This window comes from Marmota monax, unplaced genomic scaffold (assembly GCF_021218885.2).
Source record: "Marmota monax isolate L192 unplaced genomic scaffold, Marmota_monax_Labrador192_F-V1.1 WCK01_AAM20220418_F8-fsc00002, whole genome shotgun sequence".
Taxonomy (NCBI): Eukaryota; Metazoa; Chordata; class Mammalia; order Rodentia; family Sciuridae; genus Marmota; species Marmota monax.
The window spans coordinates 8,404,505-8,969,889 of record NW_026693571.1 but is presented as its reverse complement, the minus strand read 5'-3'; the positions used below and the strand labels follow the sequence as shown (position 1 = coordinate 8,969,889).

At 37.8% G+C, this 565,385-nt stretch overlaps 9 protein-coding genes, 1 long non-coding RNA gene, 1 other non-coding gene and 1 pseudogene across 18 annotated transcripts; 8 read left to right on the top strand and 4 right to left on the bottom strand.

Moving 5' to 3' along the window:
* Positions 1-154,403: 154,403 nt before the first annotated feature.
* Positions 154,404-248,724, top strand: Sec24b (SEC24 homolog B, COPII coat complex component). 4 transcript variants are annotated; one of them, XM_046459027.2, is made up of 24 exons: positions 154,404-154,723; positions 175,354-176,124; positions 190,998-191,171; positions 200,496-200,600; positions 209,051-209,131; positions 212,301-212,536; positions 215,519-215,700; positions 218,889-218,991; positions 221,072-221,198; positions 221,834-221,943; positions 223,490-223,602; positions 227,634-227,752; positions 228,218-228,273; positions 228,516-228,722; positions 230,481-230,604; positions 230,981-231,139; positions 231,836-232,009; positions 232,831-232,941; positions 234,719-234,894; positions 235,416-235,553; positions 236,681-236,785; positions 244,661-244,753; positions 247,494-247,597; positions 247,825-248,724. In XM_046459027.2, the coding sequence occupies exons 1-24, from the start codon at positions 154,597-154,599 to the stop codon at positions 247,937-247,939; spliced, it is 3,810 nt and encodes a 1,269-aa protein (XP_046314983.1). In that variant the 5' UTR covers positions 154,404-154,596; the 3' UTR covers positions 247,940-248,724. The 4 variants fall into 4 exon arrangements, with proteins under 4 accessions (XP_046314983.1, XP_046314981.1, XP_046314985.1 ...); XM_046459025.2 differs by having other exon boundaries at positions 154,405-154,723; positions 215,516-215,700; XM_046459029.2 differs by lacking the exon at positions 200,496-200,600 and having other exon boundaries at positions 154,405-154,723.
* A 14,350-nt stretch (positions 248,725-263,074) lies between these two features.
* Positions 263,075-393,264, top strand: Mcub (mitochondrial calcium uniporter dominant negative subunit beta). The gene is given in 10 exon segments (XM_058583778.1): positions 263,075-263,357; positions 305,833-305,932; positions 362,985-363,060; positions 363,692-363,862; positions 367,803-367,907; positions 389,408-389,568; positions 390,987-391,190; positions 391,732-391,848; positions 393,047-393,094; positions 393,096-393,264. Coding segments are annotated over 9 exon segments (999 nt in total). The 5' UTR covers positions 263,075-263,357; positions 305,833-305,839; the 3' UTR covers positions 393,120-393,264.
* Positions 275,026-294,558, top strand: LOC124102488 (torsin-1A-interacting protein 1-like). Its single transcript, XM_058583777.1, is given in 1 exon segment — positions 275,026-294,558. A coding segment is annotated over 1 exon segment (732 nt). The 5' UTR covers positions 275,026-283,872; the 3' UTR covers positions 284,605-294,558.
* LOC124102489 (torsin-1A-interacting protein 1-like) lies at positions 283,175-283,704 on the top strand (annotated as a pseudogene).
* Trnat-agu (transfer RNA threonine (anticodon AGU)) lies at positions 309,910-309,980 on the bottom strand. Its single transcript has one exon. It is a non-coding gene; the product is annotated as a tRNA-Thr (tRNA).
* Positions 393,265-394,018: 754 nt separating the features above from the next.
* On the bottom strand, positions 394,019-406,738 carry Casp6 (caspase 6). Its single transcript, XM_046458804.1, has 7 exons — positions 406,632-406,738; positions 401,611-401,653; positions 400,587-400,733; positions 400,028-400,104; positions 398,565-398,740; positions 395,722-395,878; positions 394,019-394,649 (listed from the first exon to the last, which is right to left on the bottom strand). The coding sequence occupies exons 1-7, from the start codon at positions 406,669-406,671 to the stop codon at positions 394,408-394,410; spliced, it is 882 nt and encodes a 293-aa protein (XP_046314760.1). The 5' UTR covers positions 406,672-406,738; the 3' UTR covers positions 394,019-394,407.
* Positions 406,739-412,424: 5,686 nt separating this feature from the next.
* Positions 412,425-430,231, bottom strand: Pla2g12a (phospholipase A2 group XIIA). 2 transcript variants are annotated; one of them, XR_006854884.2, is made up of 5 exons: positions 429,806-430,231; positions 419,594-419,670; positions 418,476-418,641; positions 415,460-415,825; positions 412,425-413,600 (listed from the first exon to the last, which is right to left on the bottom strand). XR_006854884.2 is itself a non-coding variant. In XM_046458802.2 (4 exons), the coding sequence occupies exons 1-4, from the start codon at positions 430,008-430,010 to the stop codon at positions 415,707-415,709; spliced, it is 567 nt and encodes a 188-aa protein (XP_046314758.1). In that variant the 5' UTR covers positions 430,011-430,231; the 3' UTR covers positions 414,696-415,706. The 2 variants fall into 2 exon arrangements, 1 of the variants encoding a protein (XP_046314758.1); XM_046458802.2 differs by lacking the exon at positions 412,425-413,600 and having other exon boundaries at positions 414,696-415,825.
* Positions 429,571-436,422, top strand: LOC131424702 (uncharacterized). Its single transcript, XR_009228140.1, has 2 exons — positions 429,571-429,869; positions 435,610-436,422. It is a non-coding gene; the product is annotated as an uncharacterized LOC131424702 (long non-coding RNA).
* Positions 436,423-439,411: 2,989 nt separating this feature from the next.
* On the bottom strand, positions 439,412-482,225 carry Cfi (complement factor I). Of its 2 annotated transcripts, none has more exons than XM_046458797.2 (13): positions 482,049-482,225; positions 474,682-474,961; positions 472,551-472,704; positions 469,686-469,867; positions 467,430-467,498; positions 466,932-467,042; positions 461,910-461,930; positions 459,549-459,584; positions 457,619-457,722; positions 457,345-457,448; positions 445,265-445,545; positions 441,414-441,518; positions 439,412-439,835 (listed from the first exon to the last, which is right to left on the bottom strand). In XM_046458797.2, exons 1-13 carry the CDS (start codon positions 482,103-482,105, stop codon positions 439,618-439,620), a joined length of 1,722 nt encoding a protein of 573 aa, XP_046314753.1. In that variant the 5' UTR covers positions 482,106-482,225; the 3' UTR covers positions 439,412-439,617. The 2 variants fall into 2 exon arrangements, with proteins under 2 accessions (XP_046314753.1, XP_046314752.1); XM_046458796.2 differs by having other exon boundaries at positions 467,385-467,498; positions 482,049-482,220.
* Positions 482,226-490,010: 7,785 nt separating this feature from the next.
* Positions 490,011-498,781, top strand: Gar1 (GAR1 ribonucleoprotein). Of its 3 annotated transcripts, XM_058583776.1 has the most exons (8): positions 490,011-490,334; positions 490,553-490,651; positions 490,973-491,192; positions 492,361-492,515; positions 493,182-493,241; positions 496,099-496,243; positions 498,025-498,090; positions 498,460-498,781. In XM_058583776.1, the coding sequence occupies exons 3-8, from the start codon at positions 490,985-490,987 to the stop codon at positions 498,471-498,473; spliced, it is 648 nt and encodes a 215-aa protein (XP_058439759.1). In that variant the 5' UTR covers positions 490,011-490,334; positions 490,553-490,651; positions 490,973-490,984; the 3' UTR covers positions 498,474-498,781. The 3 variants fall into 3 exon arrangements, with proteins under 3 accessions (XP_058439759.1, XP_046314755.1, XP_046314756.1); XM_046458799.2 differs by lacking the exon at positions 490,011-490,334 and having other exon boundaries at positions 490,374-490,651; XM_046458800.2 differs by lacking the exons at positions 490,011-490,334; positions 490,553-490,651 and adding an exon at positions 490,670-490,768.
* Positions 498,782-498,923: 142 nt separating this feature from the next.
* Rrh (retinal pigment epithelium-derived rhodopsin homolog) lies at positions 498,924-517,012 on the top strand. The gene is made up of 7 exons (XM_046458798.2): positions 498,924-501,470; positions 506,180-506,370; positions 508,024-508,123; positions 508,659-508,812; positions 509,855-510,023; positions 514,548-514,726; positions 516,155-517,012. The coding sequence occupies exons 1-7, from the start codon at positions 501,365-501,367 to the stop codon at positions 516,267-516,269; spliced, it is 1,014 nt and encodes a 337-aa protein (XP_046314754.1). The 5' UTR covers positions 498,924-501,364; the 3' UTR covers positions 516,270-517,012.
* A 3,375-nt stretch (positions 517,013-520,387) lies between these two features.
* Lrit3 (leucine rich repeat, Ig-like and transmembrane domains 3) lies at positions 520,388-538,860 on the top strand. Its single transcript, XM_046459147.2, is given in 4 exon segments — positions 520,388-520,916; positions 524,881-525,353; positions 536,053-536,358; positions 537,755-538,860. Coding segments are annotated over 4 exon segments (2,088 nt in total). The 5' UTR covers positions 520,388-520,713.
* Positions 538,861-565,385: the final 26,525 nt, after the last annotated feature.

Genomic DNA, 565,385 nt, shown 5'->3' with positions numbered 1-565,385 from the left:
CAGAGTCTCAGATAAGTCAATATCTTAAAGATATTGAGATAGGAGATTTCCTTCATTTAGGTAGACGGGCCCAATGCAATCACAAGCTTCCTTATAAGAGGGAGGCGAGTCTCAGAGGGAGAGGAGATGTAATACAGAAGTTGAAGCTTTGAAGATGGAAAAAGGACAGGAGAAACGTAGGCAGCCTCCAAAAACTGGAAAGGGAGGAGCGAGCGCTCCCTAGAACCTCCAGAAGGAAGACAGCCCTGCCAGCACCTTGATTTTAGGACTTCTAACAGTCAGAACTACAATTAGTAAATTTGTGTTGTTTTAAGTCACTCAGTTTGTGGTAATCTGTTACAAACAGCAAAAGAAAGCTAATGTAATAAAAATCACAAGAAATCAATCTTCATCTGCCGTAGCGTCATAAGTGATATTGGAACCACCCAAATGCTTGCAGGCTGTATAGCATTAAATCCCTGCCTCTCAAATGTTTTTGTGTTTCTTTTCTGTTGACATGCTCCCTGGGAAAGGATTGGAGAGCATGCCTTCTCTCGTGTCATGTAAAATTAGGATGCCCTCTACAGAGACATATTAAACTCAATACAATATGCTCTATTTCCATGATGCCTCTCATTTGTACAACTCAGAAACAATAAACCAGTCAAGCAGTACAGACACTCTCGTCTCTCCTCCCATCTAATGCTAGCCTGGCCATGGTCATGACCCAGGACTCAGCATCACTATAGTACTGCTGATACCAATCTCCAAGTCCCCAGAAAAAAAGAAACAAAGACTTCTGACAGAGGTGCATGGGCAGAAGTTGAAGTAAAGAAGATAACTAGGACTGAAAGTGAGAAAACCAAGCAAAAGAGACAAATATGAGGAAATAGAAGAAAAGGATTTCTTTTAGGTGAATTTAGCTAAATTTCTTTTAGCTTAAAAAAAAGTTATCCTCTGCTTCTAATCCCTCCATAAGCTGCTCAATAAAAGGTACACAGCATAAATATGAAGAATGAGCACATTATTTCAAATTTTGATGTTTTACATGTATTTACAAAGATTATCAACCAACCTGAGTCGCTGGGATAATTATGTTCTGCTGTTTTTAGGTAGATACTAATTTACATTAAAGAAAAATATTTTGGTTTGGTTAGAAATTCATTTGGTGCCATTCATTTTGGAAGCTGATTAATTTTCTAAAGCCACAGCTTTAACCTGTGTTCACCACCAAAGTTATCAAACAGAAGCAAATGTAAGAGGGGATTTGTGGCCCTCTTTGTACATCCACACCACCTGTTGTGTCCTCCAAGTACCTTAATAGAGAAAATGGTTGAATAAATTATGTGGGGTATTATGTGTGCTATTTTATAAACTTCAGAGGACAGGGCAACCTCACAGAAATGTCTTCTAGGGAGAGTTTCCCCAAAGGGACAGAGCAGGTAGTGAAGGGTTAAGTGAGTTGAAGCTTATAAGATGTAGTTCCCTCACAGCCAGGCAAATTTCAATAAATCACAAACAAATTATAAATATCTTTCAGAGCAGAAGAGCAGAAAAGAAGGATTTGGCTCTTAGTAACAGCTGAAAAATTCCCTTTCAGACAGATCAAGGAACTGATCCCATTTACACAAGCCTGGTTAAGCAAGGGGCTTACAAGTGTATGAATCCAATAATCTGGACGATGCACACCCTCCAAAATCCCAGTCCTCTGTACACTCCATTTTATGTTTGTTTATTTGGAGGGAGGAGATGAATTTTTTTTTCTCAAACTTTAAATAACAAGGCAGAAAACCCACTATGTAGCTAACTCAAACAAGAGGCAAATTTTCACCAAACTTAACTAATCAACCATTTAGGGTAATGCTATATAGACAGAACACATTTGTATCATTGAGTCAGTTCATGATTAAGAACAGACTCCAGTATGGTGGCACATGCCTGTTATCCCAGCAACTCAGGAGTCTGAAACAGGAGGATCACAAGTTTGAGGTCAGCCTCAGTAATTTAGTGAGGCACTAACCAACTTTCTGTCTCAAAATAAAAAGGGCTGGGAATGTGGCTAAGTGGTAAATTGCCTCTGGGTTCAATCCCCAATACCAAATAAAGAACACAGATTCCAAGACTGAACTTCCTGGGTTCATTATGCAGTTCGGCCATTTAATAGTTGTGGGATTTTTGAGTAAATAAGTGAAATTATCTGTGCTTCAGTTTTCTTCTCTGTGAAATGGGAGTGGTAATACTTGACCATTTGGAATCTTTTGCCATGAATAAATGCAAGGTAAGTGAAGGTCATGCAATACCTGGTGGTTGCTAAGTGTAAAAGACACGTTTGCTCTAATTGACGCTGTTATTTCTTTAACAGTGTTAATTTACTGGTCATGGACACTAAAAGGCCTCTTTATACCATGGGGCAACTGTATATAGAAATCATGATTTCAGTTCATGAGAATAGAATTACATCAGGGCAACCTTTTGGTTATGACATGATTTGAAGGATTCCCTGCACCAGGCAACAATTGATGTGTTTTTTGTCATTTTATATTTGTTTTGCCTGTTCTAGGATTTCGTATAAATAAAAGCACACAGTATGCATGTTTATGTGTTTGGCATCTTTTGCATAATGTTTTTAAGAGTTATCCAGAGTTTTGCATGTAACAGCATTTTTTTTCATTTATTTATCATGGAATAATATTCCATTGTTTAATATAACACAATTGTTTATTCACTCGTTGGCCAACACTTGGAATGTTTCCAAGTTTGCTATATGAACAATGCTACTATATATTCATGCACTCATCTTTTTTTAATATTTCAAAAAATATAAAGAATAATTTTATTTCACATATAGGTGACAGATTATCAAAAACTCTTTTTATAAAGAAGAATGAAAAGGGGATATGGCTGTGTCAGATAGAAAAATATAAGAGCATAGTAATAAACACAATTTGGTACTGCTTCATGGGCAGAAATTAAACCAAAAGAAAGAGAGAATAGAAAAGCCTAGAAACAGGCTTACACATAGGTACCAAAAATGGGAAAGAAATGACACTGAATAGCAATGAAGAAAAGATACAAGTTTCTATTAATTATGCTGTATATTCATATAGAATAAAATGAAGATGAATCCTTTCTTCATAGAACACACAAAGTTAAAAATGCAAAATGTCATAATATAAAGCATTCAGAATATAATACAGAAAAATATATTCATGACCTTCAACCAAGGCAGAGTTTCTTAAGACACATAAAGAACTAACTACCCTCAGAGGAAATGACTGATAAATTGTAGTGCATTAAATGAAACTGTCTTATTTACATTTTTTAAAGCCAAAAGAGAAGCCATAGAATGGGAAAGGGCACCTGCAAAATACAGAAATGAAAAAGGACTACAAAAAAGGACTACAAATCAATGAGAAAAATCCAAAAACTCAACAGAAAAGTGAGCAAAGGCTTGAATGAGCACTTTTACAGTCCAGAAACTAAAAATAGCCTGTAAACATTTTAAATTGTGCTCATCCCCAGAAGTAATCAGGAAAAAAATGCATATTGTAACCATAACAACCACATGATACCACTATTAGCCCACTAAAATGACAATATGAAAGAGACAGACAATATCAAACACAAGCAAGAAATGTGGAGTAACTAGAACTCTCACCCACTGCTGGCTGAAATGTAAATTCATTTTTGTACAAGCACTTTAGAAAACTAGTTGGCACTATCTGCAAAACAAAAATACAAAGCCTTGCAGAAAGACTTTGAAGATAGCATTAGCAAAACTCTGAGCCTAGAAATGTCTGTTAGTAGACTCTACAAGCCTTATAGGAGACTTCAGGTGAGGACTTAAAGGATAGTAAGGAAAATGACATTAGGAACTGTAAGGAAAGAGAATTGTACTATGGATAGTAGATGTTGTATCATTGTTGCATTCCATTGAGTGAAAGTTACCATCAGGCTGCTTCTTATTGAGAATAGTAAATATGAAAGGAGATAGATAAGCAAAGACAAGACTGTTAAACAAAAAGAAGCCAGAAATTATTGGGATTGAGAATTTACAACTCCTTCAGATGGCAATTGACATTAACATTAAGAAAATACTTTGGGGGCTGGGATTATAGCTCAGTGGTGGAGTGCTTGCCTTGTACGTGTGAGGCACTGGGTTCGATCCTCAGCACCATATATAAATAAATAAATAAAATAAAGGTATTGTGTCCATCTATAACTAAAAAAAAGTTTAAAAAAAAGAAAATGCTTTTGTATAAAGTTAAATCCAGACACTCTCAGAAAAACAAAAAAGCTGGGAATATGACTATAAAATTATTTGTTAAGATCTCAGAAATAACAAAAGTGATGGCTCCAAAAACTAAATTAAACTACAGAACCTCTAAGAAGCTTAAGATTGTTGTCTCTCAGTAACCTAAGCATAAATCCAAGGCAGAGTATGGCTTATTTTAGTAAAGTGAATATCAATAAGATTTATAGGAGACCAACAAGCCTTTTAAGAATATTATACTAGCAAAGACATCACTCCTAAAAGGAATAAGAGTGAAAAATAAAGAGGCACCCAAGACCTCTACACCCAAGAAGCTGGCTGAGAAAATTGTGGAATTACAAATACAAGCTCCCTTTCATGGAGGGAAAAAGAACTTAGAGTATATGTGGGGAAGAGGCCAAAAGAGAGAGCAAAGAGCCATGGAAAATCATTCTCAGGAAAGAATAGGACTCTTTCCTAACCAAAGAATTTCCAATATTTGTTCAATTGAATTTTAGAAGTTCTGGGGTCTGGTTATTCCTGTGGTCTTTTTTTTTCCGTGTGTGTGTGTGTGTTACTGGAAATCAAACCCAGGGCCTTGTGCATGCCAGGCAGGCACTCTACCACTGAGCTGTATCCCAAGTCCTTGGTCTTCATTTGGAAAATAACCATACTTGAGGAGGGGAGTATGAGGTTTCTTATCAAGGAACCACATATAAGGCACTTCATTCAAATAGTCCTGATATAGATGATGAGATCTTTGATCTTGAAGTGTACTGTGAAAGATATATTGTAGCTATATGATTAATTATAGCCATAAGACCAACCCTCCCCCTGAAAAAAAATATCACTGGACTAATGCTATGTATGTATCACTTAGCAATATGATGATAACTGACCTGGGGATATCCAGGAGAGGCCTCCTCAGCACAGATGCTACTCTCATAAGCCTTCAAACAAAGCTGATCCTTACAAGAATAGCATAAACCATCTTTATGAAAGAAAGACCTGGTAGCTGGTCTGGTATAAGAAAAGTAAGAGAATCCATCAAACTCTGAGAGCAATCTCCAGATAGAGACTGTATTAGTCAGCTTTTCATCACAGTGACCAAAATACATGTTAGAACAACCTAAAGAAGGAAAGATTTATTTTGGCTCACAGGTACAGAGGTTTTAGTCCATGGTCAGCCAGCTCCATTGTTCTGAGCCTGAGGTAAGGCAGAGCATCGTGGTGGAGAGAGCATCATAATGGAAGGGTGTAACAGAGGAAAGCTGATCAGTTTATAGCATTCAGCAAGCAGAGAAGGAAGATACGCCCTTCCTGCACACATCTCGAGTGTGTTGGACTTCCTCAGTCCCACCTCCCAGAAGTCCATTCAGTCATCAATGGATAAGTCCACTGATGAAGTCAGAGCCTTCATGATACAATTACTTCCTCCAAACCCCATCTCTGAACACATGAGACTTTGGGAGACATTCCAGATTCAAACCATACAGAGACCCTCCCAGTCAGTCTGGCATCTGATTCCTGGACTGTATCTGGCCCATGCCACTGGCCTGCTCCTGCTGGCCATCTTGTAAAGTACTGCCAGAATAAACTGCTTGAGCAACAGACTGTGCCTAATTCAACTTTGATGTGAATTGGACTGAAAGGGGAAAGTTGCCCCCTGGGGAGACAAGTTAACTAAGACCACCCGAGCGATCTAAGCAAGACAGACTTCAAGCTAATGATGTAATATGATGAGATTCGGGGGACATTGGGAGAGAATGGGTGGACATATGTTATTTTCTCTTCAACTGCTCTTGGAGGAAAGCATGTTGCTATGTCATGAAGACTTTCAACCACCCTAAGAATCCTATGGAGGGAGGAACTGAAGACTCCCATCAATAGCTAACACCAATTTACCAAGAATGTGGATGAACTAGATCCTCCTTTCCACTCATGCCTTCAGATGATGGTAGTGCCAGGCAGTATTTTAAATGAAACTTCATAAGACAACTAGAGCCAAAAGCACTCAGCTAACCTCCCAAATTTCTGACCCACAAAAACATTTTTTAAAAACTTTGATAATAATTGGGCTGGGGATATAGCTCAGTTGGTAGAGTGCTTGCCTTGCATGCACAAGGCCCTGGGTTCGATCCCCAGCACCACAAAAATAAAAATGAAAAAAAAAAAAAAAACACTTTGAGATAATAAATTTTTATTGTTTTAAGCCACTTCATACTTGGGATAAAATATTATGAGGCAATAGATAACTAACATACCACATCCTGAATATAATTTTTAATTTTCCTTGTATTTTTGTAAGCCAATGCAAAAAGGTTCAGAAGAGAAATGATTTGGTCATGAGAGCCTTAACCCAATCACCACATTAATCACCTCATGGGATTAATTGAGTGCTGACTGAAGGCAGGTGGAGTGTGGCTGGAAGAGGTGGGGCAATGGGGGCGTGGGTTTGGGTAGATATTTGTATCTGGTAAGTGAAGAGCTCTCTCTCCTGCTTTCTGATCATCCTGTGAGCTGCTTCTGCCATAATATTCAGGCTCACTGGAGCCCCCAAGGAATGGAACTAGCTGTCTATGAACTGAGACCTCTGAAACCATGAGCCCTCAAATAAACTCTTCCTCCTCTACAGTTGATCTGGTCAGGTCCTTTATTCACAGCATTGAAAAAGCTGACTAGAACACTTCCCATTTATTGAATGTAGCATTGTTATAAATGTACTGCTTGTTTTCCTCAACATTATATTTGAAGGATTTATTCAAATTGTAACTGCTCGAACTTCTTTACTACTGTACACATAACATTGCATGACTCTACCACAGCGTTTATCCATTCTCCTTTTGATGGGCCTCTGGGTAGTCTCCATTTGGTCTTCCCTCCCTCCATTTCAAGCAATGCCACTAAAATTATTGTTATATTTAAACAATTACTTTCATACAGATGAAAGAGTTTCTCCACTTATTTTTGCTTTGTAACAAATTACCCCTTCAAATTAGCGGAATATAACAAATTTGCATTATTCTATATTTTTCGGTGGAACCAGAATTTAAGGTTAGCATAATTGGGTGGCTCTAGTTCAAATTCTCTCATAAAGTTGCAGGCAAGATGCCATCTGGAGCTGTAGGCACAAAAAGGTTTAACCAGGACTGGAAGATTTTCCAAGATGGCTCACTCACATTACACTTAACACAAGGACTTAATTTCTCTCTGGCAGTTGTCAGAAAACCTCTGTTCCTTGCTACTTGAGTCCCTCCAAGGGGTTGCGTGTATATTCTTGTGACATTGCAGCTGGCTTCCCCCACAGAGGAAGAGATCCCATAGAAGATAAAAAAGAAGTCACAATGTCTTTTATAACCTAGACTTGGAAGTCACATGCTCTTTATTTACTCCATATTCTATCATTATAAGTGAGTCACTAAATCCAGCCCCTACCCAAGAGGAGAAGATTAAGCCCCACCTATTGAAGGGAAGAACATCAAAGAATCTGTGGACATATTTTTAAACTACTACAGCTATATTTCTAGTTCATAGGATACATGCTTCATTAACTTTTCTCCATCAGGGTAACTGGGCTTCTTCTCAAGGAACAGTGACTAATATACAACAGTTCCTCATAGAAAGCCATTTCCTACTGTAACCTCACTTGGCAGAAGGGTCCAGGAACCTCTTTGGGATCTCTTTTACAGGGACACATGAATACAAGGAGCAATGATTCGCTGGGGACACCAACATAACAGACTACTACGTAAGGAAGTATAGACACCAGAGGTGTGAGAGGACAAAGGAAAGATGCTTGGATAAATGGATCGTAGATCCCAGTAGATTTGTTGGAGTTAAGACATTCAAAGCAATAAAGATGGAAAAAAAACAGCAGGCAGCAAATGAAAAGTAGAATACTGATATAAAAAAATTAAAGTTATTGGTGATGTCAATACCTACGGCATTGTTTCTCACTTCTGGTGCAAATCACAAATATACTTCATGCCCCAGGAGATATTTTTAAATAATTAGGCTGAAGGGGGCCTGTGATTAACATTACTTGTAAGTTCCCTCAGATAATTCTGTGAGCTAAATCTAATTGAGACCCATTAGTTTAGAATATGACCTTTGAGATAAATGACTGAAGTAAGTTGTAAGACAGGGTCATTAAATACAAAGAAGTTAAATAAAAAATTGAGACACAAGAGGATTGGAATAATCATATATATGGATGTTGAAATCACAAAGCAGGGGACTCCAAGATGGTGGCGAAGGGAGTGCATCACCCCCGTGTACCATGTCACTGTGCAGGAGAATGACAAGTTACAACGGCTAAAAGCTATCTTGTTAGGAATTTCCAGCAAAATTGGGGTGCTCCAAAACCTAGAGGAAGGATTTCCATCGCACGAGGATCAGCTACGGGGGCTCAAACGTGAGCGATTTGTCCGCACGGAGGGTCATGCTGCTTATTCAGCAAATCGCCCCCTGGCTAGAGTCTGTGACGCGTGCTGGGAAACGACGAGATAGCAACGCAAAGATACAGCGCTGCAGATTCTGCAGGCTCCTGCCAGCTGTGCAATCACTGTACTCAGTGCTGAATTCTGGGTTTGAGACTGGGAAGGAAGCGGTCCAATTCGGTTCTCCACACCGGTCAGACCACAGAGGAAGCCAGCGGCCACCATCTTGGAGAGCTGACGTCACCATCCCTGTTTTCGACTGATCGCAGCTCATTCAGCTATAGAACAGGTAATTTCAGGCTGCCATTCGCCTGCGTCTCGCAGACAAATTACTCAGGCGCAGTGCTAAAGAACCCGTGGAAACTGCTTCTTGGAGCCTGCTCCTATCAGAACATACACCGAGCCCGGAGCAGCCGAATTCCAGCTCCCGGAACTGCTCTGGCCCAGGGCTAAAGAACCCGAGGAAACTGCTTCTCGGTCCGGGTCTGCTGAATACTGTGGAGGTAAATACCACCGGACCTTCATAGGCAGTGGCAACAGGATTGAGACGGGGCTTGTGAGGGCCGGTCAGGACTCACCCGTTGCTTTGGTCACCCAGCAAAGGGAACGAAATGCTGCCATTCGCATGGAATACCAACATGGCAGAGATCTGATGTCATCAGAAAGCGGCGGAGGAGATAACTTCATCGATACCAGTGGCAACAGAAACAGTTGGTCTCCTGGTAAAGAAAGTGAGTCACAAACACCCGAGTCTCTCTCACTTTGTCATCAAGCCAGAGGGGCAGAGCAGAGCCACACCCCGTGCCCGGAACAGGCCCAGCGACCTGCCGGCGTGGTAGTCACAACACCCCAATTGGAGTAGGGGCAGAGCAGAGCCGCCACCCGCGCCCGCAAGGTAGGCAGACCTGCAACCGACCGGCGGAACAGGCCCAGCGGCCTGCCGGCATGGTAGACAAGTCACCCCAATTGGAGTAGGGACAGAGCAGAGCCGACTCCTGCACCCGGAACAGACCCAGCGACCCGCCGGCGTGGTAGACACATCACCCCAATTGGAGTAAGGGCAGAGCAGAGCCGCCGCAGGCGCCTGCAAGGTAGGCAGACCTGCGACAGACCGGCAGAACAGGCCCAGCGGCCCGTCAGCGTGGTAGACAGATCACCCCAATTGGAGGAGGAGCACAGCCGCCGCCCGCCCCTGCAAGGGAGACTTTTCAACTATACAACAGCAATATAAATATATAGGGGAAAAAATTTCAAAAACACAACAGTTTCACCAAACAGAAAGAAACGCGAGCAGTATGAAAAGACAAGGAAAGAAAGGACCACAAGCAATGCAGGTCAACTCAACTTTAGAAGAGGTAATAGCTGCAGCAGATGGAATGTCAGATAAAGATTTCAGGATATACATGCTTCAGATGATCTGGAGTCTCAAGGAAGACATTAGACAGCAAAATCAGACAATGAAAGATCACTTCTACAATGAATTACATAAACAAATCCAAGAAGCAAAAGATCAACTATACAGGGAGATAGAGGTTATAAAAAACAAACAAACAGAAATCCTAGAAATGCAGGAAGCAATAAACCAACTTAAAAACTCAATGGAGAATACTACCAGCAGAGTAGAACACTTAGAAGATAGAACATCAGACAATGAAGACAAAGTATTTCAACTTGAAAAGAACATAGACAGCTCAGCAAGACTGTTAAGAAACCATGAGCAGAACATCCAAGAAATATGGGATAACATAAAGAGACCAAACTTAAGAGTCATTGGGATACAGGAAGGAAGAGAGGTCCAAACCAAAGGAATGAGCAATCTATTCAATGAAATAATATGAGAAAACTTCCCAGACTTGAAGAATGAGACAGAATCCCAAATCCTAGAAGCCTACAGGATGCCGAATGTGCAAAATCATAAGAGATCCACACCTAGACACATTATAATGAAGATGCCTAATATACAGAATAAGGAGAGAATTTTAAAAGCTACAAGAGAAAGAAAGCAGATTACATTCAGGGGTAAACCCATCAGGATAACAGCTAATCTTTCAACACAGACTCTGAAAGCTAGAAGATCCTGGAATAACATATTTCAAACACTGAAAGAAAATGGGTTCCAACCAAGAATCGTGCATCCAGCGAAATTAAGCTTCAGGATGGAAGATGAAATTAAAACCTTCCACGATAAACAAAAGTTAAAAGAATTTGCAGCTAGAAAACCATCTCTTCAAAACATCCTTGGCAAAACATTACAGGAAGAGGAAATAGAAAATAACAATGAAAACCAACAGTGGGAGGTAGGACAGTAAAGGGGGGGGAAAATAATCAAAGAGGAAAACAAACCATGTTTAGTAACAGAAATAAACAAATATGGCTGGAAGAACAACCCATATCTCAATAATAACCCTAAATGTTAATGGCTTAAACTCACCAATTAAGAGACACAGGCTACTAAAATGGATCACAAAACAAGACCCAACAATATGCTGCCTACAGGAGACGCATTTGATAGGAAAAGACATACAAGGACTGAAGGTGAAAGGTTGGGAAAAATCATATCACTCATATGGACTTTGGAAACAAGCAGGAGTGTCCATACTCATATCAAATAAAATAGATTTCAAGCCAAAGTTAATCAAAAGGGATAAAGAGGGACACTACATACTGCTCAAGGGAACCATACACCAACAAGACATAAGGATCATAAATATATATGCCCCAAACAATGGTGCAGCTATGTTCATCAAACAAACTCTTCTCAAGTTCAAGAGTCTAATAGACCACCATACAATAATCATGGGAGACTTCAACACACCTCTCTCACCACTGGACAGATCTTCCAAACAAAAGTTGAATAAGGAAAATATAGAACTCAATAACACAATTAATAACCTAGACTTAATTGACATATATAGAATATACCACCCAACATCAAGCAGTTACACTTTTTTATCAGCAGCACATGGATCCTTCTCAAAAATAGATCATATATTATGTCACAGGGCAACTCTTAGACAATATAAAGGAGTAGAGATAATACCATGCATCTTATCTGATCATAATGGAATGAAACTGAAAATCAACGATAAAAGAAGGAAGGAAAAATCATGCATCACTTGGAGAATGAACAATAGGTTACTGAATGATCAATGGGTTATAGAAGACATCAAGGAGGAAATTAAAAAATTCTTAGAGATAAATGAAAACACAGACACAGCGTATCGGAATCTATGGGACACATTGAAAGCAGTTCTAAGAGGAAAATTCATTGCTTGGAGTTCATTCCTTAAAAAAAGAAAAAACCAACAAATAAATGATGTCATACTTCATCTCAAAATCCTAGAAAAAGAAGAGCAAAACAACAGCAAAAGAAGTAGAAGGCAAGAAATAATTAAAATCAGAGCTGAAATTAATGAAATCGAAACAAAAGAAACAATTGAAAAAATTAACAAAACTAAAAGTTGGTTCTTTGAAAAAATAAATAAGATCGACAGACCCTTAGCCATGCTAACGAAGAGAAAAAGAGAGAGAACTCAAATTACTAGCATATGGGATGAAAAAGGCAATATCACAACAGACACTTCAGAAATACAGAAGATAATCAGAAATTATTTTGAATCCTTATACTCCAATAAAATTGAAGATAGTAAAGGCATCGATAAATTTCTTAAGTCATATGATCTGCCCAGATTGAGTCAGGAGGATATAGACAACCTAAACAGACCAATATCAATTGAGGAAATAGAAGAAACCATCAAAAGACTACCAACTAAGAAAAGCCCAGGACCGGATGGGTATACAGCAGAGTTTTACAAAACCTTTAAAGAGGAACTAATACTAATACTTTTCAAGCTACTTCAGGAAATAGAAAAAGAGGGAGAACTTCCAAATTCATTCTATGAGGCCAACATCACCCTGATTCTTAAACCAGACAAAGACACTTCAAAGAAAGAAAACTACAGACCAATATCTCTAATGAACCTAGATGCAAAAATCCTCAATAAAATTCTGGCGAATCGGATACAAAAACATATCAAAAAAATTGTGCACCATGATCAAGTAGGATTCATCCCTGGGATGCAAGGCTGGTTCAATATATGGAAATCAATAAATGTTATTCACCACATCAATAGACTTAAAAATAAGAACCATATGATCATCTCGATAGATGCAGAAAAAGCATTCGACAAAGTACAGCATCCCTTTATGTTCAAAACTCTAGAAAAACTAGGGATAACAGGAACATACCTCAATATTGTAAAAGCTATCTATGCTAAGCCTCAGGCTAGCATCATTCTGAATGGAGAAAAATTGAAGGCATTCCCTCTAAAATCTGGAACAAGACAGGGATGCCCTCTCTCTCCACTTGTGTTCAACATAATTCTCGAAACACTGGCCAGAGCAATTAGACGAAAGAAATTAAAGGCATAAAAATAGGAAAAAAAGAACTTAAATTATCACTATTTGCAGATAACATGATTCTATACCTAGCAGACCCAAAAGGGTCTACAAAGAAACTATTAGAACTAATAAATGAATTCAGCAAAGTGGCAGGATATAAAATCAACAAGCATAAATCAAAGGCATTCCTGTATATCAGCGACAAATCCTCTGAAATGGAAATGAGGAAAACCACTCCATTCACAATATCCTCAAAAAAAATAAAATACTTGGGAATCAACCTAACAAAAGAGGTGAAAGACTTATACAATGAAAACTACAGAACCCTAAAGAGAGAAATAGAAGAAGATCTTAGAAGATGGAAAAATATACCCTGTTCATGGATAGGCAGAACTAACATCATCAAAATGGCGATATTACCAAACGTTCTCTATAGGTTTAATGCAATGCCAATCAAAATCCCAACGGCATTTCTTGTAGAAATAGAGAAAGCAATCATGAAATTCATATGGAAAAATAAAAGACCCAGAATAGCAAAAACAATGCTAAGCAGGAAGTGTGAATCAGGCGGTATAGCGATACCAGACTTCAAACTATACTACAGAGCAATAGTAACAAAAACAGCATGGTACTGGTACCAAAACAGGCGGGTGGACCAATGGTACAGAATAGAGGACACAGAAACAAATCCACAAAACTACAACTATCTTATATTTGATAAAAGGGCTAAAAGCATGCAATGGAGGAAGATAGCATCTTCAACAAATGGTGCTGGGAAAACTGGAAATCCATATGCAACAAAATGAAACTGAATCCCTTTCTCTCGCCATGCACAAAAGTTAACTCAAAATGGATCAAGGAGCTTGATATCAAATCAGAGACACAGCCTCTGATAGAAGAAAAAGTTGGCTACAATCTACATACTGTGAGGTCGGCCTCCAAATTCCTCAATAGGACACCCATAGCACAAAAGTTAATAACTAGAATCAACAAATGGGACTTACTCAAACTAAAAAGTTTTTTCTCAGCAAAAGAAACAATAAGAGAGGTAAATATGGAGCCTACATCCTGGGAACAAATCTTTACTCCTCACAATTCAGATGGAGCCCTAATATCCAGAGTATACAAAGAACTCAAAAAATTAGACAATAAGATAACAAATAACCCAATCAACAAATGGGCCAAGGACCTGAACAGACACTTCTCAGAGGAGGACATACAATCAATCAACAAGTACATGAAAAAATGCTCACCATCTCTAGCAGTCAGAGAAATGCAAATCAAAACCACCCTAAGATACCATCTCACTCCAGTAAGATTAGCAGCCATTATGAAGTCAAACAACAACAAATGCTGGCGAGGATGTGGGGAAAAGGGTACACTTGTACATTGCTGGTGGGACTTCAAATTGGTGCAGCCAATTTGGAAAGCAGTATGGAGATTTCTTGGAAAGCTGGGAATGGAACCACCATTTGACCCAGCTATTCCCCTTCTCGGTCTATTCCCTAAAGACCTAAAAAGAGCATGCTACAGGGACACTGCTACATCGATGTTCATAGCAGCACAATTCACAATAGCAAGACTGTGGAACCAACCTAGATGCCCTTCAATAGATGAATGGATAAAAAAAAATGTGGCATTTATACACAATGGAGTATTACTCTGCATTAAAAAATGACAAAATCATAGAATTTGCAGGGAAATGGATGGCATTAGAGCAGATTATGCTAAGTGAAGCTAGCCAATCCCTAAAAAACAAATGCCAAATGTCTTCTTTGATATAAGGAGAGTAACAGAGTAGAGACGAAGAGCATGAGAAGAAGATTAACATTAAACAGGGATGAGAGGTGGGAGGGAAAGGGAGAGAGAAGGGAAATTGCATGGAAATGGAAGGAGACCCTCAGGGTTATACAAAATTACATACAAGAGGAAGTGAGGGGAAAGGGAAAAATAATACAAAGGGGAGAAATGAATGACAGTAGAGGGGGTAGAGAGAGAAGAGGGGAGGGGAGGGGAGGGGAAGGGGGATAGTAGAAGATAGGAAAGGCAGCAGAATACAACAGACACTAGTATGGCAATATGTAAATCAATGGATGTGTAACTGATGTGATTCTGCAATCTATACGGGGTAAAAATGGGAGTTCATAACCCACTTGAATCACAGTGTGAAATATGATATATCAAGAACTATGTAATGTTTTGAACAACCAACAATAAAAATTAAAAAATAAAATAATATAAACTGCTAAAACCTGAAAAAAAAGAAATCACAAAGCAGTTGTTGTTGTTGTTGTTGTTGTTGTTGTTGTTTTGAAAGGAGCAGTGACCAACAGTGGAAAGATCAGAACTTAAAAATTTAAAGAAAGAGCATGAGTATTTCGGATTTCCGAGTTTGTATAAGAGTAATGGTATCACTAACAGAAATATGGTAATACAGCAGGAAAATTTACTTGTGGATGAATTTTTCCAAATAATAGAGAAAATAATATAAAAATACTATGACTGGGACAACTGGATATCTACACAAAAAAGAATAAATTCAGACCCAGCTTCACTTCATATGCAAAAATGAATTCAAAGTAATCAAAGACCTAAATGTAAGAGCTAAAATTAAGAATCCCTAAAAAAGCATTAGGGTATATTTCCAGAACCTTGGTTTAGGCAATGATTTCTTAGATACAATTCCAAGAGCACAAATGATTAAAGAAAAAAATAAATTGAGCTTTATCAAAATTAAAAAAAAAAACAACTTTATTTTTCAAAGATCATGAAGGGGGCTGAGGTTGTGGCTCGGTGGTAGAGCGCTCCCCTAGCATGGGTAAGGCACTGGGTTTGATCCTCAGCACTACATAAAAATAAATAAATAAAAATAAAGGCATTGTGTCACTTACAACTAAAAAAAAAATATTTAAAAAAATAAGATCACCATGAAGAACATGAAAAAGACAACCCACACAATGGCAGTCAGCTTTCCAAATCACATATCTGATAAGAAACTTGCATCTAGAAAATACAAATAAATTTTACACAAGTAACAAAAACACAGATGACCCAATTTTAAAATGGGCAAAGAATCTGAATAGTCATTTCCCCCAAAGAAGATATACAAATGGCCAAATGCATGAAAAAAATGTATAATATCAGTAATGTCAGAAAAAAGCAAATCAAAACTGCAGTAAAATACCTCTTCACACCCACTAAAGTAACTATATTTTCAAAAAAGATGGATAATAACAAGTGTTATCAATTGTCTTAATTTGGTCTTCTGAACAAAATAACCATAGACTGAGTGGCTAAAAAACAACAGTTCTTTATAGAAAGCCATCTTCTACTATAATCTCACATAGCAGAAGAGGCAAGGGAATATCTCAGAGATCTCTTTTACAAGGACACAAATCCAGTCATATCCTAATTACCTCCCCAAAGGCCTTACCTCCAAATACTATCACTTTGTGCAGTTCCTCAAAAGGTTAAACATAGTAATCATATGACCCAGTATTTCCATTCCCAGACATATACCCAAGAGAATTAAAAGCATGTCTACACAAACACGCACACGTTTATAGCAGCAAGTTGCATAATAACCATAAGAGTAAATAACTCAAATGGCCATCAAATGATGGAATAAATAAGACAAGACATATACATGCCATGAAATATTATTGAACCATATAAAAGAATAAAGTACTTTATATACTATAGAATGAATAAACCTTGGGAACATTGTGTTACTTGTAAGAAGTTAGTCACAAAAGATCGCATTTTATATGATTTCTTTTATATGAAATACCCCAAATAAGCAACTCTATATAGAGAGAAAGCAAATTAACTATGATAAGGGGAATGGGAGGGGATTGCTAAAGAGTACAATGTTTCTTTTTAGGACACGAAAATATTCCAAAATCGATTGTGGTGATGATTATATCACCATGTGAATATGCTGGGGGAAAAACAGTGAATGTACACTATTTTATGGTATGTGAATTATATCTCAATAAAATTGTTACAAGAAAAGGCACAGTTTAAAATTCCAAAGTAATCAAAACACAAAACTCGGTTATACTTTGGCAGTTCCTCGAGAACTTAAATGTAGAATTATCATATGACCCAGCACTTCAACTCCTAGGTATATACTCAAGAGAAATGAAAATACATGTTCAAGTAGAAACTTGTGCATGAATATTTATTGCAGCATTAGTCATAGTAACTCAGAGGAAAAAACAGCCCAAACAACCATCAACAGATGAATGGATACGTGAGTTTTGTTATCTACATGAAATACCATATTATTCAGCCATAAAAAGAAACAAATTACTGATAAATGCTACAAATTGGATGAACCTCAAAGACATTATGCTAAGTGAAAGAAGCCAGCACAAAAAGTCACATATTATATGACTCTTTTATATCCAGAATAGGGAAATCTACAGAGATAGAAAGCAGACGAGAGTCACCAGGAGATGAGGGAAGAGGAGAGTGGGGAGTGATTACTTAATGGGCTTGGGGGTGTTTCTCTGGGGCAATAAAATAGTTTGAAACTAGAGAGATGTTGGTTATTCCACGTTGTTAATACACTAAATGACAATGAATTGTATGGTTTATGATTATTAATTAAATGTCGTGTATTTTACCTCAATTTAAACTTTTTTCTCTCAATTTCCATTTCTACCAATAGAAAGAAAACATTAAAGAAATCAAGACTAACATCTCACCCATATCACCCCAGATATGTATACAAAAGAAGTAGAATATAATGTATAATTAGCATTTGTCACCTTTTAGGGGAAAAAAATTTTTTAAACAAACTTTACTCAGTTCTCCCAACACAGTGTGTTTGGCATGATATCCCAACATCTCTAGACAATTATTACTAAAGACAAGTGCTTTTTTAATGAAAAGTGTATAGTTTTTCCTGGATCGTGTTAAGGTCTCAAAAAATACTTATGTTATCACTTTAATTATTTATCATAATTAATGGGATATTTACCTCATTGTCAACATGGTGCACATGTGCTTACTCTTGTCACTGATGTGCCTGAATCTAAGACATGAATAAGTAAACTCCTAGAAGTTAGCACTGGACAGAAACTTTTGCAGGTAGAGGGAGTGTGGTACCAGGAAGATTCTGGCAGAGGGCTGTGGGTGAAGGTCCAGGCAGCCTTCATGGTGTAATCACTTCATTAATTAAGACCTCCAGGCCACCCACTTTATAGGCATTTATTATACATCTGGCACCTGACCAGGAACTTTCTCTAGATTTGGGAATCCAAGGTCTTACAACAAGCCTGGTGTTAGGTACAATTTTTTTTCATCACAATTTAGCTACTCTCATGTTGTCATAGTAACAAGTCCAATCCAGCCAGCCTTACACAACCCTGGTTTCACAAAGTTCCCAGAATGACTGATTGGTTTGTTTCTTTTCAGTAATTTGCTTTGAGTTCTGAAGTTAAGCACCATGTAGGGTCTCCTGGGCACCCAAACTCAAGGCCCAACTATCTATACCTATTCATTCCCCATTCATACACAGAGACACACACACCCTGTCCCCATCACCCTGTCCCCATCTCATCCCTGGGGTGGAGCATATGACTGCACACCAGAAGCCAGTAGAAGCTTGGGAAATGGGCCTTTGCACTATTTGGCAGGAAACAATTGGGGGTTTGGGGGAGCACAGAAATGGAAACGTGTGGGCATATGCCCTAAGCCCAGTGGACCCCCTTCACGCCATGGGGACAATAGCTGGAAGATCCAAACAGAGGTCCTGGAAAGGTCAGGTGCCATCCGTAAGAGTAGTGCTAAATGTTCAGCATACTTTGTAGAGCTTAAAACAGCTCCAAGAACCAGCCGGTTCAAGAAATCATTTCATATAGAATTTACCTCGTCAGAGGGAGTGACAAGGAGAGAAAGCTGGTGAGGAAAGCTAAATCACCAACCAGTACTTGGGAAAAGAACATGTCACACGAGCCCATATGTCTCCACCCTTCTACTCTTGTTACTCTAAAGACCAAAGCAATGCTCATCTGTTTCCCCAATAAGGTCAAATATCTAATGCTAGTGGGCAGGGGTGGAGGAGGAGGAGGGGGAGGAAAGGAAAAGAGAAGAGGGAACCACCCAGCCAAGATGAGGTGGGTAAGTCTCCAACCTCTCCAGTTTGCTCTCCAGGCCCGCCCCACATAAGGCTCTCCTCCTCCTCCTCTTTTCTGTCACCTCTTAAGGGTAACAAATGCCCCCAGAATAAAGGATTTACCAGTACACAAATTCATGCTCTTATATTCTTCTGATCCTCTCAGGGCAATTCTTCACTGTCTTGTTAGGTCTTTGGGGCTACTACTAACATGTTTTCTATATTGTGTCCAGATATTTTAGTTTGTTTTGCAAGAAAGTTGGGCTGAATTATAGTCAACTGTTACTGGAAGTAGAAATCCCAAAATGGCTTTCAGATACTTGGTTTTTTGGCAAATAAAGTTTCAGTGAACGGACCCCAAGTAGAGCTTCAAATTTCCTTTGACTAGCTTCGAAAATGAATTATTAAACAAACAGTTGTTTAACCAGCATTAAATGAGTGCTGCACTACTTTAATCACCGTCGTAAGCCGTGGAGAAGATAAAACATGGGAAAGAGGCAAGTTGCACCATTAAGAGAATGTATAATCCCCAGTGTGGGTCAGACGTGTGTAAATAATAGAGGAGTGAAAGGAGGAAGGTGAAGTACAGAGAATGAACTGAGTTTGGAAGTAACCAGCCTCAAGATTACAAATTGGAATAGAAATGTCATGTTTTGTGAGGATCATAAATCAAAGGTCTCAAAATGGTAGGCCGCAGTATGAATCCAGCCCACAAACGTGTTTGGTTTGGCCCACACAGTGTTTTAAAAATAGGTTTCCCATTTAAAAAAAAAAAATCTGGATTTCCCTCTTCTGAAAACTCAGAAGATCTGGCAACTGTCCTCATTGCCAACTGGCAGGCGTCATCTGGAGCTGAGTGGAAGCGGCCTCCTTCGGGAGGGCCCAATTTCTTTAACTCACCACATTTCCAATCAGTCCTCCACCATCATCTTTCACACCCAGTGAGTTTCACTTTCTCAATCTGATGAAAAGTGCTAAATAAACGCAGCTTCTAGCCCTTCTCCTTGGAATATGACAGTCTTAAAACTTCACATAGTCTCACCCCACCCCATGTGCACTTTGTGACCCCATCTTTCTGTATAGAAAACCTAAGCTGCACAAGCTCACCACCTTCAGTCATTTAAGCATCCTTCCTGCAAGGATATAAGTTTATGGCTTCTGTGTGTTTATCCTATCCTGCAGCAGGATCAGTGAGAGCCAGCCCATGAAAGCTCCATCCCTGTCCTCCTGCCAGAGACTTTAAAGGAGAGGCCACCACAAAGAGTTCTGTTTCAGAGTAAGGTTGGGGGAGTGGATCCTGGCTCATAGGATATATTTTGAGCTTGGAAAATCAAATCCTAATATTATTCCACCAGCCCTTTCTTAGTCACCTGACCACTCTTAACTAGAGAAAGATTTGTAGTCTAGCCCAGAGGTGCAAAAGAAGGATTAGGAACTCAGCTGTAGGAGACTGGGGAGCTGACCACAACTTCAAACTCTTGCCAAGGTTCCTGGAACTTCCCTTAATTGGTGAATCCTAAGGATGAAGAGGTTTTTGGAACTGTGGGAAAGACAAGATAGGTGCTGGAAATTTGCTACCATGTGCTTTAGAGATGTCATGAAGTGTGTCCAATTCTAGCAATGATCTCCCTCTTGCTTTCTGTCAGGGGAATCTCAGCAAACAAAGTTGTGCATGGTCCATCAGGAGGTATCCCTTTTATGGTTGGCTAGTCAGAAAAGACATAGTTAAATCTAATTGATGAATGAGGTTATCATTCAACAGGACAGGGTTTGAGTGAAAGAATAACACGAATTTCTAAAATCTCATTCTATAAAGAAGAAGGGAGACAGAGGTACAGTGACTTGAAATTTAATGTATCTACAAATGTAAAGGAGCAAAGGATGAACTGAAGGAAGTTTAGTTGAGTAATGTGGTGGAACCATCAGAGTAGGACAGCTTCAGCAATGAAGAAAAACCATATCTAAATTGAAAAGAATGGTCAAGTCAACACTTTATTATAGAGTGACAAGGAAATAGCTGATTGCCAAACAGGCCCAAAATAATACTCAGTTCAAAATCTTGCCCATTTTTAAAAGAGTTTTAAATTTTTCTTACTGTTAAATTAGAAGAGTTCTTTGTATGTTCTGGAATAAAGTCCTTTGACATATATGTGTGGTTCAAGCATGAAATGCCTTTTAATTGTTTAATAGTGCCTTAAAGATCAGAAAACTTAATTCAAATGAAATCCATTTTTTTTTAATTTTTTATTGTGGGTTGTTCAAAACATTACAAATTTCTTGACATATCATATTCCACACTTTGATTCAAGTGGGTTATGAACACCCACCTTCACCCCATACACAGATTGCAGATTCACATCAGTTACACATCCGTTGATTTACAAATTGCCATACTAGTGTCTGTTGTGCTCCGCTGCCTTTCCCATCATCCACCCTCCCCCCTCCCCACCTCTCCCCCCCCTCCCCTCCTCTCTCTCTACCCGCTCCACTGTATAACCCTGAGGGTCTCCTTCCATTACCGTGCAATTTCCCTTCTCTCTCCCTTTCCCTCCCACCTCTCATCCCTGTTAAATGTTAATCTTCTTCTCCTGTTCTTCGTCCCTACTCTGTTCTTAGTTACTTTCCTTATATCAAAGAAGACATTTGGCATTTGTTTTTTAGGGATTGGCTAGCTTCACTTAGCATAATCTGCTCTAATGCCATCCATTTCCCTGTAAATTCTATGATTTTGTCATTTTTTAATGCAGAGTAATACTCCATTGTGTATAAATGCCACATTTTTTTTATCCATTCGTCTATTGAAGGGCATCTAGGTTGGTTCCACAGTCTTGCTATTGTGAACTGTGCTGCTATGAACATCGATGTAGCAGTGTCCCTGTAGCATGCTCTTTTTAGGTCTTTAGGGAATAGACCAAGAAGGGGAATAGCTGGGTCAAATGGTGGCTCCATTCCCAGCTTTCCAAGAAATCTCCATACTGCTTTCCAAATTGGCTGCACCAATCTGCAGTCCCACCAGCAATGTACAAGTGTACCCTTTTCCCCACACCCTCGCCAGCACTTGTTGTTGTTTGACTTCCTAATGGCTGCCAATCTTACTGGAGTGAGATGGTATCTTAGGGTGGTTTTGATTTGCATTTCTCTGACAGCTAGAGATGTTGAGCATTTTTTCATGTACTTGTTGACTGACTGTATGTCCTCCTCTGAGAAGTGTCTGTTCAGGTCCTTGGCCCATTTGTTGATTGGGTTGTTTGTTCTCTTATTGTCTAATTTTTTGAGTTCTTTGTATACTCTGGATATTAGGGCTCTATCTGAAGTGTGAGGAGTAAAGATTTGTTCCCAGGATGTAGGCTCCCTATTTACCTCTCTTATTGTTTCTTTTGCTGAGAAAAAACTTTTTAGTTTGAGTAAGTCCCATTTGTTGATTCTAGTTATTAACTTTTGTGCTACGGGTGTCCTATTGAGGAATTTGTAGCCCGACCCCACCGAATGTAGATCGTAGCCAACTTTTTCTTCTATCAGACGGCGCGTCTCTGATTTGATATCAAGCTCCTTGATCCATTTTGAATTCACTTTTGTGCATGGCGAGAGAAAGGGATTCAGTTTCATTTTGTTGCATATGGATTTCCAGTTTTCCCAGCACCATTTGTTGAAGATGCTATCTTCCTCCATTGCATGCTTTTAGCCCATTTATCAAATATAAGATAGTTGTAGTTTTGTGGATTGGTTTCTGTGTCCTCTATTCTGTACCATTGGTCCACCCGCCTGTTTTGGTACCAGTACCATGCTGTTTTTGTTACTATTGCTCTGTAGTATAGTTTGAAGTCTGGTATTGCTATACCGCCTGATTCACACTTCTGCTTAGCATTGTTTTTGCTATTCTGGGTCTTTTATTTTTCCATATGAATTTCATGATTACTTTCTCTATTTCTACAAGAAATGCCGTTGGGATTTTGATTGGCATTGCATTAAACCTATAGAGAACTTTTGGTAATATCGCCATTTTGATGATGTTAGTTCTGCCTATCCATGAACAGGGTATATTTTCCATCTTCTAAGATCTTCTTCTATTTCTCTCTTTAGGGTTCTGTAGTTTTCATTGTATAAGTCTTTCACCTCTTTTGTTAGGTTGATTCCCAAGTATTTTATTTTTTTTGAAGATATTTTGAATGGAGTGGTTGTCCTCATTTCCATTTCAGAGGATTTGTCGCTGATATACAGGAATGCCTTTGATTTATGCGTGTTGATTTTAAATCCTGCCACTTTGCTGAATTCATTTATTAGCTCTAATAGTTTCTTTGTAGAGCCTTTTGGGTCTGCTAGATATAGAATCATATCATCTGCAAATAGTGATAATTTAATTTCTTCTTTTCCTATTTTTATGCCTTTAATTTCTTTCGTCTGTCTAATTGCTCTGGCCAGTGTTTCGAGAACTATGTTGAAGAGAAGTGGAGAGAGAGGGCATCCCTGTCTTGTTCCAGATTTTAGAGGGAATGCCTTCAGTTTTTCTCCATTCAGAATGATGCTAGCCTGAGGCTTAGCATAGATTGCTTTTACAATATTGAGGTATGTTCCTGTTATCCCTAGTTTTTCTAGAGTTTTGAACATAAAGGGATGCTGTACTTTGTCGAATGTTTTTTCTACATCTATCGAGATGATCATATGGTTCTTATTTTTAAGTCTATTGATGTGGTGAATAACATTTATTGATTTCCGTATATTGAACCAGCCTTGCATCCCAGGGATGAATCCTACTTGATCATGGTGTACAATTTTTTTGATATGTTTTTTTTTTTTTTTTTTTTTTTTTTTTTTTTGTTATTTTCCTTATTTCAAATGCTATTTTTATTTAAAATATATATATATTGGAAAAATACAAAAAAAAGAACAGCAAAAATCAGAAAAGCACATGAAAATGCCATTATGCACATATAATTACTAACATTTCAGCAACCATTTTTCCATTTATATATATATATATATATACATATATATATATATATATGTATATGTATGTATATTATTTATTTCTTTAAAATATTGAGACCATCTTATTTGCACTTTCGTTTGTCATTACATTTTTTTTTTTTTATTTTTAATTGCTTTTATTTTTCAAATACATGACAGCGAAAGGCATCACGATTCTTATTACACATATAGAACACAATTTTTCATATCTCTGTATATAAAGTATGTTCACACCAATTCATGTCTTCATACATCTATTAAAGTCAAAAGTATCAAATTCACTGTTTTATTCTATTTTGTCTTACTTTTTCTGCATCATCAATTGCAGCTTTTACGTTACTCCTTTCTGCCTTCCACACTTTGAGATTTAAATTGCTACTGTTTTAGCAACTTCTCAAGATATATGTCTAATTCATAACTTTTCAGGCTTTCTTATTTTCTCTTTTTTTTTTTTTTTTTTTTTTAATTTTTTATTGTGGGTTGTTCAAAACATTACAAATTTCTTGACATATCATATTCCACACTTTGATTCTAGTGGGTTATGAACTCCCACCTTCACCCCATACACAGATTGCAGATTCACATCAGTTACACATCCATTGATTTACAAATTGCCATACTAGTGTCTGTTGTGCTCCGCTGCCTTTCCCATCATCCACCCTCCCCCCTCCCCACCTCTCCCCTCCCCTCCCCTCCTCTCTCTCTACCCCCTCCACTGTATAACCCTGAGGGTCTCCTTCCATTACCGTGCAATTTCCCTTCTCTCTCCCTTTCCCTCCCACCTCTCATCCCTGTTAAATGTTAATCTTCTTCTCCTGTTCTTCGTCCCTACTCTGTTCTTAGTTACTTTCCTTATATCAAAGAAGACATTTGGCATTTGTTTTTTAGGGATTGGCTAGCTTCACTTAGCATAATCTGCTCTAATGCCATCCATTTCCCTGTAAATTCTATGATTTTGTCATTTTTTAATGCAGAGTAATACTCCATTGTGTATAAATGCCACATTTTTTTTATCCATTCGTCTATTGAAGGGCATCTAGGTTGGTTCCACAGTCTTGCTATTGTGAACTGTGCTGCTATGAACATCGATGTAGCAGTGTCCCTGTAGCATGCTCTTTTTAGGTCTTTAGGGAATAGACCAAGAAGGGGAATAGCTGGGTCAAATGGTGGCTCCATTCCCAGCTTTCCAAGAAATCTCCATACTGCTTTCCAAATTGGCTGCACCAATCTGCAGTCCCACCAGCAATGTACAAGTGTACCCTTTTCCCCACATCCTCGCCAGCACTTGTTGTTGTTTGACTTCCTAATGGCTGCCAATCTTACTGGAGTGAGATGGTATCTTAGGGTGGTTTTGATTTGCATTTCTCTGACAGCTAGAGATGTTGAGCATTTTTTCATGTACTTGTTGATTGACTGTATGTCCTCCTCTGTGAAGTGTCTGTTCAGGTCCTTGGCCCATTTGTTGATTGGGTTGTTTGTTCTCTTATTGTCTAATTTTTTGAGTTCTTTGTATACTCTGGATATTAGGGCTCTATCTGAAGTGTGAGGAGTAAAGATTTGTTCCCAGGATGTAGGCTCCCTATTTACCTCTCTTATTGTTTCTTTTGCTGAGAAAAAACTTCTTAGTTTGAGTAAGTCCCATTTGTTGATTCTAGTTATTAACTTTTGTGCTATGGGTGTCCTATTGAGGAATTTGGAGCCCGACCCCACCGACTGTAGATCGTAGCCAACTTTTTCTTCTATCAGACGGCGCGTCTCTGATTTGATATCAAGTTCCTTGATCCATTTTGAATTCACTTTTGTGCATGGCGAGAGAAAGGGATTCAGTTTCATTTTGTTGCATATGGATTTCCAGTTTTCCCAGCACCATTTGTTGAAGATGCTATCCTTCCTCCATTGCATGCTTTTAGCCCCTTTATCAAATATAAGATAGTTGTAGTTTTGTGGATTGGTTTCTGTGTCCTCTATTCTGTACCATTGGTCCACACGCCTGTTTTGGTACCAGTACCATGCTGTTTTTGTTACTATTGCTCTGTAGTATAGTTTGAAGTCTGGTATCGCTATACCGCCTGATTCACACTTCTGCTTAGCATTGTTTTTGCTATTCTGGGTCTTTTATTTTTCCATATGAATTTCATGATTGCTTTCTCTATTTCTACAAGAAATGCCATTGGGATTTTGATTGGCATTGCATTAAACCTATAGAGAACTTTTGGTAATATCGCCATTTTGATGATGTTAGTTCTGCCTATCCATGAACAGGGTATATTTTTCCATCTTCTAAGATCTTCTTCTATTTCTCTCTTTAGGGTTCTGTAGTTTTCATTGTATAAGTCTTTCACCTCTTTTGTTAGGTTGATTCCCAAGTATTTTATTTTTTTTGAAGATATTTTGAATGGAGTGGTTGTCCTCATTTCCATTTCAGAGGATTTGTCGCTGATATACAGGAATGCCTTTGATTTATGCGTGTTGATTTTAAATCCTGCCACTTTGCTGAATTCATTTATTAGCTCTAATAGTTTCTTTGTAGAGCCTTTTGGGTCTGCTAGATATAGAATCATATCATCTGCAAATAGTGATAATTTAATTTCTTCTTTTCCTATTTTTATGCCTTTAATTTCTTTCGTCTGTCTAATTGCTCTGGCCAGTGTTTCGAGAACTATGTTGAAGAGAAGTGGAGAGAGAGGGCATCCCTGTCTTGTTCCAGATTTTAGAGGGAATGCCTTCAGTTTTTCTCCATTCAGAATGATGCTAGCCTGAGGCTTAGCATAGATTGCTTTTACAATATTGAGGTATGTTCCTGTTATCCCTAGTTTTTCTAGAGTTTTGAACATAAAGGGATGCTGTACTTTGTCGAATGCTTTTTCCGCATCTATCGAGATGATCATATGGTTCTTATTTTTAAGTCTATTGATGTGGTGAATAACATTTATTGATTTCCGTATATTGAACCAGCCTTGCATCCCAGGGATGAATCCTACTTGATCATGGTGTACAATTTTTTTGATATGTTTTTGTATCCGATTCGCCAGAATTTTATTGAGGATTTTTGCATCTAGGTTCATTAGAGATATTGGTCTGTAGTTTTCTTTCTTTGAAGTGTCTTTGTCTGGTTTAGGTATCAGGGTGATGTTGGCCTCATAGAATGAATTTGGAAGTTCTCCCTCCTTTTCTATTTCCTGAAGTAGCTTGAAAAGTATTCGTATTAGTTCTTCTTTAAAGGTTTTGTAAAATTCTGCTGTATACCCATCGGGACCTGGGCTTTTCTTAGTTGGTAGTCTTTTGATGGTTTCTTCTATCTCCTCAATTGATATTGGTCTGTTTAGGTTTTCTATATCCTCCTGACTCAATCTGGGCAGATCATATGACTTAAGAAATTTATCTATGCCTTCACTATCTTCTAATTTATTGGAGTATAAGGATTCAAAATAGTTTTTGATTATCTTCTGTATTTCTGAAGTGTCTGTTGTGATATTGCCTTTTTCATCCCGTATGCTAGTAATTTGAGTTCTCTCTCTTCTTCTCTTCGCTAGCATCGCTAAGGGTCTGTCGATTTTGTTTATTTTTTCAAAGAACCAACTTTTAGTTTTGTCAATTTTTTCAATTGTTTCTTTTGTTTCGATTTCATTAATTTCAGCTCTGATTTTAATTATTTCTTGCCTTCTACTTCTTTTGCTGTTGTTTTGCTCTTCTTTTTCTAGGATTTTGAGATGAAGTATGACATCATTTATTTGTTGGTTTTTTCTTTTTTTAAGGAATGAACTCCAAGCAATGAATTTTCCTCTTAGAACTGCTTTCAATGTGTCCCATAGATTCCGATATGTTGTGTCTGTGTTTTCATTTATCTCTAAGAATTTTTTAATTTCCTCCTTGATGTCTTCTATAACCCATTGATCATTCAGTAACCTATTGTTCATTCTCCAATTGATGTATGCTTTTTCCTTCCTTCTTTTATCGTTGATTTTCAGTTTCATTCCATTATGATCAGATAAGATGCATGGTATTATCTCTACTCCTTTATATTGTCTAAGAGTTGCCCTGTGACATAATATATGATCTATTTTTGAGAAGGATCCATGTGCTGCTGAGAAAAAAGTGTAACTGCTTGATGTTGGGTGGTATACTCTATATATGTCAATTAGGTCTAGGTTATTAATAGTGTTATTGAGTTCTATAGTTTCCTTATTCAACTTTTGTTTGGAAGATCTGTCCAGTGGCGAGAGAGGGGTGTTGAAGTCTCCCATGATTATGGTGTGGTGGTCTATTAGACTCTTGAACTTGAGAAGAGTTTGTTTGACGAACATAGCTGCACCATTGTTTGGGGCATAAATATTTATGATTGTTATGTCTTGTTGGTGTATGGTTCCCTTAAGCAGTATGTAGTGTCCCTCTTTATCTCTTTTGATTAACTTTGGCTTGAAATCTATTTTATTTGATATGAGTATGGACACGCCTGCTTGTTTCCGAAGTCCATATGAGTGATATGATTTTTCCCAACCTTTCACCTTCAGCCTATGTATGTCTTTTCCTATCAAATGCGTCTCCTGTAGGCAGCATATTGTTGGGTCTTGTTTTGTGATCCATTCTACTAGCCTGTGTCTCTTAATTGGTGAGTTTAAGCCATTAACATTTAGGGTTATTATTGAGATATGGGTTGTTCTTCCAGCCATATTTGTTTATTTCTGTTACTAAACATTGTTTGTTTTCCTCTTTGATTATTTCCCCCCCCTTTACTGTCCTACCTCCCACTGTTGGTTTTCATTGTTATTTTCCATTTCCTCTTCCTGTAATGCTTTGGCGAGGATGTTTTGAAGAGATGGTTTTCTAGCTGCGAATTCTTTAAACTTTTGTTTATCGTGGAAGGTTTTAATTTCATTCTCCATCCTGAAGCTTAATTTCGCTGGATACACAATTCTTGGTTGGAACCCATTTTCTTTCAGTGTTTGAAATATGTTATTCCAGGATCTTCTAGCTTTCAGAGTCTGTGTTGAAAGATCAGCTGTTATCCTGATTGGCTTACCCCTAAATGTAATCTGCTTCCTTTCTCTTGTAGCTTTTAAAATTCTCTCCTTATTCTGTATGTTGGGCATCTTCATTATAATGTGTCTAGGTGTGGATCTCTTATGATTTTGCACATTCGGCGTCCTGTAGGCTTCTAGGATTTGGGATTCTGTCTCATTCTTCAAGTCTGGGAAGTTTTCTTGTATTATTTCATTGAATAGACTGCTCATTCCTTTGGTTTGGAGCTCTGTACCTTCCTGTATCCCAATGACTCTTAAGTTTGGTCTCTTAATGTTATCCCATATTTCTTGGATGTTCTGCTCATGGTTTCTTAACAGTCCTGCTGAGCTGTCTATGTTCTTTTCAAGTTGAAAAAGTTTGTCTTCATTGTCTGATGTTCTATCTTCTAAGTGTTCTACTCTGCTGGTAGTATTCTCCATTGAGTTTTTAAGTTGGTTTATTGCTTCCTGCATTTCTAGGATTTCTGATTGCTTGTTTTTTATAACCTCTATCTCCCTGTATAGTTGATCCTTTGCTTCCTGGATTTGTTTGCGTAATTCGTTGTCGAAGTGATCTTTCATTGTCTGATTTTGCTGTTTAATGTCTTCCTTGATACTCCAGATCATCTGAAGCATGTATATCCTGAATTCTTTATCTGACATTCCATCTGCTGCAGCTGTTACCTCTTCTAAAGTTGCGTTGACCTGCATTGCTTGTGGTCCTTTCTTTCCTTGTCTTTTCATACTGCTTGCGTATCTTTCCTGCAGGTGCGGGCGGCGGCTCTGCTCTCTCCTTATTCCAATTGGGGTGTCGTGGCTACCACGCCAGCAGGTCACTGGGCCTGTTCTGGGAGCTGGTGGCGGCTCTGTTCTGCCCCTACTCCAATTGGGGTGACGAGTGTACCACGCCGGCAGGCCACCGGGCCTGATCCGCCGGTCGGTTGCAGGTTTGCCTACCCTGCAGGCGCGGGCGGCAGCTCTACTCTGCCCCTACTCCAAATGGGGTGACGTGTCTGTCGTACCAGCAGGCCACTGGGCCTGTCCCGCTGGTCGGTCGCAGATCTGCCCACCTTTCGGGCACGGGTGGAGGCTCTGCTCTGCCCCTACTCCAATTGGGGTGTCGTGACTACCCCGCCTGCAGGATGCTGGGCCTGTTCCTGGCAAGGGAGGCGACTCTGCTCTGTCACTACTCCAATTAGGGTGGTGTTTGTACCACGCCGGCAGGCTCCTGGGCCTGATCCGCCGGTCTGTTGTAGGTCTGCCTACCTTGAAGGCGCGGGCGGCGGATCTGCCCTGCCCCTCCTACCACGCCTGCGGACCCCTGGGCCTGATCTGCAGGTTGATCACTGGTCTGCTCACCCTGCGGGCACGGGTGGTGGTTCCGCTCCGCCCCCACTCCAATTGGGGTCACGTGACCACCACACTGGCAGGGCCTGATCCGGGCGTGGGAGAAGGATCTGCTCTGCCCCTACTCGAGTTGGGATGATGTGTGTACCACACTGGCAGGCCACTGGGCCTGACCCGCCAGGCTGTCACAGGTCTGTTTACCTTGCAAGCGCGAAGGGCGGCTCTGCCCTGCCCCTCCTACCATGCCCATGTACTACTGGGTCGTGGGTCTGCCCACCTGGCGGGTGTGGGTGGCGGCTCCGCTCCGCCCCCTCTCCAATTGGGGTCACGTGGTCACCACGCTGGCGAGCCACTGGGCCTGCTCCGGGGGCTGGCGGCGGCCCGGCTCCTTCCCTCTGGCTCGAGGACAAATTGAGGAGACTCGGGTGACTGAGCCTCACCCCCCTTACCAGGAGACCAACTGCTTATGTCACCGCTGGTATTGATGAAGATCTCTCCTCCACCGCTTTCTGCTGACATCAGATCTCTGCCATGTTGGTATCCTATGCGAATGGCAGCATTTCGTTCCCCTTGCCGGGCAACCCAAGCAACGGGTGAGTCCTGACCGGCCCTCAGCAGGACCCGGACCGAGACGCAGTTTCCGCGGGCTCCTAGCCCCGGTCCAGGGAAGTTCCGGGAGCCGGAACTCGGCCGCTTCGTGCTCGGTGTAAGCTCCTATAAGTGTAAGCTCCAAGAAGCAGTCCCCGCGGGCTCAGTTCCGGGAGCCGGAATTCGGCTTCTTAGTGCTTGGTGTTTGCTCTGATAGTAGCAGGGTCCAAGAAGCAGCCTCCGCAGGCTCCGCAGCCCTGAGCCAGGGCGGTTCCGGGACGGTTCCGGGAGCCGGAACTCGGCCGCCCCGCGCTCGGTGTTCACTCCGATAAGATCAGATTTTAAGAAGCACCCAGGCGCTGAACCCTAGCAATCTGTCTGCAAGCCGCAGGCGAATTGCAGCCTGAAATTACCTGTTCTATGGCTGAATGAGCTGCGGTCAGTCAAAAACAGGTATGGTGACGTCAGTTTACCAACATGGTGGCTGCTGGCCTCCTCTGTGGTCTGACCGGTGTGGAGAACCGAGATGGACCGCTTCCTTCCCCCCGTCTCTAACCCAGAATTCAGCCCTGAGTGCGGTGCTTGCGCAGCTGGCAGAAACTGCAGCACTGTAACCCTGCGTCTCTATCCCAGCGCGCGTTGCAGACTCTAGCCGCGGGGCGATTTGCTGAATAAGCAGTTTTACCCTCCGTGCGACAAACCTCTCGCGTTTGAGTCCCCGTAGCCGATCCTCGTGCGATGGAAATCCTTCCTCCAGGTTCCGGCGCACCCCACTATTGCTGGAAATTCCTAACAAGATATCCTTTAGCCGTCCTGACTTGTCATACTCCCACACAGTGAAGCAGCACACGGGGGTAATGCACTCCCCTCGCCACCATCTTCCTTCTAGCACATGAAATCCATTTTATCAATGTTTTCTTTTATGGTTCATGACTTCAATGTTCTAAGAAACCTTTTCTTTTTTCCCCCCACTTTTTTTTTATTGGTCCATTATAATTGTTCATAGTGATGGGATTTGTTGTTACATAATGCACACAATATAACAGTATAATTTGGCCAATAACAATAAGAAATCTGTTCTTTTTTAAAGAAATCTTTTCTTAATCTAATGTTATGATGATATTCTGTTAGATTTCCCTCTAGACATATTATAGTTTTAGTTTTGTAAATACTTAGGTCTATGATTCATTTAAATTTGTGTATGGTATGAAGTACAGGACAAGATTCCTTTTTTCTACATGAATATCTGTGTTAGTTACCTTTCTATTGTTATGACAGAATACCTAAGAAAAACAAATTAAAAAAGGAAATTTTTATTTGGACTCATAGTTTCAAAGGTTTCAGTCGATAGGCACTTGGCCCCCTAGCTATGGGTTCATGATGTAGCAGAACATCATGGCAAAGAACATGGGGTGCAACAGAATTGCTCACCTCATAGTGGCCAGAAAAGGGAAGGGGGAAGAAAGGAAGAAAGGGATTGGGAACAAAATGTAGACTCCAAGGGCATGCCCACAAGTGCCCACTCCCTTCAACTAGGTCCTAGTTTAGGTCTATAGTTTACACTACCTCCCAATAGTCCATTCAGCTATCAGTGCAGCAATGAGTCAATCCATTGATGAAGATAGAGTCCTCATGACACAATTATGTCCCAAAAACTCCACTGTGAGCATTGCTTCATTGGGAACCAAGCCTTCAACACATGAACCTTTAGGGGACATTCAAGGCCCAAACCATAACAATATCTATATGGATATCCAGCTGTTAAAAAATCTTTTTTTTTTCTTTTTTAACAGGCTATCTTTTCCTTTCATCAAATCTCCTTGGCAACTTTAAAAAAAAATTAACCAACAATACATATGGGTTTACTTCTCAATTCTCTCTCCTGGTCTATACTTCTGTTCTCATGCTAATACCACACTATCTTGATATCTATAATTCTATAATATGTCTAGAAACCAGGTAATATAAATCCTCCAACTTTGTCCTTGCTTTTAAAAATTGTAAATTACTCATTTTAGCTATTCTAACTTTTTTATATATACATGTAAATTTGTAAAATCAGCTTATCAATTTCTACAGGAAAATCTATTGAGATTTTGGTTAATATTGGCTGGATTTGTAAATCAATAATGAGAAAACTCACATCTTCACAATACTGAGTCTTCCAATCCATCAATGTAGTAAATCTCTCAATTTGTGAGATCTTCTTTAATTATCACTAAGCAATGTCTCTGTAACTTTCTTTGTATAGGTTTTACACGTGTTTTGTTAAGTTTGTTCCTAAGTATTCATATTTCTGATGCAATTTAAAGTGGTCCAATTTTTCAAACTTTGATTTCAACTCAACCTTGAAAGTACTTAGAAAAAATTTTTTTAAGTTTTGACAGTGTACCTGTGACTTATTAAACTCAATCATTAGTCTGACAGAGATTTTGGTAGGTTTCTTGGAATTCTCTATGTATGCAACCATATTATCTGCAAATACAAACAGATGTATGCCTTTTTTTTCCTATTTTGTTGCACTGACTACAAATTTTAAGAGATAGTAATATAGAAATGGTGATTTTCTATATTGTCTTATTTCATATGTTAGGGGAGAGCATTCAGCTTTTCAATAATATACTTGATATTAGTTTCAGAATTTTTATCCATGACCTGGGTCACATTTAGGAACTTTCATTCTATTTTGAGCTTTCTTAAAAGTTTTTCTTTGTTTAGCTTTTTAAATTATGAATAGATAACTGAATTCTGTTGAATGCTTTTTCAACAACTATGTAGGTGATCATATGGTTTTTCATTTTTAGCCTGTATATATGATTAACTACATTGATTGGTTTTAATGTTAAAACCAACGTTAGGTTAGCCTTGGATTTCTGGTCCTTTTTACATATTGTGATTAAATTTGATCTTCATTTCTTGTAGTGTCCTGGCTTGGTTTGGGGATTGAGTAATACTGACTTTGTAAAAATAAGTTGACAAGTGGAGTGTTTTCCATTTTCTAAAACAGTGTGTGTGGGATTGGTAATATTTCTTGCTTAAATAGATGCAATATGGGTCTAGCATTTTCTTTGGGGGAAGGCTTTAATTACTAATTTAATTTATTTGACAGATAAGGGCTACTCAGATTTTTCATTTCTTCTTGAATCAACATTTTAACATAGACCTTTCAAGGAATTTACCCATTTCATTTAAATCAGTGAACATATTGGCATAAAATTGGCCACATCATTTATTTAATTGTGTGTATTATTTGTCTGAGTTTCCCCCACCCCCATCCATTCCTCTCTTATCTCAACATATTCTTCCTTGTGCTTATTTTGGATTTCATTTGTTTTTCCTTTTTCTTGTTTTGGAAGGTAAAGGCTAGACTACAGATTTTACACTTTTCTTCTTTTCCAATAAAAGCATTTAAAGCCATATATTTCCCCCTGGGTACTAGTCTACTGCAACCCACAAATTTTAATTTCTTCTTTTTTCATTTGGTTCAAATTATTTTCTTACTTCTTGTGATTTCTCTTTTGAATGTACATGTGGTACTAGGGGTCAAATTTAGGGCCTCACACATGTTAGGCAAGCATTCTACCACTGAGCTATACCCCCAGTCCATGATTTCTTCTTTTATCCATTGTTTGTTTAGAACTATTTATAAATATTTGAAAATATTGATGTTTCCAATATCTTTTTGTCACTGTTTCTAATTTAATTCCATAGTAGTCATAGAATATTCTGTGATTGCTATCCTTTTATATTTAAATTTAAATTTATTGATACATGGTAGCATATCTATGACGTGTTTCAGAAACAATATATCATTCATCTTAGTGAATGGTCCATATGCTTTTAAAATAAACTTGTATTTGGCCATTGTTCAGTGCAGTGTTTTGTAAATATCAGTTAGGTATAGTTGATGGTGCTATTCAAGCCTTCTTTTATCCTTGCTGAATTTTAGTATTTTTCCCACCAGCAATGGAAAGGTGAGACTTGCAATCTCCCAGTATGATGGGGTGGAGGGAGGAGATTGTCATTTTTCCCTTTGAGTATTTTTTATTTCTTGTACTTTATTGCAGTGTTTTGGAGTGCATCCACATGTGGAATTATTATATATTCTTGATAAATTCACCTTTTTATAATTATGAAAATTTTCTCTTTATCCCTGATATTTTCATGGTCTTAGGACTACTTTATCTTACATTAATACAGCCATTTCCTCTTTCTTGTGTTTTATGTTCACATACTATGCTTTCTTCTATCCTCTTATTCTTAACCTGTCTGTATCTTTTATTTAATGTGGGTTTTTTTGAACAGTCTTAAATTGTGTGTGTAAGAATTAAAGATCCAGAATAGCCAAAGTAATTCTAAGGAAAAAAATAATTCTGTAAGCATCACAATACCTGATTTCAGATTATGCTACAGAACTATTGTGACAAAAACACATGGTACAGACTGGCATAAAAGCAGACACACAAACCAATGGAATATAATAGAAGAGTCAGAGACATACCTATCCACACATACTGGAGAAAAGACAGACTTTTTTACAAATGGTGCTGGGAGAATAGGCTAGTCATATATAGAAAAATGATCCCTATCTCTCACCCTGCACAAAAGTCAACTCAAAATGGATTAAGGTCTAGGAATTAAACCAGAAATTTTGCAATTGATGGAGAAAACATAGTATCAACATTCCAAAATATAGGCACAGGCAACGATTTCCTCAGTTGGACTCAGTAAATAATAACAAGAATTAGCAAATGAGATGGCATCAAATTAAAAAAAAAAACTTCCACAAAGCAAAGGAAACCATTAAAGGAGTGAAGAGAGAACCTACAGAATCACAGAAAATCTTTGCTAGCTAGTCTTCTGACAGATTAGTATCAAGAATATATAAATAACTTGAAAAACTTAACACAAATGACCCAGTGAATAAATGAGCAAATGAACTAAACAGACAATTTCCACAAGAAGAAATACAAATTGCAAACAAATATATGAAAAAAAAATGTTCAATGTCTTTAGCAGCCAGAGAAATACAAATTAAAACTACACTGAGGGCTACTCTCTAGTCAGAATGACAATCATCAAGAATACAAATAGTAATAAATGCTGGTGAGGGTATGGGGGAAAGGACTACTTCTACACTGTTTGGGGGGACTGTAAATTAGTATGGCTACTGTGAAAATTAGTATGGAGGTTCCTCAAAAGACTAGGAATGGAGACACTGTGTGATCCAGATATACCTCTCCTTTAAAAGAAGTAAAGTCATACATGTGTGCCAATGTTTATAGCAGTGCAATTCACAATAGCCAAGTTATGGAATCATCCCAGGTGTCCATCAACAGGTGAATGAATAAAGATGATGTACATACATGATGAAGTTTTATTCAACCATGAAGAAAATTATGTCATTTCCAGGGAAAATGAATGGAACTCAAGAGCATTAGGTTAAGTAAAATAAGTCAGACTTAGAAAAGTCAAGAATCATGTTTTCTCTCATATATGGAACCTATAGAGGAAAGAGGAATAGAAAGGTGGGGAGAGGGAATCTCATGAAAACAGAAGGAGACCAGTGAAGTAGAAGAAGGGGACAATGGGGAGGAAGGAGAGGAGAAAGAGAGGAGGTAGAGGGGAATGGAATTGGCCAAATTATGTTATGGGCATTTACAAATGTGTAAACATGAAACCTACTGTTTATGTGTAATTATAATGCACCAGTAAAAATGATCTTAAAATAAAATAATTTAATAAGCAATAAATAACTTCTATACCACACACACACACACACACACACACACACACACACAAATATATATTACTGTTTCTTGCTCTTTTTTTATCCAGACAACTCTTTTTAAATTAGAATATTTATACTATTTACATTTATTATAATTATTAATATGGTTGGGTTCATACATTTGTTTACTTACCACCTCTGTGCTTCATCTTTTTACCCCCTCTATTTCCCAATTAATCTTTTAGTGTAGTACTCAACTGGTAGGATAGAAATATTCAACCTGTTTTAATATGAAACTAAATTGATAATCCTCCTTCTGTTTTGTTTCATCAGATGGACTGACCCAACACACAGGCTCAACACATGCATTTATCCAATTCTTAGTCTACGTGAAGTGTGAATTTTTAAAATTCTTTCTTAAACAGTACAGTGAATAAAACATAACTTTCCTATGCTCATATATGCATACACACCCAGTGTAATTCCACATCATGTATAACCCAAGAGTGGTAAGTTATTCTCCATGTATGTATAATATGTCAAAATATACTCTACAGTCATGTATATTCAAAAAGAACACATAAATAAGTAAATTAAAATTAGGGCAGAATCAAAATTTAAAATCAGAACTTCATAAACATTAATTCAAAATTATAGTTAAAAATATGTATTTCCCCTAATTCTTCTTCTGCTAGATATGAGAGCTCCTGAATAGATCCTTAATTAGTGATGGGAGTGGAAACTATATGGCAAACCTAAACTAAAAAATAAAGGTTTCTAAATTCGAAAACAAACAGAGCTTCTATCCCTCCCCAAGGATCTCAAAGACATCTCTATTGCTACTTTCCTTCCGGGACAAAACAGCCTACCTTAGCCAAGTGAATGTTTTTCTCACTGGGTTGTAGGATTCAAATGGTAAATTTACTTGTAAGAGTTCACAATGCAGTAACTCCCCTAAAGGCCAAATCTGATACAGCAAATACAATGAGAATCTGCTTAAAGTCCCAAATCATGGGATATTTTTTAAATGTCATTAACGTAGTGAATGTTACTTGCTGGGAGCCATTAGCCAAGTAGGTATGACAATTTCCTTGCCAGCGTACCCCATGTTGCAGTGACATTGAATGTAGGTGACCTTGCTCAAGGACCAAGGCGGATTAGGGCGTTCCCGGTTTAGGTTCCAGGTTTAAGGTTTAAGATTATTCCTGCTGGGAATAGGGCGTATCCTGCTGCCTGAGTTCCCCTTGAGTTCTCACGGGATTCAGACAGTATATTTTGGGAGATAGAAGCCCAGTGGAGGTGGATTTGGGCAGAGAACGTGGATTTCCCCAGAACGTGATTGTGGACGGCTGGTGTGAGTTCGGGAATAAAGAGTTGCTGTTTGAATCTACAAGCTGTGTGGTGGCTCGTGATTGTGTGCCCAGCCAGACTGTGGCAGTTACTCTGCTTTGATCTTTACAATTCTGTCTTGCAAAGGTAATTGTCATCTGTACCATCCTAATTAAATATGAAGTATTTTAGGAGTACATAACATGTTACAATTTATTGTTTATAGCTTACAAAGAGTATATTTATTATTTGTGAATGAATATAGTCTGTGTAAAAATAAATAAATCAGTGCAATTAAAAAAAGGGAAGGAAGGAAAAAAACCTCTTTCCTAAGAAATAGAGATAAAGAAATGATGTATTTAAGACTCACCACTTCTTGCCTTCTTGCACGTCCAAAAAGAAAAATACCCTGGGCTGTATTTTTCATAGATTATTGAGGGGATGAGGAAGAAGAGACTAGAACTTGCAGAGAGGACTGACCAAAGGTGGAAACAAGCTCGCCATGAGAGTGGGGAGAGGTAAAACGCTGTAGCACAGAGAGGGAGTACTATTAAAAAGGCACCATTCTGGTGTGCAGAGGCAGTGTGTGTGTTTGCCTGCTGATCACCTGGTCTTTCCTTTTCAATGAGAACAAAATCTCCCATTGCATCCATCATCCTCCTGAGTACTCTCTGTGGATATGCTCCACATAATTATTTAATGATTATAATTTAATTGCTTTTCATACTTGAAATAGGAACATAGCAACATGGTAAAAGTGGTCTTCTCATTTTATGAAGGGCTGAACTAAGGGAAGCGTACAAGTACATCCACTGAGGTGTCAAACCATTTTATTGTCTGATAGCTAAATAATAGGCAAGATAGCACAGGATGAAAATTGCAGTCAGATTAAACCAGCCTTGATCTATGACTCTGCCCCTCATCACTATGTGCCTTTTCCCCTAAATTTCAGAGTAGTTATGAGGATTAAATAAGATAATAAATGTCAAGTGCTGAGAATAGCACCTGCTATTTAGAAAGTACTCAGTAATTGTCGGCTCTGATTTTTGTTCCATTTTCTGAAGTGTTATCAAATGAATGTTTGTATCCCCTGAAAATTCACATGTTAAAATACTAACCCTGATATGATGGTATTGGGGTGACGACCTGGGGACATTATTAGGTCAAATGGAATCAGGACCTGCATAAGAGACCTCAAAAAAGAGCTCCCTTGCCCTTCCATACGTGAGCAAGAAGACAGCCATCTGTGAACAAGGAAGCAGAGCCTCACCAGACAGTGAATCTACCAACACCTTCATCTTAGCCTTCCCAACCTCACAAACCATGAGGTTCACAATCTGAATGGACTAAGACAACATAGGATTAAAAAAAAAATGTAAGAATTGTATTTCAAGTCTTTATCAGTATTAATTATACCTGAACATTAATGAGAAACGACGAAGTAAATAAATAGGTAAAGCCTAGTATACTTGTTACACCATGTTTCACATGTAGCAGTCAGAGTATAATTTTCAAAATGGGGAAATTTTAAGCCTGGGCAACTTTTTGACCTTGTCTGAAAAAATAAAACATAAAAAGGTCTGGGGATGTAGCTTAATGGTAGAGTGTCCCTGACTTCAATCCCCAGTACCAACACACACAAGTCACAAGGTTTGTCCATAAGCAAGAGTCCTTTAAACCCAAGCATGGAGAGAGGTTTACACAGGGCAATACTGATCAAGGAAACCCACCTGGCTTCCCCTTCCCCTTTCAATCCAACTGCTTGCGGGACCAGCTGGCAGAGAAGTGCCTGACCAGGAATTTTAAAAGGGCAGGGGTGGGAAAGATTGAGTTTAGAGACTGAATCAGAGATCAGGAATCATGGTGACATCCTGGGATAAGAACTGGCTCCTATACCACATGAGCAGAACCCAAAGGAAATTTCTGGGATGCACTCTTCTCTAGGATATATAAAGAACTCAAAAAAACAAACAACCCAATCAATAAATTGGCTAAGGAGCTGAACAGGCACTTCTCTGAAGAAGATATACAATTGATTCACAAATATATAAAAAATTGTTCAACATCTCTAGTAATTAGAAAAATGCAAATCAAAACTACTCTAAGATTTCATCTCATACCACTCAGAATGGCAGCTATCAAGAATACAAATAACAGTAACTGTTGGTGAGGATGTGGGGTAAAAGGCACAGTACATTGACGGTGGGACTGCAAATTGGTGCAACCAATCTGGAAAGCAGGATGGAGATTCCTTAGAAAAACTGGAATGGAATCACCATTTGACTCAGCTATCCCACTTCTCAGTCTAAATCCAAAGAATTAAAAACATCATACTACAGGGACACAGCCACTTCAATGTTTACAGCAGCTCAATTCACAATAGCTAAACCGTGGAACCAACCTAGATGTCCTTCAATAGATGAATGGATAAAGAAAATGTGGTATATATACACAATGGAACATTACTCAGCATTAAAAGAGAATAAAATTATGGCATTTGCAGGTAAATGAATGGAGTTGGAATATCATGCTAAGCAAAGTAAGCCAATCCCAAAAAACCAAAGGCCAAATGTTCTGATAAGTGGATGATGATCCATAATGGGGTGTGCAGGGTGGGGAGAATGGAGGAAATTTGACTGGGCCAAGGGGAGGGAGCATGAAGGTAGGAATGATGGGGGAATGAGATGAACATCATTACCTTAGGTACATATATGACTGCACATGTGCTGAGACTCTACATTGTATATAACCAGAGAAATGAAAAGTTGTGCTCCATTTATGTACAATGAATTGAAAAGTTTTCTGCTGTAATATATAACTGGTTAGAACTGATTAAAAAATTTTAAAAAGAAAAAGAAAAAACAAGACCCAGGGTTGGAGATATAGTTCAGTTGGTAGAGTGCTTGACTTGCATGTAGAAGGCTCTAGGTTCAATCCCCAGCACAACAACAAAGGAAAAAGAAAAAGACCCAACAACATGCTGTCTCCAAAAGACTCACCTCATAGGCAAAAAACATCCACAAACTGAAGGCAAAAGGATGGGAAAAAAACATATCACTCGTGGATCTTGTAAAAAAGCAGGAATTTCTATCCCATATCAGATGAAGTGGACATCAAGCCAAAGTTAATCAGAAAGGGCAAACAAGGACATATACTACTTAAAGGGATTATACGACAAGACACAACAATTTTTAAAATGTATGCCCCAAACAATGGAAAATCTATGTACATCAAACAAATCTGTCTCAATTTCAAGAAGTAAATATATCACAACACAATAATATGGGGTAACTTTAACATACCTCTCTCACCAATGGATAGATCCTCCAAACACAAAATTAACAAAGAAACTATAGAACTAAATAATAAAATGAATAATTTAGACCTAACAGATATATAGAGAGTATATCCATCAATGATTGAATATACTTTCTTCTCATAAGCACATGGATCCTTCTCTACAATAGACCATATCTCATGCAAAAAAAAAAAACAATTCTTAGCAAATACAAAAAAATAGAGATAATAGCTTGCATTTTATTACATCATACTCTAATGAAATTAGAAATCAACAATAAAATTAAAAATATAAACTAATAGTTGGAGACTAAATAATACCTATTGAATAAACAATGGATAGCAGAAAAATTAGGGATGAAATTCAAGAAAATGCTTAGAAGTAAATGAGAATAGTGACACAACATATCAAAATCTCTGGGACACTATGAAGGAAGTTCTAAGAGGAAAGTTCATTGAATTGAGCTCATTCATTAAAAGAATAGAAAGTCAACATTACATTTCAAAGCCCTAGGAAAAAAAAGAACAAATCAACACCAAAAGCAGTAGAAGACAGGAAATAATTAAAATCAGAGTTGAAATAAATGACATTAAAACAAAAGAAATAATTTTTTAAAATTGCAAAACAAAAAGTTGGTTCTTTGAAAACATAAATAAAATTGATAAACCTTTAGCCAAGATAATGAAGAGAAAGAGAAAGAAAACTCAAATTACTAAAATTCATGATGAAAAAGGAAATATCATGATGAACACTATGCAATACAGACAATAATCAGAAACTATTTTGAAAATTTACACTCAAATAAAATAGAAGAAAAAAATAAAATAGAAGAAATCAAATAAAATCTTGAAGAAATAAACAGGAGACATATGACCTACCCAGACTGAATAAGGAGGACATACACAATTTAAACAATCAATTTCAAGCAATAAAATAGAAGATGCCATCAAAAGCCTACCAACTAGGAAAATCCCAGGACCAGATGGATTCTCAGCCAAGTTCAAGAAGACTTTCAAAGAAGAACTAACACTGATATCCTCTATTCCATGAGATAGAAAAGAAGGGAACCCTTCCTTTCAAACTCATTCTAAGGAGCTAGTATCACCCTAATACCAAAACCAGACAAAGACACATCAAGGAAAGAATGTCAGACCAATAGCCCTGATGAACATAGATGCAAAAATTCCAAATAAAATACTGGCAAATTGCATACAAAAACACATCAAAAAGATAGTGCACGTGATCAAGTGGGGTTCATACTAGGGATGATTCAACATATGGAAATTAATATTATTCATCACATCAATAGACCTAAAGACAAGAATCATATGATTATCTCAATAGATGCAGAAAAAGCATTTGACAAAATGCAGCACCCCTTCATGTTTAAACACTAGAAAAACTAGGGATAGTAGGAACATATCTCAATATTGTAAAACTTATCTATGCTAAACCCAAGACCAACACCATTCTAAATGAAGAAAAATTGAAAGCATTCCCTCTAAAAACTGGAAGAAGAGAAGAATGCCCTCTTTTACCACTTTTATTCAACATCATCCTTGAAATTCTAGCTACAGCAATTAGACAAAAGAAAGAAATTGAATGGGTATGAATAGGAAAAGAAGAACTCAAACTATCCCTACTTGCCAATGACATAATTCTATGTTTAGAAGACCCCAAAAATTCCACCAGAAAACTTCTAGAATGCATAAATGAATTCAGCAAAGTAGCACAATATAAAATTAACACCCCAAAATCAATTGCATTTCTATACATCAGTGATGAATCAACTGAAAGAGAAATTAGGAAAATTATGCCATTCATGAGAGCCTCAAGAAAAAATTGGGGAATCAGTCTAACAAAAGAGATGAAAGACCTCTACAATGAAAACTATGGAACACTAAAAAAAGAAATTGAAAAAAGCCTTAGAAGATAGAAAGATCTTCCATGCTCTTGGATAGGCAGAATTAATATTGTCAAAATGGCCATACTACCAAAGGCACTATACAGATTTAATGCAATTCCTATTAACGTTCTGATGATGGTCTTCATAGAAATAGAAAAAGCAGTCATGAAATTTATTTGGAAAAACAAGAGGCCCAGGGGCTGGGGTTGTAGCTCAGTCATAGAGCACTTGTCTCGCATGCGTGAGGCCCTGGGTTCGGTCCCTAGCACCACGTAAAAATAAACAAATAAAAAAAGAATAATGAAGATATTGTGTCCATCTACACTAAAAAAATATTAAAAAAAAAAAAAAACAAGAGGCTCAGATTAGTCAAAGCAATCCTCAGTGAGAAGAGTGAAGCCACAGGCATCACAAAACCAGACTTTAAATTATACTTCAGAGCTATAATAACAAAACTGGCATTGTATTGGCACCAAAATAGATATGTAGACCATTGGACAGAATAAAAATCACAGAGATAAACCCACATAAATATAGTTATCTCGTACTAGATAAAGGCCCCATAGACATACATTGGAGAAACGATAGCCTCTTCAACAAATGATGCAGGGAAAACTGGAAATCCATATGTAGCAAAATGAAATTAGACCCTATCTCTCACCCTGCACAAAGCTCAACTCAAAGTGGATCAAGGACTTAGGCATTATACCAGAGACCCTGTGCCTGCTAGAAGAAAAAGTAGGCCTCAATCTACATCATGTAGTCTTAGGAACTGACTTCCTTAAGAAGACTCATAAAGTGCAAGAAGTAAAATCAAGAGTTAATAGATGGGATGGAATCAAACTCAAAAGCTTCTTCTCAGCAAAGGAAATAGTCAATAATGTGAAGAGAGAGCCTATAGAATGGGAAAAAAAATTCTTTGTCACCTGCACCTCAGATAGAGCATTAATCTCCAGGATATAGAAAGAATTCAAAAAACTTAACACCAAAACCCACAAATAATCCAATTAATAAATGGGCAAAGAAGCTTGGCTCAGGCACTTCATAGAAGAAAAAATATGATCGGTCAACAAATCTATGAAAAAATGTTCAACATCTCTAGCAATTAGAAAAATTCAAATTAAAACCACAATGAGATTCCATATCACTCCAGTTAGAATGGCAATTATCAAGAATACAAGTAACAACAAATGTTGGCAAGGATGTGGGGGAAAAGGTTCACTCATACATTGCTGGTGGGAGTGCAAACTGGTGTATCCACTATGGAAAACAGTATGGAGATTCCTTAGAAAACTTGAAATGGACCATTTGACCCAGTTATTCCACTCCTTGGTTACACCCAAAGGACTTAAGATCAGCATACTACAGTGACACTGTCACATCAATGTTTATAGCAGCTCAATTCACAGTAGCTAAATTATAGAACCAACAAACAAATGAATAGATAAAATGCTGCATATATTCACAATATAATATTACTCAGCCATAAAGAAGAATGAAATGATGCCATTTGCCAATAAATGGATGGAACCGGAGAATATCATGTTAAGTGAAATAAGCCAATATCCAAAACACCAGAGGTTGAATGTTTTCTCTGATATGCGGATGCTAACTCATAATAACTGGGAGGGAGTAGAGAAAAATAGAGAAGTACTTTGGATTAGATAAAGGGGAATGAAGGGAAGGGAGGGAGAGTGGGAATAGGGAAAATGGCAGAATGAATCGGACATTACTATCCTATGAGCATTCGCGATTACACGACCAATGTTATTCTACATATGTACAACCAGAAGAATGAGATGTAATACTCCATATATGTATGTCAAAATACATTCTCCTATTATGTAAATAATAAATTAATTTTAAAATAAATTAATTTTAAAAAAGAAATGGCACTGGAAATATATTCTCCTTAGATTTCCCAAACTTAGCTTTTCCCAACTTGGAGCTATTTGATATTAACAGGCATAAGCTTATAGTCACAGATTCAAATGTACACCTGGTGCTAGTCTATGAATGTATAAATTTTATAAGCCTTCCACTTAAAAAAAATCTTGCTATACGAGATTCTAAAATATAAAGAACCCTTCAAATTATCAAAAATAGAAATGGAATAAGACAGCAATATTAGAGACTGACTTCTTTGTAGCAAGAAGTATGACTTCAGTGCCATAATATTGGAAACATCATAGAGGGAAGATTAAAGCTTAATGCTAGTGTATGATATCAAGTCCCTCTAAGATCTGCTTCTTATTAAATTTATCCAAAGGAGAATTTACTCACATTCTTCCTTCTAAATGTAGTTCCTTTTACTAGAAAAGAGATCACATAAATTCTTACATATTCAATTCCCCTCTAAAGCACTTCTTAGTGCTAAATTCAACTTTTTCCAAAAGCTGAGAGTACCTGAGAAACCTCAAAGAAAGCACATCAGGTAAGACATCACATTTTTGTGTTCAAATCTACTTTCATGTTTAAGCATTCTTCTTTATACCTAAATGTTTGAGCACTGATTTAATATATACAGAATTATACATAAAAAGGACTATACATATCTGGTTTCAAATAACTTATGGCTTATAAGAAATGGGTAACAAATATTCATAAAGTAACCCTTTATTTATAACCCCCAACATTATAAAGAAAAACATCACTATTTTGCTATCTTGGTAGAGCACTTTATTATTTCCTCGAAATTCTGTATTAACTGCAGCAAAGCAATCTCAAATTATTCTTCCAGAGATTTCTATCTACTCATTTGTGCACCATTGTGCATTTAAAAGGAAATCCACGGCTTGGGATGTAGCTCAGTGGTAGTGGTAGAGTGCTTGCCCAGCATGCAAAGACTTTCAGATCAATCCCCAGTACTGCAGTGCGGGGGTGGGGTGGGGGTCCTAGTTGGAGTATGCTCTTTTTTGTAAATACCACAAATCAAGGGTTTTGTTTCTATGTAAATGAGCCCACCCCCTCCTGAAAGCTAGGAAAAATGGGCAGCAGATTTGGATTCTTTATATAACTCAATATTCCAATTTGAATGCAAATTATAAATCTTGCGTAAGGGGTCATTTTTACCATCTGGAGTGCAAGAGTAACTTTGAGCCATGATTTTGAGAACTAAATTTGGGCTTATTGAAAGTTATTTTTCCTTTGCCATTTTTATGATTTTTGTCTTTAATAAAAAAAAAAAAACACTTTATGCCATTAATTAAAATTAAATACCTCTCTCTCAGATACCTATAAGTCTATTAGACTCCTAAACTGCCCTTTGTGGTTTTTAATTGACTTTTCCTAGACTTCATTTAACCACCTATACACAAGCCACTCTATTCTCCCAGAGTCATGCATTTAGGTCCTATTAACACTAATGGAATTTATATGCATGGACGCTAAGGGAGAATAAGCCCCTTAAACACCTTTTTAATGGAACAGTTTTGTTTCTTTCCATTCCTCTTCACACTCCTCCGTGTGGACTTTCTCTTACCAATCTGTGCTTGCAAATAATGTAGTTCTGATTTCTTTTTCAGCTCTTATACTTTATTCTTTATTGAATTCTGTGCTCAAAGTAGGACTTGACTTCCCCTCTTTTATTGATCATTCCCGGAAAAAGCAGCATGACTAAGTCATTACTACTGTATTAGATTTTCTGGTTTCGGAGTGAAACTCAGATGGTGTTTTTGTTCCAGTCCTTTACTTTCCAGCAAATATATTTAATACACAGACTTTTTTTTATCCTCCTGAAGACTTGCTAGCCAGAAGCTAATTAAGTAATGAATAAGTATTTACCTAGGAGGCTAAAGATTTCTCCAAGTTAACATGAAAATAAATAGGCATGTTTTTAGACTGTCTCACTTTATAATGTTTTTATTTGTTTATACTTTAGGGGGATTTTTTTTTCTTTTGTAAGTACCTATCACATAGGACTTCAGCAAAATGTTCAAATTCGGAATAGTAAAGTAACAGGAAAAACAAAATGTGCCTTTGGAACCATAATTCCATAGGAAGTGAACCTCGAATGCATATGCTAACAATCATATTTTTGTTTAGCTCTTAGAAATGTATTACTCTTTATTGTTCTATAATAGCTTGATTGATGGACTTTGCAAGCCAACTTTGTTTTCCCTTCTCTTTGTAAAGTTAGGGTTTGCATAAGATTATTGTGACCAAGTGCCTGGTGGAGTGATAGACATTTCAATCACACGGAATTACCATTTTTGGTAGATAGAAAACTGTTTAAAAAAAAGGGGGGGTTGAAAAATGCCTATTGAAAACATCTGTTAAAATGGTTAAATGTTTGAATGAATGAAGTCCAAGTCTAGAATTTTAGTTTAATTTTATTTTCAAAAATAAAAACAAGAGTAATCTATAGTAGTAAAAATATACATTGAGCAATGGACTTTTCGCAAGCATTTAATGGACTAAAACTCAAAACCTGACTAGTTTCTTGTGTTCTCATTCCTTTTCTTTTGAATAACAACAGAATATAACAAACATGATATTGATTGATTACATCTCCAAAGGTAAATTTAAATTTATATTACAAAGATATTCTGATATATTTGATATTTGGATATATATTCAGATATATTTGAGCATTTAGAAAATAAAATTGACATACATGAGAGCTGATGTTTAGTGTAGAAAGAATTGAGGATAAACATGAAAAACTGAATAAGTACGTTTCATAAAAAACATTATGCAAGAAAGGAGCCAAAATTGTGTATTATTTAACTGTCCAATAAGCAATATTCAGGTATCACAATCATATAACTCTATTGATGTCTCTCAAAATACTATACAAAAGTATAAATGTCAATACCAGCAGAAATAGCTCGAATTCTTGAAGGAGATTCTGGCTATGGAGTGAAACTAATCTAAGGGGTGAGGGTGGGATTGCTGCTCTTGACTGTGACTTTTAGATCTTCAGAAAAACCCCTGATAACACACCCCCACAAAACCACGAATTCCAGTGTGACCAAATGAACTGGTGATGGGTTTCCATACTCTGCCCTTGACTCACCCCAAGTATTTTGTTAACTTCACAATTGCTGCAACCCCATACTATAGCTAATTGAATTTTTTGACCCAATTTAAAGTGGGGCTTCTACAGCTACCTGGATTTTATACCATTGCATTTTAACTATAAGCATATATTAATATGATAAAATAAAAATGAATTTAGAAAAACTTGAATATTTTAAGTGGACCTATCCAGGTTTCACTCTTTTAAAACTCAACAAGTTGGAAGGTTAGAGGTATGAGTGCTCAGAGGGAAACTGGGTCCCTCCTAAGTGACTTATACTCCCCTTCCCCATCTTACCTTCCCTTTTCTGGTTGTTTTAGTCAGATTTATCTCTGCTGTGACCAACAAACCTGAGAAGAGCAATTTTAAGGAAGAATAGTTTATTTGGGACTCATGGTTTCAGAGGTCTCAGTCCCCAGACAGCTGGCTCCATTCCTCAGCATTAAGAAGAGGCAGAACATCATGGTGAAAGGGTGTGGAGGAGGAAATCAACTCAAAACATTATACTAGGAAGCAGAGAGAGTTCCACTGGCCCAGGACAAAATACATGCCCCAAAGTATGAGCACCCGATGACCCGACTCCTCCAGCCACACCCTACCTGCTTACAGCTACCACCCAGTGAATCCATACTAGGGGCTTAATGAACTAATTAAGTTAAGACTATAATAGCCCAACCATTTCACCTCTGAACTTTCTTGCATTATCTCACACATGAGCTTTGGGGAGACACATCTAAAACATAACACTTATTCCTCACTCGTTCCAGCCACATTATTCTCACAGCTGATTGGCTAGAGGCCATATAGCTACAATGAGTGAGAAAGTAAAAAAACCTTGAAGTTTCTTAGTTTTTCTGCTGTAAGCCTCAGAATAACCTCATTACTTTGCCATTAAATTTTGCATTAATGCAACTAAATAACCTTCATTATATTTTGTGTTATAAAAAGTGAGACAGGGTAATAAAGTTCATGGGAACTGTGTTCTCTAACTTTCAAGGTTGGAAAATTTTAACTCTGCAATTACACATCTACACACTTTTTTTCATTAATGTGTTCTTCATTATGTCTAATTTATTATGAAAATCAAGTCTTTATCATAGTGATTAATCAGATCAAATAGTTTTGGGCACATTCTAGAACTGTCCTTGCATAAAAAGTGAACATTATGCATGAAATATGGTGTTTAGTAGGAACCTAATCAGAGAAGCTTTTAGGTTCAAATGCACTGTCATCTTGGAGGTGAAAGGGGAACATAATTAAATAATAGCTTTTAATATTAGCCCCTTGATGACTCTGGAGAGAAAGGTGTCCAGATAATGGGGACCAGTGCAGAAACAAAATAATTCCAAAGGGGAAAAAGTATAGACTAGGTAATATTTAAAAAGACCCCAAATGAATCCATTTCAAAGAATGTCTTCTCTGTTGGTCAGAAGTGGTAGACCATCATCCTGAAGGTCACCAAAGGTCACTGAGAGTCCTCCAAAGGTGAAAACCTACAGCAGCTCAAGATAACCTTGCATCCAAGTTCCAGCTGGAGTTCCCAAAGTGCATCCTCCTCCTGCACAACTGTTGTTTCCAAATCTGTGTTTCAATCTGCTTATTCAAAATGGCTTTTCTTTTTTTTAATGAATCTTTAAGTAGATTGACCAAGGGGAAAAAAAGACTGAAATTACTAATATCAGGAATGAAAGAGGAAACATTATTCTAAACCTTACAATTCACATATTTACCCTCTTCCAAAACAAATTCTATACCCTTTAACATTCATTTGTCTTCTAGTTCACGGTATTCCCTTATAATCCTTTTGAATTTTGTAAATTTCATGAATTCTATCTCAATAAAGCTGATTTTTTAAAGAAACAAAATATTAGTATGCCACAACAGGGGTCAACAGGGCTTCTGCTGCTTGGAATAGCAATAGGAAAGAACTGTAAAGGATTTTGCAAGATTACTCAATTTTTTGTAACTTTCTCATGTTTGTAGTGATGTCTCTGCCCATATCTATCTTTTTAGTAGTTAGCAAATTCATTACATGGAATAATTCATGAATGGTAAGAAAGAAGATTAGTAGAATCCCAAGGTCTTTAGTGGGTGGCATAGTTAGATAAAAGGCAAGAAGTCCAAGTCTCCTAAGAAAAGGGCATAAGATGTGGACATGCTTTTTTTTTTTCCACATACCAGTCACCTTTTATATATGTTAATTCTCAGGATCTGAAAGGACTCGGCCTTGAGGACATGACTTCAGTTCTTTATTGGGGAGGTGGCCGTGGTCAGGGGTTCATAATACACTCTCCACACTGGCCCCACTTCAGTGGTACTAGTGCTGCTGCTCACACTTGAGTTCCTTGCAAGGAAGGCAGTAGCTGAAAAGCAGGTAGGCTGCCAACACCGTGTTAACCTGCACAATGCTCCCCTTCTTCACGTCGATGAACTTGCTGTGGTGTCAGTAGTAATCTCTCTGAAATGCTCCCACAATGCCTTTAGGGGTGAAATTCCTCATCAGTATCCAGCATGGAAACTCCCCTCGCTTGACATCCATGAGTTCTGCTTTCACTGGTATGATGGAAGCAAAATGGTTTTTCATATGAGTCTAGCAGTATCTTTTTGTAGTTATTTTCTCAGAGAAGAAGCAAAGCATGGAGCATCAACTGCTGAGCTAGACCCCCGAATTTAAACCCCAGCTTCCTAACACATGTTGGGTGTATGACCATGGCCAGCTGCTTACCCTCCACATTTCAATTTTCTCATCCATAAATGAAATTAATGATAGTACCTGTTTCATAGTTTCTGTGACCATTGAATGACTTATCACATATAAGAGAATAGTCCCATGCACGTGGTAAACACTTTGCATATAACAGTTGCTACTGAGCAGGCTAAATTCATAGCCTCTGCCCTACATATTTCTCTCTCTCTCTCTCTCTCTCTCTCTCTCTCTCTCTCTCTCTCTCACACACACACACACACACACACATATACAGTATCTTTAAACCAATCTCAGAATATGTTTCTTCCTAGCCTTTGGATGAAATCTCGGACCAGTCCTATAATTTTTCCGTAATTTTTATGTTGATTCCAATTATTCTCCGTCCCAAGAACTTATGTTTGAGTAATTAAAATATCCAGTAGCATAAAATCATCAAAATGTCCAACTTTTGGCCAGGCACAGACGCACACTTGTAATCCCAGTGGCTCTGGAGGCAGAGGCAGAAAGATCACCAGTTCAAAGCCAGCCTCAGCAAAAGCAAGGCACTGAGCAACAAAGAGAGACCCTGTTTCTAAATGAAATACAAAAAAATAGGGCTGGGGATGTGGCTCGGTGGTTGAGTGTCCCTGAGTTCGATCCCCAGTACCCACCCACCCCCCAAAAAATGATTAACTTTTATATCTAACAGATTTTACTCTACCCTACCTTGAAACCTTTTCTTTAGACCTGGAAGGCTTTGAGTGTTGGATGAGATGGAAGAACTGTGAAGGGTCAGCGTTTGCACTCCTTCCTAACTCACCTCTTCCAGTATCCTCATCGGCAACCCCAGCCCTTGGGAGACCTGTACTAGGAGAAGAGGGTATTAAGGGAAAGCTCACAGTGGTGCAGTTGTGGTCTAGCAGTGGAGCACGGAGCTTGGCAGTTGATTAGAGCTAGCACTTTCTCTAACAGAGTAGTATGGGAGTTTTCTCAGACGTTTACAATTTTTTAATGAAAGGGCCTTTTCTTTACTAACAACCCCAACTCTAATTCCTTGGGCATTTGGAAAATTGCTCCAGATTCTCTCTGTTGGGGTTGTACCACCATCCAACCAGCCCTCTTGGCAGGATGACTTTCAATTGACTCCAAATTTAATCCACTTGCCTATACTGCACCCAGTGGTTTCAGTGGTTCGCGGGAGGTTCCTGCATCCTTGCCTTGCAGCCAATGAGAATACACAGCTCTTCCTTCCAGTACACTGTGAGTCCTTGTCATGACAAATGCATCCTTAACTCCGGGATCACACATCAAGTTTGCAGGTGAGCTCCCTGAAGCCTATCTCACACAGTTCACAACAGAAAGCATAAACAGCCTGCTCCTTTCTCCTATGGAAAAACTGGTTACATACAACAACTTCACCCCACAGAGCTCCCCGAAGGAATCTTCTCTCCCAACTTCTTTGACCTCCACATAGTCTCTGCCAAGAAAAACATTCTTTTAGCACTTAGCAGTGATTGGGGTATACCATTTTATGCTTAGCATCTGGGTCCTAATCCAAAATTGATTGTAAGTTGTTTTGGTTCGGATAAGGGTCCCCCAAAGCCCCTTGTGTTAAAGGCTTAATCCCCAACCTATGGTGCTACTGTAAGATGGTAGAACCTTTAAGAGGTAGAGCCTAGTGGGAGGTGGTTACTGGGGGTGTGCTCTTGAAGTGGATATTGGGTTTATAGCCACTTCCTCTCTCTTTGTACTTTTTTGATTCCATAAGGTGAGCAGCTCCTTCTACTACCTGCTCTCTCCATGATGTACTGCCTCAGCACGGGCACAAAAGCAACAGGCCAACTGACCACGAACTAAAACCTCCAAAATTGGGAACCCAAATGAGCTATTCCTTTGATTAAGTTTATTATTTCTGCTATTTTGTTATAGTGACAGCTGACTACACAGAAGGGTTCGATCTTACCTTGTGTTACACTTGTTTTTAACAACTGGTCACTTCTCAGCTACTCACCACATTCACTGAGGTCTTTGACAGATAAATCTTCTTCTGTATGCTGATGCATCTTTCAGTGGAGATATTTAATTAATGTGAATTTGATTTTATATATTTTGTATAATAAAGGGTACGGGTAGCAAAAAGATAAATTTAACAATTTTAAAACCTACAGTTCCGTGACCATTCCTCTAAAAAAAAATTATGACCCTGTGTAAGCTCCAGTTAGCATGGTATCTGCTATTTCTTAGGAAATACTCTGTCACTGATATACTCTTATACTGTGAGCATCTCACCTTATTAAAGATGAGTCTATCATTTAAAAATGCTTATTTTTCATATAAATGGCCCCTGAATTCAAGCCAACATGCTTAAATGGATCTTAAGTAGCTCTTAATGAAGAAACATGATCTTTTCTAAAGCTGGAAGGAAAACTAAAAATTAGCTTGTACAAAAAGGTGGGGCAACAGGCACAGGATAACCAAGTCACCCTGGTTTGCTCAGGATTCTCCTCATCTTAGCACTAAAAGTTCCACATCCTAGGAAAGCTCCTCAGTCCAAGCAAACCTGAATTACCGATCAGTTTTGTATGTCAGCTTATGTGGGCCAAAGGAGACCCAGATATCTGGTAGAACGTTATATTTGGGTGTGTTTGTGAGGGTGTTTGTGTAAAAGATTTGCATTTAAATCAATAGATTTAGTAAAATAATAATAATAATAATTCTTCCTCACCAATGTAGTTTGGTCTTGGCAATATACAATTTACTGAGGACCCAAAAACCAAATCGGTAGAGAATTGGATGAGTTTGCTATCTCTTCTTGAGCTGGACATCCATCTTCTTTTGTCCTTGAGCAATGGAGCTCTGGTTCTTGGGCCTTAGGACTCCAGAACTTACACCAGCATCCCCGTTTCTAGGCCTTTGTCTTTAGACTGGGAGTTATGCCATAGACTCCTCTGGTTCTCAGGGCTTCAGACTCAGACTGAATCACACCATTGACTTTCCTGGATTTCCAGCTTCCTTATGGCATATCGTGGGAGTTCCTGACCGCCATTGTAAGGTGATCCAATTCTCATAATAAATCTCTTCTTTTAGGTATAAATGGTTTTTGGCTTGTTCCACTTACAATTTTGCACATTAGAATTGTACAAAAGCAATATGCATTCAGTAGAAACTGTACTATGAGTTTTGAATTTTTATCATTTTGCCAGCGAGTAATATGAATTACTATCCTCTGTTATGATACTGGTCTATGGCAGCAAGCCCCAGCTTCCAGTCAGTTATATGACCACAAGGAAACAACCAATACTCTATAGTTGCTAAGCTGTAATTTTCCGTAGGTTGGTATATTAAACGCATTTTCAGCTTTTTTATATTTTCAATTTACAATGGGCTTTTGGGGCTGTAGCCCCATCATAAGTCAAGAGCATCTATATCCATACATACCCTATTGGCTCTGGTTCTCTGAAGAACCCTGACTAATGCAATGCAGGCATCATAAGGAACAGCGGTTCTTGGAAGACTGTGAGGCTGTGCATAAACACATCACAGCCCAGGCTCTGACTCTCCACAGTGTCACTCTCTCTCTGTTCTCCTCCCATCTTTCTCACTGCTCTTGCCTGCAGTAAGGGAGAGAAAGAAAACTATGCATTAGAAGAGCTTTTAGCCAAGGTACTGAAAAACTGGATTACTAAAATTTTATGCAAAAAAAAAAAATTTTTAAAGATTTCTAGAACTTTCCACAGCATATTTCTTGGAGACTCTTTTACACCACAAGGGGGAAAGGGAAATCAACCATAAATATCAAAGTGGACTACTCTCAGCTACATGACAATTACAGGGAAGAACTACAGTTTCCCCATCTTGGCCTAGCCTACTAAGTCATTTTTCTTGGTAAGTTACTTCAAATTATCTGGATCTCAGTTTTGTTTTGTTTTGTTTTTTATATTTTAACCCTATTAAAGGGAAATTATCTATTTTTTTACTAACCCATTAGATAATGATGAGAACTAAATAAAAGAAAATTCGATAATGCATGTGGAAAATCTCTACTCAGACCTCTTTCCTCTCCCAAGGCCACTCACACTGCCAACTCATTTTGGCCCACTCATGTGCTTATTTTTTCTATCCCACACATTTAAACTTGCTTGTCCAAGATTCCTTAGCATTTATTTCATTGTGCATGCCAAAAGAAAACCAAGTAATATGAAAAGAAATTAAACTCCTGGCTAATGGGAGGAGGTACATGGGTCTCACTGTCCTTCTAGTTCACATAATGGGCTGCCTTCTAGAAAGAGGACCTAACACTTTTCTGGTCCAGAAGAGTGATATCCAGTGGCAATAATTTCACATCAGATAGGAGGTGATGGCAAAAAAAAAATAGATGAATCAAATATTTGAGAACAAAAAGAATTTGGAAATTTTTCTAAGACAGCACCTAATCATCTATCACTGATTCCTCAACTCCTACTTAACATCTTGAAATGACAGAAGGTTCAGAGCTAGAAACCCAACTGATCGATCCTAGTAGTCAAGTTGAGGAGATGAGATTAGTTTTATTTTACTTCTAATATGTTTATCACTAACATGATTTCTAAAACTATGGACATTTGAAAGGATAAGTCCAGCCCAAAAATAGATAACATGTTCCAAAATTAGAAACACATATTGAAATCTTCATTTGAAAAACAACTCATCCAGATTGGGAATCTTAATGCATACAATTAATATCAGCATGTATTGATAGTCAGTGAGAATGACTGAAATGTGGGTCTGTTCAAATGAATCCAATAATCTTTGCACATTTTTCTAGTCATCTTCATTGACTGTATAGCTCTCTTCTCTAAAAGAAAGCACTGTCAGAAGATTAGAGTGAGCTGGAGAACAGAGTAACTAGGGCAGCATTCCACATCCCTTCTGACCCACCCCTCTCTTTTTCCCTGCCAGGCTCTAGTTTGACATTGGCTCTAGTCTGACCTGTATATGGCTATAGCTTCTGTTGAATGGTCCTTCTGCCATAGCCACACCTACTACTGACTTTTGGTAAAAATGCTTCTATTCATTCCTTCAACTTCAGAGTTTTAACAATTTCCCATTGATGATAGTCCTTGGGTAATCATCACTTCTTGTTGGTCCTTATAACCATTTTCATGTCTTTACAAATAGTCTCTCCCTTCAACTTTCTTCAACTAACCCTTATCAGTGTTTTATCTGTTTCCTGAAAGGACATTGGCTGATTCATATACAAATGATAAAATGGGGAACTGAGGAACCTCTGAATTATACAGGCTGAAAAAAAAAAAACATTTAAAACAAAAAAAATGTCTGAAAATGTCACATAAAGTGCTTCAATGCTTACATTTTTTAAGTAAATAATGCAAGAATCAACTCCTTTTGAAATAATTTCTTCATTTTCCCAAGTTATTATTTTTTTTACAGATTCCTTAAAACCTTCATTATAATATTAAATTTTTAGCTTCCTTTAAAAGAGTGCTCCCACCTTTGGGAGCATGTCAAAAGATTTCATTTTGGTATAATACCAAAAAAAGTAACATTTGGTACTGAAACACAGAAGCAAACCAGGGGCCCATTACATTTGTCTTTTAATGTTGAAATATATATGAAGGCACATAGTTTTCTTATTCTGGAAATACATCAAAGAAGATGAATATAAATTCAAGGATACTGGAGTTTTTGGAAAAGTCAAATGAAAACTCTAGGTTGTAAAGGAAAAATAATCACCACAAAGGAACTCTGTAGATCATTGGACAATGGATTTCACATCAAGGAGAAACATATGTCACCCAACTCTAAGCAATATGTCTTTACTTTTATGAAAAACTCTTTGCAGTTTAGAAAATGTTTCTACATATGTGGAAACTTGCTAATTACTTCCCAAGTACAATTCTCCCTTTCTACTTTGGAATCAGATCTAGAACTCCAGGCTTTAGTTAAGCATAAAGCCACAAAACTAGCAGACTATTTTTAAGGCTCCTTTGCATTTAAATAACTGAGTTCTGGCTAATGGGAGATGAGGTAAGTAGACCCTTCAGAACGTCTCTTTATAAAAAGTATTCTTCTTCCCTCTCCTCTTTTTGTTGGCTGGGACATAGAGAGGATGCTTGGAACTTAGATCAGGTCTTAAAGGCCACAAGCATCATGCAAATAACAGAGCAACAATACAGAACAAGTCTGGGATGCAGATGATGGTGGAATTGACATACCAGAACTAGACTACCTACTTCTGGACTCTCTTCATGTGAGAAATATATTTTCATCTTTCTTAACTGTTAATTTTTATTTTCAATTACATAAAACTAATAATGATCCTAAACTATATAGTTGATATTGTATTATTTTATCTACATGTAAGCTAAACAAATTGTATGAGGGCAGACCATGTTTCCCGACTGCAGAATTCTTGTTATACCTGACACAGAGTAGGCACACACAAAATATTTTTCTAATGAAATGAATGATCCATAAAAACACCAATATTTTTTTTAAAGATTATTGATTGAATAGTGTTTCCCAAATGCGATTAATAACAATAGAAAGACTTTAAAAGACAAAGCAGTGGATAACTATAGATAACTATGTGAGTTCTGGAACCACTTTGCTTACTTCCAATCTTTACTCTGATGCTTACTAACTATGGTTTGGAAAAGTTCAATCAACTTTTCCCTATAATATATAAATAGGGAAAATATCAAGGCCTACCTGCTAGAGTTTTATGAGAATTAAATAGGTTGACTCATTTTAAAAACCTAAAATAATTACTGACATTAGCAACAAATATTATCTAGTAGCAAATATATGAATATAGTTGAGGTCTCATTTCTTCATGCATTCCATATTTGCAAATTCACCCGTTCAATAAAATGTATTTGCAACCCCAAAAGTAATAGAACTAGGCTTCTGTGGTGATTCATAAGCATGCATAGGATAATGAAAATTTTGAGTTGCTAGATACACACATTGCCTGTTGAATTGAACAAAGTGACACTCCGCTTTTCATTTTCTCATATTATAAATAAGTGTCCATTCCACAGTCTATTTAATTTTAAATTTTTATATTTTTTTGTTGATGATTTTACTGTCTAAAATGTCCTCCAAAGGTAGTGCTGAAGAGCTGTCCAGTGCCTCATAGAGAAAACATAGAGATGTGTTAGGTAACTTTCTTTAGTCATGAGTCACAGTTCTATTGGCCATGAGTTCAATGTTAATAAATAACAATTTCTATTAAATTAGGTATCTTTAAACAGAAACATACATAAAAAGGTTATGTTTTGATTAATTGATGAAAATGTTGTCAACAGAGCCTCACAGGAACCTAACCTATATTTCCCCTAGGTTTAGTATGTGCTAATTCTAATTCAGAATTTGCACAAATGTTATAGAACATAATTACCCAAATAACAAGAATTAATTTGGGGTATGAGTGTACATAAAACAATAAGGAATTTGTTTCCTAGGACCAGTCTATGACTGCCTGTAATTTATATATTTTTGTTACATGAGCCTTTAAGAAGTGGACCTAGTGATCCTTTACCTGAGAAGGAAAATTTCAAGATGAACTACTCAGAGGGCCAATAACACAAAAGAAGAAATTGCAAAAACCAAAATGGAATTTTAGTGAAAATAAAGATCAACAGGTAGTTGATCCAGAGGATTAGCTAGTGGACAGTAGTGACAACCAGAAATTTCTGGAAGTGTTTTGTGTTGTTCTAAACTTCTGCCAAATTACTCAACAAACAAAACTACTGGGAAGTACACCAACTATATAGATCATCCATATCCAGCACTATAGTAAGTAGTAGTCCAGTTCTAGAACTGACAGTACAGACTGAAGGAAGGATGAGTCGAGGTGATCTCTGGAAGAGAAACAGAAGGCAGAATGGGACCTTGAACTCAGGTTTGCTGTTATTATTACAAACTAAATAAAACTCAATAAATTTGGTAGCTTATTCCTCAACATTAAAAGGGATATTGTGCTGCTCAACAACAATAGCTTTGGAACCTGCAGACCTAGTTTTGAGTCCCACCTCCACTATAATGTAAGGATCCTAGCAAAGTAGCTCAACCTTAGTTTTCTTTGTTGATAAAATCAGAAACTAACACCGACCACCAATTATTTTTAATGCATTTATATGATGTAGCCTGTAGGGGACAAATACCACACTTCCAGGATTGCTGCCATTTCTCAACAGGTGGAAGTGATGATATATACTCCTAGGTTTTATCTTGCTCTTCGATAAAGAAGAATTCTTAGCTAACATGTATACCAAGATATGATTATTTTAGCAAGTATTTTAATATACTTTGAAAAGAAAATAAGTAGTTAGATAGTTTCATTTTAATCATAATAATCAACACCAACCCTTGTATGTGGAATATAATGAGGAAAATAAATAATAACTTATTTCAAAGATTGTATCTATAGGCATTTGGAAACCAGCTCAGAATATCTCCTTCTAAAGATCTTTCACTGAGGAGAGCACAATTTTGTCACTGACACTGAGTTTTATATTTAGAGATTAAAACTGTATTGCAGAATGGGTGAACACATTCATTTACTCTGTTATTATTGTTGAATGTCATTTATGTCCAGATTCTGTCCTCTGCACTGGGGGGTTAGCTACTAGCATATACATGACCTCTGCCTCTGTGGTCTTGAGGGGATGAGAGGGAGATAAAAAGCATAAAACAGTTTCATCTCAATCATAATAATCAGTACCAACCTTTGTATGTGGAATATGATAAGGAAAATAAAAAATAATTTATTTCAAAGCTTGGAGTTATGGGCATTTGGAAACCAGCTTAGAATATCTCCTTCTAAAGATTGTTCAAAGAACATACATGAACAACTGTATGAAGTGTTACTCATGCCCATGACCAAGTGTCAGCAATATGACAAAGAGCGCAACCTAGGAACTACTGGGTAAGCGTCAGGAACTACTTCCCAGTGTCACAATGGGAAGGAAACACTTACCCTCAACAACACTTCCAACAATGCCCTCTCCTCTGTTACTTGCCTTGTTCCTCAGAGTCACAAAACACTTCATCCCTTAGCCTCATTGTCCCTTTATTTCTACCTGTTCTCTATTCCCCTCCTCCCAGGTTTCTCTTCTCTCCTTTCATTTCTCCCCATAAGAGCACAAAATCCGTCTCAGAGGTAGGACTGGAATAAACCAGCCAGCATACGTCTTAGCCTCTGAGGGGGGAAAGCCAGGAATAGCCTCTGATACTCATTTTTATTACTGCACAGAAGGAAAACTACAGGGGTAGTAGATATGCTCAATAGGAAGGCCTCACTATCCTAGAAAAAATGGGGGAATGTCCCTGGAAAACTAACATTAAAGCTGAGATTGGAGTCAGAGGGGCTAAGCTAAGTAAGGGACAAACAAGACATTGAGAGACAAGAACGCAGGTGCCTTCGGAGGAACACACGGGAGGTCAGTGTATTTAGGGCAGAACAGAAAGATTTGGGGAACAGGACTGGATAGTCAGGGAGGGGTCAGAACATGACGAGTTTTACCCTAAAACCAACAGAAAGCCTTTGGAGAGTATTTATTTTATAATTACAAATGTAAATATTCTTTATATTTTTCAGGTTCAAATTTATTAGTGTTTTTGGTAATGCTAATTTTTTAAACCAAGATCTATGATCTTTGACTTTGAACTTATCTCATCCACTGTCATAACACATTCACCAAAGAGTTTCTCTTCAGAACAAGAATGATACATATATGTTTTTTAAAGGTCAACTTTTTTAGGATAAAAATCACATAGAAGAGGTGAAGTATCTCCCATACCTATCCATAAACTTATTCCAGTGTGAATTTCTATGGACCATGTGCTAAGTTTATTCTGGGAAATGGATCATAATTATAGCTCAACATGTATCTCTCTGATTATGTTGTGAAGTCCAAGATGGGCTTGTGACATGGGTTATTTTTTAAACATTCAAATATACACATATTTATCTTCCTGTAGGCCTGTAACAAAGATTCCTTTTCTCTGTATGTACAGTGAGTGACTGTTAAGCAGAAAAGAAACCAGTCTCTCATACCATTCTTTTCCTAAACACCTGGTTGTTGAGTTTTAACAAGGTGACAGGTTTGTACCATAACTCAGCTATTTTTCCATTCAGCTGGGTCTCCCTGGACCTTAAAGCAAAAATCTATGTAATGTTAGCTTTCCTACTAACACTCTATGGGTTCCACCTACAGCACACCACTAATTTATGGGTGATCCCGTGAATAATGCAAACAGAGATTCCTGACTCTGTTCTTTCTCTTGCATTTCTGCTAGATATGCCAAGAGGCAATATTGTTCAGATATTTTTGGTTCCATGTTCCACTTCAATCTATATTTCACTGATTTATAAGCACAGGTAGAACTCTTGCATCTGCTTCTGGCTTCTTTCCTAGATTATTGTGTGTTTGAAGTAACCATAAAGTCATAAATTTTTCCAAGTTCTTTTATTTATAGGATTAGAATAATGGCTGCCATTTACCTTTCAGACCAAAGTCCTGTCAAATACAACCAACCAGAAGGAGGTCATTCCACAGTTGTAGTTACCCTTCCAAAATGCTGTAGAAATGCAGACAAAGAATGGTTTCCATGTTAAACCACCAGGTTTCATATTTTATACACAGCAGTAAAGAGTCAGCTTGGTCCTAACTAAAATTATTCTCAGTTTGAGAGCAGATGGACCACAAATACCAAGCAAATAATTACTAGTTTTAACCATTCCTAAGTAAATGGAGAACTTAAGAGTTGACCACATATTCTCATTCTTATCTAGATATGAAAGGAACAACATGATATACTTTGAAGTCTAAAAGAAAAGTATTTTTCTTAGACCCAGGTAAATGAACTTGTTCTGGAGAGGGTTCCCCTCCTGCCTCTTTCTAGCCACACACTTCCTGGTGTGGCAGAGGGAAAACAACTACTCAGAGTCTGCACTCTCCTTTCTGGACCACTTTCTGAATTTCAGCATTCCAAAAATCTTTGCCCAAATAGTCCTCAACCTGCTTCCAGAGTTTTTAGACCTAAGATGACCAGCTAGGGAGCGTAGATGGAGCCTGAGCGTGTGACTTGGGGTAGCCACAAAACCCCAATAGTATGAGATGGAGCCAGAAATGGAAGGAAAAGAGGGCTGACCCCCTCACACCTCCTTTCTCCACTAGGAAGTTCCTGGTTTAGGAGAAATAGCATCTTTTATCTGGCAGTTTGTACAGATTTACAACTTGTAAATATTTAGATGTATGATGTGTGGGCCTCTCTTTATATTCATGCTCCAAATCTCATAATTGTGAAGGGTGGGCCTTTAGAAAAACATATTGAGGTCAGAGATAAAAGCGGACTAACAAAGCACTGGGAAATTTTATATTCTTTTCCAAATATAATATGCTAGAAATATAATACAAAAGATGTGGCAAGGAAGGCGGAGTAGAGCACCAGCCATTAGAGCAAACGAAGCTTCGTCTCTTAAGTTGTGCTCTTTGTTCATAAAGCATGAGAAGCTGGATAGAACATTCTTCTCTCTGCCACAAGAATTCCATCTGTAGAACAGTGGCTCCCGGGTTGCCAGCTGCTCCTCACTCCCCTGTTGAGAGAATGCAGCTGAGGTTGAAAACTTGTCACCAAGTCGGAGCCAATACCCACCTGTCCCTCTTGTCAGTCTCTTTCTGCAAAGCCTCCTGGGATTTAAAAACCAAAAGTCATAAAAATGGGATTTGCCTTCACTCTTGATATCTGCCATGCATGCATTGTATGTCCCAGGACAGCAGTGTCTCTAAATTGTGATATTTAAATGAAATAGGAGTTGGGCAGTACTATGAATGGGCATCACATAGACTCTTAGAAATTATTTGTGTTTTCAAATCATAAGTATGGATTTGATTTTTCAATTAGAAAGGAAAGAGAGAATAATAAAGTATAGAGATGTTGCCGTTACAATTCATACAAAATCATATCTATAAACTAACTCAATTTCTCAAAAATATAAAGTTAATATGTATAATTACCTACATAATGAACATAGTGTTTTTTTCTTTCTATTGTGGGAGGGACAAAGTTGTTCTATACTATGTGTGTTAATTTACTATTGTTTTAATACCTAATATTTTTTGAAAATATATTAAAAATATTAGTAGATTTTGCTCCACCTTTGAAAATCTGTTCAGCAGATCATTGGGAGAAAGAAATTATTGTGACTTGTGTAAAAAAAAAATCTCTTTGGAAGAAAAGTACTATAAAGTTATTTTACATAATAACCTCAAATATTGCATCTAAAATCAAATACAGAGTGTAACTAAACTCATAAAGGGTCTAAAAAAAGTGTCACAGGAAAGTGAAGAATCAACACAGCTCAACTCTGGATCAAAATGTAGTGCCACTCTCTAGCAGACCTGAGTAGGGCAACCAGGGTTCCAACTGCGTCAAGGTTGGGGTAAGGCAAGCAAGGGTCATTCACACATTTAGGGATACTTTTCCTTGTTCCACCTGCTACCTTATTACAAAGAAAGGCTGTTAGTTTATTTGCTTTAAGCAGCTTTGCTAAAATTATCTGTTCAAACCTTTTTAATGAATTCAAAAGGAGAAGGGTTGGGGGATGTAGCTTAGCGGTAGAGCACTTGCTTGCAAGTGGCCCTAGATTCAATCCTCCCCCAACCTGTGCCAACAAGAAGAAGAAGGAAAAGAAAAATGATTTTTTACACTTCCAGGGCCATGCATTTATTATTTGAACAGCTGTGTCAGGTCAAGTATTATGAATCCTAACTTTAGTGATCATGACCATGTATGGTCATGCATTTCCCAAGTGCATTTATTAAAGAACATCTTTTTCACATCTACTAACAACACTCAATACATCTGATAAGGATCAAGTACCATGCCATTGGAATAATTATAAGACAACAGTAAGAGCCACTAGTTAGCCTAAAGCATCACACATAATTAATATTATGCAGAATTGATGTTCTGTAGAGCAGTGAGTAGCAGATATACAGTCAACCATGCTCCCTTAGAGTACATTTTTGAGATGGAGTCCAGTGGACTGATTCTCATTAAACTAAAGAGAATGACAAATAATGGTATTTACTTGATCTGTATATACATTCATCTCTGCAGATCTTTCTAATTTGAACTGTGAAGAAAGAAAACACATATGTCTATATTGGAGGGGTTAAAAGTGGACATGCCTTAGGGAAATTCTACTGCTCTGACTTATGGAGCCCCTGACCACATATCTTTTGCTCTGTTGAAACTGAGATCAGAAAATAATAAGGGGAAGCAATTACCTTCATTGACTTCATGTAGCTTAACTATTCCCGAAACAGAGCTTATCGATGAGAAAATTGGCCGGGAAAGTCACTTCCCAGTTCTCAACATTTCAATCATGGAAAGTGACACAAACGTCACAGGCTGTGATTTTCTAACTCCCTAATTTGATTTCCCTCAGGCATACCACTATTTCCTTTGGAGAGGAAGTAGCAACTGGAAGCCAGCAGCTGAAGGTTATCCCCTCACTTCACACCCTTCAGCGCTTCTCACTTCATCATCTCCTTCACCTTTAATGCCATGAAGTTCCAATGCATGTCAGGGAGCCAGGAAGAGCTTTGAAGTACAACTTAGGTTTAGCAAAACTTCAGCCGGCCATAACCCTTCCTAAATCAGAAACCTGTAGCTCCACCTGGCAAGGAACCACATCTACTTTTAAAATATGCACTGTAACCAGGTACAATGTGAGCACTCAGTACCACACGCACGTGTTAAATAGTAATAACTTAAACATGTGCTCACCATAACTTCTGTGTTATGTTCCAATAATATGGGCTACTAAAATTGCACCTCACATGTACTTTTCTGCCACCTTGACTGCACAGAAAGCTCATTCAAATTTAAGTCTCAGCAGCACTGGAACATGTTTATTTATAAGATTATTTTCCAGCTTGGGTAGACAGCCAATTCACACACTTTCAAATAATTTCAATAAATAAGTAGACTGTATCCTTCCTATCACAGTCTTCATTGTAAGTCTGTCATTCCATACAGTGAGACTATTTTATTAATGTTGGCTGGGCCACACATGCACATGTGTAAATCGATAGAGATACAGATGTCAAATGCAGACAGCTGCCATTCACTGATGCTTACTATATGCCAGACGATGTGCTGATTGATCTCCTCATTTATTTAACAGATATTTGTTGAATATCTCTGATATGTCAGGCACAGGATTAGGTACTAATTTTGTAGGAAATAAAAAGATAAACATGGCCCTGGTCCTCATGAAGCTTAGAGTCTAGTAGAGAAGACAAACCTTTTTTTTTTTTTTAAATCATGGTAAAGAATCTAACCAAACCAAAGTTTCATGTCTCTGGTAAAGCAGCATCTTTGGAAACTGAAAGTACAATAGGTGAAAGTGAGGTCAGAAGAGTCCTGGCAGGGAAACACAAGAATGAGTTTGAGTCAAGGGGAAGGACAATGGTGGGTGGAGATGCTGGAGGAATGGACAGCAGTTAGGATGGGCTTTTATGCACATTAAGGAACTGGGACTTTGGAGACAATGGGAAGGCATCAAGGGGATGTGAGCAGGCTGGTCACATCATCAGATTTTTATTTCATGAGATTAGACTCTTCTCTTGTGGAGAAAGAGTTAGAAACAGATCAGTGAGAAGCCACTGGAGAGAACAATGGGCTGCTTCAAGAAACCAATGTGCTGCTGCCATCAGGACTTAGGCATGGATCGAACTGTGGAGGAGACAAGTAGGAGAAAAAGAAAACCAGTTCTTAACAATCATCTGAGAGGGATAATCATGGTAGAGAGCCAACCCAGTTTATTTTGTACAGAACATACTAATATTTTTTTACTGCTGTGTCTCAGTTGTCATAATTTTTCTCCATTTTGATGATACATATATATCCCTAGGATAATCACAATGATAAAGACTTCCAATCACTTTTCAGTCTATAAGCAAGTACCATCTTCATTTCACATGTGGGAAAAAACACAAGTGTCTAGAAAAGGACTATTCATTCTTCTTTCCTTGACCTCATTGGATCTTTTTTGAGGACCATGAATAGACATGGAGACCCAATTTCCAAATGAGTTTGTTTTCCTAACATTCTACTTTATATATATATATATATATATATATATATATATATATATATATATATATTTGTATTACAATGTGATTTTTAGAGTAAAATGACTAGACTCTCAAAAATCATTTAGTTGCTTAGTGATCCCATTCATGGCATCAAAAAAGCTAGATTGAAGAAAACCAGCAATTTTATAAACCAGTAAAATTGATTTCAATAATATCTATCAATTTTTTAAATCTTGGAAATTAGCCCTACAAAGTCAGAAAGGGATCAGTGTGAAGGGGAAGAGTAGACACAACCCCACAAAGCACACTCATTAATGAGATTGTGGGCCCGTTCAGGGATACAAGTTCCTATAAATGAGATGTTCCTACGGATCACACATAGAGAAAATAAAATGAAAGAGTGACAACTAGCACATCAACAACTGCATTTCCTCTAAAAATAAGCACAAAGTCACTGTTAAGATGAACTGATGATGTCTATTATCAATTCTAGAGTTATTACTATAAAATCTACTTTCTTGTGGGGAATCTCATCTCATGGGTACACACCAGCCTAAAGTCACCACTTAGTATGAAAGGAAAAAAAAAAGATGTTCTACAAATAGTTCCCCTAAACAGGGCAATGCTGATGCTTCAAATATTTACTCAGTGAAAACAAGAGACAATTCAAGTTTAGAATAATGACATCCAAATGGCACACTCATAAAGAAAATTAAATCAATCCAAATAGTTGAAGCGTTATTTCAAGAGGACAATATAGAAGAATTGATTATCTAAGAAACACTAAGTGGCAGAGATGAATACTATTCAAAGCTGACAGTAGGGCTTGAAATGTAACTCATTGGTAGAATGCTTTCCCAGTATGTGCAAGGCTCTGGGTTCAATCCTTTGTATCTCTCTCTCTCTCTCTCTCTCTCTCTCTCTCTCTCCTCTCTCTCTCTCTCTCTCTCTCTAATTCTAAATGCAATAGTAGAATATAGAATTAGAAAGTTAAAATATCTAGCATAAATATACACAGTCACAAAAGGCTATGTGCTCTGACTGTTCTAAAACACTGTGGTATTAAACTTGTTCTTTTATTACCTGCTTTTCAACAAAGGCGTTTAACTCTTTGTTCTTATGCTATCATTTTACAAATGTGGGCAATATATTAATTATTCCTGGAACTAATTCACAGAAGATTGTCCCTGATGCTTTTTATAGGGCAGAAAGAGCAAGTGTCAAGATGAGTAGTGTCCATGGAACAGAGATTGTGTTTCGAAGCAACAGGGATGAGGGAGGACAACAAATCTGCCTCCCTTAGGGAATCCACAGAACCTCTCTGTCTACCCTGAAAAATGATGTAAAGAGCTTCTTTCCCAGGGTTTGTATTTTCATTCTCAACCCCCTACAAGTCAAGCTTCCAAAAGATTATTAACATTGATGAGTGAATTCACTAAGGGCTTAATATAGCCTTAGCCCTAGCAGAATAGCAGAAAAGGTCATGATGTCATCTACTTGAACAGAAGAAGGAAGAAAAGGAAGGAGGGAGGAAAAACAAAACAAAACAAAAAAGGTTCCACAAAAGTAATCTATAATCAAACGAAAGTAAACTCCCTCGGTCCCTATAAGAGCAAAACTTTAAAAGTTTTCCCAATAATAACAGCAAAATCTAAATGGCATTTCCTTTATGCCAGGTTCTGTTCTTAAGATTTCACATACAATTATTAACTCGGGGGTTCTATTAATAGGTCCATTTTACAGATGACGTTATGAGGCACAGGTTGGTAACTGCCCAGACTTAATAAGCAGGGGAACCAGGATTTGAACCTAGGCAGCACTGACTCTAGGGTCTATTTGCTCTGTCATTAATCTTTATTATAGAGTCTTGAAGTTGTACTATAGCTACTCAAAGTGCTAGTTCCTGAAATATTTGTCACTAGTGACATATGGCACTTGCACCAGAACTGTAACAGCTAGGCCATTGAACACACTGTTGATCTTAGCTGAAATCTTGTTTGTTGGCTTTTTGGTAGAGTTTCTGCATGGAAGAAACAACACACTGGATTTACAGCCTGGCTCAAGCTGCTTATCTCATCTCCAACTGGTAACAAACAATCCATGGACTAACCACACTCTGCAAATTGCCCTTGGAGTGGCACAACTCCAGAAGATTCCCTTCCCTGGCTCCAGAAGAGAGAAAGGAAATAAGATTTTTAGGCAACAAAAACCACACTTGGCTTTGTTTGTGTTTCTCGCTAGGATCCTGAAAACAACCCCTGGAGGTAGGTGTTAATGGATGTACTGAAGGTAACACTCGGCTGTTAATGAAATATCTAGTCCATGGTCTCACAGCTAGCAAATGGGATAGACAGGTTTTGAACTTACATCAGACCGGTACCCAAACAAACTGTGGGCTGTGCCATGCTGTCTCCCAGGAAGCCACTCAGATGAAGGATAAGGAAAAGAGAAGCTCCAGGCTCTGGACAATGTAATGAAGTGGGCAAATTTGGAATCTACTTTGCTCAGCCTGCCCCGCTGCCCATCACAGTTCCTCCAATCCTTTCCTGCCCCCTCACCTTCAGAGATGTCTGCTTTTGAAATGTCTAGCCAGAAGTCTCTTTGAGCATTTTTTTTTCAAATTAAACTGCATGATTTATCTAATCAGACTTTCTTCAGACTGAGAAATAAGAACTGTTGAGTCCAATATACCCTGCTATTAAGGGCAAAATATACTTGAGTCTCACTGCATCAATACTGGGAATACAACTTTACATGCAGGAAACAGAAATGGTCCCTCCCCCATCTCCAGGTGCCTCTGGATTGGAGGGGGTGTGAGTGGGAATGAATTGCTGCTCTTTCCCACTCTAGTGTACGGTTCTGGTCTCACAGTGTCCCTGCCTTGTTCTGTCCTCAGGTAAAGAGTGGGTCACCAGGTAAAGAGTGGGTGAATCACATGGGACCTACAAGTGGAAAGTCAAGTCTAAACTTCCACCAAAGAACCTTATCCCAAGAGATGGTCACTCAATTTCTGCATAAAGTGTTTGCGACAGAGAAGTAGTCATTTTGAATAGTAGACCATATTAATTTTACACAATTCTAATAATTAAAAATTCTTTCTTAACATTAGACTAAAACTTACTTCTCTGTATTGTCTCTTTGGCTTCCCCTTTCTGTAGTAATACACAAGTCTCATCCTTCTTCTACCTTATCCCTTCACACACTGGAAAATTGTCATGTCCTCATGTGTTAGGCAACTTTCAGCTGCTTTGACTCAAGAAAAACAGCTTAAAAGAGGAAAATTTTATTTTGGCTCATGGTTTCAGTAAATGGTCAGCTGACTCCATTGATTGGGCCCATGGCCAGGCAGACCACCATGGCAGGGAGCACAGAGCAGAGCAAACTGCTCACCTCATAGCTGCCAGGAAGCAGAGGGAGTGAATGGAAGGGACAGGGGATAAGAAATACCCTTTAAGACACACCACCAGTGATCTACTTCCTCCAACTAGGCCCCACCTTCTATATTTTCTACTGTCTCCCAGTAGAACCACCAGCTGGAAACCAAGCCTTCAACACATGAGCCTTTGGGGTCCATTGCAGATGCAAAAGGTAATACTCCATAAGTGTTCTGTGTTTGTGGGGGGGCCTAGGGATTGAACTCAGGGCTTTGTGTATTTTACACACTCTACCACAGAGCTACCTTCTCAGCCCTTTTTATTTTATTTTGAGACAGGGTCTCTCTAAGTCGCCCAAGCTTGCCTGAAACTTGCAATCCTCCTGCCTCAGCCTCCCAAGTACCTGGGATTGCAAGCATGCACTATCATGCTGGGCAAGTGTTTTCTTTTATATGGAAAAATACCCTTCCCTCAGCCTTTTGTCTTACAACATGGCTTCTAGAACCTGTCACTTTGCTCTCAGTACTTTCCAGCTCTAGTGAGATGGTTGAGATATGATTTCTGGAGTCCATTGCCTGGTTTTTAATCTGAATGGAGAACTTTAACTTTTCTGTTTACTTTCTTTATCACAAAAGAGAATACCCACCCAACAAGATTGTTGTGAATAGTTAATATCACGATGATATATTCAAAATGCACAGTAAGTGCTCAAAAACTGAACTCTTACCATTATTCCAGTACAATGAGACTGTGTAGTCCTTATTTGGCAATTTTGATTTTACTAAAGTAATCTAAACTTACATTTGCTTTCTTTCTAAAGAATGGCTGCATTATTGTTCTTTCACTCAAGCAGTATGTTCCTACTTTGAGTGTGTGGAGGGATGAGTGAGTTGAAGGGGTAAGAAGGGTGCAGGATTAAATAAATCTGTCAGGATAGGCCTTATTGAGAAGTTGTTGTTGGGAAAAGATTTGAAGGTACAGGTTAACAAATATTTTGAGGAAAAAGTGTTCCAGTAGTGCACAGATGCTAAAGTGGGACCCATGTGGCAAGTTCTGGAACAGAAGAGACCCCTGTGGGTAGAGTCCTGTGATGGAGGGGAGAGTGCTACAGTCAGACAGGAAACTGTAGATCAGTGAGAACAGAGTGGGTGTTTACCCTGTAAGCTTTTGAACCAGGAAGCGAATGATCTTATTTATAATGTGTCTAGACCTAAGCCACATGATTAAGTTAATTCCTCTCCCCTTGTTCTGCAAGCTGAGGAGAAGCAAGTTAGGAGATTATTGCCATGTTGTAGGAGAAAGATCTGGGGACTCAGACTTGGGTGGTGGCAGCCAAAGGGTTGAGGATGGTCAGACTCAGTAATCTTCAGGGTAGAGCCAAGAGGATTTCTGATGGATGAGATATGGTGTGTGAGAGAAAGGGAGGAGTCAAAAATTACTGCAAAGCCTTTGGGCTGAATAATTGGAAGGGTAGAGCTGCTATCAACAGAGCTGAGGAAGGCTAGTGGTGTGGGCAACTTGGAGAGGAATGCAGGGGTTCAGCTTGGAACAGGTGACTTTAGCTGTTTACTGTTTGTGAGAAGGAAGGTGTGGAGTAGGAAGCCCAGTGTACATGGCTCAAGTTGGGGAAAGCTCAGACTAGAGACCAACTGGACTAATGGTATCAGCAAGGAGTGAGTATAGATTGGGAAAAGAGAGAACCCAAGAACGAGGTCCCAAAACACTCAGCTATTCAGAGGTTAAGGGAAGAAAGAAGGAACCACAAAACGAGACTGAAAAGAGTGGCCAGTACAGTTAAGAGGAAGAAAAGTAAATGTCATCTCAAAAGCCAAAGGAAATGAACATATCATGTGGATGATCACCATATATACCCAATGTGGTTGGCAGGTCTGGTTCAGAGAAGACTGAGACTGGATTTTACAACCCAGAGATCAGGGATGACAAAGACCAGAGAGACTTCAGAGTATGTGCTGGGTGCAGCAGTCTCACTGAAGTGGGTTTAAGAAGATCAGAAGGAGATGCAGATGTGGCTCAGAGGTAGAGCACTTGCCTAGCATGTGCAAAGTCCTGGATTCCATCTCCAGCACCACACACACAAAAAAAAAAAAAAGAAAAAGAAAAAGAAAAGGAGGGGAAACAAAGGAGGGGGAGGAAGAGGAAGAACAACAACGGAAGACTTCTGCTTCCAGCCATGATGAAACACTAGGGACTAGAATTTTCCCTCCTACCTTACATGCCTATAAAACTGGACAGAATACACAAAACAGCAGTTTTCAGACACTGGAAAGAGGTAGCATGGGACAGTAGTCTATGACAGCAGGGAAACAAATGAGGTGCTCCCTGGGATGATCCAGTATATTGCCGAAGAGAGTTCCCAGGCCAGAGCATGGGGAGGGGAGACAGCTGAGAATTCGGGCAGGTCAAGGCAGTGCAAGAATCCACAGAGCAGAAGAGCAGAGCAGTGAGGGCTGCCTAGGGGAAAAGCTCTGGGGGCAGTAGGGGTCCCCTCTAGAGGGGTCTCAGCTGAGGACTGATGAGCACATGCCTGTGAAGAGGAAACTCTCACAGAAAAATTGCAAGAGGAACAATTCCTGGAGTCACACGGGGCTGGAAAGAGTTCCCAGAATAGTCATAGCATGTTTCAATGCTGGTGAGAATAATCCAGTAGAGAGGGAACAATTGATGGCAGAGGACAGCAAGGGGCGATTCATCCAAACAATGTCTCTAAGAGGCAAGAAGGGTGGCCTAAGGTAATTCTGTCACAGGCAGGAAGGCGGTATAGTGGGTGGAGATGCTGAGAGACGGGTAGATGCGGTGGAGTGGTCTGTGCAAGCACTTTTCTGATTGCTTCAGTCTTTTCAGTTATATAAGGACTAGAGCATCAGCTGAGAAGGAGAATAGGGAGATGTTATGGTTTAGATGTGAGGTGTCCCCCAAAATCTCATGTACAAGACAATGCAAGAAGGTTCAGAAGGGAAAGGATTGGCCTGTGACAGCCTTAACCCAATCAGTAAATTGATCACCTGAGGGGATTAATTGAGTGGTCATGGAAGGCAGGTGGAGGAGGTTGGGCGTGTCTGGAGGAGGAGCATTGGGCGGGCATGGCTTTAGGTATATATTTATGTCTGGCATGTGGAGACTTCTCTTCCTGCTTTCTGATCATCATGTGAGCCACTTTCTTCTGCCACACTATTCTGCCATGATGTCAGCCTCATCTTGAGCCCTAAAGAGTGGAGCCTGCTGTCTATGTATTGAGATCTCTGAAAATGTGAGCCCCCAAATTGTGTTTGGTCAAGTCTTAGTCATAGCAGTGAAAAAGCTGACTAAAACAGGAGAAGATGCTGAGGATTTGAGAAAAGAGGAAAAATACAGAATATTCATTCACTAGAGTGGAACAGAGGAAAGTCCAAGTACAACCAGGGCTGTTCACATGGTTCCAGGAGTGGCAACACTATGGGTCAATTTGGTCATGAATTTGAAGTGAGGACTTCCTGTGTGGTGGTATTCTTCTCCAGCCACTTACATGGGGAGGTGTAGAGTTAGGGCTGGATTTCACCTGGATTGTGGATTTGCTAAATGGGTAAAATAAAAGGAGAGAGAGGCAGGTAAGCCAAGCCATGCAGCTTTGCAGCTGACTTGGATTGAATGTAGTCTTTTTTGGCTTTTCTCTCACAAGCAGAGAAATCCTCTTTTCTGTATTTGTGTGGTTGGTTCCTTTCAACCTAAAGCCATTCTGCCCATTTATTTCTATTCTATTCCCTTCATTAACAGTTATCCTTCCAACTTTGGGTCAATGAACTTCTGTCTCTTCTTCCTAGTTATTACCAAAAATATCAAACTGGACAAAGTCAAGGGCAGAGTCTATCCATTCACCTCTAAAGACTTCCTGTTGGGTTAACATCATCTATTTGTCAATGTACTTGGTAAAAATATTTAACCAGCTTTATATTCTCTGTTACTACTCATTTAAACTGCCCCATCTTTTTGCAATGACTTCAAGAGAGTTTGTTAAATACCTTCCTAAATCAATACACTCCCTATCTATAGCATTCCCCTACATCTCAGCCTAATTTTTAAAAATATTTTTTTTGATGAAGCAAGTTTGGCATGACTTTTTAACAAATCCACATTTGCTATTAGCCATTAGTATTTTTAAAATTGCTTTAGAACAAAATAGCACTCTTCTGGGCAAGCTAACTATATTCACTCAAAAAGAAAAAAAGCAGGATTATGATAGCTATGGACAAAGTTCCCCTGAGCCAAACTCCTCTTATCTCCATATCTACTCTAATTAAGCTCACAATTCATTCAAGTTACCCAGGTGATGAGGTTTTAGATATAAGTATTCTGGATAGCCATTGCTAGTTGCTTACTCATTTCTCCACTCCTCTTTATTTACTGGACTCTCAATTTTATCCTGGGCAGCAATGTGTTAGTCTTAGAGAAAAAGGGAAGAGGGAGAAAGCAATTTTTCATAACTTTTTGTGCTAGGAGTTCATGTCATCATTCAGGTCAATGAGACAGCAGAATCCTTTGGAGGACATTTTGCATTTCTGGTATTTATATATGGAAAACACATTTTTTAACATCATTTTCTGTTTCTTCTAGCACAGAAGTAGATGTGACACTGGAAACCCTGAGATGGGAATATGAGGATAAATGCTACCTGTCAAGGCTGGTGGACAGTGGAAAGCTCGATGGGCTGGGCACACCCTTGATTTTGTGGAACTGCTGCTCCAGCCCTGAACTGTCCACCTCCAGACCTCTTGTTATATAAACTACAAACTCCCTTTGGACTCAGCCACTAGTGCAGAGTTCCTGTTCCATGCAGCAGAACTTGTACATATATAAAGAGGTAGGAACTGGAAAGTTGCCAATCACCAGAGCAGCCCACAGAACTGGCTATCTCTTCCTCTCTCTTGCTACATGGTCTGTCTCCCACGGTTTGTGTTTATTTTTTCTGTACTCTGATTATTTTCTTTTTTGTTGCTTTCTTACTTAGTCACTATTCCTGTTCTCCAAGTCAAACCTTCTACTTACTAGTAATTTCTGCCATCTCATAACTTTACCCAGAGTCTACCATACATTTCTAGCATATTATGACTTTTAACTTTCAGCTTCCAAACTAATTTTAGTCATCCTTTCTTATTCCAAATTCTGGAGAGAAGGAGTATGATTGTCCTGTTATTCTTGGGCTACAGGCCAGACTACTGATTGGCCACCCCTGGGTCTGGCAAACACCTCCAATCCAGACAGCTGTGGTTTGAGGGATGGATGGCTTTAGGAATATGGTAGGAATCAGAGTCCTTACAGCAGGAACTCTGGACAGATCAGAGCTAGCAAGAAGGGACATGGCAAGCAACATTATGAACCTCAGGCTTGGTACATTGTGCCAGTAGAAAACATAGCCACCCCTGCAGACTGAAGCCAATTAAGGTCTCATTTTAAATTAGCCACTTTTCAGAAAACATAACCTAATCAACTATGGCTGGAAAATTCCAGGACTCAAATCCTAATCCCAGTTTTTCTATTAACACACCACATGAAAGTTTGAAGATCTCTTTCTGCCTTGCTTTCTTTGTCTTTAAAAATAGTGAACTATATCTACTACCTCTTGGGGTTGCAGGGAGGAACGATTAAATTGATTTGCAAAGTGTTTTATTACCACAAAATGCCATGTTGAAAACAGTTTTTTTTGGGGGGGAGAGGGGGTGGAACGGAGCCGCCACCCGCGCCCGCAAGGTGGGCAGACCCGCGACCCAGTGGTACACGGGCGTGGTAGGAGGGGCAGGGCAGAGCCGCCGCCCGCGCCTGCAAGGTAAGCAGACCTGCGACAGACTGGCGGGTCAGGCCCAGCGGCCTGCCAGCGTGGTACACATGTCACCCCAATTGGAGTAGGGGCAGAGCAGAGCCTTCGCCCGCGCCCGGATCAGGCCCCGCCGGTGTGGTGGTCACGTGACCCCAATTGGAGTGGGGGTGGAGCGGAACTGCCACCCGAGCCCGCAGGGTGAGCAGACCTGTGACCAACCTGCAGATCAGGCCCAGCGGACCGCAGGCGTGGTAGGAGGGGCAGGGCAGAGACGCCGCCCGCGCCTGCAAGGTAGGCAGACCTGCGACAGACCAGCGGATCAGGCCCAGGAGCTTGCCGGCGTGGTACACACGTCACCCCAATTGGAGTAGGGGCAGAGCAGAGTCACCACCCGTGCCAGGAACAGGCCCAACGACCTGCCAGCGTGGTAGTCACGACACCCCAATTGGAGTAGGGGCAGAGCAGAGCCGCCACCCAAGCCCGAAAGGTGGGCAGACCTGCGACCAACCAGCGGGACAGGCCCAGTGGCCTGCCGGTGTGACAGACACGTCACCCCATTTGGAGTAGGGGCAGAGCAGAGCCGCCGCCCGCGCCTGCAGGGTAGGCAGACCTGCGACAGACCAGCGGATCAGGCCCAGGAGCCTGCCGGCGTGGTACACACGTCACCCCAATTGGAGTAGGGGCAGAGCAGAGTCACCGCCCGTGCCAGGAACAGGCCCAGTGACCTGCCAGCGTGGTAGTCACAACACCCCAATTGGAGTAAGGAGAGAGCAGAGCCGCCGCCCACGCCTGCAAGGTAGGCAGACCGCCGCCCGACCCTGCAAGGGAGACTTTTCAACTATACAAGAGCAATATAAATATATAGGAGAAAAAAACATTTCAAAAACACAACAGTTTCACCAAGCAGAAAGAAACGCAAGCAGTATGAAAAGACAAGGAAAGAAAGGACCACAAGCAATGCAGGTCAACTCAACTTTAGAAAAGGTAACAGCTGCAGCAGATGGAATGTCAGATAAAGAATTCAGGATATACATGCTTCAGATGATCTGGAGTCTCAAGGAAGACATTAGACAGCAAAATCAGACAATGAAAGATCACTTCGACAATGAATTACACAAACAAATCCAGGAAGCAAAGAATCAACTATACAGGGAGATAGAGGTTATAAAAAACAAACAAACAGAAATCCTAGAAATGCAGGAAGCAATAAACCAACTTAAAAACTCAATGGAGACACCTACAACAGACCAGCGGATCAGGCCCAGGAGCCTGCCGGCGTGGTACAAACACCACCCTAATTGGAGTAGTGACAGAGCAGAGTCGCCTCCCTTGCCAGGAACAGGCCCAGCGTCCTGCAGGCGGGGTAGTCACGACACCCCAATTGGAGTAGGGGCAGAGCAGAGCCTCCACCCGGGCCCGAAAGGTGGGCAGATCTGCGACCGACCAGCGGGACAGGCCCAGTGGCCTGCTGGTACGACAGACACGTCACCCCATTTGGAGTAGGGGCAGAGTAGAGCTGCCGCCCGCGCCTGCAGGGTAGGCAAACCTGCAACCGACCGGCGGATCAGGCCCGGTGGCCTGCCGGCGTGGTACACTCGTCACCCCAATTGGAGTAGGGGCAGAACAGAGCCGCCACCAGCTCCCAGAACAGGCCCAGTGACCTGCTGGCGTGGTAGCCACGACACCCCAATTGGAATAAGGAGAGAGCAGAGCCGCCGCCCGCACCTGCAGGAAAGATACGCAAGCAGTATGAAAAGACAAGGAAAGAAAGGACCACAAGCAATGCAGGTCAACGCAACTTTAGAAGAGGTAACAGCTGCAGCAGATGGAATGTCAGATAAAGAATTCAGGATATACATGCTTCAGATGATCTGGAGTATCAAGGAAGACATTAAACAGCAAAATCAGACAATGAAAGATCACTTCGACAACGAATTACGCAAACAAATCCAGGAAGCAAAGGATCAACTATACAGGGAGATAGAGGTTATAAAAAACAAGCAATCAGAAATCCTAGAAATGCAGGAAGCAATAAACCAACTTAAAAACTCAATGGAGAATACTACCAGCAGAGTAGAACACTTAGAAGATAGAACATCAGACAATGAAGACAAAGTATTTCAACTGGAAAAGAACATAGACAGCTCAGCAAGACTGTTAAGAAACCATGAGCAGAACATCCAAGAAATATGGGATAACATTAAGAGACCAAACTTAAGAGTCATTGGGATACAGGAAGGTACAGAGCTCCAAACCAAAGGAATGAGCAGTCTATTCAATGAAATAATACAAGAAAACTTCCCAGACTTGAAGAATGAGACAGAATCCCAAATCCTGGAAGCCTACAGGACGCCGAATGTGCAAAATCATAAGAGATCCACACCTAGACACATTATAATGAAGATGCCCAACATACAGAATAAGGAGAGAATTTTAAAAGCTACAAGAGAAAGGAAGCAGATTACATTTAGGGGTAAGCCAATCAGGATAACAGCTGATCTTTCAACACAGACTCTGAAAGCTAGAAGATCCTGGAATAACATATTTCAAACACTGAAAGAAAATGGGTTCCAACCAAGAATTGTGTATCCAGCGAAATTAAGCTTCAGGATGGAGAATGAAATTAAAACCTTCCACGATAAACAAAAGTTTAAAGAATTCGCAGCTAGAAAACCATCTCTTCAAAACATCCTCGCCAAAGCATTACAGGAAGAGGAAATAGAAAATAACAATGAAAACCAACAGTGGGAGGTAGGACAGTAAAGGGGGGGGGAAATAATCAAAGAGGAAAACAAACAATGTTTAGTAACATAAATAAACAAATATGGCTGGAAGAACAACCCATATCTCAATAATAACCCTAAATGTTAATGGCTTAAACTCACCAATTAAGAGACACAGGCTAGTAGAATGGATCACAAAACAAGACCCAACAATATGCTGCCTACAGGAGACGCATTTGATAGGAAAAGACATACATAGGCTGAAGGTGAAAGGTTGGGAAAAATCATATCACTCATATGGACTTCGGAAACAAGCAGGCGTGTCCATACTCATATCAAATAAAATAGATTTCAAGCCAAAGTTAATCAAAAGAGATAAAGAGGGACACTACATACTGCTTAAGGGAACCATACACCAACAAGACATAACAATCATAAATATTTATGCCCCAAACAATGGTGCAGCTATGTTCGTCAAACAAACTCTTCTCAAGTTCAAGAGTCTAATAGACCACCACACCATAATCATGGGAGACTTCAACACACCTCTCTCGCCACTGGACAGATCTTCCAAACAAAAGTTGAATAAGGAAACTATAGAACTCAATAACACTATTAATAACCTAGACCTAATTGACATATATAGAGTATACCACCCAACATCAAGCAGTTACACTTTTTTCTCAGCAGCACATGGATCCTTCTCAAAAATAGATCATATATTATGTCACAGGGCAACTCTTAGACAATATAAAGGAGTAGAGATAATACCATGCATCTTATCTGATCATAATGGAATGAAACTGAAAATCAACGATAAAAGAAGGAAGGAAAAAGCATACATCACTTGGAGAATGAACAATAGGTTACTGAATGATCAATGGGTTATAGAAGACATCAAGGAGGAAATTAAAAAATTCTTAGAGATAAATGAAAACACAGACACAACATATCGGAATCTATGGGACACACTGAAAGCAGTTCTAAGAGGAAAATTCATTGGTTGGAGTTCATTCCTTAAAAAAAGAAAAAACCAACAAATAAATGATCTCATACTTCATCTCAAAATCCTTGAAAAAGAAGAGCAAAACAACAGCAAAAGAAGTAGAAGGCAAGAAATAATTAAAATCAGAGCTGAAATTAATGAAATCGAAACAAAAGAAACAATTGAAAAAATTGACAAAACTAAAAGTTGGTTCCTTGAAAAAATAAACAAAATCGACAGACCCTTAGCCATGCTAGCGAAGAGAAGAAGAGAGAGAACTCAAATTACTAACATACGGGATGAAAAAGGCAATATCACAACAGACACTTCAGAAATACAGAAGATAATCAAAAATTATTTTGAATCCTTGTACTCCAATAAATTAGAAGATAGTGAAGGCATCGATAAATTTCTTAAGTCATATGATCTGCCCAGATTGAGTCAGGAGGATATAGACAACCTAAACAGGCCAATATCAATTGAGGAAATAGAAGAAACCATCAAAAGACTACCAACTAAGAAAAGCCCAGGACCGGATGGGTATACAGCAGAGTTTTACAAAACCTTTAAAGAGGAACTAATACCAATACTTTTCAAGCTACTTCAGGAAATAGAAAAAGAGGGAGAACTTCCAAATTCATTCTATGAGGCCAACATCACCCTGATACCTAAACCAGACAAAGACACTTCATAGAAAGAAAACTACAGACCAATATCTCTAATGAACCTAGATGCAAAAATCCTCAATAAAATTCTGGCGAATCGGATACAAAAACATATCAAAAAAATTGTACACCATGATCAAGTAGGATTCATCCCTGGGATGCAAGGCTGGTTCAATATACGGAAATCAATAAATGTTATTCACCACATCAATAGACTTAAAAATAAGAACCATATGATCATCTCGATAGATGCGGAAAAAGCATTCGACAAAGTACAGCATCCCTTTATGTTCAAAACTCTAGAAAAACTAGGGATAACAGGAACATACCTCAATATTGTAAAAGCAATCTATGCTAAGCCTCAGGCTAGCATCATTCTGAATGGAGAAAAATTGAAGGCATTCCCTCTAAAATCTGGAACAAGACAGGGATGCCCTCTTTCTCCACTTGTGTTCAACATAGTTCTCGAAACACTGGCCAGAGCAATTAGACAGACGAAAGAAATTAAAGGCATAAAAATAGGAAAAGAAGAATTTAAATTATCACTATTTGCAGATAACATGATTCTATACCTAGAAGACCCAAAAGGGTCTACAAAGAAACTATTAGAGCTAATAAATGAATTCAGCAAAGTGGCAGGATATAAAATCAACACGCATAAATCAAAGGCATTCCTGTATATCAGTGACAAATCCTCTGAAATGGAAATGAGGACAACCACTCCATTCACAATATTTTCAAAAAAAATAAAATACTTGGGAATCAACCTAACAAAAGAGGTGAAAGACTTATACAATGAAAACTACAGAACCCTAAAGAGAGAAATAGAAGAAGATCTTAGAAGATGGAAAAACATACCCTGTTCATGGATAGGCAGAACTAACATCATCAAAATGGCGATATTACCAAAAGTTCTCTATAGGTTTAATACAATGCCAATCAAAATCCCAATGGCATTTCTTGTAGAAATAGAGAAAGCAATCATGAAATTCATATGGAAAAATAAAAGACCCAGAATAGCAAAAACAATGCTAAGCAGGAAGTGTGAATCAGGCGGTATAGCGATACCAGACTTCAAACTATACTACAGAGCAATAGTAACAAAAACAGCATGGTACTGGTACCAAAACAGGCGGGTGGACCAATGGTACAGAATAGAGGACACAGAAACCAATCCACAAAACTACAACTATCTTATATTTGATAAAGGGGCTAAAAGCATGCAATGGAGGAAGGATAGCATCTTCAACAAATGGTGCTGGGAAAACTGGAAATCCATATGCAACAAAATGAAACTGAATCCCTTTCTCTCGCCATGCACAAAAGTGAATTCAAAATGGATCAAGGAGCTTGATATCAAATCAGAAACACGCCGTCTGATAGAAGAAAAAGTTGGCTACGATCTACATTCGGTGGGGTCGGGCTCCAAATTCCTCAATAGGACACCCATAGCACAAAAGTTAATAACTAGAATCAACAAATGGGACTTACTCAAACTAAAAAGTTTTTTCTCAGCAAAAGAAACAATAAGAGAGGTAAATAGGGAGCCTACACCCTGGGAACAAATCTTTACTCCTCACACTTCAGATAGAGCCCTAATATCCAGAGTATACAAAGAACTCAAAAAAATAGACAATAAGAGAACAAACAACCCAATCAACAAATGGGCCAAGGACCTGAACAGACACTTCTCAGAGGAGGACATACAGTCAATCAACAAGTACATGAAAAAATGCTCACCATCTCTAGCTGTCAGAGAAATGCAAATCAAAACCACCCCTAAGATACCATCTCACTCCAGTAAGATTGGCAGCCATTATGAAGTCAAACAACAACAAGTGCTGGCGAGGATGTGGGGAAAAGGGTACACTTGTACATTGCTGGTGGGACTGCAAATTGGTGCAGCCAATTTGGAAAGCAGTATGGAGATTTCTTGGAAAGCTGGGAATGGAGCCACCATTTGACCCAGCTATTCCCCTTCTTGGTCTATTCCCTAAAGACCTAAAAATAGCATGCTACAGGGACACTGCTACATCGATGTTCATAGCAGCACAATTCACAATAGCAAGACTGTGGAACCAACCTAGATGCCCTTCAATAGACGAATGGATAAAAAAATTGTGGCATTTATACACAATGGAGTATTACTCTGCATTAAAAAATGACAAAATCATAGAATTTGCAGGGAAATGGATGGCATTAGAGCAGATTATGCTAAGTGAAGCTAGCCAATCCCTAAAAAACAAATGCCAAATGTCTTCTTTGATATAAGGAGAGTAACTAAGAACAGAGTAGGGTCGAAGAGCATGAGAAGAAGATTAACATTAAACAGGGATGAGAGGTGGGAGGAAAAGGGAGAGAGAAGGGAAATTGCATGGAAATGGAAGGAGACCCTCAGGGTTATACAAAAGTACATACAAGAGGAAGTGAGGGGAAAGGGAAAAATAATACAAGGGGGAGAAATGAATGACAGTAGAGGGGGTAGAGAGAGGGGAGGGGAGGGGAGGGGAGGGGAGGGGGGATAGTAGAGGATAGGAAAGGCAGCAGAACACAACAGACACTAGTATGGCAATATGTAAATCAATGGATGTGTAACTGATGTAATTCTGCAATCTGTATATGGGGTAAAAATGGGAGTTCATAACCCACTTGAATCAAAGTGTGAAATATGATATATCAAGAAATTTGTAATGTTTTGAACAACCAACAATAAAAAATTTAAAAAAAGAGAAATTTAGACTAAAGGACAAAAAAAAGAAAATAGTTTTTTTTTAATAGTTTCATTTGTTACAATATGTCATAAAGATCACTTAGTATATTCTAAGTGAATGCACATTTAAGCTTTCTGTTGTTACTTTGGTGAAAGTGGTTAAAAGCTAGGAAGATAGCATGAGAGGTTAAACTCTTCATTCACATTAAGTTTTTCCTTACCCCCAGAAAATGGAATTCTGGTCTTATATCCTTATTTTGCTCTGCCATAATTCATTTAACTAACATTCAATTATGACAACTATCATCTGGGCTTTATGTTTAAATATATGCATTAAAATTAATGGGTAGAGCTGGCAGTGACTTTCAAGGGTGGATTGTGTTCATTTGTTCCCAACTCCACTTCTCTTTCTAGCTCCATTTTCAATGATGCCACACTAACAACTTGAAATCAGCTATAGTCGGAGTATTTACACCACAGGAATTAGCAAATCTATAAATGAGACTCTTTCTTGTTCTCTTTTCCAGAGAGCTGGTTGTTCCAGAGTACACACCACTGGATTTTGTGTACCTACTTCTAGAACACAGAAAAAAATATGTCGTCATTATTACCACAATCAACAATAACAAATAGAAAAAAATAGGCCTCATAAACATCAAATAAGAGTTATGGTTTAGAGTTGAAATGTCCTGTAATATTGCAGGTGTTGAAAGATTTGTTATCTGAGAGTAATCTATTGATAGTTGAAGAGACTACTGGGAGGTGATAGAATCTGTTAGGAAGGTGTTATATGGTTGTAGGAAGTAGGTCACTGGTAGCATGCCCAGGAAGGACATTTCTGGTCCCTGGCCCCTGCACACACACACACACACACACACACACACACACACACCCTTCTCCCTTTCTCTCTGTGTCTTGGCTGTCACAAGATAAGCAGCTTTCTTCACCTCAAGCCCAAAACAATGCAGCCAGACAACTTGGACTTGAAACCTCTGAAAATATGAACCAAAATAAGTTTTCCTTCTTTAATTTGTTCATGTCAGGTATTTTGGTCACAGGAACAAAAAAGTTAACAGATATTGATTTAAAAAAATAATATACCATTTCTTCTTTTAAAAACTTTGTCATTAGTGATCTGAAGAAATACTTTGAAGCGGATCCAGATATTTCCTCAGCCTGAAGCAGTGATCCCCTAACTTCAGCCTGCCATGGGAATGACCCAGAGAGATCATCAAAACAAATTGCCAAGTGTCAACCCTTGAGTTCCTGATTCAGTAGGTTTGGTATAGGCCCTGGAATCTGCCTCCCTAACAAGTTCCCTGGCAATGTGATACTGCTGCTGTGGAGAAGCACAAAACAAACCAAAAGAATAAAAAGGAAGATCAGACTGACCAGACCAAATATGGATCTGGTCAGTACAAATGTAGTGAAATATAGGATTTTTATGAGCCTTTGTTTGAAAATTATACATGACGTGAAGTAAGTTTAGGGTGCTGGCTACCCTGGAGATTACCTTGTTCTTCTAGGCCTCTTTACAGTGAGATTGCTAGTGTTTGCTCTTGAAAGATCTTCAATGTCATGATTGTGGAGTCAGGGTTTTCACTTCAAAAGAAAATCACTTGTTTCCCTGGGTCTCCGTATTTTTATCTGTTGAGAATGAGAATTGAATTCCATGTCCGTATCTCTATTTTAATTAATTTAAGAATGAAAAGCAATTCACTCAGATTTCTCTCTCTTTTTTTTTTCTTTTGGTACTAAGGATTGAACCTGGGACACTTAATCATGGAGCCTCATCCCCAGCCCTTTTTATTTTTTATGTTGAGACAGGATCTCACTAAGTTGTTAGGTCCTCACTTAGTTGCTGAGGCTGGCCTTGAATTTGTGATTCTCTTGTCACCTCCCTAGCGGCTAGGATTATAGGCATGAGCCACTACACCTGGCAGATTTCCTTAATCAATGAATATCTGTTGTAATAACAATAACAATGTACCAGAAAATAAGAACCCAGGGTCTCAGAGCCCCTCAGGGACCTACAGCAGAGCCAACTCTGGGCCCAAATGGAATCTGGAAACTGGGTCATCCTTGGAACTTGGTATGTCCTCTACAATCTCTTCACCTTGTTGCCATCTCACAAGTAGGTTTGTGGTGCCCAAATCTAAAATTTTAACATCATCATGATGTTGTGAGTCCCATTTTGCCTCTATATCTTCTCCTCCCATTGCCAAATAGTCTCATTTCTCTTCTTCTAATACCTTCTCTTCCTCTTGTGGTTTCTGCATATCCATGTGATTACCATTGAACATCTCCCAGTTTCCACCACCATTTCCTTCTTGCTATCTCTTGAGGCGTCATATTCCAGACATGTTTAGATCTGCTTTGTCCACTGCCATATCCACAATCCCTAGTATTGTGCTGTTATAGTTAAAGTTTCATCCCAGGGTTTCATAAACTGACTTCCAGACCACTCACGTATAATTGAATCAAGCCTTTATTGAAGCACATCGGTGGTGGCTGACCAGATCATAAAGCTGTTCCCCTGATCAGCCCGAACAATTGTAAGGGCACTCCTTATAAGTCTGAAACCACAAAAGGGATGTTCAGGGATCTAGCCAATGCAAGCAAGCCAGGTTACAGAAGCAGGAGAGTGCAGTCAAGAGCAGGAAGTCCAGTCACCCCAGTTATAGAAACAGAGCCCTGTTACCCTAGTTACAGAAACAATGCCCCATTAGGTAGTTCCTTGTTCTTAAAGGTTTCTATAGCAAAAGGAAAAGAACAACTTGCCTCAGTCATGACCCTTCCACTTGGCATGGTTGTTTTACAGAATGTCATCACAAAACAAAATGGAGTCACATTTTGCTTTTACTATCACAGTGCTTAGCACAAAATAAGTATTTTGGAGATGAATGAATGCCTCATGTAGGCCCACTCATAGATGTATTTATATTACAGACAAGAAGGAAAGGTTACATGGCATTGAACTTGACCAGTTGTATGTAACAATTTTTTAAAATATTTTTTTAGTTGTAAATGGACACAATATCTTGTTTTTTTGTTTTTTTAATGTGGTGCTGTGGATCGAACCTAGTGTCCCAAACGGGAGAGGTGGGTGCTCTACTACTGAGCTACAGCCCCAGCCCTATATGTAACAAATTTGAAAATCTGCTTTGCTCAAAAGGAATCTGTGGTCAAACCTTCAGAAAGTGAATAATGATCCTCAGAAATTTACCTATGGACATTCCTTATTCAATTTGGTTCTAGCAGAAGAAAGGAATTGGGCTGTTGAGGAGTTGGGTGGATAAAGAGTTTCCTTCCAGATGTCTAGGATTACCTGAAGACTTCTACAAAACTGCACGCAGTGGCACACATCTATAATCCCAGTGAATGGAGGGGCGGGGCAGCTGAGGCAGGAGGATCACAAGTTCAAGGCCAGCCTCAGCAATTTAGCAAGACTCTCAGCAACTTAACAAGACTCTGTCTCAACATAAAAAATAAAATGGACTAGGGGTGTATTTCAGTGGTAAAGCAAGCCTGGGTTCAATCCTCAGTACAAAAACAAACAAACAAACTTTTACTAATTACCAGATTGATTAGTTTGTAGTCAGAATATCAGTGAATAGTTGTTTGCGAAGACTGAGCTCCTACAGAGCAAGTCTTGAGGTTTATTTGGGTATCATTCCAGTAAGCAAATCAAGAAGTGAGACAGGAAGAAGAAATTAGCTAATTAAGTTGTATTTTCAAGCCAGTTACCACTTCAGGTAAGCAGAGCCTTACGACTCTGGAGAGCTCTAATGCCAATCAAGTCTCCTACTAGGGGAGTAAAGGGACTAGGGTATTTCTACCATGAATCCCTTCAGTTTGGGTGGGGCTAGAGGGCTTGGAAGGAGGCATTAAGTCTCTGGCATATTCAGCCTACCCAAGCAGCCAGAGATAAACCTTCAGGTTGTCAGAAGTCAGCCATGGTAGTGACCTAGAATGACAAGGCGGAGAGGAAAAGGGCCAGGCACTGACAGCAGTTGTTGCAGATTCATCCACCTTATGGTCATGCCTGGGAATTTTGCTGTTCCAGAATTCCAGGATTCCAGGAGATGGCATAACTGTTTTGTTCCTTAATTCTCTGCCCTGAGTGCTGACACCCACATAGGACAATTACTCTCAATCTGCCTCCCTAGAAACTTTAGTACAGCTGCTGACCTCCCATACTCCACTATAAACACCAAAATGGAAAATAAAAATCATTACAGAGGGCTGTGGTTGTGCTGGTAAAGTGCTGGTAAAGCACTTGCCTAGCATGTGGGAGGCACTGGGTTCGATTCTCAGCACCACATATAAATTAATGAGATAAAGGTCCATCAACAACTAAAAAAAAAATTGTTTTAAATCATTACAGAAGTTGTTGCCATAGCTTGCTTGCACCCCCCCAGACTCCTCCCATCACCCACGTACACCCACACTATGAACTCACTGAAAGTCCTGTCATTCATTCTTAAATCTCCAACATCTAGAATAGGATCGTGCAGGTAGTTGACACTCAGTATGTGTTTCTTGAATGAACTAACTAAATGGACAAGCCTAATTTGCATCACAGAATCACAAAGTCTAGCCCCAGAATACCTACCACACATGCTCTTCTGGCCACTTAGTTTCAAAGCAGAACATGCTCACTACATGATTGGGACTGACTACATTGCCAAATTCAACCATTATTTCTGATACCTGAGAACATTGTGATTCCTCAAATTTGTGTGGCTTGCTTTATTAGTTAGGAACTGTGGAACTAATGATATGACAGTTATCACTTTCGGGACAAGAGAGAGAAAAATGCTAAGTCTTTCATTTCCTTAACATCCAGTGGTATCTTGGCACCGGAGTTAACACATCTGTTACTCAGGGCATTGAGTACACTCTAGAGGATACAGCTTATTTTTATTTTGTCTGGTATGTTTACAGGTACTTATTTATTTGTCTTTTCTCTGGTTCTCTCATTAAATTGTAAACTCTCCCCAAGAGTTTTCTCTCTTGCAGAGAGTTTACAAGTTAAGGAGTGTTTTTGCTGCTTCTGGTATTCTCCAAAGATCCTAGGAGAGTTTTGGCACAGAAAACATCATCAATACACCATGGCTGATGGGAACCACTGCCCTGCTAAGTAGGTGGAACAACCCTAAGCAAGCATTAATCGTTAGCATTTCTAGAGTCCTGAAAGTAGTCAGTGTGTGAAAACCTGGTAAACAGGCTGCTGTGGCCACATCAGTTCTCAGGAATGACTAAACATTTCATTTCTGCAGCCACTGAGTTTGTTTTCTTAAAGTCATCTCCAACAGCAAGTAAACATATAGTGACCTTAATCTTTCACTTATATGACCCACTGGTCTATAATAAACAGTACCCATAAGGTAGGCTTAGGACTTATTAATAGCTGGCATAAGAGCATTTGTTCTAAACATGGGCACTCAGAGACTTGAGCTGTGGAAAACATAACTGAATTCTGTGAGTGCCTAAGTGAGGTTTCAGTGGGGCCTTTTACATTCAAATTCCTGCAATGTTAATTTCTTTGCTCCCCAGGCCTTCCTTTGGTTATTAGGAGTAAAAGCAGAAGCAAACATGCAAAATAGAATAAAAACGAAGAACTTGAACTCCTTAGTAACTCCTGTTGTGATTTGATAGGGTCTGGTGCTGGGAGGAAGGATTCAATTTTCAGCAGCTCTACTCTGTCCCCTTGGCTCCTCATGTGTTCCTACTTGGCCTTGATCTGCAGCCCTCCCTGTTTACTATGTGACAGACAGCTGTTGCCTCCCAGCTCTCCGTGATCATTCCTCCTCCCTCTGTAAAATGAGGCTCTAACGGAATCTGCAGCCCAACGTGAGCAGTAGACTTTGGCTGGAAGGCTCAATATCAGACCAGGACTGATCATCACAGGCCCTCCCAGGGGACACATAGAAAGTGAAGCAGAAAAGAAAATTCGCTACTATGTGAGATTACCAAGAAATAAAGCTTGCAATATGCCTCCAAAAATCGACTTGTACTTTTTATCATATTGGGTTCTATTTTCAGCTGTTACAATTTTCCTTCACCTGCTGGGCTCTTTATGAAATAAAGACACCAGCAGAGTGAACCTCACTGTGGCTCATGATTAAGAGCTTGCCGCTAAAGCCCACAAATCACACCTGGCTCGAAGGCGCTGTGACTACTCGCCCACGTCCCCGTTTGTAAATGTCCAGTCTTCATTATCAGGCTCAGCAGTCTCACCACATTTTTGATTGTATATATGCATGGGTATTTTAGTTTGCTTTTATTTTATATTTTCTGTTGCTGGAAGACAATGGTTAAAATAAAGTAGAAAGGATTGTGATACCCAAAATAGAGAAAAACCTTTTTCCTTAGAATGGTTTTTCATTTGAATGATAAAGAATCCCCATGGCCTTCTGTCAGAGAGATTGCAGAAGAAATGCCTACTGCAATGGGAGGTTGGATTGGAGAGCTCCCCTATTCCTTCCAATTTAGCAATTCTTTGGCCATCATGTGCTGGGCAAATTGCTTTTAAAATGTTTTGATTTTTTTTTCCCCCAGAAAATTGTCGCACTCAAAAGCAGCTGATTCATACAGATAAATGCTAATACAAAGGGTATGTTTTCCATTCATACAGAAAGGGAATAGGAGACAGGAAAAATTCCATTGGACTTGAAAGCAGATAAATCCATCCAGACGGTGACCCAGGCTGTATCAGGGCTTTACATCTGCAGTGCTGTCGTGAGTTGCAGGTTGAGTTGCAGTTTTCATTATAAGTCCCACTTTCAGAGCCTGGTAATTCATGCCTAACGTGATATTTACTGACTTTAACCTGGGAAGAAATATTGCTGTGAAAGGCCATGAAATTTATTTTACCAATTTGCTTTAGAGATGAGAAAACTAATAGAAAAACAAAAAGCATAGAGATGATTTTACATTCCATGAAATCTCCTTACTGCGAATGTTTCATTAATGTTCTAGGGACACTTGGGTCACATTTTCAATTAAGAAAGGAGCAGGGTTACAGAAATACAGCAATGGCCACCCACACAGAGGATGGATCAAATCCTGCCACTAGAATCACCTAGCCTAAAACATTTTCAGGCAGGTGAAACCTATGAAAATGAAAATCTGGCTCAACTTTGAAAAAAGTTTTATTTGTCTTTTTTTTTTTTCAAACAAAAAAACTAACCAGCCAGAGAAGTGGACAGCAGAGGAGAATACTGTGCTAACTGCTAGTCCCAAACCTGGGACAAAGCAAATTAAAAGTGTAATTATATGGACCATTTATCAAAGTCTTGAATGATTTTTAGTAATATTTGGTAGGATTAGCTGCTTCACCCTCTATTCATGCTTCTTACTACCCTCTCATAGCTCAGGTCTGAGCAATTACCCACTTGAAAAGAATCACTAAAATAATACATGGAACATTGACCTTAAACTTGTGTGATCCTCCTGCCTCATCTGAGTGGCAGAGATGACAGGCATGTGCCACCAACAGTCTGGAATATATTGTTAGTAAATTAATGTGGGTTCCTTTTTTCTAATTAAAAGTAATAACTAAAATACTAAAACCTAAACCCCAGAAATTAGTATAGTAAGGCAGTTGCTCATTTAGCTATGGAAGCTATTATGATTTATATTGGGAGTGTCCCTCCAAAGCTCCTGTGTTAATGCAGGAATATTGTAAGGTGAAATGACTGGATTGTAAGGGCTATAACATAAGCAGTCCATCTTAGTTTTTAAACGGGCTGACTAGGTAGTAACTATAGGCAGATGGGGTGTCGCTGGAGGGTGTAGGTCACTGGAGCTGTGACCTGGAAGGTTGCATCTTCTTTGTGGCTCCTTCCCCCTTCTCTCTGTGCTTCCTGGCCACCATACATGAGCTTCTCTCCTCCACCATGATAGTCTGCCTCATCTTGGGCCCATAGCAATGGACTCAGTCATCTATGAACTGAGTCCTCTGAAGACATGAGTCCCAAATACTTTCCCTCCTCTGAGTTTTTCTTTTTTCTTTTTTCTTTTTTTTGTACTGGGGATTGAACCCAGGGGCACTTAACCACTGAGCAATATTCCCAGAATTTTTTGTATTTTATTTAGAGATAGGATCTCACTGAGTTGCTTATGGTCATATGAAGTTGATGAAGCAGGCTTTGAACTCTTGATCCTCCTTTCTCAGCCTCCCAAGCCGGAGGGATTATAGGTGTAAGTCACCGAGCCTGGTTCTCTGAGTTGTTCTTGTGAGCTATTTTTGTCACAGTGATACAAAGCTGACAAAAACAGAAGTTGGTACTGGGAGGGGGCCACTTGCTGTGACTAACATGACCATGTGGTTCGGAAGTCTTTTTAGAGCTGGTTTGTGGAAGGAGTTTGGAAATTTTTGAAAATGCAGGATGGAAAAGCCTTAGAGTCTTGTAAGCAGAGCTTAATGAATGATTCTGTAGGGACTCAAAAAACAAGGATGTCAATAGGAATGCAGATTGTGCTCCTAAGGTTTCAAACAGAAATAAGGACTCCAGTGGGAATTGGATAAGAGGCCAATCATATTATATTCTGTCAAAGAACTTGTTAACATCTTGGCCATGTCCTGAGAATTTGAGGTTGAATTGGAAATAATAGACTAATTAATCTGGTGAAGGAAATTTCAGGGCAGTCTAGCATTCAATCAGTGGCATAGATATCCCTGGCAGCTTTTAGCTAGGTTTACTATGAGAATCAGGAACAGAGGCAGAGCTCAAGGATTTTAAAAATTTGCAGTATGACCAAAAAAAGCACATGTAAAACTGAGGCCAAGAGTGGTGTGCTTGTTAAAGATATTGTAGCCTCTAAAGAGATGCTAAGTATTTTACACAGAAACAATAGAAAGTTGCCTTGAAGGCATGTCAGGTCACACCTTGCGCAAGCTCAAGGATGTAAAAAGAAAATTCCTTTGAGAAGACATCATGGAAATGCTCTGTTGTACAGGGGGACCTTGGAAGTTGTTTCACCATAGTCAGCCATGCAGAGACTTAGAAGCTACTACAGTCATGATTCCAGGGGTCCCAGTCCTTGTACAAGCTGACAGAAAAACTTGGCATCATCCACATGATGCTAGTTCTGCAGGATTCTCTAGTTAAGGGGTCATGGAGGCTTCCATCATGATTTCAAATAAGGCCTGAGAGGCCATCCAAAGAGTAGCACACTCAGCATCCCTATATAGGCTACCCCTCATAGTGCTCTGCAGGATATTGTGAAGATGAAGTTTAAATTAGAATGGAAACTCAAGTAATTAAGAGATTCCAGTAACATGGACCACCTGCCAAGAAAAGCCACTGGCTGCAGAGACCTCCAGGCTAAAAGAGAGCCCATGTACACTGCAACAACAAGGTCAAAGCCCCTTGGAGAGAACATGTCATTGCCATGTCCAAAGATGGTGTACACAGAGTTATAGGTGAAGTTATGGGACGTTTGCCTGGCTGGGTTTCAGTCTTATTTGAGTCCCATCCCTTCTGTATTTACCCCACTCTTCCCTTTTGGAATGAGGATGTTTACTCTGTGAAACTGTATATGTAACTTGCTTTTGCTTTTTACATGGTTTCATAGCCAAGAGTTTGCCTTGAGTCTCAAAGGAGACTTTGGACTTGAACTTTGAGGCAATGCTGGAACTATTAAGACTATGGGACTTTTGGAAATGAACTAAATGCATTTTGTATTATGAGATGGACACGAACTTTTGGGAACCAGGGGTAGAATGTTATGGTTTGCAGATGAGGTATTTCTCAAAATCTCCTGTGTTAATTCAGGAATGTTCAGAGGTGAAATGATTGAATTGTGAGAACTGTGACCTAATTAGTCCATCCTAGTTTCAATGGACTGAATGGTAAATCTAGGCAGGTGGGTCATGGCTAGAGGAGATGCTCTACTGGGGATGTGCCTTGGAAGAGTTCCCTGGGGGCCCATTCTTTCTTTTCTCTTTCTCTCTCTTGCTGTCTTGCTATCTCGCTGTCTTGATCTCTCACTCTCTCCTCTCTCATCACCATGAGCTGAGCTGCTTTTCTCTACCTTGTCCTTCAGCCATGATGTCCTGTCTCATGTTGGGCCCAGAGCTATGGACTCAGCTATCTATGGACTGAGACCTCTGAAACCATGAAGCCCAAATAAACTTTCCCTCCTCTGAAATGTTTTTGCCAGGTGTTTTGGTTACAGTAATACAAAGCTGACTGAAACAGGCATTTCTACTGGCAGAATGAATGTTTTGAGTAGCACTTTTTGTATAGTAGTCCTTATATGATAACTTTCCTGATAAAGCTTCATTTGTTTTGATAGACCCAACCTGATCTTTTCTTAAAATTGGGCATCTCGTCACAAAACCATGAAAAGATAATTTCGGCTTTACTATAAATTACTGCAAATTCTGAACCTGCTTGGAATGCCTGCCCGTGCCTTGAACTCACCCATGCCTGGCTCTCTGACCAGATAGCAGCCCTCTCTGAAACTTAGTGACACCTCATGAATATTGGCCTTCCCTGGCCAGACAACGACCCTCTCTGAGGCTCTAATGGTCCTCATAAATTCTGATGTTGGGGCCAGCAAAAAATGTAAACTACCATTAGTGTGATGCTTGTCAGAGTTCTGTTATCTGTAACCCCCCTTTGTGTAACTTTCTGGGCTATAAAGCTGGGCTGCAGGAAAGCTGGGGTGCTGTCTTATTCCCGCCGTTTTGGGAGGGAGAGGCAGCCCGGCCGGTCGAAATAATAAGCTCGCTTTAATTTGATTTTAATTGGAGTCAGTGTTCTTTTCTTGCGTCCTGGTCTAACAGTTTGATAATGAGATTAACGAAATACCTTAAAAACTCGATTGTCACCAAATCATTAATGGAAATCAAGATAACAGCTACAGTGAGTAGCTTAGTTTTGCTCACATGGGGCAGAGTAGAAAGAACACTGGACAAGGAATCAGGATGATGAAGGACCAGCATTGGTTTTCCACTGACTACCATATTCACATTTCTTAAGCTCAGTAAATCTAAAGTTCTTGTTCTATAAAATGCACTAAATAATCTCTAGCTCTACTCAGCTATAAATTTCAATAATATATTCAACTTACTCACTTGCCATATAGAAGTTTTGGTTAGAGACCACCTTTGAATAGTATTTTTTTAAAAAAGAATGTTTCAAAGAATTCATCACTGACACTTTGATTATATCCACATGTTCCAACATGTTCCAATAACACAGCATTGTGTACATTAAATCAATGTTTTAGTCCACCCATGACGAGATACAAGGTACAATGTTAACCACTTCAAAGTTAATGAACTAACTATCAGAGGCATCTGTGGAGCCCCTACTCGCTGCTACCTCTCTCTTAGCTTCTTACACACACACTAGTAACAAATGCACTGGTTTCATAATTGAGAAACATCTGTAAACTACCTGGTTCATGTGCTTCAAAGATACAAAGGTCAAAAAAGGTTAGTGAAAGTTTTGCACATTAAAGGACTTGATAATTAAATCCAATGTATGCTGGTGGATTGGATCCTGGCTGGAAGAGAATAGCTACATAAAGCATCCTATTGAGATAATTGATGACATTTAAATATAGACTATAAATTAGATAATGATATAAAAATCAGTGATAAATTTCCTGAGTGTATTATTGCATTTAAATTATATAAGAGAATTCCTTGTGCTTAGCAAATACATACTGTAGTATTTAGAGTTAAAAGTGAATATCATCTTTAACATACTCCCAAATGATTCAGAAAAAAATATAAATAATACATATTTGCATATATGACAATATTTAAATTTTTGTGTATTTGTATATATGACAATATTTGCATTTATACATACATAGAGTTAGAGAGAGACAGAGATATGGAAGAGGAGAGTTATAAAAACAAATGGGGCAAAATATAAACTATTGGTACAAAATAAAGAACCCAGAAATAGTACATATATGTACAGCCAACTGATTTTCTATAAAGGCACCAAGAACATACACTGGGGAAATTACAGTCTCTTCATTAAATAATGCTGGGAAAACTGGATATATACATGCAAGAAGAATGGAACTAAACTCATATTTCTCAGCATATAAGAAAATCAATTCAGGGGCTGGAGGTATAGCTCAGTTGGTAGAGGGCTTGTCTCGCCAGCCCAAGGGTTCAATCCCTAGCACCAAAAAAAAAAAAAAAAAATCAATTCAAAATGAATAAAAAATTTACATTTAAGACCCAGAACTAAACAACAACAATTTAAAAAAGACCCAAAACTACATAAAGAAATGCTTTAGGATATTGATCTGGGAAAGTTTTTTTTATATGACCACAAAGGTTTAGGCAACAAAAGAAAACACTAATGAATGAGATAATACCAAGTTTAAGAGTGTCTGCACAGCAAACAAAATAAGCAACAGAATGAAGAAATAACCTACAGAGTAGGAGAAAATATTCGAAAACTATTCATTCAAAGGAATTAATATCCAGAACAAATAAGACACACAAACAGCAGCAAAAAAAAACCCAAAAATCCGATTTAAAAAGGGCAAAATATCTAAGCAGGCATTTCTCAAACAAAGATACACAAATGGCCAACAAATGTATGACAAAATACTCAATATCACTAACTATCAAGGAAATGCAAATCAAAACCATAATGAGACATCAACTTACCTCAGTTAGAATGTCTACTATCAAAAAAAATTACAAATGTGGGCAGGATATGAATAAAGGGGAATTCTTAATATACTGTCAGTAAGAATATAAATTAGTATAACCATCACAGAGAAAGGTATGGAGGTTTCACAAAAACCTAGACATAAAACTACCACATGATTCAGTAATTTCACTATTGGGTATATATCAAAGGGAAAGGAAATTAGTATGTCAAAGAGACATCTGTACTCCCATGTTTATTGCAGCCCTATGTACTATAGCCAACATATGAAATCAACTATGTGCCCATTGACAGATGAATGGATCAAGAAAATGTAGTAATATATGTACAATGGAATATTATTTGACCATGTGGAAGAATGAAATACTATCATTTACAGTAACAAGATGAGCTTGAAAGACATTATGTTAAGTGAAATAAGTGGCACAGAAATATAGTTTACTGTGTGTCATCATTTATATGTAGAAGATAAAATAGTTGATCTCATAGAAATAGAGAGTACAATAGCAGTTGCCAGGGCCTTGGAAGTGGGGAGGAATATGGAGAGAGGATGGTTAACGAGAATATGTCAAGATCAATGTAATGTTTTGAGCAACTAATAAATTTCTGATGTTTTCACAAAAAAAAAAAAAAAAGAATAGAAGTGCAGTTGAATACGATAGGAGAAATAACTCCTGTTTTGGTTTGGATCTGAAATGTCCCCCAAAAACTCATGTATTAAAGACTTGATCCCCAGTGTGGCAAAGTTCAGAGGTGGTGCTTTTAGGACATAATTTGACCATGAGCTCTCTAATGTCATTAGTAGATTCATTCATTTAATAGATTAATCATTTGGATGAAAATTGGAAGGTGGTGGAAATTAAAGAAGGTGGGACCTAGTTGGCAGAAGTAGGTCACAGGTGGTATAACCTTGGGGACTGTATTTTGACCTTGCTCCTCTTCCCCAACTTGTTGGTTCACAGGCATTTTGGTCACAGAGACATAAAGTGACTGACAGCACTAACTATGTTGACTTCAATTAATTGATTTTTCAAAGAGCTAACAGAAAGGATTTGACATGTTTCCAATAAAAAGAAATGATGAATTGCCGCAGTCCGGCTGCAGCAAACTAACTGGGGGGGTGACGAATAACTTGTGGAAGCCGTTTATTGTAGGACAACAGAGGTATTTATACATTCCACACAGCTTATCTTAATTAGCATAAACTAGATACATCAGTCAACCAATAAGAAATCTCCACACTTAATGGCTCACTGGTGTTACTTTACAAACCACTCCCTCTGGCATTTTGCCAGGCGCCATCCAGACTTGTTTACAGACTCTAACATTTTCCAGGTGCCATCCTGACTTGTTTACAGACTCTAACAATGGGCCAATCAAAGAATTTCTCCATGATTTTTGCACAGCATTCTAAAGAAAACACAAATCAGTTCTTCTTGTGTGATTGCCCTAGTTTGGATTCTCCCAAAAGAAAACTCTTAAGGTAAGATTTGTGTACAAGTAGTTTGTTTGGGAACTGGTCCATGGAGGCATGGTACAAAAGGGAAGAGAGGCAAAGAAAAGAGGAAAGCAATTATATATATATATATATATATATATATACACACACACACACAACATATATACACACACACACATTCCTGTGGGGCACCCTCAAAGAAGCCAGTGAACCACACTTTATCATCTCTCTGAAGAAATGAGGAAAATGACCTACTTAGGCACCAATTCCCATCCCTCTTTGGCCAAAGGTTATTCCTGGGTGTACTGACCTCCTTCCACTTTGTCCTCCCCTATCTGTCATCCCAGCATACTCCCCTAGCCGGAGAATGTCCTCAGGCAGGAATTCACAGGTGCTTGAGGTAGGAAGCCTGGGATAGCTAGGGGAACAAGTCCCCAATTGCAGGTGTCCTCAGGGATGGACTGAAGGCCCAGGATCAGGGCAGCAACAGTGTCTGGTATGGTGGTTAGAGGTACAAGGTTTATGGAACCATCAGTAGACTGTGCTTTCTACCATGTGGAGGAATCTACCCTACAGGGACCAAGAGGAAATGAACCTACAGAGAAATGCTGACAGTGACTGAAGCCCTTTTCCCAACTATTCTTTTTTTTTCCTTTGTTCTTTTTAAATACACATGAGAGTAGAGTGTATTTTAACATATTATAAATACAGGAAGTATAACATTCTAATTAGGATCCCATTCTTGTGGTTGTACATGTTGTGGAGTTACACTGGTCTTGTATTCATATATGAAACAGAGGAAAGTTATATCTGATTCATTCTACTGTCTTTCAAGTTTAAGAGTGTCTGCACAGCAAACAAAATAAGCAACAGAATGAAGAAATAACCTACAGAGTAGGAGAAAATATTCTCAAACTATTCATTCAAAGGAATTAATATCCAGAGCAAATAAGCTTTACAAACAGCAGCAAAAAACAAAAATCCAATTTAAAAAGGGCAAAATATCTAAGCAGACATTTCTCCTATTTTTCCTATTCCCATCCTCTCTTCCTTCCCTTCATTCTCCTTTGTCTAATCCACTGAACTTCTATTCTTCCCCTTCCTACCCTCCCTTTTTGTGGATTAGCATCCACATATCAGAGAGAACATTCTGCCCTTTGGGTTTTTTGTTTGTTTGTTTGTTTTTCAGACCAGCTTAGTTCACTTAGCATGATATTCTCCAGTTCCATCCATTTACCTGCAAATGCCATAATTTCACTCTTTATGGTTGAGTAATATTCCATTGTGTATATATACCACATTTTCTTATTCATCTGTTGAATGGGCAAAGGAGCTAAACAGGCACTTCACACAAGAAGAATACAAATGGCCAAAAAATATATGAAAACTGTTCAACATGTGTAGCAATTAGAGTAATGCAAATTAAAACTCACTCCATCTCACTCCAGTCAAAAAAAGCAATTATCAATAATACAAGTAACAATAATGTGGACAAGGGTGTGGGGGAAAAGGCACACTCACACATTGCTGGTAGAACTACAAATTGGTGCAACCACTATGGAAAGCAGTATGGAGATTCCTCCAAAAACTTGGAATGGAATCACCCTTTGACCCAGTTATCCCACTCCTTGGTTTATACCCAAAGGACTTAAAATCAGCACACTACGGCAGCACAACCACATCAATGTTTATAGCAGCTCAATTCAGAAGAGGTAAGCTATGGAACCAACCTATGGGCCCTCCAACTATTGTTGAGGCCTAGGCCATAACTTTGTTGGTTCAACCTTTTCTTAGTTCAGCAAACAATTGACAGCTATTGAAATCACCTTTACATCTCAAAAAATTTGAGTTGGGTTCATGTCACATAACCAGAAACCAAATAACAAACAAACAACAACAACAACAAAAAAAAAGTCTTATACTTACTAAGTTATTGTCATCTATATCTCTGTGATGAGATTCCAATACTGTCACTCTGAAAGGTCCCTCACATAAATGTGATCAGAAGAGCAGCAGTCACAAAAACTTCAGCTCCAACCACCACATATCCCTTAGTAGCAGGTTTTGCTTTGCTTATTTTTAAATAGAGACCATTTTTAAATTGCCTCCACTGCTGTGTACATCTTTGTACAACCCAAACTCATCAGACTTAGTAAAACATCCTCCATCTATCTTGAGAATAATTTTGTAGGAAAAAAAAAGCATTAAATAATTCCCATTTTTAGAAACAACTTTACATTTTTTAAATGAAATGTGTTTGTGCTGGGTATAAATCTTATACTAACGGGAGAAAAAAGTGCAGTGGCAAAAGAAATCTAAAAGGAAGTAAAATACAATTTAGCCTGGAAAAACAACTCAAATAATTTATTTTGGGGGAACAGGAAACAAAAACATATTTATTTCCTGATCCTGAAAATACAGCAGTGTTTTGAGACCTAAGGAAGATGGATGATTTTAATGTGCAGCTAAGTTGAAAAAAATGAAAAAAAAATCAAGATATATGCAACCCACACACTTACTTTATAGACAATCCATTAAAGAACAGTTCCCAGAACACATTTTTACATTTCTCATGAGATCTGGGAATTTGTACTGAAAGAGCACATGTGGAATAGATGCACATTAAGACAATCAAATCAATAGGACAGGAATCTGAACCACGGGGTGACAGCCATCGCAGTTCCCACACCCCACACTGGCTGTTTGACTATGAAGAGTCGATTGTTCAGGCTCATTTTTCTTTCCTAGAATAATATTTCAAAATCTTTTAAAGGATTCTGTAAGAAATGCCTTAAGAGTCACACTGGTAGATGCTAACAGTTTCAACAAGGAGCTCTGTTTCATGAGGCTCTCACAGACCAGTTGTTCTCTTTCTTTTTACGTTTTCTCCCTATTTCCTCATGGCTAGGCATATAGGCACACAGGAAATAGAGATCTTGCTTAATTTTGAAAACATGAAATAGCCTTCCTAGATCCCTCATATCAAAGCAATTATCTGAGTAAAATTTATTTTCGAAAGACAACTCAAAAGCAGGATGATTTTCTACATTATCTGGATAGCTGTCAATTTATAATCCATTCTGTCAGAATAGCTATGACCTGAATATCCTTGTTACTGTACTGTTCTTCAAACATGGTAAGTGATAAAAATGAATGCCTGCCTCTTACTTTAACGATAGATAATGCAAACATGATTTTCAGTTCTCATTTTTAGTTTTCATTCCCTGTTACAAGACTCTTAGATTTCTCCTCTGCAAAGCAGTGTGGACTGGTGTTAAACATGGGAGTTCTGGTGGAATGTATCTGACCTGACTTTCCTATGCACATATATGAATATACCTCTGTGAAGCTCACCTTCATGCATATCCACAAAGCACTAATTTTACATAAAAACTGTAAATGAATAGAAGAAAAAACAGTAGAGTGAAGAAGGAGAAAGGGAGGGGAAGAGGGAAGCCCTGGGGAATGAATTAGAGCAATTATATTATACAATTCCATGCTTGTATAATCATGTCAAAATGAACCCTAATATTATATATAACTAAAATGAACTAATAAAAAATACATGGGAGTTCTGGAATCACAATTACTTAGCAAGTGACCTGTTTCCACATCTGTAAACAGGATATTAATTGTATCTGATTCATAAAATTGTAATGAGGATTGAATGACATAAATCTAGCAAAGTGCTTAGAAAGTAATTGAAAACAGGGTCTTAAAGAGAAATCCATATTCATAGTAACAAGTCCATGGACAGAGAATACATACACAAAATGTGGTATATACATACAGTGGAATATTACTCAGTCTTTAAAAGGAAGGAAATTTTGACACATGCTGCAACATGGGTGAAATTTGAGGACGTTTCCTATTTAGCCAGTTGCAAAAAAGACAGATATTGTGTAATTTCACTTACATGAGTTATATAGAATAATGAAACTAGTAGGAAGAAAATAAAATGGTGGTTGGCAGGGACAGGGAATGGGAAGGTATTGTTTAATGAGTAAAAAGTTTCAATTATGCAAGATGAAAAAGTTCTGGAGATTGATTGCATGACAATGTGCAAATAAGAAAACTTAACATGAACCTTACGCTTAAAAATTGTTATGATAGGAGGGAAAAGGGAGGTAGTGGGGAAGGAAAGTGAGCAAATTTTTTGTACGTGTTTGAATATTACATAATGAGTCCACTATTATGTGTAATTGTAATGCACCAATATAAATGGTTACAAAGGTAAATTGCGTGTGTTTTATCACAACAGAAAATTTTAAAAATGAAAAATGTAAAAAAAAAAAAAGGTCTTGTTTTATCTTGAAAAAAAAAAACACATACATGACATAGACAACTTCAACAACTATTATCTTTCTCTTTTTGAAATTTTCTGATTTAGAACCAGGATCTTATATGCCCTGTGATATGGTAGAGATATTTAATAAGTATAGGAGAAAGTCTCTGAGTTCAAACAGAAATAAGCAACTGACTTTTTTTGTAGGGTTGCTGGAGGGGCCCTGGGCGGGGATAAGCCCTGTGAGGAAGGAAGTACCTGGAATCAGATACTCAAGCAGGGATCAGAAGCACAGACAGAGGTGAGCTTGCTGTGGGGTGGCACCATAGAAGCTGGCAGCCAACCAGTTAGCTGTTTATGTAAACGAAGGAGGGCTACTAGAGGTCCTGGTTCTTCCTGGTCCAGCCGTAGGTCACTGTAAACTCTCTGCAGGCCATAAAAGGAGAATAAGAAGTGGCTACATTCAAGCATGAGAAGAATAAATAATGTCCGTAAGATCTATGGCATTCAAAGCTCACATCCACTGCTCTGACAGCAGGGTACTGCCCAGGGCTCACCGACACTGAGTGATATCATATAATACAAGAAAGTAACCTAACCATTGGAGAAGGGGCTATAAATTCCAAATACCTTGGAGTAAACTTAACAAGAAATATTCAGTGCCGACATAAAGGAAAACACAAAACTTTACTGGGGAATGTAAAAGAAGTCCTAAATAAATGAAATAAAATACATTGTTCTCAGATGAGAAGAACTTACATAAAAATTTAAAACTCCCAACTCCCAAATTTCATTTATAAGTGTAATTCCATCAAAAATCCCAATTCCAAAATTATATAACAAAAGAATAAAGAGTGGAATTAAAATTCTTCAGCAAAAATATCTGGACAATGTAATTCTGTCATGCTATTAGAAGGACTGAAGAAACAGATTTCAAATCCAATGGCTCATCCAAAATATATGCAGATTTAAAATTAATGAATTGCTATTTTTAATCAACAGAGAAAGAGTAGATTTTTTAAAAAATTTTTAGTTGGAGGTGAACACAATACCTTTATTTTATTTATTTTATTTTTGTGTGGTGCTGAGGATCAAACCCAGTACCTCACACTTGCGAAGCAAGCGTTCTACCACTGAATTATAATTGCAGCCCAAAAGAGTACATTTTTATTTTTTTATTTTTTTATCCTTGTGTTTGAGCCTTTAATGAAACAAATTTGATTATGTATAAGAAAACACTCTTCAGATTCTATTTGTTTTATTATTATCTAGCCCTTCTTCTTTTTTTTAATTGATTTTATTTTTTAAATACATGACAGTGGAATGTGTTACAATTCTCCAAAAGAGTAGATTTTTAATAAGCAGTTGCTTTAAATTTTTTAACTCTGAAAAAATATAGATTCCTTAAATAACATTATATTTATCAAGCATTGCTGTTTTTATGTACAATTTCAATGACAGTTGGTTTTAAGGCAATCAATATATTTCTTGTATAAGAAATAAAATGGCCAATATAACTTTGAAAAAGTGATCAAACTTTTTTCTTTTTTTGGTACTGGGGATTGAATTCAGGAGTACTTAACCATTGTGCCACATCTCCAGCCCTTTTTTAAAAATATTTTATTTAGAGACAGGGTCTTGCTGAGTTGCTTAGGGCCTCACTAGGTTGCTGAGGCTGACCTTGAACTCATGATCCTCCTGCCTCAGCCTTCTGAGCCACTGGGATTACAGGCCTATTCCACCAAGCCCTGCTCAAACTCTTTACAATTTAAAAGTGCAGATTAAAACAATGATAGGAATTTAGCCCATGGAATTGAATTGGCATTTAAAAACTATGAAAGATCAAGGAAAGGGCATTTCCATTAACTTCAGTAAGAATATAAATTGATATAATCTTTTCAGAAGCAATTTGGCAAAATGCTTCTAAATATTAGAAAATGTTCACATCTTTTTACCTCTAGAAAATGTTTTTTAAATAATAAGAAATTCAATATCTAGAAATATTTTGAACTATGTAACCCAGAAATCTTCTTTCTGTAAAAACACCCAGAAATCTTACATTAAAAATATTTTGGGGGGCTGGGGCTGTAGCTCAGTGGTAGAGAACTTACCTAGCACATGTGAGGCACTAGGTTTGATCCTCAGCACCACATAAAAATAAACAAATAAAATAAAGGCATGCTGTCCATCTACAACTACCAAAAAAATCTAAAAAGAAAACAAAATAATAAAAAAATATATTTCTTCCTGGGCATGGTGGCATATACCTGTAATCCCAGTGGCCTGGGAGGTTGAGATAGGAGAATTGAGAGTTCAAAGCCAGCCTCAGCAAAAGTGAGACACTAAGCAACTCAGTGAGACCCTGTTTCTAAATAAAATACAAAATGGGGCTGGGGATGTGGCTCAATGGTCGAGTGCCCTGCTTTCAATCCTCAGTACCCCCCAAAATATATGCTTTTTTTCTTTTTCTCTTTTAAATGCTTGGGGAAAGGATAATAAGGAGCTGGAGCAAGAGAAGGGGGAGAGGGAGGAGAAAACTATGAAACAGTATAAATAAGTTTATGAACTAAAATGTTGGTAGTTCCAGAGGAGTTCATTGGTGTAAGAGTGGAATTAAGGTAAGGCACTTCTTAAAATACATTTTTAAATATTTAATTGATGCATAGTAAATGTTTTATTTTGAGGATACCACATGATATTTCAGTCTTGGACACAATGGTAATAATCAGACCTGGATAATTGCTATGTGCATCACCTCAAACATTTACCATTTTCTATGTTGGGAACATCCACATCCTCTCTGCTAGCTATTTTGAAGCAACTGACTAATTGTTGTCAACCATAGTTACTGTTCTTCTGGGCTAGCAAACACTATAAGTTATTTCACCTACCCAATGGTGCCCCTGTACTAGTTAAACAACCTATCTCCATCTTCCCACTGCCACACCCTTCCCAGCCTCTGGTAACCACATTTCTACCCTCCACTTCTATAAGAACAACTTTCTTAGTTTCCACATATAAGTGAAAATATGTGGTATTTGTCTTTCTGTGCCTGACATTTCATTTAAAAATGTCCCCCAAAGGACTTTAAAATCAGCATGGTACAGTGACACAGCCACATCAATGTTTATAGCAGCTCAATTCACAATAGCTAAACTATGGAGCCAACCTAGGTGCCCTTCAACAGATGAATGCATAAAGAAAATGTGGTACATATTCACAATGGAATATTATTCAGCCTTAAAGAAGAATGAAATTATGACATTTGCAGGTAAATAGATGGAGTTGGAGAATATCATGCTAAGTGAAATAAGCCAGTCCCCAAAAAACCAAAATCAAAATGTTTTCTCTGATACACAGATGCTGATCCATAATGAGTGGGGGTGCTAGGGAAGAATGGAGGAACTTTGGATTGGACAGAGGGGAGTGAGGGGAGGGGAATGGGGGTGGAGGTGGGAAGGATGGTGGAATGAGATGGACATTATTACCCTATGTACATGTATGATTGTACGAACAGTGTGACTCTGCATCATGTATAGCCAGAGGAATGAGAAATTGTGCTCCATTTGTGTACAATGAGTTGAAATGCATTCTGCTGTCATTTATAACTAATTAGAACAAATAAAAAAATTTTTTTAAATGTCCCCCAGATTCATCCATGTTGTTGTAAATAAATGACAGGATTTCAATTTTTTAAGAATGAATAATGTTTCATTTTATATATATTATATTCCATCATATATGTACATAATTTTATATATTTTTATTTATAATATATATTTTACATAAAATTTTTACATATAAAATAATAATATGTAATATTTCAACACTATTCACAATTGCCAATACATGAAATGCATATATAATACACATTATGTAATTTATATAAGAACAAATTATAATGCACTAACTAGAAAACCCATAATAATGATAGAAGGGAAGTCAGTAGAGCATTGCAAGTGAATCAAGGTGAGAGGAAAGGGAATGAGATTGATCAAATTATGTACATGTAAATATGGCCTGATGAATTCCACTGTTATATATCATTATAATGTACCACTGGAAAAAAAAAAGAGTTAAAAATAGTGTCAGTGTTGTTTTAATTTGAAGCTTTTGAATGAGGTTGAGTATCTTTCTCTAGACTTAAGAGCCGATTGTAGTTCCTTTTTGGTGAACTGCTCATATCCCTTCTCACTTTTGGATGTATTTTTAGCCTTTTTCTTATTAATTTAGTGTAATATGTAATATTAAGAAATTAGCCTTTTGCCTAAGACTTACAAGTATTCTTTCAGTTTTCATTTGTCTTTCAACTTTCAACTAATGCTTTATTGAGATAATTGACATCAATAAACTGCCTATATTTAAAGTGAATAACTTTAAAGTTTAAGAACTTTACTGAAGTACAATTTACATCCAATAAACTGTACATATTTAACTGAACAGCTTAAGTTTTTACCTGTGTGTCCACCTGTGAAACTAGTACCACAATCAAGACAATGAACACATTCATTATCCCCAAATTTTCTTGTGCTCCTTTGTGGTCCCCCCCTCTTCCTATTCCACAGACAACAGCATAACTGCTTTTTGTCATTATTCATTGGTTTGAATTTCCATAGTTCTATCTGAATAGAAACATACAGGCTTTTGTCCAGCTTCTTTTACTCCTCATAATTATTAAAGTTCTCACCCATGTTGTTGTGTGTATTAATAGTTCTTTTTTATTACTGAACTGTATATCACAACGGTCCTAAATGATTTTTCAATGGGCTCAGAAAAGAGAGACACATACTCTCTCTCTCTCTCTCTCTCTCTCTCTCTCTCTCTCTCTCACACACACACACACACACACACACACACACACACTGAGAGAGAGAGAGAGAGAGAGAGAGAGAGAGAGAGAGAATGACAAAGTAGAAGGATAAAATGTAAAGGATTGGTGAAAGTAGGTAAAGAATACATGAGAGTTCCTTGTACTTTTTTTAAAAAAATTAAAAAAAAAGAAACTTCTTTGAGATTGAATTTACTTATCTTGAATTCACTCAATTCAAGTGTAAAACTGTCAGGGATGTAGCTCAGCAGCATAGCCCTTGCCTAGCATGCACAAGACCCTGGGTTTGATCCTCAGGATCAAAAAAATAAAATAAAATAAAAATTAAAGTGTACAACTCAATGTTTTTTAGTATGTCCACAGATTCCAGGAATTAGGACATGGATATATTTAGAGAGACATGTCCTCATGTCCATTTTTAATTAAGTTAAGTGGCTTTTTATTACTTATGTATAAACATAATTGTACATATTGATGGGGTGCGGTGTGACTTTTGAATACATATATAATTAGCATTTCCATTTTTTATCACTTATTTATGTTTGAGATCTTCATGTTCCTCTCCTCAAGCTCTTCATAAAATAAACAAGTTGTGAACAAACACCACCTTATTGTGCTACAGAACACTAGAACTTAATGCTCTTAGCTAACCATACTTTTGGTACCTGTTACCAAGCCTCTCCATTCTCCCTCCTCCCTACTTTTCCTAGCCAGGTATAAATACTATTCTACTTTCAGATCAACTTCCACATATGAGAGAGGACATATGGTATTTGTTTTTCTGTTTCTGGCTTTTTCGCTTAACATATTGTCCTCAGTTCCTCTCATGTTGCTGAAAACAACAGGATTCTATCCTCTTTATGGCTGAACAGTATTCCAGTGTGTGTGTGTGTGTGTGTGTGTGTGTGTGTGTGTGTGTGTGTTGCACTTTCTTTATCCATTTATCCATTGATGGATGCCTAGATTGATTCCATATCTTGGCTGTTGTAAATAGTGCTGCAATGAACATGGAAATGCAGGTAATTCTGATATACTGATTTTACTTCTTTTGGATATATACTCAGGAGTGGGATAACTATAGCATATGGTAAATCTATTTTTAGTTTTTGAGGAATCACCATACTGTTCTCCATAATGACTATACTGACTGACAATTCCATCAGTAGTGCATAAGAGTTCTCTTGTCTCCATATCCTCACCAATATTTGTTGTTTTCACTTTTTTTCTTTCTTTTTTTTAACAGTAGAAAACCCATTTATTCAAGGAAGAAGTAAGGAATGGGTCTCCAACACCCCCAAGAAACGGATAACCTGTAAGAAATAGCACATGGGTCCAGAGACCATTTCTGGGGGACACCATTACTATTTCCATTTCCATTTTTTAGTTGAGTCAAACAGTGGTCATATTTGTAATTCAGTTTTGCTGTTCTTTTTTAAAATATTTATTTATTTAGTTTTCAGTGAGGATCAAACCCGGGCTGCACGCATGCCAGGCAAGTGCACTACCGCTTGAGCCACATCCCTAGCCCTGTTTTGCTGTTCTTGATGACAGAATATAAGCAAGAAAAATCATTTTGACACATTGTACACAAATGGAGCACAACTTCTCATTCTTCTAGCTCTACATGGTACTGAGTCACACCAGTAGAGTAATCATACATGTATATAGGGTAATAATGTCTGCCTCATTCTACCGTCCTTCCTGTGCCCACTGTCCACCCCTCCCCTCACTCCTCTCTGCACAATCCAAAATTCCTTTATTCTTCCCTACCTCCCCCTCACTATAGTCATTCTGACTAGGGTAAAATGATATCTCATTATGGTTTTGATTTTCATTTCCCCAATGACTAATGATACTAAGGTTTTTGTCATATACTTGTCAGCCATTTGTATTTCTTTTTTGGAGTAATGTCAATTCAGATCTTTGCCCATTTTTAAATTAGATTATTTGAGGGATTTTTCGGTGTTGCTAATGTTTTTGAATTCCTTATACATTCTAAATATTAATCCTTTGTCAGATAGTTTGCAAATATTTTCTCCTCTTTAGTTTGACTTTTAATTCTACTGTTTCTTTCCTTTGCTGTGTAGACATTGCTTTGTTTGCTTTAATCCCATTTATCAGTTTTTGTTTGTGCTGCCTGTGCTGTTAGGGCCATATGCAAAAAATCATTGCCTATACTGGTATTTTGAAGGGCTTCCCCTCTGCTTTCTTCTAAGGAGTTCATAGTTTCAGGTCTTATATTTAGGTCTTTGATCTAATTTGAGTTGACTGTTTAAAAAATTTTTTTTATTTGTAGATGGACATGAACCTTTATTTATTTATTTACTTTTTATGTGGTGCTGAGGATGGAATCCAGTGCTTCACATGTGCTAGGTGAGCGCTCTATCACTGAGCCACAACCCTGGCCCTTAAGGAACTTTTGTGCAAGGTGAGAGGTAAGGGTCAACTTTCATTCTTCTGCATATTGATTTTCAGTTTTCTCAGCACTGTTTATTGAAGAGACTGTCTTTCTTCCAATGCATGTTTTTGGTAAGTTCGTCAAGAATCAGTTGACTATATATGTGTGAATTTATTTCTTAGATCTCTATTCTCTTTCTTTGTTCTATGTGTCAATTTTTATTCCAGTACCAAGATTTCTTGATTATAATAAGCCTGTAATATACCTTGTGATTGAGCGTTGCATTGCTCCAGCTTTATTCTTTTTGTTCAAGATTGCTTCAGCTGTGTGGGATATATATATTTTTGTTTCCATATAATTTTTAAGATAATTTTTCTAGTTCTGTGAAGAATGCCATTGATATTTCAGTGGGGCTTGCATTAAATCAGTTAATTACTTTGGGCTTTATGGGCATTTTCTTTTTTTTTAATTTTTTTTTAATTTTTTATTGTTGGTTATTCAAAACATTACATAGTTCTTGATATATCATATTTCACCCTTTGATTCAAGTGGGTTATGAGCTCCCATTTTTACCCCATATACAGATTGCAGAATCACATTGGTTACACATCCATTGATTTACATATTGCCATACTAGTGTCTGTTGTGTTCTGCTGCCTTTCCTATCCTCTACTATCCCCCCTCCCCTCCCCTCCCCTCTTCTCTCTCTGCCCCCTCTACTGTCATTCATTTGTCCCCCTTGTATTATTTTTCCCTTTCCCCTCACTTCCTCTTGTATGTACTTTTGTATAACCCTGAGGGTCTCCTTCCATTTCCATGCAATTTCCCTTCTCTCTCCCTTTCCCTCCCACCTCTCATCCCTGTTTAATGTTAATCTTCTTCTCATGCTCTTCGACCCTACTCTGTTCTTAGTTACTCTCCTTATATCAAAGAAGACATTTGGCATTTGTTTTTTAGGGATTGGCTAGCTTCACTTAGCATAATCTCCTCTAATGCCATCCATTTCCCTACAAATTCTATGATTTTGTCATTTTTTAATGCAGAGTAATACTCCATTGTGTATAAATGCCACATTTTTTTTATCCATTCGTCTATTGAAGGGCATCTAGGTTGGTTCCACAGTCTTGCTATTGTGAACTGTGCTGCTATGAACATCGATGTAGCAGTGTCCCTGTAGCATGCTCTATTTAGGTCTTTAGGGAATAGACCAAGAAGGGGAACAGCTGGGTCAAATGGTGGCTCCATTCCCAGCTTTCCAAGAAATCTCCATACTGCTTTCCAAATTGGCTGCACCAATTTGCAGTCCCACCAGCAATGTACAAGTGTACCCTTTTCCCCACATCCTCGCCAGCACTTGTTGTTGTTTGACTTCCTAATGGCTGCCAATCTTACTGGAGTGAGATGGTATCTTAGGGTGGTTTTGATTTGCATTTCTCTGACTGCTAGAGATGGTGAGCATTTTTTCATGTACTTGTTGATTGATTGTATGTCCTCCTCTGAGAAGTGTCTGTTCAGGTCCTTGGCCCATTTGTTGATTGGGTTGTTTGTTATTTTATTGTCTAATTTTTTGAGTTCTTTGTATACTCTGGATATTAGGGCTCTATCTGAAGTGTGAGGAGTAAAGATTTGTTCCCAGGATGTAGGCTCCCTATTTACCTCTCTTATTGTTTCTTTTGCTGAGAAAAAACTTTTTAGTTTGAGTAAGTCCCATTTGTTGATTCTAGTTATTAACTTTTGTGCTATGGGTGTCCTATTGAGGAATTTGGAGCCCGACCCCACAGTATGTAGATCGTAGCCAACTTTTTCTTCTATCAGACGGCGTGTCTCTGATTTGATATCAAGCTCCTTGATCCATTTTGAATTCACTTTTGTGCATGGCGAGAGAAAGGGATTCAGTTTCATTTTGTTGCATATGGATTTCCAGTTTTCCCAGCACCATTTGTTGAAGATGCTATCCTTCCTCCATTGCATGCTTTTAGCCCATATTTTCACAGTATAAATTCTCCCAATTCATGAACATGGGATGTCTTTTTTAAGATTGTTTTTTAATTGTTGTATTGTAATTATCCATAATAGTAGGATACATTGTGGCATATTCTTACATGCACATAATTTGATCATCTTTGCATTTTTGTATATATGTCTTCTTTAATTTCTTTAACCAGTGTTATGTCAGTTTTTTCAGTTTCTTAATAGTGTACTTTGAAGTACTAAAATTTTAAATTTTGATAAAATCCAATTTATCTTTTTCATTTGTTGTTTGGGCACTACCTAATCCAAAACTATGTGAATGTATTTCTGTGTTTTATCCTAAAAGTTTTATAATTTTCCTCTTAAATTTTGAGTCTTTTCTCCATTTTAGCTATTTTGTTTGTTTGTTTGTTTGTAGCATAAAATAGTGGTACAATTTTATTCTTTTCCATATGGGTATCTGGTTGTCCCAGCACCATTTGTTGGAAAAACTATTCTTACCAGGGAGTGGAAGAGAAGGAGGGAAAGTGGAGGTACTGGGGAAAGAAATTGATAAAGTTATATTGTTCTATTTTGTGCATGTATAAATATGCAACAATAACGCCACTATTATGTATAATGATACTACATAATTATATGCATAATTATAATGCACCAATAAAATTGAAAAAAGAAAGAAAAAAATACTATTCTTTTCCCAATGAATGGTCTTGGTACTTTGCTAAAAATCAAATGACCACAAATGTAAGCATTCATTTCTGAACTCTAATTCTATTTTATTGCTGCACACATTTAACCTTATGCCAATACCATACTGTCTTGATTACTGCAGCTTTGCAGTAAGTTTTGAATCCAGGAAGTATTGAGTCCTCCACCTTTGTTCTTTTTCAATATTATTTTGGCTGTTCAGGGACTTTTGAATTTCCATATGAATCTCCTTTTGTGGGTGCAGAGCTGCACAGTGATAAGCTGTTGTCTACACCTACATCCCTGCTGTGCAAGAATTGGTTGCAATCTGTGCAGGTCTTGGGATAGAAGATGGTCACAGCCTTGGTGCACTGCAAGTGGGCCAACAACTTCAACGAAGTGAATGGGTCACTCCTGGAGATGAGTGAACCAAACAAACAGCACTACAAGTTGCTAGAATCTGTTCTACCTCTGAGCAAAAAGTGTTTGGTTAGCATAGACATAGTGGCTGTGTGAAGGATGGTGATCATGTGACCCAGATTTAAGAAATTTGCTGGTCCATCTCTAAAGCCCTGGTGCCTCTTACCAGAAATACCTGGATGAGGCTTCTAAGAAGACCAAAGACATCCTCATCAAGTAGGACCAGACTCTGCTGACAGCTCACTCTCCTCACTGCAAATCCAAGAAGTTCAGAGACTTTGGTACCACAAAGGCTACCAGAAATCCTACCAAAAGGCCCACCAGGAGGAGCAAGGCTCACCTTCATATTAAACTGTGGCTATGGGATTTAAGGTTTAGAAGGACAGGGAAGGAGGCACTCTTTCAGTTTAAGATGATATAAACACAAAAGAGTACAATAAATATTTTGTTTAATACCAAAACCTGCTAGTGTGAGGAAAACCATAAAGACAACAGCAGCAACAAAATTTTGGAAGTTGGAAAGCAAATGGATGTGTGATAATTGATTTAGCACCTCCAAGAAATGCAAATCCCTAGCTGGCAGGAAGGAAAGTTCAGATCCAGTGTAATGTGCCCCACAGTTCTCAAAATGATCAGAAATTGGCAACACCAGAAAAATCTGCAACTGAGCGTGAAAATGTTCCTAAATAAGGAAGTGTGGGTAAAAACTGTTTTGAGAAGCAGATCAATTTCCCAAATCCCTTACCCTAACCTAGATAAAACAGAAGGGATGCCATGAGACCAGAGGGATGTCTGGTGATCACACATCTAGGGCCAAATGCAGACTCCACCAGCCCCACCTCACCCTTATCCCGTCCCCTCCCATCCCCCAACACAACTCTCAGAGAGCTGACAGGCAGAGGTTTACCATCCAAAAACCAAATTGAAAAGCTTCTTTCTTCAGAATCTGACCTGCCCAAGAGCAAGACTTAAAGATACTAACCTCAGAGTTTCCCCCATAAACAGCCCACCCAGATTCTGCTTCAGCAAAGCTCAGCATGCCAATCAATTTTGCAGTCTCACACTTTCTTGGTCAGGAACCAAACCAGCCAACAAACAAACAAAAAGGAGGAGGGGGCTACTTTGAAGGAGAGAAAAACCTCAAAATTAAATGATCAAAAAGAAAAAGAGAATATATTCCATCTATGAAATAAAAGCAAGATATTGTTAAAAAAGAAACATCCAAAGAATGCAGAAAAAAGCTCTAAGACATGGAAAGAGCTCTAAGACATGGGTTGGAAGATAATATTTGAGAAAATATTTAAGAAAAGTTGAACAAAAAGTCAGTGATCAAAATCAGATAGGACCAAATTCTATTGCTATATTGTGTGCATGTGTGAATATGTAACAACAAATCCCAACGTCATGTACAACTATAAAGCACCAATAAAAAAACATCGGGGGAAAAAAAGACAGGAAAGACTGAGGATGTAGCTCAGCGATGAAGCGATGGAGCATTCAGCTGGCACCCAAGAGACCCTGGATGCAATTCTCAGCACCACAAAGGAAAAAGGGAGACAAACAAAACAGAAGAGCAACATTCCAAGAAGTCCAGCATCGGGGTAATGAGACAAAGAAATCATCAAACCATTTATGAATATTTCTTAGAACCAAAGAAAGTCAGATAAAATAAGGCCTTCAGAAATAGGCACAGGGCATGTCACTGAAAAATGTCAGAAATTATTTTAGAAAAAAAACAATAGGTTCCTAAAATCTTTCTAGGAGAATAAAACAAATCACATAAAAACACAAAGGATCAGAAATATGATCCATCATCACTTTTAGTGATAAATATTGAATATGTATTATGAAAATCTATGATTTTAGATCTTGATGGAAAATAATCGAAAGTTGGATGGAGAATTGGAGTGAGCTAAGGATTCAATGATATCAGCTATAAGTTAACAACTGTCAAAGCAGACTGATGGGTACGTGGGGATTCATTATATTCTCTCCTAACATATTTAAATTTTTCTGTAATATACAATTTTAGACAAAAACAAATGTTAGGAATGGTTTGGATTTCTCAGCAATGTTGTAAACAAGAAGTCAATAGAAAAAATGCCTTCAAATTTCTGAAAGAAAATTATTTCCAGAATAATTTTCAGAATAATTCCAGAACTAGAATTCTATACCAACACAAACTACAATGCAAGGGAAGTGCCCTCGTTGATTGGCTGTAGATAAATAAGTGGCTGTCCATCCACTACTCTAGCAGTAAGACAGAGTATTTGGATACAGATATAGATAGGTTCTTGATTTAAAAAAAAAAATAGGATGTAGTTCTCTTTGTATTGCTTCTGACTGCTTTCCTTTAAAGAGCTTATAGTTCAGTGGAGGATATGGACACATAAACACTAAAACAGTGTACTGATTTTCTAATAGAGCCATGCATGGTGGCTTGTGGGACCCTTGCCCTTTGGTTTGGGAAAGAAATGTGCAGGGGTTTTGCTGTGAAGGAGGAGGGGAAAGACACAAAGGAATAAACATCACGGTATATACACAATACTAGCCCAGGACCAACCACAGACAGTACACAGTAGTGTTTACTGGCCTAAATTAAATTGCTCAGTGCTCCTGTGGGCCTAGAATATCTGGAGTAACCAATGGTTAGAGATGAAACCAAAAAGGAATTCATGCACATCAGTTGCCCAAGTGGCAGGTTCATTGCCATGAAACAGCAGAGTCAAAAAACAAGGTGCTGAAAACTATTCTAGAGGAGAAATTAAGAATCAAGTGAATTTAGGAAATAAGATGACAAGTTTCTTAGCATCTTCAATGATCCTCCTAACCAAAGGACTTCTGCACTCAGTAGTAGGAATAATCTGATTGACTCACAATTCACACACACAAAAAAAATTTAACTAAGATTGAATATAGTCTTGGCTAATATTTCATATGTTTCAATTTTTCTCTTCATTTATTCATTTGCTGGTTCTTGCCAATAGATAGAAAGATAGATAGATAGCACTTATTTGTCTAGACAGTGTTTATATTAAAGTTTTTGTGTTTGTAGTCCAGTGGGAGAGATGGATGCTAAAGAAACAGATGAACATTAAGCACATAAAATGAAATTTTATGTGGAATGAGGTCCCAACCATAGGAACAATCAGAAGGTCCAAATATTTCAATACCATTAAGTCAACTTCAATCTTAAAAATACTTCCTATGTATGGTAGCAATTTTAATTCATATTATACTCACAGACAGAAAAAGAAAAAAACTGACTTGGACTTCATTTGCTCGTTTTTAAAGAAAACACTAATCATTACTTAGCTATTCATGTGAAACTCTAAATTTTTATTTGTGATGTGTCCAGGCCTATTGGCTAGACTGCCAACATTAGCAAACTGACAGAACATGTTTCAGGAAAAGCATAAGAGCATATACATTCATTTTTAACTTAAAAAAAAAAAGGAGTTGTTGACTCAAATGGAGCTTCTGTTTGGTGAATTAATGGGTCACCAAAACCAAATGATTGTAAGTCATAATTTAACTGAAAACCAAAAGGGTAAAAAATAGCAAAGACTAAACATATAATATCCTTCTTTCTTCCTCTTTGCTTCGGGAAGGTGTGTCTTTCCTGAACTATGAATCACTGCCACAGACCTTGCAAATTTGTTCCATAAGAGGGAAGGAGCAGCGCAGCAGTAATGCTCTCATTGTGGGTTTGAAAAGTGCAGTCTACAGTCATTCCCCACAGGTTGGACAAAACAGAAACTAAAGTTAAAAGAAAAAAATTCCACATCATTTCACTTTGCCTTTAGTCAACTACTGCAGTATCTGCAAACAGCAGGCATGAGCTTGTTGTCTCCTGGCCTTCTGTGTCTCGAATTTTGTCATAAATAATAATGTCATAGACTCTCAACATCTCAGTCCTAAAAGGTAAATTAAAGCATGCTTCATAAATTTTACAGTTTACACTTAATGTGTTACCAACTACTGATACTCTATAGGTCTAGAAATAAAATGAACAGGGTGTGAATTTTGAGCCAGAATCAAAATTAAGATTGTCTCTTTAAGACTTCACTTGATTGCTACAGAATTTTACCAAATTCTCAGATTAATAACTGTTAACCAAGTTTTCAACATTCCTAATACATAACATTGTCTATAGTCTATTTATGCACTTTATTTTTAATTTTTTTATTTTTATGTATTCCTTTTGGTTGTTCTTCTAAAAAATAAATATTGGCATTGACTTATTAACTTTTCTCCCAAGATATTTTTCTTTCCATATATAAAACAAAAGTTGTAAATGAAAGATTATTCAGAATTATATATAAATAAGTTAAGTACCATTTTTTCTATGTCTTCCACAGTAATGATTGTTTAAAATAATCATTATAATGAATTTATGGGTAGAATTATTACATTTTCTCCCTTTACCTTCTTTTGGCTAATTCAGGGTACAGCAGCGACACCTAGTGGATATATTAGTACTTCTCAATGAAAAAACACTACTTTCACAGTGTGATGTCGGCTGGTTTTGAGGAATGAAGTTTGCATGGCCATTGCTTAAGATTTATTAGTTAATATTGCTTTGGTAAGAAAACATGTGAATTTATAGAGTTTAAATAATATAAATAATAATAATCAGACTCAAAGTTATTGAATAATGATCAAAGTATTTTTTTATTTGTTCTTTTTAGTCATACATAACAATAGAGTGTATTTTGAAATATTACGCTTACATGGAGTATAAATTCCCGTTCTTGTGTTTGCATATGATGGGGAACCACCCTGGACATTTATTCATATATGAACATCATTCCACTTTCTTTTCTATTCCCCTTCCCCTTTGTCTAATCCAATGAACTTCTATTCTCACTCCCCACCCCCTTATTGTGTGTTAACATCTGCATATCAGAAAGAACATTTCACCTTTGGTTTTGGTGATTGATTTATTTTACTTAGCATGATAGTCTCCGGTTCCATCCATTTATCAACAAATGCCATCATTTCATTTTTCTTTATAACTGAATAATATTCTACTGTATAATGTATACCACATTTTCTTTATCTGTTGAAGGGCACTTAGTTTGGTTCCACAGTTTAGCTATTGTGAATGGAGCTGCTACAAACACTGATGTGGCTGCGTTACTATACTATTCTGATTTTAAGTCCTTTGGGTATAAACTGAGGAGTGGGATAACTGGGTCAAGTGATGGTTCTATTCCAAGTTTTCTGAGGAATCTCCATCCTGCTTTCCATAGTGGCTGCACCAATTTGCAGTCCCATCTGCAATGTATGAGTGTACCTTTTTCCCCACATCCTCACCAACATTTATTGTTACTTGTATTCTTGATAATTGCCATTCTGACTGGAGTGAGAATGTACTTTTTAAAAAAAATTTTTTTAGTTGTAGTTGGACACAATACCTTTATTTTATTTATTTATATTTATGTAGTGCTGAGAATTGAACCCAGTGCCTCACATGTGCTAGGCAAGCTCTCTACCCCTGAGCCACAACTCCAGCCCAAAATCTTAGTGTACTTTTAATATGCACTTCTTTAATTGCTAGACATGCCAAACATTTTTTCATAAGTTTTTGACCTATTGTATTTCTTCTTCTGTGAAGTGCCTGTTCAGTTCCTTTGCCCATTCATTGATTGGATTATTTATTTTTTCCATGTTAAGCTTTTTGAATTCCTTCTATATCCTAAAAATTAATGCTCTGAGGCACATGTGGTAAAGATTTTCTCCCATTCTGTAGGCTCTCTCTTCATGTACTTGATTGTTTTCTTGGCTGGAAGGAAGCTTTTTGGTTTTATACCATCCCATTTATTGATTCTTGATTTTACCTCTCGTGCTTTAGGGTCTTATTGAGGAAGTCAGTTCCTAAGTCAACATGTTGGAGAGTTGGGCCTACTTTTTCTTCTGGCAGGCACAGGGTCTCTTATCTAATGCCTAAGTCCTTGATCCACTTTGACTTGAGCCTTGTGCAGGGTGAGAGATAGGGTCTAATTTCATTTTGCTACATATGGATTTTCAGTTTTCCACGCACCATTTGTTGAAGAGGCTATCTTTTTCCCAATATATGTCTACAGGACCTTTATCTAGAATAAAGTAACTGTATTTATGAGGATTTGTCTCTGCATCTTCTATTCTGGACCATTGGTCTACATGTCTGTTTTGGTGTCAATATCATACCATTTTTGTTATTATCACTCTGTAATATAATTTGATGTCTGGTATTGTGATGCCTGCTGCTTCACTTTTCTCACTGAGGATTGCTTTGACTATTCTGGGCCTCTTAATTTTCCAAATGAATTTCATGACTGCTTTTTCTATTTCTATGAATATTATCATCAGAAACTTTATAGGAAATCCATTAAATCTGAAGAGAGCTTTTGGTAGTTTGGCCATTTTGACAATGTTAATTCTGCCCATCCAAGAGCATGGAAGATTTTTCCATCTTCTAAGGTCTTCTTCAATTTCTCTCTTTAGTGTTTTGTAGTTTTCATTGTAGAGGTCTTTCACCTCTTTTGTTAGATTGATTCCCAAGTATTTTTTTTTCAAGGATATTGTGAATGGTATAGTTTTCTTAATTCCTCTTTCAATTGATTCATCACTGATGTATAGGAATGCAATTGATTTATGGGTGTTAATTTTATATCCTGCTACTTTGCTAATTCATTTATGAGTTCTAGAAGGTTCCTGGTGAAGTTTTTTGGGGTCTTCTACATATAGAATCATGTCGTCAGCAAATAGGGATAGTTTGAGTTCTTCTTTTCCTCTTCATATTCCTTTAATTCCTTTCTTTCTTTTAATTGCTCTGGGTAAAACTTCAAGGACTATGTTGAATAGAAGTGGTGAAAGAGGGAATCCCTGTCTTATTCCAGTTTTCAAAGGGAATGCTTTCAATTTTTCTCCATTTAGAATGATGTTGGGCTTGGGTTTAGCATAGATAGCTTTTACAATGTTGAGTTATGTTCCTACTATCCTTAGTTTTTCTAATGTTTTGAACATGAATAAATGTTTCATTTTCTCAAATGCATTTTCTGCATCTATTGAGATAATCATGTGATTCTTGTTTTTAAGTCTATTGATGAAATAAATGATATTCATGGATTTTCTTATGCTGAACCAACCTTGCACCCCTGGGATGAACCCCACTTTATCATGTTGCACATGATGAAAGTATTTTAAGGGTGATGAAACACATTTAGTTTGTGCTTTAAATTTAGTTATGTCATATTATTTCCTTAAGCATAGCCAGCACCTGAACTGACAACAATAATAATTCTCAGAGTAAGCCACTCATTCTTAAACACATATTACCTATGGTAAGAGTCTTATTACCTATTGTAAAATTACCTAGATGTAATTTTTGCTGTTGTGGTAAAATCAAGGCTTAAAAGAAAATAATGTATGCTATCTCAGGATTGATATGTAAATGTAGTTAGCAAGGGGAGAGAATCTATGCAAATACCAACATTCTCATTTTCTTTTGCAACAGTAATGTTGAATTTGTCTGATATTCAATCAAAGCCAGTGTGGGAGCAAGGATTTTACACTTTCCTGGAGAAACCATTTGCTGCCATCTAAATGCAACTTAATATTTTTCTAACATTCTCACTACTTTTTAATCCTAGCACATGTCTCCCTGCTAGACTGGATTAAAGACAAACTAACAACCTAGAGAAGTCACTGTGTGAAGGGACAACTCACCCCAGCCTCCATTCAAGTTGTTCCTGGAACCAGATTTGCTGGGAAAATCAGGATTTAGAATATTAGAGTGTTTGAGAGCAAAATGGAGTCATTTGCAAAGGGTAAAACAAGAGCAGAGACATACCTGTAGGGTCCAATATGGAATCAGCTGTTAAATCAGACAACAGCTCAAGAAATTTCCTCACAGGAAATACTGATCTGGATGCTCTCTAGCATCAATTGGCAAGCTACAACCCATGAGCCAGGGATGAATTGACATTTTGAAAGGTTTATTTTAAAAGGCAACAGAGATGCATCACCTGCAAAGCTTAAAATACTGACTAGCTGAGCTGGTCTTGTAGAAAAAGTTTGCTGACCCCTTCTAGAGAAAAAGATTTAACCCTCAAGATAGTTGGAATCTAGTAAGGAAATTATAGCAATAGTAAGACTTAAACACAATAACATAATTTTTTACCTTTACTGTGGATCTAGAACTAAATGTATTATACTCATTACTACTCATTACCTTGTTTGATCTTCAAAAATATTCCTATGAGATAATTACAATTATCAACAATTTACCAGTGAAGGACCCAAAACTTAAGCAAGTTAATAATAAAGATGGTAGAAATGACCAAATCTAATATTAAAATCTGGGTGTCTAGCCCAGAGCACTAAACCAGGCAGTTCAGGTAAACACAGGGGAATGGATTATAGCTGTGGATTATAGCTGGCTCAGACATGGTGCTGATTGCTGAACCAAAGAAAGAGGATCTAAACACACAAGACAGATTGAACCCTTATGACTAAACAGTCAACACAATCAGCCCTGTGCTCTAGGGAGGTCAATCCCATAGGATTACATTGGATGGACAAGAAAAGGAAGAACCAAAGGCAGAAAGTAAAATGAGGAAGCTATTAACAATAACTGAGGTCTGAGATTGTGAACATCTGAACTATTGTTGAGGCAGTGAGTGGTGGGAAAGAAATGTAGAGCTAAAGTCCCCACCTATCAAAGCCACTAAGCAAGCGAAGAGGGAAGAGCTAAATGGCCTGGCAGCAACAATGCCCCTCTGCTTCCTCAAGTCCCCATAAAGCCTAAATATTGCATTTTAAATGATATTGTCACTCTCATTTTTAAGCCGCGAGTGCATATATATTAGTTTTACTAAAGTTCCCAGTGTTGGTTCTGTTGCTGGAGTCATTACTTGATGCTTATTTTAATAGAATTTTGTTTCAATAAAATACCAGTGTTGTGTGGCTGAACGGGTAGGTGGAGAGAATAACGCCCACATCATGCAATTTATCAGGTCTACAGGGATCACCTTCTAAATGGGTTGTGACACCTGTACCCAAATCAACAGCTCACACTTTCTAACCTGCAGGGTTTGGTATGGTGAATCTGTCAGTTCATCACTTTGAAAAATTGAGTGCCTATTCCGCAACGGAAATAAGAGAAATAAAGTTTCACTCTCTGCCCTGGAGAAGCTAAGTTTAATCGGCAAATGGAATGTATGTACCAAATGAATAGGGAACATTTTAATACAGCAACATGTTGATGCGATCAGATTGTATTCCTTCGGGGCACTTGAGGAATGGACTTATTTGAATAGCTGAATAATATGTACAGGTGATTTTGCCCACCTCCTCATTTCCCCATCCCCCCCCTTACATATCCAAACTCTACTTCAACCTTCTGGATAGAAAACTTCTTTTAAAATGTTACCTTCCAGTTAAAAATGTAGCTCGGTGGTAACGCACTTGTATACCATTTGTGCAAGGCCCAGGGTTCAATCCCCAGCACCACCAAGAAAAAAAAAAAAAAGCTACTCACTACCATTGCTTCCTAATTAGCATCTGGGCCTTCCCAGGGCAGGTGAGTGGCAAGGCCATGCCAAGGGCCGATGCCAAAGCTAAGTGTAGAATGGTTTTCTCATCCTGAGATTCTGCATGCTTCAAGCCAAGGCAGAGAAATGAAAATGTGGACAAGAGAAAAAAAAGCAAATTCAAAAGCCAAAAGAGGCTATATTAAGCTAGAAGAGTAGGGTGAGGACCCAAACCACAGAGAGGCATCAACGTCAGCAGCCAAGAGGGGAAGAAGATGGAATGTAGAGGGAGTAGGCTGGTGAGCCAGGCACTTGGGACAGGAGGGCCTTGTCTAGTAAATGTGCGGTACAGTCTGGCCCAGCCTGCCCAAGGGAAAGATTCCACTTAAATAAGATCCAGAATGGACAGCCACAGTACTGACCATAAATATGTTCTGTATTGGACAATGGTGCCAACAAGTCTAAGTATATGCATGCTGACAAATAGTAAAAGAGTTAACGTAATCAAATAAGATTAATCAGGTATGTTCTCATAGGGCTGAGCTTTGACTTGGATTTCCAAGCTCATTCCAGTCCTTCGTGCTATTGTTAATTCACCTGGCTAATTCTCAACAATATGCTCTGGGCTCCTTTCTGCCCCAGTGTGGCTTTGAATTCCACATCCCCTTGCCCTCAACGAATGAATCATCCCTGAGCCCACAAGGAAGGATTCCAGTAAAGGAAGCCAGCAGGATTGTTAGAGGAGCTATTCTGGGGGCCTTCTCATTATTTGCTGGACACCACGTATTTCACTTTGTGGATTTATAATGCAGCAGCTGTATTTCAATTTCTCCTGTAAGGCTAGCTGCAGAGAAAAATCATCAATTAAAACAGACAAAAAGAGACCACAAATTACTTTACCAGTTACCCCCAAGTTGACAGTCTATAGATTACAATGGTTACGACCAAATCTAAAAGTGTTTTGCTGGTCAGTTGTATTGCTCTGTAGCTCTTAAGTGTCTATGCGAAGACCTAAAGCAGGTGACGTTTTCGGCCCAGCTCCAGAGTTTAAAACTTATATAATATACTGTAAGCTTACCTGCAGTTTTATGAGAATTTCTGTTAAGCTTTGGGGGAATTGGTCTGGATGCTGTCATTCTTCATTTTCAAAGAACACATTTTGGTAATGCTGGTGTTCCCCATATATACTTCCCATTGTCGACAGCATCCACCCTGAGTTATTTATAAACTGTTGTCAAACTGGCCAAACTTTTCTGCCTCGTAGCACACTGAACTTGATTGAACTTTCACCATGGATGGAGAAAGCGTTCAGAGGCCCTTTGTGAGTTTGTGTGGCGGGGAGGAAATTATGGAGAGAAAGAAGGGACTAGAGAGTGGAGACAAAGGACCAAGTGGCTTTGCATGGAGCCATTCCACTAGGTGACACCTCAGCAGTGTGAGCCTGTAGGAAAGGAGGTGGCAGTTCCCCACACAGCAGGGCTGGCCATGAGGCCCAGTGATAGGCCCTAAATATGAAGCAGGAGGGTGTCTTGTCTCCCCAGAATATTGTCCAGACAGGGATTGGGGAATATGCTCAATGACATAGTGCTTGCCTGGCACGTGCAAGGCCAAAAAAAAAAAAAAAATGCAATCAAGATACTTCTTTGCCAATGAATGAATTTGGGGTTACTGGAGAGGACCAGTGAATTCTTACACATGCCTCCAGGTAAAAGGTAAGAAAAAATGGTTTCCTCTCTGCTGTATCTGGGAGATCTGGTCCCAGTTTCAATTTTACCAATAGTTAGCCGTGTGGCCCAGGGTCCTCTTACTTAGCAACTATGAGTTCCAGTTATTATGCTGTTGTGAATGAGAGGGGGTCTGAATAAAGAATGTTGCCAATTCTAACATGCTGTGGACCTATGAGCTGTCAGTGTATCTGGAAGGCTTGATAAAAGTGGAAGTCTGGTGCAGCAGCTCTGCTAAAGCTGCTTTTGTCTAGTCATGTCTATATCGGGCCAAGTCCCATAGTTTGTGGGATTAACATGAGACACAGAATAACTGTGTGTCATCAGAAACAAGGAGTTTGGAAAAGACATTTCCCCCCAACTAAATTAAATATCACTGCTCAAAAATAATAAAATGCTATAGAAAGAAAATATCAACGCCACCACAAATCAACATCTGAGAAATAGCCCTAGAAAACATCTGGAAAAGAGCAATAAGTTCACAAACCGCTAGATAAAATGTTTGATTTCCCAGTCACTGATGTTACTGACTGCAAAAGCAGTTTAAAAGTCTTATGAGGAATTCTATCTTGGCACTGGACTGACACAAGAAGCCCAGCTGTTTGCACTTGCTATATAACAAGTGCCAATGCACATACTATAATCCATACAGTCTGCCGAGCGCTGGAAGAGCAAACCACACAATGTGACGGAAAGTTCCTGATTGGGCTAGAGTGAACAGGCTACAGGGACTAAGTAACAGGCTAATGCCTCCTTTTCCTACAGCAGCCCTCTTCCAGGGCAACTTCCTTGTGAAACGGTTCTTCATGCTATATTCATTCATTTGTGTTTACTAGACATTTATATCGTGGTCTGGAAAGAACTTCTATTTCTAAGCAAGAGTCCCCATAAACCATACCAGATGTTGGAAGCACCATAAGACTGGCCCAAAGAGAGAAAAGGGGGATTTTTAGCAAGAACTATATCAGGAATAGACAGAAAGAGGGTCCAGAGATGTGTGGAGATGAAGAAAGTAGTAAGATCATGTGAATCCTTCCAAATTCCTACTTCAAAGGGCCAGAGAATTATACTCATCCTACAGTTGTGATTTTGAAAGAGACTAAGATAAATTTGCAAGACAAAGGAAAAAGAAAGGAGTGTTCAGACATCTGGACAATGGGTTTATTTATTTATTTTGGGTACTGGGAATTTTTTAACCCTGGGGTGCTTAAATACTGAGCCTCATCCCCAGCCCATTTTTGTTTGTTTATTTTGAGACAGGCTCTAAGTTGCTTAGGGCCTTGCTAAATTACTGAAGTTGGCTTTGAACTCTCAATCCTTCTGTCTCAGCCTCCAGAGCCACTGGGATTATAGGCATGTGCCATTGCAAGCAACTAATATGTTTATTTTCAGTGCTACTTAGGCACTCATTGAAATCAGCAATTCTTTATAATTTAGAAGTCTGATCAGCTGGGCTATCATTTCATTCAAGGATTGATTAATTGTTGAGCTCCTAGTATGTAATAGGAAAGGTTCCAGGTGTGGAGGAGTAGGACAAAATAATAGTGAATAAAAAAGACATGGTCTGTTACGGAAGAAACATCATTCAGGAAATCTCATGAATAAATCATCAATCCCCACCCACAATAAATGTGGACCAAAAAAAAATGTATGCACAAAAGGGGTTTCTTCTCTCTCCTTTTTCTATACTCTGGAAAAGGAAGGTAATTGAATAAGTACAAAAACAGATCTAAAATTGCAATTGTGAGTAGTGCTACGAGGAGAGATAGTCAATTCTACAAGAAAGATAATTAGAAAATTTGAACTTGTTAGAGTTTCCTCAAGGAAAGAATATTTAAATTTTAACCTGAAGGATGAGTGAGATTTAATTTGAATAGGCTATATGAAAGTAGGGAAGTGTTCTCCAGGAAAGAATATAAAGAAATAGGGTAATTGTTAAAAAGGGAAGGAAGGAAAAAAATAGGGTATTTTGGATTAGCTATTAGGTGTCCTCCCAAAGCTCATGTGTGAGACAATGCAAGAAAGTTTAGAGGTGAAATGTTTGGGTTAGGAGAACTTTAACCTAGTCAGGGCATTAATCCCCTGATGGGATTACTTCGGTGGTATCTGTAGGTTGATAGTGTGTCCCTGGGGGAGGTGGGTCTTTGGGGCATGCCTTTGGGGTATACATTTTGTCCCTGGTCTGCAGTGTCTCTGCTTCCTGGTAGTCACTTCTGAGCTGCTTTCCTCCTCCACACCCTTCCACCATTATGGTGCCTTACCTCGGGCCCTGAGAAGTGGAGTCTTCCATTTGTGGTCTAGGACCTCCGAAAACATGAGCATCAAATAAACTTTTCCTCCTCTAAAATTGTTCTTGTCAGGTCTTTTGGTCACAGCAGGGAAAAAGCTGACTAAAATGTAGGGTGATCAGACAAGACCCAGCAAATTCAGGACAAGCAGAGAAGAAATGGGGTAATCAAAGAGCAGCAAAGCCAGTGTTCAGGAATGGAAAGCCTGACATAGAGCATGCTGCAAAATGAAATTGCAACAAAAAGATACAGTAAAACTCTAAAGGGCTTTTTCTTAAAAATTAGGGATAACATGATCAGGGTTGGTATTGAAAAGACTACTCTGGTTACAAAGTGTAAAACAGGTTACAGGAAAAGAAGTGGAAACAGAGATGACTCAGTAGATTCTATCTGTAACCCAGGTAATGGAGGATAGTAGTTTGCCCAAGGATGATGCAGTTGGTGGAAGAGACGGAGTTTCTGAGAGGCTCAAGGAGAGTGCAGATGAGCATGTTAGGCTGTGACTGGGGTGTTGGTTCTCAGTCTCAAGAAACCACACTTTTCATCCAAACAAGAGTTTGCTTTGAATGCCCAAAAAAGTCAACAGGATTCTAAAAACCATAAATAACTAAGGAACCTTACATTTTTCCTTATTCATGTTACACCCCCCTCTCATGTGAACCAACCTGTTACAGTTTAGATGTGGTGTTCCCAAAAACTCACGTGTGAGACAATACAAGAAGGTTCAAGGGAAAAATTATTGGGTTGTAAGTGTCTTAACCCAATCAGTAAATTAATCCTCCCCCCAAAAGAGGATTAAATGAGTGGAAACTGAGGGCTGCTAGTGTGGCTGGAGAGGTGGGAATTGGGGTTTGGCTTTGGGGTATATATTTGTATCTAGCAAGTGGAGACCTCTCTCTCTGCTTCCTGATCACTGTGTGAGCCGCTTCCCTATGCTACAGTCTTCTGCCATGATGTCCTACCTCACCTTGAGCCCCAAAGAATGGAACCATCCTCTTATGGACTGAGAACTATGAAACTCCGAGCCCCTAAATAAACCTTTCTTCCTCTACAGTTGTTCTGGTCCAGCCTTTCAGTCACAGCAGCAAAAAAGCTGACTAAAACAAACGACTTACACTAAAAATGTCATTGGAGGGCTGGGGATGTGGCTCAAGCGGTAGCGCGCTCGCCTGGCATGTGTGCGGCCCGGGTTCGAGCCTCAGCACCACATACAAACAAAGATGTTGTGTCCGCCGAGAACTAAAAAAATAAATAAATAAATAAATATTTAAAAAAAATGTCATTGGAGAGGAAAATACAGGGGAATTCATAGTTGCGTTTCCCTTCAATCCTTCCTTTTTCTTCAGTAAGCTGAAAGGAGACAGTTAGTAGAATGTGAGTGTGTCAAGAAAGAAAAAAGGGACTGGGGTTGTAGCTCAGTAGCAGAGCGCTTGCCTACCATCATATGCAAGGCGCTGTGTTCAATCCCCAGTACCACATGCACACAAAAAGTTAATCTTGTACATTTTTAATCTTCCACTGAAAACAAAATGCATATGCATACACAAGCTAAGAAGCACAAATTGTGTATTTTGGAGATTCCACATGTTTGCATTTAAATTGGCATTGTACATTTGAAAGATGAATGGTGGGGTTGGGGCTATGGCTCAGCAGTAGAGCACATGTGAGGCCCTGAGTTCGATCCTCAGCACTACATAAAAAATACATAAAATAAAGGTATTTAAAAAGATGTAAGCATAATATATTATTAAAAAGATTAATGGTAAAATCTGTGCTAATAGTTAAATTCAAAAATGTTTAAATTTAAAACAACATTTAATAAAAAGTAAAAGACACATAAGAAGTTGAGAAGACTATGAAAGAAAAGAAAAAAAAAACTATTTTAGTTCTTTTATTGGCACTTTTACCCTGCTCTTTTGAACAAGACAGCCTGAATTTTCATTTTGCACTGGGCCTGAAAAATTATTTAGCAGGATCTGCAAAATGTGTACTTTACTGAGTTGTAAGTGGCTATTAAGGTATTTACTTGCTTAATTCCTACTCTATTTCACCACTCTGAATATATGGTAAATGGGAAGGAAATGGCAAATCAAATCAAATCCAGTCTTGGGTAAGAAGAGGCTTCATTGCAGGAGGAGAAGAACTATTGCAATAGGGAGAATGCTCGGGCTATATAATGCCAGTATCTCCTTTGTTTTCATAAGAAGAGGAGATCTGCATACAGACAGGCACACACAGGGAAGATCATGGTAGAACAGAGTAAGAAACAGAATCTTCAAGAAGGAGAGAGGCCTCAGAAGAAAGGAAACCTGCTGACACCTTGATCTGAGACTTCTAGCTTCCAGAACTGTGGGAAAATAAATCTTTGTTATTTAAGCCACTCAGTGGTATTTTGTTATGGCAACCCTATCAAATTAACACAATCTTCTTATTTTTTACTTTTTGTATGTATTTATTTATGGAACCAGGGATTGAACCCAGCAGTGCTTAACCACTAAGCCACATCCTTAGCCCTTTTTATTTTTTATTTTGAGACAGGTTCTCCCTAAGCTGCTTATGACCTCACTAAATTGCTGAGGCTGGCTTTGAACTCAAAATCCTCCTGCCTCAGCCTCCCAAATCACTGGGATTACAGTCATGTGTCCCTGAGCCCTGCATCTTCTTATTTTTTAGATACTTTATATATTATGCACACAAGTCCCTTGTTAGCTAAATCTATTGCAAATATTTTCTACTAGACTGCATTGTCTCTTTACTTTTTAAATAGTTTTGAAACCAGAGTTTTGAGATTTTGAAACTAGATTCCTTGCTTCTGCTGAAAGATGGGATTTGTGCAGGCTGAAGTTCTCACCAATTTCCTTCTGGGTTCTTGTTTCACAAATTTAGATTTTGTTGTCGTTGTTTTGTTTGGGTACTGGGGATTTAACCCAAGGGCACTTAATCACTGAACCACACCCCCTGCCCATTTTTATATTTTATTTAGAGACAGGGTCTCACAGAGTTGCTTAGGGACTCGCTAAATTGCTGAGGCTGGCTTTGAACTTGCGCTCTTCCTGCCTCAGCCTCCAGAGCCACTGGGATTACAGGCATGTGCCACTGCACTCCACTTATCTCGCAAACTTGAAGAATAAAATCCAGATGATAACAAAAGGGAAGAGTGAACAGAGTAGGATTTATATAAGTGAGAAGAGAGGATTCCAGTGCTATGGGAAGGAAGGGCTGGGGCCTTCCAGAAAACAGATGCAGGGTGAAGACCCCCTAGATACAAACCCTCATTCTAGGGATCAAGCCAGAAAGATTTCAGATGTATTGGTTGGAGTAACAAGAATGAGTTTATTGAAGGGATAGGAAAAGAAGAGTAGGTCTTCTCAGAGAAGAGAGGGACAGAGTGCCTCTCTTACATTCTAGTTTTATAGGAGATCCCAGAGAAGTTTCCAGAGAGTCCCACCCAGGTCCACCTTTTGATTGTTGACTGACAGTAGGATGACATCAGACTTTCAAATTCCCACTGTAATGACAACTCTAGGTCACCTTGGTCCATGCTGCCCGGTTCTAATTGGATCCTTAATCATACATTCTTACAGGTTTTATGGTTAGGAAGAATTATCCTTATCTACCAGAATCTGGTCTGTGAAAAGGGTTTCAAAATTATCTCCCTTCAAAGTTATCTGCATTCCCTTGCAGATAACAAGTAGTTTGCTGAGGAATGTGACATATCCTGTCCTAAGCCAGACAGGGCTGCATGCAAATTCCTTCTTGGAAAGAAAGCAGGTGGGGGTAAGCACAGTGGCCCCACTTTAAAGAATTACTCCCTCAACTTCATGTTCTGTTTCCACCACTCACATCTGTTTGCCACCTGTCAGTATCATTAAAAGAACAAAAATCTTTAATTTTTATGAAGTCAAATTATTTTTTTTATATTATGATTGGTGTCTTTCCCAAATCCTCCCTCTGATTTGTTATATCAGCCAGGGGCCAATAATGAAGATAAAAACTATACCAGTTTTGCCAGGTACAGTGGCCCATGCCTGTAATCCCAACTACTCAGGAGATTGAAGCAGGAGGATGGCAAATTGAGGCCAGCCTGGACAATTTAGCAAGACCCTGTCCCAAAATAAAATATAAAAATGGCTGGTGGTATATTCAGTGGTAGAGCATCCCTGCTTTCAATCCCCAGTACCTCAGAAATAAAAATTTAAAAAGGAAAAAAATCCCAGTTATCTAAAGAGAAGTTTAATATAAGCAAATGATATAGTTAAAAAGCGACATAGTACCAAAAAGGAGGACTTGGATGAATATAGAAAGAGTACAGAATATCCAATATAGAATAGTATAGAACCCATGGCAGTTTCTCCCTTTCAAGCCAATAGAGAGTGCAAGAGGAAGGAAATTTAGAAATTCAGAAGGAGCATCTCTCACAGAGACTGAGATTCAGACCTCCAAGGACAGGTATGATTGCCACAGGTACATTCAACCTGCTGGGGACAAGGAAAAGTATTACAGCATGGGAGTCACAGCAACCTATTGCCAGGTAACAGAGAAACTTGATGAAAGGCACAGACCTCAGGAGGTCCACCGGACTCACTGGCCACATTCAGGTCTCAAGTCATGCATTGGTTAGTTGAAACCACTCCAAGTATGGAGGTTCCTCAAAAACTAATAATAGATTTGCTGTATGATGCAGCCACCCCACTTCTGGGTATATATACAAAGGAAATGAAATTGTCATATCAGAAATACCTGCACACCCATGTTTATTGTGAGATATGAACTCAACTTAGGTGCTCATCTATGGATGAATGGAGATAAAGAAAATGTGGCATAATTTGAAATGGAATTTTATTTCATCAATAAGAAAGAAATCTGTCATTTGCAGCAAAATGAGTAGAACTGGAGACTATTGGGTTAAGTGATATAAGCCAGACTCAGAAAGACAATATCACATATTCTTTCTCATCTGTGGGGAAAAAAGTCAATCTGAATATAGGGTAGTGATTACTAGAGATTAGGGTGGGGGAGAATAAAGGGAAACTGGATTTAATCAGTGCATACTGTATGCTGGTATGGAAATATCATATTGAACTCTATTAATATGTATAACTAATACATCTTTTTAATATTAAAAAATCAAAGACTTTATTTGATAAGAGTTACACAACATTCTTCAACATTTAGCTCTAAGCTTACTTAACATGAGAAACAATTTTTGTCATTCAAACCTACAAAATAAAATAGGCTTTGAAGATTTGAAATACAGACAAAAGGTAGCATGAAGCAAAGCTAATTAATGCATTAAAATTAATAATAATTAATTAATTAGTCAAAATTTTAAAAAATTGTCTAAAAACCTGTCTTTTTTATTTCAGTTGTTATTTCAGTTGGAAGTGTTAGCATTTTGTTCTTTTCTTTGAATTATCCCCCATCTTCCCTGGATCATTTGTTATCTAAGCTGACTGTCTGTCCTTTGTCCCGGTCTCATAAGGAGCTGAGCCTCTGGAGTGGGCTGGATCAGGCCTTGGTGGCTGACAGCAGTGCTCTTTGTCACCCCTTTGTGCCAGTCCTCCACTTGCAGTGATACTTCTTCCAGTCTTTCACTCTTTTTCCAGTTTTTTTTTCCCTGATAATAACGGAATCACGGGGAGACGAGAGAGATGCTACTCATGTTCAAACTGTCAAGTTGAACATGGTCCCCCACAGACCCAGAATTTACATTTAAGAGAGTTCGAAACAAATTGAATTATTTTATCCTTGATTCTAAATTGAGAGTGAAGGGGCTCTGATTTACCTTTTTCAAAGAAAAGTTCATGTCAAGTGCCTTATAGTCCCATCAGCTGGAGGGTCATGTAGCAAAATCATTGTGGCTGAGAGTGACACCTGTGACTAGGAGGGTTAGGGAGCTGTGGGCGGTAGGGAGGAAAGGGAACTACTTTACTAGCAGGAGATAGAGGTAATCAATAAGCTATCCACCAAACAACATCACCCTATTCAAGAGTTCAGTGGAAGAAACCAGGTCTTCAGGGAACCTGTATAACTGAAGGGTTGGTTCTAAATTTGAGCATTAAGCAATCCAATAGAGGTAGGGTAGGATCCGGTTCAATGTGAGTTGTGGACATGAAGGTCTTAGAACTCATCCTAGTTATATCAGATACTACCACTTATAGGGCTGAGGATCATATATAGCTTCTTAGAGTAGTTTATCAGTTGGGGCTGTTAGCACAAAAGGACAGGATCATCTCAGCAGAAATTTTATTCAGGAATAGAATCCCTCTGATGGACCCACTTTCCTGGTAGAAAATGAGCCCCATGGACCTTTCTTGGTAGAAAATGAACCGCCGAACAAAGGAGGGGACTGGGCCTATATAGGTTAACTGAGAGATGACTTAATTAATAAGCATGTCAGCTAGGACACTCAGGAATTTAGGGTCATTTTACTGTAAAATGAGAGGGAGTCTGGGGTCAGTGGTCAGTCCCTGGGATTTATCTTACTGAACTGGATAGAGAGCCTGGGGTCAGTGGTTGGAATCTGGAAAGGACTTGTTTATGGAAGGATCAATGTTTTGGCCTCTTCCCAGAGACTGCCTTTGTAGGCTTGATGGACACCTCCTCCCCAGGGTTTGTTTTATCACAAGGAAAGAATGTATTGGCACAGGGTCAATGTTCTCAATGTATGGCTCTCTTTCTCACTCCCTTTTCCCAGGCCTCAGTATTTTGGGGTTTGTCATTTTCCATATCTAATAGGTGCCAGTATCAAAAAACTATCTAGTGATACTTGTTAAAGCCCAGTAAGGAAGTAAGGAAGGCTTTATTTAGGATCAATGAAATAAGCATAGGGATTCCTGCAGTGGGGGTCATGACAGGGGGCAGGGAGATTGGGTTCCATTCCCAATAGAGCATGGGCAACTGAGAATTTGTAACCAAGGCACAGGGTGGGCTCAGTGGATGGAAAATTACTAAAAGGGAACATCAGGAGTAAAGGGGATTCTGCCTAATCTGACTAAGAAGATCTGGCTAAAGACAGGCCAGGGTGATCAGAGACATCACCTAGGAATTGGTGGAGCATGAGGAAGCTGATTAGATACCAAGGACAATCAGATATCAAAGGTGGAGAATTCTTGCTAAAATGACCTGGGAGAAGTTTCAGAAGCCTGACAAGAGTTTGGACAGGAAAAAATACCAGTCTCTGTCTAACAGTTGAAGACATTGGTGGCTGGGAAAATATGGAGGCTTAAGATTTCCAGTGTTTTGAGTGCCAGAGAATTGATGAAATAATACCCAAATTGACTGCTTTGAAAGGCAGCGTTTATATAGAAGGTTAAAAGTATGAAAAATAATTTCATTATATAGTACTACATCTCATACCGTTTGTCATATTAATTATAGGAGAGGGTGATATTAAGCTTGCAGTATATTGAATGTCTCATTTGTTCTACTATTGGAGAAGTGACTAAGGAAATTAACTCCCAAATTGCTGAATATTATGTGAGTTACTCTGCTGCCTTACTGTCAAATGTTAACTGTCTAGAATCCTAGGGATAGTGAAAATCTTGTATGAAGGGTACTGAAATGCCACTGAACTAAATCCCCAACACCTCTATCTTGAGACATGGTTTCACTAAGTTGCCCAGGCTGGCCTCAAACTTGCAAAACTCCTGCCTCAGCCTCCTAAGTGAGTAACTGGGATTGTAGGTATATGTCACCATGCACGTCTGGGATATTTAAATTTTTAACTTATACTTCATTGACCTAAACTGGACATCTGGCCCATCCTAACCACCAAGTATAATCCAGGCATGTGTACATGGTAGAATGCTGGGACAATTTGGTGACCAGCACTACCAGCTGCTTTTCCTCCACCACATGTTTTTCTCTACCACATCACCACCATAACACTTTAGGGCTTCAATGCATATAAAGTTATATGTATTCTTAAGTAATAGGAAACTGGACAATGCTATCAGAAATAAATTATTATTATTATTATTATTATTATTATTATTATTATTATCATTATTATTATTATTATTTTGGTACCAGGAATTGAATCCAGGGGTGCTTAACCACTGAGCCATATTCCCAGTCCTTTTTTATTTTTTTGTTTTGAGACAGGATCTCACTCAGTTGCTCAGGGCCTCTCTTAGTAGGAGTACATTCTTTATATTGAAAATTTATGTGCAGGACAAGTGAGGTTATTCAAAAAATATATATAACTGGATGTAGATGCAGACTTTCTTCTCCTCTCAACCACCACACAAAGAGCTTTACTTAAGTCAGTTCATAGTGCATAGATGCTACGAAATGTTAGTTGAATGATTCCAGCAGAATTAAAGAACATTTTGGTTTCTTTGGTTCTGTAATATTCATCATGCAAAAATTGTTCCCCATTCTAATCACCTAGAAATAAACTATTTTATCCATTTAGTTTTTACATCCCATGCATTCATTTCAGATCAATTGCACAAATGGAAAACATCACACTCCTCTGTGCCTCCAAATCGTCTTAAATCAGAGCATATCTATATATTGACCACCAGATGGCGATGGAAGCCCAGCCACAGACCACCAATGAGAGAAAAGGAGGGTAAGACTTTCTCTTATGTGTTTGTTGTTGTTTTGGCACTGGGGATTGAACTTAGGGGTGCTTAACCACTGAACCACATATCCAGCTCTTTTATTTTTTATTTTGAAACAAAATAAAAATCTCTTAGGGCCTCGCTAAATTGCTGAGACTGGCTTTGAACTTGCTTGCAATTCTCCTGCCTCAGCCTCCGAGCCGCTGGGATTACAGGCATGGGCTGAGGAGCCTGGCTGGTCTTTTTTTTTTAAACTATTTATTTCTGTCTGTGGATGTCACTCAGTGGTTTTGTTTGTCTAGCATGACCACAGCCCTGGGTTTGATCCCCTATCACCAACAAGCTGGGATGGCGACCAGTGCTGGGTTCACAAATTCTGGCTACATCAATAATTTACAAAATGGCGAAGAAAGTACACAAGCACACAGAAATACCTTTTCAAAATCCAGGACAGCTCTCGACCTTAGGGGTCCATTGAAAAGAAAGAGCTTGCACCTGGATTCTTTATTTTTATGGGTAGGGGGGGCACACAAAGGGAGGTTCGATAAAGTGTTCTTTCCAAATAAGGCAAGGGGTCAAGTTTCAGGGGGTTGAATCTAGCTTTGTGATGTCTTGTGGTCAGTAGATTGATTGACATCTTGGCAAGTCACACCCATCTCGGGTGCTGTGTGGGAACACACGCAGAGCGAGAGTAAAGTGTACATGTGTGTTGCATGGCCCAAAGAGCGTCCAAAAACAGGCACAGTCTTCCCATACGCTCAAATGCGCATCTCTCTCTCTCTCTCTCACACACACACACACACACACACACACACACCCATGGATGGCCTGTGACAATCCCCAGCACGACAAAAGAAAAAAAGTAAAATTAATTTTTAAGTGGAAAAGGTCTGTTGCATTTCAGGACTTCAGATAGTGGTCTTTTTATAATCCCATTTCTTAATTTTTTAAATTTTTAAAAACTTTAATTTGTAAGTCCTTAAAAGTTCTTTTTAATTTTAAGAAATGTTAATAACAAAGTATTTTTATTAACCTGTGAGATTTATATTTCCTGGTTCTTCCTTTAATGAAACAAAATTGTAATGACTACCATGGCCTTGGTAAAATTTTACTAAGGAATTCTTTTGTTGTTTTGTTTTGTAAGTTCTCGGTAATCTGTTCACTGAATCTAGGGAAGAAATAGAAACTGCTATTCCTCCCTGTGGTTGAAATATTTCATGCTTTTCACGCCCAACTGAGGCATACTGGAGAAAATTCTATAATGGACCTTGTCAGCTACTGGTAACTGGAACTTTGTAGCTAGACTTTTGGGAAACCTTCCTTTCCTCCAGTGTGACTTCTATTTCTCATTCCACTCACTAATGGGTGATCTTAGGGAATGTCAACTTTCTCATCCTTAGAATTATTTCTCAAATGTCTACTTCTTAATGGAAATAACATATTAATGTACATAGAACAATGCCTGGCACCTGCTAAGTGCTCTAAAAAATGGGAACAGTTACCTCAAATTTTTACCCTATTCTCAAAGTATGCTGAGAGCCATTGCCAAGTAGGAATGATGCATGGCAATTTCTTTGTCAGCCTACCCAATGTTGCTTAGAGGGAGGACTCTCCATTGTGGAAATGGGCTTGCCTTAGACCCAGGTCATTTGCAGTGACATTGCATGAATGTTTGAGAAAGGTGACCCTGCTCAAGGACCAGGGTGGATCCGGGTTTAGGGAGGATCCTGCTGGATTAGGGTGGGTCCAGGTTTAAGGTGGACCCTGCCGGGAATAAGGGTATCCTGCTGCCTCAGGCGCCCGCCCACTCCTTGAGTTCCCGTTGAGTTCTCGCGGGATTCAGAGAGTATTTTGGGATGCAGAGCCTGGTGGAGGTGTGGATTTTCCCAGAACGTGCGTGTAGAGTGCCAGTGACAGTTCGAGAATAAAGAGTTGCTGTTGGAATCTACAAGTTTGTGTGGTGGCTCGGTTATTTTGTGCCCAGCCAGACTGCGGCAAAAGTAGACATGTGACATTAATTATAGTGATTGTGTAGTTATTATTTGTACCTAATCATCATGTAACAAAATTATGATGGTGCCTATTTTGTATATAGATTTGTGCATATTTCCTATCAAAGTGTCTATATTTTGTGTCTGCAAAGAACTCATGTATTTGCAGACACCTCAATTTTTTGTTGCTTGAGTTAAATTGGCTGATTTTACAACAACAATATAAAATACATAAACACAGAGAAAAGAAATGTTACCTTAGCCCAAAGTGTGAGTGTTTCAAAGCACATATTTTCCAAACTTCAGTTCACAGGGAAAACTTATAGATACCAGAACCACTTCCTTGTCCTGTGTTACAGAGAAAGTATACGGGTTATATGGTGTGGTTTCAGCTATACAACTTACAGCTCCACTGGAGTTCTGTAGAAAACAAAGACAGCATTTTTAACCTTGGGAAATAGACATACTTCACTCATGTCAGAAATCTCCTACATCCAAAAAGAAGAGTGGCCAAGCCTAGAGTGAGCTTTTGGATTAAGTTTGTGCAATCTACAACTAAAGTTCCATGTAATATATTTCTGTGGGGAGTCTCATTCAAAAGCAGTGAGTCTAATTTTGATAAATAGTATAAATCTTAACTATGAGTTGCCTTAAAGAAGTACGTAAAGCTTTCTACAATACTTTCCTCCATCTTTCGTCTCTCTGAAGTTGCCTACTCATGACAACTGATACAATCCTCCACCTCCTCCTCCTTCAATTCCCCATCCCTCCTTGTTGTTCCCTCACAGCTCTGTGTCTCCCTGTCCTCTGCGTTCTACCTTCATGGTGGAAAAGTGAGCAGCTTCTCTTATTCCCCTGCCTACCAACCACAGCTGGAGGCCTCACACTTCCATCTCTCTACTTGACATTCTTTAGAATGCATATTTCTTTCCTCCTGCATGTTTTTCTCATGAGAAATTTTCTCATGGAGAATTCCTGGAGAATAAAATCCTCTACTTTGTTATGTTTAAAAGGAGAGAATCCCATGGGAGAAATTGCTATTTTAAAATAACCCTCTTCCCATTTGATCAGTGCTAATCAAATGATTGCACTGTACCTCATAAAAATGCATAATTATCATGTGTCAATTTTTAAAAAGCTGTTTTGTAATGTTAATAATAACAAATGATATCTTATTTAGAAACACATACATAGACAATAAAGTTTTCGGCTTACTTAGTACATTGTGAAGGTTTCCCCTTTTTTTTTTCCTGCCCTTTGGGAATGTGTTATAGTTTTTATAACAAAGTAATGAGAATATAATTTTACAACCATTTGTGCTGGAATGCATTGTTAATAAATGAAATAACATGCTGAATTCTCCTCTGAGAGAAATACTTTTCTTGAGATATTCGATAACACTGACCTTTGACAAATCAGCAGCACACTGCTTCAAATAAATAATGACGCTTGACTTTAAAAAAAAAAACCTCTCTCCAATCCCAGTTTCATGTTGATTAAGCCCTCTAACCATATGAGCTCCCTAGAATGTGATGACTATTAATTTTAGTGTATTACATAGCAATTGCATATGGGACTGTACTTGATTTCTACTTTTCATTAGTGAAGAAGAAAGTTGCAACAGGAAAAACCTTTTTGAACAAGATTGTGAACCAACAAATTAAAGATATTATTCATTTTTTGAATAAAATATAGAGAAATAGAAGGATATTTAAATTATACTCAAGTTAGATATGCCTTTAAAAACGTTAGGGACATTAATAAAAAAACTGTAATTACTAAACATATCAAACTAAACAAAATCCAAATGTCAAATAAAATCACAGGTTATAGAATCTAGAATTGGAGGAAGCATGTAATGGAACTTTCCTCCCAATGTGGGAATAGCTTTTCCAGGAATCCCAGCATAAGTACATCCATTCGTACTAGAACACATCTAACATACCAAAACTCAACCCATTTGCCCATATTCTGCAGTATGAAGCAGAATAAGGGCAAATGGGTTGAGTTTTTGTATGTTAGACAACTTTCTAATATTTTAAGATGTGCATCATTTTTTCATGATCTTGTCTTCTCTAACCCAACTCCCCTAATTCTTTAACATTTCTCATATCCCAAACTGTTTTTAATTTTATTTTAGTTGACAAATAATAATTGAATATAATAATGGGGTACAATGTGACATTTTGATATAGGTTACATTATGCAATGATTAAATCAAACTGATTAACAAATCTATCAACTCACATGTGTTTATTTGGTGAAAACATTTAAAATCTACTCTTAAAGCAATTGCAAAACATACAATGTATTATTATTCATTATAGTCTCAACCCTGTGCATTAGATCAGTAAAGCTTATTCTACCTGTCTAGTCACAAATTTATACCTTTGATCAATATTTCCCTTTGCCCATTCACACCCCTCCCCCATCTTCTAGTAACCCTCATTCTACTCTTTACCTCTCTGAGACTGACTTTTAGATTCTACATGTAAGTGAGATCATGTGGATTTTGTCTTTCAGTACCTGGTTTATTTTTTTCAATATAATATCCTCCAGGCTCATCCATGTTGTCACAAATGACAGATATTTCCCTCTTTATCGAAGGTTGAATAGTATGCCATTGTGTATATACATTTTTATCTATTTATTAATGACAAATGCCTACATAAGTTTCATATCTTAGCTAATGTGACTAATGCTACAACTAACTTGGAAGTGCAGCTGTCTCTTTAGTATGTTGATTTCAATTCTTTTGGATATGAAATCAGAAGTAGGATTCCTGGATCATATGGTAGTTCTATTTTATTATTTATTTATTCATGTGGTACTGGTATTGAACTCAGGGGCACAGCACTCTACCGCTGAAAACAGCACCCTTCCTTTTTTTTTTTTTTTTTTTTTTTTTTGAGACAGGGTCTCACTACATTGCCCAGTGTGGCCTTGAATTTGTGATCCTACTACCTCAGCCTCCCAAATAGCTGGGATTATAGGCACAAGCCACTGTGTACCCAGCTTTACCTGTGTTTTGGGGATCAGACCCAAGATATCTCTCCAGACCAATGTCCCTCTGTTCTCCTCTGTAATATAGTTTTACAGTTTTGTGTCTCAAAAAATGTGAAGTCTTCAACCCACCTCGAGTTGATTTTTTTAAATACAGTGTATCACATATTAAAAGTTTTAAACATTCTTTGCCATAATACTGGTGCTTTAGCTTATCAATATTATTTTTAATGTGTAGTGTCCTCACTAATTGAATTAGCATGTTCAATAATATTTTTTAAAATCTGGTGTTTTTTGAAGAAAGAGTAGAGTCTCATATTTTTCCATGTAATTGAAGTTTATCCTTTCAAATAGTAATAAGCCATTTTTTACTAGAAAATACCACTTTGCAATACAAAAATACAAAATACCATTTCTAATGATCTTTTGTAATGTCTACAGTTTTATAAATAAAAATAAATCTGCTGTCATCCCAGCTACTCAGGAGGCTAAGATAGGAGGATCACAAGTTCAAGACTAGTTTGAGGAAATTAGTGAGATCCTGTCTCAGAAAAATAAGATGAGCTGGTGATGTAACTCAGTGGCAGAGCTCTTGCCTAACATGCTCAAAACTCTGGGTTCAATCCCCAGTATCAAAAACCAAACCAAACCAACCAAACAAAAACCCCTGCTTTCTACAGCAACAGTAGATCAACTTTGCCTGCTTCCAGCAGATGGCACTGGAGATCATGCCCAATAATTTTGGTCTAGTGCAGCATTTCCCAGCCCTTTCATGTCATAGCATAGCTAGAAAATACAAGGCAAAAAGACAAATATGCTTGCAGCTAAAGAAGACTAGTCTGAGGATAACCTCAGCACTTCCCCAGCTATCCGAAGCTCTGAAGGAGAACATGTTGGTACACCATTTAATGAACGGTAGTCCATAGTATGTGTTGGTAATGTAATGCTTTGATCGAGATTACTTTCTTATTAATTTGGGGGCTAACATAGGGTCATGTTTTCAAAATGTATTTTACAAATATTAATTTGCAACATCTATATTGGCACAATAAGAATTTTGAAGGGGGTAGTAAGAAGAGTGATTTGATGAAGCCGATAAAAGAAAATTTAAAAATGAAAATTCATACTGATAAATATTAGAGTGAGACAACCCATTTAAAAGTAGAAACAGGGCAGACGCCACTTGCAGCAGACCCCGCTGTCATGCCGGGAGGTCTTTTCTCTGGGCAGGGCTGCCACTACCTCTGCTGCTACTCTGAGGTCGCTGCCACTGATGCTTGGAGGTCTCTTCTTCAATCTGCTGCCACCTGCACTGCTACTGCCAACACTGCTGCCACCCAGAAGTCATGGAATTCTTCTTCCCGGGTGCTGCTGCCCATGCACTGCTGCCACTGCAGACTCTACTGCCACCGATACAGCCATCGCCAACACGGCTGCTGTACCACAGAGATTGCCTGGATGATGCTGCCCCCACAGGCACAGTTGCAGCTGCTGCTGACCCACCACCTGCTGCCACCACCCACCATCACTACCACTGCTACCACCACCTAGAGGTCTGCTGCAGGGGAGACTCCAGGTTTGGTTGCATGGAGCCACACCCATCTTGGGATGCTGGCCAGGGCCTGGAGCCAGGGTGCCAGCAGGTTTACTGCCACAAGAGCCTGTCTGGGAACTCCAGAGGGGAACTGCAGGTCCAGTGTTGGGGTGCCTGTGGATTTGGAGGCACTGGGGGTCTTCCTTCCTGGCCTGTGTCTTGCTGCTGCATCTCAGGGTCACTCCTTTGCATGAGCATATCCTGGTGGTCTCTCTGCAAGTAGGAACAGCACTGAGATCTTGGGACTGCAGCATGCCAAAGCCTGAGGTATCTGAATCCCAGATCGGTGGGTTAGTGACTGGGTCTGCAAAGGCTAATCTGGGCCTGGTGATCCCATGAGATATCAGAGTCAGGGCTGAAAAACTTTTGAATGCTAAAGGAAACAGTTTGACTTTCCATCAAGATTTATTTTATTTTTCTATTTACTAATCTCTCTACCATATTTAGAACAGGGTGTTTTTTTATACATCAGTGTATGGAGGACAATGATATATGAATGGTGTTTTACATTTTTGTTGTATTCTTATGTCTTTAATTTTTTTCTCTTTGTTCATATTTTTCCTCTCACTTGTCTGTTTTCTTGGATTTTCATTCCAACTTTTCTCCAACCAACAGCCAGTCTCTGTCAGCTCCTCTTCCATGCTTCCTGTGAATTTTTGCTGCCAGCTCCGCTCTTCCTCCCTCAAGAACATCGCATACTACACTATTTCTGTTCTCTCATCCACCATTTGAAATTGTAAACTGTTTTAGCAAATTTTCTGTTTATACTATAGATAGTTATTGAACTCATCATTTTGGTTTAATGCAAGAACGCAATAGACACCTTAGTGGGAGCTATTAGGTTTAAGGCTATATATTATTTATACCGGGTGCTGTTGATATTGGTCTCACCATTAAAGGTAAGGCACCGGAAACCTTCAGGGACACTATAGGCCTACAGGATAGAATTTATGCTGCCTTAGATCCATACTGTTAGATGGGAAAACACACAAATAACATGAAAAAAGAAGGGACTAAAGCGCCCCAAACAAACCAAGTGGCTCCAACAACAGAAGCCACTGATAAGACAGTAGAAGAAATGTCCAAGAAGGAGTTCAGAATGTATATAGTTAAAATTTATCTGTGAAGTAAGGACAGTGTAAGGAGTAAAATCAAAGAAAAAAATATAGGAAGTGAAAGAGTTAGAGATTATGGGGGAAAAAAAACAAGCAGAAATCCTAGAAATGAAGGAATCAATAAACCAAATTATAAATTCAATGGAAAGCATCGCCAACAGACTAGACCACTTGGAAGACAAAACCTCAGGCAATGAAGACAAAATATATAATCTTGAAAGTAAAGTTGACCATGCAGAGAAGATGGTAAGAAATCATGAACAGAACATCCAAGAATTATGAGATAACATGAAAAGACCAATTTAAGAGTTATCAGAATAGATAAAGGAGCAGAGAAACAAACCAAAGGAATGCACAATCTTTTCAATGCTATAATAGCAGAAAATTTCCCAAATCCAAAGAATGAAATGGAAAATTAAATACAAGAGGCTTATGGGACCCCAAAAGTACAAAATTACAGCAGACCCACACCAAGACACATTATAATAAGAATGACTAACACAGAGAATAAAGATAAAATCTTAAACTCTGTGAGAGGAAAAAAATCAAATTATATATAGGGGGAAACCAACTCAGATCTCACCTGATTTCTCAACCCAGACCCTCAAAGCTAGGAGGTCCTGGAATAATATATTTTAAGCACTGAAAAAAAATGGATGCCAATCAAGAATTTTATATCCAGCAAAATTAAGTTTCAGATTTGAAGATGAAATTAAAACCTTCCATGATAAACAAAAATTAGAAGAATTCACAAGTAGAAAGCCTACACTATAGAACATTCTCAACAAAATATTCCACGAGGATGAAATGAAAAAAAAAATAGTGAAAACCAGCAAAGGGAGGATCTACACAAAGGAATATTCAACCAAAGGAGAAATTAAGTCAAATTAGTCTCTCTTCAAGAGACTCATCTAATGCGCAAAGACATCCATAGGCTGAAGATGAAAGGATGGGAAAAACACATCACTCATATGGATTGCATAAACAAGCAGGGGTTTCCATCCTCATCTCAGATAAAGTAGCCTTCAAGCCAAAGTTAACCAGAAGAAACAAAGAAAGACATTTCATATTTCTTTTTTTTAATATTTATTTTTTAGTTTTCGGTGGACACAACATCTTTATGTGGTGCTGAGGATCGAACCCAGCGCCCCGCGCATGCCAGGCCAGCACGCTACCACTTGAGCCACATCCCAGCCCTATTTCATACTTCTTAAGGGAAGTGTATATCAGCAGGACATAACAATTATAAATATGCATGCCCCACAAAATGGAGCATCTAAATATATCAAACGAACCCTTCTCAATTTCAAGAATCAAATAGACCACAACACAATAATACTGAGTGACGTTAACACACCTCTCTCACTACTGGACAGATGTTCCAAATAAAAACTAAATAATGAAACATAACTAAATAATACAATCAATAATTTAGACTTAACAGACATATATAGACTATTTCATCCATCAATGAGCAAATATACTTTTTTCTTGGAAGCACATGGCTCCTTCTCTAAAATAGACCATATGTTATGCCACAAAACAACTCTTAGTAAAAAAAAAAAAAAAAAAGCCCAGAAATACCACTCTGCATTCTATCAGATCACAATGGAATGAAATTAGAAATCAATGATAAAATAAAAAATAGAAGCTACTCTAACAAATGGAGACTAAATAATATGCTATTGAATGATGAATGGATAGTAGAAGAAATCAAGGATGAAATAAAAAAAATTCTTAGAGATAAATGAATATACGATACAACATATCAAAATCTCTGGCACACTATGAAGGCAGTACTAAGAAGAAAGTTTATTGCATTGAGTGCATTCATTAAAAGAATAAAAAGACAACAAATAAATGACCTAACACTACATCTCAAAGCCCTAGAAAAATAGGAACAGTCAACACCAAAAGCAGTAGAAGAGAGGAAACAATTAAAATCAGAGCTGAAATCAATAAAATCAAAACAACAAAAAATTTTTTTGAAAAAATTGACAAAACAAGAAGTTAGTTCTTTGAAAAAAATAAATAAAACATATAAACCTCTGGCCATGCTAATGAAGAGAAAAAGAGAGAAGAGACAAATTACTAAAATACAAGATGAAGAAGGAAATATCACAATGGACATTTCTGAAATACAGAAAATAATTATAAACTATTTTGAAAATTTATGCTCCAATAAAATAGAAAATACCAAAGACATCAAAAAATTTCTAGAGACATATGACCTACCCAAACTGAATGAGGAGGTCATACACGATTTAAACAGATAGATTTCAAGTAATGAAATAGAAAACACCCATCAAAAGCCTACCAACCAGGGGCTGGGTTGTGGCTCAGTGGTAGAATGTTCACCTAGCACATGTGGAGGTGCTGGGTTTGATCCTCAGGACCACATTAAAAAAAAAAACCTACCAACCAAGAAAAGCCCAGAACCAGATGGATTCTCAGCCAAGTTCTACAAGACTTTCAAAGAAGCATTAACACCAATAATCCTCAAAGTATTCCATGAAATGGAAAAGGAAGAAACCCTTCTAAACTCATTCTATGAGGTTAATATCACTCTGATATCAAAACCAGACAAAGATACATCAAGGAAAGAAGATTTCAGACCAATATTTTTGATGAACATAGATGCAAAAATTCTCAATAAAATTCTGGCAAATTGGGGCTGGAGTTATGACTCAGTGGTAGAGCGCTTGCCTAGCATGTGTGAGGCACAGGGTTTGATCCTCAGCACCCCATGTAAATAAAATAAAGATATTGTGTTCACTTGTAACTAAAAAATAAATATATTTTTTAAAATTTTAAAATAAAAATGTATTTTTAAAAAATTTTGGTAAATCGCATACAAAAACACATTAAAAATATAGTGCACCATGATCAAGTGAGGTTCATCCCAGGGATGCACAGTTGGTTTAGCATATGGAAATCAATAAATGCAATTCATCATATTAATAGACTTAAACACTAGAATTATATGACCATCTCAGTAGATACAGAAAAGGTATTTGACAAAATCCAGCACCTTCATGTTCAAAACACTAGAAAAACTAGGGATAGTGGGAGCATATATCAACATTTGTAAAAGCTATTTATGCTAAACATGAGGCCAGTATCATTCTAAATGGAGAAAAACTGAAACCACTTCCTCTAAAAACTGGAACAAGATAAGGATGTCCTCTTTAACCACTTCTATTCAACAGCATCCTTGAAACCTAGCCAGAGCAATTAGACAGAAGAAAGAAGTTAAAGGGATACAAATATGTAAAGAAGACAACTATCACAATTTGCTGATGATATGATTCTGTATCTAGAAGATCCAAAGAATTCTACCAGAAAACTTCTAGAACTAATAAATGAATTCAGCAAAGTATCAGGATATAAAATCAACACCCATAAATCAAATGCATTCCTACACAGCAGTGATGAATCCACTGAAAGAGAAATTAGGAAAACTACTCCATTCACAATAGCCTCAAAAAAATAACCTTGGGAATCAATCTAACAAAAGAGGTGAAAGACCTCTACAATGAAAACAGAACACTAAAGAAAGAAATTGAAGAAAACCTCAGAAGATGGAAAGATCTCCCATGCTCCTAGATAGGCAGAATTAATATTGTCAAAATGGCCATACTACCAAAAGTGTTGTACAGATTTAATGCAATTCCTATTAAAATCCCAATGACATTCTTCATAGAAATAGAAAAAGCAATCATGAAATTTATTTGGAAAAATAAGAAATCCAGAATAGCCAAAGCAATCCTTAGCAAGAAAAGTGAAGCAGGAGGCATCACAATACCAGACCTTAAACTATACTACAGAGTTATACTAACAAAAAACGGCATGGTACTGGCACCAAAATAAACTTTTAGACCAATGGTACAGAATGGAGGAAAACAGAGATAAATCCACATAAATGCAGTTATCTCATACTAGCCATGGGTACCAAAACATTCACTGAAGAAAAGTTAGCCTATTCAACAAATGGTGCTGGCAAAACTGGAAATCCATATGTAGCAAAATAAAATTAAACCTCTATCTCTCACCCTGAACAAAAATAAACTCAAAGTGGATCAAAGACAGGCACTAGAACAGAGATCCTGCATCTAATAGAAGAAAAAGTAGGCCCAAGTCTTCACCATGTAGGTCTAGGATCTGACTTCCTTAACAAGACCCCTAAAGTGCAAGAAGTAAAATCAAGGATCAATAAATGGGATGGATTAAAATTAAAAAGCTTCTTATCAACAAAGGAAACAATAATGTGAGGAGAGAGACTACAGATTGGAAGAAAATCTTTACCACATGCACCTCTGATAAAGCATTAATCTCTAGTATATATAAAGAACTCAAAAAACTTTAACACCAAAAAAATCAAATAACCCAATCAATAAATGGGCTAAGGAACTGAACAGACACTTCACAGAAGAAGAAATATAATCGGTCAACAAATATATGAAAAAGTGTTCAACAGCTCTAGCAATTAGAGAAATGCAAATTAAAACTACACAAAGATTTCATCTCACTCCAATCAAATGGCAATCATCAGGAATACAGGCAACAATAAATGTTGGCAAGGATGTTGGGAAAACCATACACTCATACATTGATGGTGGGACAGCAAATTGGTACAACTACTATGGAAAGCAGTATGAAGACTCCTCAGAACACTTGGAATGGAACCACCATTTGACCCAGCTATCCCACTCCTCAGTTTATACCCAAAGGACTTAAAATCAGGATACTACAGTAATGCAGCCATGTCAATGTTTATAGCAGCTCAATTCACAATAGCTAAATTATGGAACCAACTTAGGTGTCCTTCAATAGATGAATGGATAAAGAAAATGTGAGATATGATGGAATATTACTCAGCTTTAAAGAAGAATGATCTTATAGCATTTGCCAGTAAATGGATGGAGTTGGAGAATATCATGCTAAGTGAAATAAGCCAATCCCAAAAAACCAATGTTTTCCATAATATGTGGATGCTAATTTACAATGAGGTGGGAAGGGCACTAGAGAAGAATAGAGTTACCTCAGATTAGGTAGAAGGAAGTGAAAGGAGGGGAGAGGAAGGGATGTGGGAATAGGAAGGACAGTAGAACGAAACAGACATTATTACTTTATGTATATACTTGACTGCATGACCAATATGATTCTACAACATGTACACTCAGAAAAATGAGAAATTATATCCCATCTATGTATGATATATCAAAGTGCATAAATGCATTATACTGTCATGTATAACTAATTAAAACAAATTAAAAAATTAAATTTAAAAAGTAAAAAGAAAAGTAGCAATGAATTTGAAAAGAATGGAGTGAATCATGCTGTCTGTGAAAATGCCATTTGCTATGGATAAATTTGCGTCCCCCCCAAATTCATATGTTGAAACTGCAACCCCCACCTAATTTTATTGAGGAAAGGACCTTTGAGAAAGAGATTAAAGGTTAAATGAAATCATAAGGGTAAAGCCAGATATTAGTCAGGATGGCATTACCTGACAAAGAAATACCTGACAAGAACAATTTAGAGGAGGAAAATTTACTTAGGCTCATGATTTTAGTGGCTTAATCCATAGTCTCCCAAGGTGAGGCAAAATATCATTGTGGAAGGGTCTGGTGGAAGAAAGCTGCTCACTTCATGTGACAAGGGAGCAGAGAAAGAGTTAGGGTGGGAAGCATGGGGCCACAGGGAATTATTCTAGGACATACCCCCAGTGACCCACCTCCTCTAGACATACTCTGCCTACCTACAATTACCTCCCAGTTAGTCCTTTCACATTAGGATGGACTGATTGGGTTATAGCTCTCACAATCCTATTATTTCACCTTCAAACATTCCTACATTAACACAATTGTTTGGGGGGAACACCAGCCATGATCCAATAGAACTGATGCCCTTATGGGAAGTAACATCAGAGAACTTGCTTGCTCTCTTCTCTCCACCTCCCACCATCTGAAGACAGAGCAAGAAGATGATTATCTGCAAGTCAGGAGAAGCCCTCACCAGAATCCAATCATGCTGGCAACCCTGATTTCACTTCTCCAGCCTCCATAACTGTAGGAAAATACATTTCTATTGGTTAAGCCACTCAGTCCGTGGTATTTTGTTATGGCGGCCCAAGCAGACTAATTCATCATTTTCTACAACATACAATAATCAGCAAGACGAAAGGTAATTGACAAAATGAAAATACTATTGAATATGTGATGAAAGGGTCAGTGTTAACATTGGGCATTCATTAATCCATTACAAAACAGTTTAAGTATCTAAAGGTCTAAGAAAGTACTATTGCTGTAGAAAGGATGACAGGCATATTTTAATCTGTACAACATTCATATGAGTGCTATTAGGTGTGAATACAGGATAGTTAAAGAAACTCCCTTTTCATCAAGGAAGGATATTTCCTCCCTTAATTGACTTTCAAATGTAAATGAAAAGGGGCTAGGGATGTGGCTCAAGTGGTAGCGCGCTCGCCTGGCATGCATGTGGCCTGGGTTCAATCCTCAGCACCACATACAAACAAAGATGTTGCGTCTGCCAAAAAAAAAAAAAAAAACTAATATATATATATATATATATATATATATGTATATATATATATATATATATATATATATATAAATTCTCTCTCTCCCACTCTCTCTTTAAAAAAAAATGTAAATGAAAAGATATCCTTTGGGACCTTGCTACTCAAAGTGTGGTCCATGGACCAGCACCATCAGCATCATCTTGGAGCCTGCCAAGAAGGCAGAATCTCAGACCATCCAAACTATCCTATCATTATCCAAAGCATTTTAACATTATCCTCAGGTGATTCATACACACATTAAAGTTGGAGATGCACCACTTTACAACTTGTATCATCAAAAGCAGAAGAGTACGCTTGGTTCTAAAGCATCAAAGGACTGGCTTGCCTTTCTGTTTGGTGTAAACGTACTTATGGCCTATGAGTTTCAACTCTTCTGCTTACTCTGGACTTGTGAATATTGGAACTTATGAAAGACAGAGCTTTTTGAACTTAATTCATTCATATATAAATGTTTCTAAAATTCTAAAAAGGATCTGTCAATCCCCTCTCCTACCCACTGTTGTACTGGGGATTGAACCCTGAGATGCTCTGCCATGGAGCCACAACACTAGCCTTTTTAATTTTTATTTTTTGAGACAGTCTGACTAAGTTGCTGTTAGGTTTAGATAGGAGGTATCCCCCAAAAGCTCACAACTGAGACAATTCAAGAATATTCAGAGGTGAACTGATTAGATTATGAGAGCTTTAACCTAATCAGTGAACATACCCACTGATATGGATTAACTGAATAGTAACTGTAGACAGGTAGGTAGGTGTAGCTGGAGGAGGTGGGTTCTGGGAGTTTATATTTTGTCCCTGGTGAGCAGAGTGCTCTTTGCTTCCTCATTGCCATGTCCTGAGCTGCTTTCCACCCCCACATCCTTCTGCCAAGATGTTTTGTCTCACCTCAAGCCCAGAGCTATGAAGTCAGATGATGACCATGGATTGAATCTCAGAAACCATGAGCCAAAATAAACTTTTCCTCCTTTAAATTATTCTTATCAGATATTGCCACAACACATGACTAAACCAGTAAGGGTCACTCCAGGAGAACTGGGCTAGCATGAATTAATCACACACACACACACACACACACACACACAGAGATATATCTTTTTCTTTGGGTTCTGTGACAACCCTCTGACCCAGCTCCCACAAAAGAAGCAAGACAGGCAAGAAAGAGAGGGAGCACGCCTCATATCCGGGTTTTATTGGGGTACACTGTTTAAAAGAACATTCCATCCATATAAGGCAGAGGGGTAATCTTACAAGGGGCAGCCCACTCCCACTGGGTAATGCCCACTCCTAAAATTGTGCTCCTTTGCTAAGCTGAAATGGGGATCTACCTGTCTCCCAGAGAAGCCAGTCTCCACATTTCCATCACTCAAAGCTAAGGGGCGCTCAGCTTCTATGTGGCAGTTCCAGACAAGATATATTGGTCACAGCTACACAAAAGCTGACTAAAACAGTTACTAATGCTGGCCTCAGACTTGCAATCCTCCTGTCTCAGCCTCATTCATCAGCTTGGATTGCAGATATGCAGGAAGAACTTTTAATTCTTCCATTTTTCTAATTTTGTTTTCTTTCCTATACTTAGTCTGGAAACTAATAGAATTGTTGCTCTTACCATGCCTATAACAATAGCATTTCCTTCCTGTCTTGTCACTCATTGTTCCTAATATGGGATGGATAATTTTCTATAAAAATTAGAGCATATCAAAAATAATGGCCAATCCTGCCTGAAATACCATGATTGTTTATGAAAAGTATCTTTAATAAAGCTGGATACAGTTTGGCTTGGGAAAAAAAAAAAAAACAATAGCTAAGACAGGCGCACTGGCACAAACATGTAATCCAGGGACTCAGGAGATCAGCCTGAGCAGCTTAGCAAGACCTTGTCTCAAAATAAAAAATAAAAAGGGCTGGGTTGCCTAGCATGCATGAGCTCTAGGTTCAATTCCCAGCACTGTTACTGGAATACTAGGCCAGAGGCCTGACTCTGTAGGATCCAACAAACTAGGTTGGACCCAAACCAGGTTGGGCCACCCAAACACCAAAAAGAAAAGGTAATGGTGAAAAGCAGGAAAGGAACTTTAATTACTATGGTCATACTGGGAAGGGAAAGATAGATCAAGCATCTCAGTCCTATCTTCTGGGTGCTGACATGACCTTTTAGGTTTCAGTAGAAGAAAAACTTGGGCAGGGAATGAGAAGTATGTATAATTAAGCAGTTTCGATCAAATTATGGTATGGTTAATCGTTATCTCATTTCTGGTTCCATGGTGGCTCTAGAGATGTCCTTATTACTTGAGTGGTCAAGCTCCATTTGCTGCTCAGGGTTTTTACCTGTCAGACCTGTCATACTGGAAAATTATTGGGTTCCCGGAAGATGACTGCACCTGCTTAGCAGGGGAGTCTCATTGTGGGATGATGTACTTGCAAGGCTCTGCTGTTCCTGGAAAGTGTCTAGAGACTTCTAGGTGTCATTCCTGGGGTCTAAAACAGGCTATTGTAAATGTCCCTACAAAATCTTGCCTCAGCCTTGATGGGATAAGCTAGATTAGGTATATTTAAGGCTAAAAAAAAAAAAAAAAAACCTGTCTTACCAGTTTGTAGATGAAAACTCCTTAAATGATTAAAATGTCTATGTGCAGAGCTGAGCAGGTCACAAAGTTTAAGGGTGACAGAAAAGGAAGGCAGAGATGCCATGCTTTATCCTGCTTTTAGTTACCCATTGGGTATCTGCAGACCTAAAGGACATTGCTTTCAATAAAGGCAGCCTCTTTAATTTCCTGTTACAGTACCACAAAAAGCAAAACAAAAGAACAGCCAAATGAGAGAGTCTGAGGGAATTTCCTGTAAGTTCAAAGTTTGACTATGTGTTAATTATTTGACTAGTAATTTCTTTCTTTTTCTTCTTTTAGAATCTTACATAGGTCTTAGTTGAGACGTAAATGATAGTGAAATGACAACTACCTATGATTAAATAACATAAAGGTTAGTGAAATTAATTTTCCCATGACAATATAAATGGTAAAATTCAAATTAAAGTGCCATAATGAAAAGAAGAAACAAAGATTCACCAATGAGCCGAAGGGAAAATAATATAGTAAGTTTGTAGGAAAAAAAAAATTAAGAAATCCAAATCCAATTGAGCAGTAATATACTTAAAAGATTCTGCATACCTCTGGGGACAGAATATTCCTTATTCATCTGTGTATGTCTGTGTAGTCAGCTACACAAAAGCTGACTAAAACAGTTGCGGAGGCTGGCCTCGAACTTGCAGTGAATTTGTAAATAGTTCAAATAAAGGAGAAATAAAAAAAGTTTCTTCATATTTGGAGGGGATAACTAACAGAAAATGTCACTATAAATGCCAAGTGTAATTAAAACTAGAGCATAAAACCTGGTGGAGGAATATGGAAAACCAGGCTACATAGAAAAAGAACTGGACAATTGTTTCTTGAAATAGGTAGGTTTTCAGTTGTCCAAGGCTGTCATACTTCAGCTACAGACAGTGAGTCCTAAGTTGGGATGATAATTAGAGATATCTGTTTCTTTCCTTTTTTTTTTTTGAGACAGGGTTTTGCTAAGTTGTTGAGGCTGGCTTCTAACGTGATCCTCCTATTGCTGGAATTATAGGCATGCACCACTGTGCATGGCCCTATGTTACAATTTGACACACATCAAAAATTTCCCTTCTGTTTATGTGGCAGGTATTAATTTCAATTTTGCCCCATTGAACAGACTTGGCGTCAGCATTTCCATTCGCCCTGCACATCAAACCATGTAAGGTGACAAAAGAACTACCATATTTGGCACTCATGGCATTGTAATCACAAATGTACAAAATACCACTTATAAGGGTTTGTAAAAGATTGGAGAGATGTCTTAAAAAAGGATCATCATCTCACAAAGTCAAAATGAATGAGTCAATTTCAGGTTAACTTTGCTCTTTAGAAGCGATGATTCTCAACACTTTCTAGTACTTCAGAATCACTTGGAGAGCTTGTTGTTGGGCCCTATCGCCAGAGTGTCTGATTCAGTAGGTCTGGGGTTGGGCCTGAGAATTTGCATCTCAAACAGTTTGAGATCCATCAAACCAAAAAATATTGAAACAAATCCTAAATATGTAAAACTGAAAATCCTTTGAGATACAAAATAGGATATCATAATTAGCATAACTCTATGGGGAGAAATATGAACCCAGTCTAGTTTGCAGAGAGTAGAACAAAAACATTGAAGCTAAATAGAACTAGGTTTGATCTCTGGTTCTGTTAATTACAGGTTCATGATTTTTACTCACCAGCCAAATGCAGGTAAGAAAAATATCCCATAGGATAATTGTGAGAACTAAATACACACACACACACACACACATATATATGTACACACACACACACACACAAGCCCAATGCCTGCTATATGGCAAGTATTCATTCAATTCTTCATCCTTTTCTTTGTCCCTAGCAGTCATGGAACTTTTTTTTTTTTTTTTTTTTTGGTACTAGGGATTGAACCCTGGGGTGCTTAACCACAGAACCAGCCCTTTTTTATATTTTATTTAGAGACAGGGCCTCCTTGAGTTGCTTAAGGCCTCACTAAGTTGCTGAGGCTGGCTTTGAAATCACAATCTTTCTGTCTCAACCTCCCAAACCACTGGGATTACAGGCCACAGCGCTTGGCCTAGCAGTTATGGAACTTTAACAAGACAGTGAAGTAATACTTTCATAGAGGTGATAGGAAATGTTAAGGGAGGAAATATCTTTTCCTTCTATCTTTCTAGGTTCCTACTGGGGTCCTTGTAACAAAAGGCAGACTAACAAAAGAAAGGGATATACATTTATTTAATGCAAATTCATAAAAAAAATGAAGACCTGAAGAAAGAATGAAACATGAGTGTTTTACATTAGGTTTGAGGAAGAGTAAAGAGTTGTGGAAAAACGTGAGAAAACAAAAAGGGGCAACTAGCAAGTCCTGTTCACCTAGACTTCTCTCAGCATTCCTGTCTTCAGAGCTGAAGATGCATTTTTTTTTCCTAGATGAAGAGAGGTCAACTCTGACATGAGGGTCTTTTGGACCACTTCAGGGAAAAGTCAGAGAGTCCTTCCTACACCTGCCATTTCTCAAATTCCTTTGGCTTAAAATATTCAATACACCAAAGTGTTATTGGTGTACATGCTATCTGGTATAGTATGTCCTGAACACTGGCATAAACATGCTAGAAAAATACTATTGTGAATTACAGGACAACTGGAAGCAGCTTAGGTGCTAAAAACTGTGCGGAAGATCTATGAAAATACAGTCCCAATCCTCCTCTTCAGGAGAGTGCTTTCAGCGCTTAACTCCACATACCTATGGCTTCTCAAACCTGGGAAGATACATTCCAGGGCACAAAGTCCATAGCCTAGTTATTCTCTTACTCTCATAATGGCAGCCTTTAATCCAAATTCAAAGGACCCTGGGTAGTGTTGAAGCTTTCAATTGTGTAATCTCCTTGATGAAGCAGAGTGTGATCTTTTTTTTTGCTCAAATGAGGCTTAGATTTCTGTGGAAAGCTGGAAAGGCTATGGAATATAGGTATATGGAGAATAATGTAGTAGAAAAACCTAGAACTAAAAAGTATAAATACAGCCACTAAAATCCTATTTGTGGTTTTTCTGGTCCATTGAAGTATGCAACATCATTAACTAGTCATAACAAAAGGAAAGCTTTGTATTACCCAGGGACTAAAACACACTTTATGTTTTGCATAATCTTGAGGTAAATTAGACTTCTCATCAGTCCAGATACATCGTCTCACTAGATTCCATTCTGAATGGAATCTTTCTTAGCAATTTCATTTTCAGGACAGAATGATAGTGGCCTCCTGAGGATTCCAAGATGCCAAAATGACTTTGGTAAGGTAGTCCCGGCTTGCCAGTTTGCATGCTGGATAGACCAGAGCAATTCAAAGATTTCACTAATATAGACAAAGCAAGCTTCTGAGTGCCGCAGCTTCCCTGAATATCAACAGGATCAGCCAATCCTTGGCAAACATAAATACATAAATAAGTAAATAAGTAAATAAATGGAAGTTTTGTCTTTCAGCTGTCCTTTACTCTTTTTGCCTTCCTCTTCCCTAGATACTTTACAGTCACCGTGGAAAGTTTTGAATAATAAAATTCTTACGGAGAGTCTTGTTTATCATAAAGAAATGCTTCCTTTTTCTTTGCCAAGGAATTATACATTACCAACAGACATAGATCTTGAATGCTGTATTTTTATTTGGAATGAAGGAGGGAAAAAAATAAAAAATAAAAAAACAAGAGGCTGGAGTTGTGGCTCCGTGGTAGAGTGGTTGTCTAGCATGCGTGAGGCACTGGGTTCGATCCCCAGCACCACATAAATATAAAATAAAGATATTGTGTCCACCTAAAACTAAAAAATAAATATTTAAAATAATAATAATAAAAAACAAAAATAAAATAATAATAATAATAAAAACAAAACCGAAGCCAAGATTCCTCTTTGGAGGGCAGGGTGTGTCCGTTGGGTTTGGCGTTGCTCAAAAAGCTCAGGACATCAATCTGCAGCTTCGAATACCACTGCTGGGCTCTGCCCGACCCAGGCCCGCCGCCGCGGCCGCTCCAGCCTCAGCTCCAGGTGGAACCGAGCCCCAGTCCCCAGCCCCCAGCCCCCAGGCTCTAGCCTCTCAAGGAAGCAGCCTCGCCCCGGCCGGCCCCGCAACCCCAGACTCGCCCGGCTCCCGCCTGCAGGGGTCGCTGCGGCGGCGCGAGGCCCGCGCGTGCGGGGATTGGCCTTAGGTGGGAGTCCCGCCGCGCGGCGCAGGACGAGGCTGGGCCCTGCTGGCCAGGATCCCGGCGCCCAGCGGCGGTCAAGCGGCGGCGCTGGGCTCCGCGGTGGAGCTTGGGCAATCCAGTCGCGGTCCCGGGTGACTCCCTTGGTGACGCCGGGCGCGTTCCTTCCTCTTCCTCTAGCCTCTCCGGCCCCGCCTTCCCTTCCCTCCGCCCACCTCCCCTAAGCGGAGCCGCCGCCGCCAGCAGCGCCGTCATGTCGGCCCCCGCCGGGTCTCCTCACCCGGCCGCCAGCGCCCGGATCCCGCCCAAGTTCGCCGGAGCCGCCGCCTCGGGAGCCGCCGCGCCCTCAGGCCCCGGCCCGGCGCCGCACCACCAGAACGGTGAGCCGGGTGGCCCAGGCGGAGAGCGGGGCCTAGCGCCGGCGGGGCGGCCTGCGCGGCGCGCCGGGAGGGGTCGGGGCCAGGCGCTGGGCTGGGGGTACCGCGCGGGGACCTGGCCGCCGCGGGAGTGGTGGGGGTCGGGGGTAGAGGTGGGGACGCGGGGGGAGGGGCGCCCTGGCGTGGGGTTGGGGGTCCGCCTGGGAAAGCCGGGGCCGGGTGTTTATGTAATGTGACCCCAGGCTCTAAAGCGCCGCGGGGGAGTCGGCGCCCTGGGAAAGGGGCAGTCCACGTACCGAGTGAACCCGGGCTACCCAGCCTGGGCGCGGGCGAGTTGGCCTGAGCGACCCCTTGGCTGGGAGAGACGTTGAGCAGCCCAGGCCGCAGAGTGCGTGGTCTGTGGAAGGCTGATGCAGTCATCAAGCCGGGTGGATTGTACCCTTCCTGTCTCAGGAAAATCGCTTTGATTTCCGAGTCCCAAGGAGCGGGCTGCCTTGAAGAGAACTTAAGTTTGCACCCAAGTTTGTAGACAAAAGGGCGTAAATATGCTATATAAGTGTAACAGTAACCCTGACCCAGTTTGGCCTCAAGATCTGTCATTGATGTTGCTTCTGCTGCTTAAGCTTTTGGAGTTTACTTGTGGTGTTTGAAAGAGAGCAGGTGTCAAACGGATCTAAACGAATATTTTTCGGTCTGTCTTTTGATTTTTTTTTTTTTTTTAATTCTAGCTCCACTTTCAGAAATAGGAAAAAAAAAACGTGCCAGAGTTGGTTGGTCCTGCTTTGAGGCAAGGCCTTCATAGGGGAGCAGCCTGTACAGCATGAAAGCCGCTTTCATACTAAGATCATAGGCTTTGAATATGCAGGAATTTCAGCTGAAAAATCATAATTTCTAGGAAATCTGTTCCCTAATCTTGAGATTTGGAGTGTTCGAGGTTAGGAGTGGGGGAGGGGGGACTTTATAGATTTGATAGTATGTCAGATGAGAACCTTGAAAGTAATTGACTGCATTGGACAAATATGTGTGCTCTGTGTTGGTAAGAGAACAAAGCTACATCAGTAGTCATCAAGTGATGACTTTATTTAATTTGCTAAAGAAAATTTACTAGACCTTATTTTCAGTTTAGCGAACATCAAAGTTTTAAAACTGATGCTTTACAAACATCAGATTTATCCATCCTGAGAACCGGAGGTTGAATTTTTCATAATCAAAAGTGATGGTTTAGTGTTAATGTTTTTCAGATCATTCATAATTGTCAAGATTACATGTTTTACTTTCAGTAGTTATTGTTTACTGTAAAGGGATTTGTGAACAATGTCGTAGTACATTTGTTCTGAATGTATATAAAAATATTATGTATAAGCAGTTCTTGTTCTTGCAACCTTAATATAAATTTTTTTTTCCCTAAAGTCGACTTTGCTTGTGAAGAAACTAGAACAGGATATTTAGGAATAGTCCCAAGTCTTTTAGAACATTGTAAATGCAAGTTTAATAGTGATTCAAGGATTGTGTCCTTCCTTGATTTTGAATATACGTTATCATTTTGAATGAACAATTTTTAAAAGTGGCAAATATTTATTGTAGCCTTATAAATTTTATGAACACTCAGATGCCAAAGTATTTACTCAGCCAAATAGGATGTTAAATTTTTAAGAACAAATCAATGTTTTGATGCCAAATATAGCTTGATGCTTGCTTTCTACATTTTATGATCTTTGCTTTCCTTTGAAGTTGCAACAATCATTTCAGTATTTGTTGTGTGCTTATTATTTAGGTACTCAAGGTTAGGGCACAAGATAAGACAGAATCCCTCTTCTTTCCTAACTTGACCTGTATTTTGGTGACATTCAAATGGTGTAGTACATTTGTTCTGAATGCACATTTGTTCTGACTGGCCTTGAGAGATTTGACAGGAGGGAATGGCTGTCTCTAGGTAGAGGTTAGAGCTTGAACAAAAGTCTGGAAGTGGACACTTAGAAAGTGTAGGCCATATTTAGAAAATGAAAGCCACAGAGGGGAGAAAGGGAGAGGGTTGGTAAGGAAAGCAAAGTATAGAAGCTGAAAGGAGTGGTTCAAAGAGGCCAGGTCACAGAGAGGCCTTAGGTTAAGAAATTTGGAATACAGGACTATTGTCAGACTTTTTTTGTTTTGTTTGTTTGTTTGTTTTTATAATGGGGATTGAGCCCAGGGGCAATTAACCTCTGAGCCACATTCCCAGTACTTTTTATTGAGACATGTTCTATTTAATAATCCTCCTGCCTCAACCACTTAAATCACTGGGATTACAGGTGGGTGCCACCATGCCTGGCTTTTTGGTTTTTGTTGAAGGGGTTAGTTTAAGTAGAGAAGCAACAAGATCAAGTCTGTTTTTTGTTTTGTTTGCTAATTTTAGGAAGAGAAAATGGGTAAAATTTATGCAGTCATTTGGGTTTCTTTCTTTCTTTATTTTTTTATTGGGGGTGGGGAGGCAGTACTGGAGATTGAACCCAAGCATGCTCAATGACTGAGCCACATCCCCAGCCTTCGCTTTTGTTTTTTTAAATTTTGAGACAGTGTTCTTACTAAGTTGCTTAGAGGTCTCCCTAAATTGCTGAGGCTGGACTTGAACTTGCAGTCCTTTTGACTCAGTCTCCCCAGTCACTGGGATTATAGATGTGTGCCAATGTGCCCATCAGTTTATTGTTCAATCCTATATCAACTTCTTTGCCTTTTAATATATCTCTGTGGAATTCCAGACATGGTGATAAAGAAATAGGTCAGAAGTCTGAGTTGAAAACATCATGTAAGACAGAATGAGATAATTTATTTCAAATACTTGGTATAATATGAAATATATTTTCTCTCTGTCTCTGCTTCTTGTCATGAGCTAAAGCCCTTGAATTTTCTGAGCAATAGGAGTATCTTTTGTTTCTCACAGTGAATACATTGGTCATACCTAATAAAGTGATTTAGGGTGAAGCCCCAGATAGCTTCCGGGTGGGACTGGTTACTAGAAAAACTAAGTGATTAGAGTGTTGGAATTTTTTTTCTTCTTTTTTTTAGTTGTTGATAGACCCTTGTTTTATTTATTTGTATGCGGTGCTGAGAATTGAACTCAGTGCCTCACACATGCCAGGCAAGTGCTCTATACCCTTGAGCCCCAGCCCCAGCCCCAAGGGTTGGAATTTTTGGTCCCTACCCACCAACCCTGGGAGAGTAGGGGCTGGGATGCTGGCTGGAGATGAAGTTGTATAGAAACTTAATAAGATTTGATGAGCTCTGTTGCTGAAGGAATGGAGGTGCTGGCAGGGTGGCAGTGCATTCCCTCCAAAATATTTTGCTCTGTTTCTCTTCCATGTGGCTGTTTTTCTGTATTCATACTTTTGGGTTTTGTTGTAAATTTTTTTTTTATTGCTGTTTTTTGCCATGCTGTTGCCGAAAGCTCGCTCCCTGCCCCCGATGCCAATCCAATAACGAGGGAACGTTTTTGAGAAATAGAAAAAAGAAGGCTTATCGCTTTGCTAGCGAAGGAGAAGCAGGGGATTCCTGTCCCAAAGGCTGTGATTCTGTCCATCAGCAGGAACAGGGGCTTTAAAATAGGTGACTCAAAGGCTACCTTCCACATGTTCTCTGCTGGAGTTGTGATTCACTTGTTAATTTGGGAGATGGTCATTTCTGAGACCTGCTGGTACCTCCCCAAAGTATGGATTACCTCCTTCCTATTATGGTGAGTGTGTACTCTGGGACTGATAACTCTGCCTACAGTGGGGGAGAAAGATAATCCTGTTTCCCTGGAGATTAGGAGGGGGGAAAATTATGAAGGAGCAGGGAGAGGGGAAGAGAAAGAAACCTGTCCATTTTAAAAGTAAATTGTAGTGGCAGAGCAGCAAGGGTTATATTCAAAGCATAAAGTAGACCACTGTTATAAGGCTGGGGCTTGAACCCAGGGTTTCACAAGTGCAAGTACTTTACTATTAAGCTTCTTCCCCAGCCCTTCATCTCTGTCCTTTATAATATTCTTTATAGCAGACGGATAAGTATATTTCCTTGAGTTCAGTGACCAGTCTTGTGGGACTGAGCTCTTCAGATGTGGCATCTGAACTCTTAAATTCAGGTAGATAGTGTCAGAATTGTGTTGGATTTAAGGACATCCGGTTAATGTCCAATAGAGAATTGCTGGTGGGAGAATATTCCCACAAACATCTGAACATACAAGGTGGTCTGTGCAGAGTGATTTTTTTTTTAAAAAAACAAGAAATGTTAATAAACATTAAAAAAAAAAAACAACACCAGATTTGTTTTTCCAAAGGAAATGTTGGGTGCAGCACTGAGAGAAATTAGAAAAAACCAAACTGGGTGTGGTTAAAGTAGAGGTGGAGGTCCTGTTGTTTTTTGAACAATTGGAAAAAACAGTCCACTTTCCTCACTTTACAGATGATATCAAGATCCAGAAAAGTTAAGATAGGTATATTTTTCACCAAATCCTATGTAAGCTTTGAGAGGAGCAGTTTTGTCTGTCTCTTGTTCTTTGCTTTATGTTCAGGGTCAGAAATAGTACTGAAAAACAGCAAGTTGTAGTTAGTCCTTAAACATTGGTAAATTGAAGTCCAGTTCTCTTAATTTCAAGTCCAGATCCCTTTCTATTAGTAGATTCTAAGGAGTTTGTTTTTAAAAACTTTGACATTGTTTGGGAAGGGTAAGGAACAGAGAGGCAGAAAACTGAATCTTTATTGCCACTTTTACTTTTTCTCTAAGTGGAACTACTCATATGCTTTTCCCCAACTTGTTTGAAGACATGGTTTGACTTCATTGAGTCTGTGAAATCTTTTCTGTTGAGCCTCCTTCCTTAGATTTTTATATTTCTACTCTTCAGTTTTTCATAGAGCAGCATACAGACTTTTAGAATTATTTGTATTTTCTACATGAAGTATTAGTTGAGTATTTTTCATCTTTTATTCTGCCTTGTGAAATTTCTTCCAAAGATGAATCCTCAAACATAGGAAGATTAAGTGAGGAAAAACTTGGTAATGATGTAATTCCAAAATTGTTCTCAATTGACTTGAATTGAAAGGGTCTTTTAACTAATTTTAGGGGGATAAGATATACCCAGATTGAACCAACACACCACTGCTTCTTAACTTCACCTTTAGGAAGCAAATTTGCTCTTGTTCAAATGAAAATGTGCCTTTTTCTTCTATATGCTCTTTCCATGATACTACTGGCAGTCTTATCATTCTAGTTGTTGATAATGCAAGAGAAGTAAGACTGTGGGAGTCAATAGAATTTGTTATGAAGGGCATAATAAGTGCTAATAAACCATTCACTCAACAACAACTATCTGGTCTGTCAGTTATAGGAACCCCTTCAACTTTGAAAGCACATGCAAAATTTAAATTGATACAGATCTGCATACTGTATCAGAACTAAGTTCCTTTTGATCAGAGCAGCTTCTGTGTCTCAGGTTTCCAGTCAGCATTTACGGTTCACCAGAAACATGGGGTCCCTTCATGAAGATACTGCCATGGTATTTTTTTTTCAACATTAATGAACATTATTTTCTTCCAGGGTTTTATACAATGTGTGTGTGTGTGTGTGTGTGTGTGTGTGTGTGCGCGCGCGCGCGCGCGCATGAGAGAGAGAAAGAGAGAGAGAGAGAATTGTTTTTAAAATAGGCTTTCACTTTATTTCTGTATTGCCTATGCTGGTCTCCCTGTGTTGCCTAGGCTGGCCTCAAACTCACTTGAGATACTCCTGCCTCAGCCTCTAAAGTAACTGGGACAACAGGTGTGGACATTGTTATGGAGCTATCTGAGTACATAATTTCTCCCCATCTAAAATGATTAAGAGAAATCTCAAAGATATTTAAAAAGTATTCACTCCATTATAAACAAGTGTTTTAAAATCTGTGTTTATTTTTTATTATTATATTGTTGCTTTAGTTATTTGCAACATCTTTTCATCTTCTGCCTCTCAGGTTTCTGAAATTATAGCTGTAATAATTTTTTTAGACCACAGTCATTGCCACGAATAGTACTTTAGTTAACTTCCTCTTTCTAATTCATCTGTAAACTCTGAAGTGTTTGATGCTCAGATTTGAAGCCAGTTTTCAGTGGACTTTCCTAGAGGGACGTATCTTCATAGCACTGTAGTATGTTAGAGGAGATCCTATTATAGTCAGCCCTAGAGAGAGATGATTTATAATAAGCTAAGCATTCTCAGAATTATTCAGAAGGTGTGGACTAGTGAAAAGCTGGAGGCTTTGATTTGGCCTAAGTTTTGGGGGAGAAAACTACTTAATATCTCTGAGCTTCAGAGTATAATGATCCATTCCTTGTAAAATTGTTGACAGGATTACATTAAATGAGAAACTCTTTTAAGGTACCTAGTACTAATAGGTATTTAGCAGTGAAAGTACCCCTTATTCCATTTCCCTCAGAACACTATAAATTCTTGGAATGGCAGAGATGATGTGGATTTTTCTTTATATACCTAAGTAGCAACATACAGTAGGTACAGTTGAATTAGTGAACTTGACTTCATATTTCATTATTGTTTTTGAAGGCTGGCCGTTAACAGGAATGTATCCTCTTACTGTATTTAAGGATCAGTCCCTCTTTGGGGCCTTTCTTTATTTTCTAGCCCTTCCTCCCACAAAACCACCCTTGGAAGGTTTCTGCTAATAGGCCATTTACCTTTGTCAGGCAACTTGCAGGAAGGTTGTTTTAGTCGATCTGAAGTTTTCTAAGATTGTGAGTCAAAAACTCTTAGTAATAGAAACGGGGAAAAACATGATGAAATAGTAATAAAATAATGCCCTGGCTAGCCAGTGGCAATCTTAATTTGTAGTAGGGAAAACTTAAGGGAAAAGGTCCTTGTCTAAAATAATGAACAGACTTTGAATGGTCATGGTAAGAATGCATAGGAATCAAAGGCAAGGAATTTAAAGAATGTACTTTGAGAGGTAGAAAGGTTCATGAGAAAGTAACAAAAGAATAGTTTTTTGAAGGTATCTTCGGGCTGTTGGTGGAGGTTATTGGAAATTATCCCAAGAGATTTGGACTTCATTTGAACCAAAAAAAAAAAAAAAAAAAAAAGCTGCTGAAAATTGTGTGGTAGGGAGTGTTAGCAAGTAGTTTGGTTGTATTGGTCATGAATTACTGGGAAGTGAAAGTGGAATAAAGGGCAGTCTGTTAGAGGGTTTTGAAAATTTTTAAACAGTAGCATATTGTCTTTGCCCTAAAGAAACTCATTTATTTAAAGAGATTCTGTACTTTTAAAATTCTGTATTATGGCTAGATATTCCATAAAATGCTTGTTTTAATAATTTTCAAGTCACATTTGCTTAAAGCAGGAATAGAATCAAATTCCTTTGGTGGGAATCTAGCCCCTGAAAAGAGTTTATGTCACTGAGGCAGATATATTCTTGGGGTAGATTTTGTGATTATTTGATTTTGCAGAGGAGGACACTGATGCTTATAGAAAACCAGAGGCTGTGTCTTGCTGGTACATGACATTATCACTCAGGCTGACTGACTATACAATTCCATGGAAAAGGTACCTAGACTGTTTGCTAAAAACCTTTTATTTCTCAATTCAGATTGGTCCCAGGGAGTAGATAATGAGTTAGGATAATCCCTTTCCTTCTTTTATTTGACATATTTTATTTGAAACTATGAATGCAAAATTCAAAATTCAGATTTTATATATAAACTGAATTTTTTTTTTTTTTTTTTTTGTACAGTGTTAGGCTATTTGGTGAATGCATTCCAATTATTTAATTGATTCTAAGACACTTTTTCTACATTTTTACTTTTGAAATTGGGGTGCACCTTAGGCTAGTAAAATTTTTTAAAATTGCTTTCTGTGAAGTAGAAGTCCTATTGACACCGATGTGGTAGGCTGAATAATAGGCCCCCAAATATGTCAGTGTCCTAATCCCTGAAACCCTTTACAGCTGTGTGAATTAAGGAACTTGAGATGGGGAGTGTCCTGTCTCTGGATGGGTCTGATATAATCACAGGAACGGGGTGATTTGAAGATGGAGGAAGGGGCTAAATGCCAAAGAATAAAGGTGACTACTAGAACCGAAGAAGATGAGGGAATGAATTCTCTGGAAGGAACTGGCTTTACCCAATCACATCTGAACTTAAATCAGTTTGGATGTCTGCACTTCAGAACTCTTAGGAGAATAAACTTTTTTTTTTTCTTTTCAATTGTAGATGGACACAATACCTTTATTTTATTTGTTTTTATTTTTATGTGGTGCTGGGGAACGAACCCAGAGCCTCAGACATGCTAAGCAATCGCTCTACCACTGAGCCACAACCCTGGCCCATAAACTTTTGTTGTTTTAAGCCACTAAATTTGTTGGAATTTGTTACAGAAGCAGTAGGAGACTACTACACCCTAGTTACGACTTTTCTTTTTCCAGTGGCCGAGTCAAAACACCTTAGTTTTAATGAAATACAGTAAATTTCTATTTGCTGTAAATATTGTTCTTATTCTTGTACTATTACAGAGTAAAAAGTATAAAATGCCAAAGTAAAAATATTCAGATCTGTGTATTTGCTTTCGTATTGCCACATAAATTGTTTTACATAATGGATGCTTGTAAAGTTTCATGTTCTTTCTCTGTAAGAATTGTTGATACATTGAGGTAGGTATCAGATGCAGAAATATTTGGTGATTTTTTTTTATTAGACTTGATAATTTTCAAAATATAGTAATTGTTTTCCTGAGCCAGCAACCAGGTCTTGAAGCAGTATTAAGCCAGAATACACTTGTAGGGTTAGAGAATATTTTTCTAAAGGAAAAGCTGAGCTGAAATCTGAACAATGAGTTAAGAGTTGGGCAGATGAAGGAGGAAAAGAGAATTTTGGAAGGGTCTTTGCAGAGTAAGAACCCATAAGAATACTCAGAGGTGAGAAGCCAATGCGGTGGTGCACGCCTGTAATCCCAGCAATTTGGGAGGTGAGGCAGGAGGATTGTGAGTTCAAAGCCAGTCTTACCAACTTAGTGAGACCCCAAACAACTTAGACCCTTTATCTAAATAAAATAATTTAAAAAGGGTAATTTAAAAAGGCTGAGGATGTGGTTTAGTGGTTAAGCACCCCTGATCCCTGGTACCAAAAGAAAATAAAGAAAGAAAAGATTCAGAGATGAGAAGGCTTGGCTTGAAAATACTAGTGTAATAAGAATGTATAAGGGAGGGGAGCATGGACAGTATTATCCAAAGTACATGTATGAAGACATGAATTTGTGTGAATGTACTTTATATACAACCAGATGTGAAAAATTGTGCTCTATCTGTGTAATAAGAATTATAATGCATTCCGCTAAAAGAAAAAGAATGTATATAGAGCTATTATTCTCAGCCTTTCCATATTTGCAACTACTTTAGTGCTAACATTTTTATTGGCATTACTGAAATAATTAAGCTTTGAATATGTGTGTGTGTGTGTGTGTGTGTGTGTGTGTATTTAAAAAACCAAGTTTCAGGAAAGTATCACATATTCACTTAAGCCTTTAACAAAGTAAAACTGTATTCTGCCCAGATCAACCTCTTGCATTTTCTCACCAGCTTACCAGCTGTTTGCCTGCATGTCAGCAAGCATCCTTAGTTGTAGCAAAACTAAGTGAAGGAGTGGTGAGCTATGAAGCAGGAGAGTTAAGCAGATCAAACAGATCAGCAAGGGCTGATGATGAATATGAGTGAATGTGAATGAATACAAAATTGTATTCATTTTCTATTTGCTGCTGTAACAAATTGCCACAAATTGATGGTTTAAAGCATGAATTTATAGTTTGTGGGTTAGAAGTCCAACTGGGCTAAAATCAAGGTATCTGCAAGGCTGGATTCACTTTTGCAGATCTAGTGAAGAATCCATGTCTTTGCCTTTTCCAACTTCTAGAAGCTGCTTACATTCCTTGGCCCACACAACCCATTTTCTCCATGTTTAAAGCCCGGAACGTTGCATCTCCCTGGGAATTCCCTCTGACTCTCTTCTGCCTCCCTTTTCTACTTTAAGGAGTCTTGTGATTATATGAGCCCACCTGGATAATCTCAGTATTTTAAAGTCAGCTGATTAAGAATCTAATAACATCTACAGCCTTACTTCCCCTTAGCCAAGTAACCTCATGTATTCACAAGTTTCAGAGAGTAGGACATGGACTTAGGTCTTACAGGCCATATTAAAGAATTTGAATTTTTCTCCATAGTCAGAGGCACCATTAGAAAGCTTTAAACAAGGAAGCAGTAATTGGATTTGCTTTTTAGGAAAATCACTCTATGTTTAGGGTAGTCATTTGTTTTAAGAGATTAAGTTTGTGAAATACAACTAAACTAGATTTATTTTTTTATTTTATTTTTTTAATTTCACCAAGTTTTCCACAAATGTCTTTTTTCTGTTCTGGGATTCAGTTCGGGATAACATGTTGAATTTAGTGGTCATGTCTCCTGTATTCCTTTAGTCTGTGATAGTTTCTTGGTCTTTTATTTTTTATTTTTTGGTACTGGGGATTGAACTCGGGGGTACTCAACCACTAAGCCACATCTCCTGCCCTATTTTGCATTTTATTTAGAGAGAGGGTCTCACTGAGTTGCTTAGTGCCTCCTTCTTGCTGAGGCTGGCTTTGAACTTTCGATCCTCCTGCTTAATCCTCCTGAGGCGCTGGGATTACAGGTATGTGCCACTGTGCCTAAGCCTCCCAAGAGGCTGGGATGACAGGTGTGTGCCCACTGTGCCTGACTTTTATTTTTTATGACCTTGATAGTTTGAAGAATATTGCCTAGGTGTTTTGTTTTTAATCCTTTATTTTGGATTTGCTAATGTTTGTAATTACATTAGGGGTGATTTATGAATTTTTAGGAAGATTGTCATGGAGGTGACATCATATCAGCTTTGCACATCAAGCTGGTCATCTTAACCTTGGATACTTATTTAAGTGGGTATTATAACTCAAGCTGTTATCACAAAATACTATGGATTGGGTGCCTTAAAAACAAGATACATTTATTTTCTATAGTTCTGGAGATTAGAAGTCTAAGGTCAAGGTGCCTGCATGGTTACATTCTGGCAAGGGCCTACCTTTCCATCTTGTTGCTTTGTGCTCACATGGCCTTTCTTTGATGTATGTACATGGAAAGATTTGTCTTATAAGTTCACTAATTCCATTATGGTTGTCATACCTTCATAACCTAATCAAAACCCACTCACCTCCCTAATACCATCAAATTGAGTATTAGGGATTCAACATAATTGGGGAGGGGAGAACAAACATTCAGTCCATAGGGGTTTGCCTGATTCCTCTACTATAAAATTATCATTTTCTTTTCCAAGTGTATTCATTAGGACTGACTTGACTTAACTATAGCCTACATTCAAAAGAAAGGAAATTTAACTTCCATTTTCTGGAATGAGGTGTATTAAATGATTTTTTTTTTTTTGCATGTTAAAATCATCACAGTAATTAGTAAATGTTTCGGGGAAGATACTTTGAAATTATTCTATTGTCCTATTTTTCCTTAAAATTTATATTAAATGTGTGTGTGTGTGTGTGTGTATAAAAATTTTTTTTGTGTGCCAGGGATTGAACAGGAGCACTTAATCACTGAGTCACATCCCCAGGCCTTTTTGTGTTTTATTTAGAAACAGAGTCTGACTGAGTTGCTTAGGGCCTCACTAAATTGCTGAGGCTGACTTTGAACTTGGGATCCTCCTGCCACAAGCTCCTGAGCCACTGGGATTACAGGTGTGTGCCACTGAGCCTGGCAAAATTTTAATAATTTAACCATTACTCAGTGACTTCCTGATGCAGTTATTGCTGTGGAATTCTAATGGCAGTTTTCTTTCCGTTCTTCTGTGTTCATTATTTGAATTTTTATGTAAGGAAGATTTACCCTGCTAATCCTTTATTTTTTATTTTTTTAGTGGTGCTGGGGATTGAACCCAGAGCCTTGTGCATACAAGGCAAGCACTCTACCAACTGAGCTGTATCCTCAACCCCCTGCTAATCTCATTTTAACATTTATTCAGTCATATGTATTATTGTAAACTTATCCTTTGGATTATAATACTGTTATTATTTATTTTTGTTTTTCACATTATTCCAACTTTAGCCATTGGGAGCTTTTTCAGTTTGGCTCCTATGTCCATTTCCCCCATCCTTTTATTTTTTGAGCAGTCATGTCATTCTGCAAATTAAGAGAATTTTATTTGTTCTTTTTAATTGATATATTTCTTTATTGAAGTAACTAGTAGGTCCTATAAATTTTTGAACAGGAGGGGTAGAATAGGACATCTTGTTTTCTTCCTTAGGAAGAAGTTTTCCTTTACCATTAAGTATGATGTTTACCATGGGATTCTAGTAGCTATTCCTTATTATATTGAGAAGGTTTTCTTCTAGGGCCTGGGATGTAGCTTAGTGGTAGAGCACTTGCTTAGCATGCCTAAGGCCCTGTGTTTGATACTAAGCACAGCAAAAAGAAAGAAAAGCTGATTTTCCTAAGAATTCCTTTTTTTTTTTTTTTTTTTTTTGCTGGTACTAGGGATAAGACCCAGGGCCTTGGTAGGCAAATGCTGTACCACTGAGGTATAGTATTAGCTATATTCCACTCCAATTTCTAGTTTATTGAGAGGTTTTTTTTTTTTTTTTTTAAATGAATGGATATTGAGTTGTATCTAATATATATATATATATATATTTGTATCTGTGGTATTATATGGCTTTTACTCTTAAATCTCTTAATATGGTAAATTACTTTGGATGTATTTCAAATGTTGAAGAAGCCTTTCATTCCTGGTATGAACCAGATTGATTATGATGCATTTTACTTTTTTTATTCTACTATATTTTATTTGTTGATATTTTGTTCATGAAAAAAGCTTGCAGCTCAGTTTAACCAGTACTTTTCCACACGATAACCTTCATATTTCAGTATGCAGTTGTTTTAGTCAGCTGCTTCACTGCTGTGACTAAAGGACACAACCACAACAACTGTAGAGGAGGAAAGGCTCATTTAGGGGCTCAAGGTTTCAGAGGCCTCAATCCATAGACAGTCAGCTTTATTCCTCAGGTCTCCAGGTGAGGCAGAAAAACATGGTGGAAGAATGTAGCAGAGTTATCAGCTCACATCATGATCAGAAAGCAGACAGGTTTTCACTTGCCAGATATAAACATATACCCCAAAGTCATGCCTCCAATTCCCACCTCCTCCAGCCACACCCTACCACTTCAGTTACAATAGTAATTAATCCCTATCAGGGGATTAATTCACTGATTGGGTTAAGATTCTTGCAACCCAATTATTTCTCCTCTGAACCTTCTTTCTTGCATTGTCTCATACTTGAGCTTTTGGGAGACACCTCACTTCGAAACCATAACAGCAGTAAGAGTGCTGTGTTCGTATTCCTGCTTTCATCATAGGGAATATTAAGAAAACATATTTTCCATTGTTGGTATTTAATAAAATTAATATTTTTACTGTGTTATTTAGAACATTCTTAAGGGAAATCAGCCATTTTCTCCCTGTCAGTGCATAGTGTTAAAGAATATGCTAGTAACTAGTACTGCTTGGTCCCACTACTTCAATTTATGCCACAAGTCTAGCATGTTACCCATCATGTATTTTTTTTTTAATATTTATTTTTTAGTTGTAGTTGGACACAATATCTTTAAATTATTTATTTATTTTTATGTGGTGCTGGGAGTCAAATCCAGGGCCCCACCCTTGCTAGGTGAAGGCTCTACTGCTGAGCCACAACTTCAACCCCCCCATCATGTTTTTTTATATAATTTGTACAAAGGTTAACACATTGTGGAAGGCAAATGACATCTTAGCACTATTAGAAAAATAGTCTTTACCTGTGGATTCTTTTTGAAGTGATTTTTCCTTTCTCGATGTTATATTCTTGCTTCTTTTGTCAAAAATCATATGGCAGGCCAGGTATGGTGGCACACAGTCTGTTCCCAGCAACCTAGGAAGCTTAAGACAAGAGGATTGCAAGTTTGTAGCCTCACCAATTTAACAAGAGCCTGCCTCAAAATAAGAAATATAAAGAACCGGGGATGTTGCCCAGTAGTAGAGTGCCCCATAGTCTCCCCCCATTAAAAAAAAAATCAGTTGGCAGTAAATAAGTGGATTCTTTATTGTGTTCCATTGTTCTAAGTGTCTGTTTTATTGTTAATACCTTACTGTTTTGGTTACTATAGCTTTGTAGTATGTTTTGAAGTCAGGTATTGTAATGCCTCCAGCTTTGTTCTTTTTGCTCAGGATTGCTTTGCTATTTTGTGGTTCTACACAAATTTTGGGAATATTTTTACTAGTTCTGCAAAAAAGGTCATTGGTTTTTTGATAGGAATTAGACTTAATCCGTAAATCATTTTTGGTTGGACATTAATTTTTGCAATCCCTAAATGGGATCCTTCCATTTCTCTCTGTGTGTGTGTACGCACGCGTTTGTGTGTGTTCTTTTCAGATTCTTTAATTGTGTTTTGTAGAGATTATTTACTTCCTTAAATTAGTTCTTCAGTATTTTGATTTTTTGAAGTTATTGTGAATGGGATTGCTTTCTTCTTGATTTTTCTTAGTAATTTTATTATTCGCATATACAAAAGCTTCTAATGTTTGAGATGCCCTTTTTTCTTGCTTTATTGCTCTAAGATTTCCAATACAGTGCTGAATAAGAATGGTGAAAGTAGACATTCTTGTCTTGTTTGGAAACAATTTAGGCTTGAATATGTTTTTCTTTATTTGAACATATTTATAACTGTTTTGAAGCTTTTGTTTTACTGAATTCAACTTCTGGGATCTCTTCGATTCTGGGGTCTGCCTGCTTTTTTACTGGGCATTTTGTTGTGTCCTTTGTCTACACAGTTAAGCTGTCCACAGGGCACTTGACCCAACAATTGTAACTGATAAGTAGTTACTTTTAGAAAAGTAAAATAAGTTGACACAAAGATTTGCCTACAAATTTATTTTTTGTCACATAGTTTAACTTTAAAATTTTAAAACAACCCAAATCATCAGTAATAAATAATAGATTAATAATAATAAATCCATGTAACGGAATCCTATTCACATTAAAAATGATGATGGAAAGATATTCATGAACATTATAATGAAGGATTCATGTTAAATTATACCCACTTCTTCTTTACTGAATTGGGCATATATGTGCTAAAAGAAAATATTGAATGGTTATGCGTGAGAATGTTAAGAGCAGTTATCTCATGTAGTAAGATTGTGGATGAATTTTATTTGCTTACTTTCTGTATCTTTTTTTATTTTTTAAAAAATTTCAAAGACATTTTTTAGTTGTTGATGGACCTTTATTTTATTTGTTTGTATATGGTTCTGAGAATCAAACCCAGTGCCTCACACATGCTAGGCAAGCGTTCTTCTGAGCTACAACCCCAACCCTCTTTTTTTAATTTTTAAAAACAATATCTTTTTAATGTATTTATTTTTATGTGGTGCTGAAGATGGAACCAAGTGCCTCACCTCTGCCTGCAAGCACTGTGCCACTGAGCCACAACCCCAGCTCCTGTGTATCTTTTTTAATGATGAAAAAAATGTATATTTAGAATTAGTCAGCTGGACTCAGTTTAGAGGATCCCAACATCAAATTTTGGCAACATCAAAGCATAATATTCAGGAGCCAGTTAAACACATGCCTTCTTTTCCCATCAGGATTGACTAGGGTATTGACTTTTGCTGGCCAACATCAGTGCCATAGAGCTTCTGCACAGCCTGTTTGATCTGGAGCTTGTTGGCCTTGACATCCACAAGGAACACTAGTGTGTTTTTGTCTTCCATCTTCTACATGGCAGAATCAGTAGTCAAGGCGAGCTTAATGATGGCAGAGTGAACAAGCTTGTTTCTCCTGGGGGCACTCTTACAAGGGCATTTGGGCTGACTCCTGAGCCACAGTGTCTGGGGCCACCAGAATGTGGGTGATGTGTGGACTTTTTTATTTTTATTTTTAATTAATTAATTATTATTATTATTTTGGTTGTAGATGCCTTTGAACCCTGCCTTCTTGGCTTTCAAAGCTTTTGCTTTGCCTGGGATAGAAGGTTCCTTCTCTTTTGATGCCATCGTGGTGAAAAGTATGACTGTTAATAGCAATTTTTTCAGTAAGATTACAGACAGTTTTTGTCACTTTCTTTTAAAATAATGACCATCACATTTGCAATAAGTAAAATATATCTAAAGTTATTTTTCAAAAACTCAACTACATATATTGCTAATTTATTTTCTCTTCCATATCCATTGTCTCTGTCCATTTTTGCTATATTGAAATAACTCTTTGTGTATGTGTTTGTGTGGTGCTGGGGATCGAACTCAGGGCCTTATGCATGCCAGGCAAACACCCTACACTGAGCTACACCCCTAACCTCACCAGTAGTCTTTTAATATGTACCACAAAATCATTTTCAATAGAAAGAAAGATCAGTTTCAGTAATTATTACAAAAGACAGTATTGCCTTTAAAAAAGTTTAACATAATATGTATGTAAATGTGTACAGTGCACTATGTTGTTATACTCTTAGAAAAACTTGTTGTTATACTCTTAGTTCCTTCCTTCCTAGAAAACAATATTTGGAGGCCTTAGGTAAGCTATGAAAAACAGTTGAAACAGGTACTCTAGAAAAGAATGGAGAGAAAAAAACCAAAGACTGAATTTTTTTTTTACGTATATAAGGAGAGGCAAAAACAACAGAATCATAGACAGGTGTTGTAAAACTGCACTTTTCAATATGGTAGCCTCTAGCCACATTTTAAATTTGGGTAATCTGAATTGAGAAATGCTTTAAGTGTAAAATATACACAATGGGGTTTGAGGAAAAATAAAAAATGAGATATCTTACTAAGTTTTAAATACTGAATGCATGTTAATGTGATATATTTATCTTTTGATTAATTTTAATTACAGTTGCTCCTCCACAAACAGTGGGTTTACATTCCAATAAACATGTCTTGAGTTGAAAATACCATTAGTAGAAAATACATTTAATACATCTTACCTGCAAATATCATAGCTTAGCCTAGTTTACCTTAAGTATGTTGAGAACAGTTATATTAGCCTGTAGTTAGATAAAATGATCTAACACAAAACTATAAAACATAAAAAGTGTCATAACATAAGTAATAATAAAGTGTTGAATATTTCATTGTAATTTATTGAATATCAGTATCCAAAGAATGTTGGCCTCATAGTATAATGTGGAGGATTATGTAGTTGACCAGAGCTGTGGTTCCCTGCTGCTGTTCTGCATGGTGAGAGTATCCTACAGTTTGTTACCAGCCCAAGATCAAAATCTGAAGTTCAGTGTCTACTGAATGTATGTGCTTTTGCTCCATGGTCAAGTCAAAAAATCCTAAATAGGGGCCATCAGTTTTCAGATACTTTTTCATACCTTTGGAACATTTAAATTGTGATATTGAGTAAGAAATGGTAAACCTCTACATATGATTAAATATTCCTGCCCCCAAATCCCCCAGAGTAAATTTTTTTCTTGAATGGACTGGGAAGTAAAAAGGCTTCCTCTGGTGGGTAATTCACTGATGTTAAATTTTAGCAGATATAACATTTCCACTATTTTTAGAAGAATGACATTTGAATAGTTTGGACATGATGATCATTTCTCTATTTTCAGTTCATTTAGCATGGATGAGGCAAATCAATAATTAAGTGGTAGATATTTAAGTAGATTTTGACTTGGATCTTCTCTTCATTACATTCTCTTCAGAACATTCTACCAGACTGATTTCTGAGACTATAGTGCTAATAGCGTAGTTTACTGAGGTTAAAGTGAAATGAAGAAAATCTATCTTATATATGTAAGTAGGGGGAGGAGGAGAACATTGCTCATTAGTTATTCCCAATAACTATTCCTTTTAAATAAATAAGTTATTTCAGGTAAACTGTGATTATATAAAATAACCTGTAAGAAAAGTAAATTTTAAACCTAGTAAAATGTTATCTGAATTTTGGGTCTTAGTATTCTTTTTGAAATTATACAGTTGTGGATATTAGTTATCCTTTAATGCCTGATTATAAATTATCTTTGTGTTGGCTGTAGAATATGTATTACATGGCCCCAAATGAAGATTCTGCCACATTATTTAGTAGAAATTGAATACAACCAGGAAATGTAAGCTTTATTCTCATTTCTTTTATTTTACTTTTTAATTTTTTTAAATATTTATTTTTTAGTTTTAGGTGGGCACACTATCTTTATTTTATTTTTATGTGATGCTGAGAATCGAACCTAGTGCTTCATGCATGCTAGGCAAGCGAGCTACCACTTGAGCCACATCCCCAGCCCCCTTCTCATCTCTTTTATACATATGTTTTTATACATTATTATGACAAGGAGCACAGCAGTACTTCCTTTGTTTACTTGTGTCAGGGAATTTTAAACAGTTTATGAATTTTGTTCTTGTTACTGTTTCTTATGGCACAGATACCTATTTCCTTCCCCAGGAGATTGAAATTAGATCCTAAGATAATTAAGGCATGCCCCAAACACAAAGAAAAGTGGTTGGACCAAGACTAGAATTCCATTGTTGGGATAATTGTCCATTTGCTTGGCTAAAGAAAGCAAGCTGGATTTAATTGTAGTGAGGGGCAGCAGGTTGTTAGTTAAGAACATGGATTTGAGCTGGTTTTCTTGATTCACATCTGTTACTTCCTAATCATGAAACTTTGTTAAACAGATTACTTCTGAGCCTCACTTAACTTAAAAAGTGGATATGGTAACACTATTTACTTCAGAGAATGGAAGGAGTTTATGTAAAGCATTTAGAATAGTGAGTGGCTTATAATATAATCTGTTTAATGAAGGAGGTTTACAAGCATTACAGGAAAACATGCATGTATAGTTTTATAATCTTGGAATGTGGAAGGCCTATTAAGTATAATTCAAAGATATATCAAACATAAAGAATGATTTTATTACATAATAATCATGAAAGTATATCAAAAGATACTGTGAACAAAGTTACAAGATAAACAGTACTCTGAGAGAAAATACTTACAACATATAAAGTAGGGCTAATTTTCATTAAGGAAAGTATGCCCTGTAGAAAAAGGGCAAATACAGAGAAAGACTCAGCATCACTCATAGTTAATTAATGCAAGCTAAAATGTCATATTGGCAAAGATTTAAATATATTTACATTGGAAAGGTGAGGCATTCTTAAGCATCATTGATGGAAGGTATAAATTGGTAGACATTTTAAGAGAGATTTTTAAACATGGCTTTTTTTTTTTTAAGTTGTTGATGGACCTTTATTTGTTTATATGCAGTGCTGAGAATTGAACCCAATGCCTCACACATGCCAGGCAAGTGAGCTACTGCTGAGCCAGAGCCACAAGCCCATCCCAATGTGGCCAATTTTTAAAGCATAAAAACTTCAAATTTCCAGTTTCACTTATTAGATAACTTATCCTGCATATTGATCCCAGATGTTAATCCACCCTCTGAAATAAATATTTATCAGTGAGGATTTAGTAAGTGTCATATTTATTCAATGAAATATTACATAGGCTTTAAAAAATAATGCAGATTTACATATACTAACAGAAGGATAGTCAAAATATATTAAGTGAAAAATGCAAGTTGTGAACTATTATGATTTTATGCAGTTTTAAAAAAATAAATGTCACATATGCTTACATATGCATACATACATGGGTATGCAAAGAATACAAAAAAAAAAATTTACCAGATTGTATCTTGGAGGTACAATATCAGCTACCAAAGAGAGGAAGGGATTTTTACTTTATAGTCTTCATTATTTGTATTTTTTTTTTTTAAAGCAACAGATGTAATTGTTACTTTTTTTTCTTTTGGGGTCCTGGGATTGAACCCAGGGCTTGTGTATATTAAGCTTGTGTTCTATTGAGCTATACCCCTAGCTTGTTATTTTATAAATAAGAAAAACAAGACTGATACAAAGAGGTTTGAACTCCTTTCATACTGGGTATTAGTTATCTATGGCTGCATTATAAAATCCCCTGAAACTTAGCAATTTAAAACAACAAATGTTTACATCACAGTCTCTGAGGGACATTAAATTGGGGGTGGTCTAACTTGGTTTTCTGGATTAGGGTCTCTCTTGAGATTGTAGTCAAGTTGTTAGTTGGGCTTTCATTATTTCAAGACTCTCTGAGTTTGAATGATGTACTTGCAAACTCACTCGAGGCTGTTGGCAGGCCTCAGTTTCTCTTTGGCTGTTGGTCACACAGTTCTGTTCCTCACTGCATCGCTTCTCCATAGGACTGTTCACAGCTTGACAGCTTGCTTCTTTAAGACTAATCTAAGAGAAGGAACATCAGAAGTCAAGACTGGGCTAATCTGGGAAATGATATCTCCATCTGTGCCTCATTGACCACACAGACCATTCCTTATACATTATGAGGGAGGACCGTGCAAGATCTGAATAGTAGGAGCAATATGATCATTAGGGTTCTTCCCAAAGGCTAGCTACCACAGTGGGTTTGTGACAGTATATATCTTTTGTGATAAATTGGGATTATGGAGAAGAAAATTAACTGGGTCAACATTTAGATGGAACTGTTTTAAGAATTTAGGTATTTCTTTACACATTCCCATAAATATTTACTTTTCATTTTCTTTTTCAGGTCCAGCACATAGTCAAATGCAGGTTCCATCTGGGTATGGATTACATCATCCAAACTATATTGCCCCCTCAGGACATTTCCCTCAAGGACCTGGAAAAATGACCTCATTGCCATTGGAGAGCCAGCGTGATGATTACTACTCTGGTCTCTATACAGTACCAACACAAAATGTGGTGACTCCTTGCACATCAAACCAATCAGGAGCACAGCAGATGTATGGCAGGGGTCCTCCTGCCCCTCACGTTGTGGGATCCACTCCAGGATCTTTCCAAGGTGCTGCATCATCAGCATCCCATTTGTATACGAGTGCCTCCCAGCCATATTCCTCTTTTGTGAATCACTACAATAGTCCAGCCATGTACTCTGTCAACTCTTCTGTTGCTTCTCAGGGATTTCCCTCTACTTGTGGTCATTACGCTATGTCAACTATTTCTAATGCTGTGTATCCTAGTATTTCATATCCTTCTCTGCCTGCTGGTGATCCATATGGGCAAATGTTTACCTCACAAAATGCTCCGACTGTCAGGCCAGTTAAAGATAATTCATTTCCTGGCCAAAATACAGTTATTAGCTACCCATCGCCACTTCCACCTCCACTGTCACAGCAGCAGCAGCAGCAGCAGCAACAGCAACAGCAACAGCAGCAGCAAAGTCTTTCAGGATATAATACCCTATCATGGTCAGCTCCGGGCCTTCCATCAACCCCAGACAGTCTCATCCGAAACCACACGGGGTCCCTGGCTCCAGCCAACAACAACCTGACAAATACTGGTAGGTTGAATGAACAGTTCACCAAAACAATGTTGAAAATCAGTGCTTTTTCTATCAGGTTATTTATGGGAAGGATAAAGATATACTGCTTGGTAGAAATTTTGGCAGTAAACTCACCATTACAGTGCATTTGCTTTATTTTTCTGTGGTATTTTACTGCATCTCCCTGAACCTTTCTGCCTTACCATTTACAATTAGTCACCCAGCTGTCTTCCTTGTATAGCCTGGTTCCTTCCTCAGGCAGTATTTGCTGATGTGTTATTTGCCTCTGTAATAGTTGTCTTTAATGTGAACCGGGTATGGGGTAAACTGGAAGGGTATATTTTGAGGATGTCTTGCTGGCCACTACTTTCTCTTTTCTATGTTCGAGTGGGGCAAGCATGTTCCCATCTACAGTCCCACTGACATAGAAAAGATGATGCCTGTGACATTACACTGGCTTCCCTAAGTTAACCTCTGTGAGGGACTTTCAAGGAAGATACGTGTTAACACATAAAAGTTGTTTGCTCATTCTCAAATGGGTAAATTTGGATGAAGAATGAGGGAGAAATGAGATGCCTGAAGAGGACCCTGTTAGTTCGCCTCTCTGACCTTCCTAAATCAAGATATAGTTAAATGTATTGGTTTTAAAATCACATATCCTAGATGTATGGTTTTTAAATTGGTGTTTTCATAGGTTGTTCTCACTTTAATTCAACGCATGAACTTATAATTTAACAAAGTGTTCTTGAATCATATGAAAATGCATGCAAAGAACAATAGTTCATAAAACTGTGGTAGTTTTCTGATTTTTTTAGGTTGTTTATCAGTGTTCAGATAGCCATATGGCAAAGGTGTTATGGAAAGGTGTTCTTCCCGGGACAATTAGATTATTATTATTTTTTTAAGTATTTATTTATTTATTTTTAGTTGTAGTTGGACACAGTACCCCTATTTCGTTTGTTTTTATGTGGTGCTGAGGACTGAACCCAGTGCCTCACACATGCAAGGCAGGCACTCTACCACTGAGCTACAGCCCCAGCCCCAACAATTAGATTATTTAAATTTAGGACTTTAATATCATATCTGAACTGTACATTTGAGTTAAGCAAATATCAAAAATATGGTGATGGATACATTATTGCCCCCCCAGACAGTTGATATCGTAATATTGAAGACATGGAATAAAAGAGATATTAAATGTTATTTCATTTGCTTCGCCCCGCCCAGTGATACTAGGTACTGATCCAGGGCCTTTTACCTGTTTAGCAAGTACCCTACCACTGACCTAACCCTGAGCTCCTTTATTTTTATTTTTTATTTTATTTGGTACTGGGAATTAAACCCAGGAGCATTTAGCCACTCAGTCACATCCTACCCCTTTTAGTATTTTATTTAGAGACAGGGTCTCACTAAGTTGCTCAGGCTGGCTTTGAACTCACGATCCTCCTGCCTCAGTCTCTTGAGCCTCTGGGATTTTAGGTGTGTACCACTGTGCCCAGCCTCAGCTCTTTTTTTTTTTTTTTTTTTAATATTTTGGAGGGGAAAGTGAACTCTCTATTATTTATTTATTTATTTTTTATATGGTGTTGAGGATTGAACTCAATGCCTCACATGTTCAAGGCAAGTGCTCTACCACTGAGCTACAGCCCCAGCCCCTCCTTTTTAATTTTTAATTTGTTTTAATTAATTATACATAACAGTAGAATTAATTTTGATACATTGCACACAAATGGAGCACAATTTCTCATACCTGTGGCTGCACATGGTACAGAGTCACACTAGTAGTGTAGTCATACACATATATAGGCTCAGATCCTTTTTTTGGGTACTGGGGATTGAACTCAGGGACACTCTACCACTGAGGCCTATTTTATATTTTATTTAGAGGTAAGGTCTCAGTTGCGTAAAGCCTTGCTGAGGCTGGCTTTGAACTCACGATCCTCCTGCCTCAGCCTCCTGAGCTGCTGGGATTATAGGCGTGTGCCACCGTGTCTGGCTCAGCTCTTTTTTTTTTTTTTTTTTTAATTTTTTATTGTGGGTTGTTCAAAACATTACAAATTTCTTGACATATCATATTCCACACTTTGATTCAAGTGGGTTATGAACTCCCACCTTCACCCCATACACAGATTGCAGATTCACATCAGTTACACATCCATTGAATTACAAATTGTCATACTAGTGTCTGTTGTGCTCCGCTGCCTTTCCCATCATCCACCCTCCCCCCTCCCCACCTCTCCCCTCCCCTCCCCTCCTCTCTCTCTACCCCCTCCACTGTATAACCCTGAGGGTCTCCTTCCATTACCGTGCAATTTCCCTTCTCTCTCCCTTTCCCTCCCACCTCTCATCCCTGTTAAATGTTAATCTTCTTCTCCTGTTCTTCGTCCCTACTCTGTTCTTAGTTACTCTCCTTATATCAAAGAAGACAATTGGCATTTGTTTCTTAGGGATTGGCTAGCTTCACTTAGCATAATCTGCTCTAATGCCATCCATTTCCCTGTAAATTCTATGATTTTGTCATTTTTTAATGCAGAGTAATACTCCATTGTGTATAAATGCCACATTTTTTTTATCCATTCGTCTATTGAAGGGCATCTAGGTTGGTTCCACAGTCTTGCTATTGTGAACTGTGCTGCTATGAACATCGATGTAGCAGTGTCCCTGTAGCATGCTCTTTTTAGGTCTTTAGGGAATAGACCAAGAAGGGGAATAGCTGGGTCAAATGGTGGCTCCATTCCCAGCTTTCCAAGAAATCTCCATACTGCTTTCCAAATTGGCTGCACCAATCTGCAGTCCCACCAGCAATGTACAAGTGTACCCTTTTCCCCACATCCTCGCCAGCACTTGTTGTTGTTTGACTTCCTAATGGCTGCCAATCTTACTGGAGTGAGATGGTATCTTAGGGTGGTTTTGATTTGCATTTCTCTGACAGCTAGAGATGTTGAGCATTTTTTCATGTACTTGTTGATTGACTGTATGTCCTCCTCTGAGAAGTGTCTGTTCAGGTCCTTGGCCCATTTGTTGATTGGGTTGTTTGTTCTCTTATTGTCTAATTTTTTGAGTTCTTTGTATACTCTGGATATTAGGGCTCTATCTGAAGTGTGAGGAGTAAAGATTTGTTCCCAGGATGTAGGCTCCCTATTTACCTCTCTTATTGTTTCTTTTGCTGAGAAAAAACTTTTTATTTGAGTAAGTCCCATTTGTTGATTCTAGTTATTAACTTTTGTGCTATGGGTGTCCTATTGAGGAATTTGGAGCCCGACCCCACCGAATGTAGATGGTAGCCAACTTTTTCTTCTATCAGACGGCGCGTCTCTGATTTGATATCAAGCTCCTTGATCCATTTTGAATTCACTTTTGTGCATGGCGAGAGAAAGGGATTCAGTTTCATTTTGTTGCATATGGATTTCCAGTTTTCCCAGCACCATTTGTTGAAGATGCTATCCTTCCTCCATTGCATGCTTTTAGCCCCTTTATCAAATATAAGATAGTTGTAGTTTTGTGGATTGGTTTCTGTGTCCTCTATTCTGTACCATTGGTCCACCCGCCTGTTTTGGTACCAGTACCATGCTGTTTTTGTTACTATTGCTCTGTAGTATAGTTTGAAGTCTGGTTTCGCTATACCGCCTGATTCACACTTCTTGCTTAGCATTGTTTTTGCTATTCTGGGTCTTTTATTTTTCCATATGAATTTCATGATTGCTTTCTCTATTTCTACAAGAAATGCCGTTGGGATTTTGATTGGCATTGCATTAAACCTATAGAGAACTTTTGGTAATATCGCCATTTTGATGATGTTAGTTCTGCCTATCCATGAACAGGGTATATTTTTCCATCTTCTAAGATCTTCTTCTATTTCTCTCTTTAGGGTTCTGTAGTTTTCATTGTATAAGTCTTTCACCTCTTTTGTTAGGTTGATTCCCAAGTATTTTATTTTTTTTGAAGATATTGTGAATGGAGTGGTTGTCCTCATTTCCATTTCAGAGGATTTGTCGCTGATATACACGAAAGCCTTTGATTTATGCGTGTTGATTTTAAATCCTGCCACTTTGCTGAATTCATTTATTAGCTCTAATAGTTTCTTTGTAGAGCCTTTTGGGTCTGCTAGATACAGAATCATATCATCTGCAAATAGTGATAATTTAATTTCTTCTTTTCCTATTTTTATGCCTTTAATTTCTTTCGTGTGTCTAATTGCTCTGGCCAGTGTTTCGAGAACTATGTTGAAGAGAAGTGGAGAGAGAGGGCATCCCTGTCTTGTTCCAGATTTTAGAGGGAATGCCTTCAGTTTTTCTCCATTCAGAATGATGCTAGCCTGAGGCTTAGCATAGATTGCTTTTACAATATTGAGGTATGTTCCTGTTATCCCTAGTTTTTCTAGAGTTTTGAACATAAAGGGATGCTGTACTTTGTCGAATGCTTTTTCCGCATCTATCGAGATGATCATATGGTTCTTATTTTTAAGTCTATTGATGTGGTGAATAACATTTATTGATTTCCGTATATTGAACCAGCCTTGCATCCCAGGGATGAATCCTACTTGATCATGGTGCACAATTTTTTTGATATGTTTTTGTATCCGATTCGCCAGAATTTTATTGAGGATTTTTGCATCTAGGTTCATTAGAGATATTGGTCTGTAGTTTTCTTTCTATGAAGTGTCTTTGTCTGGTTTAGGTATCAGGGTGATGTTGGCCTCGTAGAATGAATTTGGAAGTTCTCCCTCCTTTTCTATTTCCTGAAGTAGCTTGAAAAGTATTGGTATTAGTTCTTCTTTAAAGGTTTTGTAAAATTCTGCTGTATACCCATCCGGACCTGGGCTTTTCTTAGTTGGTAGTCTTTTTATGGTTTCTTCTATCTCCTCAGTTGATATTGGTCTGTTTAGGTTTTCTATATCCTCCTGACTCAATCTGGGCAGATCATATGACTTAAGAAATTTATCTATGCCTTCACTATCTTCTAATTTATTGAAGTATAAGGATTCAAAATAGTTTTTGATTATCTTCTGTATTTCTGAAGTGTCTGTTGTGATATTGCCTTTTTCATCCCGTCTACTGGTAATTTGAGTTCTCTCTCTTCTTCTCTTCGCTAGCATCGCTAAGGGTCTGTCGATTTTGTTTATTTTTTCAAAGAACCAACTTTTAGTTTTGTCAATTTTTTCAATTGTTTCTTTTGTTTCGATTTCATTAATTTCAGCTCTGATTTTAATTATTTCTTGCCTTCTACTTCTTTTGCTGTTGTTTTGCTCTTCTTTTTCAAGGATTTTGAGATGAAGTATGAGATCATTTATTTGTTGGTTTTTTCTTTTTTTAAGGAATGAACTCCAAGCAATGAATTTTCCTCTTAGAACTGCTTTCAATGTGTCCCATAGATTCCGATATGTTGTGTCTGTGTTTTCATTTATCTCTAAGAATTTTTTAATTTCCTCCTTGATGTCTTCTATAACCCATTGATCATTCAGTAACCTATTGTTCATTCTCCAATTGATGTATGCTTTTTCCTTCCTTCTTTTATCGTTGATTTTCAGTTTCATTCCATTATGATCAGATAAGATGCATGGTATTATCTCTACTCCTTTATATTGTCTAAGAGTTGCCCTGTGACATAATATATGATCTATTTTTGAGAAGGATCCATGTGCTGCTGAGAAAAAAGTGTAACTGCTTGATGTTGGGTGGTATACTCTATATATGTCAATTAGGTCTAGGTTATTAATAGTGTTATTGAGTTTTATAGTTTCCTTATTCAACTTTTGTTTGGAAGATCTGTCCAGTGGCGAGAGAGGTGTGTTGAAGTCTCCCATGATTATGGTGTGGTGGTCTATTAGACTCTTGAACTTGAGAAGAGTTTGTTTGATGAACATAGCTGCACCATTGTTTGGGGCATAAATATTTATGATTGTTATGTCTTGTTGGTGTATGGTTCCCTTAAGCAGTATGTAGTGTCCCTCTTTATCTCTTTTGATTAACTTTGGCTTGAAATCTATTTTATTTGATATGAGTATGGACACGCCTGCTTGTTTCCGAAGTCCATATGAGTGATATGATTTTTCCCAACCTTTCACCTTCAGCCTATGTATGTCTTTTCCTATCAAATGCGTCTCCTGTAGGCAGCATATTGTTGGGTCTTGTTTTGTGATCCATTCTACTAGCCTGTGTCTCTTAATTGGTGAGTTTAAGCCATTAACATTTAGGGTTATTATTGAGATATGGGTTGTTCTTCCAGCCATATTTGTTTATTTCTGTTACTAAACATTGTTTGTTTTCCTCTTTGATTATTCCCCCCCCCTTTACTGTCCTACCTCCCACTGTTGGTTTTCATTGTTATTTTCCATTTCCTCTTCCTGTAATGCTTTGGCGAGGATGTTTTGAAGAGATGGTTTTCTGGCTGCGAATTCCTTAAACTTTTGTTTATCGTGGAAGGTTTTAATTTCATTCTCCATCCTGAAGCTTAATTTCGCTGGATACACAATTCTTGGTTGGAACCCATTTTCTTTCAGTGTTTGAAATATGTTATTCCAGGATCTTCTAGCTTTCAGAGTCTGTGTTGAAAGATCAGCTGTTATCCTGATTGGCTTACCCCTAAATGTAATCTGCTTCCTTTCTCTTGTAGCTTTTAAAATTCTCTCCTTATTCTGTATGTTGGGCATCTTCATTATAATGTGTCTAGGTGTGGATCTCTTATGATTTTGCACATTCGGCGTCCTGTAGGCTTCCAGGATTTGGGATTCTGTCTCATTCTTCAAGTCTGGGAAGTTTTCTTGTATTATTTCATTGAATAGACTGCTCATTCCTTTGGTTTGGAGCTCTGTACCTTCCTGTATCCCAATGACTCTTAAGTTTGGTCTCTTAATGTTATCCCATATTTCTTGGATGTTCTGCTCATGGTTTCTTAACAGTCTTGCTGAGCTGTCTATGTTCTTTTCCAGTTGAAATACTTTGTCTTCATTGTCTGATGTTCTATCTTCTAAGTGTTCTACTCTGCTGGTAGTATTCTCCATTGAGTTTTTAAGTTGGTTTATTGCTTCCTGCATTTCTAGGATTTCTGATTGCTTGTTTTTTATAACCTCTATCTCCCTGTATAGTTGATCCTTTGCTTCCTGGATTTGTTTGCGTAATTCGTTGTCGAAGTGATCTTTCATTGTCTGATTTTGCTGTTTAATGTCTTCCTTGATACTCCAGATCATCTGAAGCATGTATATCCTGAATTCTTTATCTGACATTCCATCTGCTGCAGCTGTTACCTCTTCTAAAGTTGCGTTGACCTGCATTGCTTGTGGTCCTTTGTTTCCTTGTCTTTTCATACTGCTTGCGTATCTTTCCTGCAGGTGCGGGCGGCGGCTCTGCTCTCTCCTTATTCCAATTGGGGTGTCGTGGCTACCACGCCAGCAGGTCACTGGGCCTGTTCTGGGAGCTGGTGGCGGCTCTGTTCTGCCCCTACTCCAATTGGGGTGACGAGTGTACCACGCCGGCAGGCCACCGGGCCTGATCCGCCGGTCGGTTGCAGGTTTTCCTACCCTGCAGGCGCGGGCGGCAGCTCTACTCTGCCCCTACTCCAAATGGGGTGACGTGTCTGTCGTACCGGCAGGCCACTGGGCCTGTCCCGCTGGTCGGTCGCAGATCTGCCCACCTTTCGGGCACGGGTGGAGGCTCTGCTCTGCCCCTACTCCAATTGGGGTGTCGTGACTACCCCGCCTGCAGGACGCTGGGCCTGTTCCTGGCAAGGGAGGCGACTCTGCTCTGTCACTACTCCAATTAGGGTGGTGTTTGTACCACGCCGGCAGGCTCCTGGGCCTGATCCGCAGGTCTGTTGTAGGTCTGCCTACCTTGAAGGCGCGGGCGGCGGATCTGCCCTGCCCCTCCTACCACGCCTGCGGACCCCTGGGCCTGATCTGCAGGTTGATCACTGGTCTGCTCACCCTGCGGGCATGGGTGGCGGTTCCGCTCCGCCCCCACTCCAATTGGGGTCACGTGACCACCACACCGGCAGGGCCTGATCCGGGCGTGGGAGAAGGATCTGCTCTGCCCCTACTCGAGTTGGGATGATGTGTGTACCACACTGGCAGGCCACTGGGCCTGACCCGCCAGGCTGTCACAGGTCTGTTTACCTTGCAAGCGCGAAGGGCGGCTCTGCCCTGCCCCTCCTACCACGCCCATGTACTACTGGGTCATGGGTCTGCCCACCTGGCGGGTGTGGGTGGCGGCTCCGCTCCGCCCCCTCTCCAATTGGGGTCACGTGGTCACCACGCTGGCGAGCCACTGGGCCTGCTCCGGGGGCTGGTGGCGGCCCGGCTCCTTCCCTCTGGCTCGAGGACAAATTGCGGAGACTCGGGTGACTGAGCCTCACCCCCCTTACCAGGAGACCAACTGCTTATGTCACCGCTGGTATTGATGAAGATCTCTCCTCCACCGCTTTCTGCTGACATCAGATCTCTGCCATGTTGGTATCCTATGCGAATGGCAGCATTTCGTTCCCCTTGCCGGGCAACCCAAGCAACGGGTGAGTCCTGACCGGCCCTCAGCAGGACCCGGACCGAGACGCAGTTTCCGCGGGCTCCTAGCCCCGGTCCAGGGAAGTTCCGGGAGCCGGAACTCGGCCGCTCCGTGCTCGGTGTAAGCTCCTATAAGTGTAAGCTCCAAGAAGCAGTCCCCGCGGGCTCAGTTCCGGGAGCCGGAATTCGGCTTCTTAGTGCTTGGTGTTTGCTCTGATAGTAGCAGGGTCCAAGAAGCAGCCTCCGCAGCCCTGAGCCAGGGCGGTTCCGGGACGGTTCCGGGAGCCGGAACTCGGCCGCCCCACGCTTGGTGTTCACTCCGATAAGATCAGATTTTAAGAAGCACCCAGGCGCTGAACCCTAGCAATCTGTCTGCAAGCCGCAGGCGAATTGCAGCCTGAAATTACCTGTTCTATGGCTGAATGAGCTGCGGTCAGTCAAAAACAGGTATGGTGACGTCAGTTTACCAACATGGTGGCTGCTGGCCTCCTCTGTGGTCTGACCGGTGTGGAGAACCGAGATGGACCGCTTCCTTCCCCGTCTCTAACCCAGAATTCAGCCCTGAGTGCGGTGCTTGCGCGGCTGGCAGAAACTGCAGCACTGTAACCCTGCGTCTCTATCCCAGCGCGCGTTGCAGACTCTAGCCGCGGGGCGATTTGCTGAATAAGCAGTTTTACCCTCCGTGCGACAAACCTCTCGAGTTTGAGTCCCCGTAGCCGATCCTCGTGCGATGGAAATCCTTCCTCCAGGTTCCGGCGCACCCCACTATTGCTGGAAATTCCTAACAAGATATCTTTTAGCCGTCCTGACTTGTCATACTCCCACACAGTGAAGCAGCACACGGGGGTAATGCACTCCCCTCGCCGCCATCTTCCTTCCCCCTCCCCAAGTAGGTCAGCTCTTTTTTAATATTTATTTTGAAATAGGGGCTCACTAATTTGCCCAGGCTAGCCTTGAATTTGTGATCCTTTTGCTTCAGCCTCCGCAGTAGCTGGGATTACAGGGATGTGATGCCACTTGTCTTTTTTTTTTTTAGTTGTAGTTGGACACAATATCTTTATTTTATCTATTTATTTTTATGTGGTACTGAGGATCAAATCTTGCGCCTTGCACCTGCTAAGTGGGTCAGCTCTACCGCTGACCCTCTACCCCAGTCCCCCCACTTGTCTTTTGAAGAAAGCCTATTAATGCATTGTAATTCAGCACTATAATTTCAGATTATTTTATTAAAAAGTCTACTTCAAATATGTGTGTTTGGGTGCTGTGTTTAGTTGTTAACTTGGGCCAAATTTTTAACTAGTGTTTAAAAGGTGTCATTTCATTAGGCCATTTTAAAATAGTCAACTGTCCCTATATGGGACTCTCTAGTACAATCAAATAATCTAGTACAGAATTTCTTTTTAAAGTTTGAGGTGGAATTGCTTGATACTTGAGTGTGTGACTTTAGGATATAAAGATTACCCCCCTATTTTTTGTGATACTACAGATTGAAACCAGAGGCACTCTACCTCAGCTACAATCTCAGTTCCTTTTTTTATTTTTATTTTTTTGAAATAGGGTCCTGCTAAGTTGCTAACACTAGCCACAAACTTATTATTCTACTGTCTCAGCCTCCTGAGTTTCTGCGATTACGGGCATGTGTCAGCATGCCAGTTCATAATGTTAGCCATTTTTGACAAGCTAAATAAATACCAGAACTTTGTAAACTAATTTAATATCATTCTCTTTAGTTTATTTTTAGTATCTCTTTGTTTTGAAAAGCACATAATTTAAAAAATTAACAAGATAAATTTTGTTGCCAAGATGTAGAATTTTACCAGAAAAATTATGTTGATTAAAATAAATTATTTTGAAATTTTTTCTTAATAAAATTGCATATGGATAGCATAATTATAAAATTTATAGTGTCTGACTGATGTCAATGTACTATGCACAGAAAACATTCATAAAGTTTTTGTTTAAAAATAATAAACATTTATATAATCTATGTATAAAAGTCCACTATATACATGACACTAAGATACAGTCATCGATGTTAATATTATATTCATTATCTCTAATTGATGATATACCTGAGGAAAAGCAAAATAAATACTGTGTAGGAGATAATTATCTGGACAAAGAAAGAAATTAGAAATAAATAAGTTAGGAAAAAAATTAGGCTCATTGGGGAAATGTTCATGAAAAATAGAAATAGTAGAGCATAAGATGTTATTTTTAGCTTTGGAAATTGGTGAGATTGTAGAGAGTGAGATCGGAGTGACATAATTTTGCTCCTTCAGAGTCCTATTCTTTCAGTTTTTCTAAGCTACTATTAAACCTTCTTATGTCTTCTCAACTTGGTTCCTAGCACTCCTAAATTTTTCTACACATAGTCCTCCAAGCTTAGACGATGAGTGAGATCCATCTTCATGTTCACTTCCTGCAGAATTTGGATTTATCATTCTCCCTTCTTCTGTGTGTCAGTTTCTCAGTTTCTCTTGTGCTGTGAGATTGAATAGGTGAATAGGTGGGAGGAATCAATGGAGGAAAAATTTATTCTTGGTCCAGTCTGTAGCCATCAGAGGTTTATAAACAAGATGATACCACTGTCAGATTTGTGTTTCAAACTTTCTTCTATGAGTAGGGTGGTATGATGCGTAGAGGAGAAAGAATCTAGAGCTGGAAGACAAGCTAGAAGGAATTACTACAGTTATTCAGATGGAGCATGACAATTTGGTCTGGGAATGGTTTAGACTAAGGACAGATCACAGAGATGACCTCAAAGATTTGTTGATATAGTTTATGAAGAAAATGGAAGAATAAAAGGTGACTTAAAATTTCTCTTAAAGAATTTGAATGAGTGGTAGTACTATTAACTGAGAATTTATTTAATCTCTCCTAGTTCCTAAAGAATTTTAATCATAAGTACTTAAAATAGGGTTTATTTTTTGGTGTTAAGGAGTATTCTTTTGAGATGTTGGCCAGATATCTAATCCTCATATATTACGTATGAGGGTTAGAATTCTAAGTAAATTTATAAAGAACTAAGGAGCTACTAAGTAAAGAACCACCTTAGTTATGAGAAAAAGACAAGATTTATTCTTAAATCACGATTTCTTTCTCAGAATACCCCATAAACGAAACAGTACTTCAGCAATTCACTTTGCATAGTGCCAGTTTTATATATTGTTATTCTGTCAAATTCCCTTTATGAAAGGAGCAACTTCTTGTTGGTATGTTTTTCTCCTTAATGTTGGTAGGTCTTATCTCCATCCAGCAAATGTTTGAAAGCCAACTATGTGCCAGGGTTTTTCTAGTGTTGGGAGGTAAAATAGTAAAAAGACTTGATTTACTTCCCACTTGGGGAAGTAAACATTATTTTGATGCACAAGTCAATATAAAATGGCCATTAAGTGATGTGAAGCAGGGGTTTATCGTACTAAGAGCTAACTTTAGGTGCATTTTGCCTGTTAGTCATGAAACTTAAGGAAGTTTTCTGAGGAATCGATGTTTTAGCTGTAATCCTAGGGTTCAGTTCACCATGTAATAAAATAAATTGCAGGTGAATAATACTTAAATGTAAAAAGGTAAAGCTCTATAATTCTTCAGAGAAAATATAGGAGATTATTGCTAGAGCCTTGGAATAGGGAAAGATTTCTTAGATAATATGATAGCCATAAAGGGTAAATATGATAAAGTCAACAACAAAAAAATGAAAAGACAAGCTGTGAAATGGGAGAAAAAACAACTTATACTTTTTTTCCGGAATATACAAATGACATACAAATTAATATAGAAAAGACAACAAACAATAGAAATATACATGAACAGGCATTTTCATAGAAGATGAAATGAAACATACTCAACTTTAATAATTGGAGGAAAGCAAATTAAAACGAGCATGGGCTGTCTTATACTTGGTATCAGATTGGTAAGAATTTGAAAGTCTGACCATACTAAGGGATGGGAAGTAATAGCAAACTCTTAGACACTGTTGATAGGAGGGTATATTGGTCAGTATTTTAGGAACACTTGACATAGTGAAATGGAAAATAACCCCACCCTAAAACACAGCTGTCCCTCTTCTGTATACTCAGGAGGAATCCTCTTCAAACTTTGTGCATGTGAATTACCTGAGGTCTTATTAAAGTGCAGGTGTTGATTTACTTGATTCACTGGGTCTAGTACCATCTGACTGAAAATTCTAAAAATTCTACATGTCTAACAAGCTTCTGTGTGAAGTGTTGCTAATCCACAGATCACATTTTGATAGGAAAGCCCGAGAGCACACTTCTTACTTTAGATGTATAGCACGTATGGCAAATAACATGCTTAGTGCATGGGGTTAAAGAGACTGATCTGCTTTCTAGGATGAAAGCCTCATTTCCCACAAGCTGCCCACAGAGCTTAAAGATTCAGTGTTTCTTCTGCACACCTCCACCTATTCAAGCCACAGCGTATACACACAGAAACTGTGGTAGAGAAACTTGCACATCTGCACTAGGGACTTGGTTCACTGCTGTGCTGTATGAAAACAAAAAGTTGGAAACAACCTAAAAGCCTTTTATAGTGGAATGGATAAATATGTTTTTTGCAGTGGACTTCTGAACACGAGTGAAAATGATGAAATAGAGTTATATTTATTAATTCAAATGAATCCCAGAAATATAACATCGGAAGTCTTAGAGGAATACATGCAGTATGCTATTGTTATAAAGTTAAAAAGCAAGCAGAAATAATGTTTAGGGATAGCTGTATGTGTGGCAAATTATTTACAAAGTAAAGCAAAGAACAGTAACCAGTTCGGGGCGGTGGGGTCAGGGCATTCCTTGTATGAGGAGCATACTGAGAACTTCAATAGAATTGGGAATGTTTTATCTTCAGAGTTGGATGTTAAGTTAGGAATATTTCTTTTATATGCTTTGATAGACATGTGGAAATATATATGTGTGTGTGTATATATATTTACACGTGTAGGTACATACATCTAATTATACGTGATTACATCTTAGTTTGATCTTGCATGCTCTTAAATATTTTAATCTGCCTGTTACACTTAAAGTTTTAATGATACCAGTTATCCATCTCTGGTTTAAAACAATAGTGATGTAATTTTTCAGTGTTCTGCAGGTTGGCTGGGCAGTTCCTCTGCTGGTTTTTCCTAAGTTCCCTCTTGTGTCTTCACTTAGCTGGAGGGTTCACTAGGCTAGATCCTAGATGGCTTCCTTTACAAGTCTAGCATTGGTACCTACTCTTTACTGGGGCACTCACATTTTTTTTTCCATGTGACTAGATCATCTTCCTTATGTGATGGTCTGTACAGCATTTTAGCAGCAGAAAAGCTGGAAGTCCTCTTGAAATAAGGTTGGGACCGCACAGTTTTACTCCTGTAACATTCTGTGGAGTAAAGCCAGTCACGAGGTTAGCTCCAACAGACTCCGCCTTGATGAAAGGAATTGCACTATATTGTGACAATGTTTTCAGTTTCCCATAATGACAGTCTTCCTAACTAAAATTGGTGAAGCAATCTGCATATTTAGACTACCTTCTAACCTCCTTTTCTCTTTCTCCTACATATTTTTTATGAAATATAAACATTTTGTTCTGTCACCACATTCCTATATTGTTTCAGTCTCAGACCTAAATTTGTTTACATATATACATCATCTTTATATGTACATACATATGTGCATTTATATTTATGCATACAGATACACATATATGTGTGCTTTTATTCAATATATAGTTACTACTTACCACTACTCTTTTACCATGGGTTTTTCAGTTATCTCTTGGTTGGGCTGTCTTAAAGATTACCCTAAAGGTCAGTGTTTTTCATCTAGGGACAATAATTTTGCCCCCTTAGTAGACATTTGGTAATCTGAACTATTGCAAAAGCTACTATGAATTAAGTGTACTTCATTCCAGAAGCCCAATCTAGTGCTATGGTGAAGCCCTTACTTTGGTGCATGTGAAATAAGGCATCTGGTTAGAAAGACAACTGAGAAGTGGCAGTTTACAATGCAAAATGAAATCTGAGCTAATGCTAGATGGATTTATGGATTTCAGAGAACATATTACTGCTGTAAACTTTATTCATTTTCTTACCTGAGACACCATTGTAGAGTACACTAATTTTTAGTGTACTAATGGTTCATTAGTTAAAGAAAAGGTGTTTGGGGTTCATTTTCTTTAAGAATGTAAGGAAACTTGGGCAATGTTTTAGGAAAATTGCCATTAAAAATTATTAAAACATTTGGTGAATTTTGAAAAGCTGTTGTTTGGACCACCTTCTTTTCTAAATAATACAAGGTATTTTCTACAAAACTTCAAAAACTCACTAACTGTATTTTGTTAGTAAATTTGCTTTAATATATTTCAAGTTGTTGCTGTGGATAAAATAGTATGTTGTCTTCAGTTGCAGATTCTCTATCCTGTGCTGTTATGCAAAATGTCCAGCCTCGAAAGTCCAGCCCAGTAGTATCCACTGTATTGTCAGGAGCCTCATCAACAAGAATGCCTTCTGCTGCAAAGCACCCAACAGAACCTGTGGCCCCAGTTACTCAGCCATCAGAGCTATTACAGCAGAAAGGTATTTGAGAAATTTGTTATTCAAATGGCTGATTTTAAAAAGTCAAACTATAACCATAATTTATAGAATACGTATTTAAAGAAAAATAATTTATAATCTCAACCCAGGCCCAACTTTTGCATATCAACTTCCAGTTTCTCTTTATGATGATGTATTTTACATAATTAGAATCATACCATTTTGTGTTTTGCTTTTACATTTATTAAATTATTCAGTTCTTCATATATATTTTTTAGCCATATTCATGACTAATAACCCATTATGTTGATATATTAGGATTTACTAATTCATCGTTCTATCATGTGATATTTTTCCTTTTTTTTCCCTTAAGGTTGGTACAAGTGACAGGCAATAAAATGTGTTGATTCTGTTTCTACACATACTCTTTTCTTTTGGAAGGTTTTTTTGGTCACTTTCTATCTAGCTAAAATTCCAGAGTATTGATGTTTCAGGTTAATATGCTCTATTTTTCATTTGATCAAAGGTGAAATGCTCTATTTTTCCTTTGACCAGATATTTTCAGGAATCTCTAGTTTGTATTTCCAGAGCAACCATTATAGTATTTTAAGGACTATTTTATGTAATGACAGCTTCCAGCCTTGATTATGAAGAACCCTTCTATTATATTCTGAAACTCAAAAAAAGAAAAAGCATCATAAATTTGTAGGTTGATCTTGCTGCTTGTATCTGTGAAGTGTTTATGTGGTCAAAAGAGGTCTTTCCATCAATCAGATTATACATTATACGTTTTCTTATTTGGTTTTAAAGGAAAACCAACTGCAATACAAAAAAAATGTTTATTGATTCCCAAAGTCAGTGCTTGTACTGGAAATAGAATCTAGTTTTTATAACCATTCATCTTCAAAGTAAAGGGCTGGTAGGAATATTTTGCTTATAATGAGTAGACAAACCTTGAGGGTAGATAAAAACCCTAAGTAAATGAGTGGTGTTTTTTTTCCATATCTTTCTTGAATATTGATGGCTGTCTCCTACTTCTTAAATATTTCTCCTTTTGACTCTTTACATTGTTCCTTCCAATTTCTTTCCATCTACTGTATTTTCTTTTTGACCATCTCACTTTAAATGCCATCTGATCATCTTACTATAATTATCATTTTGTAAAACAGTCTACCACTTAACTGTCACAATTATATTTCTTTTTTTAGTAGAAAATAGATTTGGAGAAGGAGCTACCATTTATTGAGCACTTACGTTCCAGATTCTTTGTAATTATCATCTCATTAATCCCTATATTAATCCATTGACATAGATATACCTGATTAACAGATGAAAAAGCAAAATTCACAGAGTTTAAGTACCATGCCCATGTCTATAGTTTAATAACTAGTACAGCAAAAGATTTCTAGGCAAGTCTTCTACCCCTGAGTTATACTCACAACTAAGATTTTTAACTCAAACTTCTCTATCTTGTGTTCTTTAAATGTGGCTGGAATATTGTTGTTGTTGGCTATTGACAAACTCTTGATTTACTTAAAATTCTTGCTTGAGTAAGAGAAAATAATACTGGAGACATGTGAACTGTAGCTTTTATTCTTCCTTTTTCTTAAGTAGGAGCTTGGCCTCTTAATGTGCTCTTTTTCTTTGGATATCTGCATATATAAGCTACAATGAATGATTGTTCAAGTTGCAGTCTTCATGAATGGAGCCCCTAGGAATTGTGCAGTGTACCATCAGCATAGGGTATGGCCTAATCTGACTACTAAAATATTAATATAATTTGCCCTCTGTAGTCTCAGTTCTGTATCTGCAGATTTAATCAACCACAGATAGAAACTATTCAGAAAAGATATGTATCTATACTAAATATACTATACTTTTTTTCCTTGTCATTCTTTCTTTTTTTTTTTTCTTTTCCTTTTTAGATATACATGACAGACAGAGTGTATTTGACACATACATACATGGAGTATAACTTCCCATTCTTGTGGTTGTACATGATGTGGAGTTACACTGGTCGTGTATTTGTATATGAACTTACAAAAGTTATGTCTTTTTTGTTCCTATCGCTCCCCCTTCCCTTTCTTGTTATTATTTGTAAGTATTATTTCTGAGTATTCTTAGGTATTAACATAATCTAAAGAGAATTTAAAGTATATAGGAAGTTGTGCATAGATTATATGTAAATAAGATACCATTTCCTATAAGGAACTTTAGCATGCATGGTTTTTTATATCACTGACAGGGGGTGCTCCTAAAAACAAATTCCTGCAGACACAAAGGGACAACTGTACTTAAAACAGTCATTTTATCTTTTAGTTTAGTTGAGTTGTTCTCCCAAAACAACATTTTTTTTTACCATTATTTAGAGGGGAGACTTCACATGTTTACTTGAGTATCACTTAAAAAAAATCTTGCAAAACTACTTAACTACTTGAACAATTTTCAGATAGTCATCTATTTTTTTTTTATCAAAAATGTAAGTAGTTTCAGTTAAGCAATTTTGTTGACTTTTAAAACGTATCTACTGAAATGATATCCACCATCATCTTTATAAAAGTACCCTAATGAACTCTTCTTTAACATTTATATTTTTTCCTTTTTTAAAAAAATTCTTATCCCTTTCCCTGAATATAATCGTATATTATTGAGCCAGAAACTCTTTTATCATTCTGTTACATTCTGCCACAATATATAAATTGAAATTTAAAAATCTGCTTCATTTTCTATGAACATAAGTCTCTAAATATTATGATTTTTTCTTTTGGATTAAGCTGTCATTATAATTTTTATCATATAGTTGATTCTAACAGTCTAAACATCATGAGTTTTGATATTATTAATTATTTATATTTTTATTGGAAATACATCCTTCAGTGAGATGAATGGCCCTCCCCAGTCTCCACCAGAGCTTTGTATCTGGGTTAATATGATTTGTTGTTAGAATAGATAGGGTTCAGATTAACTTCATTCCTAGTTTACATGTTTATACATATAATTAATTAATAAGAAACTTTGTTCATATAAATAAGAATGGTATTGGAAGACTTTTTCATATTTTTAATCTCTTTAGTATTCTAAGTTACATGTCAGAAATTGTCATTTGTTAGATTTTATTTTCCAAGTTGTAGATAGTAGTTAATGTTATTGTTATTTTCATGTAACAATTTAAAGTTTATAAATGCCTTTAATATTTTTTATTTTGTTTGCTCATCACATGAAACAGGCAAATTACATTTTGTCTTCCACTTTTTCTTTGGTTACACTTTGGACTGAACCCAGGGTGCTCTATGACTAAGCTAGCCCTTCTTATTTTTTATTTTGAGACAGGGTCTCACTATGCTGCACAGACTGGCTGTGAATTTGGAATCCTCCTGCCTCGGCTTCCAGAGCAGCCAGGATTACAGGTCTTTTATAAATGAGGAAACTAAAGTTTAGAGAGATTAGGTGTCTTTCCCAAAGACATCTAGACTTTCTGCGAGGTTGCCAACACTCAACATAGACCTTGTGCCTCTAAACCCAGTGTTCCTTTTCCTCTATCAGCAGTTACTCAGAATATTGAGAATTTTTTACACACTTTGCTGATCTAATATCCTACCATGTTCTTTCATTACATTTTATCAAAATAATCAAGCTGTGATGTAGGTCATTTATTTTTTGGATGCTGTATCTGTATAACCTAGTTGGCGAAAGCATTTCTCAAAACGTGTCAAAACATACTGCTAGTTTTACCTTCTGGTAAATTTTTTTTTGTTGTTAAAAGGATATAGAAAGTATTAAGTATCTTATAAATATATTAAAGTGAGAATTATACTTTAATTTGTACTATATTATATTTACAATATTATTTAATGTAGTTCATTATTAGTATTACTAATAGTATGTTATTTATACTATATTACAAATATTTTATGATAAGATAGGTTGTGAAGTACTTTCTTGTATATTTCTCATTGACTCTGAAAGAAATCCTATGGGATCTGTCTTTTCTTTGCAGTGCTAGGGATTGAGTCCAGGACCTCTCAAATGCTTGGCAGGTGCTGTACTACAGTACCTTTGCCCTCATAGGATCTTTATCTATAGAGTTTTACCCATGTATTTTGAAAAAAAATGATAGTCCTGGAAAATATTCTATTTTATTTTATTTTTATACTAGAGATTGGACCCAGGGCTTCGTGCATGCTAGGCAAGTACTCTCACTGAGTGACATTTCAAGCACTTTTTGTTGTGGTGGTAGTTGTTCTTTTTTGAGACATGGTTTCACTAAGTTGCTCAAACTTCCATGAGTTTGCATTTCTCCTGTCTCAGCCTCACAAATAGCTCTCTCTGCTTATTTTAAAAGAATTATCATTACTAAGTGCCCTGTGAACTCCTCAGGTTGGAAGACTCCTCCACCCTTTACTAATGACTTGCCCTAGGGATGAGTATTAAGAATAGTAGAAAATAATTGTTTAATTAAATATACACAAAACCATGTTAAGGTTTAGCAATGATAATAGCTAATACTTGCATAGTATTTAGTGTATGCCAGGTACCATGTCTAATCATTTGAAATATGTTAACTCATTTAATCCTTACAACAACCATTTGGGGTACTTATTATTCCATTTTACAGATGATGTAAGTGAAGGACAGAGAGGGTGATGACTTTCTTAGAACATATCAAAGGACATACATCTAATAGGTAGTAGAACGTGGAATTGAATCCAGAGTTTCCATATTTATCTGCATTGTCATGTTGCTTCTCGCGTATTCTTTTTTTAAATGTATACTTATTTTTTAGTTGTAGATGGTAGAAACAATATCTTTATTTCATTTTTATGTGGTGCTGAGGATGTAACCCAGTGCCTCATGCATGCTAGGCAAGCACTATACCACCGAGCCACAACCCAGCCACTCATATTGCTTCTCTTTTCATTATTTCTTACTGTCTTATGCTTTGTTCTCACCAGGCTCTTTCAAAAGCAGTGGATTCTTTGACAGTAGTGGTCTGGGTCTGCATAAAGGCAGAATTATTAACTAAATAGATTTATCATTTCTTTATCACAGCACTTTTCATATTTCTGAATTAAGAATATCCTAGTGAGAATCAGTCCTGTTTCTAACATATTTCACCCATAACTGAAATGTGTCTTTCAAAGTTTTTAAAAAAAGCCATTAGGTTTTTGGGATTCCTTGGTCAACTATTGAAGGAAGGAGGAGGCTTTCCTTTTAGTGCTTGATAGGTTTTATATCTCAGGGCAACATGTCACAGTGAGATTTAGGTAAGTTTTCTGTGTGAAGTGAGAGAAAGGTTATTGTCCACACAGATATTTTTTAAGTGAATACATTTAGGAAAGAGAAGGCTTACAGATACTGATATCTGAAAATTGATTCCTATAAAGCCATTCTTTTGTGGGAACCCTTGAAAAGCCTTCTAGTATATGTACCTAGCTTGAAGACCAGCTTAGGAAAAATAACAGTTGCTCCAGACTCTTAAATAAACCAGCCTCCACAGGGATTTGTTCTCTTAAGACCAGTTTTGATTTATTCCCAATGTGGCTGTATCTAGGGAACAGTGAAGATATCTTTTTTTTATTAAGCAGTCCTAAAGGATGTGGTCTTATAGAGAATTTTGCCTCAGGGTGCTTTAATAGCAGGTAGTTTAATCTGGATGTCCTTTTTAGTATCACACCCTCATACCCCATACTCGGATTGAACCCAGGGCCTTGTGCATTCTGCAAGCTCTCTACCACTGAGCTACAGTCCAACCCCCAATAATTGAGGGTGTGATGTTTATAATTTTTCTTCTTCTTCTTTTTTTTTTTTTTGAGAAGGGGGTGTTTTTTAAAATTCTGGAGGGTGTTAATAACAGAGCTCTTTGTTGTGTTAGATTCTATGAAATGTTTCTTGACTCTTATTTTACTAGATTCATACCTTAGAATCTCTGATTAAGACAGAATGAATCAGGGTACAGCATTCACTTTCCCTTTGATCCTAGGGACATTCAGTATCCCTTTGATACTAGGTATTCCATGCATGTTTCTACAGGGGGTTCTAGACTGAGCTTGGAAGAAGACCTCATATATTTGATCTGAATCTTATGCATAAGGAGCATCTGAGTATGAGGAAAGTGTCATAATCATTTATGTATTATAGAGTAGATGACATGGCTGTCCACCGTTTTGTGGCTACAACTCCCCATTTGCTGCACATAACCTAGAGGAGGGCACTTAAATATGAATTGATTATTATTCTGGATCTCTTGCCATTCCTCTGTGGGTTAACTAATGCGTTATATTCTTGTCCTGTGAATATTCCCAAACTGTTAGCAAAGTTTACTTGAACCAGCAAAGTAAAGGTAAGCTGAATTGTGAGCTTGTTAAGAGTCATGGGCTGAACTCTTGATGCTTTAATATCCAGCACCTCTCAAAACAGATGTTACCTTTTTTCATGAAAGGAAAAGTTGGGTATGTTGTGTGACAGTCTGTTAATCTAATACCACGGTACAGTCTAAAATTATTCTATACTGAGAAATATTACTCTTATTCTAGGTTTGTTTCAGTGTGTTAAGTAGTAGCTGTGTAAAATTTTTAAAAATCATTAGGCATTGGATATTTTTCTGATATTAGTTGAAATTAATCTTTTTTTTTCTTATTCAGTAAATCTGGAGGAAAATATTTATTTCATCATACATATGTAAACCTGCCCTGTACTTTGGCACATTTAATTAGTCAGTAGTCAGTCATAAAAAGAGTATATTCTCTTCTGAGTTTTCTGTTGGTTGTTGGTCTTTCTTAGCTTAGTATAGTGAACAAAATTTCTTCTTATTATATAAATTACACACATGTTTATCTTTTAAAGTGCAGTGTGGCCAGGTGCAGTGGCTAATGTCTGTAATCCCAGCTGCTTGGGAGGCTGAGGCAGGAGGATTGCAAGTTTAAAGCCAGCTTCAGCAAAAAACGAGGCTCTAAGTAATTCAATGAGACCCTGTCTCTAAATAAAATACAAAACAGGGCTGGAGATGTGGCTCAGTGGTTGTGTGCCCCTGAGTTTAATTAATGGTATCCAAAAATTATAAAGTGCATTATTATTATTATTATTTTAGTGTGGGTGGACACAATATCTTCATTTTTATTTGTTTACTTTTATGTGGTGCTGAGGATTGAACCCAGGGCCTCACGCATGGAGGCAAGCGCTCTTCCACTGAGCTACCACCCCCGCCCTACAGTGCATTATTAACTGCCCCAGTCTGGCTGGGCACCAAATAACTGAGCCACCACACACCTTGTAGATTCAAACAGCAACTCTTTATTCTCAAACTGTCACCGGCACTCTACATGCACGTTCTGGGGAAAATCCACACCTCCACCAGGCTCTGCATCCCAAAATACTCTCTGAATCCCATGAGAACTCAACAGGGAACTAAAGGAGTGGGCGGGCGCCTGAGGCAGCAGGATACACCCTATTCCCAGCAGGGTCCACCTTAAACCTGGACCCACCCTAATCCAGCAGGATCCTCCCTAAACCCAGATCCACCCTGGTCCTTGAGCAGGGTCACTTTCTCATTCATGCAATGTCACTGCAAATGACCTGGGTCCAAGGCAAGCCCATTTCCACAATGGAGAGTCCTCCCTCTAAGCAACATTGGGTAGGCTGACAAAGAAATTGCCATGCATCATTCCTACTTGGCAATGGCTCTCAGCAATTAACAGTATTTTGAGAAAGGTCTTTATTTTTTTTTAAAGGCCTTTTCTAGAAGGATTTTTCTAGAAAACTTATTGATCTAGTTTATCATAAACTTTTTAGTGTATTTAACCTAAAGTCTAATATTAGTCACATTTTCATTTTAACTAGGCTTTTGTTAGAGGAACACGCAACTCTGAATTTGGAAGGTATCAAGTTTGCTTCTTATACTGTGTGAACTTACTTTACATTGAGTTTTATTTCCTCAGATGAATTTGTGATAACTGCTATTTTATCCGTATTAAAAAATATTTCAGCAAAGCTAGCAGATTTTCCATGGCTCTTAATCATATTGGGAGGATCAAAGCTTCACTGATATACAGTTTAACCTTTGCTTTCTTCTAAACTCAAGTTTTACTTGTTAATAGCTTTTTTCTTAAAATAGAGAAGAATTATGTTGTCCATGCTAATCACAAAGGTCACCTGAAGAAACAGTGGAGAGAGTATTTGGGGACAACCTTGTGATTTTGGTGATTATGGCTTTGTTGTACTCCCAGTGTTATGAAGTATTCTTGGAAATCCCCACTAGGTTCCTGGGGTTTTTTTTGTTTTGTTTTTTAAAAGTAGAGCTGTAAGATTTTTATTACAAGCATGTTTGTTCTTTTTTTATGAAGTGTTTTCATTTTTAATTAAGATGAATTTTATTTTCCCCTTAAAAATTTTATGGATCTTAATGTTTTATCTCTTGATTTTACCAAATTAATTAATAAAAATACCCAGTCAACTTTTTTGTTGGGGGGGGGATGGTGGGGAGGTACTGGGAATTGAACCGAGGGGTGCTTTATCACTGACCCATATCCCCAGCCCTTTTTATTTTGAGTTTTGAGACAGGGTCTTGCTAAGTTGCTTAAGACCTTGCTAAATTGCTGAGACTGCCCAATCAACTTTTTAAAAGGGAAATACTATATAGCTACCAGTACCAGTTACGAGCTTTTTCATTAGACTCTGCCTCCTGTTGGTGTAGCTCACACCTACTTCAGACCCACATCTAGGCAATAAAATAACACTGATATGACTGACCACCTTATCTCAGGAAACCCAGTTTTCTGCAATTGTCACACTTGTAAGGCCACAATTAATAAGATTTTTGGCTTTTTTGAGCATCTGCTGTGAACAGAGAACTGTGCTGAATACAGTTCTTTAACTGTCATTCTTTTCCGTTAATGGGAACTGTGTTACCGTCAAGTTGGCATTGGCAGAAGGAAGGTACCAAATATCTGAATGTGTTTTGGATGCTGCACAAATTTAGTTCAGTAGAAATGATCACTGCCCACCAAGAATGCATAGTTCCAAAGGAAGTATACCACAAGAGCCCAATGGTCAAAGAAGGTAAATGTGTATAAAGCTTAGGAAAATTTCCAGAGACGATCATTGCAATTTCCTAAGTATTTTCAGTATAATATGTGGTACTGTTTTCATACTTAAATCAGTTAGTTCATATTAAAGCTGCTTTTACTAAACTGCTTTGCAGAGATTGCCTAACAGTTTTAATTTTGATAATAAATTTGCTAATGTTAATATGCATGCTGTGATGTTCTTTGGAATGTCAGAGTTCTTTCTCACTTTTAATGCAATGTCAAAATTTTATTTCTCGTCTTTCCTGTTGGTTTGACTCTTGTGTTTGTGCTTTCCACTTTACAGGCATGCAGTATGGTGAATATGTTAATAATCAAGCTAGCTCCGCACCAACTCCCTTGTCATCAACTTCCGATGATGAGGAAGAGGAGGAGGAGGATGAGGAAGCAGGTCTGCTTTAGCTTTACACCAGTCTTTGATCTTTTCCTACTCTAGTTTTTTTCTTTTATTTCTATATTCTTAGCCTTTTAAAAAGTGTCTAAAGATTTAACAAGATGAACTTAACTTGGCTTGGGTTATAGAAGGTGGGGTCACTTGAAATAAAGTGTTTATTTAGTTTTTCCTCCTTTGGACATCTTTATCATTTTGTAAGTAATAGGGTTAGATTTCATCATTCATGATTGTGGAGTATTTTCCTCTTTCAGAAATGCATTTCCTCCCTTGTCATGTGCAAAGGAATGAGTCCTGACTCAAGCTCTTGGCTGATGATTGCTATAGCTTCCTTAGAGGAATATGTTTTCTGCTTTGCATGATACTTTGTTCTAATGAAAATGAGCCATATGGATTTTATAATAGTGATAGAGAAAAAGTGTTTTATGATGTCCTCTAGGTCCTTTTTTTATCAAGTATTTAGAAGGTCCACAATTTGTAGTTGTTTTCCTGATCATGAAGTAGTAATTCATATCACAAAGTAGTAGTTCATATCATAAAGTAGTTATGCATATAGTTATGTGTTCCAATCTGTTTAATATCTTTTTCTGCTTGATAGAGAGAACATTGCTGAAAATTAAGCAGTTAATCCCTCTATTAATTTTAACAGTTGTAGACTGACCCAATAAGTGTGATGATCTTTCAAATTACTATATGTAACCATGATTCTCCTATTTTTTTTAATGATGGGAGGCTTTGCTCTATAAACAGTTTGTTTAAGCAGAAATTTCTATTTTCTGTGTATTTTTAAAATATTCATATCTTATTACATGATTTGAGATGGATAAAAACAGAAAGTAGGGGAGTAATTTTTCTTATTTTAAATATATAATTACTCATTTATCTTTCAGAAATTTTTATTTTTTTAAATGTGATTTCGAACTTAATTAAAAGTTGCAAAAAAGATTAAAAGAAACTTTATATACACGTTATGCTGGTAAACCATTTTTGCACCTCTTGGTTTATAATTCTGGATTTTTTTTCTACATCATTTGAAAGTGAGTTGTTGAAAACATTATGAACTTCTCTTTTAGTTAACGTTTTTGTTGCTGTGACTATAAGACCTAACCAGAACAATTTTAGGAGGAAAAGTTTATTTGGGGGCTCAGAGTATTAGAGGTCTCAATCCACGAACAGCAGGCTCCATTCCTCAGGGCTAGAGGTGAGGCAGAACATCATGGGGGAAGAGTGTGGCAGAGGGAAGCAGCTTACATGATGATCAGGAAGCAGAGAGAGAGAGAGAGAGAGAGAGAGAGAGAGACTGACTCCATTCTCCAGAAACAAAATATATACCCCCAAGCCACGCACCAGTTCCTACCTCTTCCAGCCATACCCTACCAGTTCAGTTATCTCTCAGTTAATCCCTATCAGGGATTTCATTTATCCTCTGAACCTTTTTGCATTGTCTCACACGTGAGCTTTTGGGGGACACCTCACATCTAAACCATAACAACCCCTAAGTACAAAAGTGTGTCTTTCCTATTTATAAGGACATGTGTTACATAAGCACAATATAGTTGTCAGGAAATTGCACTGTTAATATAATAATATCTGTCCATAGTCATATCTCAACAGTGTCTCCGTTTGATCATTTATAGCTATTTTAATGGTCCAAGATCCAGTTCATGATCATGCATTGAATTTAGTTGTCATGTCTATTTAGACTTCCACAATCCAGAACAGTTGCTTAGATTTTTATTCTTGACCTTGACATATTTAAAGAATATAGGCGAATTATTTTGTGAAATGTTCCTCAATTTAGATTTGCCTTTCCTCATGATTAGATTTAGATATTGCATTTTTTATGGGATTTTTAAAGTATGTTGTGTTTTCTGTGCATCTTGTCTGAGGCATCAGATGTTAATTTGCTCCCATATTGATGACTTGATCTTCAGTTATGTAGTTTAGGTAATAATCTGCTAGGTTTCTCTACTATAAAGTTAACTACTTTTCCCTCATGAAATTAATAAATAATTTGTGGAGAGATTCTTTGAGGCAGTATAAATATTCTATTCTTTATTAAATTCTCACCCATTTGTTTTGGAATTCAGCTGATGATCTTTAAACTCTGATAGCCCTTATATTGATGAGTTGGATTTGTATTATAAAGAAAAGTCATTGTATCCATTTGGCTAGGAATGGCTCCTTCAAAGTAGCCCTGATATTATTTTCAAATCTTCCTATGAATCTTTGAGCAGTTACTTTAAATGCTTTAAAACCACAGTAGGAATTCCAAACTCATCTTGTGCTTCTCCTGCTGTGATCCTGGAATGAGCCTTTTCTCCAAGTAGTCCTGGTTTCATTCGTGGAGACAGGATTTTAGAAATCAAGATCTGATTGCAACATGTACAAAGCTTGACTGAAATCTCTGCAAAGATAATTGATCAATCAAGAGGTTCTTGTCTTTTTTCACTCCCTGCCATATTTGTAGTGCTGTTTGGGATAAGGAGAGTAAAGAGAAAATGAAGATCATTTTGTGAGTCTCATGCTAGTATTATTATGTATTATCTGCTGCATATGCTTACTCCTTAGTTTGCCCTGTTGAGTGGCTATTATTTTGAAACCTGTTGGTGCTAATAAGGAGCAGCTTAGATATTGTTTATTTTTTTCTCTCAATTTCATGAAATTTGGCTTATGCTTTTTCCATATTTTATGTAAATTATGAGGAACAAAACCCTCAAATTATCTGATTAATTTGAAGTTGGGCAAAACTAGTAAATATATCGGTCTTTTTGTTGACCCACATTGGTTGTTTTTCAGAGGGAGAACAACGGAAGCCTTCTCTAAAAGGTTTAAATCATTCTTTATACTTTTCCTCAACTTCAAGGATTCTGAACTTTTCTTTTGATCTGTTCTATTCCTTGCTTCCTCAAATTTAAGCTTTTTTTTTTTTTTACATATTTTTTCTCCTTCCCCTTTTCTTTCAAGCTATGACATAGAGCCATTAAAAGAATGAGGAAAAAGTTCCTCGTAAGTATTACATTTGTACTTGTCCCCCATTTGGCCTTAGAATTCTTGTTGTCACCATGGTGAAATTAAGTACATCTTGAAATGTGTTGTAAGTCAGGATTGCAAAAAAAAAAAAAAAAAAAAAAAAAAATGCCCCTGTTTATGGGAGGATATGAGTAAATAGTGGGATAATTATAAAAGTAACCATCCATCTGAAACCAGCTTCCACATTGAAAGCCATAGAGGTTGAGAGGTTTCCTAATCTAAAAATCTGAAATCTTCAATACTTCAAAACACAGACCATTTTCACCACCAACATGATGCCACACGTAGAAAATTCTACCTTTACCTCATGACGGTGACACTCAAACCCAGGCCCACTAAAAATATTATTTAAATTATCTTTAGACTGCATAGAAGGTAGACATGAAACATACATGAATTATGTGTTTAGACTTGGGACCCATCCCTAAGATATCTCATCATGTATATGCAAATATGCCACACTCAAAAAAAAAAAAAATAGAAATCTGAAACACTTTGGGTCCCAAGCATTTTGGGTAAGGATTGATTAACCTCTATTTTTGAATGGTATCATAATTCTAAAAAGCAAAGGCCAAAATAGTTTCTGGCTTCTTGAAATGTGTCATAATTCAGGATTGAAAAAAACACTCTTGCATATGAGCGGAAATGATTTTCCACAGGTTTCTGAGAAAAGTTTCACAAAGGATTTGTGATTTGAAGGGATGAATAGGAATAAGCCATGTGGGGAAAGGATATGTGATGTGCATAAATAAGAAAAAATTGGCATATTCAGGACTATGAGGAAGGAGTTTGTTATGGTTTTATCATAAGGTAAAAGGGAGAATGGTACAAGGGTATGTGAGAGATTCAAGTGAAAGACAAGCGTAAGCCAAATCTTGAAGTTCCTGAAGTACAGTGTGGAGTCATTTAGTTAACTCTATTCTTTAGGGCGTGGGAATTAGTGAAAGTATTTTGAAGCATGTTCAGAATGTTAACATAGAAGTTTCATAACGTGCTCTCTTTGTGTTTTTAAATTTACAGTTCTGGTTGGTTTTGGCAGTGATGGCATGGACTAATGAGAATGCATTAATCTAAACAATAAGATCTTATAATTTTTGACTCTGTGTAGTCTAACTTAGTGATTTTTCTGGGTTTATATCTGTACAGTTTCTTTGACATTTTGACAAGTTCTAGGATAGAGCTTTGTACTTAGTCTTTTCTTCAGAAAGTGAATTTTAAAGTAAACTAGCAAATTTAAAATTATTCAACAAATAAATAGAATTACTATTTTCATAAAATTGATATCTTTTAAAAGTTTATTTTATAGCTATGGCATAATTAAAATGGGCAGTATTTTTAATGTTTACATTTTATTTGACATGAAAGAAGCTAAGTAGCATAATTAAGTAGTATTATGATCTTGAAATAATTTGATATATATAAGCAATCTTTTATCTTTGGACATTTTTTCCAAGAATAATTACTTCTTTTTTTTTTAAAATCACTTCTTGATATTTACATCTTGAAAAGTTTTTCTTGAGCAGAATGAGCGACATAAAGTTTTATTGAGATATAATTCATATGGCATAAAATTCAACTGCTTAAATTTTAAAGTTAAGCAGTTTTTAGTATTTCACAAAGTTTGTTAACCATCACTTCCATGTAATTCGTGAACATTTTTATCACCCCCAAATAGAAACTCTGTAACTGATAGCAGTCATTTCACATTCTACCCATCCTAGCACACAGCTCCAAGGAGCCTCTAATCTACTTTCTTTTTTTCTAGATTTGCCTGTTTTGAACATTTGATATAAATATTTCTTACATGCTTTGTTTTTTTGTTTGTTTTGTTTTTGTTTTTTGTTAATGGGCTTCCTTAGCATAATGTTTTAATTTTATGGAATGTATCTGTAATTCATTCCTTTTTATTGCTGAAAAATATTCCATTAGGTGTATGTATTATCTTTTATTAATCCATTCACGAATGATTAGATATTTAGGTCGTTTCTACTTTTTGACTATCATGAATAATGCCACTATTGAACATTTGTCAACAAAATTTTATGTAGGTTTATATTCTACTTCTCTTTCGAGTGGAATTTCTGAGTCATGTGGTAACTCCATATTTAACCTCTTGAGAAATTGCCAAACTGTCTCCCAAAGTGGCTGTACTATTTTTCAGTTGTACTATTTTTCAGTCTCTCCGCATCCTTGCCAAAACTTGCTGTTTACCAGTCTGTTTGGTTATAACTATCCTGGTGGATATGAGGTATTATCTCAGTGTTTTAATTTTCATTTCCCTAATGACTAGGGATGTTGAACATCTTTTCAGGTGCTTATTGTCTTTTTGTTTATCTTCTTTTCAGAAATATCTTTGGATATTTGTCTTTTGTTGAGACATGAGTGTATATATGTGTGTGTGTGTGTGTGTGTGTATACGTTTTTTTTTTTTTCCCTAGATACCAGACCCGTGTTAGATAAATAATTGCAAATATTTCCTTCCATTCTGTGGGTTGTCTTTTCTTTTCTTTTCTTGTACCAAGGCTTGAACCCAGGGGTGCTTAACCACTGAGCCACATTCATACCCTTCTAAATATTTTATTTAGAGACATGGTCTCTCTGAGTTGCTTAGGGCCTCACTAAGTTGCTGAGGTTGGTTTTGAACTGGTGATCTTCCTGTCTTGGCCTCCTGAGCTGCTGTATTACAGGCATGCGTTGCCATGCCTGGAGGTTGTCTCTTGGTAGCTTTTAGAGCTCCACTATTTTAAAAATTTTTGTTGAGATTCAGTTTATCAATTTTTCTCTTTTGTTGCTTTTTCCTTTGAAGTCATATTTAAGAATTCAATGCTTAAGCCAAAAATTATGAATATTTCTATATTATAAGAGTTTTATAGATTTATGGTTTTAGCACTTACATTTACTCTGCAATTCATGTTGAATTAATCCTAGTATAAGGTATAAAGAAGGAGTCTAGCTTCATTTTTCTGCAGTATTTGTTGAAAAGAAAATTTTTCTTTTTTGAAATGTTTGGTAAATTGTTTAGTCTTCGGTAAAATTTACATAACATAAAATTAATTATTTTAAAGTATATGATTCAGGGGAGCTGGGGTTGTGGCTCAGCGGTAGAGCACTTGCCTAGCATGTGTGAGGCACTGGGTTCAATCCTTGGCACCACATAAAAATAAATAAACAAAATAAAGGCATTGTGTCCATCTACAACTAAAAAAAAAATTTTTTTTAAGTATATAATTCGGTGGCATCTAGTGTATCTACAGTGTTGTGCATTCACCACATCTATCTAGTTCTAACTTTGTGAGTGTACTAAACCAGATTGAATGAAACATTTTCATTATCCAAAAGAAAACACTAAATAGTAATTCCCAGTTTCCCCTTCCCCTCAGGCCCTAACAGCCACCAATCAACTCTCTTGACTCTCTATATTTATCTATTCAGGATATTCATATAAAAGGAATCAGACAATATGTAGCCTTTTGTGTTTGGCTTCATTCACCAGCATGTTTTCAAGGTTCATTACATTGCATGAATGTATTAGTATTAGTATTCCGTTCCTTTTGTGAATGAATACTATCCCATTATGGAGATAACACCATGTTTTGTTTATTCATTCATCTGTTGATGACTACTTGGATTTTAATGTCTTGTTTTTTTTTTTTTTAATGCTATTACTACAAGACTGCCCCCCACCCAAGTACTGGGTGTTGTTGGGAAATTTACCACTGAACTATATCCATGTCCCCTTTTGTTTTATTTTGAGACAGGGTCTCACAAGGTTGACCAGACTGGCCTTGAACTTGCTATCCTCCTGCCTTAGCCTCCAGAGTAGATGGGATTACAGGCATTGTGAGATTTTTGACCTTATATGTTAGCATTTTTCTTTAGTTATAAATTCATAAATAGAATGAACAAAAAGGAAGAGCCATTCTTTCCATTCTTTATTAAGAAGAATAGCATACATATGCAACAGTTTTCTGTTTATGACAGAAAAACTTGGTAAATATGAGAGCCCTCCACTCATTACTTATTTTAGAGCTCTCATACTTTATAAGTGGCTTCATATATACTCTTTCACTTAAACCTTACAGGAACATTAAGAACACCAGGTAGGGCATTTTGAAAATCGTTCTCATTTTACAAACAACAGTGCTGATGATTGTAACTTACTCAAAGTTATACTGCAAATAAATGGCAGAATCTGATGGACCTGAACCTCTTTTCCTTTGTTCTTTTCTGAGAATAAAATGTTCCTACACTAATAACTTCAGCTATTATGCTGAAGTTAGATATATTATTTGATACATCTAATTCTCATGGCTATCCAAAGTTATTCAGTGAAAGATAATTATGCATATATATCACAGTTCAAAAATCAATCTAAAGCATAGTTTAAACCCCACTTGTAACATTTGTGCTTCAAGCCGAGGATAACCTCTATATCACAGAATTTTGTCACTTTGAAATAGACTTTGGTTTGTCTCAAATAACAAGATTTCTAATAAAAGAGAGCGGCCATATGAATTTTCTGTATTAGATATTCTGGTGTTTTGACTTAGAATAATTGTAAGTTCCCAATAAAATATTCGCTGAGTGAGTGAATGAAAGAAATACATTCTACTGTCCATGTGCCTGATCTCCAGATTTCATCATAAATTGCCATTCAACTTTCCTCCTCACCTTACAGGTTTTGAATAAATATAAACTATAAAAAATCTTGTTGTATAATTCTTATATTTATTAAAATTCCTTTCATTTATGTTATTAAATATGTCAGCTATTATTTACTCCCCATTCTGCAGATGAATAAATTGAGGCACAGAACAGCTTAGTAATACATAAGGAAGCAACACAAGCCAAACAGCTGTGCTGAGTTTTAAAAGTCATTAAAATTTAGCTATCTTAAAATATTGCAATACTAATAATATGCATTTAATAGCTTGAGATTTAGTGGACATAATCTTTAAGGTGTGGATATATTAATACTTCTGTCAACCTAAAATGTATTTTTGTGTATTTGACAACTTTTTAAAATATTTTTTAGTTGTAGATGGATACAATACCTTTATTTATTTTTTATGTGGTGCTGAGGATCAAACCCAGTGCCTCACACATGCAAGATACGCATTCTACCACTGAGCCACAACCCCAGCCCCCGTTTGACAACTTTTAATAGTTTAATGTCTGTTCTCTAAGTTACCTGTATTTACCTCAATTTTATATCTACTCAACAGCTTCATATTCTCCCTTCTTCACACATTTTTCTTATTAACAAACTTTATATGTTTTTAAACATCAATCATTTTACTTTTTTACTAGAGTCAGGAATTTTCCTAGTTTAACACAAATCTCTTTTTCAAAATTGCCAGTGACTGCTGTGAAAGTTTCATTTTCAACTTAGCAGGTGTTTTGATTTTTCCTTTCAGGTGTTGACAGCTCTTCTACCACAAGCAGTGCTTCTCCAATGCCCAACAGTTATGATGCCCTGGAAGGAGGCAGCTACCCGGGTAACTTGTTTTATGCTTGCTTGATGTTCATTTTTAGTCATCAACTATCAATTGCTCTCAGACATGATCATGTATTATACATATTTAGTAGATTCTATTTTTACCAGAGAAAAGGGACATTTTCCTGGCATTCATATGACAACTATGAAGATTATTTCTAGAAGACCCGAAGAAATTTATTACTGTTATTTTTTGTTAGCTTCCTTTTTCCAAAGATATTTAATAGTGTATAATTTTCAACCATATCTGGAAATAACTATTCATTACATAAGAATACATAAATAGTGGAAAGTATTAAAGGAACTAGTGAATTAACTTATAATTAATAGTCATTTTATTATTATATTTATACTATGGTTTTCCTTAGTCTCCTATCTCCTTTCTGACAACCTAACAAGCACCAGACCTTTTTCTTTCTCTCTCCCCCTCTCTCTCTTTGTTCCTAATGATTTCAAACTTCATGACTAACATATCAAGTAAGTCTGATATACATCTTTGTTTCTTATCACTTTGATTAATCTAGGACAGAGCATAACTGAAGTTGGAATGTTCTGTAATTCACACAGTACCCACTATTGTTATGGTAGGAATTAGTAGAAAACTTTAATCTCAGCTTAGTATAAAGTCCCTCATACTTCTTGAAGAATACCTGAATAAACTATTCAGTCCTTGTGGCTAGGGAATCAGTAGTTGTGTGTTTGTAAGAAGTTATAAACCACTCCAAGAGCAACCACTATTAACAAAAGTCATAGGGGAATTACTTCATTCACTAAAAGATGAATACTACAACTCTTTAGTATTTTGTGAGCTCTCAATTAACCTGAAGGGAAAAGTCCCTGTGGTATAGTTAAAACATCATGACCTTAGAGTCAGATATTGGTTTGTTTGTATTAATTCAATCAACAAATTCTAATCTTATAATGAATTGTGCTTTGACAGTATGTTAGTGATCTTGGACAAGTTTTCTAGCTATTTATACTGCACTAAAATGTGATAAATCTGTGAACACTAATAGTATCAAATGACTTGAAGTTTACTATATATCCAGTACTAGGATAGATCTTAGGAGTACAGAAATGTATGATGTATTATCCTTTCCTAAAAAAGGAGAGAATATTTAAACTTCGGTCTTCAAGACTCAATGTTTATTTCATATACTGATGATTGTTTTCATATTAAGGGATCCTTCTACCTCTGTTCCCATCATAAGCAGGTGATCTAAGGAATCTACACTGCATTGAAGTTATGACCCTTGAATAGTCAGGAAAAGATGATAGTAGAATGTTAAAGAATGCATCCTCAAAGTTAGAATCAACAAAGTGAATAGAAAGATGTGTTTCGTCAAGAAACTTTTTAAAAACAAATTAGGTTAGATGCTTTTCAGAATATGTTTTAGCAGAGTCTGATTGCTAATGGAGAGTACCATTTTTATTTGATAAAAATAAAATGATTACACATTACTGAGTTGACTTTAAAATAAGACTTCCAGTCAGTATACCAAAATGTTAATAATGGTTATATAGTAATTTTTTAAGAGTTTTTGTTGTTGTTATTTTTCCTGTGTATGATATTTAAATTATAAATAGTTTTATTCAAATTTGAGTTTTTGTTTTAAATTTTAATGAGGAAAAGAACACTCAGTAAACATTTTTTTTAATTTGGCATCTATTACATACCAGATATTGTTCTAGGAGCTGGACACTATTCTAGACACTCTCATTCTTTACTCATGGTTCACCTATGCAAATAACACAAACTTCTAGGAGATTGTGGAAATATGTCAGTCTTTCCATGAACATTATATAGAAATGGCAGGGTCAGATAAAAGACAACTTAGAAAAGAGTAGTAGATGCTCTTTGTTTTTTTTTTTTTTTTTTGCTTCTTAATCCTAATACTGCTAAGAGAATTAAAACAAAAAGATAGGATATATATATATATATATATATATATATATATATATATCTTATGTTTTATATATGTATATATAAAACATATACATGTTTGTATTATCTGGTAGAAGTACCAACTGAATGGCGAGGATGTGGGGAGAAAGGCACACTCATACATTGCTGGTGGGACTGCAAATTGGTGCAACCAATATGGAAAGCAGTATGGAGATTCCATGGAAAACTTGGAGTGGAGCCACCATTTGACCCAGCTATCCCACTTCTTGGTTTATACCCAAAAGACTTAAAAACAGCATACTATAATAACGTAGCCACATCAATGTTTATAGCAGCACGATTCACAATAGTAAAATTGTGGAACCAACCTAGATGCCCTTCAGTAGATGAATGGGTAAAGAAACCATGATATATATACACAGTGGAATATTATTCAGCATTAAAAGATAATAAAATTATGGCATTTGCAGGTAAATGGATGGAGTTGGAATATCATGCTAAGTGAAGTAAGCCAATCCCCCAAAACCCAATGCTGAATGTTTTCTCTAATAAGAGGATGCTAATCCATAATGGGGCTAGGGGAGTGGAGCATGGGAGGAATGGAGGAACTTTAGATAGGGCAAAGGGGAGAGAGGGGAAGGGAGAGGGCAGAGAGTAAGAAAGATGGAATGAGATGGACACCATTACCCAAAATACATGTATTAAGATACCAGAGACATGACAAATTGTGCTCTATATGTGTATTATGAATTGAAATGCATTCTGCTGTCATATATAACAAATTAGAATAAATAAATAAATTTTTAAAAAAGAAATACCAACTGAAAAACTTGGTGAAATTATTCAAAATATGGGATGGAACCATATGTAAAATGAGATTAGCAAAATATTGATAATGATTGAAGCTGGGTAATAGGCCTATAGACTTAACTTTGCTAATTAAATTTTTAAAAGTATACTTTAAGTTGCCTGCTCTATTAATAGGAAAATCATTTGTTTTTGGAATTTAATCTTAGAATTAAGGTTGAAGGATAAAAGGAAAGAAGAAAAGTAGGAGAGGCATTACAAAATTTAATTGATTTGGTATACAATTATCTGCCTTTGATTTAGTTTGATTTTCTTTGGTTCAGATTCTAATCTCTCTGTGTTTAAAATTTCTCATTGTAAAACATTCTGAAAAGAAAGGGGAAATGCCAAAGGTATGGCTCACCCAGGAATCAGGTCTTTATAGAGTCCTGATTTTCCCCTTTTTTGCCTTGGCTAGATGTGCATTCTTCCTCGGCCAGCAGCCCTGCTCCTGATCCAGCCCCTGAGCCTGATCCTGCTCCAGCTCCAGCGCCAGCACCAGCTCCTGCTGCTCCTCAGCCTTCAAAAATGGCTAAGCCTTTTGGCTATGGTTACCCAATTCTTCAGCCTGGTTATCAGAATGCTGCAGCACCACTTAATTCTGGAGTACATCCCAGTAGCCAAGGGTATTCTGGATTTCAGCAGTATCCTCAAGTATGTATATAATCTTCATGTACAGACATTGCATTTCTAAAATTTGTAAAACTTGTCACTTCTAATAAACCCCTGATGATCAAATTTTTAAAAAGGTTAAATCTAGATAAGGACATTCACTCTGATTTTTATTTTCTTGATTGTATCTTTAGTTTTCAGTCTGTAATACACAGGTGTTAATTTTATAGGCAGGGAATTAAAGTAAATGTTAAGTTTTTTGTTTTTTTTTTAATTCTATATTATTATGCTGGCATTCTCCATAGGAAATGACACAGGAGAATGTGGTTTAAAACTTACTCTAGTCTCTACCCTTCAGTTGAAGAACTCTTTATGGCATAGAACTGACCTGGTGAGAACCTTGGTGCAGGCACAAGCTCGTCAGTTCATGTGCTCATTGACTGCCGCCAGGACTGACTTTTCTGGAGCCACCTCTGGAAGATCATGTTATCTTAATCATATAAGAACAGTAGATATTTCACATTTATTGAGAGGAAATGACATATAGGGAAATGATTGAAATGATGTAAGCATTTCTACTTATAATAAACCATTGTTAGTAGATTAACCTTATAGAAATTTCATCTTATGGTGAACTAAGAATTAAACTTTGACATAGGAAAATCATTTGTTTTTGGAATTCAATCTTAGAATTAAGGTTGAAGGGTAAAAGGAAAGAAGAAAACTAGGAGAGGCATTGAAAAATTTTATTGATTTGGTATACAGTTATCTGCCTTTGGTTTTGTTAGGTTTTCTTTGGTTCATATGAAACACTGCATATTTCAGTCTCATCTGACTTGTACTGTACGTGAATTCCCATTTGGGATCATAATTTATTATTTATTTCTACACTTTAATGAGGAGAAAACCAAATTTAAAGAAAGGATTGGTTCTTAGAAATGTTGGGCAAGCAGATAAAACTTATTTTGTAAATGGTGTTCCATAATAGCCTTGGGCAAGACTCAGCAAACTATGACCACTGGGCCACATCTGACCTGCCCCCTATTTTTGTAATAACACTTTATTGGCATACAGCCATGCCCAGTCTTTTGTATAACTATCTATGATTGCTTTGGCGCCATAGTGAACAGAGCAGAGTAGTTGCACCCAAGATTGTGCCTTTCAAAGGTTTACAGTATTTACTGTCCAAGTACTATTAATCCATCTAAGATTTTATTTTGGTATATAATGTAAAGAATCAATCATTCCTTCCTACCCCATCCAAATGGTTATTCCTTAGTTCACTGTCATTTATTTGAAAATCTTCTCTTACTGATTGAATATCCCATCTTTATTTATCTCTTAAATGCTAAACTTGAATCCACTTTTGAGCTTTCCCTTATATACTGTTACTGACCCATGTGGTCTTTTTCCCTTTATCCTTTACAGCTCTATTGAAAACTTTTTTTTAATTATCCAGTTGTTTTTTTCCTTGACTTCAACAGCTTCAGTTACTTTCAACATTTTGCTAGACTTCTTTTCATCTATCTCCCCATTTCCTTTTCTTCCTAAGGACTTTGAAGCTCTTGGGGGAAGGTGGTCATTTTTGCATAACCACAATAACACTATCACAGCCAACAAAATTAATAACTTCTAAATGCCATTTAAAATTCAGTGCGTATTTAAATTTCCCTAGCTATTTTAAAAATACCTTTTCACACTTTGTTTATACAAATGAATATTTGTTTATTTTATTATTTGAACTTGTTTATGTGTCATGCTTTTCATTGTAATTTAAAACATTTCTATTCATGCCTTTGATCTAATGGGAAAACTGGGTCAGTTATCCTATAGAATGTCCCGTATTTTGAACTTGACTCATTGCTTCCTTGTATCATTTAACTTTTCCTCTGATCCATATTTCTGATATTTTTTAGAAGTTAAATCTAATAGTTTCATAATATTTAGGTTTATTACTTCATGTATTTATTCATTTACGTGAGAATATGATATATTTAATGATTTATGCCTCATAATGATATCTGGTTGTACCACTTGTAGTGCTAGGATTAATTAGAGCATCATTTGATGACCTCTTTATCACTGTATTACGCAGTTTATTACATTACGCTTTTACCTATTGGCTTTGTTATCTGTTGATATGTAGGTATTATCTATTCTAGGTGACCATTACCTGAATTATTTCAGGATGGGTGGTAAATAGTGACTTTCCTAAAATTATCATACAGTATGTATTAGCTGGAATTCTGAAGTATATTCACATAATGGAGCACTTGGTACCTGTATAGAGAAATGTGGGAGATCTCTAAATGTAGCCACAGAATTATTGCCAGGACTTTTTCTTGGATTAAAAAAATAGGGCCATAGTTGGAACAGTATATATTAATTTTATATTAATAAATATAAATAATGGCAGGATTAAATAAAAAATAATAATAAATAGTTAACTATAGGTAGAGAGGTTAAAAATGAAATAAAATATCTCTGGATACACTTGATTATGATGTTTTGGCATTAAAATTATATAAATATCTTTACTGAAACTTATTAAGTCAAGAAAGATTAAAAGCAGTTCTTAAAGATTAAAAACAACATTATCAAATCAGATACATTTGAGACACAGGAACAGAAAAATTAAGCAAAGCAAAACCCATTGAACACCATTGTATATTTCTATGGCATCATCTCAGTTTTTTAAAAGTGTTAATTGATAAAACTTGAAAACAAGTAAGCATTTATCCTGCCTGTCCATTTCAGCTGTATTCAGGGAAACCACATTCTTGATGTTGAATGGCATGTTTGCTGAAATATTGTTGTGAGACTTAACTTTGCTAATTAGATTTTTAAAAGTATACTTTAAGTTGCCTGCTCTATTAAGTCATTCTGCTGTTCTCAAGACAAATTTAAATTTTCTTACCTTCTTGATTTTTTCTTTTTGTTGAACTCCTATGTCTGGTATATGAAATTTGATTCACATTTGTTCTATTGTTCTTTTGTTTTGTTTTGATTTTGATCTTTCAGCAGTATCCTGGTGTCAACCAGCTGTCCTCTGGTCTAGGAGGGTTGAGTCTTCAGAGTTCTCCACAACCAGAAAGCCTGAGACCTATAAACCTCACTCAGGAGAGGAATGTTTTACCCATGACTCCTGTTTGGCCTCCTGTGCCTAACTTGAACTTAGAACTCAAAAAGCTAAACTGTAGCCCAGAGTAGGTATTCATTTCTTTTATAATCTTTCTTTATGTAATATACCTTAATGAAAACATTGTATGACTTTTAAAAATAGCTGAGCTGATGGCACATGCCTGTAATCTTACCTACTTGAGATTTTTTAAAAATTTTTTAAAAAATATGTATTTATTTTTTTTAGGTGTAGGTGGACACAACACAATGCCTTTATTTTTATGTGGTGCTGAGGATCGAACCCGGGTCCCGCCCACCCTAGGCTAACGCTCTACCTCTGAGCCACAATCCCAGCCCGCTACTTGAGATTTTGAGGCAGGAGGATCACAAGTTCCAGGCCAGCCTGAGTAAATTAGTAAGATCTTGTCTCAAAGTAAAATTTAAATAAAAGTAGGGGTAGGGATGTAGCTCAGTGGCAGAGGATCCTTGGGTTCAATCCCCAGTACTGAAAAAAAGGTAAAAGTAATATGGCATTAACTTCCTGACTGGAAGTTCATGTGGACTTTTTTATTTCACTTTGTATAGAAATAGATGTAAAATTTAGTTTAAATTATCTGAGTTATCTCTTCCTCTTCCCATCTCTGTCTTAAACCTATCCCTTTCCCCCATCATCTTATGTGAGGCAAATTATCTGTTTTTGAATGAAGGGTTTCAGTAATCCAAATGTAACTAGAGTTTTTCTTTTCTTAAATCTCTTTTTCACCACTGTTTGTCAGTACTAACTTCTGATATTTTTTAGTAAGTTGGAATCTTTAAAATTTTATTCCCTTCTTCAGGCTTAGCTTGAAAAGGAAACAGACCTCACTTGTGAAATCCCAAGAATAGATTAGATAAGGTTTATCTCTGATTTTTCTTTTCCTACTCGATATAGAATATGAAGACCATTAACCCCCAGGCTTATTGATCCAGCCTGAATTTAAACTTGAACTTCCTTCATCGAATGTTTCCTTAACTCCTAGAGAAGTTTAGCTGGCAGACTATACATGGCAGCCTCCAAGTCTTGGTGATTTGTCTGTGTGGATAGTCCAACTAGCTCCTGTCTTGGGGCCTCCCAGACCACCTCCTAGATCAGATGTTCTTGCTTCTGAGAATAGGTTATTCCTCTGGCCCATATCATTTGGGGGGTGGGGGCAGATCATTTTTAGAAGACATCCTCCTGCTCTGGATTTCTTCGCCTCACAAAGTAAGCTCTGATTCACAGAACATCATTGTCTTCTTCCTTGTATTTGGGTTAGGAAAATGAGTTCTCTCTTTTAGAACCATTATTTTCCTTTTCTTAAGGCAGTAGTTTCCAAGCATTGCAGGGGGGGAAAAAAAAACCTCCTTTTTCACCAAAGTCTTGTATAGAATTCAAATATTGAAAACAAAGTGAAATTTCTTCGAGGGTTTCCTCGCCTCTCATTCATACCTCATGCTATCACCAACATTAGTGACTAAAGCAGTGCTACAATCTATTCTATAAAAGCATAGGGCATCTTGGATTAGAGACTGACAACAGCTGCCCATCCTTTTGAGTGTAAGCTGCTATCATGGTGATTATGGCCTTGTATTATGAAAGGTTAGGCTTTTCTTAAGTAGATAAATAAAGTATGTATAAGAGATCCCATAGGTAGGGGAGTGGTGTATATGTTTCCTGCTTGGTTATGTGTGTGTGTGTGTGTGTGTGTGTGTTTTTAATATTTCTTATCAAAATAAGAACAAGTAATTGGTAGCACGGGCTTTAAAGTTGGACAAACTTAAGTTCTTACTGAGGTTCCACTAGTAAGTAGGTAGCTACAATACAGTACAACAACTTTTTTAACCTCTCAAAGTCTCAGTATTGTCAACTATAAAACAGGAATACAGGTTAAGTATATCTTATCCAAATACTTGTGGACCCAAGTATTTGCACAGACTTTACTGCTCGAGCGTCCCTAATCCAAAAATTAAATTCTTCAGTATCTGCAACTTTTTAAGCATCATCTTTATTCAAAGTTTCAAATTTTGGAGTATTTTAGAATTCATGTTTTTGGATTAAAAATCTTCAAACCTGTAATAACCTACATATTAAGATAAATCATCAATTCAATAAATATTTACTGAATACCAAGTTAATTAAGCACAAGTCACTGTTTCCATGTATTTGGGATAGAGTTGTAAATAAGCAAAGTTCTTGATCCTCATGGAATTAGAAAACTTACATTAGTGAAACACAGGGTTATGTGAGTGCTAGAGGGTACTTGTCTTAGCTGAGAAGTCTGTAATTAGGTTTTCACAAAGAGATAACATTTGAGTATAGGTCTGCATGGAGACAGCAAGCCACAGGACTTCTGGGAAGATTGTTCCAAGGTGTCCAACCAGCAAAGGAAGTCCTGAAGTGGGAATAAGCTTGGCATTTTTGGAGAACAGGGCTAAGCCTGGAGTAGATAGATCTCTCTACACAATGTTATCTGCTCTTCTTAAATACCTTTTCTGGTTTCCACTGCTACTTACTTCTTTGGCTGTTCCTTTATTGATTCTTTCTCTGTTAACTTTAACTTATAACTCACTAACTTATAAGCAATCATTCTGTGAAGGAAACAGCAGAAGGTAGAGGAAGTCCACAGCCAACCAAGGCAAGTCAGACTAATTGATAGCACTGAAGCTTAAGCCTGTCTCAGAGCAGAGAAAGAAGTTTTTGCTTCTGATATGGGGAATGAAGAGGCAAAGGAGTATTCAGAAACAGTGATAACTTTGATGAGTCCTGTAGTAAGAGTGACAGTCTAGTCAGGTGAAAGGGGGACAGTGAAGCAGGAACAGCATTGTTAGAGACAAAAGAAGTCTGGCTTTTCATTCATGTTTCCTGGAGCTTTTTGTTCATGTCCTACTGGCTAATATAATAGGCTCTTGTTTTTTTGTTTTTTTTTTCCTGAATGTGTTTTGCTTTGCCATCATGAAAATGTTGACTCCTTAATTTAGGTCTTTTGACATCTATTACATATATGCCTGTTTAAAGTAATCGGGACCTCCCTGCTTCATTTTAGTTTTTTGCTATACTGGGAATTGAACTCAGTGCCTCACATATGCTAGGCAAGTGCTATATCACCAAGTTATATCTCCAGAACACTGCTTTTAGTTATAATAACATGCTCAAATGATTTTCAGTTATGCCCTTAAATGTTTTTAATTATCCCATCTACTTCATCGTATTTTTTTCCTAACAGCTTATGTCCTCCATGTTGTTTGTTTTTTGCAGTTCATTTCGGTGTACTTTGACAAATATTCCACAGACTCAGGCTTTACTGAATAAAGCTAAGCTTCCCTTAGGATTGTTGTTACATCCCTTCAGAGACCTAACGGTAAAGTGACATATTTTAAAATATTTTGAGTAATGACAAGTGCTTATGTACAAGGTATTCAAATTTTGTATTTTCTCAAGAGTTTTCATCATTGTTTATTTGGAGTTCGAAATAATCATTTCTGCCAATTTAAGTCAACAAACATTTTCTGAGCAACTGCTTTGTATCATACCCTAAGCTAAGCCCTGATCACATCATTGACCTTACCCACATGAAGAAACAAATCGTTATATGTAGTACTATAAATACATGTAATTAATCAAATCTATGTGATGTTTTTATTGTGAATACAGTGTAAGAAGTGATTCCCTCTTTGTATAGTAAAGTTTTCTATAACTGATGGAAAGTCCCAAGTGTGTTTTGAAAGATTAGTCATTTTGGAAGTAAAAGGCAGATTAAATCTTATGAGTTCTTTATTAAAGTGATTTCCAGTTAGAGAAGAGAACTATATAATTGTTCCAAATTAAGCAAATAATGGGAAAATCTGAACACTTCAGGTTGTGTTGAGTTAAAATTTATGTGTTGTTTAAGTTTCTGCAGTCCATTTGGTTTAATGCATAGCTGGCTAGATTTTTACGTGTGCTTCAGGTATTTCATGCATATGTGTTGTATTTAAACTACATTTTTAAAACCTCAGAAAAAATATTAGCCCAGAGACATTTTATTTTTACTTCACAAATTGCATTTCTCCCTCACACTTTTTTACTACTATGATTTTCTACCCCTCCTATTGCTACAGATTTCTTTTTCTCTCGGTTAATTATCTGCCTATCTAATACTAGATGCTGGAGATACAAAGGTCACTCATCTTCCTTGTGGACCTTACTTTTCTTCTAGGATGTACAGAATGGATCAAAGTGAATAAAAAGTGAGATAATTCTATGTGATAAATACCTTGAATTTATTCATTCAGTAAATACTATTTAATCACCTATGATTACAACCTTTATCTCTAAGCCAAGACAGTCAATTTGCTATATCCATAGATAAGAGTAGTTCTCTAAATACAGATTCCACATATGATATCTTCTAGAAGTGCGTACACTAAAATATTAACGTAATATTCTCTAGTATATAGAATTATGGGTCATTTTTTTATTTTCTCACTTTCAGTTAATTGTATTTCCTGATTTTTTTTCACACCTGATCTGTAGCTACTTATGTAATAAAAATAGCGTATATGGGCTGAACGTGCTGGTACACAACTGTATAATCCCGACTACTTGGGAGACTGAGGCAGGAGGATCACGAGGTCAAGGCCAGCCACAGCAGCATAGTGAGAGACCCAGTCTCAAAATAAAAAATAAAAGGGCTGGGGATATAGCTCAGTGGTAGAGTACCCCTTGGTTCAATCCCAGGTCTGTCTTTCTCTCCCCCCTTCACCCCTCTCCTCTCTCTTTCGTATGCATGTACACATATGCACACAACAGTATAAGTGAAAAAATCTTAAATACAAAGATAATGATTTTGTGTAGATTTTTTAAAATTCTGAGTGAAAAATACAAAAGAAATAATAAGTTAATTCAGAGATATAGAATAAGCTATGATCTCTTAATTTATTCCCATTTTCTTAATTTATACATTGAATATAAAGTTCCTTTCCCAAACTAAGCATAGTATTTTTTAATTTAATGTACATTGTGTTTGGATTCTTGTGGCCTCAGTTCTCATTAGGACTGCTGTCACTGTCCACCAAGCACTGCTTGCTAGCTAGTAGTACCAGGAACAGCCAGACAAAGGCCTTCTTACGTGGTATATGTTTCTTTCTCACTGTTATTTCCTGAGTCTAGCTGATGAACTGTAGCTTGTATTATTTTCTTGGCCAAAGTTTTCTTGTCAGCTAGTTATTTTATCAGATTTGGTGTGACTTTGTTTTCATATTAAGATTTGTGATGAGAGGAGAGAAAACTTGACAGTTGCTTATGTTGCTCAGCTCATCACTGAATGTAATAATACTCTTCAATATAAAACCATACAAAGACACAGTTCGGTTTCTATTCTATGTGTGAGCAGAGCAGTGGGTGTTCTGTTTCTCCCTAGGGTGCTTTTGTTGCTACAACATTTTTATTTTCTTTTCTAGCAATTACCAGTAATAACATCAAATACCATTGTGAGGTGCCGATCTTGTCGAACATACATCAACCCCTTTGTGTCCTTCATTGATCAACGTAGATGGAAATGCAACTTGTGCTATAGAGTTAATGATGGTGAGATTCTTAAAATGTTTCTTAATATTATTCTCAACATTTTAGTCAATTCTCTCATTGCTTTAAAAACAACTTTGATGCTATTTTTTTTAAATAGAGAGAGAGAATTTTTTAATATTTATTTTCAGTTTTCAGTGGATACAACATCTTTATTTTATTTTTATGTGGTGCTGAGGATCGAACCCAGCGCCCCGCGCGTGCCAGGCAAGTGCATTACCGCTTGAGCCACATCCCCAGACTATCATGCTACTTTTAATGGCAAGAATGTGAGCTGGGGCACCTTTACCAGTGTGTGTGGACACTTACATGCATCACGTCTGTTGCCCCCTGTGCTCATATGTTAGGTCTCCCTATGATAATTGCTTTCAAATTGGCATTTCTGATGTTTTCTATGTCATAGAATATAATAAATAAGAAACAAGTCTAAGAAACCAGTTATCTGTGTACTGGTTTCTTCACATGATTTCAGAAAATATGGTTTTGGTGGTTGTTTTTATTAAAGCCAGCTTACAGAATTTATTGTTATCATTAAATGTTCACAGAATTGTTGGCAAACATCCTCAGACAGTGATGATAAAGATGTTTAAATCTAGGCATGTTACTAAATTCATACTGGATTCCTATTTCTTGTTTAGTTCCTGAAGAATTTATGTATAACCCCCTCACTCGATCTTATGGAGAACCTCATAAACGACCAGAAGTTCAGAATTCAACTGTGGAATTCATTGCTTCTTCAGATTACATGGTAACTGTTCCAGGCTAAAATTAGTCATGGGACACAATTATATTGGTCATTTGATTTCTGTTAGGTAAATTTTAAAAAAATATATATTTTTAGTTGTAGATGGACATAATACCTTTATTTTACTTATTTATTTTTATGTGGTACTGAGGATCGGAATCCAGGGCCTCACACATGCTAGACAATTGCTCTACCACTGAGCTTCAACCCCAGCCCATGTTTTGTGAATTTTTGTCCAAGTTTTTAATGCATAGTGTTTTTTTAAATAATGGTGAAAGTTTTTACTTAAAAATTAGCAAGTTCTTCCTAAATGTTATTTGATCTCCTAGAAGAATATATTATGCCATTGAAAAACTCTACCTGTTTTTTAATTATGTTGACTCTATATCTTATTCTTCATTTTCACTTATAAAAATTATTTTTTAACCTAAGTCCTTGCTCTTCTTCTTTGTAATATATTCTTGTTTTTAATATATCTATAATAACTATCTTCTAATCTTAATTGCCTGCAGAAATTCAAATTCATTGTCTGCTAATGGAGGAAGGTGAACAGGAACACTTGATAAGCAGTAAATTCCTGGTGCTTGGCCCATCTTTATTTTTGTCATTTTTATAGTCTTTTATTTTAATTTAGCCTGTGCTGACTTAGGTACAGTTCTCGTGTCTATTTCCATGTAAACTTGCTTATGATTACTTTCAGCTTTTTACCTTTATAATTTAGTATGTTCTGAACTCTATTTTAGGTTTTTAATCTAACTGAAGTGGTGAAGCAAGAAATAAATCTTTAATTTTTGTCATATGATTCATATGACCTTTGGTTGACTTGTTTTTTTTTTTAAAGACTTTATGAGTTGGTAGTGTAGTTGGTGGTAGAGCATTTGCCTAGCATGCATGAGGCCTTGGGGTCAAATCCTCAGCACCTCAAAAAAAAGACGTTATTTATGATTTTATAACTTTCCACACCAGTTATTTTTAAGCGTACTCTAAAAAGAGAAAATAGTATAATGAACTATTGTTTACCCGTGACTGAGCTACATTTGTCAACTTTTTGCCAAATATATTTCATTTTTATCCAGCCTACCCCTTCACTTTCCCTAGAGTTTATCATGTTAAATGATAATATCAGATATCATGTCACCCATAAATACATCAGTATATATCTCAATGACAAGAGAAAGCCTTTATAAATATGTATACACAAGGATTTCCTTTATATTTAGCATTTAACCTATGGAATTTGGCCACTACCAGGTGACCTAGTAGTTAGTACTAACAGCAGGTCTTCAGGTTATATTTTAGCCAACATTCCTTATCTGGAATACATTTAAACCATCTATTTAACCATTACAACTCTCTAATCACGCTTAATCTACAAGGAACTTTGCAAGAAGGAATGTCATTTTCATTAGCACATAAGAGCTTATAAATAGCAATCCTATTTGGGTGTTTTTTGGTATAATATACTCAATAGATATTCAGCAGTAATAGTGATTAAAAAAAAGAATAGGTTGTACCCACTAAATAAACTACATTATTTTTTTTCTTTCAGCTTCGTCCTCCTCAACCTGCAGTTTACTTGTTTGTTTTAGATGTATCTCATAATGCAGTGGAAGCTGGGTATTTGACAATTTTGTGCCAGTCACTATTAGAAAACTTAGACAAGTAAGAATATTTTTTTGCTCATAATATCGTGTCTGTAAATAATATGTAAGTGTGAAGTATTTATTACTAATTTAAAGTGTTGTTTTTGTTAACCTTGTATTTTCCTAAAAACAAAGTACTTCCTGTTTACCATAGAATAAGGGTCCTTCTACTTCAGTTATGATGATTTAATGACTTGGTAACCTCAATCATAAAAATTTTAATACTTAGTAAAGAATTTAGATCTTGTCTAGTTTTCCCTCTGACTTAGCTGACCTGAACACTGGTCAAATTCCATAGAATTCCAACACAGAAAGCCTAACTTGGCCAGAATATCAAGAATCTATATGAGACTATTATCAAACATGGCTGAACTGAAAGAACATTATGTTAAGTGATATAAGGCAGGCACTGAAAGATAAATACCACATGATTTCACTCATATTTGGAATATTTAAAAATTGATTTCATATGAGTAGGATGGTGGTTACCAGAGGCTAGGATGTCAGTGGGGTGTGGAGTTGGGATATTTTGGTCTAAAGACACAAAATTTCACTTAGAAGGAGAACATTCAAGAGATTTATCATACAGTATGCTGTCCATATTTGTAACAATATATTATATTCTTGAAAAACACTTAAGAGCAAATCTGAGACATTCTCACCACAAAAATGATATCTTTATGAGGGAATACCTATGTTAATTAACTAGGTTTGGTCAATCCACAATTTAAAATTTAAAAATAAATTTAAAAGATTTTTCAAAGAATCTAGATGAGGAGGGGGGGTGGAGTTGTGGCTCAGTAGTCGAGTGCTTGCCTGGCATGTGAGGCCCTGGGTTCGATCCTCAGCACCACATGAAAATAGGTAAATAAAAACAAAGGTATTATATCCAACTGTAACTAAACAAACAAAAAAATTTAAAAGATAATAATCTATATGAGAGAAATATACCTATAATTTATGCCTGAGCATGGAATTTTACTTTTTTTTTTTTTTTTTGTACTTTTAGATGGACAGAATGCCTTTATTTTATTTGTTTATTTGTATGTGGTGCTGAGGATTGAACCCAGGGCCTCACACATGCTAGGAAAGTACTGTGCCACTGAGCTATAGCCCCAGCCCCACATAAGCTATTTTTTATTGCACTAATGTGAGAATGAGTTGAAGAAAAGGGAGGAGGGAACTGATTTTGTGCTAAATATGTTAGGAAACCAGGACAATCCTTTTCGTTTTAGCACATTAGTAAACAACCATGTTGTGGAAATAGGAACAGAGTACAGGCTAAGTAGTTTATGTGTGGCTCATAATTCCTTCCTGTGTGTCTACCAATGTTAATTGTGAAGGACTTCCTCAACTAGCTTTAAAAAGTATACATTTCTCTGGGAACAAAGTTGTTTGTACATTTCTTTTTCATTCCAATATCCATAAGAGATAATGATTTAAGATTGTTAATGAGAGTGGTACACTACTACAGTGTTTTGTTGTTGTTGTTGTTTGGTTGGTTTTTGTTTTTTTTTATTTTTAGTATTTTTAGTTGTAGATGGACACAATACCTTTACTTAGTTATTTTATCTATTTATGTGATGCTGAGCCTCTAGTCCAGTGCCTCACACATGCGAGGCAAGTGCTCCACCACTGAGTTACAACTCCAGCCCACTACAGTATATCTTTATACATACTTTGTCAGGAGTACAATGGGTAATTCCAAAAAGTTCTCCCCCATCTTTATTTGAACTTGGGAGTCTTTCAAATGCTACAAGTAGACACTATATATTTTTATTATATTTTTATCATTGGTTTAAATGTTTACCTTATTTAATCACAAGGGCTTATGTTAGAAATAGCTTTAACACCAAGTAGCAAAAGACCACACTGAATAAAAATGTTTGATCTTTTTTAACAAGAAGTTTGTTTTTTTGTTTGTTTGTTTGTTCTTTTTAGATATATGTGATAGTAGAATGTGTTTTGGCATACATACATGGAGTATAACTTGCCATTCTTTTTTTGAGGTGGGAGGTACCCGGGATTGAACTCAGGGGCACTTGACCACTGAGCCACATCCGCAGCCCTATTTTATATTTTATTTAGAGACAGGGTCTCACTGAGTTGTTTAGTGCCTCCCTTTTGCTGAGGCTGGCTTTGAACTCTTGATCCTCCTGCCTCAGCCTCTGAGCCACTGGGATTACAGGTGTGTGCCACCGAACCACGCTCAGCTAACTTCCCATTCTTGTGGTTGTACATGATGTAGAGTTACACTGGTCATGTATTCATACATGAATATAAGAAAGTTATGTCCTATTCATTCTACTGTCTTTCCTATTCTCAACCCTGTAACCTTCCTTTCATTCCCTTTTGTCTAATCCAATGAACTTCTCTTCTTTGCTCCCCTCCCCCATTGTGTGTTAGATTCACATATCAGGGAGAACATTCGGCCTTTGGTTTTTTTGCAACTGGCTTATTTTACCTAGCATGATGGTCTCTAGTTTCATTCATTTACTGTATATACACCACTTTTTTTAAATCCATTCATTTGTTGAAGGGCATATTAGCTATTGTGAAATGAGCTGCTATAAACATTGATGGGACTGCTTCACTGTAGTATGCTGATATTAAGTCCTTTGGGTATATGCTGAGGAGTGGGATAACTGGGTCCAAATGGTGATTCCATTCTAGTAAACACCAAATTTTAATTCCTCTCAAGGATATAATGCTTCTGGAGGTACCACAATACCAGAATTGTTCATGGAGTAATGGAACAAGCTGTCTTCCATCTCCTTGTTCTAGTAATCCACTTAACTATATTGTTCTCAGAAAAGAAAGAGCCACTGACAAAAATGAGTGACTTTATAAATTAAAAGATTACAAAACCAGAAGGATAATATTGACGATAGAAAGTGTTTTAAAAATATTTGCATTTGATTACAATGGAAAATAGAAGACTTAAGAAAATTAGAAAAGAATAGTAAAGGTAATAGGACAGCAACAGTATAGTAACATAGTTTTAGAAAGGGTTCTGCAAACATCTTTGAGAAAGAAGAGTTTGATGCTGCAGCAGCTCCTGCTAAACTTCATATATTTTGAGTTGGGGGGTGGATCAGCAATCTCCGAGTAACTGATAATAAATGACCCTAAATATAAGTGACCAGAGAAATCTCAAAGAAGTGGAAATTGGTGTTTGGCAACATCATAAATCTTGACTAGTACTGATAAGCCAAATATGTGCCTTCTGTTCACTGGAATTCTTTTAGCCTACCTTGCAGACTGAGTAGCGTGATTGATCATCTTTAGTAATAAGAATTCTTCTTGCTTTGAAGCACATTCTAGTTTGGCATCTTATAATATTCAGAAGTATTTTAAAGCATTGCTAAAAGAATAAATTACATAACTGCAGTTAACATAGTTGGTGGTACTTATTGAAATATGCATCTATAAAATGAGGCATCCATCATGGTATTAATAAGGGAAGCTTGACAGATGATGAAATGGTAATTTACTTTTTTATTCCATGGCATTGCCTTTTGAAACATTTCTAATAGAAAAATTTTTAATAATTGATGATAGATAAATGTTTGAATGTTCTTAACTGTGTTTTTTGTTTAAAATTTAGCACATTGAAATCTAATTTGCATTGCACTCAACCTTTTCTTGAAAAGTGTTCTTTTGTCGTTCCACCCTTAAAAGGCTTAAAAAGGATCCAGTGTTGTAATATGTGAACTGAAAAATTATGTTTTCACTTAAAAGAGTATGTTTCAAAGAAAAGTTAGCAAGAAATCTTTACATTTTAAAAATAAATTCATTTTTAGTTTTGGTTTACCCTTTATTTGAATACTAATGTAGTTCAGTTTTCTGAATTATAAATTCTAATCATATAGTGGTTTCATCTGAAAACAAAATATTTCCTTCTTCCTCTTCTATTTTATGTACGGGTTTAGATTGAGATAATTTTTCTATTGCCTATAAAATTATCCTTAGACATGGCTTACTATTTATTTTTTTAAAAAATAAAATGTTACTGAGCATTTGTCAATTTATCAATAATTTTATCTTTAGGCTTCCTGGAGATTCACGGACAAGAATAGGATTCATGACCTTTGACAGCACTATTCATTTCTATAATTTACAGGAAGGATTATCACAGCCTCAAATGTTGATTGTATCTGATATTGATGGTAAGCAGTCAGCAAAATTAAAGTGTTTCTAACTACAGGCTTTGAAATGGAGGCTTCTTTAACAGTACATCTTGTCATATGCTATGGAGATAATTTAGTCCATTTTGATACTTGCTTTAAAATGTTTTCTTGAAGCTGGGTACAGTGGTGCATATCTATAATCCCAGCCACTCAGGAGGCTGAGGCAGGAGAATCACAAGTTTGAGGCCAGCCTCAGCATTTCAGTCAGACTTCAAGCAACTTAGCAAGATCTTGTCTCAAATCAAAAAATTTTAAAAAGGCTGGGATGTGTCTTAGTGGTTAAGTGCCCCTGGGTTCAATCCCTGGTACAAAAAAAAAGTTTTCTTGGAAATACTTTAAAGTTTCTTACATATTACTAAATATGTTTTTACATGTGTATATGTATGTATAGTATGTACAGAGTATATGTATTTAATAATGCATTGTTTTATGTTTTCCCTGTAGATGTTTTTCTACCTACTCCAGATAGTCTACTTGTGAATCTCTATGAAAGTAAAGAGGTGAGATTGATTTATTTTCTTAAAACATCAAACTATTTTTGTCATCTCCACTGTTTACTAGATATTAATATTTGTTTACTTGATATATTAATATTAGACAATAAGCATTGGTATGTGACACGTCTATTGACTCTTCTATAGTCCCCGGAGATGTAGTGACACATACCATACTCTGGAATGTTTTAAAGAAGAACATTGCCTTGCCTTCTCAGTAATTCAACGTTTAATCTTTGTTTTCCCAGCTTATAAAAGACTTATTGAATGCATTACCAAATATGTTCACCAATACAAGAGAAACACACAGTGCCCTTGGTCCTGCGCTTCAGGCTGCCTTTAAATTAATGTCTCCAACAGGTGGCCGTGTGTCTGTATTTCAGACACAGTTACCTTCCTTGGGTGCAGGGCTTCTGCAGTCCAGAGAAGATCCTAATCAAAGGTCAAGTACAAAGGTATTTTATGTTTAGTTTCTCTGTTATATCCCCTTGTGTTTTCTACCTATTACAGACTATAATTATTTGTTCTTTATTCTATTTTTCATTTGTAATGGTAATAAGCTAGCAAGAGAGTGGAACTCAAATTATTTTGTGTTGCAGTGCATTCTTCTTATTTGTTTTCAAGCCAAAAATATTTAGAAATCATTTAGTCTAATCTTTTCATTTTACAAATGAGGAAACAGATTAAAGTGTCCTGCCAGAGGTTAAATAACTAATGGTAAAGATGTGGCATGATTTCCTGACTCCTGTGTTCTTTTCTGTTATACAAGGGAAAACTTACTAGATCTGAGTTGCTATAATTTAGCATGCTTATCCTAAAACATTTGTAATTATAAAGATAATACCTATTATTATATAAAACCTGGAAAATAGAGGAATATATAATTAACTAATAATCTCACTAACAAGATTAGCATTGTTAGTACAAACAAATAAGCATAATTGGGCATCATATATAAATACATATTATATTTTTTAGCTGGCCTTTCTCATGAATATTATTTGAGGTTCCTAAAACTCTTAAAAATATATACATCTTGGTAAATGGGAAAGTACTTAATTTAACTATTCAATGGCTGGGTGCCAAGTAATCAGACCTTCCTTTTACACTTTTTTGTTGTAGAATAGCACATAATACTGATTTAACAGTATTTACTCATCAGATTTCTTGAATTTTTAATCTAGCATTTACCACTCAATAACTGTATAAACCTGATAAAGTTATTTGGCTTTTGCCCTAGTTTTCTCATCTGTTAAAGGTAAATCATTAAAACCCTTTGAGAATTGTGTTATGTATAATATATATTTAATTTATGTAAAATCTCTGGCACAGAAAGTCCCTTTTTTTTTTCTCCCCACATTTTTAATGGTGTATTATAGTTGAACATAATGTTGAGCTTTGTTGTTATATATTCTGCATGCACACAGTATAACAATATAATTTGGTCAGTATCACTCCCTAGTACTTCCTCCTTCCTTCTACATCTCCCACCCTTGGACCCCATCTTCTACTGCTCTCCCTAGATTTTCATGAGATTCCCCACCCTGACTTTCCACCTTTCTTTTCCTTTTTATGACTGAATAAAACTCCATACATATCACATTTTCTTTATCCATTTATCCACTGATGGATACTTACGTTAGTTCCATAGTTTGCTTGTTGAGAGTTGCGGTGCTATAAACATGAGTATTCATGTATCACTATAGTATGATGATTTTAATTCTTCAGGGATTAAATACTGAGAAGTGGTATATATAACTGGGTCATATGGTGGTTCCTTGCCTAGTTTTTTAAGAACCTCCATACTGATTTCCATAGTGGTTGTACTAATTTACAATCCCACCACCAGTGTAAATGTTTTTTTCCCACCACATTACCTGCAGAATTTATTACTGTTTTTGTTCGTGACGACTGCCATTCTGACTGGTGTGAGATGAAATCTCATTGTAGTTTTGATTTGCATTTCCCTAATTGCTAATAATGTTGAACATTTTTTATATATATGTTTGTTAGCTATTTGTATCTACAGAACTTTTTATAAATATTAGCTGTTGTTATAGGAAATCTGTGCCACCTGTCTAGACCTTGTTTTTAAAAACTCATTAGTTTGGTAGTGAGGCAGCAGATGTCCTCTTCCTTAATTATAATAGATGCATACAAACATGTGCATAGTTAAAACCCTCTGACTCTTACCTTATGATCTGTTGGCTCAGGTGGTACAACATCTTGGCCCTGCAACTGATTTTTATAAGAAACTTGCTTTGGATTGCTCAGGACAGCAAACTGCAGTGGATTTGTTCCTTTTAAGTTCACAGTATTCTGATCTTGCTTCTCTAGGTAAGAATATGTTGTAATGGTTATCTATTTACCTAAACACTTTAGTATATTATTAAATCCAAACTCTTAGTAAGCTTTCTCAATATTTTTTGGGAAAGCATGTGATTTAGATAAATATGAAGATTATCAGTAAACTTTAAAGCCCCATACAAATATAAAATGCCATTAGTATTTTGTTTATATGATTCCCTTACCATTCTGCTTAACTTTATTGTATATTTTATAAATACTTTTGTTTTCTCAGATTTAAGTGTTATTCTTACTTTGACAACTTAAGCTTTCTTATTATTTATATTCATAATATAGCATCTGTACTACTGTACAAGTAGAATATTATTGCTTCTAAAGAAAATACTTTCTGTATTTCTCTCTAAAGCTTGTATGTCCAAGTATTCTGCAGGGTGCATCTATTATTATCCATCTTTCCACCATACTCACAATCCTTCACAGGCAGAAAAGTTACAAAAAGACCTAAAACGATATCTCACAAGAAAAATTGGATTTGAAGCCGTTATGAGAATAAGGTGTACTAAAGGTATGCATATCAAATTTTGCCTTACATTACATATATCAAAATGAGTGAGCATTCATATATTGACTACCAGTGATGATGATTATTCATTGTAGAACTTGGTGTTTGATCCACTAGGTTATACACTGTTTTAAGTCAACATATATTTGTGAGTAGCCATTGTGCAGTTTTTTAAGATAATTTGTCTAAGTGGGTAAAAATAATGTTTTGGTTTATTTAGGAAGAACCTAAGAGAAAGTCCATATTGCAAATGATTTGAGGAGAATTAGGGGAATAGGGAAGATCTTAAATGAAATCTTTAAGGATCCTTGCCTTTATTAACACATAATTTATGTTTCATTGGTATTTTATGTGATTGTTTACTGACAGGACTATGATCCCTTATTTTAAATCTAAAAGGAGTTGTACAGTAATCCTGAATTATTTAGTTTTATATATTAGGTTTATGTCTCCAGGTCACCCATGAAACATAGTAATAAGATTAAGTATCAATACAAGTTAAACATATAGTCTCACTTTTATATAACCTGCATTGGATTTTTTAATTAGTATTTTAGAGCCTCTGTCAGCACTCCAACCTTACTCCCTAGTTAACCTTTGCTTCAAAATCAGAGGCATCTTTAACTTTAAAACAAAACTAGCTTGAGGTGAAGATACTGGTATTACTTCGTCTTTTTATATCAGGTTTTTCTTTCTTAGGTCTTTCAATGCATACTTTTCATGGAAACTTCTTTGTGCGTTCCACTGATTTGTTATCCCTTGCCAATATCAATCCTGATGCTGGGTTTGCAGTGCAATTGTCAATTGAAGAAAGTTTGACAGATACTTCCTTAGTGTGCTTCCAAACAGCCCTGTTATATACATCAAGCAAAGGTAATGTTATCTGAAATGTTTTCATGTTCTCTTCAGTAGATGGGGGGTTGGGGGGAGATGAATTCAAACTGTGAAGTAGTGGAATTTGCATTAATCCAGTATATGTTCTATTATTTTCTCTCCTTTTTTTAACTCTCCTTTTGAATCTTCAGATAATACCTTTTTTTTTTAGTTTGTGGAAAACTTGTAGGATCCTATATGTTTCTCATAAGCACCTCATGCTAAATCCAGTTATGCCATCCTTTGTATTGTTTTGCCCCATAAAATGAACTATGTAGTAATTAAGGCCTTTATTTGTTATTTGACAATCTGCATTTTCTGATATTTTATTTTATTTGTATAATTTGTTGATTTATCTATTTATTTTTGGTATCAGGAATTGAACCTAAGGGTGCTTAATCACTGAATGACATCCCCAACCCTTTTTTTTTCCCCTCTCATTTTTTATTTTGAGACAGAGTCTTGCTAGATTGCTGAGGCTGGTCTTGAACTTAAGTTCCTTCTACTTCAACCTTCCAAATTACTGGGATTACAGGCATGTGCCACCACACCCAGCTTGTATTGGGAATAATTTAGCATGAGTGACATTAAAATAAAATCAGGCCTAATGTTCAGCTTTGTGCAACATGTAGTATAATGTTCATGATCTACAGACTTGGAGAGTCTTTTAATTTTCTTTAAAACACATTTTTACATTTCAGAATCCTATTGGTAATTTAATATAGCCAAACCAGTATTTGAATAAGATTTTGACCTGTTTGCCTTATTTCTTTCTTAACTTAATGTATTATACAATGACAGTTATTCTTCATTTTCTCTAGGTGAACGCAGAATTAGAGTGCATACACTTTGTTTGCCAGTGGTAAGTTCGCTAGCAGATGTATATGCAGGAGTAGATGTACAAGCTGCCATCTGCCTCCTAGCAAACATGGGTGAGTAGAAAGGGGAGGAGCAGGCAAAATATAGTTTTGTATTCTAAAAACTGGAGCTGAGGGTTTTTTTTTTTTTTTTAAGCTTTGTACTCTCTCATTTAAAAAGTATGTATTTTGCATTTTCATTTACTTGCAAGAAGAGTAAGACTGTTTTTAAAAAACCTAAATGCCATTCAACTAATGAATGTGTGAATAAACTGATACATCTTTACAATGGAGTATAGCTCAGTATGAAAGGTAATGAACTATCATTACTTAGACTAATAAATAACATGATGATTCTCAGAGACATTATGTTGAGGGAAAGAAGCTAGTCTCAAAAGACCACATCCATATAATTCTATTTACATGACATTCAAAAAGGGAAAATTATCTAGTGGAGAATAGATCAGTAGTTACCAGGACTGGGGACAGGGAGAAGGTTTTACTGCAAAGGTGCCTATAGGGAGATATTTTTAGGGTGATAGGACTCTTGTATATTTTATTGTGGTAGTGATTATATGGCTATGCATTTGACACATAACCACCATAGAACTATAGTCAAAAATAAATTTTACTGTTAGTGAATTTTAAAAATTCATTAGGGAATTAATTTACTACTGAGTGTTTGAACAAATTTTCCTTATTTATAAATTTAGACATAAAAAGAGCCTTGCTATTTTCCATATAGTCCTGGAGAAAACAGTGGTTACTCACTTGAGAAAAATTATAATAGAATTAATTTTTTTTAATATTTATTTTTTTTTAGTTTTCGGCAGACACAACATCTTTGTTTGTATGTGATGCTGAGGATCGAACCCGGGCTGCACGCATGCCAGGCAAGCGTGCTACCCAGCCCCAGAATTAATTATAATAGCACTAAAAGAGTCCCTTCTTTATGTAGTTCTGGGGATTAAACTCAGGCCTTGTGCATGCTGGCAAGTACTCTACCACTGAACTATATATGCTCAGCCTGGGGTCACAATTTTTTTTTTGGAATATTTATTTTTTAGTTGTAGTCAGACACAATACCTTTATCTTATTTATTTTTTTATGTGGTACTAAGGATCAAACCCAGGGCCTCGCACATGCTAGGCGAGTATTCTACTGCTGAGCCACAACCCCATCCCTATCCCTGGGATCACAATTTTTAAAGAGTCATTTTACATGTAGATTTTTAATTATTTATACTATAATTGATTACTTTTCATTGTATTTTATTTTTTTAAGTATTTGGGCACATTTTTAGATTATTTTAATTTAATAGATTATTTTAATAAAATATGTTCTTAGAAGAAAAAGTTTCACATTGATATTTGTCTCTTTAATGTCTATATGAAAACCCAAATTCAGTTGGCCCTCTTTTTTTTTTTTTAATTGGTTGATCTGAAATGTTTTGCAAAGATCATTAGAGATCACTAGAGATGACTTACAGTATGAAATTTGTATTGGTTGTATAGGGGAAAAAATGCTGTTTTTAACATGTGTTTTCCATTTCAGTAATGGAAACATCTTAAAAGGAACATATGTTCTCTAATATCAGTAATGTTTAAGTGTTTTTAGATTTAAAAGATTAAAACACAGTCTAAAAGTATCTAGACTTATTCTGATTATCAGATTTACTCAGATTTTAATTCAGAAAAAATGTGTAACGAGGAGATGCTTAAAATGAGAAAACAGATGAAATGCATTTTGTTTGTTTCTTAAATAATGCATAAATACTTTATCTTTTGTAGTGTTTCTTGGAAACTAATGGAATCTAATGATTAAACACCTTTTCTTTTGGGTTGCTTTATAGCTGTGGATCGATCAGTTTCATCAAGTCTGTCAGATGCAAGAGATGCCTTAGTGAATGCTGTAGTGGATTCACTGTCTGCCTATGGCTCTACTGTCTCAAATTTGCAGCACTCTGCATTGATAGCACCTGGCTCCCTCAAGTTGTTTCCTCTCTACGTTTTAGCCCTTCTCAAACAGGTAGCTCTGTATATGTTGTTGTATTTAATGAAGTTTTTAAAAATTCTCAGATACATATGTAAATAGATGAAGTCTAGGTGGTTATAATCTTTTAATACTTAGAGGGTGATGTACTTGAGCATTGGAAGTGTTTCGAAAAAAATAGGGGAAAAATCAATGGAAAATGAAGGCAGACAAATACATTATGACTCTTGTGAAACCATATACTCTTTCTTTAATATGTGTGAATAGTTTGAAGAATGAAGTGGTCATAGCCAACTCTTAGGAAAGGATCTAATATTTATTGAACATCTTTCCATTGACTCAGTCACTGTAATAGGTGCTGTGTACACATCATTTTTTAAACCTTCACACGATGACAATATAGGAAAGAGAAGCTAAGTAATTCATTTACATACCTATTAAGTGTCAGAGCTGTCTGATTTGAAAACATACTTCTTCCATTGTCCATAGTATATTTTTCTTTAGTATCTGTCCACTACCTTTATGTTTTCCTTAAAAACCTGTCTTTTTTCTTGTAGAAAGCATTTAGAACGGGTACAAGCACACGCCTGGATGATCGTGTGTATGCCATGTGTCAGATAAAGTCTCAGCCTCTTGTTCATCTAATGAAAATGATTCATCCCAACCTATATAGGATAGACAGATTGACAGATGAGGTATGCATCTTAGTGCATTTGAAATTGGTAAATTTGAGTATATTTGAGAGTCTATTTTATTGCTAAGATGATAATATATTATTGCAATTTCTTCCATTTCCTTTTTTTCCTATGGTAATAATACATTAAGGGATGGGGTTGTGGCTCAGTGGTAGAGCTCTTGTCTCACATGCATGAAGCACTGGGTTTGGTCTTCACCACAACATAAATAAATAAAATAAAGGTACTATGCCCATCTACAACTTAAAAAAAAGTCTTTAAAAAAAATAATAATGCACTAAATAAGGGACACTAGCTATGGACCTGAATAGGACTCTCAGATGTGAATATGGAGTTTTCAAAAGTATAGGAAATAACTTATTATTACAAAGCAAAGTTACATAATGGATATTTCTATTTATATATTGTAGACATTGGCAGTTTCTGATATGATCAGATTGTAGTATTGATTATGTAGTAAACTAAATCTAGTATCCAACAATAATTTTAATGTGGAAATGTGTAGACTCTTTCTTCTTCCTTGTGTTGAAACTATAGTCTTTGGAATTAGTATTCATCCTAAAATGATACTATGTTACTAAACAAATGTAAAGAAGTAGTTTGCTGTGCAGTCCTGTCAACAACCGTACTATTAATACATATTGACCCCAAAAGGAGTATAAACAGGACAGATCATTTTATTTATTTTACGTTTTTACTTTTTAAATTTGAATACATTGGGGTGTGTTAATTCTATAGCCAAAGTGGTATTGGTATGATCAATATTTTTGCATCCTAAAAAATTCTCAAGTGGGCCCTGGCACGGTGGTGCACATCTGTAATCCCGGCGGCTTGTGAGGCGAAGGCAGGAAGATCATGAGTTCAAAGCCAGCCTCAGCAATTTAGAGAAATGCTAAGCAACTAAAGGAGACCCTGCCTCTAATAAAAAAAAAAAAAAATACAAAATAGGGCTAGGGATGTGGCTCAATGGTTGAGTGCCCCTGAGTTCAATCCCTGATACCCAAAGACAAAAAAAAAAAAAATTCTCAAGTATCATATTTTAGTATTTCCTATAGTTTGTGGTCATTAGTTCCCACACTGTGTTGATAGTATTATTAACTCATTCACATTCTTCCTTTTCTTTTCAGGGTGCCATACATGTTAATGACAGGGTGGTACCTCAGCCACCTCTTCAAAAATTGTCTGCAGAGAAGCTTACAAGAGAAGGTGCTTTCCTTATGGACTGTGGCTCTGTAAGCATCTTTTACTTACAAAACTTCTCACTGTTTCTGCTGGTAAAGGGGGAAACTTTTACCAGGGTCTAGTTCTGTTATCACAGAGCAAGCAGTGAAAGGGAGATCGGGAGATATGATATAATAAATTGTTGACTGAGACAAGAAGTCAATTTACTTTAGACCTTTAGAGTTGGACATTATATTATTATCATAGATTAATAAGTTTTATTATCATGGAATTATGTGTACTTGGTAAAGAAGAGTAGAGAGATGAATTCTTGTTTTCAAGGACTTTACTATAAGAATCATAAAATTCAAAGGAACTCAAGAATTTATCTAGTTCAGCTTAACATCCATTATCAGAAATCCTGTTAATGATTAAAAGTCCAGCAGAGGAGCTGGGGTTGTGGCCCAGTGGTAGAGAACTCGTCTCGCACATGTGTGACCCCGAGTTCAGTCCTCATCACCACATAAAAATAAAAAGTGAAATAAAGGCATTGTATCCAACTACAATTAAAAAATAAATATTAAAAAAAAAAAAGAAGCAGTTTCTGCCAACCGTGCAAGCACTGTACTCAGTGCTGAATTCTGGGTTCGAGACGGGGGAAGGAAGCGGTCCATTTCGGTTCTCCACACCGGTCAGACCACAGAGGAGGCCAGCGGCCACCATCTTGGAGAGCTGACGTCACCATCCCTGTTTTCGACTGACCGCAGCTCATTCAGCCATAGAACAGGTAATTTCAGGCTGCCATTCGCCTGCGGCTTGCAGACAGATTACTTAGGCTCAGTGCCTGAGTGCTTCTTGGATCCTGCTCTTATCAGAGCATACACCAAGCATGGAGCGGCGGAGCTGCCCTGGCCCAGGGCTAAGGAGCCCACGGAAACTGCTTCTTGGAGCCTGCTCTTATCAGAGCATACAACGAGCACGGAGCAGCCGAGTTCCGGCTCCCGGAACTGCTCTGGCCCAGGGCTAAGGAACCCACGGAAACTGCTTCTCGGTCCGGGTCCTGCTGAGGGCCGGTCAGGACTCACCCGTTGCTTTGGTTACCCGGAAAAGGGAACAAAATGCTGCCATTTGCATAGGATACCAACATGGCAGAGATCTGATGCCATCAGAAAGCGGTGGAGGAGAGAACTTCATCAATACCAGCGGTGACAGAAACAGTTGGTCTCCTGGTAGGGAGGGTGAGGCACAGACACCCGAGTCTCTCTCGATTTGTCGTCGAGCCAGAGGGGAGGAGCCGGGCCGCCGCCCGCGCCCGGAGCAGGCCCAGCGGCTCACCGGCGTGGTGATCACGTGACCCCAATTGGAGAGGGGGCGGAGCGGAGCCACCACCCGCACCCGCAAGGTGGGCAGACCCGCGACCCAGTGGTACACGGGCGTGGTAGGAGGGGCAGGGCAGAGCCGCAGCCCGCGCCTGCAAGGTAAGCAGACCTGCGACAGACTGGTGGGTCAGGCCCAGCGGCCTGCCAGCGTGGTACACACGTCACCCCAATTGGAGTAGGGGCAGAGCAGAGTCGCTGCCCATGCCAGGAACAGGCCCAGCGACCTGCCGGCGTGGTAGTCACGACACCCCAATTGGAGTAGGGGCAGAGCAGAGCCGCCACCCTTGCCCAAAAGGTGGGCAGACCTGCGACCGACCAGCGGGACAGGCCCAGTGGCCTACCGGTGCGACAGACACGTCGCCCCATTTGGAGTAGGGGCAGAGCAGAGCCGCCGCCCACGCCTGCAGGGTAGGCAGACCTGCAACCGACCGGCGGATCAGGCCCGGTGGCCTGCTGGCGTGGTATACTCGTCACCCCAATTGGAGTAGGGGCAGAACAGAGCCGCCGCCCGCGCCCGGAACAGGCCCAGTGACCTGCCGGCGTGGTAGTCACGACACCCGAATTGGAGTAAGGAGAGAGCAGAGCCGCCGCCCGCGCCTGCAAGGTAGGCAGACCACCGCCTGACCCTGCAAGGGAGACTTTTCAACTATACAAGAGCAATATAAATATATAGGGGGAAAAAAACATTTCAAAAACACAACAGTTTCACCAACCAGAAAGAAACGCAAGCAGTATGAAAAGACAAGGAAAGAAAGGACCACAAGCAATGCAGGTCAACGCAACTTTAGAAGAGGTAACAGCTGCAGCAGATGGAATGTCAGATAAAGAATTCAGGATATACATGCTTCAGATGATCTGGAGTCTCAAGGAAGACATTAGACAGCAAAATCAGACAATGAAAGATCACTTCGACAATGAATTACACAAACAAATCCAGGAAGCAAAGAATCAACTATACAGGGAGATAGAGGTTATAAAAAACAAACAAACAGAAATCCTAGAAATGCAGGAAGCAATAAACCAACTTAAAAACTCAATGGAGAATACTGCCAGCAGAGTAGAACACTTAGAAGATACAACATCAGACAATGAAGACAAAGTATTTCAACTTGAAAAGAACATAGACAGCTCAGCAAGACTGTTAAGAAACCATGAGCAGAACATCCTAAAAATATGGGATAACATTAAGAGACCAAACTTAAGAGTCATTGGGATACAGGAAGGAAGAGAGGTCCAAACCAAAGGAATGAGCAATCTATTCAATGAAATAATATGAGAAAACTTCCCAGACTTGAAGAATGAGACAGAATCCCAAATCCTAGAAGCCTACAGGACGCCGAATGTGCAAAATCATAAGAGATCCACACCTAGACACATTATAATGAAGATGCCCAACATACAGAATAAGGAGAGAATTTTAAAAGCTACAAGAGAAAGGAAGCAGATTACATTTAGGGGTAAGCCAATCAGGATAACAGCTGATCTTTCAACACAGGCTCTGAACGCTAGAAGATCCTGGAATAACATATTTCAAACACTGAAAGAAAATGGGTTCCAACCAAGAATCGTGTATCCAGCGAAATTAAGCTTCAGGATGGAAGATGAAATTAAAACCTTCCACGATAAACAAAAGTTAAAAGAATTTGCAGCTAGAAAACCATCTCTTCAAAACATCCTCCGCAAAACATTACAGGAGGAGGAAATGGAAAATAACAATGAAAACCAACAGTGGGAGGTAGGACAGTAAAGGGGGGGGGAAATAATCAAAGAGGAAAACAAACCATGTTTAGTAACATAAATAAACAAATATGGCTGGAAGAACAACCCATATCTCAATAATAACCCTAAATGTTAATGGCTTAAACTCACCAATTAAGAGACACAGGCTAGTAGAATGGATCACAAAACAAGACCCAACAATATGCTGCCTACAGGAGATGCATTTGATAGGAAAAGACATACATAGACTGAAGGTGAAAGGTTGGGAAAAATCATATCACTCATATGGACTTCGGAAACAAGCAGGAGTGTCCATACTCATATCAAATAAAATAGATTTCAAGCCAAAGTTAATCAAAAGGGATAAAGAGGGACACTACATACTGCTCAAGGGAACCATACACCAACAAGACATAACAATCATAAATATATATACCCTAAACAATGGTGCAGCTATGTTCGTCAAACAAACTCTTCTCAAGTTCAAGAGTCTAATAGACCACCATACAGTAATCATGGGAGACTGCAACACAGCTCTCTCGGCACTGGACAGATCTTCCAAACAAAAGTTGAATAAGGAAACTATAGAACTCAATAACACAATTAATAACCTAGACTTAATTGACATATATAGAGTATACCACCCAACATCAAGCAGTTACACTTTTTTCTCAGCAGCACATGGATCCTTCTCAAAAATAGATCATATATTATGTCACAGGGCAACTCTTAGACAATATAAAGGAGTAGAGATTATTCCATGCATCTTATCTGATCATAATGGAATGAAACTGAAAATCAACAATAAAAGAAGGAAGGAAAAAGCATACATCACTTGGAGAATGAACAATAGGTTACTGAATGATCAATGGGTTATAGAAGACATCAAGGAGGAAATTAAAAAATTCTTAGAGATAAATGAAAACACAGACACAACATATCGGAATCTATGGGACACATTAAAAGCAGTTCAAGAGGAAAATTCATTGCTTGGAGTTCATTCCTTAAAAAAAGAAAAAAACCAACAAATAAATGATCTCATACTTCATCTCAAAATCCTAGAAAAAGAAGAGCAAAACAACAGCAAAAGAAGTAGAAGGCAAGAAATAATTAAAATCAGAGCTGAAATTAATGAAATCGAAACAATTGAAAAAATTGACAAAATTAAAATTTGGTTCTTTGAAGAAATAAACAAAATCGACAGACCCTTAGCCATGCTAGCGAAGAGAAGAGAGAGAACTCAAATTACTAGCATACGGGATGAAAAAGGCAATATCACAACAGACACTTCAGAAATACAGAAGATAATCAAAAATTATTTTGAATCCTTATACTCCAATAAATTAGAAGATAGTGAAGGCATCGATAAATTTCTTAAGTCATATGATCTTCCCAGATTGAGTCAGGAGTATATAGACAACCTAAACAGACCAATATCAATTGAGGAGATAGAAGAAACCATAAAAAGACTACCAACTAAGAAAAGCCCAGGACCGGATGAGTATACAGCAGTGGGTTTTACAAAACCTTTAGGTTTTACAAAACCTTTAAAGAGGAACTAATACCAATACTTTTCAAGCTACTTCAGGAAATAGAAAAACAGGGAGAACTTCCAAATTCATTCTACGAGGCCAACATCACCCTGATACCTAAACCAGACAAAGACACTTCATAGAAAGAAAACTACAGACCAATATCTCTAATGAACCTAGATGCAAAAATCCTCAATAAAATTCTGGCGAATCGGATACAAAAACATATCAAAAAAATTGTGCACCATGATCAAGTAGGATTCATCCCTGGGATGCAAGGCTGGTTCAATATATGGAAATCAATAAATGTTATTCACCACATCAATAGACTTAAAAATAAGAACCATATGATCATCTCGATAGATGCGGAAAAAGCATTCGACAAAGTACAGCATCCCTTTATGTTTAAAACTCTAGAAAAACTAGGGATAACAGGAACATACCTCAATATTGTAAAAGCAATCTATGCTAAGCCTCAGGCTAGCATCATTCTGAATGGAGAAAAATTGAAGGCATTCCCTCTACAATCTGGAACAAGACAGGGATGCCCTCTCTCTCCACTTGTGTTCAACATAATTCTCGAAACACTGGCCAGAGCAATTAGACAGACGAAAGAAATTAAAGGCATAAAAATAGGAAAAGAAGAACTTAAATTATCACTATTTGCAGAAGACATGATTCTATGCCTAGCAGACCCAAAAGGGTCTACAAAGAAACTACTAGAGCTAATAAATGAGTTCAGCAAAGTGGCAGGGTATAAAATCAACACGCATAAATCAAAGGCATTCCTGTATATCAGCGACAAATCCTCTGAAATGGAAATGAGGACAACCACTCCATTCACAATATCTTCAAAAAAAATAAAATACTTGGGAATCAACCTAACAAAAGAGGTGAAAGACTTATACAACGAAAACTACAGAACCCTAAAGAGAGAAATAGAAGAAGATCTTAGAAGATGGAAAAATATACCCTGTTCATGGATAGGCAGAACTAACATCATCAAAATGGCGATATTACCAAAAGTTCTCTATAGGTTTAATGCAATGCCAATCAAAATCCCAACGGCATTTCTTGTAGAAATAGAGAAAGCAATCATGAAATTCATATGGAAAAATAAAAGACCCAGAATAGCAAAAACAATGCTAAGCAGGAAGTGTGAATCAGGCGGTATAGCGATACCAGACTTCAAACTCTACAACAGAGCAATAGTAACAAAAACAGCATGGTACTGGTACCAAAACAGGCAGGTGGACCAATGGTACCGAATAGAGGACACAGAAACCAATCCACAAAACTACAACTATCTTATATTTGATAAAGGGGCTAAAAGCATGCAATGGAGGAAGGATAGCATCTTCAACAAATGGTGCTGGGAAAACTGGAAATCCATAAGCAACAAAATGAAACTGAATCCCTTTCTCTCGCCATGCACAAAAGTTAATTCAAAATGGATCAAGGAGCTTGATATCAAATCAGAGACACGCCGTCTGATAGAAGAAAAAGTTGGCTACCATCTACATTCGGTGGGGTCGGGCTCCAAATTCCTCAATAGGACACCCATAGCACAAAAGTTAATAACTAGAATCAACAAATGGGACTTACTCAAACTAAAAAGTTTTTTCTCAGCAAAAGAAACAATAAGAGAGGTAAATAGGGAGCCTACACCCTGGGAACAAATCTTTACTCCTCAAACTTCAGATAGAGCCCTAATATCCAGAGTATACAAAGAACTCAAAAAATTAGACAATAAGAAAACAAACAACCCAATCAACAAATGGGCCAAGGACCTGAACAGACACTTCTCAGAGGAGGACATACAGTCTATCAACAAGTACATGAAAAAATACTCACCATCTCTAGCTGTCAGAGAAATGCAAATCAAAACCACCCTAAGATACCATCTCACTCCAGTAAGATTGGCAGCCATTATGAAGTCAAACAACAACAAGTGCTGGCGAGGATGTGGGGAAAAGGGTACACTTGTACATTGCTGGTGGGACTGCAAATTGGTGCAGCCAATTTGGAAAGCAGTATGGAGATTTCTTGGAAAGCTGGGAATGGAACCACCATTTGACCCAGCTATTCCCCTTCTCGGTCTATTCCCTAAAGACCTAAAAAGAGCATGCTACAGGGACACTGCTGCATCGATGTTCATAGCAGCAAAATTCACAATAACAAGACTGTGGAACCAACCTAGATGCCCTTCAATAGACGAATGGATAAAAAAAATGTGGCATTTATACACAATGGAGTATTACTCTGCATTAAAAAATGACAAAATCATAGAATTTGCAGGGAAATGGATGGCATTAGAGCATATTATGCTAAGTGAAGCTAGCCAATCCCTAAAAAACAAATGCCAAATGTCTTCTTTGATATAAGGAGAGTAACTAAGAACAGAGTAGGGACGAAGAGCAGGAGAAGAAGATTAACATTAAACAGGGATGAGAGGTGAGAGGGAAAGGGAGAGAGAAGGGAAATTGCATGGAAATGGAAGGAGACCCTCAGGGTTATACAAAAGTCCATACAAGAGGAAGTGAGGGGAAAGGGAAAAATAATACAAGGAGGAGAAATGAATGACAGTAGAGGGGGTAGAGAGAGAAAAGGGGAGGGGAGGGGAGGGGAGGGGGGATAGTAGAGGATAGGAAAGGCAGCAGAACACAACAGACACTAGTATGGCAATATGTAAATCAATGGATGTGTAACTGATGTGATTCTGCAATCTGTATATGGGGTAAAAATGGGAGTTCATAACCCACTTGAATCAAAGTGTGAAATATGATATATCAAGAAATTTGTAATGTTTTGAACAACCAACAATAAAAAATTTAAAAAAAAAAAAGAGTCCAGGAGAGGTAACCATACAGTAGTAATGCTAAAGGATGTAGAATGGTCAGTGAAGCTTCAAAATGGTATCTTACGAGCAAGAAAAGGATTTAGATACCCACCGAAGAGGGGGAAAATTCTGGGGTTGAAATACAGAGATAGTAATTGAAATAGTGGATGGAAATATTCATAATAAGTTATCCTGATTAAAATGTTACATTCCTCCCAGGGAAATTAATGAGGAAGAAGGTAAAATATATTTTCTGAGAAGTCTTAAAATTTAGGCAAAGGAGATAAGAACTAGGTTCCTATTCTTGGATATAGATTTTCAATGTGCCAATTATAGATTTCTATCTTTTATGTCTGTTTCTACTGTATTTGAGATCGTATATTTGACCTCTTATACAGCATAGTTTTGAGAGAATTAACTATGATGGATTTTAAACTATTAGGGAGTTTTAATATTTTGCTTTTTTTTTTTTTTAAGGTTTTTTACATTTGGATTGGAAAAGGCTGTGACAATAACTTCATTGAGGATGTTCTTGGGTATCCTAATTTTGCATCAATACCACAGAAAATGGTCAGTGAGTGGGTAACTTTTTGTTTTTAACTTTTAAATTTTTTTTGTTATTTTGGAACGTTTCCATCAACACCCCCCGTGTCCCCCCCCCCCAAATTTAACTTCTTATTCTCCATTCCCCTTCTCCCTAGGCAACTATGAATCTCTTTTCCATTTGTGGATTTGCCTGGTTTGAATATTTTAAAGAAGTAGAATTACATAATAGGTGGTCTTTTGTGTTTGGTTTCTTTTACTTTCTTTTACATATTCAAGATTCATCCATGTGCTGACGTGTATTAAATTAATACCTAATTCTTTTTTATGACTGAAAAATATCAATTGTTGGCCATTTTAGTTGTTTCTATTTGGGGGCTTTTGTGAATAGCCCTACCATGAATGTTTGTGCTCATTTTTTTGTGTGTGGACATGTTTTCTGTGCTCTCAGTTATATATCTAAGAGTGAAATTGCTGGGTTATCTGATAACTTTCATGTTTAACTTTGTGAAGAACTGCCAGACTATTTCCCAACACATTTAAATTTTAAGTTATTTTGCTAGTAATAAACAAATATTTTTAAGTAGGTCTTTTCTGAATATATATGTTAACAAATACCAAGGAAATGTGATGCTGAAAGCAATTCTGTGTATTAATTTTAATTACCTTAGTCATGTTTTTGTAATTAACTAAAAGGAAGGTCTACCTTAGTCATGGATGTTATATATATGTGTGTGTCATTTTTGCTCAGATTAACATAAATTCATGGTAATAGTTGTCACAATCCATTGTTTATTGATTTTGTTTGTTTATTTTGACAAGTTAATCTCAGACTCATTTCTAAGATTCAGCAAGTGAGGATAGTTAGGAAACATTTGAAAAGGAATAATAATGTCAGCAGAAAAGGAACCATGAAAAATGAAAATGCTACTAAATAAATGGGAAGCCTTATTCTCAAGCTGTAGTTATTTAAACACTGTCATACTGGCACAATAAGCACATTAGTGGAACATAGTGTAGTGGATCAGAAATGGATCTCATTCATGAGAATGTGGTAAGATTGCATTTAAAACTACTGTGGAAAAAATGGAATATTGCAAAAATAATCTTGAGACCACTGAATAATTACAAGGCCTTTGTAAGCCAGTGATCTGAAAGATTAATAAAACATTTCTATTTGGTAATTTAAAAGTAAAGCCAAAAGACAATAAAATTGTATGAATATCTATAACTCAAGACTAAAAAGGGCTAACTTCTCTAGTATGAAAAGTGCTTAAGAAATGATTCCCACTCCCACCAAAAAAAAAGAAAAGAAAAATGGGTAAAAGATTTGAACAAACAATTCTCGGGGGGAAACATTATTGTAATGATCATATGAAACAACATTCAACCTCATTGTAATTAAGAAAAACAAAATAAAATAATAACAGCATTTCTTTTACCACCTCGACAAGATTTTTAAACCTTATTGGAGAGCCATTTGACAATATCTGTTTTTTGTTTTGTTCTGTTTTGTAGTTTTGGTACTGAGGATTGAAGGGCACTGAACTATGGAGCCACATCCCCAGCCCTATTTTGTATTTTATTTAGAGACAGGGTCTCACTGAGTTGCTTAGCACCTCGCCATTGCTGAGGCTGGCTTTGAACTCAATGATCCTCCTGTCTCAGCTTCCCCAGCTGCTGGAATTACAGGCATGCACTATCGCCTGTAAAATTATCTGTTAAAATTAAAATCACATACTGTATGACACAGTAAATTATTTTACTCCTAAAAATATATCCCATAGATGTATTTATAGAAATATATGTATGTACACACATTCTGTTTCATTAAATAAGTAATATCTATGTATTTATTAAATAATATCTATGTATTTATGAAAGAATAATCTGGGCTGGGGCCATAGCTCAGAGGTAAAGCGCTTGCCTAACATGTGTGAGGCCCTGCGTTTGATCCTCAGCACCACATAAAAATAAACAAAGTTATTGTGTCCATCTACAACTAGAAATAATTACAAAAACAAAAAATCTCAAGAGACTAGAATGCATAATATGATGCATTTGTAGTAATAGTAGCTATAAACACTTAGAAAATATCTGAAAATTTTTACATCAAAGTGGAATTTTTTTTGCTTTTTTAATTTTGACATTACAAATTTAATTAACCTAACTTTTCTATTTAAATTTTATTAAATACTATTATTTAGCTTACTATTAAGTTGGCTTTGTAAAAGAAAAATCTGTGTGTGTGTGTGTGTGTGTGTGTGTGTGTGTGTGTGGAAAATCATTAAAGGAATTTGGAACTTAGTGGAAGTCCCCTTCCTTTGAATGTTTCCATTAGAAGAAACAGTGCAACATACTACTATTCACATACCAATTGTGTGTTTTTTTTTTTTGTTGTTCTAATTAGTTTTACATGACAGAGTGCATTTTGACACATTGTACACAAATGGAGCACAACTTCTCATTCTTCTGGCTGTACATGGTGCAGAGTCACATCTATAGTGTCATACCAGTTATGCTTTATATATAGACTTATCTGTTTATTCAGGTTAAAATGTCATTTTTTTAACTTATCCAGAAAAATATAAACAGATTTTTCAGCAATTTAAATTTCATCTATGTGGCTGCTATTATTGGACTGGAGATAAGACTATAGGTAGTTTAGGTAGTTTAGATTAGTGGTAGTGGAAATCATGATTTAATTCTAATACTGCTAAAGTCTATGAGAAAGGAAATAATTTCCTAATTATATGTCTTTTACCAGACACATCTTCCAGAGCTAGATACACTTTCATCAGAACGGACCAGATCCTTTATAACTTGGCTTAAAGATGGCAGACCGTTAAGTGCAGTCCTTCATGTGGTAAAGTAAGTACTTCTATAATTTAATAAGAAGCTATCTTTTCCAGTGTGACTTTTGAAATTACTTGTCCTTAACGCAGCTTTAATGATATCAAAATATATTCTAGTGGTAGAGTGTTGTTACCTGATTAATAACATTTCCCAAAAGTCCTCATGTATCAGTGCTTCCTTAAATATATAATTATTCTTTTATATTATATATTTTTAGATAAATGCTTTTTTCTCTCTGTCAGAGATGAGAGTCCTGCCAAAACAGAATTTTTTCAACATTTGATTGAAGACCGGACAGAAGCTGCATTCTCTTACTATGAATTTTTGCTTCATGTACAGCAGCAAATATGTAAGTGAAGGAGAATAAAATTGAATAAGAAGAAAAAGATCCATAACTGAGGTAAAGCATAATCTGTCACAGAAGCACATAGGAAATTTGAAGTGAAAGCATTTGTTGTTATAAGAGACAATGCACAGCCCTCTGAGGTTTTGGCAAAACGTAAATGGGAAGAAGGAACTTGACTGATTTTCTTCAGCCTAAATTAATGGTAATGATGATGCTGTTTCAACAAGTATATTTTGAATTGGTTTCTACACATTTCCAGTAGTGCAGCAGTTCAGTGCTCTCTTCATTGCAAGCTGGCAAATTTACGTAGCTGTGTGGAATGTCATAATGTAAAATTAGATGAATTTTTTTTCTTATAATTAATATAACATTTCTGGACTTGAACTCTGACAAGAGATGCCAAAAGGCAGTGGTACCGTGTTATTTGTTTATATGAATTACTTTTTAACAAGGAATGATTCGTACTCATTAAATGAATTCAACATTTTCCCTGTAAAGACAATAGAGTTTCAGTACACAAACTATAGAAAAAAAAAAAATATATATATATATATATAATGTACATAAATGTTACATTTGTAAAGAAAATGTAAAAATGTAACTACAGAATATGAATTGCTTAAACTGTGCTGCATTGTTGGATGACAGCTCTTTTTGTCACAGTTGGAGAATGAGGTTGACTAATGCATATTATGAATTGAGTCCACAGAAACACAAACTCTTTGTAATTCTGTTAAATCTTTTATGTGGATTTATTTATGATCAGCCTACTAATTAAAAATATTTTGCTTGACAATTGGTTTGGTGGTTTTTTTTTTGTTGTTTTTTGTTTGTTTTTGTTTTTGTTGTTTGTGGGGTTTTTTTTGCTTTTATTTTTGTTTTGATGTGTGTTGTTTCTGTTTTTGTTTTTGTTTTAACATCTAGGATATACTAAATTTAATTATTGGGGGAAATGCAGCAATACTGCTTTTCAATTAGGAATACATGTGAATCAATAAATTTTCATTACTTTGTGGACATTTCCAAGTACTAACTTTTCCTTTGTATTCTTAAAAACAAATGGTGCTACTTCCAAAATACATTCAATTACAAAGTATAAATCTCAAATTGTCTTTGTCATTTAAATTGAGCATTTTTTCATGCATATTTATAACAAAATTTTAATAACATGACTGTCCTTTTTATTTAATTGACTTGATTACTGTCTGGAACTTAGAGAGTGATTTTACTCGGATCAAAAAAATCTCTTGAGCTAGGGATGTATCTTAGTGGTAGAATGCTTGCCTAATATGTATAAGGCCCTGGGTTTAATCTCCAGCACCTAGTAAAAAGAAGAAATTTCTGATCTACGTCAGCTTATTTATGAGAAAACTGTTAATGGTCCATTAGCTTAAAGAATAGAATTTTATTTTGTTCACTGCAAACATCCCTGTGATGAACTTTGCAAGGAAAAAAGGCACTCGTGTTTTGGTGAGTGATCTTCACTGGTTTTGTGTATCCCTTTGCTGTAGATAAAAATAAAAGTACTCTTACATTCCCTGATGGAAATGAGCAGTTAAATGACTCATCCTAAATGATATAATATTAAATAGTGACAGAGGCAACAATAAATGCCAAGTATTCTCCCCACCCAGTGATACGCCCCCCCACCCCCACCCCACCTCAGGACTGTACTTGTCCCCATACCATGCTGTCTCCAGCAAGAATCTTATTAAACTGCAGCAGAAACTGCAGTACCCCCAAGGACAAATAAATGCTTTTATATTACAACAAAAACTACAGTATTTCTACTTTAAGAAAAACAAATATTTTGCCTTTGGATATTCTGTCATTCATTGAATAATTTAAAAGCACTTAATACTTGTCAGATACCATTCCAGGCACAAAACAGAATCCTTACTTCCATGATGCTAATGCTCTGGTGCTGGAATGTGGAAGGCTGAGAGAGAAAAAATTCTATATAATTTGTCAAGTGCAATGAATATTGTGAAGAAAAATAAATCTGGGTAAGGGGATTGAGAATACAATTTTTCACAGTAACATAGAAGTCCCTTATGAAAAGAGAGCGGAGCAAAGACCTCAAGCCCTGTGAATATCTGGAAGACGAGGTTAAGAAGGAGGACTTTATGGCAGGTGAATGTGGAAGTTGTCTTCAGATTGCTCCCATTTTCTCTGTGAAAGACACTGCAAAGTTATTAGCAAAGAAATAGAAGTGTTAGTGATTTCATGAATTAGTCTGTAATAATAGTGAGATATTGGCTAGCGGTGTTCAGTAGGATTGTCAGACAATACTGCAGGCCCATCCTGGGATGAACTTAAAGCATTGCGTGTCTCTTCCCTTCAGCTACATTCAGTGCTTGGTGGAAAGTTGGATTTAATCAGGGTTGGTATAAGAAACAAGCCAGGACTTTGAGAAAGAGAGTGGCTAAAGGAACACAAACTAGAGAGAATAGGTAATAGTGAAAAATCAGTGAGCCCAGTGGTTTGGCGGTTCTGCTGAGGTCAAAAAGTTATTAGAGTACGGATAACAGAATGAACAAGCTGTAAAGAAAAGAAATAGTAGTAGTCAGATATGGGCCACTTGGAATTGAGATTGCAGGGGAAGGTTAAATATTGGCAATAAGACCTAGAGAATGTCCATGGGAGTGAGTATTGAGATGCTCTTAAAGATAACTAGAAGGGAAGAGGGCAGACATGGAGCCCAGGGTTTTAAATGAATTCTCTATTTGATTATTACAATTGTGCCCCAAAATGTCAGAAGTAGTGGTGATATGGGGACTGTAATGACTGTAGTAAGGAGTGGCAAGGCATATGATGTGGCAGGATAGCATAAAGCATGAAAGACCTAGGGAGAAAAAGGAGCAAGAATAATCCAGAAGCCTACAAACAAGCAATAAAGAGATACCTTCTTGAGATTTGGGATCAAAAATAGCCACTCCTGAAGCTGGAGTTGTAGCTCAGTGGTAGAGTGCTTTCCTAGCATGTGTGAGGCACTAAGTTCAATCCTCACCACCACATAAAAATAAGTAAAGGCATTTTGTCCATCTATAACTAAGAAAAAATTAAAAAAAAAATAGCCACTCTTTGAAAGGTTTGTAAGGAATAGTGTCCTGAGAGGACAGTCAGGTTTCAGTCAACATGTAGAGACTGACAAATCAGGGTATAGGCATGATTAAATCAATCCTGAAGAAAAATGATAAGCTATTCCTATTACCCCTTAATGGGATAAGTGTCTAGGCCAATTGCTTCGTGAGCCATACAAATACTGGGTGAGAGGAAAGGGTATGCTTGCCAGGAGTCCTCTTTTCAATTAGTTGACACTTCATTTAAAACTGGTTCTTTCTGAGTGTTGGTGCTGGGAATGAAAACAGAATTTCCTCCCCAGATCTGATATTCAACACCTGGGAAATGGCTTGACCATATATACATACTGTATTTTAGAAGAGTTTCTATGCATTATGTGTATGTAGTAAGTACTATTTGATGGCTATTATGGATATGACTCTATTGCAGGAAACTCATGAAGTCAGGAAATGCACAGCTGAGCAAAGTGTTTCATTAAGGAAACCATGAGCCCTCCTTTTCAAAGTGTTTTCCTCCAAAAATATTTCTGAAGAGAGAAAAAGAGGAAACTCATACAAAGTTGAAGAAAACCCTGCAGAAATTATCCAGATAGAATCACAAATTACTGAAAGAAAAGAGAATTCAAGGGGAAAAATAAAAGCAACACTCAAGCTTGGTTTGGAACATGCAAAAAATACCTGAAAAATAAAATGGTAGGAAGACATTTGATAATTAATTTCTCTTTGGTCTGAATTCAGAGACATGATCTGTATCTTCCTGCCTGCCTTTTGATGTGTATGAGAAGTAGGCAGGGGATGTATGTGTAGATGGCTTGAGTGGGGAAGGTAACCATCATCAGGAGACTCAAATTGTTATTGCGTTGCCTTTAATGGAACATGACCTGTTACAAAAATGAAAGACTTTTTTTTTTCCTTTTCTTTTTTTTTTTTTTTTTTTTTTAGTTTCAATTATTGAACAATAATGTACAGCTTTGTAGACTTTCATTGTTTTTAGACCAATGAGTATTAATTACTAGTAACACACTAAGTGAGTTACTAAAGATCATGAAAATTTGTATCCAAAAATGAAAATCAGTATTTACCATTAGAGTTTATTAAGGACTCTGCTTGTTAACTGTACATACAAAGTTTATAATTTTACAAGAGTGCCCAAAAGTACATATACAGATCCTGTTTCACAGATGGTTTACAAGATAACTGACAGAAACCACCTTGTATCACACTCAGGCATTTTCTTTTGAGTGTGTCGTCATTATTGGGATTTCATGGTTTTTGCTGCTCTTTTTGCTTTTGGGGTACATGTTAACTTGGAATCTATTTAGACTGTTATAGATAATTTGATTAATGTGTGATGATGTATATATACATATTTTACAGTATATTTTTCTAGTTTTCTCTAGCAAGATTTTAAATATTCTCAGTAGAAATTAATTATACTCATTCCTAAAACAAATATGCATAATCTACTTACCTTTTACTTTGCTTTTAACACTGTATTGATGATGTAGCCAGTGAACATGTGCTACTTTAAGTAACTTATAAATAGTATTAAGGCTTGTGTAGTGTAATACTGGATTCTTTTAAAGTTAATAGCATATAGTTTTATAATATTAAGCCATGTGTTTCAGTTCTTTTTAAAAAATAAACAATAAGCAATTTTTATATGTTCCTCTCAGTTTTTATTACACAGCAACCTGCTTTAGTGGGAGGGATTGTATCTCATATCTTCGTTTGTTTATTTATTTATTGAAATTCTGGGGATCAAACTCAGGGCTTTGAGCATACTAGGCAATAGCTCTACCATTGAGCCATACCATTACCCAGTCCATTTGGATTCTTTTTTAGCATATTAGCCCACTTCCTACATCTCCAAGTTCTCATCCCAAGACAGAATACAGAGCAAGAACACATTTATTGAATCTTATTTATTTACTAGATAATTTTATTAGCCTTTTACATTTTTTATAACCAGATCTTTTCACAATGACCCTTGGGAAAGTTGTGAAATGCTATACCAGTTAAAAGGACTCTTCCTCATTTTTATCAAATTTCCCCCATTTTTAACAAAAGGCTTTTTTAATGGATTTTTCTCTGTATTCAATTTCTTCCAAGTTCTTCTCCTTTAGAACTTAGCTTTATGACTTGCATAGTAACAGAAAATACCTGTTACAATGTCTTCCAATTAGAACCTGTGAGATTTTAATGGAAGAAAAGGTACTGTCTCTAGCCTGTCTTCCATTATCAAAAACTGATAAATAATTATTTACAGGGTCAGAAATAACTAAGATACATAGAGAGAAATTGATGACTGGGATGTTTAAAGAAAGATCAAACCTTGAAGCTGATCTATTTAATAACCAAGACCCTGGGTACTCTGTTCACAAGCAACAAGTGGTCTCAAAGTTTCTCCCCGCCTCCCTATGTAGTGAACCTAAATTGTCTTTTATAGAGTTTATGGCAGTAACTTGGGTCATAATCTGAGAAGAAATGAGAATTGGAATGGTTGGGATCCAGGATAACTTTATAAGGAAAAGAAGGCCAGTTGCATCACGGGTGCTGCCTTCATCACTTCAGGCTTCACACGTGTTGCACCCTCAGAAAGCCTTCTGGACTCCTTCCCAGCTTCCTGCACTGAGCCCCCCTTTCCTTCACAATATGGCCTAAGCATCGCTCCCTCCTGGCAGCCTTTTCTGACCATTCCCCATCTGGGATAGATACCCCTCCTGTGTGTATCCATAACACCTTTAGCTTATCTCCCCTATATCCCCTATCATTGTGTTATAAGTGAAATTCTCATAGAAACTGTGCTCTTTATCTTAGTGCCCATCATGTCTAGCTCATGCTAGGAATTAAATAAATGCCAAACCATTATTAAATAATTCCAATTTAGAAAATGAGTTAAAGACCTGCAGACAAAGGTAAAGACTATCTCTTGGATGAGAGTTTTACTATTTTACACTAAATAGAAATATAAAGAAATACCAATAGTGTGGGAATAGTGCCGGGCGATGGAAGATAGATAAATCCTGTGAAAATTCAGGGGGTTATCACCTCTGAAATTTCTGGAGGTTTAGTGGTATGGAGCATGTTGCTAGATCCCCTCCAATATGGAAGATAAGTTGCTGCACAGACATAATGCTTGGCAGCTTTTTGGGATCTAGGGAATTACATATACTGCATTTCAGTGGGCTGCCGGAGTCCGGCTGCAGCAAAATAACCAACCGGCGGTGACGAACAATTTGGTACAGCAGGAGTGGGAGCCGTTTATTGTAGGACAGGAACAGTATTTATACATTCCACACAGCTTATCTAATTAGCATAAACTAGATACATCAGTCAACCAATAAGGAATCTCCACACTTAATGGCTGGCTTTTGTTACTTCTCAAACCACTCCCTCTGGCATTTTGCCAGGCACCATCCAGACTTGTTTACGAACTCTAACATTCCTCTGGCAAAATGCCAGGTGTTATTTTGACTTGTTTACAGACTTTAACAGTGGGCTGCTCTAACTCATTACCAAGTAGCCTGTAAGGCTACTATTCTGGGGTGCATCAAATCACCATTCCCCAATATGGCAGATGCAGTCCTTCCCTTGGGGAAAACAGGCAGGCATCTTATAGCATGCTGATTATGTTGCACCCCTTTGATCATGGAGCAATTTTTCTTCAATGTAATAGACACGTAGTCTGGATATGGATTTGCCTGCTCTGCCTGCAATGTTTCTGCCAACACCACCATTTGTGGGCTTACACAATGCCTTCATCATTGTCGCAGACCTCTACAACATTGCTTTTGATCAAAGAACTCAGTTCATATCACAAGAACTGTGATATGGAATGTACACTAGTCTTACTACAACCTGTTATGCCCAAAACAACTGGCCTGGTAGAATGTCCTGAAGATTCAGTCCTGGAGACATTTGGGGTACTAGCTTACAGAATGCAGCATATGCCTTGAATCAGCCACTAACGTTGTTCTATAGCTAGAAGACAGGTCTGAGAATCAAAATTTGGAAGTAAGAACATTTCTCCTTAACCCTTTCACAGAATCTTAGGGTCTTGGTTCCCAAACAGACACAATAATGTCCCCATGAGTTAGAACTAGTATTGGTTCATTTTGGGCTCCTTATATCAACATTCAGAAGAGTAATGCTGATTATGAAGGGGAATCAATTGTGTCCATATAATGGGGCAGGGAGGATTAGTTCTAGAACCTAGAAGATTTTCTGGAGTGCTTCTTATTATTTCTATGTTCGATACTGAAAACTAATGGGATATAGCAACCCAATGAAAGAATGGATCATTGATGATTCAGACTTTTCAGAAATTAAATTTTGCATCTTCCACCAGGTAAAGAACATCAGCCAACATTTTATACCATGCTGGATAGAAAATGGAACATAATCTGAGAGATTATGGAAATAAATTTGACAGTGAAAAAAATCAATTATATCTCTGTACCTGTTATAGTATGTTAGACTTACAGAATACAGGTTTGGTAGCCAAACTGAACAAAATGTGAATTATAGTCCCTCTCTTAGATTTTGTCTCTTGGGGCAAGTCTTAAATTTCTCTGAGACCTCTTATGCCTACTGGAGATAATAATAATCTCTTGATAAGAGTTCATGAAAATTATATGGAACAAATCTGTAAAGTTTCTGATGCAGCACCTGGTTTATCCTCAACAGCTGGTGGTCAGTGTCTTGACAAACTAGCTGCACAGTGGTAGTAAAGATCCTCCAATACTGCCAGGCATCTTGGTGAATGCCTGTAATCCCAGCAGCTTGGGAGGCTGAGGCAGGAGGATCATGAGTTCAAAGCCAGCCTCAGCAATTTAGGGAGGCCATAAGCAACTTAGCAAGACCCTGTCTCTAAATAAAACATAAAGGGACTGGGGATGTTGCTCAGTAGTTAAGCATCCCTGGGTTCAATCTCCAGTAGCCCCCCCTCAAAAAAAATCCTCCCTTGTTGAGCCTGCTCTTTGCCCTCATATCAACTACAGTTTCTACCTTCGCTGAAATTCTTCCCCACTTAACATTGAGAAACAAATGTTTTTTTATGCTGACTACTGCTATCTTAACTCCCTATTTCTCATGATCAATTTATTGACCACATTTAGTTTTGCTTCAGGCATTCAGATATAACATCTATATAACAGACATTATATACGCCTATGGATATATAGATGTAAACAAGCTATCTTAGGCCATTATATCCATATATCATCAGACTTTAAAACTCAGTGCTCACCTGTGAGCCACAGTTGTGTTTTGTTTGTTATTGGGTTTTTTAAAACAAATCAACTAAAAAGAAAGCTGTTCCAAACTTTATACCTGGTTTTATCTCTTCATTAGTAGAGAGTTATGAACTTTTATGCCTCTGAAGCTTTGAACCTGCTATTCCTGCTGCTAGGAACACCTCTTCACCTTTTTATTTGGCTCGCTTCTTTCTTCCTTCAGTTATTAGTGTGTACTGACTCAGCCCTTCCCTCACCCCTAGCCTATTTGATTTATCCCTGCTAAATGTTCCCAAAGGCCATTTTACTTTTCCTATTATAAATTTATTCCACTTGTTTGCTCACTGTTCATCTTTGCCACTATAGTCTGTGTAGGCAAGAAACTCATCTTTTTTTTATTTAGCCCTCTACCATCAGAGACTGGAACAGTATCTGGCTACCCCCCATGTACTTATAACCATCAGTGTGTATGTTTGTATTATTCTTTAATGTGGCTGCAGTTTTAACTTAGATGTTCAAGTTTATTATTCTTCATTCATTCATCTAATATTTGAGAGCCTACTACATGTCACGCATTGTTAGGTGTAGTGATGGACCATTGAACACAACAGAGTAGGTCCCTTGTGTCTGCACCTTACATTCTAATTGGGGAAGACAGATGAGAAAGAAATGCATGTTAGGTTAAATTCTAGGAAGAGAATGCAGCAAAAGGGCTGGAGGCAGGAAGGAGGAATTGGTGCACCCATTACAGGGCTCTCAGGCTATGGTGATGTCTTTGGGCTTTTGCTGTGAAAGATGCAAAGCCTTTGAAGGGCTTTGAGCAGAGTTGTCATGTGATCTGACCTTTGGATGGGTCCAGTCATCCTACTGTGGGTAGCTCAAGAAGGCAAAGGTGGAAGCCATGAGCAGTATATGAATAAATTCCTCCCCCTAGGCATAATTTAGGTGGAAGATGTCTGGGTTAATAGAAGCTTCACTGCCCTGAAATTTGAGAATTGACGCTGACAGTTTAGATTAATCCTTACTTCAATTTTTACTATAGTACTGAGTTCTCTTTACTAATATTTTATTTAGGATCTGTTTATCTACTTGAAGAAATAAGTCGGGCCTACAGTTTGCTTTTATAGTTCTTACTTGATTATTTTGGTTATGCTAGTGCTTACTTGCTTTTTTATTATGCTAGTTTTATTAAATGAGTTGGGTTGTTTTAATTCTGTTTTGATGCTCTGGAACAGTTTGTATAAAATAGCAAAAATTTTGATCTTCCCTATTCTTGAAGTTTGAATTGAAATAGCCCATTAAGCTTCTGGGCTTTGGTTCTTTTTCCAGATAGATCATTGACCACTGTTTCAGTCTAGGACTATTAATCTATTTAGGGCCTCTTTTTGTAGTTAATTTTGGAGTTTTAACTTAATTAAGAAATGATTAGGGCTGGGTGTAGTGGCACATACCTGTAATCCCAGTGGCTCAGGAAGTTGAGGCAGGAAGATTGTAAATTCAGTGCTGCTTGCATCTGCAGAACACTTGAGCGGATGTTCATTTCAGATGATTTTACAAATAAGACCAGGTGATATTAATACAAAACTTGTTTAAAAGCTTTCCATCCTCCTGGACTGAAGCTAGACCCCCTCTGCCAGGGCAAGCAAACATGCCAACTTTCAGTGATCTAATGTCATCTACCCGTCATTACCCATCAGATAATCTGCATTTTGAAGGTCATTTGAGGACATAAGTGAATAGCATCTGTGAAGGAAGGTTAAATGAAAGTAGATGGATGAAACCTAGGGACTACTTTTATTAGAAGTTAAAGTCCTGATCTGAATGTAGAAACCCTAGCTAAGGACACAGCCTTGGAAGTAGTGTGATGGAGTACCAAAATAATTTCAGTCCTTAGGAGCATAATATTTTAAAGAAATATTTGTAAAAACAGAAAATAATGCAAAAATTCCATGATGCACAAAATGTCAAAGTTTTAAATAAATATAGAACTTGACCCCGCACATTGGTGATTCACCACTTGACCTCACCCTAATCCTAAGGCTATGGGAAGGTTAGATGGTCAGATGATGCCAAAAGACATAGGAAGTCTAAGGTCAAGGTTAAAATCGTGGGGTTAAAAGTCATGTAATTTCAGACTTGAATTCTGGCTATATGACCTTAGCACAAATTATTTAATCTATTAAACTTGAATTTTTTCATATGCAATGAGGAAATAATAATAATAATAATAATAATAATAATAATTCTTAACCCATAAGGTTTTTGTAATGACTAAGCAAGGTAATGTAGATAAAAAGCTTGTGCCTGAGCTGGGGAGGCAGAGCCAGGTTTTGTGGAGCCTGAATCTTATATAATTTGGGGTACCTTCCACAGTTCCCCTGTGAAGAGTTTTCACCTAAAAAATCCAAGTTTGAGCCACCACATAGTGAACGGCAACTCTCTGGTAAAGATGAGGCTTTGGGCCAATGGTCTGAAAAATTGACATGGTAAATATTAAAAATAAGAAAATACATCATAAATAAATTTTTGAAGCTCAAAATCCAGAAAGATATAACATTTTTATCAATTACTTGCCCCTACACATCACTGGAATACTTTTGGGGCTATCTTAACTTCCTTTTTATATGACAACAATTCCATAATGATTTCTATAGAGAGAATAGAAAATTCCATAATAATTTCTCTATCAATTGTTTTGCTTTATATTATTGAAGTTTAGAAAGTATCCCTTAACTTTACAATTCACAGTTAGTAATGTGTCATTTCTTATAATTGTTCTTAAATTTGAGAATACTTTTAGCACATGATATGTGAATTATAATATCTAGAAGATATTCCACAGATTAGTTCATTTCTTTTTCATGAACTGTCTCTATCTGGCCACCTACCACTGTAGGACACATTCTGTTACAACACAATCCTTGGCCCTACACTTTTTGTCACAATACTAAGTTGACCCAATAGGTAATAGAAGTATACATGGAAGCCATTCCTAAGTTAGCAATAACTTAAAAAAAATTATAAAAGACTGTGAGTCACCTAAAAGCATTCCACTATACCCAAACTAAACCCACCTTACTTTTTGCCGACTCTGGACAATGGTCATAGCCAACGACTCATAATTAGTAATGTGTCAATTCTTAGTATAGTTAATTTTGGGAAGACTTCCTAATGGGGGTTTGTGTGACAGAAGAATGGTTTAGAGAGGAAAGTGATGGTGGTTTTTTCTATTCTAGTTGAAATACCTTACTTTTTAGAAGTAGTACAGAAACACAACCAAGTGAACATGTTGCTATAGACCCTCTCTCTCCCCACTACCTTGGAAGAGCGTTGTCAAGTGCAGAGGCCTGAAATGAAAGTTTCATTAGTGTCACAGTAAATGAACTGTACTGACATGTAAATTCTCAATGCTAAGTTTTCAATGAATGCTATTTTATTACTTCAGAGTTTTCCAGAGCACTTAATATCTACCTACTCTCTAGCACTTATCACATTCACTTTATTTGCACTCCTATCTCACTTTCCAGCTAGATTATGCATGCAAAGGCAGGTGCTAGGCTTTATTAATCTTTGTGTCATGGTGTCTAGCACAGTACCTGATTCAAATTAGGGATTCAGACAACAATGAATAAATGAAAGCATGCTAAGTAGAAAGACGACATATCACAAGAAAACTTAAAGCAGTGTGACTGAGAAAATGCCCAGGAGTTGTGGACCAGAGAGGTAGGATAATAATATGCCAAGACAGGAAGTGCTTGTGTCAAGTGCCGCAGTGTGATCGGAGGTCTTAGACTGATGAGAAATGTGAAATAGATATAGGAAGGACTTAAAAAAAAAAAAAAGCTGGGTGCAGTGATGCATGCCTGTAAGCCCAGTGGCTTGGGAGCCTGAGACAGGAGTATTGCAATTTTGAGGCCAGCCTGGGTAATTTAGCAAAACCCTGTCTCAAAACTTAAAAAAATTAAAAGGGCTTGGGATGTAGCTCAATAGTGAAGCACTACTGGGTTCAATCCCCAATACTAAATAAGTAAATAAATAAATTGAAAATTGTGGTTTCATTTTTATATAAGCTATCTAGAAAAGGCTAATCTAGAGAGAAAGTAGATTAGTTACCTGGGGCTGGAGGTGGTCTGGGCATAATGTAAATGAACCTAAGGAATCTTTCAGGGGTGATGGAAATGTTCTAAATTGGATTATGATGAATATTGTATAACTGCAAATTTGCTAGAAGTAACTTGATTGTACATTTGTAGTGAGTGAGTAAATTATACTTCAATAAAACTATTTAAAGAAACTTTTTTTAAAAAAGCAATGTCAGAGATTCAAATGTTATGGGCCAGGCTATATGGGCAATGATGAAACAGACTCCATTTTGCCCTGAGACTCCATGTCATATAAAAAATGCTTCTCCCAAGAAAACTCCACCACTGCCATTCTGGTCCTGCTTAGCACACCCTGCTTAGGAATGCAAATGTTTTTGTTCTTCTTATGTAATATAAAATTGTTCTCTTTTTGGTTCCCATTTTTCTTGAAAATGTTAATAGCCATTTTTTAACTTGTACTCAATTGGGGTCATTTTGACCCACTTCCCCTTCTGCTTGTGATTTTAGATCCCATGATGTTTGTTTATGGTCTCGAATCATAGCAACAGCCATTTATGATTAATGTACTGACATGCTTTACTTATAGTATAAAAGGTGTACTCAAACCCCGGGAGGGAGTCAAAGGGTGTAGACTTGCAGCCTGCCCCTTGGCCTGCCAGCCCGTAGGTCTGGACCGCTAGCTGGTAAATAAAGTTTCCGTCTCCTGCTTTAAGATTGACTCAGTGATTTATTGCAATCTCGCCATAACACAAAAGTGAAAAGGCTGTAATGTGCATATATTATTTCAGAACTATCACACATTGAGTAATTTTTCTGTTTCATCAAGAGTTCTATACATTATGGTGAAATGTGTTGTGTGTGCTGGGCGGCTTTGTAGAGGGTATCCTTAAATAAGCCTCTTTTGTCTGCAGACTCCCCAGGTTCTCTCACAGCACTTTGCTGATCCTCCCTTAGTGGCTAGATTTTGAGATGCAAAATGGCCATGTCCTCCGTTTCTCACCTTCCCTCATAATAAAACTCTTTTCTTTCATTTGGAGCACTCATTTATAGAGAAAAAAGACTCAGGTAAAGTAATTTAGTTTCTCATGTGAACTTAATGTTGAACGTGTCACTACCTGCCCAGTGCAGATGTGTTTTGAACCACAGACGCTACTTAACATGTCAGTTTTACCTGTGATGTTCTTGAACCAGTCTCCTTTGGTCTGCCAGGCAGCAAGCCAGTCACTGAAAGGAATGAAGTTTATTCCCCAGGTGGCTAGTCATGTGGAGACTGGAGAACCAGTCTCCAATCCTCCAGGGGATATTTATGGGCTGTGGCATAGGAAAAGGTGATTGGAAGTTAAGTAGGAGCAGGGGAATTGAGTAGAGGATTTACTCAGGCATGAACTGTTATCCTGATCTACAGGTCAGAGATGTTATCTAAAGTCAACTAAAAGTAAATAAGAGCAGGTGACATCCAGAAGGTTTGTTCAGAAACTAAGAACAGATGGTTTATTTAGGTTTCCCTCCACTTCCATGATAAATATTTTGCTATCATAGAAACTTTTTTTTTTTTGGATGGTGCTGGGGCTATGAACCCAGGGCCTTGTGCATGCAAGGCAAGCACGCTACCAAGTGAGCTGTATCTCCAAAGCCCTAATTCTTTTCTTTTTTAATTAAGAAAGACAAGCATCATCAGGAGTAATTCACCATTTGTTGCACTGTTTGCCATCTTTGGTTCATTAACTCAAGCCTCTTGCAGATAAATAATTCAGTGTAGTTATATCCCAGATATTTCATTTTTTAAAGAATAAGTGTGACCTATGTGATATTTGGGACATACAATAACGTTATTTTTTTCTGAAATTCAAACTGAGTATCCTATAATTTTTTTTAACAGTCCTCTATTTTAAGCTGTGTGAAAGCTTGTTTTAAGTCATTCTTAAATGGCTTGTGTTTGACTTTATGAGCATAAACTCTTTGAGGCAAAACATTAGATTTCCTGGTTGTTGGGAAATTTAAGTTTCGGTTTTGCAGCTCCTTCAATTAAAAAGGTACTTCAAAATAGAAGCCAAAGCCAGTGCAGTGGCTCACCCTTGTAATCCCAGCGACTCAGGAGGCTGAGGCAGGAGGATCTCAAGTTCCAGGCCCGCCTGAGCAATTTATGGAGGCCCTGTCTCAAAAAATAGCTCAGTGGTACAGGGCCCCTCTCTACAATCCCCAGTTTAAAAAAAAAGGACTGGAGGAGGAAGAAAGCCAGTTCCCCTGTGGGGAGATTTCCCCTAAAGAATCTGAGTGAAACTCTGGCAAAGATGAGGCTTCAGGCCAAAGGTCTGAAGCGCATCGCGCGCTCCAGTGGGCCAAGGCCACCAGGGGCTCGGCCCGGCCCGGCCTTCCAGCCTACTGACTAGGGGAGCCTGGCAAACCGTCTCCTCGTCCTCTCTGCTGGGTCATAGAGAACACCACCCAGCTGCCCCCTCCAGATCCCGACGCGCGTGCCCCTCAACCCCGCGTCTCCCTCCCGCGGGGTTGAACAGGAAAACTACTGTCGGGGCGCAGAGTGCCCAGAACTAGCCGTGAGTTTTGAAACCCACAGCTCTCAAGATGTGAGAAGCTCTACGAAACCCAAGACCTGCAGGACGATTCACAGTCACTCGCGTTCCTGCCCCCGCACTCCCGCCCCCGCTTTTTTGTCGGAGGAAAGTAAACAGCCTAGCGCGGGGTGTGCGCACCATCGAGAAGTGGAAGCTGGGACACACCCTCCCTGCACTCCGCCCCCGGGAGGGGCGGGGCGGCGCGGGGCAGGCTGCTCCCACAGCGGGCTGGGGCCGGGAGCCTCGGGCGCCGACCGGGGAGCCGTGGGCGCCGGCTGGGAGCCCGCCGCGCCGGAGGATGCGCCGCTGACGCCGAGAGTTCCCGGCGCCGGGCAGGAGGATGCTCTCGAGGGGCCTCTGGCTGGGGCGGCTGCTGCCGAACCCCGGAGTCCCGGGCCGAGCTCGAACGAGGCCACCGACACCGACGCCCCAGGTAAGACTAGGTACCCGGCCTCGGGAAGCCCCGGAGCAGGTGGGTGGAAAGTTTCCGGCCGGCAACTTTGGCTCCAGCGAAAGCGGAGCGACCGGGCTGTTCACTGCGTTGTGCTGGCCCCGGCTCCACGCTCGGGGAGGCCCACAGGTGGTGGCCCAGCCGGCGACGCAGGTCGGGACGTCCAGGGCGGGGGGTCACACCCTGGGACCGGGGGGAGGAAAGGCCAGAGTGGCACGCGGGGACATCACGCTGGCCAGGTGCGGGTGCGCGGGGCTGCGGCCCGGGCTGCGGCCCGGGCTGCAGATTCTCGGGACTAAGTTTCACGAGCCGCTTTACGGTCCGCTAGTTCCTCCGGGTTCCACGATGATGTAGTGGGAGTGGGAGCTACAGAGATGGTGGAGCCGGGCAGGGACTGTGGCAGGAGAGTGGCATTTCCCTCTGTGAACCGCGAGAGCACCTCCCTTTTGAAGAGGGAAGGAAAGACTGCCATTTGGTTCGGAGACCCGGGAGACGGTGAATCATGAGGGTGCTGGTGAGTAACAGTTGGCCTTAAAGAGTGGCACCGAGCGATCTGGGTCGAACCGTTGCTCTCAGCAGGAGGGAGGAGATGGATGTGTACTAAAAACGACCCAGGAAGAGCCGAGCAGGTGCTGAGTTAACTGGGACTGTGATGGAGCCTGACAGGAGCCCGGAGCCCTCCTTGAACTCGCCGAGAAAAGACAGCCTTAAAAAAATTATTAGTTATTGGTGGACCTTTATTTATTTATTTGTTTATATGTAGTGCTGAAGATTGAACCCAGGACCTCACTTGTGCTAGGCACCCACTCTACCACTGAGCCACAACCTCAGCCCCAAGACAGACTTTAAAAAGGGTTTTTCAGGCTGCATGTGGTTGGGAGGGAGTGGATTTGAGTTTTAGTTTGCCCCCCCTATTATTAGTTTATGATTGTTAAAAGGGCAGAATTTAAAAACAATCTTTTATCTGTCCAATGCAAAAGAAAGCAAAAAGGAAGCAATGCGATTCTCTTGTCACTTTCACTTCCTCCCCCGCCCCCCACCCACTATCTCAGTGCTTCAGAGTCCTGGATTAAGAAAATATTTAAATACACTGTTCAAATGTTTTCCCTGAATGTTTGAAAACGAATGAAGGCCATTTTGTTACTAATACTTAAAAAAAAAAAAAGGAGCAGACTCTTTAAAATGGTAGACTTAATAAGTACTTGAGCAGAGAGGCATTTTAAAATTGTACTTTTAAGTGTGGCATTTCAGAAAGACATACCAAACACTGAAATAACCCCGTCACCACACACCATTTAAACAACTGATTGTTTTCTTTTAAACTCATTTAACACTTGCAGTACTTCACACATGCTAGACAAGCTCTCTATCACTGAGCTATCCCAGCCCTTTAACACTTTGAGTAGCATCTTTATGGATCCCAGGACTGGTTGTCCCTTCTTAAATTATCAACTTCAAACCCTTTCTCTGTATTTCTCACCTGATCCTCTCTAGAGGGTGTCACTGCAGGCCTGCCCCAGCAGGAATGTGAATGCCTTATGAAAGAAGTAGAAAATGATATGGTGGGACTTATTAGGCCTAATAATAGTGGAATGGTGCTGGTTAGTACTTTGGTTTTAATTAATCGCCTTAAGAAGTCCTGTATTTGAATGTTTCTAATTTGCAGACTTTAAAATCAGGTCTCCATGCTACAAAGACAATCTGCAGAACTTCAGAAGCGAAAATGCTGCCATCGTTTTACCTATCTGATAAAATAACACCCCCCAACCCCAAATAAAGGCAAGCCTGTCAGTTTGCCTCTTTATATGAAGCTTTAAAATCTTACTGTAAAGAAACAGAAATATCTGGCCCCTTGGGAGGTTTAGCTAGGACTTCTAAGCCATTTTCTGCAAATCAAATTACCTCATTACAGGGGCATTTTTCATTCTAAGGTCTCACTGTTCTGTGCTTGATATGATATGGACTGTGGCTAAAGACAAGTATTTTTTCTATATTTTTTTCTACAAACATTCAGACCCCTAAAGCCAATGAAAGCAGCTTTGAAAAAAGGTGGTTTGTACCCTGGAAGTTCATAAAATTCTAGCTTGCAAGGACTTGTCATAAATAGCATTGCAAAGGAGCATTCCCAGTTATAATTGATCTTTCCTGAAATTATGAGTGTGTCTTGTAAGAGGACTTAATAACTGAAAAATATACAGTTCTTATCCTTCATGTGGTAGGAGGATAATTGTCTGCTAGTGAGAGTTTTGTGGGTGGGAAAAAAAGCAAAACAGTTTGTTGACATGGAGATGTTTAGTGTAGCAGCTTTGTTTTCTAGAGAACACATGTAGTCTGAGACATAAGAGAGGTGGGGCATATTGCACTTTGGCGAGGCATAACCTGGTGTCCATGATCATGTACAGGTGGCAGCATCTCTGCTGTCAGCACTCTGCCTGAGTGGTTGTCAGGGCAATCCATGGCTCCTGCTGTTTCTGTGCACAGGGACACAGTTTGAGTGATGATGGTGTCTGGTGAATTACATCTAAATGGAAAGCTCTTGCCTAGTTGTGCCTTTCTTAATTTGGGTTTTCTGCTACTTAGATTGAGAAACTCCCTGATAAGATTTCATGCCCCTGACACAGCATTTGAGTCCCCACACAAGCTGTGCTTAATTTTTTAAAAAAAAAAAATCAGTGTATTTTGCAGAGAATCTTAAGTATGAAGTGTGCTTTTTTTAACTCCCAGAAATAAAACATATGGATGTTTTAAATCCCATCACAAGATGTTAACTTAGAAATTGTTGTTTTCATCTGTTGAATTTAATGAACATATCGTTCTTGCTTGACACTTTTGTACAATTCCACCTTTTGTATTTTCAGTTGGTCCATTGTATTCTGTAATACTGGTTTCAAAGCTCTCTCCTTAGGAGGGCGATTGGTTGTGTTGGTGATTGTTATTAGCACTAAAGACATTGATGCTTTGGTCTCAAAGTAATTCTAGATGACTTTGCCTATTACATATTAAATGTTACCACCTTCCCAGCACTTTGGTATTAGTGCTTTTATTTTTTTTTTAAAAGATTTTGCTTTTTATTTGCTGTAATTAAATGGTATTTATTATACTATTTTATAGCATACGGTAAGCCAGGAAACTTTTATTTCTGTGTGTGTGTGTGTGTGTGTGTGTTGGCAGATAATTCATTTGTTGAATGAGTTTCCTATAAGGTAGAAAACCCAAGACTAAAGTTTGGTTGATAATTAATATTTACTACATAAACTAAACATGCTTAGGTTATGAAATAGAAATGAACAGTGAATTTAGCTGGTGTTAGACAGGCAATTGGGACATTTGAGTGCCAGCCAGCCTGGCCCTGCTACCACTTAGCTCCATGAATTCAGCTAAGTCATTCACTTTCTTTGGGCTTGTTTTGTTCCCTTCTCCAAACATGGGGATTTGTCTAATTGATCTTAAAAGCCCTTTCCATCTCGAAAGTTGCCATTTTGTTATTTTATCGAGAGTTGTAAATATACCTTTGAACAAAATATTGCTGGTATCAGATGGTTGTCTTAATGATTGAAGAATTACTTTTTATGAGCCTATGTATTTTATAGAGGGGCTGTTTTATGTAGTAGTTGTGATACTGTTTTCCCTTTGAAAAGAAATTGAAATTTATTTGGGGTTAGCACATCCTGATAGAATAGATTAAATCTCTCAAATACTTCATTCTGCTACTATCAGTAGTTTTGTCTATGAAATGTCTATTCAAAAGTATCTAGCATTAGAACTCTAAAAATCACTAAGTACTAGATATCTCAGGCTAATCTATAGGCTGTAAACCAGTACATAATAAACAAAAGAGCATTGTCTGTCACATTCTAGAAAAATCATTTTTAACCCATTTAATTTACCATTATCAATATTGCCTCTTTTTTAAAAAGTTGTTTTGGGGTTTTTTGTTTGTTTGTTTGTTTATTTTTGCTTGTCAGTGGACTTTTATTTTACTTATTTTATCTGCTGAGAAAATTGAACCTAGTGCCTCACACATGCTAGGCAAGTGCTCTACCACTGAGCTGCAACTCCATCCCTTGCCTGGTTTTTAAAAGAAATTCCAGTCTCTGTTCCCAGAGCTGTGTATTTAAACCCTGAGGCAAGAGATGCCACACCCCAACATTTTTGGTCAGTTTTCCACATAGGCATATCTTTCAGGAAACAACTGTGCCAAGTGCTGTATAGTCAGTTAAAAGGTGACATTTAAGAAGTCTCAAGAGCAGGGCCCAGTGGTACGTGCCTGTAATCCCAGCAACTTGGGAGGCTGACGTAGAGGACCCCAAGTTCAAAGCCAGTCTCAGTGAAAGTGAGGCACTAAGCAACTCAGTGACACGCTGTCTCTAAATCAAATGGAAAATAGGGCTGGGGATTTGACTCAGTGGTCAAGATTTCAAGATTAACCCAGAGTTAAATCCCCAGAACAACAACAACAAAAAAAGACTTAGGAAATTGCTGTCTAGTCTTCTAGTCTTGATGTTAGAATAGTTGGGTTTCTTGTGAGCAGATGCAGCGTTTGTGTACAGCGAAGTCCAAAGCCAGTGGTGTCATCTCTATGCACTGGCTACCAGGAAATGTCTGATCAGATTTTCTACCCATCTCTAGCCAATGTGAAAAACCTTAAAACATGTATTTTATGTATTGATAGTATTCAGTTTTATCTTCTCTATTTTCCTTTTTTCTTCCATTCATATCATTGTCCATTTTTCTATAATCATCTTTTAATGGCAAACAATGATGCTATTTAATAAGAATTTTTTAAAATAAATTTTTAAAAATCACTTTGGTCTTTGAATAAATATGTACTTCTAAAATATTGTATGTTTTAATTGGAATAGAACCACCATTTGACCCAGTTGTCCCACTTCTGGGTATGCATCCAAAGGATTTAAAATCTGCATACTACAGTGATGCAGCCACATCAATGTTCATAGCAGCTCAATTCACAATAGCAAAGCTGTGGAACCTGCCTATGTGTCCTTCAACAAATTAATGGATAAGCAAACTGTGGTTTATATACACAGTGGAATATTACTCAGCAATCAAGAAGAATGAAATTATGGCATTTGCCAGTAAATGGATGAAACTGGAGACTATCATGCTAAGTGAAATAAGCCAAGCACAAAAAACCAAAGTCCAAATGTTCTCTCTGATATGTGAACGCTAACACATCATATGGGTAGGAGAGAATAGAATACATTGGATTAGACAAAGGGAAATGAAGGAAGGGGGAAGGGAGGGGGATGGGAATAGGAAAGACAATAGAATGACTCTGACATAACTTTCTTATATTCATGTATGAATACATGACCAGTAAAACTCCACATCATGAACAACCACAGGACTGGAATCCTAATTAGAATAAGTTATACTCCATGTATGTATAATATGTCAAAATACACTCTACTGTTATGTATATCTAACAAGAATAAAAATTTGTTTTAAATTTGTGTCAATTATTAACATATAATTTGCACAAACTAATGGATTTCATTGTGGCATTTCCATACATACATATTTTGAGCTTTGATCATGTGCACCTTTCCTTTTCCCTCCCTCCTGCCACATTTTTTGGTTTCTTCATATGAAAGAACACATGATACTTCTCTTTCTGTGTCTACCCTATTTCATGCAATACGTTGCCTACCGGCTGCATTCATTTTCTACAAATGAGAGGATTTCATCCTTTAAAAAAAAAAAAATTTTTTGTAGTAGTGGATTGGCAGAGTGCCTTTATTTTATTTGTTATGTGGTGCTGAGTATCAAAATGATAGACCCAACCTGATCTTTCCTTAAAATTGGGCATCTCACCACAAAACCATGAAAAGATAATTTCGGCTTTACTGTAAATTACTGCAAATTCTGAACCTGCTTGGAATGCCTGCCCGTGCCTTGAACTCACCCATGCCTGGCTCTCTGACCAGATAGCAGCCCTCTCTGAAACTTAGTGACACCTCATAAATATTGGCCTTCCCTGGCCAGACAACGACCCTCTCTGAGGCTCTAATGGGCCTCATAAATTCTTATGTTGGGGCCAGCAAAAAATGTAAACTACCATTAGTGTGATGCTTGTCAGAGTTCTGTTATCTGTAACCCCCCCTTTGTGTAACATTGTGGGCTATAAAGCTGGGCTGCAGGAAAGCTGGGGTGCTGTCTTATTCCCGCCGTTTTGGGAGGGAGAGGCAGCCCGGCCGGTCAAAATAATAAGCTTGCTTTAATTTGATTTTAATTGGAGTCAGTGGTCTTTTCTTTCGTCGTGGTCTAACAAAACCTAGTGCCTCACATGTGCTAGGCAAGCACTCTACCACTGACCCCAGCCCAAGATTTCATCCTTCTTTATGGCCGAATAATAGTTGATTTTGTACATGTACTGTATTTTCTTTATCCATTCATCTGCTGACAAACACCTAGGCTGACTCCATATCTTGGCTATTTTGAATAGTATCTCAATAAACATGGATGCGCCGGTCCTCTTTTGTATGCTGACTTTGTTGCCTTTGGACGTATACCCAGGAGTGAGAAAATTGCATCATGTAGTTCCATTTTTAGTTTTTTGAGAAACCTTCAACCTGATTTCCATAGTGGCTGTACTAATTTACATTTCCACCAACAATATATGAGGATTCCTTTCCCCTGCCACAACCTCATCAGCATTAATTTTTTGCTTTTTTTGGTATGTTATTCTAACTGGGATTAGATGAAATATCAATATAGTTTTGATTTGTATTTCCTGATGGCTAAATATATTGAGCATTTGTCATATATTTATTGCTTGCTTGTAACAAGGATGTTTGTGAAACATCTATTCAAATCACTTGCCCATTTACTAATTGGATTATTTGTCTTTTGTTAATTTTTTATTTCTTTATATATTTTGGATATTCATCCTCTGTCAGATGAATCGCTGGGAAGGATTTTCTTCCATTCTTTAGTTTCTCTCTTCACTATGTTGATTATTTGCTGTGCAGAAGCTTTTTAACTTCATTTAACCTTATTTGTCAATTTTTGCTTTTGTTTCCTGGGCAATTGAAGGCTGAAAGCTTAGAGGATGAGCATGAAGCCCTGGGTTTGATTCCCCATGACAGCAGTAAGATTATCTTGGTGGCCCTTGTCACTGGAGAAGATCGTGAGGAAAGCTTATAAAGGATTGCCTTTGTTGCCTGATCAAGAGAATTGCCATGTATGCACTTAATTAAGAGCTGCATGATTCTGGGGACACATTTTTTTTGCTCTGGGAAACACATAGAAGATTCCAGAATTATATCTTGAGGGACATGGAATCCAGCATAGAGACTGAACAATGGCATAGGGAAAGCGAGGGAATTTGGGGGAGCCAAATATATTCTAAGTAATAAATGGTGAAAGTGTGGCAGACCACTCTCTTTCTTGTTCACATACTCTCTTTGGTGCTTCACCCATAGAATTAGCTCTGTAGATCTTGTGTTGAATCCAGTTTTTGATCGTGTTGTCCTCTCATAGAAAGGTGATAATACTGAAGCTGTTCATTCTTCACACACACAGAAATGAATTCCTCTTTTTCCCTTCTTTCTCTTACCCTCACATGAATTAAATCTTTCTATTTCCTTGTTGCCTCTATCATCCCCAAGTAAAACAGAATTCGGTTAAGGTCTGTGGGTAAAGAGGCCCATAGATCTCTTTACCCTGCAGTTTCAAATTTCATGAACTCTTAACTGGTGTTACTTGATTTGATAGTTTTACCCAAAGTGTATAAAAAGCATTGCAAACCAGGATATTTCCCCCCACTTTGGCAGCTCTTCAAGGGATAATTAGATTTCTTTCTTGGACTCACAGTAGTGGTGGAGAATGGATATGTGAAATCTGCACTACAAACAAAGTCCATAGAAGAGAACTTATTGGAATAGATTTAAGGGCAAGAAATAGGAACCATGAAAGGCTAGTAAGAAATGGGACCAGAGCTGACATTTCTGTAGCCTGTAAGTAGAAAGAAGAATGGTGTAACATCAACCTCATATCAGGAAACTGATGGGTTCTCAAAGCTTTGTTGTGGCAAACTTTAGGCAGAAAATGTCTTGCAGGCTGGCAAATATAAGCCCTCTCTACAGCTCTCTTGATGTTTACTAGATTAAGTATATTGCTTAGTTTGGTTTGTTTTTTCCTTTTCCTCTTTTTTGTTTTTTTAATTTTTCTTGAACTGCTGCAGACACAAGTGGTAATCCTATTAGATTCAACTGCATGTATAACTTTAATAATGAATGCATTGCTCAAATCACATTCTGGTGTCCTAAAAAGATGAGTTAGCTTATTTTCAGCCTCTTGGGCACAACAGTAAATAATAACTGCCCTGAACCCCGCTGGAGGAAGGAAGAGGGTTCCATTCTTTTTAACTTATCTGTAGTTTTTCTTTGTGTGATCATGTGATGCTCTCTTCTTTGTTAAACATTTTGTTTTTGGCATATGAATTTTCCTAGTAGTTTGAATGAGATATTTGAAGAGGGGATTTTTAACTGTGTTGATGAATAACTGCTCTTTCTAGAGCCAGTAATGTGATCATAAACCTGGGGAAAAATAATTTGTTTTGGAAAATGTTTTACAAACATATCAATATAACATCGGCTTTCTAAGCCTTTGCTAGAGAATATATTAGTGGTGAAATTTTACAGACCAGTAACTCATTTTTGCAACTCTTCTTTGGAACTGGTGTTTTTTGTTTTGCTTTGTTTTCAGTACTGGGGATTGAACCCAGCATGGCTGATCTAAAAAAATACTGCTTTTTGTGGCTTGTCATGTATTTCCACCCCTCATTGGTGTTCCAGGCAGCAGTGTTTCCCTCCCGTTCCAAAACCCTCTTCACTCTCTGGAATTCTACTCTTCCTTCAAGTCTGAGTTCCGCCCTACCCCAGTTTTGATGAGATCTCTGCAGGCAGAATTAATTACATTGTCCTTTTCAGCCCCACATTACTTACATCATTCACCCATGCATTGCAATTAGTTGTGCTGGTACAAGTTTTCCCACCTGGGTTCCAATGACTATTGTAGTCATAATTATTCTTTCTCCATCTCTGATCACCTCTGCTGTGACACAGTAGGTACATAATAAATGCTGTTGGATAGAGAAATGAAAGGATGAATGATAGAGAATGAAAGACATTGCATATACAGTACCTTAATGATGTGTTCTCTTCAGGTTTTACCTTCTTAATTTCCTCTTTTCCATTTAATCTAGTAGGGGGAAATCTTGAAGCTTTCTTATGTACTTCTTGTGATATGAGGCTTTTGTTATTGATGATTTGTAAAATAATCTTTATACACATTGCATTTTCTATTATAAGCAAACAGTAGTCTTAAATCATGTTTTGGTTATTTTATTTCAGATATGCTTACATATTAGGATTTTTAAAGAACATTAAATTATTGACATGATTTAATAATATATAAATTCTGTAAGGAAGAATGGCGTGGAATGCAAGTATTTTCTTGGCTGCTGAAAAAGTCCTATATTGATTCAAGATAATTGTTTATATGTGGGGGAAACATCACTTTTATCCCTATAAAAGGAACTTTTCCTAATGGGATTCTCAGATTATTAAGTCATATTTTTAAAAAATTTATTAAGTGCTGCTTTGTGATTGCCCAAAATGTTAGAAAGCTTAGTCCTAAAAACTTAATTTAGAACATTAATTTAAGAATCAATTATAAGAAATTATTTTAAAATACAGCTCCTGGGCAAAATATGAAATAGACCTTTTGGAAAATACAATACAATAAAATAAAATAAAATTTTTGAAATTAGGAAATCATTTGAGATCCTTTCTGTAACAATGCCTCGATTGCTACTCCGGAAGGAGTACATACTTTCCTTTGGTGTGTGGAGTTGGCATGAGTAAGGTATCATGCATTGGTCTTCCAATGTTGGACCCCATGAAAGGAGGTCCTGCAGGGTGCGTGGAAGTTTTTTGAACACAGATGATAGTTCAAGTACTGAACAGGTAATCCTGCACAGTAATTGCCATCAGCCATTTACTTAAGCTGCCTGGAATCTAAGGTCTCTAAATGTTAATAGGGACTTATTTATAAATCTAAAGGGTGTATTTCGGGAATGAGTCATGGTCACAATATTTCTAGACTCTGAGGACAGAATGGATAAACAGGATGACAGTGGAGGTTTCAGCTATTACCAGAGCCTTTGTCCCTGTGCTGCTACCACTGTGACCAGCTCTAAGATTAGGTTCTGCCTTATTTCCTAAAAACTGTTTTAGCTCAAAGTTGGCTTCTAAGTCCCCCAGGTGGTTTACTGTGGGTTTCAGGTCCAGATTCTTATGCTTCTGATCTTTCATTTTTAAGTCCAAGTCTGTCACCTTTTAATTGCTCCTATTTCCCTTCTGCCTATGCCTTGAGGCCTCAGTGGAAGAGTTTGGGTGGTTGGTGTCAAAGTTGAAGGCTTGTGTTCAGGCCCTTAAAATCTACATGGAAGATAAAAAGGTGCCTGCATATTAAGAAGAGATGTATTCTGTCTTCAGTTGGCCCACGAGGGTCAAATAAATATTAGAGACAATAAATCCTAGAAGAATTCAGAGAAGGAACAAAGCAGGGTAAGGCTTTGGCAGGCATATTTTAAAAGGTCAGAAAAAACATCAGGGGGCTAGGGTTGTAGCTCAGTGGTAGAGCATTTGCCTAGCACAGGTGAGGCACTGGGTTCTATCCTCAGCACCATATAAAAATAAATAAATAAATAGATAAATAAAGGCATTGTGTTCATCTACAACTAAAAAAAGAAAAGAAAGAAAAAGAAAGAAACAAAGAGTACAGAGAGTGGAGTCTGAAAGTGCTGTCTGTGAGCAGTCTGATCTGGCTGCAGGAAGTATTCCCTGTCAGGTGTAGTCCTTGATTTGGCTTCCATTAGAATTTTAGATATTACATTAAAATTTTTTAGTACAGGAACTATGCTTATTATATTAAACTCTGTGTCACAAACTGATATGCTGCAGAACATGTTTTGTAGAATGTTAATGGATATTCCAGGAGAACAAAGCTTCTCCTTTTATAAGTTTGAAGAATTCTAGGCTAAATCATACTAAGCTAAATAGGTTCATCTGCTGCAAATTTTTGGAAAATTTCCTTTTTTTTTTTTTAATTTTTTTTTTATTGGTTGTTCAAAACATTATAAAGCTCTTGACATATCATATTTCATACATTAGATTCAAGTTGGTTATGAACTCCCAATTTTACCCCAAATATAGATTGCAGAATCACATCGGTTACACATCCACATTTTTACATAATGCCCTATTAGTAACTGTTGTATTCTGCTACCTTTCCTATCCTCTACCATCCCCCCTCCCTCCCCTCCCATCTTCTCTCTCTACCCCATCCACTGTAATTCATATCTCTCCTTGTTTATTTTCCCATTCCCCTCACAACCTCTTATATGTAATTTTGTATAACAATGAGGGTCTCCCTCCATTACCATGCAATTTCCCTTTTCTCTCCCTTTCCATCCCACCTCATGTATCTGTTTAATGTTAATCTTTTCTTCCTGCTCTTCCTCCCTGCTCTGTTCTTAGTTGCTCTCATTATATCAAAGAAGACATTTGGTATTTGTTTTTTAGGGATTGGCTAGCTTCACTAAGCATAATCTGCTCTAGTGCCATCCATTTCCCTGCAAATTCCATGATTTTGTCATTTTTTAGTGCTGCGTAATACTCCATGGTGTATAAATGCCACATTTTTTTTATCCATTCATCTATTGAAGGGCATCTGGGTTGGTTCCACAGTCTAGCAATTGTGAATTGTGCTGCTATGAACATCGATGTACCAGTATCCCTGTAGTACGCTCTTTTAAGGTCTTCAGGAAAACTGGAAATCCATATGCAACAAAATGAAACTGAATCCCCTCCTCTCGCCATGCACAAAAGTTAACTCAAAGTGGATCAAGGAGCTAGATATCAAATCAGAGACTCTGCGTCTGATAGAAGAAAAAGTTGGCTCCGATCTACATATTGTAGGGTCGGGCTCCAAATTCCTTAATAGGACACCCATAGCACAAAAGTTGATAACAAAAATCAACAAATGGGACTTACTTAAACTGAAAAGTTTTCTCTCAGCAAGAGAAACAATAAAAGAGGTAAATAGGGAGCCTACATCATGGGAACAAATTTTTACTCCTCACACTTCAGATACAGCCCTAATATCCAGAGTATACAAAGAACTCAAAAAATTAAACAATAAGAAAACAAATAACCCAATCAACAAATGGGCCAAAGACCTGAACAGACACTTCTCAGAGAAGGACATACAGTCAATCAACAAGTACATGAAAAAATGCTCACCATCTCTAGCAGTCAGAGAAATGCAAATCAAAACCACCCTAAGATACCATCTCACTCCAGTAAGATTGGCAGCCATTATGAAGTCAAACAACAACAAGTGCTGGCGAGGATGTGGGGAAAAGGGTACACTTGTACATTGCTGGTGGGACTGCAAACTGGTGCGGCCAATCTGGAAAGCAGTATGGAGACTCCTGGGAAAGCTGGGAATGGAACCACCATTTGACCCAGCTATTGCCCTTCTTGGACTTTTCCCTGAAGACCTTAAAAGAGCGTACTACAGGGAAAATTTCCTTTTTTTATGCACATTGGGACAATCTGAGGATGGAAAATAGTTTGCTCACAGACCTCTTTTATCTCACAGGATTCCCAGTGACTTTTCCCAGAATGGTGGTCCATAGAATTCAGTTTGAGAAACACCACATTCAGAAATTAGGCTGGGGATGGATTATGTGATATCCTGTTACTTCATAGCCTATTTCCGCAGGCAAAACCAGTCTTGTCACTCTGTCTCTAGCAGATTAGAATGTTCCTCAAAGCTACATTCCTCAGCCTTCTTTGCATCCAGATGTTGGCATGTGGCCAAGTTCTGGATCTCCTGCATAACATAGAAGTGATAAATATGACTTTTAGTTCACATTTTCAATTGTAAAGCTGATTTCTCTCTTCCTTTTAATCCTTTCTAATGGGTCACAGTAAAGATATGGAAGGGGCGACTCAGCTTGGACCTTGTGTAAGTGGTATAAAACCCTCCAGAGGATGTAGAACAACTAGATAGAAGGGATACATAGATGATCTCACAGTGGCCCCCACCTGCCTACCTACTCAAAAAGCAAATGTCCCTTTTGTTTGAGTCCCATTGTATTTTGAGGTCTGTGTGTTATAGCGTGTTTGCCTGTATCTTGTCCAGCAGTGGACCAAGCCAGTCAAGAGTCTCTAAGAAATTGAGACATAGTGAGAGGGATGTTATTGGAAGCTCTCAAAAAGTGATACTGCAGAAGCCCCAAGAATGGTTACCCAGAGTTAAAACCTGGAAGAGAAGAACAACCAAGACATGGATGTGGGCTATTTTATAGAGCATAACTATTTACCTTGTGGTCACTTGGCTTCCACACACCCTTTTCATTTCTGGTTAGCAGTCCAACTTTGACATTATGACTTCCCTAAATAAAGCCTTTCCTTCTTTTGTCTGCACATAAAAAGTTTATTCTTTTTACTGTTCATTTGGTGCTCAAATATTCTTTGTGTTAGAGTTTTTTGTGTACTGTTATATAGACATGTCTGTCTCTCCCACTCGTATTCTTTCTCTATGCATTGTAACTCCTGAAGAGCAGGAATCACATCTTTTATATCTTTGGGCATATATATTTTTTGGATTTGTTTTGCTAGTACAGGTGCATGTAGTTGTGTTAAATGAATGAGGTACGAGAAGAGTGCTATCATGAGAAATGTTGATCTACACCAAGGGTTGGTAAACTTGTCCTGTGAAGGTCCAGATGATAAACACTGGAGGGGTTGTAGCCTCTGCCTTTGTCTCAACTACTCAAATATGCGATTGTAGTATAAAAGCAGGTGTTTAAGTGAATGGGCATAGTTGTGTGCCAGTAAATTTATTTTAAATAATGGCAGCAGATATGGCTCATAGACTGTAGTTTGCCAACCCCTGTTCTGTAGACTCTATGGATTTTAATAGCAATGATAGAAATGTTATGACAGAAGATTTATTCAGGTCTAGAAATCCAATGTATGTATAGTGGGATGAGTTAAGTGAGTACTTTAAGGATACATCATCAAATCATGGTACTGTACATGGAGCTGGAATAATAAGAATCAGTTACAATGGAGTGTGAGATGTGTGGCAGTTTCAACAGTTTTCTGTAGTTAGGCTTATACCTAACCATGAGGCCTCCGTGCCCTGCATGTATGAGAGAAGAGAATGAGAAGGCTGGGACTAAGCTGTGGAATGAGTTGCCATCTAAAGTTGAGGGATGAATCAGAGTCCTGTGCTGAGTTTTAATTATTGGAAAAGTGGCACGATGGACGAAAAGGTGAAGGCTTTGAGAATGTTTAAGAGGAAATTTGTGGACTATCACAGGTGTTTATTCTAATAGGTTTATTTCTCTTTAGAATTATTATTAAGCCAGGGATGTGACTTGCCTTTCTTCTGGGCCCAACATTAGAACTATGGTCAGTATGTATGTTTTTCCTGGTTTTACTTCCTCAAGCCTTTATTTTTTTAACCAAAAATGACTTTTCTATGTCTTTATTGTTTAGAATAAGCTGCACTGCTGAAACAAAAAGACTCAATAATAATTAAAAGTCTATATTATTAATAGACTTAACTTTTCTCTTTTAGGAAATGGTTCTGAGATGAACTTTATGGATCAAGCAGTAGCTGTGCTCCACATTTAGTGATGCAGGGACCTAAGATGACCTATTCTTATGTCATCTTCTACACTTGGCTTCCAAAGTTAAAAAAGCAGAGAGTTTTTAGTCTCTTAAGGTACTATGGGATAGGCTTGGAGAGGTATTACATGTCCAGTAAAACTTGTGGAAGAAGAATGAATTTCAGTGGACAGTTAGCTGTATATACCGCTGTCCTCTTGGCCAGAAACAGGGTAGTTTTCTTTTTGGTATTGCAAAATTTCCAAGGCACTATTGATCCCCAATTATAAGGGGTTCCTAGAAATAGATATTTACAGGAAAACTTCATTTCTTCCTAAAAAAAAAAAAAAGTAAAAAGGAAATGGCAGAACATCAGCATTTTTACTTTGCGCTAGAGCAGGAACATTTGACACCTTGCTGGGCTCATTATAAGCTGCCCTCCAGGGTGTAACTTAATAGGAAGGGGGATAGTCTCACTTGTACATTCTAAGCTAAGAAAGAGAGAGAAATAGCTATCATGGTTCAGTTAGAACTCGAAGCCAGAATTTAAGTTTATGTAATGATACCTGATAAGGAAGAAAAGATACAGCTAAGAAAAGATGCTGACATTGAGATTTGAGGGAAGGGCTTCCTTTACAGGAATTGTGCTTATTAGGTGAATGAACAATAGTAAAAGTTATAAAAGTGTCATGAGTATTTAGTGCATGAATTTAATGGCATTTTGTAGGTCATAGTCTAAAAGGAAATCCTACATTGTTTGAAAGATGCCAACTTACTGTGTCTTAGAATAAAAGTTATGTTTGTATGTTGTATGAAACTGAAACTAATCCACTAGTTCAGGGTATATTAGGAAGAATTATTAGCTTAACCTTGTATAGTGTTTCCTCACCACATTGTTTACTTAATCACAATTTTTAGGTTTAGACATGTGCTTTTTAATTTTAATTTATCAGGCTTGGATATCGCTATTAAACAGCCTTAAATGTATAACTTTGCATTATTAGAAATGTTTTCCTTTCCTATTACTTTTCATGGTACTTACATATAATTATTATTTTATACAATGAAATGACAGATTGCTGTAATACACATCCTTGAACTTGGACACTACATAATTGTGAAATGTTGCAAGGCTTCAATTAAAACATTGTTCTAAAGGGTTATACTATGTAATATATACATATATATGTAATTCTACAAGTGTATACTATTATTACTGATATAAACTGTACCTGACCTGGTAATGTCAAAACATAAAAGATCATTGTAGATCACGTGTCTTTTTCTATAGGCTTATTTTCCTTATCCTACACTGCAGTGGAGTAATCTGGTAAGCATATATTGCTTTAAAGATAGTAAAAGAAAGTCAACTTTGCAATGCTAGAAAGAGGTAGCTTCTCTTAATGGGGGAGAAAAGTATAAGAATGAGCACATCCTGACCTGGTCATTGTGTGCAAAGGATCTGTGTTTCAGTTCACCTTTGTGCCACCCATGAATGTGGGGTTCCAGAACACCAGTGTGGCACCTCACAGATTGAAAGGGAATGCAGCATCCTGGTCACAGCAGGCGATAGTTCCTTTACTACATTATATCAGGATTGTCAGACTGCGTAAGAGGTATTGTGTTTTATTAATAGGCAATACTTTAAAAAGGATACTGACACGTTGATGAAGAGGGAGGTGTGTCAAGAAGGCGATAAAAAGATGTTGAGGATTCATATAGGAAATGATTAAAGGGGCTGCATGTTTTTAATCTGGTGAAAAGAAAGCAAAGGGAAAGTAAGCTATTTGTATTCAAACGTCTGAGACAGTATCCTCTCAAGTTAGTGGTGCTGTGTTGCTTTAGAGCAAGGAAACCACTCTAAGATTGGGTAGAATAGGTCAGCAGAATTCATCTCAGTGTAAGGAACGGGTTGTCCTTCTGGCTGTTGATCAGTAGACTACTTCTTGAAGTACAGGACTCCTGTGTTACCAGAAGAACAGAGGCAGAAGCTAGAAACCACTGGAGGACCCACCAGTACTGTGGCAGCCTAGTGCTGCAGAAGCCATGGAGAGGGTGGGGTCCAGCGTCACTGGAGCCTGTTAAGGGATTACACCAGAACCAGGAAGAAACCCCTTTCCTTCTTCAGTGTCCCTCCAGTGCCCTCTATTGACAAGACTTCAATGCCAGCCCACAAAGGAAAAGTATTTAAAGACCCAGATCCATTTTCACAGAGCAGTCAAAAGGGTAAATTTAAAGCGGACAGGCAATACATTGATAACCATTAATGTTGTTTTCAGTGATATTGTAGGGGTGAGGTAGCACCTCAGCACCTGTGCAACACTTGAAGGTGGCAACTGCTGCACCTGAACATGGCCAAGATGGTCAAGTCAAGGTAAAATAGGAGACAAGGCTAGACCATGGTCGGGGCACTAGTATTGGAGTGATAGTTTACCAGAACAGAAATCAAGGAAGCATCACTTGGCTGTTCCAGGAACTTAGAATCCAAATCAAACATGGATTACATAAGATATGAAGATCTGAAAAAATTATGAGACTTACACATGTGTGAGGAAAGTAGGCTAAAAATAGGAAGAAGCCAAGAAGAGGACTTGAATAAGGGAAATTGGGACCTAGGACTGACCCACATCAAAAGAAGATGAGGTGAGGTGATCTTGATCCCTACACTTCCTTTCATCCCCCGGGTACTCAGAGATCCCGTAGGTACCCAGCTTTGATATCCATCACAAAGTCAAAAGCTACTAAAGTTTAGAAATTGATTCACTGAGATGCCTAGCTAAAAATTAGCCAGATGCCATCCATCCCTTGCACTTCCCACTCCTGCTTTGCCACCTTCTTTGCCCATCAAGAAAAAGTTTTGGATTGTTACAGTGCAGTAACTACTTAGTGGGAATGGTTTTGTTTTAGGCTTTTATTTTTATAGAATTATTAATCTTTCTGTGAAAGGTTTGGGTTTTGAATATGTGTGGGGAGGTTTTGCCTGGAAGCAGTGTCAGCACTCTGCCCATGACTGTCGCTTAAGCTTGGCTGCTCTGCTCTCAAGTTATGGGCCTTCTTTCCATATGAATTCACTTCATAATGAATCCAGGCATATTCATTTAATTAGTTTATTCTGTTTAGTGAGATTGTACTTCCATTTAATTAACGAAGTTGGCATTTGTGCCAGTAAGTAAGCCTTGTAATCAACAGTGGTTGTAATGCCTGCAATTGTGGGAAAACATCAAAGTCAAATCTTTCTGGGAGAGAAATTTTACCAATGGAATGTACTGGGTTAGGAGGAAATATCTTCATATTTATGGCTATGTATTTAAATTAAGCTTTAGGCATTATAAAAAAAGTCTTTCATAGGTGCAATAGGGACCATTAAAATTTTGTGTAGTAATGTTCTTGATTTTGAAACTTTAGAAAACAGCTTTGTGGTCTCCACCCTTCACTTTGCTTTTCTGGGAACTTCCTTACTCTTATCTACATGGTTCAGCAGATTTGGCCATCTTAGTACAACATGACCTTCATTCAATTTGTCACCTGACCTAGGAATATGGAATTGAGTCTAGGATTCCTAACTCCACCAGCAGCCCTTTTGAATAGTGGAGTCTTACCTGAAGTTGTTAGGTAGTGACCATTTTCTATCATACAGACCAGAGAACAGTGAAAATCAATTCACAGTAGCATGCAGAATAATGCTGATGTACAGAGTGGAGGAGAATAAAATGTGGATCAAGAGGACTCCCTTGCCCCAGTATTACTCTCTAGTCCCTAATTACAGTCCATTCCCAAGGTTTCATTGAATCCTTCTATTTAGGCTCCATGAGAGACATGCTTGTATCCTTTGGGTAAATTTCCATTCTTGCTTAAACTAAGTAAATGTTTATTCCTGTGGTACAAATAATAAATATATGTGAAGTAATTAGACAAAAAACGAAGATCTTGGTAGAGAGTGGGCAAAGGACATGAGTGATTCTAAAAAGAGAAAAAAGATAAATAAACATATGAAGAAAGATCAGCCGCATTGGTAGCAAACAATTACAAAAACAATAAGACAAAGGAAAATATTTTCTTTTGGGGGGAGTGGTTATCAAATTGGGGGGAAAAAAGAGGGATACTAGTGAAAGCATGAAGGATAGCATGGTATGGAAACTCCCTAGACTGCTAGGGAGAGTGTCAAGTGATTGCATAATTCATGGTCCCAACAGGAAACAGATGGCCCACTCAGATTAGAATAATTAAAAAAGAGTTTCTATACAAAGGATTATTCACAGAGATGAGGGTATAGGAGAACCATTAGGATGGTGCAGTAACCTGGGACTGATATAGGTGGGGAAAGAGGTGCCAGAAGGAGTTAGGGCCATAACCCTGAGTCAAGGGCCAAGCCAGATACTCAGAAATTATTAATCATTCCTTTAAATATTAACATTCTAACATTTATTAGAACTGAAATTGTAAAATTCTGAATCTAGGCTAAGACTTTAGTGCTTAATGAATGAGCAAGCCCATATATACATATTATATTCCCAGCTATTGAATTCAGCACCCCCTTCGTTTCATTAATAATAATATATAATGATAGCTCATATTCAGCATGTGCCATACACTGTCAAAAGCTCTTTCCTGGGAGGAAGTGCCAGTATTACCACTGTACTTCTATCAACTGATGAAGCAACCAATGCCCAAACCCTACCTGTCTCCTGTAAGACCTGAACCCCCAATAGCTAGTCTGCTTTGTTGTAGAGGTATGTCTCTTACTTTGAAAACAAACGAAGCATTATCTCTTCAGGTTTTGATTATGTTGATTCAGTTGAAGAAGAGCTTCAGATGTTGCTAAAACTTGATTCACATTTGAAAATGAATGCTTGAATTCTATAAGAATTATGCAATTAAATTTTAAAAGATACCACAAAGATGACCTAGTCATACTAGTTTCATGTTAAAGATATAAAAGTATAAACTTTCTTAAAATTTACTTTAGAGCTTCCAAGGAAACAGATAATTAAATAAACTGCTGAATAAAGTTCCACGTGTACTTTTTTTTTCTGTCAAAAGAAGCAGTTGGACCTTCAGTCTCCACAGCAGAGTCAGCCACAACCCCAGGAAGCCAAGAAGATGAAGAGATGAAGGGCTACTCCCCTTCTGCAGCAGCACTTAAAACAGCTTCCGCTATAGCCAATGTCACCGATTATGACCAGGAGAGGGTTACAGGACTCACAGTTCTCTGAAAAGGATGAACCGTCTTACCAAACCATTAAAAGCCATACAGTCTCAAAGAAAATTGACAGGAGAACACAAGAGTCTCCAGCAGAGGCAAGTGAAGATCCTGTAATTAGCCTATGTAGACCCCCTCTAAGAAACCCCAGATCTGATTCAGCTTACAAAACCAACAGAAATACTAAAATGAGTGAATTATAAATGGCCAGTTTCCTGCAGAAGGTCAGTTCTCCAAAGAAGGAGAAACCAAAGATGATGATCAAGATAGCTGTTACAGTGATGTCACTACCATTAAGGTCAGATCCAGGGATTCTTTTGAATCTGGAGATTATCTGGTCAACATTCAGAATCACTTTGGAGATTATCACAAAGTCAAAACTTCACAGTTTATGAAAAACAATTTTCAGTTCTGAGCTCAGGATATATAAAAAAAATCCTCAGGAATGTATTGAATAAAATGTAAGAATGAGGACTAGGATGCAAAATGACAGTGTTCAGAAATCAGTGTTTATAAACCACTCTCCATCAACATCCAGCCAGTCAACAAATGACTGAACAAACAAATCTTTTCTCAAGAGGAAATGGGGGTAGTGGCTGTTTTAGTTACTCTCGCCTTCGGGAGATTTTGGTTCCTTCATACTTCCGAGGTAGGAACCACTGCTATTCAAGAATTCCAAAACCAGATGCAACAACTTACGACTAAGTACCAAGGTCAAAATGAGAACCTGTGGAAAAGGAGCCAAACGTTCCTGGAAAAACATCTTAGTAGTTCCTATCCTTGGAATCAGCCTTCTGTCTTACTGCTCACTGCTGCTCGAGATGCCCAAGAAGTGCTTAAGTGTCTGAGTGAACAAATTGCGGATGCCTATTCTTCCTCCCATGGTGCCCGTGCCATCTGGATTGATGGGACAGGCAAAGACAGTAATGTTGTCAAACTAGAGGTAGATCAGCAGCTGAGCAGTGGATTCAGAAATGGCCAGAATGCCGCATTGGTACACCGCTTCAAGTTGCTGCCTGCAAACTCTACTTTGATCTTCTATAAATATTGTGACTATGAAAATGCAACCTTCAAAGATGTAGCCATTGTTCTGACTGTCCTATTGGAGGAGGAGACACTTGGAACCAGTCTAGGCTTAAAGGAAATTGAAGAAAAAGTGAGAGATTTCTTCAAAGTCAAGTTCACCAACTCTAACACACCCAGATCTTACAATCACATGGACCTAGACAAACTGGATGGGCTCTGAAGATGAATTTCTTACTTAGTCCTGCCTGTGCAACCAGAAAATGCCCTGAAAAGGGGATTCTGCTTCTAATAGGTGAAAGAAGAGAAAATCATGTCTCAGGTTCTGAGAATTTTTCAATACTTTGTATCCAGAAAGCAAAATTCAGAACACTTTTGGAAAGAACTGGTTTCTTTTTAAAGGAAGTTCATGGATCATCTGAATCATTTATTTAACCTAATTATCTGTGACTTGTGAAAATCATTTCTCTGTTTCTATTGAGAGCTGTGTTAAGGGTATTTAGGAGAATAAATTATATGCATCCTGTAGAGGATCTGTTTTGATTCTGGACTGTCTTTATTGCTGCAGGGTGCCAGTGAGAGGAGTTAGGCTCCTTTCCAAAGAACAGTCACCGCTTTTTAACTTAGATTTCTCACTGTTTGTTATTAGTAAGGCAGCTCTCCGATTGTAACCACAGACTTTCCCATTATGGTTCCTTTTATACTGTTGAGATGTGAGTTTCCTAGTCAGCTTCTGCTTGTAGGAACAAAAGTAATGAGAAGTCATCTGGGTGTGTATTTCCCTTTTGTTTTTGGAGGATGAGGAGGAGGAAAGAGAAGAGAGGAATTGTGGAAAATGCAACAGAAGAGAAAAAGTCTTCAAGATGAAATTCTTGAGTCTCCCAAGGATTTGTAAAGCCTATATACCATGAGGTTTAATATATTTGCTCATTTGACTGTTATTTTAGACTTAACCAGAAGTTAAGTTTTTTTGTTTGTTTATTTTTTAATAAGCAATATGGTTTCAGAAATTGGCACACAGTTTGTTAACCAGCCATCCTGGGCTATTGAAGAAGGATTTAATTTTCTGTTTGTCCATTTTTTTTTTTTTTAGTCTAAGTCCTTTTGTGACACTCTGACACAAATCTAAAGATTTACTATTCACATGATAAATTTTATTAAGAGTGCCTCAAGCTAAAAAGATAGTAAACTTACCACAAGTGAAGAATGTTAGATGTATTTTCTATAGTGCTGTAGTATTTTACTTGTAACTTTGCATCGAAATGAGCTTTCTCAAACCTTTCAACGTCTTTGATTTTTATAAAATATTATAATTCTGGACTCACCTATTTTGGCCACAGGCCTTTAATGAAAAGATTGTTTTTAGAGTATTAAAGGCAGTCACTAATTTTATCATTTATTCTTTGAGGGTCTCATAACTGGTAGCAGAGAGTAGTCTAATTTCTTTCTATTAGGACTGTCAGTATTCATAAATCTATACCCTTTATTTTAATTTGTTGTTAACTAGTTAGATAATCTGATTTATTTTATAGAGAATCCTCTATAAAACAGGAGTTTTGGAAAAGGCTTATTTTATACAAGCATATTATATGGAGAAATATTTTTATTAAATATTTCACTGACCCCAGTAATTTTATGTCTTTCAGGATAAATAATTGAAGCAGCTTATGTGTAAAGGACTCTAAAAGCCATTTTAGTAATTTAAATAAGCTTACTTTTTTTAGTTTAAAGGAACAACAACGAAGCAGTTGGTTTTACAGAAAAGGAAATTAATTAACTTTAATTAATTAAAATACTTTAATTCTTCAAAAAGTCAGATGTCAAGTGCAACTTTAAATAATCAGAATATTGGGCAAAGAACTTCAAAATAATTGGGGTTAGTATTGTATTTGTAGCAAGATGTATCTCCTTTCAGTCAGTCAGCCCCCACCCTCGCCGCTGCAAGGAAAATAGTCCAGCATCTTACATTTTGAAGTTATTCCATGAAATGCACATAAACTAATTTATAGTAATGTAGTTCTTGAAATCTGAATGGTTGACCAATGTATGAAAATGTGATAACTTGTTAAGAGTAACTTATTACAAATTACTCACTATACTCAGAATCTCATGCAATTGCTACATGGCATTGTCATACAGTTATTTATCTTTTATAGGTGGGCAAATTTGAAACCTAAGAATGCTAAAACATTTACATAATTAATAAATAGTGGAGCCAGGGCTTAAATACAGATTCTCATAATTAATCCTGTACTGGCAATAAAATTATATTGCCCCATTTTTCTCCTCTCTTTTATAAAGCTCCAAAATAAACTAGACTTGGGCAAACCCGATTAATCCCATGAAGGCAATCTACTTAATTCTTAGATGATAAAATGAATGAAACAAGTAACTAGAAAACCCATCTCGCTAGTTGAAGGTACCAGAATTTCCATATCCTAGTTTCCTTCTGTTTGCATATCCAGATCCTGTCCATTAGAGTCCAGCCTCCAGTATTCCTTAATAACTCTTCATCTAAAACTTGATTTGACTGTTTTCATTGCCATTGATTATGTTATGCAGACCACTGATTTTTCTGTGATTTGTACTTTTTAATTCATTTAGACTGAACATTTTCTGAGGTCAGGGACTGTATGTGATATTTTTGTTTTGTACTTTAAAATTCATAGTTTTGCATTTGAAATCCAAAGTGTGTGAATTGGATTTCTTCCACAGCATATTTATTTGAAACCCTGATTAAACCCAACATGTAAAGCAAATCAGGACCACCACATAGTATCGTGCAGGTTCTGCACTTGCTCAAGGGTGCTTCATGGAAGAGGTGGCATTTGCATTGTGGATAGGTAAATTTATGATACTTTTTCTGGCAAATGATGATTAATGTATTTGAAGAAGGAGAACTGAGTTCTGAATTTATTAAATACCCTATAAGAGTGTAAAATTTCTACTCACTGCCACATAGGAAAGATTTGTGTAGCCAGGCACACTGGTACACACCTGTAATCCCAGCAACTTGGGAGGCTAAGGCAGAAGGATCACAAATTTGAGGCCAGCCTAGTCAATTTATCGGGACCCTCAATATTTGGACAACACTGTCTCAAAATAAAAAATACTAAAAAATAGAACTTGGTCGTAAGTCAGTGGTAAAGCGACCCTGGGTTCAATCTCCAGTACCAAACAAAACAGAACAAACAAACAAGAAAATAAAAAAAAAACAAAAAATTTGTGGATTACAGTCAACTTTGAGTTTATTCAGAGAATGGATCAAGATAAAAATGACACTTAAAGCCTAAGTGAAAATGAGAGGGAAAAATCTATAAAGTAACGAATCTCTATAAAGTAACATAAAACTTTTTCAAAAGTTACTTTTACAACAAGTCTGAAATAAAAGTTAATGGGAAATGATTTATTTTTGGCAGCAGGGTGCTGGGTCTCCATCCCAGGGCCTCACACATGCTAAGCATACGCTGTACCACTGAGCTATACCCCCAGGCCCAAGAACATTCTTTCAAGATTCTAGGGCTGTGAGTGTATCACAGTGATAGAATACTTGCCCAGCATGTGTGAAGTCCTGGGTTCAGATCATAGCACTGCAAAGAAAAAAATTTTAAATGAGAAATATCCTTTAAATGACTCCTTTATAACACTGTGAAAGGGTTGCATAGTTACTGTGATCAAAAGCTTAACCTTTTCTAAGAAATGGGCCCATATAAAAACAGATACAAGCTTCTGCTAGAAGCTTTATAGAAAATTAAACTCAAAAATACCTTTTAATATTTCCTAAGTAATGACTTTGCTGCCTTGATTTTACTGAAAAAAATTCTCACAGAAGAAAATAAAAAACTTGTTAGCTATTTTATTTGATTTGAAATAATTAGAAGCAAAATCCCAAGTGGTTAATGGCTATAATATGAGCTAAAGTACAGAAACCTTAGAGCTGCATCTGGTATCTAATGAACAGATCTAAAAATGTTCATTTGTTTAAGGAGCTAATTTAATTGCTTAGTTCAGCAGGAGCTTTACCTTTTCAGCTGTAGAAGTCAAATTACAAATTCTTGATGGCCTCTTGATTTTAGTGTCTTAACAGAAGGGTAAGGTAGAATTAATGGCAGATGAACTGGCAAACATATATATATATATATATATATATATATATATATAGTATCAACTGTTTCTCAGATTTAAAAATATTTCTGTTAAAAGATGACACATGGAGGTCAGGATGAAATTTTGCAACCTGTAACTGTCTCTCATTTTGCTATGATGATGTGTATTGGCAGGTAACTATTTCCTTGGGCAGCATCTGAGAAGCTTCTTTGACTTTAGTGAGAAAGAGTACCATGTCTGTCACTAAAGTCAGTGCATTTTACTTTGTGTCAACCAGACACTTCTGTGTTTTCTGTGAAGACTTTGATGTTTGTATTTTTCAGCTAAAACCATCAGCTTTTGGAAAAGTTTGGTATTGGACACAGCCATGATCCCATTCCCATCGAAGAGTCCTCTGCTATTTTTATCTCTTATGAAGGGCTACATTTGTCAGTTTCAGTACAGACACAAATCTCTCTCCTTACACATTAACATCTTTCTCTTGGCTCGTAAGTGTGAAATAAGTCATTTGGCCTTACTGTCATGGCTGTCAAAAAGACAAGCGCCTGGGTCTGTGTCACTGTGAGAGCTTTCAACCACCCACTCCACTAGTTCCTAGACTTTGCATTTTAACCCTGTTTCTGTTTATTTATTAGGTACTGGGGATTGAACCCAAAGGCACTTTACGAGTGAGCTACATCTCCAGCCCTTTTTGTTTTTCATTTCAAGACAGGGTCTAGGTAGGTTGCTTAGGTAAGTTGCTGAGTAACATGCAACCCTCCTGCCTTAGCCTCCCAAGTAGCTGGGATTACAGATGTGTGCTACTGCGCCTACCTTAACTCCTGCCTTAAATAGTTGTCTACACGTTTTGTAACTCAAGATTTTTGTCGGGATTGAGTAGAATATGAAGAATGAATTCTCTGCTTTCTTGTTTTCCTGAGCTGCTTTCTTCCACCATGATATTCTGCCTCATCTGGGGCCCAGAACTACGGAGTCAGCCAGCTATGGATTAAGACCTTTAAAAATGTGAGCACCAAATAAACTTTTCCTTCTCCAAGATTTTTTTTTTTTTTGTCAAGTCTTTTGGTCACAGAAACACAAAAAGCTGACTGAAACAGAAAGTGATACTGAGAAATGGGGTCACTGCTGTGACTACTCTGACTCCACGTGGTTCAGAAACCTTTGGGGCTGCTTTCTGGGTGGAGGAATTTTTGAAAAGTTTAGAGATGCAAGCTGGAAAAGCTTTAGAATATTGTAAATGGAGTTCATTGGGTGATTCTGATGGGAAGACCAGAATGCTGATAGGACTGTGGACAGTAAAGACTAGGCCCATGATGTTTCAGAAGAAAAGGAGGACTATTGGAAATTGAACTCGAGGCCATTCATTTTACATTCTGGCAAAGAAGTTGTCCACATTTTGCTCATGTCCTGAGACTTTCTGTATGGTTGAATTGAAAGATGATGGACTAATTAATCTGGTGGAGGAAATTTCAAGGCAGCACAGCATTTACATGGTGGGTGGATATTACTGACATCTTTTAGCCAAGTTTACTGTGATAATCAAGAACAGAAAGCAAAGAATAAATATTTGAAAAACTTTCAGTTTGGCCAGTAAATTGCAAGTAAAACTGGGGCTAAGGAAACTATGGTTGTTAAATAGATTATAGCCACTAAAAACATGCTAAGTACTTTAGCCAGAAACAATAGTAAATCTGGCTTGAGGACCTCTCAGAAGTTGGCAAGTCAATACTCATCTCAGACTCAAGGGTTTACAAGTAAAAATTCCTTTGAGAAGAGGCCATGGGGCATCCTACTTGCACAGAGGGTCCCAGGAAGTTTTTCCACCATGCTCAGTTGCCCAGGAATTCAGATGCTGCTACAAACATTGTTAAAGAGGCTTGGCTGTTGCTCAAGATGATAAAAGACCTTGGTGGCAACCACATGATATTGGTTCTGTAGGAAGACAGGATGCTAAAGTTAGTGGGTCATGGAGGTTTCCTCCAAGATTTTACAGGCACAATGTAGCAGGGTTGGAGTTCCTGCAGCCTGCCCTGATAGAGTGATGCATGAAGATCTGAGAAGGAAGCCAAAGCTACAGTTGAGAAACCCCTTCCCCAGAGTAAAAGACGCTGGTAACCTGGATCATCTGCTGAGGAAAGCTGCAGGAATCAAGCAGATATAAGCCAAGAGGGAAGCCATGTGGGCTACAACTAGCAAGGCCATAAGCGCAGAGGTAAATAAGCCTTTTGAAGAGAGCATCACAATACCAAATGTGGATGTGGAACTGCAGAACTTGTTTGCCTAGCTGAATTTTGATCTTGCTTTGGTTCCATCCCTTCTTTCTATCCCTGTTTCTCCCTTTTGGAATAGAAATATTTACTCTGGGCCATTATATATTGAATATATGTAACTTATTTTTGATTTTTACAGGGGCTCACAGTGGGAGTTTGTTTTGTGTCTCACAGGAGACTTTGCCTTTGACTTTTGTCAATGCTACAACTTTTAAGACTATGGGATTCTTGGAAATGAAGTAAATGTATTTTGCATTAGGAAATGGCCATGAACTTTTGGGGCCAGGGGTGAAATGTTAAGGTATGGATATGCAATGCCCCCCAAAATCTCATGAGTGAGACAGTGCAAGAATATTCAGAAATAAAATGATTAGATTATGAGAGTTGTAACCTAATTAATGGCTTGATTTACTGATATGGATTAACCAGATGGTAACTGTAGGCAGAGTAGGGTATGTCTGGAGAAGGTAGGTCATTGGGGGCATGCCTTTGGGGTATATATTTTGTCCCTGGTGAGGGGAGCGCACTACCTATCCAATTCTTGGTTGCAATATCCTAAGCTACTTTCCTCATTCATGCCCTTCTGTCTATTTGTTCTGCCTCATCTTGTGCCCAAAGCTAAGGAGTTAGCTATGGACTGAGACCTCTGAAACCCTGAGCCCAAATAAACATTTCCTCTTTTTTTAAAAAAAAATTGATAATCAAACCTGCAAAGTCATTGCAACAGGATTTTTCATTATCTAATTTATCAGGAAAGAAATAGAATAGAAGTTTTTGAAAAAGGAACAATGTTAGAAGCGACTTGCTCTTACAGGTGTTATCTAAGGCAAACACAATTAAAACATTGTAGCATTGATCTAGGAATATCTAGATGGATCAGGAATTGGATGAAACAAGCTATGTATTAATGGGAATGTAGTATATTATAAAAGTGAAATTTCAGATCAGTAAGAAAAGGGTAGATTACAGAGTCAATGGTTTGGGGATAATTGATTGTGCATTTGGAGAAATAGAGAAGTGTAAATTCCTTTCACATTCACAAAATTTCACATGGATTTAAGAACTCAATATGAAAACCTAGAACTACTAGAAGAATGTATAGAAAAGTACAACTTTACGAACTATAAAATAAAATTGATAAATTTTATATTAAACTTATTATACCAGTTATATCATAAAGTTGTTAAATTTTCTTTGTAGTTGTAGATGTTTATTTTTATGGGGTGCTAAGGATTGAACCCACGTGCTAGGCAAGCACTCTATCACCGAGCTACAACTACAGCCCCATTATAAAGTTTTAAAGGTATGTGTGGTTGTTAACATATTTGTGAAACTCCTACTAAACATAATTTTCATGGTTACATAATATTTCATAATGCAACTGTAACATTGTTTAGATAATAGTTTTCAGTTACATTTCAGGCTCTCCTATAAAATTCTTTAAATTCTTGAGTAAATTTATGTTTTCTAAAAGGTGATATGGATTGAATATTCCTTAACTGAAATGCCTGGGACAAAAAGTGTTTCAGATTTGAGGTTTTGAATTTTGGAATATTTGTGCAGTTTTTGCCATTTGAGCATGATTAATCCCCAAACCCCAGATCTGAAAAATCAACATGAATGTTCAAATAATTTTGCATTTTGGAGCATTGGGGTTTTTCAAATTAGAGATTATCAACCTATACTCTGAACTGGTTCAGATAATCGAATTAGAACACTCTCTTGATCTAGATACTTTTCTTTCTTGGAATTTCACATTTAATATTCTGATTTGGTTGAGAAATGCCTTTCTACATTTGTTCTTTTTTTGTACTAGGGATTGAATACAGGGGAGCTTTACCACTGAGCTACATCCCAGCCCTTTACTTTATATTTTGAGACAAGGTCTCACTAAGTTGCCAGGGTCTCACTAAGTTGCCAGGGTTGGTGTGGAATTTTTTATCTTTCTACCTCAGCCTCCAGAGGATCTAGGATTTATAGGTGTGGACCATCATGCCCAGCTATGTTTGTTCTTTTTGCAAAGTGACTTATAGCACTACATTTTATAATTATTTGTAGTTACTAATTTGTTCCCCACTTTTTTATTGTGATAAACCATCAGGAAAGATTTTTAGATTTAGGTAGTAGAATCTTGTTTTCAAGGTGTGTGTTAGGATGAAACCCAAATCATAAAGCATAAAGTAGGCACCCGTGATAAATGGTGTTGGGGTTCCAGACTCTGGTCTGTCTAGCTTTTCCTCTGGAAATCCCTACCAGGTTTAGGTCCCCTCTGCAGATTTCTTGGAACTTGCTTTGAAAACCATTGATTGATGGTAAAATTGCTTATGTGAAAAAAAAAAAAAAAAGCAATGTGTTGTCATTAGAGTAACAGACCCAATGACATTCCCAGGACTTAAACACCAGTCTTTTTTAACATGAATACATTGTGCTTCTTGCAGTTGTGTAAGCATGTTGGCGTTCTTCTAATAGTTCTCAAAGGATAACTACTGATGTGCTCATAAATTTCTTTGGAAGATAGAACCTAAAGTATAAGGTCTTTGTCTTCTTTTACTTCAAGATGAAGGTTATTATGCCTGCCCCAGGTGTTCCTCCTTGTGTGAATGAGTACTGTGAATGTTTCCAAAGAACTGTCTTTGCCAGAGGGCAGAGCAGAGCTGGTTTAGCTCCTTAACTGCACTGTGGACTTTACTCCCCACCCCCAGCAATAATTTTCAAGGAAGTCTGCAGAAAAATACTTGATCACCCTACCCCAGCACATGTTTGGGCATAGTAAATGTTCTCCCTCTCTATAAATCTGGATCCTGTGCCAGATACCTCGGGCTCACGTCCCACTTGCATTTCTTTAAAGCAGTAGAGAAAGCTTTTAGGTTTAGCAACGATTGAGAAGAATCCTACAAATAACTTGCATGTTAGTCACCTTCTGAATTATGATTGGAAACTGAGGTACAGCTATGGACTGTTTTTACTTACTTATGTATTTATTTATGATATTGGGATTGAACCCAGGGGCATCCTACCACTGTTATATCCCAGTCTTTTTTATTTTTAATTTTGAGACAAGGTCTCACCAAGTTGCTGAGGCTGGCCTTTTGAACTTATCTTCCTGCCTTAGCTTCCCAAACTGCTGGGATTACAGGTGTGCATCACTATGCCCTGAATACCGACTGTTTTATTAAGTTGAGTCTCTTCACTGGTGTTGTTCCCATGAATTCCTAGGTGAGGTTTAATTGCAGCTTGCTGCACCTAGCATATTTCTTTTTTTTTTCAAAAGGAATTTTTTGAACTATAACTTATTTAAATTTTTTTCTTATTATACATGACAGTAGAATATATTTGACATACATATATGGAGTATAACTTCCCATTCTTATGGTTATACATGATGTGATGCTTTTATCTCTTGGACTTTCTGATCAGTAAGATCTATGAGGGCAGGATTTATATCCTGCTTACTTTTGTATCCCCAGTGTCTGGCACAGGGCCTGCACAGAGCAGGGGCTCAGTGCATATTTCTAAACACCTGACTCCTGCCCATCTGCGGAGGAATCCTTCCACTTGTTTCTCAGCCATGGCCTTTATGACACTGCTTTATTGCCGGGCTTGGTGGTGCACACCTGTAATCCCAGTGGCATGGGAGGCTGAGGCAGAAGGATTGCAAGTTCAAAGCCAGCCTCAGCAAAAGTGAAACGCTAAGCAACTAAGTGAGACCCTGTCTCTAAATAAAATACAAAATAGGTCTGAGGATGTGGCTCCGTGGTCGAGTGCCCCTGAGTTCAATATCCAGTATGGGAAAAAATTTTTTTAAAAAAACCTGCCTTATCATATCTTAGATAAGCTGTTAGGAGCCTTTTTGTTTCTTCCCTCTAATTAAAATAGATCCAAAAAATTTCCATTAACCATTTTGTCCCATAGCTCTGCCGGAGTATGGCTGCAGCAAAATAAGGGGCGGGGGGGTGGGGGTTGACGAATAACTTGCTTACGTTGATACAGCAGGAGAGGGAGCCCTTTATTGCAGGACAGGAGCAGTATTTATACATTCCACACAGCTTATCTAATTAGCATAAACTAGACACATCAGTCAACCAATAAGGAATCTCCACACTTAATGGCTCGCTTTTGTTACTTCTCAAACCACTCCCTCTGGCATTTTGCCAGGCACCATCCAGACTTGTTTATGAACTCTAACATTCCCCTGGCAAAATGCCAGGTGTTATTTTGACTTGTTTACAGACTCTAACATAGCTCCCTTTTCTTTCTTTCTCACTCTTTTTCTTTCTTTCTCTCTCTCTCTTTCTTTCTTTCTCTCTTTCTCTTTCTCTTTTTCTCTCTTTCTTTCTTTCTGTAACTAAGGAGAAATACTCCATTAAGAGTAATTCATACAGATTATCTGTTTTTTTATTATTATCATCACTTTGTGAGGAGAGTATATTCTTAAAAAATAATTTTCTTTTGGGAGGCTGTTAGAATTATGCTAAGAATATCATTGTCTTTAGAATTATGCTAAGAATATCATTGTCTTTTGTTTTAGTAAGTTGTAACTCTCTAATCCTCAGTTTCTTTACCTATTAAAAAAATAAAAATAAGGGACTGAGGTTGTAGCTCAGTGGCAGAGTGATCGCCTAGCATACGTGAGTCACTGTGTTCTATCCTCAACACCACATAAAAAATAAAATAAAGATACTGTGTCCACCTAAAAATAAAAAATAAAAAACCCTTCAAAGATGTTGAAAAATTGAGGTACACTGAAAGTGTCTAATGAACAATAAGGTGCTTTCATCTGTTGTTACTGTATAATTGACTTCCTTTTACTTTTGTTTGCTTATAATTTAAGTCTTTTATACTACAGTTTAAAAATATTATTTGATTAGAACAAATGAAAACTACATCTAATGCAATTTCCATATCTTATCTAGCTGTTTTATGGGATTTTGAAATTGAGTTTCATTTTTATTAGAATACCCCTGTAAAGGAAAAAAGTTCTAAAAAAATATTTAGGTTTGATCTACAGATATAGCTCAGTGGTAGAGGAGCACTTGTCTAGCATGTGCAAAGCCCTGGATCCAATCTCCAGTACTGGAAAAAAAAAAGTATTTAAAAATTTAGTGTTTATTTTATTGGATTCACATTGCATATATGCTGAGTCAAAGAGGTGTACAAGACAGACATGGTGGTACATGCTTGTAATTCCAGTGACTTGTGAGAATGAGGCAGAAGGATCACAACTTTGAGGCCTATCTCAGCAACTTAACAAGGCCACAAACAACTTAGCAAGACCCTGTCTCAAATAAAAAGGGCTAAGGATGTGGTTTAGTGGTTAAAAGTGTCCCAGGATTCAATCCTTAGCACCAAAGTATGTGTCCAAATTACTATGAAAAATAGTAGGCCTCCGTGTACTTCCTAGAAGAAAGTACTTACTATTCTTAGCTAATAAGTTTTGTTTATCTTCATGGCTCTAAATGATGTGGGTACCTTGTTATGACTTGATATTTCAGTTTTAGACATTTTCTCTTAACTTCTATGGAAGATAAGGACTTGTCTATCTTCACTTCTGCATGAGCCTAGTCTCCTTTCTCTCTTTAAAGTGTTAAAAGCTTAGCTCAGTGTTTAGGCTTTGCTTGGACTTGACTATGTAAATGCTATTCACTGGTGAGCAACAGAAAACAATGATTATCTTTCTTTTCTGTACACTGTAAGTCTTGTCTGGAGTAAGAAATTGCTGATATGTGTGCACAACATATCCTAGTGTGCTTAGTTTTCTTCATACTGCTCAGCAATTCAATCTCAAGCATTCCTTCAGCTATATAAATTCCTTTAAGTACATTGAAACTCATCAGAAGTTCTAAGAGTTCATCATTAGTTCAACTAAGAATTTTTCTTGGAGCCCCTGACCTGCCTCCTATCCACTGCTCAGCTGCCACTTTGCTGTCCCCCTTCACCATCATCTTTTGTCATGTTGGGTTCCGATGCCAGACAGCTTTCTTGGTTAAACCATTTAAACTGGCAGAGCATGTCTTCCAGTGGAGAGGGTGTGAGCATGTTCTGAAGACTTTGCAGTGTGTAGTTTGGCTGCATGATCAACTTGAGATGGGAGAGCCTTTTCCTCAGCATTGTGGAGGCATTCCTCCATTATAGTTTAGCTTCCTTGTTATTATTCAAAGCCAGTGCCTTTCTGATTTTTGATCCTTAGTATGAGGCCTTTTTTAATTTAATTTCTGAAAGTTTGTAGAGTCACATCTCTATTCATGGTGGTCAGAAAGTTCTTAAAGATGCAACTTGTGCGTGTTGTCTCCATCATTGTGCTGGCCTAGGTTGGGCCTTTTAGTTTAGAAACATGTCTTGGCAGTTGTGGGAGAATTTTGGTTTTTTGTTGAATTGATAATTTTCTCCATTCTTTTTTTCTGTAATTGAGCTTCCTAGAACCCCCTTTATTTGGATAGTGGATCTCCAGGGCTCATCTTCTTATTTTCTATTATCCTAATCTTTTTTCTCTTAAATTTGTATTTCTTGGTTTTTTTCCTTCTTCTTTCTGGAAGAGTTTCTTAACCCAGTCTCTTAAATGTTTGTTTGAAGTTCTCCTTTCTGCTATTTAATTCTTTAATTTCCAAAAACTCTTGTATTTTTTTACTTCCCTGATTGAGAAGGCAGTGGGGAACCACAGGCCTGGAGCAGTGATGTGTACCTGTGATCCCAGCTGCTCAGAGATGGAGGAAGGAGGAGTATTTCAGCCCAGGATTCAAGACCAGACTGGGGCAACATAGCAAGACTCCACCCCAAAAGAAAAAAAAAAAGGTATTTTGTACACACACACAAATTTTAAAAATCTTGTTCTTGCTTTATAGAGGCCATGTCTTAGCTCTAAAGATATTAATGAGAGGTTTCATTCTGCCGCCTTATCCTTTGCTTACTCCAGATTTTTTTTTTTTTTTTTTGGTCTTGTTGCTCCGGCTTTTATGTTTGATGTGTGGTACTGAAACAGCTTATTGGAAACTATACAGTTAGATAAGTTTACCTGACAGCCAACACCCTTTGAAATATAGGTGCATTTTTCCTAATCTGCATTTCCAATTTTTTTTTTGTATTTTTTTTTTGTACCAGGGATTGAACTCAGGGGCACTTGTCCTCTGAGCCACATCCCCAGCCATATTTTGTATTTTTTATTTAGAGACAGGGTCTCATTGAGTTGCTTAGCACCTTGCTTTTGCTGAGGCTGGCTTTGAGCTCACAATTCTCCTGCCTCAGTCTCCTGAGCTGCTAGGATTATAGGTATGCGCTACCATGCCCAGCTGCATTTCCAAACTTTAAAGTTCTGAGCGCCAGTATCAATTTACAGATTATTAATTAAATGGCCCATCATTTATTATCATTATTTATTGAGGTGCTGAAAGTGTCCTAGATTTGGCTACTCAGGACCTCTCAGTTTGACTCTTGAATGTTTTTTTTTTTAATTAATTTATTTATTTTTTTAAAATATTTTTGTTAGTTATTGATGGTCCTTTATTTATTTATATGCATTGCTGAGAATCCAACCCAGTGCCTCACACATGCTAGGCAAGTGCTCTACCACTGAGCCACAACCCCAGCCCTTGAATTTTTTTTTTAAATGCCTTTATTTTAATGTGGTGCTAAGGATCAAACAAATGTGAAGCAAGTGTTCTGCCACTGAGCTACAGCCCCAGCCCCTCTTCATCTTTTTTATGTCTTCATGTACACTTTTATTTTATTTTTTATTTGCAGTACTAGGGATCAAACTTAGGACCTCACACATGCCAGGGAAGTGTTCTGCCACTGAACTACCCACTACCTCTTCCTATCATTCTTTGAGTACTTCCTTATTTTCTGGTGCAACTGGATATTTCAGGCTCATTTTCCGTTTTTCCAGCCCCAACCTTAGAATTAGCTTTTCCTTCAAAGAGCCAAGGTTTCTTGTGATGGTTTCTTGCATCTGGCTAGCTAGGTGTACAGCTTGCTACTAGTTGTAGCATAGCTCAGAAGACCAAGTGAAATAATGTATATTATTATTATTTAAATATATAATATATATTTAAAGTATTATTTCTTTGTATTTTATAACACACTGTATACATTTTATATGATGTACACATGCTACAAGTTCTTATTAAAACCAACAATTCTAATGTAACATCAAAGCTTACAGTCTCATCTTCCCCATTTACATATATATTTAACTGACTTCTCTAACAGTGAGGAACCTGTCTGCAATGATTTCGATACATTTGATCATTTGTTCCAGCAAAATACACAGAAAATAGTTTTAAAATCATTATTCCGTGTCATTGTAAAAAGTATACCTGTCCATGAGAACTCCATATTTGTTTATAATTATTTTTTTATTAATTTTTTATTTGTTTTAATTAGTTATACATGACAGTAGAATGCACTTATATACTTTGATATATCATACATAGATGGGATATAATTAATTTTTAATAAAATTTACATGCAAAGAAATAATACATCCTCTGTACACACTTTCATAAATTTGAAAATACATTAACTTGTGTGACATACCCCTCTAAAATATTTTCATTACAGTAGGAAGTTCCCTTGTGTTTTTTCTCAGCAGTTGCAGGAGAATTTAAGTAGTGACATATACAGTACGTAGATATTAGGAGAATAAGAGAGGAGAACACATTTTTAAGCTACATTTTGTTCTTTTTATGCATTTGCTTGAGAGACTCCACTAATGTTTTATATTTTCTTCATTTATTTATAGATAATAATAGTTTCTTTCATTGCTGAGAGTGTCAATGTTCACTTCAAGACTAGAGCAAGTTGGCTCTCTGAATGTACAAATATAAATGCATACATACATTTTTCTTTGTGTGGGTGGTGAAAGGGGGCAGTTTTTGTAATACCCAACAGTATTTTAGGAATCTTTTTATCAATATTTCCTACATAATTAAAAAATAGGAGTTTTCCCTGAAGATTGGAGGCAGTATGCAAGGAATCATTGGAATAATAAGAAACACTGTTGTCCAAAAGTTTGCTGAAAAGCAAGTATGGAGAAAGATACTCATTTCCCTTTATCTCTGATATTCCCATTGGCTGAGATGGGAGACCACTTGGTGCAGTCTCTGGCCTTTCAGGCATCTCTTGAGACTGAGTGATTTCAGGGACTAGGGTTGTAGCTCAGTGGTACAGTGCTTGTCTAGCACACGTGAGTCACTGGGTTTGATCCTCAGCACCACTGAAAATAAATAAATAAAATAAAGGTATGTGTCCATCTACAACTAAAAATATTTAAAAAAAAAGACTGATTCCAACTTTGGGTGGTTATTTCAGGTCACTCCAGGTACTCTGGGAGGTGTGTCCAACTTCTTTCTGTGACTGCATATATGACAATCAGGTGGTAAAAATTCCAAAATATGAAATGATTATTTTTAGCAGAATTTATTTAGAACACTAAAGTGAATATTGTTGGGGTTTTTTCCCCCAACAGACTAAAAGTCAATTTGAAAATTGGCTCTATAGTTCAGACAGTTTGACTTTGTAAGGTTGCCAATACACTGTACACTTATATCTCCTACTTTGGATCTAGTCATAAAATAAGCTAATGATGCCACATTCAAAGTTTTAGCTATTTTTAATTTTTATGTTGTTATCCTTAGTAATATAGTATAGTAAATATTTTTTCCCAGATCATTTAACTCAATTATTCTCTGGCACCCTATAGAGATACAAAATCAGAGAGAAGAATTTAAGTCTGGGTAAATTTCAGGGGTGCTGCCTCTCTGCATTTTGAATGCTGTAGTCCAAGGATAATGTCAGCACTCTAAAAGTTCTTGTCAACTTGAATTATTCCCAGATAGGAGTAATTGGCAAAGTGTTGTTCAGTCTCGCAGGAGAAGAAAAGCCTGAGGGAAGAGCTATAGCCTTACTTTGTGTATAGCTCGGTGCTTCCATTTATATTTTATGACGCCTGCTGCCTAGAAGGTTGTCACTCTTCTAAATTCAACAGATCCCTGGGAGTTTCTGAAATAGAGCGTACTCACCATGTGTGATATTTGGTACTCAAGAATTATCTAAGAATTGCCTCATAGAGTCTCTGTGGATTGTTGAGAAGTTGGCTCTCTTTTGAGGGTTTTGGTGAGGTCCAGTTTGCACATGTTTTTAGGAATGTCACAGTAGAACCTAATAGCCATTTGCATGAGATTCCCAAACCTTTCTAAGAGAGCTTATGAGGGGTACCCGGGCCTTTTGTCAAATTACATTAAAAAAGGGAAGGTAGCCCCTAAATGATCCCTGGAGAGAACACCTAAGGAAGACCCACAGCTCAGCCTGAGGTGTGGATGGAAGAGGGAGAGACCAGGAGAACAGGCTTCCCACGTTAGGGCAAAGGCAGGGGTGGTGGTGGTGGGGTTGCTCCAGGACACAAAGCATGATCACTCTGGTAACTTCCCACCCCAGCTCTCTAGTAGATACTTAGTAACAGAGTGGAGTAACAGAGTGGACCTTAATTGTAGATATGAAAGAGGGTCTTTTGGAGTGAGTTTAATCTCAGGAAAATTAGGTCAAATTATGACCTGAGCCATTGATATTTCATGTTGCCAGTGAGGCCTGCTTAAAAGGATTGTTTAGGACCTCAAATAGGCACCCCGTGAGTTCCTTTACTTTTAAAATACATGTAGGCAGCTTTTCTTTTCATAGTCAAATGTTTAATTTTATTTTGTTCTCTGAGTTGACATTGAAAGAAATAATTGTGAAATTCCTTCAATGGGCCAAAATATATTCAGCTGTTCAGAATATAATCAAGTCAGCTATTTTGTATCAGCCAAGCATTGTGTCAGGATAAATAGACTGGGCATTAATCATCTCTGAAGGGTGCTTAAATTTTAATTTCATATGAAAAACTTATTGAATGTCCTTGACACTTAATACTTTTTAAAAAATATCACTTCATTTGGGGGAAAAGGTGAAAGTGGAGAAGATATTCTTAACAATGATATTTAATTAAATTTTGTGGTATGAGAACAGAATTAAATATCATGGCTTACAGAGTGGAATTTGAAGTCTGGCTTAATTAAGTGCTGAGCTTTGCTTAAGTTTGAATGTCAAATCAGGTGAAACTCATTTTACACAGTTTCCATTCAAAATCCCATCCCATTCCTTCTATCTTTGTTTGCTCCTCCTCTTCGACCTCTTTTGCCTGTAGGTCTTATATAATTGAAAACATTTGAGGTGTTATGGAAATAACCAGAATGGCCAGGGATGGCTTTGTAGCCTTTGTGTTTTTCTGTAGCTAAAACTGAAGAGGCTGGGAGGTCCAAGGTTGAGGGACAGCATCTATGAGGCCTTCTTGATGGTGTGGACTCTCTGCGGAGTATCCAGCTGGCTCAGGGCACCACATGACAAGAGGAACACATACCAGAGACAGAGCCAAACTGGCTATTATAATAGATCCACCCTCAAGATGACCTTTTAACTCATGATTTCATTGATGAGGGCAGAGCCATCATAACCTCAGTGCTTCTTAAAGGGCCTACCTGGTCCCACCTTTTAATACCTCATGATGGAGATTAGATTTTAATTTGAGTTTTGGTGAAACATTCAAACAAAATATTTTTTTAAAGTGTAAAATAGCTTTTACACTTTTAAAAAATATTTTTAGCTCTGAAGTGGATGGGTTTGGAGCATCTACAGCTTTTATGTGCAGTAGTGTTGGAGGAAGGCTTTCCAGAAGGTCCTGGGATGTGACTCTACCTTAAAATGGCCTCTGCTGGATCCTGCCAGTGATTTTGAGGACTTAGAAGTTTGGTTTTATCAGTTCCCTTTATGGTTCAGCCCTAGTGATAACTGAGTTGTACTGGCCAGACTTACACCTCGCTAATATGAATTGTATCCTAAATGTTATATGTCATATGCAGGGTTTTACTTTCCTAGGATGGCAGTATCTTGGACATGCAAATCAGTCAAAATTTCTTGTGGGTAGGACATCTAGGCTGAGAATCAACCCATTTCCATTGTAGGAGATGGATATTTTGGGGGATTAAATGAGAGAAGTATATGACATTGATAGAAATCTTAGTTCTAATTTTAGTTGTAGCATTTTTTTTGGCAGTGGTGTCCTCATCTGAGAAAGAAGGGATAGAACTGGGTCCATGAGTATTGCACCTCAGATGCAGCATTTTCTTTCCTTATTGATGCTCAATGCCTGTAACAAATCCCCAACTCTCCAAATTATGCATACCCTACATTTTCCACTTTGTGCTTTTCTTTGTTGTTTTGGTAAATGGTAGATTCGTGGATTAAAAGTCATTTTAAAGACCTGTCTAACATAGTCAGCCATCTGAAAGCCTGGGGAAACACACTGACTTAAATGTGATTGATTTAGACAATCAGACATTCCTGGGTTCCTGTCAGCTAATGGTAGAGTAGATCTGATGGGGGCTGAGAAAAACTTTGATTCCTGAGCTTAGCTTTGAGAGTAGGATCTAGTTAGGATGGGCTGGAATTAAAAGGCCCATAGCCCTGCCATGGGGCAAGTGGAGGAGATTTGTTTTTAGTCTGTCTTTTAATGTAATAATCCTATAAGTGTGTCTCACCTCTTTTCTCTAAGGCTGACGTAAATATATTGGAGGAATCTTGTTTGCTTCCTAGTGGATGCTTCCTCTCTAACTTGTTTGATGTTGCTATTCCCTGTTCTATTAAACCTGTGAAGGATTTGATGTTACCCTATTTGTAAAGTTGTGTGAGGTGTGTGTGTGTGTGTGTGTGTATGTGTATGTATGTACACTTGCATATAAGTACTGCAGAAAAATGAACATCAGTTTGCATACCCAGATTCACAGGCAATGTGATGAGAATCAGTGGATTTTCTCTGTGCAGATAAAAGACAGAGAACAATGTATTTTGCCCATTTATACAGAGCAGAGAGGCAGCCATCAAAAGAAGGGAGAAAAACCTTTGTTCCTTTAAGATATATGGAAAGAATTTGGGGTTTTTATTAACCTTCTGGAGCATAAATACATTTTTCCAAGGGCCAGAAGGGGTTATGAGGACCAGATGTCTCCATGGTCTGGACTTCTGTAAATACCAGGGAGGAAGCTCTTGTCTGTCACTTTGTTTTTCCTAAATAAAACAAAGAGATCATTCATAATATTTTTCTCTTTAAATTTCACAAAGTGTTTTATTTAGGAAAATTGATGCCTATTTCAGGGATTTTAAGAGAGATGCTTGTTGGGTAAACCCCAGAATACACACTCAGGAGAGAAGGTGGGCTGTCACCAAACCCATTGATATGGGTGGGTTAATATTTATACAGGAACATTACTAGGGTCTGGACTACGGGTGGAACCACATAATTTCACACCAGTGTTCCCTGTATTTGTGTATTGCCCTCAGGTTTCAAGGGCTTGAGTCAAGGGTACAGGCCAAGTTGCCCCCATCTTGTAGCCTACAGGTCTGTTCTAGACTGTAGCCACTTGGCAAATTTATAAAGATCAGAGAAGTTTTATCATTACATTCGGCTATGGATCTAATCCTTAAGGGTATGCAAAAAGTAAGAACTTCTAGAGGAAGTGAAGGAAGATTTCTCTACCTTCTCTACTTTATCATAAATATTTTATGTCTCAGGAGGCAGGGACTTTTTCAGGAATACGGAGAAATCCAGGGAGGTTTTATTTTCCCACATCTACCGTGGATATTACCCAATTATGACAGCCCCTATTATTCATTTATATAGATCTAGATAAATAGATATAGTGACTTAATAGAGATTATAAGAGTAATTCCATTGCTTTGATATCATATAAGTGATGATGTGAGGATTTCTCAAAATTAGGGTCACTGTGATTCAAATAGAGCCCACACATTAAGCCTGCATTTCTTTTACTTTCTGTTGAAAAGAGGCTGATGATTTGAAAATGACTATTACTTTTTATTGGTATGGTTCATGCTTGTGAAAAGGAGCAGATGACAAACTGGGGCATTTTAAATTTCACTTCTAGCTAAAACTATAAGAACAAATGAAGCACTATGATTATGCTACATTGATCAAGTGATTAAAATGAAAGAACATTTTGTAAAAGAATTTCTCTTGATATCCTTAACTTTTTACTTGTGATAGGAAAATTTTATAATAACACTTAAAAAAGAGATCATTCATAATATTTTTCTCTCTTCAATTTCATTGGTTTTATGATATATTGGTCTGCTTAGTCTGCTACAACAAAGTACCAAGATTGGGTGACCTAAAAATAGATATTTATTTCTCACAGTTCTGGAGACTGGGAAGTCCAAGGGCAATGTGCTGGCCAATTTCATTCTTAGTGAGGACCCTAAAGACCTCTTCTTGGCTTCAGCATGGCTACCTTCTTGTTGTACCATTTCATGGTGAGAGTGAAAGTTCCAGTGTTTCTTCCTCTTCTTTTAATGACATAATCCACCCATTGGGGATCTACCCTATGATCTCATCTAAACCTAATTATATCTCAAAGAGAGACTTCCTAATATAATCACACTGGGAATTAGAGCTTCTGTGTATGAAGGGAGAACACATTTTATCCATAACAGAATATATGAAGGTGATTTCTAGAAAAAGATGGCAGGTTTAACAAAGGCATCACTGTTTCCTTCTTGGAATCCTAACACAAAACAGTGGTACAGAAATAAGAGATATAAGCCCACAAAGATAAAGAGATTGGGGGAAAGAACAGCAGTAGAATATTAGAGTAGAACATGTAAGATATGGAAAATGACAAACCTCAAAATTGTGTGGCCTGGAAAGAGGGAGTGAGGAGGGCCAAACATTGATAACATTGGTCCTTCCCCAGTACATCCCCTCCCAGTGATGAAGTCAATCCCTGGGAAGGAGATATCCATCAAGCCTAAAATGGAAGTCTCTGGGAGGAAGCCAAAGCCTCCATCCTTCCCCAAATAAATCCTTTCCCAGTGACAGTACAGTGGGACCCTGAAGGAAAAGAGATAAGCACTGAATGCTGACCCCCAGACCCTCCATTCTTCCCCAAGTAAAAACATTGCCCAGTAAAAACAAATTTCAAATTCTCACAGCCTGTTTCCTGAGTGCCCAAACTGACACCATCCGTCAATAATTAAATCACCTCTCAGTGTAGCATATATAAACACAGGATTCCTCCTTTGGCCAGCAGCTTGTTTTCCATCAGGAGATGCATGACTCCACTACTGAAAGAGGCTTTGCTGATCCATGAAGTTTGCACTCAGCTCAGTCATTTTGTGCTAACAGAAAGCAGAGAGAGACAAATAGTAAGTAACAAGCTCTAATCATTATTGTTTCTTTAATAAAACATATTCAAATTTAGTGGCTTTAAATAAACACACATTTATTATTTTACAGTTTCTGTGGGCTAGGGATTCAGGCATGCTTCAGAGGTTTTCTCATGCTGAAATCATGGTGTCGGCTGGAGCTATAGTCCTCGCAAGGCCTCCAAGTCCTCTATGGTTGTTGGCAGGACTCAGGTCCTCAGAGGGGAATGGGCCTGGGCCTCCTTTCTCTGGCTGTTGACCTGATGTTGCCCTGTGTTTCTTGCCATGTGGTCCTTCCCAACATGGCAGCTCACATCACCAAAGTATATGGGCTGAGACAACAGAGCAAGTCCATCAAAACTCAGTCATTTCTTACCAAACCATGCAAATGACATCACTTTTTCCTTATCCCATTTGTTAGAAGCAAATTATTGGGTCCTGCCCATGCTCAAGGGGAAGGAATACAAGGATGGGGAGAGCCATTCTCTTGTTTTTTAAATTGAAATATTAATTGCAATAATTGCAGATTCATAGGCAGCATATAAGAAACAACACAAATATGTACACTTTGTTCATTTTCCCTGAAGGTAATATTTTGCAAATTGTAGTATAGCATCACAACCAGGATTTTGATATTGACATTGATATAATCCATCAACATTATCAATGTTTTCAAATTTTACTTTTGTGTGTTTACTTCTGTACAGTTTTATCACATGTGTAGGTTCCTGTATCCACTACCACAATCAAGGAGCCTTCATTTAGAGGACCATATTTGAAAGCCATATATAGCAGTCTGCCCAGTGATTCACATCCCTTCAGTGTGCATCCCATTACAGTATCAGCTCAGAGTCCAGCATTGTGTCATCCAAATCTGGTCCAGGCCTTGCATACAGCATCTTGAGTATAGTCCCTTTTCATCTGCAGTTTTGTGCTATCACCAATTATTTATGTCTCTACAGAATTCATACGTTGAAACCCTAATCCTCAATGAGATAGTATTTGGAGATGGAGCCTTTGGGTCATAAGGGTAGAGCCTTTATGATTGAATTAGTGTCCTAATAAAAAGAAAGGAGAGCTTTCTCTACCTTTCCCTCTCTGCTCTCTCAGGGCATAGTGAGAGATGGCCATCTGCAAACCTAGAGGAGAGCCCTCATCAAAACCCAACCTCATAGGCACCATGTTGACTTCCCAACCTCCCGAATTGTGAGAAATTTGTATTTATAGGCTACCTTGTCTATAGTATTCTGTTTTAACAGCCCATATTTAGACAGTATGTGAAACTAAAGAGACGAGTGATCTGCCCCCCAACACACCCTCACAAGCTCTAGGTTGTGCTTGTGGTTTTCATCTTGCTTGGTGTGTATCCATCTTCCTTTCCTGCCTGTCTCTCCTGTGGACTTCAGGTCCAGCATCAGACATGAAGATACCAGCCTCATAGAGACTATGTAGCCAGCTCCTACAGTTGCACAAGGCCAGTCCTCTATAATCTTTGTGTGTGTCTCTCTGTCTCTCTAAGTACACACACACACATACACACACACAGTAGTTTGATTCTCTGGTTGAACCCAACTGATACATAGTGTAGAAAGCTAATCCTAGGTACCAGTGAGAAAAGGCAAGAATCGATCAGTTTATACCATTAAACCTTTGGATTCTATAGAATAAATACCTCCAGAAAGATGGAGTGAATTGTAGGTTATCAGTATGAGGACTTGTTGAAAATCTGTTTAAGAAGCTTTTAGAATTCAAACTCTTTACTCTATACTGCTTGACAAGTACCTTCTGTTTAGCTGGAAGGAATCCCAATATTTTATTTCTTTGGATTTGGGACATCAGGCACAGCTGATAACTGGCATATTCTGTGGGAAACAGAAGAGAGTGAAGGTTAACTAGTGAAGCTGAGACTTTATTTACCCATGTTGTAGATGCCAGTCCCCAGGTTTTTATCCTCCAAGCAGAATAGGAGGCCTCTTATGGGAATTCAGGCCAACCCAAAAGAAGAGATGTTTTATACAATGCCAGATGTGCTGGCAATGTATAAAATCATGAACAATATGATTGTCGTAGCTATGAATTTATTTGTTAAGTCTCAACAAGTTAAAACAAACAGGTAATTTAAAGGTGATTTTAGGACAAGTACACTCCTTAGATAAAAATAATCTTCCTTTGTTGTGGAAGACTCTTTTCCTTCCAAGGGCATATCTGGGAAGGGTCACCATATGTAGTGCTGAGGGAAAGGGGACTCTTAACCAGCAACACCTTCAGTACTAACAGTGCTGGTGACAAGTGAGTGACAGGAGTCATCAGCTGTGCACTATTCCACTTAGGACAAGAAAAGAAAGTACTTCCAACATGATAAGTAGTAGTTCAGAAAACAGGTGACCATAGAGAAGGCATAGGCCAAACCCATAAATCCAGAAAGGACACGGTATGGAAGATGATGAGTGATAGATCTGTAATGCCTTCCAGTTCTCTCTCAACATTTGTGGAGTGGATAAATGCATGAATATTTTAATACTTGTTTTTTTGCTATTGGTGCATATTTCTTAATTGCATTTTAATTAACTTATTTCCTATAACATAAACAGCTTTGCTTAAATGATAACTACCTCCAGAGGTAGTTATGGAGTATTCTACATGTTATTTTTTCTGCTTTATGTTAGTGGGACCAACTTTTATGTCTATGTTACATGCACTATTCTAATGTATCTGGCTTCTATGGATCTTGAAGGTCTTACAAAGAATTTTTCATAATACTTCACTTCTGGTAGATATTCAGTGCCACTGTATTTTCCATGGCCTGAGCCATATATTATTCAGCAGAATAACCAACTATGAGGAAATAGCCACTGTAAATCTTGTTACTTCCCCTTTCAGCCAGTCTAGGTTTCCCTTGCTCTGGTTTGGACCCTGTGCTTACCTTAAGCATGTATGACGTAGCCTACCTTGCGGGGCCTTGGGAGAGAGCTGACTTTCTTTTAAAGCACTGAATTTTTGGAAAAGAAGAAAATAAAAATCTCTGACAATTTTGCCACTTAGAAATCTCCATATTGATATTTGATGTTTTTTCTTCTAATCTTTTCACTCTGTACAAGCATGTTCACGTGTACAAATATATTCTTGAAAACATGTACCAAAGTCAAAAGTATAAAATAAATTTTATGTGGATTTGTTTCCTTTTGTGAAAGCAGGAACATTTTATACAATTTCAAGTGATACCTCACCTTTTAGGTATAATTTATGAATTGCCAGTATTCATGGACTTTAATTTTTTATTTATAACTGAACATATGAATTTTTTATTGGCCAAGGTATAAACATCCAGCTTTGTATTAAATATTCACCACCCTTTGTATCTGTTTCTTTTATTTCAACCATATTTTTGTGATCTTTGCTTTGTAAAACGTGGCATTTTAATTTACCCATCTTCACTCAATTTTATAAAATAATACTAATATGCAAAATAAGTCCTGATTTGCCTCATTTTTGGCTTAGATGCTTAGACCTGAGCTGTGGCTGGCATAGGATCTTAGTATTTATTCCTTAATTTGGTTTTACCTGTGGTAATGTTGGTATTTGGGTAGGAAAATTTTTTCATTCTATTTTGTGCATTGCAGAATGCAGAACATCTCTGGCCTTGTGTACTATGTGTTTGAAGCACGCACCAGTCAATATGACAACCAAAAAAACCTCTCCACATATTTCTACCTGTACCCTGCCTGGGGCAGGAGAGGAGACCATGGCTGCTTTGCTGATGCACTGAAGTATACATTTCATGGAAAAGTAGGTTAGAAGTGAAAGTATATAATTATGAAAGCACTTTTTTTTAAGAGTAAGAATTGAAAGATTACCTGTTTGTATTTTTACACAATTACTATAATACTGTATACAGTTTGGGGTCTAAATTCTATAAAGTATCATTATCATGAATCTTTCCTCATATCATTAATATTTTCTTGAAGACAACTTTTTTGTGTGTGGTGCTGGGAATTGAACCCAGAACCTCATACATACTAGGCAAGTGCTCTACCACTGAGCTACATCCAAAGATCTTTGAAAATAATATTAATGAATGCATAAAGTCATTTTATAGATTCATAATTTATTTAACCCCTTCACTATTATGGACAGTTGGAATTGCTTCCAGTTTTTTGCTGTCATAAGTAATGTTGCAGTTAACCTCTTTGTAGAGGTATAATCTAATCAAGTATTTATTAGGCCCACAATAAGGAATATACAAAGATTTTATTTTTTTCTAGTTTTGATCTATTGTTACACCTAGATTAGTTAAAGATGCTCTCAAAATGAATGGGGAAGATCAGAATAAGAATAACTTGTTGTTTCTTGGAAAAGCCTGGGAGGTTTTTGTTTCCACATGTAATTTCTTGGCATTTTATGAACAGCAGATGCCTTTAGTCCTCGCATGCTGCCCACTTCTTTGTTTTTTGGTTTTTTTAGAGCTTTATGCTTATACATAGCAGTTGGGTTCATCATGATAAACTTACACATGCATGGAAATCAATTTCAGTTCACAATTCTCCCTTTGCCCTCCTCCTTCCTCTAAACTGCTAGACTCCCTTTTACTCGTCGATTCCTGCTTCCCACTTCTGATTTCAGTTGTCGCTGTGATGATGGAGTTTCTTGTAAATCCAGGCTCACTTTCCATTGTTGGTGTTCCAGCAAACTCATACTACGCCCAGCCTTTCTCCACCAGCATCCTCCACAGTACAGAGGACTGCGAGTTTGCCGAGCCCCTGCAGCAAATGCAGCCTGCAAGGAATATGAGTTCAAGTCTGTTCTTCCTTGCTCCACTGGCCACCCCAGCTTCCCCTGCAGAGGCGGGCATGTCTCAACTGGCTGAACAAACCTCCAGCCTCCTGTCTTTCAGAGGGACAAACTCTGGAAGATAAGTCTCAAAGTTTCACATAGGTACTGGTAGAATTAGTCTCCTTTTTCCATGGCAGTGACCTCAGGAATGCTCTTCTGTTGGCTTTTTTTTCATTCCCTGTCTTGTGCCACCTATTCTTTCCCTGCTTCATAGGATCACCTTCCAAATAAATTACATTCAGATTCTCATCTTCGGCTCTGCTTTTGGAAATCCAAACTAAGAGTCATGTAATAATCGTGATTTTTTTTTCTTTTTTTACTATGCTTCTTCTTAAATTTATGTGACTTACCTTTACTTCAGTGGTGAATGAGAAAACAGTCTGGTAACAAATTATAATCACCCATACAAGTAAAGAACATTTATCATAACACATTTTCTTTATGACGCTTTGTAATTAACAAAGCCTTTTTTTTCTTTGAGAATTCTTAACAGTGTAGGTGATTTTTTTTTCTTTGTTTTTACATGAATATTAATAAGCTGAATTGGTTGGAAAGGAAGAATGGATGAAGAGAAAGATGAAGAGATTATAGTGTATTTGGGTCCATAAACTGTTCTCAGTTATACTGTTGCTTAGAGTCTAAGTGATACAAAAAGTTTATATTACTCGTTCTCCAGATTATCCTACAAACTTGAGAAGAGTTAGTGATTGCCCTAGTTATTTTTAATATATATGCTACAAGATAACCGAAACAAAGGCTGTGTAGAACTTGGAAATGCTTAGAAGAAAAAGCACATGAATTTAAGTTGACAGTGTTGAATTATAATACCCTGAGAGAAAAGGAACATAATGTTCAACCGTGGCTGCACACAGAAGAAATAAAGCCAATTTTATCCCTCAAGATTTCACACTGTAATAAAATAAGGGGCAGAGTACATTAAATAGAGCATTATCATTTTGCACTTGTTTCTGCGTAATGTCTTGTCACAAAATTGTAATGTCACAAGCAGAGTTATTACCCAGCAATAGTTAAATCCCAAAAAAGTGATTTTAGTGCACTCAGCCCTCTGTAATTGATCCATAGAAAACATAAATATAAAATAATATGTGGATTTTATGACACTATTAATATGTGTTTCTCATTTACAAAAGCTTGTATGCTTATTGAAAAAAACAAACCATAATATCACAACAGTTTTAGAAAGTAAAAGACGTCTTTTCTCAATATTCCCCCTTCCCTTCCCGCACCCTGTTGTAACCAGTAATATATGTTTTTGTTTTAGACAAAAAATTTTAATATAAAAGCTGATATTTCTGAAATTTGGGATAAAATATAAAATTTGTTGGCGAAGAGTTTTAAGCGTATGGGAACTAAAAGTATAAAGCCTACTGAAAATGATTCTTAGGAACTTTGGGATTTTGAAAAGTGATCTGTGACTCCAAGGATATTTTACTTCTAGTAGAAATGCTAGTATGATTTAAAATTGATTATCTGAGTCATTTAAAAAATGAATTAGATTATAATTTTGATGAAATGTGCTCACTTCTAGACTGAACCATGTTCTTGCCTCTCAGGGACCCCCATTTCACCCTGTGCTTAATTCTCACCATATGTCTCTATACACTCACTGGTCTCAGGGTGTAGGGCCTATGTTGTGTCTACCAGCACATTTCCAGGGTCTGGTACATCCTACAGCAAATATAGTAAGTGCTCAATAAATGGTGTGGGGAGGAAGGGAAGGAGGATGCAGGGTGAGATAAGGCCTGTCATCACTCTGAGGAATTCAATTTTTCCACTTGGGAATAGTCAATAAAATCTTCAGGATCTCTGAATCATATCCTTGATGCTCCTCCCAGAATGCATTGGTCCTTGTTACTAAAGCTCACTGGGGATTGAGTTTTAACCTTTTCTTATTGTTCTTTCAGTTACAAAGAGTGCCCTGGCTTAGGGTTTCTATTTCTGAGGTAACACCCCAAAAGCAATTTAGATTCTGAAAGTGTGACATTATAGTGGTTCCCCCCCCACATCTGAGGTTCTACTTTCCATAGTTTCAGTTAAATGCAGTCAACTGTCATCCAAAAATATTAAAGGGAAAAATCCAGAAATGAGCAATTCATAAGTTTTAAGTTGTGTGCTCTTCTGAGTAGCATTATTTCCTTCTTGATCAATTTTACAATTCTCACCCATCCAAAATTTTTTATAGAAATTCTTACCAAAAAGTGAAATTTGAAGGTTTTTATAACAAAATTTATAAGAAAAATTCTTATTTTCTTCCTTAATAATTATAACTGACTTACTTTTAAGAATAGTATAAATGGCTTCAGAGAAGATATTTAGTAGATTTAATATTTAAATATTTAACATTCAGAAATTCTGGCTTTGGTACATAGATGGTATCATCTCTGTTGCTACACAAATGAGTAGTTCTGGTGAATATCCAAAGTTATGAAAAGTCTTTGGATAAAAGGCTTTAAACAAAGGCAGGATGGCCTGGTGACTTTCATGTCACACTGAGCTGGGTGTAAACTTGGACCCCAGACATGGGCCCTGCAAGCTACTTATCCTTCAGAGCATTATTGGTGAACTAGCATGAAAAGCATCTACCTCATGAGGTCTACTGGATAATTAAATCATGTAACAGGGGAAGTGCTGCTGCAAAGATCTTCAGTACTAGTGTTTACGGTTCATGCAACATACATATTTATATTTTCCTCTACCTCTCCCATATTAAAATTCACTTTGTTGCATCTTAAACCAGAAATCTACTGTTAGGACACCAAAGTAACTTTTAGAAGAAAAAGTAGAATGCCCATCTTCTGGAAGGACAGGAACCAGAATAGCAGGGATTCCTGTGTCTCTCTGGGATAACAGTATAAGATGATTCAGTGACCCTGGTCACTCCTTATTTCTTCAAGTTTTCAAATTGCTGGGAGAATTTGGCCCAGTTTGGGTCAGTCATCCTGGGCCATCTGAATAGGCAGGCAGAGAGAGGGGCTATTGAGAAATCACTTGTAGACAACACTGCTGCCCAATTTCCATCTTCTTTGTATAACATTGAAGTATTTTGGGAATATGTTTTTATTTTAACTTATAAAACTTTGGCTCTCAAAGGTAGAAAGCAAAAACTTGGATTTATTTGTTCACTCATTTATTCATTCAGCAAATATGCATATTTAATGTGTGCCACAGTCTGGCTGGGCACAATTCACGAGCCACTTATCAAGCAGAAACAAACTTTGTTTTTAGAACACACATGCAGCACCACACGAGCTCTTCAGGAATTCCCTCAGAGCCCAACTGCCACCTCAGGCACTCCCTGCAAGCACCTCCCCCAATCTCTTCCTGCTCTTGAGGCAGATTGGCTGGGTTGCGTGGGCGGAGCCAAAAGAGTCCCCCAATGAGCAGCTCTGTGTTCTGAAAGGGCGGGGAAACAGCCCAATGAGCATCACTGCAGAGGAGCCAATCAGCTGGTTGCTGGGGCCGCGGTGAGCCAATCAGCTGGAAGTTTGCTGGGGCCGCTTTGGCTCTGGCTCTCAACATCTCCCCCTCTCTGTTTAATTAAACAACAAGCATGTGGCTTAGGGACCGTGCCTGTCTTAGATTGTCCAATACTACATATGGTCCTTACCCATCATCATTGGATGAGCCTCCTGTCTTAGGTTGGTACCATTGCAATTGGATCTTACCCGTCATTGACTACCGGTCCAGCATAGAGCCAACCTGTAGATAGGCCTTTGTACCAGTGGGGGTGTGAGGTTCTCTGCCTCACCTCTGTTGGCTCCCAAATTTTAGCTGAACGACCATCACAACCAGAAGGGAGGAGGATACATCAAGCCAATTGACGGCTCATTTTGGAAAAATTGTACCACCGATGACACCATCAGCAAAAATACCCCGGCAGTACCACAAGTCGCTGCACCAACAGATAGTTCATAATGCATACAAGTGATACATAGTCGATGCAAGTTCTGCAAGCAGTTCAGTGATAGCTATTGCAGAAGCTGTAGTTTGGTTTTATCTTTGACTTCACTGGCACTGGGATGAAGATAGGAATTCTGGCAATAATGGCTAAAGAAAAAATTAGGTAACATTCCAGCAGGCACTAAAAGAAAACAATTTTCTGGACAATTTACATTATCCTGAACAGAATTATTAAATATAATGAAAAGGAAAGCTGAAAGTAAACAAACAGATCTGTTAACCTCCTTTTTTGTTCACATATTAAAACAATCCTCAACACCTGTTTACCCAATTTAAATTAAACCATTTAAATCATGTGAATAAGAAAAAAAATACTTGGATCCATTTTTTCATGAGCGCTCGTCATATATGATATATGGACATACGCAAATACAAACATACAACACAAAACACAAGTGTGCACACATAATATAATACATACAACATATAACATAATAGTAAAGGCCTTAAAACTTTTTACAGGTGAAATCTCCATTGCAATGTTTAAAAACTCCATAGTCAAAAAATAGAACTGATCAGCAAAACATTAACCTAGGTCTGTATGAGCTCAAAAAACAAAATAGAACTTCATGATGTGAGAAAGGGCAATAATAAAATAGATATTGAAAAAAAAAATCCTGGTTTCATTAGCCTCCAGGTGTAGGAGAACCACTGTCGCAGATGTAAGGATACCCAAACTGGAGTTCTGGATATCAGCTGTTATGGATTTGAGCCAAATCATCTTCTTTTTGGTCTGTAGAAATCGCTTTAGTTAATCTCTCTGGAATCCAAAAATTGGCTGCTGTTCTCCCTGTGGAAACACACAAACAGACCCCCGACTCCAGACAATCACTGGGTCAGGACCTTAGTTAATCTCTCTGGAATCCAAATCGGCTCCTGTTCTCCCTGTGGAAACACACAAACAGACCCCTGACGCCAATCACTGGGTCAGGAACTTTCCATTGTCCTGTTAGAATATCCTTCCAAAGTACCTTGGGCTTATGTACATTTTTTGGACACATATGCCTTTCCGCAGCACTAAGCCCTGATGAATCCAAATTTTAAAAGTTTAGAGTAAAAAGGGTTATTTTGTTTATCTTTGGGGGATATATACCCCTTTCCAATTCCCTCTTTTTGCTTTAATAAGTACATTTTAATAGTTTGATGAGCTCTTTCAACTATGCCTTGTCCCTGTGGATTGTATGGGATTCCTGTTATATGAGTAATGCCAAATGATGAGCAAAATTGTTTAAAAGAGGTAGATGTATAACCAGGACCATTATCTGTTTTTAACTGTTTAGGAACGCCCACAGTGGCAAAATTTTGTAAGCAATGAGCTATAATATCTTTAGTTTTTTCCTCCAGCATGAAGGGAGCCCATCAAAAATCCGGAATAAGTATCAACTGTAACGTGCAAATATTTTAATTTTCCAAATTCTGGCAAGTGTGTGACATCCATCTGCCAAATATGGTTAGGTATCAGTCCTCTAGGATTGACTCCAAGATTAACTTGTGGTAAAAAGGTCACACAATTTTGACATTGTTTTATTATTTGTCTAGCTTGTTCCTTAGTTATTTTAAAATGCTTTTGTAAAGTATTAGCATTGACATGGAATTTTTTATGAAAATTTGTAGCTTCTTCTAGTGTAGAGAAAATATGTATGTCATGTGTAGTTTTATCTGCTAAATCATTGCCCAAACTAAGGGCTCCAGGCAATCCTGTATGTGCCCTGATATGTCCTATAAAGAATGGATCTTTTCTGTCCCAGATTAGACTTTGTATAGTGGAAAACAAAGAGAGGAAGGGGAAATCCTACCGGCATCTTCAAGGGATACTATAGCATTAACTATATACTGACTATCGGAAAATAAATTAAATACAGAATCTTTAAACATCACAAAAGCTTGTAATACTGCATTAAGTTCTACCTTTTGAGCTGATTGTTTGGGTACTAAAAATGTAAAATTTTGATCAGGTGTAACTACTGCTGCTGTACCATTATTTGACCCATCAGTGAATATATTTGGAGCATTCATGATGGGTGTTTTTATTGTCATTTTTGGAAAAATTACAGGATGCAATGACCAAAAAGATAACAAAGGATTAGATGGTAAGTGGTTATCAAATGAAACATTAGATTTACACGTGATTATTGCCCAAGTATTTAACTCATTAGCTAACTCATCAATTTGATCCATTGTATATGGAGTAGTAATTTTATTGGGAAAAATTCCAAACACTCCCTTTGCTGCTTTTATTCCTTTGAGTATTAATTGTCCTACAGCCTCAGGATACCTAGTAAGAATAGTGTTAGGAGAATAAGATAAATGTATCCATAATAATGGACCTTCTTGCCAAAATACTCCTGTAGGAATATTTTTTGTTGGTAGTACAATAAATAATAAAGGCAAACTTATATCAATTCTATCCAAATGCATATTTTCCATATATGTTTCAATGATTTTTAATGTCTTTCTTGCTTCAGGCGTTAACATTTGGGGTAAATTTGGATCTGATGGACCTTTTAGGATATCAAATAAAGGTCCCAACTCTCCTGTTGGTATGCCTAGATAAGGCTTTATCCAATTTATATCTCCTAATAACTTTTGAAAGTCGTTAAGTGATTTGAGTTGATCTACTTGTCTTTGAATTTTTGGTGGACGGACCATGATTGAGGATAATAGAACTCCTAAATAATTAATTGGAAAATGTAATTGTACTTTATCTATTGCTATCTCTAGATTATAATTTTTTAATAAGTTTGTAAGTGTGGCATAACATTCTAGCAATGTGTTTTTATCTTTGTGTGCTAATAATACATCATCCATATAGTGAAATATTCGTAGTTCAGGATTTTGATTTCTAAGTGGCTGGATTACTTTGTTAACATAAATTTGACACATAGTTGGGCTGTTAGCCATCCTTTGAGGGAGTACTTTCCATTCATACCTCTGATTAGGACCTTCGTGATTCAGTGCAGGGACAGTAAATGCAAAACGTGGACTATCCTCAGGATGAATTGGAATTTAAAAATAAATCTATATTAATATTAATCTATAACTAAAACATACCAGGTTTTTGGCAAAGCAGACAATTGGGGAATCCCCGATTGAGCAGGTCCCATAATAACCATCTCATTATTAATGGCTCTTAAATCTTGCAATAATCTCCATTTACCAGATTTCTTTTTAATGACAAAAATGGGAGTATTATGGGGAGATACGGAAGGTTGTATATGTCCCTCCACTAATTGTTGTTTGACCAGATCATGGGCTGCTTGTATCCTTTCTTTAGTCAGGGGCCATTCGGAACCCATACTGGTCTTTCTGATTTCCAAGTAATTTTTATTGTCTCAGTGATCCCTCCTGAAAACCCAATCCCTGTCTATCGGTTCCTTGATCTATTTGTATTGGTGCTGCTATACCTTGTTCTTGTTCTCCTAATCTTTTTCCTAAAGATTATCTAGCCATAATAGTGGGCACATTTGAATTGATGTTATTTGTTAATGTTAGTCCTAATTGATCTAGGACATCTCATCCCCATAAATTTATAGGAAGATTGTTGAGAGCCACAGCCAAAGGGGCCCCAGCAAACTTCCAGCTGCCAGCAAACTTCCAGCTGCTGGCTGATGATTGGCTCACAGCGGCCCCAGCAACATCTAGCTGATTGGCTCCTCTGCGGTGATGCTCATTGGGCTGTTTCCCTGCCCTTTCAGACCACGGAGCTGCTCATTGGGGGACTTTTTTGGCTCCGCCCACGTGACCCAGCCAATCGGCCTCAAGAGCAGGAGGATTGTGGGAGGTGGAGAGAAGCTTGGGGGGGAGAGAGAGGCTTGTGGAAAGCCGGTGGTGGCAGTTGAGGCTCTGAGGGTTTTTCCTGAGAGGCTGTTTTGTTTGGCGTGTGTGGTTCTAAAAATAAAGTTAGTTTCTTTTGACAAGTGGCTCCTGATTGTGCCCAGCCAGACTGCGGCAGAAGATGATACAATACATATGGCTGTATAGTTCCCTTACATCCTTCAGGATCCTTCCAATCTAATACCATTGAACTTCTATGGGGATTAGTTGCCACTCGTAGGCCTTGAAGCGTTTGAGTGGCTTGTTGTAACGGCCAATGTTTTGGCCATTCTTTTTTTTTTTGTTTTGCTTCTGCTTTCTTTCTTTCTTTCTTTTTTTTTTGAGAGAGAGAGAGAGAATTTTTTAATATTTACTTTTTAGTTTTTGGCGGACACAACATCTTTGTTTGTATGTGGTGCTGAGTATCGAACCCGGGCTGCACGCATGCCAGGCGAGTGCGCTACCGCTTGAGCCATATCCCCAGCCCCATATTTTGGCCATTCTTGATGAGAGATGATGCTAAGGTCTGCACCTGTATCCAGTAGTCCATTAAATTCATGTCCTTGAATATTTAGTTTTAGCATGGGGCGAGAATCTAAATTTAAAGAAAGCATAGCCCAATCTACACCTGTGGAGCCTAATCCCCTGGAACCTCTTTCTACAGTACGACTGGAAATTTATCATGTAGTCTGGGTATTATTAATAACTGTGTGGTTCTATCTCCTGGTGAAATTATTGATATACCCTTTGGATAAATGGCTATAATTTTTATTTCACCTTCATAATCGGGATCAATTACCCCAGGACTTATCATATGTCCTTTTAGAGTAGAAGAACTGCATCCCAATAATAAGCCTACTGTTCCTTGGGGAAGAGGCCCTTTTACCCCTGTGGGAATGATTTGAACTCCTATCTCTGGAGTTAGTATTGTTCTGGCGGAGGCGCAGATGTCCAATCCTGTACTTCCTCTGGTTTGTCTAGTGAGGGATCTAATGGATAATGTGTCCTGGGCACTACCCTGATGGTGTTGCTGGGTTCCTCCAGTGCCCCGTATATTTGTGGTGGTGGGCCCTGGAGCATTGAGCCCCCCTGTCCGTTTTTTGGCAATGGAGCCTGATGCCTTTCTCCACGATATCGTGGGTAAACACCTGGTCCTTGTATGTTTTTTGATAATGGAGTACCCTCTATAGTGGTTTGAGAATGGCATTCATTAGCCCAATGTCTTCCTCTACGGCATCGTGGGCAAATACCCGGTATTCTACCCCTTTGATACCTAGTATTGTTAAACCCTCCTTCTATGGGGTAAATTCTTTTAAAATGTCCTGTTTGTTCACAATTGCAGCATGTTTTTGGCCTGGCATCTAAAGCCTGTTAATGTCTCTACATAATTTAATATATGTGTTTAAATCTTCATGTTTCCATGGTCTAATGACCTCTCTGCACCAACGATTTGCTTGCTCATAAGCCAGTTGTTTTATTAATGGCATTGCTTGTTCTGTATCCCCAAAAACTCTGGTAGCTGTTTGAATAAGCCTATCTACAAATTCAGTGTTAGGCTCATTAGCTCCTTGTATTACCTTAGATAATTGACCTTGTAAACCTCCATGTCCTTGTAAAGTCTTCCATACCCTAACTGCATCTACAGCAATTTGTGAGTATATGGCAGGATCATATGCAATTTGTTGCTGCTGACCCTCATAAGGTCCCTTTCCTAACAACATATCTAGATTTCTCTGAGGATAACCAGCTGCTGCATTTTGCCTAGCTGTCTCCATGCAAAATTCCTCATTGGCAACCTTCCATAACAGGTATTGTCCTCCATTTAGCACAGCTTTACACATACTAGTCAAATCTGCTGGCATCATGCTCAAATTGGTAATGGATTCGACCATGTTTACAGTGAAGGGTTCTTGAGGACCATAAGTTGTTACAGCCTCTTTTAGCTGCTTCACTGTTTTGAAATCTAAAACATGGTGAATTCGCTGCCCTTCTGCCTGCTCAAATACAGGCATGCCAATCTTTGAGGTCCTGTCTCAGGATCCCATATATCCGTATATCGAGGCAGAGCTGTTGGTTGGACACTTACGCCCTCTGGTGATAGTACAGTGTTAGTAGCAGCCTGCTGTTGTAACTTTTTCCCTGATAGTCCTTCCTCCTTTAAATTTTCTTCCTCTGTCTGAGTAGCTCGAGAGACCTTCTCTTTTGCTTGATCTAACATGTTTTCTACCATAGTCTGAACCTCTAATAATTTACTTAACACTCTTTTGGTTTGTTTTTTTTACTAATTTCTAATCTACTATAAAGATAACGCAACCCAACAAGATAACACAAAACAAAACCGAAACAGAATGAAACAAAAACAGAACTAAAAATCATTGTATCAATTTTCCTATTTTATTGAAATGTATTTTCATGGTCTATCTTTATCTCTTCCTAGGGCCGAACAATTTCAAACCCTGAGCCAACCACTTTCCCCAGTATGCCTGGAAAAGTTCTAGGGACAGGCAACTTGAAATAAAAACAAAATAAATCAAAACAAGAACAGATTGTTTTTTAAAATGGTCACCCATTCTCTCACTCTTCCTCAGGGGCGAGCAATTTCACTTACTGCCAAGCTTCAGTGTCCCGTCCGGCAGGACACATCAACGTGGGCAGCGAACCTAGATGGGGAGGAATGAAGGGACAAGAGACACAGAAGGATGACAGCAAGACAAGAGTTCTGATCAAGCTGCCAACTTTTATTGTTCACACAGGGGTATTTATATGCTGGGGATGGGGAAGCTCTCTTATCGGCAGTAGCTGGATGTCTGCACAAGGTGAGATAACCGCAGGATGTTTCAGGAAGATAGGTTTCAGGAAGATACGTGGCCGCAGGATGTCTCAGGGAGATAGGTAGCTTCAGGATGCCTCCCAGGCAGGATGTCTCCCAGGGGGCTGTCAGGCTAGTCTTTGAAGGAGAATTTCCTTCTAGTCCCTGACATTTTCCCCCTTTCTTATATAAAATATTTGACCATACCTTATTGGCCATGTTTTTAGGGGGTGATAGAGGCTCTGTTCCTCTAGAAGGCCTTAGAATATCTCCTGATCCGAGCAAGCGTCTTCACTAGGAGATTTTGTGGTGGCCTTGGCATGTTTTTGGAGGAGACGGCTTTGAGGGAGAAGCATGCCAACCGCCATGCACCAGAGCGTGTCACTCAGAGGTCTTGGGTTTTGGGATCCGTGGATCCATCCTCCTGCAGTCCTTCCTGCACCCTCTGTCATTATGGCCTAACGTCCTCACTCCATGGGTGCGTCCTCCCCCAAGCGGAGGGGCCCATGGAGGAGCGAACCCTTATGGCAAGGGCAGAAGATGGTTGGTCAGAGCTGTTACTTATACTTTTATATAAGAAAGAGAGATCTGTGGGGATGTAAACTTAAGAAATAAGCCTGAAAGAAGGGTAGAACATCCTTTTAAATGTTGGCAGCGCGGTCTTCCATCTCCAGAAGATGATAGTGGACCTGTATGGGCTTAGAGGCCAAAATATTAATCTGTTCTTTAATAAATTGTACCAGCCTGTTTATAATGCAGGGTCCTATGGACACCATTAAAAGCAAACCCAACAAAGGGCCTAATAAGGGAAGAAGGTAGGGTAAAAATCCATTAAGCCCAGTCCAGAGGGGATTTTCAAATAGTTCCCTTCTTCTCTTTTCTAGATCTTCTTGAAGCTGCTTAATTTTAGTGCGTACTATGCCTGATTTATTGGCATAAAAGCAGCATCTTTCCCCTAAGGCCAAGCAAATACCTCCCTGGTTAGCTGTCAGCAAATCTAAGCCTCGTCTGTTTTGAAGGACCACTTCTGCCAGGGAGTCTATTTGGTCCTGTAAATCTTTAATAGTTCCTGATAGAGTTTGTACATCATCTATAAGTTGTTGAGATAGGCGACGGTAAGAGTGTATAGCCGTGCCTAAGCCAGCTGTACCTGTGCCCACAGCAGCTGTTATTCCAAGGCTGGCAAGGAGTGGTAAGGCCTGTATTGCCCGCCTGTGTCTTTTGACTAAGGTGTCTAGGCTAGGAATGGGTGGAGGTTCATCTCCTGGGACAATAGTTATATCAGGGAGTAATAAGGCAAGAACACAGCCACCGGTCCAATTCGCTGGAAGCCTGGGGAAGGCTGAGTTTCCTCCACACATAAAAACTGTGCCATTGGGGGGACAAAGAGATGGGGTGGGTGAGGGATAATTTTTTACTGTTGAGCAATTTCCAAAGGAAGTAACTCCAACATCAATATCATAGGTATTATTCTGCATCGCGCCTAAAAGACATGATGTAAAAGTGCCTATAGGCTGTACTTTAAAAGGAAATCCAGGTTGGCATGTATTATCACTGTCTATGATAGAATTAATAGGAACTGCCATAGGCATGATTGCCCCTGTTGTCATGCAGAGCCAGCAATCACCAGCAAGGGTGGGGTTGGAATTATTAAGCAAGGAGAAGGTAGTTTCCAAAATATCTAATGTATTGGTATCTAAATCTGGGAGCTGGGATTTAGGCAGCATTAAGGGATATGTGAGCTCAGGGATTTGGGGTTTCAAAAGTTTGATTATCTGAAGATGCTTGACAGTATCAGTGGGTCCTCCACCATCAGAGACCCCTGTAGGGGCCTTAATGGGCCAGCAGGAGGGTTTACCAACAGTGCCTTGGCATCCAGCTGACTGTAACTTGGTATATATGCCTTCTCCTCCCCGGTCAAAGAGGAGGGGGGTATAATGAATAGTGGTCCCCTCTGCTGCATGAGTTTTAGTTAGGGTGGCTTCAAAAAATTGTTCTCCCTGCTTGTTAACACAAATTGAGGCTGACGCATAACAAGAGACATGCATAGCCTGGGTATGCGTACAAGTTGCAGAATAATTTTGGAGAGCTTTACTTGTACTGGGGGGAATAATCTTTGGCTTGTTAACACATACCCATTCAGGCTGATGAAATCCTCCGAGTTGATGGTCAACCTCAGCACGGAGGTAAGCCACCTTAGTCAAGCAGTCAGCAGTCTGGGTCCAACTAGTGGGAGCCTGAGTCCAAGATCCTCCCCTGCATTCGCAGGGGGGGCCAAAAAGGTACTCCCTGATGTTGGAAGGTGGAGGGCTAAGGCCTCCGTATACAAACCTGTTCAGCAGAAGTGCCTTAAGCAGGATCCTCACACAAATTGTTGGCTGCATCTGCAAAAGAGGAAAATTTGTCCTCAGGGGGAGGGCCTCCGTCCCTGGGTTGAGGTAAGTCATTAACCTGTTTAACCAGGCGTTCTGGTAACCATCTTGGGGCTGCTTGCTCTTGGTCCAAAACACAAGCTGAGCCTCGTCCCCAGATGAGGACAGGATCTGGGCCTTTCCATTTATTTGTAAGGGGATCGCGCCACATTACAGGTGGGCGAACAGAATTGGACAAAGGATGCCAGTGTCTGTCTGCGGCCGAATGGCCTTCACTGTCTAGGGTAAGAAAATTAAGGGCAAATAATGCATGGTTAAGGCGATCCCAAAATCTCTATATTTTAGAATATTATCCTTTAAATAGGTATCTCTTAATTGCCTTTAAAAAATATGATTAAGGTTATTTCCTGTGTAGGGAGCAGTATATAAATCTTACTGTATTTTTTATGGACAATAGATCTAGTCAGAGAACTTATATAATATCAATGAATTTTTTTAAGTTTGTAACCTTTATTGTTTAAAATTAATATAACTTTAATTTGGAGAACCTTAGTCTTAATAAAATGTTGTGTTTTTTTTTTTAATTTTATGATTATCTAACAAACAAAATATGTAAAAATTAGTATCTCAGTGTCTTAGAATCAATTGATTTTAGTCTCTAAGGACAATTGTTAAAATCGGATTTAAGTTAGTAGTTCAATATACTTAAATGTTTAATCAACAATGTGAATTTATTTACCAAAACTAATCTTTGTCTTAAACAGTAAGAATTATTAGGCAATAAGGATCTTACTTTAAAGAAATAAACTTACATTTTAATAGGTTGTTTATCATGTCAAAATATGGACAAAATCTTAGCTCACATTAGTATAGTTAAACTAGGAAAAATAGCCTGAAATACCCTTAAATTAATTATAGTCAGTTTAGTATATATAAATCTCTTTTTTAATCTTTCTAACTTTTTACATCATCTGTTTAGATAACAATATAAAAATCTTTTTTACTTAGGAAAATACTTTTATCATTGAAATATGAATATAAAGACCTTGTTTTACCCAAAGATGATTTCTTTCTTTTTAGGATCCATGTGTGCTTTTTCTTTGTTGAAGCATCCTTTTCTTTTAGAAAAATTTTTTTGTTATACTTGGAACAATTTCTGAAAACCTTAGAATCTATAAACAAATTATTGTACTTTGATAAGAAATATCAATGAAAATATAGTTAAAATCCTTAGATATTTTGTAGACATAATTATAATTATCATCTTATGAGTTTGAACAGTAACTTGAAGATTGTATTTTCACTTAAAAGCAAATTTATAGTAAACACATTTATCTCAAATATCTGTAACTGAAAAGGCAGAGTATCTGATAAATGTAAATACAAAACATAAATAATGGGTTTTCTGTTGAAGAAAAACAATTAGGCAAATATATATTAACTAATCAATTAGGCATGTGCTAATTATTTTATAGATTAACAAATATAGGTTATCTAAATATCTTAAAAATATATATATTAAGAATAAGAACATAACTTATAATTGTATTAATTTTATGTAACCACGTGGTCTTAAAATATTTGGATCCATTTTAATTTATTTTTAACTAGGAGTGCACTCTTCTATGTGACGTCACTTGATGTAACTGAAATAAAATCCTTATTGAGTATACATATTTATTTTTTATAGTTAGGAATGAGATAAGGATTTTTTGGTCATCACAGGAACATTGCCGGCTTTGTTCCTGTGGCGAGCAAATGCATCCTCATAACCTCCAAAATTAAAAGTAAAATATAAAGAAGCATGTTTGATATCTCTCATCAATAGCACATTGTTTAGTAACACAACTATAGAGAAAAGTCAGGTTATTTAACTCAGAACTAACTTAAATTTAGGGCTGCAACATAGAAAGCTGTGGGATTAAATTTTGTCTGAAAAAGATATCTTTCATTAGCATTTACAGGTAGGCATTCTTAAAAATACAGGCTCTGAACAGCTCCGGTAGAAATCTGAAACACAGTAGTACAGATTAGTGGCTGGAAGGCGGGACTAGAAGTCCTGTCTGAGTGACTGTGGAAGAACCAATCAGAAGCCCACAAAAGTGTGGGAGGTGGGACCAGGAAGCCTGCTCTTCCGGCCAGTCACCCCATGGTTACCATGGTGATGCAAACAACATGGAGTCCGCTGCCCATTTTCAGGGCAAAAGTTTTCCTAGCCGATTGCATTTTGATTGATTTTGTCTGCCTTTTCCCCTGCCTGGCCAAGATCCTAATGCGGTAGCAGCTTGTTGTGTCTCTGGGACCTGCGGTTGCAGCTCGTGTACATCCTGCACTTTTTTCTGTGGCACGTGGGTGCTCCAAAGGTTTTTTAGCAGCAAACGCTAGCATTACCATCAGATCTTAAAGTTAGTCTGTGTTTGGCATTTAGGTCAAGTAATTCAAGGATTAAAAGCACTGCTGGCCGCAGGGGCTAGGACCCCATAGCAGCAGCAAGCAGCAGCGGCTAAAGTCTCTTGTCCCCAGTGGCTGAGTTACAGCCATTCTGATTCATAGGACAATCAAGTAGTAAAAGGGTCCATACATACTTTCTGAGTATTGACAAAAACAATAGAAAATTGAAACTTATTTCTCTCCAGGTAAACATCACATTTTCTCACTCTCCTAGCGCAAACTTCTAGAACATAAAGGCCAAAAAAAATCTCTTTTTTTTTTTTTTAAAGCTTTTTTTTTTTTTTTAATTAATTAGGTTCCAGTAAGAAAAGGTGGGAACAGGCACCTTTTCTGGGCCAAAGGATTCATAATAATCTTAATAATAATAATAATAATCTTCATAATAATCAGTCTCCTACTCTAAGCCATCTTTTACCATCACTGGTCCCTTCAAGGGGAAACCATGGACACAATTCTCCTATGTATGAAAAGAATAATTTTAAGTCCTTTTTCTTAACACGTGCCCCCTGTGTCTTGAGGGCCTCCTTGAGGCCTGACAAAAACAACTCATGTGACGAAACTGCTTGTCCCATGGTGGGTCACTCACCTTGCGTCGTCCTCACTCTCCTCCTGGATCTGTCTCTCGGTCGTGTCTGCCGAGGCGATCTTGCGCTCCCGCTTGGCCAAGTCTTCCCGGAAGACGGCGTTCCTTCTCAGTCAAAGGCTCGAGCCCCACACTGGGCGCCAAATGTCCTGTCCGGCAGGACACATCAACGTGGGCAGCGAACCTAGATGGGGAGGAATGAAGGGACAAGAGACACAGAAGGATGACAGCAAGACAAGAGTTCTGATCAAGCTGCCAACTTTTATTGTTCACACAGGGGTATTTATATGCTGGGGATGGGGAAGCTCTCTTATCGGCAGTAGCTGGATGTCTGCACAAGGTGAGATAACCGCAGGATGTTTCAGGAAGATAGGTTTCAGGAAGATACGTGGCCGCAGGATATCTCAGGGAGATAGGTAGCTGCAGGATGCCTCCCAGGCAGGATGTCTCCCAGGGGGCTGTCAGGCTAATCTTTGAAGGAGAATTTCCTTCTAGTCCCTGACACTTCAGGTGTTCCCTGTCCAGGCCACCAAATGCCACAGTCTGGCTGGGCACAATCTACAAGCCACTTATCAAGCAGAAACGAACTTTATTTTTAGAACACACAAGCAGCACCACATGAGCTCTTCAGGAATTCCCTCAGAGACCAACTGCCACCTCAGGCACTCCCTGTGAACACCTCCCCCAATCTCTTCCCGCTCTTGAGGCCGATTGCCTGGGTCACGTGGGCGGAGCCAAAAGAGTCCCCCAATGAGCAGCTCTGTGTTCTGAAAGGGCGGGGAAACAGCCCAATGAGCATCACCGCAGAGGAGCCAATCAGCTGGTTGCTGGGGCTGCGGTGAGCCAATCAGCTAGAAGTTTGCTGGGGCTGCTTCGGTTGTGGCTCTCAACAAATGTGTTGTGTGTGCGTGCACTTTGTGCTGGAGATTGAACCCAGGGCCTTGCAAATGCTAGGTAAGCATTCCGCCACTAAGCTACATACCCAGCAAAATTTTCAAACAATTTGAAATAATCATATGGAATACATAAGTGAAAGGCTCTGAAATAGAAAGGAATAGCAGATAGTAAATTTCTGTGGAAAAGTGCTTGTACAACTGGCCCTCTGTATCCTTGGGTTCTGCATCTGGAGTCCAACTATGGATTGAAAACATTTGAAAAAACACTGTATCTATAATGATATATTATACAGACTTATTCCCTCAATACAACAGCTATTTACATAGCATTTATATTGTACTAGATGTTATAAGTAATCCAGAGATGATTCAGATATGTGGAAGAATATGTGGAGGTTATGTTCAATTACTACATCATTTTATACAATAGGAGGGACTTAACAGCCTCACATTTTGGTGTCTACAAGGGGTCCTGGAACCAGTCCTCTACTGATACACAGGGATGACTGTACCATACTTAGCTGCTATCATTAAATGGTAAACCCCCATTTTGTTATTTCTAATATAAACTTCGACCTTAATACTTGATATTTTCTTAAATTATAGCTGTACTGTGTGACATTGTTACTTACCAGTTTTGTAGTTAGTTATCAGTTCAGCTTTTCAGACTTAATTATACTCTTAAAGTGGTGTCTGAATGCTTTGCCTAACTCATTTTCATTTGTAAGCTAAAATAAAGTGTGGATACTATTGTCTACACCAGTTGAAAGTTAAAAAAAAAACTTGGTTTTAATACAGTTAGTGGAAATTTGCAGAAGTATTAGATGTTTGATTTTTAATTATTTGTGTTTCCAAGGAGAATTCTATTTTAATTCTATTTTAAGGAATTTGCAGAATGGTACTGAACAAGATGAAGTGCATTTGCTGCATCTTATTAAGATTAAAACAGGCTGTTTTTTTTTTCTTCTACCACAAAATAAATTTTGAGGATATTTGTGAAACATTGAGGGTTGAGTGGAAAAAAGAAGGAAGAACTGTGGAAATTGATGTTTAAAAAAAAAAAAAACTAATGTTAAGTGTTGTAGTAAAAGATGAATGTTTCCATTATGTGCTTTTGCTAGAGAAAGTAATTTTTAAAATAACATTAATGTAGCTCAAGACTACGTTTTCAATTCTAATCTAGCCATTATTTCTAAATTTAGTTTTTTGATATTTAAAACAATTTTTCTAAATGACCAAGTTTATCTCCAGTCTTAATTCTTTTAAGTTATTCTGTAACAGAAGATAACAGTGTTTACTGGCATATGTCCAGAAGCATTTTGGAAAGAATGATAAAAGAAGTAGTTTAATATTTGTGTTATCAAGGAAGAATTAAATAACCTCAATTACTTGAGAATGAGATGACAGACTGCATGATTTAGGAGAATTTAAAGAATCCAGGCTTTACTTCTCACATGGAATCTACCAAGCAGTTCAGGAAACAAATGACTTTCTCTATGTGTTTTCATAGCACTTTTTCAAAATCTTATTAAGAGTAACTGTCACTTCATATTGTAGATATTTAATAGTCATTCGTTCACTTAACAGAAACTTTCATGAGTATCCACCATGTGCCAGGTGTGGTCCTGGGCACTGGAGGTAAGTGGCAAACACAGGAGACAAAATCTGTGCTCTCTTGAAGCTTTAGTGAGGAGAGCCCAATAAAAAAGGGAAAGGATCTATTTAATTTTAGATTGAGATAAGAAGTAGGAAAACGTGAAAACAGGGGCAGGAAGAGCACTGGCTGGGGTAGTCAGGAAAGACCCTTTTGAGGAGGCCACATGTGAGTGAGGCCTGAATGATAAGGAGCCAGTGATTCAGTGACTTCATGGAAGGGTATTCCGCACTGAGGAAATGGCGAGTGCAGAGTTCCTGAGCAGGAATGAGGTCTTATTTAAGAACGTGTATAAGAAACACATTAGAAGGGCAGGGTGCCTAGAGAGCACAGAGTGAAGGAAAGAAAAATAGAGAATGAAATCAGAGAGGCAAGCAGAGTTCAGACAGGGCAGTTATTTGAAGTTTATTCTAAGTGGTAATGGTAGGATATTGAGTTTTTAGCAAGGGAGTAACAAGATCTGAAGTGTGCTTTTAGAAGATTATATTAGCTATTATATAGTGCATGGATTGTAGAGGGCAGGAGTGGAAGCCAGGAAACTAGTTAGGAGGTCATTAAAGTAGCCAGAGAGAAGCACTGGTGACTTAGATAAGGGTGGAATCAGTGGAAATGGAAGAAATTTGAACAGTTTGCAGTTTATTTTGGAAGCAGAGCTGAGAGCACTTGCTGAGGGATTGTATGTTTGAAAAGAAAGAGGGGAATGAAGAAGGGATTCTTGGTTTGGGGCTTGATCAGATAGGTGGGACTGTTTACTAAGATGGGAAAAAGTGGGTGAAGGACTGATTTGTGAGAAAATGATATCTTCCCTTCTGCTAAGTGAGATTTTCTTGAAGGAGACAGAGAGAAAGTGAAGTTTAGAAAGATTAAAGACATGGACCCAGGTCCTACAGATAGAAGGAGGACTCAATTCAAGCAATCTGAGTCTGAAATCTGTGCCCTTTCTATTTGACTCTGTGGTTGGGATTATAAATGGACTAGAGCCTAGGAGGAAGGGCTTCAAAGCAAAGGAGACATGGGTAAAGGTGGAGAGCCAGCAAGGTGTGAAATATTTCGAGCAGCCGCTGGGACTCGTTGCTAGGGTAAAATTATTTGTGGACCCTGTTTATAAAAGGTCATAGAGAAACCAAAATCATCTTTCCTTCTAGATGTCCCCAAGTTAAAATTCAGTCTGTCCCGAGAACTTTTTATTATTATTAACGCTTATTAATTGTACATATTAATGCTACTTACTATAATCTCAGAGAACTTTGTGTGTCAGAGGTACTAGGGATTGTACCACTGAGCCACAGGCCCTTTTTAATTTTATCTTCAGGTAGGGTGTATCTGAATTGCCCAGGCTGCCATTGTACCTACCGTCCTCCAGCCTCAGCCTCCCAGTAGCTGGGATTGTGGGTGTGTGACACTGTACCTGGTAAGTACTTTAAAGAGTTTAAGTGAGAGCTTTCATCCAACCTGGACTGTTCGCTGGAAATTTGATTTGAGGAACATGGCTTCTTCTTCTTTTTTTTTTTTTTCTTTAATCAGAATGCCCTAAACATTTTCTTCTTGGAGCTATTTTCAGTCCGATGATACACTTTCCAGCTGCACATGTTATTCCCTGCATTGTCCGTATCACGTTTCCTGGACTCTCCTGTCTTGTTATGTGAAGAGTTCCTGACTATCATTTTTCATAGACTTCATAGCATATAGGATTCCTTTTAATTCTTTGTATAGGTATTTTATTCTCTTCTTCACCATTTTTTTTTGGGGGGGGGGGTGGCCTGGATATTTGATCTTTGGAGGTCAGTGGCTCCTCAGACGGGAACTAGTGTAATGGTCACAGAGGATACTCTGTTAGAGGAAGCAAGTTATGCAAATGACTTCTGCTCAGTAAGAACTGAATGAACACCAGACCTGGATAGTGCTTCTTGGTGTAAAGTTTACCATAACATTGCATACAGGTGCTTGATTTGTGGCCTTTTTTTTTTTTTTTTTTTTGAGATAGATTCTTGCTATATTGCCCAGGCTGGGCTCAGACTCATAGTCCTTGCCTTAGCCTCTTGAGTCACTAGGATTACAGGCATGAACCATTGTGCCTGGCTAATCTGTAGTTTTTGATAAAAAATGACACATTTCTAATTTATAGGCATTACCTACTCATATACTTTAGGACTCTAGAAATTTTGGGGGTTTTTTTTGTTTTCTTTTTTAATTCTATTCAGCTATAACACTTCTTCCCATGCTCACTCCTCCAGATATTGGTTAACTGTTTAGGAATGTGAGATTCCTTTAACTCATTATAGCTCTTTTTCACCCAGAAAATAAATTGCACAATAGAGTGAAATTGAGTTTTTGTGGCATGTACACTAAATATAGTGGTAAGTATCGAATATCATAATATGCTTTGGAGCTAGATGTGGTGTGGCATACACACCTGTAATCCCAGTTACTCAGGAGGCTGAGGCAGGAGGATTACAAATTTGAGGCCAGCCTGGGCTCAAACTTAGTGAGACTGTCTCAAAATAAAAAAATGGGCTGGGGATATGGCTCAGAGATAGAATGCCTCTGGGTTCAATCCCCAGTATTCAAAAAACAAAACACAGGGCTGAGGTTGTGGCTCAGTGGTAGATTGCTCGCCTAGTGTGCGTGAGGCACTCGGTTCCATCCTCAGCACCACATAAAAAGAAGTAAATAAAAATAAAGGCATTGTGTCCACCTACAACTAAAAAAAAAAAAAATGCTTCATAAAAACACAACACTAAGGTTTTGAACAACTAATAAAAGAAAAAAAAATAGGGGCTGGGGACGTGGCTCAAGCGGTAGCGCGCTCGCCTGGCATGCGTGCGGTCCGGGTTCGATCCTCAGCACCACGTACAAACAAAGATGTTGTGTCCACCGAAAACTAAAAAAATAAATATTAAAAAAAAAAAGAAAAAGAAAAAAAAATAAACTGGTTTATTTCTTGCCAAAAAAAAAAACACACACACACACAACACTTTGGATGCAACATGTGCTTATGTGATTTTTTTAAAGGCAGGATAAAATAGATGAGAAAAAAAAGAGGAAGTATGGTTTCAGAAGTGTGTCACTTATCAATTTATTATCACTCAGCTCAAATTTTCATTTCTTTGCCTAGCTTTGTGAAAGAACATTTCTCCTTTGCCAGCTGACGCAGCAGCAGCTTTACCACGGTGGAACAGGAGAGCATGGAAGTGACAGCAGCAGGAAGGCACTTCCTTCCCAATCTGATTCTCTTCCCTCCCTTTAGTCAGTGCAGAACCCCAGTGGTCCTTACAGAAAGGATTTAGGAAGGAAAATTCTGTGGTACAGGAATTTGGGAGCATCTTATTAGCTGGGTGGTTCTGGCTCAGTGTCTCATCGATTGCAGGTGCTGCTTAGGGGTACAGTCATATGAAGGCCCATGTGGCTGGCTGTTGACTGGAAGACTCAGCTCCTTTTCATGTGGGCCTCTCCACTGGGCTGCTTGAATATCCTAATAATATATGGCTGCTGGCTTCCCCCTGAGAGTGTGATCCAAGAGACCTCCCAAAGGTACCATTCCTCCTATGATTGAGCCTCAGAAGTAACATACTTTGGGCTGGGGTTGTGGCTCAGTGGTAGACTGCTTGCCTCGCATGTGTGGGGCAGTGGGTTCGATTCTCAGCACCACATAAAAATAAAATGATGGTGTTGTGGCCATCTATAACTAAAAAAAAAAAAAATTTAAAAACAAAGAAGTCACATACCATCACTCCTACAATTATGTTGGCCACATGCATGAGCCCTGATTCAGTGTGGGAGGGTGTTACCCACAAGTGTGAGTATTAGGAAATACAAGTTATTGGGAACTGTTCTGGAAGCTGACTACCCCCAAGGTTTTTACAAATAATAACTTTATGATGTATTCATTGATGCTTAGTAGTGTTGATAAGTAAGACTCTTGGAAGCCTAGTGCTTTAGAAATTCGATTAGTAAAATAACCTATAATTATACAAAATTGCCTATAAATTGCAGTTCCTGAAGTGCTTAAGTTAGATAGAATTATGTAAAGTAAAAATGTTCTCAACCACTCATTTGATGAAATTCCTTTTAACAGAATTCCACATAACACTCCTCTTTCCATCTGGAAAACACACAGGCATGCCGAATTCTCAAGTGTGTTCCCATCAGTTGAATTGTTCACTAAGAACCAACTGTTCATTTTCAAGTCTATTTATATTGATTGCATTTGTTATTATAATTATGTACTTTAATTAAATAGTATTGCATATAAACCAAAGAAATATAAGTACAAGAGTTATCTCTATGAAAGTTAGTCAAGTACTTAGACCATTTGTTAAATATGAGTTACTTAAATTTATTGTGTCATTAGATGTGGGCAAGCCAACAGTAAAAGACCAGAAACACAAATCCTGAAAATCTAGAAAAATTCTGAACTGAGAGTGATTTTCAAGTGTTGTAAAGATCTTTCTGTAAAGAAACAGGCTGGAGATTTTAGATGGTGCCTTATGGATATGGTTTTAGCAGAGTACCAGTCAGTTGATTCCCTCTCAAAGAAAAGACTTCAGCCCTACAACAAGATATTGGCAAAAGAATGAATGTCTGTACATTTTGGGTTAAAATTAAATATTTAAAGTATGTTTACATTACTCAGTGTGCTTCCTCTTGTTAACTAACTGACTACTGCATAATTGCACCTGATAAGATAAAGTCCTAATCTCAAACTAGAAAAGTCTTTGGAAATCTGTAGTCAAGGGATGGATAGCCTGTATTCCTGAGGAAGCAGCTCTGGTTTCCATACTGGGGGAATGAACGTGGTAGAGTGGATAGAGAGGTTTAAGGATGGCCACTGAGGCTGTGGCCTTCCAGAGCAGCTTCCCAGGAGTCTGAATATGTACTCCTCCTGGACAGGCATACATTTGGACAACCAAGGGTTTCACAAAACTTAAAAACAAATTTGAAGCCACTTACCTTATACAACTCCTAATTATACCCTTGAACAGTTACTGGAAGAAGGTATGTGATTTGCCACGAGAACAAAGCTAGAGTCTATGAGAACCTATGGGATAAAAGCCTCAGGGACCTGATGCCCCACAGGGTTTTTCTGTTGCACCATGATCTTTCTCTTCAGTAGATTAAAAAGCTTGTAATAAAATTCATTTTCCCATTCTTTACAAGCTCTTTGATCTTATATTTCATTAAAATAAACTGATCTTGCTAAATTCAAAATTAATGACATCTAAATCTGATGAAGTTTTACTATACTGAAAATAGTTTATATTGCTAAAAGTAGAGCTCTTTTGGCCTTGTGATAGGTTGAAATTGAACTCAATCATATTGTCTCTAATATTTTGTCATCTTTTCCCTTGGCAGACCCATCAGTGCTTGGCTCTGCATACCTCTGTTGGGAATGTCCACTTCCCATCTTTTGGCCCTTTTGATCCTCCACCTGATACCTTGCCCCTAACTTTGAAGGCCCAGCACAGTGACCTCCAGCATGTCCAATGAATTGTTTCTCCTCTGAATGACTGTTGCATATGTAATCTGCCCCAGACAACTTAGCATCTCTTTTGCATCCAGGGTCTCATTGTTTTCTTGGCTGGCTGAGGGCTCATATGTCCTGCTCTGGGTGAGTTCCTACTGCGGTCCCACACTCATGTATTCACTCTGCCACTGTATGTTTGATTATTTGCCATTAGGTTGCATTTTATTGTTTCAGCGAACCACCTTTAAAAAAAATCTCTTCTCAGCTTAAGTAGATTTTTATATCAGTTTCCTTTTTTTTTTCCCCTAAGAAAATTATTGGGCACCAGTAAACCTAAAAGAGCATCTTACCATAAGATTTTTTTTTGTATAGTTATTTTCAGAAGTGACTAAGTAGGGTTGATTTTTTTTTTTAGCATTTTTTTCCCTGTACATCTTCTGTCATTACTATTTTTGTTGTTGTTGTTGTTGTTGTTTTGTAGTGCTAGGGATTAAACAGGGCCTCACACATGCTCAGCAAGTGCTCAACCACTCTGAGCTATGCTGCCAGCCCCTATTATCTGTTGCTTATTATATTTCTGCAATTGCCAGTGTGGGACCACAGTAGAAACATACCATCTTAATAGTGTCAGGGTGTGGTAGCCAAGACAATGTCAGGCCTTCATGCTTAAGCTTCAAACTAATGGCTATGAAACAAATTATAGACAATAAAATATAAGGTTATAAAGTAGAGATGTAAGGGGCTGTCACAAGTAAGATATAAATATGTACATTATATTTTAGGAAGGTATCCAAATTGAAATGTCAAATTATAAATACATAACATTAGAAATGACCAAAATGAAGAAATACCTATTTTAAAAAATAAAGTTTAAATAATTCGAGCTTCTAGTTGAAGTCTTAGTTTTGCATTTATTTGAATAATATATAATATTTTTATAAGGAAGTTTTTAGAAACTATCATTATATATGCCTGCAATGGAATAAATGTAAAGCATTTTATGTATTGGTTTGCATGACTTGAATAGAGTTACCAACTGTGCTTCCCCATGAGGCTCTCAGCCTTATATCATCTCAGACACCCAGGCATCAAAGCAAGGAAGACAGTTTTGATACTACCATCTGGCTAGACCTCAAAGTGCTGATTCTTTCCTTTGAGATAAGTCTTGACAATGATTGGCTTAAGTTAGGAGCAAAAAATTGGTCTGTGTTCTTAGCTGAGAGGTACCTCCCTAAATTATTTCTTCTCTGGGGCCTTTTTTACTTTCATGACCATACTTTATCATTGTATTATACTGTCCTAATCCTATTACTATAAACAATTATCACAAAGAATAATTTACATCTCAGCTCTAGAGTCCAGTCCAAATTTAGCTGAAACTCTTGAAATGTAGCATTCATATAAGAATGCATAATCCATTAGTTTAACAAGCTTTCACAAAAATGAACCTGCCATATTATTAGAACCCAGGGCAAGCTAGATGCAGTGGAACCACCTGAAATATGTGACTTGAGAGGCTGAGGCAGGAGGATGGCAAGTTTGAGGCCAGTATGGGCAACTTAGTGAAACCCGTTTCAAAATAGAAAATAAAAAGGGCTGTGGATATAGCTCAGTTGTAGAATACTCCTGGGTTCAATCCCTAGTACTACACACACACACACACAGATTAGAACCTAGGGCAAGAAACAAAATATTACCAGCACCCTAGAGTGACTTCCTCATTCTCCCTCTTAGTACCTATACCTGAGATATAACTACCCTCCTGACACCACACTTTTCTCTGTTTTGGAAATTTATGTAAATGGAATCACACACACACACACACACACACACACACACACAAGGGATTGAACCCAGGGGCACTTTACCATACTGAGCTACCTCTCCAGTCCTATTTATTTATTTATTTATTTTATTGAGACAGGATTTCGCTGAGTTGCTGAGGCTGTGATCCTCCTACCTCAGTGTTCCAAGTCACTGGGATTGCAGATGTGTGCTCAATGGAATCTTATAGAGTACACTCTTTTGTGTCCATCTGTTGCTTATTATATTTGTGCAAACATCTGTGTTGCATTGTTATACTGTTCCATCTGATAAATATAACATGATTTATTCATTGTATTGATGCTGAAGATTCATGTAATTTCCAGTTTTGCTTATTCTGAAAAGTGCTGCTGTGAACATTCTTATATTTATCTTTTGATGATATGTATTATTATTTTTCTTGGTTTATACTTAGGAATAGAATTTCTAGGTCACTAGGTATTTGTATGTTTAAAGTACACTACCAGTTTTCAAAGAGGTAGTTTATGTTTTTACCAGCAGTGTGCAAAAGTTCCAGTTTGAGCATAGATTCTTAGTCAAATTCCTAGGTTTGGAATATGATTGGTTCAGTAGGGAGCAAGTGGCTGGTCTGTTACAGTGAGGGGGCAAAGGTCACATAGTTCAGGCATTGTTTTGGGGGGCCCACAGCTGTTATCCTCTTGGTGAAAGTAGAGAGCTTTAAAAAAATAAAGGATTGTATGAGCTGGGTGGATACTATGAAAGGCTTCAACCACAGACACACAAATTAGATGTGTGGGGAGAGGCTCTGGGTTAGGGATAACTGCTTCAAGTCATCAGCAAAGTCACATAGTCAAAGCTCTGTGACCAGATGTCACTCAAGGAGAGTCTGTAGAAGAGGACAAGAAAGGGACCCTTTGGTGAAACAGGAAAACACCAACACTTAAAAGATCAAAAAAAAGAGCCAGGCGTACACCTATAATCCCGGAGGCTCCGGATGCTGAGGCAGGAGGATTGCAAGTTCAAAGCCAGCCTCAGCAAAAGTTAGGCAGTAAGCATCTCAGTAAGACCCTGTCTCTAAATAAAATACAAAATAGGGCTGGGGATGTGGCTCAGTGGTCAAGTACCCCTGAGTTCAATCCCCAGTACGCAACCCCCCCCCCCAAAAAAAAAAAGACAGAAAAAAGGAATCTATAAAGGAGGCTGAGCAGGTGTGATCAAGATCCAACCAAGAAAGAGTGTTTCAAGGAGGAGAGTGATCAAAAGTGATTAGAAGTCAGTGATTTTCCATTTGATTGATGAGAGGTCAGTGGCCTTCTGAGAGTAAATTTTAGTGAAAAGATGGGGCAGAATTCAGATTGTAGTGGGTAAGGATGTATGGAAGCTAAGGAAGTAGAGATGGCAAATGTGACCAACCTCTTCAAGTCATTCAGCTAAGGAAGAAAATGGGAGTGAACATGGAGTGAGGGCAATGGAAGACTGAGCATGCTTACTGCTCATGGAAAGGTCTAATTGAAAAATATCCAGAAAGTGAGGTCCCTAGGATGGCTAGAGGGGTGGGTAGGATCCCAAGCTCAGGTGAACTGTATTAGACTTGGGCACAGACTTCTTCCATTGTAGCAATAAGCAAGCAGAGAAGGATGATTGGTTTGATGGCATAAGTTTTAAACAGGGATTGGTCAGAGCTTAGTAAGTGATTAGTGAATATTAGATGAATAATTGACTGAATGACTTTATGTCTACAGGCCTTATTCACTGCAGTTGCATTTATCATTTCTCTGTGTGTTCAGATCTCTAGTGAAGGGATCTGTTATGTTCCAAGCCTACCACAACAGCATGCATAATAGATTGTAATTACATGGATGCTAAAGAAATCCAGATGTGGGACCTTTATATAGTTCTTATTTCTTTCCCAGGATTAAACTTATCTTTGTCATGGACAGGTCTTCGAGTACTTTTGCAGTATTTAAAAGCGGTGACTATAAACAGGGGCACTGATTTGAATAAATGTGTTTATATATACAAATAATATTCAGACACTAGATCCTAGTGTACAGACTTTGAACAGATATGTGTAAGTTCATATCTAATGTTTTCTTCAGTTTGAGGCAATAGATAATTGTTTTGATTAATGCAATAACTGTATTTTGAAAAATATTATGACTACAGTTTTAGATTTGTTTTCAGACCTTGAGCTATATTATTTTGTATATTCCCCTTCCAAGGGGAATTTGATAACTTTGAACAACCATATGTTATAGGAACTAAATCTTATTGGTTTTACCTTGTGTCTTAAATCTTTTTTTAATTTTTAAATTTTTTAAAATTAGTTATACATGATAGTAGATGTATTTATGCACTTTGATATATCATACATAGATGAGATATAATTTCTCATTTTTCTGAGTGTACATGTTGCAGAATCATATTGGTCATGTAGTCACATATATACATACAGTAATAAAGTCTGTTTCATTCTACTATCTTTCGTATCCCCACATCCCCTCCTCTTCCCTCTCATCACTTCCTTCTACCTAATCTAAGGTCATTCTATTCTTCCCTAGTACACCTCACCTTATTGTGAATTAGCATGTGCATATTAGAGAAAACATTTGTCCTTTGGTTTTTTGGGGATTGGCTTATTTCACTTAGCATGATATTCTTCAACTACAACCATTTACTGGCAAATGCTCTAATTTTTACCTCTTCTTTGCTGGTGGGACTGCAAATTGGTACAACCACTATGGAGAGCAGTATGAAGATTCCTCAGAAAATTGGGAATGGAACCAACATTTGACCCAGCTATCCCATTCCTTGGTTTATATCCAAAGAACTTAAAATCAGCATACTATAGTGATACAGCCCCATCAATGTTGATAGCAGCTCAATTCCCAGTAGCTAGACTATGGAACCAACTTAGGTATCCCTCAATAGATGAATGGATAAAGAAAATGTGGTATATATACTCAATGGAATATTTCTCAGCTTTAAAGTAAATTACATGATATAATGATATGTGAGAATACGATTGAGCAACTCCTGAAAAGAGGAATAATAATGGAGTTCTTATGGATGGCAGAAGGGGAAAATTGTAGTACCATGTTATTGTTGAAAGCTTCACACTGACACTAGTGCCAGATGGAGTATTTTTGTAGCAGAGTAATTAAAGTCATCCTAAAAGGGAATGTATTTAGAAGTATATTGTTTTATAAATTAGTTTTCTATATTAATGTATCACTCTTGCCTTTCAACTAAAACTTTCAACACAAACTTCCTGACTTACCTTCATTATGTAAATTATGCTCAACCCTGCTGTTGTCCTCCCAAGGTGGAAAAGTTCTGTTTCTTTGAAACTCACGCTGCCCCATCCTTTTCATTTTCAGCTTGAGCTGGACTTCTCTGTAGGCTGTACTTTCTATTTTTCCCTATTTGACGTTTTCCTAATGCATCCAGACAGTAAGGTTGGATGGTGAAAAGCCAGTGTTCTTTCTTTAGGAATAAAAATAGTGAATTTTTTTAAATGAATTTTTTTTCTATCACACTCTCTGACATTATTTTCAGTTAAATTTTCAATTACATGTCACAGAGTTACTGATAGGCTCCCAGCTAGATCACACTACTGAAAATAGGGCCAAAGGGGTGAAGTTCAGTGGCAGAGCATTTGCCTCTCAGAGTAAGGCCCTGGGTTCAATCCCTAGGACCACACACAAACAAACAAAACTGAAAACTACTTATAATTTCTTAATGTGCAAGGGAGCAGTAATATTCAAATTTGACTAAGAAGGTTAATTTATTTTATAAATAACTGATGCTGTCTTGGAAATGTGATCCCCCTAACTAGATCAGTAAATGACATATTTCTCAAGATGGGTAGGGATACCCTGAAAACATCTGAGTTTGGGTGAGTCACTCTTGAAGTGGTTCACACATCCTGGGAGTTCATGTACGATTTCTAGAAGGATCTTTAAAATGATCCCTCTAGAAAAGAATTGCTGTAGGAAAGAAAAGTGTGATAGTTTCTCTCGTAAGCCTAATTTATCTGAGGGATACCAATATTCTTGGAGTTTCTAAATAGGAATTCATAAAGGATACATGAGTTTTTGTGCTTTTTAAAGTTATTTTTATGTCCGGTTCCCCTAAGGAAGCATTATTTCCTACTGGCATGCAAAAAAAAGTTTATTTAATATTTGATTCCTTGTTAATAAATTTCTTCTCTCTGTATATGATATTTTTGGTGTTTGTTTAAATCTATTTTAGAATTTTGAAATAGTTGAAAGAAAAGTTGTAAATGCAGTCAGATGTTTTGTTTCTGAAAATAAGTTGACAGGATTCCAGTCCCTCTCAAATACAAGAACATTCTCCAATTTAACCACAGAACAACCATCAACATCTGAAAATTAACATTGATATATTACCACCATCTAATTCTTGGCACCATTTAAATTTTGCTAATTTTTCCAATGATAATTTTTACTGGAAAAAGTTCAGAATCACAGTTGCATAGTTGTCGTGTCTCCTTCACTATGGACCAATACCAGTCTTTCCTTAACTTTCACAATGTGACTTTTAATGATTACTTATTTTGTAGAATGCCTCTGTTGGGTTTATCTAGTGTATCCTTATGGTTTGATTCATGTTTTACATCTATCAAGAGTATTTAAAAAGTGTTGTATGTATTTTCATTGCATTATTTCAGTTGGCTCCATTGCTGGTAATATTAATTTAATTACTTGGTTAAGGTGGTGTCTACCAAGCTTCCCTCTGAAGTTACTTTGGGATTAGTTATTCTTTGGGATTAGTGCTTTTGTGGAAGGCATTTTAAAACTATATAAATACCTTAAATTTATTCTCTCAGTTACATTAGAATAGATTTATGATTTCCTATTTTCTTCACTGGATTATATATAATCTATTTACTTGAATCCTATAAATTATTTCAGATTTGATCATTGAGACCCCCTTCAAGGTGACTTCTGCATCCTCATGATGTGTCACCCATCATTCACTCAGTGCTGCCTTGCTTTCTAGCATAGCAAGATGCTCCAGGCTAAAATCATCCTTTCAGTCCCAGAATTAACATTTCTCCAAGGAGTTCTGGTTCCTCTTGAATGAGAATGTATTGGGAAGCAGGGCAGAGTGGTGCACACCTGTTCATCTCAGCAACTCAAGAGGCTGATGCAGAACTGTAAGTTTGATGCTGGCTTCAGCAACTTAGTGAGACCCTTTTTCAAAATTAAAAATAAAAAGGGAGAGGATGTGGCTCAGTGGTAGAGCGCCACTGGGTTCAATCCCCAGCATCCCCCCCTCCAAAATGTGTAAAGATATGGATGATAGATGTGCTTATTACTAGATGTGTTACTGCCCATAGACCCTCTCAGAAAGAATATGCATACACATGTATATATAATACTCACACATTTGTAAAGATGTAAAATATAAAACCTTTATACACATGTATAAACATTTGCTTCTTTTAAAAGTTTAATTTTCATTTCTTTATGTTTTAGTAAACTTTTTTGCTGCTATGACTAAAAGACCCAGCCAGAATAACTGTAGAGGAAAAGATTATTTGGGGGCTCATAGTTTCAGAGGTCTCAGTCTATAGAAAGCTGGCTCCATTCTTTGGGGCCTGAGGTGAGGCTGATCATCATAGCGGAAGAGTGTGGTAGAGGGAAGCAGTTCACATGATGATCAGAGAGCAGAGAGAAAGATCTCCACTTTTCAGACACAAATATGTATCCAAAAGCTATGCCCCATGCGCCACCTCCTCCAGCCACACCCTACCCACCTTCAGTTACCACTCAATTAATCCGATCAGGGGATTAATTCACTGCTTGGGTTAAGACTGTCATAACTCAATCATTTCTCCTGTATAAGCTGTCTTGCATTGTCTCACATAAGAGCGTTTGGGGGACACCTCGCATCCAAACCATAACAATTTCTTTGTATTTGTATTAAAAGCCATGAATTCTTACCAGTACTGCCAGTGCCAAGCCAGCACTACAGGTTCATTCTCTTTTTCTCCCTTTCCGTAGCATAGCCCCTTCTTTGACAGGATAAATCAGACTTCCTTTATTCTTAACATATCTGCTTAGTCAGTTTTCCTATATGTGGCTATCCCTCATCTCTGCCACCATTCTTCCCCTATTTTCTCACCCTCTCTGACTCCCAACATCCCGTTTCCAGCCTGTCTCCCATGCAGATGCCCTCCTTATCTCATTTAAGCTTTTCTAGCCTACATTAATTGCCCTTCCACTATGTGGACTACCCTCTGCCATGCATAGGCTCCAACCCCAGGCTGGCTGCTCTGTGTGGACACCCTCCACACCATACTTGGATACAGAATGCCCGCATCAGCTGTCCACCCCCTGCTGTGGGTGTCCTTCTTAGAATGAAGCCTTAGGTTTAAGATGTACAATAAATCCTAAGTTAGATCTGTACCTGCCACATTGTGATGAAACTGCAGAACCCAGAAGTAAGCATTCTCAAAATTCCTAAAGGCAAAGAGCACTTGCCTGCAATGGGAAACCAAGTAGAGATATAGAAGATGAATTACTAGAAGCCAGAAGCAAAGGAATATCTTCAAAGGTCTGAGGGGAAATAACAGCCTGGAGTTATTTATCCAGATAAACTGTCAGTTTCATCAAAACAAAGACTAGGAGACTAAAGTGTCCTTACTGAAAGATCTTAATGTTTTTTTAAATATTTTTTTTTTAGTTGTAGACAGACACAATACCTTTATTTTATTTATTTGTTTATATGCGGTGCTGAGAATGGAACCCAGGGCCTCACACTTGTGAGACAAGCACTCTACCAACTGAGCCACAACCCTAGCCCCTAATGTGTTCTTTTTTAACACATTAAAAGACAAGATATCAGAAGAACGGAGAACAAAAGAGTTAGAAAACTTCCAAGTGAATTTAAGAAACAGTCATTATGTAAATCAGTAGTCATGATGACAATTTGGTAGTTCTAAAAAAATAGAAATAATTTCTTCTTAAATGTGACTGATAACATTCTAAAATTCTAATTGTTCAACAGCAGAATAGAGAAGTTAACTTTATATTCTAAAGCCAAGCAAGAATGTCTCAGAACCTAATAGGCAAGTTCTAAAATGGTATAGGAAAATATGCAAACTTATAGAAAGGCAAGTGAAAAAGACAAATTTTTGGAAGCCAAGAAAGAAGAAAGAAAAGAAGCAAAGAAAAATCAGGATATATATAGCACAAAATAAGGAGGTAGATACCCAAGTTTATCTGATATCACAATAAATGTAAACAGTTCAAACTCAACAGTTAAAAGAACAAAACTATTGACTATGACAGAGACAGGTTTTCTACGCACAGGTTCTTGTTGAAGGCATCCACAGCCACTTTGCATAGCCATAGTGAACAAAATTGTAACCCAGAGGAAAGAGAATACAGAATAAATACCAAACAAAGAAACTGGTAAAATATACACATGAAATGAATAAGAATCATTTAGATTTTATGTGCCACTTACTGTTAGTTATTCAGTGGGATATAGGAAGCAAACCAAGCAGAGATTTTGGACTCATCTGCTTTTTCAACTCCTTGGTAGATAATTGTTCTGCTTTGAAGCTGGGTCTTGGGTTCATTAGTTTTCTACCCTGTGGTGCATCATGATTTTTTTTGCAGAACTGCACAGCAAGCTCCAAGCTTTCATGATTTCTTTTTGCTTCACTATTCAAAAGAAAGGGAAAAGCAAATCAAACAGCTCTAGAGCAGCTCTCTCTTGATAAACTGTTCTCACTTGCCTGCAGATTTATATCTTCAATGTGCCTGACAAAATCTGCATTTTGTAGCATACACTAAGCAGTTATCTTAATTAATACTTTAATCTCTTTAAGGTACCATATTAATCATCACAGTGGAAACATATTTCTCTTTTCCGTCTGGCAGCCCAAGAATAGTAGTTCATCCTTGACATGATTGAAGCCGAACAGAAACAAGGGATGCAGACAGCAGCACAGCTGGTAACCAATAATGACCCCAGAGGTCGAGTGCCCTTCATCTCAGCCAGGCCCCTTTCATAGCCCTCCCGATAAGCCCTGTGCATTTAAGTTGGTCATTCCTTCAGACCGACCTTGGCAGGACCCTCAAAATTATATTCATGTATAAATATGTCATCTGCCCTCCCTTCCTTCTTTTCAACAGGGACATATTTCTGAGCACAAAGAATGAAGGATTATAGAGAAAGGGAGAAGAATGCAAACTGATTTTCATGTCCTGCTGGGGCCTTCCAGAATACATATTGAAATGTTAGAGTAAACTGGCATAAAAAGGCATTATTTACAATTAATAAATTGGCTTCAACATTACATCAGTATGGTTTATTAAGAATTGTTTGTAGGGGCTGGGGTTGTGGCTCAGAGGTAGAGCGCTTGCCTAGCATGTGTGAGGCACTGGGTAGGATCCTCAGCACCACATAAAAAAAAAATAAAGACATTGTGTCTACCCACAACTAAAAAATAAATGTAAAAAAAAAAAAGAAAAAGAACTGTTTGTAATAAATGTAGTTAGTGCTTTGTCCTCTGGGCCACATCACTTGTGTCTGGAAGCTGCCTTTTACGTGGTTTTTAACTGGTTTTATTTGATTTTATTATTTTACCTTTACTTATTTCCTCACCAGTGCTTTTCCTTTCTTTATATACATCTCTCATATCATTTTCTTTCTCCAGAAAGAGTGGAAGCTGGTTTTAAAGCTACTATTTCTATTGACCTAGGATCCTGGACTTGTAGATCCCACTGCTCCACTGGGGTAGGTGCACAGTAGATAACCTGGCCAGGTATAGGTCTGCATCTCTTTACCATGGGGTGGCAATACAATGGAATAGTTAAAAGGGTATGGGCTCCTCACTATAGTACCTGACTGTGACCACTTATACTGTGAGACATCAGATTAATCTCCCAGTGTTCCTGTACTCCAACAGTGAAGATACGGGAGATAAGATGCATGTGGACACAGTTTTATGCACCATTGCCATCTTGGAAGCCACCAAAATACCTTTAGTAAGTGAATGGCTAAATAAATTGTGGTATGTTCAGACAATGGAATATTATTCAGCACTACAAAGAAATGAGCTATCAAATAATGAAAAGATATGGAGGAGTCTTGTTGAGGAAGTCAATTCCTAAGCGAACATGAAGCATAAGAAGTAAAATCAAGAATCAATAATAGGATGGTCTCAAACTAAAAAGCTTCTTCACAACAAAGGAAACAAGAGCGTGAAGAGAGAGCCTACATAATGGGAGAAAATCTTTACCACGTACACCTCAGAGTATTACTCTCCAGGATATAGAAAGAACTCAAAAAACTTAACACCAAAAAAAAACAAATAACCCAGTCAATAAATGGGCAAAGGAACTGAACAGGCATCTCACAGAATAAATATGAATGGTCAACAAATATATGAAAAAATGTTCACCATCTCTATCAATTGGAGAAATGCAAATTAAAAACTACACTTGGGATTTCATCTCACTCCAGTCAGAATGGCAATTATCAAGAATATAAGCAACAACAAATGTTGGCGAGGATATAAGGAAAAAGGTACACTCATAAACTGCTGCTGGAACTGCAAACAGCCACTATGGAAAGCAGTATGGAGATTACTCAAAAAACTAGGAATTGAATTGCCATTTGACTTGGAATATATCCAAGGGTGTTAAAATCAGCATACTACAATGACACAGCCACATCAATGTTTATAACAGCTCAATTCACAATAGCTAAACTGGAAACAACCTAGGTGCCCTTCAACAGATGAATGGATAAAGAAAATTTGGTGTGTATACACAATGGAATATTACTCAGCCATGAAGAAGAATGACTTTGACATTTGTCAGTGAATGGATGGATCTGAAGACTATCATGTTAAAAGCTAAATAACCAATCCCCAAAAACCACAGATCGAATATTCTCTCTGATATGTGGATACTAACACATAATAAGGACAGGGGAAGGAAGAATAGAAGTTCATTGGATTAGACAAGGGGGAATAAAGGGAAGAGAGAAGGGATAGGAATAGGAAATAACCGTGGAATGAAGCTGACATAACTTTTCTGTGTACATATATGTATACGAATCTGCACATCCTATACAATCACAAGATCCTAAGTAGAATAAGATATACTACATGTTTGTATAAAATGTCAAAATATACTGTCATGTAAAACTAAAAAGAACAAATAAAATTTTAAAAAAAGAAAGGAAGGAACATCGATTATATATTGCCAAGTTATGCCAATCTGAAAAGGCTACCTACTTTATGATTCCAACGATATGACATTATGGAAAAGGCAAATCTATGGCAATGATAAAAAGATCACTGGTTGCCAGGGGTTACAGGAGAGGCAGGAATGAACAGGCAGAACACAGAGGATTTTTAGGGCAGTGAAACTATTCTGTATGATATTATAGTGATGGATACATGTCATTATACATTTGTCCAAACCTGTAAAATGTACTATACCAAGGACACATTGGGTACCCCAAGGGTCAACCTTAACATAAATGGTGGACTTGGGGGGATAATGGTGTCCCAATGTAGGTTTGTAGAGTGTAATACATGTGCCACTTGGGTGCAGAGTGTTGATGGTACTTGAGGCTAGGACAGTGTAGGGGTATGATATATGGAAATTCTTAGTACTTTCTGCTTAGTTTTTCTGTGAATTGAAATCTGCTCTAAAAAATAAAGCGTATTTTTATAAAAACAGATCTCTTGAATCCATTCTCTCTGGCCTCATGATCTCTAGATAGATACCACCAGAAAGATAGGTTTTATCTGATTGACAGATAGATAGACAGATAAATTGATCTCAACTATCAGATCCTCAACTCACAGTAGCAATCAGTGGTTCAAGGTCATCAAGCAAAGACATAAGGGAGAATCAGGTCTATGGAGAGAAAAGCAAGTTGGTTCAGGGCGTGCGGGTTGAGAATCTTCAACTGTCCAGTGAAATAGCTGGTGAGTCTGTCTGGGCAGGCGGCACCAAGAAAGGAGGCTTCAAATTACTCAGGCTCAGTGCTAAATAATCCGCGGAAACTGCTTCTTGGAGCCTGCTCTTATCAGAGCATGCACCGAGCACGGAGCGGCCGAGTTCCAGCTCCCGGAACTGCTCTGGCACAGAGCTAAGGAGCCCGCGGAAACTGCTTCTCGGTCCGGGTCCTGCTGAGTACTGTGGAGGTAAATACCAACCGAGCCTTCGTGGGCAGTGGCAACGAGACTGAGACGGGGATTGTGAGGGCCGGTCAGGACTCACGCGTTGCTTTGGTCACCCGGCAAAGGGAACGAAATGCTGCCATTCGCATGGGATACCAACATGGCAGAGATCTGATGTCATCAGAAAGCGGCGGAGGAGAGAACTTCATCAATACCAGCGGCGACAGAAACAGTTGGTCTCCTGGTAGGGAGGGTGAGTCACAGACACCCGAGTCTCTCTCACTTTGTCGTCGAGCCAGAGGGGCAGAGCGGGGCCACCGCCCGCGCCCGGACCAGGCCCAGCGGCTCGCCAGCGTGGTGGTCGCGTGACCCCAATTGGAGTGGGGGCTGAGCGGAGCCGCCACCCGCGCCCGCAAGGTGGGCAGACCTGCGACCGACCGGCAGAACAGGCCCAGCGGTCCGCGGGCGTGGTAGGAGGGGCAGGACAGAGCCGCCGCCCGCGCCTGCAAGGTAGGCAGACCTGCGACAGACCGGGGGATCAGGCCCAGCGACCTGCCGGCGTGGTAGACACGTCACCCCAATTGGAGTAGGGGCAGAGCAGAGCCACTACCCGCGCCCGCAAGGTAGGCAGACCTGCAACTGACCAGCAGAACAGGCCCAGTGGCCTGCCGGCGTGGTACACACGTCACCCCAATTGGAGTAGGGGCAGAGCAGAGCCGCTGCCCGTGCCCGGAACAGGCCCAGAGACCTGCCGGCGTGGTAGTCACGACACCCCAATTGGAGTAGGGGCAGAGCAGAGCCACCTCCCGCGCCCGGAATAAGCCCAGCGACCTGCCGTCGTGGTAGACACGTCACCCCAATTGGAGTAAGGGCAGAGCAGAGCCGCCGCCCGCACCTGCAAGGTGGGCAGACCGCCGCCCAACCCTGCAAGGAAGACTTTTCAACTATACAAGAGCAATATAAATATATAGGGGGAAAAATTTTCAAAAACATAACAGTTTCACCAAGCAGAAAGAAACGCAAGCAGTATGAAAAGACAAGGAAAGAAAGGACCACAAGCAATGCAGGTCAACTCAACTTTAGAAGAGGTAACAGCTGCAGCAGATGGAATGTCAGATAAAGAATTCAGGATATACATGCTTCAGATGATCTGGAGTATCAAGGAAGACATTAGACAGCAAAATCAGACAATGAAAGATCACTTCGACAATGAATTACACAAACACATCCAGGAAGCAAAGAATCAACTATACAGGGAGATAGAGGTTATAAAAAACAAACAAACAGAAATCCTAGAAATGCAGGAAGCAATAAACCAACTTAAAAACTCAATGGAGAATACTACCAGCAGAGTAGAACACTTAGAAGATAGAACATCAGACAATGAAGACAAAGTATTTCAACTGGAAAAGAACATAGACAGCTCAGCAAGACTGTTAAGAAACCATGAGCAGAACATCCAAGAAATATGGGATAACATTAAGAGACCAAACATAAGAGTCATTGGGATACAGGAAGGTATAGAGGTCCAAACCAAAGGAATGAGCAATCTATTCAATGAAATAATACGAGAAAACTTCCCAGACTTGAAGAATGAGACAGAATCCCAAATCCTAGAAGCCTACAGGACGCCAAATGTACAAAATCATAAGAGATCCACAGCTAGACACATTATAATGAAGATGCCCAACATACAGAATAAGGAGAGAACTTTAAAAGCTACAAGAGAAAGGAAGCAGATTACATTTAGGGGTAAGCCAATCAGGATAACAGCTGATCTTTCAACACAGACTCTGAAAGCTAGAAGATCCTGGAATAACATATTTCAAACACTGAAAGAAAATGGGTTCCAACCAAGAATTGTGTATCCAGCGAAATTAAGCTTCAGGATGGAAGATGAAATTAAAACCTTCCACGATAAACAAAAGTTAAAAGAATTTGCAGCTAGAAAACCATCTCTTCAAAACATCCTCCGCAAAACATTACAGGAAGAGGAAATGGAAAATAACAATGAAAACCAACAGTGGGAGGTAGGACAGTAAAGGGGGGGAAAATAATCAAAGAGGAAAACAAACCATGTTTAGTAACATAAATAAACAAATATGGCTGGAAGAACAACCCATATCTCAATAATAACCCTAAATGTTAATGGCTTAAACTCACCAATTAAGAGACACAGGCTAGTAGAATGGATCACAAAACAAGACCCAACAATATGCTGCCTACAGGAGACGCATTTGATAGGAAAAGACATACATAGGCTGAAGGTGAAAGGTTGGGAAAAATCATATCACTCATATGGACTTTGGAAACAAGCAGGAGTGTCCATACTCATATCAAATAAAATAGATTTCAAGCCAAAGTTAATCAAAAGGGATAAAGAGGGACACTACATACTGCTCAAGGGAACCATACACCAACAAGACATAAGGATCATAAATATATATGCCCCAAACAATGGTGCAGCTATGTTCATCAAACAAACTCTTCTCAAGTTCAAGAGTCTAATAGACCACCATACAATAATCATGGGAGACTTCAACACACCTCTCTCGCCACTGGACAGATCTTCCAAACAAAAGTTGAATAAGGAAACTATAGAACTCAATAACACAATTAATAACCTAGACTTAATTGACATACATAGAATATACCACCCAACATCAAGCAGTTACACTTTTTTCTCAGCAGCACATGGATCCTTCTCAAAAATAGATCATATATTATGTCACAGGGCAACTCTTAGACAATATAAAGGAGTAGAGATAATACCATGCATCCTATCTGATCATAATGGAATGAAACTGAAAATCAACGATAAAAGAAGGAAGGAAAAATCATGCATCACTTGGAGAATGAACAATAGGTTACTGAATGATCAATGGGTTATAGAAGACATCAAGGAGGAAATTAAAAAATTCTTAGAGATAAATGAAAACACAGACACAACATATCGGAATCTATGGGACACATTGAAAGCAGTTCAAGAGGAAAATTCATTGCTTGGAGTTCATTCCTTAAAAAAAGAAAAAACCAACAAATAAATGATCTCATACTTCATCTCAAAATCCTTGAAAAAGAAGAGCAAAACAACAGCAAAAGAAGTAGAAGGCAAGAAATAATTAAAATCAGAGCTGAAATTAATGAAATCGAAACAAAAGAAACAATTGAAAAAATTGACAAAACTAAAAGTTGGTTCTTTGAAAAAATAAATAAAATCGACAGACCCTTACCATGCTAACGAAGAGAAGAAGAGAGAATTCAAAGTACTAGCATACGGGATGAAAAAGGCAATATCACAACAGACACTTCAGAAATTCAGAAGATAATCAAAAATTATTTTGAATCCTTATACTCCAATAAATTAGAAGATAGTGAAGGCATCGATAAATTTCTTAAGTCATATGATCTGCCCAGATTGAGTCAGGAGGATATAGACAACCTAAACAGACCAATATCAATTGAGGAAATAGAAGAAACCATCAAAAGACTACCAACTAAGAAAAGCCCAGGACCGGATGGGTATACAGCAGAGTTTTACAAAACCTTTAAAGAGGAACTAATACCAATACTTTTCAAGCTACTTCAGGAAATAGAAAAAGAGGGAGAACTTCCAAATTCATTCTATGAGGCCAACATCACCCTGATACCTAAACCAGACAAAGACACTTCAAAGAAAGAAAACTACAGACCAATATCTCTAATGAACCTAGATGCAAAGATCCTCAATAAAATTCTGGCGAATCGGATACAAAAACATATCAAAAAAATTGTGCACCATGATCAAGTAGGATTCATCCCTGGGATGCAAGGCTGGTTCAATATACGGAAATCAATAAATGTTATTCACCACATCAATAGACTTAAAAATAAGAACCATATGATCATCTCGATAGATGCGGAAAAAGCATTCGACAAAGTACAGCATCCCTTTATGTTCAAAACTCTAGAAAAACTAGGGATAACAGGAACATACCTCAATATTGTAAAAGCAATCTATGCTAAGCCTCAGGCTAGCATCATTCTGAATGGAGAAAAACTGAAGGCATTCCCTCTAAAATCTAGAACAAGACAGGGATGCCCTCTCTCACCACTTCTGTTCAACATAGTTCTCTAAACACTGGCCAGAGCAATTAGACAGACGAAAGAAATTAAAGGCATAAAAATAGGAAAAGAAGAACTTAAATTATCACTATTTGCTGAAGACATGATTCTATATCTAGCAGACCCAAAAGGCTCTACAAAGAAACTATTAGAGCTAATAAATGAATTCAGCAAAGTGGCAGGATTTAAAATCAACACGCATAAATCAAAGGCATTCCTGTATATCAGCGACAAATCCTCTGAAATGGAAATGAGGACAACCACTACATTCAAAATATCTTCAAAAAAAATAAAATACTTGGGAATCAACCTAACAAAAGAGGTGAAAGACTTATACAATGAAAACTACAGAACCCTAAAGAGAGAAATAGAAGAAGATCTTAGAAGATGGAAAAATATACCCTGTTCATGGATTGGCAGAACTAATATCATCAAAATGGCGATATTACCAAAAGTTCTCTATAGGTTTAATGCAATGCCAATCAAAATCCCAACGGCATTTCTTGTAGAAATAAAGCAATCATGAAATTCATATGGAAAAATAAAAGACCCAGAATAGCAAAAACATTGCTAAGTAGGAAGTGTGAATAAGGCGGTATAGCGATACCAGACTTCAAACTATACTACAGAGCAATAGTAACAAAAACAGCATGGTACTGGTACCAAAACATGCGGGTGAACCAATGGTACAGAATAGAGGACACAGAAACCAATCCACAAAACTACAACTATCTTATATGTGATAAAGGGGCTAAAAGCATGCAATGGAGGAAGGATAGCATCTTCAATAAATGGTGCTGGGAAAACTGGAAATCCATATGCAACAAAATGAAACTGAATCCCTTTCTCTCGCCATGCACAAAAGTTAATTCAAAATGGATCAAGGAGCTTGATATCAAATCAGAGACACGCCGTCTGATAGAAGAAAAAGTTGGCTACGATCTACATACTGTGGGGTCGGGCTCCAAATTCCTCAATAGGACACCCATAGCACAAAAGTTAATAACTGGAATCAACAAATGGGACTTACTCAAACTAAAAAGTTTTTTCTCAGCAAAAGAAACAATAAGAGAGGTAAATAGGGAGCCTACATCCTGGGAACAAATCTTTACTCCTCACACTTCAGATAGAGCCCTAATATCCAGAGTATACAAAGAACTCAAATTATTAGACAATAAGATAACAAATAACCCAATCAACAAATGGGCCAAGGACCTGAACAGACACTTCTCAGAGGAGGACATACAATCAATCAACAAGTACATGAAAAAATGCTCACCATCTCTAGCAGTCAGAGAAATGCAAATCAAAACCACCCTAAGATACCATCTCACTCCAGTAAGATTGGCAGCCATTATGAAGTCAAACAACAACAAGTGCTGGCGAGGATGTGGGGAAAAGGGTACACTTGTACATTGCTGGTGGGACTGCAAATTGGTGCAGCCAATTTGGAAAGCAGTATGGAGATTTCTTGGAAAGCTGGGAATGGAACCACCATTTGACCCAGCTATTCCCCTTCTCGGTCTATTCCCTAAAGACCTAAAAAGAGCATGCTACAGGGACACTGCTGCATCGATGTTCATAGCAGCACAATTCACAATAGCAAGACTATGGAACCAACCTAGATGCCCTTCAATAGACGAATGGATAAAAAAAAAATGCGGCATTTATACACAATGGAGTATTACTCTGCATTAAAAAATGACAAAATCATAGAATTTGCAGGGAAATGGATGGCATTAGAGCAGATTATGCTAAGTGAAGCTAGCCAATCCCTAAAAAACAAATGCCAAATGTCTTCTTTGATATAAGGAGAGTAACTAAGAACAGAGTAGGGTCGAAGAGCATGAGAAGAAGATTAACATTAAACAGGGATGAGAGGTGGGAGGGAAAGGGAGAGAGAAGGGAAATTGCATGGAAATGGAAGGAGACCCTCAGGGTTATATAAAATTACATACAAGAGGAAGTGAGGGGAAAGGGAAAAATAATACAAGGGGGAGAAATGAATGACAGTAGAGGGGGTAGAGAGAGAAGAGGGGAGGGGAGGAGAGGGGATGGGGGATAGTAGAGGATAGGAAAGGCAGCAGAATACAACAGACACTAGTATGGCAATATGTAAATCAATGGATGTGTAACTGATTCTGCAATCTGTATATGGGGTAAAAATGGGAGTTCATAACCCACTTGAATCAAAGTGTGAAATATGATATATCAAGAACTATGTAATGTTTTGAACAACCAACAATAAAAAATTAAAAAAGAAAGGAGGCTTGTATCTCCAAAGTTGCTCAAGTGTGTATATTACTGTTTGATTTTGGACTTTGAACTTTGTGAAGATTTGTTTGTTTGAATTCAGACTATCACTAACCTGGCATATGATAGAGAAAAACAACATGAAAATAAAAGGAAATATTCCCAAAATAAGTGTAGTTATTTTGTTTTGGTAGCAGTGATTGAATCTAGGGGCATGTAACCACTGAGCTATATCTCCATCCTGTCCCCCCCTTATTTTTTGAGACTGGGTGTTGCTAAGTTGCTGAGGCTGGCTTTGAACTTTCAGCCCACCTGTCTCAGCCTCTTGAGCTGCTAGGATTATAGGCATGCACCACCCCACCTGGCCTCCAAAAAGTTTGGTACATTATTAGGGTTCTAGACCTATTAATCATTCTACTATCTAACCTAAAAAGATAAAAATGTAAACAAGCATTTATATGCAAAGATGTTAGAATTTTGTTGTAATGGTAAAAATACTAATAAAACAAATAGAAAATAAACTAGAAGATATCCATCAGTGCTAATGAATAATACTAGATGATGGTGTCAATCATTTTTGTTATCTTTTTCACAAATGCTCTCAAATGAGCATGTCTTCCTTTCTGATAAGGAAAATAGTGAAGTTAGGAGTAGTAATGGAAATGTCCAACAGGTAAACAGTAACTGCTGTTACATGCATAGAATAAGAGTTGAAAGAGCTATTATTTTATGGAAAGTTTTTAACAAAGTAAATTGATACTTACCAAATATAATGATCAGCTCTCCTTTGACCATATGACTCTGTAAGCCTAGCCATCTGTAGAAAGTTGGCATAAAAAGTCAGGGGCTGGTGGAATTGTGGATACGTATTTTCTTCATTTTCCAAAATGATTTTTGCTGCATATGTTTTTCTCCTTTTTCTCTACTTTCCTTGAAAACATTTGTTCTACTAATTTTTTCTATCCTATTAGAAACTATACATATACTATACTATTAACTATGCTAACATACACATGAACTTAATTATAATTAATTAATAAAAACTTAATTATATTTCATAGTCTCAAGTTTTCATTATCTTTGCCCTTCTCCTAAACATGGCAAGAATCTTCACATGTTCTGGGGATCCACTGAATATAACATACCAAATCTTATTTAATTCTCTCCTCTTTTTTTTTTAACGTGAGCTGGGGATCAAACCCAGGCTCTAACATACGCTAGGCAAGCATCCTACCATCGTGCTACATCCCAACTCTTCATTTTAACACAAAAATTTTATTTAAAATTCCTTACAGTTCATAGTTTACCAACATATTTTACAACTTTGTATGTGCCTTAGCCAAATACCACAGACCAGGTGGCTTAACAAGAGAAATTAATTTTCTTACAGTTCTGGACACTAGAAGTCAAGAATCCAGGTGTCATAGAGCCTCTTTGTGGCTTATAGATGGCTGCCTTCTCCCTCTGTCAGTACATGGTCCTTCCTCTTTGGATACACATGTCTCTGTCCAAATCCCCTTATAAGGAACACAGTCATGTTTCATTAGGGACCTTACCATTGCCCTTCACTTAATAACCTCTTTAAAATACAGTTACATTATCGGGTACTAGGGGTTTAGAAGTTTGTATGAATTAGGAGAGGGCACATTTTGGCCCGTAACAGTGTCATCATCTTGCATTCTGCTAACATCTGGGTTTAGTTTCCTTCTAACCACAAAGTTTCTTAGCTAAAGATCTGTGGGAAAGAAGCTATGAGATCTTGCATATCTAAAAATTCTTTCATTTCCTTCAGCCTTAAGTAATTGTCCTTAGCATCTCCTTCTAGGGAAGATTTGCTACTTCTTTCAATGTGTAGTTACTGAGCTCTTCTGAAACCGGCTTGGTTCCAGCTTCCCAGACTGCGCCCAGGAAGCATGCACTCTAGTGGCAGGAAATGGAGTAGCATTTTTGCTGATTTCTCAGGGGTCAACACCCAGGAGTGGAACTGCTAGGTTACATCTAACTGTATGCTTAATTTATGAGAAACTGCCAAGCCTTTTCCAGAATGCTTGTACCATTTTATATTCTCCCCAGCAATGTGCAAGAATTTGTTACTTTTTGTATTCTCAAACTTCCTGCTACAAACTTCTGTGCTCTCTGTCCCTGGTGAAATATTAGTTTTGAAATATTAGTTTTGAAATATTAGTTTTCTTTTCTGCTTACTTAATCCTGTCTAGAATTTATCTAGTACTTATGCAGGTTTTTTACATTTATATTTTTCATTTCTAGAAATCCTGCTTAATTGATCAGAGTCACTCATTTTTAAAACCAATTCTCCCTTTTATCTTTGTGAAAGCCCTAAATATAATTTATGTTAAAGCCAGTTTTGTATAACTCTTATTTTTATTTTAGTTAAAGTGAATTGGCCTTAAAAATAATATGCTGTTTTTTCTTAGCATTTAATTACATATTTTTAAATTTTGGACTGCAGACTTTTAGTAAGTTTGTCTTTCATTCTCTATTTGTCCGTTCCTGGCCAATATTTTTATGTTGCTTCAGCCGGACCCATATGGTCTGAGGGCAGAAAAAGTTCTTAGATCGACAGCCTGTGGTCCCTGTCCTGGGATCTTGCAGCGATGTGACTGGAGATGTCACAGATCAAGCCATAGAATTGCTGGAAAGTTTGGCTTGGTTTCATCGTGGGCCACTTTTGGTGTCTGCTATCTTCAAAGAGTCAAACTATTACTCCTATTCTGTGAGATTAAAAGATAATTTTCAGAAATATCACTATCCCCATAGGGATGACTATGATCTGTTTCTATCTATAGAACATTTCTGACATGTGTGGGGTTTTCCATCACACCAACAACCAATTCCCCAGCTCCCCAGCCACAGGCTGCAATTGATCCTGCAATTCAGTCCTGGCACTGGCATCAGATCCCACAGATGAAGACTCAGTGCCACAAAGCTGTCCCCATTTCAGAAGCCAATCCCAAGTCCTGGGTCTCTTATACTCCAGACCCATGGCTGTGAACCATGTGTCTCTTCTTAGGCTCAGTCATTTGCTACAGCAGTTCACAGGACACAGGAAAATACTTCTCGTACATTTTTTGGTTTGTCATAAAGGATATTATGAAGAATTACAAATGAACAGCCCGATGAAGAGGTAGTTAAGATGAGGTCTAGAAGGGTCCAAGCCCAGGAGTCTCTGTGCTGTGAGGCAAGGTACCCACTCCCTAGCACATGGAGTGTTCAACCCAGAAGTCCTCTCACCCTTGATATCTAAGGGGCTTTTATGTGGGTTTTATCACAAAGGTATTAGAGATATATTGACTCACTTTCCAACCTCTTTCCCTTTTAAAAGTTGGGGGAGTGGAACTGAAAGTTTGAGGTTTCTAATCAAGGCTTGGTTTTTCTGGCAACCAGCCCCCATCCTGAAAGCTATCTAGGATCCCAATAAGAGTTGCCTCATTAGAACACAAGAGGCTCCAAGCACCGAGGAAATTACAAACATCTTACAGACTCTTTGCCAGGAACTGAGGACAAGATAAATTTATTTTATCTGTGGTACTGAGGAATGCACTAGGGGCACTACTATCACTGAACTTCACAGCCCTTTTTATTTTTTATTTTGAGACAGGGTCTCATGAAGTTGCCCACGCTGGCCTTGAACTTGGAATCCTCCTGCCTCATTTCCTGAGTAACTGGGATTTCAGGCATCAGATATTTATTTCTTATTATGCCAGTAATATAAAAATGAACATGGATTAAAGAATTTATTCTACAGTTATGATATGAAGAAACCAGATAGATAGTCTATCTGGTTAAAAGGAAAAATTAAAAACAATAGAAATTCATATGGAGATAGGAATGTTAAGGAGAACTGTAAATAGAGATGAAATTGGTGTTTCCACAGAAGGAAAGTCAGTTACATCACTACCAGACTGTCTAGGATTTACGAACTTATCAGTTACCTGTAGTTTACAAATAGTTGCAAAATGGCTCCAAGCTGATAAAGAAGGGTGGGATTTGAAAACCTGGAAAGCTGTGCTGTGGACAATGCAGAATTTTCCATTGAAACATATTTTTCTGTAGAAACCAGAACCCAACTGAACCTTCACTTGAGTTTTGCTTTCCACTGTGTTTCTCTTTTGCTTTTGGCCTTGAGGCCACATTAATGTCTTTTCAGAGCATGGAGCAGAGGAGGCTCTTATGTGTGTACTTACCCACCATCTTGAGTGGAAATTGCATCTTTAATTAATAATGAAGACATCTGATCTAAAATACAATATAGAGCAGAGCATGGTGGTGCATGCCTGTACTCCTGGTGACTCAGGAGGCTGAGGCAGAAGGACAACAAGTTTGAGACCAGCCTTGGCAACTTAGTGAGACCCTATCTCAAAATAAAACATAGAAAGGGCTGGGAAGATAGTTGATAAAGTGCCCTTGAGTTCAGTTCCCCAGTATAAAATTTATTTATTTATTTATTCCCAAAAATACATAAATAAATAAATTTTAAGAATATGATATAGATCTAGAAGCCAATCAAAATCTTAGTCATTGGCCCCAACATGTGACCGTTATACATCTCTCTACTAATGCCTCTGTCAGCCTAAAATGAATGACAGACCAACTGACTCTCCAAAGCAAAGAGTATTTGGGATTGAAAGGCATGGCAATCCAGGATACACATGCTGTGGCAGACCAAGGGAGTTGGGGCAAAAGGGGCACTCTTTTTAAAGACAAAAAGGAGAAATATACACAGGCCATTTTGAAACAAAGACCTTTAGTTGCAGGGGCTTGTTGCAAGAATCAGGGTCAGCTCATTGATAGAGATGGCCATTGTCAGGCAAGTGTCCTTGTCAAAGTAGCTCATGTGGGATTCTGCAGTTTCAAGGAGTTCCTTACACAGTTTTCATCATAGGCATATGTGTGTGGCAACCCTTCCTGGCCTCTGGCTCCATTTTGTTTGGAGTTGACATAAATGACTTGGTACTAAAAATTCTCACACCTGTCTTCCTTTACAGTGAAGCTCAAAGAGATTTTTTTTGGTGCTGATAACGCCAAGGTCGCGGGTTCGTTCACCGTACGGGCCACCAAATGCCGCAGTCTGGCTGGGCACAATCAGGAGCCACTTGTCAAAAGAAACTAACTTTATTTTTAGAACCACACACGCCAAACAAAACATCCTCTCAGGAAAAACCCTCAGAGCCTCAACTGCCACCACCGGCTTTCCACAAGCCTCTCTCTCCCACACCAGCTTCTCTCCACCTCCCACAATCCTCCTGCTCTTGAGGCCGATTGGCTGGGTCACGTGGGCGGAGCCAAAAAAGTCCCCCAATGAGCAGCTCCGTGGTCTGAAAGGGCAGGGAAACAGCCCAATGAGCATCACCGCAGAGGAGCCAATCAGCTAGATGTTGCTGGGGCCGAGGAGCCAATCAGCTAGATGTTGCTGGGGCCGCTGTGAGCCAATCATCAGCCAGCAGCTGGAAGTTTGCTGGGGCCCCTTTGGCTGTGGCTCTCAACAGTCTTCCTTTACAGTGAAGCTCAAAGAGATTTTTTTCCACATTAATATTTTCCTTTCCACCTTCTTCTAATGATAGCCCTGGCTCACTTTTGCATTGCCAAACGTATTCTCTTCTTTTTCTTACAACCCATATCTTCCTGAGCCCACCTCTGCCTATCAAGGATCACAACCACTGGGGTATCTTGAAGTCGGGTTTCCAGCCTGGTTCTGACTGCAAAACCTATGTTCTTTACAAGGACCATCATCAAATACAGAAGGAAGAAATGACATTAAAGTTGGATTTTGAAAGAAGGACAGGATTTTGTTAGGCAGGATTGGACAGAGAGTCACTTTAACAAGTCAATGGATAAGTAGTTCATTTGGCTGGGGCCCAGGTTCCTGCACTAAGTGCCTTTGAGGACACAGACAAAGGTTTGGAGGTAATTGACCCATGATGTACCTGCTGGACTCATAAACTGTACTTGGTACTTAGTACTTTGTTTCATTTTGTCTTTATATCAGCTTTGTAAGAGAGACACTATTATTTTCATTGCTAACTGAATCTTTGATTCCCCAAAATTCATATGTGAAACTAGTGGCCTTAGGAGTTGAGACTTTTGGGAGTTGATTGGGTCATGAAGTCATAGCCCTTGTGAATGAGATTAGGGCCCTTATAAAAGAGCCCCAGAGAGTTTCCAAGTGCCTTCCACCATGGGAGGACACAGAAGGCACCATCTGTGAACTGAAAAGAGGCCCTTACCAGACATTGAATCTGCCAGTACCTTGATCTTTGCCTTCCCAACCTCCAGGACAGTGAGAAATAAATTTTTGTTTCACATGAGCCACCCAGTTTATGACATGCTATGATAAAATAGTAGGCTACATAGACTGAAACACCCATTCAATTCCTTGAGAAAACAGAATCACAAAGAGGTCAAATAACTTATCTGTGACCTCTCAGAAGTTTAGTGGCTGAATTGAGTTTAGAACCTGCCATGTCAATTCTAACATCACAGTTCTTTCTACTTTATGTAAGTAGAAAAAAGGCTAAGGGATTTTAAGTTCAGCTGTGAAATGATTAGAATTTTCTTTAGCAAAGATATATGATAAAAGAGAAGCTGAGTCATCTTTGGCTCTGATATCTGGATACCTGCCGCAGTCTGGCTGGGCACAAAATCACGAGCCACCACACACCTTGTAGATTCAAACAGCAACTCATTATTCTCGAACTGTCACCGGCACTTTACACACACGTTCTGGGCAAATCCACGTTCTGGGCCAAATCCACACACTCCACCGGGCTCTGAATCCCAAATAACTCTCTGAATCCCGTGAGAACTCAATGGGAACTAAGGAGCGGGGGCGCCTGAGGCAGCAGGATACGCCCTATTCCCAGCAGGGTACACCTTAAACCTGGAACCGCCCTAAACCCAAGGAGCGGGATACTCCCTAATCCCAGCAGGATACACCCTAAACCTGGATCCACCCTGGTCCTTGAGCAAGGTCACCTTACATGCAATGTCACTGCAAATGACCTGGGTCATGCCATGCGTCATACCTACTTGGCAATGGCTCTCAGCAGATACCATTTGAAGGCAGCAGCTGTTGACCAGGCACTACAATCTGGAATTCAAAATTCTAATCCACACAGAAATTTAGCATAGTGCCCTGAAGGGTGTGGAGGGTCTACCACATCCCAGCTACTCAAAGCGTGGTTCTTACACTTAAAACTTCAGTATAACCTTGGAGCTTATTTTAAAAAATTGCAGATATTCACATCCCTACATCAGACCTATTAGAGGGAAAAAAAATCCCTGAGATTGGGGCCTAGGTATCTGTTTCTTTAACAAGACCTCCATGTGATTCTTAAGACATGCAAAATCTTGAGAAAGCCCTGCTATTTTTTCTGGCCACTGTGCCTTCTTTCATCATTTTCTGGTTGTCAGGTAGAGCCTTTTAAAATGACTTCCTCAATAGTAACCAAGAAACATCACTAGCACAGTAAAAGCTGAGTACTACTGTGATTAGGAAAGAGAGATCATTAGCATCCAAGAACATGATACGCACTGTCTTTAGCATTATTCAGACTCTAGCATAGGATTTAATGCATGTAAAGGTGGTAATGTACAGAAAGAAGTCTGAAAGGATATGTACCAAACCACTAACTAAAAGTGACTACCTCTGGGGAAAAAGCTGTGGGATTGTGGAGAAGTAAAGGGAGGGGCTTTAATTTTATATCACCCCCCCTAATGTTTCTGTATTTGACTTTTATACATGCATAATCATTTATATAATTAAACTTTTTTTAATCTCAATAATTAATTCTGATATGTTTTCAAAACATTTCTCTGTTTTATGTGGTTTCACTAAAAGTAAGATTATCACAATACTCATAATCCAAACTTGGAGACTTCTTATGTATATTTATTTATTGGGAGCTGCATCTATTTTAAGAAGTAATCAGCTTTTTTCTTTCTCATCTTGGTAGTGAGTTATAATTTTAGAAATAAAATTCAAATTAACAGTCTTAAATTAATGTGACAGATGATGTTTTGCTGCAACTAATTGCCTATGATGCATTTAATACTAGAAATATGTATTTGAATGTTTTGTTTGATGTACTAATCAGACTCTTGATTTTGAACATAATGAAACATCATTTGAGTCAGTACCATTATCTTTTTTATTTTTGTTAATAGTGTATATACCCTGTTTTTAGTCAAATTTTTTTTCTGCTGTGATCAAAAGACTTGAAAAAACAGTTTTAGAGGAGAAAAAGGTTATTTGACAATCATGGTTTCAGAGTTCTCAGTCCATAGATGACCAGCTCTATTGCTCTGGGCCCAAGGTGAGGCAGAACATCGTGGTGGAAGAAGAAAGCAGCTTAGGGCATGGCCACCAGGAAACAGTATATTCTACTCTCCAGAGACAAAAAATGTATCCCAGAGGCACATCCCCAAAGACCAGCCTCCTCCAGCCAAACCTGTCTGCCTACATTTACCACCCAGTTAATCCATATCAGTAGATTAATGTACTGATTTGGTTAAGGCTCTCATAACCCAATTATTTCTCCTCTAAACCTTCTTACATTGTCTCACACATGAGCTTTTTAATTTTTTATTTTGAGACACTGCCTTTTTAAGTTGCTTATGACCTCACTAAGTTGCTTAGGCTGATTTTGAACTTGTGATCCTGCCTCAAGCCTCCTAAGCCTTTGGAATTACAGGCATGTGCACCATACCCAGCTTTCTCAATGAAAGTTTTACCTGGGCATATTTAGGAAATTGAATTTTTTATTGTGCTTATCATATAAGATTAAAATGATTTCCTAATAAAGACACTTATTTCAGCTTTCCAACTTTTTAAAAAAGAAAATAATCTTTCCTACAGGTTTTTTGTGTGAAGATGCATGAAAATCTGAACTCCTACCCACGGTGCCTTTATAGCACAGCAGAGCCACCTGATGGTAAGCTTTCCTCTCACTCTCTGACTCATTAACTGATTTCCATTCCTTCAAATAAAGCGGGAGTGGAGAGGTTTGAGCAAAATGGACTTTTCCTGCACCTGTCCCACTACCACTAGGTTCTGTTCCCATAATGTCTCCAGTGATGTCTTTTGGCAGATCGACACTCCAGCAATCAGGAGTTACAGATGAGTGGGAAAGTTTCTGCTCTTGAAAACTTAACTCTGCCTGTGTAATGTGAAGACATTAAGCAGGTCATTACAGTCCAGTGTGGTACAAGGTACTGCGAGGTGTTACAGAACGGTGGGGCCTGTGTAGACTGTAGGACATTGAAGGTGCTATCCCAGCAAGGCACAACTTTATGGGAATTCAGAGACTTTCTTCCATCTTCCTTTCATTTTTTTCTCTCCCCCACTCTACCCAACACCCACACCCACCCACCCCCCAACTGGGGATGGAACTCAGGGTCTCACACTTGCTAAACAAGTGCCTTGCCACTCAGCACCATCCCCAGCCCAAATTCAGACAAATTATATATTTAAGTATTCCCTTTAGAATTCTTTAATTTTAAAGTTCTTTTTAAAAGTCTATTTTATGAATTCCTCTATTTTCATCTTTTTTTTTTCCTCAACAGAAATTACAGTTCATTATAGACACGGTCTTCCCTTGATAATACTGACTTTGCCATCCAGAAGAGAGCGCTGTCAATTCGTAGTCAGACCGATGTTGTCAACAGTTGGTTCGTTCCTTCAGGACATACAAAATGAAGACAAAGGTGTCAAAACTGCAGCTGTCTTCACAGCAGGTAGATACATGTTTGTTTTGCAACTTTATCCAAAGGCTTCTCTCTATTCTCTGAGACTTTGTTTTGGTTCTTTACTTTTCTAGACAGAATTCCATTATTTAATTCATTATATAATAGGTGGTTAGCCTTTACTGAGTCCTTTATTATTACATATCCTAACTATTTTAAAATGTAACTTCAGTGAATGTAAAAAAAAAAAAAACCATGGAATAAGTTTCATGTAAATTTAGGTACTTCATAAACTTAACCTGAAATTTTTTTCTCTTGAAAAAATTCTAGTAATTTAAATTTTAAATTTTCAGTAAAATTTGAACAATTAGGATGAAATGTAGTTTCAGTGATTAAAATAGCTAGTGAATAAAAATACACAAATAGCATATTTATCTTTATTATAAAGCAATTATAGCCTAGTATTTGTTTTGTTTGGGGGTTTTATTGTTTTTAGGAACTGAGGATTGAACCCAGAGATGCTTTAACACTTCCCTACATCCTTAGCCCTTTTTTTTTTTTTTTTTGAGACAAGGTCTCCCTAAGTTGTTAGCTAGCCTTGAACTTGTGACTCACCTGCTTGTGATCCTCATATCTCAGCCTCCAGGTTGCTGGAATTACAGGCATGCACTGCCACATCCCAGCTCAGCCTAGTTTGTTGTTGTTGTAGATGGAAAGAATACTTTTATTTTATTTACTTATCTTTATGTGGTGCTGAGGATCTAACCCAGTGCTTCACATATTTGAGGTGAGTACTCTACCACTGAGCTACAGCCCTGTAGTATGTTTTTTGATAAAATTCATTCTGAGGGAAAAACTATACATATATATTTTAATACTAGGAGAAGTGATTTGTTATTTAGACTTTTTAAATTTCAGCTGTGGCTGTTACATTCTCATGGTTTGAAATGATCTTAGACCAGCTGCCTAAAATAAAGAATAATTGCCCCAGTCCAACTTTGAGAGGTACAGATATAAATGAGTTAACTAATCTGCAGCTATTTTATTTTATTTATTTATTTTGGGGTGGCTTACCAGAGCTTTAATTCAGGGGCACTCAACTACTAAGCCACATCCCCAGCCCTATTTTGTGTTTTGTTTAGAGACAGGGTCTTACTGAGTTGCTTAGAGCCTTGCTTTTGCTGAGGCTGGCTTTGAACTCAACACCCTCCTGCCTCAGCCTCATGAGCAACTGGGATAATAGGCATGTACCACTGCTCCTAGCTTGCAGCTGTTTTATTATAATATTAAATACTTAGTGTAAACTTATTTAAAAATTAGATCACTGTTGCAGTTTAGATAGAAAACAAGAGAGTTAAAAACTCCTGCCCTTTGGAGCTTGCATTTTAGGAGAAGAAAGAAATAACATAAAGCAATAAATTATATATTATACTAAATAATTGTAATGGAGAGAGAAAAGTAGGGGGTGGGAGTGCAGGAGGGTGGGGGGTCTTACAAGGTCACGTCTGAGTGAAGACTGGCAAATGAGGAGCCTTGCAGATGAGTGGAGAGTTCTGAAGGGGAGACCTTGAGGTAGGAGCAGACTCCTCCTTGGCTCTAAGGAGGGAGCTGGGTGGAAGGAGAAGGGTTGGGAAAGGCTTGTCAGTTGTTGTAAGGACTTTAGATTTAAGTGGATGGGGAGCTTTCTGCCTGCTAAAACATGGATCAGAAAGTAAGTTTTTTAGCCTTGTGGCCACAGTGAACTTCTCAGTACTTCATTCCTATACTAGACAGATCCACTCCCCCAACCACCCAGCCCCAGCCCTGGTGTTCCCGTGCTTTCCCTGCAGGGTAGGCTTGCCTTCCTGAGCTTCCAGGGACAGGCAGATGCACACCTAAAACTCAGATGGGGTTGGCTCTGAGCAGTGCTTACCTGGTGATAGGTACTTGATAAGTATTTGTTAAATGAATGAAATGAGAGGTAAAAATAATGAACCATGTTTACCCTGATTTGTTCCAGAAATTAATTTGAATACCTTTGAAAGCAGAGACTTTAAGACTTTTCTCTAAGAGATTGAGGAAAAGGGGGCTCTTTGGATCTAGAGAAAACACATTATTGGAGATTTAAGTGGATAATGCCCAAGAATATATGAAAAATTTGATACTGTCATTAGCTTCTTAAAAATGTTTCTTGTCAATCTTGTGCTGTCTTACGTTTGCATAAAGGATAATGTAGTAACTCATTTGAGAAACCATATTCAGTTGATTTCTTTTTATAGAAATATTTTCAGAAACTGGTTTAAATGTAAAATTTAGATATAAATTTTTAAATGACACTTGGAAAGTCAGATAAAACAATTAGTGTGTTACTTTTTTTTTTTTAAGAGACTCTGTGGGTGGAATTTGCTTGTGTTTAATTTGGGCTTGAAAAGAGTGTTCTGAGCCTGTCACAGTTTTGCCCATTGTGTGGGCTGCATTATTTGGCAATTCTTATGAAAATGATCTCACTCCAACTGATGAACAGGAACCCAAACAGCCAAATTCTAGAAACCGACCCAGGTGTAGACTTGACATGCTGCCTTATAGAACAAAAGAACCACAGAGAGTCAGATAGGAGGCAGGCAATCAGGTTCGTCCTGATTTTACTAGCAGCGTTTGTGCTGGTACACATATTAATGTTGCTGAAATAGTTGTGGTTGAATGCAGCCAAGCAAACATCTGGCCAGGATAAAATATCCATCCAGCATTTTCCTGCACTTTATTATATGTAATGTAGTATATGTGGACTGTTCTGTAGGAAAAAAATGGTAGAAAGAGAAGTCTCTACCCAGCACCAGTTTTCTGCTTATTGCTCAATGAATTTGCTTTCTTAACACCTGAGTTGCACTAAAGCTTAGTTAAAAAATAAATAAAATAAAATAAAGATTGGCTATATGAGAAGCTGTGCAAAAGCACATTGAGGTTAAAAATTTCCAAGATTTTTTTTTTCTGAAATGTCCCTAGTGCTAAACTAAAAACTTTTGAGACCAAGAGATTTCTAAAATAAAAGTGTTTATTAAGTTGATGCAGATGCTTGCCAGAAAAAAGGACCAGATTCTAGGACAGATTTCCGTAAGTACCAGCAGTAAAGCTAAGAGAGTGGTTGGAAAAGTGTCTGCTGAACCTGGAACTAAGAATATTTTTATAATAAAAATTTGGAGAGGAAGTTTAAGTTGTTTAAGTTGAACCAACATTGACTGTAGAAAAGGGAGTAGGATAATATGTGGTAGCTGTAGGTAGTCAACTGTAATAGGATTTAAATCAAGGTTTTAATATATGTTCAAGAATATGAAAATCTTTCATTGGTTTCACCTGCTGCTGTTAACAGCTCCTCCAACCCTAGGAGTGCTCTGAGTCACATCCCCAGCCCTTTTTAGTTTTCATTTTGAGATGCTGTCTTGCTAAACTGCTAAGGCTGGCCTCAAATTTGCCATCCTCCTGTCTCAGCTTCCCAGGTAGCTGGGAATATAGTCAAGAGCCACCACACCCAGTGGTTTTGTCTATTTATCGCATGTGGAAAACAGTGTGGGGAAAACAGACCAAGATTGCCCAGGAGCAAACTGGAGGCTGTACCTCAAGGTGGCCACAAGGAGATCAAGCTGAATCTGTACACACCCATTAGATATTGCCTCTTCTACCTCCCCAGTCCTACCGAGAGTTCCAACCTCCCCTGAATCTTTGCATGAACTTTGCTGAGACAGTTTCAACCAAGGACATTAACCTGGGCTCCAATCCAACTGGTACAGTGGGAGAAGAGCGCCTGCCTGTTTCTTTTGGTTCTATGAAATGAGAGCTGAAGCAAAGGAGAAGTTCCCTCAGTGACAATAGTGTGAGTTTAGGGGCGTCATCCAAAAGGCAGATGTGTCCACTACTATATTGTAAAAACCTGAGTGAGTTGTTTTTTGTGTGTTGGGAAATGGTTCTTGTTGTTCTAAAACAAAAACTTATTTTTGCGTTATGCCTTCCCTTTCAGATGGCAATGAGATTCCAGCCTCAACTTTGATGGATGTTTTGCTAATGAAAGATTTTAAGCTAGTCATTAACAAGACAGAATATGATGTACAGTGTCCTCAGAATGGTAAGAAACACAGTTCTCCAGCTACCTTAACTTTTCCCTTTAGCTTTGACTTTTACAAGGTACTAAGCAGAACTTGTTAAAGACAGAATTCTTGCTAGTGATATAGCTCAGGGTAAAGTGCTTGCCTAACAGGCATGGGCCCCAGGTTCAATCCCCAGGACTGCAAACAAACAAACAAAACCCAGAATTCCCTGAGGTATTCCACAATGGTGACTTTTCTCTTGCCTTAAGCTGGATAGTTTTTCTCTGATGTTTTACTGTGAGAATCTGGTAATGCTCCTACAGGTAAAACTCACAAAAATGTGGGCATGACCTCCAAGACTGGGCCTGTTGAGTTTTTAAATCTCAAAAGAGTTGTTTACACTGAGGCTCCAGAAGTTTTTCAGTTATAGTCAGGTGTTTCTACTCTGGTATCAGTTCTTTGCAGATTTCTGCTCATGGGTTTCTGTTCTCCCATGCTGTGGTTCTCTGTATCTACCTCTCTTCTCAATTTGGGGGACAGTGGTTTGTCTTGCAACCTCAGTTCTCAGTTTTGTGTGAGTGTGTGGCAGGGGGTGCTGGGGATTGAACATAGGAGAACTCTACCAGTGAGCCATATCCCTACCCCTTTTTATTTTTTGAGACAGGGTCTTGTTGAGTTGCTGAAGCTTTGAAGTTGTTATACGCTCTCCTCAGATCTCCAGAATAACTTTAAAATTTAATTAGTTCTAATCAGTTATACATGATAGTAGAAAGCTCTTCGATTCATTGTACACAAAAGGAGCAGAATTTTTTGCTTCTCTGGTTGTACATGAAGTAGAGTCACACCATTTGTGCAATCATACATTTACCTAGGGTAATGATGTCTGTCTCATTCCACCATCTTTCCTACCCCCTTACCCCTTCCCCCCTCGCCCCATCCAAAGTTCCTCCACTCATCCCTATCCTAGCCCCCCATTATGGATCAGTATCCACTTATCAGAGAGAACATTCAGCCTTTGATTTGGGGGGATTAGCTTACTTAGCTTAGCATGATGTTTTCCAGCTCCATCCATTTACCTGCAAATGCCATAATTTTATTCTCTTTTAATGCTGAGTAATATTCCATTGTGTATATGTACCACAGTTTCTTTATCCATTCATCTACTGAAGTTGCTTTTCCACAGTTTAGCAATTGTGAATTGTGCTTCTATAAACATTGATGTCTGCCTCACTATAGTACGCTGTTTTTAAGTCCTTTGGGTATAAACCAAAAAGTGGGATAGCTGGGTCAAATGGTGTCCAGAGTAACTCTTACAGATCTAAGAAGAGTTGTTGATTTTCATTTGTTTAGATTTTTATTTACTGTTACAATGGAATGAGGACTCTCAAGCTCCTATAAATGCCAGTTTGGAAACTGGAAGCCTTAATCAGATTTTTCCCCTCTTTGGTATGGATTTTTGAGCCCAGGGGTTCTTTACCACTGAACTGCATCCCATATGTTTTATTTTTTATTTTGAGATAGGATCTGTAAGCAAAATAACCAACACGGTTTTGGCACCATTATGAAAATACAAATAGCCAGGATGGAAAACCTCAAACAGATCAGCAGCTTCCCTTTATTCCACAGCAGAGTCAATCAGGTACTAAAAGGGGCTCATTTTCTGGGTACGAAAATGGCCTGCCAGTTACAGAAGGAATCTGAGTTTTATAGTTTACAATGAGAGTGGTTTAATCATTGGCAACTTCAGACATGTTGGTTTGGATAGTCAGGAAAGAAGTTTTAAGAAGTCTAGAACTCATCGTCACTGGGAAAAGCTCAGAACTTTTTTCACTGCTTATCTTCTATTTGCTTTTCTCCTTCCAGGACTCATCTGCAATGGGAAAGGGTAAAAGTCCAGGGCCGTGTTTCGATATCTGCCTCTTCCTTTCAGGAGCCATTGTGACTGGGAAGGGATGAATGTTTGCTTTTGGTGGAGATGCTGAAGATGAACCCAGGAAGGGATGAAAGTTTGCGTTTTCCCTGGGAGGTGAAGATTGTTAGTGGGAAAGGACTTACTGGGCGAGGTTTAATATTTGGCTAATTTCCCTCCCTCCTTCCAAGCCACACTGTCTTTCCGTTTTGCCCCCAGGACTGTTTTATAGGAATATTAATTTTTCATAACCCTTCAGGACCTCCCTAAATTGCTGAGGCTGGCCTTGAATTTATAATCTTCCTGCCTTGGCCTTGTCACTGGGATTAAAGGTGTGTGCCACTGTGCCCAGCTGGAAGTCTTAATTTTTTAAAGAGAGATTTTCTCTTCATTTCTCACAACAGGTTGAACATCTCTAATATGAAAATATGAAACATTCCAAAATGTAAAACTTTGAGGGTTGATATGACATATATTGAAAATTCCACGCTTGACCTCCTGCTAAAGGTTGTAGTCAAAACGCAGGTGCACTAAAAATACCATGTAGGGGCCAGGGGTGTAACTCAGTGGTAGAATCACTTGCCTAGCATGTTAAAGGTCCTGGGTTCAATCCCCAGCACTATTTTAAAAAAGAGAGAGAGAGAGAGAGAGTGTGTGTGTGTGTGTGTGTACACACACATATATGTGTGTGTACATATATACATGCATGTGTGTGTGCATATATAGTATAAAATTACCTTCCATCTGTGTATAAGGTGTATATGAAAAAAATTTTATATTTTAATCTGGACCCAATACCCAAGATATCTTATTACATCTATGTGAATATTCTAAAATTTAAAAATAACCCCAAATTTATAATACTTTTAGTCCCAAGCATTTTTTCTCTTTCCACATTATTTTATTGGTACATAATGGTTATACATAGTGATGGGATTTGTTTTTACATATTCATACATGCATACAATAGTACAATATTATTTGGCCAACCTCACTCCCCAGTAGTTCTCCTCTCCCTCCCCCCTTCCCAACTCCTGGTCCTTTACTGATCTCCCTTTGATTTCATGATATCTCTGCTCCCTGACCTTTGTTTTCCCCTCTAGCTTCCACATATGAGAGAAAACATACGACCCTTGACCTTCTGAGTTTGGCTTATTTTGCAAATGACATAATTTCATTTTTCTTTATGGCTGAATAGAACTCAATTGTATGTAAATGCCACATTTTCTTTATTCATTCATCTGTTGATGGACATGTAGAATGGTCCATAATTTAGCTGTTGTGCTGTCAGAAATATGCATGTATCACTATAGTATGATAACTTTAATTCTTTAGAATAAATACTGAGGAGTGGTATAGACACATTATATGGTAGTTCCATGCCTAGTCTTTTGAGGATCCTGTTTATTTCCATATTTGTTGTACTGATTTACAATCCCAACAATAGTGTAAAAATGTCCAACATCATTAGTAATTATGGAAATATAAATCAAAATTATACTGAGATTTCATGTAACTCTAATTAGAATGGAAGCCATTGAGAATACAAACAATAATAAATGCTGGAAAGGATTTGAACATTTTTTTTCATATTTCTTTTTAGCTGTTTGTATTTCTTCTTTGAGCAGTGTCTGTTTAATTCACATGCCCATTTATTAATTGGAAAATTTGGGGGTTTGGTGTGTGTTTGTTTTTTAGTTCTTTTTATATTCTGGGTATAATCCTCTGTCAGAAGAGTAGTTAGCAAAGGTTTTCTTCCATTCTGTGAGTTTACTTTTCATATTCCTAATTGTTTTCTTTGCTGTGTGGAAGCTTTTTAATTTGATACCATCCCATTTATGAATTGTTGGCAATTTGTCCTGAACTTTAGAGGTCCCATTGAGAAAGTCATTGCCTGTGCCTATGTGTTGGAGTGTTGGGTCTACATTTTTTTCTAGGAATTGCATATTTTCTGATCTGTTTCCTAGGTCTTTGATCCATTTTGAGTTGATTTTTGTGAGAGACAAGGGTCTAGTGTCATTTTTCTACATATGGATAACCAGTTTTCCCAGCACCATTTGTTAAAAAGGCGGTCTTTTTCTCCAATGTATGTTTTTGGCACCTTTCTCAAGGATCAGATGACTATATCTTTGTGAGTTTGTGTTTCTATCTTCTGTACACTGGTCTATGTGTCTGTTTTTATGCTAATACCATACAGTTTTTAATACTATAGTTCTGTAGTATAATTTGAAGTCAGGTTTTTTGATGCTTCAAACATTTTGGAAGAGGATGGGTTTGGCTTAGAATTGCTTTGGCTATTCTGGGCTCTTATTCTTCCAAATGAATTTTAGGACTGTTTTTTGTAGTTCTTTGAAGAATATCATTGGTATTTTGAATTTGTATACTGCTAACATTTAATTAAGAATTTTCATATCTGATAGGTCAGTGATAGAACACATATGTGTATCCAAGGCCCTGAGTTCAATCCTAAGCATCTCTATATAAATCATCAATGTCCTTAATACATTGAAAAAATTAGTCAGTGGTCAAGTATCCCCAATTGTGGTCTCTATATTTGTTCAAGATCAGGTAAAGTTTATACATTGGTTTAAAGAAAAGAATTTTTGCATTTGAGTTCATCAGGATATTGGACTAGAGTTGTCCTTCCTTGCTGTGTTCTCTGGTTTTGGTGTTTGATACTGACTTCAAAAAATGAACTTGGATGTGTTCCATCCCTTTCTATATCATGGAATAGCTTGAGGAATGTTACATTAATTCTTCTTTAAGCGTCTGGTAAATTTAGTTGAGAATCCATCTGGTCCTGGGCTTTTCTTTATTGTAAGACTTTATTACTGCTTCTATGTCATCACAAATTATTGGTCTGTTTAGCTTTTGTATGTCTTCTTGATTGAATTTTGGTAGATCATATTTGTCTAGAAATGTATCTGTTTCTTCTATATTTTCCAATTTATTGGAGTTAAGTTTTCAGATTGGTCCCTACTGATCCACTGGATTTCTGTGATGCCTGTAGTGATTTCTCCTTTTATTTCTCTAAATTTATTAATTTGGGTCTTCTCTCTTTTTCTTTTGATTAGTTTGGCTAGGACTTATCAATCTTGTCTATCTTTACAAAGAACCATTTCATTGATCCTTTATATATTTTTTTATTCTCTATTTCATTGATTTCAGCTCTGTTCTTAATTATTTAAAAAAAAATCTTCCTTCTACTAATTTTGAAATTGGTTTGTTCTTCTTTTTCTAGGGCCTTGAGATGCATCATTAAGTTGTCTTTTTAGTATACATCTGATTTTCTTATGTAAGCACTCATAGCTATAAACTTGTCTCTTAGAGTTTCCTTCATAGTATTCCAGAGGTTCTGGTATGTTGTATCAATATTTTCATTTGAGTCTTAAGAATTTTTAAATTTCTCTCTGATTTCTTTTATCATCCACTCATCATGCAGAAGTGTATTGTTGCATCTCCATTTGGTTGTGTAGTTTCTGTAGGATTTTATTGTGTTGATTTCTAATTTTACTTCATTATAATCTGATAAGATGCAAGAAATCACTTTTCTTTGTTTGCTAAAAGTTGCTTTGTGGACTATATAATATGGTCTCTGTTGGAGAAGCTTCCATGAGCTGCTGAGAAGAAAGTGGATTCATCTGATGTTAGATGAAATATTCTATACATGTCTTTTTAGTCTGTTTGATTGATAATATTTTTTTCAGGTCCAAAGAGTCTTTATTGACTCTTTGTGTCTGGATGACCTATCTTAATGATGATAGAGGTATCCTCAAATCACCCAGTATTATTGTACTGGGGACTATCTGAGGATTCAGTTTAAGTAGTGTCTCTTTTATGTAATTTGTTACACCCCATATTTGGGGCATAAATATTTATTATTGTTATCTCTTCTCTATGTATTGTTCTCTTTACCTGTATGAGTTATCTTAGTTTTTTATTTCTTCTATGTGAAGTATTTCTCTAAGTAAGTTCTATAGTGCTGGCTTAGTAGTCGTGAATTCTTTTACTTTCTACTTATCTTGGAAGGTTTTTATTTTCTTTTCAATTTTAAAGGATAGCTTTGCTTGATATAGCAATCTTGATTGACAATTATTTTCTTTTAGGACTTGAAGCAGATCATTCCAAGCCCTCTTGGCATTTAGAGTTTGTGCTGAGAAACAATGATATTGATTAGCTTATCTCTAAATATGATCTGATGTTTTCTGAGGCTTTTAAAATTCTATCTTTATTCTGTATGTTAGGCATATGTCATGGAGAGTTTCGTTTTTGATCTTGTCTATTTGGGGTTCTGAATAATTCCTGTATCTGGATGTCCATTTCATTCTGAAGGTTTGGAAATTTTTCTGTTATCCTTTCTCTGAATACACATTGTCCAGTCCATTAGCCTGCATCTCACAACCCTCCTCAGTTTTAATGATTCTTAAATTTAGTCTCTTAATGTCCCAGAGTTCTTGTATATTCTGATCATGGTTACTTATTTTCTTTTCTTTAATCCTGTCTGAATGTTCTTGGCTGGCCACTTTGTCTCCAAGCTGTAAGATTCTGTCTTCAGCATTTTCTACTCTATTAGAGAGACTTTAAATTGAACCCTGTATTTGATTTATTGTGTTTCATTTCCAAGATTTATTTTTCAATATCTCTATTTCCTTATTAAATTTTTCATTCATGTCCTGTTCTGAATTCCTTAATTCATTCAATTGTTTTTCTGTTTTCTTGGAATTTGTTAATCATTTTTATAATTTTTATAATCATTCTTTTGAATTCTTTATCTGGTATTTCATCCACTTATTTGGGGGTAATTTACTGGTAAATTATGAACTTTAGGAGGTGTCATGTTATCTTGTCTATTCATGTTTCTTGTATTCCTGTGTTGGGTTTTATGCATCTATTAGAATGTATTTCTGTTCCACTGTGTAGGCCTCTTAAGGGTACGGCCTTCAGTTACCAAAGTGTTCTAGAGTGATCTATGTTGAGATTCTTTTGTAGGTATGGTATCCACAGCCTTTGTGTTGATGCTCTCTGTTTTTGCTATAACAGTGAATATACATGAGTGGGACCTGAAGGCCCATTCCTAGCAATTTCTACTTATGGAATTAGTTTGGGTTTTTGTCTTTTCTATTGTTTGTATTAAAGTATTGCTTAAGTTTGAGAGTTGTTAATTTGTGAGTGGAGCAAGATGTGCTGTCTTTTGGCTGAATAGCAGTTTCCACCCTCTGAACTTGTAGTGTCCCAGTTGTTTCCTAGCACCTCACAGAATAGGGGGAAACAAACAATAGCAACAACCAATGCAAACAACACACAGCATTAAAATAATTGCCAGCTTCCTCCTATTTCATCTATAGTGTTAATTACCACAAAAAATAGGAATGTTGTAGTCAGAGATTGCCAAAGCAAAAACCATAAGTAACCATGAACTAGATCTGGCATAGAAGCAAACTACAGGTGTCAACTGTGTCATCCACAGCAGTAATAATTGAAATAGCATGAGTGGTGGGGGCAGGAGTTATGTAAACTAATTAATTCTAAAAGATGATAAAAATACAGTTCATTAAGAGAAAAGAAAATGTGATAGGAAGGTAGAAAAGAGTTTACAATTTCAAAAGTTAACAGACAATGCAGAAGATATATAGTAGGTGATGGTTAAAAGTAAGGAGGAAAAATAGGAAAAACAAAGTAAAAGGAGCAAAATAGAGAAAACAAGAGAATTTGGCTATTAGTGGCAGAAGAAAAGAGAAAAATAGAAAAAAGTGAAACAAATGAAAACAAAACAAAAATAAACAAACCTCAAACCCTAACCCTCAAAAGATATAAGGCAAGGAAAAATAACATTTTAAAAGTGCTATAATGAGAAAAAAAAAACATATATATATATATATATATATATATATATATATATACATGTCTATGAACCAATCAGCACAGCAAGAACACCAACACACACACACACACACACACACACACACACAAAGAAGAAAAAGATTCTTAATGAAAAATGAAGAAATCGTCTCCACTGAGATGGTCAAAATAGTGGGTGAAAATGAACGTTCACTGCCTGTGCCCAACTGTCTTTCCCATTTCTTTTCGGGCTATATATTGAGAGAAAGAGAGCAATGACTGAGGTTGTTATCCCCTTCTTCTTCTTTTTTTTAATCTTCATTTCATTTTTATGTGATGCTGAGGATCAAACCCAGTGCCTCATGCATGCTAGGTGAATTCTATACCACAGAGCCACAACCCCTCAACTTCTCTACTTACCAGTATAAGGTGGGATGGAGTGGGTGGGGCTGATGAAGAGTTCTGTGGGAGGAGTTCCCAATGCTGGTTTTTTTTTTTTTTGGGGGGGGGGTCTCTGCTTAAAAGATAAGATCAAGACCAGGTAGGTGCTTATCTCTGTTGGGGGCCTGGATCTCAGAAGCCCCCAAGAATTCTGCTCAAGGAGCAGGGGAGCCAATCCTCCACACACTCTGCTGCCAGGAACACAGCCTTCCCAGGCCTAGTCCCTAGGTGTATTCACACCCACCTGTTCAGAGTCCCAACCAACTTCAATTGGTCATGTGAACTCCAGACTCAAAGGAGAAGTGAATTGGGGTCCCCTTTGTTTTTCTGACTTGAATCTCCCTGGGTACAATCTTTTCTGTGCTCGTTTCACTCACATTTTGGTAGGCAGAATCTAGGCCACACAATGAGTGCTGGCTGAGACAGGGCAGTGTCTGCTATGATTTCCCAGCTTTGTAGCAGTACCTGCAGCATAGCCATCTCAAGTTGGCTCCACCTCAGCTCTCTGTGCCCAGTTGAGTACCAGAGAACCAGGGAGCACTTTAAAAACACTGTTTTGCAGTGTACCCTCTGGACCAACCAAGTTCAGTCTGCTTTTCTGATCTTAGGTTTTTCTATACCAAATCTGTCTGTTGTGTTTTTTTTTTGTGTGCCAAACATCCCCCACCCCCAGGGTGAACCAGAACAGCTCCCACTGCCACAAATGGCTTGGCTCCAATGTAGTCTTTCTTCTTGCGTTTAATGTACCCAGATTTCTAGTCTCTTAAGAGGTTCTAACTATTCACTATTGAATGTTAGTTAAATTCCTCTTTCACCCACCTCATGGAGAAGCAGTACTACTGCTGCCTGAACCCTGAGCCACAGAGCAGCTGGGAATGAAGCCTTCCTCTAATCCACCATCTTGAGTCATCCATCCCAAGCATTTTGGATAGGGGACAGTCATTCTGAATTATTGTAGCCATTAGCAATATACTTTTGGAAAAATTTCAGTTATCATTACTTCAGATACTGCTTCTGTTCCTTTCTTCTCCATGTACTATTCTCATTATGCATATTTATACCTTTAGAAATTGTTCTGTAGGTCTTAGCTAGGTAGGTCCCCCTGCCCATTTTTTTCTCTTTAATTTTCAGTTTGGGAAGTTTCTGTGGACCTTTCTGTTGATATATATGGTCAGGCTCACTGGTTCTTTGCTCCCCACCATCTAGTCTATTGATAAGCTTATCTGTTGCCAGCTAGCCAGGCTGACGAGATGGGCCAGGTTCAAGGATCTGGCTGTATTAGTAACTAAGAAAACGTCAAAGAAACCACACAAACATGAAAATACCTTTTTCTCAATTGCTGGGATCAGGGACAGCTCTGCGACCTCAAAGATCAACTCCCATGCTGGAAAGAGGGGTAGGGGGGCAAGAGACGCAAGCAAGAGAGCAAGCACACCTGGAACCCCTCTATTTTGGGGGGAAAACACATTCAATAGAAAGTTCCATCCAAATAAGGCAAGGGATTGGGTTTCGAAGGGTGGAGTCTTGCTTGGTGTTGTCTTGTGGTCAGCAGGTTGATTGACATCTTGGCAAGTTATGCCCATCTCAGGGGCAGAGCGAGAGGAAAGGCACACATACATCGCACAGCCCAGTCAGGCAGCAGTGTCAGACCAGTCCCCTCATACTGCTGAAATGCGCATAGCTCACACACTCAGCCCATGGATGGCTCATAACACCTGTCAAAGACATTTTTGTCATATTGGTTTTTATTTCTAGCAATTCCTTTTGGATCTTTCTTAGACTTGACACCTCTCCATTTATATCCCTTGTGTTTTTGCATGTTGTCCTCTTTTTCCATTAGAGACTTCACATATTAATCACAGTTTTTTAATATGCTAATCTGATAATTCAAAAAATCTGTGCTGTGACCTTCCCCTTCCCCAAATCCCAACATGAAATATAAGCTTTAGTCCAGGTGGCTAATCCACAGCCTCCAGTTCCTTCCTCCTCATTAGAAGACCCTTCTCCCTGCTGTGTGTTAGAATGAGCCCCAGGGGTCAGTGAGCCCGTGTCTAAGTGTTCTCATGTACAAGATGCTCCACCTGACACTAACAAAGAGACTTGACCCATCTCACAGGGTGAATTAATGGGAACACAGACATGGTTGGAAGGAAAATGATAGAGGAATTATACCAGATTAATTGAAAATTAAATTTATAAAATAAATTTGAAATTCAAAAATTATTTAAATGATTTTTTCCCTAAAATATTGGCAAATTTGGATTTGAAAATTCAGAAAATGAAAATGAAATCCACATGAAAGACACTTATAAAAGGAATAAACAGCCATGACGAAAAATAATAATTAACTCCTTTGACCTTTATTTTGTTTTCTTTTGGTACTGGGGATTGTACTCAGGGGCACTTAACCAGCGATACACACATCCCCAGCTGCCGCAGTCTGGCTGGGCACAAATCACGAGCCACTGAAGCAGGAACAAACTTTATTTCTGAACTCTGTCAGCACACTCCACACACGCTCCCTGGGAACTGCCGCAGTCTGGCTGGGCACAAAATCACGAGGCACTCACAGCCTTATAGATTCAAACAGCAAGTATTTATTCCCGACCTCTCACCGGCACTCTACACACACGTTCTGGGGAAAATCCACCTCCACTCGTCTCTGCATCCCAAAATACTCTCTGAATCCCACGAGAACTCAACAGGAACTCAAGGAGCGGGTGGGCACCTGAGGCAGCAAGATACGTCCTATTCCCAGCAGGGTCCGCCTTAAACCTGGAACCTCCAAGCTATTCATAGTGATTTCCTTTAGAGGAGCAAGAGTAAGTCAAGAAAGAATGATATAGTTTAAATTTCATTCTGAAATTTCATTCATTCTGTATTATTGTTTTTTGCCGCAGTCTGGCTGGGCACAAAATCACGAGCCACCACACACCTTGTAGATTCAAACAGCAACTCTTTATTCTCGAACTGTCACTGGCACTTTACACACACGTTCTGGGCCAAATCCACACTCTGAATCCCAAATACTCTTTTTATCCCATGAGAACTCAACGGGAACTCAAGGAGCGGGCGAGCCTGAGGCAGCAGGATACGCCCTATTCCCAGCAGGGTACACCTTAAACCTGGAACCGCCCTAAACCCAAGGAGAGCCCTAAACCCTGATCCCCCCTAAACCCGATCCGCCCTGGTCCTTGAGCAAGGTCACCTTACATGCAATGACACTGCAAATGACCTGGGTCAATATGGAGAGTCCTTCCACTAAGCAACATTGGGTAGGCTGACAAAGAAATTTCCATGTGTCATTCCTACTTGGCAATGGCTCTCAGCATCTCCCCCCTTCTGATTAATTAAACAACAAGCAATGTGGCTTAGGGACCGTGCCTGTTAGGTTGTCCAATTCAACACATGGTTCTTACCCGTCTTCGGATGAACTGACCTCTAGGCGTCAGCCTCGTGTCTTAGGTTGATACCACTGCAATTGGATCATACCCGTCACTGACTACCGGTCCAGCATACAGCCATACTTGTGGATATGCCTATGCACTAGTGGGGGGTGAGGTTCCTTGCCTCACCTCTGTTGACCCCCAAATTTTAGACCATCACTAGCAGAAGGGAGGAGGATACAGAAATGCCACGACACCAAGCCAGTTGACGGCTCCTTTGGAAAAATTGCATCACTGGTGACACCATCAGCAAAGATATGCCAGCACTACCACAATTCACTGCACCAAACGATAGTTCACAATGCATACAAGTGATACATAGTCCAGGCAAGTTCTGCAAGCAGTTCAAAGCGGAGGAGACTATCAATATGTCCATTTCCTCCCAAAGTAAATCGACTCCTTGATTGAGCATTACTTGTTGAGTTATATTCATTGATGCATCAGTTTATACAGTTTACTGTGATAGCTATCATAGAAGCTGTAGTTTGGTTTTATCTTTTTCTTCACCGGCACTGGGATGAAGATAGGAATTCTGGCAATGATGCTAAAGAGACATTATCCTGAACAGAATTATTAAATATAATGAAAAGGAAAGGTGAAAGTAAACAAACAGATCTGTTAACCTCCTTTAAAAACAATCCTTAACAGCTATTTACCTAATTTAAATTAAACCATTTAAATCACGTGAATAAAAAAAATTCAGATCCATTTTTTCATGAGCGCTCCTCATATATAAAATATGGACATACGCACATACAGACATACAACACAAAACAGAAGTGTGCACACATAACATACAACACATAAGACAATAGTAAAGGCCTTGTAGCTTTACCTAGGTGAAATCTCCATTGCAATGTTTAAAAACTCCACAGTCAAAAAATAAAACTGATCAGAAAAACATTAACCTAGGTCTGTATGAGCTCAAAAATAAAATAGAACTTTATGATGTGGGAAAAGGCAATAATAAAATAGATATTGAAAAAAGCATCCTAGTTAATCACTGTCGCAGATGTAAGAATAGCCAAGCTGGAGCTCTGGATATCAGCTGTTATGGATTTGAGTCAAATCGTCTTCTTTTTGGTCTGTAGAAATTGCTTTGGTTAGTCTCTCTGGAATCCAAATCGGTTGCTGTTTTCCCTGTGGAAACACACAAACAGAACCCTGACTCCTGACAATCACTGGGTCAGGACCGTTCTATTGTCCTGTTAGAATATCTTTCCAAAGTACCTTAGGTTTATGTACATTTTTTGGATACATATGCCTTTCCGCAGCACTAAGCCCTGATGAATCCAAATTTAAAAAGTTTAGAGTAAAAAGGGTTATTTTAAGTTTATCTTTGGGGGATATATACCCCTATCCAATTCCCTCTTTTTGCTTTAATAAGTACATTTTAATAGTTTGATTAGCTCTTTCAACTATGCCTTGTCCCTGTGGATTGTATGGGATTCCTGTTATATGAGTAATGCCAAATGATAAGCAAAATTGTTTAAAAGAGGTAGAAGTATAACCAGGACCATTATCTGTTTTTAACTGTTTAGGAACGCCCACAGTGGCAAAATTTTATAAGCAATGAGCTATAACATCTTTAGTTTTTTCTCCGGCATGAAGGGAGCCCATCAAAAATCCGGAATAAGTATCAACTGTAACGTGCAAATATTTTAATTTTCCAAATTATGGCAAGTGTGTGACATCCATCTGCCAAATATGGTTAGGTATCAGTCCTCTAGGATTGACTCCAAGATTAACTTGTGGTAAAAAGGTCACATAATTTTGACATTGTTTTTATTATATGTCTGGCTTGTTCCTTAGTTGTTTTAAAACGCTTTTGTAAAGTATTAGCATTGACATGGAATTTTTTATGAAAATTTGTAGCTTCTTCTAGTGTAGAGAAAATATGTATGTCATGTGTAGTTTTATCTGCTAAATCATTGCCCAGGGCTCCAGGCAATCCTGTATGTGCCCTGATATGTCCTATAAAGAATGGATCTTTTCTGTCCCAGATTAGACTTTGTATAGTGGAAAACAGTAGAGGAAGGAGAAATCCTACCAGCATCTTCAAGGGATACTATAGCATTAACTATATACTGACTATCAGAAAATAAATTAAATACAGAATCTTTAAACATCACAAAAGCTTGTAATACTGCATTAAGCTCTACCTTTTGAGCTGATTGTTTGGGTACTAAAAATGTAAAAGTTTGATCAGGTGTAACTAGTGCTGCTGTACCATTATTTGACCCATCAGTGAATATATTTGGAGCATTCATGATAGGGGTTTTTCTTGTTATTTTTGGAAAAACTACAGGATGCTTAGACCAAAAAGATAACAAAGGATTAGATGGTAAGTGATTATCAAATGAAACATTAGATTTACACATGATTATTGCCCAAGTATTTAACTCATTAGCCAACTCATCAATTTGATCCATAGTATATGGAGTAATAATTTTATTGGGAGAAATTCCAAACACTCCCTTCACTGATTTTATTCCTTTGAGTATTAATTGTCCTACACCCTCAGGATACCTAGTAAGAATAGTATTAGGAGAATAAGATAAATGTATCCATAATAATGGACCTTCTTGCCAAAATACTCCTGTAGGAATATTTTTTGTTGGTAGTACAATAAATAATAAAGGCAAACTTATATCAATTCTATGCAAATGCATATTTTCCATATATGTTTCAAGAATTTTTAATGCCCTTCTTGCTTTAGGAGTTAACATGCGGGGTGAATTTGGATCTGATGGACCTTTTAGAATATCAAATAAAGGTCCCAACTCTCCTGTTGGTATGCCTAGATAAGGCCTTATCCAGTTTATGTCTCCCAATAACTTTTGAAAGTCGTTAAGTGATTTGAGTTGATCTACTCGTATTTGAATTTTTGGTGGACGGACCATGGTTGAGGATAATAGAACTCCTAAATAATTAATTGGAAAATTTAATTGTACTTTATCTATTGCTATGTCTAGATTATAATTTTTTAATAAGTTTGTAAGTGTGGCATAACATTCCAGCAATGTGTTTTTATCTTTATGTGCTAATAATACATCATCCATATAGTGAAATATTTGTAGTTCAGGATTTTGATTTCTAAGTGGCTGGATTGCTTTGTTAACATAGATTTGACACATAGTTGGACTGTTAGCTATCCCTTGAGGGAGTACTTTCCATTCATATCTCTGATCAGGACCTTCATGATTTAGTGCAGGGATAGTAAATGCAAAACGTGGACTATCCTCGGGATGAATTGGAATTGAAAAAAAACAATCTTTAATATCTATAGCTAAAACATGCCAGGTTTTTGGCAAAGCAGACAACTGAGGAATCCCTGATTGAGCAGGTCCCATAATAACCATCTCATTATTAATGGCTCTTAAATCTTGCAATAATCTCCATTTACCAGATTTCTTTTTGATGACAAAAATGGAAGTATTATGGGGAGATACGGAAGGTTGTATATGTCCTTCTGCTAATTGTTGTTTGACCAGATCATGGGCTACTTGTATCTTTTCTTTAGTCAGGGGCCACTGAGGAACCCACACCGGTCTTTCTGATTTCCAAGTAATTTTGATTGTCTCAGTGGCCCTTTCTGAAAACCCAATCCATGTCTATTTATTCCTTGATCTATTTGAATTGGTGCTGCTATACCTTGTTCTTGTTCTCCTAATCTTTTTTCTTTCCTAAAACCTTGTCTAGCCCTAGTAGTGGGTGCATTAGGATTGATGTTATTTGTTAATGTCAAACCTAATTGATCTAGGACATCTCGTCCCCATAAATTTACGGGAAGATGATCCAATACATATGGCTGTATAGTTCCTTCACATCCTTCAGGATCCTTCCAATCTAATACCATTGCACTTCTATGGGGATTAGTCGCCACTCCTAGGCCTCGAATCGTTTGAGTGGCTTGTTGTAATGGCCAATGTTTTGGCCATTCTTGACGAGATATGATGCTAAGGTCAGCACCTGTGTCCAGTAGGCCATTAAATTCATATCCTTGAATATTTAGTTTTAGCATTGGGCGAGAATCTAAATTTAAAGACAGCATAGCCCAATCTACACCTGTGGAGCCGAATCCCCTGGAATCTCTTTCTACACTACGACAGGAAAATTTATTATGCAGGCTGGGTATTATTAATAACTGTGCTAGTCTATCTCCTGGTGAAATTACTGATATACCTCTTGGAGAACTAGCTATAGTTTTTATTTCACCTACATAATCGGGATCAATTACCCCAGGACTTATCATAAGTCCTTTTAGTGTAGAAGAACTGCATCCCAATAATAAGCCTACTGTTCCTTGGGGAAGAGGTCCTTTTACTCCTGTGGGAATGATTTGAACTCCCATCTCTGGAGTTAGTACTGCTCTGGCAGAGGCGCAGATGTCCAACCCTGCGCTCCCTCTGGTTTGTCTGATGAGGGATTTAATGGACAGTGTGTCCTGAGCACTACCCTGATGGTGTTGCTGGGTTCCTCCACTGCCCCGTATATTTGTGGTTGTGGGCCCCAGAGCATTGGGCCCCCCAGTCCACTTTTTGGCAATGGAGCCTGATTCCTTTCTCCACGATATCGTGGGTAAATACCTGGTCCTTGTCCGTTTTTTGATAAGGGAGTACCCTCTATGGTGGTTTGAGAACGGCATTCATTAGCCCAATGTCTCCCTCTACGGCATCGTGGGCAAATACCCGGTATTCTATTCCTTTGATACCTAGCTTTGTTAAACCCTCCTCCTATGGGGCAACTCCTTTTAAAATATCCTGTTTGTTCACAATTGTAGCATGTTTTTGGCCTGGCATCTAAAGCCTGTTGTACTGCAGCTGCCAAGACTTGCCCTTGTTCATTAATGTCTCTACATAACTTAATATATGTGTTTAAATCTTCATATCTCCATGGTCTAATGACCTCTCTGCAGCAACGATTTGCTTGGTCATAAGCCAGTTGTTTTATTAATGGCATTGCCTGTTCTGTATCCCAAAAAATTCTGGAAGCTGTTTGAATAAGCCTATCTACAAATTCAGCGTAAGGTTCATTAGTTCTCTGTATTACCTTAGATAGCTGACCTTGTAAATCTCCATGTCCTTGTAAAGTCTTCCATGCCCTAACTGCGTCTGCAGCAATTTGTGCATATATAGCAGGATCATATTCAATTTGTTGCCGTTGACCCTCATAAGGTCCTTTTCCTAACAACATATCTAGATTTCTTTGAGGGTAACCGGCTGCTGCATTTCGCCTAGCTGTCTCCGTGCAAAATTCCTCATTGGCAACCTTCCATAACAAATATTGTCCTCCATTTAGCACAGATTTACACATGCTAGCCCAATCTGCTGGCATCATGTCCAAGTTGGTAATGGATTCGACCATGCTTACTGTGAAGGGTGCTTGGGGACCATAGGTTGTTACAGCCTCCTTTAACTGCTTCACTGTTTTGAAATCTAAAGCACGGTGAATTCACTGCCCTCCTGTCTGCTCAAGTATAGGGCATGCTAATCTTTGAGGTCCTGTCTCAGGATCCCATTTATCAACTACAGGATTTGAGGGCCACTCAGCTGTCTCCATAGGTGAAGCTGTTGGTTGAATTACGCCCTCTGGTGATAGAACGGAATTAGTAGCAGCCTCCTGTTGTAGCCTTTTTCCTAATAGCCCCTTTTCCTTTAAATTTTCTTCCTCTGTCTGAGTAGCTCGAGAGACCTTCTCTTTTGCTTGATCTAAAATGTCTTTCTCCATGGTCTGAACCTCTAACAATTTACTTAACATTCTTTCAGTTTGTTTTTTACTAATTTCTAATCTACTATAAAGATAACGCAACCCAATAAGATAACACAAAACAAAACCGAAACTGAATGAAACAAAAACGGAATAAAAAAATCGTTATATCAATTTTCTCTTCCTCAGGGCCGACAAACTTCAAACCTTGAGCCAACCATTTTTCCCAGTTTGCCCGAGAAATTTCTAGGGATAGGCAGCTTGAAACAAAAACAAAATAAATCAAAACAAGAACACATTGTTTTTTTAAATTTCTCTCGCCTTCCCTCAGGGGCGAGCAATTTCACTTACCTCCAAGCTTTAGACGTTCCCCGTACGGGCCACCAAATGCCGCAGTCTGGCTGGGCACAAAATCACAAGCCACTCACAGCAAGTCTTTATTCAAACAGCAAATCTTTATTCCCGACCTCTCACTGGCACTCTACACGCACATTCTGGGGAAAATCCACCTCCACTCGGCTCTGCATCCCAAAATACTCTCTGAATCCTGCGAGAACTCAACGGGAACTCAAGGAGCAGGTGGGCACCTGAGGCAGCAAGATACTCCCTATTCCCAGCAGGGTCCACCTTAAACCTGGAACCACCCTAAACCCAAGGAGCAGGCGCTTGAGGCAGCAGGATACTCCCTATTCCCAGCAGGATACACCCTAAACCTGGACCCACCCTAATCCAGCAGGATCCTCCCTAAAACCGGATCCACCCTGGTCCTTGAGCAGGGTCACCTTTCTCAAACATTCATGCAATGTCACTGCAAATGACCTGGGTCTAAGGCAAGCCCATTTCCACAATGGAGAGTCCTTCCACTAAGTAACATTGGGTAGGCTGACAAAGAAATTGCCATGCGTCATTCCTACTTGGCAATGGCTCTCAGCAGGGAACTCTCCCAAACGCCACCCACGCGTCTCCTCCAGGAACCACCAACCAGAAATCCCACCACCGGAACTTCACCAGGAATCCCCGCGAGAGCTCAACCGGAACTCAATGGGAACTCCGCGAGAACTCAAAAGTCATCATCTTAATAGCTCGCTGGCGTCACCTCTCAACCACTACTTCTGGCAAAGATGCCATGAGGCATCCCGACTCGGCTGTGGCCCTCAACACCCAGCCATTATTTATTTTTTGAGACAGGGTCTAAGTTTCTTAGGGCCTCGTTAACTTGCTGAGGCTGGCCTCCAACTCATGATCCTCCTGCCTTAGCCTCCCAAGCTGCTGGGATCATATTTGATCTTTATAAGGTGATGCCACAATGCTAGCTTAGGTTGGTGTTTTAACATATAAAGTATATAGTGCTTGTAGTTGTGGAAAAGCAGGGCCAAAGGCACTTGTCATAAACTCAGAAAAGCATTTTTTGTTTTGTTTTGAATCATTGCATTATTCTTTTTCATTTATTCTTTTTATTTAGAAAAGCATTTTAAAGACACCTTGACCAAACTCCAATCAGGCTCTTTCAAGCCCTCTGTTTAATTAGGCTTTAGTTTTGGTCTATATAAACTGCTGCAGATTCTCAGCACAAGTGATATGATGCGCATATATATGTCTGCATTCCCTCCCTTTTACATCTAAGACTTGAACAAACATTGCACAGTTTCTGACAGTTCACAGTCTCATCTCTAGAATAACTCCAGCCCCCTTAAAATGCCTAGCTGGAAGAGCTCAACACTGTCACGAGAATTTGGTTTGTTCCCACCAAAACCTGGTGATAGGCCAATAAGCCCCTGAAGCCCTCTTAGAGTAGTTACTTTAGAATGCTTGCAGTTTTAAACCCTTCTCTGCCCCTTAGAAGTGTACATCTACCACCTGGACCTGTCTTCTCAGGACCTGAGAGCTTTCTTTGAAATGCAGGTATTCGTGGACTTAACTCTTGACCTGGCTCTGATTTGCTCCGGGCCCTCCTGTCAGGAAGAAGTAATTAGTTTCTCCTCTGAATAGGTGCAGTGAACAAACCCCATGCCTAGTCATATTGACTCCCATCCTCTTTTGATAAATTTCTACTTTCCTGACTGCTCAGACCCCTGCTAATCTCCCTCCCTATTCTTTTATTCTTCTTTTAAAACATCTAGCAACCTCTATATAAATTGAAGTCAGGTTCAGTTCACTTCATGCTGGGCCCCCATCCCTATTGTAGTAGTTTTTAAGAAAAATCTTTTCTGGGGATGTTTCTCAGTGATAGAGTGCTTGCCTAAAATGTGCAAGGCCCTGGGTTCAATCCCCAGCAGTACAAAAGTAAATAAATGTATCTTTACTTCATTAATATCCAGTTCTGTTGGTCTTTATTATACTCCGTGGCTTTGAACAAAATTGTGCCTGTCTGTATCTTCCTTTTGCATTAAGACCTTTTAATTGTCAGTGTTTTTCATGGTAAAGAACTTTTGAGTCTTGTGTGGATTTCAGAAGGCTACAAGCTAGTTTGCACCCCTCTGTGACAACTTTAGCCTAGAACATGGAAGAAATTAAAAACCACATCAAAACTTGAAGAACTAGGTGGCAATGGAAGAAAAATAACTCCACAACTATTGGCATGAATGGAAAACCAGCAGCTGATACTGATTGTGGGACCACCTGTCTCCCGATGTGCAGCTGTTTCCTGCTGCCTGGCTGGCATGTCTGCTCTCCCTCTTAGTAGCATTGGTAAACAGAAAGGTATCATCACAGCCTAATTTTATGTGAATTTATAAAACCACAGAAGAGGAAAGATGTGAAATCCATAATCAAAAGACCACTATGTTAAAAACTCTGAAATTGGGACTCCTGTGGGGATTGAAAAAAATAATTTTGCCTCTTCTCTTCATGTCTGAAAATAGACCCTTGTAACAAGAGACAGATTAGGAAAAACAAATAGTAGTTTATTAATGTGTACATTTCATACACACAGTGATTCTCAGAGAGGTGGCTCAGCATTCCTGCCTATATAACATCTTTAACAAAGAACAACATGTTTTAGAAAAGTGCCAAGACAAATGAAAAGGACCCTGAGTCTCTTGGGACAGCAAATGTGGGAAGGCTAGTAAGCTAGTTAATGGTAGATAAAATCTAGTAAGATTTGTCAGGGAGATCGCTCCAGTGCCATCTCTGGGCTGAAAGGGGTCTACATTTGTCTTTAGTGACCCACCTTTGTTCTGCCTGGTGGAGTGGGGAGGGGAAACCTTTGTAAATCTGTGGCCTGTATTTTGGCAGGCAGAGGTGTCCCCCTGAGGAACTGTTACTGTACAAGGGGCAAGAGGCAGGGCTCTACTGCTGCCACTCCACAGACACTCAAGGGTCAAGTTGGCAGGAAAATGGGCTTCATTCAAAGCCAGCTTTGCAGGAAGATAGAGGAAACTTTTTTGTGTTTGTTTCAAATCACCATCTTCAAAGAACTCTAGATCAAGAAAAGCTTTTATTAAGAGAACACAGAGTGTGGGACAGAAAGCCAGGGCAGGAGGTAGTTTTTATTCTCAGCTTGAAGAAGTTGCTTTTGATTTTAGAGGGAGACCAGAGAGCTTTTATTGTGTCTGCACGTTACATGCCTTCAGCTTAAAATAATCCTTAAGGCAAAGTGGCACATTTTGGAGACGGCATAATTTTGGTCTCCTACACTCATTTCCCCCCCCCCCCCAAAATGCATATATGAATTGCCTTTCAGTTCTACATTTATTATGACTCCATTTGCTGAAAAGAACTTACACTTGAACTGCTTTTCAGATGTGTATTTTACCTTTGTTTACTTGGCTGTATCCTAGCTTCCTTCCCCTGTGGATTCTGACATAACTGTTGGAAAGATGGGGACAGAGAGCGGGATATGGGATGTAAGGTTGAGCTCAGGTATAAAAGTGAGCCCGTGACTCCATAAACCCATAAAGGTGAGGTAGTCATCTTACACTTCCTGTATGTATATTTTTAAAGCAATAGCAAAAGTCATGTTACAAAAGACAAACATAATGAATTTAAATCAACTGTCTTATAATTTATCATTATAGATTGCCTTATTAGGATCGACTAATCAAATTATCTAAAATAGAACAGACCAACACCAGATGCCTCCCTAGGAGGTGCGGTATGCAGATAGCCAGGCACTGGGACTCAGATTGGCTCCTTGGACTCACACAGAAGGAAATAGTGTAGTGACTTCCATCATATTTCCTTCCCCCCCCCCCAGAAAAATCAAGCTATGTGCACATGACTGAGATGGAAAGTGTGAAATCCTTGGTTCACAGACTGTTCACAGTCCTACATTTAGAAGACTCTCAGAAGAAAAGAGAACAACACTTGTTGGAGAAAATTGACCACCTGAAGGAACAGCTGCAGCCCCTTGAGCAGGTCAGGAAGCTTCATAGCCTGTATTTGAACACCAGACTGACATTATTGTGCATTATTAAGTGTCCCTCGTGTGAGCATTTTTCTGAATGCTTTACATATGCTCAGTTTCCTCCTTTTAATTCTCATGAGTCTCAGTTCCGTTTTCTTCCTTATATGCAGATGAAGAAACTGGACAATAGAGATAGACAACTAGTATGTGGTCCAGTGTGAACATGAACTTGGGCAGTCTGACCACTGAGCTGCCTGGAGAGGATCAGCCCTGTAAATAAGTAGTATATGAGCTGGGATGCACTACTTGGGAGTGTTACCTCACAGGCTCTTGTTCTGCTTAACAGAATTGAGCCTGGGAAGTTAGCAATGGCTTCCTGACATTTGAGGTTAATCTGTGATGAAAAAAAAAGAATAACTGACTTATTTGCAGTGTAGGGTGAAGCAATTTGTTTCAGGGGATAAAATCTCGTTTTTAATTTTTTTTTAAATGGGAGGGTATATGTGTACCTTGTCCACAAATAAGTTTCTTGAGATATGTTGTCCTGTACTTTGAGCTACTGTACTCCTACCTATGGCTCATTTTTTATTTTCTCTCTACATATTCTTACCTTTCACTGGAACTCTCTAGTTCGCACATAGAAGCCTCATTGTAATCACATAATACCTGATGCAACGTGGGTTAATTTGGCCTTTTGCATTAAGAAATGAATCTGCACTGAGTCTCGTGTACAAGTGTGCCTCTGGATGAATTCCTAGAAGCAGAGTTGCTAGGTCAAAGAAAATGGGCCTATAATTTTTTTTTTATTGGTTGTTCAAAACATTACAAAGCTCTTGACATATCATATTTCATACATTAGATTCAAGTTGGTTATGAACTCCCAATTTTACCCCAAATACAGATTGCAGAATCACATCAGTTACACATCCACATTTTTACATAATGCCATATTAGTAACTGTTGTATTCTGCTACCTTTCCTAACCTCTACTATCCCCCCTCCCCTCCCCTCCCATCTTCTCTCTCTACCCCACCTACTGTAATTCATTTCTCTCCTTGTTTATTTTCCCATTCCCCTCACAACCTCTTATATGTAATTTTGTATAACAATGAGGGTCTCCCTCCATTACCATGCAATTTCCCTTTAATTAAGTTTCAAAGGATGACTTCTGGGTTTTCCATCATATGCCCTTTTATACTAGGGTTTTGGTTTTGTTTATTACCTTTATAATTTAAAAGAGAACTATTAATGAACTGATGTGGAAATGAGTAATTAATATGATGTTTTATAAAGTATCTCTCCATATACCTGATCTCTTTATAAAGTAATGCAGGCATGCACTGGTTCAACTATTGCTCTTGCTTTTTCCCCTTAAGCTGATGCACCTATAAACTGAATTAATGGTCTTCCCCCTTCCCATGCCTTCTAGGTGAAAGCTAGAATTGAAGCTCGCTCTGAGGCCAAAACCAGAGGACTCCTATGGGCTGGATTAGCTCTGCTGTCAGTTCAGGGTGGGGCACTGGCCTGGTTCACCTGGTGGGTGTACTCCTGGGATATCATGGAACCAGTCACATACTTCCTCACATTTACAAATTCCATGATCTATTTTGCATACTTTATACTAACTCGACAGGTGAGTAGTTAGGAAGTAAGTTCAAACATTTTGCAAGGAATTTCTTACCCAAGCCAAGCAATAAAACCTTTACTGAGTACTGCTATCTGGGTCTTCATGAGCTGGCGAATTTTTGTTATTTTCACCAGACTAGATGGAGAATTACAGCACAAATAAACTATATAAAATCTAGAGTGAATAACACAAATTCCTCCATTGGAATAATTTGTCCTATTTGTGTTCTTCATGACTTCATTCATAAAATAAAATTGAAGTTGCATTGCAAAATACCAAGTAATTCATGGTAGTTTTGCCAAAAATCTCCCTTCGCATTTTTTTCCTATTCTTAATTTCTCTTACCAACTTGCTTGCTTGTGAAAGGAGCAGCTGATATTAAACAAGACTAAATGTTCTAGTTGTGTTGGCTTATGTTTGCTCTAGTAGCCACTGCAAATATTTTTTTCATTCTTCTGCCTTCCCCTTGCTTTGGTGTTGCTAAGTCAAATATCTTTCCTCAAGAGGCAGTATGTTCATTCAACACATGCTGTTTTCTTTTCTTTAGAATTATACTTACACATTGATTAGCAGAAGGCAATTGCTTCAGTTCTTCCATAAGAAATCAGAGCAACAGCATTTTGATGTGGAACAATACAACAAGTTAAAAGACGACCTTGCTACGGTATAAAATACATCTCACGGCTGGTTATGTTGGGGACCCAGGACTGAGGGAGGGAAATGCAATTGTTGGGTCCTCCTCACAGGCTAGTCTCTAGAGAGATTTCTGTGTATAGCAGGACTGGTCCACAAAATTGGTGACATATCTGATATTAACTTTATTCTTCTGTACTATACATGGGGATAGTTTTAAATGTATGTGAAAATGTCTTATGAGTTTGAAATAGAAAAAATAAAGTTTTCACTAGAAATCTGTTTCTAAGCAAATAGAAAGTAGAACTGTAGAAAGATAAACACTGATGGGAATTTTAAACTCTAAAGGCATTTATTTATGTTTATTTCCCTTCAAGTAGAAGAATTATAGTATTCTTCCTCTCACCCCTTCCCCTTTCAGATGAGGAAATGGGCTTTAAAGTTACTTACCCAAGTGTACACTTCTAGAAGGGCAAGTGAGCCTATCAAACTTCAAGCCTGTCAGTTCTTAAGTGTTTTTTTCACCATCTGTTCCTTAGGCAGCTTTTATCTCTGGCCTCCCAATGTATTAACTTTATTCGGATGCACTTCTCAGCACATAACTGGATTTTTCACTTTTCTTAGTAATTTTTTTTAACAAAGTCTTGGTAAAAATATCCTCCCTGTCTTTTGTTTTATTTGTGTCTTTTAAACTATCCACCCTTGAAATTAAAAAAAAAAAAATTACTAGAATTTGTAAGCCAAAATTAAAGAACTTTAAAAAATATTTCATATTATCATTATATAGGAAAATATAATAATTTTTTTTCCTTTTGTAGTTTCCCTAACATTTAAACAATCCAAGGCTAAGGAATCTTCTTCCAGCTAGTTTATGGGACACAGCATTTAAGATATAATATATCATCTTGTAAAGTATTTATTATTTTTAGGTAATAAAGTGAAGAGAAAAGGGGAAACTTATAGGTCACAAGAGTTTATTTTTTTTAGAATATGAACTGGAAAAAACATTTCAAAGGGAATGAACTAATATTTTAAAGCATATGGATGAAGTAGAAACCATAAACTCATCTTTTAAAAAGGATTCATATAAAATTGAAATAACTATGGCATTTGTGCTAACAGTTTAAATACTCATTCCCCAAAGAAGACATTAACTATATAGAATTCCAGGCATTAATGCCAGTTTCTCTTCTTCTCTGATCTTGTGCTTCTGCTTTTTCCCATGACAGGCTAAAGAAGCCCTGAAACATGTGCGCCATTCTCTCTACTTGAAGATGCCAAGTAGAAGAACTCAGTGAATAAGAATTAATCTCACATTTTTAAACACCATTGGATTTTCCATTTTGTATTGATTTTGTAATTTCCAAACTGGATGTTTTTGAGTCTCATAGTTCATTTTAATTTTACTGTCTAATCTTTTTAGTTAATAAATTCATGTAAAACAGAAGTACTTATAGAAGTTTTCACTTGACATTATTGGTGTGTAGATGTCCGTGACTTGTTATTGTAGACAGCCTGTCTGCCTCTTCCAAGCAGCAGCTGCTGCAGTCGGCTAAAAATCCTCACCACCCTGACCTGTGTCCATCCCTTTGTGGAGGCAAAGCAGTCTGTGTGCTTGGCATCCACTTTCAATCTCAGGCTTTGCTTGGAATTGATTTGTCATTAACTCCTTTTTTTCACATTCAGTAATTAGAAGACCTTTATCAAAAAGGTATGTTTTGTCTCTAACTGCAGTTGGTGTTTTCTGAACTGCATCTGAAATACAAGCTAAGTATTGCTTTTGAACTAGCAGCTCACATGTCCCAGTTCTCAAAGCCCAAACATTTAATCTTCTTCATCCCAACAAGTTACTATCAGACAGTATTATTCAAATTTTATATGTAAATAAGAACTAAGCTTTAAAAGTAATATGTTATTCTGTTAATGTGACAGTCAGTGAATGAGTCTGATGATGGTTGAACAATGTAACTGGAAGTGGAAGATGCTGCCAAATCATGTTTTGCAGGTGTTTATCCTACCGTGCCCAAGAATTACTGTGAACTGTATTCACCCTCATAAGTTCATAAACTAGTTCTTGAAGGTTTTTTTTTTTAAAATGGGAGTTAAAGTCATATTTAAAAATGTGGTTATTCCTATTTAGATGAGACAGTAAACATATATAACCAAGTAAAACAAGTCCACTACAATTGCACAAATAAGAATATGACTCAGAAAAATTTAATAAAACATGAATTTCAAGTATCTTATCAAGGAAAACCAATTTACCTAATTCTTAGGTTTCAAAAATATTATGCAATGAGCCTTTATAAAAAAGTCACAAAATACAAGTTAAATCGGCTAAATATTATTGGTAACCTTGCAGTTTACTAAAATAAGAAAGAAAAAATATTTTTTTATGTATAATAAATTCCTGAGGATTTCTTCTCAAACCCTTTCACCATGTGCAACATGATTTTTTAAAAAATTTTAAAAAGCAGTTCTCTACTGGGCATTAAGCCTGGAAACATTTTAAACTTCTCCAATTTAGTGATGCTATTTTATGTAAAAAGGGAAATATATACAGAATACATATAGTAAGTCAAAGTGGCTCCTACTTACTAGATTTTGGAGAGAAATGCAGCTTTTTAGTTAGCATGGAGGCAAAGCAGGGAACCTGCTTCTTGCCAATTGCATTTGGATCTTTGCAAAAGTCCACTCGGCGCTGAGAAACCTTCCTATTCACCAGAGTGAGGAGTTCCGTGAACTCTAAGGAGGAGCCATATTTTCCCAGCATCTCACACAGATCTTGAATGTACCATGAGCCATTCACAGTTTCTCGATGAGAATAATATCCTAAAAAAAATTTAAAAAATTTTTTAAAAAAACAATGAAGAAAAAGGACACTGTAGTTTTCTCTCTTTTGACTTGAAGTGATTGAAAACTACCCACTTTTGTAGTTGGATGCACACCTATAATCCCAGAGACTCGGAAGGCCAAGCAGGAGAATCACAAGTTCAAGACCAGCCTGAGCAACTTAGTGAGATTCTATATCAAATGCAGCTCAGTGGTGAGCACTATTGAATCCAATCCCCAGTACCGGGCTGGGCTGGGCGGGGGGGGGATAAAAACACTTTTATGATTCATGGTTTACAGAAGTGTGTGTTCCAAATCTTTGGAAAAGATTAAGCCATGTCTATGATAATGGTTTGAAATTTTTTCTGTTGACTATTCTCATGTAAGAAAATATATTATTTCTATATTTCTACTTTATTGTTATTTCATTTTTGTAGTACTGAGGATTGATCCCAAGATCTTGCACATGCTAGGTAAGCACTCTATAAGAGGTACATCCTCTGCCCCTTTTATTTTGAGGCAGGGTCTTGCTAACTTTCCCAGTTCTCCTGGAACTTGCCACCCTCCTGCCTCAGTCTATGAGACAGACATGTACCACCAGGCCCAGATAATTCTAGTTTTATATAAATGAGGTTATTTCTATATAATTTTCTCCATTAGCTAAAAAAAAAAAAAAAAAAAAAAAACCTCAACATGGTAGCTAGTGATCTTAAGGTGCAAAATAAGATGTCAAAATCAGTAACTATAGTAGCAAAGAAGAATTGCTATAGAATATTTTTCAGCAATGCTTTCCATGGATATTACCACAATGGCATTACCACCATCAATCAATGAGAGCAGGCTGCTAGTATTTGGTATCATTAGACTTGTTTTGCTCGCCATAGCACTCAGAAACAATTCTTCTATAAGGTATTTTACACACTCGTTTTCTACTCTATGCCATGTGTTAGGTCACTTCTCTGTCTTTGTTGGACATGGTGGTTGATCCTCAAAGCCCTGATCCAACTCCAATCTGAGACTTACGGGAACTTAGCCAGGACAGCCAACTCTATGTTGTAAAACACCCACTCACCTTCTGCAACAGAGTAGCACATAAGGAAGTCTGCTCCAGCAGGCAGCGTGTACATGGAGGCAGCGTCCACCTCAGTTACATTGTCGAGCTTGTCCGTCTGATGATCCACCACATCCAAAGGAGTTACTGGCACATCATGCTGGTTTCCCCGACACGCCTACAAAACAGAGAAAGAAACCACCTTCTTTATCAACTGTTTCCTTCCTGGGACTTAACATTTAGAGTAAATGTATATAAATCAGCACCTCTCAAAAAAAAAAAAATCAGCACCCCTCTCATATCTGTAACTGAAACCACACTATGAACAGCTGAAAAACTGTGCATTTGGGTTTAGAGGGGATCAAGGGAACTAAAGCTGACAAAGTTTAGTTCCCCTTACATTTCCTTTAGCTGATGTTTTAAAAATAATTAGTATCCCCAAGTACACACCAAACTGTTGAAAGGTATACACTGTAGAGAAGGAAAATGCATGTTACAGTTTTAAAATTTCTTACACATTAACCACATCCGTAGCACCAAGAGTCACATTCTATTAAATGTTATAGTATTTACCTAATTTTTAAATCAGGTTATATATTTCCAGATAGTGTTTTCCTATTGGTTGGCAGCCACCATAAACTTGTCAGTAGTCAAAATGATGCCCCCTGACCTGAGAAGAGCCTGTCATCGTACCTTTCTTTTGTTCTCACTTTTAAGTGAGGTTACAAATCTGCCTCTACTAATTCTGACTCACTCAGAAGCTAACCTTAAATTCTACTTTTAAGTATTATAGGCTTACTTGTGTCCCACGCCTCAATTCATATGCTGAATTCCTGGCCCCAGTACCTCAAAATGTGCTTGTATTTGGAGACAGGGCCTTTAAGGGGTGATTTAGAATGAAGTTATATGGGGGCCCTAGTCCAGTATGATTGGTATCCTTTGAGAAGAGATGAGGATAGACACATACACAGAAGGAAGCTCACGTGAAGACACAGGGAAAAGATGGCTATGTACAAGTCAAGGGGAAAGGCTCAGGAGAAACCGATCCTGCCAACTCCTTGATCTCAGTCTTCCAGTCTCCAGAACAGAGGAAGGAAAAGTTCAGTTGTTTAAGCCACAAAGTCTGTGGTACTTAGTTACGACAGCCCCATAAACTAGATAGTGACCTAACAAGATTCTGTTGTACCATTTTAAATGCATCAATTAATTTTGAAATGGCTAAACAACCACAATCATCAAAAGAAACAGTCCTGAGTGATTTCAGAGTTGGCATATAAACAGAAGATATCCCTAACATTCTATTTTTACAGAGATAAATCTTAGTATTAAATACCAATAACTTGATGAAATCACGTGCCAACTTTAAGGCCAGACTGCAGCATAGTGAGACCCAGTCCCAAAGAACAGAAACAAATCTGAGGTGGAGAGAAAGACAGTAACTTGGCTCTTTTGTGGGAGGGCTCTCCTCCTATAGTAGCTCATTATTTATTTCCAGTTCTGTTTCGTTTAGAGTTGGCCACTCCCCTTTTCATCAGTCATTTTCTCTCTTCATTTTTCTGTTCAGGGCCATCCTCCTCAGCTCATTACCCACCAGTATCCTTCAAGTTTTACACTCATTTTTCAGGCTACATTCAACATTGGTAAACTCACCTACTTCCATGATTTCTGTTACCAACCATTTCCTGATTACTCCCAAGTTTACTTCTGCAGCCCAGGCCACTTGCCTAGGTTCTAGGCTTGTGTCCTCCACTCTGTGACAGACACACACTCCAGTGCACTGTTCAAACCATCCTTAGCTTTTCTTATAGCCACCTCCATCTTCAAGGCTTTAGGGCAACATGTGGTATCACTTGATTCCATGCCCTCTAGGCCATTCATGAACATACAGAATTATAGCACTGGACCATCAGGTTTCCATATCCTATCACCCCAAGTCCTGCCTTTTTTTTTTTTTTTTTAAATACTGGGGATCGAAACCAGGGACACTTAACCACTGAGCTACAGCCCCAGCCCTTTCTACTGTTTATTTTTTATTTTGAGGCAGGGACTTGCTAAGTTACTTAGGGCCTTGCTAAATTGCTGATACTGGTCTCGAACTTGTGATCCTCCTGCCTCAACCTCCAGAGTTGCTGAGATTACAGGTAGGGCCATCAAACCTGGATGGTTTTCTTTCTTTTCCTTCAAAATTACTGATGTGCCAAATGATATTATTCATGCCCCCAAATATTTTTATCCTTAAATCCAATTTGGCAAGAAGGAAATAATCCTGGATTTAGCTGGGCACAGTGGTGCATGCCTGTAATCCCAGTGGCTCAGGAGGATCGAGAATTCAAAGCCAACCTCAGCAAAAACAAGGTACTAAGCAACACAGTGAGATCCTGTCTCTAAATAAAGTACAAAATAGGGATGGAGATGTGGCTCAGTGATTGAGTGCCCCTGAGTTAAAAAAAAAATCCTGGATTTAGGGGAAATAGGAAAAGATCAAGGCAGGCTAGACTGACACTCTCTATTCTCATATTCTCTCCACTGTCTTATGTGCTCTCCAGCTCCTGCAGACCAAGTTGAGTCTGATCAGGCTGCTTTGCCTGGTCATGTCAGAGAGCAGATCCTTTTTCAGCGATGCTCCCTCTATACCAAGCTTGGCCAGAGAGGAGCGTATATTTTATATCATTTCAAATGTTGATCCAAATACCATTTCATTTGTAATGAAGACACCGACCATATTAAGAAAGAAATATCACAGCTCAAAGTGCAATTCTGATTGACCAATTACTAGAGAAAGATACTTTCAAAATTGGCTTTTTTACAATCACATGTACTGAACCATAGATTTACAATTAAGAGGATAATATGATCAGTCTTACCTGAATGATAAATATCTTGGGTTTTCCAACCAGGCTCTTACACTTGTCTCCTTTGAACAAGCCAGTCAGTGTCTGAATATCAATTTTGCCATCATGTGCATAAATGTGATTGCCTTCGCCGTGGCTTAGGAAGACACATAAAAAGCAATCGGCATCTACATGGCTGGAAGTTGACACTGTGCAGGACCCCAAAAATGCATATAGAATTGAGCACAAGATATTTGTTATCTACACATAAAAATTCAATAGTAGAAGAAAGATAGTCATGATGAGGGGGACTTGGTATTCTTTTTTTTTTTTTTTTTTTTGGTACTAAAAATTGAACCCCAGGGGCACTTTCCACAGAGCTACAACTCTAGCCCTTTTTATATTTTGAGACAGGGTCTCACTAAGTTGCTTAGGGTTTTGCTAAATTGCTGAGGCTCACTTTGAACTTGCCACTCTTCTGTCTCAGCCTTCTGAGTTGCTGGGATTATAAGTGTGTGCCACTGTGCCCAGCCTGGTATTCTTTAATAAATGTAAAGAATCTGTGATGAAATAATTTATTTTAATCTTTACTTAAATGGGATAATTTATACCAAATTGTATCTTAAAAATGTGAATTACTGAAGTTCAAAGAAAGAGACTGACCAAATTTCATTAGCTTTTCTTAAACACAGAATAATGATGCATAAAACATAAAGAAATGATGATGGCATCTCTTCCTTTAAGATTGAAATTGTTCTGATAATAAATTAAAAGTTTTTTTGAGTCAGCAGAAACCTTCCTAGAGCAGACTGGAAAGATCCAGAAACTACCTCTCAACAACTGCCCACATGTGGCTACACCTCCAACACAGGCATGCTCTGTCTGTACCACTGAGGGCTTCCAGAAGAGTTAAGATGTGAGTCAATGAGCAAAAAGGAAACCTAGTAAGCAGCCAGTAAAGTGATCTGCAATTTAATTACAAGTCTGAAGAAAGTTTGAAATAATTATAATACAAATACTCTAATAGCCCACTAGCAAGTAAGTTGAAAACCCATAACATACAGATGGTTATAAATTATATTACAATACCCACTGAATAATGATGTTAAGATATAATATTTGCAAATCAACACATATTGCAAATATTTCACAGGCAGTGAAAATCTGGGGTATGAAAGGAATCCGTTAAAAATGAACCTTCTGAAGCACCAGTATCTGTAGAATTTGCATTTTAGACTTTCACCACTGAATTTAGAGTTCATTCATTTCTAGAACAATAAACTGTAACTAGTGATATGCTAAATATAAGCTTCAGAGGCAAAGTGATTTGTAAGGTGTCTGGATTTAGTGGGTGATATAGAGGGGCATAACCAAATACCATATCCATACTAAATTAGTAGCACTTTTTGTGCCACACAGTAATTTATATTTGTCTTTACAGATAATATAAAGTCCCATCAGAGGAAGGTGAGCTATTTAATAGCAAAACTACCTACCCTCATGAATTTTGAGCATCAGTTCTTCTGTTTTAAGATCATTAAAGCATTTCACTTCAAATCCTAGATCTGAAAACCTGGTGATATATTAAATTGAATATTAGCTTATGAGCATTTTTCAGTTGTCAAAATACCCTTACTTCTGAGGAGTCTATACACATTTTTTTATGACATGCAAATCAACTTTTCTTTAGGGGAAAAGAAAAAAATAATAATGATGGTCGGTCCTTGATCATCCACTATCGCTAAGGCTTTACATAATGACAGCCAATTCAATTTTAAATATTGCCACCTGCCATGCAAGAATGTTGGTAACAATGCAAAGCCTGCTAACATTTAATAGAACAGGAGAAGGAAGATAACTCAGGCAAGCGCTTTAGGAAGGTGTTCTTTTGGGGGGGATTTGTTATGTGGTACTGGGGATTGAGCCCACACTTCCTGCTTCATGAACTGTGGCCAAGTAAGGCCTTTGATCTGTTATCAATGCTCATGAGTTATGGTAACAATTTCCGTTATCACTTAATTGAATTGTGTCATCTGAACACACACAGCAAACTACCTGCGAGTAAGGTTCTCTCTGTCTGCACTGGTGCCTCGCCTCTCCGGCAGCATCAACTGCCAGTAGAATCTCTCGTGATTGAAGATTAGAGCAAGTCCTCTCCTCTTGTGGTCCATTTTGTACTTCTCTGATGGATCAAACATTTCACTGTTAATGAAAAATTTAGAAAGCAATCACTTCAAGTCATATTAAATAGTAAGCCCTTCTAAAGCCAAGGTCAATGTGTAGATGGATATCTGCTGCTTCCACCTACCAGGCTGAAATTCCACTGGTGTCCCCTGAAGAAGGCTGGACTGGCAAGAAAAGTGCTGAACTACTTCTAGACCCATCAGTAGGCCACAGCCATGTGTCATCCTGAACACCCACCCCAACCACTTGGTTTTGATGTTTCCCCCCTACCCCCCCACCACCTTTAGCCACCAAGGACAACAGTCTGGTTCAAGGCCAAGCTCTAACACTAGGCTCATATAAGTTATTAAATATTTTGAACATCACTCAAGGTCCTCTAACAACCAGGGGCAGCAACTAACCCTCAGATCTATAAATCAGTTCCTCAAAGGCTAACACTTTTAATATACTCAGCTCTATGTATGCTCTAGCTCCCAGAATCCATTCTTGCTTTTACTCTGTAGGATGACCATGACCTACAAAGAAAGAGAATGAAACAGACCCCCTTTGAAATTAAAAGCTCCAAATTGTTTTAACTTCTGGACTTCCTCATGCTGAGGACACAGGCCAAGGAAATTTAAGACTGACATGTTCTCTGATTAACATAGCCTACTTCCTTTGACAAGTATATATATCACCTGTTTCTATAAATCGTAACTGCTTCTGTGGGACTGCAGAAAAACAACCTAGCTGTTTCTCCCCAGTTTGATCAAACTGTATAAAATTCATTTTTCCTCTTCCATCCTTTGCCTATTTATTATGCAGGTGGTTGAATCCAGCCAACTCGGATCCACACAGGATTCCTTGGCTTGGCTGCCAGTAACAAGACCTTTATTTGGGAAGAACACACTTTTACCTTTTATAGTAGGCATCTATTTCTGTCATGTTTTGTTCCCCACCTGTTAAAAAAAAAAAAAGTTTATTTTTGTTAATTATTTTACTTATTATACTTTTTGACTTATGGTAGAAAAGTACAGCAGGAACTGCTATCCCCCTTCTAACTTATAAACTTTAAGACCTTTAGAAGGGAAGAAAACTGCTTAGTAATAAAACAAAGGAGCTAAAACAGTGCAATACTTTCTCACCAACTCTTACCTGCAAAATAGCCAATCATCTTACAGACAGAAATGGAGAAAACTTTTCCCAGATGCATCCACCACAAAATATGCCTAGAGTCACACAGTTCTGTGATGATGGGACTCAAATGAAATACGTAATGGCTTTGTTACGTAGAAAATGTTTTTACAAATATTTTCTGAAACAAACTGAATCATACCAGAGAACGAAAATCCAGGTTGTGGTCAACCTAGGAAGAGGCAAAAGTTTGGGTGGAAGAAAGGAAAGGTAAGGCCTTTAAAGGCTCAGATCCTGGATCTCCTGAAAGAACATCAGCACTGATAAAATGGGATACGTGCCCACTCCCCTCTCCACTCCTGATTCCACTTCCCCACCCTGTGGGCAGCTTTTCACTGCATCCTTTCCTATTTCCTGCTCTCTAGAGCAGTGCTACGTGATAGAACTTTCTCTGTTGATAGAACTGTTTTGCATCTGCAATGACCCATGTGGTAGCCACTGGCCACAGTGGCTATTAAGCATGTGAAATGCAGCTAGTGCAACTGAAGTACTCAACGCTCTCAATTAAATTCAACTTATTTTTCTCAGGGACTCATTGTGTTACCCAGACTAGCAGGGAACTCCCAGCCTCTAGGAAACCACCTACCTCAGCCTGGAGCAGCTGAGAATATAGGTACTACAAGCTTGCACCAACCACCCAGTTCTCAATTAATTTAAATATAAATAGCCACTTATGGGCAGTGGCTTCAATACAACAAGTGTAGTACCTTCTACAATAATGAGAGAATGAATTTGCAAAAATATTATCATGTAGAAAGAGGCACCTATTGGCTGCAGCAGAATGACCCTAAGGTATGGACTCCTACCCAAGAGTGTTATGTTCCCCTCCATCCTAGAGGGTCTCACCAACACCTAATTGTACTAACCTCACTTTTCCCTGAAGAAACACCCTGAGAGTGAAAGGTGGGGAATTTGGCTCAAGTTCCCTTTGGCCTATAACCTCCTGGAATTAACCCAAGTAATCAGACCCAAAGGAGACCCCACAAAGGCATTCATTCCTCTGTCCCTAAGTCAGATTTTTCAACCTCCATCAGAGTTCCTGGTGTGGATGTTAACTTGCAGGTTTCTGGGTCCAAACCAGAATTTGTAGAATCAGAATCTTGGAGGCATGGAATGACAATCTGCAGTTGTAACAAGGTGAGTTTTACACCTGAGAGCTAAAAGCAGCCTCGACCTTATCATCTCCACCCTTCCAAGGTGTCCGTCAGGGCAGTTGCCCAAAGATAAGATAGCTTTTCAATCTGATCTCACCGTAAGGAACCAGGTACTTTCTACTCCACATACTGCTCTGTGGAAATAATACAGGACTTTGTTTCTCCACATTCAAAAGCTGTCTTGCACCTATTTTCTTTAGATAACTTCACCTCTTATCTTTTAGCCAATTACACTATAAAGACTCAATTGAGGGCTGGAGTTGTGGCTCAGCAGTAGAGCGCTTGCCTAGTATGTGCATATGTGCGAGGCCCTGGATTCGATCCTCAGCACTACATAAAAAAGATAAATAAATAAAATAAAGATATTAAAAGAAAAAAGACTCAGTTGAATCACTTTCAACTAAGCAAATGAAATCCATGTCAGAAAGCCAACCATCTTTCTCACCCCCAAGAATTCTGCACAGCTTGGAAAGTACCCAGTCTCGGTGTTGGTGGAGAAGGAGGTAGCAGACCCTGTAGCTCATCTGCCCAAGTAGCCACTGAGTGCTGACTCTAAGGTAGCTCAAAGTGTACCTGAAGGAAGCTATGCCAAATGGCCAGTCATCAACTAACCCAAGTCCCTGAGAGTGAAAGTTCTGGAGATGAATTCTTTTTTTTTTTTTTTTTTAATATTTATTCTTTAGCTGGGCATAATATCTTTATTTATTTTTATGTGGTGCTGAGGATCGAACCCAGGGCCTCACACATGCTAGGCGAGCACTCTACCACTGAGCTACAACCCCAGCCCGGGAGATGAATTCTTGACTGGCTATTTAAAGCTCCTTTTTCAGAATTCTTCAAAAAGGAACTTCACAATTCTTCCTAAATGGTATAACTTAAGATGTGGGTTTCAGTTGTCTTCAATATTTCCCTCTTTTTAGTCAAGACCTATAGATTTAGGAACTGCTAGTTAGTTTTAAGTGCTCAAGAAAATCTGTTTAAAATGGCATCCGATTTCAAGGTTAACAAATCAAACAATCTCAGCAAGGGATTTTTAAAAAGTTTTTTATGGCCAAGTACAGTGGGGCACACCTGTAACCCAGCAACTCAGGAGGCTGATGCAGGAGGATCTCAAGTTTGAGACCAATCTGGGCAAATTAGTGAGACAGTGTCTCAAAATTAATAATAACAATAATAATAATAATAAATTGGGGGCAGTGGTGCTCCCCTGTAATCCCAGTGGCTTGACAGACTGAGACAAGAGGATTGTAAATTCAAAGCCAGCCTCTGGGATGGCAAGGCTAAGCAACTCAGTAATAAACAAAATAGGTCTGGGGAGGTGGCTTAGTGGTTGAGTGCACCCGAGTTCAATCTCTAGTACCTCCAAAATAGATAAATAATAAAGGGCTGGTGATGTAGCTCAGGTGGCTGGGACAATAATCATGATGTAATAATGTTCTCTGTAATCTGTGGTTGAGCACCCCTGGATTCAATCCTCAGTACTGTGAAAGAAAGTAAGTTAGTTAATTAGATGTTGTTAATTCTATAGGTGTAAAAAGAAACTCAGCTTTGGAAACTTTGGTTCTAACTTTGGCTCACTTCAACCTTCGCTTAAATTTGTTTTTTTTTTGTTGTTGTTGTTGTTTTTTGTTTTTTGTTTTTTGGTACTAGGAATTGAACGCAGAGGTACCCAACCACTGAGTGAGTCACATCCCCAGCCATTTTTTGTATTTTTTTAGAGACAGGGTCTTGCTGAATTGCTTAGGGCCTCACTAAATTGCTGAGGCTGGCTTTGAACCTGCCATCCTGCCTCAGCCTCCAGCCACTGGGATTACAGGCATGTGCCACCATCCTGAATGGCTTTAATATAAATAGCACACTGTCCTATAATACCAAGTAATAACCAGGGCCAATGATCAATCTAGTGAGCAGCCAATCAGCCATAGAGACATATGTCAAGATCTAAGTTCCAACACATTTCTGGAGTTGATAAACTATCCTGGCCACCCTGAGCAATAAGAACAAGCTATCAAAGCTTCCAAGAAGGGCACACTTAACATCCTTATAATACCCACAAATATTTTTTAAATGCCTAAAACTATAAATTACTTTATTGACAAGAGAACAAATTTTAATGAGTTGCCCTATATGATGTATAAATTCCTGTTCTATTTATTCTGTATCTATTTATCAAAAATGTTTCCATCATTAAACCTTCTCACTTCTCCTTTTCTGTTCCACCATAATGTAACTCCTGCCTCCTTGTTTCTTAAGTCAGATTAATTTTTTTACAAATTAACCACTCCTTTTTTCCCTCACCCTAATTTCATAATTGCTTCAGATAATTCTACCAGCTACCATTGGTCCTTATCTCACCCAGCTACATAGCCATAGGGATAGGGAAAGTGGAACTGGTCTGCTCAAGGTCAGAGCGCTGCAGTTAGGATTGAAAGCCAGGTGGAGGTGGATTCCAAAGTCTCTGCACAACATCACCAGGCTCCCTCCCACCAGAGATGGAACTACTACCTTCCCAAACTAGATGTACATTCTGTCGTCTAAAAAAAACCTACCCATATTCTCCATCAGCCACCTGTTTGCTAACTCTACATTAAATAAACCACCTTGGGCCTAGAACTCACTGGAAAAGGCAGGGGTGGAGAAAGAAAGCAGGTGAGAAATCCGAAGAAAAGGATTGGGGGAAGGGTGGCAGTGACTAGAGCCCAGACATCCTGGACCCCTGCTGGCTTCCCACTCAGCTGCTGGCTCCTTCCCTCCGTTCAAAAGCTGGTCCGTCCAGTCCAAGGCCACTAACCCCACAACCACGGTGACTTTTACAACTTGCCTCTGGAGTAAAGCTTCCTTTATGCAGCAAAGAAAGCTCTGAAATAAGGATGCTCTGCAACCGGCTGTTAGCATTTTCACCTTTTTAAAAACGATGGCCAGGCTTGAAGTTTCTAAACTTTACCAGTAATAAAATGAGTGACAGAAGAACGTCCTGAAGCACGATTTGCAGTTGACTACTTTGTAAATAATAATAATAATAATAATAATAATAATAATAATTATTATTATTATTATTATTATTATTATTGTGGTTTCCATCCAAACCGTCCAACAGTAGCAGGTTTCCTGGAAGCAGGAGACCGGGAGGCTGCCTCGGGTTAAGCCCAGGCAACCCCAGGGGCCTCTGCCCGGGCACCCGCCGGCTAACGATGCTCCCGCAATACCCCGTAAGACCACTTCTTTTTACTTCAAAGTGAACAAACAAGAATCAAAGTTAACTTTTCACAAGGCCAGGCGTCGGGTGTGCGGGCCGCAGCCTTTTAAAGTTTAAATGGCCCCGACGCCTGGACAGGGATCCCGGCGGGGGACAAAGGCGGCAGCAACACGCCCAGCCCCGGGCGCCGCTACAGAGGCTTCGAGAAGGCGGTGCCCGGACCCCAGGGGTTCCCTGGGCTAAAAGGCAAAGCGGGCCCCACCGCACTCGAGCGCTTGACCCCCAGACTCGCAATTACCGGAGGCCGTCCAGCAAAACCGGAGAAGCCCGTGCGCCCTCGGGTCTGCACACGCGCCCCCACCTCCCCGGAGCCCCTCAGCGCCCCGCACCTACCTGCTGGGCTGGGACCCCAAGACCCCAGAGACGAGCTCATAGCGCCCAGCGCGCTGCCAGCGTCGCGCTTCCTGGAGCCCCGGGCTGCAGCGCCGGCCCCGCCTCGCCCGCCCCGGCCCGGCCCCGCCTCCGCCGCCCCCCGCGCCTCCCTCGGAGTTGAAGCGCCCTCTGGCCACTTCCCGTCGGTCCCGAGCTCCTGGGGCTGTAGGGCGGGGAACTGTGAGCCACAAAGTCTCACCAACTTCCAAGCCCGAGATGAACCTCGCCCTGCGGAAATCCCCGTTGCCACCCTGAGGACCCACGACGGCCCCGGGGGACAAGCCCCAGGCCTCAGATCACCTCGGGGAGCTCAGCCCGCCCTCCCCCAGCCTCCAGCGACCGCTCTCCCGGGCTCCCTCCAGGTAGAGGGCGGCCTCTGCGCTCGTTCACCCAGCAGCCCTTCCCGGAGCCTGACTGTGTAGGGCTGGTAATAAAGTAATTTAATGCTTGTTGTTTGTCCAGTGGATGTGGAGTTAAATATGACCAGAGGCAACTGTGGAGGGCCCACTTTTTTTCTACTGGTGCCTCGTGGTTGTACATAGCGATGGGGTTTGTTGTTACATATTCGTACACGTACCCAATATAACAACATTATTTGGCCAATATCACTCCCCAGACCTCCCCTTCCCCGCTTTCCTCTGTTCTACTGATCTCCCGTTGGTTTTCATGATCTCCGCCCCCAACAAACCTTTCTTTTCTTTTTTTCCTCTCTAGCTTCCACAAAAGAGAAAACATACCACCCTTGACTTTATGAATTTGACTTATTTCGCTTAACATAAAGTCTTCACGTTTCATCCATTTTCCTATAAATGACAGAATTCATTTTTCTTTATGGGTGAATAAAACTCCATTGTGTATATATATGCCACATTTTCTTTATCCCTCATCTATTGATGGACGCCTAAGCTTTGTTTGCTAGTATGAGTTGTGCTGCTATAAACACGAGTATGCATGTATCACGACAGTATGATGACTTTAATTATTTAGGGTAGATACCAAGGAGTAGTATAGCTGGGTCATATGGTGGTTTCATGCCTAGTCTTTTGTGGAACCTCCATACTGATTTCCATAGTGATCCTTCTAATTCACAATTCCACCAACAGAGTAAAAGTGTTCCTTTTTCTCCACATCCTATCCAGCATTTATTGTTGTTTTTTATTCTTGATGACTGCCATTCTAATTGGAGATGAAATCTCAGTATAATTTTGATTTGCATTTCCCTTATTACTAGTGATGTTTGAATATTTTTCATATATTTGTTGGCCGTTTGTATTTCTTCTTTTGAAACATGCCTGTTTAATTCATTTCCCCGCTTATTAATTGGGTTGCTTGGGCTTTTTTTCCCCCCCCTCTTTTGATGGTAATGCTTGAGTTCTTTATATATTTTTATTAATATATAATTAATATATAATATTATTGTATTAATCTTCTGTCAGAAGTTAGTAAAAATTTTCTCCCATTCTGTGGGTTCTCTCTTCACATTCCTAATTGTTTCCTTTGCTGTGCAAAAACTTAATTGATGCCATCCCATTTATGAACCTTAGCATTATTTCCTGAGCTTTAGGGGTCCTATTGAGAAAGTCCTTGCCTATGCTATATGCTGGAGTGTTGACCCTACATTGTTTCTGTTCTAAATTTTCTGGTCTAATTCCTAGGTCTTTGATCCATTTTGAGTTGATTTTTGTGTAAGGTGAGAGATAAGGGTCTAGTTTCACTTTTCTACATGTGGACAAACCAATTTTCCCAGCACCATTCGTTAAGGCTGTTTTTTCTTCAGTGTATGTTTCTGGTCCCTTTTTCAAGGATTGTAGGTTCATCTGTCTTCTGTACCCTTGTTCTATGTGTCTGTTTTAATGCTAGTAGCATGCCATTTTTGTTACTGTAGCTCTGTAGTATAACTAAGGCAACTACATTTTCAAGTCTGGCTTTCATGGCTAGAGCTATGCAGAATTTGAAGGCAGAATACTCTGCCTTTGTGTCCTCACAAATTAAGTGCTACTGAAACAATGTGCATATTGTGGCATGTAAATAGAACAAATTTAATTTAGTTCCTCCTTGCGTGGTTGGCCAGCTATTCTGTAAGTTACTTCAACTAACAATTCTTTCATGTGAGATGAAAAGATGGCCTCATTTTTTTGCAATTCCTGTGGACCTCGTCATTTAAAAAGTAACCAATTTAAGACAGGAGGGGATTAAAATGTGTTAAGTCACCATTTCTTATACATTTAATGAACATATAGGATGCTTAAGTATAAGGGATCCATCTCATAAATGTTATTCTATTTTGAGGGAGAGAAATTAAATCTAATGTGATGACAACTTGCCCTATACATACTTGTTTCAAAAGTCTTGGGCATTAGAGTGTAAAAATAAAGAAGGGTTTTTATTCAAACCAAGTCATTTCCTGTTCATTTCATTGTGTACATAAACTATTTCAGAGGTCATGTAGTGGTGTTTGAGTTGTTCTTTGCTGGAAAAGCCAATGTCTCCCTGAGTAGGAAGCCCTCATTAATCATTTGAACTAGCAGCACCAGGTTGTTTCACCCCAAATTGCTCTAAGTTATCTCCTCCCATTTCAAGACTGATGCAAATCAACAGATTACTAGCTACCACGTTTCTTCAAATCATTTCCTCCTAAAGGTAAAAGGAGTTTAAAACTTGTGTCAAGATGGTCTTTCAGGATGTTACTTCATTTTGTTACTGGCTTACTGAATAATTTTTTTCCTTGTCCCAACAACTTTTCCTTGATTCATTGGGCTCATTTGGAGTGTGTAGTAAAGAAACTTAGGTTCCATAAGTTATTGTCCTAATACAATGAAGACATGGATATCAGTATTTCCCTCCTACAGTGGTTGTGATGTTTGGATTCAATGGCTGCAAAATACTCAGAACAGTATTTACCATGTAGAAAGCTCATGAATAGAGGTTATTGTTGTATCACCATATCCTTATACTCACTGAAAGAAGGTTGGTTGGTTTTTGTTTGTTTGTTTGTTTGTTTGGTTGGTTGGTTTCTTCATTACACACCAGTAATGACATGGACTGGGGACCAAGCCTTCAATATAGGGGCCTTTGGGGCACACTCAAGATCCAAACTATAGCAGTACTTATTTCAGAATTATAAATATATGATTTTAGATTTTTAAAGCAAGAGCCAACCACAGTAATTGGTTAAGTGCCTAGGATGAGAAAGCAAGCTGCACTGGGTTCTAATCCTGGTTCCATGATATTAACTGAGACATTTAACCTCTCACAGCTTCAAATTCTTCTCTGCAAAATGGAGACCCAGTCTACTCCAAAGAGTTTTTGAGAAGGTAAATGTCAAACTCCTAAAACACCTAGCCAACAGTAAGTTTTCAGTATGCTAGTTACTTTTAGCTACTGAAAATTACTTAGACCACTTCTCAAACTGTGACCTCTGAACCAGCAGTATTAACATCACCTGGGAACTTGTCAGAAATGCACATTCCTGGGTCCACCTTAGACCTATAGCATCAGAAACTGGGGATGAGGGCCAGCAATGTTTTTTAGCAAGCCCTTCAGTTATTCTGATATACTCATGTTTGAGAATCAACTAGCCTAGAATCTTACCAAGCTCTCTCATCCTTCTCAAAGAAGAAAACAAAAAGAAACTAAAAAAAGAACCCCCCCCAAAAAAAGCAAATCCATTTTATTAAAATAATTCAGATTAAGAACCAAAAGCTAAATGCTAACTTGATTTTTCCTATATCCAAATTTTATTGAATTTATTTATTATTTATTATTATTTAATGAATTTAGCAAAACTGAAGGTCTTAGAGCTTGTCACTCATCCTAGGAAGGGAATATACAGAGTAAAATTGAGATAATTCTAAAATTTAAATTTTGGTGTTTTTAGTGTTCACTAACATTCTAATTTTTTTCTTATATAAATCATAAAAAATTCTGATTCTGATTCCTAAACTTAAGAAAATGTGAAAGCAACAAAGAAATGTTTGTAAAGTTGTCTGCAAGGAGATTTTGAAGGATATTATGGATATTAAATAAGTAAATTTGAATGACTGGCAGTTTAGCTCAGTGGTAGAGTGCTTGCCAAGCATTTTGAAGCCTGAGTTCAATCCCTAGTCTGGGGAAAAAAAAGTCTGAAGCAAGAAGTATAATATGACTATGGCAAACATACAAAGATAACACTACTGGTTTTTAGTTTATTAATGCTGTTAATGTTACTATCAACTTTTAAAAAATATACTTGTTGCACTAACTCATTCTTGCTCTTCCATAATGGGTTTGTAGGATTAAATAGTGAGGAAAAACAGAAAACTACAAGTGTTTCTTCAATTATAGCCCCAGTTGTTTTACAAGACTTGAATGAATACATTGTGGGTGATTTCTGTGAACTCTTTTTTTTTTTTTTTTTTGAAAGAGAGAGAGAGAGAGCATTTTTCTTTTTAATATTTTTATTTTTAGTTTTTGGCAGACACAACATCTTTGTTTGTATGTGGTGCTGAGGATCGAACCCGGGCCGCACGCATGCCAGGCGAGCGTGCTACCGCTTGAGCCACATCCCCAGCCCTTCTGTGAACTCTTAACAATGCATCATAGTATATATGGAAGGATTTTCATTCTAATCTCAAAAAATTACTGAAGTGAAGACAGGAGATTGTGTATGACTGTAATCCCAATGGGCTGGGAGGCTGAGGCAGGAGGATCATGAGTTTAAAGCCAGCCTTGGCAACTTAGGCCCTAAGCAACTTAGCGAGACCCTGTCTCTAAATTAAATATTTTTAAAAGGGCTGGGGATAGAGCTCGGTGGTTAGGCGCCCCTGAATTCAATTTCTGGTATCAAAAAAAAAAAAAAAGTTACTGAAGTCAGTTCACTAAATAATTGTTTTTATACAAAGATTCCATCATCTTCACTGTTAGGACATTATCTGTTTTGTACCAGGATAAAACTATCATTTTGCATCAAACCTCCCGATAATCTCTTATTTCAATAAATACTGGCAGAAACAGCCATATTTTCAATTTAGGAGGGAGAATTAGTGATAAGTTAATAAAACAAATATTTTTTTTAACATGGACACAATACCTTTGTTTTAACTATTCATTTATTTTTATGTGGTGCCGAGGATTGAACCCAGTGCCTCATGTGTGCAAGGCAAGCACTCTACCACTTGGGTCACAACCCCAGCCCCAAAACAAATAATTTTTATTAGTATAACTAGTCTAGACAAATCCCTCTTTAAAGGATGCCTGATGGCTGGTACAGTGGCACACTCCCGTAATCCCAGCATCTTGGGAGGCTGAGACAGGAGGATCCCAAATTCAAAGCCAGTCTCTAAGCAACTCATAAGAAACTTATTATAGTTGTAGGTGTACACAATGACCTTTATGTTATTTTTATGTGATGCCAAGGATTGAACCCAGAGCCTCACATGTGCTAGGCGAGCACTTTACCACTGAGCCACAACCCCAGTCCATCTAAATAAAATACTTTTTAAAAAGGCTGGGAATGTGGCTTAGTGGTTAAGCGCCCCTGGGTTCAATCCCCAGGACCCACCACCACCAAAAAAAAAAAAAAGCCATTTACATGTGTTTAATTTGCTCTTGCTCTTATTTATCTTAATTCTGTCTTCACTGCAGCTTCTCTATGCTCCGTTTTTTCAATCTATGGAATTAATGTTTTATTTGTCCCTGGGAAAAGTGTATATAAATATTTTAAAGTCACAGACATTATTTGGAGGCAATATATTTCATTACTTAAACATATCAATATTATATTTTTTGCAAAGAGCTGCTAAAATTTGGTTGGGCTTTTGATTTTTTTTTTTTTTTGCCTATCTTTTTATGAATTTAGTCAGTGAACAGGAAAAATAGCAACACTGAAATCTAAATATATGCCCTAGATTCAAGTTGAATATAGTACAAACTTGTGTTGAGCTTAATACACACACACAAATAATTATAGACACGTACATATACATGGATTAATATACATACATTTTTCTAGCTTTGTCTACTGGGATGTCAAGAGGTAGTGATGTCCCAATAGTAAGAAGCACTTCCAGTGTCCAGATTTTGGTTTCTTCATCCAATACTAACCACATCTAATTCTGCTTAGCTAGCAAGATCAGGTGTAGTCAGCATGTTGGATCGTAGGCCCAGATCTTGGTTTTGAAGTACTAACAAAAGGAAGTAGGTTCCTTAGAGAAGGGCTGATTCTAGGGCTGAGGCAAGGAATATAAAAGATGAGCTCAGGGCATCTTGTAGTGCCAGAGAATAAGGCAGTGCTAAAAAATCAAGAGGATTTGTCAAAGGGACAAAGCAGCCAACCTAACACAATTTCCAATAATCAAGATGGAACAATGAGCAAAAAAATATCACCCAAAGTATAAAATAAATACATGAGTCTTTACTGATACACATATTGAATAAGTAATCAAATTGAGGTGGAGGGGAGACAAATCCTTCCTACAGAATTCCAAGTACTACATTCAGATGGTCCCCCTTCTAGGAGGTTGAACATAACCCTGCCCACCGGCTACTGGACTTGCCCACAGGACTGGACTTGGTGACTGGCTCCCAAAAAACAAAATATCAAAAGAGGAAAATAGTAACTTATATTGGAGAAACCGAACTTCTTACCTAAGACCTTAGCTGAATGTCCAAAGTTAATACAATAAGTTGGTAGCATGTAACTCCTGATAGGATGCATTATGAAGGACCCTTTATCTCTGTGGTATTCTTCCTAAAAATCCATAACCCCAGTCTAATCATGAGGAAAACATCATATAAACCCAGAGGAAGGGACACTCCACAAACACTTGACCAGTATTCCTTAAAACTGTCAGGGTTATGCAAAACAAGAAAAGACTGAGGAACCACCACAGACCAGAGGCTAATTTGGCATCATGACTCATGCCTAATGCAATGTGGTATCCTAGATTGGACCTGTAAAAGAAAAATTACATTAATGGGAAAATCTGAAGAATAAAGTATAGTTAACAGTAATTACCAATGTTGGTTTCTTAGTCCTGACAAATGTTTGGTTATAGAAAATGTTAATAACAGGCAGAACTGAGGGAAGGGTATAGAGAAACTCTCTAAATTATCTTTGCAACTTTTCTTTAAGTCTAAAGTTATTCCAAGATAAATTTATTTTTAAAAAATACAAAAACTGTTTCTATTATTTTTTGTATATTTTATGACCATGAACTAAACAGCTTATAGGCTTTGCTGGTCCTTGCACTTGCCTAGCATGTGTGAAGCCTGGGTTCAATCCCCATACCACCAGGGGAAAAAAAGTTAAAAAGTGATAATGGATGGCAAAACTGTACCTTCTACAAAACTTTCAAATAAAGTATCAATCAAGATTTCTAGGCACTCAAATTGAAGCCCAGTTTGCTCATTTAGCCACAAGGTATATACCTGACTTGTCTAACAGGGTATACATCTTTTAGCAGAATGGCTGCCACCATCTCAAGACATTGGGAAGACATTAGATTCCAGCAATAACACATGTTCAAAGTTAGGAATGTGGCCCTTTCTCCAGAACATAAACATAACTTTCCTTCTGCCCAGTTATGTCTATAATGACTTACAAGGGAACATCTCTGTGCTGCCCTTTTCTTTCTAAGCAATTTATACATGGCTTGGGGTCCTGGGCGAGAGAAAGTCAACAGTCAGTGGTAAGCAAAGACCAGTATGGGAACAGAGCTGAACAGTCCATGGAGTTGAAAAGTTTTCAACAGACATAGCTGGATATGGTGGCCCACACCTTAGTCCCAGCAACTTAGGAGCCTGAGGCAGGAGGACCACAGGTTTCAGATGAGTCTCAGCAACTCAGAGAGACCCAATCTCAAAATAAAAACAACAAAAACCATTCCTAGACATTGCCAGAAGCAGCCGAAGTTTTCTGAGATTTGCTCTTAAAGGTCTGTTAATAATTTGCAGTGTAAATAAGAGATCTATAAAAGACAGTTCTTTGCATCTTGCCTTTTCTACCCCTTTTGACTCCACAATTAAAGAATTAAAGAAAAAAAACAATAGGGAGAATAACTTTTTTTATTAAGACCACAATTTGGAAAAGTTATCGTCTTTAAAAATATGGAAGAGTCTACTATGAGGAGAAATGAGTACTAAGTAATAAACATTGAAACAACAGCATATAGTGCTTTGGTGTGTTATGCTAAACAACTTTTCATTTGTTTCATTAAATCCATCTTTTCTCCATTTGGGCAGAGTTTATAGTAAATGATGACATTTGTTGTAAGGGTGGTTGGTTAAATGGGAATGGCTGTGCTTCTGAACATTGCTCACATTACCTTCTAGGCATCACAGAATACTTAGTTATTCTGGGTTTGCTCCCTAAGAGCTTACCAGATGATAGTTCCAATTTTATAAGAGAAATAGACAAGGAAATGTTGTCCTTATAACTGCGTGACTCATTTATAGGCTTAGGGGGCTTCAGTAATTAAAATAGAGAAAGAATAATGTCAGTTCCTTCCAGGAATAAATGTGTATTTAAAATGTCATGATAGGGCTGGGGATATAGTTCAGTTGGTAGAGTACTTGCCTCATATGTACAAAGCCCTGGGTTCAATCCCCAGCAACACACACACACACACACACACACACATGTCATGACAAATGATACTTTAAATGAAGATTTTTCCATATTTTCAAATAAGATGATGTTGAATAGACCTTATAATTCATTTTACGTTTGATCTTTTTTTTTTTTTTTTGTAAATGTAGTTGTGAAAATTGAGTTACATACTTATTTCAAAAAGTTTTCCTTTAACACATACCTGGTTTTGAGATTGATCAAGAATTTGTCCAGTAAGGCAGCAATGTCCAGGAAGACACTTGAGAAGGCATTTTTTTTTTTTTTTTTTTTTTTTACTTTGAGGTTTTAACGTTGTAATGTAGTCTTGTAAGGTCTTAAACTGACCCTTTCACAAAAATAAGGCAGCTTATGCTGTGAAAACATTAGGGTTTTTTTGGCAAAGGTTATATTCTTTCATCCTCATTTGCCTCCAAATGTCAGAATCTTCTTTAAAGATCAGTTTTTTCTTCATAACGACACCAACATGCAGCTCGCTGGCTGTCCAGATACGGTTTACAGCCTAGATGAATTACACTGTCAAACAAGAGCTCCACTGTTGTTTCACATGCTGAAAAAGAAGAAAATGTGATTACTGTTGGGCAATTGCAAAGCATCATTTTTTTCAACTGTTAGTTGTTAAACACGAGCCACTCATATTCCTAGTGCGCATCCAAACAACTTAGGTGAAAGTCACCTCAACCGTCTCACACTGGTAGGACATATCTGCAGACTTTCAGTTTTAGTCTTTTGTCCATGTCTTTTTCTTTCTTCTTCTTCTTTTTTTGGGAGCATTTAACTGTTCAAACCAATTTTTTGTACTAGACAGGTAATGAACTTTACTAAAACACTGATCAGTTAATCAAGGTTAACTTTTTTTTTAATCTATCACTAATAGAGATTTCTGATAACTCCTAAATTTGCATTTCAAGGAAAAGATTTTTTTTTTTTAAATTTTAGTGTTGGGAATCAAACTCAGGGCCTCACCCATGCTAAGCATACACTCTACCACTGAACTATAATACATCTTTCCCCTAGCCCTGGAAAGATGTATTAGGTGCAGAAGAAACAAAGTTTAAACAGAAACTTCAAAATATGTCATTATGGCCAGTGGATTCTTAAAAACGATCACACGTCACTTAACACACTTAAAGTACACCTGTAATCCCAGCCTCAGGAAGCCGAGACAGGAGGATTATGAGTTTGAGGACAGCCTGGACAACTTAGCAAAACTCTGTCTCAAAATTAAAAATAAAAAGGGCCCGGGGTGTATCTCAGTGGTAGAGCACTCCTGGATTCAATCCCCCATACCACAATCACAACAAAATAAACCAAAAGATGTTTAAAGTAAATGGAACCCAGTCTCTTTCTTTACTAATACCAAATTTGGCTTAGTGGTCAGTAGACACAGGAATCAAAAGTGTTTCTTCCTTGGTAGGATTTTTAAATTTCTTTAAAGTTAAGAAAAAAAAAAGGAAACTATAAAAAAGGTAATGGAAGCAAGATGTTGTGGCACATTCCTATAATCCCAGCAATTTGGGAGGCTGAGGCAGAAAGATCACAAAAATAATGGCCAGCCTGGGCAACTTAGCAAGACCCTGTCTCAAAATACAAAAAACTAAAAGGGATGGGAGAATAGCTCAGTGATAGAATGCTCCTAGAATCAATCCCCAGTACATTACTTTCCTTATTTAAGAAAATTGAAACATCCAAATGAGATTATTTCAACATTTACAGAGGTGTGGCACAAGATGGCTTTGGTGTTCAAAGACTTTCAGTTTCAAATATTCATGATAAGGAAGAATCTTTTTATTAAAATCATAACACTTTATTTTTAAAGTTCTCCAAAAGATTGTACCATTAAGGAGCACAACCAACCAAGGAAATACAAAGGCTAGACTATTAAGGAGATTGAAAGAAAATTGGTTTCATCATTTAGCCACATTCCTATGTCCTCCTTAGAGAACAGGAAATGCATCCATCTTCTACACTTCAGCTGTGCACTAGTTTACCTTAGCCAAAAGCATGCAAGGGGACAGAGGTGGCAAATTCAAGCTTCACCAGGTACAGAGATTTCATCCTGTACAGTTATTAGGATTTAGGGATAAAAGCTATGACTATTTATGGGACAAGTCTCAGAGTCAGACAGTCTAAAGTCTAACTTTCTGAACTTCAGTTTTCTTCCTTGAAAAATAGGGATAACACCACCTCTCTCTTTGGATTTTTGTATCAAATGGAAACATGAAGATACTATCCAGCATAGTATCTTAAGGTAAATGATTAAAAATATTAATTTCCTTTCCTGCCCCTCTCATTGCCTTTCTCTTCTGATTTCAATGAACAGCACATTCTTCAGCTTGACAGTAGAGAAATCTTATACCTACTACTACAACTACTACTTTAACACTGATTTACATTTCATAAATATTTCAGGTTTCCCCTATGACAACTCTGAGATAGGTGTGTATTACCATTCTCTTTATTTCATAAATGAGGATACCAAAGCTCCTTTTCCCTTTGCTGATTTGCATTGCATCCCTCACCACAATAAATCACAGTGGTGACCATGACTATGCGAGGAGACCTGTGAGTCCTCCTAGTATATCACTGAACCTAGGGGTGGTCTGGGGGACCCTCCCAACATGGATACAAAAGAAGAAGGTAAGACTCAAATCTTCTAGAATATCCTTCTCCAAAATCAGTGTCCTAATGCTCTCAAATTCACTAGTACTGTTCCTCTAAAAATTTTTGTGTTGAAATCCTAATCTCCAAGATGTTGAATTAGGTGGTGAGGCCTGTGGGAGATGAATAGGTCAAAAGAGTGGATCCCCCAAAATGGCATAACTCCCCTTAAAAAAGAGGCCCCAGAGAACTGCCTAATCCCTTCCACCATGTGATGACACAGCTAGAAGGTGTCCTCTAGGAACCAGGGAGTGGGCCCTCACAGGACAATGAATCTGTCAGTGCCTTGATCGTGTACTTCTCAGCCTCCAGAATAATGAGAAACGAATCTCTATTGTCTATACACTACTGGGTCTATTGAAGTTTGTTAGTAGCCCCAGTGGATTAAGACAACTGGCTTCGGGGTTTCAATTTTGATTAGAGTCATATTCCAGGGCACAAGGATGAATAATTCTCTCTTTCTGCCTCAGACACCTTCCTCCAAGTTTTCCTAGCACTTTTTACTTTTTTTCATCCCCAAACCACCAGAACATTCTTACCCTGAACATGCTGAGTTAATCCTAGTGTTTTTTGCACATCTCGGCAGATCTTGGAGAGGCAATACTGGAATTCCTCGTCACAGTCATTCTTGCTCTTGCCACAGGTCTCATAACACCTGTCGTGTTGGTTGCAGCACTTTGTAAGGGAAGGGATGCCAATGTTAAGCTGAAAGAGGCATTTAGATGGATTATTGTTAATGAAATGCAAACATCCTCTCCTAAAGTACTACATTCAAATAGACTTAATAGAAGTAAATGACAATGACTACTATGTAGAAAACTCACAAACCCATTTCTACCTTCAGGTGTGTCCCATGTAACAAACCTTTTTACCCAGACCCACCTATGGGACGGTGTCTCTGGCATGCCTCACTGCTCTCTATTTTTCAATGTTAGAATACTCAATTTCCCACCAGCAACAAACACAACTTCCTACTGTCCAAAACATAAAACATAACTTTAAAAGATAAGGTCAAATTCATTAAGGGATTTCTACAGAAGCTAGGTAAGTTTGATTTTTAGTATTTTCAAAGAGTTTTTTTTTTTTAACCTCCTAACAAATAAAATGTGCTTTTTGTGAAATTTCACAGAAAATTTTAAATATCTAGAACTCAAATATTGGTTGTTTCCTAAGCTTTCTCCATTCCCCACGAACATCACTACTTTGAATGTACAACTCTTATTTATTTTAAATAATTCACAAAACTTTTTTGTGTAGGAATCATTCTCATAAACATTTTTTTCCCATAATTATGGGCTCAGGTCCAGTGTCCCCAACAACTGCCACTGAGCCTTGTTTTTATATAGAACACATGTTTTATTTATATTTTCCCCCCTAGTATTACTCTTTTATTTTAAACTTTAAAATTGTGTTTTAAAATAATTTAAATGATATAATTTAATTTAAATGATATTAATGTAAACAAGATCAATTTTACACCATTTTGTTTTTTCTAAGAGTTAAATGTTTTGCCAAAAAGGAGTGTAATAAACCTAATCACTACTACAACAAGCAAAATTATTTGTAAGCCTAGGAATACACAAAGTCTTATATTGTCAAAATTATTAAAACAAAAACCACCAGTCACAATACTTACCAAATAAAAAATAATACTTACATGAACACCAAACAGTGGAGAGCCACATCCATTTGGAGGGGAGGGTTTATAACCATAACGTGGAAAAGGCTTAGATCCTATAAAATATAAATGGTATCATAATTAATTTTCAATATTAACAAAAATAAAATATATACTTTAAAAGGTCTGCAATGTACTTAATTCTTGGAAATATTTAGTGTTTAATTGGATGGCAACATAAGTGATTATGTTTTTATTTTGATAAACACTAAGAATACTAATTATTGTTATTTCTCCTGTGGTGAAGAATGTGGAACATATACAAAGATGCACATATATACATAGACACAAATAAAGCAGTTTATAAAATGCAATTACTGTTTATAAACCAAGATAAAGCCAGCCTATTTTCCAATGCATTTCAACACTTGACTTATTTAGGATAAAATCTTGTAAGGCAAAAATTTCTTCAACCCTCAGAAAATGCTCCCCTACACACAAACCTCAATAACCACTAACAGGTTTAATCAGGCAGAGCCTAAAGCTAAGGAAGACAGGGTCATTCAATGATCACTTAATAACTTTAATACCATTATAAGATATTATAGGACTGCCCCCACTCCAGCCAACTGTTTCACGAATATTACAGCTAATGAAAAAGTCAAGAGGGCATTTGGGGAATTATATTACTCTAGCTATGCTATAATTCCTAATAGCACCAGTGGCTCAGTAAAAAAGAGAAAGATGACATTATCAAACCAATCTTAAATTTTGAAGGGTACTTCAGAAATACCTCATGTAATTCAGAAATCACTTCAACATACCAGATAGTCATCAACTGTCTTCTTGAATGTTTCCCACAGACCTCCTACCTCAAGAAATAACCTACTCCACTATGAATGGCACCAATTGTTAACATGTTGGTTCTTCTGCCTTCTGGTATTATTAATCCATTAAACGGATTAATCCACTGATGAGGTTATAGCTTTCATGATCATACCAACTCTGAACACTGTCTAAAACATTACCTTTTCAGGGGACACCTCATACCCAAAGCACAACATACTTCAAAGATGAATACTTAGGAGAGACCTAAAGTATTCCACTAACTTTCATTCAAGCAGCATTTATTGCTAGAAGACTTAAAATAAAGAGAAGGTTACCCTCCAAAAGTAAAGGAAGGAGGGAAAAAAGCAACTCTTTTGGTAATCAACCATCTAAATAAGTAACTCACTCAAAGTAATGATTGAAAAATGGTTTGAGTTGATAAGAAGTTTCATGCTAAGTTGAGATGACCGAGAAGCTTCAAGAGAGTATAACCTCATAAAGAAACAAAACAACAGCCTGTTCCACCCATTTTGAAGAAACAATGTGTACAAAATGGAATGATTAAAATAAGTCTAGAAAACGGAGTCTGATGACAGAACTGGCATCTAGTTTTTACAGCCCCATTCAGGAAGAGGGGTTATTTCAGGGCCCTCAGAAGCTGAAGGTAAATGCCTCAGACTATCACCTCAGTCATGATCCTTCAACTCTTATCTCCTGAGTTTACCTTCATTTCTAAGAAAACTGATTTGGCTTCCCATTCAAAAGGACTTACATAAGGGGATATATTAATCACTTGGATGTCTAATGGGCCTCTAAAGATGTCCTTTCTGACATTCACCACAAAACTATTCCATCCAGTTCTCTCTTCTCAGTTAATGGCAACTCCATACTTCCAGATGCTTACAGCAAAAAATCCTAGCCATTCTTGATTCTATTTTCTTTCATCCCACATTCAATTCAACATACTCTGTTGGTTCTACCTTCAAAATGTTCATGATCTAACTAATTCTTACCAATTCCACTAATGCCATCCTATTCCAAACCACCACAGATTATTGCCATAATCACTCGACTTTGGTTTCCCCACCTCATACCACTCCCAACCTGAGTGATCTCACTGAATTATACATTAGATCAAGTCTTTCTTCTACTCAAAATCTCTCCAGTGGCTCCTCATCTTATTCAGAATAAAAACCAAAGTCTGTAAACCTTAAAAACTCTATATAATCTGGCGTTCTATGACTTCTGACCACATCTCCTTACTCTCTCTCCTTCTCTTTCCATTCCATCACATCTGATCTTTTGCTGTTTTACAGACACGCCTGGTCTGCTCCGGCTGCCTGGGGACATCTGAACCTGCTATTGCCCTACACAGATGCTTGTGGGAGACTATCCTCCCACGAGATTTGGTTTCCTCCCTGGCTGGGCCAGAGGCGCTTTAGGCACATCTTGTATCCAGAGCTTTCCCCACCCTGCTCAGGTCCAAGGGCTTATCCGTGTGGAGGCGTATCTGGCCACTACCCCGAAGACCCAATTGTCGCCCATAACCTTGGGACGCTGCCCCCCTTAATCTTCATTGGATGAGATTTTCCCCAGAATTTTTCGTTCCCCAATAAAAGTCCACTCCCTGGCGTGTTTTCTCTCTCTCTCTCTCTCTCTCCTCTCTCTCTCCTCTTCAGTAAACCTCGATACCACAATAGGTGGCTGGAGGCTGGAGCTAGGAGGAGCTGTCCTGGAGCTGGTTTAAAGGTAATTAGAGTCTTGTCTCTTTAATTCAAAACTCCCTAGAGATTTCTCATGTTTGGAACCTTCATTCATGAAGCCAGTGCTGGTTGTGGGCTAAAGATGCTCTTCCTCCTGATATTAGCAATCTGCTCCTTCATTGCTATAGTCTCAAATGTGATAGTCTTAGGAAGAGGGATCCCTGCAAGATGAGTAGTTCACGAGGGTGGAATGCTTATGAATGGAATTAGTCCCATTATAAAAAAGGCCCAAGAATTGCTTTGCTCCTTCACCCATGTCAGGACACAGCAAGAAGATTCTATCCTTCAAAACCAGGAATTGGTGTCCCTCACAAGACACTGAATCTGTTAGTACCTTGAAGTTATACTTTCCAACATCCAGAACTGTGAGAAATGCATTTCTGTTGTTCATAAAACACACAGCTGATGGCATTTTCTTACAGTATCCCAAATACACTAAGACGTTTACATTCTCAGCAAGGCCTTTCCTGACCATATCATTTGTAACACATATGACTTCTAATCTTTTTAAAATGTGGCACTCCAGAGGCTGGAGTTGCAGCTCAGCAGTGGTAGAGTACTTGCCTAGCACATGCGAGGCAATGGGTTAGATTCTCAGCAATAAGTAAATAAAATAAAGTAAATAAGTAAATAAAATAAAGGTCCATCAACAACTAAAAAATATTTAATAATAACAACAAAAATGTGGCACCCCAAACTGAACATCATTAGCTATGTTGGGCCTATCACACCCCTTGGATTTTTATTTATTTATTTTGCATTTCTGAGGATTAAACCCCGGGATGCTCTATCACTGAGCTACATCCCCAGCAACCCCTTCCCCTTATTTTGAAACTAAATTGTCCAGGCTAGCCTCAAACTTGTCATCCTCCTGCCTTAGCCTTCCCAGTCTCTGGGATTGGAAGCATGCACCATGCAACCAGTTCCTATTACCCTTTTTAATCTTAATTTTTTATTCTAATTTGTTATATATGATAGCAGAATACATTACAATTCATATTACACATATAGCGCACAATTTTTCACATATCTAGTTGTATACAAAATATATTCACACCATTCATGTCTTCATACTTGTACTTAGGATAATGATGTCCATCTCATTCCACCATCTTCCTATTACCCCTTTGAGACAATTATGAAAAAAAAACTCATATTAATAGAGCCTGAGACAGCAAGACAGCACACGTTTCCGCTGTGCCTCAGAACATGCATAAAAGAAGGAACAAAAATAACATTAGTTCTTTCTAAAATGAACTTTTAATATCTACTTCTAGAGACTCAGTCCTTCAGCAATTGAATTTTTGAGTAACCCATTAGTCCATTAATCCATTAACTGCAGAAATGGATTAACCCATTCACAAGGGCAGAGCTCTAATCATCTCTTAAAGGTTCCACTTTTTAATACTGCATCTCATCATGGGAAATAAATTTCAACATGGGTTTTGGAAGTGACAAACCATATTCAAATCATAGCAGGGAGAGGCTGTCATATTCTTAGGAAATCCTTTCAGTTCCTCAAACATTATCAGAAAGCTCCCTCCTGTCAGGGGTTTTAACAACCAACTGTTCAAAATGTTTAGCAACTTTTCTAGAGATACACATTAAACAATGGGTCGCATTGTGAATCTAAAGAGTACAACAAACACCCAGCATGTTCAGAAAGCCTGGAAACAGAAAAAATAAGAAGTTTACTATTCATATTTCTCAGGTTCACAATTAGACTTAATGGTTCAAATTTAGAAGTGTTTTCCCTAAAATGGTGTCTGGAAGTTGAATAAAAAAAAAAAAAAAAAAAAAAAAGGATTGATCTTACTGTATGAAAGTGATACTGATTTGCCTATGTGTTCAACTTTTCAGACACCTGGTAAGTTCCCCCTCCTACCAGTTTACAGATTTCTGGCACCTCTTCCTATTCTGTTCGAACAAGACTATCATCCTCAGCAACTGACACTGGGCTAGAGTTTTGAAGGCACTGTCTCAAGTGCCTACTTTTCCCCTTTTTACAGGGAAGATATTTTCTTCAACGTTCACCAATAGCAGTAGTTATACAATTTCTTCCCGTGGTATTTTATTTAAAGCCATACAATTTTCTTCTATTTCAATTCTATAAAAACAGTCATTGACATTTTAATGAGATGTAATGATAGTGATACACATATACATGTTATATTAATACACATAGACATGTTCTTATTTTGTATATATTTCTCACCCACTCTAAAGGAATAAAGAGTGACAGAGATATACAGAGTAACAACAGGTGAAAACAAACATGGAGGCTAGGAGTTTAGGAAGTTGTTATCTCAATCGCAGAGTGTTTATAATTGTTCTGAGGAAAAAAGATAAAACTGGGTAATAAAGATTCAATATCTATTGATTTGAAACATTGGATAATAACACTGTTGTGATTCGGATATGAGGTTTCCCCAAATGTTCATATGTAAGATAATGCAAGAATGTGCAAAAGGGAAATGATTAGATTATGAGGGCTACAACTAACAGTGGATTAATCCACCAAAAGGATATCTATACTGGATGGTAACTATAGACAAGTAGGGTGTGGCTGGAGGAAGTAGGTCACTGGGGACATGCCTTTGAATGTTATCTTTTGTCTCTGACATCTTACTTTCTCCTCTTCTTCCTGGCTGCCAAGAATACAGCAGCTTGCCACCACCACACCCTTCCACCATGACAGTCTGCCTCAACTTGGGCCCAGAACAATGGAGGCAGCAGACTATGGATAAAACCTCTGAAATCAAAATAAACTTTTCCTCTTCTAAGGTTGTTCTTGTCAGGTATTTTGGTCACGGTGACAAAAGCTGACTAAACTAACACTATAAAATAAATGCTGGTAAAACCAGTTCCCTAGTGTAAGAAGCAAAATGGGCACGTGTGTCTAGTGTTTGGTTTCTTTGGAAGCATCCTGCTAATTTCACTTCCTCAGAGAGGCCTTCCAAAAGCTCACCCATTTAAAATAACACCCACTCCCTTTCATATCCACTTTACATACAGGGGTTGGCTTTATTTTTCTTTCAGGCATTTATCAACCAAATTAAAATAACAGGACAGGAACTTTGTCTTCCTCACCTAGAATATTCTTAGCACTAATGAGCACCCAAGAAATTACTTAATAAAAAAAAATGGGAAATATTCTTTGCTGAAATTAAAATATTCTTTAGCCATAGCAAAACACAAAATTGCTAGTTTCCTGAAACATTTTAAATTGTTTTAAAGTTCTAAATTCACCTTCATGTTGAAACAATTATTTCTGAATAAATTATTCATTATTTGTTAAAGTTCATTTGGACACCAAAATTATAAATATATTAATTTAATTTTAAATGTTGTTGTAAGTGGTGTTTTAAGCTGCTGAACATTTAAAAGTTTAGCATTTCTACTAGTGCTAGCTTTTACAAAGCAAACAAAAACTCAATAACAGAAGAAAGGAAATTAGAATCAAACCAAAACATCACAATATACTGGAGCCACTATACCCTAAGCTTTATAAGTACATACATAAAGCTAAGAAAATGAAGAGATCAGGGAGGAATTAAAAGCAAACAAAGCACAGAAAGACCAGTCATGGGAGACTTCATTAATTTCATTTTTTACTTAAGCAGTATTTCCTTTTCTTGATGTCTTATATGTATAGACAACTGAAATCTAAATATTTACATGGTCTGAGACATTAGTTCTTTTCTACATACTTTTTCCTAGATTTAACATAAATACCCCCAAACAGATCAACTTTTTTTCACCTGAAAGAATATGAAGCAGATCAGAAGCAGAAGAGGAAGGCAGCTGGGTCACACAAAATCTTACCACTGTTTTGTAGGAAGTATAATGGTAGAATCCCAACCTGCATTCACAAACATTGGAAACTAAACCCAGCATCATTAATCTCCATAGGGTCAGTATGCCTCTTTGTTTTTCTAGTCCATTCACTTCTCTATTTTTCTCAAATTCCAACATCTCTGTTCCCATCATTTCAGTGGATGACCTTGAACACCTACCCACTTGACATCAAAACCCACATCTTTGACATCAGAACCCACATCTTCGACCTTCATCCTATTAACTGCTATCTGTTCTTGGCCAGTCCCTCTATGTACTAAAACCCATACTTCTCACCTACCCAAGATTAGTCTGCAATAATTCTCTCAAGTGTTTCTACTTTCTATTCAATCATTCTCAAAAGCCCACAAATACCCCATTATCCTTCGTAATGCCCCAAACTATTCTTTTTATTTCAGCTAATGGCAACTCTGTACTAGTTGATCAGGCCAAAAATTGTGGTATCATTTAAAAAAAAACAAAAAAAAAAAACCTTACTCACACCCCACCTCCAAGCTGTCAGCAAAATCTACCTTCAAAATACATCCCAAATCCAACCACTGCTCATGCCTCTGTTGCTACCAACAAAGACAAAACCACCACTACCTTTTATCTAGACTCCCTGCAAGCATCAACCAGTTTCTATTGTGGGTCCCCACCCTGCTTGACCCTTTTAGTTGTCAGTAAAACAGCCAGAGGGATCCTCTTAAAATATAGACATCTGAGAGTAGAGCAAGACAAAAGCCCGAGGGAAGAATGGGGATGTGGTTTGAAATCAAACACCTTGTATATGTAATTTTGTCAAAATGAACCCAAATACTATGTATAATTATAATGCTCTAATAAAAAAAATTAAGACCAAAAAAAAAAAAAAAGTAGAGCAAGCCGATACGGGAGGGAGGTGGAAAGGGAAAGGGAAGGTACTAGGGAATAAGACTGATCGAATTATGTGAATATACAAATATGGCATAATGAATTCCACTATTACATATAATTATAATGCACTATTAAAATTATATATGTAAAAAATTAAAATAATTCCTGAGGGGAGGGTAAAATGAAACAAACAAAAAATATACACGTCTATAATCCTAGCACCTGGGGAGGCTGAGGCAGAAGGATCCAAATTCAAGGCCAGCTGGGCAACCTACTGAGGCCCTGTCTCAAAAATAAACAACAACAAAACAAAACAAAGCAAAAAAAAAAAGGTCTGGGGATGTAGCTCAGTGGTAGAAACCCAGTGATTCAAGACTCCTGGCTTCAATCCTTCATACTGCAAAAGATATGTGTGTATGTTTGTGTTTCACTTAATGAAAAAAAATGACATTCATAATTTTAAAATGTTTTTAGAAAACAATTTTTCTATTTTCTAAAGGAAACTATAAACTTTTCTTCCTCAAATCTTCTCAGGTATCAAGGAGAAAAAAATTAAGAAAGGGTGGTAACTACCAATTTGTTCCCCTAAATAACTTTAGTCTCAATAAAGCCTTTTTCCCACCCAAAGGTGGGTGGCCAAAAGTAAAGGAGCAAGTCTCCATAATGCCAGTCCCATAAGTAAAACAAGCAGGACCCAATGCACCAAGTCTGTGTACTTTAATCTGACCGCCCTCCCCCTACCATTATCTCCCTCATCCTGCTTTTTTTCCTTAAAGCTTCCTTGATCTCTTTATTGCAACTGAAAAACATCCCTTATTCCCTATGCTCCCCTACCTTTGGGATTTGTCTTTCTGTTTGGATCTGATTTGGTCTCGTGCCAAATCTATGAAAAATTGACTCATTGTTCCAGGAAGATTTCTCAAGTAATGGCAATTAAAAGAATAGTTTTCATTGAGTTGGAACTGTCAGTATGCTGGCTCTGAATCACATGTCCACTGAAAAGACATTACTTACTAAGAGACAAAAGAACCTTACTCTAAACTCCAAATGCAAATTTTGTGAGGCTGATGGAAGATGAAGACAGTAAAGGTAAAAGGAAAGATGAAGACAATCTTTTAATAGAAATAGTATCCATTCAACTTCAGAGATATTTTAAATGTAACTAAACTCTACTACTCTACTCTTAACAAAGTTTACGAAGACTACTCTTTCTAAGCCTTTCCTATCTCTGTAAATGGCAACTGCACACTCCCTTTGGCTGGGGCCAAAACCTTCAAAGTCATCTGTGACTGGTCTTTCTGTGCTGTTCCATCTGCCTGGAATGCTCTTTCTTCAGATTGTCTCAATTCACCATGTCCACTTTCATATTTCTTCTAAAATATTCTCTTCTCTGTGGGGGCTTTCCTGAACATCCTGTTTAAAATCAAACTGCACCCAACTCTCCATTACTGTCTTTGCAGACTTACTGTTCTCAAAACACTGGCATAATACAGGCCATATCTGGCTCATTTCACTTATCAGTTTTCTGATGGTCTCTCCCTACCACAACAATTAGAAGAATGACACCTGACATAGTCGGGACCCTAATAATTTGTGTACTGAGTAAAAATGACTAAGTAAAATCGTAACTTTTGCCTCAGGAATGGCTATCATTTAATCTTTAAATTACTCACTCACTTGTTCCAATAAGCTCTACAAGAACAAAAACACTCTTCCAGATGCATTTAGGCATAAATTTTACAAGCAATAAATAAAACATGTCTCAGGGGCTGGGATTGTGGCTCAGTGGCAGAGAGAGCTCGCCTCACAAGTATGAGGTGCGGGGTTCAATCTTCAGCATCACATGAAAATAAATAAATAAATAAAGGTATTGTGTCCATCTACAACTAAAAAAAACCATGTCTCAGTACCTGTTCAGCACTTTAACACATACAAGATGTAGCTCATTCTTCATCTTAGTTAACATAAAGCTAGAAATTATTTGGAGAATTACAGGCAGCAGGTGGCATCACAGTTTTACATGATATAGGTTTTAAGTTCACCTATACCTACAACCTAGTTTTACCATTAAAGTGATGAAGTTTTCTATTGTTTTTCAGATACCGGCATTAACTAGACCCATATCTTGTGCTATCGTAACATTCTGAATCTCCAAACAGAAGTCCCAGTGCTTACGTGAACTACTAAAATATCTAAGCAGTCAAGTGATTAAAATAAAAACCAGAAACCTCTGAGTTTATTATTCCCTACACTGCCACAAGTCCTCAGTTTCAAACAGAATTAAAGTCTTTTTTAAATGAAATTAATGAAAAATTATACTAATATTGACCAACAGTTAGGAGGGATCAGTGATATCCAAAGAGAGCTGTCAAAGTTTTACTAGACTATTTTCTAGAAGTTACCCGAACTCTCTCTCAACAACTGAATACACCAGAAATCTGTTCAAAGGTCGTAATTTATTTTCTGCAGCTTTGCAGAAAAAAAATAAAAACCACTTAATACTAACTCTCGAAAAAGTGAATAGGGCATGATTTAAAAATTCTCGGTTAGCTCTGCATGTTCAGCTGACTCATGTATCAGCGCCAAAATACAGAGCTAAAATCAGTCTGTTCCACTCAGTTCCCAGGATTCATATGTCAATAAGTTCTTAGGCAATTCTGTGCAATTGCGGGGGGGGGGGGGGGCGGCAAGTGGCAATGAAAGAAGAGTACACAGGAACAGGACGCACTCCCGCGACCTCTTTCCTATCCTAACAACAGTGGGGCGGACTTGTATCCAGGTTACTCAATCACAAGAATAGCAAGATTCTAGCAGTGGGTAATCTTTTCCACAGCCAAAGGACTCCGTCAAGGTCTGCCCTGCATCTGTCACTCTCGCACTTCCACGACCCAGCTCACCCCAATTCCCCTAGAAGCACGCGGCTCGCGGGGCCTGGGTACCCTCTCACCGTCGCTGCACTTGTATTGGCAGAGCCCGTCCTCGCCTCCCAGGAGGTCCAAGGCGGCGTTCAGGTACGTGTCTATCTTGTGAATGCCGTTCCGGATGGTCTTCAGGGTGGCCCTCCAGTCGGTGGTCTGATCCTGCTCCTGGCACCTGACAGGGGCGGCCAGCAGGAGCAGGAAGACAAGTGCGGTCCGCGGAAGCACGGCCATCCGCACAGTGCTGGGCCGCGTCCAGCCCCAGCCCCACCCGTCCGCGGAGCCCCCGGGGCGCCCTAGGCGACAGCGCGGGCTCCGGGCTCGTCGGCTCCCGGCGTCATGTCCACGCCTCCTTCGGGGCCGACTGGCTGGCTGGCTCCTGCCGCCTTCGCACAGCTGCCGCGAGGAGGCGGCGCGGTCGCGGAAACCCGCTACCGGAGTTCCCAGCGCTGAGCCCAAGGCTCACGTGCGCGCCTGCGCCAGAGCGTGGCGCGTCAGAGGCGCGAGCGCGCGCGGCGGCGGCTCCAGCGCCCACGTGGTAGCGCCGGCGCGCTCCCGAAACCTTCGGACTGGGCTGGTGTGAGAACCATCTGAGCGGGCTTTAAAATACCTGAGCCTGGGCCTTTCCCCGGAAAGTAGTCAAATTACCCTGGTCTGGGAAGCAAAAGACACTACTACTTTTTAAAAGCCATCCGTCTACACCGTGTGGTTACTATGGGGAATGACCCCCCTAGACTTGCCTGGGTTGTCGGGGTTCAGCTCTGCCCCCCCCAAAGAAAAAATTGGGGGGTTCTGGACAACTTGAGAGAAATGAGATTCCGTGCCCTCTTGCAGAGAGTGATGCCAGGGTCCATCTCAGTATCGGGGAGTGCGGTTGTCACCTGGGAAAGCCTGGCTTTGTCTTCCCAGGTCCTCACCCCGACCTCCACACCACTGTGCCCGCGATTGGAGGAGCTGAATTTAGTTAGAGATGTCAATCCAAGTCCTCAGGGGTAACAATGTAACCAGGATGAGCTAGATGCTGGTTTGGATTTTCTGGAAGAAGAAAATGGTTTGACGGTAAAAACCACAAGCTTTTTTGTTCTGTTTTGTTTTGTTTGCCTTTTGGGCAGGTAAGGCAGATTCAGTAGGCTTAAGTAAAGCAAAATGAAACTTAAAGAAACCATGGTTTTCCTAGGCAAAGTATTTTGTGACTTGATAGTTCTAGTGACATTTCTCTGTATTTTTCCCAGGCACTGTGCAGGATCCATAAATAACAATTGCAGTACTTTTTACCAGAGCTATAAATATCTGATTCTCTTATTATCTCAGCAGTTGCCAAGAACTGTATAGTAGGATCCAGGGCAATGTTGCAATTGTTGAGATGAGGTGTGTTCTTTCTAGTTTGGCATTATGCTACAAGTTTTCCAAGCTTGTAATCAATGTGCAGAGTTCATATGAATCACATACCTTTGTTGAATGCTTCTTCTGTGCCATTTGGGCATTTCACATACATGATCTCTCATATTTAGAACCCCGCTTTATAGGACACAGTCTTTGACCAGTTAAAGAAAGGGGTCCTTCCCCACCTAGAGATTAGCCCAAATTCAGAGTTAGCGAAGATCAGACTTTTGTCCACACTCAGCTCCCAAGCCAGGTTCTTTGATATGTGATCCGCTCACATCACACTGGATGAAGGGAAGGAATGTGCCCAGGGAGGTATTATCCTCCTTTTTATTTTTTTAACAGTGAACAAGTCCAGGTGAAGAGAAATCATGTGATATCCACTTATTAACCAAGGCCTCCCAATATGCAAAAAAATCTTTTTTTTTTTTTTTTGACAGTACCTTTCAACACATTAAGAAAGAAGGGGAGCAGCTTCTGCTGTGAGGACACAGATTTAGTCTTCTGTGTCTCAATTCTCTTCAGGGATTAAATTCTCAAACACCAGTTTCTCTGATTAATGGAACTACATACTTTTCCTCTTCTACTGAAAACTACATCTTCTCACTGAGCTCCCAGAGGCACCTGTGAGGATGACCTAAGGCTGAGCCTAAGCAACTCCATTTTTAAAAACTCCAGTTTGAAACCTGCAGTCTCACCAGGCACACCCATAGACCCCTCCAGTTGGCCTCAAACAAGTTACTTCCCCTCACCCTGATAAACAGAGTGAAGCCCCTGGCGGGCTGTCCTCGCTTATCAGGTGAGAAGATCAGGGTGGAGACCACCAGACAGATGTTTCTGACCCCAGGGTAAATGATGTCACTGGTCACCGAGGTCTGAGTGAGTGTGCATCTGCTGGACATAAAGCCTAAGGCTTAAGACTTTTGAACTTAGCCTGCAGAGGGAATGTCTGTCATTAGCCTGTTATGATTAAGTGTGTTTTGCAATGCTTAGAATTAATCTAGAATTGTTTGCTGTGAATTAATTAATCTAGAATTGCTTGCTGTGAATTGATTATATCTGTTCCAGTGCCTAGCATCAAGGATTGTCGTTTTCTTGATTAAGAACCTATAGAGTGAAATTGTATTGAGTAATTTGAGTGAATAAAGCATTGAAAGGGGCAAAAGCACGTGGACATTCTTTATTTCTCCCTTCGACTGCATAGGTTGCAATTTTGTCCCCTTGCGACACACCACAAATTTAAAATGTACCTTCTTCTCTTCCCCTGTTCTCTTTATTTCTACAATCAATGGCAATACCAATCACCTCATCCTCTAAGAGGACATCTAGTGACTACCCTAAACTCAAAGCCCTCTCCTACTACCCTGCTATCTACTTTGTCCCTAGATGTGGTCTTTTCACTCCTTAACATCTAGGATCAGGGTCATCCTCTATCCCTACTTTAGTTTCTACCTTTATCAGTTTTCATTAGAATGCCCCAGTTGTCTTCTGACTTTCCCCACCTAGAGATTAGCCCAAATTCATTCTAACCCTGTCTCCCACACATCTTCCTCACTGCCTTCAACTCGAACTTTCCAGTTTCCTTCAGTAGTCCCAACTCTTTGGCATTTGCCCTCCTTGATATGTTCTTTTCTCCTTTTCAGCTCTTCCCCAGCACCCTTGGCTCTAGACACACTGACCTGCTCTCTGCTCCTGTGTGTGATTGACTCTTTAAACTGCAAAGCCTTTGCATTTGCATCTGCCTGGAAATTCTTCCACGATTCAGATTAAGCTCAGAGGCCCTCTCTGACACTTCAGGCAGATTTCTCTTGAGTTTTTCTTGCTATCATTCCTGGCAAAGTGCAGCTTCAGAATTTATTTTCTTGTCTGCCTCCTAAGATAGTGAGCTCAAAGACCAGGGTCAACCATAATGTGATGGTAGAATGCCACATCCAATGAGCTCTGCTCTCTGAATACCTTTAGTGAAGTCCAAGTTAACTCAGATATGCAGCAGTGGCCAAAGGTATAGCAACATCCTTCAGTGCTCAGCCTCTGCAGTACAATGTATGCAAGGATAGTGGGCCTTTCAGCAGCAGTAGAGATGCTGATGGAGCAACCTCCTGTGGTCTTTGAACATTATTCCTAGATGCATAGACTCCAATTCTGTGGCTGTCTAGGAGATTTTGTGAATAAAATTATTTATTTATTTATTCATTCATTCTCCTGATGGTGGGGATTGAACCCAGGGTCTTGTGCATGTGAGGCAAGCACTTTACCAATTGAGCTATATCCCCAGCCCCAAATTATTCTTTATATTATTATTATTTACTAAACCAATTAGACTGGCTTTTATAGTCTGTGATTAGAGGAGTTCTGAGTCAGATCTCTAACCTGGGAAAACCCTGAAGTCAGGTCATTCCAGTACTGCTATACCTGATATCTGCCACATGGAGCCACTTTGGAGAGCTGTCCTTTAGGACCTCACCTTAGTTAACTCTCCTTTGGAGCCCCCAGTACTAGGGGCTTAACCTTAACACTTTGACACCTCTCCTATCCCTGTACAGACTCACCTGGTCTGTTGAGGGGCCAAGATACCAATGCTTTCCCAGTCTACAGACTTCAGTTCTTTTTAATGGTCTCATATACAGATATCTTCTAAGGTGCCAGAACTGTTGGGTCAGGACTTGATGGTTTTAAAACATATTCTCAAATTCTTTGTGCTTCAGTCAGCTCTTTTGCTGTCATGACCAAAAGACTTGACAAGAACAGTTTTTGAGGAGGAAAAGCTTATTTGGGGCTCAGGGTTTCAGAGGTCTCAGTCCATAGACAGCTGGCTCCACAGGTGGGCCCAAAATGAGGCAGGAAATCATGGTAGAAGAAAGAGGTGGAGGAAAGCAGGTCAGGACATGGCCATCAGGAAACAGAGAGAGAGAGAGAGACTAAGCTAGGCTCATCAGAGACAAAATATAAACCCCAGAGACACATCCCCAGTAACTCATCTCCTCCAGCCACACCCTACTGCCTAGCGCTATCACCTAGTTAATCCCTATCAGTGGATTAATGTACTGATAGGTTAAGGCTCTCACAACCCCATCATTTCACCTCTAAACTTTCTTGCATTATCTCACACATGAAATTTTGGGGGACCCCTAATATCTAAACCTTAACACTTTGACACCCTTCCCATCAAGAGATGGATTTTGGGGGTTGGGGTTGTGGCTCTGTGGTGGAACACTTGCCTATCATGTGTGAGGCACTGGGTTTGATCCTCAGCACCACATATAAATAAATAAATAAATAAATAGAATAAAGGTATTGTGTCCATCTACAACTAAAAATGTGTTAAAGAAAAAAAGAGAAAGAGATGGATTATGCCCCCTTCTCTTGAACCTAGGGATCTTGAACCTAGGTAGAGTGATAATAATAAACTTCCAAGGATAGGTTAGAAAAAAACTATACATGTTCTGCACTTTCTCTTGGGACATTCACCAACTGCTGTGTGAGAAGTCTGGCATCCCTGAGTTGGACTTCATTTTGGGACTCCATGTGGAGAGACCACATTGAGCTATCTGAGGAGCCCCAGAGTTACATATGCAGTTTACACATTCTGTAAAAAAAGTCATTTTTAAATATCACAAAATATCACAAATTAATCATATATCCATAGTAGATGTTCTTCCTGTTCACATAAATTTTTAAGCAATATTCAAGCATGTTTGTGTTTCCTGTGTTTGCATTACTTTAGAATCTATTTTTAAGCTTTTAAAAATGTATCTATAAAGATTTCTCAAGTACTTAATAAATGAAACAAAATAATCATTATGAAAATATAAATAGCTACTATAGCTTTTTCGTCTTTTTTTATGAGTTTCCTATCAATCATTGTGATTTCCTGTTCCTCAGGGAGGTTGATATATTTTTTATGTTTGGTATCTCAACACTGCTGTGTTATGCCAGATTCATGGGACCCCAGTAGACCTCCAGGAGCCGAATCCGATGCAATCACACAAGAGTCTTTATTGCAAGCTGGAGCCTGGACTCACAACCATTCCCAATGCAGTGGTCCCAGGGAGTGAGTCCTGGTCCTTTGTTCAGTGAGATTTTATAGGTTTGGGGGGCTACTCTATACATCAGAACATCACACAGCAAATCATTCCATACCGCAGGAAAATCAAACAACAACTCTTTTTTTTTTTAATTTCATTTAAATTTTGTTTCCCAAATGTAACTAGATGGCTATTTTTTTTTTTTTAAGAGAGAGAGAGAGAGAGGGTTTCAGAACACACAGTATTCACTCTGCCATACCAGTTTTGCAGTGGAATCTGATAGCATTGGTATTCATCATTTGCTGTTATTTCAACTGCAGGACCACCTTATTAGCTGCTTCCAAGGAATTCATTAGATTCTGCAGTTCTTCTTCATGCATTTCAACAGAATATGATTTTACATCACAATTTTCTTTTTCATCTAGATGAAGTTTTAAAAGTGGCTTTGTTAGGTCGGTAGCAGCGACTTTGTGGCGACTTAGTGGCAACTTAGAACAAAGCAGCCCGCGCCGGAAAAGAACATCAATCAGATGCCGGTGGAAATGCCTGTCAATCAGCCAGATCTCCTGACTAAAGCCTGTCAATCAGCAGGACCCCCTGGCCAATCCTGGAGTTCAGCCAACTCCCCTGACCAACTCCAAGGGGACAAGGGACTCTAAGAACACTTTTTCCTGTCCCAAGCCCTTCCCTTCCTGCTGTAAGCCCCATAAAAGTCCAGTCCAGTCGAGCTTCCACGCGGTTTCTCCTCAGACCCTTCCCCTGTCCCCTCTGTGGGTCTGATCGAGTTCCACCAGGGAGTGATATCTCAATAAAGCCTGTCAATCGGCCCTTTTAAATCTGCCTCCTTTGATCGCTGCCTCCCCCGCCTGAGCTGACAGCATTTATAAAGTAGCACTCTTGTCACTAGAAAGTGCAAGGTTTCACTGCCAATCAAAATCCTATAGCTGGAAAAAAAAAAAAATCCTATAGCTGAACAGAGACCCTGTGCCTGATAAAAGAAAAAGTAGGCCCAAATCTTCATCGTGTGGGCTTAGGAACTGACTTCCTTAATAAGACTCCTAAAGCGCAGGTGATAAAATCAAGAATCAACAAATGGGATGGATTCAAACTAAAAAGCTTTTTTTCAGCAAAGGAAACAATCAATAATGTGATGAGAGAGCCTATAGAATGGGAAAAAAATCTATCACATGCACCTCAGAGCACTAATCTCCAGGATATATAAAGAACACAAAAACAAATAACCCAATCAATAAATAAGCTAAGGAACTGAACAAACACTTCACAGAAGAAGAAATACAATCAGTCAACAAACATATGAAAAAATGTTCATCATCTCTAGCAATTAGAAAAATGCAAATCAAAACTACTCTTTCATCTCACTTCAGTCAGAATGGCAACTATCAAGAATACAAGCAATGATAAGTGTTGGCGAGGATGTGGGGGAAAAGGTACATCCATACATGGCTGGTGGGACTGCAAATTGGTACAACCACTATGGAAAGCGGTATGAAGATACCTCAGAAAGCTTAGAATGGAACCACCATTTGAACCAGCTATCCCACTCCTTGGTTTGTACCCAAAGGACTTAAAATCAGCATGCTATAGTGACATAGCCATACCAATGTTTATAGCAGCTCAATTCAAGGGTAGAATGAAGGAAATTTGGTTTGTGTACAGGGGAGTGAGGGGAAGAGTGGGGCGGTGGGGATGGGAAGGACAGTAGAATGAGACAGACATTATTACCCATATACATGTATGATTACACTACTGTAGTGATCCTGCACCACGTAGAACCAGAGGAATGAGAAGGTGTGCTCCATTTGTGTGCAATATGTCAAAATGCATTCTACTATTGTGTATAACTAATTAAAAAAAGAAAAAAATCAGCATACTACAGTGACACGGCCACATCCATGTTTATAGCAGCTTAATTCACAATAGCTAAACTATAGAACCAACCTAGATACCCTTCAACAGATGAATGGATAAAGAAAATATGGTATATATACACAATGGGATATTACTCAGCCTTGAAGAATGAAATTATGACATTTGCAGGTAAATGAATGGAGCTGGAGAATATCATACTAAGTGAAATAAGCCAAACCCCACCACTGAAAAAAAACAAAAACAAACAAACAAACAAAAAAAAGCAAAGGCCAAATGTTTTCTCTGATATGTGGATGCTGATCCACAGTGAGGGGTGGTGCTAACGAAGAATGGAGGAAATTTGGGTTGGACAGGAGAGACTGAGGGAAGGGGAGGGGTGTGCGGGTAGGAAGGATAGTATAATGAGATGGACATTGTTACCCTATGTACATGTGTGATTGCATGAATGGTGTGGCTCTGCATTGTGTACAGCCAGAGGAATGAGAAGTTGTGCTCCATTTGTGTACAATGAGTTGAAATGCATTCTGCTGTCATTTATAACTAATTAGATCAAATAAAAATACATATTATCTCAAAAAAAAAATCCTACAGCTGTGCAGAGAAAATATCAGCTATTTCTCCTACCAGAGCCTGCTTGATTTCATCTTTCCTATTTTTCAAGCATTTCATGAGAGCTTCTTGAGGAAATGAACTCAACTTGATTCCACTGTTGAAGTGCCTTTTCATCAGAATTTTTTTTTTTTTTTTTTTTTTTTTACCAACTGTGGCTTTAAAACATTTGGTCACATCTTCTAAAACATGCATCCATTCTTTGGAATCCCAGACACTGTGATGATCCTGGTGGATAAACAGATGCCATCAATTATTTTGTGAAGAAGTTGTGTACCCAGCTGGAGGGCGGGATGCACAGCTTCTTGAACCATTTCAAGAGCATCTCTGCTCCCAACTCCATCCCTGTGTAAAGTTCTAAGGTTGGGATTTAAAATGGAGTTTAGGTTAGAAAACACCAGGGAAAGGGCAAAATGAGAGAATATGGAAGAGACTGGGAAGGAGGTTGAGAACAGCAGCCAGGGTGAGAGCCTGATGCTGCCGAGATGAGGACAGTTAAGAGACTCTGAAGTTTTGTTACTAATTTCTTGGCTCGCTGCCGTTACTTCACAAACCACTCCCTCTGGCAAAATGCCAGGCGCCATCCAGACTTGTTTACAGACTCTAACAGGTCCCAAAGGCTCAGTCCTTTTTCCCTCTCTGAATTGTGGAACCAATACCAAGATGGAGCACTGACTGAGCCACGCAGGGTACTTAATTCTTAGCTAAGAAAAGTAGGAGGAGATAAACTTGAAACTCAACCCCACCTTGGGTTGGGGAGGGTATAGAAATGGGATAAAAGAAATGAAGAGGAGGAGGAATAGTCATATATTTTCTAGGAATAGGTGGAGAATTTCCAGGAATTTGGGTGCCACATCCTTTTTCCTCCATTTATGGTTCTTTCTGGTTGTTGTCATGGCAACTATCAACCGTCCTGGTGCTGGGGTGTGTCATTTAACATACAGATGAAATTAGAGGTTGTCTAGCAGCCATTTGAGATCCAGCTATTTTCAGCCAGCCCTGCTGAAGAGAAACTCCTGTCCTCGAGGATAAGCAAGACTAGGGACAGGTAGAAATTCTCCTAGGTCCTCTAGTCAGATCAGGGAACGGTAACAGACTGACACCATGGAGATCAAGGGTTGTATTGTAGTATCTGTGGAAAGATCTAGAGAAAGGATCAAGGGGAGCTTGCAAAATGAGGGAGAAAAGACAATTATTTTTTGAGAAATTTTAATACTTAAACAGAAAAGGGCTGGGGGTTCCGTACTGCAGTGGCAGAGTGCTTGCCTAGCATATGCAAGGCCCTCGGTTTGACACCCAGCATGGCAAAATCAAAACAATAAAACAAACAAAAAAAAGAAGCAGGGAAATGGGTCAAGATCTATGAGGCCAGTTATCACCCTGTGATAACACGTAATAAGTGCCATGCCAAACACTGTTCATAAGTATGTAGTTTCATTTTCATACAATTCCATGTTTATAGATGGAAAATGAGATCCAAAAATAAAAAAGGTAATAAATTGCCTGGGGTCTAACTCTGCGGGTAGTGGAAATAGGCTTATGTGAGTGACTTCAGTGTCATTCAACTACCTAAACTTCTTACTGTCGGTGTATCACTTCTGCATAAAGGATAATTTAATTATATTTGCTGATAAATAAAACTTCCTGAGTGTGTAGCTCCGTGGTGCTGAACACACACAAATTCCTGTGTTCATTCCCCCAAACCAAAGAACAAACAAACCAATCTAGTATGCTTGACCAAAATATTTATTTGAGAATTATACAGTAAAATTCCAAGATGGCATAAACTTTAAAAAGACCTTTTAAAATATCCAAGAACATTTGCTTCATTTTCCCCTAGAGTACTAATAATTATATAGTTTCATTTCAATTAAAAAAAAACTCTAGAGAGAATAAGGACAGAAAGATCACCAAAAGAGCAGGAGATCACAATTTCAGATATTGTACTGAGAAATGAAAGATCTTCCTACGTGATAGCTAATCCAGTCAAAATAATTAGCTACTTTGGTGTAAACACCTGGGAACTCTGGTTTTCCACAGTTTTCACCCCAACTCACAATGCCCCAAACATAAGTCACATTATTGACATCCATACAGACTAAGGGGCCTCCAGAGTCTCCTTTACAGGCATCAATGGAACCATCGGATGTACCTGAGAAAGAGAAAAGCGCATATTGCCACCTGTTTGTCAAGGTCACCATGCTGACTTCCCTACTTCTGTCACCAGAGAAGGACATGACTAGTTTTCTTCTGCTTTCCTAAAAGGCGGTAACAGGGACTCTCCCTCCCTAGGGGTCCCTGCAGGGCTTGCAGAGTTGGAGCCAGTCTGAATGATTCGCTTTATCCTTCCCAGAGCAGAGAGGCTTTGACCATCACTACATCTTGTAGTGACCTGGACATTGCCCCATCCTGGAGGGTGAGGGACGCATCTTTAGACATAGGCGTGTTACCCCATGGATTGAGCTACACTCACCTGTTCCTTTGTGATTCTACCCCTTTGCCCTGTTTGGGATAGAATGTTCCATAGAAAAGCCCTTTGTGTGTCCCTTTCTCTTGCTCTGCCTTTGGGTGTGGCCTTCCTAGATGTCAGTCACCCTGCTGACAGCAGACATCACATAGCTAGACTCAACCCCCTGAAACCTGACCCCCTGCCTCATTTGAATGGCTTCTCCTCAATAAAAGGGGTCAGCACCGCTCTCTCTCTTTCTGTGGACCCTTAAGGTCAGAAGAGCCGGCACAGGACCCCAAAGAAAAAGGTATCTCTGTCTCTTGTGTGGTTATTTCGTGCAGCCCAGTTCCCCTGGAGTGACCCTGAGTGTTTTTTGTTGCAAGGAACGTGACAAAACACTTAGTGCTTATTGAGTGCTTAATAGGTATTAGTCATTCATCATTTTAATCCTCACACAATCCTACCGGGTAAGTATGGTTAGTATCATTATTTCCTCCACTTTATAGATGAAACAAAGAAGACATGAAGAGGTCACTATCTTGTCCAAGGTGACACAGCAAACAAGTGGCAGAGCCTGGACTTGAGGCAGCCAGAGCTCATCTTTTTAAGTGTGACACTTGCCTTGTGTCTGATGACTCCTCAGTATGGTAAGCTCTTGGAGATTTGGCCTTCATCTTTCAAACTTATAGCTATTCATCCCTTGTTTGTTGACTGGCCGATTTTGTGTGACTCATCCATTTGTCTGTAATCCTGAACCCCGTTTCACAATGGGAGGGCACTTTCTTCTTACTCTTGTGAATTTCTAACAGTTTTCAATAAGTTTTGAGTTTGTTCCCCAAGGGTTGATGTGCTGGGAGGTTGGTCTTCAGTGAGGTGATGCTAAGAGGTGGGGCCTATGAAAGGTCCTTAAGTCAGTGAGCAGAAGGGAGTGTCCTCCCAAGGGATTGAAGGGTTCTCCCGGGACCCTGAGTTAGTTCTCCAGAGAGGGTTGTTAGGAAAAGAGCAAGCCCAGCTCTCCCCCTCTCTTTGGCTTCCTGATTTTTGGTGTTATCTCTCCCTTCCATCACTTCAGAACATGCCCCTCCCCGGCCATTCTGGGGCCACTCCCCCATGAAGTCCTCACCAGAGCAGAGTTACTGTCAACATCATGCCCTGAGCCTTCAAAACGTGAGCTAAATAAACCTTTTTTCTTTATAAGAAACCAGCTTCAGGTATTTCATTAAAGTAACTAAAAAATAGACTAAGACGATATGTATCTCAGATAAACCACTTGGCACTTACCTGCACATTCCATTTCTTTTTCATAGAAGCGATTTGGGTAAAATCTAGAGCAGTTATCTATTAGGTTAACTTCACCCCACTTGAGTGAATAGACCTTTTGGTTATCTAAACAGAGTGAGAAAAAAAATAGAAGTCACAAATAAAAAGTCTAAATAAATACTCTTGCAACTTAGTACACCATTAGGAACATGAGTGATCTCAGATACATATATAAAATTTTGAAGACAATTCTGTAGCATATTTAATCATACTCTTCTTATATCCCTAGTTTCTATCATTTTCTTTCTACACTTGGATGTATAGTGGAGGAGGATTATTGAATATACAGCCTGAAATCCCACTCATTTAATACAAAGCTGATACTCAAAGATGAATGAGATACTTTCTTCCCCTTTGGTTGTAGAGTTCAGTAGGGGAATTGGATAGGAATTAGTGTGGTGTCTTCTCACACAAGTATGTCCTATCTTATCATAGTTTCCTATTTCCTTACAGTGCTTGTTGGAGTGAATAATTTTAAAGAAAATACATATGGAGTTATTAGTGTATATGCATTTTTGTGTGTCTGAGGAAATACATCTCCTAAGTGATTGAAAGGCCGATTTAGAATTTCCTTTATATTTAAATGAAAGTTTTCTTTGGTCTGTGGAAGAAGGACCAGGTACTATCTAGGGAAGATCAGAAAAACATGTGAACTCAGGATAATATGTTTCAAAGGTGAGGAGTGAATCTTTGCCTATCACCCTCCTGTTTTTCCCCCTGATGGATATTGGGAGATAAAATAGACAGGTGCAGTGGTGCATGCCTATAACCCCAGTGATTTGTGAGGTGGAGGCAAGAGGATTACAAGTGTTCAAAGCCTGCCTCAAGCAAGACCCTCTTGCTAAGCCAGCAACTTAGCAAGAAGACCCTGTTCCAAAATTTAAAAAATGAAAGCACCTAGGATGTAGCTCAGTGGTAAAGTGCCCCAGGGTTCAATCCCCAGTACAAAAACAAACAAACAAAAGACCAAAATGACAGAATGTTGATAACTGAGGGAACGTGGTAATGAATAATAAGGATGTATTATACTTTAACTTCTACTAATGTGTATATTTTTAAATGTATATAATAAATGGGATATTTAAAAATAGAACAAATATAAGGATGAATTAGTTCCTTCTGGATGAATTAGTTCCTTAATAAAATTCAGTATTTTATAAGTCTTGTGTATTCACACACACTACAAATCCAGCCTAATTTATACATATATTTTACAATTTTCAATGTGGGAATTATTTAAAGAATGTGTTAGAACATGAGACTATAAAATCAATGCTATGAAGTTATTTAGGATTTCTGTCAACAAAGACTTAAAAGGTGAAAGGGAAGATAAATTTTAAGGTCAACCACTATGGAAAGCAGTATGGAGATTCCTCAGAAAATTGGGAATGGAACCAACATTTGACCCAGCTATCCCACTCCTTGGTTTATACCCAAAGGACTTAAAATCAGCATACTATAGTGTTACAGCCACACCAATGTTTATAGCAGCTCAATTCACAATAGCTAGACTATGGAACCAACCTAGGTGTCCCTCAATAGATGAATGGATAAAGAAAATGTTATATATATATATATATATATATATATATATATATATAATGTGATATTATATATATATGTAATGGAATATTACTGAGCTTTAAAGAAGAGTAAAATTATGGCATCTGCTTAGTAAATGGTTGAAGATGGAGATATCATGCTAAGCGAAATAATCCAATTCCACAAAACCAAAGGCTAAATGTTTTCTCTAATATGCACATGCTAATTCACGATGGGGGGGGGGGGCTTAGGGAAGAATAGAGTTACCTTAGATTAGGTAGAGGGAAGTGATGGGAGGGTAAGGGAGGGGGTGTGGGGATAGGAAAGACAGTAGAATGAAACAGACATTGTTACTATATGTATTTATGTGACTGCATGACCAATATGATTCTGCAACATGTACACTCAGAAAAATGAGAAATCATATACCATCTATGTATGATATATCAAACTGCATAAGTGCATTCTACTGTCATATACAACTAATTAAAACAAATTTAAAAATTTTTTAAATAAAATAAAATAGAGTCTATTTAGAAAAAAAAAGAATATTATGAAAAAAAATCTTCCAGATGATGGGAAACATGTTAGGTAGTTTAATTCTCATCTCATCTAACTTCTAATTCAGCAGTTCTTCTAATATTTATTTTCCAAGTGTCCACATCTCCTATTCATAGGAGGTGTTCACCAAAAGTCGTAGAAGTTCAAAGAATGAAATTCACCTGTTCTTTCTCTTTGTAAAGGAGTGGGGTATGGTGAATGGGAAGGAGACAGGAGGAATGTAGAGATCTGTGAGTGATTCAAAACATGGAGACTATCTCTTTGCAAATCTTTGTTTGTTTTCCTATTATCTATGGGCTACCTTTTTCTTTCCTCACAGTATTGAGGGTGCTAAGGAAGAACTACCTCCTCGACCCTTTTTATTTTTCATTTTGAGACATTTTCATTTTGCTAACTGTAAATTGCCTAGGCTGGCCTTGAATTTGTGATACTCTTGTTTCAGCCTCTTAAGTAGGATTACAGATGTGTGCCACCATGTCTGGCCATTTATTTATTTATTTATTTATTTATTTTCTGGTATCAAGGATTGAACTCAGGGGCACTAGACCACTGAGCCACATCCCTAGTTCTATTTTGTATTTTATTTAGAGACAGGGTCTTGCCGAGTTGCTTAACACTTCACTTTTGCTGAGGCTGACTTTGAACTCGTGATCCTCCTGCCTCAGCCTCCCAAGCCTCTAGGATTACAGGTGTGTGCCACCACGCCCGGCTACTTTTTAATTTTTTTGAGACATAATATTTATATATCTTTATGCGGTACATGGTGGTAATTCAATATATATATATAATGTGAATAACAAATCAAGGTAATAAGCATTTCAATCTCTTCAAACATTTATCATTTTTATGTGTTGGGAATTTGGTACTCTTCTTTTAGTCATTTAAAATATATCCTAGATTGTTTTAGCCTATAGTCACCCTGTGTGCTAAAGAAGAACCAGAAGAGACTCCGTGTTGGTGCCCCTTATTGAACGTCTTTCCATCCTCCCTCTTCCCTTGTCCCTTCCAGTCTCTGTGGACCAATATTTCATTCCAATTTTGTAAACCTTTTTATCTTCTACCCATACCTCTTCAACAAATCAAAAATGTCCATGCCATGTGTCTCCCTATCTCTATATTTTTTCCTTGAATATTCACACCTCAATGTTAACTTCAGGATCACAGAGTACATATGTCCTTTGAACATCTGGATAAGGACTAGTTACATAATTTTCAGGATCTAGTGAGAAATGGAAATGTGGGATGGGAACTCTTCAAAAATTATTATTGTTATTATTATTCTTCAGTAATAATAATAACTAGGGATTGAATCCAGGGCCTTGCACATGCTAGGCAAGCACTCTACCACTGAGTTACATCCTCAGCCCATTTAAAAATTTAAATTTTGAGACAGGGTCTTGCTAAGCTGCTCAGGGTGACCTTGACATTGCAAATTTTTTTTTGCCTCAGTCTCCTGAGACCCTTCAAAAATTATTAAGAATTTCACAATGGTGACAGCTGAGCAGTAAATCATGCCTGGGGACCTTCTGAGCACAGGGTGCTGGGCAATTGCCAGGTGGCAAGCACATGTAGTCAGCTCTAGCTGGATGCTTACTTTTCTGGTTATGATACTGTTTCTTTCTGAGAACTAGGAAATTAGCTCCTTTGAATTTCTATTCTCATTCATTTCCAACCCCTGGATGCTGATTAATTAATCATAAAACACATACCTTTTTCTCGACCCCAGCCAGAAACGATGCATCTATCTTTAGGTTGAAATAGATATGGAGACCAGGGAACACAGGCAGGGATGGAATGAGACAGTTCACATTCTTTTTGGTCATCATGTTTTTTCACTTTGATCAAAGCTATGTCATTTTGGTAGGTGGCTCCATTGTAGTTTTCATGGATAATAATCTTATCCACCTTTTCAACTGCTAACTCAGTGTAGTTAGGTCTTATCCAGTTAAGCAATGCTGTCCATATTTGGTAATGATGAGCTTTACTGGCTCTATAACAGAAAGGAAAAGGGAAATAAAATAAATTGAAAAAAGTATGTAAATATGGAATTTTGATAATTTATATTCTCCCTTTTAAGCATTTAAAAAAATTTTTAGTTGTAGTTAGATACAATACCTTTTATTTTATTTATTTATTTTTTTATGTGGTGCTGAGGATCAAACCCAGGGGGTCACACATGGTAAGGCGAACAGTCTACCACTGAGCCACAACCCCAGCCCTTAAGGACCTTTTTTATATATTCATATTCTCTCTCTCTCTCTCTCCCTCCCTCCCTTCATCTCTCTCTGCCTCCTTCTCTCTCGCGCTCTCTCTCTCTCTCTCTCTCTCTCTCTCTCTCTCTCTCATATCTTTGCTGTTATGAAGCATTGTGACTAAATTTACTTAGGGCAGAATTAGGTCAATGACAAATGAAGAGCAGAATATTCCATCCAACTGCTCAATGCCAGGAAAATAGCTCACTAACAACTTGAACTATCTGCTACTGGAGTAGGTGCCCCTACAGGGGTCTCAACAGAGATTAGATAGCATCTTGTCAGAACTGTGGTTGAGGAACTGGAAAACTGGACTGCAGATTCTTATTACTCTGCCAACCCAGAGGTTCTCAGGGAGAGCACCTCCGCAGTAGTTTCCATCCTCACCCTGCAGATGACTTCATCCTCATATTGCATTGCATTTATCCCTTCACCCACCTTTCTTCCTGCTAACTGTGTTGCTTGAAATCAGAGATGAACTGTAGCCCTGGTGGCTATTATTGTACCTGGAACATGGTAGCTATTTAAAAATTGCCCTGCAATAGTGAATAAGCTAATTATTAATAATTATTGTTATTATACTTCACTCCATTTTCATTACCAATTTTCATATCATGCATGAGCTAAGCAAATTAGTCCCCACCATTATTTTCTCAGGGAAGAGCACACAGCATTTTGGCAAAATATTATAGCTTAGGTGTATGCTGGGAGCCATTAGCCAAGTAGGTATGACAATTTCCTTGCCAGCGTACCCCATGTTGCAGTGACATTGAATGTACGTGACCTTGCTCAAGGACCAAGGCAGATTAGGGTGTTCCCGGTTTTAAGATAATCGTGTTTAGGGCGTTCCCAGTTTAGGTTCCAGGTTTAAGGTTTAAGATTATTCCTGCTGGGAATAGGGCGTATCCTGCTGCCTGAGTTCCCCTTGAGTTCTCATGGGATTCAGACAGTATATTTTGGGAGACAGAAGCCCAGTGGAGGTGGATTTGGGCAGAGAACGTGGATTTCCCCAGAACGTGATTGTAGAGGGCTGGTGTGAGTTCGGGAATAAAGAGTTGCTGTTTGAATCTACAAGCTGTGTGGTGGCTCGTGATTGTGTGCCCAGCCAGACTGCGGCATTTGTGCCCAGCCAGACTGTGGCATTTGGTGGCCCGTACGGGGAACTTCTGAAGCTTGGAGGTAAGTGAAATTGCTTGCCCCTGAGGAAGAGCGAAAGAATGGGTGACCAATTCAAAAAACAATGTGTTATTGTTTTGATTTATCTTGTTTTTGTTTCAAGCTGCCTATCCCTAGAAATTTCTCAGGCAAACTGGAAAAAATGGTTGACTAAAGGTTTGAAGTTTGTCGGCCCTGAGGAAGAGAAAATTGATACAACGATTTTTTATTCCGTTTTTGTTTCATTCAGTTTCGGCTTTGTTTTGTGCTATCTTATTGGGTTGCGTTATCTTTATAGTAGATTAGAAATTAGTAAAAAACAAACCAAAAAGATGTTAAGTAAATTGTTAGAGGTTCAGACCATGGAGAAAGACATTTTAGATCAAGCAAAAGAGAAGGTCTCTCCGGCTAGTCAGACAGAGGAAGAAAATTTAAAGGAAAAGGGGTTGTTAGGAAAAAGGCCACAACAGGAGGCTGTTACTAACTCCATTTTATCACAAGAGGGCGTAATTCAACCAACAGCCCCACCGATGGAGACAGCTGAGTGGCCCTCAAACCCTGTAGTTGATAAATGGGATCCTGAGACAGGACCTCAAAGATTAGCATGCCCTGTACTTGAACAGGCAGGAGGGCAGCGAATTCACCGTGCTTTAGATTTTAAAACAGTGAAGCAGTTAAAGGAGGCTGTAACAACCTATGGTCCCCAAGCTCCCTTCACGGTAAGCATGGTTGAGTCCATTACTAACTTGGACATGACGCCAGCAGATTGGGCTAGCATGTGTAAATCTGTACTAAATGGAGGACAATATTTGTTATGAAGGTTGCCAATGAGGAATTTTGCGCGGAGACAGCTAAGCGAAATGCAGCAGCCGGTTACCCTCAAAGAAATCTAGATATGTTGTTAGGAAAAGGACCTTATGAGGGTCAACGGCAACAAATTGAATATGATCCTGCTATATATGCACAAATTGCTGCAGACGCAGTTAGGGCATGGAAGACTTTACAAGGACATGGAGATTTACAAGGTCAGCTATCTAAGGTAATACAGAGAGCTAATGAACCTTACGCTGACTTTGTAGATAGGCTAATTCAAACGGCTGCCAAAATTTTTGGGGATACAGAACAAGCAATGCCATTAATAAAACAACTGGCTTATGACCAAGCAAATCGTTGCTGCAGAGAGGTTATTAGACCATGGAGACATGAAGATTTAAACACATATATTAAATTATGTAGAGATATTAATGAACAAGGGCAAGTCTTGGCAGCTGCAGTACAACAGGCTTTAGATGCCAGGCCAAAAACATGCTATGATTGTGAACAAACAGGACATTTTAAAAGGAATTGCCCCATAGGAGGAGGGTTTAACAAAAGTAGGTATCAAAGGAATAGAATACCGGGTATTTGCCCACGATGCCGTAGAGGGAGACATTGGGCTAATGAATGCCGTTCTCAAACCACCATAGAAGGTACTCCCTTATCAAAAAACGGACAAAGACCAGGTATTTATCCAAGATATCGTGGAGAAAGGCATCAGGCTCCATTGCCAAAAAACGGACAGGGGGGCCCAATGCTCCGGGGCCCACAACCACAAATATACGGGGCAGTGGAGGATCCCAGCAACACCATCAGGCTAGTGCCCAGGACACATTGTCCATTAAATCCCTCATCAGACAAACCCGAGGGAGCGCAGGGTTGGACATCTGCGCCTCTGCCAGAGCAGTATTAACTCCAGAGATGGGAGTTCAAATCATTCCCACAGGAGTAAAAGGACCTCTTCCCCAAGGAACAGTAGGCTTATTACTGGGACGTAATTCATCTACATTAAAAGGACTTATGATAAGTCCTGGGGTAATTGATCCCGATTATGTAGGTGAAATAAAAATTATATCTAGTTCTCCAAGAGGTATATCAGTAATTTCACCTGGAGATAGAATAGCACAGTTGTTAATAATACCCAGCCTACATAATAAATTTCCTAGTCATAGTGTAGAAAGAGGTTCCAGGGGATTAGGCTCCACAGGTGTAGATTGGGCTATGTTGTCTTTAAATTTAGATTCTCGCCCAATGCTAAAACTAAATATTCAAGGTCATGAGTTTAATGGGATACTGGACACAGGAGCTGACCTTAGCATCATATCTTGTCAAGAATGGCCAAAACATTGGCCATTACAACAAGCCACTCAAACGCTTCGAGGCCTAGGAGTGGCGACTAATCCCCATAGAAGTTCTATGATATTAGATTGGAAGGATCCTGAAGGATGTGAAGGAACTATACAGCCATATGTATTGGATCATCTTCCTATAAATTTATGGGGACGAGATGTCCTAGATCAATTAGGTTTGACGTTAACAAATAACATCAATCCTAATGCGCCCACTACTAGGGCTAGACAAGGCTTTAGGAAAGAAAAAAGATTAGGAAAACAAGGGCAAGGTATAGCAGCACCAGTACAAATAGATCAAGGAACAGACAGACATGGGTTGGATTTTCAGAAAGGGCCACTGAGACAATCAAAATTACTTGGAAATCAGAAAGACCAGTGTGGGTTCCTCAGTGGCCCCTGACTAAAGAAAAGACACAAGTAGCCCATGATCTGGTCAAACAACAATTAGCGGAAGGACATATACAACCTTCCATATCTCCCCATAATACTCCCATTTTTGTCATCAAAAAGAAATCTGGTAAATGGAGATTATTGCAAGATTTAAGAGCCATTAATAATGAGATGGTTATTATGGGACCTGCTCAATCAGGGATTCCTCAATTGTCTGCTTTGCCAAAAACCTGGCATGTTTTAGCTATAGATATTAAAGATTGTTTTTTTTCAATTCCAATTCATCCCGAGGATAGTCCACGTTTTGCATTTACTATCCCTGCATTAAATCATGAAGGTCCTGATCAGAGATATGAATGGAAAGTACTCCCTCAAGGCATGGCTAACAGTCCAACTATGTGTCAAATATATGTTAACAAAGCAATCCAGCCACTTAGAAATCAAAATCCTGAACTACAAATATTTCACTATATGGATGATGTATTATTGGCACATAAAGATAAAAACATATTGCTGGAATGTTATGCCACACTTACAAACTTATTAAAAAATTATAATCTAGAGATAGCAATAGATAAAGTACAATTAAATTTTCCAATTAATTATTTAGGAGTTCTACTATCCTCAACCATGGTCCGTCCACCAAAAATTCAAATACGAGTAGATCAACTCAAATCACTTAACGACTTTCAAAAGTTATTGGGAGACATAAATTGGATAAGGCCTTATCTAGGTATACCAACAGGAGAGTTGGGACCTTTATTTGATATTCTAAAAGGTCCATCAGATCCAAATTCACCCCGCATGTTAACTCCTAAAGCAAGAAAGGCATTAAAAATTATTGAAACATATATGGAAAATATGCATTTGCATAGAATTGATATAAGTTTGCCTTTATTATTTATTGTACTACCAACAAAAAATATTCCTACAGGAGTATTTTGGCAAGAAGGTCCATTATTGTGGATACATTTATCTTATTCTCCTAACACTATTCTTACTAGGTATCCTGAGGCTGTAGGACAATTAATACTCAAAGGAATAAAAGCAGCGAAGGGAGTGTTTGGAATTTCTCCCAATAAAATTATTACTCCATATACTATGGATCAAATTGATGAGTTAGCTAATGAGTTAAATACTTGGGCAATAATCATGTGTAAATCTAATGTTACATTTGATAATCATTTACCATCTAATCCTTTGTTGTCTTTTTGGTCTAAGCATCCTGTAGTTTTTCCTAAAATGACAAGAAAAACACCTATCATGAATGCTCCAAATATATTCACTGATGGGTCTAATAATGGTACAGCAGCAGTAGTTACCCCAGATCGAACTTTTACATTTTTAGTACCAAAACAATCAGCTCAAAAGGTAGAGCTTAATGCAGTTTTACAAGCTTTTTTGATGTTTAAAGATTCTGTATTTAATTTATTTTCTGATAGTCAGTATGTAGTTAATGCTATAGTATCTCTTGAAGATGCTGGTAGGATTTCCCCTTCTTCTACTGTTTTCTCTTTGTTTTCCACTATACAAAGTCTAATCTGGGACAGAAAAGATCCATTCTTTATATGACATATTAGGGCACATACAGGATTGCCTGGAGCCCCTAGTTTAGGCAATGATTTAGCAGATAAAACTACACATGACATACATATTTTCTCTACATTTGAAGAAGCTACAAATTTTCATAAAAGGTTTCATGTTAATGCTAATACTTTACAAAAGCGTTTTAAAATAACTAAGGAACAAGCCAGACATATAATAAAACAATGTCAAAATTGTGTGACATTTTTACCACAAGTTAATCTTGGAGTCAATCCTAGAGGACTGATACCTAACCATATTTGGCAGATGGACGTCACACACTTGCCAGAATTTGGAAAATTAAAATATTTACACGTTACAGTTGATACTTCTTCTGGATTTTTGATGGGCTCCCTTCATGCCGGAGAAAAAACTAAAGATGTTATAGCTCATTGCTTACAAAATTTTGCCACTGTGGGTGTTCCTAAACAGTTAAAAACCGATAATGGTCCTGGCTATACCTCTACCTCTTTTAAACAATTTTGCTCATCATTTGGTATTACTCATATAACAGGAATCCCATACAATCCACAGGGACAAGGCATAGTTGAAAGAGCTCATCAAACTATTAAAACATACTTATTTATTAAAGCAAAAAGAGGGAATTGGAAGGGGGTATATATCCCCCAAAGATAAACTTAAAATAACGCTTTTTACTCTAAACTTTTTAAATTTGGATTCATCAGGACTTAGTGCTGCGGAAAGGCATATGTATCCAAAAAATGTACATAAGCCTAAAGTACTTTGGAAAGATATTCTAACAGGACAATGGAAAGGTCCTGACCCAGTGATTGTCTGGAGTCGGGGGTCTGTTTGTGTTTTTCCACAGGGAGAACAGCAGCCCATTTGGATTCCAGAGAGATTAACTAAAACAGTTTCTACAGATCGAAAAGAAGATGATTTGACTCAAATCCATAACAGCTGATATCCAGAACTCCAGCTTGGCCATTCTTACATCTGCGATAGTGATTAACCAGGATGCTTTTTTCAATAGCTATTTTATTATTGCATTTTTCCACATCATAAGGTTCTATTTTTATTTTTTGAGCTCATACAAACCTAGGTTAATGTTTTTCTGATCAGTTTTATTTTTTGACTGTGGAGTTTTTAAACATTGCAATGGAGATTTCACCCAGGTAAAGCTACAAGGCCTTTACTATTTTCTTATGTGTTGTACGTTTGTGTACACTCTTGTGTTTTGTGTTGTATGTCTGTATGTGCGTATGTCCATATTTCTTATATGAGGAGCGCTCATGAAAAAATGGATCCGAATTATTATTATTTTTTTTATTCACGTGATTTAAATGGTTTAATTTAAATTACGTAAACAGCTGTTAAGGATTGTTTTTAAAGGTGGTTAACAGATCTGTTTGTTTACTAATTTAAATTAGGTAAAAAGCTGTTAAGGATTGTTTTTAAAGTAGGTTAACAGATCTGTTTGTTTACTTTCACCTTTCCTTTTCATTATATTTAATAATTCTTTTCAGGATAATGTCTCTTTAGCATCATTGCCAGAATTCCTATCTCCATCCCAGTGCCGGTGAAGAACTCAACAAGTAATGCTCAAAGAGTCAACTTACTTTGGGAGGAAACGGATTTTGGGAGGAAATGGACATATTGATAGATTCCTCTGCTTTGAACTGCTTGCAGAACTTGCCTGGACTATGTAACTATCGTTTGGTGCAGCGAATTGTGGTAATGCTGGCATATCCTTGCTGATGGTGTCACTAGTGATGCAATTTTTATTTCCTTGCCAGCGCACCCCATGTTAATTGTGGTAGTGCTGACATATCTTTGCTGATGGTGTCACCAGTGATGCAATTTTTCCCAAGGAGCCGTCAATTGGCTTGGTGTCGTGGCATTTCTGTATCCTCCTCCCTTCTGCTAGTGATGGTCTAAAATTTGGGGGCCAATGGCTTATGCTGGACCGGTAGTCAGTGACGGGTATGATCCAATTGCAGTGGTATCAACCTAAGACAGGAGGCTGACGCCTAAAGGTCAGTTTTCCGATGACGGGTAAGAACCATATGTTGAATTGGACAACCTACCAGGCACGGTCCATAAGCCACATTAACCTCACTCCCCCACTGGCACCAAGGCCAAATTTGGGGGCCAACAGAGGTGAGGCAAAGAACCTCACCCCCCACTGGTGCATAGACCTATCCACAAGTATGGCTGTATGCTGGACCGGTAGTCAGTGACGGGTATGATTCAATTGCAGTGGTATCAACCTAAGACAGGAGGCTGACGCCTAAAGGTCAGTTTTTCCCATGACGGGTAAGAACCATATGTTGAATTGGACAACCTACCAGGCACGGTCCTTAAGCCACATTGCTTGTTGTTTAATTAATCAGAAGGGGGAGATGCTGGGAGCCATTAGCCAAGTAGGTATGACAATTTCCTTGCCAGCGTACCCCATGTTGCAGTGACATTGAATGTACGTGACCTTGCTCAAGGACCAAGGCAGATTAGGGTGTTCCCGGTTTTAAGATAATCGTGTTTAGGGCGTTCCCAGTTTAGGTTCCAGGTTTAAGGTTTAAGATTATTCCTGCTGGGAATAGGGCGTATCCTGCTGCCTGAGTTCCCCTTGAGTTCTCATGGGATTCAGACAGTATATTTTGGGAGACAGAAGCCCAGTGGAGGTGGATTTGGGCAGAGAACGTGGATTTCCCCAGAACGTGATTGTAGACGGCTGGTGTGAGTTCGGGAATAAAGAGTTGCTGTTTGAATCTACAAGCTGTGTGGTGGCTCGTGATTGTGTGCCCAGCCAGACTGCGGCATTTGTGCCCAGCCAGACTGTGGCAGGTGTACTTTTTAAAAATAAGGTGCTGAATAATGACCTCATAGTCTCACGTTTCCCATAAAATAAGTAATTCATAAAATAAATTTCCCATAAGCAACAAAACTTATTTTAAACAGTTTAATGAAAATCTTCTAAAAATGTATTATGCATATGTCATCTACTTTCTCAAACAGCATAAATGGAAGAGAATTTATCCTTCTATAATGATGATTCAGGTAATCATCTTACAGTTAAGCAGTGGTGTCCTAGGATAGACTGAGATGTTTGGAAACTTTTATTTATACTAGTATTCTAAGAAGACTGTCCGCAATGTTAATTTTGGTTGTATTATAGGATAAGAGGTCCTGGATATTGCTTAAGGGCTAACTCTGTCTATTCACTCAATTTACTCAAAAAATACTTAGGGTGTATCTACTGTATAAACATCACTGTGCCAAGCACTTTATGTAGAAATGGACAAAATCAGAATCATTTCTACTTTCATGGAACTCAGCATCTAGGGAAAGATGCAACATTAAATGGATAAGCACACTGATAAAGTTAGGCACTCTACTATGAAAAGTGAGAGAAGTAGACAGTACATGGACTTTTAGGAACTTACCAAGAAGAAGGGAGTCAGGGAAGTTTTTCCAAGGAAGTAAAGGTTGACCTGAAATCTGAGTAAAGACTAGCAGTAACTGGGCAGAAAGAGCAAGGAAAATCAGGGAAACGATATATCAAAGATCCCTTTGTAGGAAGGAGCAAGTGCTGTTGAAGTGCTGGAAGTCCAGAGCAGGTGGGCCAGAGAGCAGGAGGTAGTGCTGCCAGGCAATATGAGATTGGCAAAGGCACAGAGCAGCCAAATCACCTGGGGCCTAATGGGCCATGTTGTCATTTGTTTAGATTTTTACCCTACGAGGAAACCAACGTCACTGAATTTAAGTAGTGGGTGACTGAACCCCGGTATGGAAATATTACCCTTGCTGTGCGTAGTAGAGAACAGACAGGTGGGGTGGTGGGTAGACAGAATGAGTGCAGGAAAGGCAATTAGGAGGAGACTATAATCACTATAATCCAAATGAGAGGTGAAAGCAGGGTAACATGGAGAAGGAAAGAAGTTTTGAGAATTAAATAATTAAAAATTTAAAACACCATCTGGAGTTGGTGAAATTGTGCTTGGGCTGTGTATAGCTGAGGGAATGAAATAAGATGTCTGCCTGTGTAACCAGATAAATGGTGCTGATTCCTGAGACAGGAAACACTAGGAAAAGGCACATCATGAGCCTAGTCTTGGACATTTTGAATTTGATATACTTTTGATGTATCTAAGAAGTGTGGTTAGGCAGGTGACTACAGGGTCAGTGGTTGGAGGAGAGCCCCAACCTATGGCTATCATTTAGTCTGTATAGAGTGGTATTTTATTTATTTACTGAGACAGGATTGCTCTATGTTGCCCAGGCTGGCCTTAAACTTGCAATCCTTCTGCCTCAGCCTCCTGAGTTACTGGAATTACAGGTGTATGCCACAGAACCTGGATAGAGTGCTATTTTAAACTGTAGATAACTTTAGGAAGAAGAAGAGAGGAAATCAGGCTAAGTGAAACTTCAGTGCTTCAGTTGAGTAATGATGCTTAAGCACAGAAGGAGCAACTGCTGAAGACAGCAGAGAAGGTGTGGTCAGAGAAGCTGCTAAAAAAACCCAGGAGAGTGCTGTGTCCCAGACGCCAAGAGGAAAGGGTCTTTAAGAAGGAAGATAGAAGATTTGCTCCAATCCATGAAGATTTTTATGAGGTCTTTCCTTGAGCATATTTAATCATTCAGCATGTATGTTACCCCTTCCAACTTTAGGTCACCTAAGGATTTGCTAAGCAGGCATTCATCTAAGTTACTGTCAACATGTTGAACTTGATATTATCCTGGCTTTGCTAACTGACTAGTCATGTAGCTTTAGGCAACTACATAACTTCTCAATCTTGGTCCACGTATCTATAAAATGAGAAGAATAATATGTACTTTTTGGGACTGTTGAGAATACTAAAAAAGATAAATATATGAAAGGACCTGACTTCGTACCTGGTCTGTAAGAGGTGCTCAATAAATAACATTTTATTCATTCTATCAGAACTGAGGCAAGAACCCTGAGCTCTGCCCTTCTCCAAGTTGACATTGATTTATTTATTAATCAACACCTCTTGGGTATTGCAATCCAGTCATTATTATAGACTAAACTGTATCTGTCTCATATGTTGAGGTCCTAAGCCCTAATGACTGTTATTTGGAGATAGGGTCTTTGAAGAGGTAAGTTAAGTTAAATGAAGTCATAAGGCTGGGGTCTTACTCCAATAAGACTGGTATCTTTATAAAAAGACAGAGACATACCAGGGATGTAAATGCACACAGGAAAGACCACATAAAGACACAATGAGAAGAGGGCACCTGCAAGCTAAAGACAGAGGTCTCAGGAGACACCAGCCCTGCTGGCACATGGATTTTAGACTTCTAGCCCCCAGAACTGTGAGAAAAGAAATTTCTGTTTCTGAAGACACTTCATGTTATTTTGTTACAGCAGCATTGGCAAACTTGCTTTCTTGGGCCTGCATCAACTGGTGTTTCCCATTTGTAAGTAGTTATGAGACATGTTGTCACATGCCAGTTCTGAATTCACATAATGCCCACCCTAATTCTCTAACCTGAGAATTTTAAAACACTGTCAAAGGGAGAAATAATATTACTTATTCTTCAGAAAGCAAGTCTCCTCCAATCTCTCTGGTCTTCAGTGACTCAGAATGCATCCGCCAGAATCTGCTGCAGCTCAAGGAACTTCCAAACAACAAAATGTGATGTGAGTGGTGCCCCTGTGTGAAATAGTGCAGTGGCCTTGCCTCGAAAATAACTTTGAGTCATGGACCCATGTAAACAAGTTATCCAGACTCACAGAGCAAGCGAGCTGGTGCTGGAGCAGTATGTGAGATAATTAGCATTGAGCTTCGAACAGTTCCTTTATTGCCAGGAACACACATCAAATATATTTAAGGATACATGGATTCACACATGTTGTATGTTGGTAGGAGTCAAGTCAGTTCTTTAAACATCTTTGTTGAGGTGAGACTAGAGAAGACATCTTGTTAGTATTACCCCTTTATAAACTTTCAGTCATAAACTCTTCCAAGAGATTTGGACCCAGCACCATGCAAATAAGCCAAGTGAAAGTAATTTTGTACCTAATGGCTTGATTTGTCCTTGCCAGTGGGATCAGCAATTTGATCTGGGGAGAACACAGTGAGTTCTGAGGGATGGACCTCTAAGGTACTGATCACAAATACCAAAAAGCACTTAACAGTTAATAGAGGAAACTTAATGATTTCTCTGATATACTTTTATTTATCATCTACCACCATCTCTATTACTCATTTTCATTGTTTCAAGAAATCGAAAACATATTGAAGACCTTTGTTTTACCTGACACAATGTGCAGCGGTCAGAATCCAACAGCCACCAATATAAATTCCCCCACAGTTGATTTTTTTGCCTTCTTTAATCGCCACTTGCCATGGGAAGTCTCCCTGTAAAAGACATTTGTGTGGTCACTGCCATTCTACCAGACAGTGGTGCAAACAGGTGGTCCTGTCTTACTGTATTTCCATTGGAGGATTCCCAGTCCGTGGTAATCACATCCCTCCCCATCCCTCCCCCCAGGCTGTTCCTGGGAAGTAAACTTTTCTTGCAGATTTACCATTCTTGCTAGACTTCCTCCAACCACTCGTTTCCTTCTCGTGTGTATGTTTCTTTTGACTCCACAGGATAGTTTAGGTAATAATGACTTTATCCGTTTTCTTTCTTCAAGAAAGGAAGAGATTATATCATTATGATTTTGAATCTATTACCTTGTGGACACATTGATTGATATTACCTTTATTGTCTCTGTCACAAAAGTAGAAAGGTCACATCTAATAAGAAACACTCCAGATTCATTAGTAAATTATTTTGGATGTTAAATTGTACTGTTCACTTTGTTTTAAAATTCTAGCTTAATATTAAAAGCTAGAATTGGCTTAGTTCTATGAAGTTCTCCCTAAAGGTTTAGTAGAAAGAAGCTGGCAAGGTGTTAAACATATACCAGGCTCTGGCAGATGAGAGATGCCACTTGTTCAGGCATTACTAGAGTGACAGCTTGGGAGGGGGTCATGTTCTGAAATTATCAGAATAAGCTGACAATATGGAGAACTGCATCTTAACTCTCGTGGCTTTTGGTTTCTAGAGGCTGATGATACAGAACTCTTTTCGATAATATAATGTTAACATCATGATATTAGTATTGAATGCTTTGTAGATGCCAGGCCCAATACTGAGCACTTTGTATATAGTTTATCTCATTATGTTAACCCTAAAAGATAATATGCTGGGGGAACCCTGGACAGCAGGCCACATCTGGCGCTGGACAATGTTTCCCTAATCTCTCTGTGAGCAATTAGACACACCACATGTGTCACTGAGGAAAGAAACATGGTAGAGCAAGGCTTAAGACATGAGCTTATAAGAGAATCATGACAAAGGAAGAAAGTAAAAGATGCTCTCTTTATTCTATTTACCATGTTGTGAAATTTTTGTAAACTTGTTTCTTAGCCTCAAATGAGAAAGGAAACTCTTTTAAATTTTTTTAAGCCAGGCGCCATGGCACATGCCTCTCATCCCAATGGCTCAGTAGGCTGAGGCAGGAGGGTTCCTGAGTTCAAAGCCAGCCTTTGCAATGGCAAGGCACTAAGCAACTCAGTGAGACCCTGTCTCTAATAAAATACAAAATAGGGCTGGGATGTGGCTCAGTGGTTGAGTGTCTCTGAGTTCAATACCTGGTATCCTCACAAAAAACAAAATTAAAAAAAAAAAATATATATATATATATATATATGTATATATATTAGTTGTAGGTGGACAAAATACCTTTATTTTATTTTTATGTGGTGCTAAGGATCGAACCCAGTGCCCCATGCATACTAGGTGAGCGCCCTACCACTGAGACACAAACCCAGCCCCCAACTCTTAATTATTTGGGGCATACAAAGAGGAGATAGGCCCCCATGGAAGAGAAGTTGTAAATGAATGTGGATAGGTTTTTTTTGTTCTTACCTTTTTTTTTTTTTTTTGCAGAGTTGTAGCTCAAACCTAAGGCCTTGCACATGCAAGTGCTCTACCTCTGAGCCACAAACCTAGACCTGGTCCTACCGATCCTAAAATCTAGGTAGGGGGTATAGTGTGATGGTGAAAATCTTAATTTTTTGCTTGGACTTTTGAAATAAGAGAGACCTCATCCATTAAGGACTGTGAAGTGAGGTTGGGAAATATCTGAAAATTAATGTTACTATGTGTAGAAAATAAAGAGCTTTGTTTAAAATCTCTCTAGATTGATATCTGTGACTTTGAGATCTAAGTCTTTCACTCATTGGTTAGTTTAAAATATTGTTAATTAATTTTGGTGCCTGGCAATTCGAAGTTGAGTCTTACATGAATTTCATTTTTAAATCTCCGTAAAACAGGAGACTATTTTATTATTCCCAATTGTATTTGAGGTTCAGTATCTCACCTAAGATTATCTAGCTAATAACTGACATTAAATTGCAAGCGTAAACCACTGTACCACCAGTAAAAAAAATATAATGTTAACTTACCAGCATTCATATCTGCAGTCAAAATTTCTATTTCATCTATGATAAGACAAAAATTTTGTTTTAAAGTTATTTTTGTTTGAAGTTATTTTTATAGGGAAAATCAGATCATTAAAATCATTTAAACTTTTATAATAATTTTATCTTAAAATTTGTCCTCCCTTAAAAAAAGGACTGTGTAGAAAGATTCTTCTCTTTTTGTGCATAATAAGGTGCTTTTTTTTTTTTTTTGGTAACAGAGATTGAACCCAGGGGCACTTAACCACTGAATCACATCCCCAGTCCTTTTATTTAATATTTTATTTAAAGATAGGGTTTAGCTGAGTTGCTTAGGGCCTTGCTAAACTGCTGAGGCTGGCTTTGAACTCGAGATTCTTCTGCCTCAGCCTCCCAAGCTGCTGGGATTATAGGTGTGAGCCACCATGACTGGCAAGAAGGCACTTCTTACAGGGGAAATGTACACAAATATATCTCATTGGTTTTAATACTAGGTATTGCTAGCATTAGGCATCTGGAATGCAGAAGTCAAAAGGGGAAAATAAATTCATTTCTTCCTTAGACTTTTACTTGAAGCTATTCAGGATTTTTCCCTCTTCACTCTGCCATTCTAGAACATTCCATGCACAGGATTATTATTTCTTTGGCCTGAGGATCAGAAGGCAGATTCCATCTAACACATTACTCCACTTTGGATGAGGACATGACAGCATAGCCCAAGAAAGCTATGTGACTTTCCTGCAGCAATCCCAGTTCTTTTCCCTAGATTTCCCACATTCTCTTTGGGTCAGGCATACATATATTTGTTATGCCACACAACTAAATTGTTTTCTGGGGAAAGAGAGGCTCTGCTCAGGAGCATTCATAAAAGCACCCTTATGAATTATAAAAGACTCAAGAGGAAGGTAGGGAAAGTCCAGTGTAGCTGAGATATACTGGGTATTGGAAAAGCAGCACAAAACTTCAAAAGGAAAAATGTAAGAAAAATAATTATATCTTTGGTAACATAAAAGCCAAGGATCTCTATTCAACAAATCTCACCATGAATTAATGGACAAATGGGTAATAGATTGTAAAAGGTGAACATGTCAGAGAATTTTTTCAGTTATTTTGACAATTCTTATTACATATCTAAGTATGTTCTTGCCCCAAATTGAACAAATTAAAAAATTCATATTCCATATACCATAAGAAGTATTTTACAGAAGGTAACTCAATTGTTCCTTGCAGAAAACACCTACTAACATTATACACATTTTACAAACTGATATCATGGCAGAGTATTCTATGCAGTGATTTAAGAGCAAGAGATTAAATGAACACATAGCATCATGGAAAGATCTCTAAAATGTAATGCTTTCAAGAAGAAAGGAAGAATGAATGAATGAACGAATGAAAAAATATGAGATCCATAACACAATGTTATATGAGTTAAAAATGTATACTCATGCCAAATTATATTGTTATGTTGTGTGCATGTGCAAATATGTAACAACAAATCCCATCATTATGTACAACTATAATGCACCAATAAAAAATGGGGGGAGGATGTTATGCTCACAATAACAATGCACATTAGAGAAGAATGCTACAAACATAATGACATACACTTTAAGTCACATTAAAATGTTTGACTATGCAGGGAGGAGAATGGAAGTAAGGAACAGGGATAAAGCCAGAGAGGGCCTGGCTGGAACCAATGATGATCATGTTCAATGAACTGAGGAGTATTGTCAACTCATTCCTTTGCCACTGAAGTCCAAAACTAGGAAGATAAGTGGCAAAGAAAGGAGGATGGGGAGGAAGAAGGAAAGGAATGAATCAGGGGGAAAAAAAGAACAACAGCTTCAAAACCAGTAAATGAAAAGTGAGAAGTAATAGAAGGAACTAATTGAGAATAGAGAGGGAAATGGGTAATCTTGAGCTACTTTGTCTCCCAGGAATCCTAAGAAATTCTGAGGAGGACCATGAACTTTTGGCATTATGTGGGCTGAGGGCTTGAGTCATTTTATCTGAATACTTAATAAAAGGGTGGCCCCAAAGAGCTGGAGGCTTTGGGGACATCTGCTTATGTAAATGAACATATTAAATCTTCTCTGGTGTCAATTTCTTCAGAACTGCCTTGGTTTTGAGAAAAAATTAGAGTAAGAGAAAAAGGTGTTTGGCAAAGGAGAAATGTGCAGGGAAAGTCCACTGTGAATGGTTTTCTGGTGAGCAGTCCATGAGACTGAAAGTTTATCACACTAAACGAACAAAACCTCTGTGCCAGCCTAATGTTAAAGTTGGATTACTGATGACACAATAGATCCTTAGTTTTATTTCAATTTTTTAGTATCTCAAAATTTTAATAAACTTTTTTTTTTTTACCTTGAGCCTTGGGTACGAAGCCTAAAGAAAAACAAAAAGCAAAATAAAAAATATTTACCACAGCAAAGGATAATTTTTAATTGAGAAAAAAAACCCACACCATATTATTATATAACTATCTCTCTATATATTATAACATGTATAAGGAACAACTTATTATTCATCTGTAATATAAATTTTCTATTATAAAAATAGATTTACCTTGAGTTGAAGGATGTTCAGCTCTTAAAAGCAAAATAAAAAACTCACTATAGCAAAGACACCAGTTTCATTTGAATAAAATATACTCAAATCATTATTTCAGAAATAGGATAACAACTGATAATTCCTAGTTATAAAAAATTAAGAAAAAAAGCCAGACTGTATGCCATCTTACTTTTAATTTTAATAATGAATAACAAAATTTTCATTTTGCATTTAAACACTCACCAATTTCACCCAGCAAGGAAATCATTTTAACTTGAATTTTAAAAAGAGATTAGAATTTGAGATCCATTTGAACACATACTCAACAGCAAACTTACCATTTAATATAAAATTTGTAATTGTTTTAACATATTAATAAAAGAGGGGCTTTTAAAAGATAAGTGCAATCAAAATATAATCCAAACCTTCCTTGATTTAGTGATTATGACCTGGCCATTTGAAGTGGAAGTTTATGTATATATTAATTTTATATCTCTGCTCTCACTTCTCTTTCTTAGAGGGGAACATTATGATCCCTAATGAACTACAAAAGGCACAGTTCATCCCAAAGGATAAACTGAAGGATTAACAATGACAGTTGACTAAGTGTAGTTTTGATATTGATTCAAGAAATTTATATGACAATAAGCTTTATATTGTAGTTACTTTCTTGCAGGAGGATTCCTCCCCCCACCCCCACCCCCAGTAAACAAATTGTGTCCCTTGACTTTAGAGTTTAGCATTTTAAATTGAAGGAGGGGGAGGGGAAGGAAGAGAAAGAGAGAAAGAAAAAGCCCAAACTACTCTCACAATAAAGAAGGGAGATGACACTGTAGAGCCTCATGATTCACTGTCCTACCTGAAAAAATTTTCTTTCTTCCTCTCTCTATTAAGGATTGAACTGAACTTAACAAACATAAAGGCACTTCTGCCCAACTGCTTATATATCCTTTAAAAGAAATCATATGATTTGAAATCCTAAAAAGGATATTTCTTTCCTTTTTTAATACTGGGGATTGAACCTAGGTACTCTATCCCTGAGCTACATCCCCAGCCCTTTATTTATTTTTATATATTTTTTTATTTTTTATTCTGACGCAGGATCTTGCTAAATTGCCAAGGCTGGCCTCAAACTTACATTCCTTCTGCCTCAGCCTCCCCAGTTGCTGGGACTACAAGTATGTGCCACTGTGTCATGAATATTCTTTCACTTAAGAGCTGATCTCAATGGAAAACTAAGCAAAATCTCGGTAAGTCTCATACTAGCATACCAAATAATGTCAAAATGTAATTAATATCAACTCATTTATTTACACATTATTTTCAACATTTACTTAATTTTTATGTGTAAGACACTTGTTCTGGGACATTTGCAATGTAAAAATAGATTCTATTTTCAAGATGTCTACTGTTGAAAGAGAGAGAGAGAGAGAGAGAAGGAAACAGTGGAAAGTGCTTCAGTGTTGTGCTGATGCTGCTTTGGACCAGTCTAAAGAACTCATTGTACCCAGCCAGGGTTTCCCGGCTCATGTTCCATATCAATAGCTTGAAATCCCTCATGATGGAATAATTATACCACAGAAATTGGCAAAAGCTATATAAAACTAGGCACTCTACCACTGAGAGGGAAACAAAGCTCCCCTCTCCCTCCCCCTCCCCTCTCTCCTCCCCCTCTTCCCTCCCCCTCTCTCTTCCCCCTCTCTCCTCCCCCTCTTCCCTCCCCCTCTCCCCTTCCCCCTCCCTCTCCTTCTCTGAAGCCAGTTGTTAAACATTAACAGCATGGATAAGTTCCATAAATGGGGTGCATCCACCCTCCACTGCTCATTTACCTTGAACCCTCATCCAATCAACTGGCAAATCTACTGGCTCAACCTTTAAAATATATCCCTAATCTGACTGCTTCTCATCATTTTTGTTCCTACCCTCCTGTCCTGGTCACTCTCATCTCTTCTCTGCAATGATTTCCTAATGAGGTCCCCATTTCTTCCCTTTTCCTTATAGAGCCAGAAGCCAGAGTAAACTTAATTTAAAATTTAGTCAGATCATTTCATTCTGTTCAAAGCCCTTGTTCCACTCTAACAGGCCGTAGTTGGTCGGTTCAATACCTTCTACTCCACCTCTCCACCTCTCCTAGAGCATCTCTCTTAATGTCTCCCTACCATCACCTGTACCATCTGTCACACTAGCCACCTTGCTGCTTATTCCTCAAGCACACTAGGAAAGTTCCTGCTTGGAAACACTGTCCTGTGTGTTGCAGTGCCTGGAACATCCTTCTATAGGCTGCTCCACAATTTCCTCCACATGATTTTCTTTTTTTGGTGCTGGGGTTCAAACCCGGGGCTTTGTGCATGCGAGGCAAGCACTCTACCAACTGAGCTATATCCTCAGCCCTCTCCACATGGGTTTCTAACAGTAACTTCAGTGAATCCTTCTCAGGCTACCTTACCTAAAATTTCAAAACTTACCCCCAGTAGTTTCTACCCTCCTTCCTTGCTTTACTTTTCTTCTTAGTACTTTTTTATTTTACTTATTCTCTTATTTTATTGTCTTGCTTCACCCACTGGAAGGTAAGATGCATAAAGGGGCAGGTATTTTTAAAATGTCATTCACTATTGTAACCCTAATATCTAGAATAGGACCTGGTACACAGAGTAGGAACTTAATAGTCACTGAGTAAGTGATTGAATATAGTCACTTAAAGAGATTTTTTCCTCCAGAAAGCATTGAAGAGAATAAAAGTCAGTCTGTGTCATACAGAACAAGTATATGATATTTTTATCATTGGAGGTTGTCCTAAGTTTGTCCTGACGTTGTCAAAACTCATCACTTTGAAACTTGATAAATAAAGGGAGAGGTTTAAGAATTATCCTGCTTTTTGAAATAAGCCAATCCCAAAGAACCAAAGGCTAAATGATTTCTCTGATATGTGGATGTTAATTCCCAATAAGTGGAGGGTAGGGAAGAATAGAGGTACTTTGGATTAGACAGAGGGTAGTGAAAGTAGGGGAGGGGGTATGGGTGTAGGAATGATAGAAGAATGAATTGAACATTATTAACCTATGTACATATATGATTATATGACCAGTGTAACCCTACATCAGGTACAGCCAGAAGAATGACAAGCTATACTCCATTTATGTATGATGTATCAAAATGCATTCTACTGTTATGTATAATTAATTACAACAAATAAAAAATAGAAAAAAAAGAATTATCCTGCTTTTTTAAATGGAGGGAACTAGAGACCATTATGTTAAGCAAAATAAGTCAAGCTCAGAAGGTCAAGGGTGTATGTTTTCTCTCATATATGGGTGGAAGGTTAAGAGGGAAAAGGAAAAGAAAGGTGAGGGCTTATCTCATGAAACTCAAAAGGAGATCAAGAGAAGAAAGGGACAGAAGTGGGAGGTTTGGAGGGAGGGGGGGAGTGCTGGGGAGGGATATTGGCCAAATTATACTGTTATATTGTGTACATGTACAAATTCATAACAACAGATCCCATCATTATGTACAACTACAATGGACCAATAAAAACTGTGGGGAAAAAAAGAAATTAAAAAATCATCCTGCTTTTCTTCTATGAGTTTTACATTTTACGAAAATAAAATGGTTGATGAAGGAAATTTTTTTCTTGTATAATCTCAGTAAATAAGTATAGGAAGAATGTTAAAATTAGAAATTGACATTTTATAGCCCTTACTGATAAAGTGTATGTAGGCAACAATTACTAAGTATGATAAAATCATTAGGTGAAAGATTATGGAGGAACATTTTAATGGAGACATCAAACTTATCCAGGGATTGATCTTAGCATTACTAGAAGATATACAAGAAGACAAAAGCCATTAAGAATTTTTGCCTAAAATATTAAATCCTGCATCTAACCAAGTCTCTGTAAGTCCAGAATAAGGACTATCCCATAAACAAATGACCAGCTCTTCTTAAAAAAAAAAAAAATCAATAGTATAGAAAAAAATTGGGAGAGGAGGTGGGATAGGTGGCTTAAAGAATAAAGCAGACCTTAAAGTTATCGCTTGAAAAGGTCAAAAACAAATGCAACATTCGTGTTCTTTTGGATCCTGATTTGAACACATTAATTTGAAAAAGACATTTTTTGAGGTAGGAAAATTTGAATATGGCAGTTATTAAATATTGATAGAGAATCATGGAGGTTATTAAATGATAGGGAACCATTATTTTTAGGTATACTAATGAGAGAATGGTTTAATATACATAGTGTTTTCATTATTAGATATGCAAATAGGTGAAATGAGATGATATCTGAAATTTACTTTAAAATACTTCAAACAAACAAAAAGCTGGAAGACAGATGAATAAGACTTCAAACTATCAGTGTTGCAGCTGAAAGATGCATCCATAGGGAACCATTTTAAGACCATCCTTATTGTGTATGTGAATTTTTTTTTTTAATAATAAAATATTCTGAAATGACAAGTAGATATTTACTAGGTAAAAATATGAGGTAGATCTTCAAATGCTCATTCAGTAATGTTCTTATTTTTATTAATTATGTACTATTAATATGTTAATTAACACATTAATTATTATTATGATATTATTAATTAATCATACTAATATTGTCACTATTATATAATATTATTAATTAATTAATATAATATCATTACCATTATGTTATTAATGTGTTAATTATTATGTTATGCTAATTGATACGTTAATTAATATGTTGATGTACTATTAATATGTTAATATTAATAGTTAATGTTCTTACTGTTTAGTAATGTTAACATGTTACCAAAAAAGAATTTCAGAATCTGTGGATTCCGTAATGAAAGAAAAGTTATCACAAAACTAAATTACCTTCACAACCGACTTCATCTTCTCCTGTAATGCAGTCCAACTCACCGTTGCATTTATACTTGTTTGGAATGCAAACACCCGACTTACAAAAGAAACTGTCACCACGGCACCCTATACAAACACAAGTTGGAGAGGTTCCTTCATTTCTTAAAATTGGATGAGGTTGTGCATGCCTGTATAATCCCAGCAACTCAGGAGGCTGAGGCAGGAGGATTACAAGTTGGAAGCCAAGCTTAGCAATTTAGTGAGACCCGGTCTCAAAATACAAAATAAAAAGGGCTGGGATGTAGCTCGGTGGTAAAGTGCCCCTGGTTTTGATCCCTAGTACAAATGTAGAAAAATGAAAAAAAATAAAATGAATGAGTTCAACATATCAATTCAACAATAAAATTGTTTTTACCTTTTTAGCCAGAAGAATGAATCAGAGTATTTAAAAGCTAGATGTATGTCTACCTTTACAGCACAGCTCATCGCTTTGATCACCGCAGTCATTAATACCGTTGCAGGCTTTCTGCAGAGGAATGTATTTCCCATTCACACACTGAAAGGACTCATCTGTTGGAGAATCTGTAAATTTCATTTTTGTGAAATTTAGTTATGGAGTTGTGGCATAACATCCTCATCTCTTTTTTTAGGATAATGGAGTTGTTAAGATAAATCAGACCTCAAAAAAGAAAATCAGACCTCAAAAAATACATTTTAAAATATAAAATGTATTAGTAATATCAACTTAGTATACATGACCAATAAGGAAAATAAATGCCAAAGCTGGCTTATAGTGGCCCTTTCTGAAAACCAGTGTTGACTGTGGAAGTCTGTAGTCTTGAGATGGGTGTTCAGGAGTAGGAGCACTAGCTGAAATGGCAAGTGCTAGTGCTCCTGCATTTCTCTCCTGCTACTACACTAACCCACCTCCACTCCCAGGACACATGGGCAGTGCCATTTACATTTTTTAGCTCATTTTTTATTGGTGCCTTATAACAGTACATAATTTTGGACACCATTGTTACATATTTGTACATGTACACAACTTAATTAGGGGTCAATTTAATTCCTCAGTATCTCCTGTTTCCCATCCCTCCACCTTCCCCAGTCCTCTTCTTCTGCTCTACTGACTTCCCTCCTATTTTCATGGCCCCCACCTTTCTTTTTTTTTTTTTTCTTCTTGAGCTTCCCACATATGACAAAACATACAACCCTTGGCTTTCTAATTCTGGATTATTTCATTTAACACGATGCTATCAGGTTGCATCTATTTTCTGCAAATGACATAATTTCATTCTTCCTAATGGCTGAATAAAATTCCATTGTGTGTGTATATCACAGTTTATTTATCCATTGATCTGTTGACAGACATCTAGGCTGGTTCCATAGTTTGGCTATTGTGAATTGATCTGCTATAAACATGGGTATGCATGTATCACTGTAGTATGATGACTTCAATTCTTTTGGATAAATACTGAGGAGTGTTATAGCTGGAACATACAGTGGTTCTGTTTCCAGTCTTTTGAGGAATCTCCATATGAATTTCCATAGTGGTTATGCTAACTCACAACCCCACCAATGGAGTGAAAGTATTTTCTCCCACATCCTTGTATTTTAACTGCTATTCTAACTGGAGTGAGATGAAATCTAAGTGTAGTTTTAATTTGCATTTCCTTGAATGCTAAAGATGTAGAACATTTTTTTTCATGTATTTATTGGTCATTTGTATTTCTCTTTTTGAGAAATGTCTGGTTCATTTACCCATTTATTGATTAGGTTATTTGATTTCTTGGTGGTAAGGTTTTTAATTTTTTTTTTTTTAGTTGTAGATGGACACCACACCTTCACTCCATCTATTTATTTTATGTGGTGTCAAGGATGGAACCCAGTGCCCTACACACTGTAGGCAACTGCTCCACCACTGAGCCACAACCTCGGCCCTGGTTTTGGGGTTCTTTATATATTCTAAATATTAATCTCCTGTCAGAGGTGTAGCTGACATTCTGTAGTAGAATTCTCCCACTCTGTAGGTTCTCCATGTTCCTAATTGTTTTCTTTGCTGTGAAGAAGCTTTTTAATTTGATGCCATCCCATATGTTAATTCTTGGTATTATTTCCTGAACTTCAAGAGTCCTATTGAGGAAGGATATTTATATTTATATAAATATATAAAAATAAATTTAGTATTATTATTTATTTATATAATATATGTATTTATATATATATTTATTTATTTAGCACAGAAAAGGATACAGCTTTGGTTTTTAATACCATAAATGGCCAAAATATACCAATGTCAGGATGGAGGAGCAAAGCATCAATGACTGTCTGGAAACTGAGGTAGTGATATTGTCACTTAAACATCTTAAAGGAATGTATATAAGCCAGAATTATTTTTTTCTCTTTCCATAGTTTTATTGGTACATTATAGTTGTACATAATGATGGGTAGGCTGGAATTCTTGAAGGAGATTTTGTTTTTTTCTCTTGCTTGACTGACTTGTATTGCTATCATAACTTTAATCCACACGTTCAAGGAAACAAAGAGGTGTCTGGCAATTTTCTTCCCATATAGGAAGGTGGAGGCAAGTAATATTTGACAGGAATAAGGAATGACAGGAGAAAATCACCAATTTAGGCTCTCCCCAAACATGATACGGTCCATATAATTTGCCTCAATGACTGGTATCAATCATTGACTTATTTATTTAGGCACGGTATGAACAATCTTGAAGGAAGTTGTAAAGTATCAGGCAAGTACTCCACCAACCTGAATTCTGTGTGTAACACACCACGCCAGCAAGTCCCTCGTAACGCTTGGTTTTCCTTTTGGCAAAAGTACATTCGGTCAAACTGGTCTCTAATCCATGACAATGGACATGCAGACATTCAGTGGAGTTTATGTGGAGATATTCAGGAATATAAAACCTTTCTTCAATACTTAAAGCACCTCTGCAAGTAGAATAAATAAAACACGATGGTAGAACAATGAGTATGTTTATATATAGTCTTATACTAGGAAATAAGGGCCTAGGGTAATTTCCTCTCATTTTTAACATATGAGTTACAGACTGGGCAAGACACTTAAATTCTCTGAGCCTCAATATCTTTACCTATGAAAGGGAATATGACTGCCTCAGCGAGTCTTACAAAAATTAACTAAACTATCAATTTAAATGGATTAGCTAGGGTTCAAAACATGACAAGCACTCAGCAAACATTGGCCTCCTCTTCCCTGTTTCTTATAAAGGAAGAAATACTCCTGATGTTTCCTTTCAATTTGAGATGCATTGTTCCCAGACTCTCTCTTTTGTTTGATTTTTCTCTGTGGGAAAGGAAGTAGATTACTCTGATTGGAGGATTTTAGAAATATAATCAGGCCTGGTTAGCTCAGCTTTTCACCTGTTCCTTTTGGGAGTTTCTTTGCTTGCCACATTATGCAAGGCTTACCTGGTTGGTTCCCTTACTGCTTAAGATTTGGAAATTAAGTTGGTTTAATTCTAGCAGATTCATTTGCTTTTACATTAAGCTACATCTCAATTCAGCCTCAGCAGTATTATGGTGGTATTCTGTCACCTATATACCAGTGCTGGGATGTCTGAATTTGTTCAGAATTTATGCAGAGAAGAAGCCGCCTAAGTTACCCAACATCCTAGAGATGATTTACAATGAACTCTTCTTCCAGACATTCAGTTGCTCCTTGCTTCTCTTTAGAAATGAACGAGGAAACTAGGTTCAAATTTAAAAGGTGAGCCAAGATGCAGTAGACAAATGGAATAAAAAATAAAACAGAAATGGCAGTTTAAACATCAGACTAATTAGAGTGAAAGGCACAGTGAACAAGGAGGATTATTTTAATTATTTCAGATCCCTAATGATAATAGTAGTCATGAAATTGCTCCATGACAACAAGAGTCATTTCAAACACTTTGATAAGCAAATAATCTGAAAAGCCTCAAAAACCTCACAACCTAAGAACATCTAAAAATACTACAAAAGTATAATAAATGCTCTCAATGAGCTCTTAAGGAAGTATGGGAAATCTCCCTTAGCTTAAATCAGAGAAGTCTATCCATGAACTTATACAAAACATGAGAAAAACAAAATACTGAGGAATCAAAGCTGAGAGAGTTTACCATTAGGTTGACCCACATATGTAGGTAAAATGCATGTTGGTGTTGCAAATCTGCAGTATCCCATGGTTCAATTTATAATAAGAGACTCTCCATAATGAACTAGCAAGTGTAGTTTAGGAAGAAAAAAAAATGAGTCCAGAATGAAATGTGAGATATAAGATGGAACAAACCTAAAAATTGGTATAAACTTGAAGTAAATCTGAGTGAGCATCAACTAAGCAACAATAATAATAATTTCTTAGTATATAATGATGGTGATTAACTTCAGATGCATATAAAAATAAGGTGGAATTAAATATTGGCAATTTGATGGGGTTTCTAAGAAGGTAAGGAATTCCTAAGTCAAGGATTTATGGTATAAATTCAAAGCTAACCACTGAAGAAATAAAAATAGATTGCATAATTTACAAACCAAGTACAAGAGGCAAGGTGGAAGATTTAAAAAAAATGTTGAGGGGCTGGGGTTTATAGCTCAGTGGTAGAGTGCTCGCTGAGCACATGCAGGGCTCTGGGTTCGATTCTCAGCATCATATAAAAATAAATAAACAAAATAAAGGCGTTGTGTCCAACTACAACTAAAAAATAAAAAAATAAATAAAATAAATGTTGGCATAAGATTATCATCATACAGGGATGTTCTCTGACCACAATGCAATATTTAATAGGAAATCAAGAACAAAAACTTAACTAAAAGCAAATTAATATGAATATTTGGAAAGTTAAAAAAAAGAATATGGGTCAAAAAAGAAAATATATTGAACTTCCTTTGAACTGAATAATAAATATCACTTATGAAAGCTTATGGCATACAGATAAAACATTACCTAAGAGATAAATTTGTACCTTAAATGTTTACATGAGGAAAGCAAGAAAACAAATGATCGAATTAAGTATTCAGCTCAAGAAATTAGAAAAACATAAAGGGGACAAAAGTCAAAGATAACAGCAAAGGGGGCTGGGGTTATGGCTCAGCGGTAGAGTGCTCGTCTAGCACAGGCGAGGCCCTGGGTTTGATCCTCAGCACCACATATAAAATAAATAAAATAAAGGTATTGTGTCCAACTACAACTAAAAAATAAATACTTAAAAAAAAAGATAACAGCAAAGATTGATGAAGTTGACAATAAGGAAATGAGAGACCATTTACAAAAGGACCAAACAGACAGTTGATCAAAGAAGAAAGAGAAAAGACCTGAATAATATTGGATGAGAAAAAGTGGTCATAATTCTACATGAGCAGAGATTAGGCAGTAATGACTGTGAAATTCACCAAGGGTTCAATCCAGGTAAGTAGGTCTAAAGGTGCTCTGTGCTCACAGCAGGATGCCAAGTGCTAGGCAAATGTGAGCACATTTAATCTTCACCACAATACAGTGAGGTGGGTAGTTAATCTTCTCAGGTTACAAATAAGGAAACTAAGGCACAGAAAGATTAGGTCATCAAAAAGCAAATAGTTGGAACAATCAAATCAGCCCTGAGAAAAATCTACTAATACTCACTGCTGAAATCCAAGGTCAAGGCAGGCCACGTTGGCTTCTCTTAAGCCCCAGCTGCTTTTACATAGGAACATTTTCTCATCTTGGTCTACTAGCTTTACTTCAACAATTCCCCTTGAATCTGTACTTCCATAATTTAAGGAAATACTAAATTTTCCTATAATAAAAAAACCCAAAAGGATGAGCAATATTTAAGCTTCCACTTTTTCTCTTTCAGTGAAAAAGAGCCTTTACAATATTAAAATACCTAATTTCAAATTGACTTTGGACACCATGAAGATTTTAATAAATAATCAGCAATGATTTTATGAGTGCTTATTATGTGTCAGTGCTTGCACTACCCAGTTATACAGAAGATCATTAAATCATCACATTGGCCCTATAAAGAAGAAGCCCAGCCAAGTGTGGGTTTCATTCCACACCTGGAAACCCTGCTATTCTGGGCACTGAGGTGGGAGGATTGCAAGTTTAAGGCCAGCCTAGACACCTTAATAAGTCCTTGTCTCAAAATAAAAAATAAAAAAAGGGCTGTGAATGTAGCTTAGTGATAAAGTGACTCTGGGTTCAATCTCTAGTATCCTAGCATCACACACACACACACACACACACACACACACGCACACGCACACACACACACAAGATTAAGCCCATATTTATCCCCATTTTTCTATATGAGGAACCTAAATCTAAGAGAAACTAAGCTATTGGCTATACCACAGAAATTGCTCTATTCTTACTCTGAAGTCCACACTCTTAGAAGACAATTAATGAAAGTAAAGAAAAGGTTTATGTATTCTCAAAATACTTAAAGCATTTAATACCTCAAGAGAAGAAAATCTGACACTGATAAAATATGGTTGACTATTTGCCATCTTCCTCTCCAATGGATAATAGAAATGGGCTCAAGCAGGGAATATTTTCCTCCTTTTCCAGAGGACTTTACTATCTTAACTCAGCACCATAAAATTATATAGGCCACTGTGAGCTGGTGCACACCACAGTGCCTTTGAAAATAATGTTTTGCCCAGTGCAGTGGATGCACTTGTTGTCACCTATTGGGAGCTGAGGCAGGAGGATTGCTTGAGACCCAGAGTTCAAGGCCAGCCTGGGCAATATAGAGAAACCCTGTCTCTTAAAATAAAAAGAAGAACATTTTAAAATTCCTTTGTAAGTTCAGAAGTATCAGTAATAACTTGATATCAGAAGGAAATGAGCCTCAGTTTTGTTGTTATAGTTAAAATTTAATGAGCACTTTATGTACCAAGCACTGTCTGAAGAGTTAGCTTTACATGCATCATTTTATTTAATTTCCACAAGTCTTGTGACTTAGGAACTTCTGTTATTCACATTTTACAAGTGAGGGAACTGGGGTCCAGAGAGATCACACAGCTTGTCAATAACTGAGGTGGGGCTTGGAGGAATTTGAAACTCAATCTGATTAACTGTGAGATCCCTAATCTTTTTTCTTTATTTAATCCCTGGCCCCCCAGGGAAACGGGGACTGAACTCAGGGGTACTCTACCACTTAGTTGCATTCTCAGCCCTTTTTATTTTTATTTTGAGGCAGAGTCTTACTAAGTTGTCAAGGCTGGCCTTGAACTTAATGATCTTCTTATCTCCGAATCACTGGGATACAAGTGTGAGCTGCTGCACCTGCACCTGCATTGAGATCCCTAATCTTCAACACTCCTCCAAGTGTATATGGTGGGGTCCAGGCTCCTCATTGCACTAGGCCCCTGATGGAGTGTAGACCTGTCAAGTTTGTCAGTCGTGTCTCAAGCTCCCTTGGAAAATCAGGATTCTGGATAGGGTTGGGGGTCAGATATTAGAAGAAATTATTGAGGCTGAAGGTCCAAAGGAGGAGCTGAGGACTGACTAGATTACATGTCAGTTTTGCACTGGGTTCTGAACCAACTGGACCGCCCTGGGAATAATCCCTTTAACCAAGTAGAAGCAAGAATGGGGATGACTCTAAAGTACTGTGCAGCTCAGCTACTATTGAATTAGTCACCTCAATTACTATGGAAAATTTTGAGTTGTCATAATATTTCACAGGAAAGTGTTTTCTAATAAAAAGAAGGGTATACAGTTGCCTTCATATCACAGAATAACTTGACAACTAGGCTTTTCCAACCTTCAGCTCTGCATGTCCCATTATTTAAAAACTTTGCCGCTGGATGGAGACATTCAAAACTCTTTTGATGACAGTAAGTCGGGTAGCTTTTCCCATTAGTCGAACACACGGAGGTGCCATTCTTTGGGCATTGGTAAGGGAGTTTACAAGCACAGATCCCATCAATGCACTTCTGCCATGGTTGGCAGAAAACTTTATTGCAGGAGCGATGTGTGTATTTTTTCAGTAAGCACTTTTCCTCCACCAGATCCTCTTGAGATGCATCTGAGGTTGAAGTGAGCTATAAAACACAAAATAAACATTAATTAAGCAACTAACTAAAGGCTTCTGTTTGAAGATGAAGAAGTCAAGAAAAACAACAAAACAGATCACCCACTGCACAGATGAGGATGGGACAAACCTAATTTCTAGCCCCAGTTAAAAGAGCGTTATATACCTTTGGGCAAGCTACCCTTGTAAACGTGAATTTCCTCCTCTGTAAATAAGGGCAATAATTCCGATTTTAAAAAGTTTAAATAACATGTGTACAATAATCCAGAAAATTCCTTGAGCAATAGGATTCTATATTTTGCTCCATGTAGGGGTTGAAGGTAGGTCCTGGGCTGTGCTGCTGACTGAATAAATGATGCTAGATCAGCTTTTCTCTCCAATCAGCAGTATTAAAAATATTAATATACATATAATGTATATCCTTGTCAATACATGTTGTTATCTGTATTTTATTTTATCCCTGTTAAGTAGTGTATAGTTTTAACTGTACTTAAAAGTTTTCAACTAATCATCCACTTTTTAGTCTACCTTGCTTTTACATCCAACAGAAAACTGGCACTACAAATTTTTAATTTTAAGGGGTATTCTTCAGTATTAATCAGATTGTTTCTTAGCCTTTCTGTCACCGATTAGGGATTCAATTTTCCAGATTGTTAAATAAGATACTATATATCTATATGTTTTCCATCCTCTAAAATATATATGTGGTTGTCTCTACTCTCATTATCTTTTTGGCATATGTTTCCACATTTTAAAAAAAAACTCTTTATTTTTGTGAATTTTTTCTGAGGAAATATAAACACATTATATTTAATTCACCAACATTATTTCTCAGCTATGGATTTAATACATGTTCTTAACATATAGAATCAATGACTGAACACAGATGAGATACAAGGTAAAACAATGAATGAATGTTAGGATAAATACTATGGAAATTATAAGAGAAATGATAGTATAACATATAGAAATGTAGATTCAGAAAGGCACATGTGTTGAAAAGGGGAGTCCCTTTTGAAAATTATTATGTTGGAATGATAAAATAAGTATCCCTCTTTTCCCAGGATCAGAATGTTGTTGGAAATTGTAGGAAGACAGACACATGTTCTGGCAGATAGGGTGGGCTTTTGTACTCTGATCTCTAGTCTCTGTAAAAACTGGAAATATTGTTTTGGGAAATCATTGTCCTAGTTCTTGTTCTTTTTTTTTTTCGTAATAAATATGAAGTGTCTGAAACTTTGTTTATTTTTAATAACATTTAATTGATTTTTAAAATAGGTAATATAGAAAATGTTCTGACAGGTTTAAAAAGGTTCCTGGAAAAGTTATATTTTATTTCTTCCCTTATCCTCTGACCCATCAATTCCCACCTGAGGCAACCACTTACCAGTTCCTGTGTCTTTCCAGAGATAGTCATGTATATGTGAATTCATATTTTACTCTCCAATTCCACTCACTAATACCAGTGCAATGTTTAACCAGCGTACTAAAAGGGATTTAGATTGTTTTCAATGTTTTGCAATTATAAATAATGCTGTAATGAATTTCCTTATACAAACATATAATTTCCCACATATGATAAGTATATCTGTCCCATACTTAACTGGGAGTAAAATTACTAAAGCAAAGGAATGAACAATTTAAATACTGAAAGGTATTGCCTAATTTCTCTCTACAGAGGTGTTTTATGTTTGTTTGTTTGTTTGGTATTGGGAAATTAAACCCAAGACCTTGCATATGCTAGGCAAGTACTCTACCACTGAGTTACATCCACAGCCCTTTTTAAAAATTTTATTTGGAGACAAAGTCTTACTAAGTTGCCCAGGCCGACCTGGAAGTTGTGATCCTCCTGCCTCAGCCTCCCAAGTAGCTGGGATTACAGGTGTGTATCACCGCACCTGGCTACAGAGACTGTTTTAATCTACATTCCCATCATCAATATATGAGTGCCTATTTCCTGTGCCATTAACTACAGAGTGTACACCTTATTGCACTTTTTTATCTTTGCCTATTTGATATGTAAAAATATTATTAGAGTATACTTCTATTTGCATTTTCCCTATGAAAGTGCTCACATTTTAAGAGATTTTTATTTATTTCTCCCATGCGAACTATATCTTTTGTTGGTATAAATTGGATTTTTTTTGGTAGGAATTCTTTATATATTAAGGAAACCATAACTTTGTCTGGAATATAAGTTGTCAAAATTGTCTACTGACAAATGGCAAGCCTAGTATATTTGAGTGGCAAGAGGAGTACACAGAGGGATCTTGCCTCGGGAGTAAGAAATAATTAGGTCTAGATTAAGCACTGTTTTGATGCTACCTAAAAAAGCAAAAAGCAAGATGGGGAAAGGATCAACCTGTTTCCAAGTAACTAAACTGCATCCCAGAATGAAGCTTAGTGTATTTGTAGGAACAAAAACAAATGCAGCACCAAAAACATGAAATTCATATCTCATATCTAATTAAAATTACTAAAAATGCAAAGAAGCTGTAAAATATGGCCTATAATGAGGAAAAAAATCAATAAATTGAAACATACCCAAAATTCTAACAGAGATTTTAGAGTTAGCTGGCAATGATATTATTATAACTATATTCATACATCCAAAAATTTAAATAGAGACATGGGAGATATGAAATATCCAGTTGAAATTTTAGGGATGAAAATTACAATATCTGAGATTAAAATGATACACAGGAGGGAAATAACAACCGATTAGACATCGCAGATAGCTAATTTAAAGACATATCAATAGAAACTATCCAGAAAAAAAAACAACAACACAGAAATACTGTGGTCTTGGCTGTGATTTTTTTAATATGACAACAAAAAGCAGAGACAATGAAAGACCAAATAGAGAAGTGGGACTACATCAAACCAAAAATCTACTGCACAGCAAATGAGACAATCAACAAAATGGAAAGACAGCATACGAGATGGGAAGCTGGTGTGGTGGTCAGGATGTGGAGGCTGGAGGAGTCCAAGTTTGAGGCCAGTCTCAGCAATTTAGAGAGCCCTATCTCAAAATAAAGACGAAAAAGTGCTGGGGTGTAGCTCAGTAGTAGAATGCCCCTGGGTTTAATCCCCAGTACCATAAGAACATATCTAAACAGCAGAAACAAAACAACAAAACTACCTCCTTCAAGTGAGAGAGAATATTTGCAAACCATACATCTGATAAGGGGTTAATACCCAAAATATATAGGAAATTTATACAACTCAATAGAAGAAAAACAAATAACTGATTTTAAAAAATGGATAATAAGCTAAATAGACATTTCTCCAAAATAGGCAAAACAAAATGTGGCCAACAGAGATATAGGTGCTTATGATCTGTAATTATTAAGTACATGAAAATCAAAACCACACACCAGGTAGGATGGCTATTATCAAAACAACCAAACATCACAAATAGCGATGAAGACATGAAGATAGGGAACTCTTGTACACTTGTGAGAATGTATGTTGTACAGCCACAAGAGGGAAACAGCATGAAAGTTCCTCAAAAAATTAAAAACAGAACTACTATATGGTTTCATGATTCTGCTTCTGGGCATATCCAAAGGAATTGAAACCAGGTCTTGAAAACGCACATCCATTGTGGCTTTAATCACGACAGCCATGACATGGAAGCAACCTAAATGGCTATCATTAGAGGAATCAAGAAAATGTGATACAGACATACAAGGATGGGATATTAGCTGGCCTTGAAAAAGAAGGAAATTTTGCCATTTGCAACAACATGTGTAAATCTGGAGGACATTAATCAAAGTGAAATAAGCCAGACAAAGAAGGACAAATACTACATGATAACACTTACACTAGGAATCTAAATAGTCAAACACCTAGACGCCAGAGAATTGTGGTTGCCAAAGATTGAGAAACAGGAAAGTACCAGTCAAAGGGTATAAAGTTTCAGTTATGCAAGATGAGTAATTCTTAGAGATGTGTACAGCATAGTACCTTAATAATACTGTACTGTATACTTGAAAACTTGCTAAGAGGAAGATCTTTTGTCAAGAGTTTCTCTGCCTCTGTCCACCCCCTCTTCTCTCTCTCTCTCTCTCTCTCTCTCTCTCTCTCTCTCTCTCTCTCTCTCTCTCTCATACACACACACACATACACACACACACAAATAAATAAAAAGAGTGAGAGAAAACTTTTAGATGATGGCTATGCTTTTGGTGTATACTGTTCTAATGTTATCATGATGTATACTTTATGTTCAAACTTATCAAATTTATGTGTAATGATGAACTGAAGCTTTTGTGAGGCAGAATAAATCTTTCCTCCTGGTAGGTATTTTGTCACAGTGGCAGAAAACTGGCTAACAGTCTTAAAAAGACATTAGCTAAAATTTGCAGGAATCCAATTTAACTTGGGAATGAGCATCATCAGTTGCCTTGTTTCAGATGAGGTGGCCTCTAGCCGTAAGCTCCAATTTCACTCCAATTGAGCTCCTGTGAAATGAAGCCTAATATTCTAGAGAAGATTTGGGAGTCCCTGAGGGAAACAGTTACTTCTTAACTTTCAATAATCTTTCCCTATGTCTTTGCCCAAATATCCCCAAACATTATTTCAGGGAGGCAGATTGAGACCTGCTTTTCCATCTCCACACTCATATGCCTGTGAGTAAACTCTTCATCTTTTGTAAAAATTATTATTTCAGTAATCAGTAAACTGCATAATGGGTAAAATGGACCTGGTGGGATGACATTCTTACTTTAATATCGAGAGCAATTCAATTCTATCTCACTGCCAGTTCACTCTACTCACTGAAGTAATCCATCTCTATCAAGGTGTTTTGATTTTTAAAGAGGGGAGAGGTGCTTTTAATCCTCTAGGAAGAAACCTGCCTCCAAGTCTTAGAATAACAAAAATTTCTCCAGATGTATATATTTTATTTCATTTTGAAAACATAGGCATATCTTTAAACTATTTGAACACATTTAGGTTGTCTTTATATAAACTTCTTTAAAAAAATGTCTACTTCCCAGAAGGTGGTATAAAAAAATTTACTTTCTTTCATAAATTAATATTTTAAGAAGTTCTGAAATTTTCACAAATTTGATACCTTTCTTAAACTGTATTTCTTAAAGGATTTATTTTTGGAAGACTTTAATAATATTAAAGTCTTTTTCTTTAAGTGAATATTACTACAACTTATTATTTTTAACTTGTTTTTGTTCCAGAAATCAAAAAATGGATCTGAAATACTTCTTATTTTCAAAAATAAAATTTCTAATTATAAATACACATATTTTAATAAAATAAATAAAAATTTCTGAATTCTGAAATTTAGAAATATAGAAATTAGAAGATAAAATCACCAGCAATTCTGTTACCCACAGATACTGTTAACTATTTTATAATATACATTAACTTTTCAATTGTCATATATAAGTAGTTATAAGTCCGCTTGTGTATGTCTATATATCTATGCATATGTATGTATGTGTATGCATTTTTTCTATAATAAGAAAGACTGTAGTAGGGATTTTTATTTTAATAATTATATATCATTTCAATGGCTACATAATGGTTTATTTATGGATGTACAATTATTTTAATCAATTTCTATCAAAGAGTATTTATTTCTCTGTTCTGTGAAACACTGCAATGATGATAACACATTTTGGAAGTTACAACAAATGTAAACTGTATAATTCTGATTTCTTAACTAGTTTTCTTTAAATTATATAATTCTGATTTTTTAACTAGTTTTCTTTAAATAGTTGCTTCTACAAGCTGGTATTAAAAAAAATGTTCTTGGAATATTATCTCAAAGTGCTTTGACCACAAAAGCTAGCATTCACCAATTATATATAAAATAGTGTCAACATTTTTAAACTTAATAGACAACTCCCCAACATTGTCACAACGTGTCATTTCAGTTTTAACTTCCTTAGTAGCCCACAAAGCCTTCCCTCCGATCAGATGGGTAGATTAGCAGAACCTGGTACTTTGCTGCTTTCCTATGGTTGGACCTGCTGCTTTTCCTGGCTGTAAGGATTGGAAAGCATCACTTTTTCTCACCAAGGATCAAATCTAATCAAGAACTATAGGTTTCACTCAGATCCCACATGATCCATAATCTCTTTCTGACCTTTAGCATTTGTGATTTGTCCTCTCATTAAGTCTTTTGCTCTGTTTTTATAATTTTGGGCAATTAAACATATACAAATGGTTCAATTTATGAATTTTTGACTTTCTGATGCTACGAAAGCCATACAAATTCAGGAAAACTCATTACTCTTCATTGGGGTGGTGATATATAGTAGAATACACTTGTGCAGTGCTGGGCATTGGCAGTGAGCGGCAGCTCTCAGCCAGCCAAAGCAACCACAAGGCACATAATGCTCTATTGGATTTCCAGTGTTTTTTGGATATTGTGCTTTGGCAACTCCTCATGTCTACAAAGTGTCCATCATTTCAGCACAGTACTCAGTAAATTACATGAAATATTCAACACTTTACTATAAAATAGGCTTTTTATTAGACGTTCTTGCCCAACTACAAGCTAATGTGTTTCCAGCACATTTAAGGTAGGCTGGGTTATACTATGATGTTCAGTTGTATTAAATGAATTTTCAAATTATGATGGGTTTAATCAGGACTAAACTTCATCATAAGTAAGGAGTAAGGATATTCCATCTTATGATATTCCCTTTTCTTGAATATTCAAATTTAATTTAGATTACTTATTATTCTCATGTTGACATATTTACATCTTTCTATAACTTTGCTAAAAGGCTATTGAACAGAGGTTAGTCTTACTATTTTCCTAGCACTATGGCTTACATATAGAAGAAGCATGGTATATGTTTATTGATTTAATATAATGACAGTAAACTATAGCCTTGTATTAGTAAAATTCTTGTTCGGTTCACTGTCTACGTGCTTATCCAAGCATATAAAAAATGATTTTCTTAAAACTTTTAACAAAATATTAGCATAAAATACTTGCTAGTTGCTATTTACTAGCATTCTTGGTAACCAAACTATGCAATATTTAAGTCCAAATCAGATCTTAAAATTTTCTCTGTTTTCATAATCTTTAAAATAGATTATATAAATACTGAGTTACTTACCTTGCAAAAACTTAAGTGGAAGCACAAAAGTAACAAAACAACATGAATAAGCTTCATGTTGGAGGTGTCCAGGGTCTATGTCTCTGCTGAAGACTCTTGTCCATCCCAGAGAGTCTTTTGAAATTTAATTTTTAACCTCTGAAAAAATATTTAAAAAGAGCAATCCTCCTAAAGAGTTTTGTACTTTTGAACCCAGAAAGAATTTGGCTAAAATCCAAAGAGTTTTACCGTAACTGAAACCAAAAATGGCCTTCCTAGCAAATAGCTGAAGGAGGTGACCAATAGAAACTTCCTCCTCCAGAAGGGAGTGATTGCCCCACCTTGTTAAAGACAAATGCCTCACTTCTGTTTTCTGGGGAGACAGAAACTACACTGGAAGCAAATTTCTTGTTTTTTGTAAAATAAAAATTTTAATTTTTTTCCTTAAAGACATGAAGATGGAAAAATAAAATTTTATCATATTGAAAACTATGCAACATACAAGCAAAATTCTCAAAAACACAACTCTTTTATTATGTGTTTATTGTGTTGTGACCAAGTTATATCCCCTAAGCACTGAAAACCTTTTGAGACAGAGCTTGGTATATAAGAATATTATTAGGGATCAATACCTGTAGAAGGAAGGGTGGGATAATAAGCAGAGGAAGAACTTCTATGCAGCTTCAAAAGAGCTTTGGCCTGCTGGTAGAGCAAATGTGTGATCTGTTAGTGTCCCTGGGTCTGGCAGAAATGGAAGGGGCTTTATATCTTGATTTTCTTGGGGTATAATGGTGACCTGATGTGGGAACCAGGAAGGGCATACTCTAAGGTGAGGCAGTTCTCTGTAGCTGAGGAAGACTCTGAGGGATGTGATAATTCTTTGCTGTCAGGAAATGTCTTTTTGCTGTGCTGAGGATTGAAATCAGGGTCTACCACTAAGCCACACCCCCATCTCTAGGAGAAGGTGTATTCCAACCATACTCTTCACAGCCAGGTAGCAAGATTTTCTTTGAAGAGGGATCTAGAAACTAATTTCTGTATCTTTGAAAATCTTATACCTTTTAGATCTACTTTTCATATATATTCCAAGAGTGTCTCTTTCAAAATTCCTGTGGCCCTCTTTTCCTGAAAGGAAACTTAGAAGAGGGAATTAGTGGAAAAAACTATAGGCCCTGCTCTTGCAGTTGATATTGGGCTACCATTGATACTCATCCTCTGTCTCCTCTCTATCCATTCCAGAGTCCCTTCACCTTTGGTGGTTTCCACCTTTGCTGGTTTTAGTGGCTTACCTGATGGTATAATCCACAACCTCTTCTAGGAGTTGTCAAAGCCCCTGGGTAGTATTCTTTTCTCAGACCAAATTGCTGTTACTATTCCTTTACTGTCACAAGAGTTACCCCAACAGATCAGGTAGATTTCACACGTATTCCTTCCTGCCCTAATTGTAATTACAGTAGCCCTCATCCTCTGGATGAACAGGGTCAATTACCCATCAATATAGTGACTCCTTTTCTTTCCTGCTAGTCTCTAGACACAAGGATCCCAATGTGCACCAGGCAGAAACCTTAGATTATATTTGTTCAACAGGATTCTTACTGTGCTCCTGGTGAAAGTGTGGTTCTTTGGGGATCAAGTCCTCTAACCCTACAGAGTCTATACTATTGGGGTCAGGAAGCACAAAGCCCCCAGTTGGTCTTTGGGAATGATGATAAGCATGGTCATTCCTACCTCTATCCTTCATGTTACTAGACCTATGTATCCGTCCTATTGGTAATACAATGCTATATATAAGTCTGATTATATATACATAATGCTCCCTGTAGAATAGCACCCTGTTCTTATAGGATACTGCCTTTAAGTAGCACCCCAGCTTTGCATTCTGGAGGCCACTCCAATGTTAACCCAACTTAGGGTAGTGTGATATGTGATATGACTGGTGGATTGCATGGTCATAAGCCAATTCTTGCATTTCTTTTGCTATCAAGTGTGTACTCTCCTTAGATCCTTGGGATCCCTTGCTGGAAAATTAGACACTCTGTCACCATGGTACTAACTGAACCCCTGCAGGAAGAAAAAGGACACCCACATTGAGATGCACAGTGGTAAGGTGTAAGTTCTTTGAGTAAGACCCATGGACAATGGAGTGTAAAATTAGTTTTTCTTTAAACAGATAAGAAGTGCAGCTCCCATAAAGGCAGGGTCCCAAATGGGTAACATCTGAGTTGCTGCTGTCTAGAGATTTATATGGTATTGCTGAAGGTGAGCTTTAAAGCTATTTGCGGTTGACTTTTGAGGAGTTTCTCCAATCAGAATGAGACACTCAGTGATCATGTGTCCCTTGTCCAATCAGGATGCTAATCATGGATCAGGATGTTCACCAGCTTATTCATATGCATGGCCCATCAGATGCTTTGTACACAGAATTGTTGCAATGTAGGTCCTAATGACAGCTCCTGCTTTCACCATCTATTCCTGCGAGCACATACCACTGGCCATTCTAAGATTGAAAGGATCATAGGTAGTTAGTTTGTCACCAAATGGCTAGTTGGTCTCCTTGATAAATTGTGCCATCTTGTGGGCACAGCACTGGGTTCTTGCTGTTGGATGGGGCATTTGTTGATGGCAGGGCTCAATGATTCATGGAGGTCCATGTTCTGTTTTCATGGGTCATCTCCATCCCTGATTCCATCATCATTTCATTCTTGTGCCCATCATGTCAGCACTGGGGAACTGATGGCTGAGAATGGTTAATACCAAACTGGCATTTTCAAAATTATTTATGATTTTTTCCTCTAGCAGATGCATCAGTGAGCATGAACATATGTTATAAAGATTTCCTGCTAACTCCCATATATACTCCATATTTCAATCCCAGAACTTTTTGTTCTTGAACTTCAAATATTTTTCATTCTACAAAACAAAGATGATCAGGCAATTGTCTAAGGCTCCATATATAATCTGACCCCAGTCCACTTTTGTTTTCATTTGGAGTGGATGATCAAGTGTGCCCCCCTTAAGTTCTGCCTCTAGGAAGGATTTTTCCTCACCAATGTCTTTCAAAAGTACCCATGTGATTGTAATACAGATGCTGCCTATTTTTGACTTGTACCTGCATGCTAAGCAAACCCATTGCAAGTTTTTCTCTCCTCCTTCAGTTGGTTTTTCTCTCTTCCTTAAGTAGATTCCCCATATAGCCATATGTGTGACCTGTAAGGGAGGGGCATGGGCATCCATTTGGATGATCCCCAAATAGTTCTGGGATACCTGCTAAAAGTACCTTGCTTGTAGCCTCTGGTGGTGTTTGTGTTTGGTTGTAGATGTCATAATACATTTTGGGGGCTGGGTATGTAGCTCATTGGTACAGCATTTATAGAGCATGTGCCAGGCCCTTCAGTCCAGCTCCAGCACTGCAAAACATAAAAATAAAAGATACATTGTTGCTATATCTGCCTAATCTTATGCTTTGTAAATCTGTGAGGACCCAAGTACTCAATTGACAGAAGGCAGTTCTGGCCACATGGTGACATAGTGTCCCATGCTCCCTTTATTCCTCCCTCACAAGTTATATCAGATTTTCTATAAAGCAGTTCCTGTAGCATTCTGGTGCGAGCCATCAGTAGTGTCCAGGTTGGGCCAGGAGCAAGTGTCCCTTGTGGTTTAAAGTGAGGTTGCAGAAGAGTTTGTTGTGTGTGGTTTTGGGAGAATGGTGTGGGCGGTTGGGTGGAGAAGAGATCAGTATTTAATGCTTAATTTTAGAAATGTGACCCTGAAGGCATACTGTATTTTAATGGTACCTATGTAAATAAAACATGGACACACACAAAAAATAAATAAATAAAGCAGTTCCTGTAAGCTGAAAAGGGGCATGGGCATTTATCAGGGACCAGAAGCGCACAATTATACCCTCAAATGGAGTATAATTCTCTGCTGCATATGGTATGGCCTTGTTCCAGAACTCTAATCCCAGTTTTCTTCAAACTTCCTGACCACCTGGAGATAATAAATAACCTTAGTAAAAGTTTTTTCCTTCTTATTGCACTTCTTACCAAGGATGACAGCCTAAGTCCTGTGCTGTTCTTATCAACAAAAGTAGTCTTAATAAATGGTTTGCTGTAACGTCCTTCTTTGCACTTAAAAAAGAATTTGTAAAAACCAATATCCCTCACATGACACCATTTGGGGAAATGCAAATTCTATGCTGTTAGAATTCATTACTACCAGATGATCATCTTCATATTGTCTTGAAAAAACTGTTTTCAGATTCAGTATTTTTTGACTTGCTTTATAGGTTCACAATACTTGATTACCACCTGTGTTTTACAAATCTTTCAATTCAATGTGGTGAATTGTGAGGACGAAGTGGGAGAGAATTGTAAGCCTCAGTAATTCTGATAAAAAACATAGAATTGTGATGAAGAATCCCCAACTAATAAATGCAGCAATGGCTCCAGCAAAACTGAAAAAGCACTTAACTACAAATCATAATAAAGGAGAACTACAAATCATAGAAAGGAGAATTACAAATACTATCCAGCTAATGACATTCCTGGATTTATTTCCTTTTTTGATGTAGCTGTAGTTCAGAGGTAGAGCGTATACTTAGCATACAAGAGGCCCTGAGTTCAGTCCCTGGAACCACAACACAACTCAACAAAACAAAACCCTAGGATCTGAAACACTGCCCCTCAACCCCCATGTACCAGCGACTGAGCCCAGATCCCAGATCCTCATTGTAGCAAAAGCTATATTTTTATTCTAAGACAGGATCTTGCTAAGTTGTCCAATTTGGCCACAAACTTGTGATCCTTCTGCCTTAGCCTCCAGAGATGATATACAGATATAAGCCACTACACCTGGCCTGAATTTCTGACCTATAGAAATTGTGCAAAGTGATGTTTGTTGTTTTAAATAATTAACTGTTGGGTAATTTATTATAAAGAAAAGGTACTAATACAGATTTTGGTTCTTAACAGGATGCTTGAGTTGGAAAATGAATTGTAGGAGTACTTTTCAGAAAATAGAAGGTGAGGGCTGGGGATATAGCTTAGTTGGTAGAGTGCTTGCCACACATGCCCAAGGCCCTGGATTCAATCCCCAGTACCATTAAAAAAAAAGTAATCCAGATTTTTGTCAGCTTTGAAGATGAAGAATGGCTGCAGAAACTAGCTACTTAGCAGATATCTTTCATCAAATGGACTAGTTGAACAAGTATTTTCAAAGCTCTAGAGAAAATATTTGGACTCACAGTGATAAGATTCCTAGGTTTAAATGGAAATCAAATTGTTGGAAAAGTCATATTGCAAATAGAAATCTTGAAATCCTTCCATTGCTGCTTGGATTTGAGAGCGAGGAAGTCTCAAGTCTTACTGAAAACCACTTTGGGAAGATTGCAGAACAAAATTGAACAGGTTAAATAATATTTTCCTTCTCCTTTGACACACTGTTTCACTGGATGACTGCCCCTTTCCCTGAATCTTATCATCCTGAGCACCTGACTTTGACAGAAAGGGAAGAACTTTATAAGTTTATGACTGTAAACAGATGAAATGTACTGATTTTCCCTTCTCTAAACTTTGTTCTTCTGTGAAAGAAAAGCATTCGGTTGTTCATTAGGAAAGGAATGATCATTTTGCCATACTTTTCAACTTTTTATTTGTGTGAGAAAGCTTTTTTTGTTGTTACTGAATGAGCATCATGAGTAAAGACAGAAACTATCTCATTTCAGTTGAAAATGAAATCTATGTGCCAATTTCAAGTTCAACTTAGAATGGGTGTAAACACAACAAAAGACAAGATTTCACACTGAACAAACACATTTCATCATTTTCATTTTAAAATGACTCTTGTGCATATCCAGGCTTATAAAAACAAATCAACATTCATTAAAATTAAAATAAAAAGCTGAAGTTTTCTCTCTCATTTACTTTGCATTAGTTAATATTCTTTGTGAGTTATTATTCTTATTAGCTTATAGATTAGGCAGATAAATCAGATTCACAGAAAAACATCATTCTGTATTCAAAAGAGCAGAGATGTACAAGAACGTAAATGTACTGAATATCATTGAACTATACATTTTAAAATGATGAGGATGGTAAATTTTACGTGTATTTTGCCACAGTTAAAACAAAAGCATTGACAGTTATTATCTGATCATTGTTTCTGACTTGCTTATCATGCTATTTTGTGTGACGTGTGTGCATGTGTGTGTGTGTGTGTGTGTGTAGGTTTTTTTTTGAGGTGGCTCTGGAGTCAGGAAAATTATTTCAGGAGTTCCTCCAGGGTGAAAAAATAGAGATTGGTCTAGTAGATGGGAAATGGAACTTATGCTAGCTAGCAAAAGGAAGCAATTGACAAAGAGAAAGAGAAGAAAGGCAGCAATGCTGGCTTGATGGGACAAAGGGATGGTGTAAGGCACAGGGGGGGAAAAGTTAATTACATAGAAGGCATAATTGATAGAGAGGTTTTACTTAGATTTGTTGCTAAAGGAAATGGGAATGATATAAGGAAACTTACTAAGTTCAATATGTCATCAAATGCAGTACAGATTGGAGGAAGAAGTTAAGCCTGAAAGTATTTAAGATAATAAAGATGTTCATAATGTGAGAAGATGCCATTACTCACTGTTATTATTTCTGAATATTTGAATTCTTGTAGAATTGTATTGGATTATTCAGGGCAGGAATAAGACAAGGAAGCATGAGTGTCAAGAGGCCTATAATCAGTTGCTGACAAATACAAAGTTATTTTGGAAGAAATGAAAATAAATTGATAGCTTTGGATAAAAGAGATTGCAACCAGGCTGGGGTAGGGATGGTGGTAGTGATGGTAAGCAAGGAGGAGAGTGCTCAAAGGTCTGAGTTCAGAGATTAGAAACCAAGAGTATGATGCTACCATGAAGACATATAGGAAATGGAAAGATGAACAATTTGGGAAGAGGATAGGGTGGAGGTAGGAGGGACAATAAAGGACTGAGGATTGTGAGAATCAAAGTTTTAGTCTGTTGTTCTTACTAGCTGGTGAAGGTATTTCACTTCTCTGAATGTCGAGTATTTATAAAGTAGTTAGGTAACAGGTGATCTTAAAGTTCTTATATAAGTTCAATGGTTTTTATCATACTGGAGTTGGAGATAATAGCGGGACACCAAATGGAAATAGAAACACCAAACTTAATGTTAAATTGCACAACACAAAATAGAGCAGGGAAGCTGGGCCCGGTGGCTCAGGAGGCTGAAAAAGGAGGATCAGAGTTCAAAATCAGCCTCAGCAATAGCGAGGCGCTAACCAACTCAGGGAGACCCTGCCTCTAAATAAAATACAAAAAAAGGGCTGGGGATATGGTTCAGTGGTCGAGTGCCCCTGAGTTCAGACCCTGGTACCAAAAAGAAAAAAAATATACAAAGTAGGGCAATTATGAATAATTCTATACCTGTAAGATGTACAGAATTTAAAGTGCATTTATCAAATTTGAATTAAAATACACTCAACAAATTCCTTTTCAGGGCTATTAGGTGCCCACTATATTTAGTGTAGACATACTGGGACTCCCAATATTTCCATAATAAAGTTTACAAACTGTCTTTCAAAATTCCATTTACAATAACGCTCTGAAATAGGGTACCAATCTCCACCTTCTTTCAAAGGGGCAGTAGACTGTGTCAAATATCAAGGAAAGATCATAGAGGTTTAACATAAAAAAGGAGGTCAACCAAATATAATAGTTAGAGATCACTACCTTTACTAGTGAGGGAATTTTGGTCAATGTGGGGATTATGTCAGATACCAAAAGCTTACGGAAAAATGAGGAGAAACTTCTATTAATCCCATCTGTGCTCAAAACGTCGTACCTGATGAATGAATCAACTGTACTGTACAAAAGATTAAAAGGTAAGTTTGGCTTCCTATCAGATAATAATTTCTTTAAACATATACACTTTTCTTTCTTTAATGAAACCAGAGGATAAATGGAGAGGCACAGTTCAGCCGACAAGGGCGTATATTTCAAAAGATCTGCAACAAACAAGAGCCTTGAAAGAATGCAAGCACTTCCGCCAGCTGTGACAGGTTGATATGGCCAGACCCACCTCTGGGCAGAGCGCGGCCTGGAACCATGGTCACACTTCGCGACCACGAATGAACGAGGTTAAAGACCGGTTCTCCAGGCTGAGGGTGGGAAGAGAACCACACGAGAGAGCAAAGACTGAAGGAGCGCAACCTCGCCTGACACTTAAACGCCCGACTTCTGGCAAGAGGAGGCGGGTCCCTAACTCCGCTATCTCCTAGGGCAACACGACGGCAATACTTCCGGTAACGTCCTGACGTAATGGTTGCCGTTTCGCTTTACTTCCGCTTTCTCTTGCTAAGCAAGTTGATCTTACTGTCGTAAACTCCTGGTTGGAGTTAGATATTGTTGCTTCTTTTCCGGCTTTGAAGGCTTGTTTAGAAAGGCGTCAGTGTCGCTGCCTCTCTCCGTGACTGGCTCTTTTTGCAAACCAGTAATTCGAGTTTGTATTTTTTTTTTAAAGTCTATGCCGTACGGTGGCCGAGGAGGTTCCAGCTCGGCGGAAGTGTCCTGCGGGTGGGTGTGAACGTAAAGGCCCGGGCCAAAGGTGCACGTGGCGGCGGTGAGTGGTCAGAGAAGCAAAAGGGTCAGATAATGTGGGAAGCAGAACGCAGCTGCGGGAGGGAGGGAGGAAGAAAGGCAAGCAGCTTGAAGACCTTGCTTCCTACTTGGGAAGGAGGTAGTAACCGCGGGCGGCGAGGCTGGTGTGTGATCGCGCGGCGCTCCTGGGGCCATGGGAAGATAATATTGGCGGTGTGGGCGAAATGTCAGGGATGCTGTCATAATTGTTCTTTTTTATGGTGTTCTGAGCGAGGCGCAGGAATATCACATGTGTATTCGTAGACCACAATGATCATAAGGTACTTACTGTTTTTTCCACCAGGTAGGAAAGATCATGTCTTTTCGAGGCGGAGGTCGTGGTGGCTTTAACCGAGGTGGTGGTGGTGGCGGCGGCTTCAACCGTGGTGGCAGTAGCAACAACCACTTTCGAGGTGGAGGAGGCGGCAACTTCAGAGGCGGCGGCAGAGGAGGATTTGGACGAGGGGGTGGCCGAGGAGGCTTTAACAAAAGCCAAGATCAAGGACCTCCGGAACGTGTAGTCTGTATGTCGTCTTCAAAGTTTATTTAGCCTGTTTGGAGAAGTGGGGTTTGTTTGTGGGTTTGTTATCAGCAAGTATGAATGATAGTTGGATGCTCCGAAAAGGAGTATGCAGCTTGGGGTGGGAGGTGCTAGAAACTGACTTAAAATGGTACTGTAGTTAAAAAGATATTAGAGAATGTACTATGGAACTTGAGCTTAGGCTGAAAAGATTAATTAGGCATTAATGGATCCTTACCCCTTTTTACAGATGAGAAAATTGATTCAGAATTAAGTTTCTTTGCTAGGGTTTTAAGTGAACGGAGCCTCACTAAGAATGGGTGGATCCGTGTGAAGATGGTTCAGGGGGGGGCATAGCTCAATGCAGTGGTCCCAGCTCACAGGCTGTTATAACAATCCTTACGTGAGACATTGAAGTCTTGATTTAGGATGACAACAGTGAGGAAAAAATGGAAGGGTTAGGTGGAAAAGACTTGAAGGGAAAAAAGTAAGTAGAACTTGACTGATATTAGAAATGAAAGGTTTTGAGCTTGGATAGGGAAGGAGAGTTAATTTTGCAGGCATGTGATGAGTGTTCTATTTGGGGTAATAGAAATAGAGTTAGATATTTTGGGGCTGTATACTTGCCTGAAAATGATTAAGAATCATTGGCAAAGAGGTGGTAGTGGGAATGGGTTCTAGGAAAGGAGAGGGAAAAAGACAAGAACGGAGACTGATTTACATTTAAGGGTTGGGGGAAAGAGGAAAAGATCAGGAAAATAAAGCGTAGTGTTTGATGAAATTGGAATAGTTATAATAAGATTACTTACAGTTGAATGGTCTCAGTGTGTCAGTCAAGCACTATTCTAAACTCTTGACATTTATTATTCCATTTAATCATGTGTTGGTGTAGATACAGCTTATATGTTATTATCCCCATATTAAAGAGAACACTAAAGCAGAGAGAAAGTGAAGACCTTTCCCTAGGTCACCTTAACTAGTAGCTGTGGCTACTAGCTGTAAGTTGTGGAGTGGGCATGTCAGCTCAAGAAGTCCACACTGTTAATGACTGTGCTCTTCTGTCTCAGAAGAGAGCAGGTATAGTGAAATTTCAGACAGTTAAGAAATCAGAGACATTGGCCAGTATCCTTTGATATAGTTTCATATATTCATATTTTCTTGTTCTATTTCAGTATTAGGCGAGTTCCTGCATCCTTGTGAAGATGACATAGTTTGTAAATGTACCACAGATGAAAATAAGGTGCCTTATTTCAATGCTCCTGTTTATTTAGAAAACAAAGAACAAATTGGAAAAGTGGATGAAATATTTGGACAACTTAGAGATTTTGTATCCTTTTTAATTGGATAACCTGGTAATTTCACTGACCATGAATTTATTATCTCCCTCCCCCTTTGCAATTAAATAGTCATTAAATTTAACTTCTTAATTAAGATAGCATTTCCAGGTGTGGTGGTCCATGCCTGTAATCCTAGCATCTTGGGAGGCTGAGGCAGGAGGATCCCAAGTTCAGGGTCAGCCTAGGTATCTTAGTGAGACTGTCTCAAAAATTTTTTTAAAAAAGGACTAGGGTTGTAGCTTAGTGGCAGAGCATCCCTTGGTTCAATCCCCCAAAGTAAAATACATACACATACATGAATAAATCAGTATTACAACAGGTTGGATCATAAGGAGAATGAAGAGGGGGAAAAAGTATTCATTTATATGACCTGAAATAAAGCCCTAGAAAAATGACTTTCTTTTTGGAAAATTTAGAAATTATGAACTTTTAGATAAGAGCTACAGGATTAAATTGGTTTCATTGCATATTATGGTGCTGCTGGAATGGTATGGTATGTTTTGTTTTTTAAAGAAAACTTCCATTTCCTCTGGGAATCCATTTTTTCTCTTTTCGATATATGTTTGTACCTTGTAACTTTGTTTATAGAATGATAAATGAATTCAGAAGGCTTAGTATCTTCATCTTAATTTTTTATTCCTTAATAAAATCAATAGTATTTTTCAGTTAAATTGTCAGAAAACATGAAGGCAGCTTCCTTTAAAAAACTACAGAAGGTGAGTCAAGCTTACAATACTTAGGATCCTTGGTTTTATAAGGGAATGACATACCTTTGGATAGTACTACTTGGTGCACTTCAGTCTCCCCCATTGTATCACTAGTGAAGCTCTTAACCTAATCAATCCCAAGTTTTCAATTCTGCAAACATAATAAATGTTTGACTATTACTTTGAAGTTACCATCAGTGGTGTATTTGTTGCTTAATTTAAGTTTTTATAGCTATTCTCTATCTGGGACAGTGGGACAAAATGGGTTAAAGTGAAATGTTCTATATTATAAACATTGAGCTTACTGATCCTTTCAGAATGTACTCCTTGCTCATGTTAGCAAAATCTATAAAAATCCAGAGGATTTTTTTTTTTAAATTATTAAAATGTTTAAGGGCTGGGGATGTAACTCAGTGGTAGAATACTTGCCTGGTATGGGTGAGGCCCTCAGTTGATCCCCAGCTTCCTCCCCCACCCCCCCACCCCTCAAGAAAAGTTGCATGAGCAAACATTCTAAGTAAAATGTTACATTGTAAAACATCTGGAAAAAGATGGATATTAAAAGTATTTCAGAAGTATTTTCATAACAAGATAAATGTTGTGCAGGAAATATATAGGTTCCCATTAGAATCTTTATAGTGGGGCGAGATTTAGAATGGGCTTAAAGTTGAGACCTGAAAGTTGACTAGGAATGAGTCTCAATACTGATGGCACTTCAGAGTTATCTAAGGGGGAGGTTTTAAGATGTCCTTTTAGGTCCCATTCCTAGAAATTTGACCCAGTTGCTCTTAGTAGGGGTCAGATCCAAGCTCCAGGATAATTTTGATGTAGTTAGACAATGCGCTTAGAAACCACTGAGCAATCAAAGAGGATGAAGTACAGTCTAAGTAAACTGCAAAATCTCAGTAAGCCACGTAAGTATTTAAAAGAGGTGGACCTATGGTGTGGGCATAGAACCTCTAGGAGAAGTGGGGAAAGATGTGAAGTAAAATTGTGAGATTGGAAGGAGCTTGATTACTCTAGGTCATCACAAAGAGTTCAGATTTTAACTTTTTTTCCCCTTTTAAATTATAAGATAATAACATTTAAATTTATTCTTTAAAAAGTCACTATGGAAAAATAGAAAAGCACATTGGAAAGGAATCAGTACTTTGTGTGAAGGGGCCCAGTAGGTTGTTACAGTAGTCTTACAAGAGGTATTTTTGGCTGAGGGAAAGACAGTTGAAATGCAGAAGAGTAGGTGGATTTAAGAGAAATGTAGGTCATCGTATCAATAGGACTTGGTAACTGACTAGCTATTGAGGTTGAAAAGGTTGAAAAAAAAAAACTTCAGCATGTTTATAGATGGTGGCACCATTTACTGAAATGAGCAACTATGGAAAAGAGAGAATTAAGGGGAAATAAGGAGTGGTTTTGGACATAATGCGTTTAAGGTACTTGTGAAATAGTCCAATGGTCAGGAGTTTAAAGGAAGGATATGAACTAGAGATGAAACTTGGAAGTTGTCAGTGTACAGGCAGTTTATAAAACAGTCTAAAAGAATGAGAAGAAAAAACATGGATGAAGAGCTTTAGGGTACTTCCCAAATGTAAATGTCCTAGCGGAGATTAAGAAATATTTTCTGCAGAAAGGGAGTCAAACTACAAGCATGTTTAAAAGTAGTATCCCAGGAGAATGGAGTGTTTACGAGAGGAGTTGCTCAGCTCTGGCAAAATGCTGTAAAGTCTTCTTTGGGTTTAGCAACATGGAATTCAAGTAGCCAGTGGAATGGTAGACCCAGAAGCTAGATTGGAATAGGAAATGAGATGGAAACTATGCCTTGTTGCTAGAGGGTCCCTGGAGCTGAAGAGCCTAGAAAGAAACTGTGCTGAGATAGGCTTCTCATCTAGCAACCTGGGTAAAGAAAAGTACCTGTTATAGTCACTTGAATTGATTCATATCCTTGCTGTTTCTTACAGTATTATTAATTTGAGGATTTAGTATTTCATATATGTGTGTGTGTGTGTGTGTGTGTTTTCCCCTAAATCACAGGTACTAAGTTGGGCACATTGTATTTCTTTTGGTTTCCAGTCCAGTGTTATCTGTTTTAAGTTCAGGGTTTCTTTATCCAACTTGGGATAAAGTCTGGAAACCAGTGCCACCTAGTTGAGCTTTCTGTGATGATGGAAGTTCCTGCCCAGTACAGTAGCCACTGGCCACAACATAGCTATTGAGCACCTGAAGTGTGACTTACGAGACTCATGAACATAATTTTTATTCTCACATTTTAATCATTAAATAGCAACATGTGGCTAGTGGCTGCCAGACTGCACATGTAGATCTAGACAATAGTTTTGAGATGATGGGTCACAAAGAGAAGGGTAACAAAGGGATATGTAGAGAGGACTACAGATATTATTATAACTAATATATTACAGTTTTGAAGCCTCTGATTGTGTTTTGTGTAGAAGACCCGGGAGAGAACATGCTTCCTTAAAATTTTATCAGCTCCAAAACGTCCTTAACTCCAGATAAAGGATGGGGTTAGTTTCTGTATATCATTCATTACTCAATGTGTTCAGGAAACATTGATGTGATCCCTTGTAATAGTCTTGAAAGCTGGTACGCCAATGCTTTATTTTAAATTTTATGCTCAATTTTATGTGTGTAATGCTTCTTAGGTGGTTTATGTACATTACTTTTTGATCCTCACACAATCATGCCTTATTGTCTACATTTTACTGAAAACCAAGGTACTAGAAAAGTAAGTCCTTGCTCAGAACTACACAGTAATAAGTGCTAAGAATAAGATTTGAACCTAAGCAGTTTTCATTATATTGTATTGTCCCCCAGGTTATCTTACAAATTGTTTGTATTAAATTTCCAGTTTTATATAGACCCATTTAAGTTGCTGCCGCTGCAGAGGTTTTTACCTCGACCTCCTGGTGAGAAAGGACCTCCACGAGGTGGTGGCCGGGGAGGCCGAGGAGGAGGAAGGGGAGGAGGTGGCGGCAGAGGCGGCGGTAGAGGTGGTAAGTTACTTATGGGAGAAAATTTCTAATGAGACTTCATAGCCACAGCTGATTCATGTAGTACAATTTAATTTTGTATATAGGCAAACTTCCCTTGTATTTATTTATTTTGGTAAAACTTCTTTCAAGTATTGGCAGATTGTCCATAGTAATAATGCTTTGTTTCAGTTATTTAAAAAGAAAAAAACCTTAACAGTTCACTTTTGAGCGATGTTTAACTCTTAGGTTATTTTATCTCTTGGTTTTCTTAGGGAGTTTCATAAAGTACAGTCATTTGTTACTTAATGGCAGATAAATTCTGAAAAATTCCTCATCAAGCAGTTTCATTGTTGTGTGAATATTAAGTGTGCTCACACAAATCTAAATAGTATAGGTCAGTCACCCAACGTGGCTTCTTGACACAGTTGAGAGATGGTAAACATGAGATGTATGGGGCTAATGCTGGTGTCCGATGGCATTGTTTTACAGTAAGCTTTTTTATAAGTAGGAGTATACTATAAAATTACATTAAAAAGAATAATAAACACATAAGCTAATAATAGATGTTCATAATCATTATCAAGTATATACCAAGTTGTACGTTCTATACTTTTATATGACTGGCAGCACAGTAGGTTTGTTTATATCATTAATACCATAATTATGTGAATAATGCATCAGTTTACAGTGTCACTGGGCAATAGGAATTTTCTAGCTCCATTGTAATTTTATGGGACCACTGTCTTATACATGGACTTTGTTGACCAAAATGTCATTGTACACTATATGACTGTATGATTATCTTAACTGAAGTTTAGTTTCTTAGATAATTGTCATTGTATATTGACTGTATGCTGAGAGCTGGTCTTACTCTTACTATCCATGTACATTCTTTCAATAATTAGCAAAGATTTTTGAGATAGGTGATGTTCTGATTTTGTGTATGAGGAAATGGAGTCTCTTAGAAGTTCATTTGCCATAATCAGTTGGCAGACCCAGAATTAAAACCCATGGCTTTGATGTTATGCTGGGAACTGTTTGTAATATTGGTGCTGTTTGACTTGTAATGGGGTTACATCCCTATAAACCCAGCCTAAATTAGAGATTTCCAATCTAGTTGAAAATCCACTTAGTATACCTAACCTGCCATACATCATCGCTTAGCAACACAGTACGCTGTACAGTAACTATTGAAATTTCAAGGTTTATTAGCACCCGAGCATCACCTATGGTACATATGCAGCTTGGTTAAACTTCCACATGATATTTTCTGTAGTATCCCCAGAGCAAAACTACCCATACCTGCTCCCATTTGTTTTTAGAATAAATGGTTTTAATCAAACTATCCTTAGTTCAATTAAAAGTATTTACATAAGCAAAAGCTAAGGTAAGGACTGGGGTTGTAGCTTAGTGGTAGAGCACTTGCCTAGCATGTCTGAGGCACTGAGTTCAATTCTCAGCATCACATAAAAATAAATAAAAGTCCATTAACAACTTAAAAAATGTTAGAAAATATTTTAAAAGTTGAGATAATCATACATTTAGCAATAGTGCTTAATCATACTTTGACAAGTTTTTCTGATTCATAACGATGGAGTCCTGTCTAAAGTTGGTAATCTGAGGTTTGCCCTCCTGCCTGATTGGAGAACTGCTACAGTTTCTCCATTTTTATCTTTGAAAAAAAATTTATGTAAGATAATAGGTGAATCTATATTTGTTCTTTTTAATTATAAGAATTGTATCTTTGTTGGCTTATCAGCAAGTGAGAAGCTACAGTTATTTAATAAAATTTCCCCTTTTAGGTGGATTTAGAGGTGGAAGAGGAGGTGGTGGCTTCAGAGGAGGAAGAGGGGGTGGTGGTTTCCGAGGTGAGTATAAGAAAAAAATGTCTTTAATGACTGAATTTTTAGGATTGATACTATCTGCAATTTTCTTCTTTTAATTTTCTCTCTGCTAGCAAGTAAATAGAACATTGTGGTATTCTTTGCTTTAGACTAATTTTTGGCTTCATTTTATATCCTTTTTTTCCCTCTTTTAAATTTTTTCTTGTATTTCTAACATTTTGCTGTATTTTTAATTTGAAAATCAAAGGTATAGTATGAATGACAGTTACATTTGGTAAGGTAAATTTACTAAAATTATAGGACTAATGTTGATTTTAAATCTGAGATTTGGTTAATACTTATATTAAAAATCTCTTTTCTGGTCCGTTAACACTTTAATTTTCTCTTGCCCAGGGAGAGGACATTAGATATAGCATCTGACAGACTTCATCAGTTGACTTCTGCTTTAACTGCATGATCTGCTTCTGCTCTGGATTGGAAACTGATGTCTTGAGCAAGTCTTGGAAGATGTAGTCATTTTGTGACAGTGGAGTTGGTGTGTCAGTGTTATGCATAAATGAGTGCAGCAGAACCATCATTTTAGCTCTGAAAGAGCAGAAATAAGTCTTTATATTTTGTATAGTGCCTGGTACTCTGTGGGTGCTTAATAAATGGAAAGGAGTTTTCATTTGAATCATATATGAATTTTTTAAATAAAATGTTTTATTCCTTTAAATTATTTAGTGTGTTTATTGAACCAAATCTAGTTTTTGAAATTTGAAGGAACAACTAGAGCTTAAACCCAGTGAATTACAGATAGAAAAAAACAAAACAGGATTTGTTTATATAAATTACTGGTATTCTAAAGAAACATACTACTGGAGCAATACTTTAAGATTATTTATAAATTAGTACCTCTTTCCAAATGTTTGCCTTTTGTGTATGAGAACATTAGCATCTTTTATTTCCCTTTTTTGTGTGTTAGTACATAGAGTAAAGCAGTTTCTCTAATTGTAGTTAATAATTTTAAAATCTTACTATGAATCTATTTAAATTTGAGTAGCTGTGTTCAAGTGAGAACTAATTAAAGAAATTTCTAAAGAAATGCTTAATTTTTCTTATTGAACTTTTCTTATTGAACATAGATACGTTATTAACAGTTGTAAATTTCTAAATTTTCGTTTTTTTTAGAGGACTGTAAAGGATTAAGATGTTATTCGCCATAAATGATTTAATTGCCTTTCACATGTTCATATTCTTGGGTAGGGATGTTACAAATGAAATTGGTTTCAGTCACCGTTGTTAGTATAGTAGTATCAAGAAATAACCATAGTAGTAAGTTAGAATACCGTGACATGGGACCATTTACCAAGTATCATTTGAGATTTTTTTTCTCTCTCACTTGTTTCTCAGCAGGAAATATTTATATTAAGATTTCTAGCATGAATGATTAACTCTTTAATGCTCATTTAAATAGCATGTAATTGCTTATTATTAGTATTTTGGGTTTTACTTATCCTTTTTAATTAATGGAATTACAGCAAGATTAATCAACAGATAGGCCATAAATGAGATATTGAAAATTTCTCTTTCATGCAAAGAGGTGGTTGTGCATAACAGCTCAGGAAAGATGGCTCTTTGATTCAGAGTCTTTGGGATGAGATTTTGCTCTTGATTTTTAAATGGTATTAGTACCAGAGGGGCAGTAGCATTGACCGAAGGACAAGTAATAGTGTTACATTACTAAAGAGGTTTTTTTTTTTCTTTTTAGTATTTAAAAAAACCTAAAATGGCAATAATGAAAGTAATGTATGCAGCAGTAGACAATCTCTTAAGATTTCACCTTTTACCTTATGTATATCTTGAGGTCATTGACCATTTTCAAACTTCGGTTTTCAGTCTTTTTCCTAAGCAAGGAAACAACCTTAAAATCCAACAACCACAGGCTTTTAACAGAGTTCTTCATAGTATGATTTACTTTTTAGTCTTATTTGAAAATATTTTGGTGTTTTGGAATACTGAAGATAATTTTTCTATTATAGGTACTCTGCAGAGTATTACTTTACATTTATAAGAATTTGAGTATTAGTAGCTAAATCATTGGGAACAGATTAATCAACCTGTGTTCTTCTGTTTATATTCATGTGAGAGAACTGAGGTGAGAAGATTATGCTAATCATTGAATTAAAGTAAGTAAATGGACAAATATAGCCCTCTAGTGGTTCTGTTACATGCTTACACTATTAATTTTGGTGTATCTAAGCATTTCTCTTGATTGAAGTTCACTATTAAGAAGAATCAGATTTTAATGTTGTAGTGGTATAAAATACAAAAAAAGTAGTGATACCTTGTCTTTTGTTTAACAGTACATGTTCATATTATATTGCAACTTGTTTTTCAGATTATAACATGATAATCCAGAATATTAGAATTAACCTTTACAAAATGAATGATTGAATCCAAATACTATTGATTACTCATGTGCATATCAAAGTGGGTAATTAAACAGAGGTAGATGGTGGAGTATATCCATGCTATGAATATGTATCTATTAATAAGTTTATTACCTTGAACTTATTATATGGCATTTATGGAAACAAATTACATAATACTTATATATGATGTTTGTGTTCATATATATATACACAATGTTTATATATTTATATGCATAGATCACATTTTTGTTTAAAAGGGGAAAAAAGTGTGAGAAACCTCAGACTCTTTTATATAAACATGTTTATATAAGCAAAGAAAAGCTTAAGAATGAATGCACACCAAACAATATTGATAGCTAAATTTAGGGGAGTGAGATTTGGAAGTATGGGGGAGATTACTTTTTATCTCTGATTATTTAAATTGTTAAGGAAAACAGGGAACTGAAATGGAAAATCTCAAAGGGTCAACGAGAAAACAGGGTCCTTAATCTGAGCAGTTACAGAGGACTAAATCTGGCTTGTAGATTTCAGACAAAAAAGTTAAGTCAGTTCCTGCACTGATTTTCTGAGTTTATTATTGAAAAAGGATGTGTGTGCTTGATAATCTGCTTAAATATAAGACTGATGCCCAAATTGGTTAAAATGTGTGTACTTGGTATTTCTTTGTTTTGCTAATAAGCTTTTCCCTTGCTCTGGGAATTAAAATCCCTTCCTCTTTAGCCCTATTATACTTGTTAAGGAAAGACCTCTATGAAAAGGTCCTTCTTTGAGGTCTCTCACTGGAAATGATTGGTCCTGAAAAATCTTTCCTCCTGGGCCCTTGAAACAGTTCATAATTATTGAAGGCTTATTATGAAGGCTGTCTCAATATCTTCCTTCCAAAAATGCTAAAGAATAATTTAGATAACAGTTCAGACTCAAAAAATGAAGATGGCTCTGTCTTTTCGCAGACTGAACACAACATTGTTGCAACTTACTTGATTCTGGCAGGTATGGATATTTTCTCCATTAACCTTGCTTTAGATGGGTGGAAGCAAAGTAGAGTTTTCAAAACAAGGCGATAGAATTGGCTTGCTTATAAGTATTATCCTCTGTTTCTGGGCTGTAAGGATCAAAGATGAGGATATAAGTAAATGCCCCAGGATAATTTGATAAATAATGTGAGACAGTGAAGTGGGGCTTTGAAAAATTTTCTGTAAAATAGTTTTTAAATGAAAGTCAACAATTAAATGTGGTTATTGCATTGTCAAATTAAGCTTATGGGGGAGAATGTGTGCTGTGACAAAAATGTATTTTTATATCATTTACTATTCCTAGACATAGTTATCTTGAGTATAACCTAGCTAAAGATACAAAAGTTCTGGAAGAAAAAGTCTCGAAAAGAAGAGAAGGTAGTATTGTCATTGAGGACAAGGTTTGAACATTCAACTCCTTCCAGAATGCTGTACTGGAAAACTCTTGAGCTTTGGATTCATCTTTTAGTATATGAAACCAAGACCATGTTCCTTCACTTTTTGCTCTTCCATTTTCTTATCTGTAAAGTGAAGACAAGAATAAATTACTATAGTTATTGTGAAAAGTAAAATTAAATGACATGTAAGTGAACCTAAATGACACCTACACTAGGAGGGGACAACAGTTTCTTTCCACATACACACTTATTGATACAAATACTGGATTAATATAATGGCTTGTTTGCAGACAAAGGGTTGGGGAAGATAACAATGCAAATTCTTTGATTATCTTTTAAATATTGGCTTTTTAATATATTTTTAATGTAACATACTGACCAATTTCCAACTTTAGTGGCAAGTTTTAGAAGTAACTGTTCATTATTTTTTGAATTGACTTATGAAAAATTCAAGCATGTTCCAAAGTAGAATGAAAAGCATAACAAATATTCCTGTCTAATTTATAATTGTTTAGTTTTCCCTTCTAATTCATAATTAGAGTTATATGTGTTAAAAATTGCGAGTTCCTTAGTTACTTTTAGTAATTTCAGGAATGTTAATTCATTAATTTGGATACTTTTAGTGTGTGAAATCCTGGAAAAAAAAAATATATATATATATTTAAATTTTTTGCTGCTGCTGCTGCTGCAAAAAGACAATCTCATTATTGGAATTACATGGAAATACAACTACGAGGGTTGTTTTGGTTAAGGACTACCATGAGTATATGTTGTTCAAGTTTTTGGTAGATGAACTGAAGGGAGCATATTTAATCTTTACAAATAGATTTTGTTCTGCCTCTGTATCAAGCATATATTGTTCTTTAGATCCCCTGATTTTCTTCCTTTAACAAAGCCCACTTAAACTACTAAATCAAAATCAGAACTATGAAGAAAATGGTGCAAAACATTTGTTACTTTTACCAAGAGCCAAGGTTTTTTTTTTTTTTTTTTTAACTTTAGATTTAACTTTAATCTTTCATTTAGATTTTTGGTCCTATAAACTTACCAGTTTTCATTGCTATCAATGTTCTGTTTATTTACTTGAACACTCTCCCCCAATTAAGGAAGGGTGTGGTAAATTTAAGGATCTGAAATTACTATGGGTGATTTGTAAAATGAAAGGTTTTCAGAGGCTGTGTGTTCTGGGCAATGAAGGAATGTAAACTGTGAGGAGACAGGGTACTACTGAAGGGTTTTAAACAGGAATTACGTGATCTGATTTGCCTTTCAGAAATGTGCTACAGTGGTAGCTAAGAGACCATGTAGGAGACCACTGCAGTGCTTCGAAGAGTTACTAATGGCAGAAGGAAGATTACTCAAGCTGGAATTGATTAGATGTGGGGACTGGGAAAGAGAGAGCGGGAGCTGTTGTCTCCTAGGTTTGGGGGGCTGCTGAATAAATGTTGGCACTTTTCACCAGATGGGAACATGACTGAGGAAGATCAGGTTTGGGGCAGGAGGAGACACCTGGGTTCAGTTAGATATCCAGTTAAAAGCTTGAGTAGCATGAGACTGATATTGGATAGAAATCATTCAACAGAAGGTGTAGAATGAGAAAAGAAAGGAGTCTAGGACAGAAAGTTGGACAGTACACACATATTTAATAAGGTAGAGCTGAAGAAAGGAAATAGATTAAGAAGGCCCTGCCAGTGAGATTGGAGGGAAGCCACAGAAACCAAAGTGGATGTTTCAAGAGGGAAGGATGATCAATCTCAGTTTACACTGCTGCTTACAGTGTAGACTGAGAAATGGGCCCTAACAAGACCTAACTGAAGTGATCAGCTGCCTACCTATTAGAAAACACTCCCAATTAGGAAAATAAAAACAGTGCTTAAGAGAGCTATAGAAAGAACAGATAGAAGGCCAAATTGTTTATGTAATACACCCATTATATCTAAGACTATCCCAAAAATATAATTACTTTATTTTGATTGTGTACTTGTTAGGCAACAATTTACTACACTATTTTTTATCTGACTTTTAAAGTCATCAGATTTGTAGGTAGCCCAGAAAGATTCACTGTTTTTTTTCTCAGTATTATATGTATGATACAGTAGTAGATGCTAAAAATGAGGTCAAAGAGTTATTGAATTTACTCTGTGTTAATTAAGCTTGAAGGAACAATAGAAATTAAGCTTAATTAAAGGAATAATTGAAGTTAAACTTCATTTATTAGTTGTGGTCTTTTTATTAAATAGCTTTGCTACATGTCACATAGTCAAAGAATATAGAATTCATAAAGTGCTTGATAACTTCATGAGAAGACAGAATACATAAGAGATAACATTGGGATTAAGTATAAGTACTTTGGGGATTTGGGGAGGAAGCGCATACAACAGTACTGTGGGTAGAAAGCAGCTAAAGGGCAGAATTGGACTTGATCTGAAATTGGAAGGATGTTAGCATTTGGAAATGGGAAAGCAAGGAGCAGGGTGTTTCAAGTGGGGAAAGTATGAATCAGTATTTTCAACAAACATGACATATTTGATAAATAATTAAAATGGAGCGCTTGTTTGACAAGTGTGGAACTTAAAGAGATAATAACAGACCTTAGCAAAGGGTCAGATCAGGCTGGGGAGTTTGAATTTTTATCCCACAGGCAGTGGGAATTATTGGAAGTTTTGAGGAGGATAAGAGACATGATTATTATAGCAAGTGTATTCTGACAGCACCATGGAACAATAAAAGAAAAGGAATATGGAAGATGAGTATAATACTGAAGATGGAAGTTTTGACTGCGGTGCCAAGATGCACTTGGAATTCCTACTTAGCTGATCCTTTTGTGTGTTGGTGCTTGGAACCTTCCCTGGTTCTTGTTATAGCTGTAGATTGCTTACCAAGTAATTTCCTTCATGGGAAACAACTCTTCCTGTTTGTTGCATAACACTCCTTTAGTTGCCAAGAGTCTGGTAATGGTTCTAACTTCTCTCCACTGAAATCTGCTTCTGCTCCTCCTCCACTGTTATATCCCAGGGCAGCATACCTGTGCTTATGGAAAACTCATGCATTCCTTGTAGCATATGGGTGTTGCTGATCAGGTTAACATGCACATCCAGCCTATCCAACAATATCTCATTGTAGAATGCATCAGCTCTCTGATCAATAAGTTTGGTCATCAATCTACCTCAGTTCAGTTGATTCTGGGGTACTGAAAACATTGAGTTCTAGACTGAAAGGCTGAGACTCAGATCTTAGATTGTGGAATCCTGGTTAGAGTGATTTCACCTGTGATCCCAATGGATCACTTGCTGTCCAGACAGTCAAGTCTTGCAGTGTGCATTAGTCTATAGGTGTGTGTGTGTGTGTGTGTGTGTGTGTGTGTGTGATGAAGAATTCAGATTTGGACACGCTGAGTTTTAAGACATTTGAAAAAGTCACATGACTTACACATGGTAGATGTTTAATAAGTGTTTAATGTCAATGAGTTAAATAAAAAGAAAATGCAGAAACAGAAGCATGTGTCAGGGCTGAAAACAGTGACAAAAGTACTGTTAGAATAGAATGATAGTCGAGGCTTCAGAAAGAAGAACTTCAGGAAAGGAGAGGAGTTACACTGCCAAAAGCAAGGAGGTGGTAAGACTACCTGCATCCTAAAAATCAGCAGGGATGGCGTCATGAAAGCCAAAGGGAGAGTTTCAAGGACAGTGTGATCAAGAGTGGTGGTGTTAAAACCAAACTTCAGCCAGGTGCAGTTGCACATGCCTGTAATCCCAGTGACTAGGGAGGCTGAGGCAGGAGGATCCTGAGTCCAAAGCCAGCCTCAGCAATTTAGCAAGTCCCTAAGCAATTCAGTGAGACCCTGACTCTAAATAAAATACAAAAAAGGGCTGGGAATGTGGCTCAGTGGTAGAGTGCCCCTGGGTTCAATCCCTGCTACAAAGAGAAAAAAAATAAACCGACCTTCAGTTATGCAATCAGCAGATTCTTTGTTTTCACTTTTTTTTTTTTTTTTAATTTATTTTAGTTTTCGGCAGACACAACATCTTTGTTTGTATGTGGTGCTGATGATCGAACCCCGGCCGCACGCATGCCAGGCGAGCACACTACCGCTTGAGCCACATCCCCAGCCCTTCACTTTCTTATATCTATTTCTCAGCAGGGCTGTGAAGATGTGACAATTTTAAGAACATTAAGAAATCAATGACTAAAATGAATTTATTATGTTTTTTGAAAGGCTTACATATTTAATATTGATTTTATTTTAAACATTCAAATTAAAAAGTACATGACATTTTTGTGTTCTCAGGTGTGATAAGTATTCTCAGCAACCTAATAGTTCTGGGCATCTTCATTAAGTACAAGGAACTTCGGACACCTACGAATGCAATCATTATTAACCTGGCTTTTACTGATATAGGGGTCAGTAGTATTGGCTATCCCATGTCTGCTGCTTCAGATCTGTATGGAAGTTGGAAATTTGGATATACAGGCTGTCAGGTATTTGGAGATCTTTGGAATAAAAGCAAAATAAAGTAGATCAGAGAGATGTAAATTTAAATGTCTTTTGAAAATCCCAAGAATTTAAATCAAATAAGAAATTGCAGGATAATAGATATAGTGCTTTTATGGAAAACAGCTTCAGAAGTGACTGAAGATACATTCTTTAAGAGGAGAAATAAAATCACTCATCACCATTATATATTAAAAATTCTCCCAACTCAAAGTGGAAAACTAATGAAGCAACTAATATTCTACTGGAGAAGGAGTGATAATCTGCATATTCAAATAAAAATTTATAAATTTCAAATTCAAAAGGAAATATTCTACTTTCATTTGAAACAAAATATTTGGTGACAATCCAATGAGTGTAGTTACACTATCATGTTGATATTTTTCCTATAAAAAGTCCTCTGTAAGAATTGTTATTAAATATATTTACTGTTATTTTTACTGACAAGGAATGAACTAATATTAATTTGCATTAGGTTAGTAGAAAAATATGAAATATGTTCTATTTTTTAACAGTTTACTATTGAAAGTCATAAAATTATAGAGAATACTAGATGCCCACAAATGTACCAAATAGATTTGTCAAATATTAGTACTTTTTGATCTGTGTTTATAGTTGTAATTCTTTTTGGTGATATAAAACTTCAGAGAGATTGTTGAAGGCCACTACATACCATTCCCAATCTTATTCCTTTCCCTCCCATGAGCATATTTCTTACTGTATACATAAACCAGATACTGTCCAAATGGTTTAAATTTTGTGTAAATGATATCATATTGCTGGCATTATGCGATTTTTTTCTTTAATTACTGTTATGTTTTTGAGATTATCCATGTTGATGAATGTATCTATAAGTCACTTATTTTAACTACTATATAATATTCCATCATATGAACATAGCCCAATGTACTTTTTTCACTTTCCTGCTACTAAGCATTTGTTCCCAATGTTTTCCTTTCACAAAGCTTCAAAAAACATTCTTATACATATTTCCATCTGCAACATGTGAGAGTGTCTCTAGACACCCTGCCTGGGGGAGGAAGGGTTAGGTTGTAGGAATACCTTCAATTTTATTAGATGTGGCCAGATTGTTCTGCAAAATGGTCATTCCAGTCATAAGAAGTTCTCTTTCTTTCCTCAACACTTGGGATTTTTAGACTTTTAAATTTTCATCATTTTTGTGTATGTGAACTTATAATTTTTATTTTTTGCATAAACTATCTTATATCATCAATATTCAAATATAAATCAGCTTGTTTGAGTAGCCCACTCATTTGGCCATTTTTCCATTGAGTTTACCTTTCACCCCTGTTGCACCCTTTTGAATGCTAAGCTTTTGTTGGTTTGTATGCATTTTACCCTAATTAATGACTTGCTTTTCACTTTGTTTATAGAATATGTTGTGTAAATGTTTCGCCTTAAGTCTTAAAATGAAAAAAGAAATAATTAATGAGATCTCAAACACTTTCCATAACTGCTTTTATTAAAGCAGTTACAATTGGATAACAGAAGATATACTTTAAAACAGTAAATGAAAAAGCTTTAATATATTTTAAATATGTTCTAAGAATGAGATAAAAATCTAAATGTTTCTTGGGTGGGTGTTAGAATGGTGGATTCTTTCCCATTTTGATTTTCAGATTTATGCTGGATTGAATATCTTTTTTGGAATGGCAAGCATCGGATTGCTCACAGTGGTGGCCGTGGATAGATACCTGACCATCTGTCGCCCGGATGTGGGTATGTCACAACCTTTTCTTTTCTCTGCTTTCTCAGTGAAGCCATTTATTATCTAATGTTCACTCAACCTATATTCCCTTTAAAATATAAACGTAGTGGTTTGTAATCAGGGTCATTCTTGTTTCTCTGGCAATCCTTATTCAAGTTTCAATGTCTTCCTATTACATTTAAAGTAAAAGCCAAATTTGCTAAGACAGCCTGTGAGGCCCAGCAAGATCCAGCCCAGCCACCTTTCCAGCTGTGGCCAGGGCCACTCTCATCCTGGGATACTGGCCAGGCCCTTTTCTCTCTCTGAGGTCTTTGTATATGCTGTTTTCCTTGGCCTGAAAAGCTCTTCTTGCTCATCCTCTGCTGATCCTTTTTATTGTTCAGGTTTCAGCTAATCTGTGATGTTTCACAGAATGTGAGTCATGTGAATAGCTTTGAGTGAACTAAAGTGCTCTATAAAAATCTTGATAAATTTTGAATCTTCAGTGAAAACAAAGTGAGTCCCATCATTGCACACGATGCTAACATTTCTTATGCTTATTGATAGGAAGAAGAATGACTACCAACACTTATGTCAGCATGATTCTGGGGGCCTGGATCAATGGCCTGTTTTGGGCTATGATGCCCATCACAGGGTGGGCCAGTTATGCCCCAGATCCTACTGGGGCTACCTGTACCATAAATTGGAGGAAAAATGATACGTAAGAAACAAGTCTATACTTTATAATCAAACGCTTTGATTATATACATTTTCTCACCCTTCAAATTTAAGCTCATACTGGGCTGGGGATATGGCTCAGTGGTAGAGTGCTTGGCTAGCATGAATGAAGGAAGCACTCACTGGGTTTGCTCCCTAGCACTGCAATAAAAATAAACAAGTTCCAGATTTAAGGTCAGATCACTTTTCTCATACAGAGTGTGGCAAAGTGCTTCTTTGGTAATGATGATGTGATCCAATCCAGAGTCAAAATAGAAGGATGAATTATGTTTCTTTGAAAGTTAAGTTTACCTAGTCCCCTTGCACCCCAATCTGTCCTTTTCTTTCTTCTTCTGTCCTTTTCTAAGGCATCCATGGGGAGACCAATCACCCTGCCAATGTTTGCTCATCTCAGAGTTAGGATTGTGAGCAAAGTGTTAATGAAGCTCTAGAGCAGGCACCTCTGGCAAAAGCCCAAGCTGCCTCCTGCTGTCTTTCCAAGTTGATCTGGTGATTAGGCACATTCTGAGAGCTTTGTAGCAAAAGTGCAGTCACTACAAGGGCCTAAGAGTCGGTGATGCTCCTCCATGTTTTCCAGGGTAACAAGGATAATTTAGTTCATTGAGAGAAATGAGAGATGACTCCAAAAAACAAATAGAAAATTTCTAAATCTCCGTCTACAACATTTTCTGAAAAGAGTAAAAACAAAAACAAAAAACACAACTATTTCAGCTTTATAGGCCAGATTGTTTCTGTTTTAACTATTTAACTGTTATCATACTGTTAAGTCATAGACAGTATGTAAATGAATGTACATGGCTGGATCCAGTAAAACTTTATGTACAAAGATAGTTGAACAGCTGGCATGACCCACAGGCCATAACTTGCCAACAGGAGTTGGTCTAAGTGAACTGAAAGTCAAATATAATTCCTAAACTTTTTAACAATAAGATGACTGTCACTATTATTTCTAATAAGTTATCTCTTTTCCCCCTTCTCCCATTTAGGATATTAAATGAGTTGTCATTGTCTTTTCCTATTTCCAGGTCTTTTGTGTCTTACACGATGACAGTGATTGCAGTAAATTTTATTGTGCCCTTGACAGTGATGTTTTATTGCTACTATCACGTCACTCGATCCATTAAACACCATGCTGCTAGTAACTGCACTGCATACCTAAACAGAGACTGGTCAGACCAAGTAGATGTAACAAAGGTAAGATGTCAACATTCTTAAAAAGTTGTTTTGTAATAACACTTTTACAAACACATAGTTGAAATTGAGTCTCATGACTTGCCCCAGTCTCCTTCCCCCTACCTCCCATTTCACTCCCCAGGTCTTTTTTTTTCTTTATATTCCCAAATGATATGCTCATTGGCTCTTTGGATATTTCTGTTGGTTATCATCATTGGAATTCCTATTATGGACGAGGAGGATTTATTTCTCGTAAGCCACCAACCTGCTCCACACCTCCCCTCCATCTTTCTCTTTCCTTATCTCAAACATTGTTAGCAATGTTTGGTGAGATTAAAAGGCTTTCTCCCTCCTGTCAGTGTGTTCAAACACATTACAGACTAGATTCACTTCACCTTCTTCCTGGAGGCATCCTTCCTGGTTCCCTTGAGCCCCTTGCTCTTTTCTGGGGTGGTTGCTCTCTAAGACCCCTGCTCAGGAAGCCTTCATCTTTCGCTGTCTTCCTCACCACCTGGGACTTCGTTTTTCTCCTTTGCAGGGCTAGATGGCCTGTTTTGGGGATTGCTTGTCTTTGTGGTGTTATTTATTTTGATGGAGCCCATTCTTCAGTAGATTGCTGAAGTTTCAAGGGAGGTAAAAATTCTAAGACTTTGCATAACTGAAATGTCTTATTCTATTATTGTATTGGACTATATTTGCTTGGTCTGGAATTCTAGGTGCAAAAATACAAATCAAAGAATTTTGAGGGCCTTGCTCTATAGAGTCTCCTAGCTTTCTGTATTGCTATTGCAAAGGCCACTGGCATGCTGGTGACTGATTCTTTGTAGTGATCTGTGAGTTCTCTTTGGAAGCACATAGGCTCTTCTCTTTGAATCTTGTTTTCTGAATTTCATACTGATGTGCCTTGGTGTGGTCTTTATTCATGCAGAACCGTGTACCTGATGAGTACTTTCATGTGGAGACTTAACTCTGCCTCTTTTGGGAGCTTGCTTGTATTATTTTTTGATATTCCTGCCTTTCTCTTTTCTTTATTCTCTTTTCCTAGAAATCCATTTATTCAGATATTTAATTTTCTGGAATTATCTTCTGATTTTCTTTGCTAGATCGTCTCTGTTTTGTTTGTTTTATAGCTGTTATTTGTGTCTTTTTCTAGTTTCTGAAGATTTCCTCAACCATATTCATATCTGTGATGAGGGTGAGAATAATGAAGCCCAAGTTTTAAGTGCAAAATTTAAAGGTGTACCAGAATACTCAATAATAATAAAAAATGTTTGTGCTGGGTGTGGGGGTGCACCTGTAATCCCAGCAACTCAGGAGGCTGAGGAAGGAGGATCATAAATTTGAGGCCAATCTCAGAAACATAGTGAGACCCTATCTCAAAAAATAAAAAGGGCTACGGAGGTAGCTCAGTGGTAAAGTGCCCCTGGGTTAATTCCCATCAAATAAATAAATAAATTATATAAAAAATAATGTAATACAATAATTTAAAAAACCAAATTAGTGTAAAAATTATATTGAACAATTCACAATAGCCAAACTACAGAACCAATCTAGGTGTTCATCAACAAATGAATGGATAAAGAAAACGTGTATATATACACAATGGAATTTTATTCAGCCATAAAGAAAAACTAAATTTTGTCATTTGCAGGAAAATCAATGGAACTAGAGACCAATATGTGAAGTGAAATAAGCCAAAACATGGCCATATGTTTTTTTTCTTATATGTGAAAGCTAGAGAGGCAAAAGGAAAAGAAAGGCTTGGAGGGGATCTCATGAAAATTCAAGAGAGATCAGTAAAGGATGAGGATCCTGGGGGTGGGAGATGGGGAGGGAGAGGGGAGTGCTGAGAATGATATTGACCCAATTATATTGTGTGCATATATGAATATGTAATAACAAATCCTACCATTATATCAACTATAATGCAACAATAAAAATGTGGGGAAAAAACAAAATGAAAAAAAATTTAAAAAACCAAATTCTAAGATGGGAAAAGATGAACCATAAAAAAATTATGTTGAACAAAATATAAAATTTTAAATAAATAGCTGACCTGTACTTATAGAACCTACTTCTCCCATCTTTCTCTAAATCGAGGCTGGCAATATCTTTTTAAAAAATATTTATTTTTTAGGTGTAGATGGACTCAACACAATGCCTTTATTTTTATGTGGTGCTGAGGCTCAAACCCGGGTCCCGCCCATGCTAGGCGAGCGCTCTACCGCTGAGCCACAATCCCAGCCGGAATCTGGCAATATTATTCAACCTTCCTATGACATTTTTTAATGTTTCTACTCTCACCTTTATAGATAGAATAAAGCAATCTTTTTCTAGATAAAATAATTATTTTATACACTGTCCTCTTTTAATAACCTCTTCTTGTTGTCTAGGTGTATCTCTTATTCTATGATACATTCTGTATATATTTACACTTTTCTTCTGGTCACTACATATTTTTGTGGTATACTACATTCCTGTGTTATTTTTTTCTCTGCCTGTGTGAGAGTTTCTCATTGTCTGGTGGTCAGTACTGGCCAGTGATGCACTAAAAATCTGATAGTAAGCTCAGAGGTGCTCATTAGAGGGGATTTCTGACTGTACCTCCAAATTTTTCATACTGGGCTGGTCAGTCTCCAAAGAGACGATTTTTTTCATGTCCCTGAGTAGGAGGTTCATGTCTGTCAGTACTCTCAAGCCCAGTGCTGGGAGAAGGCAACATGCAACAAAACAAAACAAAACAAAACAAACCCCTCTTTTTAGTACAGTACTGCATTGCTTAGCTGAGTCTGGGCTCCCTGAGTCCTGAGCTTTCCTGCATTAGCCATTTTTATGCTGAGCCCCTAGGGTTCTTGTAGGGAGAGGAAGAGGCAGTTACTGAGTGGACTGAATGGACCTGCAAAGGAGATCTGGGAGTCTAACTGCTTCTTTTTGCAAATTTCAACCAATTCTCCTGTTTTTTTAAAAAAATATTTTTTTAGTTGTAGATGGACACAATATCTTTATTTTATTTATTTTTATATAATGCTGAGGATAAAACCCAGTGCCTCATGCATGCGAGGCAAGCGCTCTGCTACTGAGGCACAACCCCAGTCCCCCAATTCTCCTGTTTTGAGTTCCATGTGCACCCCTACATTCAGAGATTTTTGGTACCTTAGAATACTTCTATAGATCTGTAGAATGGATTAGTCTGTATTTGGGCTTCTCTCATTGCTATTTAAAAAAAAAAAAAAACAAACAACTTTTTTTGCCTATTTTTTAATCATTTTCATGCCTGGTAAGTAGTCTGCCACTTGCCCAACAGTTATTGTTTCCATTAAAACAAACAAACAAACAATTATCTAATCTCTGATTTTGTGTCCTGACAAGTTTATGTCTTTTAAAATCTGTTTCTTTATTGTAGTAGGCAATCAGGAGGGAGCAATATAAAAATTAAATGTTTTTCATTTAAACAAAATGCAAAGGAGCTTCTTTACAAAATTTTCTGCACTGTATGTAAAATATATTCAACTCAAATGACCTATGGTAAAATCCACTAAATTCAAGATAAGACTTTATTTTTTAATTTCCAGATTTAGTTTAGAAAGTTTCTTTTCTTTCTTTCTTTTTTTTTTGATTAGCTGATAAGCACAGTAAGGAAGTGTTTTCATCAGCCTTCTGTTGCCGTGACAGAATGTCTGAAAAAAAATCAACATAAAGAAAAAAAAAAGATTTATTTTGGCTCATAGTTTCCAAGGTGTGAGTCCCTAGTCATTTGGTCTCATTGTTGTGGGTATGTGGTGAGGCAGAACATCATGGCAGGGAACCACTGGTGAGTAGAGCTTGTCACATCTTAGTAGCCAGAAAGCAAAACAGAGAGAGAGGGTGGAAGGGTCCAGGGACAAAATATACCCATTCAAGGGCACACCCCAATGACATACCTCTTCCAATTAGGCCTTACACTCTAAAAGTTTTCTACCACCTCACAATAGTGCTACCAGCTGGGAACCAAGCCTCCAACACATAAGCCTCTGGGGACATTCCAGATCCAAACTGATAGCAGGGAGGGGAGGGGAAGGGAAGGGAAGGGAAGGGAAGGGAAGGGAAGGGAAGGGAAGGGAGGTGAGGGGAGGGGAGGGGAGGGGAGGAGAGGGGAGGGGAGACAGAGAAGAAGAAAAAGTAATGTCTTTAAAAAAAACAACATTTTCTTGCTCAGAGCACAATTACCTGAAGTATGTTGGAGTGGGTTTTCATCTTTCATCAAAGCCATCTTTTATATTCTCCTGATCACATCATAAGAAAGAGGGCATCCTTCACATGCCTGTATCATTCTTAAAGGCAGTGCCATATATTGATGAACATACCCATTTTCCAGGCTCTAGTTATCATAGATGACTTCAGACACCTTTGTTAAGAACAGTGATGGCAAATACTCAGCTATTTCCTTTGTCATCAACAACATAAACTTATTCAATTCCAACAGATAGATTTTTATGCTATTTTAGATATATTAACTATTTAAATATTTTAGATGTTTGGTTTAGCAAATACCTATTTCTTTTTCAGATGTCTGTGATAATGATATTGATGTTTTTGGTGGCATGGTCTCCTTATTCCATTGTGTGCTTATGGGCTTCTTTTGGTGACCCAAAGAAGATTCCTCCTTCAATGGCCATCATAGCTCCACTGTTTGCAAAATCTTCTACATTCTACAACCCTTGTATATATGTGGCTGCTAATAAAAGGTAAGTTAGCTCTAAATTGTTTATGAATAAAAGAAAATTGACACAAAAATAATGTTTAAAAGGTAGTAGGGAAGCCAAACATGGTGACCACGTCTGTAATCCCAGACACTCAGGAGGCTCAGGCCAGAGGACTGCAAGTTCAAGGCTGGCCTGTGAAATCTAGAGAAATCCTATCTCAAAATAAAATTTAAAAGGGGGGCAGGAGATGTAGCTCAGTTGTAGACTGCCCCTAAATTCAATCTCTAGAACCAGGAAAATTTAAAAAGGCAGTTGAAAATATTCTAAAACTTTTCAAGAGTTGACAAAATCTAGTGTAAGGTTATTTGGCTTATGCAACCAGAGCAGCATCTATGAACTTAAATGCCCAGAGTTCCAGATTTGTGACAGACTCTTCCCACTTGGTGGCAGAGATGATCTTGGCAATGTAAGACTCAAATTCTACCAGCTAAGTATCCTCCAAGGCAAGCTTTATCCCAGAGAGATTCCTGGCAGAAAAGTCCCTGGTTGGTCATTGGTCAGCTTGGTTCGGGGTGGTTAACCCCCCAAATATAGTGGTCTCCAAAGAAAAGTTTTCTAGTACCAGAAAATAGACCAGGCAATGTTGGCCCTTATTTTTAGTAGGTAGCATGGTTTTATACTTTCCAGACAGAAAACATTTTCAAATGTAAGAGAAGTATTCAGTACTAACATAAAGGACGTTGGGAGTGGATAGTTATCTAGATTAATAGTGAATTCTTCCTTCCTCCCTTTTTTGAGACTTTTAGCAAGGAGTTCCTTTCTTGACTCCTCAGTGAAGTTTTTATTACTTAATTTCCTGTTAGTGCTAGACAATGGACCAATCTACTATGCTTAAATATTTGGCCAGAAAATCTCAGTGGAGGTCAGGTAATTGGATCCTGGGATGACAGTGCTGCTTCTATTAAAACATGTATTAATGCACATGCTAGGGAGAACAGCTGCAGCAGCAGGTATGTCAAAGAACATACAAAAGTCAAGACCAAACAGACCACATCAAAAGAATAAAAAGCACATTTAAATTCAGAATCTGCTGGTAGTTCTTTTGGAGCTCAAGCCCCCGACTCAAGCCCCACCTACCTCAATTCAACTGGCCTTTGCTCAAGAACATGAAACACACATCTTTAGTTCAAATAAATAACCCATTGCACTTGACATTTGAAGTGTTATTTTAAATATTCATAATTGTTGATTTTTATTCAATGTCTTCAATGAATAGTGCAAAATTGATCTTATTTGTACCGTATACTCTATACATTTATAAAGACTCCCAACAGTAGATTCTAAAGTCATAGGCAGAAAATATATTTGGAAATGTCAATTCACAGTAGTGCCCCTTAGTCGTGTTTGAAAATGCTTCAGCAGTTCCAGGTCCCTATAGAATAAAGCCAGATTTTCCCTTTCTTATTGTAGATTTCGGAGGGCGATGTTTGCCATGTTCAAATGTCAGACTCACCAAGCAATGCCTGTGACAAGCGTTTTACCAATGGATGTATCTCAAAGCCCACGGGCTTCTGGAAGAATCTGAAATAAGAGAAAATCACACTGGCGAAGCATTTTAGTTGTGTGTGTGTGTTTTTTTACTACTTCAATTTTATTTTAAATACAAGCCCATTTGGATCAACTGCAGACATAGTAATTGTCCTGTTAGACTGGCTCATTGTTCTGTTTGTGCCTTGGCGATTATAGTGCATATGTCTCTATTTCTTTATACGTGAACTCATTCCTCAGCTCCTTTGATGCATGTAGATACATGAGATTAAAATCCTGTTTCTTTTCTTTCTTCTTATCATGGCATTCATTACACCAGACTGATGACTTACAACTTGCCTTAGTTCTCCATTAACCACTTTTTTAATATTATAATAAATTAATAATAATAATTTACAATCCTCAATAAATTATTACTAAAATGAGTGGTTGGACTTTCAAATCTAAAACAGAAACCGTTTTTATCATTTCAAAACTTAAATACTTAGAATCAATTATTGACAACATTGTTTAACAAAAATAATCAAATAAACATTAAACTCATATTCAAATCATGTTGATCATTGCAAATATATAGTTTATCTAGCAATGTGATATCTGTTCATTTTGTTATGTATTTTGCAATTTTTAATTACCATTTTCCTGCATATGTGTTTCCATGTTTGCTGTTAGAATTAAGTTCAATCTGAGTGGGAGTTTTTGTATATTTGTTCTTTGATATATTCTTAGCATGTAGACCCATTCTGTAGGCACTCAATAAATATCTGTTGAAATGCTGAATGAATTTGTAAAATTTGTCATTTTAAATGAATATTAATAATAGCACAATATACCATTGTTTAAACAATGGACATCTAAATTGCTTCCAGTTTTTACTTTCATGGATGCACTATTGGGAACATTTTATTACAAATATCTTTTTTTTTCTCTGAGAGATGATTTTATTTGAGTGTTTCTCCAGACTTGAGTTATTGGATACAAACATAAAATAATATTACTGTGGCAAGCTTACTGTCTGGAAAAGAATTAATTTATACTGCCTTGACAGTGTGTGACTGCATTTTTCACCAAACGCTGATGATGCTGTATTGTTTTATTTTTAAACTATGGGTTATCTACTATAACTTAAATTAATTATATTTCACCTTTCTTTAAGTGCTAGTGAGGCCGTGTAGCTTTACTTGTTGTATTTTCTTATCTTGATTTGGTTTTCGTTTTGTAAATTGTCTCGATCCCTTGGTTGCATACTAAGTAAAATCTGGGTATTAGTTTTATATATACAATTCTCCGTGTATATGAAATAGTAAACTTCCTTGACAGTCTGCTAGATGAGGCAGGTGTGGTGGTACACACTGTAATCTCATCTACTTTGGGAGCCTGAGGCAGAAGGACAGCAAATTCAAGGACAGCAAGTCTGGGAAATTCAGTAAGATCCTGGCTCAAAATAAAATTTTAGACAAAGGCTGGGGATGTTGCTCAGTGGTAGAGTGAAGCCTAGCAGGTACAAAGCCCTGAGTTGAATCCCCAGCATAACAAAGACAAATAACGACAACCTCATAGTTGATCTCCCTACTCTTCAGCTTTCCCCACTGCAATCCATAGATTAATTTCATAACTAATCTTTTCAAAAGAAAAATTTCCGTCCCTCAGATCTTCAGCTCAACATTTTCTATTGGCTTCCATGTGAGTATAAATCTCTCAGCTAGATATTCAGGACCCTCTTCAACATGGCCCCAAAGAGACTTTTTAGCTTTTTGTCTTTCTCCAATAGCCAAATTAAAATATCTAATGTTCTTAGAGAGCTCAGGATGCTTGTGCCAGTAGTTCTTTGCTTGTTTCCTATAGCTGAGCCCTTTATAGAGAAAGCCCAATGAGGTTCTGTGTCCAAAGTCACAGAGCCATTAAGTAGCTGAGACAGTATGTTTAGAAAATTGATTCCGAGTTCCAATTTGCAAAACCTTGGATTCATTTCCAGCAATAAGCAAAGAGTAATGGTGCCTTAAGCATAAAGGACTTCAACAATGTGATAATATTTTAATACTACATCTATCAGTTTATTTTCTTATATAAGATGAGGAAGCTCTGGGTTTGATTACACAGCTCCTTTAGCCTCTAAGTTTATAATTTGATGTTTTATATTTAAACAGATTTTCCATTCTCAATTGGGCATGTTTTGCTTCCATGTAGGTCATAACATCCTTGAAATTAATGACTCAAAAACCATGTGGTCACTTGGTAATTAGAGCTCTGCCTACCACCATTTCTTTCTCCTTTGGTCCTCAAAAACTCAGTCTGAGATACCACCTATTACTGTGTCTCCAGCACTGGGACACTATGGGTTTGACTCTGGATCCCTTCCTCTTCTCCTTGCCACATCTACTCATTGCTGTCTTTCTGAGGTTTCCTGAAGCTGCTCTGTCCCATTACTGGCACTGCAGTCCAAGTTGGAGCCACATGGTTGCTCACCTGGACATTACCACAACTGTCCACCTGAACCCTCCTTCTCCCTTCTCATTTGCTGTCAAAACCTTTCCTCCACTCGGTGGCCATAAAATTCCACCTAAAATGATGATCTAATGTGTTAATCCCAAGCCTTACCTACAGGCTGAGTGTAAGCTCTTTCAGAGGGAATCTAAGTCCCTTGCTCCATAACCGGGGTCCTGTCTTACCTCTCCAGCTTTATCTTTCTCCCTCATTTTTAACTTCCTGCTTCAGAATCTTGGGCCTGAGCCACAGAAAGTGCTTGCAGTTCTCTGAGGACACCATACTGTTTCTTGCTTCCCTCATTTTGCTCCTGCTATTACCTCTACTTGCAATGCCTCTTTCTTGATTTTCTCATAATATCTCAGTGTCACCATATAAGGGCAGCTCAGGTGCCACCCACCATAGGAAGTCTTGCCTGACCTGCAAAGGCTGGGTTTGGTGATCTTTTGTGCTTCTTTGTTACTCTGCCTCTCTTAATCAGGTGAGTTCTTTGTGTATAGTGACCATGCTTACTCATCTTTGTGCCCCCTAGTGCTTAGTTTAGCTTAGTACAGAGGAAGTTATATTTGATGAATAAATGAATTGTACAGAATCTGAAAATCAGTGTTTAATTTAGCAAAGTTTTTCAGACTTTACTATTTCTATGTAAATTTTTTTTAATTTTTAATATATATTTATATATAAAGTGTATATATATTTTTTATATATAAAGTGTGTGTATATATATATATATATAAGTTTTAGGTGGACACAATGCTTTTATTTTTATTTATTTTTATGTGGTGCTGAGGATCAAACCCAGTGCCTCACCCATGCTAGGTGAGCACTCTACCACTGAGCCACAACCCTAGTCCTTTAATTAGTTCTTTTTAGTTATACATGAGAGTAGAAGCCATTTTGGCATAATTGTAGAAGCATGGGATATATCTTGTTCTAATTTAGTCCCCAGAACTTTTCCTTTCCCTTCCCTATATGTACATAGGAAAGTTAAGTTTTCAGTAATGTTTCCTACAATATTCTTGTTTTGTATAACTGATTTTTTTTCAAAGTTTTTGCTTTAAAGGTGATGGACAGAACCATGTGATATGAAGATTAAATCCTTGATTGTCCCTGCAGATTTTTCATTTTGTGGATGTGGATGGAGTTTTAAATTAAATGAGATTTTTATTTTCTGCTAGAGTTTAATATTACTAAAAGACATGAAGAGTGATATTCAAATATAGTTTTGATGTCCCAAACTTGGGAAACTAGCTTGGAATAAAATATGTTCTTGAACAGAGATTATTGCCTTCATTAAAAATAAACATGCTGGGATAAACCTTATGCTCACTGAGATGGTCTGGAAGAATCTCAGGACACACTTTCACTGGAGACTCATTCCTGACACATTAGGGGTAGATTGAAGAGCTTTCCCTAAAAAATATATGACCAAGATTTGTTATTCTTTGTTTTTGCAGATAACTAGTATGTGGCAACATTGATGTCTATTCTAAATCAATTTTATGCCATGTGCTTCTATCTTTAAAACTAAATTTTGCAAAGCGATGTTATACATGATGGTAAAAAGCAAATGCAAAAAAATATTTATAATGCACATGTAAATAAGCTACAGAATTTTCTAGCTTTTGCTAAGACATTGATTTACTATTATTATTAGTGATGGGGGTGGAACTCAGGGCATTGCACATGCTTGGCAAATACTGTACCACTGAGCTATACTTTCAACCTAACACTGATTTTTTTTTTCAACATTAATGGTGTTAAATTGTACTGACAATTGTATTGATAGGAAAGACACTTAATGGGTATTTCCTTGCAAATTTAGATATGGGTAACTATTGAAATTGCCCTGGCAGGTTTACTTTTTATTCTCCTTAGAATGTGTAGCTTTGCTTAAACCATATTCAAAGTCTGGGTCTATTGATTCCCTGTAAGATACACTTGAAGGTTAAGTAACTACAGATCTCAGCTAATCCTTTGTAATCTGCTGTTACTAAATGACGGCTTGCATTCCTGGCACACCAGTTTCTGAATGTTTAGGATTTAGTTTTTACCTTTTGTTCAAATTACCTCTGGAAGAAGCCATGCTTCTTTTTGCACATCTGTGCATTGTGCTCAGCCTTTTGGAAGGAGTGAGGTGTTCGTGTCCTTCTCAGTGCACCTGTGATCTTCATGGCAGAGATGACGACTCAGGTTCAAGGTATGTGCCTTTCTTTGCTACTAAAGGTTCTAATTATTCCAGGAAAAAAGCTCAAACAAGTCAGCCTTATTTTGAAAGCAAATTTATTTTCAGAAATCAGAGAAGGTTTAATTTATATACACTTTAATTTAATTGTGTTAATACTGATCACCCACTGCTTTATTATTTTCATTTTGAGCAGTGTAACTCTCAAAAGCCTCACATGATTTGGAATTTCCAAACACAATGTGTTACAAAAATATTCACTACACTCATATTCATAAAATGTCCCTTTCAGGAGGTTGAGACATTTAAGTGTGTGTAGAGAACTCAGGCCTTGATTCTAGAAAGTCGAAGAGGGCTGCCCTGGGAAACCTATGGGATATGGGCATGTCATTGGCTGCCAGGGTGTTTTTCCCTGTTTCCTCTGATGATTCTTCATGCCAACAACTGGATAAAAGAACGAATAATCATAAATGTGAAGCCAGAGAAGTTCATAATTAGAATTTTTCATTTTGACTAATGAAATGGACAAGGTAATGATTATAGGACTTCACTGAAGTTATTTAATCTCAAGGTTATTTTAACATCTACCTGTGCAGTAGAAAAGGAATTTATGTACAACAAACACTTTCAGATATGACTTAAATGCAAAACAGAACGCTTTATTAGCTAAATGAAGTAGATTTTTTTTTGGTTTTGGAAATGGTATTTAATAATAAAATCAGATTATTTGTGATTTGGTGGTTGAAATAAGCAGTGAGTGAGTCTCTTAAACAAAGTAATCTATTAAAGAAAAAAAAAAAAAACAGCACCGGAGCTGGGGTTGTGGCTAGTGGTAGAACGTTTGCTTTGTACGTGTGAGGCACTGGGTTCGATCCTCAGCACCACATAAAAATAAATAAATAAAATAAAGATATTGTGTCCATCTATAACTATAAAAAAAAAGAAAGAAAAAAAGAAAAAATCCACCATTTTAACCAAAGAATAATAATAATTAAACCATATTTGTGAGTAGTTTGTCTTGTTAACATATTAGCTTTACTTAACTAATTCATGGTATCTTTTTGAGATGTTTACAAGGTGGTTAAAGACAATGAAAAGAACACAAGTTAAAGACCTGTTTGCCCAGGTATATGCAATAGTTAATGATCAGACCAGAGTACTATCTATAAAACTATCATAGAAATGTTTCTTTCCCCAAAGTGGCCTCATTACCAATGGCTTTTACAAAAAGCACAGAATAATAATAATAATGATTAGCAAGATATATACAAGTAATCTAGTTCAACCCCTATCATTTTATTATTTTATTTTTTATTTGTTCTTTTTTGATATACATGACAGTATATTTTGACATATTGTACATACATGGAATACAACTTATTCTAATTAAGATCCTCTGTCATTTTATAAGTACAGAAATTAAACTGACAGAGATGAAAGGACTTGTGCTAGGTTGCTGATATAGACTGGTTGATCGAGATGCTAGGCCTTGTGGGTTCCTGTCTAGGCTTTTTTCTATTGTGGCAGACTGAAATACTCATTGGGTAGGACTGCTATTATTGTGAAATAAAACAACACTGGAATATGTGATAAAATAAACTAGAGATGAGTAATAGGCATCCCTAGAGAATCCTAACGATTCCACAAGTTCTTCTCCTAAAGTTTTAGAAGGGAGAGGATGCTCAGGATATTGTAGCTTTATTCTTCTTACCTCTGTTTAGGTTATGGGCTGGCTTTCACAATGAACTGATTTAATGTGATGTGTTTTACTAAATGGCCATTTTATTGTTGACTTACTAAATATATAGCATATCATAATTTAGATGACATTTTGCAAAGCTATTTATTATTAACTCAGATGAATATATGATGGAAGAAAAATGGCCTTTATTTTCAGGCTTAAATGAATCTAGGTTCTCAAATTCCTCTTACTTTAAACTCACACATGGGACAGACTTGTTTTTATATGCCTGTTTTACTTGTGCCAATAAACAAGACCACAATGTGACTTGCTCAAGGTCACTTATGTTCGAGAGTGCCAAAGGGAATAATTCAGTTTCTGGTTTATTCCTTAGGTGGAAAGCCATTCACAGGTTATGTAAACACTTGCTACCCCCCACAAAGTAATCCTTTCAAATAGGGTCAGTTTATGATTTTAACAGGGTATTCTTTTAACATGGACCATTTCCTAAAGACGTGCACTTTGGAAGTGGAAAGAGTGGGTGTGAAAGGTGGCTCTGTAACCCACTAGCTGGGTGACCTTGGAAAGTCACCTAATGTTGTTGGGCCACTGTTATTTTAGATGTAAAACTGGATTGTCATTAATAGCAGAAAACATCTATTGAGGGAGCTCAAAGAACAACAAAGAAAGTGTGAGCTGAGGGGTCTCTGTGGCTCAAGGCTGGAGATGCTGATGACAGACAGGTAGTAGATACTGTGGTTAAGAGCACAGACTTCACAGGCATGGTGGTACATACCTATTATCCCAGCAACTCGGGAAGTTAAGGCAGGACAATGGCACATTTGAGACCAGCCTTTGCAACTTAGTGAGACCCTGTCAAGAAAAGAACAAAAAAGAAAAGAAATACCTACTGAGTGCTTATTATATGCCAGGAAGATGTAGAATTTTGTATCTTATTTGTTTGTTTGTTTTTGCAGTACTGGGGATCAAACCCAAGGTATTGCATATGCTAGGCAAGTGCTCTACCACTGAACTATACCCTCAACACCTTTAGATCTCTTTAAATTAATCATTGTAACAGTGCCATATGGAAAAATGAGGCTGTGGGTCTGATGAAGAGGCATTCCTTGGCCATAGAGGAGATGACAGAGCTTAGAATTGAACCAAGATTAGCCCAGAGCAGCTGTTGTGATGGTTAAATAGAGTTGCACAGGCCTGGCATGGAAATAACTCCATTAAAAATTAGGTCAGACCACATGAAATTGCTGATATTTGATCATTACTTACTACAAAAATGGTCATTTCATATGATGTAACATAGTTGCTGCTGTCATAATGGTAAAGAAGAAGAAGACAATGCATTGTTAATGAACAGGTTTGCCAGAATGAACATGTATTTTGTGAAAACCAAGTAGGGAATGAAAAATTGATACATTTGGAGTAGGAAATATTGAGGTCTCCTTGTATTAATTAAAAAAAAATAAGTAATAACAAATATGTAATATTTATGACTAAGCACCAAGTATCATGACATCAATATTTATAAAGTCAAAATACAAGAAGTGTACAGGAAAAATAGAAAAACAATAGAAATGAGTTGTGGAAGATGATATAGAAAAAACTGAGAATGAATTTAAGAAAATAATCTCAAGTAGATATTGTTATGGTTTGGCTATGAGGTGTCTCCCTAAAGCTCCTGTGTGATGCAGGAATATGCAGAGCTGAAATGATTAGATCATAAGAGCTGTAACCCAATCTCCATCCTAGTTTGAGTGGACCGACGGGATGGTCATTGCAAGCAGGTGGGGCATGGCTGGAGAAGGTGGGCCTGAAGTGTTTCATCCTTCCTTGAGGCCCTTTCACTTTCTCTCTCTGCTTCCAGCAGTCACGAATGGAGCAGCACTTCTCTACCACGTCCTTCCACCATGATGCTTTGTCTCACCTTGGGCCCAGAGTATGGTGTTGGCCTACCATGGATTAAATCTCTGAAATGAACCAAAATAAACTTTCCCTCTTCTAAGTTGATCTAGTCAGGTATTTTGGTCAGAGTGCTGAAGAACTGATCATCACAGACATAGGTAACATAATTGATACAATAATATAGAAAATAGATTCAGTAGATCTAATTAGTATAAATCAAATACTATATACTAAAAAGACGAAGTATCTTTTCCTATTATCCATGGAATAATGATAATAAAGGTCCACATATTGTCCTAAACCATAACTAAATTACAAAACAGGAACAACATGGACAACATTCTTTGATTATAATTTTTCATTACTCTTTGACACTAGGTTGGTGCTATGTAATGACCTGGATATGAACCAAGTCCCTATGAACCTCCCTGTGGATACCTCAAAACTTCGCATAGAAAAAACTGTCGTCCACACAATTCCAGCTGAGGCCTTCTATTACCTGGTGGAGCTCCAGTACCTCTGGCTGGCTTACAATTCTGTGGCCAGCATTGACTCCAGCAGCTTTTACAACCTAAAGCAGCTGCATGAGTTGCGCCTGGACGGGAATTCTCTGGCCAACTTCCCCTGGGTGTCTCTGCGGGACATGCCCCACCTGAGGACCCTGGATTTGCACAATAACAGAATCACCAGTGTGCCAAATGAGGCGGTCAGGTATCTGAAGAATCTCACCTACTTGGATTTATCAAGCAACAGACTAACCACACTGCCACCCGATTTCCTGGAGAGCTGGTCTCACTTAGCTACAACACCATCTAGAAGCCCAGATCTTTTACCAAGAAGAATTATTCTTGGTGAGCTCATAAGTCTCTGGGATTTTCATATAGATACCTTGCTACACATTCCTTTAGTGGTCCAGAATCTACTGGATTTGGTTTCTTTGTATTTGCATTTGTGTGTGTTATACTGGGGACGAAGCCCTGGGGCCTCATACATACAAAACACTTGCTCTACTGCTGAGATACATCACCAGCCTTTATTTGCACTTTTTAGAAATTAGTTCTTTTTAGTTACACATGACAATAGAATATACTATGGATAATTATAGAAGCATAAAATATAATTTGTTCTAATTCAGTCCTCAGTATTTCCCCTTTCCCTCCCTTCCTCCCACCCCATTCCCTTCCCTTTACTGATTTTTCTGCTATTTACTTATTATTTTTTAAATTAGTGTCTTGTGGATGTACATGATGGTGAGATTCACTGTGATATATTCATATATATACATAGGAGAGTTAGATCAGTTTCATTCCACTAAGTTTTCCTATCCCATTCCACAGTTTTAATAGAATAGTTCCCTATCAGCTAAACTCCATCTAGCTGTTTTCCCTCTGCAAGATGTATTGTGTATGGTGTGGTGGTGGGGGTGTGTGTGTGTAGTGATGGGGAGAATGAGCCTCATAAACAGAGAGGGCTTCAAGTTGAGAGGCATAATCTACCATCTGCCCTGACTCTTGTGAACACACTGACTTCCAAACTTGGAGATCATTCAACCTTCTACTCTGTTAACTTTTCAACCCTTCTCCAGGCTTCTTAGGAGTGGGAGAGAGCCAGTACTTAAATTAGTTATGGAGAATAGTTTCCAGAAATGTGGAGACACCAGTTGTTTCATTGGCGTGGTGAAAGCCTGATTGAGAACAATGAACAAAGGCCCTTCTCATGGGTATTTTTTGGGAAATGAAGTCTTACATTTTTTTGTTTGAGACATAAACCCGAAGCCTTGATCGAGCAGTTTGATTTGTCAAATTTTTGTTTTACTTTTCACTTAATAAGTTGTCAATTCCCAGCTTATGTCTTCATAACTGCAGAAGTGGTTGTATTTAACTTCTGGGTCAGTGAAGTGTCTTGTCAACAAAGATGTGTGCCATGCAGCCTTGCTAACCAGTATCACATGCTCCAGATTTGTTGAAATAAAATATATAGTTAAGTTTTTAATTTTTTTTAGTTGTAGATGGACACAATACCTTTATTTTATTTATTTATTATTATGGGATGCTAAGGATCAAACCCAGGACCTCGCACATGCTATGCAAGTGCTCTACCACTGAGCCACAACCCCAGCCCTGTGTATTACTTTTATAATGATAATAATCATGATAATAAATAGCAAGATAGTGTGAAATATGCGGAGCCATGTTCGTTATGTTACACAGGGAATAGAAATGTCACCTCTCAAGAGAAGACTAATTAATGCGTATGAATTACACAAAAACCTCATTTTTTAACCTGGAAAATGGGGATTTCAACCTGACTCCATTTTGCTCGTATGACTGTGATGAGAATGAAATGAGATATTTTATGTGACAGTTCTTTGGAAGATGGAGTGCACAGTCTCTGAGGTTATGCTTATAGATTAGCATAACAGAAGAGACGAGGTAGGAGTGTCTTGTAAAGAAAGCTTTCTCTATTTAGCTTTTTTGTCACTCCCATAGTATGTGAGTCTTCCAGTTGCATTATTGAAATATAGTGATAAGAACTGGTTCTAGATTTTCTAGAATTCACTATTTGCCTGTACCAATTACATCTTTGCAGGCGCCCTGTGGAATTTCCAGTGGGATATGTCCTGCTTTTATTTTTTATTACCCTGTGCTTATTATTGTTAGTAGATGGAGGTTCTATTTGTAATAATAATAGTAATAGCTGGTCTTGAGGGAGCTACTCAGGGCAGGCCTAGTTCTAAAATTTAACATAAGTAGGTTCTTCTGGCCTTGTTAACACCATGGGAAGTACCCTTTCCTCCTCATTTTATAAATGAAGACAAACGGCACACAGGTAAGCCACGTGACCAAGTTCACACACCATGTGGTGGGGAAGCTGAGGTGTGAACACTGCCTGTCCCAGGAACCACCCCATCCCCACTCCTCTGTAATACAAGGTATGTAATAATACCGAAGTTATTGTCCTCATAAACACATCACTTAAAGGATCTCATTAAATCATGTATTTATTTAATTAAAAACAAAACAAACAAAACACCTCAGGGGCAGGCTTTTCAGTTGCTCTCTTCAACATGAGTGAAAATATCAACCTAGTAAAATTGTTCTTTCCTGTATCCATAAAAAACCATAAACGAGTGTCCTGCAAGTAAACATTTAAATGAACCATGAACACTTGACTTTTTTTTAAACTTGATTTTTTGATTTGTAATACAAGTAAATTTCCATGGTCTCTTTCTTAAGTTGTAGCCAATATTTACACAAGCATCTTCTGTAAGGCCTGCCACCCTTTATCTTGAAGGAAAAAAACCTGCGCTTGGAGAAGGCATAAATACTTTATTGGGTGTTTTTTACTGGTGCCCAGATTTGTCAGTGGTAAACATGGGTTTCTTCTACTCATGATGGAATTTGCCTGAAGGGCAGTGGCAGCCTGAGTATTCCCACAGAAATTTTTAAGATGGCATTGATTTACCCCAGGCAACACTTATCCCTCTCTGTCCATATGGCTGGCACTTCGCTAGGATCTTTGCTAGAACTGCAGAAGACAAATTCAAATTGTTAAGTCTCCACCTTCTAGGTGCTCTCCTCCCATGCATCTGCTGAGCCCTCAGAAGAGCTCCCCAAGGTGGGTCTGTAATTATCAACACCCTCTTTTTACAGCTGGTGAGGACATAGAGTCAAGCTCCAAATTCACAGTCCCTCTCCAGAGACATCGCTCTTACGTTTTAAACTATAATTTTTAATTAAGAGGTTTAGATATATTTTGTCTACAGTGAAAAGCAAGATCAAAAGTGTATAATTTGGTAAATTCTGGTAAATGTTTACCCTGTGTAACCCACACCTTTATGATAGAGAATATTGTTACCCCCTTGGAAATTTCCCCTGAGCCCCTTCCCTGTCAATCTCCCCTCACCCCAGTCACTATTTTGATTTCCATCACCATGGGTTAATTTTGCCTGCTCTAGGATGCCATAGAAATGCAATCATACAGCATGCACTCCAGGGCCGGGGTTCTTTTCTCCCAGCAGCATGTTTCTGAGATTCGTCTGTGTCATTGCACATATCAGTTGTTCCTTACTGCAGGATCGTATTCAACTGTGTGAATGAATCCATTGTTCAGCCTTCCTCCCTGTTGGACACATGAGCTGTTTCTAGTTTGGAGCTATTATGAATTAGGCTTCTGTTAACATTCTTGTGCAAAGGTTTTTGTGGCATGTTTTCATTTCTCTTGGATAAATCTCTAAGATTGAAATTTCTGGGTTATAGAACAGCTATAGGTATAAACTTTAAAGGAACTGCCAGGTTTCCAAAAAAGTTACATAACTTTATACAATCCCATTAGCACTTAGGACAGCCTGATTGATCCATATCCTCCTGAATACTTCATGTTGTCTTTTTCATATTAGTTATTCTATAATTAATTCCCAAGCAAGTTGCTCAGGAAGCAGTATCACATTGTGATTTTAGTTTGTAATATATATATTTAGAAGTATATGTATTTCTAGGGATTTCTAGGGATTGAACCCAGGGGCACTTTACCACTGAACTACAACCCTAGCCTTTAAAAAATGTATTTATTTATTTATCTATCTATTTTTATGTGGTGCTGAGGATCGAACCCAGTGCCTCACACATGCCAGACGAGTGCACTACCACTGAGTCACAACCCCAGCACCCCCCCAGCCCTTTTTTATTTTAAATTTTGTGACAGTTTCTGGGGCTGGCCTTGAACTAGCAATCCTCTTGCCTCAGCCTCCTTAGTTGCTGGGATTACAGATGTGCACCACTGTGCCTGGCTTATTTGTATATATTCTTTTATGAAATACCTGTTCATGTATTTTGTCTAATTTTTTAGGATTATTTACCTTTCTTTACTATTGAAGACAAGTCTTTTCTCAGTTAAAAGGAATATAACTATTTTCTCTAAGGTTGGTTTGTCTATGCACTTTTTCATGGAGCATTTGGTTAGAAAGTCTTAAGTTTTGGTGACATCTAGTTTGTTAGTTTTATCTTTTACAGTTAGTGGTTTCTGTGTACCATCTAAGAAATATTTGCTTACCTCAAGAAGATGAAGATATTGTTTTCTTTATAGTTTTAGCTTTTATATTCAGTTTTTACCTGTAAATTTATATTAGTAATCAGTATTTACATTATACTTATGACTATTATCCATCTCAAAATAGTTTTTGAGGCTAGTGGGAGGTTGGAGTTGAAGTTTATTAATTTTTTCCAAACAGATACTCAGTTATTCCAGCACTGTCTATTGAAAAGATTTTCCTTTCCCATTCAATTGCTAACCACAACTGTTTCCACAAAGCTGAGTAAGGCATTGTCTTCACCTTTAAGGACTTATATTTGTACAAGAATTTATTCCTGACTTTTTATAAACACACACACATCATATTCAATCCAACCACTTTAATCCAAGAAAAATTACTCTTTTAGAAAGGGAATAAATCAAAGCTCACTTGTCCCATCCAAGAACAGTTATATGAAATAAATGAATTTATTCAAATTATTGTGCTGTAGCTGGTGTACTACCTTGAAGGAATGTAGTACAAGTAACAATTTAACTTTAGAGAGTTTCTGTACCTTTGTCCCCACAAGAAAATAAAAACACTGATAAATGTGTTCAGTTCCTGAGCTACTTTTTATTCAGGTTTTAAAAATTGTACCTTAGATGTTTTAAAATTAGGATAAATAGTTATATACATATTATATTTTTGAAAATATTTTAAATATTTATACCTGGCTTACATTAATTAATTTTTTAAAGAATTTTATTTCATAGTTAACATACTTTTGCCATTTTTATTTTTTGCAGTGCTGGGGAATTGAACCTAGGCCCTCATGTATGTAGGCAAGTGCTCTACCACTGTGCTGCATCACCAGCCCTGTTAACATATTTTTATAATAGTTCCAAAGTATGAATGAAACTGTTAATGTTATAGCTCTTGAATCTTTCTCTATATAGACATTTTTATTTCAGGTGTTGTTGCTTTGATAATTTTTATTTGTAGATTATAGCACTTACAGCTGCCACCTATGTTTTTAGGTGACAGAGATGGGTTATGATATAAGAATTAGATTAGGAGGCTAAAAAAAGTCTGGGAGTTATTCAGGACTTTAATCCACTTACAAAGTCAAAGTAGTGATCTCTTTGTTCTTTGGTTTCCTCTGGCGTGAAATTGAAAGAATAATACTGGCTCCCTGAGTTGCTACAAAACAACGTGGTGGCATAAGACATAGCAAGGTTGTGTGGCAGGTGCTTTAAAATCTAGATACTTAAGTTCAAATCCTGGCTGCCCAATTGTGTGACCTTGAACAGATTCATTAACCTTCCCAAACCTTGGTTTTCTCATCTTTACAACATGCAATTGTAAGGACTGAGTTAGAGCCTTCCTTAGATGTTTAGTGCTGTTGTGAGATAACTTTCCATGTCTCTCTAGACTGTTTCATGTCTCCTGAGCAGAGGTAGACACTAACTAACATTGCCTTTTATTCTGCACTGTCTTTGCAAGGATTTTTGTTAAGAAAACAGATTTGGAAAGTAGAGTTAAGTCTCTCTCCAGAGCAAAGGGTTGGCAGGCTTACTAAGATGATGATTTCCTCCAGTACTGAATGATCTATGAACTCTGGCCAAGCCATCTTCTATTTTCTATGAGGGTTTCCCACAATGTGGTTCTCTCAGTGCTAGTATCAGGGAAGTCTTAGACAAACTGCAGGGAGTTTGGCAGCCCTGAACCTAAATAATCTCTTACAGCCTTTACAGTTCTTGACAAGTGCCATATTTTCCACAGAGGGAATAATATTTTTTATCTTCTTGTTAGTATTATCAAAGAAAAAAATCTATCTTAATAAGTCCAGGTGGCTTGAAAATTTAAGGCATTCTATGTAATTATTATCTATTATTCTACATAATTATTATTAATTTTATTTGAAATGGTAAATTTGATGTGTTCATTGGCAGATTTAGAGACTAATATTAAAGTCAAATAATGAAATTGCTATGGTGAACATAGATTTTATATTTAGGTTTACAAAAATGTATACATATACAATTTAATTCATCTTTTATTTTGATATAACTATTTTTTTATTGTATTTCTGAATTTTTACTATATTAAGGTGGGTATACACATGTTTTGTTCTAAAATATTTTGATTTATTTTTATCTACCTTAAAATATTTCTTTTCATCCTCTTAAGTGCAAGTATAACACGTCTTTGCTTGAAGGGCACTTGCTATTTTGCCCCCTGTGCTCTTCTTCTCACTAGTGTTATTTCTCCTAAATCAGTGAGCAAGTGTGTGACTGGATCTTCACTTTGAGAACTGATCAGTTGTGAGAGGGGAACCATATTTTCATTTCATTGACTTCTTACTAATTTAATTACATCATAATTCTGACAATACCAATTGATGGAAAACTCAAAAATTTCAACCTTTTGAAACTTTTGGGGGAGGAGGGTACCAGGGATTGAACTCAGAGATTCTTGACCATTGAGCCACATCCCAAGCCCTAATTTATATTTTATTTAAAGACAGGGTCTCACTGAGCTGCTTAGCACCTTGTTTTTGCTGAGGCTGGCTTTGAACTCACGATCCTCCAGCCTCAGCCTCCTGAGCTGCTAGGACTACAGGCATGTGCCATCATACCTGACTGATGTTAAAGTTTTTTATATATTATGGTATTAATCCCCTGCCAGAGGAGCAGCTGGCAAAGATTTCTCCCACTCTTTAGGTCTCTCTTCATGCTCCTAATCAATTCTTTGATGTGAAGAAGTTTTTTGTTTTGTTTTTTAATTTGATGGCATCCCACGTACTGATTCTTGGTTTTATTTCTTGACTTTAGGGGTCTTGTTGAGGAAGTTGTTGCCTGTACCTATATGATGGAGTGTTGGCCCTATATTTTTTTTTCTAGCAGTTGCAATACTTTTTGTTTAATTCCTAAGTTTTGATCAATTTTGATTTGACCTTTGTGCAGGGTGAGAGGGATCTGATTTCCTTCTTTTACACATGAATATAGAGTTTTCCTAGCGCCATATGTTAAAAAGGCTATCTTTTCTCCAACATTATATTTTTGACATCTTTGTAAAGTATCCTTGACATCTTTATAAAGATGGCTGTGAGTTTGTAGGTTTGACTCTGTGTTTTCTATTTCATTGTTCTTCATGTCTATTTTGATGTCAGTATTGTTACGTGGAGATGTCAGATGGGTTCTTTATCTCCTGAATTCAAAGAATGAGATCCACAGAGAAGCAGAGGGTTTAGTAATAAGATTTATTTAAAGCAGAAAAAGGTTCCCGCAGTAGGAGAGGAATCCCAAGGGAGAGTATCTCTAGCTGTTCTTTGCCTGGGGGCTTCTAAAGGCATATCTGATGCCCAGTGTAGGTGATTGGTGGGGACCATGTTAATGAGGGATCTTAGCATGGACCAATCAAGCTCTCCAAGGTCTGAGTTTAATAAGGCAATCAGAAGTGCATAAATTCAATCCCTTATTTACATAATTAAGAAGATGAGTCCAACCTCATGGTTGAACATGTCTATTGAAAAAAGGTAAGGGTAGATTCTGTGGTTGGCCATTGCTAGGGCTCGGAGTCCTGGTAGTTAAAGAATAGACATTGTAGTTGGAGCTGTTAGGAACAGTAACAGGTGTTCTAGCTAAGAAGGCACCATTGTGGTTGAAGCTGTCAGCGGCAGCAATAAGATGTTCTCTAGGCCCAATGTCCCCTTCCAGGATGACATGGTCTCCTTTCTTCTTTCCCTTCTCTGAGACTCTTATCTTGTCTGTCTATGGATGGTCTAGCTTCCTGCCTCAATACCATGCTGGTTTTGTTACTACTGCTCTTCTACTGCTCTGTTGTACAATTTAAGATCACATATTGTGATGCCTCCTGAATCACTCTTTTTTTTTTAAAGAAAGAGAGAGAGAAAAAAAATTTAATATTTATTTATTTTTAGTTTTCGGCAGACACAACATCTTTGTTTGTATGTGGTGCTGAGGATCGAACCCGGGCCGCACGAATGCCAGGCGAGCACGCTACCACTTGAGCCACATCCCCAGCCCCTGAATCACTCTTCTTGTTCAGAATTGCTTTGGCTATTTTGGGTCTCTTATTCTTCCGAATGAATTTATGGACTGTTCATTTTTCTAGTTCTATGAAGAGTGTCATTGGTATTTTGATGGGGATTACGTTGAATCTGTATATTGCTTTTAGTACTATGGCTATTTTGACAATATTAATTTTGCCTATCCAAGAACAAGGAAGGTCTTTCCATCTTCTAAGGTCTTTTTCAATTTCTTTTTTTAGTGTTTTACAATGTGAAGTGGGCTTTTGAATGTCTGTTAACTGACTTCATTATTCTAGGTGCTTCATATCTATCAGGTCACATCACCAGGACTGAAGTATTCACTTTGTTTTTTAATATAGGTGTGGATTGCATAAGTTGGGTCTCTTTGTTTTCAGCAAGAAAATGTGGACTAGAATGTAAAAAATATGCTTTTCTCTGTGTGAAATTTGCTGCTTATTTAGAATTTGAAATGTTAACTCTACTAACATGAGGCTTTAAGTTTTGTTTAGCAAGATTGGTTAAAGTTTACAGAGATTTTTATCATGATCATTTGAAGAAACCTACATGAATTATTAATTAAAATTTCATGCACCTATATGAAAGAATTACTGCCATTATATATATTTTGTAGATGAGACTGAAAGAGGTTGTTAGATACCTTCCACTATTGTGGAACTTTCTAGAACTGGGATTTCAGTCCAGACATTAGGTTTCAGAGCCACACTTAGTCATTCAGTTATAAAAATAAACTAGAAAGTCTGCTTGTGGCATGAAACCGGGTGAAAGAATCAACACTTAAGAGAACAGAATTCAAATGACTATTAATTAATCAGTCATTGATTCACAGGACTTATTGCAAGAGGAAAAAGTTCAAGGTTATACGCTCATGGAAGAAAAGCAAACTTCTAGAATAGAAGATTTTAAAAAGGAAACCTTTACCAATCCTGACGGAAAAATAATCTAGTTGTGAACTGCTACTATAATAAGAAAAGGCATAAACAGAAATGTAGACTGTACAAATCAGCAGTTAAATTTCCACCATGGGTAGAAATTTTTAAATTACAGTTTGTCTTCTTGTTTATATTCCACTTCATTAGTAAATAGTTATAATCACTAATCTCTGCACTGCAGCCTTTTCTGTCTTGGGCTTTCTGTGAGGGTATTCCAGGACATCAGTCTTGAGACCCTCAGAGAGACTTGTTTGCCATAGTGCTCTGAAACACATCTTAGATCCATCTGAGATTTCAGTAAATAATTTTGTAGTCTGACCCTGAATTTGGTTTTTGCTCTGAAGTCACTTCTTAATTTGAGTACTCTGGAGAGGCTGGGATTGGGGAACAGTTTTGGTTTCTATACATTAACAGTTGTCTAGCTGTGGTTTTTCCTTTGCATTTTACCAGCGAGAAGCTACCAGGCAGCAGATTCAGCATGTTTTGTGGAACTATCCTTTGGTACATCACTCTTCTCATTGAGTGTGTACTCTGCTTTTCATGCTTACCACAGGTGACAGTGTTGCTAAAAGTGTCATTTTTTGCCACTCCAAAGCAAGGATCCACTTTTTTCTCGTTTCCAGTAACTTCTTCCTCACTTCCTTTAAGATCTCACTAGCAAGTTCCTGGGAGGCCAAAAGAATTCTGCTAACAGTTCTGAAGGCTGAAGCAGATCCCAAAGGTGTTTGCAACTGGAAATGGTCAGCTAACTGCATTCCTTGTAGGTGATTCTCTCTTGAAGAGAGATTTGAGCAAACACCTCACAGAGTCTCCATTTGACACTCAGGCCATGTCATATGTTTGCCCTTACCAGCCTTTCCAGTCTCATCTCCTACCACTGGCTGCATTTCACACTATGGTTTTGCTACACAAAACTTGTATTACCTCAACATGTCTTCAAATCACTCAAAACCATGACATATTCCAGGCTGAGTTAGATGACTCTCCCCTATATGATACTATGAGTACTTTCACATTACCCTAGAAGTATTTCTATCACTGTATTAACAGCATTCTCTGATACTTGGATTCAAATCTTGGCTCTAATCTGAATAATCTTGGTCAAGGATTTTGGCCTACATCTCCCTTCACTTCATCACCACTCACGTAGGGATGACCTCAACCATCAAGTTATTTGGTCTCTTTGTGACTCAGCTTCTTAATCTTTAAAATGGGAATAATAATACTATCTTGGTCAGGATTATCGGGATTAAATGAGATAATACAGGTTAGTGTTTAGAGTAGAACCCAGAACAGAGTCCATGCTCAGTAAATATAAGCTATGATAATTAATGATCTGATCTGAACTAACAAACAAGATGTGTTCTTCAAGGTTGCTGAATTGTAGGGCACAACTGATATACAGTTGACTGTATTTGGTCCCTCAAAGCACTTCTATTATTAGAGAGACTATAGACACCTCCTTTCTCAAGAGGCTGTGATATCTGAATTTGTCAGAATAACATTTATTATCCCTTTTGTCTCTTCTGTTTTAGGTCTGCAGGACAACCCTTGGTTCTGTGACTGTCACATTTCCAAAATAATTGAGTTGTCAAAGGTTGCTGACCAGACCATAGTGCTTCTTGACCCACTGATGGTGTGTAGTGACCCTGAGCACCTCTCAGGGATTTTGTTTCAGAAGGCTGAGTTGGAGCAGTGTCTGAAGCCATCCGTGATGACTTCGGCCACCAAAATCATGTCAGCTCTGGGAAGTAATGTTCTGCTACGGTGTGATGCCACTGGCTACCCTACCCCACGGCTCACATGGACCAGATCTGACAGCTCACCAGTTAATTATACAGGTATTTTCTTCATTCAGCCCTATGAAACCAGGAGTTTGCAAAAGTCTGAATTTAATCTCATGTTCCTGTATAATTTGAAATTGGCAGATTAACTCTAATAAAACACATGAGAATTGTTGGATGCAAGGGATTTGAAAGGTGCTATTTATTGATTAATATATTTCTCAGATTATCTTTATCTAGATAAAGTTAGACAACCTAATCTTTTTTTTTCTTAAGTAGAAATCCAGTGGATGGACACAAGGCCCTTGTTGTTGCTCTATCATTTAGGATACGGCTCACTTGAAAATGTAAAACCATCAAAAAATTTTTAAAATGATTTTCATACAAGAGTATCCTTTTGAATGATTATTTAAATAATAAATGGAAACCTTATTGTGAGGCAAAAGCATAAATTTTAGAAATGCTGATTACCTAGACTTTTCAGATCTTTCCAAACCCATACTTTAGTGACTTAGTCAGTGATATTCTGATGATTAAAGGTATATAATTTTGAAACTCTTCAAAATTAATTAAAATTGAGGTCTAAATAATGAAACCCGATGGATCACAAAAGTCAAGGCTTCAAATTCCTCAAATAACTAGTAAAGAGCCCACAGTTTAAACTGGTGACCTAACTTTTGGGCTATTGGTATATTTCAGAAAACTTCTAAAATCAAAACAGAATGGAAATATGTTTAGATTTTAGTGTTTAGGAAAGCAAAATTCTAATTTTGTAAAAACTATATATTATTCTGCAAGCAAAAGCATCTATAGCTTACTGGTTTGCCTAAGTTAAATATAAAGGATTTAGAATACAAATGACAACTCTTCCATGACCCTGAATGATGGACTATCTTCTGGATATGTGGATAAATGCATTTTATTACAATTAAAAATATGTTAAGCAATATTTAAATGAGATCTTTTAATAAACCTTTTATAGAATCACATTTAAAATTGGAAGGGACCTCTAAGATCACCATCTTACCCTCTTTTTTTCGAAAATGCAGAAACATAGGTCTAAAGACACTAATGGACTTATCTAAAATTACATACTATTTAGTAAACAAAAGTTTACTAAAATTCAGATTTCCAGTAGAGTGTTTGCCTAGCCAGCTCGAAGCCCTGGTTCAATCCCCAGTACCAAAAAAAAAAAAAATTAAATTTAATTAAATTAAAAAATAAAATATCATTCCCCATACAGATCTCACAGCACCTGGCAGGTTCTAGAGTTCATAAAAACCATCTGCAGAGTCATTAGCCACCATCAGAGACTTGTAAAGTAGCATTTACTTCTTGGCTTATATGAGAGGGATGGATATAAAACAGGTAGTTGTTTCCTTCTTAGCTGAAATGACTGCTCAAATTTTTCCTTTTTCTTTTTTTCTCAGAGCATATGTTTGTTTTCTTCCAGTAATTCAGGAGTCTCCAGAGGAAGGAGTCAGATGGTCCATAATAAGCTTGACAGGCATTTCTTACAAGGACGCTGGGGATTACAAATGTAAGGCCAAAAATTTGGCTGGGATGTCAGAAGCTGTGGTTACCGTGACAGTGGTTGGCACTGTCACAACCACCATAGCATCAGACACTTCGGAAAGAAGAACTGGAGATCAGTCTGAGGAGGAGGTGCAGCCGGAATTTGGAAGACTGACATCCACACCTTCTTCACTGTCATCTCCTTGGTCTCTCTCTTCCTCCTCTTCTTCCTCTTCTTCTTCTTTTTCTACTTCTGCTTTGTCTCCTGCCTCTGTTGCTTCTTCCTCTTTGTCTCCTGTCTCCATTGTTTCAACCACACCTGGCATTTCAGCAAGCATCACCAGGGCCAGCAGGCAGTCGCTCCAGCTCCGACCAGATGGGAAAAGAAAAGTAAAGGTGGAGAAGTGGGGGAGCAAGCTTCCTCCTGCCAGTGCCAATAAGAAAGAAGAGCTGGCATTGTTGGATCAAGCAATGCCCCTGGAGACCAATGCCACAATAGAAGACCTTAGGGTGGTCATCGAGACGAAAGAGAGTGTGACCTTAACCTGGAACACCATTAACACCACACATAGCTCTGGGCTGACTGTGCTATATTCCAAGTATGGTGAGAAGGATCTGCTGCTGTTGAATGCAGACCCCAGCAAGAACCAAGTAACCCTAGATGGCTTGGAGCCTGGAAGACAGTACGTGGCATGTGTCTGTCCAAAAGGAGTGCCTCCCCAGAAGGACCAATGCATCACATTTTCCACTGACAATGTCGACGAAGGTGATTCTCAATGGTCTTTCCTCATCGTGGTCACCAGTACTGCCTGCGTTATTGTCTTGCCGTTAATTTGTTTTTTATTGTATAAAGTTTGCAAACTGCAGTGTAAGTCAGAATCTTTCTGGGAAGATGATTTGGCAAAGGAGACTTATATCCAATTTGAGACCCTGTCGCCCAGGTCTCAAAGTCTAGGGGAGCTCTGGACAAGAAGGCACAGAGAAGATTCAGAAAAGTTGCTGCTGTGTTCTAGGTCAAGTATGGAATCTTAGATGACTTCTTAAAAGTGACAATTCTAAACCTGAGTATTATTGTTAAAGTTTTGCAGTTCAGGTATGTGTGAGCTACAAAATAAAGCATCCAGTGGTTTAGTTGACCCTCTGTTTGGATGACTTTTGGACAGATTTTTATATACTACATAAAATATCCCAAATGGAAGTGTTTTCCAATGTGTTTTTCAAAAAAATATTATGAGACTTGTAAACTGAAAAGACAAATAATATTGACATTTGTTGTGTGGAGAATGTTCACAGAAATAATTTTTAGGGAGGTACTTAATAATGATTTTAGCGTAATGTTTTAGTTCTTAAATTCATGTGAAAATAGTTATAACAAGTGAACTCTGCATTTAAAAATTTTTTTTTGAGCAATGAAAATAGATTAGTATAACCACCTATGCCTTGATGCTCACTCGTGTACAAAGTGCTTTGTGGCATTTGCTGTGGACATTTGTGGCCACTACCCAGTCAGTGTGTGAGCATGGGATCATAAAGAATTTTGTGCCACTAGGGTTTAAATCCACCTCAGTGGAGAGGGAGGGTTCTTTCTGTTGTTATCATTATGCACTGTACTACCGTAGAGTGTTCATATTTCATGTGAAAAAAAAAGTCCCCCTGTGCTTAGAAATATTAGTATCAGCAAAAAACAAATGGAAAAAGAGGATTATGACCAATAAGCCATTTCTAAATAATGATAACTGTTGCATTTTAACAGATCTGCTGGTAGATCATATGGATGTTCTAAAATAATGTGCTGAATTTAAAACAATCTGTTTAATATGTGGCCATTTGCTCTTATTTTCTCTTTGTCTTCCCCTCTTCCCGTCCTTTTTTTTTATTTTAAACTTCTGCTTTGTTTGAAGATGTACAGGTGGGCTAAGTACCATACACTGTCTTTTGCCACATTTTATTCTGATTCTCTGGATAAAGGGAAAGGCTTTGAAATTATTAACTATTTCTTGAAATTCCTTTTTTAGATACCAAAAGGATATTTTAGGATTTTGAAAAAAAAAGCTTTAGTAGATTCATTTGGTCAAACTTTTTTTCTAGATTAAAAATATCAGAGAAATTGAAGTAAGTCAATAAATACTTAGGAAAGAGACTTTATAAATAAATTTTAAGCTTTATTTTTTATTTATTTATTTATTTTGGTGTGTGTGTGTAGCACAGGGGATTGAACCCAGGAGTGCTCTATCACTGAGCCACAACCCCAGCCCTTTTTATTTTTAACACAGGGTCTCACTAAGTTGCTGAGGTTGGCCTCAAACTTGCAATCCTCCTGCCTCAGCCTCCTGAGTCTCTATGATCATAGGTGGGCTCCACTGTACCTGGCTTATTTCATTTTTTTAAAGAAGTTTTTCATAATGTAGCATATACCCTGAGAGATATTGTGGCTAATATGATTAATGAAAGCCATAAGGCTCGCTCAGGCATCTTGCAGGTATGACACTGTGTGTCACATTGCAGTATGATGCCCCTTGCTCTGGGGAAGTCCAGGAGACTTCAGCGTACATGCAACTCTCATGAACCTTAGCACACAGCTGACCCTTATAAGAGTAGCTGAAACTCCCTTTATGAAAGAAACCCATGGTAATTGGTAATTGGTCCCAATTGAATACAGATATAAAAAAGGGGAAAGGATCCCCCACACTCTGAGTACAATCTGAATAGAAACCTTCTCAGTTAGTCTGCTATCTGACCCCGTGACTGTATCTGGCCCATGCCACCGGCCTGCTCTGCTGGCCATCCTGTGGAGTGTTGCCGGAATAAATTGCTTGAGCAACAGACTGTGCCTGAGACTCATTTTTGACTTGGTTTGGCCTGAGGGGGGAAATCACCCCATGGGAAGCTGGCTGACTAGGACCACCTGAGACCCTTGAACATGAAAACTGACAATGTGGATGGGATTTGAGGAGGTGATTGAGTAAGGACAGTCATTTCTATGGGAAAATTGGGAGATAGTTACTGGGGACTGGCTCTGGTCAAGAAACTGGGTGCTCCCCTGAGGACTGCTCTGCAGAGGGCCTGGGGGTTTTGTTCTGCTTTCTGTCTATTGTGCTCTTCTCCGTGCATTTTGCTGTGCCTACGTTGTGGAGGTTGTCACCAGATAAAGCCTGCCCAAATTATTCTTGAGACTGTTCTGGCTCCCTGCCCCAGGGAGAAAGACAGCCTTCAAGGAGGAAGATGGTACAGGAAGACATCCCACCTGAAGCGCTGGTGGCCAGCTGGTTTGTCTCCTGTTCTAGCTCCTCACTCAGAAGGATCATGGCACCATAACACCACAGACCAAGAAGGCTAAGGTAAAGCTTATCTGCAGAAAGTTTGCCTGTTGCATGTCCTCCAATGGGAGAATAAGAGGAGTATCCCCCATGTGCCCCTGGACTAACAGCATTAGTGAAGTTAAAAAAAAAATCATTAAAGACACATCACTGCTGTCCCCTTAAACTCTCTCCATGAGACAATGTGGCTTCTCAGTGTGTGTGACAACCCCTAAGATGTCTGTTTGGAACTACATGCCCAAGTCACTCTGCCTGGTGGATCCAGAGGCTCAAGGGCTGTGGAATGACAACCTGAGTTTGCTGGGATACTTCTGGCCTTGCCAGTCACCATCTGGCCCATAGTTAAGAAAGCAGCAGCCACCTACACAATGGCCTTGGATAAGGAAGAATAGACCCAGACAGCATGGAAGTCCATAAGGACCTGTGCTTCTTGACCTGGATGGAAATGTCAAAGTCCACTCTAAGTCCTGATACAACGGTGTTGCCTGGCGATATCATACGTACCTGGCAGGAAGTATTCTATAGCTCACAGGACAAGAAAGACAATAGCCGGAAGCTATCTCCAAAGATGGTATGATTAGTTCCTTAGGTAAAGATCCTGTGAAGCTTATCCACGAAGCACAATCAGACGGAGCTCTGGGCACAGAGTTGGGAATAGACACAAGCTGTTCCTGTATGCTGCTGCCATGGCAGCTCATGGCCTGGTGAATAGCACACCCTAGCATGAGCCTCCTGTATCAAGGGCTGAAAGTGGCTACCTACACCTGAAGAAGGGAGAGGGCAACTGAGACACTGGGCAACTGTTGTGGGTTTATACAACTGCCAACCCCACAGGACAGGAGCACATGGGGAGGCCCCCAAACAAGCTATGACTTTTGCAACAATCATTTTAACCCTTGATCTCAGTTCAAGTCTTTCCAGTCTGCAAGGATTTGCTCATGCAGAAGAGCTATTATGGCTTCACCTCACAGACACACTTGGGACCAGTTGCTGCCTATGCACCTCCTGTCAATGTCACGAGGGCTGCTGCTCTGTCAGGTGCATGGTGAATGCTTCACATCCTCCCAGGTTGAAAACTGACTTTTCCACCTTCTGGAAGACACCTTCCCTGTTAACATCCATCACCATCCTGTGCCAGGGATGGCCTCACAGACTCCCACCAACTCTGATTACATCTACCTGGTAAGGCCTTTTCTGTGTATTTACCCAGTAGCCACTTCCTGGGTAAATACCATTTCTATGGTGTGTACCTCCTGGAAACACTAGGAGGCTCAGTGGTGTGTAGCAGCCATCCAGGATGGAAAAGGTTTGAAACTTCAGCTTATTTGGACTAACCTCCAAGCTCAAACTCTTGTCTGTGACCTCATCTCCAGTGCACATAGTGTCCCAGACCTTACTGCTTGTTCTGAGTTCTCCGGGTCTTTCTGTTCCATTCTGGCTGGCATTCTTGCTCTGCACTCAAGTAACACCATGCCTGCTACCACCTTTCATGTCCCCATGTAACCATTTTTCCTAGCCCCAGCATGCTCACTTCTTTTCATTGTTCCAGGTGGCCTGACATTATACATCCAATTGTGGCTTCTCCAGACTATTCACTGATCACGAGGCACTGAGGTCACTGACAAGCTCCACCATGAGTAGCCAAACTTCACCCTTGCTAGGTATGCTTTCACCAACCTTTGGCTCCTTGTCTAGTCCTTAGAGTCCAGTCCTGCTTACTCTCTAAACTGCTTTCCCCTTGTTATTGGTGAGACTGCCCTAGATCCACAACTGAACCCCATTCTCATTACCTCCCCTAATTGATCTGTTGGACACAGGACTTTACTCTCTCTACCGATGCAGTTCAGTCCCAGCAGATCATTCTGAGGATGCCACCAATTCCCGTCTCACCATGATAGTATGCCTTTCTTTCATTTTTATTAGTTATACATGGCAATAGAATGCACTGATACATCATATATAAATAGAGTATAATTTCTCATTTTTCTGGTTGTACATGATGTAGAATCCCACCATTGTGTAGTTATATATGTACATTGAGTATTAATGTCTGATTCATTCGACTATCCTTCCTACCCCCATACCTCTTCCTCTCCTTTCACTCCCTTCTACCTAAAGTAACTCTATTCTTCCCTAGCTCCCTCACCCTTATTGTAAGTTAGCATCTACATATCAGAGAAAATATTCGGCCTTTAGTTTTTTGTTATTGGCTTATTTCACTTAGCATGATATTCTCCAGCTCCATCCATTTACTGGTGAGTGCCATAATTTCATTCCTCTTTAAGACTGAGTAATATTCCATTGTGTGAGGTACTGGGTTAGATACTCAGCACCACATAAAAATAAATAAATAAATAAATAAATAAAATATTGTGTCCATCTGCAGTTAAGAAAATATTTAAAAAGAAAAAAAAAAGAAGGAGAAGGACTCCCAAATATTTTTTTGAGGTTATTGTGAATGGGATAATCTTCTTTATTTTTCTTTCAGTTGATTTATCACTGATGTTTAGGAATGCAATTTCACAGGTTGGTATATATTATTCCAAGACTTAGCTTTGAGGGTCTGGGTTGAGAAGTCAATTGAGATCCAGATTGGTTTCTTTCTAAATCTGACCTGTTATTTTCTCTGGCAGCCTTTAAAATTCTATATTTACTCTGTTAGGTGTTTTCATGATAATGTGCCATATAGTGGGTCTGTTGAAATTTTGTATATTTGGGGTCCTGTAAGCCTTCTGTGTTTGATTTTCCATTTCATTCTTTAGGTTTGGAAATTTTTCTGATATTTTTTCATTGAAAATATTGTGTATTCCTTTGGTTTGTATCTCTAAGCCTTCATCTAGCCTGATATATCTTAAATTTGGTCTTTTCATGTTATCCCATATTTCTTAAGAGTTCTGTTCATGGTCTCTTAACATCTTTTGTACATGGTAAACTTTATTTTCATGATTATATATTTTGTCTTCATTGCCTGAAATTCTGTCTTCCAGGTTGTCTAGTCTATTGGTGATACTTTCTATTGAATTTTAAATTTGGTTTATTTAGTCCTTCATTTTGAGGACGACCTCCTTCTCTTCCTTCTCTTCCTCCTCCTCCTCCTCCTCCTCCTCCTCCTCCTCCTCCTTCTTCGAATCTCTATATTTTTATTGAAGTGATCTTTCACTTCCTTTATTTTCTATCTGATTTCACTCCTTACATCATCCTTTACCTTGAAAATCAGTCTATGTACATTCCACATTCTTTCTCTGACATTTCTTCAACTGTAGTGTTGATAAATTCTATTACTGAAGTATCTTGGTTTGTTTGGAGCAATTTCGTCCCTTGTTTTTTCATGCTGTTTACATGTCTACCCATCTAACAGTGTGGATCTGAAGTGGTTAGAGTTTCTACCTTATAGACTTGTGGTGTCCCTGAAGGTTTCCTGTATCTCACCATTTAGGGGGAGAAAAATAATAAAAAGAACCAATGCAAACAATATGCAACATTAAACAAAATAGCATCTGCTATGACATCTACAATGTTAGTTGTCACAATTAACAGAAATGATATGCTCAGTTATTGCTTACAAGAGTAAGTTTGCAAAAGTGTTTACAATTTCAAATGGTGGACAGGGAGAGAACAGAATTGATGTAAGATGTGATGATTATGAGGGAGGAGGAAAGAAGATAGAAGAAAAATAAGGAAGAGTGAAAGAACAACAGAGATTGTTAGCATAAGAAAAGAGAAAAAGAATCATCAGAAACTGATGAGTGAGAGGAAAATATATATAAAGTAAAAATTTAAATATTAAAAATAAAAATAAAAGAATATAAAACAAAATTGAAATATCCTATCCATCAAAAGACTGATCCATGAAAAATAACTGGTTTCAAAAATGCTAAAAATGAGGGGGAAAATAAGCCAGATATGAATATGTATAAATGTCCATGAACCATTAAGGTCAAAATTAAACAGAGAAAAGAAAAATTCAATGAAAAGTTAAAGAATTGTTTCTGATTGAGTTCAAAATATTCTCAGCTTGTCTTCTCAGCAGTGTTAGGTGGGGTCTGCTGTAGTTTGATGCTTACTCCACCCTCAGGGTGGGATTGCTATAGTGAGAGGTAATCCCATAAGTGGAACTCCTGGAGGTGGGGTTTAGGCTTAGGTGGGCTCCAGGCTCTTCACTGAATGCCAGTTGGTCTAGAGATTTTAAATCACCTATTCTTAGCCCACTATGCACTTGCAGACCCCATGTTTCCACATCTCAGTTTCAATCTCCAAACTTAATCTACTTACTTAACTTGCTTACTCAAGGTAAGTAGATTGTACCTCTTGATAAGAGAAGAGTAGACAATGTGTCAATGTATAGCCATCTTCAATTTGCTAAGTAGATCTCCCACATGGAAATAGTGGGGTAGGGAGAGGGAGCATGGGAGGAATAGATGAACTATAGATAGGGCAGAGGGGTGGAGGGGAAGGAAGAGGGCATGGGGTTAGAAATGATGGTGGGATGTGATGGTCATTATTATTCAAAGAACATGTATGAAGACCTGAACTGGTGTGAATACACTTTGTATACAACCAGAGATATGAAAAATTGTGCTCTATATGTGTAATAAGAATTGTAATGCATTCCACTGTCATATATAAATTTAAAAAATAATTAAAAAATGAAAGAAATTTAAACAAAACAAAATCTTTCATTAAACAAACTTTTAGGTGAAAGCCAGAATGTAAACAAAAATTTCAGAATTACTGAATAATAACAATATATCCTGAAAAATCACCTAGTATCATTTACGGACACCTTCCTTCAGTATCAGGATATTCTATTGCGTCTCATACTTCATTCAACTAATTTGCCATATTGAGCATTTAGGTAATATCAAAAAATTTGTAATGACAAATAATGCTAGAAAAAATAATTTTATGTATTTTTAATTTGTTCAAGGTCTACTTTTAGTGTAAGTTTCTAGGAGTAGAATAGATGGTTCAAAGGCTATGTGCATATGAAATTTTGTTAGATACTATGAAATTCTCCTACAATTTTGCATTCTTTCCAGCAACATGAAAGAATTCCCCCATGGTCTCAACAAAAGAATAAGTTCTACATATTTTAAAATTAATATTGAGACCTCAAGCATGGGAAAATTGAAACTAAAACTAAATGTAAACAAATAAACGCCAGTTGTATTTCCGTATCAAATGGAAAAAGGAAGAAATAATAAGAATAATTCATTTTTGTTTTTAATGAAAATTATTATTTTAGGATCATTGGGATTCACTTGAAGCTACAGTTGGGGAGGGCATCTCATCAGAGCCTGGCCAGGGTGAAATCTCAGCTTCCTGCTTGGACTTTTCAGGCCTGGGTTAAGGGCGGGACCCCAATTTTTCTGTGGTATCTGGCTGAATAAAGTGGTTATTGTTCAAGCACTGTCTTGCTAGGCTGCCCTTTTCCTATCCTTTGCTAGGGAAAGCTGGCTGTTTGTGTTAGTTAGCTTTTTGTTACTGTGAACAAAATAGTCAACGAGAATGACTTAGAGGAAGAAAAGTTTATTTTGGATTAGTGTTTCAGAGGTTCAATCCACACTCTGCTTGCTCCCTTGCTTTAGGCCTGAGATGAGGTGGAGCATCATGGACAAAAGGCTCAGTGGGGGAGAGCTGCTCAGCTCATGGTGGGGTCAGGAGGCAGAGACAGAAAGTGGAAGAGGCTGCAGGGAAGATGAACTCTTCCAGGGCATGCTCCAGTGGCCCACTTCCTTCAGCCATGCCCCATCTATGTACAGTTACCACACAGGTTACAACTCTCATAATCTAATCATCCCCTCCAAATAGTGCTGCATCAACCCAGGAATTTTGGGGGACACCTCACATCCACACCTGCACACTGCTGTTGTTGTCTGTGCATGTTGGCACTCCTGGGTTGTTCAGCATTGAGTCTAGAACATGTGCTGCACAAAGAAAACCTAGGGAACTCACTATCATGTTGTTCTTTGGGTCTCAAGTTCCCCTGGCTTTCTGCCTTCTTTTCTCCACCTTTCAGGCTTCTTGGGTTTATTGTATATATGAAGTCCAGAGGCTTTAGTTGAATGGGAATAAGAAAAAGTTTATCCATCTTGCTAGAAGTAACTAGTTGAATAACTTTGAATATAGTTTTCTTTCTTTCTTTCTTCTTCTTCTTCTTCTTCTTTCTTCTTTCTTCTTTCTTCTTCTTTAATTATATACCCTCAGCCTAAAGGGAACAACAACAAAAACAACAAACCACACAAATAAATCCTGAACTACTTTCATTGATTTGTTCTTTGGGCTGTCACACGTGTCACAATTCTGAAATTATTTCCTGACCATCTTAGGGTTAAGCAAATGAATAAATGTGTTGGTATTATCGGAACCAGGATTTTTACTGAGGAAGAAGGAAGTACAAGTATGGGACAGGAAAAGCAAGGAAGAGCCCTGTGAAATTGTACTGGAACTTGGAACTGAGGATATGAACTCTTTTTTTCTTCTTCTATTATCTATCATCTGTCTATCACCTATGCTGTTTCTCCCTTTTAGTTCTACTTTGGAAAGGGCTAGATGCAATTATACTCCAATGGTCATAAGCACATCAAGCACCTAAATTTTGCTTTCTAAATATAATTTTCCACTAAAAGGAACATGCTTTCCTTATAGAAATAACTGATTTCTAGATTGTGGTAGGAAAGGCAGAAATTAAACCTGAAATATCTTGCTGTGAGAGAACATAAGGAAGTGCTTTAGTAAAGTGGGCAATGTCAAAAGTCCCCTTGAAACCAGCTTGAAGGGACTCCCTTTGGCTAAATCTGGGAAAATTTGAGCATAGAGATAAGACAGCAATAGATTATAATCCACTGAATAAAATAAGAGTCTGTGAGTTATTACTGAAAATAGGCAATATGCAAATAGATATGTAAAAAGATAAATGGAGGAAGGAATGGATGGCAGTAGATCAATGAGATGGTTTTGAAGTGTGGTGAAGATTGGTTGGGACAAGAACCATCAATGATGACATATCTAGGGGATAAGTTTGAGGAGGATCAGGATATTTGCATGCTTCTCCAAATGCTCACCTCCCCAGATTGCTCATTATTGCAGTCGGAAAAAAATAGCAACTGTACAACAGACAAGCAGAACAATCTTTTAATGGGAGAGCAGCATCAATAACACAGATGAAGAGACAACAGGTACAATGTGCCTCTGGATGTAATTTTCTGAGAAAGGTTCAGTATCACTTTCATAGTATTCTGCCTGTTGATGGAATAGTTGAATTTAATCAGGAGGAAATAGACAAATGCAAATTGAAGAATATTCTATGAAATGACCGGAGTGTACTCTTCAAAAATATCTGTTATTTAAGGTAAAGGAAGACTGGGGAATTGTTTTAGATTAAAGGAGACTAAGGGTGAAATAACAAACTATCAATCTAGAGTAGAAAAATCCAAACAGGATATTATTAAAATAATTGAGAAAATTGGAATAAAGAAAGTTGATTAGGTAAAAGTATATCAATGTTCAATTTCTTGAATTTAATAGAATGTACAGAGATTATGTAAGAGACTAAAGTCAATGTTCATGTTCTTAGGAGATGCACACATAATACTAAGAAACAAAAAGGCATGATGTATCATGATGTATGCAACCTATTTTCTAAATGTACATATACAGTGAGAAATTATTGAAACAAATGTAGTAAAATCTCGTGAATCTGTATAATGGACATTTTGGAATTCCCTTGCAGCTTTCTGTAAGTCTAAAATTATTCTCAAGTATGAAAAGTAAAAATAATATATAAAATAGTAGATGAAAAACTAAAAATGAAGATGGGAAATGAAAACCTGGCTAAAGTCCCATCTATGGATTATCGACAGAAATCTATTATGAAACTACTTTTGCTCAGACTGGCGGAGCTTGTACTTATAATAATTTTTCAGATATTCAGTGTGTTCTGGTGGAAACATTGGCACCTCAATGAACATAAGTGATGGGTTCTTCAGCTTGTTAAAGAAAGACTAACACTGAAGAAGAAATAGTGAAAATCGAGAACTGATTTTGACATTAATGCAATGAAAGGGCATCTTTAGATAGAATTCCACTTGGCATACATATTATTAGAATATGACTACTTTAATGTGGGGAAAGACAATGTGAAGAATATGAGTCCTTTAGGCAGGCACTTTTGGTATTTGTTTAAACATGATCTATGTCATTTAATAGCCAACACCCAAACATAGCAGCTGGTTCTCTTTCTTCTAAACTAATGGAGTAGTTTTTTTAGCCCTGGGAAATACTTACAAACTCAAATTCATTGAATTCTCTTTCCTTAGGACTCCTTTCGATCCCCTCCCTCACACCCTTGCCAATCCTAATGTCCTTTTACCCTCAGCAGAATCGTATTTCACTCTAATAATTTGCACATTTGCAAAATTGGACACCTCGGGTTTTATTTTCAAAGTATTGCTCCTGGGGTGTGTCCCAACTTCTTGGCTTCTTTAAATATGTGTACTTATCAGTGTGTGCATTTATGACAGCCTGCTCCTTGATAAATTGGTCCTCCAGTTCTTTCTTGGGATTCAAATAGATTTCTTAATGTATGGTTACAAGCTTATTGACTGTGGTCATGTTTTAGAGGGCAGACTCTCCAAAAGAAGTGACCCTCTCTGTCACTTTGCCAAAACAACATGTGATTGTTTGACATGCATTATTATGATGACTAAGGACACTCTTTCAGAGATGACAGATTTGTGGCTCAAATATTCACTGATATATTTAAGTAGTATAAGCCAATTATTATCTTTTTTTACTTAATGGCAGGAAAGAGTCTTACAAAGAATAATAGAAGAATAAAATGAACCAGTTATTTCCCCACCAAGAGAATCAAGGCCTCTTTTAGTCAATAATTAGATAGAATAACTTGGTTTGTTCATTCATCATTTACATTACTGTGGGTTACAGAAGGAAAGACAGATAATGCTGGTCTCCTTTTAAAAATCAGTCACAAATACCAGTTTTGCTTTGTAGTATAAAAATGAATAATTACATAAGTTTTATAATCAATTCACCATTGAATACAAAGGAGCACAGAGAAGGGCTCAAAAGTATGTGTTTGATTTAATTCCATAAAATTTGACAACCTTCGTCAGGCTCAGTCATTGAAATTGTGGGCCCCACAGTGAGGCTATTAGCAGTATCCACTTCCTTTTAAAGGGGCCCAAGGATTCTAGGGAGCAGGCACTTGGGCTAGAATATTACAGATTCCCCCCCCCCCCCAAAATGGAAACAACTTTATTGTGTTTGATAATTGTAAAAGTAATGCATACTTTTTTTTCAAGCAACTTGGAAATGCATATACTTTAGTCAAAAATAAAAGATCATCTTGTCTATTTGCCTCCTCAAAGATAATAACTATTAATAAGTTGTATATAGCTTTCCAGACTTTTAATTTTAAATATCAACTTTTTTACATTGAAGTGAAATTATAACATATTATTTTGAAACCAGATTTTTTTTCATCTTAAATATTTTAAAATCAACTGATACATAAAAAGCATAAAAATGACACATATTAATGGGGTACCATATAATGTTTCTATATATGTATACATGGCAAAATATTTAAATCAGGTTAAACATATTTATATCCTCAAATATTTATCATTTCTTTATGGTAAAAAATTTCAAAATCATCTCTTCCAGTTTTTTGAAATGAATGGTACCTTATTGTTATCCATAGCCACCATACCATGCAATATTAACCAGAACGTCTTGCTCCTATCTACCAGCAGCTTAGTACCTATTGACAAACTCTTCCTCTCTTGCCAGCCTCTGGTAGTCACCATTCTACTCTCAACTTCTCTGAGGTCAACTTTTTTAGATTCCTTGTATGAGTGAGAGCATGTGATATGTCTTCCTGTTACTTATAGTTATGAACTCAGTTCCATCTATGCTGCTGGAAATGACAACATTTCTTTCTTTTTATGGGTGAATAGTATTCTATTGTATATATGTACCACTTTATCCATTTGTCAGGTAATGGTCACTTAATTTGCTTCCATTTCTTGGCTGTTATGAACAGTACTTCAATGAGCGTAGGAGGGCAGATGTCTCTTCAATTTACTGGTTTCATTTCCTTTGGATATATACCCAGTAGTGTGATTGTTGGGTCATATGATGGTTCTATTTTTAATTTTTTTGAGCAACCTCCATGTTATTTTCCATAATGGTTGTACTACTATTACGGAAACATAGTACAAGGGTTTCTTTTGCTCCATATCCTTGCCAGCCCTTATTATCTTTAGTCTTTTTTGATAACAGTCATTATTACTGGGGTGAGATGATATCTCATTGTGGTTTTGATTTGCATTTCCCTGATGATTAGCACTTTTTCACGTACCCATTGGCCACTTTCATGTCCTCTTTTGATAAATGTCTAGATTTATTGCCCATTTTTCAATCAGATTGTTTTTCTGCTATTTTTAAAAATTCCTTATATATTCTGGATATCAACCCCTTTTCAGCTGGATAGTTTGCAAATATGTTCTCCCATCTGTAAATTGGCTCTTCACTCTGGTGATTGTTGCCTTTGCTGTACAAAAGCTTTTTAGTTTGATGTAATCCCATTTGTTTCTGGTGCTTTTAAGATCTTGTCTTAAAAGTTCTTGCCCACTCCAATGTCCTAAAACATTTTCCACTTGTTTTCTTCCAGTAATTTCTTGGTTGCAGGTATTACATGTAAGTCTTTATTTAATATTGAGTTGATTTTTACAACTAAAAAGATATAGGGTCTAGTTTTTCTTCTTCATGTGGGTGTCCAGTCTTTCTAGAATTTTTGAAAAATCCATCCTTTCTCTAATGCATGTTGTTGGCACCTTTGTAAGAACCCAGTTGGCTATAGATACATGGACTTACTTCTAACCTTACTGTTCTGTTCCATTGGTCTATGTGTCTGTTTTTATGTGAATAATATTGCATGAAATGACATTGCTGTTTGATCACTACATGTAATCTTGCTGTTTTAATTACTGTGGCTTTGTAGTATATTTTCAAGTCAGGTAGTTGTTGTTACTCCAGATGGCTTTAGTTATTCTAGGTCTTTGTGTGTGTGTATATTTTCATAAAAATTTTAGGATTGTTTTTTCTGTTTCATGAAGACTATCATTGAATGCCTTGGATTCAATGGGGAGGGGTTCTCTTTATATCTCATAACAATTTGATGCATTTGATGGATCCATTTATATACCCTCATAGATCCTATGCTCTTGCAGCCTTGAAATCCAAATCCTTTCTCTATTCCAAAGCTTCTATGCCAGTACTTTTTATGCACCAGGAGCTCCTTACATGTTAAACTTGAATGTACTTTTAAATTGGTTCCAAGGGACACTGAATTAAGGATTAATGCTCACACAATATTAAGAATTTCATGGCATGCAATGAAGAAACTCAGTATGACAAGAACTCTTCTGACAGAAAAGAAGGAAGGAGAAGAAAACATAGGTGGAGTAGAATGGCTACAAATGAAGAACAATGATTTATCCAATAAACCCAACATGATTTGTAGCTTTCTCCATGAAAATGAAGATGAAGTTGTGGCTCCAGTCTTCAATAAACCTTTGGAGTAAAAGAGCAAGAGATTCAGATGAAAGACAGTTCAAACCTAATCTATGAACAGGAGAAACCAGTGCATTTGGATACAGAGGAATCTGGTCGTTTTGTTGATATCTCTTCTTCTGAGATGGAAGATTCTGTTTTTATGGAAACTCAAGATGTTGCCTTAGAAATCACTCCTAGATGAAATGATTTTATTAATAACTAGTCACAAACTTAAAGAAACTTCCTATGTTAAATAATTGCCAGTGTAGCATTCATTTGTTCACTATTTTTTTATTTTTATTTTTGGCCATACATTTCCAGTTATAGAACCACTTGATATACCCAAATCATTCAGGAACAGACATGAATTAAATTTTGAAAATGTGGTTTAAAAAAAGGTTATCATTGATATTTCAATAGGGATTGCATTGAATCTATAAACCACTTTTGGTAGTATGAACATTTTAACAATATTGATTCTTCTAATCCATGAACATAGGATATATTTTAACTTTTTTGTGTCCTCTTCATTTTCTTTCATCAATGTTTTATAATTTTCAATGTAGAAATCTTTCACCTCTTTTGTTAAATTTATTTCTAGATAATTTTTTTTGTAACTATTGTAAATGGAATTGCTTTCTTGATCTCTATTTCAGAGAATTCACAATTGGCATACAGCAATACTACTGATGTTGATTTTGTATCCTGCAACCTTGTTGATTTTATTTATTTGTTCTAGTAATTTTTTTAGTGAAGTTTTTGGGGGTTTCTATATGCAAGATCACTTCAACTACAAACAGTGACAATTTGACTTCTTCTTTTCCAATTTGTATACCCTATATTTCTTTCTCTTGCCTGAGTTCTCTGACTAGGACTTCCAGAACTATCTTGAACAAAAATGGCAAAATGAAAGTGGGCATTCTTGTCTTGTTCCACACCTTAGCAAAACACTCTCAGATTTTCCTCATTTGTCATAATGCTGCTGTTGCATTAACACAAATGACTTTTATTATGTTGAATCATGTTCCTTCTATACTTAAATTGTTTAGTGTGAAGTGATGTTGAGTTTTATCAGATGCTCTTTTTTTTTGTATCTATTGAGATGACCATATGGTTTTTGCCCTTCATAAGTATGATGTATTACACTTATTGAATTACTGAATTACTTGCATTATTGGGATGAATTCCACTTGACCATGATGAGCAATCTTTTTAATGTGCAGTGTATTCAGTTTCTGAGTATTTTGTTGAGAATTTTTATGTCTTTGTTAATCAAGGATATTGACTTGGGCTGGGGTTTCAGCTCAATGGGAGAGCACTTGCCTAGCATGTGTGAGGCACTGGGTTCGATTCTTAGCACCACATATAAATAATAAATAAACAAAATAAAGTATTGTGTCCATCTACAATTTAATTTTTTTTTTTAGAAAGTATATTGGCTTGTGGCTTTCCATTCCTTTTGTGTATGTTCTTATCTTGTTTTGGTGTCAGGATAAAGCTGTCCCATAAAGTGCATTTGGAAGAACTCTTTCCTTTTCTATTTTTAAAAATGATTTAAGAAGAATAAGTATTAGTTTTTGTTTGGATGTTTCATAGAATTCAGCAGTAAAGCCACCTAATACTAGGCTTTTCTTTGATAGGAGACTTTTTTTTTTAATTACTGATACAATCTTGTTACTTGTTATTGGACTGCTCAGCTTTTCTATTTTTTGGTAAGGTGTGTGTGTCTAGGAATTTGTCTATCTCTTGTAGATTATCAAATTTCTTGCAATGTATTTGCCACAATAATCTCTAAGAATCATCTGTATTTCTGTGATGTTAGTTGTGATGCCTCCCTTTTCACTTATTTTCTTAGTCTGTTTCTTAAAGATAAATAAAATTGGCAAAACAAGGAACTAAATTTCTGTGTATTTGTATATTTTCCAATTTTTTGTTATTGATTTGTAGATATATTGCCTTATGGGCAGAAGTTTTAATTTTTAAAAATTTATGTGGTCTATCATATGATCTATTCTGGAGAATATTCCATGTGCTATGAGAAAAATGTTATTTGGTAACTGTTAGTGGAATGTTCTATGCATATCTGTTAGGCCTATTTGGTCTAAGATGCAATTTAACTCTGATACTTCTTGTTGATTTTCTGTCTGGGTGGTCTGTCCAGTACTGAAAGTAGCGTTTTAAAGTACCAACTATGATTGTATTGAAGTCTATTAATTTTACTTTTGATATTTGGATGTGCTGATATAGAGTGAATATATATTTAGAATTGTTATTTGCTACTGGTGTAATTGATTCCTTTATCATTTTATAATGACCTGCCTTATCTCTTTTTACTGCTTTTGATTTAAAATCTATTTCATATGATGAAAATATAGCTATGCCTGCTTTTTTTTTATTTCATTTGCATGGAATATCTTATTTTACCCCTTCACTTTCAGTCTAAGAATGTCCTTAGAGGTGAACCATTTCTTATATGCAACACATATTTGGGGATTTTTTTTCTTTTATCCATTGTTATGGTTTAGATACTAGGTGTTTCACAAAAGCTCCTGTGTAAGACAATGCAAGAAAGCTTAGAGATGAAATGATTTGGTTATAAGAGTCTTAACCTAATCACTACATTAATCTCCCGATAGGGATTAACTGGTTGGTAACTATAGGTAGGGTGTTCCTGGAGGAAGTGGGTCATTGGGAGCATGACTTTGGGGTATATATTTTGTCCCTAAAGAGTAGAACTCTCCTCTATATGTGTAATATGAATTTTAATACATTCTGCTGTCATATATAACAAATTAAAAGAAAAAAAGGAAAAGAAAAAAAGAATATACTAATAGATATATTCATTAGAAAATATCTAAACATCTACAATGTAGATATTTTGATATCCTCAATTGTGAATCATGCAATTTTTAAAAATATCATTAAAATGACTAAATAAAAAATAAAAGATAAAATGTGACAACTGAAAAAAAACAAAGAAGAGTAGAGCTCTCTCTTTCTCTCTGCTTCCTGGAGTCATTTCCTCTGCCACATCCTTCGCCATGATGTTCGGCCTCACCTCAGGTTCTGAGGAATGGAGTTGGCTAACTATGGACAGCAACATCTAAAACCACAAGCCCCCAAATAAACTTTTCTTCCTCTAAAATTGTTATTGTCAGGTCCTTGGGTCACAGCAGTGAAAAAGCTGACTAAAACATCCATAAAGTCACTCTGAGTCTTTTAATTAGAGAATTTCATCCATTTACATTCAAGGAAATTAGTAATGGGTAATGTCTTACAATGGCCATTACGGAACATGTTTTTGAGTTTTGTTGTTGTTTCTTCCTTCCTCCCCCTCTTACAGTCTTCCTCTGTAGTAAGTGAATTACTGAAGTAGGGGTTTTGATTTTGCTTATTATTTGTGGCTTCTCAAGTACAGATCATTGCTTTGTGGTTACCATGAGGCTTCCAAAATCATTTTATTATAACAAGCTATTTTGTGATGATAGCAACTCAACATGAGCATAAAGATCAGATCAGAAACAAAGAACGAGAAAATTCATTAATAAGAACCCTGCCCTTGTACTCCTTTCCTCCCCTCATTTTGAGTTTTCGAGATCTCTTTTTACACCTTTCTGTGTCATCTCTTAACATTTTAATGGAGTTGTTACTTCTGATTGTTTTGTTCTTTTAGTCTCCACACAAAAGATAGGAGACACCATACTTGGAATATTACAGCATTCTGAATTTGTTTATATAATCATTCTACCAGTGAGTTTTATACCTTCCCATGTTTTCTTTTCGCCCATTAATGTCTCTCTCTTTCAGTTTGAGGAGCTTCCTTTAGCATTTCTTGTAGAACAGATCTGGTGGAGATATATTCTCTCAGTTTTTGTTTGTCTGGAAAATGTCTTTATCACTCCTTCATTTCTAAAGTATAGCTTTGCTGAGTACAGTATTCTCATTTGACAGCTTTTCCCCTACAGTACTGTGAAAATTTCATGCACTCTCCCCTGGCCTTTGAGGATTTTGCTGAGAAGTCTTCTGTCAGGCAAATGGAGACACCCCTGGAAGCTATTTCTTTGCTCTCACAGCCTTGAGAAACTTCTCTTTATCTTTCACCTTTGTAACGCAAATATTTGCTCTAATACCGTCTCAAAGTTCCCATAAGCTATCTTAATTCCTCTTCATTCTTCTTCTCCAACTGTGCATTTTCAAATATCCTGTCTTCAATATCAGTAATTCTTTCTTCTGTTTGATCTTTTATGCTATTCTTGCCTTGTATAGCATGTTTAATATCACTGAGCATATTTTTCAGCTCAAGAATTTGATTTTAAAATATTGTTCCTTTGTTAAGTTTCCCTGTTAGAGTATTGAAACGTTACTCTGTGTTTTCTACAAGCTCATTGAGTTTCCTTAAAACAGCTGTTTAAGGAAAACTCTGAGAGTTTTCTCATACTGATTACTACCTGGTCAGTTTCTGGTACCTTATTTTGAGTATTAGGTAAGATCATGGTTTCCTGAAAGGTCTTGGTGCTTGTTGACATGTGACGTCATCTGGGCATTGAAGGATTAAGTATTTATTCTAGTCTTCTTCATCTGCCTTTTTGGTGCCTGTGTTTCCAGAAATTCTAAGCAGACTGCTTATTTTCTTTCTCTGAGCCTATAGTCACTTCCACTAATTTAGGACTGGATGGTGCCCAGTTCCAGATTTGCCAAGAGTCTGCTCTGTGGGCGTGTTGTCATTGTTTCAGTAAGAGAGGGCAATCCAGGGTCTGGTTTGTCCCAAATATTCTGTTGGTATATTGTTGGGAAAGAATCAGAAGAGTGCCTAGAAAGAATAGTCTTTCCCCACAAGCCTCATCCACAGTTACCAGCCTGTGGTCAGGCACTGCAGGAATCTTCCCAGATGTGGGCAGGATCACCATGGATGGATCAGTCCCAGACTCCTATGTTACACTTGTGGTCACCAGGTTGTGCTGCCAAGTTAACACCCTGAAACCACAGTCTGCTAAGACCAGTACAGTACTGGGGTAGAACCAAATCCCACACTGCTCTATGCTGAGGTGGTCTTGTGGCCCAAGACTACAGCAACCAGTCACAGGCAATGCTAGTTGGAATAGAATTTCAGTAGAGATGATATGTCTTCCCTTGGCACTGGAGGCTCAGTCTACAGGTGGACTGGGTGCCATTAGGATTTTCCCATTAGGTTTTACAGACCAGCACTACAATTCCAGAGCAAAGCATTGTGCTTACTACCCTGTCTTTTCCCCAACAAATGAGGTCCATGCTATGCTATGCACCATGCTATGCTGCTCAAGGTTGGGGTGGTATTGGTGAATGCAGTCATCCCCTTGGCTTGACACTAAGTTGAGTCTCAGATTCTCACAACCACGAGGACCTGCACAGTCTCAGAGGTGCACTGCGGCCTATGCCACAGTTGACAGGGATGCAGAATAAAACATGTCTGTCCCACAGGAGCACAGACCTCTGCCTGGTGCTCAAGCAAGTCTAGAGACTGGAAAGAACTGGCCTGGAGATTGCTGTGCCTACCCTATGTTGGGAGACTGGGTGGTGACAGTCTCTTGGCTACCAAGGCTAATGTTAAACTGGGTTACATCTGAGTCTCATAGCCACAAGGGCCTGCACTGTCCCAGGACAGGTGGGTATGGCCCCAGCTCTCTCCAATATTGGTAATAGTGCAGGCAGAAACTTGAGTTAGTCCCATCAGCAAACAAGACTCTATCTGATGCTGGAACCAGTTTAGAACTTTCATTTGTGAGCTCTGACCTTCATATGGGGCCTTTAGTTTCTATCAAGTGCTGGGTTTCCCTGCAGTGGTCCTGGCACTGTAATCTGAGACAAAGACCTGTGCTAGCTATCATGACCTGCTCCCCAGTGGGTGAAGTCCTGCCATTGGAGGTTGGAGAAGGAGTAGTATTGGATGCCAGGTCCGAGGCTAAGTCCATAGGGATTGGCATGGCAGTAAGGGTCATGGGTCTGTGCCCAGCACTGAGTTTTACCATGGCTGGCCTGATACGGGGTTTCAAGTCTGAGACCTGGACCTAAGCCTGTCCCCACTTCCTGAGTGTCCATGCTGGGCTGCTTGGGGTTGGGGAGGGGTGACTCAGGCAACTCTTTCCTTCCTGCCTTCTTCAATACATCTTCTTGTCTTTTCATTTTGTTATATTAAAAGCAGGCACTATGATTTCTTACCTGGTTTTCTTAGCTCTTGTGAAGGTGATTCTTTGTGTGAATAGCTTCTATTTGTTGTGTCAATGTGAAGATAATTACCAGAGGATTTTTCCTGCTATTGGCTCTGTTCTTGAAACCAGCTTTAAAATTAGCAATACATTGAGGGCACTGTTCCATGTCAATGGATAGGAACCAACTTCATTCCTTGTAATAACTGCACAATTTTCTCTAACAAGGACAAACCACATTAATTTAATCAAATTCCTTCTGATGAAAATGAGGTTGCTCTATCTTTTATATTATAAAAAGTACTCTGGTGAATATTACATTTTATACATCTTTGATAACTTTTCCAATTTTTTTTCACAGGTTAAAGTTCCTGAAACAAAATTGTGGAATCAAACTCTATTCAAAATTTATGATACGTATTTCTAAACTGATCTCATCTGAAAGATTGAACACCAATAGTGTATACTCATATCATTGAAATAAATGAACGTTACAAAAAATTTCCAATTCATTCAGTGGTCAAACATTCCTTTTTAATTTGAACTTTTTTTTTTGAGATTAAGCATCTTTTCATATAACTTAATAGTTTATGCTTCTTTTGTGAATAGCTTACTTTGGGGCTTTACATATTTTTCTATTAGATTGGTGATCTTTGCCTTTTTAATTTATAAAAACATTTAACTATTAAGTGTATCAACTAGTTACCTGCAATATATATATATCTCAAAATACTCTGGTCTTCTTTTCCCTTTGTCTTTTTGCTTTATTTATGGTGTTTTTGAGTAATTGTTTAGGCAGCCCAGTTCACATTCATGTCTATGATTCTGTGCTTGAAAAGGTCTCCTCATCACAAAATTGGATATACATTCTCCAAATGTCCTGGACTTTTCATAGTTGCTTTTCCCTTGAAATGTTTAATGTATATGCAACTTTAATTTATGCATGGTGTGAAGTAGAGGGTCAATATAATGCTAAATTTGGGAGAACTAAATGAACTCAATTTTGTAAACTTAAAAATATTTCTTGTAACTATGGAAAGATCAGGGTATTCATGCTTGAAATGTTATACATTTACAAAAAAAGTTAGGGAGAATAAGATAACTGGCTGCAGGTACAGTTTTCTCCCCTAAAGCAGAGTTCTTAACCTTGCATGTTCTATTGGGACTCATTGGCTTTTTAAAATGCTGATCCAGACCCCAGAGAGTCTGATTTCATTTGTCAGGGCCTAGCTGTCTGGAATTTCAAAAGCTCCCCAGGTGATTACATAGTACCCAGGTAAGGCTGAGAACCACTCCCTTAGAGCTTCCTAATAAAATCTCATATTATTTGCTAGCATTTAACCATAATTCAACTAATGTTTTTTCTAAATTTCAGATCTAAAACTCTCCCTCCCTGGTCCATCATCAGTTGTTCTGAGGAAACCACTAGGGCATTGGTATTGGATTGATAAAATCTGTACAACCTTCTAGGTACATTTATGAATCTACACAATGAATTTAAGAGAACTGAAGAATTGATGTCTCATTAAAAATTTCAAAGAAATTTACCAGTAGTGAATTTTTTATTTTACCTTAGAAGTATCACCTTTTATTATGATTTCCTTACAGAGTCAAAATGGGTAACTATTTTAAGACTTTGTAAAACAAAATTTTAAACACAGATGCAGTCATTTTTCATTCTCCTTCTTCATATCCCACTTGTGAGCCAATATATCCCACATTAGAGACACTGTGGGCATACAGCTTCCTCACTTTCATGCATGTGAATTACTCAAAGCTGAGAGTTACACTAGAAATTGCTGAAGAGTTGCTGGACTAAATGTCCAACAGAATTTTTGCCAAATGGCATAAAATTAATGCATGCAACCCAAGGGGATCTCAGGTGAGACCCATTCTCTCGAGGATCAACTGGACATTCTTGGCACTAGGTAGAAAATGTGATTGGAGAAATAGCTGTGAATACCATTCTTTCTGTGCCCTAGAAAAGTCACGCTTCTCAGGAATGCAATTAGGCGGATGTTTGGGAACATAAAAAGGCATTGAAAATAGACTGCAAGGTGCTAAAATTTTCCTTTATTCACTTCAGAAAACAACATGTTTATTTATAGGCCACACTAGGTTATGGATTTTGGTAAGCTCAGTGTTCTCTAATTCTTGATTTGGTAACTTTATAATCAGTAACTTCCAGGTGAATGTTGAATACCCAATTAGTAAGTGTGAATTGCCCCAAGCTGTGTGGCATGCTGGAAAAAAATAGGAACAAGGCCCCATCCAATGAAGTTCCAGTTTAAAATCAATTAATTCTAGTAAAGATCAATCTGTTCAGATGGTGAGTCCAGCCACCAAATTCACTCCTCCGACCTTAGCCAAAGTCCTCTGACTTTGCTCTCAGTTGGCCTCCTCTTTGTCCCTCCCATCCAAGAACAGCATGGACAGCTGTGATTGAAAATAGGGCGCGTCTCTGGCTGCAGGACTCAGATGCCACACTCTAGAATCTTTCTCTCTCATGGTGACATTTGAGGTTGAGAGCCACACTTTGGCCTCATTCCCTGGGCAGCTGAGAGGTTATGTGGGGTCACAGGGCTTCTCGCTGCCCTTTCCACTTGGCCTCCTTTCCTTCTAGGGTAGAAGTGATTTATCTCCATTCTCCTTGGGGATTCCTCATAGTTTCCAAATATGAGTTTGGGGTTTTACCTTAGATTGATGCTCTATCGGAGCTATGACTTCCAGGAAGGAAAGGTATTTTATATTACCATCAGTCTCATGGAGAATTTAGCTATTATTGGGTATTTGAAAACTATTTGCTGGTGGGTCAGTTTTTTGAGAGTATTTATACTTATGTCTGTACACACACACACACACACACACACAGAGCAAGATATTTTCCTCCACTTGTTTTTACTTGAACCTCCTATTCATTCATTTGTTTACTTGGCCAAGATAGGCTGAAGGCCATTCCAGGCATTGTCTCTGTATTAACAAGATGTATGGTAGGTTATGTGACTTAGGAATCTGGTAGGAGCATTTTGGAGAAACTTCCTCTGAGATAATGAACTTTAAATAAAAATAAGCCAGTCATCAAGCAGTAATATATTTTAGAGACTCAAAAAAGGAAACAGGAAATTTATAATATTCAGGTTCTATTTCTAGCACAAGCTTTCTCAGTTATGCGATCCATGAGTTAATGAATGTGGTTGATTTTTTCCTGAGAGTAAAGAAGTTCTCTGGCTCAGGAATTAGAACCTGATTCCTGTAGGGCTGCAAGAACAGTTCAAACTATACGAATCCCTTCAGGTAAATGCAAAGGCTATTCAAATGTTTTATCAATCCAGAAGATATGTGAATTATCAGTGATAAAATTATTTGTAGCTTTTCACTTAATTCTATACTACTCTCAGTAAACATGGGGGATTAAAATATGTTTTTTTGTATATACAGAATGAAATATTATTCAGTCGTGAAGAAAAATGAAATCTTGTCATTTGCAGCCATTATGTTAAGTAAAATAAACCAGACACAGAAAGACAAGTACTACCTATTCTCTCTCAGATGTGAAAGTTAAAAAAATGGAAAAGTTGACCTGAATACAGTATAGTGGTTATTAAAAGTTTGTAAGGTACTGGGGAGGGAGGACTGGAAAACGCAGGCTGGGTTTGATAAGTGCACTCTGTATTCAGGTATCAAAATATCACACGAAGCCCCATTAATATGCACAATTAATGCATTGCTTAAACAGAAAAATTTAAATGTTTTCTCCAGAAATGTAAAAATCTTCAATTTATAGCCCAAAGCCCTGCCTTCTTCCTTTACTTCCTATGCTCATATAACCCAGACTTGATCAACCTCTGAGGCCTACATATTCTATTGCTATTAGAACTCTAGGCATTTATGTTTTCCTCAGAGAACGGAGACTCAAGAGAAGGACTCTTCTGGCTATTCTGACTGAAGACTTACATATAGATAAAACTATTTCTATATATCTAATGCTTGCTACACATGAAGCATTCCACATGGAGACTTGTTTAAAAATTCATAATTACATTATGATATCACTTGGACACTTATTAGAAGAAAAGAGAAACATGTAATGCTATCAAACAAACAAGTGTGACAGGAAGTGATGAAAGTCTCATTTTGACGACTCATGGTAGTGAGCCAACTCCAGATATTCTTGAAAGGACTTTTGAAGGAAATGCTTGAATAAATCTACACACATACTTCAAAAAATAGACTGAAGGGAAACTACCTAACTAAGGTAGAAATTGAAAATTATCAGGTAAAACAGGTTAAGCAAAGGTATTCACTAATACATGCCTAGTTTTAATCTTTATATTAAGTAAATGTCTTCTTTCCTTAATCATTATCTGAGAAAAACTATCCAATTGAGGCTCCATGTTTCACTTCCTACTGAAAATATGTGGTGTGTTGGATAAAAATTAATTTGCCAAAAATGGGCAAAGTAAATATTTCAAATTTTTAACCATGCATCATTTGGAGAATAAATTTATTTTAATATCTCAATTTTTAAACAGTGTATGTTCTTGACTTGAACTACTGGTCAAGGTTATAGCATCCTTACCTATGAAGTCTTGAATTCCAGATGGAATTTTCAGTAGTTTAGGTATGACTCTGCTAGAGACAGGTAAATAATTTAAAAAGTCTTCTTTTTAATTTTTTTTTCTACTAACGATTACCAATACCCAAGCTCTTGACATTTAAAGAGAAATTATTCATCAGTGCTCAAGAGCTAGAATAAAAAGAGCATGAGGAAAAGATTAACATTAAACAGATGAGTGGGGGGAGAGAAAGGGAGAGAGAAGGGAAACTATGGAAATGGAAGGAGACCCTCATTGTTACACAAATTACATATAAGAGTTTGTGAGGGGAAAGGGGAAAAAAAAAACAAGGGAGAGAATTAAACAACAGCAGATGGGGTAGAGAGGGAAGATGAGAGGGAAGGGGAGGGGGGATAGTAGGGGATAGGAAAGGTAGCAGAATACAACAGTCATTAATATGGTATTATGTAAAAATGTGGATGTGTAACCGATGTGATTCTGCAACTTGTATTTGGGGTAAAAAATGGGAGTTCATAACCCACTTGAATCAAATGTATGGAAGATGATATGTCATGAGCTTTGTAATGTTTTGAACAACCAATTAAAAAAAAAGAGCTAGAATAAAGAAGTTTTACTAGTTTGGGTTCTATTGAAAATGTAAAACTCTTCCTCTGACTGGAATTTTTTTTTTAAATGGAACTTCTATTTTTATTTTTTTTAAGATTTTTATTTATTTATTTATTTATGACAGCAGAATGCATTACAATTCTTATTACACATAAAGAGCACAATTTTTTCATATCTCTGGTTGTATACATACACCAATTCGTGTCTTCATACCTGTACTTTGGATAATAATGATCATCACATTCTACCATCATTAATAGCTCCATGCCCCCTCCCTTCCCATCTGCCCTATCTAGAGTTCGTCTATTCCTCCCATGCTCCTCCCTCCCAACCCCACTATGAATCAGCCTCCTTATATCAGAGAAAACATTTAGCATTTTTTGAGGGGGGGGATTGGCTAACTTCACTTAGCATTATCTTCTCCAACTCCATCCATTTACCTGCAAATTTTATTTTCTTTTATTGCTGAGTAATATTCCATTGTGTATATATGCCACATATTTGTTTATCCATTCATCTATTGAAGGGCACTAGGTTGGTTCCACAGTTTACCTATTGTGAATTGACCTGCTATAAACATTGATGTGGCTGTTTCCATGTAGTATACTGTTTTTAAGTCCTTTGGACCCAGGAGAGGGATAGCTGGGTCAAACAGTTGTTCCATTCCCAATTTTCCAAGGAATCTCCATACTGCTTTCCATATTGGCTGCACCAATTTGCAGTCCTACCAGCAATGTATGAGTGTATCTTTTTCCCCATATCCTCACCTGGAATGGTTTTTACTGTTGTAATGTTTGTTCACTTGTTTGTTTAGACAAATTTATTTAGGAAAGCAGATGCACATTCAAGGAAGAATACAGGGGTGACCTCTCAAGGGAGAGATGTCTTTTGGGAGAAATCAAGGAATACACATTCAAGGGAGAACATGAATTATTTCCATAAGGAGAGACAGCCTGTTATATTATTTTTGAAGAATAGTTTTGCTGAGCCAATTATTATGAAAAAGTTTGCCGTGTCCTATTTACCTCTTAAAATCATTTTATTTCTTTTTTGAGAAAGGGAAGTTCTCAAAATTTTGGACACATGAATTCTGTGCTACCAGATGTCAGTAGTTATAAATGTTCTTTTATCCTTCTCTTCCAGAGAACTTTAAAAATACATTTTCATTACCATTCTTATCTCATTGTATCACAGTCTCTGGGGCATGTTTTCTTCCCTCCTGGGTAAGGCACTGATGAACTGGGTCTTGCTCATCTTTTTATCTAGAACAGTGAAATGCCCAAATTAATATTTGTTGAGTGAATGAC

Excerpts from the sequence above, each read along its gene's own strand:
- Sec24b (XM_046459025.2), top strand. The coding sequence starts at position 154,597 with ATGTCGGCCCCCGCCGGGTCTCCTCACCCGGCCGCCAGCGCCCGGATC. Across the intron at positions 227,753-228,217 it reads GATTGTATCTGATATTGATG|ATGTTTTTCTACCTACTCCA; the intron begins GTAAGCAGTCAG and ends TTTTCCCTGTAG. Across the intron at positions 234,895-235,415 it reads TTTTAGCCCTTCTCAAACAG|AAAGCATTTAGAACGGGTAC; the intron begins GTAGCTCTGTAT and ends TTTTTCTTGTAG.
- Casp6 (XM_046458804.1), bottom strand. The coding sequence starts at position 406,671 with ATGAGCTCGTCTCTGGGGTCTTGGGGTCCCAGCCCAGCAG. Across the intron at positions 398,741-400,027 it reads GATGCTCAAAATTCATGAGG|TGTCAACTTCCAGCCATGTA; the intron begins GTAGGTAGTTTT and ends GGTCCTGCACAG. Across the intron at positions 394,650-395,721 it reads GTGCTACTCTGTTGCAGAAG|GATATTATTCTCATCGAGAA; the intron begins GTGAGTGGGTGT and ends AATTTTTTTTAG.
- Pla2g12a (XM_046458802.2), bottom strand. The coding sequence starts at position 430,010 with ATGGCCGTGCTTCCGCGGACCGCACTTGTCTTCCTGCTCCTGCTGGCC. Across the intron at positions 418,642-419,593 it reads CTCCACTGTTTGGTGTTCAT|CTTAACATTGGCATCCCTTC; the intron begins GTAAGTATTATT and ends TGCCTCTTTCAG. Across the intron at positions 415,826-418,475 it reads ATTAACTCAGCATGTTCAGG|CATGTGAAACAACAGTGGAG; the intron begins GTAAGAATGTTC and ends CTTCTTTTTCAG.
- Cfi (XM_046458796.2), bottom strand. The coding sequence starts at position 482,105 with ATGAAGCTTATTCATGTTGTTTTGTTACTTTTGTGCTTCCACTTAAGT. Across the intron at positions 461,931-466,931 it reads AGATGAAGTCGGTTGTGAAG|GCTTCGTACCCAAGGCTCAA; the intron begins GTAATTTAGTTT and ends GTTTTTCTTTAG. Across the intron at positions 439,836-441,413 it reads AAAAGAAATGGAATGTGCAG|GTACATCCGATGGTTCCATT; the intron begins GTAAGTGCCAAG and ends TCTCTTTCTCAG.
- Gar1 (XM_058583776.1), top strand. The coding sequence starts at position 490,985 with ATGTCTTTTCGAGGCGGAGGTCGTGGTGGCTTTAACCGAGGTGGTGGT. Across the intron at positions 493,242-496,098 it reads CCTTTAAAAAACTACAGAAG|TTTTATATAGACCCATTTAA; the intron begins GTGAGTCAAGCT and ends TTAAATTTCCAG. Across the intron at positions 496,244-498,024 it reads CAGAGGCGGCGGTAGAGGTG|GTGGATTTAGAGGTGGAAGA; the intron begins GTAAGTTACTTA and ends TTCCCCTTTTAG.
- Rrh (XM_046458798.2), top strand. The coding sequence starts at position 501,365 with ATGCTAAAGAATAATTTAGATAACAGTTCAGACTCAAAAAATGAAGAT. Across the intron at positions 501,471-506,179 it reads AACTTACTTGATTCTGGCAG|GTGTGATAAGTATTCTCAGC; the intron begins GTATGGATATTT and ends TTGTGTTCTCAG. Across the intron at positions 508,813-509,854 it reads AATTGGAGGAAAAATGATAC|GTCTTTTGTGTCTTACACGA; the intron begins GTAAGAAACAAG and ends TCCTATTTCCAG.